Source organism: Passer domesticus, chromosome 3 (assembly GCF_036417665.1).
Source record: "Passer domesticus isolate bPasDom1 chromosome 3, bPasDom1.hap1, whole genome shotgun sequence".
Taxonomy (NCBI): Eukaryota; Metazoa; Chordata; class Aves; order Passeriformes; family Passeridae; genus Passer; species Passer domesticus.
Window position 1 is genome coordinate 97,215,454 of NC_087476.1, and position 529,066 is coordinate 97,744,519.

The 529,066-nt window shown below is 39.0% G+C and overlaps 5 protein-coding genes and 3 long non-coding RNA genes across 36 annotated transcripts; 5 read left to right on the forward strand and 3 right to left on the reverse strand.

Annotated features, from left to right (window-relative positions):
- The first annotated feature begins 5,012 nt into the window (after positions 1-5,012).
- Positions 5,013-35,351, forward strand: MOCS1 (molybdenum cofactor synthesis 1). Of its 4 annotated transcripts, none has more exons than XM_064414525.1 (11): positions 5,013-5,154; positions 12,841-12,973; positions 13,597-13,764; positions 18,984-19,148; positions 23,696-23,757; positions 24,004-24,115; positions 24,402-24,514; positions 25,140-25,250; positions 26,046-26,166; positions 27,428-27,475; positions 31,399-35,351. In XM_064414525.1, the coding sequence occupies exons 1-11, from the start codon at positions 5,041-5,043 to the stop codon at positions 32,265-32,267; spliced, it is 2,016 nt and encodes a 671-aa protein (XP_064270595.1). In that variant the 5' UTR covers positions 5,013-5,040; the 3' UTR covers positions 32,268-35,351. The 4 variants fall into 4 exon arrangements, with proteins under 4 accessions (XP_064270595.1, XP_064270596.1, XP_064270597.1 ...); XM_064414526.1 differs by lacking the exon at positions 5,013-5,154 and adding an exon at positions 5,408-5,426; XM_064414527.1 differs by lacking the exon at positions 5,013-5,154 and having other exon boundaries at positions 27,428-27,490; positions 31,399-31,724.
- Positions 35,352-46,504: 11,153 nt separating this feature from the next.
- Positions 46,505-250,957, reverse strand: DAAM2 (dishevelled associated activator of morphogenesis 2). Of its 9 annotated transcripts, none has more exons than XM_064414530.1 (28): positions 250,744-250,957; positions 248,820-248,992; positions 230,602-230,738; positions 166,684-166,886; positions 143,475-143,564; positions 124,000-124,074; positions 117,654-117,748; positions 111,118-111,451; positions 103,059-103,169; positions 101,879-101,982; positions 100,596-100,662; positions 99,570-99,687; positions 97,970-98,108; positions 96,482-96,540; positions 95,920-96,104; positions 94,706-95,023; positions 87,751-87,858; positions 85,016-85,048; positions 81,725-81,831; positions 72,803-72,887; positions 71,158-71,264; positions 70,378-70,466; positions 69,464-69,632; positions 67,577-67,684; positions 66,099-66,159; positions 62,394-62,525; positions 53,988-54,158; positions 46,505-52,619 (listed from the first exon to the last, which is right to left on the reverse strand). In XM_064414530.1, exons 4-28 carry the CDS (start codon positions 166,855-166,857, stop codon positions 52,404-52,406), a joined length of 3,255 nt encoding a protein of 1,084 aa, XP_064270600.1. In that variant the 5' UTR covers positions 166,858-166,886; positions 230,602-230,738; positions 248,820-248,992; positions 250,744-250,957; the 3' UTR covers positions 46,505-52,403. The 9 variants fall into 9 exon arrangements, with proteins under 9 accessions (XP_064270600.1, XP_064270601.1, XP_064270603.1 ...); XM_064414531.1 differs by lacking the exons at positions 230,602-230,738; positions 248,820-248,992; positions 250,744-250,957 and adding exons at positions 189,229-189,310; positions 190,819-190,903; positions 193,376-193,528; XM_064414533.1 differs by lacking the exons at positions 230,602-230,738; positions 248,820-248,992; positions 250,744-250,957 and adding exons at positions 190,819-190,903; positions 193,376-193,528.
- On the forward strand, positions 52,612-62,400 carry LOC135297232 (uncharacterized). The gene is made up of 3 exons (XR_010359275.1): positions 52,612-53,192; positions 60,121-60,676; positions 61,628-62,400. It is a non-coding gene; the product is annotated as an uncharacterized LOC135297232 (long non-coding RNA).
- Positions 250,958-264,427: 13,470 nt separating the features above from the next.
- On the forward strand, positions 264,428-420,120 carry KIF6 (kinesin family member 6). 14 transcript variants are annotated; one of them, XM_064414540.1, is made up of 22 exons: positions 264,430-264,675; positions 265,994-266,100; positions 268,126-268,200; positions 280,636-280,783; positions 283,333-283,442; positions 291,351-291,480; positions 299,552-299,758; positions 304,645-304,788; positions 309,159-309,245; positions 312,380-312,483; positions 326,710-326,815; positions 327,661-327,787; positions 329,797-330,009; positions 359,971-360,073; positions 366,920-366,975; positions 390,064-390,114; positions 404,149-404,230; positions 405,194-405,329; positions 406,822-406,907; positions 413,775-413,864; positions 415,843-415,949; positions 418,710-420,120. In XM_064414540.1, exons 1-22 carry the CDS (start codon positions 264,439-264,441, stop codon positions 418,724-418,726), a joined length of 2,523 nt encoding a protein of 840 aa, XP_064270610.1. In that variant the 5' UTR covers positions 264,430-264,438; the 3' UTR covers positions 418,727-420,120. The 14 variants fall into 14 exon arrangements, 12 of the variants coding, with proteins under 12 accessions (XP_064270614.1, XP_064270611.1, XP_064270608.1 ...); XM_064414539.1 differs by having other exon boundaries at positions 264,431-264,675; positions 406,819-406,907; XM_064414541.1 differs by lacking the exon at positions 268,126-268,200 and having other exon boundaries at positions 264,429-264,675; positions 406,819-406,907.
- Positions 323,705-325,848, reverse strand: LOC135297233 (uncharacterized). Its single transcript, XR_010359276.1, has 3 exons — positions 325,802-325,848; positions 325,074-325,196; positions 323,705-323,810 (listed from the first exon to the last, which is right to left on the reverse strand). It is a non-coding gene; the product is annotated as an uncharacterized LOC135297233 (long non-coding RNA).
- Positions 420,121-420,262: 142 nt separating the features above from the next.
- LOC135297229 (potassium channel subfamily K member 16-like) lies at positions 420,263-451,552 on the forward strand. Of its 3 annotated transcripts, XR_010359271.1 has the most exons (8): positions 420,263-422,066; positions 425,902-426,091; positions 430,322-430,436; positions 430,974-431,140; positions 433,529-433,694; positions 434,927-435,155; positions 435,436-435,542; positions 451,438-451,552. XR_010359271.1 is itself a non-coding variant. In XM_064414552.1 (6 exons), exons 1-5 carry the CDS (start codon positions 425,879-425,881, stop codon positions 435,148-435,150), a joined length of 885 nt encoding a protein of 294 aa, XP_064270622.1. In that variant the 5' UTR covers positions 420,263-425,878; the 3' UTR covers positions 435,151-435,155; positions 451,438-451,552. The 3 variants fall into 3 exon arrangements, 1 of the variants encoding a protein (XP_064270622.1); XR_010359270.1 differs by having other exon boundaries at positions 420,263-426,091; XM_064414552.1 differs by lacking the exon at positions 435,436-435,542 and having other exon boundaries at positions 420,263-426,091.
- Positions 439,780-464,973, forward strand: LOC135297228 (potassium channel subfamily K member 17-like). Its single transcript, XM_064414551.1, has 5 exons — positions 439,780-439,999; positions 451,438-451,552; positions 460,351-460,517; positions 461,677-461,845; positions 463,594-464,973. The coding sequence occupies exons 1-5, from the start codon at positions 439,793-439,795 to the stop codon at positions 463,887-463,889; spliced, it is 954 nt and encodes a 317-aa protein (XP_064270621.1). The 5' UTR covers positions 439,780-439,792; the 3' UTR covers positions 463,890-464,973.
- Positions 464,974-497,071: 32,098 nt separating this feature from the next.
- Positions 497,072-523,593, reverse strand: LOC135298205 (uncharacterized). 3 transcript variants are annotated; one of them, XR_010360217.1, is made up of 3 exons: positions 523,410-523,593; positions 518,564-518,675; positions 497,072-497,161 (listed from the first exon to the last, which is right to left on the reverse strand). It is a non-coding gene; the product is annotated as an uncharacterized LOC135298205 (long non-coding RNA). The 3 variants fall into 3 exon arrangements; XR_010360215.1 differs by lacking the exon at positions 497,072-497,161 and adding an exon at positions 501,388-501,464; XR_010360216.1 differs by lacking the exon at positions 497,072-497,161 and adding an exon at positions 517,296-517,354.
- Positions 523,594-529,066: the final 5,473 nt, after the last annotated feature.

Consider the following 529,066-nt stretch of genomic DNA (forward strand, 5'->3'; position numbering starts at 1 on the left):
AATCTGATTGGATGGGGCTGTTCTGTGACCCTACCTTCATTCTTCTCACAGTACTCGGACATTAAATGCAATAAACACACAGTTAGACCAGCAAAAGTGTTATCAGCCCATGAACAGCCTGTTTACAAGGAATGTTGAGTAAGGGTGGAACTGTGCAATCCTGCTCCAGATAAACAGAAGTTTTGCAGCTGTCCTGCACACAACTCCCTGATTAAAAAAAAAAAAAAAAAAAAAGAAAAAAGCAAACAAAGTGCTAAATTATGCAATAATGAAGGCGGGATGTTGATATTTCATGTAAAGGAAGGAAGCCAAGAGAGAAGGGTATGGTCATGCATAAATGATAAGGTCAAACTCACATCAAAAATCTTTCCCTCCCTCCCTTTCTTCCCCCTTCAAAAATCTTTCCCTCCATCCCTCCCTCCCTCCCTTCCTTCCTGTGTCTCTTCCTCTTTCCTTTTCTCCCCTTCTGCCTTTATTTTCTTCCTTCCTTTTTTCCCCTTTTCTAATAATATCAACCTCTGCTTTTTATGCATTTCTTAATTCCCTTAATCCCCTTGTTGTGTGGCTTTGCAAAAGCATGGAAAAGGAAACATATTCTTTGCTTTAATGTGTAGGATAAGTTGGATTTCTCAATATTATACAGCCCTTTACTCTGGATACTGCTCAAACAGATAATGTAAACAATTTCAACACAGGTTTAGCAATATTAAATTTCCAGTTTTTCTTTTGTCATGATTGTGAGCAGAAAAGGTTAATGATATCAAAGGAAATGCAGCAAAGGAGGAGGGTAATAAGATGAAGGAAGAGAGGGTTTCTCCAGCACATGGAAGGTAAGGAGGAAAAGGAAAAGACAGCATTGACACATATTTTCTAACCAGCATGGCTGGTTCCATACCAATTATTTTCAGACCAATTTGTTCTGATTTCTTCTGCATCTGTGCGAGTGCATCTGTTTTTGTGGCAGCCTTGGCAATGGTATTTACCAAATCCCTGTTTGTAAGTCTGTGTGCTTTGCAACACATGCTTTCTAATTCTATGGAAACAGCATTTTCTAGAGAACTGCAGATGTTATTTTGTGTCAGCTAGGAGGAAACACTAGGAAGGCTCTCACACCTCTTTCTATGTAATGAGGAAAGCAAACTGTAACAGAAGCCTCTGCTTTATCAGCTCCCCAGGATTTCTAAGGGTAGACAAGAATTATGCAGTGGTGTGCTTTGAACTATAAAATGCCATGATGATCCTGAGCAAAACTGAGATATTCTAAGGTAGTCATTTGTACCTCACATGTGCCCTGAAGTTTGACAGTGAATCTCTTTGTAGTAGTTTCTTTTAAGAAGGGCCTATGCTGTTCAGAAGCAACCAATGTGGAGAGGGATATGTTCTGCTGTTCTGCTCTTGCAAGAGATAGACAAAACAGTGAATATGTTTTGCAAGTTTTGTTATTTCATGCTCAGTTTGCAGGAAGCTGGATATGGAGGCTTTCCCTTGGCTTACACTCATGCAGTCTTTCCTAACAGCAGTCCCTGGAACGAGTCCTGACTGTGTTCCAGCTCCACGTGAGGACAGGATCAGGTCTTCCACTTTGCCTTGGTTTCTGTTCAGGCATGTAGCCCAAAGTTGCAGAAAGGTGTTGAGTAACTTTTGATGGATGCCTTGTTTCTACAATGAGGCAGTTGTGATTCAGTGTGGCAGATGCATCCAGCTCACAGCTTGAACTCTCTCTTGAGAATTTTAAGTCATTATTATTTTATTAGTAACATATCTCTAAAACTTTGCTCAGTGCTTATTTGAAGTATGAATAACACTGGAAGTAGTCCAGTACTTTGCATTTTTATATTGTTTTGGCATACGCTCCCAAAGAATATGGACTGGACTCTGCCCTTCAATTGCCTGTGTGAGTTTTAACACCCCTTGGCAGGCACACAGAGCTTTACAAGCAGCACAGTGCAGAGTCTTTTGGGGAAAGTTAGCTAATCCCTGGATGGGTCCGAGTGCTAGGAGAGACCCACCCCTAAGGAATTAAGTGTGAATTCAGCAAAATCTTGAAACAAATAAGCAGGTAAATCAGACAGGGCTAATCTAAGACCCCTGGAAGTCAGAAAGGAAGGCAGCAGCAGGAAGAGAAGGAAATGTTTCTTTGGAATTTGGACTTACCTTGGACTTACCAATAATTACCTTGTGCCAAAGACATGTGAATGTCTTCATGATGTCTAGAAGACAACTGAAACACCAGAGGCAAGAGTTTGCTTTGCCTAAATGCCTCGAGCCTCACTAGAGTGGTCTCTGCAGTTAGAAGCGGATAGCCCTTATCTTGCCAGGATAGAACGTCACACCCAACGTTGGTTACAACACAGAGGCGTGACACCACACAGCATCTTGGAGTAGATACACAAACCTCAAACCCTTAATTATTTTCTGACCACTAGTCCTTTGGATAGCTGTGGAAAAAAAGCAAAGAAACCTCCAGCTGCTGTCTCTGGTGCTTACTCTTCATGAGCAGTGACATGGCATGACACATTACGTGACACGACATGACAGTGCCCCAGTGAAGTGAAGTGAAATCATCTCTTATGCAGATGCTCTTATTTCATTACACTTATTTCATGGCTTCATTTAATGCTGGGCAAGTGTTTCTGAAAACCAGCAGTAGATATTCCTGAGAGTAAAAGCTTGCCTTTGGAGGTGTAAAACCTAATTTTATGCTGGTTTAATGAAACATGCCTATATTTGTACAACCTGAAAACTGAAAAAAATATAAGGCTTCAAGTATGCAAAAACAATTAATTTCTTAATTTTCCAGATATGCTGAGCTTCACCATATTCAACTAGACTGCAGATTCTGATGAAGCAAGCAATAATTTTTTTCTTTTGATGAGTTTATAACAAATTTTCATCTTTATTCATTGCACATCTAATTAAACCTCTTTTGCAACTAAGAAGTTCACTGAATTGAACAATTATTACATTTAATATGAAGCTAAAGTGCCTTCTGTATTTCAACTGTCATTATCACTTGCTCTTCAAATAAATCCAGAAAATCCTTTAATTACAGTTATTCTAGTTCTACCGGAGAAGTGATACTTCATAAAGCTACTGTAAATGTCAACATCAAACTTGTTTCTGCACCTTTTGAAAATTGTAATTTGAACCAGTATTTTTCTATTGTTTTGGTCTGTGTATATATCACCTTGACATCACACTGGTGGACATGGCTTCAGACTGGATATTTAGCCACATTGTAGAACAGTCAAGTCTGTATTTCTTTTCAAATGGCTTAAGCTTTGGGGGGAAAAAAATAGCAACATGGTATTAAGTTTTCCTTTTAGTCTGTAGCCAGTCTAAAGACTGAATAAAGTCTAAAGTCTAGAGTGAATTGGACAGGAGAAGGGGTTTTCTACAGAGCAAAGATTTAAGTATAACTTGACTAAACAACTGAACCTGTACCAGCACACATAACTTTGTCTGGAAATAATGGCTGACACAAGCAATAGTTATTCAAACATCAACAAGTAATGCACAGGTCAAACACTAAAGGATTAAGACTGTGCAGAGAATTGCTAATGTGTTTTCAATCGGTAGTTGCAAATGAAATACCCCTGACACAGCAATTTTGTAATGGAAAACAAAATTCTTTTAGAATGGAAGTGTGATCATACAGTAGCATGGTGTATAAAATTTTGAGTTTTAGTCTTCACAGTCGCACAGTTTTAAGAGAGCAATAAAAGTAATTTAGGGGATAACACGTGTTTTAAAATGAAGAATAGCTGACATGATTCAGGGAAGGCAATCCAGGGAAAATTTAGGCACTCTGCCAAGCACTCCTTTCAGGCGGAACAAGTCACTCCAGCTCAGCTTGGCAATGGGCGACCATGCTCTACAGATCCTCACCTGGAGATAGACATCAGGATACTGGACTTGTCATCATGAGCCCCTTGTCTGTGAAACACTGAGAGCGTGGGAAAAACTATATAAGGCAGAAAAACTGAAATATTGCTTTCTTATGCTCCACAACGTCCATTATGCCTCATTTAGTCACTGTGCCTATCTTCTGACAAGATTGTAGAGATTTTACTTGAGGCTGGTGCTGACTAGAGAAGCTGTTTCCACCACAAATGTTCCCCAGCTAATGATACTCATGATTTCCAGTCCTCTGACAGCCTTGCTGGGATACCTATCTCACGTGCATGTCCTTCAATGCCTTTCCCTTGAAGGCAGCCAGCAGTCAGAGCTCAGGCTCTACACCTGGCTTTTGGAGGGCAGAGATGAGGGTGGGGAAAGGCAAAGGCTGTCTGCAGGTTTTGCCCTTGCTGCTGGGGGTCATGGGGCTTGAGTCACCAACAAAGACAGCGTCCTGCTTTTGCATGGGAGGAATTTACGGAAGTGAAAGTGCCACAGATGGTGACATGCCTTTGAGGGGAAACTGTATGATGAGTGGCTGAGGTCACTTGGTCCAGTCAGCCTGGAGGATTCTGGTGGGAGACCTCATCACCTTCCCCTGAGGGAGGCAGGGAAGCAGGGCAGACACTGATCTCTTCTCTGGTGGCCAGTGACAGACCTTGAGGGAATGGCGTTAAACTGTGTCAGGGGAGGTTTAGGCTGGATGTTAGGAAAAGGTTCTTCACCCAGAGGGTGGTTGGGCCCTGGAACAGGCTCCCCAGAGAAGTGGTCACGGCACCAAGCCTGTCTGAATTCTAGAGGCAATACTTGGGCACATGGGGTGACTTCGGGATGATCCCATGCAGGGCTAATAGTTGGACTCCATGATTCTTGTGGGTCCCGTTCAACTCAAGATATTCCGTGATTCTGTGAATTGCCCGAGATGGCTGCTCCGGGAGTACACAGCGGTGCCGAGGGACCATACGGGAAACCTCCCGCCCTCCCTCGGCCCGGCCGCTTGAGGGGACCGAACTACAACTCCCGGCGTGCAGCACGGCTCCGGCCGCCGGCCGCCGCTCCGATTGGCTGCCTCCCCCCTCCCTCCCCGCGTGACGGCGCGGGGCTGGCGGCGGCGCCCCCCGCGCGCCGGGGCAGGGGAGCCGCATGGCGGCGGCGGCGGCGGCGTGGGGGCGGCTCCTGCGGGGGGCGCGCGGGGCGGCCTCGCGGCGCGCGTGCAGCAGCGGGGCGCGCGCCAGGGCGGCCCCGGCGGGCGCGCAGGTGAGGCGGGCCCGGGGCTGGCGGGGCGGGGGGCGCGGGGGACGTGAGCCGGGCCGGGCCGGGCCGGGCCGGGCCGGGCCGGGCCGCCGGAGGTCACGGTTGGGAGTTTGAGTGCCGGGCCGGTGCCTCGTCCCTAGGGAGATGTGTTTCGTGGAGGGGCGCCCTGGTAACCATGGCAGCGCCCGGCGGGGTGACCGGGGGTCTTGGGCACCGCGGGCGGGGGCTGCCAGCGCGTTCCAGAGAAATGTAACCTGTCCGTAGAATTTTGCAAGGTATCCCGGACCGATCGGTGCGGCGAACATGACCTGATTATGTCTAGGCAGGAGGGAAGAGTCAACAAAACATGTAGTAATATATAATGGTCTGTATGCTTCATTTGTTGAAATGTCACCCTTGCTTTGGAAGTACGTGGGACACCCGGTCTCATGGACCGAGCCGGTCCGGTGCTCCTGCCCAGGCAAAAGGAGAGATTACACAACGCTCTTTGATCAGCCTGGGTCAAAACCCGAGTGGTTTGGCAGCTCTCGGTGGTTGTGCTCCGATGGTCATGCGAACTTCGCACTGAACCTGTTTGTTCTGGTGCTGGCGTGGTCAGCTCAGGAGCTGCCTTGATACAGCTTCTCCCGGTTTAACTTTCGGTCCCTCGGGTGAATTCGGTCTCTTGGTGTCCTAATTCAGAAGAAAAAGCTACACAGAAAAGCAAGGTTCTGTTACTGTCTAGAAGCAAATAGGGCATGGCACACAGCAATCCCAGCTGGGACATGATTTATTGAGTTACTTGCAATTGCATGGCTGGCTTTAACAAAGAGAAAATAAGCTAAAGCTACTAGTGACAGACTCCGTGTCACCAGAATTGAATGCATTCGCTGCCACTTACTTATTTAAAAGAACCCAAATGGATTCATGTGTTGCTTTATTGAATGCTTACTTGACTCCGAAAACTAGAAAGGTTATTGAATTTGTTTTGTTTTGTTGTTTTCCTAGGCCATAAGTGTTTTTATAAATTCTGATCAGAATTACTTTTCCCTACTTTCTTTACATAAGGTAGCTGTACCAAACATCAGGAATAGTTTTGAGGGAGCTTGATTACAACATCCATCTGAAAGCCCTGCATCTCTTAGGGGCATAAAGCCACAGTAGCTGGAAGAATGGGCTGGGGGTACACATTTGTGGCACAGTAAATATTAGAAGTGTGCCAGGGCACTGGCTCATATCCTGCAGGGTTTGAGAAGTGAGCTAGTGTCAAAAACAAAGGTACTGTAGACTTAGCAACTATACAGTGCTAATACACCCATTGCTCCTTTCAGTTCTGTTTCTCCTGGGATTCATCTGTAGAGAGAAGCAATTAGCTTCTCTCTACAGCCATAGGGGACAGTGAAATGTACTTTAAAATGTGAGAACATTCAAACATTCAGAACAGTTGTGAATACTGCTTGACTATCTTTTGTGCTGGAGCTGCAAGTATTCATGGGGTCTGTTTAGTTTCCTGAGGTTTTGGGGTGGAGGTGTATGCAAAGGGAGAAGAGAGCAGTAGACTATATTTCAATCTCCTTTAAAATGGTCATTCCAGCTATGGAAGGTAGAACTTTGTAACTCGGGCAGTTCAAGTGACAATTGCCAGGCTGTGCCCAAGGCCATCCATTCAAAATCTTTTGGTTGGGTTGCAAACAGTGCGGTCAGTACAGCTGTTGTATTAGCGGTGTGTGACAAACAATTTACTTCTTTGACTCTTGGTTTTTGAGATACAGTTGTCAGTCTCAGAGGTGTGCACAGAGTTCTGACTCCACTAGTTATGACTAGAACAGGTCATGAAGCTACAGGCCCTCTGAATGCAGCATTTTCACAGTTGTTCTGTTGTGTGCAAGAGTTTCTTTGGACTTTTCTTGACTAGTTCACAGTTAACAAAGTTTGATGCCATCCTGCCATCTTGTACCCATGACAGTGTATATCCAGATTCTGTTCTTGAACTGAAATGATCAGATAGGATGACCTATTTCTACTACAGAACTGGAAATCAGCATTTTTTTTAATTCTGCTCTAGATGTATCATGTCCAGTAAGGGTCTTAATACAAAGTTTCACTTCATCTTTCTTCATCTGCTCTTCTAGATCCTGTAGTCCAAACATAACCACCTGAAAATTTCTGTGGCCACAATGAAGCCTTCAGTGCTGGGATAAAGTGGAGAGACCAGCTTTAGAAAGACCTCACATGCCCCTAATTCTCGGCCAGTCGTGTCTGAAACGCTCTGTGCTGCTGCTGTTTTGTGGGTAGGCAGTGCCAGTCCCTGGGCAGTGCTCTCCGTGCCAGTACCCACAAGTGTAGCCTGCTGTTTGGGGTCAGCTGTTGGGCAGCAGCTGCGGAGCCCTCACAAAAACATTTGTCTTGGACTTCTCAGCTCAGACCTCATTCTGGCAATTGGCCTACTTAGACCCATTTCAGCCTCTGCGGTTGTCTGATTTCCAGGTTGAACCAAGGACATTATGTCACCACTTCCCTACAGACTAAGATGCTAAAGGTGAGGCACGAAAGAGAAGAGCTCTTGCTGAGTTATGTCTGTGGCACTGCAGCAGTGCTAGGTGCTACGCTGGGACAGCAGTGCTGTGCACAAACCCAGCGGGATTGCAGGAGCTTGAAGAGCCAGTGGATGCAGGAACAGCACTAACAGTGTCATGGGTACACAGGTTGTGGTAGTCCCTGAGGCCTGTGCAGAAGTCTTTGCAAGCTTTATTGTACACAAATATCACTGGGGATGAAGTGAAGGTGGCAGAGTAGAGCAAGGATAGTACTTGATCTTCAGCTTGATTAGTAGGTAAGAATTCTGTTGTCTGCCCCCTTGTGTTTAACTGAGCCTTTCTAGTATCTGTCAGTTCATGGTGTTCCTGGTAGTTATTGATACCTCTGCTGACAGCTTCCAATTTTGCTGCATTGTTAAAAGAGTTCTCCTGGAAATCACAGGTGAGTTGTCAGATCTGAAGGGTTGACAGCTTGTCAAAATATAGCTGCTAGGTGCAGTCATCTAAACTCTCATTCTTTCAGTACTAGTGTAGAACATGTGATTGACAGCCCAGAGAATGAACCTGGGTTTTTCATGGACCAGATAAAGCACGTTGTGTGACAGGGCATACTCCTCCCATATACAGAAGTGTCTCCTGTCAACTGTGGAGAGAGGGGAGTGGGGATTTGTGGGTTATAGACATCCCTTTTGAGTGAAAAAGTTAGCTAATTGGGCATTGATATGTTAAAATACCAGCATCCATCTACCCTTTGCTACTTCAGGAATAACCCTTTTCCTGTATCCTGGGAACTGTAGCAGGCTTTTGCTTTCTTCCTGTTCCAATAGCTCTCACAAAGACTGCAAGTGATGAGGTTCAACCTCAACCTATTCTTCCCCTTCAGAGAATCCTACTTACACAACAACCTGAGGGAGTGCTTCATCCTTGCCCTGAGTTACCAGGAAGGCAGCTGAGTTTTCATCTCTGATAATTGGCCTTTTCTGTGGTATTGATAAAAATATGAGCTGGTGCTGGGTGCAGTAGCAGTTTTGGTAGTGCAGGATATACCTCTGCTGGAGTTCAAGCTGATGGGTATCAGCTGTTATGACTTATGGGTATCTCCTAATTCCTCTGTCCTGAAATGTAATTGGTCAGAAACTGAATAGCTTAAAAATTCTATCTCCTGTCATTCTTCCCTCCCAGACAAACTCATTTCTATACACAACAAGAAATTGATGGAAATAAGTTCTAGTAGCTGTATAAAACATTTTTCTTTTCCCTGTTCTAAAACACACTACTTTGCAGCAAGAGTTAGTTATTTCCAATATAAACTTTTAAGTTTATTGAGACCAATATTTTGCTGAGTGCCTGTTCTTTTAATGCTGCTTCTTTACAATTCACTTTAGAGTAATTAATGAAGGGCAGTGTTATTCCTCTTAATTTAGCTACCTTACTTATAGGAGCCGTGCAGATCTATGACAGACCAGCAACAGAATTCATCTCCTGTGGCCCACTCCAGTGGGGACTCTTTCCTGAAAACAGGAAATTATTTTAAGCGTATTATTGTCTTTGAAAGTATGCAGTTTTGTCTTTCATTACATAAAAGCATTAAGGTGTCCCTCATTTGCCCACACCTTTCTTCCAGGGAGGACAACTTTTTCCTTCTTTCCCTGCCTGTAATGCACACTCTAAAACTGGGAGGTGGGAGGTTTATACTGTTCTGTCTTCAAGTGCAGTGGTAAGGAAGCCCAATCCTGATGCAAAAAAAGCATTGCTAGGAAAGAAACAGGAGAGGAGGGCTCCCACAAGAGGGGGTCAGATAATTTTAATAAACTTGGGAGTGCTTTCCCTCTCAAATATGAACACCTTTCCAAAATAATTGGAAGGAAAACATCAGATATCCAGCCTGGCCAGAAAGCAGCATAGTTTTCAAGAAAAAAAAAAAAAAAAACAACCTTTTTTTTTTGTGTTGTGTTTTTTTCTGAGTTTGGCAGATTTAAAATGTCCTTAGATTTAGTCTGGTCAGGGTTGAATTTTCTGACTGAGGAAGATGAAGAAATGAAGTCTGGATATTTACCTGGGTTCTTTGAGTTAACCTGGATTGTATTTGGAGAAACACTTAACAATAAGTGGAACAGAGCCAGCATTTCTATCAAAAGAAGGGATTCCCAACTTAGGATTTTTTTGGTAACCTAAAGCTGTGCAGAGCTCTATAGCAACCCACACATCCCTAGGCTGGAGCATTTTCCTGAGGAGTTTAAAAACCAGATGACTTGTTCCGAATGCAGGAAGGGGAGGTGAAGTGTGTGAGCAGCGGGTGTGGCTGCAGAGTGGCTGCCAATTACACTTGTGATGCTGCCGGGAAGGGAAGGCCGAGTCTTGGCAGGGCTGGCCTTGCACCCCATACGCCTCTGCTGTTGCAGCCCCTGAAACTGAAAGGCATTGCTTTCTTCCGGCAGAAAAGCAATTCCGTGGAAAGTACTACTGCAGTTTTATCAGGGGTAAACAGATGTTTTCTGGGCTTTGAAACAGCCACTTTGTATCTCCCTTGTCTCTAGCTCCTCACTGCTGTGGATATTCTTAGAGTAAGGTCTTCTTATCTTACCACAAAGCTGTTTGGATCAAGTGTAGTGGATTGTTTAAAGGCTAGGGAAAAGATTGTGCTGCCAAGAATGACTACTCCTGCTTGTAAGTTTAGCAGAAGCCTGGTGTTAGCACAGCTGGGAACAAAATTGCTGCGGCTGCTGATGGCTGAAGTTGGGTCTCTTCCCAGATAACCTTTGCTGCCTGGCTGATTTGGTCACTGAGGGTCCTCTATGGCTTCCACTCCCCCACAAATGTTTCTTACAAATATTTTGACAATAAAATGTTTTGAGGAAGCATACCTGGGTGGTTCAACATTTTAGCTGACCATTTCTAGGTTTCTTGCAAGGTTGTAGGGAAATCCTATGCAGGATTAGCTCCTTTGGTTACTAGTGATAAGCAGAGCCAGGGAGCTGATGGCTGTGGCTATGTGTATTGCTGCCCGGTCCCTTGGCATCATCCCATACATTCTGATTTTGGTATGTCTGGAGATTTCACATCTGTTTTTCACTGGATGTGAGTCATGACTTTTGTTTAGGTAAGCAGTTTAAATACCCACTAATGTGTCATTTTGTTTGGTTCGTAATTCTGCATCTTAAATTTATGTCAACACTTTATTTAATCCTTTGCCTGCTGCAGCCTGTTGAGACCAGTCAACACAGTTTTAACTTGAGGCACAATTCTGCAGCTGATTCACACATGCACACACGCATGAATTTTGTGAATACCATGTATACAGAAATGGTTTTGTATGTGCCTTTTCACTAGATATGAAATTCACTGACTGTTAAATGTCTATATGTGGTTAACTAATAAGGACTCAGTGAAGGTGGTTCCCTTTATTTTGTTTTGTCTGGTTTATTTTGTGATGCTAGGCAGCTGGCCTCATTCATGACTTACCAAATTGACCTCCTACAAAATGTTAATTTAACTTTGATGTAGTAGATGAAAATACTTAGCAGAGTTTGAATTATGTTGGTTTTGGATATTTGTATGTAGTGCCTAAAGCAAGTATCTGCCAGCTGATAAAGGTATGTTGGTAAACTCTTGCTTTTCTGCAGTACTGTGATAAGCATTTATTCAGTTACTCTAAGTTTCACTTGAGGTACCAAAATATTTTCCAAAAGTAGCAGAGTGGTTTCAGCTGTGCTTTGCAGGTATAGAAAAAGAAAGCTGTAACACTGTAATTGGAAAATCATGGGCTAAAGGCAATAAGGCTCCCTGTATTTAGACCTTGCTATAGTTAACTTTTCTGGCATCAATGGTACTGATATTTTGAAGTTACTTGGTATAAACTGAACTGTATTTATTTGCAGCTGCTATTTGGGATATTTGACACATAATATGGTCATAGAAGCCTAGAACATTTTGGGTTGGGAGAGGCCTTTAAGATCATCTAGTTCCAACCCCCTCCCATGGGACACCTTGCACTAGATCCGCTTGCTCAAAGCCCATCCAACACTTCCAGGGATGGGCATCCACAGCTTCTCTGGGAAGCCTGTTCCAGTGCCTCACCACCCTCACAATAAAGAATTTTTTCCTAATATCTAAATCTACTCTTTTTCAATTTAAAACCATTCTCCTTTGTCCTATCACTACGGACCCTTTAAGAAGTCCCTTTCTAGCTCTCCTGTAGTCCCCTTTAGGTACTGGAAAGTGACTGGCTCCTCTCCCCAAAGCCATCTATCTGCTCCCCAGGCTGAACAGCTTCAGTTCTCTCAGACTGTTTTCTTAGGAGAGGAGCTCTAGCCATGTGAGCAGCTTTGTGGCCTCATCTGGTCTTGCTCCAGAAGCTCCTCATCCCTCTTATGCCCTCATTCTAGAGGGAAAATACTCATATTTCCTTAAAATTATGCTGCTCTAGAATGTATTACATTGTGCTTAAAAAAACCCCCAGAATTTTAAGTAGAAATCACTTGTAATATTCACTTCATGACAGTTAATAAAGAAATTTTAAAAATTCTGATATTTTTATTCAGTTTGAACAGGTATTTAGAATCGCACGCTTCTCTTCCAGTTCCACCATGCCCTGCATTATTTGTCATCTTTTAACTGAGACAAGCCTTTTGGAAGTATTCTGTTTTATGGATTTAGGCAGGAAGACTTTGTTGGAAATGAAGACAGGTGTCATAAAACATAATTGTATATAGCAATAATTCAGTATGGCTGTTAACAAGATGTAAATATTGCACATGGAATATGGTAGGAACACAAGAAGAGATGCAGTGTTTCATCAGCTTCAGGTTCTCTTGTGCTAAAGTACAGAAAGGTCCCCTTCTCTATAGTTTCATTTACCCAAGGGCTGTAGTGAGCATAGGTCATCCTGGATCATTGATTCTGGGAAGAGGCAGGCAGTTGAACAAAAACACCTTCTATTCTACACAAAAAGCCTGAAGTACCTGGGGCAAAGATGGGGAAAATTGTAGAAATTAATTAAGACTGGGTGTGAAACTTAACAACTGGCCACTTTTCACAATGGTTTTCCTTGGGCAGCTGTCTATGTGGGGAAGAATGGAATAATAATTATCAGTTGAGTTCAAAGTTGATATTTATACAGCAAGTTGACAGGGTAACTATTCAAATATTTAACACTTGCTTGTTTTTGTTACAGGAATTACAGAGCTCAGGAAGAGAACGCTTTGTGCTAGAACATGCTGCTCCATTCTCTGCTTTTTTGACAGACAGCTTTGGGCGGCAGCACAATTACTTGCGAATTTCGTTGACTGAGAAATGCAACCTCAGGTGTAAGTGTCTGCTGTTTCCTTGCACAAAACTCCTCTGCACATATTGTACAAAAGTCAAGGTTTGGGTTAGGGTATTATTGCTGTGTTGGCCCTGTGCTGTTTCTTGTCTTCACAAAGTAATAATAAATGACAGATAGAGACTAATTGAGGCTGAGCTACTGGTGGGGTGGGAAGCCTGGAGCAAGCCTAGGGATCTACCAGAGACAGGTGGAAGTGACAGATCTTTTATCAGACTTAGTGTGGTTTAGATAATGATGCTTTTGTGTTCAAAGTCTCCCTAAGCAGGAGAGCTCATCCCTAGGCATTCCCACAATTACTTCCGCAAAGTCTGGTGATGTCCCAGTGCTGGCTGCTTGAACTCGGTCTCTATTTGAATGCAGTTTAGATAGAAGTACAGTCATCTTTTTCTTCAGAGTGGATCCATTGTAATTTTGAGGCATATCAGATTAGTCTTCCTCTGAAGTAAACTAGGAAACTGTTAGAAGATTGTAAAATTTTTGCACAGTTGGTGTCATTTGGCATCCATTAAAGACAGCTGCCCTTGGTGCGTTTTGCCCATTAATATTAGAGTAATTGTTGCGGCTTATTTTTTGCCTCATGTATTTCTGTAACTTTTGTTTCAGGTCAGTACTGTATGCCTGAGGAAGGTGTTCAGCTGACTCCGAAATCAGAGCTCCTAACTGCCCAGGAGATAATCACCTTAGCCAGGCTGTTTGTGAAAGAAGGTGTGGACAAGATCCGACTGACAGGTGGAGAGCCACTTATCCGTCCCGATGTGGTGGATATTGTGGGTGAGTTCCAAATCAGTACAGTGTTTCAAAGTGACTTGGTACATGTTGGTGCTAGAATTGCTCTTACAGCTATCTACTGACAGTGGCAACCAGAGGAATAATTACACATTTGCTGTGGTGCTTTTCCCCAACATTGTGAAATACAAGGTGCCTTTCAGAAAATTTCCAGTTCTGATGTGTTGCTTGGATGGAAATTGCGTGTCTTTGTATTATACCAGCTGAACTTAGCATTGTTTTTTTATTCAACATCTATTTCAGTAGCTTGCAATAGTGCAGCCTGAGGGTGAAAAATCAAGAACATACATGATGTGGTCTTCAGTGTGGAGGAACAAGTGATATGTGCTTACAAACAAAACAAGTTTTCTCTTTAATTTTTCAGGAGTGTGGTTTCTTCATGGTTTTTGTTTTTCTGCCTTGATAACAGGTGTCATTGCTCGTGTTTAATAAGGAAGGGTGGGAAAACCTGTTTTTACAGTTAGTGGTGAGGACTGTTATTTCAATGGAAGGTAAATTACTTGGTAAATTTTAGAAGTCTGTCTGCTTTGATTTGTATTTGTTAAATGACACTGCCTGGATCTTTCTTCTTGAGTCGGGTGCTTTTTTTCCTCTGTCCAAAATCTCATATCTTGCAGTAGATTTGTGTAGTGGCAATGTATTAGATTAAGGTTGTGTAGGTGGGTGCACTTTGGTGTATTGTAGGCAACTGAACTTGTCTGTTTCTGGGCATATACTCTTCTAAGTAATGAAGATAAGAAGAGGTTTATGTGGAGGAAGGAGGTCTTGAAAGAAGAGAAATTGCCTACCAATGCAGTAAGCTTTTGTGCAGAAAATGGTCCCTTTCTCTGCTCTGTTTTGTTCAGCATTTGGATGGAAGACCTTTTCCAAAGAAGGCGACCTTCTAAAGGAAGCAGCAGAGCTGTTGTAGTTTGTAGAACTGACCTGTTCATAGCTGGAAAAGGTGTGACTGAAGTGAGCTGGGGTGTGTCTTGTTGAACTTTGATTGTGAATTCTGAAATTGCACTAACTTTTTAGAACTCAGAAATAGCATTGTCTCGATCATTTTGCCCATTCATGATGGATTTGGAGTGGTTTTAGTACTGAGGAAGCTATATGCCTTTCAAGAGACATGGTTCTTTCAAGATAATAGATTCTTTCCAATGATAATGGTATAATTGTTGGCTCCTGTAAAAGGGAGCTAGATTTATAAATTAGGTTGCAATTTAAAATGCAATAAAGCTTTGCAGTTCAGCACATAATATTGGCATGAAAACAAGTTCAAACCAACCATACCACCAGTTCAGTGCAGAACTTTCTTCCCTAGTGTATTGTAGGCACCTTTTTATTTATCAGTGGTAGCTAATGACTTAACACAGTACTTATGATACTGATAGCCAGGTCACCCCAAATTCTTATTGTATTCCTGCAATCCAGAAGTATTGGTACTGGAAGGATAGACATCTTTTTTGTTTTGGTTTATTCCAGTGATAGAATTCTCAAAGGTTTATTTTTTGTGCCTGAAAGGAAGAAATTGATCTTTTTGAACCACTGGATTTTCATTATTCTGCCTGTGTTCCTGTTCACAGCTGAACTTTGACAGATTCATAGTGATCATTTTAATGGATATCAATAGTGATCTTGGGGTGAAGGTAAGGGATGTCAAGATGTTTGTCATGTTGAATTAGTTCATTCTGTTGTGGATTTGTATTAGTCTGGTTGGATTTTTTTTAAGGCCTGTTGAAAATTGTTGAATTACGTCTACAAACACTTTCTGTTTTCCCAGACTTTGGTGTTACTCTATGGTGCCCCAGTCTGGGATCAAGATAACAGATCTTAAAAGTATATATATCAATGTAATAACTATAATAATTATAAAGTGAATTAACAATGTATTAGGAAAACTCATTGAGGAAAAATCAAGCCCAAAAATGTCTTCTGCAGAATTTGAGTAAAGCATCTTTATTGAAGCCATCTTAGCACAATGTATTGGTTTGGTCTGGGATAGGGTTAGTCTGGTTTTCTAGATGGTTTTGGAGAAGCTGGCTACAATATCTCAGGTACTGAATTGGGTTGAGGTTTAAGTTAAGTTTACTTTCAGCAAGCCTTTCTACAAGCTAGAGATGATCTGTGAAATACCAGTAAGGCTCAAAAATGTTAATGCTGGATTTCTGTTACCAAATTTTTTTATTACACAATTTCAAGTGTTTTATAGTTGTGTCAATGAACAGATGTAATTTGAGGCTGCTGTCGGAGACCATGCTATTCAGAGAACTGTTACAGTTCTTTAGATTATTTAAAATCTTTTAACAGATGCATGTACATAAGCTGTGAGTCAGCATCTAACACTTGCTGAAAGCTAAATTATATCCTGGAAACTGCTGAAAACATATGTTTGAGACTTTTCTGAAGCAGCTGATAGTGGAATATAGAATCCATCCACTTTGAGATACTCAAAGTTTAAATAAGCACTGGATATAAACTCTCTGATAGTTATTTGCTGTTAGTAGTCTGAGGAGTACACGTCTACACTGATGAAATCATTTTCCATAGGGTGGAGGGTGGAATATTGGATGCCTTTTCATAGCAACTTTTTATACCCATTTCAAGAGTGAAGTGATGTAGGACAGACTTAGTTAATGTGTTAGGAAGCATGCACAAATTTTCTGGAGTCAATCGGGAGAAGTGCAGTTAAGGAAATGATTGGAGGAGAATATGTAAGAAAATTGTCTGTTTAAGAAGATGCTCCTGATCCTAAAGGAAAACATTAATGTCAAGTTGTAGTAATATCATATCCTCTGAAAAGAGAGAGACACAGCTCTCCCAGGATTTTCCTGGGAAGCTGTGAGAAACTGTGAGAAAGCTCCAAGAAAGAATTAAAACAATTATTATTCCAATCTCTACACCTAGCAGGCAATCTCTGTTTGTCAGTGTTACTTACAAGAAAGAGTTGTCCTTCTTAACCAATAAATGAGAGAAAATTCCTAAAGGCCAGTCAGGTCTTAAATCCATCATTATTTTAATAAAAAACTATAAATTTCTGAAAATAAAGTACCTTTTCATACCTTCTGATAATAAAATCTCTATATCACCTTTGTCTGTCCCCGATACCCTGTCAGTAATAGTAAAGTGGTTTATTTCATGGCTCAAGCTTGACATAAAAGTTTTAGCTTCATGTATGGACTTACAGCATCTGTTCTGTTTCCTTTTCTTTATAGGTTTTGTCCCTTGTCTTTGCTTGTGCTGATTGGTGCTAAAGCAGTGACCAAAGGTCAGCAAACAGGTTTAATACAGTTACAAGGAGAGTTACAAAGTTATGAAGTCTCTTTAATCCCTTTTAATTTTGGAGGTCAACAAGCCAAGAAACCAAGACACTGCAAAGGTCACACCTGGTAGAGGGTTCTGACTTGTACTTTTTAATTTGTTTGTTTTAGTGTTAAGCTTCCATCTCTAACTTTTCACAGTTGTTTACTGTCCAGTTTGTTACTACAGTTGATTCCATGTATTAGTGTATTTCCAGTGCCTCATCCGGTATCTTGCCCTGTCTGATGAGGAAAAAGATGCATGGACATCAGCTGCTGCCTGCGCTGATCTAATCAACTGGTGCTGCTTCTTAAATTTTTTTTCCATTTTAGACTGCAGAATGACATTAGTTTTAGTCAATACCTTTATGCATTTTACATTTCTACCAATGAAACCTCAACCTATGGCACCTAGACTTTTGTCCCCACTCATTTTGAGGCTGAGCATTTTGTGTGTTCTGAGACTATAAATAAAAGTAGTGATGTTCCCAAACTATCCTCTGGCTGTAGCATGTATCCTTTACTCTCACAAAGATTAGGCTGCTAGTGATAGCTAGTGTTAAATAATCTTTGGTGAAATTGAGCTACTAGCACTTATCCTCTAGGAAGAGGTTATTCTTGGTCATTTGGGAGGACTTTGAGAGCTGAAGGCCAGGGAAAAAATCTCTTTTAGTAAAGATTGCTCTTTCCCTACAACTTCATGTCTTTATGGAGCTCTTAATCATGTTCCAAAATACTGCTGCTGTAAACTTCAGCATCTTTGCTGTGACCTAGCTTGACCCATTCCAGTGTTCTGGACTTGGCTTAGGGTGAATATTTTGAAAAGAGCTAGGCAATGAGATAAAGCAGAAATAAAGCCCTTATCAACTTGAGTAAATAGAGGTAAAATAGTGAGGGACAAAGGGACTGTGAAATATTTGTGCTGTAATTGCAGCTGCCTCAAGAGTAAGGATTCTTCAAATATTTCTTAAATAATTAGGGTGGAGGCTATGAGGGAGGGAGGAAAAACCAAAGTAAATTATTTTGCTGTGGCTCTGCTTCTGCGAGTTGTTTATGAGGGTTTTTTTCTTGTTTGTTATTGTACTGATAATTGGAGGTTTGAAAGCTTATCTCTGGAGATCTGGTATGCTGAGGATTTCTGCATTCGGCTTATGAGGAGGCATCTCTTTTCTAAATCTTAATCTCATTATATTAGCTGTTTCTTACACTTTCTTTTTGTTAGCCATTTTTTAGTGCCTTGTGTAAGCACTCTCCAGTCAGCCAGGCTACCACTGGTAATGGAAATACTTCAGTTGTCAAGTGCAAATGTTTTGTCCCTTTGGATGTTGTTGCCTTGGATTCTCTGTAATAGTCTAGTATGTTGACCTTTTTCTGTTTAGTTAGGACTGCATGTGGTATTTCTTTCATAAGTTTAAACTTCTACTGCTGGCAGCTACCTCTGGGTTAGAACTGGTTTTTGGTAAAGCGTTGTAGGATAGAAGTTGCTAAATAAACAGGTCAGGTGTCAGTTGTGAAAGGGATGGCTTGCTGCTTTATTATTGCAGAACATGAAATTCAGTTTGCAAAGGTGGATGAGGAAAAGAAAGTACACAAAATCAGGGACTGCCTTTCAACAATAAAGTAGGTATTTAAGAAATTAGGAACAAAACTAATGTGTATTTTAATAGAACAAAACTTCACCACCAGTTTCGCTTGCAATAAACTGTTCTCTCATATCTTTTGAAATGGATTTGTGCTAAAATTGGTCTCTTAAACCAGTATAACTGGAGGCCAAAGGCCGAAGCACTGAAGTGTCCACATTTTCTTCACACATTCTTGATACATTTTTCTTTGTTTCACAAATCTTTTGGGTTTTCTGTGTAACCTTTAAACATTTTAGTTTAACTACTTTTTTAAAGTGTTCTTGTTGCTTTTCTTTCCTAGGTGAGCTGCACAAGCTTGAAGGGCTGAAAACCATTGCTGTCACAACCAATGGGATCAACTTAACCAGACTGCTGCCCCGGCTGAAGGAAGCAGGACTAAATGCCATTAATATTAGCCTGGATACTTTAGTGCCAGCTAAATTTGAGTTCATTGTCCGAAGGAAAGGTACAAACTTGTCTTCTTAGGCAACTGTGTTAATACTTGCAGGAATGTCCTGAGTTGTTTACTGTATCTTTCGCAGTCAGTTACTTCTGGGGGGGGGAAGTGAATTGCTATCCTTCTGAGGGTAGGAAAAGTAGTCTATACTAGATTTTTCTGTAGTGACTCCTTTTTCCTCCTTTCTGTAATGCTTAGCAGGTAGAGCCCCTTTCGTTGGATCTGGTAAGTAGAAGATGCTCAACTTACCACAGTTAGTCATGTGGTTAGTCATATAATCTATAATTGGTTAGTCATAGTTCTCAAGAGGACTCTCCATGTCTTGTGTTAGTCTTGTGTGCTGTTCTTCTTTAATACTGTTCAAAAAACCCAGATGTTTCTGCTATACCGCCTGGGGACAAAGACACCACAAGAACTGAACTTCTTGTCATTAATTGTGGCAGTTTCTGGAAGTTATATTTGGGGTGTGCTAGCAGTGGTCTCACTTGTGGTTAGCGATGTTCCGTATCCACTACTTTTTAATAGGAATAAACATAAACCATGCCTGAGGTAATTTGAGGAGGGCTGTTGGCTTTGCAACTTCTCTCCTACTGAGCAAGTAATTGCAAGTAAAATTTAAGAATTGCTTGGATATGCCCAGTCTTACAGATTCTGGTTTAAATGAATCCTAAAGCTGATGGAGCTCAACTTCATGGTTGGGCTTCCTTCCAAACTAAAACTTATTTTATGTTGTATCATTCTCTTCCTGTCCAGCACTAACTTCAGCAGTCTGTGAACTTCTAATTTTGACAAAACCTCTAAGTAGCCACCAGATGGTGCAACAGCCTCAGGTACATGTAGGGAAAGGATTGTACAAATCTGGAATGCTGTGAGAAGTAATGCCAGCATTTGAATCTCTGCTAGCAAACCGAAGTTCTGCTGGCAGGTGCAGGAAGGTGTCCTTGTCAACAGTCACTATGGGAGTACTACTTCAGTGTCATGTTTCTGTGTCATGGTGCAGAAATCAGTTCCTGTCATAAAGCTGAATGGAGCATTATCTTTCCAGTGTAGGCTCTTGCATTGATCTGGTTGTGTCATGGCACAGTTGGCTCCCAGAGTGGTATCTGGTAATCACAAACAGTTATTGACTGTGCTCTTTCCTTCTGCTCTCTGTGTTTGAGTATTATCTGGTGTGTGACATTCATTAGGAGCGAGCCCTTCTTTTACCACTGAAGGGGCAAACCTGAGCCTCCAGCTTCCTGAATTATATATATATCTCAAACAGAGATCTTCACGTCTGATTAGAAGCTGTTAGGAGTGTGCTGCTTATAAAGTAAACTAAAAGTTATTAGGTGATGAAGGTAATTTTTATTTATACAAATGTTCTCTTCTGCCTTTAAAGAAAAAAAAGATATTTTACTAACAAAGAGAGAAATTGCTCAACTGAACAGCATAGACAATGAACAGGGAAATTTCTATTACTGAATACTTTTTTAAGAGGAGAAAAAGTCTCCAAATGATAGATATTTTTTCTAAGCAGAGATCAGGTAAAAATAGTAACATTGAGTTCTACCGCTTTGGGTTTTTTCTTTTTTTTTTCTTTTGTTAAGGTTAAAGGCTGAAATTATGTAAAATGTTTTTTGCTGATGGTGATTTGTTGGGTTTTTTTGTGGGTTTTTTGTGTTTTTTTGTTTGGTTTTTTTTGTTTTGATGGGGTCTTTTGTTTTTCTTTTGGGGGGGTTTTTTGGTTGGGATTTTTTGTTGGTTTTTTTGTTGTTGTTGGGGGTTGTTTTTTCTTTTTTTGGTTGATTTTTTTTTGGGGGGGAGGGTTTTTTTGGGAGTTTTTATTTAATAGGAGATTTCTAAGTATGGAATCAGCAGAGAATAGAGTGCCCTACTGAGCTACCATGTCTCCTGTGGCAGTTCCAGAGGCAACAAGATATAGCTCTGTTAAGGTGAGAGGGATAGGGTCTTGGACTCCTACAGACTGGTAACTTCTCTGAAAAGTAAAGGTGGCATCTGATTATGGAGCTTACCAGGAACTTGAGAAACTTGGAATAATTTCTGCCTTTTGATGGAAAGTTGATGTACAGTTTAAGAAGATGCAGAAAATGTGTATATTTGTTGCAGGTGCCCTGCATCACATCTGCTCCTACTTGCAGATGGTTGGGATGGACAAAATGACTGTGAGATCATCAGCGATTTCACTGACGTGTGAAAGCATTTTAGAGTACCATAATATTTTTACTTTTTCCAATCTACCACTTTCTAAGGGATGAACAAATGAAAAATGCTTTCATGCAGGTAGCCAGTCTAACTTGCTTCATGGCCTGTCCTTTTTTTTTTTTTTTCTGTGTGTGTTTCATACAAGGAAAATGAGGTACTGATACATTGTACCATTAAATGTAGGCCTGAAGCCTTTTTTCCTGTAAGGATTAAGTGCTGGGAGGTTTTGTTCCATATAGGATTTTTCTAGGTGGCTCTAAGGTTCTCTGTACTATAAATCTGGCTAAAGTTCTGACTTCAGAAGAAATCAAATATGATGAAAGTATTGAAATTTTCCATTGGGTAAAAGAGGAGAAGTGGTTGCTTCCTGGCCTTTTTTGTTACGTTGAATTTCTCCTTTCTATAATTCTGTGGTCACAGATTAGATTTTCTGAGCAGTAGCAGAGATTTTTGATCCCATTCATGGCTCTGGATTGTGCTTACAGCAGTCTATCGTTATCTCTATTGCCATAATCTGCCTGCAATCATGCTTAATTGGAATGAGATCTACCACAGGTGCTGGAAACTTCCTGGGCACATGCACAAGTAGGTGGTGATTGAGAAGGGTGACAGGCCATAACTGCCAACAGTTGTTTGCAAGAGTTATTTCACTGTGTAAAATAACTGCTCTTCACCACTTTTTGCAGCCAGGATTAGCGTTAGAACTGGCTTATTAAATAATTGTATCTTCTGCTTTCCCTGTCCATGCTTTATGATGCCTCTACTAATCAGAGAGCAGTGAAGTAAAATTTCTGTCTCTTTCTCTGATGCGTCCCATATTGAGTATGCACAGAATACTACTGAGTTACTGCTTTTTTCTGCTAAAGCACCTGCAGAGTAATGAAGGTATCATCTGTTCACTAGAGAATCTGAGTTTCCAGTAGATCACAGATAAGGAAAGGAGGGTGATGGACCTGTGCAGAAAAACATCTGACTAGGAGCAGCATGGGGATTGTCATCAAAACTTCTGAGACATACTGCCCTTTTATTAGCATGTACAAAGTATTTGCTGTTGAAGATTACAGCTTTGGAAGAAGGAGCTGAGTCTCATACAGTGTTTGGTCTCTCATACTGAAGTTTCATGTGCAAAATGGGAATGGAATTTAGTCTAGAAGCTGCCAGGGTAGAAGAGGTATTCACAAACATGGGCCAAGCAGCTGAGCACCCCCACTCACCAGAAATGTGTGCCCAGAGCTTGGGAGTTTGCTGTCTCATTCTTCTCACCTCTGTTCTCTGGCAGCTGCTGAGCTTGGCAGAGAGGGAATAATACACAAAATATGGAATGGATGTCTTGATGAAAGGTTTTAACTTTAAAGAAAGTAGACAGAAGAGGGAGTTTGAATGAGATCATTAAGAGGCTTTCCTAAATGACCTTGGAATTCTAAAACTGCATCGTTGCTTTATTTTTCTTCCAGCTTTAAGAGATACATGTAGGGGCAAAGACTCTTGCCCTAAATTAACTATATATTTCTGTTTGAGAGCAGCTGGCAGGTGTAGGCCACACTAAATGGTAGAATGAAACTGGGCACTTCATTCCTTGAAGTCACTGTACATCTTTGTTTTCAAGGGTCAAAGGCCAATAGAATTGCTTTCCTAAATGCTCTAATCCCTGCCACATTTTGTTCACTAATTTCCCGTGTTTAGTCATAAAAATGATGATCCTGAAAAATGCTGCCTCTGATCTTGTGACTAATGGATAGTCAGTAGCTTTGGGAAGCCAATTATATCTGTAGCCAAGGTTGAACAGGAAATCAAGGGCCTTTCTTGTTCCTAAACCCATTCCACCCCAAATGTACTTTAGAAAAATCCTTTTAAAATTCACTTAGCGACATTGCTGTCTATTCAGAACAGAGAAATTCTGTCATTGTAGAAAAGACACAAGCCATTACTATAAAATAAACATTCATTTATTATTCCTTCTTCAGTGCATCTGGAGGCAGTTCATAAATTCTTTCCACTCCCTTTAAGAAGAATGTAACACAAGGAAAGCTGTCTTACAGGGAAGTGCAGAATCTTACGCTAATAATATGTGGATATCCAAATATATAAAAAATCATACCAGTATTGTTGATTACTCAAATATCGGTTAAATACTGATCTCAATGATTTGAGCACAGTAACTTGGTAGTCTTTGGGAGTTGTGAGGCAGGGCTAATAATTAAAGTATTTTTATTTGCAGCTGTTCTTACTTGCAGCCTTATCTACTGAATCAGATTGGTTTTTATTTGTCATCTCTGTCTTGTACTAAATAACCACCTTTTGCATTCTGCTTTGCAACAATAAAATTATTTTTCACTCTTTTTGTGTCTTAGGCTTTCACAAGGTAGTGGAAGGAATCCACAAAGCCACTGAACTTGGCTACCATCCTGTTAAGGTAAAGCCAGTGTTTATTTACTCTGAAACTGTTTTGTTCTACCATACATACAGATCACCTGATGAGGAATTTATTATATTCCACCTCACCGCCCACCCCAGCCCCTAAATAATTTTTAGTAAAACTGGAGAAAAACTTGAAGATCTCATCAAGAAGTAACGAGGAGAGTTCATGTCATCTCCTTGTGCAGCTGGGGGTGCAGGTCATACTGTGCTCACCAGTTTCAGGTGTCTGCTTTACCTGCAGGTAAACTGTGTGGTGATGCGAGGCTTCAATGAGGATGAAGTGCTGGACTTTGTGGATTTCACAAAGGATCTGCCCCTTGACGTGCGGTTCATAGAATACATGCCCTTTGATGGTAAGTACTGCTGCTTTCAGATTCTTCTTGGACAGAAGTGAGCTGGCTGGTGGATATTCACCCCATGGACTTACTTCTGGAGGTTTTGATAAGCTCTTTAAGGGAATTAGGAATTCCCTGAAGTTTTTTGCAGGTTATCTTCTTCCCTCCATAAGCTGTAGAAGAACTCATTGGGGCTGGGACACCTCGGCTTAGGTGACACTTTGAGAGAATTTGAAGGTGGTTCTCTGCTAATTAAGAAAATAAAATCCACAGTCTAAGGTTAGGTTGGTTTTGTTAATTCTAGGCAATAAATGGAACTTCAAGAAGATGGTGAGCTACAAAGAAATGCTTGATACAATTAAACAACGATGGCCAGAATTGGAGAAATTACCCTGTGAGACTTCCAGCACAGCCAAGGTGGGGTTGGACAGAGAATGTGTGAAACATGCCCCCATTCCTTCCCTGCCCCAAATTCCCAAATTGTCCCAAGTTCAGCATTGATTTTTGACAACCAAAGGAAAACTCTTGGGTTTTGGTCAAGCTGCCTTGCATGAGACTTGATGCTTATGAAGTCCTAGTCATAGTCTGTACCTTTATAAATACAAGGTGTTATCTAGATGTATTTTTGGTCAGATATAAACAATGCCCGGCCTGTATCCTGTATTTATAGCTTTTGAAACTTCTGTCAGTCTGTGTCTGCACATTAACAATCCTGATGGAAGAGTTGTTCAGTGGGAAGGAAAACTATTGCTTTAGAGTGTACAGTGCCAAATGGGAAATTTCTAGCTTATTCTCCTACAGGCATCGCCTGTTAGTTGATAACTACAAGAGCAAGCATTTAACAAGTTTGGGATTTCTAGGAACAGGGCAGAATACACTGGAACACCTGAAAAAAAGTGACTTTGCTCTTAGGTTTTCTTTGATATGATCTTAGAGCCGAAGAAAATCTATGTTAAAATAGATTTTCTGGTCTTTAGGCAAGTGGAACTATGAAAGTTAGGAGTCTGTATTTGACTTTTTTTTCTCCTCTGCTTTTCTTTAGAGTTACAAAGTGCCACATTTCCAGGGACAAATCAGCTTTATCACCTCCATGTCAGAGCACTTCTGTGGATCCTGCAATCGGCTGAGGATAACAGCAGATGGGAACCTAAAGGTTGGTAGTGAAGCAGGATTCTTTTAAATTTCATGCAGTGAAAACAGTGTTGAAATTCATGCCTTAAAAAGTAGCTGGGATGTGTGCATAATTATTACCAACTAGCTCCTGTTTATCTATCCTTCATAAACTCTTGTTCCATCTTGTCAGGTTGTTAGGGAGATGTTACATCACCTTTTTTTTGGTTTCTCTGTTTTGCTAACTTCAGTTATAAAACATGGTTGCAAGGCCAGTAAATATAAACATTTATTCTAATCTTTGATTGAAAATCATCTTAAACATGTGACAAGCAGATGATTTCCCATTAAAAAAGGGTCCAAGCAGCTGTGAGGGCTTGGCTTTTACATTCCACAAGGATCTTGTCTTGTTTCTCAAACAACTTGTAACTCTTCTCCTTCAAGAGCAGCCTGTACATTTGCTCAATGACTGTAGAACAAGGAGGGATAACCATTTCCTGCCACGTTGAAACTGGCAGTTTCTGGGGGAAAATTAAAGTTTTCAATTAAAACTTGGCACTTACACATTGTCACCTGATATTGACAACAGCTGTGCTGCTGCCTAACATCAGATGACCGAGGCAGCCTGAAGGTCCAATGAGCTTAGGCTGCATAAACATCCCAGGCTGTCTGCGTGTACATGAGGAGAGATAAAGAAAACAATCTCCATAAATGTTCCTTTCAATAGGGTAGGCCTCTTCAAAGCTCTTCACTCTGAGGTTAGTACAAAATACTTGTAAAAGTAATTTATTTTATTCTTTCTCATTTCTCCTCTTCTGCTTCCCTGGGTTGGCTGCAGGTGTGCCTTTTTGGGAATTCAGAAGTTTCCTTGAGGGATCACCTACGGTCAGGTGCTTCAGATGAGGAGTTGATTCAAATCATTGGAGCAGCAGTGGGCAGAAAAAAGAAACAGCATGCTGGTATGTTCATTGTATTTTGTTGAGATATAACAGCAGTGATAGCAAAAACAATTCCTGGTACTTGTAACCTTCCATGAGAGTTAGAATCCAAACTGTCTGAAAGACTTTTGGACTGGCTTCTGCTCTCAGATGCAAATACCACTGCTCATGACAGCAACAGCAAAGTGTAAAGGTAAGTAGTTGTACTGGGTCCCTTTTTTTAAAATCAGTTTATTGTAAAAGAAGGACTAAATTGAGCTGTCAATCCAAGTACTGTATTAACATGTTTCTAGAAGTGACAAATCTCTTTGTCACCATGCAGGACTTTGTGGATACTCATCTAGTGCTCTGCATAAGGTTGTGACATAAGGTCTGTGATGATGCAGTCACATTCTCAGGCTGCATTTGTCTTTTCTGAATTTATATTGATGTAAACATTAACATCCAAACCTGAATTTTTGTAATCTGGCTCCAGCTGGGAATGCTGACCTCTTGTACATGAACTGGTTTTATAATCCTGGATTAGTCCCCTGTACACTGAAAATATGCTTTGGCCCTTTTGTTTTCTTGCAGATTCTGACAGATTAATAACAGTAGGTTTTTCCTTTTTCTCCTAATGTGTGAAACGAATTTAAAGGTAGCTTTTAAATCTAAGCATAGACTAACTTGCAAAGGACATTGGTCTAACCCAGACAAAATGGTGCCTTATAAACCTAATGGAAGGTGGGGAGGGATTGGTTCCTTTATTTGTAGACCCTTTATTTTTTAATTCTGGTTTGGGAAAGGAGGGAGTGGATGGGGAAGAGTCTACTACAGTCATTTTGTCATCATCACCACTTACCTGACATTATCTTCTCCCAGTTTGTGTTAATCTCATTATTGTCCCTGGGGCTTTCTGTAATCAAACTTCTTCAAACTGGAACACTTATTCTGTAGAAAACTAGAACAGTCAAATGCCATTGTTAGAGACAATTTAGTCTCAAATAGATGGAATTCAGTAGTAGGTAGACTGTGATTCATATTATAGCAAGCTTTCTGGGAAAGGGTTCTGCAGTGTGATGGACCCACAGCAGCTGGATGCCTGGAAACTCAGGCAGCTAATAGTTTTAAATTATACTGTGCTGGATTCTCTCTCCTCCAGTTCCCTTGGTCTTTACTGAGCTTTGTTTTTCCTAGTATGCAGGTTGCACTCTGAAGAGCAGAAAACTAAACATGTAAACCAGATGCATGACTTAAAGCCTAAAAAGCTGGGATGTTTATGTGTTCCTTATTTTATTTCTAGGCATGTTTAACATTTCCCGGATGAAAAACCGGCCAATGGTCCTGATTGGTGGGTGACAAATCAGTACGTAAAAAACATACAGTGATTTTGTTTGGTTTCTGTCTTTGGGGGAGCAGAGTAGATTTGGCTTCTAAGTCTAGCTTGTGGTTCTGCCATAGTTGTAGGGAAAGAAATGGGCTTCTTAATTAGCCAGTTATAGTTAACATGTTGAAGTGGAGGAGGAGGAAAGGTTTAATGTCCCTACTGAGCCTTACCTGGTTTTCCAATTGAAAGCCCTGGTTTTGTCTGCTCTAATTAAGACACTTACTACATTTTCCAAAGGGATAATCAACCTTCCTACCATCGTCCTTTGTAGTCAAGTAAAACAGTATAGTTACTTATAAGACAGTTTGAGGTGAGTTTTGACTGTATTGCCATATAAACATAAAGGATGCAAAATGGAGTTTATCCATGGATTAAGAAATTCAACTTTGTTTATAACATATATAGAGTCATCAAGCTGACAGAAATGCAAGTGTTCCTATCTCACTTCAGAATCTGACATGTGGAGCTTCATTCTTTTAAAATTGCCTCTTACTGCTGCAAAGTCTCAGAACATAACCATGTATGAAACAAGAGCCTTTCCTTCTAGTGTCTATTGAAGCTGTTTGCTAACTCTCCCTTCTGTCTGAAGCTCTGTTCATGAGTGATGTAGCACTGGTGTGGTTCTCTTACTGATTTTTAATATCTCCTTCAGTGTGATTTTACCTCGTCCATGTTGATGTTTACCTATTCTGTAAGATAGCTGTCTTTCAAAAAACCTTAAGAAACGGTTACAAGAATTAGCTTTGTGAGGTTAATTGCAAGATGTTTTGTTTTTCCTTATCAACAAGGTGTGGGAAAAGAAGCAAACAAGGGTGAAAGACATAAACATTATGTTTCAAATCCAAACTCCCATCTTCCCATTGATGTTTTGGAGCAGGTTAGCTGCTGGGCTGCTTTAAACACAGGTTTTAAAACAGCTACTCTGTGGGAGGGGAACATGCATTAATTTGCAGGTCTTTGCAACAGGTCATATTATAATAACAACTACTCTATTTTTAAACTAAGCCCCTAGGGCTTGTACTTTTGTTGCCATTATTAGGAAATAGGATCCACAGAGGTCTTTAACATAGGTCTTCACTGGGAATGGTTTTGGCTTAGTGCCTCACTTTAAAGGGCCATAATTTTCCATGTTGGCTGGTGCGAGATTGTGCCTTTGCTTGCTTGTATTTGGCCACTGCTGCATTGTGTTCCAAAAGAAGGGTAAGGAGGACCCTTTGTTTAAAGTGTGTATTGACATGCTGCATCAGGAAAAATTTTGTTGGGTTTTTTTTAAAGATGAAAAATACTATATTAAACTCTTGACAGCTCACTGGGACTATATAATTTTTCAAGTTCTCTTTGAAAGAATTCCCACACTCCAAAGTTAGCATTCATAGCAATGTTTGGATGTCTACAGACCAGAACAATCCAACTTCCTTTTGAAAAGTGCTTTAACATTGTCTTACATGCAGTGAAAGGGGCAGCCTGTGCAGGTCCTCCTCCTTCAGCTGTTCCATCTCCCTTTGAGACCGACTGCTGGCAGTCACTGCATCAGTGGAGAGACTGGAGATGAGTGGCGAGTATCCCACTGTGGCACATGGGGAATCATTAGGAGATTTCCTAATTGTGTTTTGAATTAGTTACAAACTTCAAGTAATGCTGGCGTGCAAGCAGTCAGTGGGGGAGTGTGTGTATGGAATTAATTTAATGAAATTTAATGAATGCTGTGGAAATCACTAATTGGTTTTGCTAGATGCAGTGAGCCAAACCTGGCGTCCTCTCTGCACTGCTGTTGTCTAATCCTTTGCTGTATGGTTTGTATCTTACTTCCTGTAATCAAAATATTCCTTTCAGCAGGTTCTTCTTCTCCTGGGTTTGCTTCAGTTATGGGAATTTCCTCATTAATTTAAGTATCTCCTTCCTTCTTTTCTCCCCCTGAGATTGTGCTAGTTGGAATCTGACACAATTAAACTTGAGGTGCAGTAACAGGGTATAAGGAGATAGAATTTATTAGATGGCTTCAGTATATGGTGCAGTAGAAAACCGTTATCTTTTTTTTCTTTTTGGTAGGTATATGAGCAATCTGGTTGCAAATAGAGATTACTAGATACAACCTCAAGACATGTAGGTTGTTCAGAAAAGCAAAGATGCTTTGCACTCATTGCTGTCTCTTTCAGTCTGTTTACTTCCCACTTTACTTGAGCAAACCTTTCTCCCTGCTCCCACCCGCATGTGTTTACCCTGTGGAAGGAAGTACTTGTCTGCCTTTGCAGTCTGGCTTCTCCTGAAAACAAGACAGGGGTTTGGCGTCAGCTTTAAAGCTTATCAAGGAATCCAGAAGAACAGAGTGCTTTGAGTTCCCAGATTTTAAAAGGAATATTCAGGGTAGGCCCCACTATGGAAAGACAGACCTTGTCTTTCCATAGTGGGAAAGACAGAGAAATGTTGCACTCAGTACATTTATGTCCGTTTAATCCCATTCCTCTGAGGTAAACACATGCCTTCAGACTTGCAGGAATCTTACTTTTAGTGTATAGGCCATCAGCTGTAGATGAAAAAAGGCCTTTGCCTGAATTTAGGTTATTGCAGTGATTATAATAATGAAATCTGTGGTTGATTTAAACTTCAGGAATGGTACTTTCAGACCAATGTTTGGAGGGTATTCTGGAAGAAAATGGTCCTAAGTGCATCAGTCTTGTTTTAGCAGAGGCTGGGACTAACAAGGAAGAGTTTGGTGGGTTTGTTTTTTAAAAAATATGGAGGAGTACAATTAGACCTTTGTCCACACTGTGTCTATTACTGTCACGTGGACAGTCCCTGGGCAGCAGAAGTAGCTCAGCAATGTGCAGAGGGGCAGGAAGCTGCTTTGATGCACCTGTGGACAGACTGAAAAGGGAGTCCTTGGCTACCAAAGGAGGTTATTTGAGCTAACCTAATGCCACATTTCTCAGGGCAGAGGGAGGAGAAGCTTCAGAAAAAGAGAAACATGCTTATCAGTGGTGCTGTTAAACCAGGGTTTAGCCACTTACCTCTATACTGCTTTCTTTACTTACAAAATATTGTACTCACTTTTAAGTGAAAGAGACTCCTTCTGTCTTCACACTTGGCATTTAGCCCAGTGCAAATGCCAAAACCAAAGGATTAAATGGTGAAAAGGGGCAGGAGGGTTTACTACCTCTCTGCCAGCTGGGAGCTTTGCCAGCTCGACTTGGAACATGCTTCTGAGTAGATTTAAAATCTGTCTGTCAGTGAGGGGACTGTGGTTTTTCCAGTGCTTAAACTTCAGCTGTCATTAATGTGTTAAGAGCTGGCAATAATATGAGAGCTTCCCATCACCCTCTGAGATTGTAGACAGTGCAGTTGCAGTGCTTCTGGTCCCTGCTGTCCTCAAGTGCTGGCATGACCCTTCCCTGCAGAAGGAGATGAAAGGAGGAAGTGCAGCTGCCTGTGCTTGCAGGGAGGTGTTTGGAAAGGCAGAGCTGAGAATCTGAGTGTAAGAATTTCCTATTAACCCTGCCAAGCTTTTGAAAGAAGGCTGGTGCTGGGATGGTCCCAAATGGATGCTGAGATGCTGTGATTCACTTTTCTTCAGAACTGATTTTCCTATAAGCTTTCTTGGCTGTTGTTTCTCAAAAGGTGTTGATACTTTTAGAAAGTAAGTTGTTTGTTTTTATCAGGGACCGTGAAATGAGTCTGAATCATGTCATTTTTAATAGCAAACCAGGAAATGCAGGGAACTGATGAGAGAGAAGAGAAGGAGATAGAGGAAAAAAGTGGATGTTTGCAGGTTTTTGCAACACAGGAAGTCCCAAGCAGTTCTCTGACAGGGTTCTCAGCTGCTACAGGCAGTTTAGCTTTCCAGTTAGTAAGATGTTCTTCTCATCTTACTTTTTGGTTTCTTTCCCCAGAGCCTGCATTGATGTCATTCTCACTATGCCAAGATGCCCTACAGAATTCCCCACATTCAAAACAGTGGGGCCACACATTTAGCCATTGGCTGATTTTGAGAGCAAGTTTACCCAAACAAAATGGAAAAGCATCAATGAAAAATAAATTCACACAACAAATTTTCCTACCAGGATCTCACCCAGAGAAACAGTGGCACATAGCAACAGAAATTCTACAAACCCAGCTCCGGGGCTACTGTGTCTTCCAGAAGGACCCAAGCTCCACATTTGATACCAAGTGCCTTGATGCTTCTGTTGGCCAAGTTCCTGTGGCTTGTCAGTCAAAAGAGGAATGTTCAGGATCTGAATTCCATACCAGCGATTCAGGATCTTGCACCAGGATACCTTGTGCCTCTGGCAACTTGACTCACACTGATGAGGAAGGACGGGCCACAATGGTTAATGTTGGAGGGAAGCCAGATTCCAGAAGAAGTGCTGTTGCTGGTGCCATGGTCCTCCTGGGTGAGAAGGCATTCAGGATGGTGAAGCAAAACCAGATGAAGAAAGGGGATGTGCTGGCAGTCGCCCAAATTGCAGGAATTCAGGGAGCCAAGCTGACCAGCCAGTTGATCCCATTGTGTCACAACATCCCTCTGTACCATGTTGAGGTGTCTCTGAGCCTAGATGAGGCCAGGCATGCAGTGGTGATTCGCAGCTCCTGTCACACCTGGGGAAGGACAGGTGTGGAGATGGAAGCTCTCACAGCTGCCAGCCTGGCTGCACTGACGGTGTATGACATGTGCAAAGCAGTCACTCACGACATCGTCATCCAAGAGGTGAAGTTGATTAGTAAGACAGGTGGGCAGAGGGGAGACTTCTCAAGGGTCTAGATAATATTCAGATACCTCCAGCCCTCTAAGTGAGCCCTGTTTCTGTTCAGCCTCTTACAGAAGTCCTATTGCTCAGCTGGTGGGCTTGGAGACCTCAGCAGGTGTGTACAGTATAGCAACCCCATGCCTCCAGCATTGCCTTACTCTGTCAGCTCACTTGAACAGTGGAGCCAGTTTTCCCTGTTGAAAACCACGTGTATTTTCTAGAGGACAGACTTCTCTACTCTGCCAGTACCTCCATTTCAGTGTCCTCATGATGAGATTGAGAAAAGATTCCTGCTTATACCACAGAGCTTTTTGGTTTGGGTTTTTTTTTTTCCTTTGTGTGAAATACACCTGCTGTCATCACACCATGCAACTGTGAGCTCTGGAAATTAAGCCACTGCTGAAAGTGCTGTTATTTGGCAACTATTTTTAAGTCAAGGATTAAGATTTCAGAATTGTGTTTGTCTGTCTTTCCCCGACTTTCTTCCTTGAATTTGGAGGGTGACAGTGAGAAGAACACAGCTGGGGAACTTCACCATAGAGATTATAAATACGGGACAGTCGGAGTCAGAGGGCAGCTCCCATCCCTTTGCAGTGCTGCTTCCCTTCACAGAATCAAAGAATCCCAGAATGGATGGGTAAGGTTGGAAAGGACAACAGTGGCTCACCTGGTCCAACCTCCCTGCTCAGGCACCCAGAGCACATAGCACAGTGTTGTGTCGAGACTGGAATATCTCCCTTGAGGAAGCCTTCATAACTTCTTTCAGCAATCTGTTTCAGTGCTGAGTCACCTGCAGAGTAAAAAAGTTCAGGTGGAACTTTTTGTGCTTCAATTTCTGTCCATTGTCTCTTGTCCTATTGCTCAGCACCACCAGGAAGAGCCTGGCTCCATAATCTTGGCATCTCCCCCTTAGACACTGATATACATTGAGACATCAGTCATCTCTTGTGGATGCTGAACAGGCCCAGCGCCCTCAGCCTTTCCTCCTAAGAGACACATTCAAGTGGGAAATACCCACATAATCAGTTTCAAAAGGAAAAAAAAAAAAAGACAGCTGTCCAGTTTTCTGCCTTGTGCCCTGTAAAACATGATGCAGAAAGAGAATTTCTTCTGGGTTTGGAAGAATTATTTTTCTGATCTGAAAGATATGTTTTACAATGTTAGAAGCATGTTCCAGCATTTTGACCTTAGCACTGAAATACATGGATGCCTTGTTTGCATGCTTAAGGGATTAATTTTGCCATGCACAAAAGTAAGTATTAAGCTCTCCCTGACTTTAGAAGGAGATGTTGCACCAAGCCCTAGAAGACTCCAAATTTTTAATGCTACGGTGCAGCTCCTAGTAACCAGCAACCTGTGTAGTTCAGACAGATAAAACAGACTTTAATACTAGTGGCCACTTGGAAAGTGAAGGTATTTACTATTGCCTCTGCCAGAGTGTTTTCCTGCATGTTTCTCTAATTTGCTTTTCATTAAGTCTTCTGGCCTTGGAGCACTTAAGTGTCGCCATAAATGTAGCAGTGGCCAGAGTCATGTAGCATTAATTATCCTTGGTAATTAACTGTCCTAGAGAAGAAATTACTCAACATTCTTGTTAATATTAATGGCTGCTTTTCAAATGTTAGTTTAAGTGCTCTAAACAGGGTGTTACTGGTTGCTTATGGCTATTGTGAAGCTGCACATTATTCAGGGTGCTCCCTCCTTAAACACAGGGTTAAAGACACTACCAAAAAATCATCTTAAGCTTAAGAGGTTAAAGTACTGTGAGCACACCACACTGCCATGCACATCCTGCTCATATAAAGTACGCACAGGTCTCAGATGAGGAGGCAATAGGTTTTGCTACAGATCCTTCACAAATCTCTTACACCAGCTACAACAAAAGGCGCTCTTTCCATTGCAGGTGGATTGATTAGATTCTTTTTTTGTTATCATTGTAAGATAAGGTGCAGTGAGTGACAGCAGCTATAGCTGAAAGGGAAAGAAATCTGGAAAGCTTCACGCCCAAAATCCATAACTATTTGTACATTAATTATGTAGTTTAGGAATGGTATTCCCCAATTTAGTGTTCCATGTTCGCTCACGCCCCGCTCCCAGAGGCTGCAGAGGAGAATTTGGAGGCACAGCAGATAAAGATCATGGATTCAGGTAAGAATTTACTGGAAACAGCAATGGAATAAGAAAATGAGCAGCAACACCTTCAATAATAGAGAGAACAGGCACTATATGACCGCTCCCTTACCAGAAGAGACCCCTTCTCTGGTCCCCATAATAACCCCCCATACTGTTAGCCATGCCCTCTCTTGGATCCTGCAAAAATTACCCATGTCCTGGCCAGAACCAGGACAATCTACATGCATTGTTACAGTCTTGACCCCCAGTCATCCCAGGAGTGTAGCTAGCACTGCCATATTGATACCAGTAATCCCACCCAATCCTGCACATATGAGAGATTGCATTAATCTGTGGAACTGCTGTGCCCATAGCACAAAAGGTTCCTTAGCTTATCATGGAAACAAAGTGCCAGGAAAAGGAAGCACATGTGCAACCAGCTAAGTCTACTGACTGATACAAGCACTTACCTCCCCACACCATGCACAACACACCCTGCCCTCCTGGCCTACCCCAGGCTTTAACTAATTTTGAAAATGAAAAACAAACTTGAGGTACTCAGTAGCAATAAAACAATGCTTTAGGCATATGATTCAAGTTTGCTGTCATGCTGTAAAGCTCACACAAAGGACTCAGGGCCATACCAGGGACTGCTGAGCACACGCATGATTACCACGCACATCTCGCTACTTACGCACATTTCACTACTTCCTTGGTTTGAGAGCGGCTGGAAGTGCAGGGCAAACTGACTTTGGTGCCACTTTATGCTCATGTTACATTATCAAGTCTTTAAACTATGCACATTTATAGGTAATGAACCAAACATGAGTCAACATTTTGCGAGGGAAATGGGTTGAGAGCACTCTTGTGTTTCTGTGGTGCTGGGTGGGCCATGGTGTAATATATGTTGATGATGTTGATGACTACTTTTTGGAGGCTTGCTTTTTTTGTCCACTGTATTTTTAATAAATACTAGTTGCAATGGAGTGTGGTTTGCATTACTTTGAATATCCTTTTATCTTTCTGTGTTTTAACCCAAAAGCTTCTATGAACAGTTACCTCAGGACAAGCAACAAGACAGGCTTTGCAAGTTGCATGATTAGTCAGCACTTAGCAAGGGATCAGTCATAATAACTTACTACTATAAAGAGCCTATTTTTTTTGCTGCTGTTGAGAGAAACTCATTTTAATCTGGCTGTTCTTAAACTGTGTAATCCTGTGGGTTTAACATCATAATTTATCATCTCTTGTCATTATTCCAGCTTCTCCCACAAGCCTGCTCTGAGCCAGTGGCTGTGTATAACATCACTGCTTTTACTTCCAGAAGTGGGGCCTTCAGAGCTCTTCCTCCTAGTCTGAGTGACCACAACTGAAACCAAAGTTCAGGGAAGTGCCTGTATAAAAGCCCATCCATCTTGTATCACGAATAAACCTTAAGAGAAATTCCCCGTCTCATTCATCTGAACTTCCAGGAAAGCTCTCGAGTCTCCTGCTACCAAGAAGGCATCAGTGACCTTAGAGGTCTTTTCCAACCTAAATGATTTTAAGATTCCAAATGCTGTCATTCCTAAAATAAGCACATCATTTTTCTAGGAGCAGAAACAGAGTAAAGCACCAAGCCCACCACCTCCTTCTCTTGAAGGGTGCCATAAGAGTTCAAGTTGCACTTTTGTGCATGTCAAACACTGACATGAAAATACAATGAGCTGAAAATGCAAATACTGCAGATCACAGCAACCCTCACAGTAGAGCTTTTGCCTGCTGGAAACTCAGCTGTCCCAGCTCATGGCCCATTTGTGTGTTACAGTCTGTTCACTGCTAATCCAGGCTGAATCTTTTGGGGCATCTCAGCCTGGCTTTCCTTTATGCCCACATCCTGCCACTAGTTACTCCACCCTCACACTGTCCTTTTAAAAACTGGATCTGATCATTAAGAATTCTTAAAGAGATTAAATCCATGTCAAAAGAGCAGTGCTTTCAGGAAGGAGAATGGGCCATGTGGGGAAGGGAAGATAGCTTGAAATACTTCAGGGAGGGACTATTTTTTTTCTGAATGGGAACTGCTCAAAACCGTTACTCTCAGATTCTAAGAGCAACAACAGCTGAACAATAAAAGGAGCAATTAATTTTGTTAGCCATTTTCAGCCCCTGCTGACCTGCAGTGATTCCCTATAAATTCCCTGTTATTCAGCTTTACATGGTATTTGAACAGAATCTGGCCCTTGGTCCTGCCCCTTCCTTGGCATTTCGCTGGTTCTCGGCTCCCTCTGGCTGCCTCAGCAGAGTCAGGCAGGCTTGGAACAGCTGAAAAATGGCTGGTGCATCCTGTGTGTGTTGGCCAAGACAGAGCTGCTAATTAGTTAAACGGAAACACAGTTAGTTCACCTCCCTCCATGCACCAGAGCCTCGCTCCAAGAGAAGCTCAGCATTTCAGGGAATCTAAAATCAGTTGGAGGAATTGCTGTTTGCAGTGGGATGGCCAGGTTTTCAGGTTTTTGGGATGTCAGGTAAAAAGCCTCGACTTGGGTCTCATAACCAGTGGATGTGAGGAGCTCTGCAAAGTCATGATGATGGCAGACAACACCCTGACACGTTGGCATGGTGCCAGAAAGGCACAGGATGAAGAGCCGAATCCTTTGTCATAGGCTGTGCCTGAAGGGCTTTGGGTGAACTCAGTGCACTCTGTTATAAGAGCAGATTCTCACTTTGGAAACAGCAAGCTTAAACAGTGGGTGGCTGAGACACAAATCCAGCTGTCTCTACCTTTCCCTGTCCCTCCATGCTCCCTGCCAGTGCCATGTTTAGAAAGCTTCTGGTTAGTATCTCTTTGTACTTACCCTGTTTGGTCCTTTGGAGAGTAAAGCATACCGAAAATAGTAGCAGTAAAGTGCAGCTGAGTGCAAGTTCACAGGAAAGGATGGGATGGATACCCTGACACACTGCTGAGCTTTCCTCCAAGCAGAGAAGCACAACAAACCAAGCATTGCTCAGCTGTATGTGCACAACCCAACAGCAATGGCACTGCTGTGGCCATAAGGCAAGCTGCCTACTGCCCAAGGCTCTCCGAGGTGCCATCCACACAACACTTGCTCCACAGAATGAAGTTTCACGCTTCATGATTGCTTAAAGTTTGCTTCCAGAACCCCAAACTAGCAGCAGGGTCAATTACTCTATCAATGACTCCAACAGAGCAGGCACGATCGCAAATTCTGAACAATCCCCTCAAAACCAGGAACTCTTAGTACTACTGAGCTCTTTCTGTTAAACTTAATTTTAAATTCATGCAGGAACACTCTCTTCTACACCCCTGATACTTTCAGGGTGCACAGCTGAAAGGATTTGAGGCCAGCAAAAGCAATTTGTGTTTGCAAAGTCAAGGGCAGCTTGGCTGCAATGGGACAGGAGGTAGGGGAGGAAGAGGAGGAGATAGCAGGAGGGCCAGGCAGCTGTAAAGCTGTGTTAATATTATGCTTGGAAGACAACACAAGCTATCAGATACATGACTGCTCCATAGGTAGTGCCCTAGGCCAGTTACCTGCTGGTGCAGGTTGTGGCAAAGCTCTGTCAACACCAGCAAAGCTGTGCAGTGTCACACCAGGCAGCATCTGCTGCTGGCAGCTGGGGGAGAGGGGTTCAGCTGCACAGCCCTGACCTGCCACTACTGCAGCCTTAACGAACTACAGTTTCATTACCGGGGTGATTTTGGCCCTCAAGGCTCCCCACATGCACAGTTGCAGCAAGGCTGGAATTGCTGTTGTGTGAGACAGTGCTTGCATCCCTTGCTCCCTCCATCCCCTCCCCAGCTGCCACCCACAGTCTCAGTGCTTCAGAGAGCTGCACTTCCCCACCCTGGGCCTGACGCTGAATGGAAATGTTTGAGCTCTGTGTGGCTCATTTGGCTTCTGCAGATCAACCCTTGGGGCCATCCTCAACCCAGATCCAAGAAATGAACTGAGCTGAGGGAAGGGAATAATTTCTGCTGCCCCTGAAGCCTCATCCCTTCTATTGCAGCTGGCAGCTCAAAAGCCTCCATCCTGCCAAGACTGAATCTTAATTGGGATCAGTGGAAAAGACAAGCTGCTGCCAGGGCCGCCCTGATCCTGGGCTCATAGAGAACATAGGAAGAGCTTGCCCAGCCCCACAAGAGAAGGCCTTCACAAGGGTTTACAAAAAATAGAATTCTATTCAGAGTTTCAGTGGAAGCAGCAGGAGGAGGCCAAGGAGATGATATGGCTTAGCTGGGTAGTTTGCAGAGGAAGAGGCAGCAGAACCACACCACATGGAAAATCCTCCTGTCCCAGTAGCCTGGTAGGAAGCCACCAGCAAAGCCTGAGGTACAGCTAGTAATCCCCAGGCCCTGCAGTGAGTTAAAATACTACATCCACCTCTGAACAAACACACAAAACTATCACAGTCATGCTCAGAACTTCTCTTGCCAAGAGCTACAGGAAGAAGGACAAGGTAAGTTTTTCATCTTAGAAGAGAAAGACTAGAGCAAAACCTCTTCGGGCATCCCATCTGCACGTGGCACCAGGATGCTACATGATGCTTTTTCCAAGCCACAGCTGCTGACTTCAAGCCCGCTTGCTTCAAAGCCCCTGGCAGAGCTCACTCATGCCTCCATGATTAGGCACAGTCTAGCCACCCCTTTGGCTTTGTGGAGGCAACCAGAATCAACACTGCCAACTCCTAATGCACCCAAGATGGGTGCTCCTGACCCAGTTTCTTTACAGGCACAGAGTCCTGCCATCTCAGCACTGTCTTGTCCCAGCAGCAGCAATGTGCAGCAGGAGTGGAACAGAGTGAGTAGCTGTCAGCCTGGATTATTTTTACACCATTTTCCACCTTGCATATTTATGTGCACCTCCAAGTCCCTACATCAGAGGAAGGCCACAGTGGCAAGTCTTACTCAGACTGGGAGCTTTAGAAGAGCTGATTCAGGGGAACAAAGTTAGCAGCAGCTCATGCAGCAGATGCCATGTCAGAGCTGCTGGATCTGAGCAATGAAAATGGGCTCTTGCTCTAGTAAAATGGCTTTAATGGCATTTTCCAGCCAGCAAACTTGCTTTGAGGGACACACCCAGGACCTTCAGCCATCAGCAACGTGTCTGCATCAGAAGGCTCTTGGCCAGCCAGACTGGGAGGGGCATTTAAACACAAGTTTCTTGCCTGACATCTTTTATAGCCTGCTATTTCTCTCCTGGGTTGCTAAGGATGCCCTAGAGCACATCCCTCTGGGATGTCCCAGATGGAGCAGAGGCACAGGCAGCAGTCAGTAATAGCCCATCACCAGTAAACTGTAGCTTTAGCAAACCTGTGCCAGAGAACTCCAGCTGAACCCCAGCAGCTGGAGGGGTTTTCATTTCCACTTCTCCAAGGCTGGTATTTCAAGGTGTTTTTGTTTCTTTTTAATCAATGCACATGGCCAGCTCCGGAGGGGGCTGAACCAAGAGAGGGAGGCAGTGCAGCCACTGTTTCTGTACAAAGTATTTCCACATGCAAGTGAAATGGGGCTCAACTCACTCGGTGCGTGTTTTGCAGTGCGGTTACGGGCTGTCGTTCCGCCTCCACAAAGCTGTTATTTATTTACTTAAAGGCTTGCATTCCATGGAAAAAGATGCCCCAAGATAGCACTGTGTTTCTAAAATTAAACCCAGCTGGATGGAGTGGTGAACAAGCAAGTGAACACTCCTGTACTCCCAACAGCAGCAGGAGCAGGACTCCCTCACCATCACTGAGCAGTAGGAGAGCCTGGCAAAATGCCTCTGTGTCCTCAGCCATGAGGGAGGCAGCTCTCTGGGAAGTCAGACCAAGTTGCTTTACTCAACAGCAGGAGTGCCACTTCTTCCCATGCCAGGGGACCAGGGTTTAAGGGCAGTGATAGCCCTTCCTGCCCCAGCAGCTCTGCAAAGCCGCCACCCTGCTGCAGGACAGAGACACCTCACCATGTGCCTGACACAGGTTTGAGTGTAGCCAGAAGTCTTTTAACAGAATTTGTGAGTAAGACTGCATTCATGAGGCTCTTCTCCTACCTAACCTAGCTAACATTTTAATCTAGTTTATGTGTTGCTGATAGCATCCTGCTCACAGTAAAATTCAATTAGCCCTTGCTGTTGTAACCTAAGTTAAGAAACCTGTTCTCACAAAAGCCATTTATAGAAAGGAAGGGAAAAACCCGAGTATTCCTCCAACCTCGCATGGCACCAGCAAGAAATCCCTGCCAGACACACTCTCAGCACCTGTTTCCCTGTCCACATGAGCACAGGAGCCGCCTCTACATCCACAAGTGGCTCTGCTCAGAAATGAGCACATCAGCTCATCAGAGCAGCTGTGCCAGAGCTGCTGCTCAGGGGCTTTACCATGGCCTGCATTTAGCCTCATCCCTCAGACAAAATGTCTCCTCACACACACAGCTGAAGCTTTCCAAAGGACAGATTGGGCACTGATGGAGCCCCCTGCACCCATCAGGGCTGGGAGTGCCTTGGAGGCTTTAGGGAAGCAAAGCTCCACCAAGGACCATGGGAAGGAAAGTGAAGTACAGCTCCAGACCTTGCTTCTCTGAACCAGAAAGTTCACACAAATGTGGGACAAGAAAAGCTGACAAAGACTTCTGAGCCAGTCCCAGAATGAACAGGAAAAGAAACAAGAATGATGGCTGAAGGAATGGCTGAGCAACATGAAAAATGGATAAAACAGTGGCAAGGTCATGGTGTCCATGCAGCTGCTGCCTCCAGGCTCATGTGCCAGCTCTTCCAGGGCTTCAGGACCATCTCCTGTCCTGAGTACAGGCAGGACTTGCTGCTCCTTTGCCTATGAGCAAAGAGTCAGTTCCTGGCATCACATGAAGCTTGTTTCAACCCAGGCAGAAAGGATAGTCCCACCACTACTGGCCTGGACTGTGATCCAACAGAACCTGACCACATGTATGTGGGCCAGACCAACATGTCATGTTTGGTAAGTCACTCAAATTATTGTTTGCAGATGGGGATACTAGCCTGGCATTTCCATTCATCAGTGCACTCTGCAGTGAGCACCTAGAGACAGATTTCCAAGCCTCAGTGCTCCTCGTGCCTGATGTGCAATGGGAGAAAATGATGTTTGCTTCCAGATTTACAAGTCTGTTTTTAGCAGATGGACTTTTGTCCCTTGATTTCTCCTGAAGATTAGAGGAAGATTTCACTTTGCTGCCTCCCAAGGGAAAAGCTACACATGTGTTGGTGACAGCCCAGACCCTTTTCTAAAGAGAGTAAGCTGCAGACTTTCAGGGTTCATTGCAGAGCTGAGGAAAAGGGTGAGGAGGAGTAAGAAGAAAAGTGAGCTAGCCACTGGAGATGATCTCAGGAAAGAGCCTGTCTCTCCATCAAAGCTGTTATTTTTGTGAGTATGCCCATTTTCCCATAATTACACTGGTTCTGCTCTGCACAGCACTAAGTCAGGGTCTACTGATCGCTGTCCAAACTTCTGCTGCCTTCCTGTTTGTATTAGAGCGCCAGCATGGGTTAAAAATGAGAGAGTAAGACTGCCTCAGTATCTGATTTACCCCCTTTCTTTCTTCCATCTTGATTTGGGATGTACTGGTCAGCATCCCCCAGGGAGAGGATTAATCAGGAACAGACAGCTGGCAGCTGCCTAACAAGGCAAGACCATGGCTATGGGACGAGCTGCAATTTAGAATCTCTTGCTTTGACCCTGGTACAAGTCCAAGACATGCTTGCTGATGCATCCCAGCACTGACACCCCAGGAGTTGGCACAATATCAGCACCCCCAAGGCCACAGCTAGCTCTGATCCCAATGTCACATTGCTTCAGTGCTGAGGATGCTTCTGTGGTGAAAGGCTGCCCATCCCTGTGATTCCAGGGGCAGCTCCAACTCTCCAGCTGCAGAAAAGGCCTCCTCTCCACTTACAGAGAAGCTCTCATTTCAGGGACCAGAGCAAGGGAAGGCCATTCCAAAAGGGCAACACAACATCTTTAACATTTGGTCCCTGGATGAACAACAGCTGCACCATAAGGAGGACAATGGGAAGGTAGGACACAGCATCCGATCTGCCTGGCAACCCCTGCCCCATGCAAAGCCAAGCTGAGTGCAGAGCAACAGTGTTTGTGCCAGGGTCAGTCCACTGCCAGGGGCTTCACCTGGAGACTGAGGTGCCCAAGCTCCTGCAGCTATTAATACCACAGGGAAAGGGCAGCAGATCCTCCCAAGGTGGGCAAGAAACAGAAAGGAATTGTGAGGGTACAAGAGAGATGTGAACAGGGCTCAGATATTGAAGGAAATTAGGAGCAGAAGCAAGGGGTACTCTACAGAAGAATGGGGCATAACTCTGAAGAGTTTTCTGCTTGGGAACCCAAAAGGAAAGAAAACACTGGATCAGACAACCCTGGGGAAAATCTGCACTTTGGGCTTACCCAGCTTCTTCTGCAAAGTAAGAGCAGATTCAGACTTGCTCAGCAGCAAAAACATAGCATGTGTTACACAAAGAAACTCTTGCCCAGTCATACCACCTTACTGTGAGCCCAGGGGTAAGCAAGTACTGGGATGATTCATACTTCTGGCCTTGAAAACACCTCATGACTGTGCAGGGGCTAAAATGACAGTTACCATCACCCCAAAGGCTGTCACACCCAGACAGCACTCAGCCAGGCAGAGCCTGATCAGAGGAATATCTAGTGAGATGCTGCAGAACACCATTTCTAACCTCTCAAATCCAGGAACCATCCAACCTTGGATGGGGGTTGGGGGGAATCCATCTTTGTTCTTTTACAATGTTGCTACAACCAAATGAGAAATAGCTTAAGCCTAAAGTAGATGGACATTCATTTTCCTCCTATTTTGTTTGCTTCCTTCTGTGGGCAACAGAGCATGCACAAGCTTTTGACAGTTTTTTTTGCATTCCTCAGCCACTGTGCACAAAGCACCTTCTGATACCTTTACAGACCACTGGTTTTCCAGAAAGCACCACTGGCAAAACAGCGACAGAGTTTGACAATCAGAGCATGAGCCATGGGTTCACCACAGGCAAGTTCTTGGTAGTCTCTCATGGGGCATCTAGGCCAATTCTTACACCACTCATGATATTTTAGGGAATGATAAAATATGAGCTTTTCCTCTGCAGACCTACTGCTAAGGGAGAGTCTTTACTTACAAACAGACGAATAATGAGTATTTCTCAGATTTCTTGAGACAATCACAGTTCTTCCCCCCACCAACCTTTTAAAACCTCAACAAGGAACATGGAGAGACAGGAGCCCTCCTCCCTACTCTCTGCAGGTGCAGACAGCAACATCACACAGTGCCCAGCACATCCACCTCCCTGACTGCTCCATAGGATGGGGTGTCCATCCTGATGTCAGCTGATGTCAGCCCTGATCCCCACGTCCCTGCAGCCTCTGCGTGACTGTTGTGCTTTCCTTGGTTATCAGCTGACTCAGTCCCTGCTGGAAGTGCTCTGAATAGCCCTTCCATGAAGGGAGAGTATGGCAAAGGTCCTGCTATAACATGACATACCCAATCACTACTGATCATAGACACTTCTAGCAAACAAAAGCCTTTTTCCACACCTCACAGCCATAAATTATGAAAGTCTTTTCCCACATCACAGAATATTCTGAGTTGAAAGGGACCCACAAGAATCATAAAGTACAACTCCTACATTAATGCCCTGTACAGGGATTGAACCCACAATCCTGGTGTTTTTAGCATCATACTCTGACCAACTGAGCTAGTCTTCCCCCTCCCATTTCCCGATTCTTTTTTTAAATTAATGCAATTAGAGATCTGTTCTCCTTCCATGAGCACTCAAAAACTTGAGTTAGCTCAACACAATTATGCCCCACATCTAAAATCAGGTAGGCAAAGAACAATTCCTGGATTCCCATGTTAACCTATTCACAGCATTTCAGACCCTTCTGGACCCCTGGGGTTCAATGCTGTCACATGGTAGGAAAGATGCAGCAGCTCACTCAAAGCAAGCCTCCACCTCAATGCTGAGTGTGGCGTGGGTAGAATTAGGGAAAAAATGGCAAAAACAGTAAAAGGAGAGGAAAAAAAGGCATAAGACATGAAAGAACAGCAAAAGGATGGTAAAGACAAAAAGGGAAAAAGGACCTTACCTCCTGGTGAGCCTAAGCAAAGCAGAGATAAATAGCAACTATGCCTCAGAGAAAACAGCAAGAAGCCCATTAACTACAGGAACATCAAACAAACAAACGCTATCACAACAATGTTGAAAACCAAAACTTTTGGGCTTTGAGAGGGGGGGAACACTCCCAAACTTTAATTATTTTATTTCCTAGTGGTACAAATCTGGGGCCAAGCAGATTTCTCCCAGAAATCGTCATGTCCACTATGGCAGAGATAAGAGTCACCTTTGTTTAAGCAGAAGCCAAAAGTTAAAGAAAGAGAAAACTGAGAAATTATGCACTCAGCCCTTCCCAGCAAGAGCAGAGAGCTCCCATTACACTCCTCTTCACTCCCAGTCATTCAGGGCAGCTAAACCCCAGCCCTAGATTTGCTCAGAAAAAGCCTGAGGCACTTACCTTGCTCTGTGCAGTGACAAGGACAGGCAAGTCCACAATCATGGGAAAGGTATCAACCAGGAAGACAGAAGGAGGCTTCTGTGATGGACCCATGCTGCAGGGCAGAACACCAGCTCCTCACTGTGTGCTCCAACCCCAAAGAAAATATTAAAGAAATTTTTCTTACAATCCAGGCAGGATGTCTGCCTTGTTTAATGCAAAAAATTCAAATGCTACTGGGTTTCACCTCTAATAAGAGGAAAAGCAATGGTTTGACTTCCTCTACCAAACCCCAGCTGCCAGGGTAGAGAACTCAGGGAGGACCCTGCATTTTCATCCTGTCTCTACCACTCACATGATACAGATATTTCAGAAACATCCCTTTGCTTTTGCCTTTGCATTTGTACAAGAACCTAAAAGTCAGAATTTTAGCAGAGTGTGAACCAAACAGATAAAAACTGAGAAACTGAAAGTCTTTCTAACAACTAAAAGCCAACTACCTTCCCACAAAGCACTCAAACTCCCATTTGCTGCTTGTTGATCCTCAGCCTGTGCAAGCAATTACACCCTGATTGCTTTTGCTAATTTCCGCAGTTCTTCCCACCTGAGAGCCAGAGCCAACAGCTGGGGCTTTGTCTGTGGTCCCTGAGAACTTCAGTGCTGCCGGAATGTGCTGCATAGCCAGCAAGGCTCCCTTTGGAAGCTAGGCATGATCTCAGGAGCTCAAGGTTAAAGCATTGCCCTTTGATGGGTTGAAGATAAGAATTAAACGTTGTGGCTTAAGGATAATTTTGTCAGCATGTTCTTTCCATTAACAGAGATGGGGAGATCTGTGCATGAATGAAACAGCTGTTTCACCCATCACCTCTATGATGAGGACAAGGTTCTGCTCCTGAACTTCAAGCAATTCCTCAGCACACCCTTCAATTCAGCCACAAATTAGCCCTAACCCTTGTGTGCATCTTACTCACCCGGCTGTTCTGCATCTAACTTCTCTCAAGACTCCCCACCCTGCTTTTCTGAAGTCTTCACTCCTGATGTTGGCTTTCCTGCTTTCTTTTCAGCTGGCCTTATTTAACTCCTTCCTTGGCAGCAATGCTCTCCTACCCACTCCTCCTCTGAGTCAACGCTCTTGCTGTCAGGATGTTGCTCAGTTACATAAGCGAGCTCAGGGTCAGAGCTGTTGCCCTGCACTCCCTTCCTTGTTTGGAATAGTCATGTCCAGACATGGATTATGAACTCCTAGATATCAGAACCATCTTACTTTCTTCTTTTTCTTTAAGTGAATGCCTATGTACCATATGTAGGTTCTGAAAGATGAATGTAAGAGAGCTTTATAAGGAGACCCTTGGATATGGTAACCTGCTGGCTCTGTAATCAGCTCTTCACCATTGCACAGCGTGAGGAGAATGTGCTTGTGTTCCATGGTGTTGCTTGTGCCCCCAGAACAACCTATGGAGCTTCTCAACAGCTCTGCAGTGACAGTGTCACCCAAAGAGCTGCATACTCTTGACCAAAAACCCAGAGCTTAACAAAAAACTGCACCCAGACCCTGACTTACCTATTGGGCTTTGCAGCAAAATGCACAGAAAATGAAACTACCAAAAAATGTACAGAGACGCAGTGGGGGCAATATATCTTTAATTTTTTTTGCTTTTGTTTTTTAGTATTACAGTATATTCTTATAAAAAGATACAGATAAAAAGGACACTACAGGATTTGTACATTTAATTCACCTATAGTCTTAAACTGACTAAGAAATGAGGATAGGCCAAGGCATTACAGCAGCACACAACCTCCCACTTCAGTAAGCAGCACTGTACTTTCTAGCTTGGCAGGCAGGGCCACCTCCCAAAGTGACCTGCGAGTTTCAAGCTGAGCAGGCTTGCAGGGGAGCAGAACGGCTGCAGGTGGGGATGACTTAGAAGGGAGGCGTTGAGCACAGAGCGGCTCAGGTACCGAACATTCCTTCACAATTCTAAAAACTGCAAAGAGCTTTAAAGAGACTGTTTGAAGGCAACAAGAAGGGGGCAAATGGCTTGTCGGAGAGGCTTTTCTAGATCACTTTGCTCAGAGCTCCTAGTGGGGTAGGTTGAAAAGACCATGCTCTACATGAGCTGTGGTAGAACATCCTGTAAATAGACAAAACTGTCTAAAGGAGAGTTTTAGTCCAGATCCTACTTTTAATTATGCTGATGTAAAACCAGAGCAACATGAACTGTTTAGTGTGGATCAATTCTACATTACTACCCATAGCAGAAGACTCTGGTTTGGAACCATCCAAACTCTTTCATTACATGAGTTTCCAAAACACCACACTGGACTGGCATCCTGCTCAGCATGCAGAGTGCGCAAATGTGGCCAGCTTCAGAGAATACTGGTCATCAAAACTACTACTTAGATTAGTAGATAGCTTTTTTAATGCATTATGTAAATAAATATATAAATTCTATATTTTCAGTTGGCCAAATTGTGTTATCCAGGTTGGCCTCTTCTACCTTTATAAGGTATGGCCAATGAAGACTACCTCTTTTCATGGCAGGCAATCAGAAATCTCCTGTGTCAAGCGCAGGAGCCAAGGAGCCATGGCCAAACACCTTCTGATTGCCAGAGACTCCATGGGTTACAAACCAATCAGTAGAAAGATTTTGCTTACCTGAGGTAACCTGGGGAGGTGGGCTGGAGGAGGAAAGAGGTAAAGTAGATGAAATCGTTCTTTGGCCATAAAGATGGGGAGGAATATTAGCTCTGAGGAAGGAGAACTGTCCCAGTTTTTCTCACCGGTGTGTTAAATCTGGTGAGAAGTTACAGGGTATGAACCACTTTTGGCCATCTAGCCAAGCTTCTCTGGAATTAAGGACCAAATTTGTGTGGAAGGGTGAAATTTGGGCATGCAAGTATGCACCTTAACTCTTTTCAGTCTCCTCATCATGACGCATGGTAAAAAACAAACATCTTTTGTAGAAAGTGGTCTAAAATAACCAGCTTCCATCAGATCACCACAAGCTTTAAAACGAGAGCTTTCCCACAACCAGGATCACCAGGGGCAGAGTAATTATGACAAAAGCCAAAAGGTTTTTTTCCTCCCTCCCCTCCCACACCAAGACTGCTCACCTGCATCCCCTGGCCTGGCTCAGCTGGCACAGGAGCCAAGCTAGCTCTCCAGCTGGTGTAATGCCCTGGCACGGTCTCAATAGTCTTTGCTGTAATGCAGTGTATACATACATACAAACATAGCAAACTAAAATAAGGCAAAATAAATAGAGGTGTCAGATTTACAGGTTCCCCTTAGAGATTCCTAAAACACTTTTTTAAAAAAATCATTTAACCCCCCAAACAAACAGACAAACAAAACCCAAAACAACCAACCTAGAAACAAAACTGCATATATCATGTACATCATCTACTGTACAACGGATCTCATTTCCCCTCACAGAAACTCCTGACACAAGCTTCTCCCGTGCAATCCAGCTCAAAGTGTGATCTTTCCTAAAGAAAAGGAAAGATTTAGCCAGTGGGGCTGATCATTATGGAAACACCTGCCCCATGGTCTCCCACCAGGATCCTTGGCAATTCCTTTCCCTTCCTCAGACATTGTGAACACATTACGGAAATGCTTCTGAAGAACATCCAGGTTTTTTTCCCTACTGAGGAAGTCTCTCAGCCCTGAACACTAGTTCTACTTCTGTTCTCATAGGGAACTGGTGCCTGGACAATGGCTGTGCTACACAGCATGGAAGAGTCTTGCTCCTTGAAGTCACTTTACCTTGTAGCATTTCTAGAGACACAACAGACTGTGAAGAGTGACTCAGTTAAAAGCAAGCAGAAGGGGGAGGGAGTCTTCTTCAGTGTTTTCTGGGCTCATCCTCATGCAACCTATGCAGCAACAGTGCAGAGACACAGACATGAGTGAGCACTAGACCTCTAGGGACAAATTCTGGAGAGTTAGGAAGTACCTCTTCTAGGTGTGAGGAACTTCATCATGAAGTCAGCAATCACTGTATTTCTGCAAGAAGTAGAACAAGTTTTCAATTATGCCTTTCTTTCTCACATCTCCTCCTTCTCCGCTTATTTCCAATCACAGAGTGACTTCTCTTAAAATGCTGCTTCTATGCACAGGTGCAAGGACAACAGCAGACCCTAGCTCTTCTCCAGCTTCTCCAGTGAAAAAGCAAACCTCATGTTTGCTTCCTAAACCTACTCAGGAATAAGATTTTCCTTTCTCCTTCAACCTGGCAACTCAACTACAACTGCTGAAGAAGAGAGTATTTTATATGCACTCACAGTACCCAAGAGATGAGAAACATGGACAAACTTGGCTTCAGCAAGAATCTGAGGCCAGGCCCTACAGCAGAGCCAATTTTTTCCTTATCTTCTCTGTGGGTAACCTCATCTCATACAGTACATAATTTAATGGGCCTCTCTGCTTGTCACCACTTGTATGAAAACACTGCTTGCGTCAGTGTGAAACTGAGCTTTTCCAAAACCTTTATGAACTTTCACCATGGAGTCAAGAGCCTGGGGGACTGTCCAGCACACTGAATGAAGCTTTTGCCACCATCGCTGATTCAAAACAGGGAGCCTGGGGCACTGGAGTGCTGAGAAAGTTGAGCTGCATTGAATCAGGACATGACTCTGAGCTTTCTGTCCATCCCCTTAAGGATCCCACAGCTGATTTACAGGAGCTGCACAAACTCTCATTATTAATGTATGAGTTAAAGAGGTGGCAAAACCATAGCAGCTTTCTCTGACTCCCAGGGTGGCTGGAGTGCTGTTGCGTACCATCATGCAGGACCTCTTTAAATCAGGGCTGAACTGTGTACACAAAGGGACAGAGGATTTATCACTCTCTCTGCTTTTGCTACATTTGTGGCCTGGCAAAGTGACTTCAGTTTCAGAAAGCACAGCACAAACCTGGTTTGACAAATACAGGGGCAGGGGAAATGCTGTATTTATACTCAAAGGGTTTGCCCTGAGGTGTTTCTTCTCTGGCAGCTGCCACACTGACAGTCTGCCTTATCAAACAAGTACCTGGGGAGCAAGCAAGCAGCTGTACTTGCACATCATCTTGCACTAGGACTGACCTTGGCACTACACATGAAGTTCTGGGTGAGTCCTAAACCCAGGGAGAACAAAGAGGGAGGAAAAGCCCCTACAATGTTCTAATGCCTAAAAGCATAATCTTTGGAATTCAGGGATTATTCAAATTTAAACTCAACTGTATACCAATTTGGCACATATTACCACCTCTCATATGGCTTACATGGCATAGGTTACATGGCATGCTTTAAAACAAGACAAACAAAAGGGCTGGGATATATAGCAAGTCTACTTCAGGGAGCAGCAAGGAGCTTGTTAATATAATTTACAAGAGACATTTCTAAAAATCCATTTGTAATTTAAAATAAAAATGCTTAAAAAAGTGAGATTTTTTCTTAAACTTTCAAAAACCTTTATGAAATAGTCTTTCTTCTACAAGGTGCTTGTGTCCACTGCAATAGGCATTGCTGTTAATAGCTAATCCCAGAAGGGGAGTGGGATAGTAAGGGAGGAGAATGCACCCAGCTCTTGTAAGATACCAGCTCTTTACGATGAGTATTATACAGAGGCGCGGCAGTCTGGAATGTCCTAAATAGGGAAATTCAAGGGTGGGAGACTCAAAATCCAGTAAACAATGAAACATCAGAGTTTAACAATTCTGACTTTTTTGCTTCTCTTCTCTCAATTATCTTTTTTTGCTTTTAATAGTTTACATAATTATTTAACTCTCAAAGTGTTCAGAAAACCACCACAGTTTGCTTCTCCAACATTGTAGTGTGTAATACTGATCAGGCAGCGTGCATTGCAGAGGAAGTTCTGTTCTGCAGACTCAGTGCAGAGCCTGAGGTTAAGTGACATTCAGAGAAAAATCAAACCAAATGATTAAACTTCCCTGGGATTCCTTGACATTTTGTGCTATTGACTAATGCAGCAATTTGTAGATGGTGGGTCCCTCTTCTCAAATATTTTCTCTTTTCTTCCTGTCTAGGAGGAAGAATCCATCACCAGTATTTCTTTTTGTCTTTTCCTTCTCCAGGGAAGATAATAAAAAAAGAAGACAAGTTTGAAAAAAAGGTAAAAAAAAAAGGCCATGACAGCTCACACAATCCAATCCCTTTTCTAGAACCATGAAGACACACAGAATTCAAGCCTCTTCTTGGGTTCTTTGCTTTTCTGCTTATATATTTAATTCCTATAACTTAACTACAAATTTATTTGTTTCTTCTGAATTAACTCCAAAGCCTGCTTGGCTTACACAATTCTGTGTCCTCCTCAAAAAATTCTCAGTTTTAATTATGGAGCTCTCCCTTGGTTCATCCCAAGTGATTTCTTCAAAATGAAAAAGCAGTGTGCTCCAAGGCTCTCCTTTGACACCATTCATACCTTTCTGAGTGAAGTGGTTCCCCTCCTCAGCAGTGGAGGTCAGACTGTTGGACAGAAAGACCAATTCATGCCAACAGCAATCACAGCTAGCATCAAGTCGAAAAGAAATCTCACTTCTTGTAGGCAGTGAACCTGTTTGCTGTTTGCTACTGGAGACCTGTGGATGATACTAGGGAGCTCCCAATTTCCCATCTTGCACGAACAGATAAGAAATTTTCCACTGATTTTTTGCCAGCCTCCAGCAATGACAACAGGCTCTACAGTTATCTACTTGTTATCCCAACCTGGCAGTGGCTTAGTTTTCTAAAAGAAAGCCAGAGTTTCTTTCCAAGAAGATGCATTTCATAGCTTTGAGACTCAACCACTGAGAAATTCCAGAAAATTCCTTCTAGCAAAGCAGAATCCAAAAGACTTTTGCAAATTATTGTTTGTTGATCTTGATTCTTGATTTTCATTTTGTTAAAGAAACGGAAGACTTCTTTCTAAGCTTCACTTGCTTTGGATAGTGTAGGCCACACAAAAATACTATATAGGACATGAGCTTAAATGCATTTTTCAGGTGCTAATCAATGGCTTATGAAATTCAGTTCTAGAAGGGAATTGGAAACTTGAGACCCATATCCCAACAAACCCCTGAAGGCCAGTCTAGTTCCTGAAGAAGTGATAGCTGTTTACAGAGTTGGTCTGAAATTAGTCTTCCCTGTTATCAGCAAGACGGAGATCATGACTAGCTTTTACTTTGGCACACAGAAAATTAACTTGTTCCAGCTGTGAAGCTGTCTGCAAGGCCCAAGTACTTCCTGTCATCACTATGGGGCCTTTGATGGCTCAACAAACTCCCAGAAGCAAATCTGTCAGCTCTGCATGGCCCAGTCACAGGCCCTGCTGGATCCACAGAGGCACTTTTATAATGGTTCAAAGTAGGAGCACAGAAGAAGGGTGAGAGGAAAGCTGATCATGGAAAGGTAACGTCTCTAGCTACAGACCAAAGCCTTTGGGGCAGCTGTCAGCCAGGCGCCATCACACACATTCATCTTCCTTTGTTTTGCACTTTTTCAACACCTTCTTTTGGTTGATTATTTCTCTTCCTCTTGTAATTAATAATTTAGCTTTGTCACCACCCGCTCACGGCTTGTCTCTAAGCCTTGGTTCCCCGAACGCTTGCGGTTTCGCTTGAGCTTGGATAAGTCTTTGTCAAAGACTTCACCCGACCTTAATGCTGACACCAGGTCATCAAACTCTCCACTCTCTTCAGAAATGCTTCCAGCTTTTGCTTTCTTTTGTCGCCTCTCTTTCTCCCTCTGTTCTTTTAGCTGTGGAGAAGGACACAGAGTTTTAGGATTAGCTAACCAAGATGCCAGATCACTAGGTACACTGCCAAGAAGTAGCTAAAATGCATCAGCACAGATTAGGGGAAAAAAAGAGTAGGAGCTTATCCACAAGGCCATCACCTGTGCCAAGAGCAACAATAAGCCATGCTGGGCTTCTTTTCCACACAGGCAAGAAGAAAGCAGGAGAAATGAGGAATGAGTAGCAGCACACATCTGCCTCACAATTGGCCTGCAGCAAAAGGACACACAGGATCTCTCCATGCTGCTGCTGTTTTTGCACTAATTTTACAGCAGGATAGTGCCAGCTCAGTTCTCTCTTTCCACTGCTCAGCTCTAGAATCAGTAGAAGTGGCAAGGGATGGTGGTGGCTATGAGGAAGCAGGTTGCTCACTCTGAAATTGCATTGCAGGAAGACTCTTTCCATAAGGCATCCCTCACGGCATACTAGGCCTATGAAACCATCCTACAGTGCTTCAACAGTGGGCCCTGAACTTTCCAGGCTGGCTGAGAGGAAACTTGAGCCTATGTCCTGGCATTTTATCCCTGTGTCTAACAGTAAGGCTGGAATCCCCGTGTTTTACCTCTCTCCTCTTCTGAAAGAAAAAAAACCACTGCTTTTGGCTCAGCAAACATTTAAATCAGCAACTCCCCGCAGCGCGGCCTGGGGCCATGGCAGCAGCAGGGCTAAGGTGTCAGCAGGGGGGAAGGAGGCAAGGGACTGCGAGTTCTCAGACAGCACAGAGGCTGAGCTTAGAGGGGGAGGCTGGTTCACACGAACCCCTGGGGACACACACATCTGTCCCCCAGCAGCAAAACTGACAAAGCTCTCCTGCAACGTCAAGGCCAGACACGGCCCCAGTAATGAAGGCATTAAGGCCGGCCAGAGACAAATACTGCTGGTGTGTAGGGCTGCAGCAGGTGCCAGGGCATTTGCTGTGTCACTGTGCACTGTGAGATGACAGGCACACAGCAGATGATGATGGAGTCTGACTGGAAGCTGACCAGCTTGGCAGGACCAGAGGAAATCTGGCTTCTTTGCTTGCTGCCCAAAAGCAGGATAGTCTGGCATGGGGTGGTGGCAACCCCATCCTGCAAAGTCTCAGGGCAAAAAAGCCTAGGCTAGATTTGGTATCTGAATCCAAAAGGGGATAATTTGGGAGTCAAACAGTACGTCCTCCAGAGCTGATGAAACAGACAGCAGAGAAAATGTAATATATAAGAACAGAATGATGTTAAAGAGAGTTGTCAGGGAGAAGAACATAAAACAGTAAGAGGATGTGAGCACTGGAATTTCTCTCAAGGCATGAAAAGGTGAGGGAAGGAAACATCTTCCTGTGCCCAGATCCTCACCATGGCCTCCATGCGTGCCCTGCGCTCCTCCTCTTCCTTTTTCTTCCTCATATTCTCCAGATCTTGCTTGGCCTCTGCAAATGACTGTAAGAAAGTGTCGAAGATGCCAAAAAATTCATCTGGCTGCATCTTGCCCTCGGTCTCTCCAAAATGCTTCAGTGCCTTGGCATACTGTCAAGGGGGCAGAAAACACAAGAGCCATAATTAGGTATGCAGTTTGGTGAAGACAGCAAGGATAGCTTATGAATAACCACACCATGTAATTCAATACCCTCTGAGCATTCATGTGGCAAGAGTAGAAACTACCCCCAGCAACAGAAGTGCTTCTCCTTAAGGCAGGTGCTTCCATCCTTGAAGAGTCTGCTCTCCTGGATATCCTTCGGGCAACATGCAGCAATAGTGCTGGAGAGCACTAACTGTCCACTGATACAAAAAATGACCATTAGTTCCTGAGGGCAATACAGTAATTTCAGAGGATGACACTGTGGCCACATCTTGGCTGCAGGACAGTCAGGGCATGGAAAACAAGTGAGCTAGCTGGGGAAACAAGTAGTTTTAGTCCCTACTTTCCCCTTCCATCTTCCCTTCAAATACACTTTTAAAATGCCTGGAGGTAAAAGTTTTTTGCCATAAAACTACAGTCTGTCCTCTCAGAAACCTTCTGCCATGTCATCCATCTCTCTGGAGTCCTCTGAGTCAGGGTGTTGCCCGGGAGAGAGGAGACTATAGACAGACAAGGCATGAGAGAGGGGCAAGGAAAGCAGCCAGAGCTCCCGGGCAGACTTAAAAGAGAGTGAATACATCACAAGTGGTTTTTATTTTAAAAGGCAAATGTTGAGGCTGCAGGACACATATGGAGGCAGCCAACTGGCAGGACTTCAGTCACAGGGCAGTCCTGATGGGGATATGGTAAATTCACAGCAACCCTTGGCTCTTGGACATCAGTCCTGCAGTAGTTGTACTCTTTCCTTTGCACTCTCACACTCCCAAGCATGTCTCATTGCTCACCAAAATGCACTCAAATGCAAGCACATATAGTCTGTCAATGGCATGTACACACGTACAGTAAGTGCTGTGTAAGGACACACATCCATTGCCCAGCCACCACTCCTCAGTGCTGCAGCAAGCAGCCCTAGGAACACACTCCTGACAGCTTCCCTAGCATTCCCTCTTGCACTTTAGCAAACAACCACAGAGCAGAAGAGCATCCTTACAAACTTTGACATTTACCAAACCAGCCTGACTGTCTTCAAGCTCTCTGATGCATGTTTTCAGCCCATACTGACACAGGCCAGCTTCCCATTCCTTATGTGAGTGCTCTTGCAGAATGGAAAAGACTGTAAGAACAGTTCAGGCTCTGATCCCAGCACAAAATGAGTTTGGAAGCAGGTCTTATAAACCCTTCTGGCCCTGTACCAGGTAAAGCATAAACAATGTCTCCCAGTCAACTGCAGGGGGAAGAAATCTCCAAAGAAAGCAACTTCCTTCTGGCACAGCCTGAGAGATTCAGCATCTCCCCTTCTCTGCTATCCCTGCCAGGCCCACAAAGCAGTTTGAAGCAATAGATTCTTTTTTCTTTCTTTAAAAAGGCTGTGTTCTCAGCCAGAAACAAACAAAGAAACCCAAAGAATCTTGGAAAAAAAGTGTTGGAAGAAATGCAAATTGCTTTGAGCTACCAAACATGGCAGGAGTTGAAGGAAACACTACATAGAAACAGCAACAGATTACTTCTCTGTTTAACTCCTTTTTTCTGAAGCCTCTGAAGACATACACACAAGTATGCACACCTAGACCCTCTCCCCACTCCTCTCTGTAATTTTATCTGTGTATAATACACACATAGGCTTTTTGAATATTAGGGAAGTGCAGCAGTCTACAGTAACCCACACTGAACCAGCACCAGCTCTTTGGCAGAGAGCATACAGGCTGTAAATACCACAGAAGGAGATAAAGCATCTCCGTATGCTGTTTTCTCATCTTGCTTGCTTCAGTGTGATAATCAGCTAGGGAGGCAGAAAAGTGCCAGAGAAAGACTTCAGCACAGGCATTGCCACCACTCCTTGAACACACAGAGCACCTGATGCTCATTGCTCACAGGGGATGTGCTACCTGGAATCTCTTCTCACCTGTCATTAACTCCTGTGAAAATTGAAAGTAAAGCATAAATTAAGAGCAGTGACTAGAGCTGCCAGCTAGAAGGAAGGCTTGTCCAACTGCTGCAAAGCCTGAAGTCAGGGGCAGCTCAAAGGAGACAGCTGTTGCACCTTGTAATGCACTGCCTCCATCCCGTGTTCCTCCTGTGCTCAGCAAAGCTGAGTGAGAGGGCACACAGAAATGAGCTGGTTGAGTCCATTAATGTCCACAGGGGTTTCCTAGTCACTTAAGGAAGCTGGAGGTTGGAAAGGCAGAGATTCCTTGCCTGGGACTTTTGGATCCTACATACATGGAAGTCTCCTTTAGAGGGTGGTATTGTCTGCAAATGTTCTGCACAAGGCCTGTCACCCTACTAGGACCAGCTAGTACGTGTCACACTGGCAAGACGAGCTTTTGCCACTGCCTCCCCACTGCCACTCCAATGAGGAACAGTGTCGCTGTGCTGGAAAGTCTCAGCAGCCTGGGAGCCTTCCAGACACACTCATGAGTCTAAGGTGTTGTGTTGTTTAAGCAGCAGCAAGGAGGCTGAGAACAGCCTGTCATTGGTGCTCTGTAACACAGGGTTTAGGAGGTCACAATCACTTACTGTAAAGCAGTGAAAGACAAAAAGCAAAAAATCTGTGAGCTGGATGACCTAAAATAACTACAAAAGGAAAAATCTGGAGTTCACTAAAATAAACATTCTCCTTCTTTTTCTACCCTCTCTGGAAAAAAAGCTGACTGAGCAGAGGAAGGCAAGTCAGGAGATCCAGCTTCTGCTGCCAGCTCTGCCCATGATGTGGCTTGGGAGCTCATGCTTCCTTTCTGAGGCTTGTGTTCTCCATTCATTACAGAACAGAAAGTGTCGCCCCACTAATCTGATACAGCAAATGGCAAAAAGCAGTTGTTCACATCTGTAGGGCACTGCACTAACGTAATGCACTATTGTAAAGAGGCACATGCTGTCTTTTCACTGCTTAAACTACAACAGACCCCTCTGGCTTTATTACTTTTTCTACTTCTCTGTAATTCTGGTTCTGCAACCACATGTGCTTTTCCAAAGCACCGGAGCTGGGATGAAGGGCAGTGAGCTGCTGCAGACAGCCTCCACAATGCTGTCAACAAAACCCAGGCTTCTACTTGCCCATAGTGGCTAAAATCACACTGCCTGCCTCACTCAGGGCATTAAGAGGCAGAGTGGCACAGATCAAGGTGCTCTGGATCACAGCTCTCTCTTTTGCTCTCTGCATGGGATTTGTGTCACTGTGTACAGATTGCTTGACTGTTCCATGGCCAGATTCCCTGCCAAACAACACCAGCTCTTGTGCACAGTTGTGAAACCTGTAGTTAAGTCCTCATGCATGAAAAATGCTTCCCAGAATTTTGCGATGTCCTCTAATATTGTGGAACAAGGGCTGAAACTTGCTTATTCCTGAAGTCATTTGGGGACAGATGACATGGGCAAAAGCAAAATGGAAAACTGTGTTTCAGCAGGTTTTCCACTGTAACACAGAATGGTATATCTATTTTCATTAAAAAATTCATTTCTGCACCATAAGGGCCCCCAAGCTCCATGATATAACAGGTCCACGAGCTCAGTGCCAGTTCTGTTTCCTCTGCCAAACTTTCCACTGAATTTATCCTCTTGCCAAAGCAAATCGTTTAGACAGTTGTTTATTTTAAAAAGCCATTTTAGCAAGGAGAGGGAAAGCGGGACAGCAGCACACACAAACTTTGCTATGCTTGCCAATGAAATGTTAAACAGTGGCAGAAGACCTCTGGAAACGGCAGGAATGGGGCTCTATGAGGAGAAGGAAAAACAGCCATGATAAAAATTTCCTGCTGTCTATGCTGTCTGCTGTTGCGGGAAGAGCCAATATGCAACTGAATTATACCACGCAGCCATGGAACATGAACCGTATTCCTCAGACAAGTGCTCTTGAGTGTGCTCTTATGAAGACACCAATTCACTACTGAGGCAGGTCAAATAAATGTCTCTTCTCTTTATGGGACAGCATCAGATCAGTTAATGGAAAGAGGCCTGCCAATTTCAGGCAGGACTGGGCCCAACTCTTTTTGTGCCTAAATGCTCTTAAACGATTCTCCCAGGAGTTTAACACTTACATTGAGTTGCAGGTGCTTTAAACTTTTCTCGTACATAAGATGCCAACCTGCACTGCAGCATCTGAAGTTCTGTTACTGTACAACAGCTGTGTGATTTATTTACCAAATTTATTTGTAGAATACTTCATCTTGGCATTCTCAATCTCTGTCCTGACACATGCCTTACTCATTTCCCCAGTGGCTCACAGAAAACACCAGTCCCCAAAATGCACAACTGAAGTGCACAGCCTATAACTAATACTATAACTATAACTAGCACTTGGACTATAGCATTTCTTTGTGCTTCATAGCATTCTGCCATTAATGAGTATTTTCTTAAATGGTTTTCACTCAGCAAGCTTTCACTGCCTTTCTGTTCTTCAAAACAGTCACTTAAGTGCTAAGCTTATTAAATGTATGTGTAGATTCTGAACTCCTTTCTCCATCATGATAAATACCTTGCTTGAGAGGAACTGTCATCAGACAGACTGGAAATGGACACTTTTCTTACCCACGTTGCCCAGGCAGTAATCTCCACAGCGTCTCTATAGAGAGGCTTAAGTCTGACATTTAGCACAGGAATGGCAATATCTGAGCAAGCAGACTTTGTACTCCTAACAAGATCCAAAGTGTCTTCAAAACAGGTTTGTTATAAACCAAGCACAAAGCAGAACAGTTCTCTGGAAGCCTAGTGATCTAAGTTCATACCTGTCAATATTTAAGTACATAGTAAAGATTAATATAGGACAAATGTCACCTTTTTCAACTAGAAAAATAAAATTCATACCATAGGAGGTTACTCTTCCTCTGCTTGGGCATTTTCATTGCTTTCCCACAGGAAACAGAGAAAAAAAATGCATGAATAAAATTCAACCTCTTCTTTTTTTTGTTTAAAAAAAATCAATTTTTCATCTGTTCAAACACATAAAAACTGGTGAAGGATTCCAGGGCAGAGTTTCACTTTCTCCTGCCCCCATCTTCCAGTTTATGGGAAATGGCAGAAAACATTATCCCTTGATCTAATCTATATACTCCCTTATAAAGTGGTATTGAAAGTGAGAAAAACACAAAAAGAACAAGAACCAGCTGTGCTGGAAAGCCTGTTTAGAGTGTTGGTCTAAGTTTTCAATCAGTTCTTAACCAAGCCATCTGTTTACTGTATGATGATAAGTACAGTTACAAGGCTTCCTCTAAAACATGGATACTTGCATCTGACAACCTGGCCCTTTAAATTTAAAATATCACTTCCTCCCCATGGCCACTGACTTTGAACAGTTCTATTCAAGCAAAAAAGCCAAAAAGGTCAGTACCTACATGGGATTGTGAAAAATATTGTCTGCTGAGAAGCTCAGCACCACACCTTGGTAATGGATTGTTTCCATCACTAAAGAAATTACTTTTGCTAATATTGATTTTTTCTTTTTAAATATAAAACTTCCCCAGTTTGCAAAAGATAAGTTATATTGTTTTAAATCCCAGCTGAGAAAACATGGGTCTGATTAACTCATGGTAATCAATTAACCACATCTATATTTAGGATATCCAACTTCAGCTGTTAAAACTAGGGCTTCATTATTATTAATAAATCTGTGAGTCAGACCAGTTCTTCCTAGGCTCATTTGGATATTGTGCAAAGTCCTCCCTGCCCCACTACCTTTTTTGCTCAATTATCTTTGCTTTGAGAAATCAAAAAAAAGAACAGGACAATCAGATGCCTTGGTCCTTCTCTTCCTTTAATTGGCTAGTTCCATTATGTTTCCATGGTAAGAAAAAAGCTTGTGATTCAACAAGCACAGAGAACCCATTGAGGTTGGAAGATGTTATAAGCTTTGCGAAGAACATCTGGTTTGTTGAAAATTTCCAGCTTTTTCCTTTTTTTTTTTTTTTTTTTTTTAAGAAAGAAAAGAGGAAAAGAGGAAGAAGAGAGGGCCAAAATAATATGAAGCAAACATGAGAAATAGCTCAACACTGGTAAGGACAGACAGTTCCCTTACTGGAGTCCAAAAGCAGCTTTTTGCCAGTGGAAGAGCCAAAGCCATAGGTTGAGAAAAAGTTGGAATGGTGTGTGTTCAAACATAGCAAGGGTGTGTGAGGAGAAGGTAGAGTAACGTTTCCTAAGCATGTTATAGTCATTAAAATAAAACATCTCTTTATGTTGAGTGCTTTATGTTGGCTATGTCTAAAAAAGCGTACAACAGCTTCCAGACATACTGGTCTGTCTGCAGGGAGTTTCTCTGGTTATTTTTAAAGCAAAAGAATGGCATTTTTCCTGAAAATGTCTGATCAAGGAAACTTGCATTGCTGTGCTGAACATGTACCACTTGCTGGTTTTTAACCCCCAACTGAACTTATAAAGAATTTGCATTGAGTTTTTGTCCTGATGTGCCAAAAAGAAAGGAGCACCATCATGTTTAACACCAAACCAAAAGTGTGCAGTCTAAGCCATGGACAGGGTGAGTATCTTTCAAAAAATGTGTGCCTAACTATAATGAAGTTGAAAATTTTACCCAGTCATAACACAAAAGCCCCCAGAACATAGAAAACCAAGTTTTTCTCAGTAAATTTAGTGGGGTCACAGAATGGGTTTTTTTTTTGTTGTTTTTTTGGTTTGTTTTTTTTTTTTTTTTTTTGTGCATAGAAAGCCAGTATGGTGTAAACATTATTATACTGGACGTAGCATGAATTTTCTCAAGCAACATGACAACAATGAAAAAATGGAAGCGTTCAGGGCCAGGCTGGAGAGGGCTCTGAGCAACGCAGTCTAGTGGGAGGTGTCTCTGCCCATGACTGGGCAGAGGAGGTTGGAACTACATGATCTTTAAGGTCCCTTCTAATCCAAACCATTCTATGATACTATGAAATAATTAATCACATTATTCTCCCCACAATTTTTTAGAGGAGTTAGACTGCCCAGCTTTGCCCTCTGAGCATTGCAAGAGGTACTGCCTCACTGGTGTTTGCCAGGGCAGCCCTCAATGACAGCCAGTAGCTCCTGCGTTTGCAGCTGCAAGTCACTATTACCAAGTTTATCTCCACAGTAAGGAAGTGTTTTTGAATCACAAAATAACACCATTGCAGAGGAACTGGATGAATGAGGAGTCTTACTGTCATGATCCTCAGCCTATATTTTTAAAATCTAAATTTTTAATAATTGGCGTACTGATCCAACAGCACAGCTTTCATTAGTAATGCCATAGGTCCTTTAACACTGAAAGGACTGACACCAGAGTGGAAACAATTCAATCCAAAAGAAATAACCCATTTGCTTCACATAGCCAAGCACTTTTAACGTGCCAGCCAACAAGGGCAGATTTGCCATTACATACAATTTACTTTAAAACTTGCTCTTCTCTAAACATTTTCATATGCTTATGATCTTTTCATATAAATTCTTCCTCATTCAGCTGAGAGACAGAGGGACTAGTGCCAGATTCCAGCCATCAGCAAAGAACAAGCACCTCAGATGTACCAATCTGGTAATGGAGGTGCAGACAGTGAAAGGACAAAATGATTGCAGCAGCACCTGAAGAATAAACACACACATGGTTCTGGGTGTGTAAGAAGAACCCAAAAACTTCAGACAAACCACACATGTTTGGGATTTCTATCTTTGTACTGAAATACACCCAGTAACAGAGGCGTGGAAAAGATCAAGCATAGCTGGTGTAGCACTGTACCAGCCACTGAGAAGAAAATTAACTCTATCCCAGCTGAAACCAGGACACCAAACTACCAGGTACATTTTTAAAGGAAAGAGACAAAGCACAGATGTCCCTAGATGAATGAGCAAAGTGGAATGCAGTCAGAAGGAGAAGGTAAAAAGATGTGAAGTCACCATCACTAACAAAGGAACCCTTTATCAGCAATGGCTTAAAAGGCATTCCCTTCCACACTGTGGCAAGGTGTGGTATCCTGTAATGCAGGATATTGCCACTGCAATTCTATGCCACACAAGAATAATGTGAAGGAAAATTAGAAAAAGTGGGTAAGAGCAAATATGTTCTAAACGGATATAGACCACATTAGAAAAAATAAGAAACTTCAGCCTAAACAATTTTCAGTGTCTATTAATTTTTCACGGCAGTCCCAGTACATTAAATCACTGTTTCCATTTTAATTCAGGCTTTTGACTGAGCTAATGAAACTAATCACTTCAAAAGGAATTCTTACCTTGTCTCTAGCCTCGTTGAGAAGGTCTTCTAACTCTGAGAAGCTAAAACTGGCCACAGTGATGAAATCACTCATCACGGGAACAAACCTGTCCCCTGATTCTCGCATGCGTCTCTTCTGATAATCCAGTTCCTACAAGAGAAGAGATAGAGACAGGCAAGTGTCAAAGATTCCTCAGTGATGAGGAAGGCAGCAGGACACTCCATCTGTTTCACTCACTGCAGAGCATGCTCTGCTCCCACATTCATCCAGAGCTCTAACTTAGAAACCACTTTCTCACTAAGCCAGAAGTTTTTAGGCAAGAGAGGGAAGGTCAAGGTGGGATGAAGGAAGGTCCTGGTTACAGTTTCACTTACCCTCAAACAACAAGCACTCCCAAGAAAGCCATCAACATGGTAAGTTTCTAAAGCAACTTTATAATTTAAGCATCACCTACATGAAGTGCTGCATTTTTTTTCCCTATGCAAAATGACAAATGATAAAGAGCTTTGTGTAGCAAGTGACTTCAGGATTTTTAGTAGTGAGTTTTGCTCCATTGTCTCTTCCCATGCTCAATCAAAATGCTGTATACTTGGGAAAATGTGCTCTAGATCTCCTCTTTATTTCTCTGAAAAGCACCAGGTGAACAGCAAAAGAGAAATCAAAATTGGTTCTTCCACTGAAGGACAAGTAGACAGATGCCAGGTCATTTGTTAGCATTTGTCTAAGCATTAGCTTGGACATCATAAAAGTGACAGCTATAAACTGGGGATATTGTGCTAAGAAGAGTTATGGAAAAAGTAAAAAGTATACATAAAACCATAGGAAGCAATGATCTATTTGTCTGCTACCTCCAAAGAGAAAAAAAAAACTGATTGCAAGATTCATTCTTTCTGGCTCAAGTTTTTTAGTTTTAAGCCAAGATTACCCATAGCTATCTCTTCACTTACTTTAATCATCATGCTTGAAACATGGACAGAGCTACAGAGCTGCTGAAACTGACTGATTTGTAGTGAGACAGGATGTCTCCCGTGCCTGTGCTTGGCTTGTGTGCTGTTGACAGTCTCGTGGGGACAATGAAATTGTAATCGGGGCATCCTCTTTATTCTCAGCTGAATAATCAGTGGGAATGATAAAGCCTGATTTTCTCTGTAGGGAAAGCAGCATGAAGCAGCAGGTCAAGTTACGATCTGACCCTCTGTTCCCTTTGGAAAAAAACCCTTTTGTGCTGGCTGCAACTCTAGCTCCGTGCATGTTGGGTGCTCTCTGTTACTACTCATCAAAATAGTAGTTCACAGAGCCAAATGGGTAGATTTATAAGCACCTATGGGTAGGTTTGTAAGTATCTATGCTGAGAAACATCTTGGAATTTGCTCCACACAGTGCTGCTGAATGCCAAGAACTACTTTGGCCATCAACAACCTAAAATCTGACATGATACATCTTTTGGTCTGGTGTGAGTTGGAAAGAGAATGTAACCACCACAACGAAAGACCACAAAAGGAGAAAAGGGGCAGGAAAGGCAATGTGGAGGTGGCCAGCGAAAGCCCACAATAAAGAAGTGCTACTTCCCCTGCTTTGCATTAAATCCTCTTCTCTGGATTTCCTAACAGATCACAAGGGACAATCCTGGGAGCACTGCTCAGTACATCACTTAGCAGTGAATTTTGTCTATGTTACAATCACTTTTAAATGAACCTTACAAATACCAGAAATGTCACTTCACATGCTTCTGAGATTTTTTTTTTTATTTTCAGCCACTTCCATTCTAATTTTGAAGCTTATTTTAACTGAAAGTTGCTCCACTCTCTCCTTCCCCCTTTCTCTGGCAGGTGAGTATAACAATTTTGTCATCTTACTCTGTTGAAAGCTATGGCATTTGGGACTATTACTTGAGAGCAGTGTTTTTCAAAGTAAAATGAAGATTAGGTGGTCCCTTTAATTTCAAATTCAGTTCTTTCCTGCAGAATAATTATCTCAAAATGCAAGAAAACTTTGAACCCACACATGACTACGTAAGCAACACCACAGAATAATAAATTCTTCTGAATCTTCTAGAAATGGTCTCTACTAATCATAGTAGCACAACAGAGGCTGGAACTGGCCCTGGTGAGCTGGGCTGCTGGTTCTCTAGAGGGATGAAATGATTCAGTCATGGTAGTAATTTCTCAAGTGGTGGTTACGATATTCTTGCTGTGTAAGAGAAGGGCTCTGCTGACAAAGTTCCCTTCCATTACTTATCTGTCCTTCTGGAAGCATCCTACACAAAGGCAACAGCTGTATGAATGTCTTGAAAATGAATGCATATTATTTTTACACAGAAGTGAGCTGCAAATCCAGGAAGCCAAATGGTTCATAGTACCTTTAAGAACATCTGACTATGAAACTATTTTTAGCTTTCTATTCTTAAGGGGCCTTGAAGAAACACCAGTCACTGGAGCCAAAGCTGTGGTGAGAACACACTGGAATAGAATCAAGAATCACACCTTCCCCTCCTCCCCCTTCCACCTGACAGTGATCTTCTATTGTTGCTATAGTGCTGCTTTTTACACGCCAGAAAACCACAAACTGAGCAAGCAGACTGGGAGGTGCTGGCAGCCTCAGAAGAAAAATACCATGGCAGGAGGAAGACTGAGGCAGGAAGATGGTGATTGTATGGGAAGGAGAGGTTGCCCATGGAACCCATGTATGGAAAAGAGAAGAAAAATCAGCTGTCAAGGCAGAGGGACAAATAATCCGATGAAAGAAAGCAAAACAGAATTAGGTACTCACATTTCAAAGTGGGGGAATTGTCTGTCCCAGCCAAATACTGGGCCTCTCTTCATGTCATGAACTCCATGTCAGCCTTCCCTTTACAGGTTCTTTTAATTCCCAAACACTGTACTCCATGTATGGAGCAGTATTTCTTCTCATTGCTGTATTCTCCCTTACCCCAACAGTCCAGAAATAAGGTTGGGAAAGTTTGGGTTTTTTTCTTCACAGGAGGATCCCTAGTTAATTAAACAATGACCTGCTGGCAACAGCCAGACAGCCTGGGGGCCACTGACAGGACAAAGATACCTTCCTCTACCCCAGAGGCAAAAGCAAATTCAGGTCACATGAAAGAAAATTAAACTCATCACTGTCTTGTCTCATAGTGAATGAGAAGGACTGGAGGGTCCTTTTAGTCCCTTGTAAATAGGTAATCCTTGCACAGAAACTACCCAATACAATTTCCAACTAGCTTTCATTAGTAGAGGAAAAATTCCACCACTGTTGCTTTGCTTGCCAGCTCAGCTGCTTCATTTTTAAGTAGTTTCTATCCTTCCCTTTGCCTTCCCAAGGAGTGCTTAGGATAGAAGATAGGGTTGCATATAACAGAGCACTACCTGCTTACTACTACTCCAAGAGCCATGTGAAACACTTGCTCAGCAGACATCCATCCCTCAGTAAGAAAGAGCATGAATTTTATTTCTTCTTTCAGTCCATGCCATTTTTCAAACTGTCCTTTTACTTTCCAGGTTGAGATCAAACAAGCTTTTCATTAGCCTTAACTCTGCTAAGATCATCAGCAGGAGCTCCACATGAGAAGCTTTTATTTGTTTTTTCTTGGTTAATGCATTCTGGAATGGAATGGAAAGGAATGAAAAAAGAAAGCCCACTTTATCTTATCATAAAATATATACTGCCCCTGATTCTGAGAGAGATATTGTAAGTGTGGCACTTTGGAAACCTTCAGATACTTACAGTTTCAACAGCTTTCAATCCAGTCTTTATGTTGTTGACTTCCTTCTCCAGCTCTACCAGGCTGCACAGGAGACAGAGGCAGAGCAGAAAAAACAAAAAGAGCAGTGTTACACAGGGGTACAGGAACTGTGCAGCAGCACAGACCACTGGCCCATCACGTCTGGTATCCGGCCTCTGGCACCAGCCACGCCAGATGACTCGAAACGAGGGGAAGGGGATCTGTTGATGCTCTGTGCTACTTTTTGTATGTAAGCTGAGGCAGACCCTGCTCGCCTGTGGTCACACTGAAGACTGGGATTTTCCTGGGAAGGAAAGGGGAGGTTGCCCTCAGAACATCTGCCCTGCAAGCTGTGCCTGACCCTTCAACCAGGAGCGTACGCCCCACAGCCAGCTTGCAGTGATCAGCTGACACGCAAGCAAGGAACACAGCTTTAGCACACCCTTCACTGGAGTCTCAGATTATCTCTACATATGATTCTTACACCACATAACTACTAAATCCCATTAACAGTACATTTACATGTGATTTTTTTTTCCTCCCTCACAGTTCAAACACTGTTTTTTCCATCTGCACTTCTACCATACAGCAGTCCGGGCCAGCTTACACTGTAACTGAGCATAGAAACATACTGCTAATGTTCATACATGCTTCCCTAGACACAAATGTTACACTGAATGTCTGCTCATCATATATAAATGTGAGTTTCTTTTTTTTCTAGGGAAAAAACTCACATTTTTCTGTGAGAAATATAAGTATTTGATTTGTAGATAACTAGTGAGTACCTATTTGTGAATCAGCAGGCATCACCTCCAAATATTTGGGGAGTAGTAGCTTACATCTCAAAAACACCATTAAAGCTTTAATAAATGCCTTTCAAGTGTGAAAATAGATTAATTTTTCACTTGTCTTTCATTAGTTGGACTAGTTCCATACACAAAGAATCATGTCTGGGTGAATAATATGCATAATATTTTTTGAGCAGTGCTTTGGAAAGAGAAAAAAAAAGTTTGTATTTGGGGGGCTGGCTTCTGTATTCATTTTTCACAAATACTTCCAGAAATGGACCATTGACTTTTTTTCAGAAAGTATGATGTTTTTCATATTTCTGTGCAAGACTGATATGTGCAGAAGTTTGAACAATCTTTCTGAAAAAGATTTACTGTAGCCTCTGTGCCTAATTGACCCTATCTTAGAAACAAACCTGCAATTTCCCAGAAAAATAGCACACTTAGATGAAAAACATAGAATATGGTGAGTTCAATCACAAGCAATTAGAATGTCTGATTCAGAAATAAAGTAAATACAGGAATAAGTATAGTTAAGTAAAGCTATCAATTCAGTTATATACAACAAAGGCATTACAACTGTAAGGCTGGCAACAGGTTTAGAAGACAGAAATTAAAAAAAAATTATGATAAGTAAGTTAACAAAAATCGCTGGGAACTTCAGCTCTGAGAAGTAACAGCACTGGACTTACTTGACTTTTGCTGCTTCTGGAAGATGCTGCAACTCAGATTGGATATCTAGGATATCTGGATAATTCTTTTCAAAGATCATAATTAAGTAGTGCAAGAGCGTAATGTTCCTAAAGAAAACAAAATAAAAACAGAAGGTAGAAATGAGAAGGAAGATAGTCACGAGAAGGAAAGGACGGTGAAAGGATTGTGATAAATCTGAAAAATACTTGAGTGGGAAATGTGCTTGTTTGAACAAAATAAACAATGTACCAGCAGTTAGCAGCTGTGCTACTGAAAGGAAAGTGCAAAGGATTGAAATGGATTAGTCCTTTATGGACCATCCTTCCTAAAACCTCAAGCAATATTATGGATTCTAATTTATTCTGGAAACACCAGCATGCTTCCATCCATATGGGTAGATGGTGTAACAGAAAAGAAAATTGCATAACACAGTACAATATTTGTCACCAGATACTTCAGACAATAAACAACTAACAGTACTAAAGGGACATTAACTTTGAAGGCAGAAGCAAGCTGTTTTCAGAGGCAATGCAGGAAAAAAAATCCAGAGCTCACTAAGGAGAGAAAAAAGTTCTTGAAAATTGGAAAAACTGCAAAAAAACTACTGCAGTAATGAAACAGCTGAGCTTATGTGTAGTGGTCAGGCTCACTAAGACAAAACCAAAGGCAGTCCAAGTAGGAGCAGATAGAATTGAAATGTATGAAGGATGCAGGACAGGGTTTAAGGAAATTTGTACAGTAAACAAGGAATTCTGCATGTAAAGAGAACACACAGCCATAACAGCTACTTTAGGTGGGTGTTATGTGGTTAACCAACAGGGAAGATAGCAGATGGCTGCTGCTTCACTCAGATTGGAACCTGGGAACTGGTGAGAGAACACAATCTGCAAAGGACACCTAATATATGGAAAAATTAAGGCAAGTTACATTAAGGCAAAAAAGAGTTCAACATTAGCTATCCAACCTTAGCCTTGGAACAGAGAAAAGGACATTTTGGTAGTCAGAACAGTACTCTGTTAGTTCAAACTCTATTAGGTAGGGATGAATTTCTTATGATATTTTACTGCCATCATTCATTCTCTCACAGCCTGAAGTAATTTAACCACAACTATGGTCTCAGCAGGTCTTAAAATTCAAGGAAGGGGCAAGTTAGTTTTAGCAAGGAGTTTCCTTTCTCCAAGGAAAACTTCTCCAAGGAAAACTCCAGCTGCTGGAGTTAAAAAGTCATATTCTCTGCCCAGTCTCAGATGGATTAATTTCCAGAAACAGTATGGGGATATGGGGCAAAACACAGAGTGACTATAAAGCCCTGCAGTCCATGTCAATGAACAGTAAGCTCCACATTCCCAAACCAGCTGTTTTCCTTATCTCCCTAGATACAACCAGGATCAGTCTCTCTGAGTTATGCCTTGTGGTTTCATCAGTAGTGTACACAGAGAAAATGTTTGTGACAGTCCTGCATCAGAAACATACTCCATGTTTCACAGGAGACATAAAATTGGGCTCAGATTTTTTTTTGCTTTTTTCTTTTTTTTTTTTTTCAAAACCATGGCCATAAAACTTTGGTAGAAAGAGAAAACTCCATAAAAATCCTCCTCCTCCCCAAACTTATTTCAGTTTTTGTGAAGTATATTTCGTCATCTATGCATAAGGTCTGTAACATCAGATGGACATTATCCAGAGAAATGGGGCAGAATTTGGTTGCTGTTAATAGCTGATCTTAATTGCTACAGAATCTTTAAGAGTGAAAAACATTATTTAAATGACAAATAAGACACAATTTTCAATTGTCTACAGAGCAAAAACCAAACAAAAGCCCATTTTCACTACTATGCTAAGAGAAGCAGCAGCACAGGTACCAATGTATTTATGGCCTTTCACCCCACCTGTCTATGCTGGATTTGGTGTCTGCAATTTTGTTCAGGCTGGAGACTTTGAAGCCATAAGCGCTTCCCCTTTGGCCCTTGTTCATGTAATTCCCAAAAGCAAGAACTACTTCCAGGAGTTGCCTCAAACGCTTGCTTCGGATGAGTTCTTTGGATGCCAGAAGAATGGCTTGAAGAGAGAGAAAAAAGAAGAACAAGTTATAGTGGCTGTTTTTAACATGCTTGAGCCCATAATTTGAAATACCCTGAATAGCATTTGCACAACTGCTGCAACTCTGTGTGCTGTCCTTCCTGCATCCACACACCCCCAGAATGAGGACAACTGGAAGAAAAATGCTCTACAGAGAACTTGTAGGAAGCTCCTCTGAACATAGGACCAAGGCTGCTCTCCTGTTACCTCACACTATAAAAGCATAGCCAGTGAGAACAGAGGGAAGGCTAGTTTTCTGAAAATGTACAGTAGAATACACTCACTTCTTCTCTGCAATAACCATGGACGTGGTACAGAAACCACACACCCCCCCCCTTCTAGGTTATACATTCCCAGAGCATCGGTGTCCTGAAGTATCTGTTCTAAGTGCCCATTAAAGAGGGAAGTGCAAGGTCTTGAGGGTGAGAAGGGAAAGTTGACCTGCACAGAAAGGCTATGAATGTTTTTGGCAGCTCATCACAGCCTGACAGCATGCTGTCATATTTGTCGGGTCGTATTTACAGTGTAACAATCACGGAACAGGCTTTATTAAGTCAATGGGTGAAAGAAGAGTGTCAGACAGAACTAGTTTCTTAGACATGCCTTGGGCCCGCTGGCTCTACAAACACAGCATGCATGTACCAGCACCTCCTTTGAAGGCAAGCCTCTCTTGACCTTCCCTACCCCTCTGCCCAACTCCTAGAAAAAGCTTTATTAACCATACCTTCCACTTTTGGTTTTGCTTCTGCCAGCCTCTCTGGAAACTTCTTCTTAAAGAATAATGCTTGCAGCCGCTGCTGGTAGTGGTCAATCCTGCATGAAGGGCACGGGAAAGCCAACACTGAACCGGAACTCTTGAAGCCCAGGGCCAGTATGCTCCCCACACAATCTAATGGTTGAATGTTCAGTACCATGAAGCCAAGGCATGGGATTATGGACATAGTTCAAACAGAAAACACTACATAATCAACTTTGTTATGAAAATGGTGGACCTCAAGTCACGTTTTGCTGTCAACTGAAAAGGAGCTGGAAGAATTCCTACTATATTCAAAATATAGTCATGGGAGATGCCAGCTACACCTCTATTAGCAGAACAAAATGTTAATCCTAATCAGGGGTGTAGCAAAGTTGGAACAAGAAAGAGGGTCAGAGGATGAGGAGATGAGATAGCTTAACAGAAAAAGGGATCTATATGAAATCCTGACCCCTGGTTACATTACATCTGACACTTGGATCTGCATTCCTTTTTGTGAACAAATTTAGGCAGAGGAGGCACATTTCTGCTTGTTGTCAGGGCACAGGCCCTTATGCACAGAGAGTGCTTCTTGTCAATAAAATTTGTGCATGAACAGAAATATTTGTAACATTCACAGGCTTCTGGCAAACACAGAGTATAATGCTGGCCCACAATATTGCACATTCCCCTGCAGTGCCAGATTATCCATTTTCCATAACAATTACAGCTGCTTCCTGCATGCACTCTTCCATAATGTATCAAACAGACCTGCTCATTTCGAAAAGGAAACGATCTGCCCGGGCCATGCGCTCGATTTCGTGTTTGTGCTCCTCCAACAGGTCAGTATCACTCTTTTCAGGAACGAACTTCAGTAGCTAGAGTGAGAGACACAAACCAAACACTGAGATGTGAGATCCAAGGAAAATGAGAGGGGGACAGAGGAGTACAAACAAACCCTGGTGGAATGAGAGCCCTCAGATTTCCCTGCTACCACTGGGAAGCATTACATTGACTCAGCCGTGTGACCATAACTTCAAAAAAGTGCAGCTGTGTCTACAAAACTGACCTCTTCTAAACCCTTGCTTGCTGTTCTGCCTTTATCCTTCACTGACCCCATTAAGATTAATTTTTAATTCTATGGGGAATTTCCCATTTCAAAATCCTAAAGGCCAAGTACTACTGCAACTTACCCAAGGGGAAGTACAGAGACAACTTGATTCCCACAGCACTACTTGGAGTTTAGATTGGTGCAAACAAGAGCAGGATGTGTCCCTAACACAGTGAAGTACCCATCGTGCCTATCGCAGAGTACACACAAAGCCTCATCTATCTCTCTCAGGCATGCCCTACACTGCTGAAACAATAAACAATAATCAAACAACTAGATATGCGTCTGACACTGGCTGCTATTCATATGCTGACCTTAAAAGCTCATACTTGGACAGATTTTTGACAGATCTGGTGGCAGTTGTGCTTTAGTATGGTTATAAATACTGCCCTGCACACAGCCTCAGCTAACACCAACAAAACCTGCTCACAAGGCATATGAAGTACTCTGCCTTTTACCACTTGCTAATACTTTATTGCACTCTGCAAATATGTGATATTCAAAGGTGTGGAGCATCAGAAGCTTGCAGAGACTTTTGGAGCAGCTGTGGTCATTCAGATAACATGACAAGTAGGCTATAAACTTCCAAAATGGAAAACTTTTTTGTGCATGATTAAACACTGTGACTGCACAGAAAGAAGGAATCACATTTATTAGACAGTTCATAATTATAATGTTTTGCCCACTCCTAAGGAACTTTATCACGTCTCTTTGGTCAAAGCACCATCTGTCACCTTCTATAAATAGAAATTGGGAAATGGTGGTGTAATTGTGGGAGGTTTTTCCTTAAAAGTTATACATTCAACCAGGTGGTGGGGATGGAAATCCCTGGCTCCTCTTCTAATGTTCCTGTGAGATCCCTTCCAGTCCTGGCTCTAGTCATTCACTTACATGGCCTGGTTCCTGACACTTCCTGATAGAAAAGGCAGGTAAAGAAAGGAGATGAAGAAAAAGAAAAGAGAAAAGGAAAACAACAACAAATAGGAAAAGGAAAGCAACAATAAATAATCAGCAAGAAAAAGTAGAGATGGGAAAAATTATGGAATAGAGAGGACATAAAAAGAAACCTCATGCCACCCATAATCATGCAAATTTTGCATCAAGAAGAGAAACAGTTACACAACAGAGGTACACTGGACAACATTGGGAAAAATACTTTACTCATGCTCTCCTGTGCAGCTCCACTGACATGACAGAGCCAAGTTCTCACCTGCAGAAAAACAGCAGTGCCAGTACACACAACCACTTGAGAAAAGGCAGTGGAAGACCTAAAAACAAGTTGTATCTGACTTTAATCTTTCTCACCTGCTCAAGCATATCTTTCGCTAGGTCTTCTTGTTCATCCATCTTCAAGATTGCTTGTCTGATTTCTTCATTAGACAGCTTCAACCTTTCAAAAGTATCAACATTGTGCCATTAGTGCAAAGCTTAAGTGACTGACAATTCAGAAAGTAGGAAGCCTGAAATGCTGCACTAAACAGGCAAGCTCTACTGTGAAGCTGCTATTCTAGAATATTCAGTAAGAGGAATAAATCAGTTCTAAATACAGAGGTTTTATGGATAACATATTTTTATCCTCTTCAGCTAATCAAACACACATCAAAAATCAGATGGTGATTAATAACAATCAGGTCCTTCTAGATCAAAAGTACTTCCACGTTCCCCCACACCGGATACCTCCCTCATTAAGTTATTTTGCTATAGTAAAACCCTTCATGTCCATGTTACTTCTGACTGTGAGCTCATGTAACATCCTGACTTGTGAATATTAAAGCATCTCCCAGAGTAACAAATAATGGGACTGAAAACTCCCTTACTGAGAAAGGGTTTACTTGCAATAAAACTGCTTGTGCTAGGTAAATTCACGCTGTCACTAATGACAGATTACAAAGGAACAGACAGCATCTGCATATCCATGTTTCATATTGTCAAACAAGCTCTGAAAACAAGAGCTTTTAAATGTTATTTGAGGTACTAAGATTACACTCTCCTTACCACCTGCTCCTGTCAACCTGTGCACAATTGGTAGGAGTCATCAGCCACAACAGAACACAAAATCAATAAAGAAACGAAGTCTCAAAGTCTCCACTCGAAATCCAGGAGGAGTCAAAATTTGTCAAGATTAGGAGGAGTCAAAATTTGTCATTACCAAGATGTTGCTTGATGTTGCCTGAAATGAACTTGGTTGTTCTCAGAGCAGATGTCAACAAAGAAATGCACCAACCCCAACCCATGATATTCGGTCATTTCAGGAGAGTAGGAAATACTGAAATGAACCATAAAGGAAAAGCTATCCACAAGAAAATCTCCATTTTGGGACTGAAACAGCAGAGTGTAAAAAGAAATATATGAAGAGTGAAGTCTACAGTCTCCATGAATGCTCTACTAGCAGTATAATTAATTAACAGTAGAAAAAGAAAATGCAAATATAAATAAGAGACAGGCTGATGCATGAAGCAAAATGTTTTAGTCTTCAGTACTAACAAGTTCCATGTTGAAATTTCATATTGCCATTGGCATTTGGATAGAGTCACATTTTTGGAAAAATATGGTAAAAGCAAAAGAAAAAGCTTTTTTTTTTTACAGACAGGAAATATTACTAAATATAAGAAAATTAAAATATTTTAATATTACCCAATATATCCAACGGCTGGAAACTAAAACATGAATCAACAGACATTTGAAATCTTGTATGTATTACATCTCTGAACTAATTGCTCTTATTGTGTTCCAAGTTAGTCATCATGTCGTCTTTCCACAAGGAGGGAAAACTGATACCAGCTAAGCAAGATAAAGTACTGAATTTCCAGAAAAGCTTCATAATTGGTCCATGCTCAGATGAGATACAAGGATTAATAGCTGTACAATAGAAAGGTTGGAAACTTCTTATTTCAGGTCATTAGTTTGACACTAGATGAAAAACACAAACTTCAGTACATGAGGTTCTGCATAAAGCTCTACAGCCTCAATCAGAAAGCAGGACTAAATAGTGAATTGTAAAGTCCATGGCTATGTGACTCTGAACCAATCAAACACTGTGACCAAAGAAGGACTAAAACTGGTGGCTGTGGGCCTGGTCCCTAGGAGACACATACACACACGCCCAAACAATTCAGTGCCTGAAGGTTTTGAAGTGCTACATTTTGTTGATTATCTTTCCTTTAGAGAGCACCTTTGCATTTTTCAGAATCTGCAGTCTGCAGATTAGACTTAACTTGTAACACAGGCACACAGACTGTGAGAGGGAACGAAATAAAGCAACCTATTAACACCAGGGTGGAGGGGTTACGTTGCTACTTTCACAGAATTTACAAAGAATGAGGGTGCATTTTCATGTTTTCCATGCAAATAACTCAAGCAATTACTCACTGACCACCCATTACACAGTGGAAGTACCTCTGTGTGTGTTTGGGGATGCAGTAAACAGGACCAAATAAACAGGTTTGAGGCACAGCAACACAACAGCGTTGCATGTATTACCACTGATCTTGCTGCTCTGTCCAGAAGGCCAAGGATTCTAAGGATTCTGTTTGCTGCCATTCATCAGCATTAAATACTCTTGAAAACATCTTCTGTTCAAAAATAATTGAGAGCCCCAAGGACAGAAAGTTATACAAACACTTTGATTTCTTGGATGATTCTGTGCCCCGCCAGCCATCAGCAGAAAAACTGGTTTGAATGGTTTAGCCCACAGTAGAGAAAAGCAGAAAGCTTGCCAGTCCCCTGCCGAGAAGCAGTTTAACTTGGTCACTTACAGGACTGCAACGGGGTCATGGTGCCTGCAGGTGTGCATCCTAGATTATTACCAATCTAATTACTAGTATGGAAGGATTTACAGCAGAACAATCGTACTCTTACAAAATGGGCTTGTTACTCTTCTGGGACAGGATGCCTTTCAAAAGAAACAATGACACAAAACACAGATCTTCCCATTTACAAACTGTCTGAATAATCGGCCAAAGAACTGTTAATCAAGTGATTCTTCTTGTATTTTCAAAAATCATGCCCAGCCATGTAGCAGATCTTAAAGATGGCCAGCAGTAATGTGAAACAGATGTGCTGGTTTTAAACAGAAGCAGGTGAACTGATTAAAGAAGAACCTAAAGCAGATGTGTAAAATCTTTCCATTTAAAACTGAAAAGAGGCATCCCTCAGAGCCTAAAACTCATATAAGAGAGCAAAATTAAAGTGGAATTACGGCCCAAAAATTTACACTACAGAAATTACATTTTGGTATCTATTGGAAAGCTGCAATGACTTTCTTACAAGCTTTGCAGATCCAGGCACTCTTCCTCCAGCTGCTGGAGGTAACTCAATTTGGAACAGCATACAATTCAAGCTATATTCCCTCTGCTTACACTTCTCGAAATCACGTATCCCGGAATCACGACACAGGAAGTAAATGTGACCAGAACAAAATACAGTGCCCCTTTGCTCAGCTGCAGCACATTCACTCATAGCACAAATACTGCCTGTTTTTGTTCAACAGGAGCCTGACACTGGCCAGATGAGGAAGGAAAAGGATCTTTACTGAGAATACTCCCTCCTTCTTCCCTCACCCATACATCTGGTGGCAGTATATGGAAGTCCAACTGCTTGAGTCATCTTCAAGCAATGTTAAAGCTCAACAAGTACCAAATAACTTCTGATATGGTACTTAGCCTGCCTCCCTCTATCCCCTCCGGCGTCATAAATAATCTCTATTGACTCTGCAGAGTAATTCATCACTAATCTCCCCAGGACACCTCGACTGATTTAACACCAGCTTCACTTGCAGACATCAAGTGGTTTATTGTTTCGTCCTCTTGGAGAACGCCGGCAGCCGGACTCAAACATGCCTGGGAGACATGTTGCAGTTTTACATCAACTTCCCTTACAGACACCCAGTGCTCAGTCATTTTTTCTCCTTAAATATATCCATTGATTTAACTCACAGCAACCTCCTCCCTCTCTTTCTCCCTCCCCTGAATCAAAGCAAAATTCTTGTCACTCATTAACCATCTCCCCCTCCATGGAAAAAGTGAGTTACATCATGGGCTTGTTCCTTGGATTGTTCCTACCTTTTGAGAAGGAAGCATACTTTCCCTCTAACAGAGAGATGGAGGGATTTTTCCAGCTATGTTAAGTTCCCATACCACTGGGATCACAGACCCACTGCTTCTTTTACCTTAGAGAAGAGGACTGATTATCATGTATCAAGGACATTTTATACCTACCTACCACTGAAATACAGTGCTCCCAACAGATGCCAATAGCAGTAGCTGTGACAGTGACAGGCACTGATTGATACTCAGCTATGTCTTAAGGCCAGTTTGTGCAGCTCACCCAAATCTTAGCTTTTATTGACTGCAGAATACTCCATCTCCACAAAGTCATTTCACACAGGCTACTAGTTAATTAATTCCAAAACTTTATGACTGAGACACAAGCTTTCTCTAACTCCTGAGCTCTCCTAAGGCTCTGTACAGCTCCCAAAGTGCAGGCTTTTCAATATCTATGTTTTAGGAATACTGATTGTCACTACTCTGTAAAGGCCTCCTCTCAGAAGCAGCATTCAGGAGGCAGGCTAGTCTAACTGCACATTCAGCCAGAAGACAGAAAGATGAAGCCACGCTTTCCACATCCTTTTATCTCAGCTGCCCACTCATCTCCTTAGTGAAGACAACAGTGCTTTATCCTTTGTGGGACAACAGCTAGGACATTTTACCAGGTACATCTTACACCATTATACCAACATGTTGGGGAAAAAAAATAAACACCAGTGCCTTTTCAGAACATTACTGTGAAAGTATTCTGGCAAGTACAGAAAGAAACAATATTTTCTTTTCTTGTTCTCCTTCAGCATAAGCTCATGAGTGACCAAGCAACTTTGCATTCAAATACTCTCAGCTGCCTTCCAAGAAGGATCTGAGGATGACTATGTTTCTGAGCCAAGAGAAGTAAAGCAGGACCAAATATGGAAACCCCAAATTACCATGAGATATTGATGAAGCAGTGGTTCACCTTTTATCACAACCCTACCTTCAGGTTCCTAGTTGTGATCTCAGATTGGATAGCACTGACTAATATGTTCAGTTTGCCTTGGAGTATCATACTCAGCATAGCAAGTAAAGCCATTTATTGTGAACCTTTATTTAAAACCAAAAAATCTCTACAGGAGCCCAGCAGGCACTGGTTACTGCCCAGTGTTTTTCAATACATCACACTGAGGAACAGGAATGCTGAGTCCAATCAGCTCTTTCTGTATCAAGATGTGATCTGTACCCTAGAATATCATACTTTATATGAATAAATATATCAAATTTACCTTAAAACAAGGGTGAACACTGAATTGTCACATGGCAGAAAAGCACACAGGGACTGGGGCAGTGCAAAGCTGGCACACAGAGAGTGACATGGACTGACTAGCTTGTCACCTTAATGATTCAACTGAAAGAGTTTAAAAGCACTGAGGAGGTACAGTGATGTGAGAAAAAGAGTTTATCTCTTTCGTGTTCTCATTGGAAATTCTGCCCAAGCCTTTTTATTTCTCCCTTGCTGATGTTTGAATTGACAAAGCCACAAACATTTGATAAACCTGCCTGCTAGTACCTGTCTAATGTCACATTCACATTTAAAACTATTCTTGTGTAGTCAGATTCTGCCTTCTGCTACTACTGGTTTTACAACATTTTGCTAGCATTCCCACTGTTTCCAGCCTCCAAGGTTACTGCCGGCTGACTGAGCCACAGAAATAACAAACTCAACACATTATTTAGAAGAACATTGACATAATTATTTTGCTAGATGGCATGCAAAATAATTATGTCAATGAAGTTCCGTAAGTATAAGTTCAGCTTTCTTCCAAGCAGGATGTCTCTAAGAACTGAATGTCTCCAGAGCATTTCACAGAGCAAGAAAATCAACAATACATATCTTGAGCATGCTCTGCAAGAACATTTAAAGAAATGTCACTACAAAAACAGAACAGTGAAAATATTATCAATTACTTAAGTAATGGAGGCAGGGAGAAGCCATAGTGGTGAGAGAGGTCAGAGAAATTTCCAGCTGCCAGGTGAAAGCAAGGAAACATAGGGATCTGGGATGACTCTTCCAGACCACACAAGTCTGACAACAAAACTCCAGCCTGGAGGAAACTGAATACATCAGGAAATTCATGAGAGATAGCAGATTTCCACTGTAACAAAAGTAACTATATATTTGAAAAACCATTAAGAAAGCTAAATTTGAAGCTGGTGGGTGCCTGACCTCACTACAAACAGATGGTTCCATGCCCTGGTTGAACTATGGCCTACTGGAAGTACTGTGAGAGAGACATATCTTATGCTTTTTTAAGCCTTTGAAGATGGCCTATGGAACAGAGCTTTGTTTTAGATCCATCAGACTCTATTAAACAGAGGCAATTTCATCCTTTCTCTGCAGGAAAACTGAAAGATGCTACTGTCAAGTAGTTGAAAGAGATATTTTTTTATGGAAGTAAAGATGAGATGAGGGAGAAAGGTTTATGAATTTGTTAGATGTCAGCAAAAATCAACTAGCAATTCAATTTTCATCTCTTCTCAGCCTACCATGCAGTAGTCTCTCTGCAAAAGAAAGCAAGAGACATCTATTTCTCACTCTTGATAGGTTTTGGCTTGTTGGACCATATGAAATATGAGCTCTGCCTGACCCCTTCTAACACAGTGTTAGTAAAACAAAAACATTTGAGTAGGGGAGGGAAAGAAAACCCAACCCATACAGCTATTTTACTTTAAAGGACATGATGGTTTAGTGTAAGCAAAGGGGGAATAAACTACAGGGATATATGCACAGTATGAATCAATTGGAAACAGCTGTTGGCAGATATTGTGATAACCTGAAATCTGGGGCTGCAGCTTTGGGTTGCAGAAACTCATTTTTGTTTGTCACCAGTTTTAAATCCCCTCTCACTGCATGTGTGTGCACACCACCATGCTCATATATGAGCTGTGATGCAGGAGCAGCAATTGCATGGCAGCAATGCAGTGCAGCGCAGGGATGATTTGGCTACGAGTGTCTCTTCTTCAGGGTCTAACCTCAAGCAGGAAGATGTGGAGTAATGAAAAAACCTGCAAAGGGCTTATAAAGCCTTTTCAACTATTGTCTGCAGCCATTCTTCCCAATTCCTGTCTTTAATATTAGAACCATATAACAGCAAACTGAAAAAAAAAAAAAAAGGGGCAAGAATGTAAAGGTGCTATTTTAGTTCTCAAAGATTTTTGCTTTTCTGGTTGCATTTAAAAGGGAAGTTTGGGGAGGAATACCAATCCTGGGCCAACCTGAACAATAGTTCTGATATTCTGGATGTAACACTATCTGTTACAAACATTCAATTACCTAAACCAGTGGGATAGTCCTGGCAGGTGGTGTTTCCAATACCACAGCAACAAAGTTAACAGAGCACAGTGCAAACTTGCAGGCTCCACAGGGACACCACAGTCTCCAAATCTCTATCCTCCATGTTAGACCTGCTAACAATAAGAGCAGGATATTTCCTGGTGGAGAAGCTGACAGTCACAAAACACAGCTTTTCACCTCTGGTTTGAGTCCAGACTAGCAGTTCAAGTTGCACTAACTTCATGGCATGCCTGGAGTGAACACATGCCATGTATCTTGAAGTGCAAGGTTCATGCTTCAATGACCTTACTGCTGAAGGCAGTAAAAAGAAAGACAAAACACAGAAATTGTCACCTCCATCCTTCTGTTTGGAAAGGATTCTTCTCAGGTAAGATTGCTCAGACTTGCACACCTGAGGAGGTGAATGTTGAAAAACATGCATTGCTGCTATCCACATTGCTTTTGGTTTTGTGACAGAAGATTTTTACAAATGAATATCTAGTGCCACATCAAGTCATGGACCACCTTCCTGGATCCTCCTCAGCCCAGCCAACTGAACACATGATGTTACCACTTCCAGGAAATGGTCTACCTGCTTACAGAGTTAATCTGAACCCCAGACACAATTCAGTAGTCTGTCAAATAGCATGAAAATCCTGGTGCCCTTATGCTTCCCCATCCCTCTGTCCCAGCCTCAGCCAGCTGCCAACACCAGCAAAGATGTGTTGGCAACTGCTGCGGAGAGAGAAATGTAAGCCTTTCCTCAGTGAAGGTTTGGACGGTGGGGGTCCTGCTGACATGCATGCTAATGCCACATAAGTAGCATAATGAGAGCCTCCATGGGTTTCCCTTAAGCACGGGAAAGAACTCACTCCATTCCTGGTGGTCTGGCTGCAACCTTGCTTTACCTATCAGCTTGCTACAGCAGACAAGCATCACATCCATATGAACCCATATTTTCTACTGCCCAATGAAACACTTGGTGCTCAGTACTGCCACAGTTTCGTCAGGTTTTGTCTCCAGCCTTGCTGTCCCTCCTCTGGTAGGAAAGGCAACTTTCTCAGTTTGATCAGTGTCTGAACAAATCGGATAGTGACCGACCTCAAACCCAGCACTCATGTTGGAAGAGGCATGAAAAAATAGAGGGCCATGATGTCACTGCATTTGAATGCATTAGTCATTGCAGGAATAACATGGAGGCAACTCTTGGCTTCAAAAACCTAATTTACTAATAGAAGACTTAATTTGTCACAGAATATGCTGATTTGGAAGGGACCCACAAGGATCATTGAGTCCAACTCTTTAGTAAATGGCCCATACAGGGATTTAAACCGCAGCCTCGATGTTATCAGCACCATGGTCTAATCAGCTGAGCTCATCTCAGGGTCTTGAATATGAATGCCTGTGTTTGCCACTGTTCTTACCACAAGTCCAAAATGAACACCACACTCAGCTCTGCTGTGTTTCAGGGAGAAGGTCAGAGCAATATTTAGAAAGAAACACACAGAACAGAGACAAATGACAGAAATAGAACATGGGGGACACATTACGTAGAGTGAAGTGCAAGCACTGCCAAAGAGCTGCTTTCATCTACCAATGAGTACTGATCATTTTCTGATGATGAGTCTTCTGATAGAAGCTGATGCCCACCTGTTTGACACACAAAATATGTGTGTGTGGATATTTTTATTAAGTGAGATAACATGTATGAGAAACATGCTTTTATGACACTGTAAGAGAGTCTGAGGCTCTGCAGGTATTAAACAGCAGGTCTAGTTGGGAAAATAAACACATCCATTTGTTTAATGTCATCCCCTCTTGCCTCTGCATTGATCATGGCACATCCTGTGAGCTAAGGCTTAGCACACTTACTTGGAAAGGAGAATGACACAATTCTGTGCCCTCCGGCCATCAATCACAGAGAGCTCTTTCACCTTTCGTGTGGAGAGGTAGAGGTCTTCTGTTGAGCCCATCTCTTTCTGCATGTATTTCAAAAGGGAGGGAAAACAATCAGTATTATGTTTCTCACTCAAGACTGATAGACTTAGCTCAGTGTAATGAACAAATCCATCCCAACCTAGAAAAATCCACCCACATGATAAGAAAGGAAGACAAAGGCAGAAAGCATGGGGGTTGATCCTGTGATACTAGACAAACAGAAATCATTCATTAACATCTATAAGCTCTTCCTTCATCCCAAATACTGGACCTGATTCTGGCCTATTGGACTCACCCTACCAATAATTACATTATGGTAATGTGAAAAATGGGCATGATAGGAGAATCAGGCTCTTTATGATGAAGCTCACTGGTGTAACAGCATATCCTTCAGCAGATGCCTCCTCCAGGGGTTACACAGCATTCTTGAAAGGCTGCAGCACAAGCAATAAAACCCCTTTGTTGTGTCTTATGGCTGCCAATGGACCTGACCAATCCATCTTATATGAGAGATGCAAACAGTAGGGCAAAACGTCATTTATCTTACTAAATATATCTTACTAAATGGTAAAAATCTACATTTAAACTATCTTCTCTTTTAAAAGCTAATTAATACCTTTAATCATACAGAAATCACCCTTTTGCAAAGTTGCCTGTATAACCCCATTGTCATAATCACCTGAAAAAAACTTGAAAATAACAGTCCATAATATTTGTCATAGCACACAGAGATAAAATATTTGCAAACTCAGTCTGACCACCTAGTTTTTATTTTCCTAGCTAAATGCTGCTGGAACCATTAAAAAAAAATGCCTTTTTATGTCATATCCATAATGTCAGGCCTTGAAATTTTGTGATTTACCAATATAACATAGCTTTGAATGCACCCATCAAATAAGCAACATGACTTCTTTTTTAGCATACAACAGCAAGCATGCTGAGTCAGATCAAAAGGTCCATCTACCCCAGCATCCTGTCCCTGGGAGTGGCCAACAGCAGATACTCAGCGAAACATGTCAGATTATGGCAGAATTCACTCTCAGGACTCAAGGTTCTGCAACTCAAGGCTTACTTACATCAGCATGGTTAATCTCTAAAGAGATTTTGACACCCAAGCATTTGAGAGTTCAATGTAAATCACAGGTTCATACTGCTAATTGTCAGTTCAGTTATTGTTACAGTCAGCTACCACAAATGTGTGCTGCTCCTGGATAGACAAAGGACTCATTCAGTTACATCCAGAACTGTTGCAGTGAGCCACCACCAACAGAAAGTGTCTTTTTTAAAAAGGTACAATTCACCAGTTGAAGACATGCACTTTGTAAATTCTTCTAGATGTGCCCAAAGCTTGGCAGAAATAAAATTGCAATGTTACTCAATACATCAAATAATGTTTCCAAAAAAGGCAAAATTCACACTGGGTAAATTTATTATTTCTGAGAGAATAGCTAACTATACCAACAAGAGGAGTGCCCTCAGTATGATCTGGCATGTAGAGATTTCAAAGTTTTCTTAGGTTTTCTCCGTTTGTGGGGAGGCAGACAGGGGAATATGGAGATGGGCAGCTGTTGAAAGGACGAAAGCTACTTGCGGGTCTGTGCTCTTGGTTTAAGAGCTTCACTGTTCCTCACTAGCTAATATTTGCAGACAAGGACACCTGGATAGTGACAAGCATCTATCCCAAAGAAAAAGAAGTTTCAGTCTTTAGCTATGTATGTGAGGTAGGGGTTTAGCCAGCTTTCTTTAAAGCCATCCAGCAGGAATTCATACAATATTGTCCATGCCATTTTCAATTCCCCAGCCTACAGGGTTCAACGCAGATGAATAACTTGAACTATTCAGACATTGCTCACTCCTTGGTCATAAGGGCTAGACTCAGATAAAAATATATCCTCTTCAACTCATACTGAGGAGAGAGGTATTTATAGCTACTTGGAGTCATGTGTAAGCAAAAGCAGATGAAGCCTCAGGTTTTACCAAAGCCAGATTCCAACCTTAATTCAAGGAAAACAGATTGCATATGGACATCCATATTTTCTCAGACACAGAAAAAGAGGAGCAAGGGGGCAGTGGCAACTAGCTTTTGTGAGAGAGCCCAAGTCCCGAAAGCAAGAACAGTTGGAAGTGGTGTCAACCTGACAGCCAAGATGACTAAGTTTTATGCCATCATCCTTTACTGACTTCTTATCTGGGATAACACTATGTTATGTGCTTCAAAGAGTATTTCAAATTTGATATTTTAGTTGCAAATTCAAAACTCAGCTAAAATTTCAGTGCTGAAATGACTATACATGTGGAATGTGTTCATCACATTGGTGCCTTGCTTCAAGAGCAATTTGATTTTGGTTAGCTGAGGACTCGTACCATGGCAGCACCCTAGCTTCTGGCAATTATCAATACTTCAGAGAACTACATCTACCATATTGACTTGTTTTGATATGCTGCCATGTTAGCCTCCCCCATGTGGCAAAAGTTGTGACTAGAATTCCCAAATACAGTTACCTGAACACTTGTCGTGAGAACTAATTTCTTCTGAAACCACCAGAGATCATATCCGAACAATCCTTTCCTGATAGCATCACTCTTACCAAAATCGTTGCCAAGAATTTTGCTTGAGAGGTAGCCAGTTTAAAGACATATGCATAACCCAATATCTCTATCTAAACACCATTTTAATATTTTGCTGAATTTTCTGAGGGTTTCAGCTGTCCATTTGGAGCTCTCCTGCCCCTCAGATGGCACAAATCCTTCTGCCAAAGTGCCCAGTTCTATGCAAAGAAATATTTCCTTTATCAGAAAGTCTGTGGCTTTCTGATGTAAGTGCATTTGAAGACTTTGGTACTGTCCAAAGTAGACAGAACAGAAGTAGGAGCAGTGGGAGGAAAGGCTCTCTGAGACACCCTTTTGTTCTCCTCTCAAGAGAGTATTACTTTGGTTAAGGAAGAGTTCGCACTGACATTCTTCTTTGTCCCTGGTCTTTTTCACTCGGGATCATGAAAAGGGACTACAGACACCAGCAATGAGATATAAGCAAGTGAAAGAACACAAACTACCTCTTATCACAGAAATAATATAGCTAAAAGAATTATTTGTACCACCTTCCCCATTAAGAAAGCAGAGTGCAAGGGCATATGAAAGAGTAGCATGAGCTGTAACCCCATAATGGCATGGTCCAGGACTTCACACACATGGCATGAAGATCAGGAAGCAGACAATAATACTCACCTGCTTACAGGAGGAGGGGTTAGTTAGCAGGTCCTATGCAGGCAGCAGTCGCAAATAACGAAGAAGGAAACATGCCAAAAATTAGCACAGAGAAAGATACCAAGTTTAACAAGGCAGCTGAATTTCGTGTGAACACACACTGTTTTCTAAGAGCGTATAATGCTTAGCAAGTAATACTGGCCCAGATGATTCAAAGGTATTTCAGCATTTCTTTGCATATTTTAAATGAGCAGATGTCATGGAACTAAGAGTCCTAGGTCTTTATTATTTAAATAAATAATATTTAAATAAATATTATTTAAATAATATTTATTATTTTATGAAAATAATAAATTTGGTCTCCAAAGCATAAATCTTTTAGGTCTTTAAATATTAACTAGGACAATGCTTAAATACCTTTACAAATCCAGTCCAGAGCCTTACTGAAAGAACTGCCAGGCTTGTAACTTGAGGGTCAGTTCTCCTCTCCTGATGCACAGGCACAGTTTGTGGGTACTAAGAAGTATAACAAGCAACAACTTGTTTCAATGGCACGTTATACCCTTGAACAACTTGTAGCCAAGTATTTTGAAAGCGCTCAGTAACCACCAAAGAGGCGGTACAGCACTTCTGGAAGACAGACTCCAACTATTTCATGACTTACTCATTACTCCAGGAAAACACCAGCTATACTGAATCAAAAGGTCAATATTAGACAGTAAGATTAGAGCAAGGTCAGAAGACAAGTGCAAGAATACTTGGTCCAGCATTCTGTACACTGGATAATTTTGCTTTGCCTCATAGCCACCAAAAAGGACATACTGGGCTTGAGAGAGGAGAAGAGACCCTCTGTCATTAACAAAATTAGGAAATAGAAAAACATTTTAATGCAAATGAAATGGGAAAAAACATGAAGGTCATGCTAATAACAGCAAAGAAAGAAATGTCTTTATATCTACTCATTCAACATTTCAGATGCAAAAGAACAGGGCTCTGCATTGACATTTTTCTTTACAGACTTTTGGATGAAGTTTAAAAGTCACAAACACAGAATAAACACACACTTGGTCAGAGCGGAACATTTCCGAAAGTAAAAGAGGAAAAAAGACTAAATGTGAACTGAAAAAATTCTCATAATTTTTTAACTCAAAAGCAATTTTGGTTGCCTGGTCTTAAAAAAAAAGAAAAAGAAAATGATGACGACTCGATGATTGGAATCCAGTCCACACTGAAGCAAGTATGGATGAAATAGGAAGTATCATGTAAAGTAACAACAACAAACTATTTAAGGAGAAAAAAACCCCCAAAATAATATAAAAACCTCAACAAAAGCTGTAAGGGCAGCAAGATGTCTAACAGCGTAAAAATACAAGAAGCTTACATAAGTGTTACTCTAATGTCTGGAGCCACTGTCATAAAGTGTGTTTAATGAGGATGGAAGAGTACTGCTCAGAGACCCACGGAGGCAGGGGTAAGGGTCAGGTTAGTTTATGGCTGAATAGCTCAGGCTGCCTTCCAGTGATTGGTAACGTAGTCATAAATATTATGATTCTAACAGACCAGGACAACTTCGGCTTTGGTTTTTGGGGACAAAAGGAATCAAGGCTTTGCAAGGTCATTTCTAGTGAGGAAATTGCAAGGGTTGCACCTGAAATATTGGAACAGAAGCTCTTGGGACAGGTCTAAATCCAATCTCTTAATAGCACTGAAGTTTTGTGTGCCTTTCTTCCCTTCTGTGAACTAAGATCTTGTTTCAAGGAATGTGATTTACAGAAAGAGAAAGTGACCCACTGAAAAAGCATCAGCTATTTACAGAAGCAGAATGAGAACTGAAATCTCATCATGCAACAGTTAACATCACATACTTTGTTATTCATTATGTTTATTGGATTAGATAGAAAAATAAAAGACAGAAGGAAGAAGATGGAAAATCCAAAGACAAGGGGTTGGATTGTCAATTTTAAGGTACTGAGTCAGTTAATGAAGTATTTATCATCACTGTAAGAAATAAACATAAAGGTTGTTTATGGTAGTTGGGTCTATGTTTTTTCCTAAAACTTCAGAGTAATGATCCAGTTCTGCAGCGTACAAAACATTGAAAATATTCCAAAAGCAAAGGAAAGGTGGGGGAGTTCAAGGAGTGAAAGCACAGTCTTGTCTGCTGCTAAATCTCATTCACTGGAGATAGAGAGATTGAAAGTGATTTGCTTTCCAAGAAAAAGAGGATGGGAAAGAAGGTATTCTAATAAATGGCCACTTTTAAAGTATGCTGTTGGTTCTATGATATGTAATTCAGACCATTTCTGTCACCTAGCCAGTTCAGGCGGTTGGCTGTTTAAGAAAAAATAGACAAAGCGAAAGACAGCTAATAGTCACCTTGCTCAGTGCTCAGGGAACTACAGCCTTTTTTCTCTAGATGAAGGGGAGAAACAGGAAGTTTGATATGCAAACATAAATGTAAAGCTCAGCAGCTTTCAGAAGTCAGTGGCCACTGACATTAACTAGAGCATTACCTGTTAGTAGGTTCTGTCTCTTAAGAGCTGCTTGGTGAGCATGAATATGTCTGCATCCGAAGTTTAGACCCTGCCCCATGTGTCCATCCCAATTTCCTTTGGTCTTCAGAGTTTTTTGAACAGTGGCAGAGCATCAAGTGATGCAGCCTGACTGCAGGTTGGCAAGGGCTCACACCACTGTCGTGTATTCATTTCTCCTCCAGAAATTCAAGACAGAAAAGTTATGGAAGAGTTCATTCCTACCTGGTGCCTCTGATATGCGGAGAACATCTTTTCAAAATCTTCTAGATCCAGCACCTTGAATGCCTTTAAATCATCAATCTCATTCCAGATCGTGCCATGGATCCTCTCCTAAAAGGAAAGGACATATTTTAACTAGATAGCAAAAGTATTTAGCTAAGACCATCCAATCCATTTGGATAGATCATTCTCTTCTACTCACTGGTCACATTGCTATCTACTACTGTTGTCATTTGAGAGGACACGCTTTGGTTCAAGAATCAAAGGAGAAAAAACAGTGCTTCATTTGGGTTTTTTGTTTGCTTGTTTGGGTTTTCTTGTTTGCTTTCAAAATACTGTTTTGTAGTTTTCATCACAGCAAGCCTCTAATGAAAAGGCACATTCCAAGACTAGCAGACCACATCTCAAGCATTATCCATGATCCCACAGCATATTTCCTTTCAAGAATGGCCATCTATCTAACACGATGATTGTGGTAATGCTGAAAGGAGTGTTACCATGAGGAGGAAAAAGCTTAGGAAAAGCACTGATGCATGACAAACCCCAGACACATCTTCCCTTTTTGCAAATTTTTCCAGGTTCTTTTGTTAAGCCTAAAGGGTATGTGGCTTTCATTATGTCTGCCTGTGAAAGTAGTTTAAATTATTATCTTATTTTAGTTTTAAGCTTTTGAGTCTTTGAAGTCTAATTGTTTCCTATTACATGAACTCTCTTGTCTACATGAGGTCTTTGTCAAGCCAGATAGACACAAACTATACCCAGATCCCCGAAACAGCATCATTCACAGTAACTGGAAATGTTCACAACCCTTATGATGATACATTGTCCTGAATGCCAGGAATCCTAGCTGTTTGGCAGATAATTAGCATGGAGGGACACAGGCACAGACTTCTACTCCTACTTGCTGTCAACAAACCCAGAACAAATAGGCTCCTGCAGTACACCAATTAACTAATCAGCAATCATCCTAAACTAAGTGAAGGTCTTGGGTCTCCTGCTGACAGGATTCTCAGGACAGATATCCTTTCTGGCAGAGGACACAAAGACCAAACTACCTTCTCCTTCCTAATGACTCTTAAGGTGCATGTTGTGTGGGACAAGCTTTGGGTGTTCTTCACACCACTGACACTACTATTCTTAGTTAATTTCGTTTATTAAGTGCATATTTATTGTACTTGATTAACTGCAAAAATAATGAAAATTCTGATTAAAAGAAAAAAGAAATAGACAAAAAGACTTATAAAAAAAGACCTAAGCAAATCCCAGGAGATAAAGAGCCAGCAGAACACTGATGCAGAGAAAGCCAGGGACCACAAGCAATAGCAATGAAACCCTCACACAGGTCCAGCTCTGAAGTATCTGACTTGTACCTACACAGCAAAGTGTGTTAGCACTTCATTATCAGAACTAATTAGGAACAGGCTCTACTTCCCATTCAGAGTCATCAAAAGGAATGAGGGAAATGTGCTAAGCCACAAGGCTCAAGGAGCAAGAAAAAAACCGAGGAGGATAAAATGAGGGGGAAATAAAAGTGTGAAGTGTTCTGGAGGAAATTCCTGGCAGGGTAGACACTGTGGAGGAAAACCAACACCCTTTCTCCAGAGGCAGCCTGTGAGTGCCTGAGGGTAAGGAGGGGTGTCTGCAGTGCTATTCACAGTGAGAGCATATCCTAGATGGGAGCAGCACCCATCCCTGAGCAGGTTCACCAATATGATTGTATCATCCCAAGACAATCAGCATGGCTCTTCTTTCCATAGCAGAAAGAACATGTGACTGTAGCATGGCAAACAGGTCTGAGAGGCTCATCTCAGGCAAAGCAATAGGAGACAAAATTAATTTTATTTTTATCCTAGCCCTGAACTCCACTGTCAATCTTAGCCAGAAACATCCAGGCAGAGTGATCATTCTCATTCAATTTCCAGGCTGGCTTTGTAAACCATGAATTATAAATCCTGAGGGATGTATTTGAACAGCAGAGCAGTTCTCTGAGTGCCTCACTGTTTCAGACTGTCCAATCAAACACTGAAATGGTAGAATATTTCTTGACAGGAGTCCTCAGAGTCATCACCGGGACAGAGCCCTGAGGATGCCAAAAAGCTGTTATGCTGTGTTTGGCAGAGGCTGGATGTGACTCAAGACAGCTACTCATGAGTCTTGCCCATCTACCTGTCCAGCTGCAAAAATCTCACAGGAGTGAGGTTTCCTTGCTAATGGCAAGAACAGCAAAAATGTCCTACAGAACAGTCTAGTCTGAATGAACTGCAAAGGTGCCAAAACAGGAAGTTCTGGGACTCAGAAAATGACTGCAGAGAGTAGGTCTCCCGCTGCTTTCCCAGGAAAACAACCCTGTGAAAATTATTTCAACTTTAATTCAGATTCATTTTAAGAGCCTGATTGAATCTAGTCCTGTACAGGATGGTTTGTATGCTACTTGTAGCAGAAAGACAAATTCCAAAGTAGCACCCTTTGGAATAGTGTGCACAAAGAGAACTTTGACCAAAACAATTAAATTTTAGGGCTAATGCAGTCAAAGAAAAATCAAGGCAGGCAGAGGCATAAACAACTTAACACTTGCAACGGGCCTCTGCCTTCTATTTCTACTATAAGCTCTGTCCTTGAAAATTTTTATGTTGCTGCCAGATAACTTCCCGGACTGAACTCTTCATACACAGTTTACACAGTTATGGATTAACTGGCTGATAGTTCCTTGTCATCAGCCAGAGAAGACAGAGCATTTTAAGAGAAACAGACTTGCATAATGTGGTTGCTATGATAAATGATTCCCTCAGCACCATAAAAATATTTATGGTCCCTAAATAACAATTTAAAAATAAATACTTTATTCTCTGTCCCTAGAAAGAAAAGAAAAAAAAGAAACTAAAACAAAAAAGAGCAGTAATTTTATCTGTAATGTTTTTCTCTCCGTCTTCATTTATTTGCTTATTCATTCTACAAGTCTTCCAAGATCTGTGGTTCCTGTGCTTTGGAAAATTTTGGCCCACTTGGAAAAGCAAACCCTGTGACCTGTACTTCCCAGCATCCTCTAATGAAATGATGACACATACCAGGTCAGGAAATATCTCATTATGAGAAAAAGTATTGACAAGGCATTTGCTCCATCAAGCTGATTTTTTGTATGTTGCATTTAACAATTCATTCACTGTAGCAGTTGCATCATTCCACCTTTATAGTGAATCCCAGTTTGCTGATGGACCTAATGGCATTAGAAAATGACAGAGTTTCATGGCACTGCAAATCATATCAAGCTGTCCTCTGCTACACCTAAAGGATGATTTTATTTACCCTGATAGATAAAAAATTATATTCTGGAAGGCATCAAAGTCTATCATGCCTCAGTAACTTCACAGCATGAGTGAAAACCTACAGTACTTTTGTTTGACCTGCGGGTTCAGAGATACCATGGAAACGATGAGTCTTCTGTGAATACTGGAGCAGGCAATTCAGCTTATTAGTAGGTTAATATTTGTAGACTATTAACCAGAAAAGTGGAAACAACTTAAAATTTTAATTGAGAATTCCATTATGAATCTGAAAAGTTATATGAACAAAACACATTTTTCAAACTTTTCCCTTCCTATTAGGTCCTTTCTTCAGTGTGAGAAAAATCCACTTCAAGCAAAAGCTGTATTTTTGCCTGGGTTTTAATCAAGACAGCTATTTGATTTCATTGTAGGCCTAGACACCAGCACAGCTATTATGAGTAGCTTCACAATGAGATTTTGAAGAACTCTTTCCATTTAACTTTGAGTCTCTAGCAGCATCCTTCATCATTTTATTATAAAATAAAATAACCATAAGCTTCAGTCTGCTTTTAGGAAAAAAGTTCCAGCAATCAGAATCATTGATAACATTATAGAAACATTTTAAAAAAATAGTGTCAAAATGAACATTTTCTGTTATGTGACTGACTGATTTGGGAGATTGAGTTTGCTGGTTTTGATTTGATTTCTGTGTGCATGTTTTGAGCTTTTTAAAAAACTCCTGTATGGAATGTAGAACAAATACCTTTCTTATGAAACTATTCCAGTCAGGTCTATTTAGGACTGGCTAAAGAAAGCCTCTCTGACATCACTGATGAGAGTCATTACCAGGACACTTCATGGGAAGCTGCTTCTAAAGCCATGAGATAAGAAGCAGAGCAGTTGAAGGCTGACTTGATTTATTCTGAGAACTTCAAATCAATATGTTTATATTTATCAAATAGGTAGCTATTAATCCATACTTCCAATTTTCTTGAAACCAGTCTATTGCTTGGATTCACCATAAATGTTTCATCCCTGATTGACCTTTAGTGTTGTGTAAAACTCAGAGTGAGAGAGCACTCTTGCCCAGAAACAAAGAAAGGAATCCTGCCAGGATATTACAGCAGTTATATTGCAATATCTTTTTCTTAAAAAACAGAGGTCCTTGGCACCAGCACTTCTGTAGTGCTGTATGAATGGAATTCACAGACAATGCTACAGTGCTGTATGAATGGAGCTGTGGTGTGGAAGGACTTCATCAGAACTCAGCCCATCCAGGCATCTAAATGTCTTTGCCACTGGTCATTAGCTTACATCAAAACTAGCACAAAGTCCTTAATTCTCAATGGAAATTAGTGGGGTGTTGGAGTTTCCTTGTTATAAGCACAGATCCTTTCCAGTCAAACCTTTTTTTAGTGGTGTCCATGGGAACAGTGGACAATCTGTTATTGTCAGCTGCTAAGAGCCTGACTATATTTGATATTTCTCCCAACACCCAACAGCTCAGTTTTTTTCTTCCAAAGACAAAATCAACATTGGGAAAAAAAGGTGTCATATGAATTGCCCTGGAGAACAGCCTTGATTCCACTACAGAGAAAGTATATTGCAGACAAATCCCTGTCAGCCAGCCTTGTCCACACTCCTGTTGGCTTTCCCTTACTCCCTTGAGGCAAGCTGCATGGACAGAGAGGATTTTGCCCGCATATGGGCTGCCTCAGTCACCTTCACACCAGAAAAATCTCCTGAGAGAGACTCTGCACTAATTGCTTAGAGAAAAGTGATCTAAATAGTATGCAGAGATAACGAAGAGCTGAATATTTGAACACCTACTTGCAGCTCTAACTTAATGTACAGCTGTTTCCAATGCTGTGTTCCCTCACCTTGCTGTGTTTCGTGTATTGCTCCTGAAAATGTTTTTGTGGGGAAAAGTTGTACTCTTGTGAACTGCAAGTTAAACCCTACCACAAACCACAAAAATACTGTGCACACTTCTAAGCCTCAGTTTCCCAGGCTCAAAAAAACAAGATGTGCTGCTCTCAGACAGTGTGCTTGTTTTGAGTCCTCACTCATTCCAGTCTGGCTACTCTGACAGCTCAGTTCAGAACACCACAGAAATGCAGCAAAGGTAACAAAAGGCATGACAAAGCCCATCCAACCTACTCATGACTTTGTGCTCAGAGGATTTATATCCATGTAAATAGAAAGATACCAAAGCAGGAAATCTAGGATAAATGAGGAAGATGACCAAAACCTATCAGTTTCTCCAGCAGCCAGTGAAATCAAATCATTCCATAACAAAGTGTAACCCAAGTAACAACATGAGACACCTGTATTGACACCACAACCTCTGCCATTTTGCAGAGATCATACCAGGTTCAAAACACTAACACTGGTAGACACTCTAAAATGAAGGCCCCACCCTCTTATGCCTCTTTCCCCAACTATTTTGCCTTCCACAAAATAGTGTCTTTTAGCCATCTCACCACCCAGGTCTTCAATTTTATTAGCACAGCTGCCTTCACTCTTATCCAGAGGGCAGGATAAGCCTACAGTTACTGTACACTAAACAGAAACACCTGTGACTCTCTCTTTTTCATATAAATTCATATATATACATGTATTAGTTATTATTTCTTTTCTTCAGAGCACCAAGTTCCATGTTTTGCAAAGGAAAATAAATCCTCGTCCTTACATTCTCTCCCACACCCCCCACGTGGCCTTGACAGACAAGCACAGACGGTGCAGCAAATATTTCACTTCACTTTATTTTAAAGAAAAGGGGAGAGGGGGAGAGAGAATTCTTGTGGCATTCCAGAGGTCCCTGGACACTCATTCCAAATGCCGGAGTTGGGCCCTGGGTGAGTTTCAGTCTAAAAGAGAACCTGGGTTTCTAGGCAGAAATCCAAACTCAACACAGACACTTTTTCTCTTTCTAAATCAGTAAAAAAAAATTAAGACCTAAAGAAAAAGGGAGGGAAAAGAAGAAGGGAAAAAGAGAGAGAAGGACGAGAGAGAAGTGAAGAAGGACACCAAACCAAGGCAGAAGAAAAATGAGTGCAACAGGAAGAATCCAAATCCTCTGGGGTTTAGGGGGTTTTTTTGGGTTGGTGTTTTTGGTTTTTTTTGGGTTTTTTTTTGTTTGGTTTTTTTTTTTTGGTTTTTTTTTTTTTTTTTTGACAACCTGGAGTTTTATCACCTACAGACAGAGTTATAACCATTCAAGGAGAAAGGCAGCTTCCCTCATGAACAAGGCCATGAACAAACAGTGAGGAGAATCAAGACACCTTTCGCTCCTTGGTGATGGCTCTTGCCAGAGTAGAGGTGGCTCGTTTTCCAGATGGTTCTCACCATGTTTTGCCCACATTGGCTCTGGTCACTCTTTTCCCTGGTGTAAAAGTGAGGGCAGCTCCGGCACACCAGTCCTGGAGATGTCCAGCTCTCACTTAGGTATTCAGCCCCACTACAGCTTTGCTTGACCAGATTATTTGCATGCCCAAATGCAGATCAATCTATCACAGGGGATGCGCTGCGCTGCTGGAGATCTGGGGATACTCCCTAAATACAATTAATGACTCCTACTGACCACAGCACACAGAATGCCACTTGCTTCTATGCCACTTTGCATTTTGTGGCATTAACCAACCCTGGGGTTGGTTACTCGGAAAGTAAATCAACTGAGTAATGCAGTTTCTTACCTCACTCAGCTTAGCCCAGTTGAAGGATTTCAGTGGATGTGAAGGCTGCGGGATAGATTTCTTCTTCAGACTGGGGCCACTGGTGCTGAAGGTGGTTGTTGAAGGGGGGGGCACCCCCATGCTGAAGAAGGGTGGTGCTCCTGGTGGAGGAGGAGGTCCTCCTGGTGGAGGTGGTGGAGCAGGAGGTGGGGGACAGCTGGAGAAAGGCAGAGGAGGTGGCAGTGGTGGCAAATTCTCGGACATATGAGAGGAGGACAAAGCTAATGGGCCACCTGGAGGAGGGGGTGGAGGGGGTGGGAAGGAAATGCTGCCCCCTTGCTGGAAAATGAAAAACACAGAGAAAAAGAAAGCAAACAGTTTAAAAGGCACAATAACTCCATGTTGCCAGCTGATGTGATTTTGTTATGACTCTCAAAATATTTGATGTTTTCTTTAAAGCCTTCTGCACTCAAAGCCATGCAATAAAGGGAGGAATCTCAGCTTTCATTTAAGAGAAAGTTTCAAGCCCACGGAGTTGTGGAGAAGAGCTTGAAAAAAGAACCATAAATGGCTCAGAAAAACAGAAAGCTAGTAAAAGAAGCCAAAATGTATTATTTTCTTCTTATGTATGAAAAAAGAGAAAAGTTCAATCTTATGAACTTTTGAACTCCTGGGTTTAAAAGCTAAGGGTTTGAAACACTGAATACCTGTCATTAGGCCTCAGTAATGCAAAGTGGGAGAGGGGAGGAGGGAACGAATCTGCTTCCTGCAGTGTCTAACTTCTCAGGGCTGTGTTCTGGTGGCTCAGGCACACTGCTGGGGTACAAGGAGCATCTGCAAATGCCACTTCTGCAGAACCCTGAGACAGTTCAGATACTCTTGCAGCATGATAGGAATCCTGTTTCTTATATACTTTTGTATCAGGGAGGTTTCTCTCTATTCCACTGAAATAACCAGGGCCACCCCATTCAGCAGTGAAAATTATGGCTGGAGGAGGACACATGTGCCTCAGCAGCTCCTGCAAGGAAGGTGGCTGAGGAGAAGGAATGGAGCAGCCCATGCATGAGCCATTTTACACCACCAGGTCAGGGATTTTGGTCTCAGCTAAAAGCTGAGCAGCTTCTAAGTATTCTCTGTTATGACCACAGATGTGCTTCATGCATAACATGCTTTTGTTCATCATTCACTAGTTAGCAGCCTTTAAACAATGACGGGGAAGGCTCCCAGTCTCATACCGAGAACTCATTAAGTTGAGCCACCAGATCATTCATCTGGTCTCGGGTCTGGCGCAGCTCCAAGGATTCCTTCTGCAGCTTGTCCTTCATTTTGTTCAGTGTCTTCATCATTTCATCCTTCTCCTGGGTCTTTGTTTCACATTCCCGCTCCTTCTTCTCTAGCCTGCTCATCAGCTCTGCGTGGTCTAGGGGGAACACACAAGTGGGACTGATGAAACAAAGCTCATGAACAATCCCTGAGGAGATGTAGGTTATGCTGAAATAAAGCTGACACTTCTGTCAGCTCAAGCAGGGATGTATAATGACAGCAAGAAAAAGAAAATAGATCCTGACTGTCTTGACAATGACCTTCAGTGATCAAGACAGCAATGCCTAAGTTTCAGTTGGACTGTAAAATCACTTCACGTGAGGACTAAAGGAACCCCCATCCTGTGAAACACAAACTGATCACCATGACACAAAATGTCTGCAAAAGAAAAAGTTGTGCCCAGCTCTGCTGGTCACTGCTCTGTGGGTGAATTGGGATCAGTTTCTTTGCCTTAAGCACAGAGGATGAACTCACCTTTCCGGAACTTCTCTGCCTGATCCCTCCACTGCTTGACCTCATTTTCATTCACCAGCCTGAAAGATCAAGTGAGATCATTTAAACTTTTCCTGAGCTACCCAGGTTGAAAGACAAGTGGCCATGATGTGTACTGACCAGCGAAACTCAACCTGGTAAGTGTACAAGTTTATACAGGATCACACCAGTGGTCCTTCTGGATCCAGATTCTACTCCCTAGCCTACAGCTAATAGGAAAAGGATGCCTCTTTACTCAATGTCATAAAAAGGGATAAAGGAATGTCTGTGGAAGAAAGTCGTGATACATTCCTGTCTTTAGGTAATGCCCTCAATAGGCCAAGTCTACTTATTATGAAAGAGAGAAGTCATCACTAAAGTAATCACAGCTGCTAAGGGTTACAAATTACCCCATCCTTAATATAAGATCAGATTGCCATTGTTTTTTTCTAATCTCTGTGGTTCTATTTTTTCTTTCTTAAAACGAGGAAGAACACTTCTCTTTTGGGTAATACATCAGTAACAAGGCAATTCTCATATCTCATTGTGGCACAGCTATTTCCTACTACTGACAGAAAATATGCAGGGCATGCTGGGGATTGATTAGATATGCAGAATGAGAAGTAGCTATGAAAGCAGAAAGGGAAGATCAGGCATGAAATCTACAATGAAGTCTGGTATCCAACACCACTGTATTTTTCCAATACAAAAAATCAGTTTAGATTTTGGCTCACACCTATAACAAAAGGAACTGTAAAATTTTTAGTATAGGAGAATTTGGTTTCATATAGGACTTATGTTCTATAAATGTTCTTTTCAGTGGATAATTCGGAAGGGTAATGGGCCATGAATTACCTGCAGAGGCAGTTGGATGAAATGAAGAATCCAAAAGTTTGGCTAAAAAAGGACTGAGAACAGGGAAGTTGAGAAGAGAGCCAGCTCATGTAGCTAGACTTCTCAAATGATGCATCCTATGGGAAAAAATAATGGTAATGCCCTCACCCAAGTATGTGGGTGAAAGTAAACAGACATTTTACGAAGAGATAGGAGGTTTTGTGTGCCAAGTGGGGACTGCGTTCCCCTATTTGCAGTCTTTCTCAACCATGTGCTCACTAGTAGGAATGAGATCTACATAGAGATTATGACATTATTTTTACTTTTTAGTATCAAGGAAAGCTTTTATGAGCATCCTAAATTTAAAAAAGGCACATGAGGAAGCCTTGTTATAAAGTCATGAGCATTTTTTCTGCTCTTCTAACCACAATAACAGTTACTTGAAGTCAAACACAAGGACTTTGCTAGGAAATACTGCCAAGCTAAGATGTCATTAGAAGGAAACTACTTAGAAGACTAAATGACTTAACAAGACAATGAGAAGCTGTAAGTTGAATACGAAAGTCTCACATATGATATTTTATTTCTTAAGCATCTGCATATGGATCATATCCTTATACCTGCATAAAAGAAATAAATAATACTAAAGCAGCTTACATTTTAATGATATTTTTGACATTGAAGTTTTCCAATGGAGCTATATCTGGATCATCTCCTCGTTCATCCTGAAGAACAATTTGTTGGAGTATTCTGTCCAGCAGCTGCCACTGCTGGAAGTTTCCTCCATTTCTCTTATCTGTAATGAAAAAAGACCAGCCCATGAGATCTTCCAGTTCCATGCCAAACTGCACAGACCTGCCAACAAACTGACATTCTTTCCTCACCTTTCATCTCAGTCCTGTGTGCGATGAATTACAGAACACAAAGACTAACTCTGAACAGTTACTAGCAGATTATTTACAAACACCTGGCAAACTGGGACAGCTCATAACAGGCACAGGCAACTTTGTGCCTGATGTGCACATTCAGGCTATGCAACCCTTTTGACAGGTTAGCTATAAGCTGCACACTAAATGTCTATAAAAAGGATTTCCTTGTGATAACTAATACTCAGTGTTTTCTGGGGCTTGATGTTGAGGTCACTGTAGAAACAATGAGATGTTCTATTTGCATGCGTGGTTATCTGCAGTTCAGTGAAATTTAACCAGCATGAAAAATTCATACAAACATGACTGGAAAGTGCAGAGATAAAGAAGAGAAATTGAACCAAAGAGACTGATCCCATGGATATCCAAACAGAAGAGCCAGAGCAACATTATGTCCACCTCAACTTTCTACGTTACATAACCTAGATCTTTAGATTCTTTAAAACAGCTCCAGTACAATCCTACCCTGGCCTAACAGGATTTAATCTTTCTGCCACCAAAAATCCCAGTCAATACATAAAGCTCAAGCTCTCTCCTAAAGACTAATATCAAAGAGGCCACTGAGACAAAGTATTTCTCAAATTTGTGCATTGCCATACTTGAATCTAATGAGAACCTGAGCACATATCACATTACTTGCTGAAAAGCACACCCCAGTACATCTCCCTCATGTTCCTTTCTCGGTTTGACTGCTCAAATATGGATGAAAGTCATGGAAGACCAGCACCTCACACCTAAGAGGATCAAGGCAGGCAGTTCTTTAGTGATCTTGCTGTTAAACTCTGGATGCATAACTGAATTATTTTATTGCAGTTAACAAGAAGATTCTTTTCACTACCTTTGGAAACAAATTCCAATATTATTTTTTACTTTGCATTTGGGAGCTCTCCATTGAGAGAGCCATGAGATAGCATCCTGAAGACTTACTGTGGAATTTCCCAGTGGCAGAACAGCTTTCAGTACTGTACTGTTTCACCAGAAAAAATCCTCAGTGTCTTTTTTTAATATTCCAAATGCTATCTCTTTCTGGGAATTCCCTGATCTATTGCACAAGGGCTCTTTTTTAAAACTTCTGATTTAAAATCATTAAAAGCTCTGTCAGTGACTAACTGGAATGACTCAGCTACTCAATTTTACTTGCAAGTGCAGAGAGGTCAAACTACTGCCCTAAGTATTGCAACAAAAATTTTGCAGTGTAAGATACCAAGTTCATTAGCCACAGCCAAGCACTGAATAGGAGACAATGGCAGTTTGTGCCCTGGTATCTATGAACACCAGTTTCACCCAGTTCTTCAATACCCCTTGCTCTGGAAATCTGTAAACGTACTCACATGGCATCTGCAAGCAGTGCTGGAGGATGGATAACAAATAGGGATAGGCATCTGTATGCTTCAATCTCTTCTTGATCAATTCAAACATCTGAGAGGCACTTTTTGTATCAATGTGGATCTGAAGGGAGAGAAGAGAAAAACCATCCATAGTAAAAGCCTGATTAACTGTGAAAGAGCCAATCAATACAAAGACAAGCAAATATTCCAGCAACTGGACTTCTGCAAAGTCTCCTGGCAGGTCCAGCTGCAGCTTCCGGGAACAGGCACAAGGGTCTTTGACACCACCATTGTCATCCCTATCCAGTATGGAAAAGATCCCCAAAGTAAAAGGCTAGAAAGGTGGGAGCCATGCAAAACCACCAAGAACTGTTCTGGAGCAAGCAAAACATTTGGGTCCTAGAAAGTGGTGGCACAAATAGTAGAAGCTAAGCAAGAAGGGGTCAGTTGTTCTATATCTGTGTGTGCAGCAAGAGCTGCTCATAAAGAAAGAGAGGACTGAACCATTCAGGACCCTACAGCTTTTTGCTAGAGGTTTTTGCTAGAGGTTGTCTCTATGTCAGTCTTTAAACCATATATTCTGAAATACTGATCCTGTCCACAGGCTCTGTGGCAACAGTTGTCAGCAGAGTTACATGCAATCCTGGGAAGAAAGTCAGAAAACAGCCCAAACTTTACCCATAGTCCTGCAAAGGGGATGTCTGAAACTAGAAGGCATCCAGATCAGGACTGAGAAGCTGAGAGCATGGTTGAGAACTACCTTCACTCCTGAACATTCAGGCAAACAAAAGAAATTTTTTTATCAAAGATACTCATCAGAAGCCCTTTGTGTGACCACTGTTTTCACTGTTCACACAGTGCAAACTTCCTGCTTGCTAAATGAGAAACAGTGAAAACAAGAGCATCAGCCACTCTCAGCATCATAGTCAAACCTTAGTTTTAGGGAGCACAAAGGAAAGGTGCAAGAAGCATCCCAAATGGATGCAAGTTCAGCTTTGGCAAGTTCACATACTACAAAGAAGAACTTACCAGGTCAAACCGCTTGGCAAGCTCCAGGTCATCTTCATTTCTGACCATCTCAAAGAAATCTAAATGTCTAAGAGGAAACAGAATAACAAAACATCTGCCAAGGTTCATGACATGATTCAGACTTAAACTAAGTGTGTCACTAGAGAAGCAGCAAAACCTCAGTTCAGCTAGAACATGTGGAAATTGGCAAGCCTTTCTACATGAAGTGCTGTCACAGGTATGCAAGGCAAGCGGATCAGTGACAGGCCAAAAGAAAAGGCTGGCAGAGGTGCACACACTCTCTAACACTGTGTTGAGGTAAGGTGCAAAAAAATAAACCTAAAATAGGAAAGGGATATTCTGGTTTTGATGAATGCAATGCCTGCAGTGATATTACAGTTCTAAGAAGTCCACACCATACTTACTAGCCAGGTATTGGATCATTACAAGTTGTTTCTTTTAAAGAGTGAAGCAGAAATGCATTCAGTGGATCAGTTCTCAACAGCCTCTAGATATATATATTGATAAGCAAGCACAGCAGCATGACTATGTCTGGATCTGGGTGACCTGCTGAGTGACACATTTGACCATCTGGACTTTTCTTACATAGAGACTGGAGCACAGCAGATGATGTGGAGAAAGGCTGTGGCACATTCCCCTGTACAGATCTGGTACAAGAGTCTTTGTAATCCAGGCATCTGAGATCCTCTCAAAACTTTGTTATTCTCCTAACTTGTAAAATCCAACTAAGTCCCTCCTAAACACTCCTAGTTACTGTCCAAGGAATACAGATCATCTATAGGACAGATTTTCTTATTCATGCTTATAATGTTGCAGATCAAAAGCATCATTCCTAGTTCCAGCTCTGCAGCAAACTGCAGTCATCCAACTTGGAAACTCAGAACCTGCACTTAGACCACACATACTCAGTCACAATGAAGTCAATGAACTACTGGCTTCCCTGCCTCCTGCCAGGACAGGCTTTTGTTTCAGTTTTGCTTCAAGACAAAACAATTAGAATATTTTTTGTATTTTTCATTCAGACTGCCATTCCCCACTGAGAAGAAAAGCAATTGAGGAACTCCTTTGCCACAGCCTCTGCCAACTTAGTATGTGTGGTATGTATGTTTCCCACTTCATCTGCTGATGTTAATTTCAGGACAAATATATATTTTTAGGGTTTTTTTGGGTTTTTTTTAGGCAGTCAGTTTCAAGAAGAGACAGAATCAGCTGTCTCAAATAGAGAAGAGTTTCTAAGAAGTATTTCTGCTCATCAGTAGCTGTTCTCAGAAAATAAGTCTTACCTGTCCAGTGTAGCATTCTCGTGTCCTCTGAGCTTGTCAATGACAGGTTGAATTCCCAGCATTAGAAACTCATATCGGAGATGCAATCGGAACTCCAAATTGTCCTTAAAAAATGTGGGAAAACCAAATTATTCATTTTCAAAAGCTGTCAATCACATTTTAAAAACATTTACTTAAAACTTCATTTCCTTCCTTTTTAATATTCTCTATCCTGACACCAAATTCACAGGATTAATAATTCTAGTAAAGTAAGTAAAAAAGGAATTAATGCCTTTGCCTCCATTTCACTTAAAAGTACATTTATGTGCTATGAATTTTGCATATGCAGTCATAAGGACAGCATGTTGTTCCATAAGGAACAGAAACTACTGGCATTTTCCCTGCTAGTCCATTAGAAGTTCCCCTCCTGGTTACAGATGAACAGCATTGCAGTCTTCCTCCTATTTTTTTTTTCTGTTTATTTGTCATGAAACCATATACATAAAACCACATACTCTGACAAACCTTCTGTCATCTATTCAGTGGGATGTTACAGGATTCCCAGAAACAGAGACAAATACATTGTCAGATAGCTCTCATGAGCTTGTTGTCTTTTGTGGTTTTACCAAAAAAAAAGAAAAAAAAAAAGCTAATGTCACAAAAGCAACACTTTTAATGAAATAAATTAGTTTAAACTATCCTTCAGATTCAAAAGGAAATCTTGTTAATAAAAGTGAAACAACTGGGCTTTTTCCTGAAACGTTTCCCTTTGATATTTTAAAATTAAAATGCTTTGACTTTGGCTTTGAGTCAAAACAACTTAACATGTCTAAACATTTCTGAAGGTAAACCAAAATATTTTCTAAAAAGGCTGGAATAAAAAGGTAAATGCTTTGCAGTTCTTAAAACATACCAAAAAAAAAAAAAGAAAAAGAAAAAAAAGAAACTCCACAAACCAACCAACCAACAACCCAAAGTAATCTCCAGTGTAAGTAGTCTATGTTACATAGAAGAAGCTCGAAATGAAACAATGTGGAAGACAGGAAGACATTATAAGACTGATCTTAACAATTAAGCACTATTTTCCACAAAATATATCCACTCGCGACCACAAGATTTGTGATTTAATCTACTAACTATTTCCAAGGTAAACTAATTTAAACATAACATTTTAGAAAGAATTTCCAGGGCAGTGACTCACCTCACCAGCACCTGCATTCAGAACAGCATTGATAAAGGACATGATGGCTGTTTTGAGGTTTACTTCATCTCGGTATCGCCCCATGCTTCGGTCTAGCTCATTTAACAATGACTGAAACAGAACAGCAAGCTGGGTTAGAGGACATAAGCTAATTTCTTGCAGGATAGATTGCACTTCTGCATACAGGGGGAGATAATTGTAAAAAGAAGCTGTCTTTTGAGCAATGAAGCCTATGCCTGAACCTTGAAAGATTTATCCTTGTTCCTTCACTTACCACCTTTAACATGAAGCAGACAATTATCACCTCTTGGTAAACTCCATTTAGGGATTTTCAAATAACAGGAATATCCCCTGTGCATACAGCTCCAAAGCTCAAAGTTCAATTACACACCTCCATTGGAAGTGCGGATAAACTCCAGTTTCCATGTTACAGACTCATGGAATGGTTCGGCTTAAAAATGACCTTTAAAGACCATCTAGTCCTGACTCCCCTGCCACAGGCAGGAACATCTTTCTGCCAAATCAGGCTCCTCAAAGCCCCATCTAGCTTGGCCTCGAACACTTCCAGGGATGAGGCATCTAAAACATCTCTGGCCAACCTGTTCTACTGCCTTTTCACTGTCATCATAAAAGCACCCTCTTCCTTTTACCCATTTAATCTCTAGCATTTTATAGTTTAAACCCTTTAGCCCTTGTCCTGTCACCACAGGCTCTGGTAAAATGCCTTTCTCCATCTTTCTTATAAGCTCTGTTTATTGAAAGGCTGCTGGAAGTTCTCCCTGGAGGCTGTTAACCAACCCACAGGGGGTGTTCAGCACAGGAATGCTTTTGGTCTAATTTCTGCATACATACTGATATTTTACCATAATCTTGTGAACATCAGGAGACAAAAGAGAAAAAGACTAGATAAGTAACACTGGTGGCCTTTGCCTTATTCAGGATTAATTACGCTTGAATATTTACCAAAGAGGTTATATGCAGAAACTGATTAGCCATGAAAGCAACTCTACTTTCAGCTTTGTGCTGATCACCATTAATAGTCTCTTCAGGATCTTCTATGATCAGTTCATAATTCCAAGGATGATTTTCCTTATTGAAAGAGTAACAAATTCCACTTGAGATCTGTGAGTTCAGCTGTATGAGTCTCACTCCAGCATAAATAATAAATGCCTTACACTCATGTATTTGTTTTGCTATCACACTAAAAAAGAGAGAATTCTTTTTAGTCTCCCTAAGAAGTTTTGACCATAAAGGGGTAACAAAGACAAAAATAACTTTTTTGTGTTTGGCTCAGCAGACCATCTAAATAACATTTTGAAGCTATGATGCTGAGTAACGAAGTTCATTTTCCTCTAGTCAGTTTTTGTCCCTGGTTACTGAAAGTGTTCAGTCATAGCAAAATCTTTCCTCTGCTACTCACTATAGGTCTGTCTTGTTTCCTATAGAAAGCCACAGAGATATGTCTCAAGAAATAGGAGGAATATCCTCCTGTATATTTTTCAGGGGAAAGAATAACCTCCTGGCTTCATGCTTATTTTTGTGCAAAAATATTTTGACCAATCGTACACTGCTACTGACAGCTGTTTTCACATCTGAGCATGGTATGTTCATTCTCAAACAAGCTTGATTTCATAAACTCCTTTCTCTTACTGGTTCTAAATTTCCCATCTGGAATTTTCAAATTTCCCTACTCCAGGCATTTGAGTTTCAATCTTATCCAACACCCCAGTAACTGTGTTATGACCAAATAATATTTTGCTATAAATGGGAACGAGTCTTACACAAAAGCACATGAAATGCTCTACTGAGCCAGACTAGCGGTCAGCTCAATCCACCATCCTATCTCTAACAGTGACAATCAAAAATTATCTGAGGAGTCTTTAAATTCACCAACAAAACTAACTGTTCAACTTGACCAACAAGCAGAAGTGAAATAAATGAGATGATTCTATTCTGTTACTGCCAGATTTGACACTGAAATCCAAAACACATGTGCCTTCTTGGCATAATTTAATTAGCCATCACTACAGAAGCAGCAAAACCAAGGATGGTTTTTCTGGTTTTCTTCAGAGACTTCATTCCTATCATACTTTCCCACAGATTTGTAGGAACATGGTAGAATCTATGAAACAGCATATCAGGTACAGCATCCAGACAGGTTGCAGGATGCTAACAAAAGTTTTCTATCTCCCAATTCAGAACACTGAACTAGGAGCAGAATGCAATGGGAGGCAAACCAAATTCAGGGCAAGAAACCCAAAACTTTGTGTTGCACTAATCCAATTGAAGAGAAGCACATCTTCATGTAATTGTTCATCTTGAGAAGGAAACACTAAGTTCTTGCAATTCCTAAAAATCAGTCTACACCCACATACTGTGGCCAAACTCCAATATCTCCAACTCTTTGCAAATGGCTGAGGTTCAAATCTTCACTTGAACATTTCCTGTGAAAAAGATTTCACCATACCTCTTGGCAGCCAGTTCTGTGGCCAAATTGATCTTACGATTATAAAGGGTTTTCCTACTATTTAAGCAAAACTTTCCTCACTTAATCCCATTATTCCTCATCACTGACAACCAGTAGGGTTTTATTCAATCTGCAGCAAACCTCAAAAGACTTTGGTTGAGCCCTAAAGGGAAGAAGGAAATCAAGGGTGAATACAGCCTTTTAATTTGTTCCCTGTTAGATCCTCTACTACAATTCCAAATTGATCAGCTTTCTCCTTACAAATTATAGTCTGTACTGACAGTGTTTGACAAAAACCAGGCAAGGGGGCTCTGGAAGGAATGCTCCTGGCCTCCACCTTTTCAACTGACAATATCAAACTTTCTTTATTCATTCATCTCAAGCTTCAACATTTCTAGCAGCATTAAGAAGGAAAACAAGAGCTTTCTGCCCAAAGCAGCCCAGTTAATATTTCCACTGGGAAGCAAAATCAGCTTCTTTCAGACAGTATCTAACACCTAGGTTCTCTGAAGACTAAAAGGAAAATTCTTTCTCTCCACACGGATCCACAGCTAGACCAGTGTTTTAAATAGCAAGCTATGCTAGAAGAGCACTGGAACATCCTGATAAACTTTTTTTGGGCCAAGAGAGCATTACGACTTTGCAATATTAGTTTTGTCTCAAAACATGGCATGTTAAAAAGTATAATGTGATACAATGTCATGACAGAGAAAAGGAGGGGAAGCAGAAATCATAACAATAAAGGCAACAGCTTAGGGGAGAGAAAGAGTGTGCCTCTTTCACAAGGGAAACCTGTCATACATAGGATAATTCAGACATTCATGACTTTAAAATCAGAGACTCTTCTTTCTCAGTTTTCATAGCATTTTATAAAACTCCATCTTCACAAGAAAAAAAAAAAAAGACAAAGTAATGTTTTTATGTTCACACAGTGAGCCAGTGACAGACTTACACTAAGCACATGGAAAAAAATCCCAGCAAGGACAAGAGCTCATCTTCCTGATTCCACATTTCTGCCCTGAGGATTTACTGTTTGGATTTCAAGTGTTTTCTTTCATCTCTGTTCTTTAAGGGGCAGAGTAGGATTTGTAGGCAAAGTAGCATGTTTCAAACAATTGGATGAAGACAGAGTTTTCCAGATTGCCTCAGGGAGGAGATTGAAGGCATGCCCTAATACTACTGTGGTATTTGAGTACAGAAAGAGTATTACTCTGAAGAGGACAATTTTCAAGGAATATCCCTTTTGGACATTAAAGTGAGAATCATTCCAAGCAGAAGTGCATTATAAAAGAAGGATCAATAATTAAAGCAAGCAAAGGGAAGAGTTCAGGCAAGAAGACACAGCAAATATGAGAAAATAGGAATAGTGACTATATAAATTGAGACACAAACAAAATATAGAATCTTGTTGCAAGTGAAAGGATGATTCTGATAGACTTATTAATACATTGAATATCAAAGAGACAGGATGAAGTTGCGGTATGAAAAGGTAATTGAGTGAAGACTGGAACCTCAACAAAAAAGAGTAAATTGTGGAGAATCTCCCCAGGTCTTTAAAGTGAATCCTGACTGAGGTTAGGGCCTGACATTTGTAGTCAGTAGATTAAATGCTGGCAATTTAGAAAGAAATAGTGTTTTACCTCAGTTTCAATTCAGAGTAAAGTCTGATTTATTTTTTTTCCATAAGGAAATACTCCTTCATATTCATATAAGTTCTATTTATATTTTCCATTCACTTAATAAAAAAAAATTAAAAAGAGAGAACACATCAGGAGGCAAAGACACCCTTTATGAAGCATTTCAGTACTGTTTGATTAATGGTTTCAGTTGATATTACTTGGTGCAATTTAGTTAAGTTAATTGGGACTAAAAGCATGCATAATGCTCAAGAATTTCACTGTCATTTGAATTTTGACTTCAGATACCCTAGCATAAAACTATAAGTTTTCTATTCAAGTAATAGGAGCTATTGCAGGACAGAGTTAATGTAAATCAGGTAAGAGCCATACACAGCTTAAGTCACAGCTTTCCTTTTCCACTAATTCACCAGTTGCTGAGTCTTCTGACAACTTTTGGCAGCTGTACCAGGTAGCAGGAGTTGTGTTTGACATTGACTGGCAATAATTTCTCACATTCAACAAAATATGCCATGTTTTATGTTGCTGTGTTAAATACATGATCTCTACACTCCACCACACTTGTGCACACTGGAAATAATCACTGTTTCAATCTAAAGGTGTCAGCAGCAAGTTATTCAGGAGCTCAAGTTTTAGATAGTTCTCAGTAAATCATTCTGAACCTCTCTTCTTCTTACAAAAAGGAGTGGAAGCAGAACCATGTACCCCAAATTATTACTTCTCACAATGATATGCCTCTTCAAAAGGAAAAAAAATATTTTGGGGAAAAGTCAATCTGTATTAGTGTTAATTACATTAACCTCCTGAATCCCCAACAGACATAGTGCTGTTCACCACAAGTGACATGAAGGAGAATGGGACACCTAGGTTTACTGCTACCTACAAGAGTTGAAAATAAAGCCAAACAGATAGTATACAAAATGCCAGCTTCACAGATGAGGAGGAATAAATTGACAGTAAGACGGCTAAACAGGATGACAAATATTTTCAACCACTGCTGTCAGGAAGGCAACTTAAGGAAAAGCAACATTGGCACTGATATTGTCAGAGATCAGCCTCACCTGTAAGTTATTTGTTGGACATTCCAATAAAAGTGAGCTCAGTACAATTTCCAGAAAGACCTGCACTTTCACTTCCCAAGAACTGAGCTGACTTCCAAAATTTGACATTACTTCCCTCTTACATATTGTGTCTCTAATTTGGCTGCTGTCTTGCAGAGCTAGATATAAAGACAGCAGTGCCTTTACAGTTCCCAGCTTTCCTTCCCCCCACCAATTAGGATCAGTCTGCAAGGATGGACCACAGAGGCAAAGGAATAAATTTCTACTCCGAATAGTTTCTCCTGTTCCTACAGTTTAGTCCACAGTTTTATAACTTTCACAGAGAAAATTCTTGTTTTTGGGTTCTGCCAGATTTGCCACTTGTGGTGGATAACTTTCAACATAACAGTGTTTAGGTGTGGCTGGTCAAAGTCAAGCTGCAAAATATGAAGTTGCTGCATGCTCCACACTTTCTGGACACTTCAATATACCAAATGATGCTGCTAGATGCTCAAGCTGCAGGAAACACAGCCCCCAAAGGGTTCTGTTTCACATCCAAAGTATCTCTTCAGATACTTGCAAACTCTGGGTTATAAAGATTACATTCAGGACTAGGATTAAAAGAGGATAGGAAAAGGCTTTCATTGTACACTACATCTTTGAAGCATACAGGAAAGGTAAAAAGCAAGCATTTTCAGCTCATCCTTCTTTCAAAATGGCTTCCCATATTCAAGTTACAGTGGATACTTTTCCTGACAATAAGCTGCAAAACTATTCTGAGACAGTGGTGCAGGAGGGCAAGAGGCAAAGAGATGGAACACTCTTAATTTTAAGAGCTAGAGTATCAGAGAAACTTCCTCTAAAACGTAAGAAAGACCATGACCACATTTTTTTCCTCAGGATTTAAAAATCCCCAGTCTCTCTGTTAGAAGAATAACTGGAGATGGATGAGGAATGTCTTTGGATGAACACTTGCCTCCTCAAAATTAAATTCAAGCTATTGCTGAGTGTATCGGAAAATCCCATTTCAGTCTCTAAACACAAGTATTAGTAATTGCAAACAAGAACACATTCCTTCTGCTAAATAATTTTGGGGGCTGGGTGGGGCTTCTTTTTTTTTTGTTTTGTTTTACTTGAGAAATAAGAGTATCCATTTATCTTTCATTTTTTCCTGAATGAAAAAGTCTTTTGACAAGCGCAGCATTTAGGCAAAGTATTTTTCACAAGCGTAAGAGACTGGTAAGCACCTGCAAATCATTCCACCAGATTCCTCAAAAGCTACCACATTTTACCCAGCAGTGTCTTACCTCAGTTATTCAGTAACTTTTAAATCAACACAGAAACAGAGAGAGAGAGAAGACTCGACTAGGGTAAACTCAGCATCTGTCCATAAGGGCTTATTAAGCAGAGTCAATTGGTCCAGTAAGGGCAAGTTAACACAGGACCACAAGTACAGTTAGGCTTATGAGTTACTGCTTTTTCAACAGCAGCTCAAGTTATCCCCCACCTGTCTCCCAGGTATAAAAGAATGTCATATTAATTCAGGAAGGTTTCTTTATTTTGGCTAATTACTAGAGAACAAACTGACTTTAAATGTTTTCCTTCCTCTCCATAGGCAGTACCCAATAATCTCCACATCATAGCTCATGTACATGGTTTACTTCCTGCACCTGCACTGCTCATTCCTATCTTCCTCCTGTACTAAAGAATGGTGACACAGTCTTATGACTCCAGCTGTAATCTCTTCACCTTCCAAGTTTTATTACAATTATAACTTTCTCTATTGAAGTAGTCTCAAGAGCTTCCAACTGAGGCCAAAAGGCCCCCACTTCTGGAGCCATACATCATATGTGTCACGCTTGCATATTGAAGACACACATCAAGTCTGAATACACAAGCAATGCAAATGAGGCAGTGCACATCAAGGCATGGACCTGACAATGCCAAATACAGGTTAATACCAAATCAAGATCTCCTGCATCCCTGTCCCAGGTCTGAGTCACAGTCAGTGAATCCCATAGTGTATTTGGTTCTAACACAAACATTGGCAGCTATTGTCCATCAGCACAGACTCTTTCCCCATTCACTATTTTATTAGCCTAAAATCCATTAGCTGAGAAAGAGGTAGGAGATAATGAGTGTCAGGCATTGGGAACCCATGCTTGTTGGCACAACACAACTCTAATGATTTTATCTAAGGAAGGACAGTAAATGGCTTAGATTATCCCAAAGTTAAGGAGCCCCAGCTTCACACACCACAACAGATTTTCCACTATCTTTTGGTAAAGGTGCTAAGTTCACTGGGAAGAGGAACATTATAGTAGCAGCCAGTAGTTTCCACAATAAAAGCCTGTCACTGACCTACTTCAAGGTCTCTGAGAATGCATTTCTCTTCTGTGATCTGAATGGGAATTATTTGAGCCAACAATTGTTAAGTAATGACGATTCACAAGCTGACTGCTAAATTGCAAGTGAAGTGCCTCCACTATACATAATTTAATTCTTCATCTCCATTATTTAATCCACAATTCTTTCATTACTAAATTAAGGATTTAAAATCAGAGGCTCCTGAAATTCTGTGGCTTCAGCTTCTAGGACAGAACAAATCATTACCATCCTAGAAATGCCATCAAGCTAGAGTATGAGCAGATAATCAGCTTTCATTTAGCAAAGCAGACTTCCATTTTCAGGCAAAATATACGGAATTTTAAGTTAGTACTAATGACAAGCAATGTCTTTAAATATAAGTATAAATATGCACATATGGTAATAACTTGAGGAATTTCCGTTCCTAAAACAAAATGATAAATATTATCTTTTTACTACTTAGCAAATTTGCAATATATGCACTCAAAAATCATTCCTGGCAGGGATTCCTCATTCTGGGTATTTCTGTCCAAGTATCCTGCTTTTACCTGGAATCTTGTCCTTTCTGCAGCATAGACTTGGTAGTGAAGCATGGCTTGCAAGACTTTTTTGTGACCATCTGGTACCAAACAGACAGCCCCTAGGATCTCCAGCACAGCAATCTTGGTCTTTATGTTCTCAGTCCGTAAGCTCTGGGATATGATGTTGATACTTTCAGGATGGGCCAGGACATGAGCCCGTCCTTGGGAGTTGTTCATCAGTGCCTTGATACACCCTATAACGGATGTGTGGATGCGGCTCTCCGAAGTCTCGTAGTCCATGCTCTTCAGGAAGTTCAGCAAACAGCTCAGGCCATCCAGCTCAATAAACCTGGTCACAAACCTGAAGAGAGAAAAACCAAAAAAACAAGTTGGAAAAACAAGGAAAACAGACCAAAGGCACTTTATTCAAAAGACACCATATTATTCAACCCCAGATCCTTAAAACCTGGCTAGTTTTCAGCCTAAACTCACAGAACAATTCCCAGGTATTTAAGAAAAACAAAGCAAACAAACCAAGAGAGAAAACATTCCAGCTAATAATGGTGTGTTACATAGTTTCAGGGTAATTATATGCTATCATCTTACACTTCTGTTTGGTCTCTGTGTTCTTTGTTGCAGTTACCACCAAACACTGCTGTGGTTCACCTCAACAGCTGCTGCATTTTCAAGGCCGAAGGGATTCTTTTGAATTGTTCCATCTTACATACGTGCTAATACACCCAACACACAGACTTGTCACCACACTTCTAGTTATGAGTTCAGATTACCTTGAAAACCATTTTTAGGCTTAGCTCTAACTTTCAGCCAATACTGTTTAGAGGTTCCACCTCCAGGATTTGGGCACAGTGACAAAGGGGAACTCATTCCCACTCCGTGCGTCAGCCGTACTGCCTTCACACTCCAATCCCATGACATATGTGTAGGAACATGTTATATTTAAAAGTGGCATGTGCTTCTGTAAATGGTAAAAGCTCCTCTGCTTTTGTGGAAAACCAGGGTTAAAAAATCCCGATGGGTCAGTTTAGACCATGTAAACAGCCCTCAGGACAAATCCCTAGAAAAGGATGGAATTAGGTAAGTTAGTTCAAACCAATCAGTCTAGCAATGTTTTGTTTGAAGTTCCCAGGATTAAAAATGGGGATTCAAAGACATGGAAAGAGCTGCAAATAATTTCCTGAGATCGCATTTTTTGCCTCCTCTAACATGTTGCTCAGGTAGGTACAGTTTTTGGAATATCTGAATGCAAAGCCATGTGCATCTCACTTGAATTTTCAGTCTATAAAAAGGTACACCAGCAATGATTTGTCCATGGCCACACTTTGAACAGCACAATATAGAAAGACACTTCAAGCAACTGAAAAGGTTGCTAATAATTGCCAACTGTGTAACAAATTAAAAGTACCAAAATTCTGTGTCATTGCACTTTTACGCAGTCCCTCTTGTTCCCTAATGCACCATCTTTCTTTTTCTGTCCATGACATGCTGTTACTTATAATCAGTAATAATAGACCAAAAGACCAAATTTCAGTGGTCTCCATTCATGTCCCGGTACCAGCAAGAGAAACCCAAGCCATACTTATATTTCTCTGGATAATATGGATTTGACACATGTATGGCCTTTTGATGGTTACGCTCCACACCACAAAGGAATTTTCAGAGTCTACCTGAAAGTTACACTCACTGTGCTCACAGATTTGCCAACTTTCAGTTTATGTGAGCCAGCAATTTGACCAAAAATATGGAAAAGCCTGGTTCATTCAACAAAGGTTCGGTCTAATGTTTGGGTTTTGTTAAAAACTGAATTTCAAAGTGACTATCAGAGTAAGGGCACACACAGGAACACATGCACACCAAAAATGAAAACTGAACCCTGCTAAGACAATCTGCCAACTTTGCAAGCTCTGCTTGCACATTCTGTGGATGCATCATTTTGTCTACCCTAACAAATCATAGGAGCAAAAGACCCACTCTCGACAGGCTTGAGAGCAGCATCAACAATGTGCACCAGGAAGTCAGCCAAAGCAGTTTGTTATTCAAACTGATTACAGAAAGATTCAGATTTAGTTAAGTTTCTACAATGCATTTAGCTGCTACCTTGACAAAGAAGACTGAAACAAGTGCACTCATAGCTAGAAGACTTGCGGCAAAGGATTTATTTGGAAAAAAAATAGGCACAAACTCAGCATGCTACTAAACAATGATGCAAATGACTTCTGATCAATTTCCTGGGCCTATAAAGAGTGGAGTTACTGTTATCTTTACTATGGATGGGCTACTTTAAATTCTTCTCCTTACCTTCAAAGTTCCATTCTATACTTTATCTGTTCCCTCTGTCTTTTGGGGGTTGGGAGAAATTTTTTTTCCCCTGTTTTTTTTAACTTCCAGGGCTGAGGGAAGACTTAAGATGAATATATTTCTGAAGTTACAGAGCAATACTGATGGAAACATCATAAGAAGCAGCAGAGCAAAGGGTCTCCTAAATGCACTTTGGGATTGAGCACACAATCACGACAAGACAAGGAAGGCACTACAATTTTCATGTATTTTTGCATGCTCTGATGACTATGTGAAAAAAAAAAGGTAAATGCACAAAAGTCACATTGTCCCAATTAAGTACAAACTCTCACTAAATTGGCAGTGCAATTTTTCTCAGACTCTTAGGATGAGGTCATTGCAAAAAGAAGGCATGCGCTGGAAAGCAGTGTGTGTCACAAAACTTGATTAATGACATAATTTAAAACAATGTTGGGACTTTCCTGTACTATTCCTAGCCCAGAGAGCAAACAGTGAGTTGTGTTACTCAATAGCAAGAAATCACCCTTCTATTTCAACTCCAGTCAGGAGCAGGAATCAAATTATGATTTTCATCTTCCTTTTTCTAAACACTTTATTTCTTATTCTCCAGAAAAGCCAGAAACCATGCTGGGGGAGGTAAAGAAATGGTGAAAGCAGTTCCTGGCCCAACAGATACTCTCAGTATGAGGATTTGTTCGGTGTGGGGAGGTGTGTGAGTAAATGTCTGTGGAAGGTAGAAAAAGGAGTGGGAGTTTAGCCGACAGCCTGAGAGCCACAATCCTCACACTGTTGGTGTTCATACATCTGTCTGCCTCTGTGCAGGTATCTGTGTGTATGTGCAACAGCAAAGTCAACTTATTTAAGTCAAGAACCTTCTCGTACACAGTACACAGCACACAGCACACGTGTAACTAACTCCTGTCCTACACAGGCCCTGTGCTGCAAAGTAAGGTCTTGTTCTAGACTGGGAGGTGTAAAGTTAAACATATTTGCCAATGCATTCTGGCTCACACATTCAAATACTGAAATGTAAATAAAGCAGAGTGTGTTTTAGTAGGTGCTAAACAAGCAAATTAAAGACTAACCTCACCTCAGACTCTCACTTGACCAGTTTAGCACACTTTAAAAGGCAGGGCACCTCTTTGCCTTTCAAGTTTTAGAGAGTGCAGATCAGAATGAGTTAGCTAGCTCTAACAATAAACCTTTCATCCAAATACAGATGTGGTGGCCAAAGAGGAACTGACCCACTGATGGATTCCAAGTGTTGGGGGTACAGCTTCCCTGTAAGACTTGATCCAGCTCAGGAAAGACAGAAAGATCATATACTGTGGGTGTGCAGAGAGCAGGATGTCCCCACCCTGTTAACAGGCAAGGCTACACTTCCCTGCAGCATTAGTTTTTGAACCAGGGGGCACACATAATCCTGATAACTACTGAACTGCTGAAAAACTCAGCATCATGGATTTTGCTTGCTGGTTGCATAACTGATCCTCTTCAGTATGCACCTGGATGCAGCACTGCTAAATCAAACAAAAAATAGCAGGAGGTAAATGTGAATACAACAAAAGGAGAAATGCAGACAGTAAAAAGAATGAGTGATGACTCAGACTAAAGGAGGTATTTCTCAAGGCTCCAAAAAGCAATTTCTTTCCCAGTCCCTTTTAAGTTTTTGCTTTTGCTGCACTTCTGAACCTCCATTTTGCAGCACTAAAATACCAAATGAAAAGCCCTTCTCCCACTGCTTCTGTCCAACAGTTTGTCATCACAATTGTTTATAGTTCTGAGTTTTTACAAACCTGAAAGAAAATGTGTTTCTTTACAAGATGCAGATGTAGCATTTTTGTTCTCTGTGGCTGGGATTGTTCCTTTGCACTAGGACATAACCTGGTTTTATTATTTTTGGGCAGCTCCTAGATACCAAACAAGGTCCACTTGCTCAAAGGGGACCACAAATTGCCCCAAGGATACTCCTACCCCATTTTCTACAACAAGGATAGGAATTTGAGCTTGGATAAGGCTGCTTTACTTTTTACTGTTAGAACTGGTGGGTTGGAATAGAGACAGAGCTTGGTAATTACTCTGCATTATCTACTAGAAGAGACACAGTTTACAGTAAAATAAAACAGAGAGCCAAATGCATGTATTTTTCTTCTTTTGATCCCTTTGGATCAGAGAATTCAAGCAGAGGAGCCTATTGGTAAGCTGTCAGAGCCCCTGTGTAACCTGCTATCACAAAGGGATTCCAGACAGTTCATCCTGTGTGAATTTAGGTCTCTATTTTCTTCAGAGGCCTGATGAATAGAAGTGGCAAAGAAAACACAATTTGATATCCAAATTAAACTAGAAAGACTAGTATTTTGAAGGCTGAGGTATCATACTGCTTATGAGAGGGATTTGATGGAGCTGAGGGCCTCTCTACTGCAACCTTCCCATCAAGAAGAAATTGGCTTGTTGATCAGGCACAGGCATGCAGCCCATTTGGCAGCTATCGAATTGAGTTGCTGGAAATTAGTTGAGACACAGGACTTAACTCAAAATTTGGCTTGGCTTAACTGTTTTTTGTTGGTTTTTTTTTTAAGCCCCACAACCATCGCCAGTGATTGAGAAGACTTTATAGGGCAGCCCATAGATGCTTGTGCTTTTCAGGGTTATTACAAACAGATGAAGCAACAGGCTGCTGTCAAGGGGATCCAGCAGATGCAATACAGGTTGGAGAAGAAAAATCTTGCAAGGCTTTGAGCAAAAGAATTTGCTCAAATGCTCATTGCGCTTTCTTCTTCTCTATTGCTTTGCCCTCAACAAGGAGTTCGGGCTGTCTATTCAAAATGACACAGCAGAACAACCAATAGTGGCCACCAAAGTGTTTGCTTTGCTGGACAAAGCAAAGAGGCCCTGCTGCTGTGGCTACAATCAATGAAAGCTGTCACCTTCACAGAGCATCATCAAACCAGCTCCACGTCAATGCAGTAATTTTGCTATATCAAGTCTCAATAGCACATGACCTTGGTTTAAAAGCCTGGAGAGAGTTGGAAGCTTGACAGTTGCCTTAGCTTCCATTTTCACATAGATCTCTGCTTTAGGAGAGTGATAGAGAGCATCAAACAGTCACTCTTGACTTAGGTCTCAGTATAGGCCACAACTTCTCTGCTTCCACGTTAAAAGCATTCACTCTATCCACATGTAAAATTCCAAAGCCTGATATATCTTTATGCTTGAGGAGCACCAGAATGATTTTGTGCTTCCTTAATGCCCATCAAAACACAAAATAAACATAGGTAAAAACCAAAGAAGCTGTATCCAGTAAATTTTTTTAAAGATGATTAAAGGGAAAAGCAGTCAGCACTTAGCTCTGCAAGAAGTCCCAAAAAATCTTCAAGTCAAAGTAACTGCAATGAAAATTCTTTGGGATTATTTTCTGGATTGTTTTTATTGATTTATTTCATTTGTTTGGTTAGGATCCCCTCCCCAAAAGAGAACTGTATTTCGTTAGGCCTTACTGAAGCTCTCTGAAACTATGACTTCAGCATGGTGTGGGTGCAAAAGTATTTGGCCAATATAAAAATCATTTGGAATTTTTTGATTAAGTGTTTCCTGAAATCATATCAACTAAAGTTATTGTTTCTCCACACTGTTCTTCCAAGTGTTAAATTCAAAAGGTTTCTGTGCTAGTTAGTTTGTTATTGTTTAGAACTTTGTTCCCAGAAAAAGAAAGATGAACTTACCTTCAAAGACAGTACACAATAAAGTCTCTTTACATTTTTCTATGCCACAGATACAACACAGAATGGGAAGAATGCCAAACCAGGTGATGTCAGATGGATTAGCTGCTTTGTACTAAACAGTTCCCATTACTAAAGATAAGGGGAAGCTTAAATTCAAAGTTCAGAGTAGAGGCTGAGACTTTGCCCAAAGTGAATCAAATTACATGGGATGTGCAGGGGGCTATGAAGACTAAAATCTGATCTTCACAGTCATTACTTGCGTTTGCAAATATCTGCCACAGATTTTTCACAGTAGACTTTGTCTTTTTTCCTGAAACTATATGTTTCACCATTAGTGTGACATTAGTTAGCCTCCTAACTGGGCAGGCTCAGACTGGGGACTGCAGGGCTCTCTGAGGATTGTCTGAAATCTCAGAGAGGGTTGTGTGAGGTGGGACAATGAGGTTTCTGTCCTTGCCTCTCTTGGTGGTGTCACATCTGACCGTTGGGAGGCAGTGAATTGTGATGAAAGGCGAACAACATTACCTCATGGGCTGAGTCCGCAGAGCTGTCTTCAAGTCTTCAACTATTTTATTTTTCATTTCTGTTTCTTCTTCATCAAAAGCATACAGAGTCTGCATCTGTTCACAAAAGAAGGTGGCAATTAGGAAAGCCTGAGCTGCATGGAAGCTAAGAGACAGGTCAGGAATTATGAAAAACAACTATCCCATCAACACATGCAGAGGTGCCAGCTGACCTCTCACTAGGAAAGCAGTGCCTCAGCTACAAAACTGAATCCAGATGAGGCTGCTCATGTGGACTGGCAGCAGCATATCACTTTGCCACACTGGCTAAACTAGGGTTCTCAGATTACCCCCCAAAAATCACAGTTGCCAGTATGCCCGCAGAAAACTGTACCTAATTTAGAGCAGCAATCTGCTGTGGTGATGTATGGACGTGTGAGGCAAAGTTTGTAGGGAGAGGCAATATCTTTTATTAGAGTGACATGACTGGAGGGATTTGGGGTGGAGGGGAAAAAAAAAACAAACCAGACTTATGTGTCAGGTTTCAAAAAAATCTTCTTCAAGTGACTAGAAAGCCTGCAAGTACCCTGAATTACATTTTCTGTGTATACAAGTTTGACTTTTCTTCCCCATGCAAATTATATCACCAGTTTTAAGATAGTGGTGTTCCCTATACACTTTTCCCTTACTAATTAGGAACACTTACTGCAAAAAGCTAGAGCATCATGAAAATCTCCATCCCTTTTTTTTTTTAACAAGTAAACTGAAACACACGAAGCCTAGATTTCCCCCCTTATGCAGCTTGCAAATACTAGAGCTTGCAGTCAACTGGAACTGAAGTTGCTGTGAGAGACTGCAAATTAAGGTGAGAGACAATAAGTAGAATACACACAAAAAATTATGGTTCTCAAAGTCAGATAAACCTTTTAAAAACTGGTGTATCAGAAAATTACGGTTCCAGATTTACACTCAGCACCACTGCAACCTTGTCATATGAAGCAAGACTCTGCAGTGCCCTTTGCATATATCACTCAGGCTCACAAGTCCCATGTGTGTCTTTTGAAAAAGTCAAGACTTAATGCTGGAAATTCTTAGCCTATAGCTATGTCTTCTTAGTCGCTCAAACTGTAAAATGAGAGGATAAATGACTCTCTTTTTGGCAGGACTTCTTGTGGATATCACTCAGTGGTATCTGGAAAGCAGCTCTGAACCCATTCTCAAATGAATAACCCAATTAAACTAGTATCATCTATCAGGGATCTGATATTGTACCTCTCTGTGGTGGAATCTGAGTAGCTACAATTATGGCTCACCACAGCAAAATATTTCAGTCTTTGTTTTACTGTTTAGCAAGCACCAAAGAAAAGCTTTCTCTCACTGGAACCTCCTTTAACCTCCTCCATCCTCGCCACCAGCCCAACACCTCACTTCCCTTGGAAGGGCTCCCAGTGCTGGCTTTTGCAAGTCATGTGATGCCAGCACATGTCGGATCCTGAGGGTGGCCATTTGGCTGCACGCCGTTGCTGTCTTATGCTGAACAGCTGGCATGGGGAGATGTGTTTAACTCTAGGGGTCCTCTCTCTGATCCACGCTAAAGTCAAATTCACTCAGTCACAGAGCAAGCTATTTCCTGCCCTAATGGAATGACAGAGCGCTACTGATGGAAAATGAGCTGATGATGTTTTATCTTTTGCCAGCATCCCCCGACAGCCAGAAACATAAATTGAAATTCTTAAGCCAAGCCATAAATGATCCCCCTCTTCGAAAAATAAACAGAAATCCTGAACAGGCATTATGGATGGCAAAGTCTTCGGGTGTGATTTGGGGCTTGATTTGTATTTTCTTGGGTGACAGCCCATCTGGTCATCTTTCCTTTGGCCCGTGAATGCTCCTTTGAAAAGTTCCCTTCCTCCAATGGCTTAATTTGTCCTCTGAGCCACTGCAGGGGAAAGCAAATGGATGGTAGGAAGGTGCTCAACAGTACTTCGTTCAGAGTGAAAAAGGCCCATTTCCAAATGAAACAAATACAAATAATCCTGCTTTTGCAACAGAGGGTGACTATGGAAAACCCCTTTTCTAAAGCTGCAGGCAGCCAAGAGCCCTTCATTTCTCACTCCTGTGAATGGCCAGGAATTCAAATCCTCATGCCCTCACTAAAGAGACTGGGTTTGCATTGTGAAATGGCTTTCTCGGCAAGAGTTATAAAAAACATAACTGTCCCTGGGAGACAGAGGGGAGGAAACTGTCATTATTTGAGGTTGGATTTCATTCACGTGGCTGACTGATGAATTGCTTTCCTGAAGCACAAACTGCACTCGAGGACTAATGTCTGCTGGGCTCAGGAGGCAGATAGTTACCATCAGTTAACCAAACTACTAGGAAGGAGAAGCAAAAGAGTGCCAGGTCCTCTTCTGGTGCCTAAAAGATAGTGTATACATAGGGCTCTTTTAATAAATATATTTTGTATATTTGAAGTTTTCCAGATCAAGTGCATCACCTCAGAAAGTACAGCATCTATTTATTTGAATTGCCAGCTAAAAAAATTCAAGAATTTGTGAAAGCAATCATTCATGTGGAATTTTATATGTAAAGCTTCAGGTAGCATAAGAAATTATTTTGAAATTTTGCCTCCACATAAAATGAAATAGTTTAGTTTTTTTAAAAAGCATAAATTTTCCCCTGCACCTTATCCTAATGGCTAATCATGCCCCAAAACTGCTGGGAAGGAAAATACAAAGACCATGATGACAGCATGTGGGGGAAAGAGAGAGAGAGAAAAAGAAGGAAAAGGCATAAACCAGCATCAACAATACACTGTATAACAGACCTAATTTTACTTCATAGCTCACGCATGTGAAATGAAAAAGGTAAGAAACAAAAAGAATGAAGAGCGAAAAAACAGCCTGGATATTCTGACTTCTCATTATAGTCAGCTGAAATTCAAGGTGCACCATATCTCTAACTACATTTAAGTTAAACTAATAAAATAAATTGTTACTAGAATAAATATAGTTGAAAAAATTATAAATCACAAACTATGAATAGATGTAATTTTATAAAAACTTGAACTTTTATGCAAGTAAGTTTAAAGTAACATATGTCATCTAACTTAGAGGAGAAAGTTATCATCCACCTGCTAAATTCTGCTGAAAGATATATGTTTTTAACCTCCTGTGAAGCTGCACTGCCTTAAATAAATGTTTTCTGAATCAAGGAAAAGGGCCTGGTTACAGCTGTATTTATTAATCTTGACCCATCTCACAATCTCGACTGAGCCACCTCTCCAGAAAAGCTGGATTTTCAACAACTTCTCACCTGAAAGTCTGTGAAAATGTATGCACAGCTAAGATCATAAAAGCAACACAATGCTGTCAGAATTTTTCCTCCCCAGGAAAGTGTGAGCTGTGTTTATTTGTGCTGCTGAGTAGTGTCATGGGGCAAGGAGGGCAGGAGGAGCATAGGAACATTTCTTTACATACTATAATAACAGGGCAGCTGCTCTATTTTTAAGAAAAGAAACTTCTGTGTTTTGATGAATCAGCAGATGACAATGGCATTGATAATGGAAACAGTCTTCTATTGTGGGCATGCACCCTGTCCCCATCCCCAGTATCATTTATAGCACGTAGAGATCAGGGGACTAGACAAATTTGGAGGCTTCGCTTTCTAAATTTAACATGATTAGCAGCTGTCCCTTTGTCTTAATGACTGGTTCAGAAGAGAGTGTACCACTGCCTTCCAGTCAGGCTACCTGGAGTCTGGGACAGTGCCTCCACAATTGCACACTAGTAAAGAGATACAGTTTTAGACATTTGCTGTTGTAAGAACTTGGTTTAAAATATGTAAAAATCTCAGAAGTCATAGCAACAGAAACAATTGTGAGAAGAGAATCGTGCACAAAATGCATGTTTTTTTGAACTGGATCAGGAATCTGTAACTTAAAGTGCTTCCTAACATAGTGGTCTAAGGTTACAAGCAGGGAACGTCAAACATGTCAGGAATCACCACATTGCTCTCAAACATAATCTGTGAAGGGCAGATACAGTGGGGCTTCTGAGAAAGTGATCCTTGAGCACAGGAGCCCTGGCCCGCTGAAATCCACAGAAAGATACCTAATGATATCAGCACAAAAAAAGTGCCACTTCCACTCAATCAGTAAGTAGGAGGAACATACTTGCCAAGATAATACATATTAAAAAAGGACTTCATAATTAAACAAAAGAACATAAAAAGAATGTGAAAGAAAAATATGAAAAGATTCTTACTTGACAAATCCGCAGGAGATGCAAAGTTAAATTTCATTAAAAGCAGGATTTAAGGCATTTTAAACTAATATTTCTGTGATTATTACTACCACTTCAGCTCCAACACTTATTGCAATATTTCTAATTAAAATATTGCAATACCTGATAGTGCCCAAGAGACACAAACTGAAATACACTAGACATTGTCAGGCAGCAACATGAAACATGCTTTTCCTTCACAGCTTCAAAGTCAACTCCACTTGGAAGCAGTTTAAAAAAAAATCAAAAAACCACCACTAAATTTAGAACTGAAATTATATGGGACCCAAAAATAACTGTTTGAAAGTTAGAAATCTCAGAGGTCTAAATAATAATGAACAGAACATGTCTTTTAAAGTGTGTTGGAGCTGGTTCTTAGCTGGATTACTCCAGTTTTCCACTGATACAATTTCAGCAAAATCAAGTCAACTCGGTTTCACCTGCTGAAAAATTAAGCAACCAAATGGTAAATCAGAAGCAGAGGTTTTAACCCCAGTGTGTCTTCTCAACACCTTGAGCATAAGAGTGAATCATGAGTCTTGAAGCCAAATAAAAGGTTATCAATCATTCAGGCATTGGCATTCAGGCATGCAAACAACATTACCAGGGCTGGTGTTTATTGGTGCTCTTAAAACACGTTTAAAATTAGAAACATAGGCCAAAATATAGTCTCATTCCATGGAGCTGTTCCAGATTTGTAACAGTGGTGTATACATATTCACTCCAAGTTTACATCAAGATCATTTAAAGACTAACCCAAAAGTCACTGAAATCAATGGAAAAACTTCAGTGGATTCAAGAGGCCTTGGATCAAATCCTTCCAGAAGTATTTGGCTCTGTAACACTGCAAGGTTTCATGCTAATTTTTATTTTTTTTCCTTAATGGCCCTTGTAGAGTAAATTTGTTCAGTCAGGAAATCAAAGCAGAGTGTCATGCCAGCCACTAAAGCTCAATGTCTTTTCTAAAAATAAGTCCATATTCTTTCTATTCCCTTACTCTGCCCCATGAAAATATGGCATGAAGGAAGGTGATAGTTTTGTTTATTCACAACTCTCAGTAGAAAGTAGCTTTTCTTTTATCCTCTTAAGTGAGTTATTATAGCTTGTAAATCTTAGATTATTTTACTCGGCAAGACATATTTTACCATGACAAATACATCATTGCTGCCACATTTAGCATCCATTAAGACATTAGATTTATGAAATTATTTTATAGCTCATAACCACAATAAAAAAGGCACAGAGAAGCCTGCAGGAATCTAAAATAAAAGCATAAGTAAACAATCAAGGGGTACTACCTAAGATGCTAAGAACAGAACATCTATCATCATTTTCATCCAACCATCTACCAAAGCTGAGTAGACACAGTACACAAGTAATTGGAGGAAAAGTTTGACTACAAATTCAGTAATAGAACCAAATTTTAAAATGTAAAATCTACCAAATCAAAGGAGATCAGTGAACACTACATGCAGATGCTCTGATTCTGCTGGTGACCAGCTTTACTGGATGTTTCAGGGGAAGAGACACACTATATAACTATTCAACAGGGACGATCAAAAAAGTTTTTCTCAAATACCTTATTGCCCCGTTTTTATCTTACATCTAAGGTGTTATGGCCTTATGCTCTTTTATTTATGTGCTCTTATATTACTGGATATTATCTTATGTAAACAACTACCATTTCTTTAATTCTTCTACTAAACTAAGAACCCAAGTGTTATTTTCTAGATTGGTTACAAATCAACTTGAAAACATAAAAAAAATAAAACTTCACCTAGTTTTTAAATAGTTGCTTTTTGCTGATTCATCAAATATTCTCTTCAATTTTTATTTCAGACTCTAATTTGGTTGCCTTCAGTGCTCAATATTGTAGAAATTGAAATGGACATGTTTATAGTGCTTTCAAATATAATGTAATGCTAGAGCAGGGCTTTTTCTTAATCTCCATACTCTTCTGTGTAAGCCCTATTTTAAGTCAGTTATGCCTTTGGGCTAACATTCTTCTCCCTTGAGGACTTCTTCCTAAAGAAACACATCCCTGTTGTAGGAAATCTTCCCTGTTTAGCAGGAGAGGTAACTTACTGCTGCCATGGAATTGATGCGGTCAATGTAGTAGTCTGGCCAGCTGGTAGCAAGCTTATTAGGATCTTCTTGTTCCTGAAACAGAAAGTTAGGCCAGGTTACACAAGATGACTTTACAGGATGAAAGCCACACACAAACCACCTGGGATTCTTCATTGCTCTGCTCTTTACTGTGTTATCTCCCCCATATTCTTGTACAATGTACATGGATGTGTAGCATTTATTACAAACTTTTCTGAAAGTGTAAAGTTAGCACTGTCACTGTGGTATGTCAGATAAAAGGAATCCCTTTCAGCTCAGATTATTGAATGCAGAATAATAAAGTCTGATGGAGATACAGTTATCTTTGGCATCTAAGCAGCAAACCTCAGTCCCTTAAACATATTATGTTTCCAAGTGGAAGGATAGCCCATTTACAGATAGCAGGTTTACATTTTGTTTCTTTATACTGACAGATCTTATAAATTATTTGGTCTCTCTACTATTATGGTAATAGTGGAATTCATCAACAAAGGGGTTTAGCATCTGCTATGGAGAAAAAAAAAAAAAAAAAAGAAGGAAAAGAAGATAAAGTCGGTACCATTTTGATGTGATAAACCAAAACAGATTCAGCCTGGACATTAGGAAGCATTGCCTTACCAAGAGGTTGTTCAGAGACTGGAAAAGGCACTCTAGAGAGGTGGTTGATGCCCCAAGACTGTTGATTATTTAAGAAGCATTTGGACAATGTCCTTAACTACTTGCTTTCATTTGATCAGTCCTGAACTGGTCAGGCAGTTGTAATAAGTGAATGTTGTCAGTCCCTCCAAAGGAAACATTCTCTTCTATCCTATCCTAATCCTACCATAGAGTCAAGCAAAATCTCAGAACATCCCCAAAGGAGCACAAAAGCATCCCCTCAGTTACAGTAGGAGCAGTAATAATCCTTACCTCCTTACCTCCATGTAATCTACCTGAAATCATCTTCAGTAGGTTAATCTCAATCAACTTTCTAAAAGAAGACCTACACTGACCCAGGAACCAATTCTTTTTTGTTCCTTGACTGCTCAAAGGAAATTAGATTTCCTTCTAATGAGTATATTTATTTCTACATATGTGAAGTCACTGGTAACACGAGGATTGCTTTCCAGGATCCTCATCTCCCATTATAAATCAAGAGTAACTAATACTAACATTCTTAGCACTCAACTCATCCTAAGAAGGACCAAAGGTGTATGACGACTGTGTGGATCTTGCCAATGCTTTCTGTGCATGAAAGCTTATTCACACTAGAAAAACTACCCTGGAAGATATGCACAACAAAATTAAAAGTGTAGGTTTATCAGAGTACCTCAGCTATTCCACCATTATTTGGTTTAGAGGTGAGAAATAGCTCTACTTGCCTCCTGTTGAGCCACAGTCAGAAAATGCCTTGCTACCTGAAATTTCCTGCCAGGGCACATACCAACACATGACAACAATTCTGCACAACTCAAAATCTTCATATTTTGAATTAAAAACAAAGTCACACTGAGATTTGGATCTTCCCCTCTCTTCCTTCCACTGGATTTTCAACATGTACACTGAAGAAGCATCTCCATTCATGACACTGACAAAACAGCTTTGTCCTCATCTAGAGAAGGACTGCAGTACAGACACATGTACAGGTCACAAGTCTTTATTTATTTATTTATATATTTATAAATATTTATATTTATAAATATTTATTTATATAATCCCTTGCACCAAACTGAACAACTAAGAAGAGCAGAAGAATTAAACAATGCATCATGCGGATGAATATCACTGTACCAAAAGTATGAAAGGCTGGCAAAGTGGTAAGAGATACCAACTGTATCAACAAATGCTATGCACACACCATGTACCACCTGATGATAATAGATGGTGCAATTAATAACAAGGTGATCTTTCTCAAATTAATTGAGAAGTTCTGCTGACTTTCTTTACTTCCCTTTCCTGGCCACAATAAGCAAACAAATATCAGAGAAACCCGTATCTATGTTAAATGTCTATGTCTAGAGCATTACAGAAATGTGCAACTCCCTACCAACAGCCAGTTAGAAAGGCCACACCTCATGTTTTTGGTAGACTGCCTTTTGCTGCCCTTTTCTGTGCAGAATAGTATCTAGCGGCAGCCACAACCCTGACAACAGTTTCACACTAGGCAGACCTTAACCTGCCATGCAAAAATCAATATATGACCTTGACAATGGAAAAGTAAATTAAAACATACAATAGATAAATACAGCATTATTTTTATATGATAATCTTATCATCCTCAAAGAGAACAGAAATAGGGAGCTTATCTGGGAGTATGAAGTAAGGACATTCTGCAGGGAATCCAGCTGAAGTGCTGCGAGTGCTCATGTGACCTTCTGAAATCTTTCTCTGCAGAGAATTGTAACAATCCTAGTGACAACTATAATAGTTTGCAGAGTACGCCTGACAAGAACACTGTCAGAACAGTTAATACATGTATTCTCTATATTTCTCCTGCCTCCGTTCCAAATTCCAAATAAAGAAACAAACACACATAAATTAAGGAATGCCTGAACTCATCCTTTATATTCCAAAATAAGCTACAATACTTTTTGTCCTTAAGATTCTTTAGGGCGAAAAATAAGTATAAATGCTTGAATGCTGCAACTAACATTTCTAGATGTCTTTGTTAAATGTACAGACTGAAAACCATGAGGACAGATACACTAGGAAAAAATCAGAATTCTGAATAATTTCCTACCTGAACCCAAACCACTAGACATCTCACAAGCAGAACCAATGACAAGAAGATTCTGATACCCTAAAGTATATTCTGACATCCTAAATTAGCCTATCTGTATCTGATTAGCTTGACAATGAGGCACGGTCCTTGGCATATCCTGCTTTTGACCATTCTCCATTCATTACAAATTAGTCTGAACTCTTAGTCTGTAAATCTTATTCTTTGAATTAAAACTGGTAAAAAATTTGTTTCAGTGGAAAACAATGTGTAAGATTTTTTCCTGAATTAAAGCCCAGAGAGAAGATGTACATTGATGAGGTTAAAAAAGTTTTAACAGATACCCCAGTAAGCAATCTTCACTTTCTGAAATTGTTTTGGTCTGGAAGCATATTAAGCAAAAGAGTCAATTCAATCTCAGTGGTCTTGCACACTCCCTGCTCACACCAGAATTTTATGGTTGTCAGTGTGTGTTTTACTTTGCTAGAATAAATGATAATGTAGATAAAACCTGGCATTCTATTTCAATATGAAGTCCCAGAAAGCTATTTATACTTGAGCATGTAGATTTTTTTCCCAGCCCTATGAAGTCATTAGACTTATTTACAGAAACCTCCTGAGTGACATTTTTAACAGAGAGTCACGTTCACACCTGTAACATCAAACAAACTTAACTGCCTAAATCATGTGAGTTCTGTCTATGCTAAAAGATTGCTGCACCAGGCTTTCTCTCAAGAACGAGAAGATGAATTAAAAATAAAAAACAATTAAATCTGTGGCGTAGGGTACAAAAACAGGGTGCTGGGTTTCTTTTTTGTTTGTCTGTTTGGGTTTTTTTTTAATATATTCAAAGAAAACTGCAAGGCAACTTGAAGATAATGGCAAAACCTTTCCCTTGCTCTTGGAGCACAGAGAAGGGCAAAAAAACCAACCAACAGGGAAAATAAAAAAAAAAAAGAGCTTTAATATATAAAGCTGCATAGGTATCAAAAGCTGGAAACAATAACCCATCTGTATAAGGAAAAACATTAGCTGAAGGAATCTATTAAAGCAAAGCCTTCTTTTAGCTCCTTGAATAGTGTAAATATTACATTAAAAAACAGGCGTCAGCTTGTGCACTTTATAAGGGGCCATATCATTCTTCACTGGAGTAACAACTATGTAACTGCTGTGAAAACAGGATCTTGATACTATACAAGCCTGCAATATAGCCAAGGTATTATATAGGCTTTGACACTAATTTGGACAGGCTCCATGACTTGGTGGAAAGTGGAACTTATGACTTCATCCCAACTAGGACTTAATGGAGTTCTGCAAATATTTGGACCATCTGAACCAATCAAAAGAAAATAAAGCAAAGCGTGCACAGCTCAGCTGATCCCAAAAGCCTTTTCTGCAAATCCTGGGAGACCCGATCCATCGGGTAAGCTGTTCTCTGAGACCAGAGACTTCTGCAGGATGCCATGTCAGTGGCACAAGCATTTGCCATACAAAGACTGCCATAACATATTCAAGCAAGCATTACAGACCACTGCCATCGTTGCAAAACTTTCTAAAAAAGTATCTAACACTAGTGTTAACAAGATCATGCAAAAATGTCAGATATTCATCGCTAAGTGGATCATGAAAATGAAAGACATTGTTTATATGGTGCTTTTCAAGATGACTTCAGTGTTGAAAGAAACAGCATTGGGAAAGCCTGTACAGTAACTGCCTGCATTGAAGCTCTTTTAGAGCAAGCACTGGGTTTCAGTTTCCAGTGATGACACATTGCTATTTCACTCTGCATCAATCCAGCTCCTTACATATTGAGCAGATCTCCAGAGCATGTCCTGAAATTTTGAGCATGTCAAAGCATTACTAAATGTGTCCACAGAATTAGCAGCTTTAGAAGACTTCTTTCCCACAGAAGGAGACGGAGGGTATATATTCTGACATGACAATTAAAACTCATTGTTAGAGTCAGGAACACACTGGCACACTCTGACACTAACCCCATTACTCCTTTATTTCTACCATAATTTATGCCAGTTTATTTTTATGCAATGCCAACAAATATTAACTCCCAGGGATCAGCAGGTGTTTGCCATCTCTGAGTGCCCAACCATTATGTGGACCTTGTCACTACCTGCATACACACACACCCCTGCAATAAATTGCTAAGGACTCATTAAATCCTTCTAACAGGCAAACTATAACATAAAGCTTCCTCCTTGAACAGATGCATCAAGAAACACATCCTCTGTTACAGATGTCACAGGACAAGCATGGGTACTCTTGGGATGACATCTATTCATTAGCAACATGACTTCCTTCTCAATCCTGTCTCTTCAGTAGGGCAGACAGCTGACCTTACTGTTTTGCACTGCTTAGAACAGATGAGAATAAAGCACACACCTGATGCTAGAAAATATAGGTTTAAAACCTTTCTTGAACAGGAAGCCATGACACTGTTCACTGAGCTCCTCTCTGTATCAATAAAAGACAATGTGCAAACATAGATGAAGAATATAAAAGGAGACCACTGTGAGGCCATAAATTCCTGTCCAAGCTTGTTCACTGCATCATGTCCAGACACTGCATGCTCAAGTTCATACTTGGGTGACAAAGAAGTGCATTTCCGTGCAAAAGCCACATTAGGATTAGGGTGGCTCCTCCTCTCAACAACTTTCACACATCTTTTGAGATGACAGAGCTGAAAGATTAGTTATTTTACCTGGTCTGAAAGGTCAGCACCATCACATACAGCTCAGAAAACACAAATCATAGGGTTCAAGTCATAACAAGAAACTTATAAAATTTAGAAAAAAACTAAAATCTATTATCATAGCCCTGTAGATTTTTTTTTTTTCATATTTCCCACTGAAAAGCAATGGCAATTGGAATCCTGATTATAAATCAGGGCTTTTTTGGGAGTGTGTTTGGATTTTTTTAATGACAGTTGACTGAAATTTTAACATGATTTACATCAATTAAGATGAAATCTTTGCTGGATTCTCAGTTTCTTGTTGAAGCTCTCTCACATTCTTCACAATAACAGCTTAGCTGCTAAAATGTTAATCTGAGATATGCAGGATTCAGACTCGTGTCCATGTTCTGTTTCAAAGTGAAGGGTGTGACCCTTGCTTTGCACATGAATATTCTGGCCACCAAAAACAATGTGGGGTTTTTGTTTGCTTGAAGGGTGGAAGATGGTTATTACTGGTTCTTCATTTCCCACAAGTGCAACTCTTTTCCCTTCAGAGGCATAAAATCTCAGCTCATCACAACATCTGCTATTAGTGCTGAATCAGTCTTCCATCACTTTGCACTGCACACTGAACAAAGGTCCTTCAAGAAATTAACATATTGGTTTTGCAGCGTCTCTATCAGTGAGATGGGCAGAAACAGGGAAAATGGGATGCAGACAATTACACAGTACCCAGTTACACAGGAAATCTGAATTACAGCCAAGAATCAATCCTCATAAGTTGTATTGCACTCTCATTCAAATCGCCAATCTCTCTTTTTTCATGTCTGACCTACTGACTTTCCTTCACTTTAAGAAGTTCAGCTTTCAAAGAAATATTTACTTGTTTATTAACACACTGTCCAATCTATTGGCTGTGTCACAGTTCAGAACAGCCAAAGTATCACAAATAAAAAGTGCTTTCATTAAAAGACACAAAATGTGTTTGATCTGCTGTGGGACAAAACGCTAATTCAGAAGGGAAGCTAAAATGCATCTAAGCTTTTCAGACAGTTTATGCCTCCAAAACGCCAACCATGTCCCAAGAGATGCTAATTTTGAAACAGCACAGATCACAGGACTGAGCCATTCACTAGACAGATGTGGTCACCACTCCATTTCTCAGACTTCATGACTAGCATTTACACAAATAGTCTCACAGTTTTGGGAAGGAAGCTATATCCCAGCCTTTTAAGCACAATTTACCCAGACTGAGAAAAACAAACATTACTTCTCTCCCTGGAATTAAGCTATTGATGTGCAGATAATAATCCATCTGCCACAAAAGCAGTCTACTGTGCAACTTATTAAAGCAGAATATTCATTAATGACCAGTTGGAGCATGCAACTGAGGAGTTCTAATTGCCTCTCACAAAGGTCAGGTATATCCATACATACTTACAGTTCACTGCATTATAACACAGGGGTATTTTCCTTAACAGAGCACAGGGTGGGTTTTTTTTCTTTTTTTGCTTCATTTAGCCTGAGCTCTGCCCTGTTGCCAGTAATTTGACAAAGCTAATTATTACTTCTGATGCTGCTTATTAATAATTCTTTCAAAGGAAGAATCAAAGGCATCAGATTATTCTTTATATTACAAAATACCGAATCATGTCAAATTGTGGAACTCACTGTCAAAAAATAAAGCATAAAAAAGGGATACATCTATGAACAATGAGGATTCCTGCTTAGAAATAATTTCCTAATAATGAAAGAAGCTTCAGTGCTGCAGAAATTCACCAGACTTTAGAAATTAAAATGGATTATTAGTAATTTTTGAAAGACAGTTGGCTCTAGTAGGGCTGAAAACTTTCCAGTCAAGTTAAATATATATATTTTTTGGAACTAATTATGCCATCTCTCACTTTTTTTTTTTTTTTTTTTTGCTTCCTGAGCATTTAAAGATACAGAATCTCCTGAAGTTCTACCTTACATATGACACATGATGTGCCATTTCCATCCTCCTCTAAAACTCAAAGACACATCAAATCAATTATTGATATTGATATCAGTCTAAGGGAGATGAAGGCCATACTTTTATTTCTTGTCCTCCAAAAAACACAGGACATCCATTGCATATACACACAGGGAGAGTTTCTCACAGAAAATAGACTAGGGTGGCATAACTGGTAGGCAGAAAATGTGATCAGTGCATTGCTTTGAGCTGAAGATAAGAATTAGTGTTGTTTGAAACCTCAGCGTTCTCAACCACTGATTTTAATGTATATTTTAATGTAGTGTTTAAACCAAGATTAAGTTTACAATAAGCATATCTGGCATAAGACTAACAATAGATTATTGATGGAGAGAGTCCTTTTCAAGGAACTTCATATTTTAGTAGGATTCTATAGTATAGGTCCAGTTTTGAGAACTTGTCTTCTCTTTCCTCTTCTTTTGGTGTCTTATCATTCTCCTCAATACAGACAGATGTAAACTTGCTGCCAGCACTGACTGCAGCAGCCTCCTCTTATCACTCACAGATCATACAAGTCTGCTTGTCCCTCCTCAAACATATTCAGCTCTGCTATAGGATGGGAATCCCACCATCCCCAGGCATTAATTTAGGGGTATAGTATGTGAAGTGATCAGGACGATAACTCACCCTTACATTTACAGAACTACTTAATTGTAGAGCTGAGGCCACACTGAATTCTTCAGTGATTTGTGCCCTCAGGACAAAGCTTTCTTGCTAAATTGAAGTGTAACAATATTAAACATTGTTCCTCTGCTGAATGTCTAGCCTCTGCCATGGAAGTTGTTCTCTTGTTGAGTAAGTTCTCCTGACTCTGTTGCTGCATAAAGATCCTTCAGTACTATTACCTGAAGTCTATATTCATGTTTAATACCTTTTATGTTCTCTACTTTTCACAAGTCACAAATCAACCAGCTGATAGTTTGCTGTTGATAAGTGTGTAATCTAAATAATGAGATGCCAAATAAGGGGATCCATGAATTCCCTGCACTTTCAATGAACACATTCTCAGGAGCCTACCTTTCCTCAGCCCATCCACTCCTTTTGGATGTGAAGGAAAATGTCCACTAAGGAGGATCCTACCAGTCAGAAGATTGATTGAGTTATGATCATTCTACCCAGAGGGTCTTCAGAAGAAGAGAAAACATTTCTCATGGACGTGGCCTGCTCAGTGGGTGTGTGGCTGTGGACCTAGGCTGCATTCCTGAAGCACAGCTCTGTTCGCACAAACCTGCAGCAAGCTTGAGGTCACATCCTGCTGTAATGTGTGTAATCTGTGGCAGGTGAAGCCAACAACTTGTCACTATCCCAGCAAGCACTAAGCAGCAGTAGCAGGACATATTCTATTGCTCTGTTAACAACCAAACTCTGCATTGTCCTTTCTACTGTTTACTCTGTGCTTATACAGGTACTGTTTGTACATTTCCATTAACCCCGTTCAGCTTACGGTCAACATTCCATGGAAAGAGACTTTTTCTTTACCCAACCAGTTTACCTTGTCTGCTTTCCAACAGCACTGTTTTTAGATGTATTCCTACCACATAAGAATGTTATCACTTGGACTGCCTTCTTCTTCACTTCCTTTCCTCCCTCTCCTGGCATTTTTTTAGGCAATGTGAAAAGCCACAGAAGGGCCCAGATTGAGCCTCCAAGTTTATCTTTTTGTCCTACTGTTTATCTCCATCAAGCAATGACTTAATCTTTTTTAAGTGAAATGAAGTCACCTACAATTCATGGCAAACACCCAGCATGTTTCTTGATGATGGGAATGAAACGTCAATTACTGTGCGCAGCGACACAGAACTATCAAGGGCACACCCACCTAGAGTCAGCAGAGACATTTAGGACAAGTCCTTCTGGAAGCACACAAGAGCATTTTTTAATGCCAAGTTCTAAAAGGTTTCTCTTCACTGTTCTTAACATGTCCACTGTCTGTTTTTTCTGGTGACACTGCTGGCACTGATATTTTGGTTTGCTTCTGCTCTGGGCCTTTTTTAAAGAATGATGACAGTAAGATGGCCAGGGCACTCAAAGTATTTTTCATTTTTCTCCGTCATTTAACCCTTCATTATTGAAAAAAAAAAAAAGAAGTTGTTGGACAGGTGAACAAAGGAAATAAATACAGTCTGAGAGGCCCACAGCTCTTAAGCTGCTAGCCCAGTATTTGATGTATCACTCAGTTGCTTTATCTCTCTGCCCTTTCCATAAACTCAGGTAAAACTGTTTCTCTCACTTAGTACATCTGCAAGGCATTTGGGGTACCAAGTATCTTTCAACAGATGACTGAATTATCATAGAAGATTGTGTGACTTTCACCTCAATTAAGGCACGTAGATGAAACTGTCACATCTGACTGTGATGAAAACTAAACAACTTTCCAGAAAGTAAAAGGCAATTCCTTTCTTTCTCTTAATGGCTGTCACTATATTCCAACAACTCTTTACTGTGTCCATTTCTAAATTTCTCACTAAAAAGATAGGAATTCAGCAACTCCTGCTCAGTATTCACTAGCTTTTTTAATGCTCATGAACACTCAGTAAAGTTCAGAGTGATCTCTGCCAAATTTGCTTCTCAAACACCACAGAAACATGTTTGTTATTTACACATTCTTTGCTCTTGCATATCCACCAAAGCAAGAATCTGAATGGTGAGAATGGCATTGTACAGAGTATATGCTGTTATCATTATTATTATTAATATATGCCATCAGCAGGATGGGCTCATACTTGGATTGTGATGAATCAGAACTTGTGCAAGAGGACAGACAAGGACAGAACATAATCCAGTGGTATCAGCATTTACGTGGACTTCCCATGCAGCAGAACTGGACTGCTCACCATTATTTTTGTTCTTAAGTACATCGAATTACACCATGTTTGTAGGATGACAGCTGGATAAACGTTTGGGTTTTTTTTCATGCTAGGGTCAAATCTGCTTCCACTAAGTCCTCCCAAAGCTCCCACAGAAGGCAAGCCAAATGCAAAACAGAGCATTAGGCATGATGATGACAATTTTCTAACTCTGGACTATTTTAAGCTGAATTTTTGATTAGTGTTGAGTTCTAACTTCAACGGAAGCCCTACTAGCTCACCCGAAAAATACAGACCTGCAAAATGGACACACAAATTCTGCATATTCAGAATGGCAGAACTGCATAAACTACCATGGCAAGTTTATGTCATTTATGTCTTCAGCAGTCTGAACTAAGGAGGTATTTCTTAAGGAGCAACTAAACTTTTTTTGTTGGAGAGGGAGAGGAGAGGGAGGAAGGAACTAAAAATATTCCATGCTCTTCCCATGGGGGGCAGGGAAGAAAATACTTTTAAATTATACATAAATAAATACATAATTTCAAGACCCTGACCCAAGGTAACCTCTTACGCTAGGATAAATAAATGAGTCTGCAACTGTTGGCATTGGAACGTGGAAAACATAAACCAAATAAAGCAGACAACTTGGAAAAACTTATCTCCTCTTACGTCTGCTAAAATGTGGTCTTTTAGGTGTCAAAATTCCAAGCTGTAATAATGGTATATCATCTGAACTGTGCAGGAATTTCTGCCTTCTTGACCCTAAACTTACACTTGAAACCATTACAAGAGTGATTTCAATAATAAAGTTAAGAGAAGTCTCTAACATCATCAAGCCTAAGTGTTTCTTCAAGTACACACTTTGAGGTCTTTACTGCAGAAGCAAAAATAACAAGTAAAACACATAAAGAAACAACTACAGGAGGTCCAAGAGAAACCATAAAAATAGGCAACGATTCTTCTCAAGTATGCTGACCTGCTTAAACAATAATCAGGGAACATCAACAAATGTATATTATAATTATGTGAGATAAAATGTCTAAATTCATTATATGGAACTATAAAAGAATGAGCCAGTGTCTTACATGAACCCCCACTTGTATTTTTCCAGTGAGAACACATTCTGCATTACAATATGTAGAAGGACATGTATTTAATTTTAGGCTTTACTTTACATTGGGTTAATGGTACTGCCCAAATTTGGGAGCTAGTGTTTCAGCCAATGACACACATTAACAGGTACCATCAGACAAACAGCTCTTTCACACCAAAAGGGCCCAAGTACACCACTAATCAGGAAATGTGTGGTTTTGCTGCATTTGTGACACTCTTGCAACATTTTATTGATTTCTTTTAAGTCCTGTACTTGTCATAGGCAAGAGTTTCTGAATTTCATTTTCTTAAGCCTACTTGCATTTATAGCAAAGTCATTTTTGAACTCTTGTGCCTGTCTTCCATACCTAGACTAAAGATACTGAAATGACCCAATGTCAGCATCAAGCTAACAAAATCATTCCAAACATCTGAGCATGAAGTCATTCTGCTAACAGAAAAAGGAACAGATGCTGGCGGGAAAAAAGGAAGTTAACTCCACAATTGCTGGCATTTTCCAAACATCAAGCTGAAGGAATGCCGTGGTTTGCAAAGGGCAACATCCTCCCACTGTGACTTCCCAGCATTATGAGATTTCCAGTGAGCCCTAGGGAAACTGAAAGCAAGTCTATTTTCAGGGAATTAATTTGAGAGATTCTACATTTCAGACTATTTCACCAGCAGCCTTCTAAGCTAAGGAAGTCATGCAGTCTTCCCAGACAAAAAGAAACCATGGATCCCAGGCACTGAGAGGGAACCAAATAGCATCTGCTACTGCCTGTTTCAAGGAGATGGCCTCAGGGCAGTAATACAGGACATTGCATGAAGGCTAATTAACGTTCCCTTTCTTTATAGGGCCATACAGCTGCTTTCTTAGTTTGATTTATGAAAAGTTTAGAGAATGACAAATCAATTTAGGATGGAAGGGGCCTTGAGAAGAAGGAACCCACTCAGAGCTGATGTCAAAGTTAGATCAGGTTGTTCAGGTCATTGTCAAGGTAAATTAAAATGTTGACTGAAGCTGAACTTCAGCCATAAACTTCCAAAGCATTGGTAGGAAGAGAAACAATTTTCTGATGTACCAAAGACTTAAGATAACATATAATTCTTCATATCCAGTGTGGCTTTGCTGGTCTTTGCCCTGTGGCCATGAGACACCCTCATTGATTAGTCATCAATACTGCTAATTGTGGGATTGCTTACACTAAGCACTCAAAATCCCACACAGCTTCTTCAGCCTCCTACTGCCCACCAACTGCTTTTGCTGTTAAGCTATCACACGTGCTGTGAGGGTTACCCTGTATTTTCCAGACTTCCCAGGGAACAGAGAGTAAAAGTACCCACCCCCACATCCACTCATACTCCCCTTCAACACTTCCTGCAGAGCTGAAAGAAAATCTCTCATGAAGTCACATCCAAGACTCATCATACTGTGAGTCCTTACAAATGGCTTCTCAAATACTGCAGCAAACCACCCTGTGTGTTCACGTCTGCAGCTCCCAGATACCACATATGGAACAACAAGTCTAAAGAAAGGAACTTATAAGGGACACATTAAATGTTCCTTAAAGCTATAAATCCATTACCAAAACAGTTTAATATTCCAAATCAATAACAGATTCTAAGAGTATTTCAAAGAGGAAAAAATAATGCAAGAAGATAGAATTGAAAACAATACAACTTCAAGCCACCCACTTCACTTATTATGGGACAACCACGTGCTTGGCAGTCTTCATACAGAAAGGATGAACCCCAAAGGGCTTTCCTAGCTCAGAACAGACAATACAAAACCAAAAACCCACACTCAGACAACACAATAGTGTGATCTTCATCTGGCATACTATATCACTAAATGAGACCAGATGAAAAACTATTTTCTCTCTTCTTTAGGGAAAATGTATCATCTCCTGAATAGCTCAGAACTCGCTGAATGGCAGATCCCAGAGGGATCTAGTGGCCCAGGGTCTAGTTAGAGGCCTTTCACTAGTGATGTCCCCCAAGGTTCAGTACTGGGCCCAGTATTGTTTCACATGTTCATCAATGACTTGGATGGAGGAGCAGATGCCTCCTCAGCAAGTTCACTGACAACACCATGCTGGGAGGAGTGGCTGATATCCCAGAGGACTGTGCAGCCCTTCAGAAGGACCTCGACAGGTTGGAGAAATGGACAGAGGAGAACTGTCTGAAATTAAACTGTAAGTGCAGGGTCCTGCACCTAAGGAAGAATAACCCCATGGACCAGCACACAGCTGACAGCTGTGGTTGACCTGCTGGAAGGCAGCTCTGTGGAGAAGGATCTGGGGATCCTAGGACAACAAGCCATCCATGAGCCAGCAGTGTGTCCTGTGGCTCATGCCCTGGTGATGCCACACCTGAAGTGCTGTGTCCAATTCTGGGCTCCTCAGTACAAGAGAGACATGGAGCTCCTGAGTGGGTCCAGTGGAGGGTAACAAAGATGATTAAGGGACTGGAACATCCCTCTTACCGGGAAAGACTGAGGGATCTGGGCCTGGTCAGCCTGGAGAAGGAACAATGGAGAGGGGATCTTAACAATGCCTATCAGTATCTGAAGGAAGGATGCCAAGAGGATGAAGCCAGGCTCTTTGTGGTGCTGAGCAATAAGACAGGAGGCAATGGGCAGGAAACGATGCACAGAAAGTTCCACCTAAATATGAGGCAGGACTTCTTCACTGTGTGGGTGACCAAGCATCGGAATAGGTTATCCAGAGAGGTTGTGGAGTTCCCCTCAACAGAGATATTCAAGAACAATCTAGATGCAATCTTTGCCACATGCTCTAGAATGACCCTGCTTGCCACAGATGATCCCACTGGTGGTCCACACCCATTTTGTGATTCTGTGATATTAATATGTATCTCCTACTTTAAAGCAGGAACCTGAAGAAGTGAACTCCTATCAAAATACATCAAGTGTAATGCAGTCTCCTGCTCTTAGAACCTCCATATGAAGACTTAAATGCAAAGAAAAAACCTCAGGGTTTGGAATAAAAGCCCTGCCAGTTCACTTTAGCATAGAAATATTTCACAGAAGTAACTGTCTCCACCTTAATCAATCTAAAACTATGCTTCACAGTGCAAAACCACAGATGTACAGCAGCCCTAGAACAAAAGGTAAGTGCAGAAATTTGTACTCACTTCTCAAAGCTTTCCCTAAAGGCAAGGAAGACTCCAGATTTTATATTTGCATCCATCTTGTCCTTCATGCTAGGCTATGGTAATTACATAAAAAGCTGCAAAAGCAGCTTAGATCCCTCCAGCAGATTTCAAAGTATCTTAGTCTATATCCAGCTGCACAATATCAAGCCATACTTTTTATGGTGACATTTTGCTGACAATCCAAACCTCAAGGGCAAAGCTCAAACAGAAACTCCCTAAGAAAGAAAAAAGCACAAACCAGACATGTAGACATTATCTTCAATAATGCTAGACAGGCAATGTGGGACCAAAGTGGGAGTTTGTGAAAATGAGCTGCAAATGGTATAAAAAGACGGTAGTAAAACACTAAAATTTGATGTCCCACTAAGGCTAGGATTCTCAAGAGTATTTCAAAGCCTATGAGGATGCAGCCCTGATTTAGGAAAAGAGAATTGAATGCAAAGTGGTGGTGCTTTGTGAGAGAGGTGTAAATCTTTTTAGGAGGACATCTGGGGCACTCTGCACCTGGACTACAGTCTCAGTGGTTCAGCATCAATCTCTGACTTAGTCCAAAGAACCTGGAGTCCTTAATGATTGTGCAATGCACAAAAGTGCCTTCTACTCTGTCCTTCTGCTCCTTACAGTGAACTCACCCAAATCCAGAAACTTCACCACAAGATCATTGCAGAAGACAGGTAAGTACAGTAAAGAAAAAGAATGAACAATGCTTGACTTGGAAATATATTCAGATATTTCAGCATGTATCTTAAAAAACAGGGGAAAGGGGAAAGGGATGCTGTATGCATCCAAGGCATGTGTAAATAGTGCAGGGTAAAAGGTATAAGGTGATGGCATGGCCAAAACATTTCCAAAAAGTTTCCTAACTACCTATTCTTTCCTTCAGGTAGAGAGAAATGCATTATGCATAAATGTAACAATGACAGTTCTTTGAAAGTATAAAACAAGTTAAATGAAAGACATTTTGGAACCAAGGAGTTTCCTGACTCCTACTTTTATATCTAGTTTATTAGTTTTTATAGTCATCAGGCAGACAAAAAATATAATTAATAGATTTTTTAATAATTGCAGAGGATGCTGTCATTTTCTGCATATTGGCTGTTACAGACTATGGTTCAGGTAAATTTTCCTTATGGTTCAGGTAAATTGTTATATCATATTTTGCTATTATGGAGAATCTATTTCCCATAATAGAAAAAGCAGAATATATTTACAAATTATAAGTATGTACTTTTTCTCAGAAGCCATGAATGTCTACTTCCAGAAAGCTTCAGTGGGCTGCCTATTACCTCACTACTTGAGTTTAAATAATCTCACTTGAGTAGATAAAGCACAATCAATTCAAAGCAACCATGCTAGGATACCACTAAAATCAGAAGAGTACAAGATAACACTGAAATATTTTGGAGATCTCAACATATTATTAGAATTGAAGGATTGAGATTTTTGTTGGGCTTTTTTTGTTGTTGTTGTTGGATTAGAAAGAAGCTGTATGATACAGCTTGTCCAGTCTGACTCTACTTCGGAAAAAGATTTGCTACCAATTTTTTTCCTCAAAGAAAGGCAGAAGTGAAAAAACCTAACTTGTTTAACTGTGCAAAATGTGTGTGCTTGCTACTAAAATCTGCTCAGCCAAAGTCATACAAATTAGTCTCTGGAGGCAGGAAAGGCTATAAAAAGAAAACAACTTGACTTGCTTTCCAATAGCAATAAGTCTAACAGCTTGTAGGGCTGTTCAGAAGGCAATGAGCTGCATCCAAAGCTGAAGCAGTGCAATACCTGCATTTTTTTTACACTTTTTGGGATCCCAATATGATCTTGTTTATAGATGAGACAAATGAGCTAACTTTTCTTTCATTCCATATAATTATTTGATTGGTATTTAATGAGGTTATGTATGTCAATATCAGCTCTTGGTAAAACAGCACTGAAGAACACTGGTTTTCTAAACTTTGACATTGGAAATTTGCAAATAAATAGATTTGAAATCTTGATCTAGTCTTGATTTAATTCCTGCAAAACTTATATCTGGTAGAAAATCTAGAGAGAAGTTACAGAGGTGTTTTATGGAAGCCTAAATTTCAGCTTACGGTGAGACACGAAGATTATTCTAAACAGAACCAGAATAAAATACTTGAACTTAGGGAGGATGTTCTAATTTGTATTTTCTACATATGGCCTTATTTAGCAATATCAGCGGAAGCTCCTTCTACAGAGGAAGAGGCAATCTAAAACATGAACTGGCAGTTTGGGTAGGGGGTCAGGGTGCCATCAGTGGTGACTAATCAATGATTCCTCTGATGCAAATCAAGCCAACTGCATTTCTCATTGTCCATCCTGTACTGATTAATGTCAAGGTAGAGAACAGCTGAGATTGAGAAGACATGAACATTTTCCAACAGACCAGCCTTTATTCCTTGCAAATAACTATTCCACAAATGACAGTAAAGCACCCACTAGAGCTGCTACCTAGACCTACTCTTTTAGGTCAAATAATTGGTGATTTCTTTTTAATACTAACAGTCTCAAATATGAACCCAGACTAGCCAAAAGTGACCAAAGCAAGCATGGCTGTGAAATACTGTGTGAATGCTACTCTGTGGGTATCACTCACAATCATGAAATTCCGGTTCAGAATTCAGCCCCCTTTGATTATTGTGGTGTGTTGACTGGCAAGCTGCGCCCTGGCACACAACTTTCAGAGCACAGACCTACCCGTCTTCCTCCATTTCTTCAGAAAGGCTTGACATTAGGAACAGGTGGAATGAGTTTTTTAATACAATAATGACTTTCTGCCACCACATTGGAATCAAATACCACAGAAGACTACATCTAACATATGACTGCCAAGATAAACATGTATCTATAAAAATGACTAATCTTCATTTTTGCAAGGACATTTGTTTATTTAAGGCAGCCCACTAATCTCACCACCTTTAGAGAAATCAGGAAGCTCTTGACTTTCCATTACCTTTAGACTAGAAAAGGCACCTGAGATTAACAATTGTGAACACTTGGCTCAGTCTGCACTTCTTGACCTTGTAGTTTGTATTGTTTCCACTTGCCGTATCTCAAAGGTTGGGGCTCTGCTTGCCAAGAACCCAACAACAGCAAGACAGAGCCCTCTGAGGACTTGCCCTGGGTAGATGGAAGTGTTCTGCCAACTAAGAAATTGGCCCCTCGGTGGCTAAAATTAGACTGAAAATTCTTCAGGGAAAAGGGGGCTTTGCTTTCAAGTGAAGCCTGGCACAGGCTTCTCTCTCACTGCAAAACAACAATGATAGGTGGATTAGGTAGCAGGCTAGAGAGAGATGTCATCACCAATCACCTGACTGCCTATGAGGGAAACAATGAATAACACTGGACAGCTAAGGTTTCAAATAATTGAAAGGATCTACAGTATAATGAACAGACATCTGGCAATGGTATCCCATTCCAGTTAGCACATCATTTTGGATAGCTGGAGTTCAGCTAACTCAAGTTGCATTATGAAGATTTTCCAGTATGCAGCTTCTTTATCTTTGGAAGTCTTTAAGACTCTTATAGCAAATCCACTGCTGTAGAACACAGGAGAAAACAAACAAACAACCCCAACAAAAAAAAAAAAATCCCCAATGTAATGGGTGAATCCAACCAATATACTAAATACATTAAAGCACAAATCTTCTTGCCAAGGCTGACTGGTCCAGGAGGTGAGATGTCTCTAAGACAACTACCAATAGATCCTCTCCCACCAGAGCTGAGCTGACCAGCAAAAATGTAAAGCAGACATTAATCACAGCAGCCTGCACCTTCCCTGAGAAGGGAGAAGAGAACAGAGCCTAGACTGCTCCTGTGCTCTATTGCTAGCTCAAAACTTACACTGCAAGTAATTGATTTCTATTAACTTCCCTGTGTGAAGTTTAAAAAAACCCCAACCAACCAACAAAAAAATCCTGAAGGTAAAACACCCTGATTGGACCAGTTTTCTTTAATTACATGGTAGGAAAGCTCACTGTCCCCGCTTGGAGACAAAAAAGCAGCAAACACATCCTCCAGAAGGACCGTGAGCAGGAGTTAAATCTGACAGGTTCAGTATTGAAGTCTAAACCTCCTCTTCTACCTTCTGTTATGCAGACTTATGTTTAAAGACTCAGGCTACCCTAGCATGACTTGCACACTTGGGAAATAAAATTAACCAACAAACCCACCACATCTTTTTCCTCCTGATAAATACTTTATTGGGGTAATCTTCATTTCCGACCGTGTGCTTCCTAGAGCAGCAAAACTCTTCCAATGCCACATTACTGCAGAAATTCCTCGCTTAGAAGTTTCCCAGCAATGACACAACTTATCCATTCACTTGGCCATCATTCTGCCAGTGAAAAATTATTAGTATTATTGATCAGCCTCTGATTTATCATCCCTTTATTGGTTTGTCAGAAATGTGAAGACCTTGAAGAGAGAAGTGTTACATGGAAAGTGATACAAGCTGGTGTTCCTACATTTCCTACAAACTCTGGAAGACCTTGAACTACCAAGTTTTAAGACATCATTATTGCTGTATACTTTACAGATACTTGAAGACATTCTGAAAGACTTCAGCAATACCTTTTCTATTTTAAGCAACCTAAAAAAGTTTTAAAAAATTCCTTAATGCATTTCCATGGTAGTTGTTGTTTCAGCTCAAAGAGAAAACAAACAAACAAACCAATCCAATCCCCCTCACAAGCCTCAAGCAAACAAGAAAACAAAAAAAACCCCAAACTATTCAAACTGGGACAGTGTACTATTTTAAGATGTTAAGGTCCTCTTCAGAAATCACAAGTGCATACATTACTTATCAAAAAATTGTGCCATATCCATGCTGATAAAAGTCCTTCCATCACTTATTCATGTTCTTGAGTAAACACCAGATAAACACATAGCTGAAATCAAGAGGCAGTTATGAACATGCACACAGAATTTATTGGTGAGCTACTCCAGTGAGGACAACAGTAGTACCTTCTTTTTGCTGCAGTAAATTTGCCATTTCTTCTCCGGAGGGAGTGCAAACATAGCCTCTCTGTTCTTGTCTGTGAGATCCAATTCATCCTGGAGATTGAGAAAAAAAAAAAATAGGAAAAAAACAGTCATCAGCTGCATTGGTAAGTTCTAATAAGTTAAGAGGTTTCTGGATCAGGCATGTTTGACTAGCCTTCAATCAAGAGGACTTAGCAGCTCCCAAACACTCCAAAAATTATTGGTTTAGTGATGATTTCCTTACTACCTGGAATTCTCCCTGTCAGAGAGGAGAGGCAGCCTGAACCTACAGAAAGAGGCAGCCTGAACAACTCCCATGTCAAACTTCCATTACTAATGATCAGTGAAGGATGGGAAGGATCACATGAAAGGGATGGAGTGAAAAACTCAAAACACTGGATTAGGTGACACAGACGCTCCCTTACGACACTTAGAGAAAGGCTGAAAGTTTGATACATCTTTTTTCCCTGGCTGGCAATACCAAATTGCTCTTGTATAGAAAGAAAATAGTTCAATTTCTCTATCTTCCTAGCAAAGGCCATGAGACAGCTGTCATGTCATCACCAACCTACAGGCTGAAATGTTTTTCCAGATGTTTGTTCTCTAAACCATACAGTCCCCATCAAAGACACCCAGCATTTCAGACATAAAGGACAGAATTCTACAGTGCCACATCGGGTTGATCAGAGCAGCATATTCAGTCTCTGTTAAGAAAAGTGAGCTTAGTAGAACATACCCTCTTAGACCTGAGCCAAGTTTACAGTAGTAAAATGAAGGATAATGCTGTGATCTGGAACTGGGCACCAAATTCCACAGTTTCAGTTACTCCTCTGTAAAAGGTGAATAACAACAGACTCTTTTCCAATGCCCGTCTCTAAAACTATCAAATGAGAGATTGCTACTTCCTCTGTGTTAACACAGTACTGACCAGAACAGGGCTCCAATCAAAGCTGCCAGTTTTAGGTGCTAATAAAGAGAATTAAACAAAAAAGAATGGTCTTCAGGGCAAGCAGACTGTATGAAAAGGGACAGATGAAGATGTCTAAATTAAGAATTTCAGTAATATGAAGAAAAAGTCTTCCAGCAATGTTTCAATGAATCAGTTTTGGCAGGAGTTTGAGGTTTTTCCCTATGTGTTTGAAATATTTGGAGAAGGAAGTGTCCAGGGGTCCTGTATCAAGATGACATTGTGGCACTAAAATGCTGCACACACAGATTCTGGCACCCACACTAACCTCGTCCAAGCAGAGACAATACCTCTTTAACTCAGCCCAACAATGGCTCATTTGGAAAGTGTTCAGGGCTGGGAAACTTGTGAAAACAGTGAGCAAAATTGCACACTGAGCCTGGTAGCGGCTGCTGACAGATTTAAAAGCCCGCAGAGATTTAAGCTGCAAAAAGGTACAAAAGAAATGCAAACAGTAACAAGGTGAGGTCAGTGCCAGCAGCCCAAGGTAGAAGAAGCTGGAGGGTTATTTTAAACAAGAAAAAGTTTAAAGGGAAAAAAAAAATAGCTGTGCAAAAAGAGTGCAAACCATGTGGAAATGTTTAGTGTGAGTTTCCAAACAAGGGGGCAGCCAAGCGAGGCAAGGAGTTTTATCCTTGCTATACACAATTAGAAAACTCAGGCCAGGATCACATTCTTGGGGGGAGAGGGAGAGTGAAACTACATGTAAGGCCTTAAGACAAGCAAAGGAATGCTGTTAGAGGTCAAGCATGTGGAAGGGAAAGGAGGGGCAGATAGGGAATCAGAAATGCCAAGTTTGGAAGAACCACCATAGAAGCCAGAATATACATGAGCTCTCTGGGCTCAGCTCAATTCTTAGAAAAAAAAAGCGATTGTTTTATTGACCTGCTTAATGAATCTCTCTCTTTTTTTTTTTTTTTTTTTTAATACAGTGCAGCTAACTTGGTTTTTTAATCCTTAGCTCTTTTTCTGAAGTCTGCTGGGAGATCAGACAAGAGCAGAAGCTCTGCACAGAAGCTGTGCACTGAACTAAATGAAGATCTCAATCAATATAGTTCAAGACAACCATTACATCAAAAAAATGTACCTATTGAATAAAACTACCCTGAGGACAGCATTATGACACTACAGTTTCTAGACACTGCCCTGGATACCGGCAGTATTCAGGGACATAAAGATAAATCTTCTTTCAATGGGACAGTAAGAATATGCAACTTCCAGTCACATAATTTTGCATCATGGCATGCTTTTCAGGACAGAAGCCTAGAAAGTTAGTTTGAAAGGGTGGAAGATCCAGAGGTAAAATAGTGCATCCTGCATTATTGTGACTCAGGATGGTAGAGGAAGCCAAAAGAACTTCAGAAGTCATCACATTAGCTCAGGTAGCATAGTAACAAGGAAACTATTCAGGGTTTCTAGGCATAAGGGGATCACCAGAGGTAGACCCAAACACACCTGCCTGGAAAACAGCATATGAAAAATGCCTTACCCTTAATTTTCAAAGTTTGTGTGTGTCTTTGCTGGGAGGTAAAATGCTGGGTTCTAACACCCAGGACAGATGGGCAGGGAGCAAGCACAAATATTCAGCAGAGAAAGAAACATCTCCAGAACGCAAAACAGCAGTCAAGCTCCTCAACTCAATTTCCTGTATTGTTCAGAAAGGTGTGCTCCTACACTGAGAAGGAGAAAGGAGTGGAAAGAACTGAAGAGGCTTGCATGTCTTCATCTACCTACACCATCAATCAAAACCTACCCTATTAAAAAAAAAAAAAAAAACAAAACAAGAAACCCCTGCAAAATACAAGAGGCATGAGACCTTCTGGAACTTTCCAAATCATTTTACCTCTGCCATTCTATAAAAAATGAACAGAAGATCACTGTGACTTCAGAGGAAAACCATGGATATAGCTAAGAAAGAAGACCCTGAATTAGGCAGGTTATTCTTCTGCTCTGATTCAGGATCCTAACAAATGGCACATAAGGAAACCTGCTGCCTTGGAGGGAAGCAGAAGAAACAACAAAAAGAATAAATTTCAGGAGGGTAATTTGGTTTGTGAATGGGTCATTCTGACCCAATGACTGAAGCAGATCTGTCAGCATATAGAAATTCAGACTGTAGTGATGGCAAGTGGCTATTGAAAAGAGAAGGGAATTGCCAAATTTGGCAGGAAAGGGGAAGAACAACAAACTGAATGCAGCCATCAAGACTGGGGTTGGAGCCTGATTAAGGAAGCCAATGTGATTGAATGCTCAGGGAGCAATTCTAAAGGGCAAGGAAAAAAGGGTTGGCCAGAACAAATCATGGAAAATTCCCTTCTCCAGCACCTGTGCAAGTTTCCCAACAGAAAAGCAGTAAGTCCCCTTCTACATCTTGGATGGGCAGCTTGGTTCCAGCAATTCATGCCAGCATGACCCTGCTCAACAGAACTCAGCCTCCTGGCTCTTGAAAATGCTTGAAGCTGCATGAAACAGAGATTAAAGGGGTATTTGCCAGGCTGGACTGAGGAAGATGCAAAGCATGCCCAGTTAATAGTGTGTACATTTCTCTCCTTCATTTATTTCGTATTTTATTTTATCCAGTGGTAGTTACTTCAGTTAATTTTCACTTTCTTGTGGGCATTTTATTTACTTACGCAGATTGAATTTCAATGATAAAACATTTAAAAAGAACTGGAACTGGATTTGAGGTTCAAATATTTCCAGTCCAGTTCTCAGGCCAAAAGAGAAGATGGCCTCCATTCAAAATGGCTACAACCCAAGGAAATAAGAGACAGAGAGAAAGAAACAGAACAAGGAGGAATGGGTAGGAAACATAAATCCAGTATTTTGCAGGATTTAAAATGACTATGTCCCTTGTTTTTGGGAACATTCATCAGAGCATGAAAGCTGGATTTGGTGCTGGGCAGCCACCAGCTCAGTAATGATACTCAAAGCTCTAAAGAAGCATTTCTCACCTAGACTAGGCACTTCTTTGTTTAGTGACACAAAATGAAATTAATAAAGAGAAAAAGTAAGATTTTGGTAATGTAGTAGAGTGGTTCACTTGGAGAGAGACCCACTAAAGAAGAACCCTTAACACCTACCAACATGCCTGCCTCTCTCAAGAAGAAACCTCAAGGCCATAAGTACACAGAGGACCACAGCTTCTGGTCTCCAGCATCCCCTGATTTGAAGTCAGAGTCATTGGAGGCCAAGAGGCCCAAACTTGGTTCTCCAGTGATATTCAGGCACTCATGGGAGGAGATATGCTCAGTTTCAGTTTCTCATTCTACTCGTCCCAGGTCCATTGGCTGCTGGACTTACTGGTCATGGGGAGTTTCACAGTGACTTAAGGTCAGACAGCTCCTTTGTTTTGCAAAATACAAAAACCAACAAACCAAAACAACCAACCAACCAACCTTTACAGGCTGGCAGTTGTTTTGTTGTTATTGATGTTTTGTTTTAGCCTCATAAATGTTTAATGAGTCATGCATAGCATTTCCAGCATTATGAAACCCAGAATCCTCATATGATATGTCTACTCCAGGCAATAACTTGATTAATATGAGCATAACAAATATTTTGCCAGAAGGAAGAGGACATTTTGTTTATTTTCTTATGTTCTTATGTTCAGTTGGATAACTGTCTTATTTCCTCAATTTCTTATAATTTCAGCTACAGAGAGTTGCATTACACTTTTAATTTTTTACCTGTAGGTTACAGTTTCTCTTACTTACAGGGCTCTTGGGAGAATATCCTGTCTATAAGCATCATCCCCAGACCTGTGTTTCACATTTAATTGCTATTTTTATGACTGAGAGATGTCAATGACCTATAAAAGCATATTCTCATTTTTTAAACTTTATTTCTACCTACAAACATATTCAGTCAACTATTTAAGCATTATTTTAAAATTATATACTTTTATGATCCTCAAATGGAATAGCTTTGACACGAAATCAATCTTTATTTTACACCACAGAATCCAACACTAAGAAATAATACATAGGCAAATAGGCTTTAACACTTCCATTGTTTAGGGCTGCCTATTTTGACTGTCTGATTACAGCTCTCCTGCATTGATTGGTTCTTTAACAGCTGATGTGTACTCAAGCAAAAGAACAGCCAGGTATTGACATTAACAGGCTCCTTGGGAACCAGATGGCATAAACTGGAAAAGCTCCCCAGAATCTCCACTCTTCTTTGTTGAACTCAAAATGGAAACTTTATACCTTCCAGAACAGATGAGGGCAGCAATTATTTGACCTGTGACCAGCACCAAACATTTCAGAAGGCTGTGTGAAACTCTGCAAAATACTAAGCCACAGAGGTAGCTTTGTAGATGGTTAAACATTTTCCAACTCCCTACCTCAAACAGCCTGGCTGATTTTGTGTTACAGGTGAATTATTGTCTCTTTCAAGATGGTGATAACAATGCTATTTGCAATATTTTGTGCAGTTTGCTCCATCACACCAGCATTACCTTTAATGACTCTTTGTGAGTCATCCAATAAGGAAAACTGAGAATTTACACACTATAGGACAGGCTTCACAATTTGAAGACTATTTATTTTAATAACTTGCCTGGAATGCTCACTTCAAAAATTTAGGTTCCAAGGGTACATTTATTTTCACATTATATCCACTGTATGAATTTTATTTTAATTCACTGCTCTTACCTTGCTTGCTTGTTCATATTCCCATATTCCTTTCATTCCCACGTTCATATTCATATTCCTTTTTTTCTCTCTTGTACGCACCTACCATTTTTTTCCTCTCCCTAATCTTTTTCTCATTCCCCTTGACCTTTTTCACCTGTCAAGTACAAATGCACTCTCCCTCATCCACCTCATCAATCACTCTCTCCCAGTCTCTTAACAGCACCAAATCCACCCAAGTTACAAAATCAATTATAATGCACTGCTGCCAGTATAAATTCCAGTATGATACCTGCTACTTCAGGTTCCCCAAGGTCATTTATATAGATGTCTGTCACCATGTCCCAAAAGAGGTCACATTCCAGTTCCACCAATGCTCCCAACTTAGCACAGCTGACAGCCTTATGCTCTGAACAAATTTGTTTAAATTTGTACAAAGTAAACAATGACTATGACACACCGTGGGATCCTATCCAGCATCCACTGGCAGGCCCCAGAGAAGGTTCATGTTCATGTGTAATTACTTCAAGAGGATCATTGATGGTGGGTTAATCAATGCTCAAATGCAACTCAAGCAAGCACAAGACCAAAGGCACTAACATGCCTGGGACTTCAGAAGAAAGAAAAGCAGTGGAAAGAGATCGGGGCAAGGCTGTCAGCAGCATACTACAAGCTTTTGGAATAGAGAATCCTATCCATCATAACTACTACCACTTTAAAAAATGGACTGAGTAGGACTATATTGCTAACGCGTGACTGAAAGTTACATTTTCACATTAACAACAGCCCCAGGAACATCTATATTTCTGTTCTTGCTGCCTATGCCAGATTCCATTGGCAAATAAAAAGCAGGTTAGTCTGGTTGCTCACGTTCAAGCTGTGCCCACCAAAAAGGGAGTAGCAGAAATGCTCTTGTCCTAGAGGCAGTTGTCCAAAAAGCTGCTTCAGAGATAAGCACAGCGAATGAATAAAGTAATGAATCAAAACAGTCTTACTCAGATCTCAGTCTCTTTGCAAAGAACTTACGAATCCTTCAAAGGGAAGAGATAAACCTTCCCTATTTAATCACTGTGTCTACCTCCAGGGGACAGTATAGGTTTGTTCCCCTACAGTTTTCCTACCACTGTCTTGTTTATTCCAGCTCCCCAGGCTGACATGCAAGAGGTAGCCTGCAGGAAGAATGTTCATTTCCAATGCTGTGGAGGTCGATGAGGCATTCTGAAAGACTGCCTGTCTGAACTATCAGTGAATGAGGCTCATTTGACTGCACAAACTACCTACACTCTAGTAGAAACTGAAGCAATGAACAGTGCAGAAGTTTTTGATCAGTCAACAGCATTACCACCCACACAGCCAGCATATCTCCAGGTGAAACACACTGGGCAAAAATTCCCACTGAGGCAGCTGGTATATGTACTAAGCCACAGATAACCCATGAAGTAAAAAGCAAAATGAACCCCAAAACAAGCCAGTCCCTCCCCTCAAGCTCCTCTATCTCATCCTAACCCTTTTAATTAAAAGCAGCCTTTATAAGGCACACAAGCAGCACACTGTGAGAGGCATGGCAGTAACATTTTGATCTGTTTTACAACTGGTAAGAATTAGTAAAACATCATTGGGTTGCATGTATTTGCATACACATGGTATGTGTATGTGCAGATATGCATGCCTCCCACACCTTACATACACAAGAACTATATACATAAGGCATATCATGTAACACTGGCCCATACCCACAATGTTTTATCATTACATTTGTGCATTAGGAAACCACTGTGCACACATGAATTGCTAACACAGCCTGTTGGCAGAGGAAGCAATGTTTACATTTCAGCTACTGCCACGGATCTGACTGTAAAGCAGAGGAGCAGACAAACAAAAGCCTGCGATTCCCATTACACTCTTTTTTCCTCCTTGCTTTTTCAAAAAGTTGCAGCTTTAAAACCCCTTCAGTACTAGGGGCCCAAACCCCTTGATTCTCAGTCATAACAGTACAAGACAGAAAGCACCTGATGTTTACATACTGAAAGATGTGTTTCTCCTCTACTGTGCCAACACAGAAGTTACTTATTCTTAAGGCTTAGCAGCAGCATCCATCAAAGGCACTGCTTTTTGGTAGAGAAATTCTTCACACACAAAGTCAACTAACATGGCTCCCTCTCACCCCCCAAATGCACCCCTCATTATACTGCTTTCTTTTTTCCTTCTTAATCACTGGTTAATTGCTTCTTTGTTTCCTGGAGAAGAGCTAAATCCTGTCCCTCTCCTACTCCTCAAAGTTCTCTGTGACTTAACAGCACACAAGTACACATAAGCAGCAAGGCCTGTTGTGGCAATCCCCTCTCACAGGCCACTTGAAGCAGCATCTGCTGTTCATTTTTCTGTCCTTCACAGGCAAACCACATGCTTGGGACAACAATCTGCTGGGGCAAACAGAAACAGAAAGAATGAGGAAAATCAGTACCTTCAGTACTTCATGCAACAATACACACAGGTGTTTAGAGAGAGAAAAAGATCAAGACTCAGACACGCACTCTCATACGCAGAGCTATAATAAGGTAGAGCAAGAGGGACATTCCATGGATATGATTGGGCATATGAAAACAAGAATGCAAAACAGCTGTCTATCATCACAGCTTTTTCTGTTAAGGTGGGCTGCATGTCCATGTCAGTGAACTTAAATGAGCCCAAAGAGAGGGACAGGGATGAAAACTGAATAGTCAGGCTCATGCCTAATCTAAATCCCTGCTGCTGCAATTTAAGCCTATTACTTCCGGCCCTATCAACCACTAATGTGGTGAGCAGATTTTTTCCTTCCTCTTGATAACAGTTTCTGAGGCTGTTAAAGACTCTTGTAATGTCCCTTCTCAGTCTGCTCTTTTGAGGCTAAACAAACCCATCTCTTTCAGTCCTTCTTTGAGGATATGTCCTCTGGATCTCTCACTTCTCTTCTAATTGACTTCTGGCCTTTACCCAGTCAAAGGACATCTTTCTTGAACTGCACTGTTCAAAAGTGAGGACAGTGGTCCAGCTGAGACCTTACCACAGCTGAGTGCAAAGTTTATTTCATGCATCTTCCAGATTGCCCTTCTGGTTATATACTCCACACATTCTGTACAGTCAATGACCTTTCTTTTTTTATAAAACCCCTCAAAACCTCCATGACTTATGTTCATTCATGCTCAACTATAATCCCTAGGTTTTCTCTGAAAAAGTGTACCTACTTTCTGCCCTGAATTACCAGACTTCCTATTAAAAAGAGTTTTAACTGTCCCCCTTGAATGCCATCATTTTTTCACATAATTTTCCCACCTTATTTTGAGCTTATCTTTTAACATATGTACAGTATGGATATGTGCCCAGTGACACACTCTAGAGAGATGTACTGCTTACTGAGGGCTCATACTGGGGATATCACTGAGAGACTACCAAGCCTCATATGGTCTACTGACTATTATCCACTGCTGTGGTTTCAAGTGGGCATAAGTGATATGAGCAGGAGCAGTCTGAGAAGTATCCAGAGGGATTACAGAGCTCTGGGAGCTGTGGAAAGGGACTCTGGAGGGCAGGTATCTTTTCCATCAATTCTCCTGGTCAAAGGGAAGGAGTTTGAAAGGGCCAGTTCAATCTAGTAAATCAACTAATGACTACAGCATCAGTGACACCAGACATGTGTTTGCAATTTAGACCATGGAAATCACTTTGAGAAACCTGGTCTGCTGAGGCTGACAGGTCCATCTGTCAGAGAAAGGGGAGAGCATCTTCAGTTATCATGTCACCAAGATAGTGAAGAAGGCTTTAAATTAAAGTTGCTGGGGAAGGGGATCCTCAATCTGTCCACTCCTACCAATTTGATGTCAGTGTCAGTAATAGATGCCCAGATACTAGACAGGGATCACGTGTCAGTAGGAGACCAGCAAAAAGGAATTCCAAGCACTGCTGCCAGTAACTCAGAGTCATCAGAGACCCTACTAAAATGCCTCCATACATCATGCAGCATGGGCAATAAACAAGAGGATTTTGAGATGTGCACACACCTGCAAGGCTTTGATCTCACTGGCATCACAGAGGTGGCTCCTCTGAGCTGCAATGGAGGACACTTTACAAAGGTCAGGTAGAGATGATGAGGAGGCAATGGTGCCTTCTATGCCAGTAACCAGCAGGAATGCATGGAGTTCTACCTAGGGATGGAGGACCTGACTAGAAGCTTATGGGTCAGGATTAAAGGGAGGACAGGGGCAAGGGACATTACAGGGGAGTCTGCTGTAGGCTGTCTGGCCAGGAAGCCCTTCTATAGACAGACAGCAGCAGCCTCATCACAGTCACAAACCCTGGTCCTCCTGGGGGACTTCAACCACTCCCATATCTGCTGGAGGGACAGCAGAGTAGAGCATAAGCAATCCAGGACTTTCCAGGATCATGTTGATGATCATTTCCTAATAGATGTGTTCCGTATTTCACCATCCAGTCAATTAAATGAAAACACCAAACAGAACTCAAGCTGTTATACCTCTCCTTGTCTCCTTGATACATTTCTTAACCATGACAGGTTGCAAGTCCTCTGGTACAAGTGCCAAATTCACCTCCACATTCTGATTATATACACAGTACCAAATGCCTCTCTCAAACAGCTTCCAGCATCAGCATATATAACACTAAATAAAAATAAAATCTGCTGTTTCAGCACAGTGCCCATTTTCCACCGCTTATTTCCTTTCCCTCCCCTCATTTCCTCCCTCCCTTCCCCCTCCCTGTGCCAGGGTTTGTTTTTCATGCCAAGGTCCTCTAGCTGAGACCCTGTATGGGAAGGTAGTTGTGGGAAAGGTTATTAGGAAACTGCCATCTAAACTTCCACCTTTCCGGCTTCCACACCCTCTCCCTCCCTACAAAGTCCCCTCTGTTCTGTTTTAATGCTAATGAGTTCAGAGGAGGTTCCTAGGCTGGAGCAATTCACAGTCTAGACTGTGCCAAAGCACACAGGCACACACCTCTCTGATCGCTTCCTGCCCAAACACAGTCCTGCTGGCTCAACCTTCAAAATGTGGGCTGGGGATTGCAGCTGCTGTGCCAAAGGCAGGCTGAATTTCCAGGGGTGTCAGTGCCACCTACTCCTCCCCTCACAGCTTTATCCTCTTGTGTGCATCCTATTTGCCATATGCCCCTACAGAGGAAAACAAGGGTAAGTCAGAGCTTGGCTGACCTTTAAATCTCTGATAAAATATTACGTAAAAGGGCAGGAGGAACTGAGACGGTGGTTAAGAATTTAATGAGCAAAATTAACATCTTGTTGAGCTTTGGTTGTGCAGCTTAGAAAGACATGCTTAAACTTATACACAGGGTAAACTCACAGGAACTCTATTAAATCAACATAATTTTTTGGCAGAAGTTCAGGTTTACACAGACAAAAGCAAAATCAGAAGCTAGCTTTAGTTGTTCTCTTGCCCTCTGAGTTATTATTCCAAATTTGGTAGTGCAAATGAGAAATCAGAATGCCCCAAACTCCATTAAATTGAGTGCACTTACTCTGGATTTACACCAGTGGAAAATATTAATGAAATAGCCTCTTTTAAATTGTAATAGACTAAACCTCTGAGCTTAACCACCTCTAGCAGTGGTTCACTCTATATTCTACAGCATGAATTTCCAACATAGAATAGACTGAGAAGTTTATCAGTCTCATTTTCATTGATTGTTAACTTCTACTTCAATAAATAGAGATGATCTGTTTTTACTACCAATCAGTCCAGACCAGCGAGGATATCATCCACATATGAGGTTTCTGTTATCTCCTCTGGGTTGAAGAGGAGGGAAATTCCACAATTCTCTTCCCTCACATAAACAGAGTATTTCCTTAGTCAGACAGTGAATTGAAGGCATGACAGTATATTTGGTTATTCACTCACACCCTGTCCTGTCTCATTGCTCAAGTATTCTGATAAGCAGAACAGAAACTACTGCACTGACATCACTGGGCTTAAGAAAACACCACCTAAAATGCTTTTCTCTCCATGTTTCCACTAAAGAAATTATCAGAAATTTTCACAAAATACAGCAAAAAGAATAAGAGAAGAATGAGCATGAGCCTTGCATTGTCTCCTAACAACAAATCATAATTGCATTTAGTATCTCGTTAAGCATTTGTAATCCAAAGTTCTTCCACATCATTAATGTATAAGCCAACAGCTTCACACCAACCAACAAACATGTGCAGCTGTTCCTTTCTATTCAAGATGTAATGCTGAAACACAGCCACTAAAGTAATCCCAATGGATTTTCCATGACTCAGGGATCTCCCTGGACACCTTCCAAACTGCGAAACTGCAATCTGCTTTCCCCTTGTAATTTCCTTTGGAGAAGTTATTCTTCAAGCCTCCACCTAGTAAACTATTGCATAACACTGCTGTGCATGCTGCTAACCTTTTCCAAAGGTTGTTAAGTGTGGGCAGTCTTTCCTTTCCTTTATGTGGTCAACTGCAAAATTAAAAGACGCCCTGAAGTGTTTTCAATGTGAAAATACATAGAATATACAAATGTCAACTAGGGCCTTTTTGCATACACCACTGGGTCTACAGGAAGGCTGTAGAGTCTTGCATTAATTTCTCCCTACTAAAAGAACAGGGCAATATCTATGACAGGAGGCAGGAATAGAGATTTTCTCCAAGTTCTTCAATTACAATACATTTGCCATTGTACTCCTGTACTGCTTATAATCTACACATCCTTCATCTTTTCAGCCTTTTCAATCTGGCTACAATTATGCATTAAACCTGGCCTAAGAAGCATTACTATTCCCTGTTTCACACAAGTGAAAAAAACCACTCACAAATGCATGAATTTAGTTGTGTAAATTTGCAGGGATAGCTAGGAAAATGCAATGTCCTTGAAAAGTTTTCCTCCCATCAAACTTACAGACAGCAAGGTACCTAATGTTAAAAGCTCTGGGTCAGTGCTGTTACAGTGCCAGGTGGAAGGCATCTGTCTGTACTGCCTAAGAATAAAAAACATCAAAACACAGCAGAGTGGCAGTCTGGTGTGATGAGTGACAGAAAAAGCACCTCCTGACACTTGCTTTCCATGTGCTGGTCCCACCTGGTGCTGAAGGATGAACAGAAGGACCTCTGCTGTATTTAGTGACACCAAAAGCTTCTATTTACCTCGTGTGGAGCAAGTGCCAGGAAACTGCTGACCTGAAAACCTTCTGCCCTAAAAAGGTGATACTCCATCCACCTCAGCTGTAGCACCTTGTGCTCTCCACCTTGGAGTCTTGCACACCAGGCAAAGAAGAGGCCATTTCCCTCCAACAATGGAAGAGCAATCCCAAATCACCTCAACAGGTCCCCTAAATGATAAACAACCTTGAGTACTGTTTGAAGATAAAATCCACCCATAGCAGGGCACAGAGACATGACATAATTACAAACCTTTTTCTCCCACTCTCCCTCAGGCTGTATGATACACTATCAGAGCCATGATTATATCTGATATAAATTGTTACTAGGTGAGCAACTACAGAAACTACTCTTAGTCAACATACTAAACACATGATACTTCATTATTGTTATCATCTTCTCCATTCAATTATCTTATTTTGTTAACAGTTCCTCTTAAACTCCAGCTACAGTCTACCTCCCTAAAGATAACTACTATTTGGCGAGACGCATCCCATGCTGTTTCTCAACCTTTTCTCTTCACTGGAAAATTTCACTGCTTTCCCAGCTTCAGGTGAGGAATTATTATAAATTTTTACGAATTTATAAGGTCTTCATTGACAGAGGGATCTCGCTTCCCCTTTCTTGCTGACATCAGGCTAAGTATCAGAACATACCTCCTACAATATCTCATATCTGGCTCTTCCTCTGTAAGCTGAAGAAGAATAGACATCTGTCATTCAAACTCCCTTGATCACCATTCATTCACTCCAAAAGCACCGCCAAAAGATCATCTTGGCCTAACATTCATTCCATATCATCTCCATCTTTGCAATCGGTCTTCACTCTCCCTTCAGCACCACAGGCACTTCATTTGTTGTGTCTTTTTCTTCAATGCTGTGGAAGACACTTTTCCTTCTTATCACCATCTCCTGTTCAGTTACAATCTGGTCAACTTGGTCTTTGCAAGACATAGTACCTTCCTCTTGTCCTTTATCGCACGTGCATTTCTGGGTGGCACCTTGTCATCCCATGTTACCTTTGTTATCAGTTTTATAACAATCTCTCACCTTTCCTTAGCAGATCAAATCTAGATTCAGATACTCTCTCCAGAAGGTGAGGGATGAGGTCTTAATAATAGATTTCTAAGCCATCAAATAAAACTCTGAAAAACATAAGACACTAATAAAGACAGCTAAAGGATAGAAACCACAGAAGGGCAAGAATCATACTCAGAGAAGCCATTCCAAAATGTTTGGGAAAGAGAACATCCCTGTACTGCTGCTGTTTATGCTATTTCTACTGAAGACAGCCCACTAAGCCCTCTAAGTCATCAGGCAAAGTGGCAGGAAATAAATGAGAATGCTGGTGCAATTCTAGAAGGAGGGTAGAAAATTGTCTATTCTGTATCCATCCAAGTATAGCTGGAAAAGCTCCAGAAAGCTGAAATATAGATAAGTTAATTTGATCCTTCCAGCTAGCACATATGACTCCTACTATCAATATCATCTCAGTGTTTTATCACTTCAGCAGCCTTCAGGCTCAATCCACAAAGTTGCTGACACTTTGTTATAGCCATAGGGGAACACAAAAACCATTCAAACATTAATTATGCCTTACTAAGGAAAAAGGCCAGAGTAGAGCTTTATGTTATTTTTTTTTCTTTTTATATTATGCTGCTTGATAACTTGCAGCTATACTAAAACATGAGAATATTAGCAAATCAGGTGATAAAAGTGTTAAAAACACAAGGCCACAAGATTTCTGAACATTAAGCATATCTACCCTATCCATGATTTCAGGGTTAGGATATCATGACAGCTCTCAAGCATTCAGTAGAGGGAAGACATAAGATTGACAATTTAGCATTTCCATCCTCTAGTGGTAGATCTGTTCTTTCCCCTCCTTCTGTATCCCAAGGTACATATCTATTGTGGTCCCAAAATCCAGTACTTCTCCTCTTTTTCCCTAGATGTGCTAGATGCATTTCTTTGCATGTTCCCATGAAACAACAGCACTGCCCTGTTAAAAATGCGTAGTCCTCTGAGAGCTTCCTCAGGCATTTCATGTCTACTGCAAGTAAATCATTCTCAGAACACACCCAGATGTGTCCAACCATGACCACGACCCTTCCCACTTTGCAGAAAGGCAGTCAGTATGCTCTTCTTGGGATATTCAGAAGCCAACAACTACCACAGACACAGAAAATACCACACAGGCCAAATTTCAGCCAATGGAGAATGATGTAACTCCACTACTGTCTTCAGTGAAACTGAACTGGTTTACATTGGGTACACCTGTCCATAAGCTTTCTGGTAAAGCAACAAGATCTACAACACAGTGTATGGCTGTACGAAATCCTTAAAACTGCACAGGTGCTTTGGTAACACCCCCAGCTTCTTCACACCCAAAATCTCACACATAAGACCAGGTCTGGATTTACATTTGTTTACACAGCACTATTGATTCTCAGACACGGAGTGGGAGACCTGGCTCCTGTGTCATGTTCCTCTCCCAGCAGCTGGGTCTCACACATTTGCACAGTGACTGCGGCTTCTTACACAGCTGGTCCAGGAGCTGGGAGCTGCCAACCAGCTGCACCCGCTGAAGGGAGCCTAAAGTGAGAAAGTGGCTGGTGCTGCACTCAGGACCATAAGCCTGTCCCTATCACAGGAACCCAGACGCGGGAGAGCACCTGAAAGGGAAAGCTGTCTCTGCCACAATTCTTAAATGCAATATCTCTTATGGATTTGGGCTTGAATTCAACTACAGAAAGCTTCTTGTAGTGCATTAAAATCAGGGACTCGTGCACATGTATTGCATACAAGACACATGTAAAGGAGAACCAACATTATGAAAAACTTTCTGTGGAGCAGGAAGAAATAAAGAAACATATCCCCTGCATGAATTTTTTTTTAAAAAAAAAGAGAAACCCTGAGTATGCACAATCCTAGACTATGCCGGACATAAAGGAATTTTGCTCATCACTACAGACTTTGATACCATGAAGAGCTTTTGCCTCCTGAGCCTCAGTACCTTTTGCTTCAGAAATTTTAAACCACACAGATGTTTTGCCATTAATATAATAGAAGACACTTGTATCTGAATGCGTGAAAAATATTGATCTGACAACTATAAACTAAGCCTAGAGAAAAGGAAGTTTTTGTGGCTTGGCCACCATCAGTAAAGAAAGTGAATTTCTGCCTCAAAGTTTTGGATTTTTTCTGCTTTCAGAGACACCATCTTCTACTCAGAGGACAATGCCAAGGCTTCTTCCTGGGTACGAGCCTCTTTTCAGGAAACTTCTGCCTTGGTCTCACCAGCAGCATTTTCTTACAACCTCCACTGGTTCATCCTCATTAAGTGCAAGAAAGGAAGTAATAACTGGGGTGGGGAGTCTCCACGGAGCCAAGGCCAGAAAAGCCTCCGAGTCTGCTGAAATCAGAGCTCATAAAATACAAATAAAAATTAAGGACCTCTCCAGCTGTCGATTGTGTTTGGCATTACACTTCCTGACAGACTAGGTAGATTAATTAATTACAGAGAAGCACAGAAGGGATGAGGAATGGGAACAGGGAATTAAATAATTTCCTCTTATGGGAAAAACAGAATAGAGGGACTTTTAAATTATGGTTGCACAGAAATTTGCATTTAGCAACAACTCAAAGCTGCAGGTCAGTCAGAAGCATAATCTGAAACTATGACTTACATGCAGGGCAAGTGACACAGAAAGTAAATCCTTGTATTCAAATGAATCCAGCATTAGGACAGAATGACTCAAAAGACTAACAATTTGAAACTAAACACTCAGATCTTGCTAACATGCATGAACTTAAATGAGAGTAAATGTGGTTATCAATGCACATGACATGCGTTTGGCGGTTGAAGCAAGGACCTAACATGCATTTCTTTCAAGGGGAAACGAAAGGATTTAAATAAGCTTCATACATAGAAGATGCTTTTCTGGAAAGGTGTTGCAGCATACTGGGAGCCAAGAGACAGGACAGGCAACTCTGCATCTCTGCTTCCCAGAAATATTACAAGAGAGCTGGAGGAGAAATAGGGAACTTTCTTCTTCAAGCCCAGCAGCAAACACATTAGAAACAGACCTGATGCCCCCTTGTTCCTACACACATTGACATATATTGTCTATATTCACATGAAAGATCACAGTGGAAGCATTTCTTGTACTTTTTACCACATAAACACTCTTTCAGGTTGCAGAGCCAAAAAAAGGGGCCTCACAAACACTGCCACAGCTAGAACTTGGCAAGCTTGAGTGGGACTGGTGATATATGGGAGTGCTTATTCAATGTGGTGAAGCCTAGTTTTCATCTGAGCTTTATGTTGTATCCATTACACTAAATGATCTGCAAGGGAGAACTAGGCATGAAGGGAACTTGCTACTTCGAAGTCAGCTGTTTGCAGTGGAAACCACTACTACAGTTTAGGTTTGGATCTCATCTCCCTGTAGCTGTTGAAGGTATGTTATCCAGTGTGTGCCAAACTTATGCCTTGCTCAGAAATTGCTTTGCTTCCTTTGACAAAATAAATAAACAAATTCCCAGATACTTCCATGCTTTACCTTTCTATCAATATAAAACTCTTTTCCTTCCTTTTCTCAACTTTCACTCCTCTGGGAAACAAGACAATCACAGAATTTTACTCTCTTTTAAGGCAGAGAAGGAACAGATGTTAAGAGATTTCACAGAGAAAGCAAAGATCAGAATTTTCCCAAACTTTATGCTACTGATCACTTCATCCAGTGCTAATATAAGCATGTCTGTGGTGATCCCACTGTTCCTTTGCCTCTGTGCTGAGAGAATTAGCACAGATACCAGTTATGTGGATGGTTCATGTACTCAGAGAACACTAATCAACTCCCTTCAGCATTCTGGCACTAAAGTGCTTACAAATACTAGCCTGGTGTGTTGAGAAATCAAGAGAGCACCGTAACACACAGAACAGGAGCCAACATCAGCCTACTTCCATAGTTCTATTTCAGGAGAAGATGAAGACATTCATTTATTTAGGAAGGGATTAGTTCACTGCCATTTTTTCCAGCTAGATACCTTGGCTAGTTCATCTTTAATTCAGAAGGTGAGCCAACTTTGACGCTGAGGCATTATATTTCATATAATGAAATCAGAGGTGATGAGATGAAAGACCCAGAGTTGAATTTAGGGCTGTGCCAAGAAGGGACATAGTTCCATGTTCTTGTTCTTGCCCTACTGTTGCAGGGCACTGCATACAGTAACCAAGGTTAGCTTCAATCACAATTCCCAGGATGGGCTGAAGGAAGGACAGAGACCTTGATTCAGCATGTGCTTCTATCTTCATTTAATTGCACTCTGGTAATATTACAGGGAAAATATGGATTTGATTTCAGTTGTCTTATTGTTCAGAAATATATAGCAGCTACATATCCATCTTCTCTACAAAATCTGAGGGTTTGCAATAGACCACAATGCTAGATCTGGAGAGGGAGAGAGAGAAGAGTGTAGGCTGCCTCACCTGAGCAGCAACCTACCTCTCTCAGCAATTCAATGGATGAGAAGAAATTTTAAAAGCAGGCCAAAACAGATGGTGAATAATGGTAAATTTTTCAAATATAGAGAGTTCATAAGTATTTATGCTGCTCCTCAACTCTAAATAAAGTACCTTTAGATTTTATGCCAAAAGTACCTATTAAGTTTTCTTCTGGAAAAGCCTGTGAAGACAGTAAATACCAATATGGACAACAAGCTTTTGTGGACCCAGAAAGTCAACAAAACCCTTCCTTAGGGACTCAGAGAAAAAAAAAAAAAAAGAAAAAAAAACCCAAAAAAAAAAACCCCTGAGAATTCCAAACCGAGAATTTAATGGATTCAAATGCAATGTAAGAGAATGACAGGGAATTCCAGTCAGTATCTCACCTGAGCTAAATGCAAGAATTCTTCAATGGCAGATAAGACCACAAAAGTAAGTAGTAAGCATTTCTCAAATCTTCCCCAGTATAAGAATCTAATGTCCTGAAGGAACTCATTCAAGTTTGGAGGATATAATGATACTATCAACTTTGAAAACCTAAACTCAAAAGACAATTCCATTTCTTCCCCAAGGACCTTGCATCTTAAAATAGAGAACCTTGCACTCCACCTTCTCAAATACCATGATCATCTCACAGTCACTAACAAAACAGAAACAAGAAAAGCACAAATTTTTCACACTGCTCTTTCCTCTGTACTAGCATTCTTCATATTTTTTTTGGTTTTTCTGAATCACTAGCATTTAAGTCACCCTTCTTGATATGGTCTCAATTCCAATCTGGGATCAGGCTGCTGTAATAAGAGATCTAGATGGCAAAATCTTTAGTGCCAAGCTGCACACCACCTTTAACCACCAAGAAGAGTCCAGGATTCTAGCAATGAACACAAAGTATCTGAATCCACTGTGACAAGAATACACTGCTGCTAACAAATATGAACAAGGGCACGGAGAAGCTGTTCCAAATAGATCTTTTTGCCAGCAGGCACAAAACCATTTTGGAGCCTGCCATCAGACCATCACCTGCAGCAGGACTTTACCAATATATGGCAGTATGGAAACAGAAGTGATGCTGGTCACATCAGCCTCGATGGTCAAGTAGGGCCAGTTTTACAATTTGCAAGGTACAGCAGCAATCCACACACCCTGCTGCTCAGAGCTTCTCTCTGTGCTTGTTCAATGAAGGGAATATACTAAAGCCAGCTATTATGTCCTCTTTCACAAAAACAGCCTTTGGAGGACAAAACTTGTGGTCAGAAATATTTTTGTTTGTTTTGTATTTTGTGCATCTAGACTTCGATAAGAACTTACCTGTACTGTTACCACTGCATTCATCCCAAGGCAGTCACTGCCAGCAGATGACCTGAGAGCTGGTACATCATCTCCTGTCTTAGCCCAAACCAAATTATTCCAAATCACCCTAAGCCATCGTTTTCATTCAGACCTACTCTCTGGACATGTTCCTAGTGGAATAAATCAAGATAGAGTTTAGGACCTATCAGGAGTAACTTTTTCTGTTTTAATTTTCTAATTAATCAGACAAGGCAAAAACACAGCATCCAGCTTCAAGTAACACATAAGCCTAGAATTGTTTTTCTGGTTGAGCGGCAACAAGAGCAGGCATTTCAGCTGAAATCAGCATCAGCTTATCATCTCACAGTCACTTCCTTGGTCAGAGTCCAGCCAGGCAGCTGCCAGTACATAGGTGGATGGTCTGGGTACATCTCCCAAACAGAGCAGCTCACACACGTGTATCTGCCTCAGTCTGGAGACTACACAAGCAAGTTTGAAAACTTGGAATGGGTCATTCCTAATTTCTTCCCCATCTCCAAATTCACTTTTCATGGTATTAGTTTAAGTAGCACAACAACAGCAGAAGACATAGCCCTGATCCTCAAAATGCCAGTTTTCCTCAGGGAGGTAGAAACACACTGAATATTTACTAGATTGGAAAATTCATCACAAGGGAGACTTCTCCAGCACAGCTATGCTCAGTTTTTCTTGACATTAACTCTTCCATGGGAAAAATGCCCCAGATTTTAACTGCAACAAGGGAAAAAATAAGTCTTTTAAAAATTCATTCAACCACACCAATGTTTCATTATACCCTTTGCAGAGCAGATGGCAAGATGATGCTATACCCCCTGGGCCTGCTTCAGGGAGCCAACACAAATGCTCTTCTCACTACAGATCTCTGATGATATTGGTGTCATCATTTCACTTGGGGATTTGGGTCAAAAGGCTTTACACTCCAATCTGGTTTTTATATAGTACAAGTGCACCCAGACCAGACCCTAACGGATAAGCAGCAGGGAGCTAGCACACAGCTCAGAGCTCTCTCAGGCACTTCCAGGTCGCTGATTTACACTGGTGCATTTACAGACTGAATCTTTCTAATCCAATTAAAATCTCATCTGAGCTGTCAATACAGATGTAGCCTGGTTTATTTTAGTGTCTCATAGAACATGCATTAATCCAGACCTGTGGACAAACTAGCCCTTCTAGGCAAAGTCTCCATTTTGCCAGCCCAGTTTCCAGCCCAGGTTCTCTCGCACATAAAGCCCTCAACTGCTCTTACATTACCTGTCTAATCAGGAACTCCTATGGACATGCACTGCCATCCTATCTGGCTGCTTCATTAAAATGTGTATGTACACCATTACTCTTCTGAAAAATAGCACTTTTCTCTCCCGTCTCACTTCTCATGCAACGATGGCTGGGGTGCTATCATTAAATATAAGAACTGAATATGATCTGTTTTCGTTTCAATGGCTTCATTTGTTTGAAATGCATATGCCAGTTACAAACTGTCAGCACATTTAATAAGTTATAGCAAAAACCAACAACTCTCAAACTACTGGGGCCAAATATTTTTACAGTTCATCACATATACTTGCCATTAAATTTTGCACCAGAAACATTATAAATTATACTTTTTAATAGACTTCCATAAGGCAGCTGTGAGCTGTTTTGCCACAAGCAAGCACATGGAACACACCAGTATTTGACAGACATAAAACTAGAAGTTAAAAGCATCATTAATACCACCACAAACTCTCAAACTCCCCATAAAACTGATACCCTTCTCAGTAAGCAAAAGCCCAGCAGCAACTCAAGCAGGTCTTTCACTCTAACCCAAAGGTAAACAAGTTCAAGGTTTAGCAAGCCAAGTTCAGGAGCAAAGCACATCTGTTGGTGACGTCTTTGGCAAGGCTAGATTGAATGCTTCAATGGATCCTGGTATTGGAGAGATCTGAACTTTGATACAGCAGTTTGAGCTTTGCATGTGAAAACCAACCATTAAGCAGCATCCAGAAATAAATTGTCAGCAGAGCAGATTACAGGTTATACTCATAGTCTTGAGAGATACCTGTCACCATGAGGAATTCTCCACAGTCAGCTGCATTTTCTAAGAGGGATTCAAGTAGTCTCACATAAAAAGAAAACTGGCCTAAATATAGACCAGAATTTTGTGAAATATTTCTGTAAGAGGATATTCTCCACTTGCAAATTAGTTCAAAGCAAGTAGACTCTTCTGCTGAACACATTATTCTTCCTGAAACAGCTCCAAATCCTATTGACTCATTCCTATGCCCCTGCCACAGAATACTGAAAATCCTAATGGATACTGGGGAAGTGTAAAGTTAATGGAAAAGAAATCCATAACAATTTACTATGTACACAGAAGGCAACTTTCAATTGAGGAAGCCCTTGAGCTGAAAACTGTTAGAGGGTTGGAGAGCATCCTGGAAAAGACCACCCTATGGCTACACCTTATAGGCTTCAACACCTTGTATTTTTCCCTAGCCATTTGCTTTGGACCCCATCTTGAACCTGAAGCCTGGGCTAGGTTGTCAGACCACTGATCTGACAAACTACAGCTGTCCCTGTATTTGATATGACATACCATAGTTGCCCATATACTAACCTCCAACTGCCGATGCAAATGACATGGTTCTTTTCATTGCTATAGTATTTCAAAGCTATGGTCTTGGACAAGAATTTATTGGGCTAATGTTACAAGTGTAACGTAGGAAGACTACTGGCAAATTCCTCTAATGCTGAGATCCAGTATTTTCTGTTCTATTCCTCACCTCAGTTGCACTCCTCAGGCATATACATACTTACAGATATCTTGCTTTACATAAGCTCCAGTCTCAGAATGTTAATGAGAAACCTAATCAGCTGCATCAAATGGGCATCACCTTTACGACACAGTTTGCAAAACAACCCAGCCCTATGACCTCTGCTTGTGTTTTGCATTCCGGCTGAACAAGAAGACAAAGACAGTGAAGTCATTTGATGCCAGGCATGAAAAGCAAGTGTCTGGCTCCTGGAGTCTGCAACATTTACCACAAAAGAAAACAACAAAGTTCATCTGAAATAATTCCTTCTCTTCCTGTTTATGGCTTTTGCTGCAACAGCACCATTTCAAGGTTCAAAGGCAGCCGTGTGATGAAACATAATTAGCATGGTCACCTGATTCTTATACCTCACCAGCAGAATGCTACTCATCAACAAAACCAAATAGTCCCCTACTTTACAGATCTGCAAATCCTAAGATTCTCCACTTCATTACACTATACAGCACATTTTATCCCAAAGTTGTAAACAAGAAATTGACCGTCAGCTCTCTCTAGAGAACTTGAGAGGTTCCTTCTATATGCCCAATTCTACATAGTGCTATGAGAATAAATAAGCACATTTAAACATTTTGTTGTACTTATACCCAGTGCCATTATCATCCATCCTGTCTTTCTCCTATCAAGTAACTAGTCATAAAAGAATGAAAAGGTTTTTTAAAAAGTTTTAACAGAAGCTCTCTAATAAATCCCTTAAATCCTTTTATTACCCCTTTAGAGGGAAAAGTCCATCCATCTCATAAATATATCAATCTGTCAGCAGAAACTTACCACAAGTTCAGCAAATCTGGCATTGAGCTCTTCTGCTGGTGGGATTGGGACAGAAAACTCAAGGAACTGGAGGGGATTATTGTCCTTGAGGTTGATTTCAGGGAGGTCGCTGCCTCCAAAACAACAAAGAAACCCCAACGCATGACGATTCCTCTTCCGGGGGGCCATGATCATGGTGTATGGTGCTATCTTCTAATCATGTTCTGTAGGAAAAACAAAACAAAACCAACAGACGTTAGATTATAAAAAGGACAGTTGAATCTGTGCAGCTCTGTGCAGTTACAATGGCTGTCATTGGAGTAATAGATGGAAGAGGACAGAAGGATCTGATACCCAAAAGAGCAAAATAAACACTTAAGCTAGATAAGGTAGCTAGGCCTTTGTATGGCATTAACATGTTCTTCCATGGCAGTGTAGAATCGCTTCTACCAGTTTTTCTGAAAAGGGTTTACAAACTCAGTCTGGAATTTCCCAGCAGCTACATTTATCAGCAATGCGCAGAAGCCAAGGCTGAATGCTACCACAGAGTGCTGGTATTGGCCTTTTTCTCACTACTATGACAAAGGAAATAAACTATCAGAAGTACAAAAGCATGTATGGGAGAATTTACCCAGAACACATGGAAGAATCTTCCAAAGGTATGCCATTTGATCAAAATAAAATGAACAATGAAACAACCATCAATATTTCACCACTACAGAGCCAGACGACCAAACATTCACTTATTCCTTCACAGCCAGGACTATGACTGTAGGACCATTTTGTCCATCCCATTTTCAAACACATGTAAGTACTCTGGGCTGCTTTATGTATTCAGGGAAGAAAACAGCACAGTGCTAATGCGCGTATTCAGATTTACATTTTAGCTGCCAGATCCCATCTTGACAGGACCTGGCTTGAGGGGCTTTGGTATCAGGAGTGTAAAGGGAGGCAGAAGGAGGCCTGAAGGAGAAGCTGGGAAGTGACTGATTTCACTACCACACAACACCGTTTGTGAGCAGCCCATCCAAACAGGAAGTCTCCTGCCAGCAGTTTGAAAGGAGGGATCTGTGCAGTGCACAGAGAGCCACATATTTTGCCCTTTTAAGGGACTTGTTGTTTGACAGCTTGGGGGCTTATTTGTGTTACATTTTTAAGGACTTCACTTTTTCACTTAATCTGCAGAATAAGCCATATCCTTTGAGAGTAAATAATTAAAGCTTGTTGTGAAGCTGGTCTCCCTGGGCACAGGGCAGGGGAGCAGGAGGGAGGTGGCAGGTGAACCAAACCACAGGATGCTGGGTGCTGTATCAGCAACAGCACAGCTGAGCTTTGTCATCAGAGCAGCTGCTGCCCTAACCTGCCCTACAATGCTTTGGTCTGTTTGCTTGCCAGAACAAGGCTGCTTTGAGCTTTCATAGAGACTGAGTAGCTGTGCAAGGAAAAGCACCTTCGGGACAGCAGTTACATAGTGGGACTTAACATACAGAGCACAGCCAGCTCTCCAGGGATGTTTTGTGCAGAAATTGGCATGTTCGCTTAAAAAAAACCAAAAAACAACCTAAGCAACAAACAGCAGCCAAAAAAAACGTCCAAACCTCTACCCTTATGGCACTATGTGTTGGCAGGAATCACCTGCCCTACTCGATGCTGGGATTAATTTATACAGCACATTCTCTTATGCATTGGAGGGGCATCAACTGCAACCCTCATGCAGCTGAAAGAAAAGCAGGCTGGTAAAAAGTACTGTCTTCTGGCATGCCTACTATGCTTTGCTCTCCATGCCAGCTCTGCAAGGGGTGTTATGCCCCAGCAGGATTCACTAGAGCAGGATGTTGCTGGCTTCAAAAGCCCATTCATAAAAACATTGGGTTCTCACTAGGAGATGCCAAAGGTCAACCTAAAACTGAACTGGTCATTGACACAGCTTCAATCAGCAAAACCAAAATGCCCTCAAATCTATCACAATGATGTGCATGGCAATTTGTGTTTCCTCTCAATAGTGGACACTTAAGAGATTCAGCTGCTAAAAGATTTCACAATACAGCCTTGGAACTTAAACTTGTACGCTACAGACCATCTTCTCAAGTATTATATTTCAAGTGCAATGCCCTTTAAGGCAACCTGGTCATTACTGAGATTAAAACCAATTAGTTTGTCAAAACTCTCTTTTGGAAAGAACTGAATTCAATGAGACAAACCTGATTTACATGCAATACAGCTACATTTGCATCAATTCAGTTGCAACCAACCTCTGGCCCACTGTCTAAAGGCTTCCCCACCAACCATCAAAGGACCAGCATTCTCCAGGGCATGGACAATGAATCCTCCTTGGAAAAACTGCCTGAGCCATTGGAGTGATAGGACCATAACAACCTTCCTTATGAGCTCAGGTCAAGACCCTGGAATAAACTTCACCAAAAGAGGTACCTTACCGGGAAATGAGAACTATGTGAGTGGATGTGAAGCTCAGCATCTTCTACAGGGTAAGTACAGTCCTGGTCTGGCTAGCACAGGTTGTCCTGCACTGGAATTTTATTACTTGGCTTTCATCTTAAGCAGGTTCATCTAAGAGCTTGTCAGGCTCCAGGCTTTCTTCATCTACAATGTAGAGAAATACCCAAGCCAGTGCTTATTACTGTGATTTTTTTGACAGAATCTGCAGTTCCTTGGGATCCACATTTGTGAAACTCAAGGCTACTTAATTTTTACTACCCTGCAAAAATATGCAGAGCTCACAAGAAGAGTGAGCTGGCTTTCACAAAGCATTATTCCATCGAACAACTCCTACTCCTAACACTGGCATTTTCCAGGTCCATTTATAAGCAGCAGGCATGAGATTCATACTAACATAGAGGGGTAAAATAACACTTTTGTATTGCTTTCACACTGTAATTGTGTCGATAGGTGAGCTGTCTAGATGCTTTCAAAATAAGAACAATTGAGAACTGCTACAGAGGGATCCAGCAGAGATATTTTTATTTTAGAATCAAATCACTGAAGGAATGAATGAAAGAAATTTCTAAGTTGGAGCACTGTCTCTCTAAAATTAAACCTGCCAGTAAAGTAGATGTCCTTCAGAATCCTGTTAGTTGCACTCTTTATGCTATTTAATAACTAATTAAAGCTTTTTTATTTTTGTTGGTGATCAACAAAATAAACATTTTCTAATTATCTCCAAGTTAATAAACTTTTCCTTTCCTCTCTCTCTTTTTTGCCTTTCCCTTCTCAAGAATCAAATCTGGGGAAAATGTGCTTCTAAATAATGAGGAGGGTGGGAGACAACAAAGAAAATGAAGAAAAGAGCAACTTTCATTTTTCTGAGTGGTAACTGACTGCAAAGGTGACATAAAAAATTATGAAAATAACAAAAAGTGGGGTGTTTTGTTCTAATAAAAGTTGTATTGCCTCTCAACTTCAGGCAAGAAACAATGAAACGTGCAATTATGTATTTCTATATATATATACACCCCCAGTGAGAATCAATAGGAAATCTCTCTCTGGAGAGAATCCCACTATTGCACATAACTCGCTCCCACAGCTCTTCTCAGTTCTACTGCTTTGCCCTTTTACACAACACAAACAAGTTGCTGTCATTTCAACAGCTAACCACACACCCGCTCCTCACAGCAATCCTCTCCTGCTTCCCAGCCCCATCTGTGGTTCGGCTCAGGTCAGGAGTCACAGCCTGGAACTCTGCCCAAGGTCTAATTATAACAACGTCCTCTTCCTCTGACAGGGCCTACGTGTTCATTTCTAAACCATTTGGCCCAGTGACCAAACATAATTTAGCTAATGCAATTTTTTCAACCCTTATCAGAAGTTTTAGCCACATGGGATCAGATCCATGCTAACTGCAACAAGGATCCTCTTTCAATTGCTTTCTAAATTGCTTCATAAGCCTCACTCTTCTGTTCATTCTCATCTCAGAGATTGTAATTTTCATGCCAACATATGCTAAAATAAGCAACGTTCCACTAAAAGTAAGACACCTGAAACAACTGCTCTGCCAGCAGCTCTCCTGTGCAAGACAGCTGATTATTGTAGATTTTGTCTCACTGTTCTGTCCTTCAACACACCTAACAGCCAGAGCATAACTGTAACTAAAATAGAGAAAATTACTTTTTTATCACCACCTTTGGATAAAGGGAAGAAAGAGAACTCCGTGGGTAACTAAACACACACAGTCATGCAAAAACAGTTCACAACATAAGGAAGCATTAATGGTAAACACATTCAGAGCTGTATCTCTACTGATCAGCAATAGACACACGATGCCAGTGGATGTAGCCATAGCTCTCACCTGAGTGGGGAGCATGGGACTAAACCAGTATGATGAAGAATCACTGCCCCACACTAGCTTATGCTAACAAGAAAGGAAATAAAGTTAATAATTTCCATTTCCCTGTAATTTATCTATCTTTGTGGCACGATAAAACATATCCATGTAACATGTGATCACTGATGTAGAAAAAAATCTAAAGTCAGAGCTGTTTAGAACACAAACCAACTCACCCACAACCCCCAAATCCAAGTTAAGACTCCAAATTATTAAACTATTAAATAATAAACCATGAGAACTTCCCAGTATTAAAACAGTTCCCTAGATCATCACTTACTGATGATGAAATGGAGAAAATAATAAACATGCTCAAAACAGCCTGAATGTAGATACTGGATAAAGGGAAAGGGCTTCCTACTGATCCTGTGCTCAGTTCCCTGGACCACATTGCTTCTTCAGTACACAGATGGTGAAATGATGAGCTTCATGGCATGATTTAATTACCATGGGAATTTTCCATGGATGTCACATGTAATGTGACAGATGTCAGATGCACTATATGGCAATTGCAGCGGGGGGGATGGGGGAAGGAAGCAGACAAGCAATCCATTTGTTGCACATGTAATAATAACCCAACTCCTTTGTTTTGGATTTGTCACCATACTAAGGAGCCTCCTGGTCTCCAGTGCACAAAACAGCAACAAAAAGCCCCGTCCTCTTAAAATCCACAAAGTTAAAACCTTATTTTTCAGGGAAGCTTCCTGAAGATCCATGGACACCTGCCTGTTATGTTGGACAGGAAGACATCGGATTCAAAACAAATCAACAGATTACTGGATACGATCTGGAAAAGAGCAGGGTCCTGTGCAGCAATGGCTACTCAATCCCAATCATGGCCCACACTGAAGTTTCCACTACAAGAGAGAGGGCAGCTCAAATAATGCTGTGTATTTTGAAGCCAGTTCATGGATTTTCCTTTTCCCAACACATTGAAGTAAGAGTGCAGAGCTCTTGGTGTTTCTGAGAACTTTGAAAGTCAGTCCAGAAACTCACTTCTCGTTTGTTTTACACACCTTTCCATTAAAAATAAGATGGCTGTTCATTTCAAAGCATTCCACAGACCTAAGGATTTTCTCCTATTATATATATATATATATATTTATTTCATTTTTATTCATTTATTTGCCTCAGAAATAAGTCCTGAAATAAGAGAAAAGGCAAGGGCTATTTGAAGGCTGTCAGGTGTAACTATATCTGTGAACCTACTTACTGCAACGTGTCTGTCAAAAATCTCTTTATTTTTAATACTTTAAGGATGCTCAGGATGTGCTGGGTGACTAATGACCACTAATGTTAGTCTGTTAATACCCACAAATCCACTACGTCTCACCTTATACCAACTTATCAACACAGAACAACAACAACAAAAAAAAAGAAAGCTAAAGAACTGTAAGAAACTTCTCTTCTGAAATATTAATTTGCAACACTTTCTCTGCCTTCACCTAAGAATGAGGGGAAAAATAACTCTACAGAAAAATAAATAAACAAAACCAGCAACCAAACAAAAGAAAACAGGAAAAACTATACCTGCAGGTTCTTTGTGTTTCTCCTAATCATTAATCTATCCAAACTGTTTTCATAGGAAAACTATTTTAAAAGAGTCAAGATTCAAAACACAAAGCAAAGAGAGCAACAGAGCAGTTAAAGTCAGTGTCATGAACCTGGTTAGTAACAACTATTTTTTTACACCTTATTTCTCACCCTTTAATGAAGTACAGATTAATAATTTTCTATGCTTAAGTGAGCTGACCAAACAACCTATTCATTCTTTCACCTGCTAAGAAGTTATTTTATTTTTGCAAAGGTACTATCACTGTGTCATAGTTTCCTATAACTATGACTTCACACAGGAATGTGCACAGTCAAAACTAATCTGTTCTCCTAGACACCAAATGCTGAGTCTTAATTATATTCTTGCATCTCATTTATATACAAGTAAATCTATGCATCTTTCACATTTCTGAATGGTGATATGACTACTACAGCTCAGACTGCAAACAAAACGAAACTCGCAGCCTGTTTATCCAGGATAAGTATGTCCCTCATCCCTTCAGTGTCTGATCGTACTGCAGATTTGCATTCTAATTTATCAATTCCTCACCAAGGCATGCTTGCCAGCAATTCAAACCACCATGGTGGTGGAATGAACAGGGTTGCATACTGCCTAAAAATATAATCAACCTTTCTGGTTTGCATGAAGTAGTGTGGAGTCCTGTCCTTCTCTCCTTATCCCTCCCCATACTACTTCCAAGTTCTCTGGTGTTGCAGCACTGCAGTTTCAGTAACATTTACATTGCCTTTCACTTCCTTCTCAATGAAAGTCACTGCTACCAAGATAAATTTTCTTGTCTTCTTGACCATGAACCACATTTGTTGTATTCATATACCTCACCAAAGATTACCCATTCCCTTCTATTAAGAAAAAAAAAGCTGCTTGTAGTCTTAGTTCTCCCTTTCTTTCTTTTCTACCAGTTTCATTCTCTACATTTTCACTGTTTCATTCTCTACATTTTCACTGTTTCATTGCAATAGCTTCATTTTTTTCATGACAGCTGTTAGAACTGAAATGGCTTCCTGTAGCCACTTCCTATGCTCACACTATTAAACCTTTTTTTTTAAGGCAGATATTGAAGATAAAAATACTTCTAAAGAGACACCTACTGCATGACACAAGCTGCAAAGACCGCATCACATTTCACATTTGTTTTATTTTGACTGTATTTTACTTTATTGTCCTAGCTGTGGCACTGAGGTTGTAGGTGCTCCAGTGTAGGGCCTTACTCTTCTGCTTAAACCAGTTATTCTACAGTGCCAAATAGACTCTGAACAAACAGAAATAAAAGCAGTAGGCCTGAAAAAAGGTAATCACCTGGCTGGGAGCTGGCCAGGGCACAACAGGTTCACCTCCCATAATGATGCTGCTGTACAGACAGCATTTAGCAGCGTCCACAAATCCTGCATGGATAAATTTACTCTTTACAAAATAATGGAATTTATGCAGCAATTTCCTCTACCACAGCATTGGCTTCACTAGATGGGTTGGTTTATAATGTCCTTGTTCATCAAATTGCTGTGGCTGTAAAAGCCCATGGGAAACACACTGCATAAAAAGAAAACATAAGGAAAAAAATCCCAAATCCCACAAACTCCACAGATGGCACCCTGAAACCCAATTCTGACTAAGGATAAGACCATGAAGCAGCAAGTATTTTTAAACACTCCCTACAATCCACCGATTTTAATTTTGAAATCATTCACATTCTAAAAAATATTATTTTTAAGATTTGACAAAATTATACTGTAATTCTAGGGCCATGAATTCAGGACAAGGCTATAATTCCAGTTTGTGCCTGTGCTACTCAGAGTGTGACTGAACTTCCTTTTCTAGAAGCTGCAGACCTAGACAGCAGAGCCCAAGTTAGCCTCTCAATTTTCTTTACTTTCTTTTGCTGATTGGGTACAACAGAGTGATGCAATTTCACAGAAAAAAGTGCCATGGAAGTTGGAGTGCAAGATGAAGCTTTTATTCAAAAAAAGAAATCATAGATTGAAGATTAAATAGATTATGATAACATCAGTTAAGCAGACACACACACTGACAGCCAGAATCAGCACATCACTTCTTCAGCTTCGATGCAGAAGACAACTATTTTCCTCTACAGGAAGATGAATTCCTGTGCCTTTTACAGGTCTTATGGTATGAAATGCCCTTAAAGTCATTGTATGACACTGACTCTAATATCTGTCAGTTCTATCTAATAAGTGCAGGTCCCACGGGTGAAACATCCATATCCCAGAGCAACATTTTTGATCAGTAAAGAAGGCAAGGATTGAGTGACCTGTAGAAGAAGGTGTCCCACTCTATCCTCTATTCCGTAAGATCAGGAATATGAGTAAAGCACATTAGCACTTTAGATTAGTATTAAAGCTTGATCTAGGAACTTTAAATCTCTCCAATATTTCTATTGGAAAGAGTGGGGTTTAGTTACACAGGGAGTCAACCCAGAGTTTCCCAGTAATACTAGTGCCACGCTGAGAAGAATGAACGCACAAAACCCCATTACTAAGAGCATCCCTGTCTTGTTTGAGTCATTGTAATTTTTCCATTCTGTCATTGCCCAATTATTTCCAGACATGATGTAACTATTTTGCCAAGGGATTTGGGAGTCAAAATGTTGCTGTTGTTGTCATCGTTATCCTGGGTGCTTGAATTTTCCAGACAAAATAAGCAGCTGAGGGCATTAGAGTGCCCCTACTGAGAGAGAAATACTCCGTAAGAACTGCCAGGGTGCTCCAAGAAAAACAAACAAATGGTAAAGGTCCAATTATTTCCATGTGAAATGCTGCTTACTTATTCAGACAATTAGTATAATAAAATTTCATCTGTTGTCATCATAGCATAAAAAATTTATTTCCATTCTGACACTCTGATCAGGGCCACTATGGGACTTTAAAACTCAACTTCACTAGAAATACGTCCACTGGAAACTAATCACAAATGTAGGTGTACAAGTGCTGTCTTCACTATTGACAGGTAAATCAATTACCTGCACTGATAAAAGTTTCCTAAATGTCACACACATTTAGGAAAAAGCAATTCAGTCTCTATAGCAAATGCATATAACTGGGGAAAACTCAACACAGAGACCATTTGGACCTGGTTTTTGTGGATGGCACTGAATCTCCTCAAAACTAGTGTTCATCAATGCCACCTGGGAAATCCAGGTTCCAAGCTGCAGAGCTGCCACTTCCCTGCTTAGTGCCCCAGCTAAAGCACAGTGTGCTTCTACGTGTCCCTGCAAATCCATACATAATAAAAGTGGTGGCTCTCAGTTCCGTTCCACAGACTGAAAAGCCACCAATGTGGATGATAGTTAAAAACCTTCTTTAGTGATCCACTAATGGAACAAACAGCTACTAGATGCAGTCACAAAGGGAACAGGTCTTGGGATTTTTATGCTCACTCCATCTTGGAGATGGCTCCCATAGGTCAAGGCACAGACAGAGTGAAAATGTCATTGATTCTCTATACCTACTTTTTAAACTACTCAGATTGCAGAGTTGTCAATTTGGCACCAAAAATAAATTTCCAGTAGAAAATCAAGTTAAGAAAAGGTCATATACGGCATTTTATTCCAGTATTTTTATTTTTCTTCAACATTCTGACCAGGGATACTCTGGGTTCAATGCCCTGAAACCTCAACATTACGCAAGTAGGTTTGAACTCCAAGCCAGAAGCTTGGTGAAACTGCTGAACTTTTAACCTAACGTGTCTTCATGAAGAATGGATATTTGGAAAGAGCTTTGCTCAAAGATTTTGGGTTGTTTCTGTGTGTATTTTTAAGTGACATCCAGATAAAATATATTTTCTGGCTGCTTCAATATTTTCAGGAGGAGACTTTACACCAACACTGAAGGCTGGTTTCAGAGGCGTGACGTACTGCTTTAGGTTTTGGGGCTGTCAAGTTTCATTGCAGTAAAGTGAACAAGGCTTCCTCTATATTTCTCTCAAATTCTACAGAACTGATGCTCTGAGTGACACAGGCAGTGATCAGTTATGAGGGTCTGAGAAGAAAACACTACCTAAAACCAGACACCTTCCTTTCATGGTCAGTAGGTGCTCTGGCCAAGAGCATTATGTGGAAAAGCATGCGGTAAAAGAAGGGGCAGGGAGTCCTCCCTTAAAATACACAAATGTGAGGTTCTTATCTACAAAGCAATGCTGACCCATGTGGTCTACAGCATTCTATACACAAGAGTGCAGTACCTGTGCCAACTGTCAGCCCTCCCTCCTTCCATCCTTGAACTGCCAATAGCTAGCTCCAGTCTCCCAGATTCTCATGGCAAAAGGTCATGTCCACATCAAGGCCCTTTAAGGCTCATTATTAAGTTTTAAGTTCTGAAGTATATCTAGGGAAGACTTCCTAGAACTGTAACTGACCTCCTAACACACTGTCCTTTCACAAGCGTTGGTCATTTTTAAATGTATGCTCAGATACCCAAAGAAAACTGCAGAGAAGCCGCAGCAAAAGCTTGGGTAGTCTTCTCCAGACTTTTAATTGTCTACAGCAAGTCAACAGCCTGCCTGAAAATACAGCAAGTTCTTTCAGCTTCAGAACCCAACCTACTTGTAGCTTGTTGACAAAACAGGGAGCACACTCCACAGAAAACTTGATTGCAGTATAAAATTCCCTCAGCTCCCCACCACAGCTGCACACAACTGGAAAAAAAAACCTCTAAAAATTTAACAAAACAACCAACCTGCTTCTAAATCACTACTTGATCTGGATTAATAGTCCTCAGACATGATTCATAAAGAAGGCCCTTTGTATACAAATAGAAGAGAAACCTACCTTCTATCAGCGAAAGGAACATGTTTATCCCCTGAGGGTTGGAAACATGTCCAGTGATGTATGTCTTTCCAGAACATGTACCAATACCACTGCTGTTGTCTCTAGTTTTGAATAGCACTGACTTATTTAATAGCTTGTACAGAGTTTTATTCCAATCATCACCTGCTGCAGTTTGTCTCACTCTTTGGAAAGGATGTATTTAAAACTTACTTTAATCAATAATTTTTGTTTATTTTATATCTTAAATTTATGGATGGAATACATACAAATAAATACAGTAAGTAGTCATACATTGCCCTGTACAAGTTGAGGTCTTGGCTCTACTGCCCTGGTCACATGCAAGAACATGTCCCACTGCAAGAAAGGCTGAAATTGCTGTTATTCCCATTTTCTACTAACTGAAGAAGAGACACAGTCAACCAGTACCAAAATCTTTCTAGTAACAAGAAGCAGCAGCATTTGCCCCTTTTCCTGCCCAGAAACCCATATGAACAAGGAAGAAATCTCAATTTTCATAAAACTTTTTCCAGCAGAGGGAACTGAAAAATGTTAGAAGCTCTGAAAAATCAAGACCAACTTGGTATTTGGTCTGGGTGGCAAACCCAAGAAGAAAAACTTTATATATAACCCAATGATTTGCACAGAAGCTGGCAGTCTATCACTAAAGTTCAACTATTGGCTGTTGTACCAGTAAATTCAAGACGAAAATGGCATTAATACAATTGAATCCTCATGTTTTACTTCCTCCCCTTCTCCCAGTCATTCGTGTTACAAGCAAAGGGTCTATCACACTACAGTAGTGAATGCTTAAAACAGATAAAATTGCACAGAGAAGTGTATCTCTCTCCAAACCCCTGAAAAGATAAACTAGCAGATGTATAAAGCAAACACTGAGTCCATATCAATGAGATACTCTTCTGGGTGAACTCTTCCCTAGTGCTTTTTCTGTCCATACCCTAACAACAGTCAAACACAGCCTGTAAGAAGCATGGCTACTGCCCAGGAAATGTTCTTACTGCTGGGTTTAGTGTCATCAGCTATTAATCATAAAAAGCTCCACTGGGATAACCCCAGAATTAAACAAATTAAGAAATGCATGTCTAGAGAAGGGAGTTGGTGTGGGAAGTAATTTTAAGGAACGTTGTTTTGTTTGCAAGAAAAAAAACAGTTCCTTAGACAGGAGCGAGTCCACAAGGTCTTACACTATCCTGTTCATGCTGAGATCTCAAACACAGGAAAAAATTTTCTACATTTTTAGGAGGTCATGCATGATAAGGAAACAATTCATCTCCTACAGGGCCTACTAACAGCAGCATTAACTCTTAATTCCCACAGCACATTTCATATCCATATCAATATTGCAGGACACATTTCCTGTATCTACCAGAATAGTCCTACAGCTAAGAGTTCACCTCAGCTTTAATTGCAATATTGTGATGTCATGGTGAACACTTAACAATCATCAGATCCCAGCATGCAACAACCACATCATCCACTTCCCTGAAAGCTGTTCATAGTAGAAGTGCCCTTGAAAGAAGTGATTTTCACACAGAAACCTCTGTGTGAAAGAGGATGTCCAAGTGAAAACAAAACAAGTTCCCAAACCCCCACTTTAATTCTGTGATTGGATTCACCTAGAGTAGGAGTTCTGTCTTGTTCATTTGATAGAGAGAAACCAGCACTTAGAGTATCTTGGAAATGAGCTCTGTCTGCACCTTCTAACCAACCACTCCGGACCAAAGAAAGCAGCTCTCTAGGCTGGAGGCAGCGCCTCTGAGGACCAAAATTTGAGCTTGAGTTACTAAATAACTGAAGAGAGGGGAAGCCACTTATCACAAGAAATAGAGCAAAAGGCAAGAGGAAAGATCAGCTTTCTATCTGGAAGGATGTTGTGCTCTGTGGGTGTACTATAGCAAGTTGCATGCTGTGGAAGGACCTTGGTGTGGAGGTAATGCCAGCAGATCAACAAGCCAATAGTTCAGTCAAGAAAATAAATTCATGTCTTTGTACTCAGTTCTTCAAATATTTAGGCTGAGGTTACTCCAGAGGAAATCTCTTTCTAATCAGATACTAAGGGGTTTATACTGTGTAAAGCAAAGTATTTCAGACATTTTTTGCTAAGGAATACCTCAAAAATCATATTTATGTAGGCAAAGTCATCAGAAAAAGAAAGAAAAGGGTAAAAGAAAAAACTAAGAAAGAGAAGCACTTTATTCTTCTCTTCAGATGGACTTTGGAAGGCATGCTCAAAAATCTATTCATCTTATCAAGGCAGTAATTTCAGGGTGAATATACTATTCAAATTAGGTTACAGAGACTTTAGAAGAGCCTTTCATTCCCCAGATGAGTGAACAACATACACTCCCTATATCGTTTCCTCTTTATGGGTGTAACAGACTCCTATTAATTCTGATGGAAACACATAACCTCACAGAACAAGAGATCAACTCTTCCAAGCAGACCTCAGACTCAGTTAATTTCTGGTGAAATGGCTCTTATTGAAATTGTGCCAGACGGGCACCTGAGATTTATTTTTTTTTTAGCCTCCCAGAATATTTTATTTCCTCCAAGGCCCTTTTGAGCTGAATTTAGCGAAGTCAATCCAAAGCATCCAGAGCACCTAAATCATCATTTCCTGACTCCTGGGGCATGTATTCCAACTCATACACAAACTTCAGTAGGGGTCAGTTTTAAACCTTAGTCCTAACTCTGAAAGTCTCCTGACTACAGATTCCGAAAAGCAATGTATTCTATATGCAAGTAGTAGTTATATGTTTCATCTGTACTTCCATGTTTTCCCTTAAATTTTCCATATCCAGGAGTACTTTTCCATGCTCTGTCTAACAGATCAACCAGTTTGCCTCAAGTCAGAAAGAGACTGAGGGCAGAGTTGCCACTGCTTTCAATACCACTAAGCAGAAGCTGCTCTAGAGCTGTGCACAAAGTAAAAGGTTTTCTCACTCTTGGCTCTGAGCAGAGCTTCTGCAGCTGTATCAGCCAATGCCAGAGTGCATAGCTCAGCACCATGCATTGCTCTGCAATGATTTCTCTCTTCAGCTCCCTCCATTCTGCACTCCCATCACCACTGCCAGCAAAGACCTAGATGTGGGTTTCCAGTGTTATCAGAGAGCAGCAGTAGGTAAGCAGCACTGGCTCTGAAGGGGATAACTAACATAAGACACATAGGAGAAGGCAGACTTTCCCCCACCTCCTTTGGGGAAAGAGTTGTTGGGATATGTCACTGTTCTGCATGCCTCTTAATTGGCTTCAAAGAAATATTTTATATTATTTTTTCCTTCTATGTGTAAGTTGTCTTCACTAGCTATAACTTTGGTTCTCAGCTGCCTGTCACTTCTGAGACAGCCCCATGGAAATAAGATAATGCCAGCACACTAACATTCAGGAAATCCTCAACAGCCATTTCAGATGTTTAGCATCAGCCATCCGCAAACATTAAGCAGGCATTGCTATCCAAATGTACTGTCAGGCTATTGGTGAATAATAAAACAATGTCCTCCTATTCTGCCGGTCAGTTGAGGTCTCACAAGCAACTCATTAATAACCATGTTAAAAATTGATAGCACTTTTGAAAAGTAGAACATATAATTCAACTATTGAAATATGAATCAAAATTCTAAGCTTCTTTCACTCTTTTGGTAGCATATCCCTAGTTTTCAGTACAAGGCATTTCTTCACAGTAAATATGTCCAGGCTTTCAAAAACAAACACACATCACCCCCAACACAGTTCTGAAAGAGTAAAATACACAACTTCCAAAGAAGCCTTCCTTTGCTACCTGAAATTAATGAATCAGCCTCAGTCCAAACTCCTGCTAGCTCTGTCAAACTTCATTGACTGCCATTGTAGCAAAATATTGCACCTTAGTTCAAGTGCTCTGCTCCCCTCTAGGTAAAGCAAAAGGGTTTGCATTCCAGCTTGAAAATATTCAGATAGAAGAAATTCCCTTCCTCTGGTTTTATTAGAGCATTGGGAGCACAGGTTTTTGCAACACTTCTTTCCTATCTTCTTCTAGCCAAAGAAGCACTTCAGTAAGGAGTTTTAAAGATAGAGGGCTTAAAACAAGGCTTTTTTATAGTCCATATATATATATATATATATATATTTCTGTCACTTACTTGTTCTTGTTCCCACCATCAGGCAGACCCAAAAGCCCACAATGTTTTGATAAACACACCAAAAGTAGCTTGGGATGTAAGTATGAAAACATGCACAGCAAGTTTATTTTATGCCGGTTTGTTTTATGGCTCTCTTCCAGCATTTTGGATGCACAACCCCATTAGGGTCAGAGTGCTAAAATTTTCCTTAAACAAGTCCATCTCAAAGGTCCAGGCCTCCTTTTCCCTTTCCACCTGCATCTCAATATTAAAGAAAATAGAATTTATCCCACATTGAAAAGAATAACGATGTGAATGTACATCCCTCTGTAGTGAATCCTCTCCTGTTCAGCTGGGTTCCACCTTCCTTCTTCAGCTCAGTTTCCCAAGTACTCCCAAGTGGGGAGGGGATCTGTACAAGGCTGCTAAGGTGACTAACTGCTTTAGCTTATCAGATCCAAAAGCTGGTGGGATTGAAACTTGAGAGTTCTGGAACAAGCTCAGCAGTACAGTTGGAGCATCTTGGAGTCCTCAAAGCCTGAGTTAGATGAGACAAAGGACAGGGTTCTTTCCAGCATTACATCCCCCACAGAGCCCCATCTCAAAAGGCTCCAATGCTTCAATCCATTTTTTTCCATTAACAGGACATTAAAATTCCAAACAACACATTTTATTCTGTCCATGTCTGAAAGGTATCCAAAATTACACATCCACATTCTTTTACCAGATAGTAGAGGCCAATTTCTATGAGATATATGGAAGAAATGAGGTTGGGGGAGGGAAAGGGGAGGTTGAAGAGAAAATAAAATATTGCCTTCAGCATTACTGAAGGAAATTTACGTGTCTTTCTTAAGAAACAGTGCTTCTTTCACACACTTATAAAGAGCTTTTTTTTGAAAACAATTTCCAAATTAACAATAAAGATCTGACAATTTTTCTTTAAGATGGCCGGTTTTCTTTAAGAGGCAAACCAAACAAGTCTTGGAGTAGGGTAGTGGCTGGGCGAGCCATGACCCACCTTTAATTCAGAAGCAGATAGATGAGTTCAGAGTAAATGGCAGAGGGGAAAAAACAAAGAGAGGAAGAGACAAAGTGTGAAATAACGAGTCAAAATATCCCGTTTTCGAAAAAGATGAAGTTGCCATCTGCAAGAGAGATTAAAGAAGAAATTTAGAATCAATGTGTATGTACTACCAAGAATCCTTTTGAAGGAAGACCCAACTTCCTGGCCCCAGAAGCCACATGCTGAAAATTTTCACACGGTCAAAAGCCAAGAGATACACACCACACACCTAGTGAAGCTGAGGAAAGGGAAAGCACTAGGAAGTGGTTCCCAGTCTAGATGTAACAATACGTATTCATGACTCCTGCTGCCCCTTTCGATACAAGGCTGGCAGGTAGCCAGTTCCTAAGAGAATGCTGCAATACTGATCTCAGGAGCTGAAAGGAGCCTCTCAAGAGTGCCTTATCCAGTCTCCTCACTCAAGCAGGACCAGCTAGGGCAAATTGCTCAGGACCAGTGTTCAGACACCTCCACAGGAAAAGAGTTCATTGTGTTTAGATGAAACTCCCAGGGCTTCAATTGATGCTCATTGCCTCATACTGTCACTGGGCACCACAGAAAAGAGTGCACCTTCTTGAAGCAAACAGTCACATTTCCCAAAAGGCCTCTTACCAGATTAGCCCTCTTTACCAACTTTTACAGCTCTATGTAATTGTTCAGGGAATTTACTACTGTGTACAGATCTAGACTCCTTGCATGACAACAGAATATTGCAGAAATTCTCTCGTGTGCCAATGTCTGCTCATGACAGACATGAACAGACTGCAGAACAAAGAACCATGCATAGAATATTGCAGAAATTCTCTCTTGTGCCAATGTCTGCTCATGACAGACACGAACAAACTGCAGAACAAAGAACCATGCATAGAAGAGATGTGTTAGAAATAAAAATACCAGTCAATTTTCCCATAGGCAAACTCATTATATGTTCTCACAGCACAAAAATTCAGAGACAGGGCAATAGTCAGCCAAAAAAAAGACTCTTCATATTTGTAGAAGGTCTTCACAAATTGTTACTGCACTGCCCCAACCTTCCTCAAAATGAAATATTAATGACAGCACAATTTTGTCATTAACATTAAAAGTTGTGAATTCCCAAACAATTTAATACCAGTAGCAACTTTAAAGAAAAACTCTTGACTGGTAACACTTATCAAACTACTGATTCCCAGTTCTGGTCCTATCCACAACACAGACCCTGTCCCTGCATTCACACAAGTGGTGACAGTGACAAAGAGAGTGGACTTGTACATCTACCAGTTCCCATACCAGCTAAGGTAATAGCCATTGGTGTTGCATTGCTCCAAGACATTCCCTGCACATTCTAGTCTACAATCTTATTACTCCCCTGCTTGAGAATAAGTCTTTGTAACTGGTGATAAACAAAACAAATCAAAGCAAAAGAGAAATCTGTTTCATTTGAATTCTCCAGAAGTTTAGGCCTTTACAGAATTTTTCCCTTTGCACATCTCAGCTGCTTCCAATGAAGTCAGCGGATGTTTGACCACTGATTTCTGTGGGAATGACATGGGATTTTAGCCACAGCAGGACTTCTAACCACTACCACCTATTATTTGCCGTTCAGAAAGTTTTCAGGGCAAATGCTTAGAAAGTAGTTGAATTCAATTTTTGCAAGCAAAACCCCAGAAAACCCCTTTCTAAGAGGTCAAGCCCTGTTCCCTGAGGCCTTGGTGCAAGCTGTCTTGGCAGGACTTGTCCTGAGACTGTTGTGTGGAAGATAAGGAATTTGAATGATTTCCTGCTCTGCAGCATATAGCTCCCCAAACATCCGACAGTTTATGTCCCAAGGACTGTCTCCACAGAAACCTGGCTAGAGAGGCCATGATGCTGAAAGTGAGAGTTATCCAGTAGCCAGCAGCTCATTTTCAGTCTTTCACACTCCCCATCCTGCACTACTTTCTAACTGCCTGTAGCCCTCCCAAACCATATGAGGTTCTGCACACCTCCTCCCAGCCAAGTCTCAAGGAAAGGTTATTAACATCCACATTAATGCACCAATGCTACAGATAAAGCTCCTCCCTTGAAATCAAACACACTCTCCTGTTCACCAAAAATGTCACGTGGTACACATACGCCAAGTGGGAGTACACTTGGCCCTGACTTGCTGCCCTCCTGCACTGCACACATTGTCTGTCAAATAAGCCTCCAGTCCTTGTGTTGAGGTCTTTTGCACACTGTTTCAAAATCAGAAGGGTTTCCCCTCAAGACGGCCTGATTTTTATCTCAGAAGACTGAAAAAAACAGAGGAAACCAAAAGCAACCCTCACATTTCACATCGTCCTAAACTAGAACTGTGTGCCAACCCTACACCAGAAAAACAACACAGCCCCCAAGGACCGTGAGCCAGGTGTTCTCTCTCTTCAGGCAGTCTTTACCCTACAGCTGCTTGGTCTCTTCAGGACACTCACCTGCTAGAGTCTACCCAGGAGGTGCTGTGGATGAGATCACTTCCAGCAAAATTGCCCAACATCCATTGGGGCCAGGCCTGTCACATGCAGCAGCTGAGCTTACCCAGCCACATCCATCACAGAGGTACTCTTACAGGACTAAGAAGAATTTGGTATGACAGTTCTAAAGGCTGATTTGCAGGGATGCCTGCAAAGACAGCTAGCCTGACCTCTTAAAGGCATATGTGGCCCTTCAAGGCATTCATTCAAAATGGGGATTAATTGAAGAGAACATCTCAATTAGTTGATACTTTTTCCATTCAACTGTATGCCATAAAAGGAACATTTTACTATTTAGAGGACATGCAGGAAATCCCTTCTCTAAATGCACTTATCAGTGTGCTCTGCAGCCCAGCACTCTTCACCACTGTTGCTTGCAAAAAGAGAATTAAACATACAATCTGCAAACTTCACTTGCCATGTGTGCACAAGACATATTGAATTTCTATAATTAGAATTTAAAGAGACTTTGGCTCTTGTCTCAAGAACAAATTTTCACAAAACTAACCAGCTTCCATTTCAATGAAAAACAGGAAGCAAAAATCCAAAACAGTGCAGTTTATTGAACAGACCTGATTAAAAGGGAAAAAAGCTGGCTTGAAAAAGAAAAAAAATATTTTGAAAGAAAGTGCAAGCTATTCTAGTACTGGGGATGCCTTTTGAGGTATTTTTTTAAATGAAAAGGAACAACAAAGACATTTTCACTTTTGTCAAGATTTTCCCTTCTACTTAAAAAAAATAAATTAATACAATAAAGAAAATCTATCTCCATTGCACAGCATTCAACAGCATAAAAATAAAGTAATAGTTACAAACAAATACATGTTTCTGGCATGATTTATCACACATTTTGAAATATCCAGCTCTCATAAGAATGTGGAAACATTTGGGAAAAATCTGTGTTTTCTTCAACATTTGGTAATTCCGAGTACAGACCTTTTCAATGAGAAAAATCTCAATGGAAAAATTTGCATGAGATATACTGAGCCCTTTCCAAAGTCTGACCACCAGCGTCAGTAAGGGAGATGGACAGTTACTAAGACCTAGTCTGTCTTTTGAGAACAGTCACTCAAACAGTCAAGTCCTCTCCAACACCCCTGGGCTACCAGCAGATGCAGTTCTTCAGAAATAGCAATAATTGAGCTGCCAGTTTGGTCAAGGACATGGAAGTTCTCCTTTACCCCTGAGCTCTGTCCTCCACTCTCAACAGGCAGCACAGCACACAGTAGGAGACAGAATAAACAAAACCCACTGGGCTCATTCCCTTGTACCATAAAATACAGGTGAGAAACTAAAAGCAAATCTCTCTGACATAACATGAGGAGCAACTCAGTAGCCAAGAATCCTTTCTTTTGCTGAGCTGTTTTGTAGGCTGTAATGCTTGGGGAGAAAAACTAAAACAGTGTAAAAACAAATACAAATTAATGTTCTGTATCAATGATTGCCAAAGGGATAGCAGAGCAGGAATTTCCAGTTGTGTCCACAGCTAGATCTTCTCACTTTTTCACTTTTCAAATCCCATTTCAAGAAAACAAGCAAAACAAAAAAAGAAACATCCCACAATTTTAAGACGCGCATGGAAAGTACTGCAGGTTGGTAGCAAGCTAAGTGATAACCATGCAGTGCTAAGGAGATAAAAGCAAAACAGGAAGATATTTCTGTATGTTAGCTGGGCAACAAGTGAATACAGACTGGAATCACGAGGGATGTGAAAGGCAACAGTGTAAAACGCTGGCCTCAGGTTTATTTGGCTTCCACTGGCCTCAGTGAGACTTACATTGACCAATCTGATTTAAAAAATCTTACGAACCATAAAGCTGGAAGGGTTGTACCAATCAGCTAGTCTGACCTCATACATAGCACAAGCCACAACATTGCTATAAATTAATTCCTGCCTGAAGTACTATATAACTTTTCAATAGGCATCTCATTTGATTTAAAGATTTCCAGCAGTTGAAAATCTACCACAACTCTCAGTAAACTGCCTCTCACTTTAGAGATTTTTTCACCTGCCAAGTTTCAATTCCCAGAGTCTGGGCCCTGACTTACTTTTTCTAAATTGAAAATGCTATCACCCAATGTTCTCTGTATAGCTAATTATAAATAGTGATCAACAAGTCACCTTTTAAGTACCTCTGTAAATAACTACAGGATAATCATCCATCAATACATGGGATTAATCAGTGTTAAATTCTGTAATGTTCCATTTATGACCTCTGCAGCAGTCTGTCACATATACAATGGTCACTTGAAATACAGTTCATTCTTGGATCAAAGGAGTTAGTCAAGTTTAAAACAGAAGTTATTTCTTATGACAACCTGGCAGGATACAAGGATGTCACAATACAGGTATGAAGAAAATGATGGTCTGCCTAAGATCATTCAGCAAGTACATGGCAGAGCCCAGAATAATGCCAGTTAATTCAGATTTTAAGTCTTCATCCTTGCTCATAATGCCATCTTTCTGCACAGCACAAGACAAAAACTATTCTAAAAACAAAAAACCACATCCTGGAATCTCTCCAGATTTGAAGCAAGGCTTTTGAGCTATTTGCATGCAAGTGAAAGCAGTATAGAAAAAAATCTTGGTATCTACATAATAATATCCTTCCTGATTACTTTGAGGCAGAGAAAACATACCAAGTAAATGAAACTCATAGGCCTGTACCCACAGTAGGCCTACTCACAGATTCTTGTTCTCTTGAATCTGCAGAGGTGCTTGGCAAGACCAGTTCCAGCAGCCTACTGAGGCTTTATTATCAATTTGATTTCTAGGAACTAAATAGTCAACAAAAAAAAAAAAGTCTGTCTCACAAATTCCAGTTTGCTAATGTAAACATCATAAAAAAACCACAACAACTTTAAAAACAAAATATTTGAAAGTCAGTTTCCCTTCTTTACTAGCTGCCAAGAGCAGAGTTCAGGGCGCCCTGCTTCTTGAGTTGATGAAACCATTAACACCTACAGCAGCGTCAGGAATGTTAGTCTGCCCTCAGGACTTGGTAAGTAATAAGAAACTGGTGTCAGTTTCACATTTAAAAACCAGTTCCAAGTAATAAATTTCCAATTTCTGATCCGGATGGAAGCCCAGCCCAAGCAGCATAGCAGAGGCTCAAAGCACTTCACTAAAAAGGTATCAACACTGGCAACCATGCCAGTAAGATTCTTGTGAAAACAGTTGGAAGATATCTAACACAAAAATATGCCTTGCTGCAAAACACATGCAGCAGAGTGTGTGGAGAGTTATTGCAAAAAACCCAGTGAACAACACTGGCAGCACAGAAAACTTGAGTCTCTCTTTAGTCAGTTCTTTTGTTGCTACAGACGCCAGACCAAGACTTTGAGAGACCTTGTGTGGCAACATCAGGCAGCCAGTCTGGAAGCCAGAGAGCCAGCGTCAATTACAGGGTCTGTATGCAGCTCAATAAAGAACCCCTTTTATACTCATTACAACACAGTTCTGTCTTCACTGCTGCAAGGGGTGCTACAGAGGAGGCATTAGCAGATGGTCCTTGCAAGAGTCACAGTCTTCTAACAGGATAAAAATGGGGTGCAACCCTCTTTCCAGCAACATGAGTCTCAAGTGCCTAACAGCACACAGCGATAGCTTTGTCATGGCTCATCTCACTCTTCCCTAAACACAGCTCAGCAGGCACCATCCTACACAAGTTGTATGTACCCATTTCCATTTCATGGGAGAGGGAGCCATGACTGAAGTTCAATATCCATTCATTTATTTCAGTCTGCCTAAGAGAAGCACAGCCAACTTTCTCGTGCAATAAACCATTTGAAGCAACACTTCCCTGACAGTGCTACCTCTTGTCCATGCCCTCTGGGCTCTAGGGCTGGAGAAAGAGATGTAACTTGGCCACATTTCTTCTACTTTCCTGTTCCTCAGGTGAATTCACTATTGCGTTATAAGGTGCAGAGGAAAATAAATCCCACAAAGACAACCTGCCATTTATTCTGTATCTGTTTCAAGCTGAAGGCAAACTATCTTTCACCCCATCAGTATGGGATGCAGAGAGCATCCTAACATGCCAAATGTCCTGCAAGTTTCTGCATATTTTGATGCACTTCTTTTGACACTACTGCTGTGTTTTGTTCCTCCCCACAAACATACGTCAGATACCCTTCCTGAAAACATCTCCTCTGACGTGTGGTCTTGTGCATTGCTAGTGCCATATGCCAATCCTCCTTTAAATTTCACTTCCTTGTGTCCTACCAGTAGCCCAATAGTCCAGGATTCTCAGTCATTTCCAGTCCCTTGAATTAGCATCCAACGATGTCCTGTTTACATTTCAGGGCTGTGGTAGAAATAAACACCATAATGTCAGGACATTCCATCAGCAGGATTCCAGCGCAACCATGCTGGGCTGTGACCAGGATGCTGAACCAAGTATGGTCTGACTTTTTACTTTATCTTATTTCCTCTTTCTTATATTTCCATTACCTACCAGACGACGCCTTCTACTGAGACAGACCCTGCAAAGAGTGAGCACACTGGAAGGGTCTTGACAATTGTTAAGTTACTAAACGAGGAACTAATCAGTAAGGAAATAAACACAACAAGCAGGGAAGAGGTAGTGGATCACAGAAAAGGATTTTATGTTCTGTCAAACAGAAGTTCAAAGTAACATAATCATCCCTCTATTGCCAGATGAAACTAGGATGTGGACAAGGCAAAGCCATTTCTTGGTTAGATGGTTCCAAGGACTAAATTCTGCTGTCAGCTATGGTATCTGTAAAACCAAAGATGAGTCAAAACTAATTAATTTCAATTATTCTTAATTATATTTCATCTATTTAAGTAGCAATACTTGAATAATCAGAGGAGACATCACAAATGCATCTGCTATTAAACCTCAGCCAAGAGACACTTATTTCTAAGTAGGTTATAAAATTTCCAGACTAGAAAACAGCCTGTTAGCAAAAAGGCTGTCCTGTGGTATGACTAAAAACTCTCTACTTCTCACCCCAGCAATGCACAAACAAATGCTGTCTTCTCCATTCCAATCAGAATATCAAATGTAAATATTATGAAGAAGAATCTCTGAAGACACACAAATTGGATGGCTACCAAGGACAGGCTGAATGCTTTGAAAGCAACATTTTCTGTGATGCACCAGATCTCTCAGAATCAGAGAAAACTAAGAAGGGGAAGATATACCAAGCTTGCATAGTCTTTTTGTCCCAGTGTAAAAAAACTCTACTGAATATTTCAGTGAACCATCAGTTCAATCTTGATTTCAAGTGTTGCCATTTTATGCAGAGTAGAGCTACTGTTCAGGTACTGATTCTTGGGGGAATATAACTGGAAACTAGAAGATTGTGCTTTTGGAATAAATGCTTGTTCTTTGGGATTGAATTAGCATTGAAATGGCTCCCTAGCACTCGGGTAAGATTTTTCATCTTCAGGTCACAACCCAGGCCAGTGCTGTCTTTAAGACAGTTTTGTACAATGCTTTAGTCCCACAGATATCTCATTTACTAAGACTGATAGCCCTGAAGACCATTTAGAAACTCCAGAAACTGTGTTAAGAACTGCAATCTGCTCCCTAAATAAAGCAACGGATATAAGACCCACGTTCTGGGCTTGCAATGGTCTCCTTCCACACTTCCAGGTATCAATTAGTAGCCACCATTCACCAAGTGGACCAGACCTGACAGATGCCTTAGCATGACAACGACAGCTTTGAGAATCTGCCTCAGGTCCCACTGCTGCTGTGAAGATTTTCTGTTCCATGAAATTTGTTCCAGGAGAATTGTGTGGAAGCTAAGCCTCACCACATTTAGACCATGATGCAAGACTCACCTCTTTGTCCAAAGCATAGTGTGAACTGCAGACTCAGAACCTCCTGGCACTTTTCCACGAGCTGTATTTTTCTTTCTCCCTGTCCCTGAAGTTTACAAGCACATTGTTGGAGGCAGGTAGGGAGTTCTGGTACTTTTGCTCCCCCTATTTGGGAAGCTGTTGATTTAAACCATGTGCACACAGTGAAGTCTCGACAAGGACATTATAAATGCATGTAATGATGTGACGGCTGCTGGCGATCAATGGAAAAAAAGAGAGGGAGGAGGGGTTTACTGGGTCTTGGGCCAGCTCCTAATGGACAAGCTTCCACATCACAAAACCAAGCACTGCAGCTGCCAGAAATCACATCAATCAGCCCTCTCCCCAGAACAGCCAGGCAGCAAATGGACAGGCACTGACTGAGCTGCTCTCTCCTAACAAGGTTTCACAGGACTCTGGAGTGCACTGGGCAAGACAGGCTGTGAGCAAATTTGATGTATATTGCCCATGCCTTGCCTGCCACTTTAGCATCTTTAGCAAATACTATACTAACTTTAAAAATAATCAGTGGGCCAAAGTTAAAAATAAATTGCAAGTTGGCTTCCATGAGAAAGCAACTGAGCCAATACCATTTATAGTAATTCGACGTGTCACTGAATAGCATCATTTTTATAAATACACTGAAAGCCGGACATGAAATAACTGGTTAACAGCTCCCTAATCACAAGGGCTTCCTCTGCTACACATTTTTCCTATTTATCCAATGGCTTCTGTTTTATATCTAGTTTGCTAATGGAAAGAGGGGCGGAGGGGGGTGGGGGGAAATTGGCCTTAAACTGATCCAGCAGATGCACAGAGCTGGGGCCTCAAACACTGGCTTCTTTTCTGCAGCCACCAAAGGGCGGTGGGGGAGAGACATTTCAGCAAAATTCTTTCTCTACAGTAACTACCACAGAAACACATTTCCCTCTGTTTGTAGCCACTCAAAATAACTGCAGCTGAAATGCCAGAAGAATATTTTGTGCTCCCTGCATTTACAAGAGAAAGAAATGGGAAAATACTAAAGAAAGTTCCTAGTATGGTGGTCTCAAAACAGCAGTAAAAGGCTTCCAAAAAAGTACTCTCATAAAGAAAGCAAAACAATCTAGCCCAAAAATATTTGTTATTTAATGATCCTAAAGTGTTTTACAACCATGCATAGGAAATACATCATTTTATAAGACTGTTCATCTTCTAGGCTGTGCAAACCATTCAGAGTTTTAGAACAACTCTCTGTCCCAAATTTTTTACAAGTGCCAGGAATGCCTTTGCAAGCATGACTGTGTGCAGCACAAACAGCTATCATAATTTATGAATGTTTTAAAATAATTAAACACAATTTCCTCAGGTATGTTGATTTCTGTGTGCATTGCTTCAAGTCAGGGTGCACACTGAAGCCTCTGTACCTGCACAGTGAACAGTTTGCCTTTTGTTACTAATAGGTGGGAAGACACCTCATACTGGCACAAGACCATAAGGCCAGGAAAAAGGTGAGGGATTCACCATCTACTCAAAACTGCACCTAACCTTTGCTCTGTTTATTTTAATTTTAAGGTGTCTGATAAATACTTTAATCTACAAAGGTGGATGAGGAGGGCACTATACATGCATACAGAATGTGATTGCAAAAGTTGTCTAAAACTCAAGTCAGTAGCAGAAGCAAGAAGCAAACCTTGGTTCTGCACCCATGAGGCCCTTAGCTCCAGTGAATAAAGTTTCACTGCATCCCCAATTCCGTACTGCAGCCTTAGCCCCGGAAATAGGCATGCAAATCTCCTAATCAAACTAAGTCTCTTGATATCAAAACCATGCTTATGTTACTTGCATGTCCTTGCAGTCCTCCCTCAGCATCTAAAGGGACAGTTTTCTCTGTTGTCATGACTTATTCCCTAGTAATTTGTCAACAGTCTGCCTATCCAAAGCATAAGGAAAAAGAGTGGTGACAAACATGGGAAGGCTAGTAGCACTGAAATAATCTTTTGTACTCAAACCAGTGTGGGCACGTAACCCACATTTACTTAGGGTAGCCCGTGCTTAATGCACCTTCAGGTCTGGGTGAAAGGCATTTCTCTTTGTGAATAGTTGAATTTGGGAACAACTTAACAATGTACCAGTAGAACTTAGTGCTGAAGATCACTTCAGATGCAAAAAACAAACTTTATTCACATGGTAAGTTTGATCCTGACTTTATGAAGCAGGCCATTTATGGCTAAGTTTTATAATTCCTCCATAATGTGTCCTGGTACAATAGAAAACAACAGAACTAGCTACAGCTTTAGGAATGACTGTCTGCAACACACGACCTTTGCCACCAGTAGAGCAGACAAAGGAGAAGGAAAAGCAAGAAGGAGCTTTCAGTGTAACCATGTGAGCCAGGGGCACCATGAGGTCTGCTCCTTCTTCCCCTTGGGTCTCCTTTCATCACTTGCAGTCAGCACATAAGTGTCCACAGGAACAACCCAGCAGGTTGTAATAAGGAATGCAGTACTTCCAAGAGCAGTTCCTCTCCTCTTGCTAAAGGCAGGGGGAAAGATGTTACCTGAAGTAGTGGTTAGCATTGCTAGTCCAAGCACAGATGCCCTGCCTCATGCTAGGTAAGTCAGAAAAGACAGCGGCCCACAGCTAATGCCTTGACGTGCTGAGTGGGATTAGAAACCAAGGCCTGCACTTCGTATGAAAAAGCAGAAAGCAGACTGCCAAGACCCCTCTCTAAATATATTTCAAAGTGGGTTATTGTGAGGAGTGTGAGCATTATGATCTTAGCTGCCAACAAGTACTTCTGTGGGAAGCAGTTTGCTAGCAGGAAGGCATTCTCCCAACAATCCAGGCTTTGACCCATATTTGTGCTGTGCAGTTAATCTAAGTGGAATTAGTGCTGATGAAAGGGGCCATATGGACAGCCCTTGAGACAGAAATCTTATTTACCCACAGAAATTTCCATGGCTAGCAGCACTGTAAGATACATCTTACATGCATGTGCCAAAGCCACGTGCACTTCTCTCCAGCTGCCTAAACAAGGACTATCCAACCCCAACTTTCTGTAAGATGGAAAGGAAAAATGTTGTGATTCCTAGATTCACGCAAAGTAACTAGAAGAGTTATTCTAATGCATTTTTATATAGCTCACAGAACGCCTACCAGTGCATGATTAGTGCCGTGTTTGTCTGGGTCAGAACAGAGGACATCCAAGAACGCACCGATTGGTAGTCTCAAAATATTTTCTTCAAATTTCAAAACAAACTCAGTGTGTTAAAACCAAAATGTGTTTTTCCATACTACCACATATTTGCCTCCCTCTCTTCTCAGTCTACAGTTCTTTCAGTGGTACCCCAGAACTGCTTAGACCAAAACTTCCAGTTAAAATATCCTTTAGTTATTATGAGTGTAATTCAGAGAGAAGCATAAAGCCAGCAAAGCAGAGGTTGTGACTGGACTCAGATCCTACTTTTCATGGAAAGCAAGGCTTATAACATAATTCCTTCATGTCCTCACAAGGCACATGGATTGTGTCTACACAAGCTTTGGAGGACACCATGCATATTCTTCACATGCAAGATAGCAGCATATCACACAGCTGTCAGAGAAGCATCCCTTGTTAACATTCTTCAGCTTGTTTTATGAACTGAGATTTTGCAGAGAAGAGCAAATAGAATAAGCTGTCCAAAAAAACAGTGCTAAATGATGGCATGCGAGTAGAGACACAGACAAAGATAGGTGCACCAGGGGTCCATGCACTGACTGAGTAAACAGGAATTATTTTTCCTCTCAGTTAGATTACATGTGCTGGAAGAACTATGGCAGTCCTGGACCATTTAATTTCTTAAAATGCAATGGCAGATGGCATTAGCAAAGCTGCAGTTAGATTCACTGTCGTTCAGCATGTGTTAACAGAAACAACATCTGGTGCCCTTCCTTATATTTCTTTTAGTTTTCAAATGGGAACATGCCTTATTTAATTACTTTCTAGCCACCCTATGCAAACCTTCCCACACACACTCCTCTGGTAGATTCCTCTGTACAAGTGCAAGTTGAAGTATTACAGCAGTTCATTGCATTTCGCGTGCTTTCATGCTAACCACTGAAGTTCTGGCTTGACCACTATTGACAGGTACACAGACAATTGACAATCTCATTCCTGCAGACATCCTAAAACCAGGCAAGCACAGAGCAAGTGCATAATGTCACCTGCAGAATGAGTACAGCTTCAAAGACAAGCAGAAAATCTCACTGTTTTCCTGTATCCTGTCATCCTTGACTACCATCTTTGCCTGATGGAAGAACATTAGTCTTTCAAAAGAACATGCAGATAAAGCAGAGGCAACATGACATCTTGAGTTATTCCTGTATGAAGATATGCATATGTGCATATGCCACTGCCCTGCTGCACATTCCAGAGCCAGACTACTCAAGACTTTATTCGTCCCTGGCTTCCACAGCCACAGAGAGGGCTGTATGTTTGAGGAGATAGGGTAGGGATCCACCTGTGGCCAGTCTGCCTTCTGCCCTGAGAAAAGAGACTGACACTATATTCACTTCCATCTTTCTCCTGAGCTTAGGAGTAAATTGCAATTCAGTAATGAATGAAACACTTTTTTCCCCCAAGAAACAAAGCTCAAGTATTTACTTTGGAGCTTAACCCTCCCTTCCACCAAAGTACTGCACTGGAACAGTTACACACCACGACAGTCTTCCTAGCTAAGGAGCATTTGGGGAAACTCCCAATAATGCATTGTCCAGCCTGAATTCCCACTTGCAAAAGGCTCCAAGCACTAGATCTTTTCCCCTCCAACCAGTAAACATTGGTAATATCTCATGCATAAAAAACAACCTCAGTCCTGCTTTTTACTTCTTAAGTTAGTACTGTTTCCACAAACTCTGTATCAGATCCTCAGTTTGTTTATACTGAAAGTGCCTTGGAGCAGTGGCAGCTTCTCCTTCATCTCCTCACTGGAGCTTAGCTACAAAGAATAATAGTCAAATCTGCATTGGCAACATCTTCTATGGCCAGGCATGAGGCCCAGAGAAAGTGTCAAAAAATCTCTCACCCCAAATACATTCTCCTACGCTTGCTCTGCATTATCAGTTGTACCATATTCACCTCAGAGGGGCTGAGTTTGCCTTTGAATCCATTGATTACAATCACATAGCCAAAGCAACACCTTCCTGAAACACTGCTAATACTGGACCACCCAGAACGGTATCAGGAAAATGGCATGAACTATCTCAAACCATACAAAGTATGAGGCACTGAATTCACCACACAGATTAGCGCTGCTATTTGTTGGTTACAGTATCTATACAGATAGGGGTTTATCCCATAAGGTCATCAGTTCCAAGCATCTAAGCACTCAAAAAGATGGCAGAGAAAAAACAGGTACAGAAAAATGGCTGTACTTCTCCCTTCTGCATTAGTCCCCCTAGCAAAAGGGCATTCTCCTTCCCCACATCATTATTAAAAGCCACCTGCAAGTACTGTTCTCCTTAGTGGTCAAGTGATGATTTGTTTCATATACAAATTTGGCTCTAAATTTCACACTTTATGCATAAATGTACAGGTCACGCTACCCAGTGCCTGACAGAAAGATATTCTTGTTAGATGAAGGTCAGAATGGCCCATTATAATCATCAAAAATGACCTCTTGCAGAGCACAAACTGCACAATCTCACCTAATAACTTCTTATTCACTCTCTCTTATAGAGGCAGAAACAGAGTTGTCACTGCATGGCATAATGTTTGGGGTTTTTTTCTGGCTCCCATTTATAACAGGCAGGAGATGTCTCAACAGCCAAAGACATCCATCAATTCATGTTTGATAACCATTCAAATTACCAAACCCCTGGACCCTCCTAACCAAGGATCAGCAAATGCTTTACTAATATCAATGAATTTAGTCTCACGTCATGATTAAAAGAGTCCTCTTTCTCATAATTCCAGATAAAGAAAAAGAATTAGAAACCATAAAACTACACCTATAAAAAGCAGTATTGGAAGAGTCACAAACAGAACCTAAGTGTCCTGTCTTCAAGATCATTTTGATTTTTGGAACAGTTTCCTTTAAAGTAACCGGGTAATGCAGAACACTAGGGGTTAATTTTCATTGTTTTGTTGTCTTGCATAGGAGAGATTCCAGAAGGGATAATAATCACATCCTGTGACCTCCACTATACTGAACAGCAGCAAAGAAAGTTTGATCCCCCAAGAGTTTTTTCATGTCCTTCTCCAAAACCCATCAATGAAAGCAGTACAGTATTTTGCATGTATAGTGTACGGCAGGACTTCTCAGTTATAGAGAAAGCAGCAATTCTTTAGCAATTCTTTTAGTGTAGGACACCACTGACTACAAATGGGAAAGGAGAAACAAATACCAAGAAGACAAGACAGGGTTGATTTTGGTTCTTTGTGGGTTTTTTCAGGGGCAGAGGACTGGGGGGAAGCAGTGAGCTGAAAGAAAAAAAAAAAGAAAGACAAAATAAAAGGTCCAACAGAAAGCCCATCAGACTACAACAAAATTCATTGTACTTCAGTGCTTCTAAATGTCTCCTGCCTTTGTGCAAATGTAACACAATACTGAACCTGCAAAATACTCCAAGAATTCTTTCTGCAGCTTATCAAACATCCACTGGTCAATCCAGCTCACTGGTAGATTACCAAATTGTAGTTGATCAGGCATAGACAGCACTGACTGTCAAATATTGCAGGCAAAACATTTAGGAATACTGCTCAAATGTAATTTTTTTCCAGTGTGGTATGTATTTGTGACTGAAGCAATCAGAAAACATTTACAATACCACAAAGCTAAGAAGTTTTCTTTACTTGTAGCAAATAGCTACAAGTTTGCTGCCTCTGGCCAAACTCTTTGCCTACTGATAGAAAAACATGTCTGAATGCAACAGGATTTTTCTTAATATTTCAAAGGTGCCCTTGGTGTCCAATGGGATGCAAGGTGTCAACAAGCCAAGACCGTGACCCAAATCTCCTTACTCTTCAAGACAGCTAGAAGTTACAATTCCCATCAACACTACTTGAACTCGGTGGCTTTCCTTTTGACCTGTTCAGCTCATTCTTCTCATTTGCCAGGCTGATCAAATGTTTTGAGATAGATACAGTCTCTTCCTATAATTTGGTTTTGAACAAATTAAAGAACTCTGGATCTACTCTTCTGAATCCCCTTAATTATGATGTCCTTTCTTCCCTCAGAAACAGCAAGTAGGCTCCTCCATTCTGACTGGTACGAACTGTTTGTGATCTTCACTAAAGACAAGTGTTTTCAGGGACAAAGAATTCCTGTATGCACTATGGGTATACTGTGGATAAGAAAAATACCTAGAGATGTAAGATAGACACTTTAGCTAACAAAAAAAAAAAAGGCTATGAAAAACTGTATTTGTAACCTTTGTGATTTAAGTGCACCTTGAACAGGAGTCAGAAAGAACAAGTCCTCTCCACCACCTTTTTAATTTGAAAAAATAAAAAAAAAAAAACAAAGGTAAAGAAGAGAGATATTTTCCTTAAACTCTAACTATATCAAATGCCTCCAGGACAATGGAGAAGAAAGATTATCTCTACCAGTAAGTAAGAAATATGGGAATCTTAAACTATGTGATTTGTATAGGATGACTAGGATGTAACACCATGAAGTTTAGCTCATTTTTTCCTCAGCATAATGCTTTTCTATTTTCCTTGCCAAAATCATTATTCTTCAAGATGTAAGTTGACCAGAAGTTGAGAGAAGGGACACTGGCAAGTAACTTATGCAAGGAATGAAGGGGAATATGCACTGGCTTCCATTAAAGACAAAATTCCAGCTAAAATGATTACTTGGTCCCCCTTGGCATGGTTGTTAAAGTGCTACATTTTGCTACTGTAACAGGACTTTCTAACCTTACTGTTTCTATACAAATTTAATATTGATTTCTGTTGCAGTTGCTGCCAATACAAGGTCCTGAAATACGGGCCCCACCGCAGTCAGAAGGAAAAAGATGTACAATGGAGCCAGGGATGGGTTAAAGAAAACATAGAGAAGAACATTGTACTTGGCTGTACAAGTAACTCATGAATACATCTTGAGAAATGTCCTGGATTATCAACTGCAATAAAACTCTCTCAATGAGGAAAACAGGGATGTCCTGGAGAACTACGAGTTCTGGTTTTCTGTGTTCACTTCATGCACGGTTTGAAAATATTCCAGAGAGACAGACAAGAGAGTGGCAGAGAGAGACTGTGGCAGAGAGAGAGGGAAAAGAGAGAGCAAGAGAGAGGGAGGAAGAGAAAGAACACAGCCACAGAAAGCTCATTTTTCCCGGTAGCTAGAGAGAGATTTAAGCACTGCCCCTGTAAGGAGAAAGACAGCAAAACACCATTTGGAACATAAATGGGAGTGCAGGGATACAGAAATAAAGAAGGGTTTTATCTGCTTCTTATTCAGTCAAATTTAAGTGGGAGACTGAGAGCCCAGCTGTTAGCTTGTGGGCAGCAGCTCCTCCATAAAGAGCATATTTAAAGAAAGGAAAATGAAGCAAAGCTGAAATAATGATCAAAGAATGAAGTGGTCAAGAATTACACAGGTGTATGCTTAAAGTGGGCAACAATTTAAAAGTTATAAATTAAGATACTTTAGAAATAGCCATAAAGATCTTTTTCTCTCAATGCTGGCACAGCACCCTTTCTATCATCTGCCACGGAGTAGTCCTTTTGCCTACCTTTAAGCAACATTTGGCAATATCTGTAAGATACAAGTGAGAAACAGCTTTCTGCACCATTACAGTAGTAATTACTTCCCCTGAACTGAAGAAGACTTTCCAAGTTTCCACATAAATACCCCATTTCCTACTGAAACATAATGGCTTAGAATGTGAATGTTTCACTCCCTCCAAAACCTGGATGTGTTTGAGTAGGAAGAAGTAACTACACAAATTACTCCTTTATATCTAAAGCAATAGAAGCTCATAATTTTCATGTTGCCATCCGAGGAACACTGCACATAGGATGAGTGCCTGCATGCACTTCGATGGAAGACTGTTTCGGGATTTTTTATATTTCCTTTAGCCGCATCTTGATACAGTTGAAAACTTTTTCAGTCTTCAACTTGTTACCTGTTGGTGTTAGGCTAGTATGTTTACAATTCCTTTTTTAGCAACAACCAAGATTTAAAAAGTAGTCCTTCTAAACTTTGAAAAAATAAATCTAATAGTCTGTTGCAAGTGCTTGTTAAGGGGCTGAATTCTGCTTTATCTCAGGCATCTTTTAGGATGCCTCAACTATATGCAGGGACAAAACACAGTAAGAGTTTTAAGAAAGAAAAAAAGAGTAAGCAATAAACCTTATCTTCCCATCTTCATCATAAAAATGCAAAGCTACCCGTATGGCCCACTGCAAAAGAATGCATTTCCTGGAGGCACTGTGCTGTCTCACTAACACACACATACAAGATGTACTGTACAGATATAGGGTGAAGGTCACAAAATCCCACTGCTGACCAGCAAAAAAAAAAAAAAAAAAAAAAAAAAAAAAAAAAAAAATCCTCATACTTCACAGTCAGGAGATTCTCACAGAGCCACATTTTAAAACACAGCAGCTGAGTATGGATTTTTAAAAGAGCAAAAACATCAAAGCATGATGTTTAAGGTCCCAGAAACATGATTTCTGCTCAAAATAAAAACTGTCTGTTCCCACTGTTTAAAGGAAGAGAGAGTTGGATGTGGTTGTGGGTTTGTCCAGTGACGTGCATGCACAGCATCACAGTAGAAGTTTGCAGATCCATGAGGAAGAGCACGAGCACACGCTCATACATCCCAGGACAGAAGGGATGCCTGCCTATTCACACACTCGGGCACACGCATGTGATCAGGCAGGACAAAGGCAGAAACTCAAATTCACACACATGCAATTCTTACCTCTTTTCTGTATACAAAACAGATTTAGAGCCTGAGTGAAATAGCTTGGCAGTCAGAGAAGAGTGATATTTCTCATGTAGAAAATACCACCCAAGTTGCAGAAGTCATTATTCTTGCTACTCTTCCATTCCACATGCATGCTGGCACTTCTTGCCGACATGAAGTCATAGTATATTCCAGGAACAGCTCTAGCCTTTTTTTCTTCCCTTTTAAAAATTTCTTTTCTTTCTTTTTATTTATTTTTTTAAGAAGCATAAGCAGCAAGTTTACCAAAATTGGCTTAAACCATGAAGACCAAGACACTGAAAGATATGTAGATGCTTTAATCGTGGGACAACCATCCCCCAAGAGAAAACTTGGCAATCTTGTGTTCCTCTGAACACCAGCAGAGTCAAAACCACAGTGAGGTCAGTGGATGACTGTGGAAGACAGAGGCTTCTGCAGGCTCTTCACCAGTTTGCCTACAACTGTATTAATAAATTGGAATTTCTGACATTCATAAAGCAATTCAGTAATTTATGATAGAAACTGTGGAAGATTATGTACATTTTGCTGTATATGACAGCATCAATTGAGGCTCTGAAATGACACTGTGAGTCTTGGATGGCTTCTCTATGCTTTTAAGCCACTGGTACTTCAACTGGAACCCAAATAGTGCTTTTCAGTGATGTGTCTTCCTTCACAGACATTAATTATTTTCTAAAGCATTCTAATGAAACAAAGGATTGAAAATGTGAAGAGATACTCTGCGTGCTGATTGCTGCTACCAATCTAAGATTTTCAATGACCCTAAAACCACAGAATCTAATCTCCAGTTTTCCAAAGCTGTGCCACAGGATCCATATCCTGTCCTTCCAACTTCTAACTGACTAACAGAATGACAGGAGCCTCAGGCATTAAAGCAGTTTTTAGCATGCACCACTGGAATTCCAGGCACAGAATTAAAAGCTGGTTTTGCTTTGCAGTGCCAAGAAATGACTCTGCTAAAAAATGCTCTGTAGCAGGAAGGCACAATGACTTGGTCATCTCTGTGAACTCTGGAGATGCAAGAAACGCCCAGAAGAAATCAAATGTTACAGAAACCTACCACTGCCAAATATTGATACATCTTAAGCCCAATGACCTGACAGAGCTGGGAAGAAAGGGCTCTCTGAAGCTACAAAGCCTCATGGCTAAAACAATTAGAAGATGATAGATATTAATCAATCTGTTTCCAGTCACACAGCCCTGGTGGATTAGTTATTTTTGGTGAGTTTTCTGGGCTTAGACTCAAAGCAAAAAGAAACACTATGCATTACATAAAACACTGAGAAATAAAATGCAGCAAATAATATCTATGGCAATCTTGCAGATCTGCTGTTGGAAACTCCTGATTTACTAGCAGGGTTAAAATGACACCAAAATATTCAGATCAAAGTGCAAAACTGAGGACATATATTCTTTCCTATATTTAATCACCAAGGTGAGGTACCAAGAGAAAAAGAACACTTTATCAAGGAATTGAGAGCAAGTCCAAACAGAAGAACAGTTTTATCCATTTTCCAACTTGCTGCGTTGGTCTCAGTCACACAAGCAGCACTTTCATTTGCTTTGTCTCTAAGCAAAGCTCAGTTGAAGAGCACAAGTTCCTTTTATTCTGAAGCCTGCAGACGGCAAGTAATCTGGATAATTTTTCCAAGCTCAGACACCACAGAAGAAGACAAATGATTGCTCGGTCATGCTATTTTTAATTCCTGTCTCTCTGCCATGCCATCACTTCTATGTCACTTCTACAGAGGATGACAGCTTTCGAACTGCTTCAATAGAGAAGATATGAAAGCCATATTAAAAAAAAAAATTAAGTATGTGAAAAGTGTAAAGTTGTAGCTTTTTCTTAACACCTTTGTGTTTAGAAACATCATATAAAGTTGATGGTCAAAATTTTCACTGATTTTCACTGTTACTCTTAAGAATTCCAAGGATCATGGGTAAAAACCACAACAAAATATCCAAAAATTTAAAGTCCTGCAGAAGGGCACCAGGTGTCAGGATCGAGGGGATGTTTTCAGACCATCCAGTTCCAGAAGTATCCTTTGCTGTTTAAGGAAGAGAAACATGCACTGCAAAACTGCTCCACTTTCCCTCAGTTTACTTACACACTGTTCAAGATTTTTTGCTACAATGGGAAGCAGAGGGAAGTAAGAAGAAGAGAGAGAAGTAAAGGGAGGAAAACTGCATCCAAGAGTTTGGTAAAGGTGAAAGGAGTCTTCAGGAAAGGAAAAGGAAAAGTCTACACAGGATTATCCTTAAAGTTTATCAGAATCAGCCATTAAATACAAACAAAAAAAACTGTTAATCTTGATATAATAATTATACGGAACAATTTTTTTTTTTACAGGGAGAACAGTCAATCACAAGAACAACCTCCACAGGGATATGCTAGAGACCCCATTACTGGAGGTTTTCAAGATGCAACTGGACAGAGAGCTAGATAATTTCATCTAGGCTTCCTTTTCCACAAAAAGTTGGATCCGATGATTTTTCAAGGTCTCTTTCAACCTGGGCTTTTTCATGAGCCTATAACCTAAACCAAGCATTTTGTTAAACCATGTGAGGTTTAACATCCAGCTGAGTGCATAGTAGATTCTACTTCCTGAAGAAGTACTTATGTGGACCAAGATTGCCAAAAAACCACATGCAGTTGATTTTGTACCATTGTTAAAATTTCAATGTATCATCTGTCCAGTGGTAACAACAAAGACACTTAGTGACAACAGGACTGGTTGGGCACTTACATCTGTGTTCATGTCCATGTTTTTTGGCTTCATCACTATTGATTTTGGATTCTCTGCTTGCAGTACAACAGTATTCACATTACTATGATTTTTTTATTGTACATCTGGACCCAAGCAAACAGGCTGGGTTTGTCATCTTTTGCTTTCTAGTCTTTATGTCTAGACCACTGAAGTTTACACAGAACATCCCTTCACTCTGCCAGTCTCTAGAGACTAACTTCCAACTTTCCTCCATGCATTTCCTGCTCTGTCCATAAAGGAGCAGAGACAGCTGGAGTCATTAGATGGAGGGGTCAGTGTTGGTGAAGGTTAATGAGGGTGTTGCAAAGGGGTTGTGACACATGTGGCCATAGACCATCACATCTCTGAAACTTCAAGCTACAAAGAGGTGCACACAGAGGAACTGAGGTATAGGAAGAAGAGACTTTTCCTGCAGAAGAAAAATAAGGAAATATGAAAACAGACATAAGAAAGTGAGACATTTTTAAATCCACTTGGTATATGAGAAACCATGGTTATTTCTAGCTTTAACAAAAGGTCTGATTGTGGTGGATTAAGTCATGGCCTTCTAACTCCAATTCAGGTTACTTGGGTAAAACAGCACTGAGGGATCACAGCAGAGCCTTTTGTAAAAGATAAGCCTGCTTAGAAGTCAGGTTACTTATAAGGGAGGCAAACACGTTTTCAAGCTCAAGACACCACAGGTTTGCTGCCACTGATCTCTAAGCTCTCCAGACTAAAGTTAGCTCACAACTGTCTGTGTGCATCCTGCACTTCCCGTCCTAAACCGTGGTGCCAAAACACCACACTGTTAAATTGATTTTGCTTTCCATAACTTCATTTCAGCATCAGGTAACATGCATACTAATAGTTAGAGACAGAAGAAAAGGAGAATAAAAGGCATTCAGTACCATATCTGTCATGGCACAGAATCAACTGGTGTTGCCTCTGCACAGAAATATCATTTCACAGAGATATGGCACATCACCAAAACAACTACTTGTTTATAAGTACTTCAGGATTAAAACTTACTGGCCAAAGTAAGCTTACTGTTTATGTTTTGATTATGTTCTCTAGAGCAAGTACCTGTTTAAAACATCAAGCTTTGTAAATTCATCCACTCAAATGATGTTCTGTGAAGTAGGACAGGAAAGCAGTGATCTTTCCCAGCTATTTTATCACAGACTGTCTCAGATTGTCTCAAAAGGTGACATGCAAAGGGTTATTTTCTTCCTGGGGAAGAATAAACTTCTGGCAAATCTATACCATTTATGCTATTCCTCTGCATGGAAGGTTGAGATAGGAGGCCTGAATGCACAGACATAAGCATAATCTGGGAAAAATGTCAAACACAGAAGAAAAGGAAGAAAGGTGATAATGGAAGAGTAACCAGAGCCAAAAATTCTGGGAGGACAAATATTTCAAGAGGTCCCAATCAGAACATTAAACATGGATAAGCAAAACCAGTAGCTGTTCAAGTTCAGTAGAAAGACAGCCCCTGAAAAGAACAGACAGCTGAAAGTAAAGAATGAGACAGAAGAAAAACCATGAGGCAATGACAGACAGTCATTCAGTCCCAGATAAATATGGAACTCAAGAGATAACAGTCCATGGGAAAAAAACTACAGGAGATGAATATGAATTTTAAGGCTGTAAAATTCAGCCAGGCCCTGTAATCTAGAAAGGCTGTGGTACTGTTCAGAGCCAGAGCTCTCAAAAACCCTTCTCTCACCACTTGGCAAGGAATCTGATGCCTGTGAAGCTTCAGCAGAGTGTAGCTCAATACAGAAATATCAGAGGCAAGACAATATCTGTAACATGACAAGGGAAAAATTTAGTTCAAGATTTTTGGAAGCAACAGAGATGGTGAGGATCCTTCAAAATTAAACTTAAGCCCATGGGAATATGTGAAAACAACAAAGTTGTGAAAAGTCTGCCTAGGTCACTTCTATGTACTCCATGCACCAATTCCATCAATGTGACAGATGTTAAAAAAAAAAAAAGGTGAAGGAGGAAAAAATAACATTGAGACATCTGGGATTTATGGAAGTTTTTCTAATTTTTTGGATAAAACGTATCAAAAACCAAGGAGTATATTTTAAGTACCCTAAATTTTCATTTTGACAACTCAGACACCTAAGTTCTAGCTAAGTTGACAGTTGATACCTAAGAAAAAGGTAGGAGAAAAACATTCCTGTACAGCATGATTTGAAGAGGTGAGGTAATTGCACATGAACTGTCCAGAGGCCGTGTATATGTGCATATGTGTAACTACCCAAGATAAAAGTGAAGAGGAGTGAAAGATTTCATGGAACAATTTGAATCTTCTAACCCAAACAAAGAATCTTACATTCACACAAAAGAATGTGAGAGATTAATTTCATCTCTTTTAATTAGGAAGGGAGCTTTCAAACTAATTCACCACTTTTATTGCTGTATTATATTTCTTTCATGCTAAAAACTCCCTAATTCAGTGGAGTCAACCAGTTTAAGGCTACTAACTCTTCCAGGGAGAGAAAGAAGCGACTCAGAGAAAACACACTGTCAATTTTTGGAAAATGCCACATGCATCTGCAACACACAAGGCAAATATGATAAAAAATTAGCCCCAAAAAGATCATTATATAGAAATCAATCACACAAACTGTGACAGAATAGACTTTCAGAGAAGCCAAAGTAAGAGTGCAGGCACCAACTCTGATGAGGTCTGGATCCCACCCAGAATAGACAGATGATTCAAAGTTGGGCAGCGAGTCAGTCTTCAGAATCACATACTGCTATTCCACACCACACCAATAAACCCAAATGATATACTTAATGAACCAGAAATCAAAGTAACTCATCCTCTAACCTACCAGTGAACTATATTCCCTCCTACCTTATCCCAAAGCCAAATATAGAATCAGCAAGGCAGGAGTCCCAAGGCCTTCTGCCATTCTCTTGAAGAATAACTAAAGAGAGCAGCACTGCCTAGTTTCTTCTGCAAGTTCCATTGGAAAGGTAGACTGGAGCATCATCAGTTACTCATCATTATCTCTGTCTGCATAAGAGAGAACACTTTCCTAATTAAATTATAATGATGTTTGAAGTTAAAAATGAGAGAAGAAAGAAGATCTGCTTTTGGGTTGTTCAAAGGAATTGGGATAAGAAAGGTTTTTTTCTTTAGGTTGGGTCCATAGATGACACTTAGAGATATTGACTTCTTTTTAAGAAAGGGTAAAGTGTCATCAATTTTCACTTCTCTGGTTATAGGACCAGAACTAGACTGTGTTCAGACAGGTTGGGCAGGGCATACTTACTGTTGATAAAGAAAAGACCCAGTAAACAGTGCCCAGAAAGTGTCACTGAAGCCTGCCTCAGGAAAGCTGAGCTTCATTTAAAACCACTTAAAAAGGAAACACTCTACAAATTAAGACTTGGTAATGAGTAAAAGAAGATCAGAGGCAAAACTACATGCTGATTGTGAGAAAACTCAATTAAGGAAATTGTACCCATCTGCAGTCTTGAAATGACAAGTTCATTTCCAGAAAACCAATATTCCTACTTCACAAGAAGAATCAGAATAGTGAACAGGTTAAAGCCATTTTCATAAACTAACAGTTCTGTCTACATATATTCGTCATCTCTGTCTTCTACATGAAGCACATCTAGCAAGAGGAAGGTTCCTCGTACAAATATGTTCAAGGAAAAACAAGGTCTGAATGTTAGACTCTATTGGGTTTGGGTAGCACTGGCAGGGGTGTGTCAGGACAGGGGCAGCTTCTCACAGGCACTGCCAGAAGCTTCCTCTGTGTCTGACAGAGCCAAAGCCAGCTGGCTCCAAGCCAGACGCATGCTGACCAAGGCTGAGCCCATCAGCCACGCTGGTTGTGGCTCTCAGATAATATACTGGAGAAGAGAATAAAAACTCTGAAACAGCAACTTCAGCTGGAATGAGGATATGCACAAGAAACAGCAAAGAAGACACCAAAGGCAGTAGGGGTAGAAGTGATTCAGGTGTAGGATTAGGATCAGAGATTCCCCTGCAGCCTGTGGTGCAGACTGTGGTGAGGCAGCTGGGCCTCTGTAGCCCCTGGTAGTCCATGGGGGAACAGAGATCCACCTGCAGCCCATGGAGGTTCACAGTGGAGTAAATATCTGCCTGCAGCCTGTGGAAGACCCCATACCAGAGCAGGTGGTTGTCCAGAGGAGACTGTGACCCCACAGGAAGCCCATGCTGGAAGAGGATCCTGGCAGGACCTACAGGCCCATAGAGAGAGAAGCACACACTGGAACAGTTTGTTGGCAGGATCGATGACCCCACACAGGACCCGTGCTGGAGTAGTTCACAAAGAACAGCAGCCCACACTGGAGAAGTCCATGGAGAATTGTCTCCCATGTGTGAGACCCCACATGGGAGCGGGGGATAAAGTGTGAAGAGTCCTGCCCCTAAGGAGGAAGGAACAGAAGAGACAATGTGTGATGAATATCACCCTGTACTGCTTGAAGGCAGAAATTAGAGAAACTTGGAGTAAAGTTCAAGAAGAGAGGGATGGGAGGAAGATATTTTTAAGGTTTGGTTTTATTTCTCATTATCCTACTCTGATTTAATTTGTAATAATTAATCTAATTTCTCCAAGTCTGCTTTGCCCATGGTGGTAATTGGTGAGTTATCTATTCCTGACTTTATCTCAACCCACCAGCCTTTCATTATATTTTCTCTCCCATGGCCAGCTGAGGAGAGTGACAGAGCAGATGTGGTGGGCACTTGGCCTGCAGCCAGGGTCACCCCAGCATATACTCACATAATTGATCAAGGAGATAATAACTTTGAAACAGCAAAATTTCTGTCTTGCATAATAGTCTGAACAAAGCTCTAAACCATACCAGTAGAACCAGGTTTGAGCCAGCTTTGTTTGACAGCCAACTCTACTTAGCCACCATAAAAAGATGTTACCTATTTCCCATGTAACTATGAAATTCAGTTGAGTTTCAGAAGAATTATCTTTATGTAGCACACATTAAATATAGTCCTGCATAAGATCTACCACAAGATTTTCCCACTTCCACACCTGATAACAGGTGTGGCCATTCTGACTCCGTACTTGGCATTGGCTGCTGTCCACAAGTCAAGGGCAACCCAGCCTTTCACAAACATTAAATGCCTTTGGTGCTGTCACCAGGAAGCACACCAGAAATGACCAAGCAGTCAGCTGTGCACAAAGCTCACGAACATATCTCAAACACACAGTGGGGAAAGATAATAACAAGGGCATGAACAAAAACATTTAGCAGAAGGTCCTTACTCAGAATGAAAAATTTTCCCACTGAACACCAAGACAAAAATCACCTGGAAATGAAATCTCAGGTTGCTAATACCAGAGAGCCAAAACATCCCCAAACCAGTCTAAAAAAAGTGCTACTAAAAATATTATTGTAACTGAAAGCCTCTTTAGTAATGAAACCTTCATAATACTCTCTTGACAATCTAACTAGCTTTTCAATTTAAAGCGCTATATCTTGATTTGATAAATGGAGATGCTGTTTTTTGAAAACAAATCAGGTTGTTCAGGCTACATCCAGGTTATATATGAAGTTGGTAAAAAAATAAATAAACACAACAGAATGCTTTCATTATATGAGGACCTCTTCAATTAAAAAACATTTTTTTTCTGCTAAGACCATGCTACCCATTCTTCCTCAAATCACACCAAAGCTATTGCATTACTTTTCAAAAGAGACTCAGCAGCATTACTGGTGCCCTGTGCTTACACTGCTCACATACTGAAAGCAAAAGCTTTCACATGTCTTTTCCTAAAATCATATCATATCCTGAGTTGGAAAGGACCCACCAGGATCACTGAGTCCAACTCCTGGCCTTGCATAGGACACCCCAAGAATCAAGAATCACACCATATGCCTGAGAGTGTTGTCCAAATACTTCTGGAACTCTGTCAGGCTTGGTGCTGCGGACAATTCCCTGGGAAGACTGTTCCAGTCCCCAACCACCCTCCAGGTAAAGAACCTTGTCCTGATACCCAACCTAAACCTCCCCGACACAGCTTATGCCATTCCCTCAGGTCCTGTCACTGGTCACCACAGAGAAAAGTTGTGTGCCCAGTCTGTTTCTTCCTCAAAATGATCCACAGGAAATTTATTGTTCTGGTCATTTGCCTTGGCCCTATGACTGGATGGCAACTGCAAGATTTAGACAAACAACTGAGCTGCATTTGCAAGCAAGGCTTACAACACCATGCACAGTATGCTCACTGTATCACAAGTGTATACATTTACTAAGAAATTAAAGAAAATAGAGCAGGAATGTTCATCATCAAGCCCTCAGAGTTCAAACCTGCTAAATGTATTCAGTATCACATTTACCAGGAGGGTGTTGACAGGTGGCAACCCGTCAATAGCAAAGTATTTTGTCATTCCTACAAACTGAATGCAGCCATTTGTCTAATGGACATTATATGGCCTTTAAAAAGCATATTTATTTGTGGCTCTGCCTGTCCTGTATGAACCTTCTCCCCAGGATTACAGACTGGGAAAGTACAACTAATCCTGACCAAAGAGTTCTAACAAGAATTACCAGCAGAACTCAGACTTATGACTCTCTTCCTCCATTTCTTTCTCTGTGCAACAAGTGAGGAGCCAAAAAGAGAGAAGAGTGAGGGACTGTTCATTAGTATTTGATTGAAGTCATCTGGAAGCCACATTTTGGTCTATGGCTGAACTTCAGCCTCCTAAATCCTTGCAAGTACTGACAAAGCATCAACAATCACCCTTCTCTTCTTTAGTGTCCTGAGAACTCCTTCAGCATCTATTGACTGTGCATAGGGCTCACTGCACCTCCTGAATTGAGCCACGGGAGCTGCGCAAAACTTGTGTTACCTCCATGGGAGAAGTACCTGGATAACATAGGGACCACAGACCAGTATCCTCTCCCAGTTCTGCCACATATCTCCAATGAGAGAATAGAGGTGTATTGATAGTACAATTAATGTCACTTCTTCATCTTGGGAGACTATGACAAAAGGCAATCAAAGCATAAGGGTATATAAGCTAAAATACTGAAAGACTTTCAACCGGACTAATTTCTTACATACAGGCAAATCATTACCATTCCTATTTATAAACTAACAAAGAACCAATTAGTGACTACAAGCCTTTTTGTACAACAAAAGGGTATGCTGTGTTCTGAAAAAGGCACAAGCCATCTCCAGCTAGCTCTACTCACTGTATGCTGGCAATGATTAGAGACATTCTTCACTTGTAAGTTTAGATTCTTCCTGCTGAAGTTCATTAGGATGGATGAGAAAAGAAAGACACTGGTTCTGCTTCTTTGAATACAACCTAAGTCAATTTTAAATGTATCTAATTATGGTCATCAAACCATAAGCAATTCATGTGATGAATTACTAAAACTGTTTAAATAAATCTGTTGGAGAAGAGGAACAGTAATTATTTTGAATTAGTGATCAGGAAACAAGTCCAAAATATTCTTTCACACCAGTCCTAGGAACTTAATTCCAGAAGTGTCACAGCATATGTCATAGCTGAGATGGCTACAATACACAGAGTATCACCATACAATTTCAGAAGGCTTTAACATTCACCCATACAGAGTATCACCATACCATATCAGATAGCTCCAAGTATCTGCCCATACAGACCAACATCATGCCTCATCAAAGGCTGTATCTGCCTTTCTTGTTCTTTAGCCCAACCATTTATACCCCTCATGTTCATGCACTGCACCTGTGTGCCCTCTGTTCCATTTGGTGATTGCTCAGTGCACCTGGGCACTCCATGGCTCATTCCTTCCATGCTGCTCACCTGCTTTTCACAGCTGTACCCACTGGGGATGAGGCTCAGCTACAGCCCCACTCCCAATTACCACAAACTGTGTACCTACACTGGAGGATTTCAGACTTACTTGGTAAAATCTCAGCAGTGGGACAATACAAGGAGTGCAGGATACAGCAAGCTGTGTATGCATCCCTCTTAGCTACAGAAGCAGCAGAAACAATAAAAGAAGGTATATTTGAAAACTTGCTCTTGGAAAAATTAATGAAAAAATGTCTTTGGTAATCAAAGAAGAAAACCTCAATATACACAGAAAAATACAGACAACTACTTCAAAAGAGCTCTCAACCACTATAGTCTCCTTAAGATGACAGATCTGAACAGAAGTCCCACCACTCTCACACCATCTGCTCTGCCTACCTACTATCTACCATGTGCTGTTATACAGGAGCCGGACCTTTTGTTTTGGCTTCCTCTCCTCTCAGTCTTTTGTCCTGCTGCACCAAAATTTCCCAGTGAACATCAGACATCTTGCCTGAGACTGGTACTTCCCTGCAAAAACTCCTGGTTTTGATACACTCTGCTAAATAAAAAGCTGTCTTGTAAGAGACATTCATCCTAAATCATATTGCTTTAAGATCAGTAGCATCATGGTAAGGATAGTATAGAGCAGCATGCTGAATGGACTGTGCTTTTTCTACTAAGTTTAAGGGCATTTGAAGAATCTTTTAAATTATGCCACCAAGGACTGCCCAGAGAGGGAAGCTGCTTGGGAATATACTGAGGTCACAGCAAACCTTACTCAGCTTTCTCTTTCCCCTCCATGCCTGCCCTCAAGTGCAGCTTAGCGTGGGATTCTGACAGCAGGAGGTTCCCACTGCAGGCCTTTGGCTTCATCTCTCCATCAGCCTCTCAGTTCTTCTCAGGGACTCTCCATGCACTCTGAAGAACAAAGATCCCAGGCATTTTTCTGGGGCTCTGGGAGCTGCTTGCCTCATTCCTTCTGAGGAAACAGCTGGAAAGTTGCCCTCAAAAACTAATTTGTGAGCTGCATCCCTTCCAGAAGTTTTATCAGCTGCTCATTTCAAGCAGGTTTTTATAGAATAATGGGAGAGCTGGACTGGATGAAAAGAAATGGATCAGTGTCTTTGCCTATCCCAGGCACCAGATCCTCAAACCCAAATCATTCTTCACAAAGTCCCCAGTTAAAGCTTTTTACAGATGCAGAAACATGCAGACTACTTTCCCCCTCTTCCCATCTCGCCCTCCTGGACTCAGAGGTAACAAATGCTACACATAGTGTCTGCTTTGGAAAACACAAAGAGTCACCTTTTTCTGCTTCTGTCCAAGAGCTGTCTGGAAAGGCTAAAAAGCTCTTAAGTGTAAAGGATTTTTCAAACCAAGACACAATGGCACTGATAATGAAGAACATAACAAAGAGATGCATAATTTTAATTATCTTCCCTCTTAGGGTAAAACAGGAGAGAAAGACAAGAATCCTCTTAGATCACAGGAGGATTGTAAGAAAAGGGAAGAACCATTAGAGAGCCCTGTTGGCATAAAACCAAATGGGCATGAACAGGTTATGAACAAATTTAGTTTGGAAATTAGAAGCAGATTTATAAACATCAGAGGAGTGAGGTTCTTGAATGGCTTCCCAATAGGAAGCAACAGGAGCAAAAGCCATTTGAGACAGAGACTGATAATTAACTAAGAAAATCCTGCAACATAATTTCCTGCAATTACAAAAATGGTGTACTCCGTTTCTCTGGAGGTCTCTTTCAGTCTTGCACACCTCATCCTCTGCTGAGCCAAGACAGGATAGATAAATAAATAAAAACTAGAGACAAGGTACATTAAAAGTGGAATATTGGCAGGGCAGCTAGAATAAAGGTCCTTTCTTTATTAAGCAATTTTATGGAAGTTTTTTTGAGTGTCATTTATTCACCTGTATGTACTTATGTATTTTCAGGTAAAAACTTGTGTCATAAGGGAAACAGGATTAAACTTCCATGACATCTATGATCACCTGCAAGGAGCAGGATGGAGGTGAACCCTCCCACCTCCCATGCAATCAGTTGACTACATTGTTAGAATTTATCTTCACTGACCTGCATCCAGGGGCTAAAGCTGTCAAAAGAACTGTAAAAAGAAGTAAATAAGAAAATAATGCAGGAAGAATTCAAGTGAAACAAAGAAGTTTCATAGCCGAGAAATGTGTGGATGGGTATAGAAATGACCACCTTTCTTTTTCAGACTTGACCAAAGTTTTGCTGGAAAGAAGTCCCTGAAAGCATTAAAAAGAGTCAGCAGGGAGAAATTACATTCTATTTCTATATTGAAAAGGCCAGGATAATAACGCCCTATTCTACACACAAGAAAATGCTAAACACATGAAGCTGAAAAAGCATGAAAAAATATAGCACTGTAACATAAGAAATCATCTGTGAAGTCTCCGGTAGCACATCAAACATGAGGTATTCATTCATTCCCACAAATGGAGTCAGTGTTGATCTATAAGCTGCAGCACAATATTACACATTTTGGTTTCATGATAAGCTGCAGCTCTGTATTACACATTTCAGTTTCATGCATTTAAGCCAGACAAACATTCCCAGGGGATTGAAAGAACCCGCTACAGTGAGTTGTGGTTCTATTTTGGATCATATCACAGCATAACAAATCACAGTTTCAGACACTGGGATAAGGGGCTCAATAAAGCCAGTAGCATGATAACTTCATGTATCTCCCTTCCACACATGCAGCCATGTGTAGAATCAAATCCACCTCAGGCCTTTCAAACCGTACAGCTACATACCTGCATGTATCCATTATTCATCAACACACATACCCTTAAATACACATAATTTATCACATACCATTGTACAGCAGTAGCTATCTAACCCTGTCCACACACTTCAACACTGTTTACCATATCTGATCTCTTAAATTTAAAAAAAAAATAAGCAGAGAACATAAATGTTTAATGCAGAAGTTCTTTTGGTGGTGCTGGTTTGTTCTGCTGTTTTTTCATTCACGTCCCATTCAAAGTGGTCCTCAGAAGCTGAGTCCCTTTATGTATTTGGTAACCTACCAGCTCCCTGTGACTGCTGTCCCACAAGAAATTCTGAGGGCTGGAATGTTGCACTGTTCCCTTGTTGGTCTAGCAGATTTTTGGTGTCAAAGAGGTTTGCAAATTAAATATGGAAGGAAAAAAAGGAAGGAAAAATATAAGCCATAACTTAAAGACTGAACTGGAAAAACAGCCATATTGCCAGTACTCCTGTTGATCTTTGCTCTGTTTCCCAAAGAAATCATGTCAAAACATGCAAGAGCATTAAAAATGAGGGTTTTTTAATTAAAACACCTTACAGCACCCTGTGCAGATTAGCAAAATCTTCTGAAATATGAAAAGATTTCTGTTAATCACTGAGTAAAGATGAGGGACAAGACTTCCAAGAGAGTGCAAATATTTGAGGTACGAGATGCTATATTTTCCTAAAGAATTTTGCACATTAGATGCCTGACTATTCATGTCATTTTGTTCTCAAGCTGAGAAACTGAAAATTTCTCTCCGAGCTATTTTGATTGACTGAGCCTCCAGACACGAAGTCAAAGTAGCAAGCATGAGCATAAGTCTCCAAACTTTCACAGCAACTTTCTTGTCCTCCCTGTCCTTCCTATTGTGCTTAAAATTGAAGCACTGTAGTAGTTTCATTCCCTCCACCTAATTAAGTTGCATTGAAAGGGTAAATGAAAGCAGGGAAAAACAGCTTGTCTAGAGTATGTTTCCATTTTTCCATTTTAATTTCACCTACAAGTCACCCACCTTAAACATGACATTGGATGATTGGCAAAAGCATAACATTATTGCTTAAAACCTAACATCTAACTAGAAGTCCTTGTTTGTTCTTGGGTATTTTCTTAAGTGAAAAAAAAATAGGAAAAAAGAAAAGGTTTTTCAATATAAATAAATCCCAGAAGGGCTTCCAACCAAAATGCTTATAGTATTAGACGATGAAAGAACTGTTAGGGAAGTGAACAAGAAACAGGAAGTTGGAACTACCTGGCCAAGTTTCACTCTATAACCTGAGTAGTGTGCCATTAAAAAATAACCAGCACAAAGAGTGAAAAACAGCTTCCAGTATAAATATATACTTTTATGATCAAGTTCTCCATAGATATAAATTTAATTTTTTCCTAGAGAATATGATTAAAAGACAGTCATTGTTTAAATCTCAGGGAAAAGGGGAAGCAGACATATATACAAACAAAAATATAAAGTTTGCATGATATTTAAAAACAGTATCTCTTTTTAAAACATCCTGCCAAAAGGTTTAGTCTACACTACAGTTACTACACATCATTGCAGGTATTACAACAAGCCCTGTGCCACTGTCACACACAGTCCCTCTGTCCCACCCTGAAAGAAAACCATCTGCAGTTCAGAGGCTTTGATTTCTAGATGAGCTTAATGCAAAAGCCCTCATGAAACTTTCCAAAGGGCCTCTGAATCAGGAAAAGAACGCAGAGCTTAAAAACACCAGGCTTGTGTAACACAAGTGGAGTACTGAAAAACCACATTCAATTGGGAGATTGAATGATTCACAGGGCTGGTAATGGAATACAATATGTCCTTCTACTGGGTCACTAGGCTGAATCCATTCTGGATGACAACCAAAAACCATTCCCATTTGATTACTGCTCATGTGAAATGAATTGATCAAAGCTGTCCTGATAAGTGAGCAAATTTGTCACTTGAAACAAAAAGATCCACAAGAACTTCTGTCAGCAAAACCTAACGAGATTCAAGAAGAAGCCATCTCAAAGTCTAAATAGTCAGCTCATTGTCAGGAATCTGACAATGCTGGCAAAAAATAAAAAAAAAAGAAATTAAAAAATTTTTTTAAAAAGAAGTTGAACAGAAATATGCTAAATGTTGGGTTTGATCCACTGACTGACCCAAAACACAAAACTAGAGAGCAGCACTGGGGAAGATGACTCAGCCATGGTTAAAGGTATCACTTATTCTGTGACTGATCAAAGAGACTGCAGTCTTCCAACTCTGTCACTTTAACAGCTTTCACCAAAAAAAAAAAATCTAACTCACCAGTGAAGTTGTCCAAGATTTTTTGAAGATAATAATCCTTCAGCTTACTGGGATCTGTACTTAATAGACAGATGGGGTGCCAAGAGGTAGTTCAGCCCCAGCTGCCAGTGCACCTTTCTATTTCAGCAAACCCAGTTTCCTGCCTTTTAGCACACACAAATTTGGCACATTTAATCAAGTAAGTGTTCATTTTAATAAAATATCAAATTGCCAGAAAAAATATTTTGCTTGCCTACCAAAAGATAAAAATTGAGCCTTCGGCATGTTTTCTTAGGAAAAAAAAGACAACAAAAATGTTGCCATCTTAAGGCAAACACTAAAGCTTTTACTTTATTTTGGGTCTGTTTCAGCTACTGTAAGATGTACTAAAACAAACAAACTCCTCCATCCACCTCTGTAACCCTGCATCAAGTCCTGAACCTAAAACTATATGATAATTTCCAGTGTGTAGTCAAAGGCACATGAGAGTGAAGCACTGGTGTGGGCATGCACATACATGCACACAAACACACAGAGTATTTATAAACCCACTGCTGTAAGGGATTTGGCGTTTATTTTTTTAATTAACTGCAAATGATAACACAAGAGCTTTTCATCTGGCATGAGCTTGGATTTCATCAGCTGCTGGAAAAGATTCTCTTGGAGAAATAAAATTACAGTGTTTCTTCATGTTCTTTCCATGGATTTCAAAATAAACAGAAGTATATGGTCATGCCAGTTAATAAAGAGATGTAGGTAAAGTTACAGGTACATCTTGATACACACCCAGAAAGAGGCTGCAGAGCTAGACACGCACAACACATCATATTGGCTAAATGACAAAACACCCAGGTAAGAAAAAAAGTGAAGCCCAAGTGAAAAGAACTGGACAGTAGCAAAGAGAGCCATTAGCCTTCCTGCTGCCCCTGGATATTACATTATACACAACGTGGCATAAAAGAGATTTCATTGTTTGATGCTCCTTCTGCCCATACACCTTTCTCACCATGTCACATTTTTCAAATGGAACAATGTGTGACAGCAGGAAACTAAAAGTGATGTAGATGACTTCAGAATTGCTTTTAATCTCTGCTCCATTTCAAAAGTCAGAAGCTGCACTGTGAATCAGTTCCATGGCACACCCCACCCCATTCCCTCCCCCAAAGGGACCATTTGAAAAGATGGTAAAAAACACCATGAGTATAAAACTTAATCTTTTCAATGAAGGCACTGAGAAGTGCAGCCCTTACTAAATAACAGCACTGACATCTGCTACTAGGTTTTTCCTTCTCATACGGAACCTTTACAATCCATGGTCTCTTGAATTTATGAAAACGGAGGAAGGAAAAATCTCAGCAGTACCTTATTTGGTCCCTAGAAAGCTAAAAATTCCTACCTCTACCTCTTTTCCTCATTTCATGCTACAGAACACACCAACTTGATACATACTTTTGCCAAATGCTCAGAAGATTATTTCACAGGTTTCAGGGTGTAGCAAAAAGAACAAAAGGGATTTCACCATTGCTTGATTTACTGTCTGGCAAGGTCAATGCAGTATTTAGATGTGATAATTTAATGATACATTAGGTCACTACCATGCTTTTGAAAGCAAAATTAAAGTGGTAGAGTGCCTAAAAAATTTTTAAGACTTCTTGTTCATTATTTTTACATAAAAGAAATAATACTCTCAACAATAGATTGAAATTAAAGAGAGATTGAAGTTTTCAAGGATTCTGAAGAATCTGGTGAAGAAAAAAAGAACTTGGGAATTGCATATAATAAAAGGAAAATATCAGTCATTAATTGTCTCAGACAAAATGACAGATGTACATATGTGAAGATGAAAATAAATTAATTCTTTGGAGGATGCTTATTCACATGACTATTGACAGATCTGATGTAGTCTACCTGGGATAGTCAGGGCTAGCTACATAGAGGTATCTACTTCACTGAAAATATTCTTTGGGGAACACATTCCTGCATTAATTCCTTTCCATATCTACCTTCAGAGCTTTTAAATCTTATTTACTTTCCTTCATATTCTGTGCAAGTTAACATGTTTTGATCTTGCACAGGACAACATCTTGAGAGGTCTCCACTTACAGATAAACTTGTCCCACATGTAATGGAAAATGTGGCATTCCAAACGCTGAAGTAGAGACAGACAAATAAATCAGACATAAAACCACACCTATCACTGTTCAGTATAAAAAAACTACAAAATCACTTCTTAAAGAAAAGAGCAAGTTCCTGTTACCCGCACAGTCAGCCTTTGATATGAAACTGGGGTTTTAAGCTGGGATCCTGGCTCTCCTGTATAAAGAAGAAAGAGGCTTTACCTGCAACAAAGAACAAGGCCAAATTCACCACAGCTGTGTGAGCACCAGCAAACCTTCATAACCTGTGGTAACATCCAGCACTTTGTAAGGCTGGAAACATTCTAAGAGAAAGGATTTTGCATTAAGCTTCATCAAATAAACTATTATAAGAAGCTCAAAGATTAATTAACCTGAAGGTCTGTGAAACAATGACATGAAAAATATACTAGATCTCAAGCTGACAGTAATTTGTTGAGTAATCATGAGTCTTGCTCTGGCTAAACTCATTTAGCAGAGTTACTGTCAGTGTAAGCAAGTAGTATACAAGTGCTCCAATGGCAGTCACAAAATTTATAGCACTGCCAGCATGCTAAGTATTGACTGGCGGGTAAAAAGATTAGTGGTCTCTAATGAGAAAAGCTATTCAAGGAAGCTCTGTTTCTTTAATTTAGCATAAATACAGGTGGAGGATCCCTTTACATTTTAAATATCACACGCATATGCCATATTAAGCTAATGTTTTGGGAACTCTGCAGGAGTTAACTGCATGACCTCAGCATCAGCCACAGACAGACTTACAGTGTTGACTCCCAGGTACAAAGTAACTTGAAGCAAACCACTTGGGAGCAAAATGAAACAAATATTAAAGTGAATTTCCAAACAACACAGTAAAAATCAGATCTGGCACATCATATTATCATCTCCATTTGTGAAGAAAAGATTTTAACTTTAAATATAGGCAATTAGGAGGATTAAACTGAAACAACTACAGCAACCGTATTAAACGTAATGCAGACAAACAGTGGGGAGATGCAACTTTTAAGAGCTTAGCTGGACATCAGCAATGGTGGAGGAGGCACTTTGAATGCATAAATTAGCCTCCTACGAAGGCAAGCATCTGCTAGGTTCAAATGTGCCTCAGAGTGTCTGATGGCACTATCATTCTTAATGAACTTGCAATCTGCTTGAAGGGAAGTGAAGGAGATTCCTCAATAAGTTACTGAGGCAGTAGTCAGACAGACACCTGACTAATGCCTGCTAGTTCAGAGAGGAACTGAAGAGGGAAATCTTTCCTCTGATGCAGTAAATCCTTGTTACAGGCCATTCATAACTGGATGTCTAATGAAGCATAAGGAGTACAAAGAAATGGCTGCTTTTGTCTTGAAAAACTACTAACATCACATGGATACACCACCGTACAATAAGTGCTTTACTCTCTCTTGCAGGTAAGAAAGTTGTCTTCTCTTCACATACTCCACTGATTCAGCAGAAGTGGTAGAACTCTAAACTTTTCAATGAGGCATAATAATTGGTAGTCAGAATGACTGTGTTCCATATGGTCATTCAGTTCTTTTAATCTGCTTTGCCCAGCATGTCTCACATTAAGGACTCAAAACCTGCAAATCTTTCCACTCCACTGCAAGTGATTTGTAAGTAACAGGAATACAGTCAGACAGAAAAGTCTTGTTCAAGGCACAACCAAAGCCCTGGGTCACAATAGAAACATCAAACTCTAACAGAGGTTGGATCACAGGGGAAATTGACAGCTCTGGTCCTTCTCTACTGACAAGAGAGCTGCATTAGTTAAAATAATGACTTCATTCCTTTAAAGCCTTTGATTTAAGTAAACCCAAATTCCTACTCCATAAAGAAGAACATTTTACACCTCAGGTGATACATAAGCAAGTATACACACAGAAAGGTGTGAAGAGAGTATTGCTGCATTTTCTAACTCTTTGTTTATATGGGTGAAATATGGCACAACTGTCAGTCTCTTGTAGCAGTATTGGGGTTTCTGTGAGGAAAGCTGTACACCTGGACATGATCTTCCCCTTTCCCAAACTACTTAACAGTATGCCATTCAGTCATTAGGGTTTACAGTCTTAGTCACTTGTAGATCTCTAACCTTTGCTGTACATCTGCACTGAATACAAAGGATATGTTCCCATGTCAGACATCCAATTCCAGCCTGCAACTTGATTAACACTGAGTGACAGTTCTTCCTCATCTTCTACACCACTACTGAAGTAACATTTCTGTCAAGAGATTCCACACTTTCCCTTCCCTTCTTGATCCAGTATGACTTCACAACACACTCCAGAAGAGATAACAAGGTCATAACCAGGCTCTAATGTATTTATCTTTGTAATTCAGATCATCTTGTAAAAAACAATCAAACAAAAAAACTACCCCCAAGACTTAAGGTAATGAAAATTAAAAACATTGGCTGCTCCAACTGGATACTGTAGCTTGGCACTAGTGTGAACAATTGCTGGTTTAATGGTTTAAAACATCTCGCCTCCCCTCGATTTTCCCCTTGGATTTTTACCAGCTCCCCGTTCCAGGGAGGCTGATGCCGGGTGCAGCAACAGCGCCCTCTGTCCGCCACGGCGGGAATGGCATCTCCTGCCTCTGCCCTGCCGGGGCTGACGATGTCGTTACTTACATTTAAACAAATATATGCAACATTTGCCCGGTAATACTTTGGCATCCAGATTTACACTGACAGCGCAGTTTTTAAAAGCTCCTTCTATCTGCTGTACAAATCTCAGTGCGTTTATGACTTCAACACGAGACTTGTGTTTACTCTGGAAAAGTAAATGACAAGCCATTTCAAGCTTCTTGAAAGTTGGGGTTTGTTTTGTTGGCTTTTTGTTTGTTTCTTTCTTTCTTTTTTGAGATCTTCAATCATGTCCTAAGGAAAAGCCAATTACAACTCTTACTAGCTTTCTGTCCCCCCATACACAACAGCACTTGCTGGTTTCTCCTTCCTCACTCCTGCAGCAAAGCTTCTATGTGGAAAGAGGATTTCAAAAATAGGAGCACAAACAGTGACAAATCGTCAAAGTTTTTTACACTTCAATTTTGCCTCCATGTTTTCCCAGCTGTTCTGTTTAAAAGTTAAAGAAAAAAAGAAAAATTAAAAAAAAGTTTGCAAAGAACATTACAAATTAAGAAACTGGAAAACTGCAGTCCAAGGAAGAGGATGTGATTCTAGTTTGACTTACCAATTTCATCCAGATGTAAATTTTCCTACTTGCTTTTTACAGCGGCTGAGCTCAGTGCTCAGGAACGTCCATCCCGTGTCAGGGAGCCAGGCAGAGCGCTGATCCCCGCGCTGGATGCTGCTGAGCGAGCGGAGCTGCGGTGCCTGCTGCTGCTGCTGCTGCAGCGGCGGCTGCTGCTGCTACGTGCGCTCTCTCGGACGCGGACCAGGAACTGCTTCCCATTCCCCAGCGCCGCTCCAGCGCTGCGGGCTGCGGGAGGCAGGGCCGGCCCCTGCTACTGTGCTGCGCTTTCTTAAAGGGCCCCGCGCCGGCCCGGCGGAGCGCTCGGCTGCGGGCGGGAGCGAGGGGCGCTCAGCGCCGCCGAAACCATCGCCGTGGGCGAGACGCGCCTTCCTACGTGCCTCGGGAACGCTCTTCCACGCAGCTATGCGCCCGAGGCTTTCAGGTGTGGCGGGGTTTAATCTTGGCTTCCGTGGCGCTCTCCGCACGGCCGGCGGGGCAGGAGGCGGCGGGGTCCGCACGGGGCCCCGGCAGCGGGCGCAGCATCCCGGCTGCGGCAGGGACCACCGCGGGGAGCAGCGCGCCCTCGCCAGCCTCCTGCTCCGTGACTTACGCTGCGGCACGCTGTCCCCAAACCTGGTCTGCAGCGGGGGTGAGGGATTTCCCCTGGCACTCAGCTCAGTCTGACCTTAAGAGATTTTATTCCCTGTAAGGGAGAGGATATGATTTATCTGAATAAAAAGCCCTCATTTCCTAGTTTTTCTCTCCATTCATTCTCCAGATAGCTTTGGTCCCGTGTGAACCACTGTTTCTATCATGTTCGCTGATTTCTTACTTCACTTTTAACTGTATCTGATTTTAATTCCTAGATTAATGTTGAGAAGTTGTCTGCCTCGTGTGTGTTGCTGTCTGCAGTGAAAGAAACCACATTCTCTGTTAAATAGAAACACTGAAATTCAGAGATAGTAACACCATCTGCAAAGTATCTCTTTTTTTTTTTTTCTCATGGAAATATATGGTTTGCTCTTTGTATGTGTAAGACATTCATTTTTGTTGTAATAACTGAACTCTCATGATGACAATACCAATCAACACATATTGCAAGGCAAAGTCATATATATACACAGACAGATATGTGTATCTTTAATGACACATCCAGAGAAAACTAGTTACAGGAGGAAAATGCTGCCTTCAAACTTGCAGGCCAAACCAAACAAGATGAGGCCAAGTCACCACTGTCCTGTCCTCTCTGCCTTCACTTAAACCAATGCACAATAAGCACAGAACAGGTACAAATTGTTTGCAATCCATGATGTCTTTCTTTCTGTTTCTTTGGTTCTATGGAGGAGAACATGGGTACAAACCAAAAACTGAATGCAACCATTTTAATGATAATGGCCCATCACAAACAGGCTCAGTAGGTTCCCGCTAACTACTGGCATGTGTACCTTCTGCCTTGTAAGCAAAGTAGCCATTGGGCCACATGACTAAATTACAATACTCAGCACTATGAGCCTTCTATGAAACCACAGGGACCCAGCAGAGTTCCTCTAGTATGAGCTGTACTATGCTCCTGCCTTTCTCAGCACAAAGCCTGAGAAAGCTCTGTATTATTTACATATGCAAACTACATGCAATGCATGGTAGAACAGATCTTAAAATTCCATCAGTCATCCCCTCTGTTCACACATTCCTATTGGTCTATTAATCCTCACTTCCCACTCACATCTCTAGCTACCACTTATTTTATCTCTTCTTCTAAGTCCTTCCACATTTACTCCCTCTTTCCCCGTTCTGCATGCCACATACTTCTGTAGCTGATCTCTACCTTTTGAGCTCCATCTAACTCCCTTGGTCCCCCCTCCTCACCTCTTAACTTCTCAGTTTCTCATTGGAAGAGGAAAGAAGGCCTGAAAGGAGACCTGGGAATGATTAACCGGTTCTTTCTCTTGCATCCCTCTCCTTTCTACAGCAAAGGTTCTGGAGATAGAGACTTGTATCCAGCCCTAGAATCTAACCTGCAGCAGCAGGGCACAGGGGTTAGGCATGCTCACATTACCAAGGCTGTCTCCCTGCTCACAGTTCCACACCGAACCATTTATTATGGTACAATGTAGCAAAGATAAATGGCTCTATTAGTTAAAAGTTAATGAAACACCCTTCTTTAAGACAAAGCTGGTCATCCATTTGGTGCCATTATTCTGATATGTTCAAAGCAGGCAGAGTCTGTCTACAAGACAATAGGATAAGGTGCTGCAGTGGATGGGAAATTGAATGGCAAAGATACCAAAGATGGAGAGAAACTAGGGGCTGGGAAAAAACTAAAGTGATGCTCCGCTGCTCCACACACACAAAACAAGAATATGCAAAACACCAGAAAGTGCCAGCAGGAAACTGCCACTGAAAGAATGATCTCATCACCATAAATGTTAAGACAAAAAAGGAATATCTGCAGTTCCTGACATATGTTGCTCCTTACTCTCCTCATAATCCCATGTGAAAGCTGGCCCCCTCTCACCGCAGCATCTGGATGTTCCATTGACAGAGCATTGTCTCATGGCTGCAGCACAACTCCTGTTTTCTATTACTGGCTGTAGGAGAAATGTGTGGTATATTAAACAAGGACATAGAATTTGAATTCTGCTGCATGCTTCAATATTTAGTCACCAGTAAATGAAACTAGGTAATAACTGATTCTTTCTGTGACTCTGTTTGCTCAATTACAACGAGGTACATTAAACTCTGGTGTTACATAATTCAATACTTGCATTAGTAACAGCTTATGGTAAATCCAGTTTTTTATTATTGAATACTGAAAGAAAACTGAAAAGTGTTGCAGTTTGCAGAAATATTTGATTATGTGGAGTATTCCCCTTGCACAAGAAATGGCATTTAATGGGAGATATTTTGGTGTCTTAGCTTATAGGGGACAGCAAAACCAAAAGTCCTGCCAAATGTGCCAAAAAATAAAAATGTGTGTTTGTTTCTCAGAACAGTGTATCACGTCTACCTTGCAAGGCAGCACAAACACACCTACAAAGGCAGCTCCTTCTAAATTTAGGTATAAAACTATTAAAGAAATCACCTATTTTCACAAGAATTTCTAGCTTCTGAAGACAAAGATCAAAACCAAAAAAGCTGTAGCATTATTTGTGTATAAGGGCCCACAATAGTTAGGAGTGAAAAGGGGAAAGAGACATAGAAAATTGTTTGCTGCTTAAAACCGTATTCCTTTCAGAAGACAGAAGCAAAAGCATCTCTGTAGATATGAAGTGTTTGTTAGATCCCTCATCAAAACAAAAGGACACGGGTATATTAATGTAACAACAAAAGTGTCCATTGTGAGAGGGGACCCAGTGCCAGGCTGCCTGCTCCATCTGACAGTGAGAGTAAACACCACAGCTCTGTGCGCTTGGCTGCGTGCCTTGCCTGACACCACCACCCCGTGCAGCCACAGGGTCAGCAGCTCAGTCACCACAGGGTACAGGACTAACAGGACTTTCCTACCCTCCCATCATCTCTGCACTCTCTGAAATGCCACACAGCATTTTGAGTCTGAAACACAGAGCAGTATTACTGCTATACACTGACCTTGGATGTAATGTGGTGGTGGATCCATCGCTATTGTCACTTACCAATGAACCACACAAAATTCTGTCCCCTGTTGCTGAGGGGCTGAAATGAGGCATGTATAGTCAATACAACAGAAATGCATGTACACTTGTTTAGTTTATATAATCCTCCTAAATATATATATATGCTTTTTCAGATTAAAGTTTTTCAATCCTAACCTAACCAACATCTTTAATGTTGTTGATAGATCACTTTGACAACCTGCCTTGAACTTTTAAAAAATAAAGATCTGGACAAAGCTCATCTGAAATGACATTCATTACTATTTAAAATTTATAACTTGTAATGCCACAAGATTTTTTTTTGCATTTGATGAGCATATAACGTATGTGCACACTTGTACATGCATGTATGCATTTACATATGAGTATATTCAGGCAGATGTTTGAGGGAAACTGTGACAGGGTTAGCTTGCATATGATTTATTTCTGGTGTCATTATTTTCCTGCAGCATTCATTACACTGTGGAAGAATACAGTTTGTAAGATGCCACTGCAAACCCAGCACAAGCATTTCTTTTTAGTGAGTTTATTTTCTCAATCAAAAAAATGGTTAGGAATAAATAAATAAATTTGATCCTAGGAACTAAACCTTATCAGATCTGTAAAAGTTATATAGTTAATGGAAGTTACAGCATTCAATATGCAGATAATTTCTTGAAAGTGCCTGAAATCAATGTACTAGTTATCAAGCTACTTCTATTAATTGTTCTTAAATGAAAAGGTTGGGTTTCCCTTTCATAAAATGGCCTACACCACATAATTTAAGTCAACTAAAACTGCATTCAAATCTGTATCCATCATAGTAAGATGTTGGTGGACCTTCCTGGAGGCAGCACATTTCAATTTTTGTCTTTTTCTCTGTGTTTTTTACAGTTCCTTGTCTTTTATTGGCCTCTCAAGCCTGTTAAATACTTGCCCCTGTATTGGTTAAGATGTAGTAAGTGGTCTGCACAAGTTGTGTGCTGGCAGGGGAACATGAAAAAGGGAGGGGAGGGGAAAGGAGGGGAGAGGAGAGATCAGTAGTTGCTGCATCTTGGATAACAGCTATGGAAAGAAGAAAGGCATTTACTCTTCAAAAAGAAGAAGCTTAGGAGCTTTTAGAAAGTGAGTCATCTTTACCTCAACTGGAAGTAAAACAAACAAAAAAAAAAAGCAACTTTTACAGGAGTTGTTTCTTTTCTCCCTGTAGTTTTGCTTGGTATATCTCAAACATCTTCAAAGTGAACCTCCATTTTCAGATAACAGCCCAACTCAAACCCACATCCCTGAAGGCAAAAGAGTCAGAATCAGCCAGAATTAGATTAAATTTCCTGTCCCTAAAACTCTGATCATCTGTAGGCAATTAAAGGTAGTTACCAGTCCCAGACAACTGTAAATATTTGTAGTCAGCAACTTCATCATGGCTTCATTTGCCTCCTTTGAAGAAATTTGTGTTATGTTCACACCTAACACCTTATGACCATTTTGAACATCTTCATGATATCTTGCACAGACCAGAGATTTAGAAAAAGAGTTGTTCAGCTGAATTTCATTTAGCAAATTAGAGGCCACTAATTTGTGCCCTCTAACTGCAATTTTCCTCTGCCTTCCCCATCATTTTGTATTCTTCCTTCTATTGTGTATATATTTTCCCATCTTCCAGAGGAACAATGTTTATTTTAAAAATCTCTGTTCTACCAAATGTCATCTTACAGAAAGATGCAGGATGCAGGCAGGTGATCTGTATCACAAAAATTATTATGAATATCTTGTTGTCTACATTTTACTAAATACCTGAACTAAGGTGGCTGGCATGAGCTTGTCCCTAGACAGCTGTTTCAATAATGATCTGCTTAATGACATCCTTCAATGTTTTTCATTTGAAGGACTTTTTTACCTTTTTGAAAAAGAATCCAAGCTGATTAAGCTGCACTGCAACATAAACTTCCACTAATAGAGTTTGGGCTCTGAATGATCAGGGGTTGTTTTCCTTTTTATTCCCCTGATATATGCACATGGACTTGTTTAGCTGCATAGAGGGGAGGGATGTGGGGGTCTTTTTAAGTTTTGGAAGTGATTAGGAAATACCAGATGTTGTATTGACCATCATTTAATTAGCAATTATCTAGATCAACATGTTTTATTCCAACCAAGAAAAGGGCATTAATACAGTCAGAAGTAAAGTTAGTCTCCAGCTATGAACACAGAGATCTCAGTGACTTCCAGGAAAAACCAAAGTGGTATCTATCAAAGGAACAGAGAAATGGAAAGGGAAAGGCTATTTCCCCTTCCTATTCTGATGCAGGATCTAGGCTAGATCCTTTAGTCTGGTTGACTACTGGTTGACACAAAACCAAAGTGAAACAGTAATGTCAGTTTTTAAACTGCTCTTGTAACTCTGTGGTCTATAAGCTGACAGAGGCATGTTAAGACCCTAGTGCCAATAGAGCAGCCTTGAGATTTTTAAAATGATACTTGGCTACTATTGGATCCTGAAACAGCTGCTCAGCAGCCAGGGAACTCCAGCTAAATATCATGCTTTTTGCAGAATTGGTGACTGAGCTGTCCCACTGCTCCTATTCTACCAAGAAAACTCACTTTTTTCCTTTGAAAATTATTTCAATATACCCAGTTCTGCAGGCTTTTAAGTGCTTTGTAGCATCTCAGTGGAAAAAAAGTAGCTGGAGAAAAAAGCCCTGGTTCTAGCAGTGATGCTCCACAGGGGACAACATTTGTTTACTGTATATTTTTTGCAGAAGATTTAGAAGAATTTGTTTCAGTTGGTGTGTCTTGCTAAACTCTGATTACTCATATTCTTGGAAGTTTACATGCAAACTAATCAGCAGCACTGATTTCCTAGTAAGAAGCAGAAATCAATTAGCAAAGCAGTTGACCTTATTATAGAAATTAATTGCAAATGACATTAGTTTCAGTGTTTGATAGCCAAGCTCTTTATTTTGGCTTTGGGGGCTTTGGTGTTTTAGTCTAGCTTGGGTTTGGGTTTTTGTTTGTTTTGCTTTGGGGTTTTTTGCCCTCCCTCTATTACACCACTCTTAACCTGCCCTGATTTTTCTTAAATATAATTTTCATCACATGAAATCTGTCCTACTTTGTGACACACACTTTCCTAAAGGATACTTGACCTTCTTTACAGGAATTCCTGTATGCTTAGGAGTCCTGGAAATGGGACAATGTTCCTACGGAAAGGTGGCTCCTTTCTTCTAGGCAAAGGATGCTGACTTGCTTTCTTGGAAATCTGTTTGACTGTGAGGGTGAGGGCAAGAGAGAAGAAAACTGTCTTTGTTGTACTTGGCAAGAGGGTTCATTTTATAGGGAATGCTGAGCACCCATGCTCCGGTGAGGTGCTAAGTAGTACATGTGTGTTTACCAGAAGGCAGAGTTGCTCTGGAGACAAAAAAATACATTTCTTTCTCTGTGAAGCAGTTGAGTGAAGAGGGGCACACCCAGGTTCTGCAAGCTTTAATTCCATCCTGGCAGTCTGAGCCGGAGGGAAACTTGGTGCATGCCAGGAGAGCAGCACATATTTAACTAGGTGGTGGCCCTGATTCTGTGCAAGATGTTCATGCACAGAGACTGAGCCCCTCAAACCATTGTTTGCTCCTGGACCACTGCACATGGCAGAGAAGAATCTGGTCACCTAGAGGGATGTAGCTAATCAGGAATGAATTACTCAGTTTTTCAAGAGACTTCAAAGATGTAAAATAATGTTTTAAAATTATGGGCAGCAAATCTGTATCTTTTGAATACATAACCATACACATATAGAAAACTGGAGCTGTGAGCCAAACATCCTATTTTGTTTCGTGTGACAGAATCTGAATTTAGCACTTGTATTTTTTCGTATTGGTGTCTGTGAGGTTCTAACAGCTGTGGAAACTATTTAGGATACTGACAGAGAGACAGTGTCATGCCTATGGAGACAACCACAGGAAACTTACTGCTCAGTTCATCAGAAGGGCAACGGAGCTTGAGCCCTGACCACTGATTTACCACTGCCCTGCTCATTCACATCAGGCACCTTGTTAACTCAGCCATACTCCACACTCACATTACACTCATGTAAATACTGCTGCAGAGCTGGTGTCAGTAGGAACTGGGTCACGAGACTTCACAGTGTTGTTTCATATAAAGTGCAAATACCATGGGAAGAAAAGGTTTCACATTATTTTGTCTCTGTAAATGACTGTTGCAAGTCTACAAGAAAAAAATAGAAAGGATACTGGAAATCATGAGACACTAGGCGTAATTAGGCTTCATGGACAAATTGGATGCACAAATTCTTAATATACCAAAACACTGAATGGGAAGGGAAGGGAAGGGAAGGGAAGGGAAGGGAAGGGAAGGGAAGGGAAGGGAAGGGAAGGGAAGGGAAGGGAAGGGAAGGGAAGGGAAGGGAAGGGAAGGGAAGGGAAGGGAAGGGAAGGGAAGGGAAGGGAAGGGAAGGGAAGGGAAGGGAAGGGAAGGGAAGGGAAGGGAAGGGAAGGGAAGGGAAGGGAAGGGAAGGGAAGGGAAGGGAAGGGAAGGGAAGGGAAGGGAAGGGAAGGGAAGGGAAGGGAAGGGAAGGGAAGGGAAGGGAAGGGAAGGGAAGGGAAGGGAAGGGAAGGGAAGGGAAGGGAAGGGAAGGGAAGGGAAGGGAAGGGAAGGGAAGGGAAGGGAAGGGAAGGGAAGGGAAGGGAAGGGAAGGGAAGGGAAGGAAGGAAGGAAGGAAGGAAGGAAGGAAGGAAGGAAGGAAGGAAGGAAGGAAGGAAGGAAGGAAGGAAGGAAGGAAGGAAGGAGCATAAAATCAAGAACATTACTAAACTACCATTTCCAATAAGTCTATTTACTAACTTACAAGAAATGCTCCAGTTTAGACTATAATTATAATCAAAACCAAGTTGATATGTTGGCCCTCAGGCAGAGTAATGGTACGACTAACACTTGTAGTACAGCCTAGATACCAGTTCTGTTCTGCTGAAATGGTGATGGGGTAAAAACACTGATGGGATTGGAGGCTACAATTTTTATGCCATTAGGAAATGTGCTGCTTCTAAACACACTTTGTTTTTCCATTATTGGGGCTTGTGAGGCCCTGTTTGCTGTAACTTTGCTCTAAAGTTGAAAAACCATCTTACCACCTTGCAGTATGCAGAAGGTTCCTCTTGGCTGGTGAATGTAGGACACATCATACATGTTTAAGAAAACAAAATTATAGCTAAATGTTTTTTTTTTATGGTATTCTGTTCCTCTCCCATTCCCCATATGCAAATCAGTACTAACCTGGATGATCTGTGTTGCTTCTGACTCGCTCTTCTCTCTCTCTCTGTAGGTCTCTGTTCAGTTCAGGTCCTCACTGTGTAGGAAGCACCCCCCTTCAGATGGATTAGTACAGCTGCTTTGACTGCAGAGATGGTCGTCTAGAGAAACAATTGCAAATAAATAGCTCTTTTTAGCTTTCTCAATATAAAAGGCATCTCCAATGTGTTTTCACTTTCAAATGAAATTACAGAAGAAATATTTCCTATATGGTCTCTTTTATTTTCAATGCAGGACTTGTCTACTTCACTCAAGCACTCAGCAGTGCTCTTAATATATGCTACAATCAAATCCAAGATGAATATCTCACATTTTCCACTATATCTTCAACACTGATTGCAACTGCACTGTGAACAAATTGATTTGTTACTCTGTACATTAACTTTGAGTATAGGGATCATAAGTGATCATAAAGTAAAAGAAACACCTTTTCTCTGCACATAGCATGATTAACACACAAAAGATGTTTTTCAGATGGTACAGAACTACTGGCATTGTCTTCTTTCTATCAGATGTTCTAAATAGATGATTTCCAGGATTTATAAGGAAATCTGGTTTTAATTATTTGCTTTTATCATTCAGCTAATTTTCTTGCTGTTTCATTAGTTTTTATTAAAGCCAAATGAGTGTGCTCTAGGACATTCCACAAATGCTGCTGTACTGCCACTTTAGGAAATACCATTAAGGCGACCTTTTCCTTGTTTGCTTCCCATGGTATTTAACTAAACTCTTTTAGGAGAAACATCATTACAATTGTCAATTTCTCCATGTGTGCCTTAAGGTTATTCATAGAAACTGTGGTCTTTGGGGAATAACAGAAAAACAGGCTTTGTTTTTCCTTCATTAACCCCATGAAGTAACAGTATCAACTTTAACACAGGTCTATCAACATCAGCCAAATTCAGGCCTCTCTGTCTCTCTCTCTCTTCTCCCCACCCCCCTATAAGTGCTTGATACTGGTGAAAGACACCACATTAGAATCACAAGAGAGTTCTCTACCCGACCTCAAACTGTATATAGCACAGGAAGCAATTCCCCACCACCCAAAAACCTTCTACCAAAATTCCTGATTTTTGCTCTGCTGTCACTTATTTTAAAAAGATGTGGGACAGTCCATCACAAATAGTAGTTGGACCAAAAAGTAAGTGCCAGCTATGATCACAATTCTTGAGCTGCTTTGACTCAGCCATGAGAAAAAAAATTAGGTATCATAGGGCACAGAACAGTTAAGACTGGATGACACCTCTGGCAATCATCTCCTCCGAAAGAGGAGTCAACTAGAGAAGGTTGCCTGGAGCCCCATGCAGTCTGGTTTTGAGTATCTCCACATATGGAGCCTCCACAATGTCTTTTAGAAATTTGTTTCAGTGTTTTGATCACACACACATTGAATTATTTTTCTTATATTTATTCTCTATGTTTCAGTTTGTGCCTATCAGCTCTCATCCTGCCACTGGGCACCACAGAGAAGTGTTTGGCTCCATCTTCTTTACTCTGCACATAAGCAGTCCCAGGTCTCTCATTCTCTCCTCCTATGTCAGATATACCAGTCCTTTAACCATCTTTGCAACGCTTTATTGCACTCTCTCCATATCTTTCTTGTCCTGCGGAACCCCAGAGCTGGACACAACATCCCAGATGTGTCCCACCAATTGTTGAGGAGAGAGAAAAGATCATTTGTCAGCTTTTCTTAATATTGTCCAAGGCTGTTGTCTGCCACAGTGCTACAGTTCAGACTCATGTTGAAATTGTTGCCTACCAGAACTCTGGGTCCTTTCGCACAAGGCTGTTTTCCAACTGGTTGGCCTCAGCTTGTACTGATGTATGAGGCTTTTCCTCCTCAGGAAAAGGACTTGGTATTTTTATTTGTTGAATTCCATGAGATTCCTACTGAGATGCTTCCAAACAGCAGTACAGCCAACTGGTCTATCCATATTCTTCCCAGTTTTATGTTGTCAGCGAACTTGCTTAAAGTACAGTCAGTCCCATCACACAGGCCATTAATGAAGATGTTAAACAGTTTGTATCCCAGAACTAAACCTGGGATAATCTATTTGTGTGGCCTGCAGCTGATCTGTTTGCTGCTGACCACAACTTTTCTAGCCCAGCAGCTCAGCTGGCTACCAAGCCATTACACGAATTACTTATCTAGCCCATAGTTCATCAGTTTTTCAATAAGGACATTATGTAAAAGTGTCAAAAGTCTTACTAAAGTCAAGATAAACAGCATCTACCAGTCTCTCCCTATCTCATCATAGAAGGCTATTAGGATGGTCAGGAATGATTTCTCCTTATGGATTTGTGCTGAGTACTTCTGGTCATATTCTTGTCCTTCCTATGTTTGGAATTGGTTTCTAGGTTGGTGTATTCCTTCACCTTTCTAGGGATTGAGATGAGGCTCCCCATCCTGTCCAGACAACCTTTCTTGTCCCTCTTGAAGATAAAAATAACAATTGCTTTCTTCCTGTCCTCAGGAATCTCCCCCAGTGGCTATAACCTTTCAAAGCTAATCAATAGTGGCTTCACATTGACATTAAACAGCTCCCTCAGCATTTCTGGGTAGTTCCCATTAGGTACCAGGGACTTACTTATTTATTTGTACAGTTCAGTTATATATTCCCTAATCCAATTTTTATTAATCGAGGGTAAATGTTCCTTACTCCATACATTGTAGCTGACAGGTCTGACAGGCATAGAATTTCTCAAGGTGAGTTCTTCCAGTGAAGAATACAGTGAAGAAGACTTGAGCATCTCATCCTTTTTTGTGTCCTTTGCCAGCAGGTTCCCTAGACTATTCAACAGTTGGTCTATTTTTGCCCTCTTTCTTTTCCAATCATTCTCCCTTTAGACACCCTTTTTGTTGTCCTGTGTGTCCCTTAGCAGACTCATGGCCAGGTAGGTCTTGGTTTTCCGTATCCCATTTCCACACATTCAGATAGTGACTCTATATTCCTTCCAAGTCATCTGACAATACTCCTGCCTCTTGTAAACTTCCTTTATATTTAGTTAGAAGCTCTTTGCTTACCTACACATGCCTCCTGACACCTTTTTTTCATTCCCTGCTCATCACTATGAACTTGAGTTTAAAAGACGTGTTCCTTGAAAATCACTGGACTCTCATGGGCCTCTCTTCATGCCAGGGCCATGTCTGGTGGAATTCTTTCAAGGAGGTCCCTGATCAGGCCACAGTCTGCTCTCCTGAATTCTAAGGTTGTTATCTTGGTTCCTCCTCTGCTGCTTCCTCCTCCTCTCAGGATCCTAACTCTGCCATCCTATGGTCACTGCAGCCTAAGCTACTCTTTCACACCCCTAGTCTGTTCTTCCTTGCTTGTAAATGCCAGGTCCAGTAGAGTAACTCTTTTCTTCAGCTCAACCACTGTCTGTGTTGGGAAATTGTCATCACTCCAAAAACCTCCTGTATTTCTTGTGCTCTGTGGTGTTGCTCTTCCAGCAGACATTGAGGTGGTCCATGAACCTCCTTCAGTTGTCTGAAGAAGATGTCCTTTACTCTTTTTTTTTTTTTTAATCTATAACAGACATCCACCAAAGTTTTGCTTTATTTCCACAATTTCTCACAATGTCTTGTGGTCCATCACCATGATGAGGTAGTGTGAAACTGATCCTATAATTGGAGAACCATTTCATAGCAACATCAGACTCCTCCTCTGCTGCAGCTTTGCTTCCTATGTTTTTAGGGGCTACTCAGAAATTCAGAGATATACTGTTCTGGCAGACCTCATGCCCATTCAAATCAATACCACAGCTCAGGGTCAATTTAAATCGGTTTCCCTGTATAGCACAATTCCTTCCCAGTTTGCTGATGTTGATACTTCTTTCACAGTCTCCAGTCTTACTGCCTGGGACTTCACCAACTTAGGTTTTTGCCTTAGACTGGCTAAAACTTAAGGCAGTACTACCTTCTAAGAATTTTCAACAAAATCTTTTCACCTCATTAATGTACAGAAACCTTCACATGGGCCTGTTTACTCTAGAGCTCTCTGCTAAAGGTTATCTCCATTCATGTCCTTGCTATCATTTCATGATTCAGTCTGTCCTTTTATTCCCTGAAGAGCTATCTTTAGACATGCAATTCACATGGCATTACATCTTCTCATCCCTGAGTCTAAAAGTGAGGTAGCTTGTCCTACAACATTTGCAATTGCAAAAAATTTTTCATTCTGGTGAAAAAACTGGATTTGAACAGGAGACCAAATCTTTGTTCGAACACAAGTAATAACTCTAATCTTACTTATCAAGCAGGCCTGCTTCTTCTTATAGTATTACTTTTGGTATGAGCATTGTTTGATTCAGTATTCACATCTACATCTATCAGTGCCACAGCATTTCACTATGCAATGAAGTGATCCTCGTCTCCACCTTCCTAACACACCATGTAAAAGAACTAGGATGTAGCATCTGACAAGAAGCAACAGTCATACTTCTGTGTAATGCTCATTCATCTCAAAGGAAGTTCCTGCCTCAGCTGACACTACGGCAGTGAATGCATGAAGTTCTAAGAAGCATTCCCTGGCAAACTTTCTATATGCAGTCCTAAGTGGTTTTCTTAAAAGAGCTGGCAGAGATGGAGCAGGGAAAGAGAGGTTTAATGCCAAATGTCTTCACTTAATGCAAATATCAACCCCCTTGAGTAATAATTTGACATTCCTTAGCAAAGACACACTCTACATTTGAAATATTTACCATTCCTTTATTTTTTATAATCTTAAGAAAATTTGGAAGGAATGTGAACTGTTTTGGTTTTTGTCTTCCTATGATGGCAGAGATTTATTTATAGCCAGGAACTGCAGGACAGTTCTCACGTGGCTGCTGAAAATTAAAACAGTATGTAGAGTTTTGTTTTGTTTTACTTTTATGCCTGTGCTGCTACAATCTCTCCCTGCATTCCCTAAACCCTTGTTATTGTAACCAGAGCCACATTTTGCATTGCTACAATTGCAGGGTTATGTAAATTCCAAAGGCTTTAAAGGAAAGAGCCTGTAGATTCTACTCCGGCACACAGGGTAGTTGACACAGTTATGCCCAACATCAAGGGAGAGACAAAAGTATTGGTAAATTGTCAAGAGGCAGGAAACCCAAGTCTCAGCATCAGCATCAACCTGAAGTTTTCTGAACATTTAGAACTTACTGGTTTCATTTAAATTGTTTGTCTTCTTATTTTTGGTGTTGTGCTTTGCTAGGGACAGGAAAATTTTCGTCAATCACTTTTGAAAATCTTCATATGTTCTTTCTCACTTTTCACCAGTCTGTACTGGTCTACCCAGAAGAGCTAATAAAAGAAAGTTCTACAGGTACAAATATTTTCAGATCCAAGGAACTGAATATTTTCAATGAAGATAAAAATGTGCATGTTGAAATACTTCGCTTTAGTCATAATTATTTTTATCTTAAAAAGAAAATCACAATGAAAGAGAAAATCCATACTCATAAAAGTTATTAAGATAAGAGTGTAACCTTGCAAGCAGTCTTTATGGCACTTAGGGTGGGAAGAAGTGCAATACATGTTGCACATCTGTGCACTTCTGAGTAACCAAGCTGTAATGCTGACTTTACCTGAGCATTTCTGTGTGGGCATGGGCAAGCCAATTCATGTCTCTGACTCTGTACTCTCTAAAAGAGGGATAATCATACCTGACTCACTCAGTGTTAGAAGGTTCTGCATAAGCTCATCTTAGTCCCCAGTGTTTAGACAACTCAGCTAAATGAGAAAAATATTTAGCCCACTTTTCCAGATTTGCTTTTATTTAAGTTCTAAATCACCATTAGATAAATCATGTTTAGACCTCAGACAAAAACTAGATTACATTATTCCTGAAGTATGTGGAGGTTTTGCTTAGCATGCTGCACCCCAGTCACTGGAGTGTGCTAATGAGAGCTCATGGACTTTGTGAAAAGGTGCAGTCAGAACTTCCTACCCAATTCAGCTGACACTACAAGGAAGAATGAGGCTGTGGTGGCACTCCAACATGCTCCTTCCTATAGTAAGCCTTAAACCTACTGCAGTGGATATGAAAAAAAACCAAAACCAAAACCAAAACCAAAAACCAAAAAAACCCCAAAAAAAACAACAACAAAACTAAAACAAGAAACCCCAAACAACAAAAAAAACCCCCAAAACCAGCAGGGCTTGCTGCATTGTTCAAACACATTTTTGGTGCAAGGTAAGTCATTAGGTAAGTGAGATAGAAAATGAAGCACTGGCTCGCACTTTGCAAGCAGGTAGGTCAAGCCAACACAGAAGGAACATTTCAAGCAATTCCTAAGCTGTGATATTTCAAAAACAATCATTATAGTTGAAAAGACTACTTTCAGTAGTGTACAATAGTTCCTACTCACCTGGTAGTTACTGTCACTGCACAGGTGGCAATAGCTATTATCATTATAAAAGTGTCTAAATCTGATCATGAAAGACAAGACCCATTTCTAAAGGTGCAGCTACACAAGACCCTTGCACAGCTCAGAAGTTTCTACCGGTCTGGCATGTGTGTTTATTTACTTGGAGCCAGGAGTTGCCCTGTGGAGCTCTGATCCTGACCTTGGGCAAATGACTGAATGCCTCTGCACCCACAACTTCTTTTGAAGTCAACTGGTGATGTGTATGCTCACCAGTTCTGAAGAAAAACCCAAGCCCTACAGGCTAAAGCCAAAATCTGTTAGAGCTGTGGTGTTTTGGGTTGCATCATAAATGATATAAAATTTTAACACAAAAGCTGAATTATCAACAGACAAGAAATATTTTTGTAAATGCTGTCATGTAATTGTACCAGTAGAACCCAACTCCCAGACACAGAGCAGTGGAGTCCAATGGACCATCTATATTAACAATTTTTGGAAGGGGACAGTTTGTTCAAAATCTGTGTTGAGTCAGAAACAAGCAACCATAAGACAAAAAGAAACTAGAGATCAAAGTCTGTTATATCAGGCTGTGTCCCCTTGTTAGTGTACCTAATCATAAGTATCTGAGAACTATGTATATTGCTGAATCAAATAAAGCACTGACCAAAAAATGTTACTTCATTTTATAAGTTATGCTTTCTGATAGTCTAAACTGTTGTATTTTTTCCTCACAGATTACTAGTTTAGTGCTCAAAAGCACTGTGGAGCACAGAAAAAAAACCTCTGATATCCTATAATATGAAATTCCCCAGATTTTTTCTTAGACCTCATTCAAAATTGATATGTGCCTCTAAGTGATGAGCACTGCTTCATATACCCTTCAGTATTTCATCAAAGTATTAAGCAAGATGGAGTTCGCTTAGCTTTTGGCACCTGTGAAGTCTGCAGCCTGTAATTATTGGCCAAACCAGCATCATAGCTCTTGCCTACAACTCATTCGTTTCCTTGAGTTGATGAAGCCCTTCCTCACCCTCCATGCCTGCATAGCCAACAGATACTACTTGGCTCAGCACAATTAGCAAAGCAGGCAGACAAGGAGACACTTAGTCACCTCTGACACATTTTACAGCAGAGAACCTTCAGTAGCTGACACATGTCAAACAAGGCAAAAAAAAAGTAATAAAATACTGATAAACGCAACCACAGAGAATTCTGACACATCAGAAAGACCATTTAAAGAAGTCTAAAAATTCCTCTTTCTGATACCAAATGACAGTAAGAATATAAAAGGCCTCTGTTGGCCCAGTGGTTCAGTGTGGTGAGGTTATGCCCATCTTAGATCCTCAGTGCTATGATATTCCTCTGCTGCATAAAGTAAGGAGGGCAAAAAGAATGAACAATGGTAAACACATGGGTAGAAGCCACACAGTAAGAAAAAAAAAAAAGTAAAAGAAAAAAAGCAAACCAAGCCTCCAAGCCTAACAACAACAACAACAAAAACCTTCCATAAGTAGGAGTAGAATAGAAGTAAAATTAGAACAGTTCAGTTGGAAGGCACTTAAAATAATCAATCAGTTCCCTGATTGCTTTAATGCTCTCTAATGGTGCAACACAGGTGGGCTGCAAAAGGCAGACTTGTGTTGTCCTCATGACCTGCTATAACCAGTTGCATCCAAAAATATCTGGAGTGAAAAAGACACCTGACACAGACACGGTAAAAATGACCCAAACTAAGAAGTAGCAACTCTGAGGGTGTGGGAAAGTCTGCAAACAAATCACTGGGTGTGTCAGATACACAGACGCTGGTATAATGCGGTGATTACTGTGTCTCAGTGAATATGTAAAAGTGAGCTTGGTGTTTTAAGAGCCAGGCACAATGACCGCTGAACAAACTCCAGTCTGGCTGCATTTGCCTAGGGGCAGTACAACGTTTGCTGTGACCCTAAAGCTTCATGGGATGTTCAGAGATAACTGAAGCCCAAAGATACTAAATAAATCCAGCGTGGCATCTTATTCTACATGGAGATTTTCTAGACAAAATATCACAGAACTGGGAAAACTGCTTCTGTGACACCCATGAGTGAATTTCTCCATGAGCTTCACTGAGGCTACAGGGCCCATTATTTCCCACCCTGATAGCATCACGAGATGCAGCGTGTGTGATCCACATCAAATGGCAAAACTCAGCCCTAGAAACAGGCCTCCAAAAGGTTGGTGAGAAGCTTTAAAATTCCAAATGCAACAAATATCAGAAAATAGAGAGCTCATGGATTTAAGCTCACATACTCTGTACAGAAAAGCTAAGAAATAAACCTTATAGTTTTGTGTAGCCTTGGTTGTTCCATTGCAAGCAAGCAAGCAGACAAACAAAGATATAGATAATGCACTGGAAAGCACATACCCCAAGTTAATGGCAGTGGTTAGCCAGCAGAAGCAAGCCCAAGATTTACAATGAAGGAATTCCTAATGAAAGTTAAAGAGTTTTTCCCATTTCTCTGGAGGCATTGGCCCCCAGTCTGGCATCAAACTGTCCAGCTCCCTCTAGCTTCTTTGTGAATTAGGTTTATTCCTGAAGGAGCTCAAGAATCCTGAGACCATGACTAAAAATGGCTCAAAGAAAAAACGAAAGTTGCCTATCTCTCTCCTCCACTGTGTAACCACTTAGCACTGAGTACCCAGAACTGTAGACAGTGTTCCCAGTGTTGTTTCAGCCTAGCTCAGAGACGTGTTTCCTCAGCAGGCTATTTGGATCAAAGACTTCAGGCAATGTCCCTCAAAGAAAAGACAAGGCAAAACACAGAGGGTACTTTTTCACCATCTGCTTCCATTTTAATTTTCTGCACTCCCACATGTCACCAGAGTCTGTGGGGTGGTCACTTGGATTCTGGGTCATGTGCATTCATGGCAGTATAAGACTACAAGGTCATCACATCCTGTTTCCTACAATCATAGACACTGTGTAATAGACACATAGTCGAGCAGTCTCCACAGCACATTTATTCAGAAACTATCACACATTAACATGTGCCTTTTCAAGTGACCAATGGGAAGCAATTAGATAAGTTTTCCAGTCTGAAATGAGGCAGCAATTTTCATTCTTAATTTCAAGCAGCTGACAATGACAACTTAGGTATTTCATTGTACAGAGGTATAATATCATCTCCCTGACCTCTGTTCACTGATTCTAGAGATTATAAAATTTAGTCCATTCTGTGGATAAAAATACATAAAACTAGAGATAATTTTTTATTTATGTCAAAATTAGAAAAAACCCCAAAATATCAATTTGCATGTTATCTGAATTGTATGTTGACGTATATTGCAAGAATCAAAGCCAGTAATTGAAAAACTGATTCTCAGAGCTGATGAAGTGGCAATCTTATATTGCTTTTTGATAAAAGTACAGTGACACCATATGAAAATATTACTACATTATGATAAGTCAACTGTAATTTGTATTTACAGTATTTTCCTAGATGAGGTTCCCATTCCACAGTAGCTTAGCTACACTAACAGATGTGTAAATCAGAAAGAGTAGGGGCCCCTGGAGATGTCCCAATAGATGTGAACATCATAAATATCACCACTGAAAGTAAGCAGGGGATGAGACAGTGAGGAGTCACTTGCTAAATGTTGCCTCTTATTTAACAGAAAATGTGTCATGAAGGACACAGTAGGGCATTTATAGCACAACACATGTCCCCAGCAGGTACATGAAGCTATTCTAGATAAGTCCTCACACAGCTGGAAAACAATTCATGGGTCCCCCAAGGAAAATTTCAGAAATTTTCAGTCAGAAAATGCATCTGTTTTTCTCCCTACAGCTTAGTAATGGTGAGTGCCAAAGACTGTGTAGCATTCACATAGACTGCCTGAATCCCGCTGACGATGAAAGGCTAAGGTCAAGCTTTGTACTTCTGGCATTGGCAACACATTTCAGGGCCTCTACAACAGAGCCAGAGAGATTCACTCATTGGGACGCCTGACCCACAGGGCAGTAAAAGTATGAAACAAGCAAAGAGGGCAAGTTCATATCTCAGTAGGGCACAGTTGGAAGACAGTTCATATTGGCAAGGCCCTAGCACGGTTATTACTCTATCCCTGCATAACAGTGCAGGAGGATGCTGACACATCAGAGCTCAAGTGAGAACAAAACCAACTGTCTCTCTGTGCACTCAGCTGTTAGAAACAGTTTAATTGGTTCCCGCTGTATACACGGCTGCAAAAGTAGCAAAGGACTGAAGTCCCCTCATGTTTGGTCAAGGTCTTGCTTTCTTTCATCTGTTGTGCAGATGCTGATGGGGGTCACCTGCCTGGAGGGGGGTCAGGATTCTGCCAAATGGATTTAAGGAGGGTACTCACAGTCCAGGCATCCCAGTTTAATGGTCAGTGACTCAGTAAGAAAACCAAGATTGTCTGCACTGGTGGATGGCTCTATTCCTAAAGTTTGTAAGGAAAAATGATATCCTGGCAAACCTTCTCTACAGATGTATGCTGTTTTATCTAAGAAATAAACCCATTCCACCTAGTAGGGAAATTCTCTTACAGCCATTATCAGCAGTACCTAAGTTCCATAGTCTCAATACAGGCAAAAAACTAAATGAAGTCTGGAGTGTAGGAAGAATGGGAGATTGTAACTAAAGGCTCTGGGAAGATATGAGGGAGGGAGTAAAAATGGAAAGTACCCACTCTGCAACAGGGTGACATTCTTGCCTTCTGGGAGAAATAGATTTTGGTGAATGGCTTGTACATAGACAGGAGACTAAAAGCAACATAATTATTAAGATTATAATATTTTAATTAGTAACTATGGCTTTGCTGCACTAACATTTCAGAAGACATAAAGATGTATGAAAAAATGGGTCTAACCTACCTGCAGTGAGGGTATTTATGTGATAGTACAGACTCCCATTAGTTTGCAGGCTTCTGAAGAAATTGTGCCTCAGTTTCCCAAAATGCTAAATCCACTAATATTTGTGAAGTGCTTGAAAATTTTCCAGAGGAAAGTGCTGAATGCAAACAATAAGCTGATGACTTTATCTGCTATATATATATGTGATTTATCCTCACATTTTTATACATAGTGTATGATTGCAGACAAGAAAACATTCTCAGCATTTAACTTGTGGTCAAATAGGAACAGTCCATTGACATGACCCAGCTGTATCAGAAACAATCTGACTAATGGTCATACAATACCCACAGCATTCAGGGTTTGATCTTAAACCAATGGAAAGTACAGAACTTGCTGTATTGTAGGCTGATGATTTATTGACTACATGTTTTCAGAGGGAATGGACTGTTGTAAGACACTAGGGGGAAAACAATGGATTTCTGTTAAAGGGAAATCATGTTACACCTCTAGAAGAGTCCAGGAAACTTCTACACAAGGATCAGCAGAGACAAAGATGCTTAAACAGTTCCCCAGTTGTTTCATTCCTTCTTGAAATGGTTGTTTGCTTTCACCTGACAAGCAAAGGAGCAGAATTGGCAGGCTGATGCAGAACAACATGGATTCCCACGTATTTCTGTCACAGCCTTCTGGAGATTTGAAAGAAAACAGATGGCAGTACAGGACCAAGAGCATGCTAAGAGATTAATGATTTTTAAAGACCAGCATGATTTACTTAAAAATACCCTAATTTTTTTTATATTTCTAAAGCACTGAGCTTTCCTGGAAAATGGAAGCACTCAAAATATTTGTTAGTTACAAAAGTATCAGCAACAATATGCTACTGATGAGTATGCCTGTTTGAAATGTTTTAAGAAATATTTACATGCAAAAGAAAATACAAAACATCCATAAAAAATAAGTAGAGAAGGGTTAGCAAGTTAAATCTTTTCTGAAAATTGTCACTCTTTGTAATCTACTTTTCAACTGGGGAGCCAGCAGAGATGCTGATCTCTTTTTTCAACATCAAGAAGGCACAGACACTGCTAAAAATGCAGGTATAGCTTTTTTCACAGCATTCCTGACACTTAAAGGCGTCCAAAATATGAGTAAGTTTCTGGAGGTTCGTAATGTGTCTGGTCAGCTTCCTCAGTCAACATCTTACAGATATGACTGCTGAAACATCGGAGGATCTTCACATTGTTTTCTCTCACAAAGACCACAGGAATATAAAATTAACTACACAGAGTCAAAAGTCCATCTAAACCAGTACCATATCCCCAAGTAAAGGTCAGCTGCAGAAGTTTAGGGAAAGCATATTAAAAAACCACATATAATCTGATCCTACTTCTGCTCAGTCCTTTCAGTTTAGGATTTGCAGATAGGAGTACAGCCATTATCATGTTTAATAGTGCACCCAAGATTTTTCACCTCTTCCCACAACTTTGTCTTAGGAGAAAAAAATATTGCCATGTGCTCTTAAACCTTCAAAGATATGCTTGTATGATTTCTTCACAATAAATCCAACCTAGATTGTGCTCCTTGGCAGAAATGTTCCTTCTCTTTTGTGTGTTTGTGTTTGTGTATTTATTTTATGAAACTGTCCTGGGAACACATTTTATAATCTTAAATTGTTAGATCTTATAATGTTAAATTGACCTGATCTTATTCTTCAAAGAGGAATAGGGGACTGTATAATTTCTATCTCTTAAGACTTCACAGCTCATTAATCAAATTCTTTAAGCAGCTAAAAAGATAGCCCCTCCAAACAACAAACAATATAGAAAGCCCCCCAAATTAGGCTTGTTCACTGCCTTGAATAATAAAAGCTACAAAACAGTAGAAATGAATTCTTGTTTATGCCCCCTTTATAAAAGTACTATACCAAGGAGACAGAACAGACTTGTTGGATCTCACAAATCAGGTTTGTCCCCATTTCAAAGAAGAGCTGGGCTGGCACATACATTGCCTGGATTGTAGTCATTTTGGGACACAGTGAAGAGAAAAATACTCTCTAACAAAAACAAATGTGAATGTCAAAATTCATGAGCAGAAATACCAACTTCAGCAATTATTACTGGGAAGTCAGCAAGCACTTGTTATTCAGGGATGAAGCCTATTCCTTTCTTGCTGCCAAAGTTCTTCTCAGTTCCTCAAGGTTACCTCTATTTCCATTTTCACAGTCTAAACACATCCTTCTGATCTCCAGCTCGCATTCCTTGAATTCCAGCAAGTCTTCTGATCTCATCCCTTTCTTATCTACTTCCTTCTTTTTACCTGATGTCCTTAATTTTTAACTCCAGAAAAGCCTTATCACTGCTACAAGCTCGCTGTACTGTCAGAATAAATTTTCTACTAAATCAAAAAAACCCTGAGCTTCTTCTCGTCAGTTTTGCTACTCCCTCTTACAGAATCACAGAATATCCTGAGCTGAATGGGACCCACAAGGAGTCCAGCTCCTGGCCCTGCACAGGACCATCCCCAAGAGCCACACCATGTGCCTGAAAGAAATGTTTAAATGCTTCTTGAACTTTGTCAGGCTGGTGCTGTGACCACTGCCCTGGGGAGCCTGTTCCACTGTCCAACCACCCTCTGGGTGAAGAACCTATTTCTAATATCCAGTCTAAACCTCCCCTGATACAACTTCAGGCCATTCCCTCAGGTCCTGTTATTGGTCACCATAGATATTTGTCCTGTGTCTGGTAAATTCCTACTATTAGAAGACATTATCTGATCACCAGAGAAGCCAAAATCTCAAGTGTTGAAATGCCGTATAGAAAACTGAAAATGTATATCTAACAGAGAGCATGAATGTTGAGCAACATATAAACCAGACACAAAGACTCAAGGAGGGAAAAGCTTGTTTGACCATCACCAGGTACCAATTTAACAACACACAGCACTAAGATGGCTTGAGGCTTCTCTACCTATAGCACTGCCCTGGGTGTGATGTGTTCATGTGCCTTTGTGGTTCTCAGCAAATCACAGCTGGGAACATCCTGTCAAGAGTAATAAACCATGAGGACAGAACTGACACACCAAAGCTCATGGGAGCTTCCAGCAACAGGGGACACATTTGTCTGTGGCTTCCACTGCTGTAAACCAGCAGTAGTTTCAGTAGTTTCACGGACCTTCAGAGAGTTCCTCTGCTGCAAGGATTCTGTATGTGAGCAGAATCAAATGTACTCTGTAGATTTGCCCAAGTCCCTCAGCCAGCATTTCAAAAACAGCTTATAATTTTGGCTGCCTCAATTTTTGAGTCTTGGTGTCTTAAAAGACACTAAAAATAAAGAGCCAAAATTACAGGTTACTTTGCACAACTTGGGCCTCAGTTTCTCTGTACTAAGTTCTGATGTTACTTGGACTTAGAATTAAAGTATGGAGTAAGTTTCTTGAATAATACAAAGCTCCAGAAAACTTTGAGAGAGTTTTGAGACTTTGAGAGTCATGAGAACTGACTTGCACGCTGTGTCTCAGGTCACTCAGGTTGGAAGATAACAATTCCTTGGCCTGATAACAAACTTGTGCCAAACAGAAGTAACATCATTGTTAAGTGGAATTGCAGAAATTTGATAAATACTGCATGTTTGTATGAGTACTGAAAACTACTGGTTTTCTGCACATGCCTGAGTTCAAAGGAATGTGATATTAGGGATCACAATTAGCAAATGGAAAAGCCACATGAGACACCACTGTCAATAATCAACAAACCAAAAAGCATGGGAAAATACACATAAACTCTTTCATCCAATGAAAACCAGAGCAGTCAGCTTTCTTTTAATTTAGGAACATGCTGTGCTTGCCTGGGGGTTGCAAGGGCAGGGAAGGGAGAGAGGGTCAACTCTCCATAGGACTGACCCAGGTTTGAAAATTCACAGCAACTAAAGTGCTGAAAGCCAAGCCTCCCACACATCCTTCCTCTATGTGTCAGGAAATAGTGTCCCCTGATTGCTCAATCTCTAAGTCAGATGGCTGGCCTGGAGGGACTAGATGGGTTTTTCGGATACCATCGGGCCTTGAGGGAATTTTATATCGACTAAAGCAGATGGAGCAAACTCAAACAATTTTGGAGACCCCTTCAAGATGTTATTCAACTCTTGATGAGCCTCCCCATCAATTAAGAGAGTGCACCTCATGTCTGTACTTGGTAAGAAAAATTTTTGTGACTGATTTTCAGGATGAACAGAGCTACACATAAGAAGCACAACTAAAACAAACAGCAGTGATAGCAGCAGACAAGTGATATGGTGTGGTAAAGCCACTAGGCTATCCAGGGAATTTGCTTACTCAGCTCTGTGAAACCATGAGACCTCACTTCGTAACACATAATATAGACTTTTAAAACCTCAGGGCTACACTGACTGTCATAAGCTGCAACAGGCAATAGCTTTCTGTTCCACAAAACAAAACTGAAAAGATGCCTGCCTTGTTCATATTGTGTTGTTTTTTTTTATCTTGCTTCCAGGGTAAGTCCATCCATAGACAAACTAGCAATTTCCTGGCTAGTGTAATCTCATCCAAATTCAAGGATGCTAAAACCCATGCATTCTCATTGGAACTGAACTTATGTCCTGCCAGATCAATATCTCCCTCCCCATTTTTCTTCCCAGCCTTCCACTCAGTGTGCAACTTTTCTGTTGAACCACAGCTGACAGCCCATAGGGAATTTCCAGACTTGCAAACCCCTGCAGGTAGTGTTGCCAACCTGTTGGATGCTGAGACAAAGGAAAGAGAGAGGAATAATGTGACAGACAGGAAGCAGTCAGATGAAAACACCCCAAATATGGAATTATCTCCTCCTTAGTTCCTCTTCTTACCCTCTCAGCTTTCAGCAGTTCTGAATGTGAGTCCTAAATTGGCTAAAATACTTCAGAGAGACAAACTGTTGAACCAGGTAAAAAGTGTTTGGCTCCAGACACTTGCACTGGCTGTGACAGCTCTCAAAATTTTATTGGGGTATAAAGATTTCTAACAAGTTACTACATCCCTTAAGAAGTTGGTTTTTTTTTTGTTGTTTTTTTTTTTTTTTTAACAAGTAATTAGGCTTTTGTTAAGAAAAAAAAAGCAGCTTCTTGGAAAAGGAGCTACTAGACCTAGCAGCAGTTTCTAGTTGCTAGAAACAAAATCAAGTAAGAAATAAATTGGGTAGAGGAAAAAATTCTGATATGTCACAGCAAAGTAACTCAGATCCCAGTATGATTCCTTCCAAGTCTGAAGACCTCACTTCCAAAGTGCATCCTTGCAGGATCTGCTTTTTGAGATCCTTGCAGGATCTGTTTTTTTTTGGTTTTGCATCCTTACACATGCATCAGTACATGTGGTTATTCTCCAGCTCATGATTTGCACAGCATGGCATCTCTTATTGGGGATTAGACCTTGACCACCTGCCCAGTAAAGGTTATCTCCATTACATTAGCCAGCACGGTGATTACATCAACCTGCAGTTGTTTCCAGCACAGCTAGCTACACTTGCTCAATTTCAATATACAGTAGAGATCCCAGTAACCATCCCTCCTCTCAGTCCTCAATTTTCCTCTTTTATTGCCTTCTCCCTGCCCCAATAACCCACTCTGCCACCCTCAAGAAGAAAAGTATTTGCAGACTTTTCCCAACAAAACAGCCTGATGCAGGGAATGCTGACTTGCTGTGGCCTTTCTTATGATTGCTTGTTGACTAAAGCCAATTGCTAACAGCATGGGGACTCACATTGTGCAATTCACATGGCTTCTTCTCCTCAGCCCAGCTTTGTGTTTATGCTCAAGGGCATCTCTCCTTCCAGCAACTGCACAGGCCAACAATGCTCCCGCTGGCCAAGAGTTTCCTACAGTTACAAGTGCTTGCAAAGTGTGTCATCTTCATGCAGGAGGCCTCAAACTGTTTCTGGGGAAGCAAGCTGCTTCTGTCATGGGTCTCATTAAAGAAGATGCCAACGAAAAGGACAGCTGCTTGCCCAGCTGTCCCCAGAACTGCTCCCTTCTCCACTTGAAGAATGAACAGACATCCAGATGTGAGGTTGTTTTCAATCTCACAGGAGGTAAAGTTAATTAAATGCAGAATTGAATTTTAATTGCAAATAGATGCAGCTGTGTGCCCCACTGAAAACATCATCTTATGGAGTAGGCTTAGGAATCTCTGGATTGCAGAAGTATAAAAAAAAAATTGCTAAGAGTCACTACTTTTAGTTTGGACTTGGACCAGGTGCCTGTATCAGTATCTGCAGGGAGATTCTCCTTGTAGTAGGTGACTTGTTCATGTATGACCCTGTTACATTTAGGTTTTAGATGTGAGAGATACCTCTTCTCTGCAGAAGCAGAGGGTTGTTTGGAGAGCCCTTAGTATGAAGTGAGTACCAGCTCAAGGTGCTAAATTTGGCAGATTTAGACAAGTGACTCCCCTGATTTGTTTTAGTATTTTTTATCACCAGTAGCCTGGCAGAGCAGGACAGGACTTCATTCTCAGGGACCAGGGAATTGTCTGTCATCCTCATAAGGAAAGAAGAACTGTGCTGCACAATATGACAAGGGATTAAAGAGTTAAAAAAGAAATCCTACATTGAGGAGTTACCTAAGGAAGTTGATTTTTGCCGAAGGCTTATTTGGGATTTTCCTTTCCTGCTACCATGAACTAGCTGAATTTCTGTTAATTTTGTAGTCTTCTGAAAACATGACCATCCCCTCCTTGCTCTCCTCAGACCTCCCTCATCCCCTGTCACCCCCATCCACATACAGAAGAGTGCAAAAGCCTGCACTGTCAGCGCCTCTGCATACCTTTGGGAGAAGCAATCAAACTAAACCTGAATTGTGTGTGCTGCCAAGCTGGCTTCAGGATATTTCAGAGGAGAAAAAAAAAGAAGAAGGAAAGACAATCAGTACTTGCAGGGATTTGTTCATGAAACAAGCAAAAACATGAGGAGCTTTGCTGCAGCAGCTGCACTTACATTGTAGTAGCCGTGTCTCTGCGCAGATCCTCCCTGTTCTGCAGTCCCGTAATCCACACAGAGAAATGCCTGTACTGCTCCTCTCGCTGGCACTGCTGTTAGTGAGACTGGAACTGCTGCTGTTTTCACTTTCAGACCAGCCTCTCTTTCCAAATCCTCTGACGTCAGACAGCCTGCAAGAGATATTTATGGAATGAACAATCTAAAAGTTTTTCTAGGTAGAATTAAAACTGCAGTTTGGGGGGGGATCTGTAATTTTTGCACTCTTGGATAGAAAACCTCTCCAAGAGGTTCATGGAGAAAACTGTGGAGAACTACAGATGTGGTTGTATAACTCCGTGGCAAAAGGCAGTACCTGTACTTTTCCATCCATGTTATATTATATCCACACCCAGGCTGTAACTATCTGTCTTGAAAGTCCCCATTTGGAAAGTGGTTTTCCAGTCTCTCAGCTGTGCTTAAACAGGGTTTGAATCAAGTGTGACATAGAGGTCTCTCACAGACACACTCCAAGCCCACAGCCCTCTGCTGTGTCCAGGCTTTTATTGGATTTAACCAAAACAGGACTGAAACAGGGCCTTCCAAGCATCTTGTCCACACTTCTATCAGTTTGGCACTAACTCCTTTTGCTGGATTGTTTTCTCAAGCATGTGGGCCGATTTGGCCATCTTCCCTCCTAACTTCAAAATATCTTCTCTAGAAATGTCATCTCAGATAAATACCAGCTCAGGAAGTTAATTTAGTCTTTGATCTCTATTATGCTCTGTGTATTTGCATCTTTCCATTATTCCTTTGCTGTTGTACAGTATGACTTTTCACCTGCTGTGAAAGCCACTTAGGTGTTATGTGGAAGAGAAGAGATGCTGGAGCAAAAAGCGAAACAGTATTAGCATTAATGTTAATCAGTATTTGAAGAGCGAAATTCTCTCGTGGTATAATCCTGCTGAGGTAAGTGGTGATAAATTTGGACTGATAAGACTTCTTTGTTTTTTATTTAGAAGCTGAGCTTGACAATAAGCCTATAAGTATCAGTAGTCCAATCTAAGAGACAAAACAAGTCTGAAGGTGAAGTGATAAATGGTGAAAGTCCTTGAGTGAGCTTTGCTTGATTACAGACAAACCTTTTTAAGAAGTTCAAAACTTATTCAACATTTTCTGCAGGAGTGTACAAATGTGCTGCTATTATAAGCAACTGGGTTTGGTTATTTTTATACCACATCATTTCCATTTGTAAGCAGTTAAGAAGTATATGCTTTGGTACCACTTTTGGAGATGCAATTGCTATTTCAAAATGTCCCAAGATTCTTTTCTGTGCAACTTACTAGCCAAGCAAATTTACCATTTAGGGCTGTGTGGACTAGGTTTATATATATATATATATATATGTATGTGCTTTTCTGCTCTACCATTATCAGCTTCAGTCCTGAGTTGACTATATGATGCTTTTATCCCTAATCAATAAAAATCATCTGATCAACATCAAAAGGCTTAAAATCAAATTTTTTCTGATAACTTTCTAGTGGCAGCTTTCCCCATGCACTGTAGTATCATCACTATGACCAAAAGCTTTGAGATACATTCCAGAATAAAATGGTATTTCTTTGAAGAGATTTCCACTTTTATACTTACAAGGTGGGTCTAAGAATCTGGCAGATGGAGGAACAAGAAAATTATCCCAGTTCCAAAGTGGTATTCAGTCAGGCGGAGGAAATAAAATGCTTTTATATATAATGAAAAAATTAAAAGGTACCCAGTTTTGACAGTGCAAACCAAGCACTGTCCAAGTGGTGTTGTTGTCCCCTTTGGCTATGAGATTTTTCACTTGTCTACTTAGCATCAACAAGGATCACTCAGGGATGAGTCCCTGCCTTGTTACGCTGCATGCTAATCTTATTAAAGATCAACCCTGGAGTTACATTGCTACCTGTTGGCAGTTCGTCCCATGGATATCCAGCAGGAACTCTGAAGGACAGAGTGATTCAGGGCTTTTCTGTAGGATACCCAAGCTGTTCCTTGCAGGGAGTTCCACATCCCACCAGATTTCATTGACTCAGCTCCTCTAAAGCACAGTAGATGCTCCTGGTGTTTGCTAAAGATGAGATGGCTATCCACGACTCTTCTTTCTTCTGTTTAGTTTATAAGATTATATTACATCTTCTCCCTGGAGAGTGAAGTAGGAGGAACATGGAAACCATGACCACCACACAGAAGTAAGGCATGAATAACCACAGCCTGTCTTACAGGCTGAGCCAAGAACAAATTGTATTCCTTTATTTTGCAAGATTTTGCAGCAAAATTGAAATGCCAAGAAATTGAAATGCTCTGTTTACCCATATGTGACATGGACAGTGACAGTTAACCTGTGTCCAATAGCACATTTTATTTCTGTCCTGAAGGTATATGCCCCTTACCATGTAGTTGTTAAAGTAGAAATATTCATCCCATCAGAAATGCTGTAACATTCCAGCTACCGTGGACTAAGACATTATCTCTATGAACCTGTTGCATTTCTATATGAAAATGAAAGGTAGAATAGCCAGTTGTATGGTTGTATAGTCATAGCCTCTGCATGGAATCCCACAGGAGTCAATCCCACAAGAGGCCACAGAAGCCCTTTCTGGAACACAACACCATGATATGAAGAGCACAAAGAAATCCTCTGTGGGCAATCTGTACTCCTGTTTCCTATACTTGAGAATCCTCTCCATTAGATTGGGAATGTGCATGCAAAAGAAAAAATTGTTTCATTTTAAAACAGAATTTATTTTAAAAAATAATTCTCCCAAAAGATACTAGAGACAGGCACTTTTGGAGGGTGAGGAGGACCAAGTTTGGGCACTGGACCAACACAAGCATAGGCACTACTCAGGCCTGAAACAGAGAAAATACAGAGAACAGATTGAGACCCTCTGCATCTCTTGCACATGACTGAAACAAGACAGCACGTGCCCCTCAGATCCAAACCAGTCTAATGCATGTTCACATGTGCAACTATTGAAGTCGAGTTGTCACTCCCTTAGTACTACATAACAAAATAATAAACCAAAGGAAGCTAAACCCTATTAAAATACTATTCTTGCTGCCATAGTGGAACAGGCCATTCAGTTCACTAACCTAGTACACTGCCTCAAGCAGTGGTTAGATACCTGATGATTCAGAGCATGAAGAATGGAAAACACACTACATCCAGCCAGTTGTGGGCTGGAACATTACATAAGGATGAGCGGTTGAAGAGAGAAGAGAAATTCTTTCTTGAACCCCATAGCTGATCAGTTTACACATTTAAGTATGAGTTTATTTCAGATACTGAGTTTTTTTCCCTTGCACTGGTATTGCTATGTATGTTATTTCTGCATATATTTCAGTTTGGGAAACTGCCAGGTTTTTTTCCAATCCACTGAATTCAGGAAATGCATAGTTATGGCATATGTTCAAAGAATAGCACACACCAAAGCATGCAGAGAGCTCTATCTTTGTCTTCAGATGCACACAGCCTTGGCCCTAGTTTTTAAATCCACCCAGTGATTTTCCTTTCATTTTGAATGATGGAATTCTATTCACTGTGTACTCTTGGCCCTGGATTTAATTCTCCATTGCACTGACCAGAGGGAAACTACCTAGAGGTCTTGTAGATATCTTCATTTCCAAGACTTGAAACAGCATCATGGCTTACCAAGGATTAGTAAACAGTTTAAGTGATTGGAAGGAAAGCTGGTGATGTGTTGCAGATAAATATGTGCCAGCAAGAAGGATTGTTCTAAGACACTGCCACAGCTACCTCTGAATTGTATAAGGGATCATACTCTAATCAGGAAAGGGGGAACAAAACACTTTCTGGAGCTATACAGTATGTACTTGAGGTGTTTCTTTAGCCACAAAGGACCATGCAGAGCACAGGAAGTGTCTGAGTATCACAGTCAATGTATAGCACCGAACTGACAGCATTTTAGACTCAGTTTCCTCCAGTATCAGAGGCAACACAAATTAAGAATCAGTGGAAAATAAGGCTTACACAACAGAAGGAACATTTCAAATTAAAAGTAGTGCAGTGCTAAGTAGAGTAAGACTTACAAAACCTTCATCTCTGCAGTACATTGTGACTGAACTCAGAGTCTGAGGCACAGACTGACTACTCAAACTAAATCAGCAACTTAGATGGACAGTATTCATATGTGAGAGTAGACAGAAGGCAGCACTAGCTGAGAACACCCTGCCTCCACCACCAACAGAAGAGGAGGCAGGAAAGAGTGAACTTCGTCCCACACAGGGAGCTGTGGCTAGGCTCTGACTCCTTTGCAGAAGTCAATTGACCAAAGAGAATTGAGTAGGCAAGACTATTTAGACAGTTGGTAACTAAAATTGTTCTGCAGACATATAATATCAGAATTAAACAACATTTGGTAATATATCACAGCCTGACTAGCTATTCCCAGCACTATCTTAGATCCATTTTGTTTTCCACCAAAAGCTGTATAGTGAATTCAGGTTAACCAGGGTCCTTTGAGAGCTTTGTGGGATAACAGTTTCTTGGCTTCTTTTATTCACATACTGTAGTGACAACTGTTAAAGTGGAGATGCTTCAAATAAGCCAGAGAAAAACATATCAGTAGAAATGCCAGCAATTATATACCATATTAACAGCAATCATCATGTATTACAGGGGAGCCTAGGTAGGAAGGAGAGTTCAATTCCATGGAATGTATCAAATTTAGGTGTCTTGACTGTTGTTTTTTTTTCTCTTTTATTTCCTAGACATTCTCTTTTCTTGCAAAAAGATTTATTTTTAAAAGGCTCCAGGAAGCCAAGAGAGCCTATTAGACTGGCAATTATCCTGAGTCACTTCCTACAATGGTTTAAAACTCAGAAAATCTTTTTTGTGGGCATGAATGCAAAAGTATATCAGTGGCCCACAGAGTTGAACCAGTAAACCTGAAAAGAGTAATAACTTACATCAGCTAGTTACATCACATTTTTAATTACATTGAAAGATTGTCAAGGTTGGAAAATCAAATTATGAAAAATTATAAATAGAAAACACATTATGATATGGATATGCTTAGCCACTACCCACGTATAACAGCTGTGGCAGAACATGGGATGGGATCCAGCTGCCTGCATTTCAGTTCAAGACATTTAGCTCAAGACAACTCTCCCTGCAGCTCTTGCCACAGTTGATGTGAGCCTGATGCAAGCTCACCTAAAATTGCAAGCACACAGCTGGAGCTGGCGCTGCAGTTTTTGTCCTTGTACACTTTTAGGTGTTTTGGTTCACCAATGCTCTTTACTGTACTTCTTTCTAATTAAAGAAAAATATTCCAAACAGTTCCAAAACTTTTGCCCATGTAATCCTACTGAATTTTTGAGATATCAACATAATCCCCAAGGTCCCCTGAATACAATTTTACTCCACTCCTGTCATGATATTGTACTTTTCTCCTCTTGTGAAGCTGCTATTTCAAGAAGCAATACAATTTTGCCATGATATATTCATGTGTCTTCTCAGGCAGGAAAACATAAGAAAGTTCTCAAGCTTTGCTTCTGAAACATGCTACAGTATTATGGACATAGGCAAATAGTCTTGGCAGAAGTATTCTTGGAATTTTTAGAAACTGTAGAGACTGCTAAGCTTCAGCCTCAAGTTTTTATTACCACACCAGCCAAAAGTGACCTTGCGTGCAACTTCACCTGCAGAAGAAATTAAGACAGCCTGTCTATAGAATGAGAGCACAGAATCTTGACTGATAATGCCAAGAAACATTTGTTAATGTTTCAAAATACAAGAAATGAATCAAGCAAACAGAACAAATGAAACATATAGGCAATCTTTTTCCTTTGTACCTATTAAATACCATGACTAAGAAGCCATTCTCAGGTGACATTTAACATTTATTGTGAACACTGTTTCCAGCACCTACACAATAGGCTACTGAAATGTGTCAATTTACAGGATTAAACAGAAGGCCACCAAAATCCAGATTACATTTATTTCTTCCTAGACAGATCACAACCTATTGTTATAAATGTATGAATGTTTGAAGACAGAATACTCATTTGAAGAATCAGGTTTTAGACTGGTCTTGGGGGGGGGGGGGGGGGGCAGTGAAATACGATAGAAGTATAATCAGTCTTCTAGTGAAGGCAGGCAAGAAAAACAGCTTTACAAAAATACACTAAGCATACTGACTTCTCCAGAGTCTTAGTCACTGCTGATTTACACATGGTTCAACATATTCAATATCCCACAGCATGAGGATTTTGTGTCTGAAATAAAGCAATGATGCTGGGTGGGTGTGTGGGTGGGTGCGGGTTACATTATGTAATGGGATGGCTATTGTGCTTAAATTTAAAAAAAAAAAAAACCAAAACAAAACAAACAGACAAAAACACTTCACAAAATTCCAGTGAGTTAGAAACGAGCTGGAAATTCTGAAAAATAAACCAGAATATATCTAAATATATCTAAAGATATCTAAACCCGTGGTCTCCCAAATCCCATAGTGTGGTCCTTAGGATCCCAAAACAGCTTGAAATAAACAAAGTTGGGATGCTCAGCATATTCTAAGACCAAGGTACAATATATTGTCAAATGCACCCATTTTGTTCTGATATAACTATTTGCAGAAGACACACCATTGGTGAAATTATCAGTGATGAACTAGTTAAGATAGAATTTATTAACTGGTTCCACAAGAAAAGGCTATTGTACTTTTGATTTGTCATTTCCTTTGATCATTTCAAGTATAGACAGAAAGGTAATAGGCTTAAACAAATATTTGTATAACTTTTTGTTAATTTCACAGATTTGATGTCATAAAAGTTGTTACTATAAGATTCTTGTCCCAGTTAGGTACAGGACTTATTTAAAACCTAAAAGTTTTGTTCCTTCTCCTCGCACCTTCCTCCCCCCTCCATTAATTTGGCAGATCTAGGAATTTAATTGCCCTTGATCAAGCTTGTCAAGACACAAAAACATAATTTGCTCATAAGATAAATTCTTCAAACTTCTGCATACTCAATAGTGTCTAGCTGACATACAAAATTATGCAATATCATGTTATATGTTAGAACTATAATACTATGAAATCATAATAATAGTATATTTGGAGGAAGAGACACTTTCTAAAACCTTAAACATATGATTAGATAAAAATTGCAACAGCTTAAATAATTTGAAAAATAAATTGAGGGCTGGAAGATATAGAAGGGCCTGTGAACCTGCAGGAAGAGATTGGGTTGTGTGGGGACTGTTAACCAGTGAATTGCAACCACAAGATTACCAACAAAGGACTGGCATTGATGCCTGGCTTCCCTGAAGAAACTGAATGAAGACACTTCTACTTCCTGCCCATCTCTGAAACATGATGAAAACAACTCTGTATTACAACCAGCCATAGTAGCTCTCTGAAGTCATTCCAGAAGCACAGGACCACTGGAGTGCAGCAATGTTTGGAAGCAGCAGGGGGGATCACAAGCGAGTGATTTCTTTCACATGGAATCAAGCCCTCTGAGGACAGTTAACTTATTTGAGAGGTTAGCCCATGAGCATCCCCAGAAATTAGGGAGTGTAAAAGGAATCCAAATACAGGAGAATGATTAGAAATTGGTGAATGAAGTGAACCTTAATGCTGACAAAATAGCATGAAGCAGCTGACTGTGGCAAAGCTGTTTTTTACAACAAATAGCTAAACCAGCTTTTTTTCTTCACACTAGTGTCACAAGTCAGATTTAATGTCTGTAAATCTCTTTGAGATCTTCCAATGGAAATTACTATTCAAGTTTTATAAAAATATTATATAAAGGAAAAGTTACAGTGCCAGAATATATACAATGGATGTATGGGAAATCATTATTCTTCCATGTTTCAAGAATTGTTTGACAAGTTTTGAAATTATTTCTCTGGGAACTGATCTGACTTAAATGTGCTTATCCCTTGCCTTTTGTTAGCTCTTGTTTGCATTTACTGTCCATTAATAATAGATGAACACAACAGCCTAAGGTACTTGATTATTTTATGAACTGTAGATAATTCCACATTTCAGTCCTACATAACATTAACAGCATAGGGAAAACTGGAATGTGGCAAGAAGCCCAGGAAAAGGCAAGTTGAGTTGAATTGGGAATTAGCTGGAAGGATAATAATCGTTCAAGCCAATATTCATTAAGTAATTTTATGTGCAGCAAAAGAAAATCATGATACACACTTGGCATCTGGAAACTTTAAAATGGTAAGAAAAGTATTTCAATAACTGTACAAATGGTTAACAATTGTGACACAAACCATTTATTTCTACACACCTCGATTCAACATTATTGAGTTTTACTCAGCACTATCCTGAAACTCCAATACATAATCTAAAGAACTGCTTATCAGACAGCCTAGGTATTTTCTGAGTTATACAATCCTTCTTCCCATTTTTCTTCTGCAGCCATCATTTTCCCTACTTCTAAACCATTCACTTCAGCAATATGGGATTAAAATTCTGGAGATGCTTTGGCAGACACTGGGGCTTAGGTAAGCCCTATAAGGGCATGCAAGTATATCAAAACTGTAAAACAAGAGTTCGAGCTACTCAATAACTAATAACAAAAGCAGATAAAAATTAGCATACTTAAATTGCTATTCTGGATTAAATTCATATCTGTTCTTAAACTATTAAATATGAGCCAAAATAACACTATCATGTGTACACAGTTTGTGGTAATTGGGAGTGGGGCTGTGGCCGAGCCTCATCCCCAGTGGGTACAGCTGTGAAAAGCAGGTGAGCAGCATTGAAGGAATGAGCCATGGAGTGCCCAGGTGCACTGAGCAATCACCAAAGGGAACAGAGGGCACACAGGTGCAGTGCATGAACATGAGAGGTATAAATGTTTGGACCAGAAAGCAAGAAGGGTAGGTGCTTGCAGCTTTCTGAAGTAGTGTTACTCTGTATGGATGAGTGCTTAAAGTTTTTTGAAATTGTGTGCTGATACTCTGCACATCACATTTGTGTAACACAAATGCAATATGTGCTGCAACAATCACTTTCTAAAGGTAAAATGTTTCATCCTCTTGTAGCTTGTGATTTGTACCAGAGTGCATGATTTAGTTATGTGATTTTTCCGGTAAGTTGTTCAATGCAAACTGCAAAGAATATAAGCTCCACTGAAAAGTAAAAGTTATATTAGTAGCAAATAAGTTGCTGAAGTGGCCATGTGACTCACCCAGGAGGACAGTTAGGTCTCAAGGCAGGCTTTTGGATTATCCCACTTAAGAAAGATGGAGTAGTGCTGACCTATCTAGGTGTCTGTTTTGAGTGAAAAAGATATTTTTTTATGTGAATGTAGGTAGTAGAGAGAGATTTCGGGTTGTTTCTTTTGTTTTTTAAGTGGGATTTCTTGTTCATTCATCTCAGTGGGTTAGAATTGATCTCTGAAAATGTAATGAAGTCCTTACATATCCTATTAGATTTATACAATGCAAGATGTTTTTTTCTTGGTCTGAAAAATCGCTGCCTCTTCAAGGAGGCTAACAGCAACTGTTAAAAATCTTATTTGTTGTTTTAAAATTGTCTGTGTGCTAGTCATCTGCAATAAAAAAACATGTTCTGAAGAAAGTCTCGTAAATTCATTTATTTACTGCCTGAAGTTTTCATTTTTCATGTCAACAATCTGATATACCTGTTTTCAACTATCATATCTAGTACTTCATGTTTATTATCTCTGGAGAAAATCTGGCTGGAGTGTGTACAAACCACTGACCTCTCCCACAGGTCACAGAATAATGCAAACTTGAGAAGCATAGGTCCCAATTTTATTAACAATTCTCCAGTAAAATATATACTATTAGCTTAATAAATACTTAATATAAAATTGCTCCTAACATATATTGTTTGTCAAATTACCACCAAGATCTTTAGGAAGCTTAGTCTTTGAATCAAGGAGCCACAATATATGGAATTTAAATATGCAAATCTATAATTCATCATCTTGGTTGCAAGCAACCTGTGAAAGGTTAAAACTCTTGACAATGCTTACAATAAGACATCAGTTTGGAGAAGAAATAATGGACATCAAGTGCAGTACAGTTACTAACTTAGCAGATTGATTCTATTTTCACCTTTGGCTGGTTTACATTTCCTCTGTTCTCTTCAGCCGTAGGTGAAAAATAGGTGACATATGGGTTATGTTACCTATTTTTAACAGGTCACTTGTGCTTGTAATATTAGGTCTGAGACACAGCTTTAATTTGATGAGGACTAATTTCAAATGCAAGAGAATGGCAACTCACTAGCTGGGGATTCATAAGTGAAAGATTCTAGGGAAGTCTAAACAACAACTATGTGCAGCATTTGCGGCCAAGCTAGAGACAGAAGATAAAAACTGGGTAAATGAACATTTTGTATTTTAATATAGTTATTTGGACAAGAAATCTGCCTCCTCACGTTGGCAAATAACTCATGCCTGCAGTCCCCGGATAACAACACTTGCCCATTTATGAGATTTCTCAACTGCAGCTGCATAACATCAACACGTGACAAACTCATCCTGCCTTAAAAGTATCTGGCATTTTGAGATGTGGAATCACAGAACGGCTGGGTTGGGAAGGACTTTAAAGATCATCTAGTTCCAACCTCTCTGCCCTGGGCAGGGACATATTCCACCAGACCAGCCTAAATTTGCAATACTAGTTGAATAAGTAGTAGTAGTATATTTATTTTAAAATAAAAACTGAATGTTAAAAAAAACCAAAACAACCAAAATAATCCTTTTTTCCTTTCATAACCTGAAAATATCTAAAAAAAGTAGGACTTAAGATACTGTTGCACTGGGGTAACGTGTGATAGTCTAGTTGATTTCAAACAGATCAAGAGTGCATCTTAATTTCTTAATTCACAGAATTGTATGGGGAAAAGCAGTGTGGTCATGTTTACAGAAAGGCACAAATACATAGAAAACTTCAGTGGAAAAGTTCATCTTGGTGTTTTAAGGTATTTAGTGCTTCACTACTTAAGAAACCATTTTCTCTGGCTTCACTCCAGGATGGGCTTGCTAAATTGAACATACTGCTTAATTATTCCACGGCTTAATTTTTTCCTTGAAGAAAAAGGCAGGTACCAACTCTACACTTCTTAATGTCTGGCACACCTGGCTGGAGCATATTATTACATCCAAATTGAAGAACTTGTGAGCCTGTACAAGTATTAGCATAATAAAAGAATACTCATTATGGCGGTTTCCTGAGATCAGTAAACAGAGTTAGTAATTTCCCTCAGTTTTAGGTATGCTATACTACTTAGGTTATGATGTAAACTTTTGCTTCCTTCAAGATGGCCATCTTTTCTTATACAACTCCCTTAATCATCCTGTAAAAACATTTCCCATCTGCTCACCCAGTTCAGTAGTGGCCACCCCATCCTAATCCATCTTCTTATGAGATCAACTAGTCTCCTTCAGTAACACTTCATTTCACTTTCTCCTTTTCATTTTTGTTACCTAAACCATGAACTTTGTTTTTACCAGCTGGAGTTCTCCTTTATAGTTGTATTCTAGAGACTCTTTCACTATAGCTCCCTGCATCATGCCCTCTATTTTCACTAAATAATAATTGTGAAACTGAGATCACAACCTTTATCTTTACCTTTTTGATCTACAAAATTTAAATTTACTCCATGGCTGTGATCACCTTCTGTTGCATTGTTGTATTTTCCCCACATGTGTCCTCAATGAATGACAGCTTCTCTACCCTCCCCTCTCACTCTACCCCACACACAGGCTCTCAGTGTTGTTGCTTAATATCATCCTTTCACTCTATGCTGTGCCTCCTCCAGCAACTCTCCAGTCTTTACCACATTACTTTGCTTTTATTTAAGGTCCTTGTCCATACTGTAACACCTTATTCATAGCCACCTTGCAGGTAAGTTTCTGTGGATGATCTATCAATGGTATCAACTTCATTTTACACTTTCAAACGTACCTTTCCCTGTTTTCTGTGATGCTGGTTTTCATTCTCCAAAAGAGCTCTGTAAAGATCTGTAGAATTATTATCATTCTCTTTAAATTCTCTTTACAGCAACAGCTTGATAGGAAAATTTAAGCCTCTGACTATTCTGCTAATATTAGCCACATTATTTAATTTATTTTCCTCTTCCCCAGCATTGCCACCTGTCCTAAACTTAGCAAGAGCTGTTTGGTACAGCTCTAAATTTACACAGTGCCCAACAAAGCTTCTAATCCTTGACTTCAATTCAAGATTACTGTAAATCAATGGTATCCAATAATTGAATTTTATGTTTTGTTGAGGGTGATGGAATTTTAATCCTTTTCAAAAAAGAGCATACACAAACTAACTATACAATGACTCTGAAAAAAATTATTCATTCAGAAGAATTAAACATAAGAGTCTACATTTCTCATCAGTTTTCAGATATAAAAGCCCAAATCCTACAGATTTTTCTATTCATAGTCACCTAGAATTTTATCTCTCCTTAGTCAGAGACAAATCAACAATGGACTTTGAAAGGTTTTATAATAGAACATAAATAAGAAATTATTATACTAAAGATAAAATGTGGGAAGGAAGTGTAGAAGAAATTGTGCAGGTAACATTTTGCAATGTGTTAGGTTTATGTCTCCTGTTAACATTTCTCATGCTAGTTTGCAACAAAGGATCCAGTTTACCATTTAGAAGATGAACCCCCCCTACTTCGTGCCTCCAAGCCAGAAACAAAAATGCTCAACTTGGAAAAAAATTATTTGTTGTCTGTTGCAGTCAGTGTCCTAAGAATCCCTAAATTTCTCCATGGAATTTTTGCTTACTCTAAAAGAGCCAAGCAATTAAAGACATATAATTATGCATATACATAAGCCTTAGGGAAGACATTTGTAACCGTGATATTTTCAAAAATCCTTTTGCTAGCATTTTTCTCCTATTCTAGCTGAAAAGCCTCAGAAAAGAAATGTAAACAATTAACTATCTGCTGCTGTGGAATGCAACAGATGCACCTGTGATTGGTGCATATTGGTTGTTTCTAATTAATGCCCAATCACAAGCAGCTGGCTTGGACTCTGAGAGTCAGGAGCTTTTATTATTTCTCATTCTTCTCCTGTCCTTTCTGATAAATTCTTTTCTCTCTAGTCTTTTAGTATAGTTTTTTGTAAATCATTTTAATATAATATGTATCATAATATAATAAATCAGCCTTCTAAAACATAGACTCAAGATTCTCATCTCTTCCCTTGTCCTGGGAGCCCCCATTGATTCAACCATAGATGCTTTCAGATTTTCTAGTTTGACTGAGTCTACCAAGACACACATTTTTAGGGCACATAAAAATGTGTAAGAATGTGAGAACAGTGAAATTTTAAGGTGCTTTCCAAATGTTTTTTCTTAAATACATGAGGATGCAGCTCTGTTTCCTAAGAAACAGACTGTAGCAGTAGCCTAAAAGAGGAAAACATCTCTGTCCTTCTCTGAGGTCTGGACTGTTAAAAGCTGAAAAAGGCAGTTTTGTCTACACGATGGCCTTAAAATTTTTAATGCTGAACACAAAACAGAAGAAAACAAGGGTTTGAGGGCTTTGGCATGATACATGAAATACCAAAAAATATTGCCTCAGCCTTTTTACATTCCATTCATATACCTAATATTCAGAAACCTAATTTTCTGTATTACCACACATTTTACTATAAAGGTTGTACTATTTCTGCCAGTGCTCACATAGCAAACTCAACAGATACTGTACCTAAATTTATGCCAGATTTCAGACTTTAATTTCTGGTCACTTAAGAAGCATTTTTGGTCATGTAAAAGATACATATTTGGCATTTATGTTTTCAGGAGCTGGATGATGAGACAAATTCAGGCTTTGGCCCCTCATCCTGCCCCAGGTGATCTCTGGAAAGATTTTAGTGTTCTAACTTCTAATCATTATTAGAAGTCTCAGCCAAATGGCAGGATAGTTGCCAAGAATAAGTAAAATCTATGAAAAGTAAAACTTTGGCAAAAAAAAAAAAAAGAGGACTTGAAAGTTTGGGCTATTATAAAACTTACAAAGCTGTTTATTTGGAAACATAATAAGTTGCTAGGTGACATAATGGAGCACAAGTCCTTGAATTGCCACGTCCAGTATATATTACGATCAATATTATTTGCTAAATGCAAAAAAAAGGACAATGGTAATGGCAGCCAATTCATTTCAATGCTCTGTTACTTCAGAAGACAATGGCTGACCTCTTTAAAAGATGGAATTGCCAGATCCTATAAGTCACACAGTCACATAATTATTTCAAGTACATAGGTTGCTTGTGTTGTGTGGCGCACTTTCACAGATCCTGGAGCTGAAGAAAGTTGACATATCTTTGGGGTTTGACATAAACGCAAATGACGAAAATCCCTCAAGTACAAGGTGATTTCCCAGGAAATACAGAAAGATCTCACACAGTAAATTTACAGCAAACCAAAACTTTTTATGCCTCCAGCATAAGATATAATGTCTAGACCTGTACATTTTTAGTTAGCTGTCACCTTCATGACTTTCTTGAAAGGCCTTTCTTTTATTCTGGAAGCAGCCTGAATCTAAAGTAGATCCTTGGCTTCTCTGTGCCATAGCATATTCAGACTATCCTATAATAAAACAGTGTGGGCCACTGGCACAGAGTTTACAGCTCAGGCTTCAGGCTGAAAAAAGGCACCTAAACCATTTGCAGAGCAGGCTTGGCCCCAGAAGCAATAGGGTCATTCACCCAGCTCCATACTCCAGCTACTGAACATGGCCAGACACAAAATTAACTGCAATATTGTAATGTCTGATGCCTGACTAATTCACAATCCAGCTAAGCTGCTAAGTAACACAGCTGACTATTAAATGTGCAGTTTTCTGTCTAGAAACACAAAATAGTGTACTGTCCTGCATTGTTTCAATTCTAAACATGCAAGCCAACATTTCAGTTCCCGAAACTTCAATCAAACATTACAATTCTTTCAGAGGTCTGGAACTGAAATTATTTATGCTTCCCTCACAAGTCCTGATCTCTTAGTCTAAATTCATTGAACACTGTATGTTTTGCTTCCTTCTTGGCAGCAATTGTTTCTCTACCTGTAGTCACTTCTGCTTTGAACATCACCTTCAACATCCTCATCCCTACTGACGAGACAATTTTTTTTCATAATTTTGGAGCAATGCTGAGAAGATAATTACTGCTTATTCCATTATCCCATTGCCTGTTTTTCCTTTGCTCTTTATTTAATCACCAAGTAATATTTTCCATTTGTTTTCATTTTTACCCTTTTGACTTTTTGCACTTGACTTTAGATGGTGATCAGCCTTTTTCTATTTTATTCCCTGAAGGCTCACTACTTATGCCTCATACAGTTTCTGAGTCAGTTATTTGCTTAGCTGAGAGAGAAAGCCTTTTCCCCACTGTTTTTCCTATTTGGAATACAAGTTTATCATACTTTTACCATATCTGAGTTAGAGAAATTTCTCTACTCCTCCACAATCAAGTCCCTGATTTTCCACTTAATTTAAATTAGTGTGCTTGCAATCACTGTAATCTGATCCCTACCACTATATCCCACCAAAACTAAGGCCAAAAATACAATCATGTTTGTGTGGCTCTTCAGTAACCACTTCACAGAATAATGGGGTTCTGCTCTTACTGCTCTGAGTTTAGTTCTCATAGCAAGACAGCATCTTTTCCCACTAAAAATTTTGGGTTTTTTCACAACCATTTTCATATTAAAACTAAGGACTTGATGTCCTCAGTGCCTGTAATCATGGCATTTCTCTCCATGGTGTTTCAACTGCATAACGACAGAAGACCTGCTCTTGAGCCTGACACAGGTGGGCTGAGCCGCGAGATCCCGGCGGACAAACAGGTGCGGCACAAGAGATCAGGCGGGGGATGCCCGCAGCACTCCGCATCGCCGGGCCGGGCCGGGCCGGGCCGGGCAGTGCGTGCGAGCTCCCTCCGCTCGCAGCCTCGAAACTCCGGCCGCGGGGAGCCGGCACGACGGGCTGGGCAGGCGGTCACCTGCGGCAGGCGGAGCCCGGGGGCCGTGTGCGGGCCGCTCCGCGCTCCCGGGGGCCGTGTGAGGGCCGGGGGCCGTGTGCGGGCCGCTCCGCGCTCCCGGGGGCCGTGTGCGGGCCGGGGGCCGTGTGCGGGCCGCTCCGCGCTCCCGGGGGCCGTGTGAGGGCAGGGCGGCGCGTGCCCGCCGGCCGTGCCCGGTGACCGTTGCCAGGGCCCGGCGGCGGCGGCGATGGTGAAGGAAACGATCCGGGTGTACGCGCGGGTGAAGCCGCTGGGCAGGCGGCAGCAGGCGGGGGTAGGCTGGGAGCGGAGCCCCGGGGGTGCGCTGGGGATGCCGGGGAGAGGCAAGGGGTGCCCGGGGACGCTCGTTCCCCGCTCAGGTGGGGGCAGCGGGCAGACCACATCCCCTTCAAAAGGCTCGGGCGCCTGGCGGGGGCGGCGCGGCTGGTACGCGGGTGTGTGTGCGGCGAGAAGCTCCTGCTGTCCGAAGCCTTAGGAAGTTCATAAAATCACGAAGTCGAGGAGTTTAGGCTGTAACTGTTGGGGGAGTGGCTGAGGAAGTTCCTCAGCCACTATTACAGAAAGGCTCCGTAGGAAGGCGCTTGACGCGCGTCGCTGGGTTTGTGCAGTTCAGCAGTGTTCTGAGCAAGGGAGGGGAACGCGTTGCTCCCAGTGTACAGTTGCCCTCCCAAGGGATAATAAAAATAATGAAAATGTTCCTCAGGAGCCGTGCATTTAGGTCTCTTAATTGTCTTCTCATCTCACCCTTTGTCTTGTTGTAGCCTTTTAGCCTTTCCCAATATATTGATTCAGATTTTTTGGAGAGGTTTGCACTGGGGGGCCGTGCTTTTTTGCTTTTTTTTTTTTTTTTTTTTTTTTAATAACATCACAGTTATCAAAGTGGTTTAGTAAGCAAATTATGTCAAAGAGGCTGCTCTTTTGTTTCAAGTGTTATTTTGGTGTTTACATGGTGACAGGATAATGCTGTTATGTGCTGGTTTTGTTGTGTAGTGGTTAAGGGAGATCTGCTTACGTATTCAGTGCAATTTGTAACAAGCTTGTCTCCAGACAATTACAGGTGCTAAGCTTAGATGACTGGTGTATCTAAGGGTAATGCTGCTCTGTTGATGATGTTATTCTGTGAATTAATATCCATCCTTTATTAGAGTTATTCCGTTGATAATGAGGAACCTCTGCCCAGTCTGGAGATTACTGTGCCACGTGACTTAGCAGATGGGTTCATCAATAATAAACGAGAAAGCTACAAGTTCAAGTGAGTAGAAGCCTTATCTTTGTACCTTCTGCCTTTAGTGACTGATAATGCTATGTGTAGTAATACAGATCTATAAAATCAGGAAAAGTCTAACTTTAAAATTAAACTATAGTATAGATGGGTTTATTTTTATATAACTCCTGTAACAAGAGCAATGCTTCAGGACAGGCTCTTCACCACAATGGGTCTGATAACATTGTGGTACTATTGTCTGTCCATTGCAAGTCATTATGTATTTCTAAATCTCATCTCAAAGATTCATTTATCAGTTCTTCTATTTTTGCACTTTGTTTTGAATTTGTGTATGAAGACTGAATCAGGACTTGTGTTATCTTGTGATCTAATGAGTCGTTGTAGATTGGCTAAAGAAGTCTTCATGTAAAACATTCCATTTAGAAACTGTTTCAGACATAGCCAAAGCAAAGTAACAAAAACCAGAAACTGTTGACAGAAATAGATCCTTGATTTGAGAGCATAAATATGTTTTAGGAACTTAAAATCAGTACAGCAATATCAAATATTTTTATTAATTCAACATAAAAGCGAGGCAACACTGTAAAATTTTTGTGATGAATAAAGCTAGATATATCATCTCTTATGATGAGGTCAGGACTGTCTTTTTCCAATTCAGTTATGCTTCATTTCTTATGGTAAACAACAAGTAATTTGTTTCTCTATGCTGTTAAACAAGAGAGCTCCACATAAACAACTGCTGCTCAGACTGATGTAGTTTTACATCAGCTAAGGTAAGCTGCTTGAAAAGAGAGGAGCTGCCCTCTCCAAATGGATTCATATGCAACACTACATTAGTTTGCAGATGCCCAAGCCCGACTTGATGAATGCAGCTATTTCTGTCTGACTTTATAATTCATTAAAAACTCTGAGATGCATTTTGAGAAACCTTATGCCTTATTATCTTTAAGGCAATGTGAGAAGAATTGTTTGAGTCAGTTGACTGATTAGCAGGATAGAATAAATGCTTTCATGTTTTGTGTATTGCATTTGTCTGTGGTACTGCATGGGTCAGCATGGTGCTTTTCTACACAACCAGTGTCCCTAAGGCCTTCCTACACACCCTGGGAAGTTCTGTGCAAGAATAGAGTTCCAGACGGGGGAGGGCAACACAGCAGGGCACCAGCAGTATGGGGGCTGCTGGAATGTATGGATGACAACTTCCTGACATACAGTTAAGCCAATCAGGATATTTGCAAACATGGACAAGCTGTCGAGGGATATTAAGCCTGGAGGTAGCTTTGACTGCAGTGGCCATGAGATAATGAAATTCAGGATACTGAGAGAAGGGAGTAAGGCAAAAAGCAGGATCACAATCCTGGACTTCATAAATGCAGACTTTGGTTTGTTCATGGATCTGCTTAAAAGAATTCTCTGAGACACATTCCTGGAGAGATGACCAGGAAAACTAGCTGATTTTCAAGGATCACATTCTCGAGCTCAAGAACAGTCCATCCACATGAACAGAAATGATGCAGAGGCAGCAGGAGGATTGGAACAAATGGTCCCTTCCAACCTCAAGAATTCTGATTCTGTAAAATAACTGCAGATATTTTATATAGAAAGTGACAAAACATAATTAAATATCTTATTGTGACCTATAGTAATTGTGCAGCAGAATGAAGGAAATTGCTTGAAAAAATGTGAGCCTGGCTGTACTGGTGGGATGCTGTATTTGGTTATAGTGTAATCTATTTATCCAGGATTCAGTGTGGTGCCAGTTACAAACACTAATTCTCTTGATAGATTTAAAATACGGTTTATTTTTTTCTAAGCCACATCATTTTATCAGAGGATTTTATTGTACAGATCTTGTCAAAGCAGCTCTGTGTACAGCCTATTTATGTACAATAGCACAACAGCAAGCTGTGGTTAAGGCTACAGGGAAAACATTGTACTAAGTTATGTAAGCCTAATGATGTAAACATTGACTATTACAAACACAAACAAAAATGTATGAATCAAGTACTGTTTTAACATTCTAAGCAATCATTATTTGCTTAATATTTTCAGATTTCAGAAAATTTTTGATCAAGAGGCAAAACAAGATGTGATTTTTGACAGCATTGCCAAACCAGTAGCAGAATGGTATGTTGTTGATCCTGCAAGTAACCAGGGAAAAACTATTTCTGCTTTTGTTGTATTACTTGAAGAAGAGCTGTCAAGTCTTTGTGTTGCTTTTGTAAAATTAGATTGATATTCTAATGTACTAAATACTGACATGTCTGAATCCAGGAGATATACAATCCCCTGAGAATTTTATGTGTACTAAGGTTCCTTTTTTGACTCTTCAAATAGCAATGCTACTGTTGCCTCTGTTGTATAGCGATAGAAATCCATGCCCAATTATTTTTTTTTATTTGTAATACAAACTGACTCCATTGCCATGGAATAGAATTTTCTATATAGTTTAATGTAGAGGTAAACCTAATGAAAATTTTATCCCCCATATAATTTTCATTAAGCTGGGGACTCTCATTAATGTTTGTGGAGATATTCCTAAGTCTTGTCATTGCTTTTGTTTTGACATGTAAGGCAATGCTTTTGACACTGTTTTTTCCCTTCCTCAATTTTTTAATCAAACAATGCTCATATCTGACAGTTTGTAGAGGCAAATAAGACTTCTGCATTCATTGTGTGGATTGAATGCCACTCTGAAACGGGTGGATTTTTCAGTGGAAAATGGATTTTATGCCATTCTCTTTGCTCAGTTTACTGTCTATGTTGAAGTTTGTGCTGGTTTTAGTGTTGGAGAAAATCCCATGCCGGAGGAAGCAGAATTTTTGCATAGTGTTTGCTTGTTTATCAAACTTACTGCTCAAAATCCAGACTCGTAGTGAGTTGGGAAGTATTACTTCAAGTGCCAACTTTGTTCTTATTCATTGTCTGACCTATCTCTTTGTTTAAGCCATGATTCTTCAAGTTATTCCTCAGTCTATTGCACAGGCCTCTGTTTAGCACTGTAGGAAAACAAACAATTTAAGTTGGATATTAAGCCTTTCTCAAGTTGCTACAAGGAAGAAAAATATATCCATCTCTTTATAATTTTATTTTCTTTCTCCCCACCCCTCCTGTTTTCTTCTCTAAAGTCCCACATAAAACAGGTAATTGACAGTGAATTTGAAATTCCATTAGAATAAACTAAATAGACTTAAAAGAATGAATTTAGACTTAAAAGAATAAGCACTAAAAAGAATGCTTATTTTCTCATCCAAAAGATATTTATTTGCTTATCTGACATTATCACATATAGCTTCACATTAACTCATACACTTAATTTTAAGTATTTCTGGATTTAATGTTGACTGCAGAAAAAAAAAAAAAACTTTATCAAATTTTAGTGTGTTTGGAAAGAGAAGTGTAAAAATCTCATTGTTATGTACTATGGACTTAAAAAAGCTCAGCATATCAAAATTAACTAGTAGGAAACTGGCTACTTTTTTCCCTTTGGAGTGGTTTCCTAGAATATGGAAATGCTTTCAAGTTGGAAAGTTCACCTATACAGTGCTCTAATAATCAGGAATAATAATCTCCTTTATTTCAGTGTTAGCTGATGAAAGACTTGTTTTATATATTAATTTTCTCCATTATGTAGGCTTTAGTTTCAGGGTTTAGATATTTTTTTAAGTACTTGAAAGTACTTTAATGCTATTAACATCAATGCTGTTTAGGTGGACAACTATCCCTAAATAGTAGAGTCTTTGTCTTTAATGCTGAAATTGACTTACAAACCATTATTAATGAAATCAGTATTGTCTGAGAGCATTATAATGAGGTAAAGCTTGTATTCTAAATTGTGCTTGTGTTGTTACTGATAATTTTATGTGTTTTTGTAATAGAATTGATAATAATTGAAGTATGTTAATGTTTTTTTATCCACTCCCTTAACTTTTTACCTCTTTGTAGACAAAAATATAAATGTCAAAATATATTCAGAGTAATGAATTCCTTGGCTAATGGAATTCTGAACTGGGCCTGAAATTTGTTTCACTCTGTGGTTAGTGATACCATTTCCTTTTCCATCATAGAATAAGAATTGCCCTATTTCTCTTAAAGACCACAATTTTTCACAGCAAAATGTCCTTCATTATTTGTTTCTTTCACAGTCAATATTCTCTTGCATGAAAAAGCTGTTGCAAGTGCACACATTTCTGTTGTTGGAGTCACTTTACTAAGGGAACAGTTTTTGTGTGTGTATTGCCAGTGAAAAGAAATAGCAGGAAAATATTAATGAAATAGCTCAGTAACGTTTTGAGGTTCTTTGTCATGAATTCTTACAGGCCTGAGGAAATTCAGTTAGAGACTTGAATGCTTAGGGAAAAAAAAAATCTTGGGCACTGTTTAAACTAAAACCAGAAAGATTTTAGTATCCTGAGCATTGCCTTTCTGTTTTGTACTTGGATGGATGGAAACTGGATGCAACTTTCTTTTCTTTTTCTTTTTTTTTTTTTTTCCTTTTTAAGTAGGTTTTCTTTGATGTTGGGCGACTACTTCTCTTTTTGTAAGTCCAGTTACATTGTCATCTTGCCTGTGGTTTCAGAGGCACCAGACATTAGTTTGTTTAATTTGCTTCTTCAGTCAAAAGTGCCAGCCTCTGCAAACCATTATAAGCTTATGACTTGCTTGAAATTTATTAGTTTTTTTCTATCCTTGATTCATCTCTTAGGCTGTTTCTTTTCCTTCTAATTTTAAATATATACTCTTGATAATATTTTTGTGCAGTTTATGAAGCAGCACAAATTCTGTTACCGCATCAAAACCAGAGAAAATAAATAACAGCGTACTTTAAATTTTGCTAATGACTAAGCATTGCTTTAGCCTCACAACTAAACAAGGCTACTCTCAAAATATTTCAAATATTAAATATGATTATGTATGCAACCAGAAATTAAGTAGAAAATGTTAACTGTTTTGAATTAGTTGAGTTTTCAGTTCTAATTTGAACTGAAAACTCAGTCAATGTTTCACTATTAGATTTCTTGGTTTTTTTGAAGAATAACATTTGAAAATATTTTCTCTTTATTTGTCTCATGGAAATTAGAAATAGCTCAGCTGTTTATAAACCTAATGTCAATCACCTGATCTTTTGAAAACTCGGATGCTCACATTTCTGCTGGTTCTGGTTTCTTCTCATGTGCTATATTTATTCTAAGAATTAGCGTCTGTAATATATAAACTACTTCAGGTTACTACCAACTGGTTTCATGGATTTTTTTTTTCTGCTGTGTATTCTTACTGAAAATGTAGTAAAAACATTTTTATTAACAATTATTCATTTTATACCTGGATATATTTGTCATACAATATTTAATGCAGTGATCTGCCTCACCGAGACCTGTGGAATATATATGGAGCAAAAGGACACGTTTTTTCCGATGTCATCCTGAAAGAAATATAGCCTAAACTTTCCCTCAAATTGAGAAATTAGTAATGCTTGCTATTCTTTCTCAGAGTACAATTATGAGGCAATAAAAAGTGAGAAGTGTCATTGATGTTTCTTCTCAAATGACCATTAGTTGCTTGTTTGTTTTGACATAAATTGTGCCATTTAGAATTGTCCAAGAAGGTTGCTTAATTTAAGTTACAGTTTGACAGCTTTGATTCCGAATATCTTTGTGTCACTTAGCTGTTACAGTTTATGGTGAAATTCTAAATACATTTAGAGATCTTGGTTGAAACAAGAAAATGCATTACTTTTTTTTCTGTAGGAAAACTGAATTTTTAAAGGAAACTTACCTGCACTAATTTCTCAAAAACAGCTACATGCACATTTGGAAATCAGTTTTGTCTCTTAAATATGAGGCATTACCAATTTGGATTTGTTCCATAAATCTGGCAAAGATAGGAAGAAAAAAATAGTCATACTGAGATACTTTATTTTAATTAAAAGAAACTTTAGTCTGACCTCCAAGTGTTAGAAATATGTGAAAGCTATGTCTCTGTGAAGACAAATTCTCCTGAAAACTTATTTTTCAGATCCTTGAAATTAAGTTCTTTTTATCTTCAAGATAATTTGGAAGGAGGAGTTGGTGGAGTAGGGGTGGAGAGGGCCAGTTTTCCCAGGATTTGGTTAATTTATTTTTTAATGTCAATTAATTTAGGTTTCATGAGATAGAAGGAAGGAAAATGAGGGGCACTGATTAAAAAAAATTCAGGTCTGTAAGAACTGAGATAAAGAGAGGGCCAACAGTATCCAAATATCAGAGATACTGGTGTCTTCTGCTTTTTTCATCAAATATTTTGTAGTATTGAATATTTGTTTTGACCACATGCCTTTATGTTACTGCTCCTTTAAAGTGAAGATGGCAGAACTCAGATAAAAATGAGAATATGAAGCCAAAATAAACAAACAATATTAAGTAAGTTTTTAAGATCAAAGTGTTTTCTTGTTCTCAGGATTTTCTCTTACCTACTTAAAAACACAGAATTTAGTCTTCCTTAATAAGGGTTTTTCATTGTTTTATTTTTTCATATTATGAACTTTGTACAAAACTTTCACTTTGAACTTTTTCAACCTATTAGAATAATTAAGTAAGAAGGGGATCTCTGTAGGTCATCTCGGCCAATCTCCTGAGGAAAGCAAGTCTGGCTTCTAGGTCACATTTCTCAGGCCCTCGTCCAATAGAGATTCAAAAATATCCAAAGATGGGAATCCCACAATCCATCTGGGAACCTGTTCCAAGGCTTAACTACTCTCACTGTGAAGAATATTTTCCTTATACTCACTTGGAGTTTCTTCTCTTGCCACTTGTGACCACTGCTTTGTGTTCTACCAGTGTAAACCTCTGGGAGGGGTTGGAGTCCATCTCTAATGATCTATTGCATAACGTGGTAATTAGGTACGTGTAAGGCTTTCTCTCCTCTGGGTTGATAGGAAACAGTTCACTTGGCTTCTTGTGCATGACATGCTGCAGCCTGAATTCAGTTGATTCTGGCAGGCTCACTCCAGTTTCTTTAGTGCATTTTTCATCTGCCGGGGAGCCCAAAAGTGGGTAGAGAACTCAAGGAGGAGAGTTTATTTTCTTGGTTTTTTTGCCAATTTTGAAGGTTACTGTTCTGTTTGATTCAGCAAAAGCAGTGCAGCAGCAGAGGAAGCAGAGTTCTTGGTTATACTTAGGCAAAAGCCTCCCTAAAGTCTCATTAACAATGAGCACAGAAACAAATGAAAAGTTCTGTGTCCGTAAGCTTTAAATAGAACAAATGATCTTCACTGGAAATTAAAACAAAATGTAGTCAGAAAACCCAACCACAATAAAACAACCTCAGTCTGCTTTCAACCTCTGTCTACTGTCACTGGGTTTTTACCACTATTTATATTGTCTCAGATACTCAAGGACAAAGTACTGAATGATATTTTAGACTCTAGTAACTACCCATAAATTGTCTAGCTCTCACTTGAGGAATTTCTCACTTGAGGAATGTTAGGCAGTTGTAAACATAACATATCTATAAATTTAAGTGGAATTGCTTCCATGAGTTATACTTCTGTATCACACTATATTTAGGAATTAGACAGCTTTCAGGAATGAGACAAGGCAGTAGAGTGACTGGAAGTGCCAGTTGATAGCTCTGTAACAGCAGTCATTTAAATAGGGGTCTGAACTGAATTTTCGAATTAAAAGTTCATATCTCACTGTGCATGTTTTGAAATCACCACTAATTACAAGTAAGTTAGAACATGCAAGTTACTTGATAAGTGAGTGAGAATCCATGAGGGGGAAAAACCACATGGTACTGCTCTCCTCTACATTCATGTGAAAAATTGTCCTATGCTTGATAATGGGTAGTTTCTCCAAGTCCAAAGTGCAGAAGAGACCACATGTCATAACTAATTTTTCATTAAGCCAAAACTGGTTTACTTGAGCAATCATCATTACATAAGTTCTTATGTAACAACACTTGGTTTATTAAGTGGTATCAATGTTTTACTGAAAGTGGAATATATAAGGAACCTTTGCTTCAGCCTTCTGGTTTTCTGTTATAGGTCTCTTTTTCAAAACAAGAGACATACAAAAATTAAGAGTATTCCGTGTTAATTGGAAAAAATATTTGTAGAATGTCTCTTGGGAATTTCTAAGGTATTTGATGTACTTTTGATACATACAGATAAGTGTAAATCCTGTAGTGTGTTCAAGCATTTACAGCAGCAAAAATTTGCTACATTAAATTTTTCTCCTAAAATTCAGTTACCTATTGGAAAGGTAGTTATTGAATTGAATAAGGTGTGGATCATGGTCTTACTTAATACTTTCCAGGTAGAGAAGTCTTTCCCACTTGAGGGAAAGTATCCCTTAGTATTCTGGTTAGAAAAAATACTAAAAGTATTCCAATTCCTGTCTCAAACACTGTTGTTGGGGGAGATTTTTTGGTAGTGTGTGTCATAGCTGGAGGTAAAATGAATATTTTTAATTTATCCTATCATGTTGCTGCTGTAATACGATTAGGTTTATTTAGCAGTGGTATCAAATCAACCTCCTTAGTCAGCTGTGTGCACAAACCACCTTTTACTTGGAAAAAGTGTGATTTAAATCCTAGGCAACATAAAGGATATAATAAATGCTTTCTTTTTGTTTAAACTTGTTGCTGTTTAGCTCTGTAAGATGAAGCACAAACTGTTGTGTTGCTAAAAAAACAACAGTAAATTTTCAGGGCTTGATCAGAAAAGAAGCATTCAATTATTTGGGTAAAATGTAAGAACAGATCTAATCCTTCTCTAAATTATAATCATCTTGAAGAGAACATATAATTTGATGATAAATTATAATGCAAAATAAAAGAATAAAGAAGATTTAGACATGCAATAAACAATAATTATTCATACTTTGGGAGTTGCTTGCCTGCAATTTATGCTGTTATTTGCTTTTTTCCCATGCACTCTGTCTTATTCTAATTTCCACCATGCAAAATCTTTTTGCACAGTTTTGTGTTTTTCAATGATATTAACTTTGCTAAAGAGGCTTTCTTCTTGCATAAATATTCCTTGAGCTCATAATACTTGGCAAGCAATCATGATGTTTCTTCATCAATATTTTGCTTTAAATCAGCTTTTCTTACAGTGATCAAAAAGACAAGACAAACATTTATCATCCCACCCACCTTAAGATGCAGGAAACATATGTAGATGTGGTTACATAGATGTACATGTTTACATTTCCAACATATTAAAAAACTGAATGTAAGAAAAAAATGGTTTTTTTATATGTGAAACTTCATATGACTTGACCGCATGTATTTTCACTGAAACACAAAAATAATTATTAAATTTAAAAATGTATATTTACCAAGTGTTGACATAATTACCATTTATGCTACAAACTGTGGAAATATTGATATTCTGGTATCATGAATTAAATCTAAAATATTGATATGTTTAGTTCTGCTCTCTTTGAATTTGCAACTGACTTTTTGGGCCTTTTCTTGGTAGTCATGAAACAGATCTTCCACACATTAATAAGCCATGAAGACAGCTCAGTATATTAAATAAGATTGAAATACAACTTTTTGCAGACCTATTGCATGTCTGTGTTTTCCCTGAAATGTCATGTTTTTTGTGCAACTCTAACAGAATTTGGAGTCTTGGCCAGGTTTCTTTAAGATTCTTATATGCAAAAATTCAGGCCTATGAGATTTGTTCCCATTCATTGCATCTTATTGTTCACAGGTATGAACTTCAAGTCAGACTTACTGCTCATTCATGTGGCAAATTAAGTTGTCCTTGACACATTTAAATTGGCCCATGTTTTCCAGATAACCACATATTCCATGTTTCTATGAGCCGTACAAGCAATGCCAAATGAACTGTTTGTTCGGAATAGACTTTTTAATATATATTATTCTTTTCTCATAGAAAGTAAGTCTATTGCAAAGTGATACAAATATATGCCTGCGTGTTTTAGTGAATAATGAAAATGATTCCTCTGAATTCTGTAATAGAATGAAACAAATATACAAATTTAGAGAAGATTTTAGTCATTGTATTTTAAAGGTTTTTTTCTCTGTAGTAGGTCTAGCTTGGTATCGATAAAAAAGCAAGACCCTCCAGTAACTCTGGCAGTCACAACTTTGGTAAAATATGCTAGAGACAGATCTCTTCAACAGTGTTTTAGCTAATCTGTCTGGAAGTTGTCCATGAACTTCTGAACAGGATGCTATACAGTGTTGTAAAAGCGCATGAAAGATCATTTCTGCAAAGCCTCTCCTTGGATCGTCGGTCTTTGTGTTTTGTTTCAGGTAGTAAAGAGACTACTTATTCAACAAAATGTCCCCTTAACCGTGCCAAAATTCATCCTTCAAAGAGACAAAAAAATAGAAAATTATGGATATTCGGATGACACCAAGGGGCCATGACTGAAAATACACTTTTAGTGTATGATTTTTATTTATGCATAGTTTTAAGTCCTCACATGACCACCATCACTATCTGTTGTATTTCATTTTTGTGGGGGGGCGCCCCCGGAGGGCTCCCTAGGCTGTGAGTTCGCTGGTAGCAGCAGGCAGGCAAGGAGACTCCACACAGCTTCTGAGGATGCTAATTAAATGAGGGTTTATTGGGGGTCCCATCCCTGGGAACAGCATGGTTACTGAGGGAGAAGGGGGGAAGGGGAAGGAAAGGGCGAGCCTAGGGGATAGAAGGGCCAAGAGGGGAGGAGAAGGGCTAAGCGCGCGACTGGTCTCACTCGCGCGGTTTAAGAGGCAGATTGAAAGTGGGCGCAGAATCAGACTTGGGCCAATGGGATTACAGATACTTGATGGTTCAGGGCAGGACCACAGGCTTAGAATATACCATACATTTTGGAGGGGTGAGACAGAGCATACCGTTTAAATAAAATGCAATACTACAACTATCCATGTGAACCTGTGTGGTTTCAAATACTAAGTTTAACAAAAACTTGGGGCTTCTGTTCAGAGACTCTGAAGAGCAAAGATGCAGACTTTATCTGTGGGAACTAACATTTGCAAAATAGGTTTTGCTGAAAAGGCAGAAAAAAGCTGCTGATTCTCTACCGACCCTTCCCAGGCAATAATCACTTTCCTTGCTGTTGGGGACAGCTATAATTTGCAAGTGAGCATCTTTGAGCATCCTTTTGGTGGATGCTGTTTAGAAAATATGCTCTTCTCCTGTCATAATGGGTGTTGCCAACTTTTTTGGTACCTGCTGCAGTTATATTTCAGGATGAAAGAGACAACACATATATTTTCTGCTCTCTATACTGACTTCTGGCATCTGAGGGATCTGTCACTTTGCCAAAGGTAATTAAGCAGTGTAGTTTGATGTTGTTTTCTTAAACAGAATTTTGTGGGTGACTAACAGTTTATAAAAGTTATTGAGCTTCTTTATTTTCCTAAAGGAATTGTGTATCTTGGGTTGAAAATATTATGTATAAATCTTAAACTTCTTGAATATTTAGTAAATAGGTATTGATTTATTGATTGTTTTGGATTGGTCCATCTGCATATAGTTGCCCTTTCACTGTTAAACTCTCTGGGAAAATGAACTAATAGATTGATGGAGTTTTGATGGGGTTTTTTGCCTTCAAGTACTTAGAAGTGAAAACGAGCAAAGTGTGTCTCCAAAAAGTATTTCCTATGGTGATGAGTTGCCCACAAGGTTCATTGCTAAAACATCCTCTATGGCCATTGATTCCAAATGAAATTACTTTAAATAACTTCATTTGGAATAAGACACATCAGACCTGGAATTTTTACTTAATCCATGTTATCACACACAGACCTTTAAAATTGACATTGATGAATAGTCACACTATTATACTTAGAATGATAGTTATATATCTTCAGTTTTGGAATATGTTCTTTCATAAGTTTATACATATGCACAAACCCTTAACTTCTGTGTAGTTCATAAGTTTAATTTTTTCTCCACAAGCCAACACAATAGAAGCTTTACATTTTCACTGCATCGTCCTCTCTACTCTTTTCAGGAGGCAAGGTCATAGTGTACAGCTTGCTTCCGAGTCAAAGGAGTTTGTCAGTCCTGCCTGAACTCCTAGTCCCTTGTCTCTTATTTATGAAAGTGTTTTACTTCTCAGTCTTAGAAAGGGAATTTGTTCTCCATCCTGTCCTCATGGAGTTGCATGTTGCTCTTAGAAGGCTTTGCCAACAGTTTCACTGGTATTATTGGTAGTCTTCTTTCCTTATAGGCTTCCTTAGCACCTCAAGCAGGTTTAAATTGACTTGATGGTAGCTGTAATACACTCTGAATGAAAGAAACATGTGCTGTAAATATGGACAAGGGGCAGATATTTGTATATGTAATTGTACACACACACATATAGATACTCGCACATAAGTTTAAAAAGTAAGGTTGACCTTTAGCTCAGAATTTAAAGAGCATAACTGTGGAATCAAAATCATTTATGTAATGCAATATTAAGATAACCTATAATTGCATTGGTTTAGAAGAATGCATTATTGACATGGATATGCTCACATTTTATGAGCTGTCAGGTTTTTCTGGAAAACTTTTCAGAGCTGTGCTGATGCATTGCAGAAAATGTAAGAATATATAAGAATCAAATATCAGAAAGAAAACTCACTGACTTTTGCAGCTGTTTTGGCAGCATATGGTATGTGATGTTTTATCCTGTGTTTACATATGAGGTGATTATAACCAACAACTTTTTCTGGAGGAGTTAGAAATTGGAATGCCAACATGTCGAGTTAATAGTTTGCAACCAAGTTTATTAATTTTTAACACATTGCAAGACACACCTTTAAAGAAGGGAAGGAGTAAGAAAATTTAACAACCCCAGTTGCCAGATCTGAAGAGCCAGAGGACTGTTTTTTAAGAGCTGAAGAGCAACTATACTGCATCAGACCAAGGTTCCATCGGCAGCACTGTGTTGTCTCTCACAGGGACTAACAGACAATGCTCAGAGGAAAAAAATAGAGTAAGCATGTAGAGCTGCCTCCTGCATGTATCGTCTTAGTCGTTAGTTATTTGTAGTTTAGGGACTTGCTGATGTCTCTGTGATTAGTAGCACTGAAGAAAAATGTTTTGGTGATTTAGTCCAATCTTTGCTGAAGCCTGTGTGACATTTTATTGTCCAAAGAAAAGAGTTGCACAGCTTAAGTACAGTTTGGTTGAAGAATCATTTCCTCTTCCTAGGTTTGAATCTGCCGTGTCTGAACTTCTGTTGATACCCCCTTCCCTCTGACAACTCATTACTGTCATCAGCATACAGATATTGTGACAGTGGGCACTAGGAATTCCTGAGATAGATTAATTAGGTGTTTTATCATAATAATTGTTTTGATTTGTAACATCTGGAATCTAATATCTATATATATTCCATCTTTGCTTGTTTTGGGAGCAGATGTTCACTGTAGCTCCTTTCAACATGTTTCTGTTTTTGTCTTTGACATCCTACTGTAATGGATTAAAATAAGCAATTTGGCAACTACCCAGGCCTTTAAATAAACTTTAATAAGTTGGAGAATCATTGCATCTCTTATGGCGCCAGACCAGCAGCTATCTATATACTTTTTTCTTTTCCTTTTACACAAGGGTTGTTTTCCCTCTTTTTATTTATTAAAATTGTAGCTAATTTATCATTCTTTCTTTAAGAAGATGCACAAGATTTCTTCTTTAAGCAAAATGCACAAGAATAATTTTTGTTCTTCAATCTGTTGAACAAAATTGGTAGGTCCTTAAGCATAGTAAATACAACCAAAAATTTAAGGTGATTAAGCTTACCTACTGTTAGTGGAAATAAGGTGGAAGTCAATGGTGGCAGTGGTGAATTGAAGAAAAGTATTTGAACTGGACTTTCATTAAGCACTTCTGCAAACAGAAATAGGAGGTGTGAAAAAGATGAGTCTGAATGCCATTTCATGCTATGTCATTAATAGCTATTTTGTCTGTTTTATGGAAGCTTCTTGTACAGTCATAATTATAACAGAAATGTTTGCTATTACCAAAGTGGGTTTATGTGTTTTCATACTAAATGAAGATTTTATTACACTATTTAAGCACAGGTTCTCCTGCATACCCTTTTCAAAGCATAGTTGTGTCTTCAGTATAGTCATATCCTTAGAATAAAAGCAGGACCCAGGCATAACAGCATCCTTACATGAGTTTCTAACCACAATAGAGTTTTCTCTGTTTTCATTTAATGAGGTCCTATGTGAAATATTTCTTGATTCTTCTAGTGTATGAATGGCCCAATTCCTGACATCTACAGTCTTTAAAGAGATTAAATATCATCCTTGCAAAAAATCATCTGCCAAACTAAAAAGTATGAAAAAGTAGTGTAAATAGTAATAAGCATGATCAGCTAATAATGGATTAAGTCAAGGCATCAAGAAATCCTTCCATTCTTGATAGTTTAAATTCTATAGAATCTAGAATATATCTATTAAAGTGTACTCTTGTATTACCAAAGACAGTTGCTATGTAATTAAGAATTACTGTTAATTGTATTTTGGTTCTATACAAAGTTGATAATGGACAATATGTTCTGCCTTAAATGTTAATTATATTCCTTTTTTTTTTTAACTGTATAGTGTTTTGGCTGGATACAATGGAACTATCTTTGCATATGGTCAGACAGGCAGTGGCAAAACTTTTACCATCACAGGAGGAGCTGAACGTTACAGTGATCGAGGCATCATTCCCAGGACTTTATCTTATATTTTTGATCAATTGCAGAAGGTATGGAGCCTTATTTTCTGTTTATTTTTAATGTCTGATTTCAAATACTTAACTATTGCTAATGGTTGTTTTTATAACTGTGTTAGTGGAAGTCCTAAAACTAATGCTTAGCAAAATATCTAACTTGACACAGTATTTACTGTGTGCAAGAATATATTTGTAGTTGTTTTGGCTACCTGGTTTATTGCAATAGTCTGAAAAATTATGGGCATCATTGTGGGGGGCTTTTGTAGTTTTAAAACCCAGGCTATTTTTAGTTCGTGGAGCATACCTTCAGATGACACAAGCAGTTCTCCTTGTCTAACACTTATATCAGCTCCACTCTGGTTTTGTATTGCATGCATTGCATTTCGTTTTGACTTATGTGATGAAATGAGTAACCATACTGACTTTTTTTTTGTTATGTTTATTATGTTTGTGAGAAATTTAATTTTCTTTTAGTGTCTGAAATACTTACATGAGTCAACACGGTCAATTATTCCAGTACTTTTATAATTATAGGAGAAAGAGAAGAGAGGAAGAGAGGAGTCTGGTGTAATTTATGTTTTGTCTCTTCATTTATTTCACCAGGCCTATGACTCATTAATCTTCACATTTTAGCAAAGCTATTTAATTAAGCCAATTTAAATATGATTTGACGTTAACATAAATCATTCCACTGTACATTTATGCTCTTTCAGTCGTGTCCTATAGAGTACCAATCTGTTTGCATGAGGGTATATGGCTCAGTCACATTAATATGCCCTGTGTCAGAACGGGTTAACAAGAGTGAACAATCACTTTGGCTCTTTGGAAGTATGGCTTTGGCAGGTAAATGTACACAGCATGTGGCAGGTGCACAGAAACTTGCCATTATGTGAATGGAAATGAAAAAAACACACATGATCATGTTATCTTAGACTTTCTGCTGCACTCACACAACCTCCATGGAGGACTTTTGTTGTGGAAACTGAGCATATTTATTGTCTAATTGCCAGCAACAAACAACATTAACACACCAACATTCTTTTCTAATGTTAATTATATAATAAAAACAAAATAAGATAAGAAATAACTAGTATGTTTGTCAAATTCTCAGCAGAAAAATACGAATGTTTCCCACTTCAGACTGGGTTTTGGATCAAAAGCTATACCTAGCTACACTTATAGGGCTATTTCAATTTTCCTGCTTCCAAATCATTGTTTCACATAATTGTTTTTTCTTAGTGCATTTTAAAGGATCTCTTCTTAGTGCTTTATCTTTCCTCTTGCCTTTTGTTTTGTACTTTCCCCTGTTGCACTTCTTTCTACCTACAGCTGTGGTTTGGAAGGCACTCAAATAGCGGAGAAGAATCGTTTGCCTTCTAACCCTAAGCAGGATGAAAAAGGAGAAAGTGAAATCAGGGATATGAAATACAAGACTTGTTAAGCTCTTACTTGGACAAAGACAGCACAGTTTGAGACCAAAGAAACAAAACTGGAGAACTAAATGAGAAGGAAATCAAGCCCTTTGTTTTTAATAACATCTCCTTTTAATTTAGCAATTCTCCTATTTCCATGGCATCCTGTTTGAACTGTTCCTTACTACATTTTTTCCATCCATCTGTAGTGTATCTTTCAAATTATGTCCCTTGAAATAGTGAACTGTCATAACCAATTAAAAAACCATGGGAAATAATTATTAAATGAAAGTGACTAGTTATATCTCAAAGTATTTTGCAAAAAAAAAAAAAAAAAACAAAACCTGCAGTGGATTGAATTATTAAATTTCAACTGTGATATGAGTGCTTTCCCAGTGGTTTTGTCTGCTGAAAAGAAGTGACTGATTTTTTTTCATTCTCTTTTATTTCTTTAATTTTGGAAATCATGGCCCACTATTTTGAGGTTTATGTTGTTTGGATTTGGCTTTGAGGCAGGGGAAAACTGTCGTCAAAACTCAGTTGTGTTAAATTACTTTTTGGCAATGTAATTTACCAAAAGAATTGTGATTGTAGAGAACAGCTGACATCATATACAATGCTCTAATGTTATGAAGAGAATGAAAAGCAGTATGTCACTGATGTTTATAAACGAAGTAAATCTTATTGTGTTGCTGTTTTTACTTTTGCTTTATTTTTTTAAGCACAGTCTTTCTATCCATAATATGAGCATTTACCTCATTATAACTTTTTTTTAGTGCAGAAGTGAAAAATGTCATGTTGCCTAGTTCTGTAAGCAACTCCCATGTTCTAAATATGGACAGACTTTTTTAAGTATACAGAATCAATTAAAAATCCCAGACTAAACTCATGGTAATTGTGGGGGTTTGTGGGGGATTTTTGTTTTAGTGAGTGTAGTGTGTGTGTCTCTATTTCGATGGGAGTTTTTGTGGAATTTCTTTTTCCCTTTCTTTTTCTTGGGTCTTTATGCATATGGTAACACGTAACATGAAAGTATAAGAAATTGAACATGTGCACTGTACTCAGAAAAAGAGACAAAGTGAAAAAGTGACCTAGAAGCCATAGAAATAAATGTGGCTTCTAATCTACCTCTGACTTCTGTTTATAATACTATTTATTTTTCTTATCCAGGATAGCAGTAAAGTGTACACAACTCATGTTTCCTACTTAGAAATCTACAATGAATGTGGTTATGATCTGCTGGACCCAAGACATGAGGCCTCCAGAATGGAAGATTTGCCGTAAGTCATAAATACAGAAAATCATCAAAACCAAGAGGAATAATTTTTATATACATTGTTTACATTGTACATTGTTACATTGTTCAGGGACTTTTTGAAGCTGTGCTACTGATCTCAGTGTTAATTTAATCAGAATACTTTGTTTTCATAATTTTGTCAATGATGCCTAAATAGTCTGTTATTTTGTGTGACAGTAGGGAGTAACTGAAGGTGAAAGGATTAAAAGTGTTTGTTGCTATTATGCAGAAGAGATCTCTTGCAGCCACTGACAAGGAGAAGGTGCACTTGTTTTTCTCAGGGCAGCCTGTCTCTTTGAATGCCATGTATGACTGTCTGTGACAGGGACATGTAACAGTCAGTATTTCCTTGCAACGATAATAAGAAAATCTCCCTGCTTCTATTTGGACCTTTTACTTCAAGGATAATTATTTTTCTAGAATATGCAATTATGAAATAAGGTAAGTTACAGCTAGAAAATAGGCCACAAGTAGCTCCAAAGAATAGTATATTTTCTTCAGAAAAGATGGTTGTTATAATAGTAGTCATTGATCAGACACTAGCACCTAATGAACAAAGGTTTGCAGATCATGAATGCTCCAGTTGGTGAAGTTAGATTTCTAATTTATAGGAAATCCAAATCCTAGTCTCCAAGTCTGAAATAATAGTTTATAGTCTGTGTTATTTTTAAATAGTTAAGCAAACACTAAATAGGTGTGAATAAGTGAGTTGTTTACTGGATTTGCAAGTGCCCTGAAATAATGCTGGAACCATGAATTTTATCACTCAACATGATAGTAACAGACACTTGTAAATACCAATGAAATCACTGTTGATACAAAAGCAGGAAACATGCTGAAAATTTTCAATGGGACAGTAAAAAAATCAGTTGAACTTTATTTTGAAATAACTAATTGTGTTGTTCACATATTATTAAACCATTTTATTTATGAAAAAAATCTCTACAACACATTATTTTATTGTGTTTAAATGGAGTTTTATTTTTCCACACAGTATGGGGTATCTAGGATATGTATGTACAAAATAATTTTCAGGGTTGATCTTTATGAAATGATCTAGTCTAGAAATTAGGAAGGCAGCAGACAAATGCAAAGTGTGGGACTGGGCTGTGATTTGGTCTAATTGTTTTTGTTTCTTTACCTGTAAAATGGAAGTAAAATGTATTGCTTTACAGCATATCAGTGCTATAAAGACTGTGTGTCATTACCTGTGTCTTTCATGATGAAGTTTAGGATTCTAATCTAATTTATTATATGCTTCCTGTGGCATTCAGAAAAAAATTTTAGTCAGAGGCTAATTTGGATAATATAATTTAGTTCTGTATCCATTTTTGCATGGATGAGAAATAGTAAATTGTGTGTTACACTTTTTTCTACTTATTAGATTTAATGCTATTAAGTTATTCAAGTTCATTCCATTATTAATTTCGTATATTAAGTTATTTGAAGTATTTTATCTGAACTCATTCCATATAACATTTTATAAGAATGAATTTATTCAATTCAAAGAAACTGAATTTTAATAATATAATTGCAGCTTTGAAACAGATATTTGGGGTCATATGCTCTGGAAAATATCTTAAAACTAGGTACTGAATATTTGCTAATAATTGTGATTTTCAGAATCCTTCAATTAAGTTTATGTATAGTGATTCAATGAAACTAAAGAATAACTCTGTATTGTGTGTAAGGTTATTTTAAAATGTAAAAGTTGATGGATAATTTGAATGTAAATTAGGAATAAATCCTGCTGGGATAATCATAATTGCCTGTAAACTCACATAGTGTATACTACTGCAGGATGAGTTTTAGTAAGATAATAAATTTTTCTCTGCAGAGTAATATTAATAAGTGCTTTAAGGTTTTATTGCACGTGGGCATTATTTCCACTACATCATTTTTCAATAAAATATGTTCTGTTAACTAAAACTATACCTACATGACTCATGTTTAGTATGTGCAAAAGTATTTAGTTAATAAAATATATTGTGTTTATTTTTTAATATTGTAGTCTGGGGATTCAAAACTTAAAAATTTCTAGTGTCATTCAATCTAAAAAGGGAGTAAAAGTTGCAGGAATAGGTAGTTGCATTACTAATTATATTTCAATTGCTTGATTAATTTTCTTAAAAGATAAAGTAGAGGTTACTTGTAGGTAAATAATCACATGTTTTAAAATTTGTCAGGTGTTTATAATTTAATATATATATTTTTGAGAATTTTATGGGCTTAAAACCTCTTAATATTTTAGTGACAGTAATCAAAATACAAAATAATAACTTTAAGTTTGCTTGAAAGCCTGTATTTAATGAGAATATTAAAAATAATTTAGTTTTTGTACATAAATGTGTCGTATTATGTATAATTTTCTGTTGAACTTCACAGTGGATCATTTAAGCTTTGAGCACCGTAAAAATCCACAAGCTTTTTATGGCTTCAAACTCTGTGTTCTTGGGTAAACATTAGCAGTCAGTGCTGATACTTTCCTAAGTATTGAAAATGGACAAGAAGAGTACCAAAGAAATGTGTCATTTTAGAAGAATAAGCAAAAAGATTAGTTAACCTCATATAATGTGCAGGTTGTTCTGGAACAGTTTTGCTATCCATATTCTTGCAAAGGAAGGGGATGTAATTTGAATGAAAGATGTACTTCTGATTAGCAAAGTCTGCATTCTTATCTTTATGTTACCAGCTCATTGTAAGGACTAAACACAGATTGCATTCAGGTCATAGAAGTTGTGAAAGGCTTGTGGATACACAACAGGATTGTTGATAGTACTTGAAAAATGAGATGTTAAAATTGTTATTTGATGCTTAAGGCAAAGGGAATAATAAACATTTTAAAAACATTTTTATATTGTCCATTCCATCTAAACATTACATGATTAGACTTGGAATCTCAGCTTCTGAAGTCAAGGTTTCGTGTGTACCCATACTTTGTATATTCTATAGACTATGAAATTTTCGTCTTAGCACTGCTTACTCATTTCATGTGAGTCTGCCAGATGGGAAAGGACGAGTCTCTCACAAAAACAACCACTAGTTTTCTGGACATAAATTCCTGACAAATGCATGAATATGGGCCATATAGCTGCACATTGACATATTCCTACACGGAATTATGAAGAAATTGAATTTAATATTGACAATATAATTGTGTTTGTAGCTGTAGAGAATTCCATGTTTCTCCAAGGACATTATGATTGTTTTCAACAATAAAGGTATGAAATAATTGCTATAAAATAAAGCTGGTAGAATGCTATTTAAATACTTACTGCCACCTGATGTTTTCATAAGTGTTTTGCAGGAGTGTTCAAATTAGATATACTTTTCTAAAGCTCTTAATTTGCTGTGCATTTGTGAAAGAGCCTTTTATCTCCAACAGCTTCTTATTTGTAATTTATGTAACCCAATGTTACTGAATTTCACTTTAGTTACAACCTACCAGTAAAGCTCTTCCTAACATGTTCTTATTTATCCAGAAGTAAGACATTTTTTTGATGCCATTATATAACACAAATGTAAAGACTGAAGTTATAGAACTATAGTCAAGAAAGACTAGATGAATTCATAGGTAACCAATAAGTTACTGCTTTACCTCTCTGATGGCATGTGAAGGCAAACTACAATTAGTGCTGGTTTGCCTTAGAATGACAGTCTAAGCTGCTGTAAAAAAGGAGCTGCTTGTCAGGCAGCTGAGACAACCATTACTGCACAGTGATGTGCATGGGGAAAATAGAATCTAAATTTCAAGTCAACAAGAAGGATTCCCCATTTTTGTGTGAAGATTATTTAAAGTCCTTTTTGAGAGGGAAAGGTTTAATTTTTAGTATGATGCTCTCTGACTTCAAGGAAACCACAGTTTAAGCTCAGAGCCGATTAACTTCAAACATCAGTGAATGATGTTTATATCAATATATGTTAGTAACATGTAGAACTGTTATGTTCCATGGGGTCAATGTGAAATAATTTCTCTTTGAAACAAAACCTGTTAGTGCATATTGGTGATTTACCTCAAATGAGTTTGTACTCTTCTCTACTGCCGCCCAAGGGCTTTAAGAGTTACCAAATTGCTGAATGGAAAGCTAAAACAACTCCTAAAGTAATTCCTGTTTTCCTTAGCAAAGAAGAATAAAAATAAAATAAGGCTAAAATAATAATTTTAAACATATAGCAAATATATTTTATTCAGTCTGATTTTTTGATGCAAATAAACTTAATTCTCCCCTCCAGTCTCAACAGTGTTATTGTCAGCCCCTTTTAATGGCTGCATCAACTATGTAATTAGGAAACTGACCACCAACCATAAACCTTCAAGAACTGTATTTTGTATTTCCAGTGTTCTGAGAATTATCAGTATTTTAAAACTTCTAAGGCTAATAATATTACTAGTTCACTTTTTTATATGAAATACGTTCTTTCAAAATTAAGAGTGTTCATTTTGTTACTACTGAATACTAAAAGTTAAGTGAATACAAAGTTTTGTACAGCTAGACTTTTGTTAACGAGGAGACAACTAAAAACTGTTTTGAATAATTTCTTCTAAGATTATGATTTTTTTTAATTACAGTTCATATAAATTACACTTAAAATGCATACAAAACTTCAGCATATAAGGTATATTGGTTATTCACATCCATGTTTTATGTTGATTTATTTCCTGAAAAAGAGTATAAAGTCCAGTGAAGCCTTTTTAAATAACTTTTCTGCAAGCATTTGATGAGTGAATGTCAAAATTTATTTAACAAATACTTTTTTTATATGATTAAAGAAATTGCCTGAAAATGCTAACAGATTTTGTATGTTTTGCTCAACCATGAACCACTGATCTCACTGGTTCAGTTTTGATTCCTTGTTCTACAGGGTGGGATGGCGGGGGGGGGGGGAAGAGAGAGAGTGCACAGCTTTTTCCAGATGTCAGTGAGAAAGGTTTAGCAACAAATGACTTGATAGGGTAACTGCTTTGGTAAGATAGAATAAGAGGAGGAAGACAGATGGCAAGTAAATCTGGTGTCCCATCATGTGCTGGGTGCCCTGCATCCATGCAAAGTTGGACAGAGCCTGAATGATTTCCCCATTGCGCACTGCACGAGAGGAATACAGGTCATGGCCATGGAGAGAAGGTCTCCCTTTTGCTCTTTTGAGCCTTGTATAATTTTCTCACAAGAAAACAGCTTCATTCTAGAAGGTGTTCTCCTAGAACTCAGTGAATTTATCTGGCAGCCGAGGGATCTGTGCAGCGCAGCTCAGGCCTGAATGTCCTGCTGTGTGCACAGCACCTCACAGGCTGTGCCTGCCCACGTTCACTGTTACATGAATCATTAACCCCTAAATATGTAAGTCTCCAGTCATGTCCATAACATCCAGAACAGCCAAAATGTGCTTTTGTTGTCTCAAAACAGAATCCATTGGAGACAGTGGGAAGGATTTCCTATCACAATGTGTCAAGCAAACAGTCTGCACAAGCCCTTACTCATCTTATAGTTCGCCATGTCTCATAAGGGAGATTATGCTCTAAATCTCTACTTGGATGGAAAATTAAATCTGTGTTCTGTTGTGGTGCTGATCGCTGAATAACTTGGTGACATTGCCTCTTGAATAAGTGTTGACTTTGTCCTCTGTTGTGGTATTCAGGGAGTTGTACTCCCTGAAGGATCATCTTTTTGGGATGATACATGAGTTGATTATCCTGACAATTCTTTCCTAAAAGCTAAAGTTCCTTTGCACTTCTACAAAACGTTACCTATATGTATATGTTAATTTATTCTGTTCTTCTGAACAGACTCCAAGATGCATGCTTTGGCTCTATAGTCTCCTCACAATGGCATAGTATCACTATATCTTGCTCATGTATTGGCCTAGGACTTGTGTATCTTCATATGTTGTTTGTTTGCATCATTATGATTGATTTTTAAATGTTTTTAAAGTTTTTCAGATTATTTTAGATTTCTTCAATTCTAAGCCCGAGAGACAGATAGAATAATAGGAAACTTGACTTTTAAAATGGTCATTCATTTTCCAAAACATAATAAGGGGTTTTTTTATTATTATATATTGTACACAAATGAATGAGGTAGTATTAATCAAAGAAAGCTCTAAGGTCAATGTTTTCCAGTAACAAGAATTTAATAAATTAAAGCATTCAGACCCTCCTGCATTGGTGGCAGCTCACTTAATGCAGGAAAGGGCACAAGCTAACAAGGGTATACTGTAATTAGAACTGCTCTGGGCTTTCATTTGTGATGCATACATAGATGCAGACAGAATACAATCTGACATTATCAAAAGTTTGATATGCAAGACCAGAATTATACTCTGGGGTTTATGCTTTGAATGGGGAAGCTGAGTTTTGAGATGGTGTGAGAAATGTCTTGCACTACCACACAAAAATAAGGCTAACAGTGGCAGGCAATCATACTTGGAAGAGCAATTGTTATGACTACCAAAGAAGCTTTGTGTGTACTTTTATGTGTAATTTTTCTTGAAAAGAGTGCATTGGAATGTGTTAAAATTCTCTATATTAATTTGAATATTTTGACCATCAGACTGTGAACTATTCCCACAATGTCTAAGAGTAAAACTATGGAATGCTGCTTTGATGCTTGATTTCATTCTCAGTTTGGGGTGGGGTGGGGAGGGGGAAGAAAGTAAAGCAGAACAAAACAGAATCTCTCTGGGTTTGAAGCAACTGGGAGTAATTAACCTGCAAGAACTACCTATTGATAAAAACTCAAGCCGCATACTCCCTCTTGTGGTTTATCTTGAAGAACATGAAAAAATATTTATATACATATATGTATACATATAGGTGTATACGTATATCTAGAAAATATTATCTTCAATTACACAGAAAATAAAGTTTTAGTTTAAATAAAAACAACGTCCAACTTTTAAAAAAGCTCTAATTTGTTTTAAATTGTATCAGATCATGTAATTCACTTTGAAGGACATGTTATTTATCCTCAGATTTAGTGTACTTCTATTTTAACAGATTCTTCTCTCTGAGTTTTCCAAATCCAGTGAGGCAACTACTTGGCATCTATGTTGGATACTGTAGAATGTCCCACCTAAGGAGACCCTAATGTCTATTCAATAATGCCAGTAAAGTTTAACTCCCATTAACCATTTCAAAAGAAAAAAAAATCTTATGTTGAAGGACTATTCAAAGTGAAAAGGATTTTCAGTAATATTTAGCAGCTCTTCTGGAGCTTTTTCTTGGTACTTGCATCCAATTCCTTTTGGACAGATTTAGTCTTATAGACATGTAGCTAAGAACATTTCTAACAGGGGGAGTAAATAAAATCATTGTTAGCTTGCTTTTAATTTAAGGAAGGGATAATTTACAGTTGTAGTTAGTACCATTTAAGAAAAATGAAAAAAGGAATAATCTTGACAAATGTTTCTAAAGTTATTAGAAACATGTTGACTACAGATGTGTTGATTCTGAAATATTCCATGTATATTTGTACATCAAAATAATGGGTATGCGTTATGTATCATCTGAACTTGGTAATAGCAAACAACCCCTTACATATTATTTGTTTGTGATGATTCATCTAATCTCTTACTCTTGAAATTTTACTATCTCAATAAATAAAAATCCCAAAGCTTTCTCTAAAACTTAGTTTTCTTATATTCCTTTTCTATGTGAAGTTTCATACTAAAGGAATAAAAAGGAGGTGTAAAAAAAGAGAAATCAACAATTGTGGCAGTGGGAGTTCCGGGGTGCAACGTCAAACATTTCCTTTAATGTGTATCATTTATTTTTCACGTTCTTTCATTATGATTTGGCTTGGATGTTATATTTCACCTTTTAGGTGCAATCAAAATTAAAGTATGAAACAACATTGCATTAACACTCTAGTTTTAACTGTTTTTATTTTGCATGCAGAAAAGTGACAATAATGGAAGACTCTGATCAAAATATTCATCTGAAAAACTTGTCTCTTCAGCAAGCAACCAATGAAGAGGAAGCCTTAAACCTACTCTTCTTGGGGGACACCAACAGAATGATTGCTGAGGTGAGATTTGCTGCTCCAATCTTCTTAGCACCACCAAAGTTAAAATGGTCAAAAACATCTCTCCTCCTCTCTCAAATAAAAGGTATATTTTAGAAACCCTTGGACATAAATTAGTATCCTCTTTTCGAGTGTATTTCCATAGTGAAATTAAAAAAGCATTTATCTGATGATAGTGTTCCATAGTGGATCTGATTGGTTGCTCTTGATGTCATTACTTACTGAAATACAAATAAGTAGAATACAGAAATTCTTGTAAACTGTATACTTACTTTTGAATGTGGCATGAATCAACATACACAGACATGTAAAGACAAGAAAATATGTCCTTGCAAAGCATTGTCGAATATTCCCAGTGAAATTTTTCCCTGGAAGTGTTCAACACCAGGTTGGATGGAGCCCTGAGCAACCTGTTCTATTGAAAAGTGTCCCTACTCATGGAATACAAGGGGATTGGGAGGCTGGAACAAGATGATCTTTAAGGTCCTTTCCAACTCAAACCATTCTATGACTAAGCACTCAATTGCCTTTGAAGTACTTAATATAAGTCTCCTCTTTTTTTTTTTTTTTTCCTTCTTATTGCATAAACACATGGTTTTATGTGAAAAAACCACAAAACTAACAACCTCCCAAAACAAACAAATAAACAAAACCCACCAAAAACCCAGATGGAAATTCAAAATAAATATGTGCCAATATTCAAGAACAAGGATGTTTTTACTGATTCTGAAAAATTCGAATTAAATGTTTCTGTATATGACATCTGCAAGGTTCTTTTTTTCCCTTCATGCTTGGATATGGAATGTAAATATAAAATGTGTATTGTATAATATGAGCACTGGCACTGTGTCTTTACTACAATAGAGTTAATACTTTTTTAGGACGTTTTGGGTTTTCTTCCTCTGTATCTTCAAAAGGATATATTATAAATCATTGACAAGAAAGACACTTAGAGTATGTGAATAGTCAGGTAGTTCTGTGTTCCTGCTGGATGACCACATACACCTGGACGCAGGGGAAGAAGCATTTGATTACAAAATGTTAATAGGTAACTCAAATACTTGTTCTTTCTCAAGGATGACTGTTTCAACAGTTATATTTTGGGAGGTGGGAATACGTTAGGGCAAGAGATAATCAACATAAGGGCTTCTCATAAACCTGAGCATTTAGGCAAGGAACTGCTTCATGATATTGAAATAGAAAAATTGGTACTGTGTGGAGGATAGGAATTTGACAAAATGTAATAGAAGAGAAAAGGGTTAATCTAGAGGCCTCAGAAAGAGGACTTATGACATAAAACATAACTTTTCTGGAGATCCATATTTTTAAATCTTGAGTTATGATATAATCTTCTCTGAAGATTAGAACCTTCTTAAGTAAATTTTAAAGAAAAAGAAGCAAGATTAATAAACCTTAATAGAAAAGAAAAGAAAATAAATGCTGGATTCATCTTTTTTAATGGTGAGTTTGGCTGTGGAAAAACTCAGATGACTGTTGTGGATCACATATGAAATCTGTAGCCTCTAAAATTGCAATCTAGTGCTTTAACCCTGAATAACCCTTCTTTGAAGAGTTGACTATTTTGAAAATAAGAATGACAATTTAGTTTCTGCATTGCCTATGCTAATGCAGTCTAACTTCTGATTTGAGGGGTGCATTTTTCCCTCATCACTGATTGTGCTAAAAAAAAAGGTCATCACAATAATAAAAGTATTTTATAGGCAGCATTCGTTCATTCATTCATTAAATTTCAGAACCTAAGAGAATGTTTATTACTGAATGCTTCTTTCCCACATGTAACTATATAGCCCAAGAGAAGGAACAAAAAAGGAAACTAATCTAGTTTGTGCAGGATTGCTTTACTAGGCAATGTAGGCCTGGTCCTCTACTCTAGTTTACTACAAGTTGTGTAAATGGTAAGACGGGAGACATTTGTGTGCAGACAATTCATAATGTAAAGATCCAAACAGGAATTTTTTATGTCATATTTTGCCAGAAATAGGCAGAGATCAAAACCAAAAATCTGAGTCTTTTTTCGGCAGTTCTGCTGAACAATTAGATTTTTGTTTGCTTTCTGACAAAGCAGTTTCTTGGTACATTTGAATACATAAGAATCTTCAGCAACAGGTTATATAATTTGAACTTTTTTCTTATATTTTCTGTCTCGTAACAACTTTATGATTTCGGTATCTGAAATGCATGCTGAGGATTTAAAAATCAAATTTGCAGTATAAGCTATTGGTAGCAGCGACATCTAAAAAAACTCCTGTGTGGAAATAAGTATTTGGCCATTTAGATAGTGTTATGAAACAATTTTATTTTGGTATACTATTAATATATTTTCAGCTGAAGTGGTCTTTTCTTAGTTCTTGTGATGGGAATCTCGTATGACCTCTGCCTTTTGAAATAACATGCCTAAACCTCTGTGATTTTGAGAATTCTTTGTGGTTTTTAGTATTTCTCTAAAAGCAATAGAGTAAGGTAGCTTACTAAGGATGTGCAGCAATTTCAAAATCTCTTTCTGAGATTGGTACATCTGAGGACTGCAGTTACATATACAGTTAGAATTTATTTTTCCTCTAATGAAAAGGTACTTTGTTTTAATGAGGGAGGAAATACTTCAGTGCATGGTTTTATACATACAGCACTCGATTTTTTTAATTTGGCACACAGTGTAGATGACACAGTATTTGTTCCATAATTTAAAATGTTTGAAGTATAGTTGGGGCAATCAGTAAACTTTTGGCAATGTTTAAATATGTTTATTTCAAGAAAGAATGAGACTTAAAAGTTTAAGGATAGTTTTGTGACCTGTCAATTGAACTCATTCTATATGTATTTATTGTGCATTAATATTCTCTTGAATATATTTAGAAAGCCAGTGGTAGTGTTTGAATGCTTTTTTATTGGATAACATAGGAAAAATAAGATTTCAGTGTGTGAGCATAGGAAATTAAATGTCACTTATGACAAAAATGCATGCTATCTGGGTTAGTGCTGCAGTCTAGAAGAAATTACAACTTTCTGCTTTCCTAGGTTCCTCTTTGGTGTCAATTATTAACTTATTTCCACTCCAACAAACCTGTAATATTGTATTATGAGCACCAAATAGCATCATTATTTCAGCACAGGTGCTTTCATTTCCATGTGTGGTAAAAAAAAATTACTGGTCATACATACTACTTTGAATAGTCCTTAAAATGCTTTGGGATTTATATGGATAAAAGACACTATATAACATAAGGTTAATAATGTCTTCACCAGGGAATATTAATTCCTTTTAAAATTACCTGAGTTTACAAGTTATCATGGTCTAACTGTGAAAACTGTACTTGTAGTAAATATGGAAAGATAATGTAGCAAGATTGCTTTCAGAAAATTATTGCATTTATTCTGATCCTGATATTTTCATAGCAAAATTTTTCAATTTCAGCTATGACAAGTGTACCTAAGTACAACTGAAGAGCCCCTTCACCAGTGATATATTATTTAGAAAGGAAACTAAAAATATACAGAGGTCTCTCTCATCTACCAGATGCTCTTCCGTATAGTACAGTTCTGTTGGAACTGGAGTTTATATTCATTAGACAGATACCCATCTGAACTGTGAAATTACTGTAGTTGTCAGTACATATTCCTACAGATATCCCTCTGATTGTAGCACGAAATTGGACAAAATTGATTTGCTATCAATCTTGAATGCTATCAGTACTTTCTTTTTTCCCCTTGCTCTTTGAAAAGTTCAAAAGCAAAAAATCCTTAAGAAGTAAAAGAAGCACTCCTTAAAAGAAATTTTTTTAAGTTTTCACTGAGACATTCCCTCAAAAAACTTTGAACACTTAGGATTGACGTCTCTTTATAAATTGTCTAGTCACTAATTCACTCAGACAGGAAAATCATGTTCTTCTGCTAACCAAATATTTTGAGTCAAGGAGGAAAAAGGTTGCTAAGTGGTGGTGGTTTGCAATATGGGCTTAACAACTCATTTATCACCTGCAAAATTGTTTTGTCCCAGTGCTCCTGCTCTCTTTCATGTATTATCTCCGTCAGTGTTTTGGCAGCCATACTTAACACATTATTCTTCCAGATTGTAGCAGCATCTGTTAGTCTAGTGGTGATTTTCAAACAGCTTTTCATATGTCTTTGTCCTATTTAAGAAGCCTTCTCTTTCTTAGGTCCTTAATCCTTAAGAACGCTATTTAGACCTGTAGCATCCATTTCTGTCTATTTTTTAGTGAAAACATTTATAATAGCAGCTGCAACAAATAAAGGATTTGGGAAATACATAAATTCCTGTATAAGGAAGAATTCCTGCAGTGTTTTACCAACCTAAGATGGATAAGAATTAGATTAAGATGGACAGCTTAGGTTCCAACAAGTTTTTGGATGGTTTTTGACCTTGTATTCCTTGAATATCCAACTCAGAAGCTTCTTCCAGTATGACTGTGATGTAGATTCTCATTTAAGTAGAAGCCATCTTCTTGCAACCATTGTATAAATAGATGTAGTAGTTAAAGTCACAAAACTTCTATACAATTTATTTAATGTCAGCAAACAGGTATATTTTCATCCTGGAAAAAAAAACCAAGACTGGCTTGTATGGCTTGAAATACACCTTGTACATATTTTCCATGATCAAATGAAGGGTTGATGCTTTACCAAGTCAATGTTACTGAATTGTCCTTTACCATACTACAAATGGGCAGCAATAGATGACCTGGCATTAAGTCCTTTGTAGTGTTCATGTGATATCACAAAGCATCTGAAGTCTGCTTATGTGGTTTATGATGTAACAGAATTCCTGGAAAAAAATATTCTTTTTAAGTAACTGCTGCTCATCAGTTGTTCTATATATAACTCTCACAATAGCAACCATCTGCTGAGAACCAGGCCACTCCCCTCTTTCTTTTTTTTTCCTTCATCACATCAAATTAGTGTTAGGATGATTTCATATACATATGGTTTGAATACTACTAACAAAGCCAAAATGAACTCTGAAAACCACCAAAGGAACATTTTAGTAGGCTCTGAGACACTGTCCAGAAAATGTTATTTGTTTTCTTTTTTCAAACTTTCTAAACAGCTGAATGGTGATACTCAGAAGTTGTATATGTAAGATAATAATCAAATTGTAAAAGAAAAGGCTTGTTCTTGGACTGGAGATGCCAACACATCATCATTTCTGTTGTGTGCTGTGCATCTACTTGTGTGGTAAAAGTAGCTAAGTGTGGGGCATAATGAAATTAACATTTCATGGTCGCATCCCATTTAACAGTTTAAATTTTTATTGCTTTATGCTTTCTGCAAGGGTTCTAACAGAGCTTCCTCTATATGGGAACTCCAAAGCAGAGATAGAATCATACTGCAGAAAGGAATATTGATGTCTTGATTAAGCCATGGTTCTACTCTGAAGAAAGACTTCACAAAAAGTACCAGTTTGAGATTCTAGCCAGTGACTTCCAAATCAGCTTCATTAATTTTTTTTTCATTTACATAAGAAAAACAAGCTGTGAAGAGAAAAGCAATGGAATGTCTAATGGCTAGTCCAGCCAAATCTACCAGGAACACTAAAAATAAAGTTGTGGCTAGTGTATCAGAATACACAATAAAAACATTGTAGAGCAAATATTGCCATGTGCTGTTTGGAACTCAGAGTCCTGAAGTTATGTTCTTTTAGGATTTGAATTTTTTTTTGCCTCTGTTGGCATTAATTGGGTGTGACTAAAAGCCCTTTTTGTAATATATCAGGTTTTGCTGCAGTGTGAATCCCAAGTTTGCTTAACAATGTTTATTCAGAAGTATGATGATTTCTTCAGCTTCTGTCATAGCAACATTTGTGCTTCCACCTGTACTGATATTAGATCTGGCTTTGGTTTGTCTGCAGTATAGTGTGACTGATGCCATGTCTGTAGTGCAAAATGTCCCTAAATATCAGTTCTGTCAAGGAGAATGTCCTTAAATATTAATTCTGTTCTGGATTTTTAGCTGGAAAAAAATCCATTCCTGCTTCACAGAGCTGCAAATAAAGTCATAGCTATCCCAGTAAAATAAGTAAAGCTGGCTCTGATTATTCATGGAATCAGAATTGCTGAATAAAGTACATTTTCACAGCATATAACTTTTTCTTAGTATAACTGCATTTTAAGTAAGTTTGGGAGTGTTTTCTTGCTTGACACCTTTCCCTCAGTCTGTTTATTTTCATTCCAACACTACAACTCACTTCCTTTTCATTTGCCCAGCATCACCTCTGAGGATAGCATAGCATGTGACTGCACTCTGATGCTCATTTCACAGGATTATGAATTCTAAAATTCTTCATCTGTATGAAATAATGATCAACATTATTTTCCCTCTCCCTCTGAGCTTGCCTGTATTAGGTAAAGCAACCCAAAAAAAATACTGCTAAGGCTGAAATTTTCTTAAAGAATTTTCAACAACAGCAACAAGTGCATGCTGTTTTTGCACACTACCTACTTGTTCACACCCAGTATGCTGTTATTTTCAGGTATCCTGCGCAGTTGTTTTCTATAGCTGTATTGTGGCTGAATCAAGAAACTGATCCAGGTTAAATATCTATGGATATCTATGGTTTGCTGGTTTTCTTTTTTTTTTTTTTTAGCTGGATCAATTCCCAAAACCCATTTGGTTGTGTTGGCACTATTCACTATTAAGGCTTAAAAAAAAAGGGGAACTTGAAGTGGAGACAATTGAACCAAATGGTCCATATTATTCCTGTAAAAGGACTCTTCAGCTTGTAGTCTTTCTGTTAAGAGCTGTCCTTTCTGGATCAATAAGACAGCATCTTCAGTACCTGCAGTGTGTAGGCCATTTTAACAACGTCTGCAGTGTTGCATGCTAAACCAGATTATGTAAAAAAAAAATAAAAAAAAATTTAAAAAGCAACATGTTGATGTATCTGGTCTGAATCACAGAATAGGTCTACATTAAAAATTACTGCAGAATAACAGAGGAATAAAGCAGAGACCAGAGAATAACATAGTATAACCAGGATGTTTCTACTACTTTTTTCAGCAGCTATAAATAAATATAGATTTAGTTGCTGACTCAATAATATTGATTTATTATTTTGCTACACTATTTTTTGCAGGGTCAGCATTTATGTCCTGAAAGCAATGTAGTCATACTTGTTACAGTTTATGAATAAAAATACGATCTGTATACTAAAGCTTTAATCTCCACATATAATCTCAACTTTAGCTGTTTTTGAAATGAGGATTATGTAGAGTAATTTTAGATTTAAGTTTCTAATAATACCTTGATACAGCTAAACAAAAGGTGCTTTACATGCTTAAAGATATTTTATATGTTTTTTAATAAAAATGTATATGTGATGGCATATGGTCATTTAAAATCTAGAGTTAAATAACTGAGATCTGTTTAAAACTTTTGATTCTGCATTTCAAATATCTTTAGAAAACATCTGAAGTGATGCTAAGACTGCACATTTCTAAAACTTAACCAAGACTTTCTGTGTTTTAAATTAAGGAGGTGTGGCTCTAGTTATTCCCAAAAAATATATATTTAAAGCCAAACATTTTATGAAAGCTGTCATGCCACCTAAAAATCTGATCTTGATTTTGCCAAGCAGAATTTTTTCATAAAAGTAATAATGCAGAAGTCTAAAGCCTTATAGGAAGTCCTAGTCCTTGTTACACTGGTAGCTACCTATCAGAATAAAAAAAAAAATAAATTGATGTACCAATGGGGAAATTGATAAGTTCTCAGAGATCAGCATTCAGTAACTTTCTGTCAAGTCAAGCTGCCCTTTTCTAGTATTCCTCATGTAGTAAGGCCACTTGTTTTGGTGATGTTAGAGAATTTTGCACCAACCTTAATTGCTTACAGTACAATTTGTCCAGATTAACATTATCCATGTATTTTTCCAGAATACACTGTTGGGTAAATCCTTTTGTGTTCTTTTTGCATGTTCATTACAGGTCCAATAGCTAAAAAAATGGGATACATTATTTCAGTTGCCAGATTACTGAGCTATAAAGAGCTGAATTTATTTATCCACTGAACATTGGGAATTCTTTTTTTCCTGTCATTGTAGACACCAATGAATCAAGCCTCAAGCCGGTCTCACTGCATTTTCACTATTCACATCTCCAGCAAGGAACCTGGATCTGCATCTATCCGACGCTCCAAACTGCATTTAGTTGATCTTGCTGGATCAGAACGTGTTGCAAAGACTGGAATTGGAGGTCACTTACTGACAGAGGCAAAATATATCAACCTGTCATTGCATTATTTGGAGCAGGTAAAATTGAAAAAGAGCAAAACATTTCTCCCTTTACTAAACTCCTGTTTAACAATGTGCAATGTTTTGGAAAACTTTATTCCAGTATTTACTTAGTCTTAGGATATTTGTTGCAGGTTTTTTTAATCATTGAATTGATATGTCTTCCTTTAAAATAAAATATTTTAATTTAGGGCAAACTTAACAATTAAGCAGTAGGATCATAGTAGGTATATAGGGTAGTATTTCCAAAATAGTTGTCTTGTTTTCTTTGAAATACTAAAGATATTTACAAGATTTGAGCTATATTTTTCTTAAAAATGTTCTTCATAATCTTCTTCCCCTTCCACAGCTGAGATCAGGATGTATCACTGAAAAGAAGGTGTTTGGGCTTTATTTGGTTCAAGCATTGTAATATGGTAAATTGTTGGGCTCTTCTCTCATGTGTTGTTTTATTCCTCTACCAATTTGAGTCTTTGATCTTTTGGAGACAGAAGTTATCATTGGTAATGCATTTATGGATTGACTACCATAGCTGGATTTATACCAGTAATATTCATAGATGTAGTATAATAACAAGTAAATAAACAAAATATTGTTATTTTTATTGTTGTTGTAGTTATTATTAATCTCCACAAAGCTTTGTCATTCAGCTGTTGTACTAAAAAGATTCACCCTCTTAATTCAAGGTGTACTAAAACCCCTATCCTTCTTTCACTGTTGTTTTTTGGTTTTCCTCTTTGGAAAAGGCAAATATTGAGCAAATAGATTGCTCCTAACCAACCTTATTCATTAAAAAAATATACTTCAGACAGCAGCAGTGAAAGGAAACTTTGGAGATAAAGATTTCCAGTAAAAAGATTGTTTAATTATGGTAATTATTATTATTAATTTTTTACAATAATTACATAATTATTAAGTTAATTATGGAAATAATTATTTTGATACTATATTTTTTTTTGAAATTAAGCCTTTAATATATATCTCTCTCTGATCTGCCATGTTGTTTTATGTGGTTGATGTTTATGATGCCTACCAAGTTTGGGTAAGAAACACTTGGCAATGAATGAAATCTCTTATGTATGCAATCACTATTAAGCATTCACTTAAGATTTTCAAATGTACATTTCAGATCTCACACCTGTAGGAGAAATTAATTTCTTCCTAAGACTAAATATTTAATATTGTTTACACAGTACAGCATACACTGTTCCTGTTGCTAGAAATTAATTATTTTGGCTATTCCAATGGACAGTGCAACATTTTCTCCTAAGGCTTCTTTAAAACTTTTTATGTAGAAAAATAACGTGTCTGTAAGGCTGTCATTTAGGGGGACAATTAAGGAGAATATGGAGAAGAAAAAAGGCTTAACTCTAAAATTCAAATCAGTACTTTTAGCATTACATTATAGTGCATGTGCTATTTAGTAAAATATGCAATTGAGGAGATCATCATTAAACGTGAAAATCTTGTGGGTGTGTATATGTGAAAATTCTTTAAAATAATGATTAGGAAATATAACTGTTCTACTTGCTGGGGAGAAGATTTTTCAGTTTTGTGTTAAATGTTAACAAAAACAAATATCTTGGATTTCATTTAATTTATAATCAGAGATATTTCATCTGTCAAAAGAAGAAGCTCAAGGTACAGCAGGTGGCAGTCAGTCATTTACTATCACACTAGACTTTTTTCATGCCCCTCATTTGTTTAAATTTTACCTTGAAGAATAGTGTCTGTATTTGAGTTGTACTCAAGGGAAGTGATAAGGATCAGTGACTCTAAAATGGATATCTTCAGAATCATACAAATTATACTCAGGATTCCATCTTATTTATTGTATGATTTTTATGTATTTAGCAGAGATAGATATTATTTTTTTCATGCGCATTTTGATTTCTGTTTCAGATAAATACTGTTGGAAATAGGCATGTTGGATTCTGTCTGGGATTGTGTATTAATAGAAATGTTTTCTGATATTGAATAAAAGACCACCAAAGACAGTAAAAATATCCTTTTTTCCCCAAATCTGTGGGAATTTAGCCATTCAATCCTGAACTTGCAGTGACTAGTATTAAAGTGCACAAATGCTTCAACATTTTGATTTCTTATTAAAATTCTCAAGTCTTTAGCTATCTACTAATGGTCTGATGTTGATTTATGCCATTTTGAAATACTTCTCAGAGTAAAAGAGTAATATTAAATGATTTGTATTGAGATAACAATAAGAACACGGTTGTGTTACCACACCTGATCTACTTGTTAAATATTGGCAGTATGTTAAAAAAGTCTTCAAATAAATCCACTGCACTTTTACTCCAAGCAGCCTCTACATCCAGAGACAAATGAAGATAGTTTTATGCAGCTGATCTGAAATGGTAGCAGGAATTTGGAAGTACTTAGTATTATATCTGGATAGCTGTTTTTGTCTGAGGTACTAGCACATTCTCAAATTACAACTGCAATGTAACTGTGCATATGTAGATACTCCCTTATGTCAGAAATATAATGGGATCCTAGACCAGATTTAGAGTTGCAAATTAAGTTATACTGCCATGTGATTTGACACTGTAACCTGGGGTTTTTTTGGGGAAGTAATTCCATTATAATGTTCTCATTGCTTTAATGAAAGTGTTTGTTAACAGTATTTTAACATGTGTTCCATTTACAGAATGTTGATTTTGTCCATTAGTGGATGGTTGCTGCCCAAATTTACCAAAGGGGTTTTTTTGTAGTTTGTTTGTTTGGGGGTTTTTTGTTTTGTTGGTTGGTTGGGGTTTTTTTCTGCAAGGACCATAGTTTAAGTTTCTAAACTCTACTACAAATGGGAAGTAGGATTGGAAACAAAAAGACCTCTGAAGCAGGAATATGGCTTCAGAGCATGTGATACACAAAACAGCAAGACAGCTCTGTGTCTGCAAGTGATGCACTCCAAAATTCCCATCTCTTGAGGATTCTCTGAGAACAGTATGGCATGAGATACTGGTACAAATCTGTTCCTTGCACAAAGGATGTGGACAGAAATAGGGACTCTTGGACACACTTCAGATCATGTCAGAATCACTTGTGAGTCTTGCACTTTCTGTTGTGCTGACAGTGTTTCCACTTGTGTCAGTGGAGTTATTTGTGTGTGATTGTACCTGCTCTGTTTTGTATAGGATTCAATTTTATAAAAAGTGGTAACAGTTCTGACAGCAACTAGGGCTTGAGGTGGTTTGTTTGACCCACTCAAAATGAAACTTTTTGCTTTAGTGACATTATTAAGCTTAAAATTACAGTTATTATAAAAAAACCCCTTTTTGTATCTAAGGGATGATAACAGATTCTTAAATGAGACAATTTTCTGATTTTCACATTTGGTGCCTCTTAGAGAATCCAGGTTCGGCTTCTGTACGGTAGTCTTTGTAACTTTGTCAAAGTATATTACTTCCTTCTCCTTCAGGTTCTCCTCCTTCTATTCCAGATTACTTGATTGGATTGTAAAGATCGATTTAGTGATTAAGATGAAGTTCTACTAATAGGGCTTCAGACTAAAACAATTTGTGTTATGGGGCTGTCACATGACAGTACAATGGGTTCTTCATCATGATAGCTGGTCACAGCTTTTCAGTGTCAGTGTGGGAGGGTTCAGATTCTAACTGGGCTGCAGACTTCCTGCATGGACTTCAGAAAAAATGAACTTCCCTGTAACAATGTTCCCATTTTTAATGGAAATAACATATCTTCTGTCTGGCTCTTTTCCCATCTTGTCTATTCCATTTATAGCCTCTGTGTGGCAGAGGCTGAGAATGTGCTTATTAATGTATATGGTAAACTACTATGAGGTTTCTATGCAATATCATAAACCAACAAAGCTTTAACATGTTTCTATATAACAAGTTGTAACATATGAGATTTAAAAACCTTGATCCAGGAATGGGTTTCCAGATTCCTTTACAAGACAGTAATTTTCTTATTATGCATTGTGACTCTCAGGGCTGCCAGTGTAAGATTTACAGTTTTAACTTTCTGAAGACCATTAAGAGAAACTAATGCCACAAAAAAGTCACTACTAAATTTTCTAAAAAAGCAATTTTTTTAATATAGCATAAAAAAATTATACACTGATATGTAACATTTATTCAAGAAAAAAACAACTCCTAATCATTTAGGAGAGCTTGCACAACTCATATAGCTGAAGTTTTTCAGTATAGTACTTGGCCAGATAACAGTTCACATCTTTTATATCACAGGACATCATGGAGTAATCTAGCTTTTTATTTAATAATTAGGTCCCGTAATGTAAACAGCTGAGGAGGTAAACTGAGAATAGTAGGTGTACAATTTCCTTTTTGGCCAAGGCATATATATTCTAAAGTGAATCATTTCTTTCTAGCAGTACATTGTAATCATGCACCCTTTTATTTGTGCTTTGCTTTCCAAGACATTTGCTCAGAAATAATGTATTGCAATGCCCATGTAAGAAACGCATGTTTTAAGAATCTATAATTTTTAAATCATGCTTTAGCAAATATTGAGGAAGTTTTTACTTTAATACTATCCATATTTTGTAGTCATGACAAAAAAGTATGAGGAAGATTTTCATTAAGTTCCTGTGTCTTAGGAAAGCCTATAGGTTTGAGTTTATCATGTTCAGTTTCCATGTTGCTGAGAGAGGCTGTAAGGCTAGGGCATAATAAAATTTAATGTATTTGGTCTTTCAGGTCCAGCTCCTACAAAGACATATAAACATGCTGAAATCTAACTTGGAATTCTGTCAATAAAGCCAGTAGGTTTGCAGCTAACAGTGGGGTGCACAAGCATCCCTGTTTTGTTGTGTCAAAAGTTCTTGAATAGATTGGATTTGTTCTTTATATGTCAAACATTAAGAAACATATAAATTTAAGTCTTTCATTTTGCTATTGTTTCAGGTAATAATTGCCCTTGCAGAGAAAAACCGGTCCCACATTCCTTACCGAAACTCTATGATGACCTCAGTGCTAAGAGACAGCCTGGGAGGAAACTGCATGACTACTATGATAGCAATGCTTGCTATGGACAAAAGAAACATAGATGTATGTTATTTCTATCTTGAACAAAAATCTTGTCACTACTCTATAGATCCTGCTCTTTTGATTTTTAATATAGATTAAAATTCAAGTGTGTAAGCTTTTATTTTAGTCCTTCTAAAAGGACATTTTAATTTTGTTTCTAGGACATAATTTAGAATAGAAATAGATGATCAATGAAAATTGCTGTAGGATAGAAACAAGTCCTTTGAAAAATATACTTTTCTCTAAGTAATCTCAAGTCAAGTAGCAGTTGAGAAATTACTTGCACCTAGTGATTAACTACTCTTTTTTTCAATTTACTGATTTCCTGATGAATAACTTTTTGAGTTATAAAAGTGCATTTCCACTGAAAACCTTGGTAGAACTTTTGTTAGACTTCTTTGGAGTCAAGATTTTATAGATTATGGTAGACAAATGGAGAGTTCACTAGGAAAGAAAGGGAATTGGGGGGATAGTTTAAGATTTATGAAAATTTTTCAAATATTTTGTGTCCTGTCACCAATTTCCTGCACTGGAATTATGTGTAGCTATGTTTTCTCTTTTTTTACAAATAGGTCTGTAGGTTTTATCAAAGGGCTGTGGTGAATGGGGATCTGCCTGGAGACTGGTCTGCAATGATATTCCTCAAGGTTCAGTTCCAGGGCAGGTTCTGTTCAATGCGTTAATCAATGATCTGGATGCAGGAGTTGGATGGCCCACTAGCAAGTTTGCTGATGACGCCAAACTGGGAGATGCTGTTGGCTCTCTTGAGGGACAGAAGGCCTTGCAGATGGATGTAGATATATTGGAGCATTAGGCTGTGATTATTGGGATGAAATTTAATGAGTTCTGCATTTATAGTGGAGTAATGCCCACCACAAGCATAATTTGAGAGACCAGTGGATGGAAAGTAGTCCTGCAGAAATGGATCCAGGGGTGCTGGTCAGAAGAGCAGTGAGCCCTGGCACCCAGAGGGTACCACATCCTGGGATACATCAAAAACAGCATAACCAGCAGGTCAAAAGAGCTGATTATCCTGCTGTCTGCTGTTCTCACCCTGAGCACCGTGTGCAGTTCTGAGCCCCAAAGGTTAAGAAGGATGTGAAGGTCCTTAAGTGCAGCCAGAGGAGGGCAACAAAGCTGGCTAAAGTCTGGAAAAAATGTCCTGTGAAGAGCAGTGGAGGAATTTGGTCTTGTCTAGTTTGGAGCAAAGAAGGCTGAGGGTGACCTCATTCCTCTCTGCATCTCTTTGAGAGAGGAAAGTGGAGAGAGGGGTCTTGAGCTCTTCTCCCTGGTATCCAGTGATGGATTGTGTGGGAATGGTTCAAAGATATGCCAGGGAAAGTTCAGGCTGGACATTAGGAGGCATCTCTTTGAGAGAATGGTTAAACACTGGACTGTTAAAGACTGGAGAGGTGGTTGGTGCCCCAAGCCTGTCAGTGTTTAAGAGGTGTTTGGACAATGCCCTTAACAATGTGCTTTAACTTGGTCAGGCAATTTGACAAGCTGATCATTGTAGGTCCCTTCTAACTGAAATAGTGTTGTCTATTTTATTCTAGAACATGTAGCAATGTGAGTACATAGAACACTGCTCAAAGCCATTTATAATTGGTTTATTTCCTGATTTTCCTAACATAAAAGCATTCTAATATGAATAAACAAGAAAAGAAAAACTATTTAGTCTAAGACTATTTTCTGAAATACAGTGGAAAATATTATACTCAAACCATGCTTCGTCTAGATGTAGACTTTTCCTTTACAGAAGTGGACTTTGCTGTTAAATGAAAACGTATTGTTCAGACTTGCAAATGTAGTTATGCAAACATATTGTCTGGTTACAAAGGCAGCTGGGTAAGTTTGTTAATTTTATTTTAAGCTCTGTGAGATCAGAAACCTTTAATATATCAATTCATCAGGTGTATCTCACATTGTGTTCTAGATTTCTATTTTGGAAATATTTAGATCAAGCAATTATCCAATACAAGCTACGAAAATTTTCATGTTCTTGCTTTAATATATACTATTTACACCACAGATCTCATTCTTCAGTCTTCCCAAAAATAAAATAAAACAACAACAACAGCAACAAAAAAAACCAAACAACAACAACAACAAAAAAAAAAACCCAAAAAAAAACAAAACCAAACAACAACAACAACAACAACAAAAAACCCCAAAAAAACCCCAAAAAAACAAAAACCAACTAAACAAAAAAAAAACCCAACAAAATCCCTTCCTTGATCCCCAAAATCTGGAATGTCCAAATAATAAAGGAAGGTGATAAGCTAATATGTCTGAGTAATATAAAAAGATTATATGGAAGGTGCTAATCATCAGAAAACATCAAAATTAGGATACGTGCATGAGTCATTATCCATAGCTATGTTAGGGTTGCATTTTGGTTTGTTTTTTCCATTGGGTGTACATTTCACTCACAAATGATGCACAAGATAGAACTACCTGCAGTATGAATTGAAGTTACAGAATAAAAACCACTTTCAGAAAGACCTAGTGTTGTTTCTTGTAATGAAAACAATTAAGCAGAAAATTCAGAGTAAGAAAGGGAACTCATATGAAGAGGACAAATAGATTAATACCCTAGAGAATTAGATTATATTCCTACTTCTACCAATGAGTTTGTACAGAATTTAAGTCATTACATCAATTTTTTTGAGTGTTTGGATGAAGATGTTGATTCTGAATTGTACATATATTATTCAATATAGCTGTAACTGAAGCAGAATAGAAGCTGTTTTGAACAGCAGATCATAAAATGACAACAATCGAGTATAATATTTTGGTACTTTTTACTTCAGTTTCCATTCTGTTAAATGTAATCATTTCACACACTTGCAGAAAAGAAGGTTAATTGATTAATTCTTGTAAAGCCCTGAGGTGCTATGATGATAAACATGGTGTAAAAATGATTAGGAAATTAGATGTCTGACTTGATTACCATTTTGATGGTATGGAATAAACAAATTGTAAGCTAGCATATTGAACATTGAGAACCGAATTGATTACCTACTCATTAATTTAACATGTGCTGCACACTAAACAAGGCAAAGAAATCTAGTGGGAATGTATGTATGTGTACTGTACGTATAACTGTACTTACCATATGTATAGTACTTAATTAAAATCACATTGGCTGATCATCATTGCAAAGGAACAGCAGAGGCAGACATAGAGTCCAACCAATACTGTGTGCAACTCTCTTAATTGTAAGGGCTTCTTTTGCTTTGATTCTCTGTGTATACATTGTCTTTAGCAAGAATCATCTTTCCTCGTGTAACCCTTCTTCAGGGTTCCAAACCAAAACCTCCAATCACTTAAAGAGACAGAAGCTGTGTGCAAAAAGGTGAATGAGCATAATGTTTCAATTGATATTTTCTTATATTGGAGGACTGGAAACTGCAGAATTACTTCCATTCTGAAAATCAATTCTGTTACAATCATTAATTAATTTAGGGTCTCTGGTACAAATTCTCTTTTAAATGCAGGCTGTCACATCCCATAAGGGTTTGTCATAAAGTTTTTCAAGCATCATTTGAATTTCTAAGAAAACTGCTGCCTAGTATTCTATGTTTTATTACTTGACTGAAAGGGAGAGAATTGCTGGGATTTTTTCATTAAATATATGTCTTATAGCAGGGTCTAGCATTTAAATATCAGCTGATCTGGAATGTGAGAATGCATATCAGCACCTTTGATTTCTCTCTGTGCACTAGACGGGAGTACACAATGACTGTCACAGAGTTTCCCCAGCCAAGTCAGTCTAGTATCTCTTTTTTTCTGCCTTTCAGTCCTGCTGATCCCTGTCTTAGCTCATCTGACAGATTTTTATCTGGTATCACAGTTATCCTGTATGCGTCTCAGTTTCAAGTCTCCTAGCTTGTTTCTCAGTTGTCCTGGATTTCTGCTATTCTTTCCTCCCTCTTTTTTCCCAGCTTCTTTTACATAAATTGCCTAGACCCCTTTTCACCAAAAAACCAACCAACCAAAACCAAAAAAACAACAACAAAACAGCAACTTTCATTAGTTTTCTCATTTTCTCATAATTTATAAAGGTTATTGCTTTCTGAGTAGCATAGCTTTGTTACCCTGTAATTCCAGCTGGGAACTTACCTGTAATGAAATTGGTGAGAGGATAAACTGTATTGGTAAAATGCGTCGTATGATTTAACAGTTTTATGTGCCCCTGTCATTAATATGCCAACATAATTTCCTTTCAGTTTTGTTATTTTAGAATGGAAAATGACAGAATATTTCTGTAACATACTCAAAAAATGGAAACTTAGTTTAATGGCTTTGTTGGCAGTCTGGCTACTTACCTGGTGCAAAGGTAATCAGAATTCTCTCCTCTCTCTCATTTTTTTTAATTTTTCTTCTAGGAATCTATATCAACCTGCAGATTTGCACAGCGAGTTGCTCTTATTAAGAATGAAGCAGTTCTTAATGAAGAAATTGACCCCAGATTGGTGAGAACTGTCTGGGAACAGAGGGAAGCAGATTGCTTGATTTAAGATTTATTAATCAACAGTCAAATTTATGTTGGGGATTTTATACTGAAACACCCCATTAAATTCTTTTCAGATGCAAGCTCCAACTTTTTTTCTTTAAAATAACTGCCACTTTAACTTTTTTCTTTTGGACACAGTTATAATTAAGTGGATCTTTATCAAATCTCTAAAGGCTCTAAAGGCTTATCAAATCTCTAAAGGCTTTCTCAACTCTTAAAGCATATGGGAAGAAATGGTCACTTTCATTATCATCTTAGTGGTTTTTTTTAAATTGATAATTCCTAAATCATAATCACAGATCATTGGATGGTTCAAAAACTCTAAGAATGTACTAAGATTGCTAGTCACTTGGTAAAGGCACACAACTGCACTGAAACAATTTGTGTATTAAAAAGCTGAGAAATATACAAAGCCTTTCATTGAAATTGATTCAAGGAACATTTTAGATAGGAAGAAAAAACTCTGTGATGTTTCCATTAGGAAAAAAGAGGGAAACAAGCAAGGGTGACAGAAATAGCTAATTATGTAGCTAATTATTTAAGTCATTGCTATTTGATGGTAATTAGCATATTTCAGTTACTGTTAATAATTGTGCTTTAAATTTTTTCTTGTCTCTTCTTCTTTCAAAGGGAATATAAGATCCTTGTCAGGTTTTCAGCTGGTTTTCTTTTTCATTATTATTATTTATTTTGTTTTTCTTTGCAAGCAATTTCTAATAGCAATAGTATCACAGAGTTAAAAAAGGCCAAAAAATATACCCAATAGGCATTGAACAACTTCTTCATTTCTATCTGTCTGTTTTCTTTTCTGTGTAGACTTTCTAACAGCAAATCATGCAAAACATTTCTTCCATGGCCACAGAAAGCTTTGATTGAGGTAAAACACATGCAGGCTCCTGAACATTTACTACATCCTGTGGAGCTCTACTCCACGAGTTTGGTATGTCTCGCTCTGCAGGATCATTTAGCAAGTAAAGCAGAAGTGGACACATGAGAGTTAGAAAACCATCCCCTCTTGTGGAAAAGGCAGGGGAGCACAGGTACCTTGAATTTATATGGCCCTGTGCTCATTATGGAATTTTTTGGCCATCTTAAGTATATTCCCAGAGTGCAACCCTGTTATTCAAAGTGCTGGGTTTAAGATTTTTTTTTTGTAAAAATAAAATTGTATTGTAATAAAATAATTTTATGAAAAATCAAAACAATTTATTGTCAGTATCTATCATCTGAGTGTTGAATGCATGCTTTATAAAGGGTGTTCACGGTACCACTTGTTGGTTCTGAATTAAGTTAGATTGTTCTGTAAACTTTATTCTTCATAATGGAGAATTCATGACTTTTTTATCTTACTGAGAAAATGAATTTGTACCTGTTGTACTTTTAAGTGGTGCATCTTTGAACCTCTCACACTCATGGCTAAGAACATAATTTAAACTGAAAACCAAGGTCTTGAATTAAACCTCATCTCTTCTGGCAATCATGTAAAAATAGAAATGAAGTTATTTTGCATCTGTAGATTTTTGTTTGCCTTAATAATACTTGAAAATTAATCTTCTATCCATATCCTGAAATTGGGATTTCTGTTGTTGTCAGATTGAAGTTAATCATACTAACAAATTGGAGCATTGAACAGAGATGCTACTGTGATTTAGCTGTCTACCATTTTCCACTCCAGCCCCAAATTTAATTTTCTTGACTCAGTAGCTGGCACAAACTACATCAGAGTGTGGCGCCAAAATGGGGCAATATAAAATCAGAGTAAAATGTTTGGCCTGCAATATTCTCTAAGTGTTCTTGCAACATAATTAACAGTCATAAGAGTCTAATTAATGGTCATAATTTTGACAGACTATGAAATAAAATATTATGTAAGACTTTCATACTTTATTGTAAAATAATCATTATTATTAAAAAAACCCTATAAGCTATAGGTTTAGAGTTAAAAGAAGTAATCGTGTTTGAAATAATTTTGTTTTCAAAGTAAAAACTTGGGAAGTTATGGTTAAATTTAACTGTTAAAAGCAATATAAATGTTTGAAGGAGTTTTAACATCCAGCAAAAATATGTGTCATCAATTTCAACAATCTCATTACTGGAAAGCATGCAATCAAAAGTGATTATTTTTCCTTAAAAACATTCTTCTCTTGGAAACTTATCCTGCACATGGAATCAGTGTATGCAAATCTACCTAAAAATATCACTGGCCTACTGATACATTTGAGCCATATAAAGGGAGGCTTCATTAAATGATCAACCATGAAGTGTCCAAGAAGGCACTAATTCATGTTTTAGACTGAGGTATTTGCATATTGCCCTGTTTTGCAGAATTTGGCTTTCAGACATTAATGATTAGTAAAATTTGGTTTTATACAAAATATATAATATTTTGTATCTATTATATTTTGTTTTTGTATTCCCAAAGTATCGATTCCATCAATCACTTCCTAGAATTTAAAAATCTAGTTAACTTTTCTGTGTAATATTATCACATTACTATTAATTAATTCAATTTAATTTCATCATGTTGCTTTATGCCATCAGCTTGTTGCTAGCAACTGATGCATCCTACAAGTATAGCATGAAATAATTCTAGTAATAGCAAAATGTCGCATGAAAAAGAAAAAAAAAGGTAAGATTCAAATTATGATATTGCTTTGGAATTTCTATTTCTATAAGGGAAAGCAAAAAAAACCATTTTTGTTGTGTAGTTGCCCTTACTGTAACAAAGATGTCAGTTCTTAAATATGTTTTTTATTATTGAAGCAAAACTAATGAGTCATAAAAACTCTTTTTATTCCTATGTCAAATAATATTTCACTTTTGCAAAATTTATTTTGTACTCTTCTGTACAGCCAAGTCTTCTAACACAAGAATTTACTGAATTTGGAAGACTTTTGGGTTTATAAATGGAAAAAGAGAGAAAAAATGGTGCTTGGTGTATTTACGGCATTTTGATGGTTTTTAGAAAAGATATCTTGTTTAAAAAAAGAGAAAACTAAAGTATATGTACCTAAAATCAACCTTCTACTGAAAAGATCATAAACTAGCTATTAATTTGTAGGTGATGCTTGGTTTATGTCTTGCTGTTTGTAGATGATTTTCCAGCTGAAAAAGGAGATCCAGGATTTGAGGGATGAGTTGGCACTGGTGACTGGCAAGCAAAGAACATCAGAGCTTTCCCAAGAAGAGCTACTTCAGTAATGTCTTACATTGTTTTCATTTTCTTCTTTTTTTATTATACTTTTCATCAGTTTCTTTACTGGCATAAATATTTAAATTAATCTCAGAGTTTTCAACTTCCCTGAGCGAATAATAAAGTGGAGTTAGGTGCCAGTTTAGAATGGCAGATTTCCATGAAAATCTCTACGAGGCTGCTGGCTGTGTTTTTGCAGGCTCAGCATTGAGGAAGTGAAGTAAAGTAAACGCTAAGGATGGGAATGCCTGTCAAATGCCAGGCAAAAAGAAGTGTTGTATAATAGGGCAGAATGAAAAACAGTCTCTCTCAAAACTGGATATGCAATCTGGGTAGATTTAAAAAAAATATTCTTGTGCTAAGATATATCCTGCTGTAGCACTAGTTTGACATAAACCAAAAGAAAGCTCACATTTCTGATCCACAATTAATCAATGTTTTGGAAGCCAAATATTCTTGGTTTGTTTTTTTTTTTTTTTGACTGAACATGCTGTTGAAATATACTATTAATTCATGTAAATATTGTAATATACTGCAGCTTTTGGTAACAGATCAGTATAGCATATAGGAACTTTCTAAACATGATGTATTTGCTCAGACTAAATTCACAATAACTGAATTCAATTTCTAGGCTTAAAAAATTGATTCTGTAGTATGAGCTTATTTAATTACTGTACTTCAACTCTATAAAGAATGAAGTAACTGCCTAATTTTGTTTGATTAATACATTAACAGTAACCAAATTGAAGCTGTGGGAATATTTAGTCTTTAATCTCTCAAGGGACTGCTCCAGAAGACAGCTACCAGTGCTAACAATTTCCCCTGACACACAGGAGAGTCTGGAGACATGAGGACAAGCTGCTACCTTGAACTTTGAATTTTTCATGTAGATCATTGTCATTATTAATCATTTACATCAGCAATTATCAGTATAGTCTCCTAAACAGAAATGTCCCTGCAGTTCCCATGGAGTTAATATATATATTTATCATCTTCCCAAACAGGAGAGTCAAATGCACTAAATAACATTGAAGAGTAGCACTAGATGTGACCAAGATGAGCCATAGAAAGAAAAGTACTTTTCTTTTTCATTATATGCAGAATAAAATGCCCTTATTAGTTAGTTTCTTCTTACCCTGGCAGAAACGTAAAAAGAAATCTTTTTAATCTTCAAAACTAACTTTCAGTGATTTTATTCAGACATACTTAAATAATCTATATGTTGGTTTAAATAAGTACTTTCATAACATAATTGTAAGAATCTGTCACATTAACTTTTCACTGTGGTCTTGTTTGCTGCTTACTTTGTGTAGAGAAACTGGGGTTTTGAAAATTGTTTGGGTTTTCTTAGACCACAGTCACAAATCTTATTTCCTAAGATTTTTACCATTTTGCCATGGAAATGGCAGTTATAGAAATAGGAATAGGTTATAAATAGTAATGGATTAATGATTGATTATATTTTTCATTATGATTATGCAAAGGAAAAGTAGGAATGTACCATCTGCATACAACTGGGAGAGCTGATTTCAGAAATGTGACTTAGAAGTGTATGAGTTTTATGTTTTTTCTTTTTATCTATGTGGCACAATATATAGTGCATTACACTATCAGAAAAGGTTTCTTATGGGCTCATAACAAAGAATTTTGCATCCCATTACTCCAGAAAGAAGCAGGGTGGAGACTTGTATGAGTTTCTGTGTGTATTAAGGCACACAGTGAGAAATAACTTTCAAGGGCCTCAGCTAGATTAGGTCAATGCAAAATTTTAAGGTTTTTAAATTTATCATTTATATTTATTCAGGCTTATGTAGCATATGTATTCATCATTTCAAAATTAAGTTCTTTCTTGGAAGAAATGCTGCGGAATTAAAATAAAGAACAGCACTTAAGTACTGCTGACTGGGATATAATAATTTTCCTGAGGATCAATACTAAACAAGAAGGGCCTCAAACAATTAACTTCATCAGTCATCAATGCCATATAATAGCATTTCTCAGGGATTGTTTTCTTAATGTGATTTAAAGAGAAAAAAATAAGTTGGATATGTAGAATTTTTTCAAACAGAGAGGCAAAGAGAGTGTTAGAGAGAGTCAAACTGGCTTGTTAGTACTTTGGGCTGCAGTTGAATGAAATGTGGAAAGCCAAGTCAATCTTTTCCAGAACAATTCAAGGGAAGGAAAATACCAAATGTCAGTGTTTATGAGTTTTGCATTTGTCTGTGTTCATGCAAACAGAGTGCTCACAGATAAATAGCTGATGTGGCTCAAACACCTAAATGAAAATATAATTAAATGACAGTATAAAAAGCCACTGCTTCAATGAAAGTATCTTTTTGTGGTTTTGAACATTTATTGTTTATGAGCTTGCTTTCATATGGCAATAACATTTGTGACCATGCTGATTTACATGACTGAGCTTGAGGTCCATAAATGTTCTGAGCACTTATGACAATCAGCAGATAGCATCTAAGTGTTCTGTCTCCAGTTAGAGTTTATCAACACATAACAGCATATCTCCATGACAGTTCTGTTTATTGGGACTGGCCATCTCAGCTTGGAGCTACTCATTATCTGGAGAGTTTGTACACATTAAAGAATAAATATACAAGTGACTAGTCCAAACAGAAGTATGGACTTGGATGATGGCTGATAAAATCATGATTGACTATTACTGGAAAATGTCTGTGTTGGGATTTGCATCTGGTTTTGCATCTATAATAAAACCTAAATAATATTATTTATCAGGAGCCATACAGATCAGTTTGTTATGACAGGGAAAAGAAGAAAAGAAACATGGTATAGGTGATATTACAACATAGTCTGTTGTGCTTTATTTCAAGTGGCCACCCAAGAATGATTCTTAAAGCACTAGTATTGTAGGGGATTATTTTATTACTATGGTTTTTATTATTGATGCTTTTCTTAAATGTCAGAGAGGAAAGTCTAATTGAGGTAATTATAGATTTCAAATCCTACTTAGACATTTTTGCTTAGTTAGGATATCTGTTTAAATTTAAACTATATCTCATCATGTGTTTATATACATATATATATGTAAATAATTCGAGTTTATTTAGTTCTTTTCCAAATTCTTAGACTTTGAAATCTGTGGTTGATTTTTTTGCAAATAATTGACTAGTAAGCAGAACTGTTTTAAAGCATAGTATTATTAAAAATGGATGTGTTTTAATTCTTCTTTTTTTTATTCATCATATGTATTTTAACAGAGGTCATGGCAAAACTGATCTGCTGAAAGTATTCTGAACCTAGTTTGTTTGGGGTTTTTTTTAATTCTTTGATGCTGAGCACAGATGGTCAAAGGTACAAAACATGTCAGTGAAAAACTCCATGCACTGAGTACCCATTTATTCTTTTTGTCCCACACAATGCTTTATCTCAGGCACTTTTCTGTACAAGACAGGTGCCAAAATGAAACCAAGTCCAGTGTACATGTGTAGGTCCAATATTTTTTTAGTCTAACACAATGCTTATGGTTTTGCATAGGTTTTTTTGCTCTCTACATATGTTGCAGAAACTAGGTATTAGTGATTGCCCAGGAAATAAGTATTAATAATATGTGAAAATTATATTTTGTATGTTTCTTGACTTAGCAAGTCAAGAAATTCTGAACATTTATTGCAACAATGAGCTTCATTCTACTTGTTTACATTCGGAGCATTCCAAAGGAAATTGGTAGGCTACTCAGTTGGAATAGTTGGAATTACTAAATATTTGCAGGTAGCATATGAATAAGTTGATTTTCACTCTTTATTGTTTTTTTCCACAAAAATCAAAATTCTTCAGGGATTTATTTTATTTTTTTTTTTCATTTAATTGAAGGAAAATATTTGTCAAATAGGCTTTCCTCATAATTGCAACCATGTCACATTACCATTTACTAAGTTTAAAAAAAAATGGGAAACAAATGCTCTTGACTTTTCTTGGGAATGGTAAACTATAATATGATGCACCTTATCAGTTGTGTGACTAAAGCTACAGCTGTCTGAAATTCAGAATTCTGTGTTAAATGGTGAGCACTTGCATTACTGTGTCATATTTTTGATTTTATTCTTTTGTTCTCATAAATGTTAAACATAAATTAATTCTTCTGCCTTCATTTTGTTTATCTAAAAAGCAAAGCTTAAAAAATTCAGCTAGAGTACATAAATGGTTCAGAATGTAGTTCATAAAATGCTTCCAAAATCTGAATTGCTTGCTTTGGATCTTACCTTCTATTTCCTCAGCAGTAAAAGACTGATCTAAATATTTCTTTGAGCTGAAGAATTAGTTTCATATTTAAGGGGGAAAAAATTAGAAAAGGAGCCCTTTGAACTATTTTTAAAATTAGAAAATAACATCATACGTCCCAAATACAAGGAAATTGTACTCTTTCACATTTCAGCATTATGCTTTAGAATATAATTAAATTACCTTCAAATTATTTTTTGTCAATTGTATGCTGAAAGTGAAAGGCAAAGTCCTTTTTGTTTGAATAATTTGTGATTTTTTTTTTTAGTAATATACATGAGCTCACTAGCAATTTTCATTTTGTGCCCAGAAAGTCAGGATTTCAAATCAATGTCCTATGTTCCAGAAAACCCACGCTTCCAGAGCTTTTGCCAGCTGGAAATCTCTAAGAACAGGACCGGAAGTACTGGCTTAGCACTTTAATTTATTAATAACTTTACCTTATTTCTTTCAGATACATATGTTATTACAGATACTTCTATTTTTTACTTCAACAGTCATATATTGTTCATCTTACTCAGGTCCTGGAGATCTCATTACTTCTGTCTTTCATTTTTTCTGTTTCAACATAGTGACATCTGTATGCTATCATAGTATTAACAATATTGCACTGTTGTACAATATAGACCTTTAACAGTTACTCAGTTAAGCTGTTGAACAAATGGCTTCTTTAACAAAGCAGGGCAAATGTTCTTATTTGCTGATGTCAGTGTTCAATTTCATTTGCAAGGTGGAAGAAATAAAGGCATATCACCTTGCCTTTTGTCAACACAGTTTTGCAGACCATAGATCTGTGTAGAAGTTAGCAGATTGACCCACATGGACTGTGTAGGCAATATTTAAGAGAACAAGCTGCCTTAGCTATAAAGTAGTCTTAAGATGCCTGATTTGAAATGTTATTAAATCATTGTATTTTCTTAGATGACATATTTTCTCCTACATGTTATGAAATGTGTAGCAACAGCACAAAAAGTTCAGATTCCTAATGCAAGCACCTAAGCTACCAGCTTAAAGTTGAAATAATTTTCTGTGATCCTGCTTTTTGTTCCAAGGCCTCTGAAAGTAGGGGGGGAAAAATCTTATTTAAACTGATCACCTTTTACACTGAAACTATTCAGAGATAATAAACTGTAAAGCTCTTTACAGTGGATAGCAAGTTTGTTTTAGCATGGGATGTCATATGGTTTCAACAGTACTAGTGAAATAAACACGTATTAGTGAGGTATATGGAGAAAATGTAGCATAGCTTCAGTTAATTATTTTTATGTTTGAAAAAATCTTAGAGCAAATTTTCAGATATATATATAACCAAAAGTGATCATAGAAGCTTTTTGAATGTCACTGAACTTCATTGAATATTTGGTCAGGTGAGTTATTCTGAAGATGCCACTAAATACCTGTTTGTATCTTTTGGAACTTTGAATACTTTTTGATAGTCTTTTTCTTTTGAGCTTATAAGAAATAACCTGTAAGTGATACTTTACAGAGATTTTTAAACTACTTCTGTGTTCTGTACTGTAGGTTTTTCTTGGTGTTCATCCATATGAGTACTTTGGGCTTCTTTGTATTGCTGTTATGCTTGTCCTTTGTAATTTCATTTTATTTCAAGTTTTCCTACTTTGTAGATATTTTTACTTTTTAAAATTTTGATAAAATAAAGGTTGGTTTTCTCTTGCTACTTTTAGATGTACTCCAGTGATTAGAACATAACTACTGTTATGGCCACAAGCATTAGCTGGCAGTGAGTAGCATTCCTTTCTGTATGCGCTTTTGGGTTGTTTTTATAAAGTGCTGTTGAAGAAGGAAATCATCTCAGCAAGCTACTTGACATGTTTCTTCTCTGAAAAAAAAATTGCATGTGTAGAATTACAGGCAGTAGGCACCTTTTTCTCCCATAAACCAGTCTTGGTCTTTTTATTGTCCAGTCCAAATCACCCCTTTTCTTACTGATACAAAGATTTAGAGCTGTGTGCTCTAAATTTCATCATTGAAATGAATGCTTTTCAACTGTGTAGAAATTCATCTTACATCTGTTTGCCACATGGTAGCCATCTAATTCAGAAGAATCTCCTGTAATATATAGTTGTTAAGACACTATATAGATATTTTTTAAAGCTGTATAAGTCTTCCAGACTGTAGAAATGTAAGACACTGCTCTTACTTACTGCCCTGGTCTAAGACTGAACCAAATCAATGCAGCCTATACCAGGGGTATGATAACAAAACTATTCCATGAAATATCTACTGAGGGGATTGTACAAAGGCTTATGTAACTGCTTCCATTATTTAGTTACCTGAATTATTATTATTTCACCCAGGAGTTAGCACACTTTTGTTAAATGAGGGGTTAAGCAGTTATTTCTGGACATGGAATACAGCATTATCCTCTATAAATGTCAGTTATGCTGTCATGTGTACTACCTGTCAGTAATATATAACAGCTCTTCTCAGGACAAGCTGGTTGTATTCTGTGTACTTTTACCTTCTGCCATTTCATTCACAATAATGCCTGGAAATACCTTTACTTTTTTCCCTTATCTTCCATAACATTATTCATAAAATCCACTACTTTGAATCTCCACGGTCTTCTCATCCTGATGCACACTTGAAGTTAACTTAGCTTCAAGTTAGCTGTTCTTAAGTGTAATTTTCATTCTGCTTCCACTATCATGCATTTTTTAGATCAATGGATTGATAAAACTTTTAGGGATGTAGCAGTCCTATTTAAACAATATAGACGTCATTATTAAACTTAATGATAATTTTTGTAAGGAATATATTTTAAAACAAATTGATAACAATTATGTTACCAAGAGGAAAACTCTTGCAAAGTCAAGGTAAACAAACTTGTTTAATTAAAAAGAACTCTCTAATTACCACAAGTTCTTCATTATCTGCCTTGTTAGCAGCCTAGTTTGCATAAACTTAAACTTTTTTCTCATGACAGAGTTCACAACTGACACACAAAATTAATTGTTATTTAAGTGGACTTAATTTTGATACATAACATACAATGTCAGTGATCAGGGGTTAAAAGGCAAGTTCTCTCAGGAATGAATCATGGCACATAAAGCAAGGTCAAAACAAGTCCTTCCAAATCTGTGTTTTGAGACTGTGCATCCTGCAAGCTATTGAGAGCTCCAAACTTTAAAAACATACTCAGTTGGCGGGGAGTACTTTTCTGATGCATTTCAGCTGTGTAATTTGCCTCCTGGTTCATCCAAACAAATGACTGATTCAGAAGCAGATTTTTCGAAAAAATATAGGTGCATGTTATTTAATGAATGGGTAAAGTGCTTAGTTAATCATTCTGTAGTTGTGCTATGAGAAAAATTGCATGGAATCTGAAGTAAGGTGGGTAGAAAGGTTTTGTGATTTATGTGTAGTCTAATCAGTAAGCAGTCTTCATTAAAGAAGAATTTCTGAAGGGTGGAAAGTAACAGAAAAGAAATGAAGTTGACAATGTAAAAGCTGTCTCTGAGCTGCAGTACAGTGTGTGTTTACATTATCTGCTAGAGAAAAGATATAAAGATGGAAAGGCTCCACCAAGAACTTGGGCCTGATTTACAGTCACTAATGAAAGAGCACTGTTAGCTTAACACATTTCCATCCCAACTGTTTATGGCTGTTCTACTGTGAGTTTTCTTCCAAGGATCATCACAAGGACTTGTTCTTGACACAGCTTGTGGTTTCACATTTTGGTATCATGATTCAAACCTGCCTGGATGAGCACTGTAATACCTTGCTTTTGTACTCTGTTAATATGTAAAGGGTCACTATCAAAATTAGTTTTAAATTAATCTTGTAATCACGTAATACTGTTCCCTTGACATTGACTTGAAAACTTTTGTGCATATGTGTAGTCTTTTTCTCCCATTTGGGGTTTTGTTGTTCGGGTTTTTTGGGGTTTTTTTTCTGATGAGCACTGGGAAAGAAAGCCCCATTCTTTGTTTACTACTGTTTTTCACAGAAAATGGGTCTTTGTTTCATATTGTTCCATATTGTTCATCCTTCTGAAAATGTCTTTGGGTAAACTATTTTTTTCTGATACAGCAGGGTTCTGGCAATACTCTTCAGCATATCCTTGCTCTTATTAGTGTAAGTTAAGCCTGCTGTTCTCAGAGCAGAACATTGCAGTAGTAACAGAAATCTATTAAAAATACCTTGGATGCTTCATTTACTTTAGTAACATCAAACAATATTTACTGTTCTGTAGTTTACCTTACAATATGCAAGATAAAAGAGAAAAACTTGAATCACTTTGGATGTTCATGACTTATAAGGGACATCTTTCTACGATAATTATTTTCTTGTCATGTGACATGAACTGTGATCATCTACTTTCCAGTTTTTATTAGCACAAATTCTGCATGAAAACATTTTTGAGAGCCTTACTAAACTAAAACCAATGAAGAATACAGCAGCTAGCTTGCTAATGTTATTAACTACAACAAATGCAAGATTATTAGTTTCATAGTTGTTTATACACAAAAATATAGTTGTTAGGATTTCTAAAATATACCTTTAGGTTTGGACATTTTTTTAGTACTAGTTTTATACTTTCAGTGCAATTATCTTGTAGCTAGGTACTTCTGTTTCAGATTAATGGAGCCTTTTCTGATGAAATTCACCAGCATAACAAAATTTCTTCAAATTTAAATAAATTAAATTGACCATCTTATGTTAGAAGAGTACCATATATATATATATATACACACACACACATATGGCATATTTCCACTGAAGCAGTTAAGTGTGACAAGTAGGCAATTCAGTTATTTTCAATTTAGTGTTTGAAACTAGCTCCATAATTGGGTTTCCATTGAATTTCAGTTAATTAAACAGCTTCCATCATAGCTTTTTCCTATCAAGCTGACTTTAAAAGCAGAGCAGTGTAAATTCATAGTTCTAAGTATTTTTTATAAGGGTCTCTCCAGTGTGTTATAAAATTCCTTGTGTTGATCTTCAGATGATAGTACATAGAGCATCTCTTTGTCTGGTTTTCTGCTCCAGTGAGTGATAGGTATTTGTTACAAGGTTTTTGGTGTCATTTCATTACTAGGTCTTTGGCTTGATTATCTTGAATTTTAATTTTAGTTGGGGAATTTATTTTTTTTTTTTGCTACAGATTGATACCTAGCAAAGCTCATTTTGTAAGTTATAACAGAGAAATAGAATGTCAAAACAGGAATTTATTTCTTCTGTAGTCTGTCTTTCATATAACAGGGAAGACCAGGACTGCTGTAGTACTAGTCTCAAAAAATAGGAGAAAGGAAAACATGATATCATATTGTAAGCGAGAGTGTTCACATATATTCAATGTTATGGAAAGTGGTTTTGGTATGCTTGTTAGTTTTGGGGGTTTTTTCCTTCTTGATTCTAGCTGGTTTTCATTTATATGCTTGAACCAAAGCATTTGAGCATTTTTTCCTTTGCTCTAGTTTATGAGTTACGTTGGCACTCTCACTCATGTTGTACAACCTATGTATATGATTTTTCTAAATTATTTTCCCATTGCCTTTTGGAAATTTGTATAATGGGGAAATTAAGGTTCAGCCTGGGTTGTTTTGGGGAGAAGAAAAGTTCAGTCCCATACTTTGAAAATTTTCAAACATGGTATATATTCAGTGTCCAGCGTGCTCTTTCCTGTAGAAATTTCATTATCAAAACACCCTTTTTTTGGCAACTTTATTTTACGATTTCTGTTTTGAGAGAACATGAAAGTGTTGACCATTATCCTCAGCATAAAAGCGTAAGTTAATAAAAGGACTAATAGCTTAGGTCTTTTTGAAAGAAACTCTAGTTCACAACTCTTACAGAAAATAGGACATACTGACTGACTAGGTGTATGGTCTTAGGGCTGAGCCACAATAGATGACTAAAAATACTTTATTTCATATGCCTTTTTGTTATTCTACTATGACTGAGTTGAAAAATGATGCTTTAGAAAAATAACTTTTTTTTTTTTTTACCTCATGATTTTATAATTACCTTTGTTCTGCCACTTACCCACGCCTCTGAGTAGAGTAAACTTCTAGTAAAGGAAGATTTGCTAGAAACTTCTCAGGACTTCTTGTTCTCTATGAGTGTCTTGCTACTCTTGCACAGCTGGATGCTACTTTGTTCAGTGTTGGGGTGTTTAATCTGTTCTGGTTCAATTCTTGCTGGCATTTTCTTACAAAAGCCTTTGGTTTGAGAAAAACAGTTCAATGTGCATTCTCGTTGTAGAAAGCTAAGAATAAACACTAGGTGACCGTCTCAGAAGATGCTATTATTGCTAAGGAGAAGGGTATTATCCATCTTTTGAAAGTAAGAATGAAAAACAAAAGCCATTTTGGCTCTCCTTTTTTTCCCAAAAGGTTTTTCTCACTGTCTCTCTGTTGGAGGATGACTACAGCCTGTGCATGGTTTTGACCAGAAAAAATGCTCTAGACTTGTAACTGAAGGTGCCCTGAATGAATTTCATAAATCTTTTACAGCTCTATTTTATATAATTCTGTCCACTAGTTTTCATGTATTCTATCTGTTTAATTTTATGGAGTATTTAGAGAAAAGTAGTAAACTGATTTTATCAGGAATATGAGAAGTAAAAGGATATTCGTCTTGTAAATTCTATTGTCATTTGTTTCTGTGCCACCTACCAAATATATATTCCTTGTCGATTATATCTTAGGGAAAAGTAAATGTACAGTCAGTATTCATTTTTTATGCTTATTCTCATCTGTATTTTTTTCCCTTGCCCTGTCATTCTTTATTGTCTCCTTGATTAATCTCAAGAATATTTCTGGAAATGAAGGCGCATTGTCTTTTTTTTCATTTTTAAAACTGAAGATCCGAACAATATAAATTCATATGTTTTGACAGTCTTTGAGCTGCTAAATCATTTTAAATGAAAGATGGTTCAATTTATTAAGATCTATTCATTGGGAAGAGAATCTCCAAGTTGCCTCTGTATCGCATTGTTTATTTTGTACCTTTGTTTAGTGCTTCAGTTTTCTGGAAGAAGTCCCAGAATGTCCAGTGTGTGGCCAGACTCTGTGTTTATTTTAGAAAGCGTTCTGGTGTTTTTTACATGGGAACCTAAAAGAGTGAGAGAGACAGTGATTTCTTTTGCTAGAATTCATGGGGATTTGCATGGCTGGTTTTCTTTTATTTATTTATCTTTATTTTTGTTTTATCCATAGCATTTGGATGGTCTTTTCCTTTTCTTGTTCTCATTCTTAAAAATGAAATATTGAAAAATTGTCTAAAAATATACTGACAGTTTCCTACAACTGGAAAGAGGCTGAATTGGTTTATAACTTCAGATTTATGCTGTGCTATTTTAGATTTGACTCAGTCTTTTTTGTGCTCAGAACTCTTTTGGCTTTTATATGCTACTTTGAAATCAAAAAATGAATTATACTGTTGTGATTTTTCAATAATTCAGAAAAGGTAACACGAGAGAGGAAATAACAGATTATATCTATAACTACAGCTTGTCTAGTTTGTTACACTTAACAAGTGAACCTTGACTTTTGACTGAAATAATAATTTCAAAAAATAGAGCATTATGTTTCAGGAATTATATATTCTTTATCTTTCTCTTGAAATATTTTCACATTCACAATTTCACTTGCAATTGTAATTGCAAGTTAGGGCAATTTCTTTGATTGATTCCCATAGCCTAAATCTGTTGTAATCTGAGTATGGGTAAATCCCTGGCAACCAGATAATCTTTGAAAGGTTAAAACATCTCTTTCATAATTTCTAGTTCAAGATAAAGGCCCATTTTTGTAGATTACTTCAGTCTAGACAATCTAATTATCAAAAACCATTTTTTACTTGTTTTGTCTTACTGAAACCAATAAGGTGCTTAAGATGTGACAAACACTGACTCTGTGTCTGTCTAATCACAATCATATTCTCATTAAAAGTGTAAATGCCTCTCTTTTCCCAGTGCTTACACAAATGCCTGTCTCCATGGATGAAGGATTAATTCTCCTGCTCTTTGTGCTTAGTGTGTCTGCAGAGAGTATGAGTAACTTTGTACTACTGGCTTCTGTTCTGTTGTACTCTTAATGCTGTGAAAAAACATGTAGCAATAAGTGAAATTTTGGTTCTTTGAGTAAATTTTGTTATCTCTTCAGCTGAGAAGCAAGTCAATGCCAATAATAGTTCTGTAGCTAATATTTCTCTTTAAGTATCCTCTCCAAGCTCTCCACATGTACAACTCACATTGACTTCAGGATGTGTCCTATAAATTCAGAAGCTGTGAATTTTAGACATTCGATGAGTGGAAAACACAACATATATGTCTCTTGCTATTTAAGTGAAAATGGGAAAGCAGAGTTTGAAACTAACCCTCTTATTTCCTTTTTCTTCTGTTCTGACTGTTGCCACTTTGCTATCTCTAGAGGAGATAAATACCAAAACTTTCTGGTATGTTTTCCAATTTTCATTCCAGTCTTGCAGCATTATTTTCTCCTGAAAATAATAAGGTTTTTTTTCAGATTGTCATGCATGTTATTGTTTCACTCTCCAGAAGGGATTTCCTATTATTGTAATGTGAAGAATTTCAGTGAGAGAAGTCTTCAGAAGCAGGGAAATACCACAAAACATACTCTAGGGTCAGCTTTGGATGCTGTGATATTAAAATGGCTACAATTTTTCTATACGGTCACAAAAAAGTTATTCCAATAATAAAATGGCAACAAGATTCCCAGTCCTGTAACTGAAATGACTACACAGTGACATTTAGAAGGCTTGCATATTTAGTGGGGAGCTGAACAAAACTAGTCCAAAGGAAACACTAGGCACAAAGATGAACTCTTGCCCTTCTTGGGCACCTGGGCACTTGATGCAGCTACCTTGGATTCCCTGGGTCAGGCTCAGAACTTGAGTTCATCTTCTGAGGATGATAACCTCAATAAACATTTAAAATTATAAGATTGTGCTTTACAGGGCATATGCCTGTCATTGTTGCCTGCCATGTGCCTATTAAATAGCATAGAGCATTTGTCAGGAACCAGGAAGCCATAAATCTGAACCCAGTTAATGGAGTTTGAGTTTGCAGTTTCCCTGAAATATACCTTAGTAAGTCGGTTAAACGTCTAATTTGGGCTTAGAAATCCTCTTCCCTTTGTCTTGAGAATGAACTGCAATGCATCCTGAAATATGAGACCTGGAAAGATGGTGAGAGCATGTAAGAGGAAGTTTGACTTTATCTGCAGAGACGTGACATTTGGCCTAAAACATGGTATATTATGCCTGTATAGATTTCTGGTCTGATAATTTTAGTTTGGTTTTGAAAAATAAAGAGGGTGCTTCTCTGTGCCAGGTTGTCTTATGAAGACCAAATTACTGAACTGTTTCTTCCTCAAGAAGATTTGGTCAGTTATTTGTAAAGAACACATTGCAAGAGAATAAAATGCTAATTAAATTTCATTCTTCAGAAGAACAGTAAGTCTTTGAGAAGTGTATAAATATCTGCACTAAAAGATAGTTTACGTTGCTTGGTGATTGGAGCAAGTAGTTTATGCATGAAAGCTATGCTATCTGCTGACTATTGTGATAGAAAAAGAAGATTTTTCTTTTGCAAAATAATCGTATATAGTAACAAATCCTATGCCCAAAATCTCTTAAAGTCTAGTGTTCTCAGAGAGCAGGTTTTAAGTCTTTTCAATTATGAGATAGCAGAAGAGCAAAAGGCTACAAAATAAATGAGAAAAAGGAAAGATTACTTCTAAGGTGCTTTTAGCTCTAGAACTATTCGTTAGCATGTGCCAGTATGTTCAGATATGCAGTTGTAAAATCTTCAATATCAAATCCAGGTTTCTTTAATCAGAACAGAAGTACATTTCAAATGCATGGACCTTGAAGAAAAATAGCCTTTTAGTATCAGACAGCTTGGTACATTTTGTATTGTATTTGACATGCCTCTTTGCAGAGTTGTCTGCTTGTTTGTGAATTTTTTTCCTCTTGAAAATGTTATTTCCAGGTTGGATGAGTTAATTGAGACATTTCTCAAGGATGATGATCCTGATAGCTCTCTGGATGTTGGTGCTGACATGCGGAAGATCAAGTATTGCTTCATTCATATGAAGGTATTTTTTTTTAAACAGAGATGAAAGTGTAGTGGTACTCTGAAAATAACTTGGAGATAGTCATGTTTGAATTTCACTAACAGAAATTCAATGTAGTTGAGAGGTACTGGAAAATGGTAAAGCAATTGAACTTTAAATAGTGTGGAAGACTTAGAAAACTTAAATTTAGCTGGGAAAATTCAGCAGCTTTTTGTGGAAACATCAGCAAGAATCCCAGTATGCAGTAAATTGTAAGAGCCCTGGAAATTACTGGAATCAAGACAAGTTTGTTTCATATGGATAGGTGTTCTCATCTGTATTTCCAGCATTAAGGAGGCTTTATTTTGGACAAACTATGTTGACAGAGGTAAAAATGTAGGTTAAAACCACTATATCCCTTTATCTGTTACACTAATTCTTCTCATGGTGTTGCAAGACCTTCTGAATCACCGAGAAAACAAGATACGCTTGATAATTGTGTCATTATAGAAGATAATACTTTTCTGTATTTTAGGATATAGCTTTTCCAATATAATAGAATATACATTCCTGATCTTAATTTATTGTCCTTAAATAATTAGTTTTTAATTGTATTTTTAATAATGAAAGTTCTGTGATACTAGAGAACACTGGAGTTTGTGTAGAAAGTAAAATAAATTGCACCCTTGCTAATGAAGATTTTTTAAAAAGTGTGTTTCATACTTGATACAATGGACAAGATTTGACAGTCAAGTGTGGCATGTTTTTTTTCTGTCAAGAGTATAGAAAGTTTTTGCCTTTCTTACTATAGCTAGACTTTCTAAGAATCGAATACAGAGCTGGAGGGAAAGTTAAAGGGGTGTGCTTTTTTTTGTTTCTCCTTATAGCAAATTATAAATCATCCAATGACTTCAGGTGAAAAACTGCTCTCACAAGACATCTCTGAAGAAAAAAACAGTAATGAAGAACTGGAAAAACTGAAAGGACTTCTGCAACAAAGAGACAATGAAATCAGTATCCTTTGTGGAAGAAAAAGTATTGTTTGGGTTTCAGATGGTCTTACAACCATTTTTCTTTGTGTGAGAGAGGCTGTACTGTGTTAAAGGAAATACTCAATTTCCAGCTTTTATGTGGCAAGACTTCTGTTTTGCACCTGCTTCTCTTTCTGTTTTCACCAAAAGCAAAATCCTGGATCCAAGCACCACTTAGCTTTAGAATGGTCCAGCCAATAACCAAATATTGTGGATCTAAAAGGTTCTCCTCAAGCAAATTAAATACTTTTTAGAGGGGAAAACTGATGCTATATAAAGCCCAGTCTATTACCTTACAAAGAATAGAATTTTCTGTATGTGTTATTTTTAGCCAAATGAAGTGTTGCTTTGGGGACTACTGGGCAATTTGCCCTTAGAACAAATATAAAACTTGTACTTTTTGCATTTATATTTAAATCTTTTGCAAATAAAAGTGCTAGACTGCTCAGACGTGCTTTATCCATTCACTGCCTCACAGGAAACATTAGTAGCTGCACTGCAGTGCACTGGGTGTGAGGTAATTTTAGCAGGTTGGCAGACCTGTGGCAAACCACAGCCACTGCAGCCCTAGCTTTGTGGCTACTCAGTGGGGAAAGTTTGTAATACAGCAGAGAAATTAAAATGGGATTGTTGAAGGTATAGGTAACAGGGGTTTTCTCACAGTTTTCAGTAAAGCTCAAACTCAGTGGCATTCTTTGTGCTCAAGAATTCCAGCTCAGTTTTATATGTCAAATGAGAATGGCATGTTTCACTGGGGTGCAGCATGTTACCTGTCTGAAAATTGTCAGAAAGTGAAGTGTCAGGAAATCTTCCCCATTTCTGCTCTTTCACAGATGATAAGATTTTGTTTTTCCAAGGTGCAATTTCAAATAAATTTAGCTAAAACACGAACTCATTTCTTTCAAAAAATTCTTCCTTTTTTTGATGTAAATTTTAATATCTGAATTCCCAGAAACATTTCCTCCTGAAATGAATTACTTCATTAGTATGAGAAAAAAAGCAAAAGATCTCTATCAAACGCACTTGTGCTCAACAGATTTATAGAACTTTGCTCACAGATGTAAAAGGAGGAAACTTGTGCAAATCCATGTAAGAGTTAAATAGAAAGAATATAGGAAGACTTTGAAGACAAGAATGATTTAGGAGGTCTGCAGTGGCTCAGTGACAGTGCATCATCACTAGAACATTAATAACATGTCTAAAGTGAAATGGTGGGAAGTATGAAAGCTGTTGAATAAACTATGAGTTCCCTCTTGCCTACAGTAGCTAGAAGCTACCATAAAAACTGAATTGGAAAGTGTTTTATTATTATTATTATTACCTTGTCTAAATAATATTCCCCAAAGACTACTGAGAATTTCTCCTGTTCATTAAGAAGTTTAATTAGGATTAAGAAGAATAGCATATAAAAAAATCATATCACAGGGACTTCAGTGTTGCTAGTTGAATGCATGCAGGATTTTCATTATATGTCCTTTATAAGCTGGCAGGCAAAATGTATTTATGTCTAATATACTTCCAGTAAATTCACAGTATTATTGCATGAAATTTCCAGAAGACTTTTTCTGAATTTTAGTGAACCTTTTGTGAAAAGCTTACAGATGGGATATACTTGCAAGGTTACTGTAAATTAAGAGGGTTTTTGTGTTGTTTACAAGTTTTTTTATTACAGAATTTAAAAAATAAAAAGGGACTACCACAATGGCAATAAGATCCTGCTTGTTCATAAATGCTTTTATCAGGAGTTGATTGCGTGGGATCAGCCATTGTGGTCAATGTGTGACTTTGTTATTGTTTTAGTAAGAACTAATCTGCTGTTTGGAAAAACTGAGGTGGATGAAAATAATTGCCAAGAATATGTCCGACTTTATTTTCACATTGACACATATGCTTCCATAATGTGAATTTTTTTGCTTTGAAAAAAAATAAGGCTTATGGACAAACAATGATGATAGTTGCTTTAAAGAAAAATTTCCTTAATATATTTTGCAGATATTCTGGTAACTATGCTGAAAAAAGAAAAAAAGAAAGCACGAGATACTCTTTCCCAGCTTAATGCCACCTCTGCAGGTTCTACAGTCTTGGAGCAGGCTCCTTCTATGAGCTTGGAAGAAAGTCAGAGTCCATCTAGATGTTCTAGTCTGAAAGAGGCCAAAGTTTCCAGCTCTTCTGTTCCCAGACTACCTTTTCTTTCCAGAGCAACAGGTTAGTGTAATTAATTAAGTGAATAGTTATTGGATCATTCCAATATGATTTATAGTATATCCTTCAAATGTGAACCAAAACATGGAAGCTTTGTTTTCAGTACTAGTCATATTGTGCTAATTCTATATCTACAAATGCAGGGTTGTAAATTTAAAGCCCCCTAAGTTGCTGATGGATTTTACAAACTTAAGTAAATACTCTGTTGAACAGCCGTATGGAACCATAGTATAAATTCAGTTGCCGGCCCTTGATCCTTTCAGTAAATTAACAGAAAAAAACAGGGGTTTGAGCATAATTCATTAAGAAACATAAGGAAATAATATTTCCCCCTGGAAGATCCATTTCCATTTATCTGTATAAGTGATACCACAGGATTTAAGTTAATGTTTAAATCATTGTAGAAGCAACTCAAACAATTGAAATAATATTGACCAGTTAGCATGGATTGCATAGGTGCGGCAGGTTTTTTAGTGGTTATTTGAAAAGGGTTAAGTGTGGAACATTGCAATTTTCTTTCCTTATGTCATTTGAGCTGGTTATTTAAGAAAATTGGTAACAATATTCTTGCAAGTTGTTAATTTCAAAATTCACATTAAAAAACTTCCAATAATTGTAGCTATATTTTTCTTGCATGGTTTCATGTTTTCTTCATTTTCTAGTTACATTGTTCAAAGAAAAAGATTTTTTGGTGTCAGCAGGTTCTAGAAGTGCTTAGGTTTTTTTGTTAGTAAAGAACATACCTCATCCTAGACTATCACATATGACTATTACATATTCATTATCTATATTTCTGTAAGCTTTTTATGCCTTTTTGGGGGGTGACTAGCGAAAGAAAAGTTTTCAACGTGAAACTCAGACATGGCAGCTGGCAAGTAGAAACTTTTTAAGGCAAACCTGTTTGTCCTGTTCATTTACGGACAAACAGGATCTTATTGCCATTGTAGTAGTCCCTTTTTATTTTTTTAATTCTACTTGTAAACAAAAGATTTTGCTGGAGTTATAGTGGGAATGGAGCTCTTAAACCATGTAAGGTTGCCAATTATCCTCTAAAATTGCATTGTAATTGAACTAGTCAGTTTTCACACTTGTTATTTTTTCAGTTGCTCAGCTACTGAGGAATTCCCTTTGCCTTCTACTGTTTGTATTCACCATCCTTCTTCTCATTTTGTAGGAAGAATTTATTTGATTTGGTGTCACAGTAGTATAAACTAAATATAATCATGTCCTTATAACACAAAGCTATTCATTACCTCAGAAATATGCTAGCAAATAACAGCTATATTTTATCAACAAATTGCTAGTATAATTACATCTTTTATACAGTGGCACTTCTTCAATCTTTAAAAAAACCTCCTACGCATTAGCAAATTATGAGTATTGATCAATACAAACATTGTGTGGGTATGTTCGTAGGAGTTTTCTTTGAATGTAAAGTAGGAAGTTTGAGCATATCAGCTCAAAATGACTGGATTGATCACCTGCACCCTGCACTGGCAAGGCCAGGTTGGATGGGGCCCTGAGCAGCCTGGTCTAGTGGAAGATGTCCCTGCTCTTGGCTGCGGGGTTGGAACTTGATTATCATTGAGGTCCCTTGCAATCGAAACCATTTTGTGGTCCTTTGCTAAGTTTGGATGAGGCATCATTCTCAATCAAGCACAGAGCCTCATTTTTCATCTATTGAAAGCCTGAAAATTATGTTCATCACTATAAAATTATCTATCCATTTCAAAATCCATCTGAGCTGTGTGTGTATATATATATATATATATATATATATGCATATATATGCTATTTTGTTTATAGGCTTTAAGAATTCACTAAAGATTGTGAAAGGGCTTGGGTCTGAGTGAGGACCAAACTCACAGGTAGAAGCATTCGTGTAGTATTAAAGCTATTCTTCATCATTTATACCCTTTGAATCCTTTACATTGTTTATGAAGATTTCAATTTATGGCATGAAGGCTATATGGTATGTTAACTATTTGAACAACTTAGCTTTTTTAAAATTTAATTCTGTACTCTCAGACCTGCTATCAGTTTGATTTATTGCAATATAACATTGTGTTTCTAGTGTCTCTAATATGTTTTCCATTTGCCTATCTCATTTCCTTATCCTGAAAATTAAATTAGGAAATCAAAAGAAAATATAGGAAAAATATTTAGTTTAACAAAATAGTTGTTGGAATATCTATCTAATAATTTGTTTTAAAAAAATATTTAGAACCATTTATTTATTTGCAGTTGATTTATTGTGTAGCTTCTTGCCCAGAAACAGATCTTTACCATTCTCTGGTAGAATAATATTCTAACCATTTTTTCCCATATGATCTAGGACCATATCTACTTTGAAAGATATGTGTAACCAGGTTTCTTGTCTATCCTATCCAGACACTTCTTGAAGTAGGAGAAAGGCAGTAACACTGTTTCAGTGCTGAGCTTGATGTAATAATCTGTGATAACAGGAAATTTATCTTGATCTCATCACAGCAGTAAAACAATTCCTGGTCCAAATTTGTCCCTCAGCAGGCTGACTTTGAAGGCAAATGAGTAGTGACTACTACAATGGTTAATGTTCTACAGGTACAGCAGTAATTTATCTCTTTTTAAGTCCCATCCTGCATTGAATGTGCATGGTCTTTTCAGAAGAAACTGAGTGAACATAAAAAATCTTCAAAGGTTTGACATATGGTATTATTTACCTTCCTGCACACTCTGCCTTTTCCCCACCATGTGTATTCCTGAAATTCTAAACAGAAGCCTTTAATGGCAGTACAGCCTCAAGGATTAACAAAGCCTGACACCCAGATTTGATTTTCATGTAGGTTTTTGGGCACCATTATATAATATTATCAGCTGATAAAACTAAGTTTTAAAGAGTTTATTCCAGAGAATTGTTTGGGTTATGTAAGGGTCCTTAAGAATCATCTAGTTTCAAACCCCCTGCCATGGCCAGGAATGCCACTCACTACACCAGGTTGCTCAGGGCCCCATCCAACCTGGCCTTGACTTCCAGAGATGGGGCATCCACAACCTCTCTGGGAAACCTGTTTCCAGTTCCTCAGCATCCTCTGAGTAAAGAATCTGTTCCTAACATATTCTAAACACACTGTTTTTCAGTTTAAAACCATTGCCCTTTATCCTGTCACTACCTGTCTATATAAAAAGTCCCTCTCCCTCCTTTTTATAAGTCCCTTTAGATAATGGAAGGACACAATGAGGTCTCCCTGAATCCTTCTCTTCTTCATGCTGAGCAACCATAGCTCTCTTTGCCTGTGTCTGATTTAATGCTGAAAGGTCCTTTTTCTGAACAGGTATGTCTTTAGCTGCTTGTTTGAATATCACATTTGAAATAATGTCACTAGTAAAATATTGTTGAACATGAGATGTGATACCACTGGAGGCCTAACTAAGAGCAGCTGTAATTGGACATGTGGATCATTGTTGTTTTGTACTGTGCTATTTTCAGTATGTGTCAGACTCTGAATTAGACTGTTCTTCTTGAGAGCTACAGCAGAGGAATATGCAAATGCAGTGTCCTAGTAATGCCCTGGCTTTCTCTACTGGTTTGGGTCACATAGCATTGAATTCTACATTAATTAAAAATGATACCAGTTTCCATGCTGTCAGATTTCTTTTTCTTGGATCCCAGAAGACTTCTTTTAGGAAGGAGTGGATGGTAATCAGGCTGCCTGGAAGCAGTGCAAGGCTGCCTGCTGCTGTCATTTTGGCAAGTCAGATGGCATAAGACAGTGAACAGACCAGAACTTGTTATCTTAGTGCAAGCGGTACACCATAAAAGGGGATAACTTGCCTTTTAATACCCATCCTCCATCTCAGAGAGCTCCAATTTATAAATCCATAACTGCATGAGAGAGAGTGAGAAAATTAGTCTGACATAGTAGCCACTGTTATTATTGCATCATAATATCTGTCCTGAATCTGAAACAGACATAACTGGCTATAAATTTAAATTATGTTTCAGATGAACATTCCATAAAATACAAAGATAAGTTATTGGCATAATAACCTGAGCATAACAAATGCTTCAGCAATTTTGCTTTTAATATAATCATTTAGTTCATCATAAAGTATCTACTGCAGCTTTAATGGGGTCAGTAATTCATATCTTCTAGACATATAATTGTAGAACTACATATAATCCTTCTTGGAGTTGAGTCAATAATAAATTAGTAGCTTCAGGATAAATCAGTGAATGAATGAGTCTAGCAAAACAAGAAAAAAATCAGACTTCATCAGACAGTAGAGTAATAAATATTGTGTTGTATTTTACTTTTATTGCATATATCACTTCTGTACGGAGAAGTCTTATTTTGGAATCAGTCTCTGATTTCAATGACTGCCGCTTGCCTCTTAGGATAAGTCTGTCAGCATAAAAGATGTATGATATCATTTTTTCTCCAGCTAGATTTGCTGTTCTCCTGAAATATAAACAGTTTGGTTTCCAGAAAACAGTGTGATTATTGTGACATTTAAGGAATACAGTAAATCTTAGTAAAAGGTTCAAACTGTTGTGTATACTGATGGATTTAAGAATGATTATTTTGCTCTCTCAAAAGATTTTATTAGGATGATGTTTTGACCAGTTTGAGCCATTTCCTTTTTCTTTCACTGAGAAGTTGTGAAGTTTTTTTGAGTTTTGTTAAGAATTTACCTCCTATATATCCCATTCATGTTTTAAGATCACTTTTTGCTTGACACTATGAAAACACCTATTTAAAAAAAGTATTCCTGCTGAAGGGCTGACAAGCTGGCTTAGAAATGTGAGAGATGGTTTCTACAAACAGGTTATGCTTATGAATAGCATGAAAGTGGTGATGATAACACACATACTTGTCATTTCTCAACACTACATATTTTTTCTTGTATTAAGACATTTAAAAATATTTATCTTGTCTATTTTATATATTTAAGTAATGATTTGGGGAAAATGCTTCCTTCTATTGCTGGTAATCTTTCTATTGTCTGAAAACAGAAAGTTCTCTAATGCAAAGGACTGACTGAGGTTTTAAATCAGTGGTTTTCCATCTTATGTCTTTCAGTTCATAGAAAAGGGAGGTCTCAAACATTCAGAAAAATTATATGCTTAGCAAACCCATATGTTTCTTGGAGCATTTTCTGTGTCCAGTAGTGCTTTGGGATATTTGGGGGCAGAGTCTTGGTGCTGTGCTCATGACAGATCTTTTGTTAACAAACACATGTAGTCATTTTATTGCTATCTGATGAATAAAAGAGCTCACTGGTGCATTTAGGGCACTGTTCAGAGTTACTGTTGATCTTTCTCATTAGTCACAAAAGAAATTATGTTCCACATTTTCTGTTAAAGGTCCAGGAAAAAGTATATATTCCATTTGCTCTCCAGCTGAACTTCTACCAGCTCCTCGTAAGATGTAGTGCATATTTCATTGCTACTGTTAAATATTTGCAACAACTATTTAAAATAAGATGTGCTGTTTTGCAAATTTCTTAGGCATTAAATATTTGCTATAGTACGGAGTGATTATAGTCTAGAGTGCATTATTGCCAAGTTTAAGGACCAAGCAGGAAGTATCAGAATTCACTGCTTGATTTAGTTGTTTTTTAAAAATCTTCAAATAAATTCAGCAAATATTAAGAGTCAGCATAAGCTTTTGAATGATTTTATTGAACTTTATTTCTGATAAGCTTAACAAAGTTATTTTCTGTGATTTCAAGTTATCAGATAAAATGTGTATTGCTAGGGCTCCAATCTATGTCATAATTATGAATGGCTATCTATCATCAATGAGGCACATGCTATATGTGAGCTACATGTAGCATGTAGGTGTGAATATTTTTTACTCTGTCATGTACTGTTAGACAATTCGGTATCTCTGTCTTTAAGATCACAGTTTTATTCCCTTTTTTAATCTTGTGACATGAACAAAAAGTAAAAATTAAAACTCAAAGTAATTTCTAAAATAGAATTACCCTCCTTAAATGTACACTGACTGCAATAAATACCAAACAGACTAACTGTCTAAATTTATAGGAAACTCAGCTAGCTTCTGGGGCTTGCTCTTTCATTTGTTTGGGGTTTGTTTTCTTATATCTATTCTTCTATCTGTACTGCTTCCAAGAGCTTTATTTTGTTGGAATTCACTGAGTCCACTGTGACTTTTGCTTGGGTGAGAACTTTGAACTGAATTCACTGAGGTTAGTGGACAGCAAAAAAAGAACTGTGTTCAGAAGTTTGAGACTCCAGAAACATCTCTGGAAGGAGCAATGGATTCCTTGTGACAAAGAAATATAATTACACCTTCTAGGATTTAAAGTGAGCTCCTGCAATTGATATTCATTGATAAAACCCTACATGTTGCAATTGTCATCATCTTAACTAAATGTTTATAGATATGAACATAGGGTTATTTTTATGAGATGAAGCCCTTATTTTCCTCTTTGGTGCTTGGTCCCCATTTACAACTTCAAAGGCAAATTTTGTAACTTGTAAGGATTTCATGAGAGTGAGGAGAAGATCATTGCAGTACTTTCACTAATTTTTCAGAGACACTGAACATTGTTTATATATTGAAAATGTTGTTAAGTACAAAAACTTCTTCCATCAACAACTTTTTCTTTCTTCACATTTATCTGGTTTTACAAAACATTTCTGGTTTTTCTAAGATTCTGATCATGTTGTTCTTTCCACTTCTCAAGTGGGAATCTCTTCTGATGTAGAACGTATGTTTGGAAGCTTGTTAAAAATGCTTTTGGCAGTTTTTACTGCCTTCCTCCTGAGTCTGTTTAGATGGGGAAAATTTCCAGTATTTTTATACTAGTTTACTGTTCTTTTATCCAGATTAGTCTGCTCAATATAACCTTGTATTCCTTGGAAGTTCCCTACTATTTCAAATCTTTTTGGCTTTCTGTTTCATTAGCCATATTTTGGCTGTCTAAAAACGCTATTGGATCATTCAAACTAACTTCTTTAAGTTGTTTTGGGGGTTTTTTTGGTGGCTGAAACTCTTCAACTCTTGATATTTTAGAGGTAAAATATGCTTCCGAAAGTTTCTGCATGCTTGAAGGGTGATCAAATTCCTTTATATATTGACTGTCAGGTTTGGCAAATACCTGTGTAAAACTTCTTCCATATTGTTGTTGTTATGAACACCAGTCCCAAGTGCCTTTTAAAAGAGCCACTACATGCACATTATGTATGCATATGGGTAATCAAAATACTAGAAATTTCTTCTGTTAGCTTAAACTCTAGATATTTCTGTACAGATATTACTAATTCTGCCAAATAATATAATAGTCTAGATTCTGTCTCTCTTTTATTTGTGAATTTAACCTTAAAAAAAAATTTCATTCTGTTCCTGGCAGAAACAGATATTTTCTTGAGATTCCAGTCTCAGCATATTTGAATATAAAACCAGAGTAGGAATTAGTGGAAATATCCCACAAATCTTTTTTTTCCACTAAACCTTTTTTTCCTGATATTTGTACATTTAAGCAGGTTAAGTTTTGTACAAGTGTTTCAGTCCAATTTCATGCTTCTATTCCTGTACAATTTTTTCATTGGAGTTCTGTATGCCTGTTTTCCTCAGTGACAATTGGCTCTTAAGTTTTGGATGCTTTTGTTGAAAAAAATTCTTGCACAGTTCACTTACCTCTGATGTATCATCTTTCTCTTACACTTTTAACTTTATCGTCTTTCTCTTACACTTCTAACTCTGAAATATCTATTTAGTAACTGTACCATTGTCTATTTAGTAACTGTGCCAATTCATTAATTTTCAGCCCTGCTCTAAGTTCAGAAGGATACTTTCAAAAGAATAACATTATGTTCACAGGTTATATTGTATGTTTATTATATTATTGTATATTTAGGTTAATTTGAGAAAAATTAGACCATTATTGACATCTGTGTGAAAGAAAAGAGTAACCACATAAATGGAAATAAGCTAACAGCTAGAGATGGATGATACTTGGTTTTCCACACTTATACAGTAAGTTTGGTAGATTTTACTTCTAGGTCAGATAAAAGCTCTAACTCATTTTCATTGCAGGGCTGGTCACAGATCTTTGACTGAAGGGCTCTGCTGTAACCATCTACCAAACTACACTGAAAACTGTCTTTGATCTTTTTGTTCATAGAGTCGGGTAGCAGCTGGTCTAATACTTCCTTAAGTTAAGGCAATTTTGGCATTTGAAATGATTGCACAGAGTTATACAAAGAGCTGAAATTGTTCTTTGTAAACCTGTGCATAGCAAAGATCCTTCACATGCAGGTAATTATGCAATTTCCTGTAGCAGAAGTTATGTGACTGAAGAAATTGTTTAACATTTGTAAGCATTTAATAGTAATTCCAGCTCTTCTTCAAATCACTTGTATCTGACTTGAATGCAGTGAATGGTGCAGTTGAGCGTGACAAAACTCTATTTTTGTGTTCTGTTACAGTGTGCTTATGTTTAATCTTCCCTCCCTTAATAGTTTCTCTGTTTTCCTTTTTCCTGGTAATATTCTTCCTAGAGGTGAGTAATTTGGTGATGATGGAGCAACACATTTGCTGAAAGTTTTTGTTGTTGTTGCTGTTGTTAATGATACTATGCTAAATGCTCACACAAACAGCCCTATCACTGTGAGCCCCTTCCTGATTTTCAGCATACAAATAAAATTAAATTTAATATTTTATTGTTTCCTAATCATCATACTAATGTCCAAGAATTTGCTATAACCAGTATTCTTAGTCTTTAATGTTTCTTGACTGTAATTATCTCAAGCCTTTTGGTCACCTCATGGCTCTTGAATTGCTGCAGCATGTTCATGTTATTTAACTTGCCTATGGTTACTATCTTAGCTACTGTAATGTTTATTGTATACTTCCTTATAATAATCATCTCAGAAACAGCATTCTGAAGTTCAGCTCTAGGCAAAACTAATAGAGACATGTAATCTTAAAATCTGGTGCTGTTAATATCAGATGCTATGTTAGAAGGCTTCTGCAGTTTTTTTATTATGCATATTATAATGTCACTATTGTTTTCTGCTGCCATTTTAGGCCTTCTACTACCTAGATGTAAAAGCCTTTGAGAACATCAGTTTATTATGCTGGATGTCACAATAAACTTTCCCAAAAATCTAAATGGAGAGATTAACTCTTGAATGTTTGTTATGTATTTGAAGCACAAGTCTTATGAGGAGCAGCTGAGGGATCTGAAGTTGTTTAGCCTGGAGAAAAGGATGTTCAGGGTGGACCTTATTGCTCTCTACAACTAGTTGAAAAGAGGCTGTAGATGGGGGTCAACCTCTTCTCCCAGGTAAAAAGTGGCAGGATAAGAGGAAATGGCCTCAAGTTGTGCCAGCAGAAGTTTAGATTGGATATTAGGAAAAAATTTTACTCATAAAGGGTTGTTGAGCATAGGCATAGGCCAGGGGAGTGATGGATGCTTCATTCCTGCAAGCGTTCAAAAAAGTGTGGATACGGCAGTTGGATATGGTTTAGTGGTGAACATGGTGGTGATGCTTGGTTGACTGTTGGACTTGGTGACCTTTATCTTGGACTTAGATGACCTTAGAGATCTTTTCCAACCATAACAATTCTATGTATCTGTGATTTACACCCTATTTTAGGAAGACACTGGCGTTTTGGTTTTTTTTTGCTTAGTCCTCAACAGAAATCAAACCAGTTTCTCCATATGTATGTCTCAATAATATATGGAATACAAAGAGGGCATGTTCCTGCGTCACTGCCAAAATAGATAGCAGCACCACCTCCTGGGCACAAAAGTGCTGGAAATACCTGCATCTCTTCCAAAGTCAGATAATTCACAGGAAGGGTAAAAACCCAGCATAAACTGCTGATTGATAACTTGTGGTTCAGTTTAGGTTTTTTATTGATATCTGTTACTTAATTGTTTAGATTAAGTGCAAAAGCATAAGAATTATTTCTTCCTGTTTTAGCTTGCCATCATAATTCTGTATATGTATGTAGCCAATTCACTTCTGGTGTCTGATGTGTCATATGCATATTTAAAATTATAAATATTTAGACATTTATAGCTCAGCCTTTTACACGTTTTTTTTTTTCTGAGCACAACAACTTGACCTTATGATCAAAACATCCACATGGCTGAATGAGAATAACTTAAGGTAAATAATCTCCAACTCTTGTGGGGAAATCCCAAGTTTGGGCATATAGCCTGTAAAGCTAAGTTAATCAGAAAAAGGATAAGTGCTTAGAAAAACAGGTCCAAGGCAGTCATGAGGTTCATTGTACCATTGCATGACCAAGCAGGATTTATAGTTGATGTGTCTGTAAACAGCTAATGGTGTTGATCTCTGCAAGCATGCTGTTAGCTCCCTATTATGTCAGTTGAACCTAATCATATATCAAGCACTCATGTAATGTTTTGATACTCTGTAAATTAGAACTTTCATCTATTTATCCTTACTGTCTGAGGAAGCAAGGTTAAGTCCAGAGAATTTCTTTCCCATGTCTAACTTCCCTTGTAAATTGTTGCAGGTTGCTATCATGTGTTGCTCTTAAGTATGACTTTGAGTGATTTAATGGTAAATAAAACTGGATATAAAAATAAAGGTATTTTTAAAAGTAAGGAAAAAAAACCAAAAAAAAAACCCTGATAGGGATTTCTGAACTTTTAAGATTGCCTGGAATAGTTATATTTTTGAATATGACCTGTTTGATTTTGATTAAAAATTTTGACAAATGCTTCTTTGAGATTGGGATATTAACATATCCACTTCAACCCACAAAATTATTATGCAGCATTATGGGACAATGGGAAGAACTACTCAGAATGTACATCACCATTCTTGAAGAGAAAGTTTACTTGAGGTTTGTAGTACAACTTTGTGGTATTTTGAACTCTAATAAATAGGCGTGTTTTAATCTGTGGCTGACAAGCCCTGAATGAATAGAGCTTTTTCCAAATAAATTATTTTGCTACACCCTTCCATTCATTTGTTGCCCAAGGTTTGATTCCTGCAGTGTACTCTGCATTGAGCTACAAATTTAAACTGGTTTGAAATTTAATTTTGTATAAAAAGTATCTGCTTGTCTATTAAACAGAAATTATCTCTGCATATATGTAATGGCACAGTTCTTCAGTATTTCTCAAATTAAGCCTTTGGCCTAGAAATGTCAGTCATTTGGGACCTGCCTTTTTAAGAAACCTTAGAAGTTGCATCTATTACAAAAGGGAAGATCTGTGGTCAGGCTATTGTTTCAGAAATGTCTTCTCTGTTGGCATTCTCATGAGGTGCCCCAGAGTTATCTTGTTTTGCATGCTTAGAAGTCTGATTTTCTCCAAATTTTTAAAAAGAAGGAAAAGATTGAAGGGTGCCAACCATGAGAGCAGATGTAAGCTTTTAAATTCCTATGGCTGAACTTGTTAACTGTAGCTCTTAATATTAAATCATTGAATTTATATTTAGGGGAAGAACGCTTGGGTAAATTGAGTCATGTCTTGAACTTTTTGAATAAAATAACTTTAATGCTGAGTTGAAAATTTCTATGATAATGTCTAAAACAGTTGAGGGGAACTCAAAAAAAAAGGAAAAAATTGAAAAGACGATTGGTTTTCTTTCTTAGATTCTGTTTCTGGACTTTTTTTATTCAAATGTCAGGAATCTTTTTTTATCTGTTTAATGGAATAAATTAAGAGACCATGTGCTGGTTACAAATAGCAAATGTGTTTCTGAATACTACTTTTGTCTTTCTTGTGAAAATACTGTAGCTGCCAGGAAACTGTAGTAGGAGTAGACAGTGGAAGCAATTGATACTACAATAGTTATTGTACCTCACACTTGACAGTCTGAACTCTGGGAGGAGAAAATTTATTTGGAAGGGGTAAGAAGGAATGGGCAGGTATGGATTGGAGTTCTCTTTTATAAATAGGGTAGAAAGGAGCAAAAATATTTGTGGCTTAGGATGTGCTCCAAATGAAGCTGTGAATGAGATCAGAAATGAGAGAGACTGTAGATTCAAGGGAATGAAGAGGTAAGTTACTAGGAAATGAAAAGTGAACCCAAGAGTTATTGAATGGAAAATGGGCAGAGAAACAAGACAGTAACAGGTGTTTTGAAATTGCAAATGCATTAGAATAGAAACAATAGTTGGGAAGTGGCTGCTTGTCATTCTTAATTTTCTTATAGCACCCAAAAAGAATGGAAGGTTCAAAGGCAGAGGCCTCAGAGTAGTCACATTTTAGATTTAACAGATCTTCCTTAAGTTAGTAGTGCTGTTGGAAGAAGAGATACAGTTTTAACTGATGCATATATAATTGTGATCCCTTTGGTAAATTTGCTAGTCTTTAAGATGAAGAAGATTGGTCTGGGGTCAAAGCAACCAGATTAATACCAGATTTTTTTCTTTATTGATACTTTTAAATGCTTGGTTTGGAAAAACTGTGTTGTTACAGTCAAAGACCTAATTTTTTCATAATGGACATTATGCAGGACAAGGTCTGGTAAAACACCCGTTAACAAAGTAAACAAAAAAAAATTATTCAGTCACTGACACCTGATGAGCATCATGTATTTCATTATTTCCTGTTGCAGCAGCCCAAGTGTTTGTTATAGAGGCTTTCTCATTAAAATTTCCTTTTTTATCTGCCTCTGAATGAGGCATTAAGAGTGTCAATGCCAAGAATAACAATGACTGTGTTATGCCATGTTCCAATGAATGGTCTCTCTGCAGGCTTTTCGTAAGTGACTCTTTACAGTGCATTCACATGTGAGGCTGTACAGAGAGAGGAGAGGAAAAATAGCAAAATGGAAAAAATGCAATAGTATCAGGTCATACATGGATGAAGTAGTCAGTGTGTTTTTTGTTTGGAACCTGTTTGATGCTATTTTTCCTGAGAAATGTAAAAATGAATTTATTATTACTGGACTGTAATGCTTTGAGTGGTTAAAGATGTACTACTGGTGTACAGTTCTGGGGCTAAATTGAGGTTTTGTGTGGCTGAATGGAATGCCCAGCTTGGTTGGATTGAAAAATGTCATAAGACTTTTTTTCCCCCAAATATTTCTGCCAAGTGCGTACAGGAAGTGGCTTTGGCAGTTGTATCCAAACAAGTAACTTCATTTCCTGGAATCTGCTTTTTGCAAAATGTGGACTTTAGGAAAGAAAGTGTAAAGAGGGATGTTAAGTGGTAGGGGAAGGATCACCCTTAAAAGCCTCTGAGAAGGCACAAATTATCAAACTTCATTTTTTCTAGGTGCAGTCACAACAGTGTTACATAATTTCTTTTTTTAATTAGTAGTTTATTTATATAGTAAAAATATTATTAAAAATCTATTGACCATAACTGCACATAATTAGTGAAACCATTATATTTACTACAGTCCATTTAACCATTTTATGTCTGTTTAGTGTTTACTGGCAAGGCAGCCACAAAGTAGTTGAGATAGAAAATAATGTGTTGTATGACCACTCATGTTAAAAGGACCTATTAGCAACCTGAGGTTTAGTAAAACATAAAAAATGCTTATTGTCATTAAAAACAATTAAACTAGAATAGATGTGCGGGTATCATTTTCAGATATAAAGGACACATGAGTTCATGTAATATTAAACATATTGTGCTAAAAATCTGAACATATTATATGACTGGTCAGGTGCTATTTTGCATGCTATTATGAGTTCATCTTTTTCTAGTCTAACTTGCTGGATTTGAACCACAGTTTTTTTTTTTTGTTTTTTTTTTTTTTTTTTTGGTTTTGGGGTTTTGGGTTGTTTTGGTTTTTGGTTGGTTTGGGTTTTTTTTGTTTGTTTGTTTGGGGGTTTTTTGTGTTTTTTGTTTTGTTTTGTTTTTGTGGGGTTTTTTGGGTTTTGAATTTTTGAGGGGTTTTTTGCCTACTCTCCTAAAGTTACTAACCTTAATATTTCAGTAATAGTGCCTACACTGTAATGTAGTGCTGGATAGCTGCCAATAATATAAGCACAGCCTTCATCTTCCTAAACCCTTAATCTCAGGGTCAAATCATTGATAATTTTCAGATGCTTGAGAAGCAGTAGTCAGAAGCTGTTTTGAGTCAAATAATTTTTTTAAGGGCTGTTCCTAGTGAGGGGCTACTTCAGAATTGCTAAGAGGGAAAAGGTACATTGAGAAATGTTGTAGCAATAAGTCATACTGTGATGTATCAGGTAAGAACCTTGGAAAAAAAATTAAAATTTCCATTTTCTTATAAATAATATTACAAAAGTCTCAATTTTAGACAGCAAAGTAAATACTTAGGGAAAAAAATCTTAATTTCAGAAAAAAAGCTGCAAATCTCACAGATAATCAAGAAATCAGAATATATATTTTTAGTAGTAGATGTAGTTACTTACTACAGAATGACAATATATATAAACCATCTTTGTATAACCATTGTTCTATGTAGCATCTTTATCCAGTAATTAAAGATTCTGTTAGTGAATGAAGATAAGAAAAAAATGCTTTGGAAGCAGTTCAGAACAAGAATTAAAACATAAGTAAAGATAAGCAAACATGTAAACCTTTCCCAAGTGATAGAGGCTGTTCTTGCTGTCATAAACAGCAGCTACTGTAAATTTTGGGCGAGTGAAAGATTTACCTTTCTCTTTTTGTATTTAGTTTTTTTTATATTTTATTCTTCATGCAATCATCTATTTTTTGGTTTTGTAATGTTCACTTTTTTATTGCTTAGGCAGACAAGCTTCAGACAGTTGTTGTTAGCAGTTGTTCCCATTGATTACTTGTGCTGCTCTTATTATTCCAAAAGAAATGAAATTTCTTAGTAAGAGCAATGTGCAAGCTCCTGTTAACATTTGCCTTTTTATGTTGCTGATTGTTCACTGAATGCTTGTGATGAAGTGCATTGTCTAACTGAGGTTGTTAGCCCACTTATTCCTGTTGTTTGTCATAAAACAACTCGGCTTTCCACCGCATTATAGAGGCAATACATTGCATTGAATAAGATCCTAGACTGAGATGCAGGGCATCTGCTTTTTATTTCAAGCCTTATTATTTACTAAGTTTGTGAACTTACACAAGTGACCTCATCTCTCTGAATCACTTTTTTCAACTGTGAAATAAATTAAGAGTGGCTTATCTTCCTTGATCACTTTGAGATTTCATGTACAAAGGCCATCTGTAGGAGCAAAACCTTGTTTTTCTAATATTGAGGAGCAGTTGAAATGATTTGTGAAAGTAAGACAGAGAATTAGATGCAGAAACCAATATAAAATCTTGGAAGTCTTGACTCTCCATTTTTAGTCAGCATAACTATTCAACCCAGTTCTTGAAATTATTTCTTTTTATTGATAGCTTATTTGTTTGGGAAGCTTTGCTGAAACTCTAGACTATGCTGGCCACTTAAAATTCCATACAAGCATGGGCAAACATATGGTATGTTTGATATTTATTATAAGTTCTGAGAATAAGCTACATGCAAAGCTGTCTCTACTTGCTCAGTAAAAGAGAGAAAAGCACTCAGAGTGGGCTGAGAAAGTTGTGTTAAAATTACTGAATATTTTATTATGAATTTTTTCTTCTGCAATACCTCCCCACTTTGATCAACACTCTTTATTTATGCCATTTACATCCAGCTATAATTCTGCGGAGAAATAATTCTAAATATTTCAGAAATTTCCTTTAATCTTTAAGTGTACAGAGAGAGTGACATCAGTTTGAATAATGGCCAGTGGTTAGAAACAGAAGAATGTCGTAGCTTTGTATTGGAACTGTTAAAACAACTTTGCATTAGGGAATACTAGAAGAAAAGAAGTTCCGGGAATATATCCTTTGGATTTTCAGCAGGTTTATTTAATTAACTAAAGCCTGATACAAGAGCTCATGGCTCTGATACAGCACATTTAATATTGTAGTAAGGTTGAATGACAAGGAATGTCCATAATTTATTGTCCCCTTTTGATCTTCAGGAAAACAAACGGTTTAAAGCCATCAAATAAACAAAGTGTACTTGGCTTTCAGGAAGAATTATGCTATTTTTCTAGTGATAGTCACTTATTTCAACAGATTTTCAAGGGGAAAAGCTGCTTTTAATTCTATGTCCTGACATAAGCAGATTTAGAGCTACAGAGGTTATTGGTTCAAAAATTGTCTTTTGATCCTTTGTTGCAAGTTAATTATATAGTTCAGTTGGTTACAAATTTTGTTAAAAAGGAATTGAAAGAAGTTTCTTCTTGCAGTGGGAATTGTGCCAATATGAAATGGAATTTGATTCAAATACTTTATATTACATTATTGGGTTTTTCATTTAGTTTTGGTTTTTTGGTAAGAGAAGTTCCCTCAAATAGCTTCCGAGACCATTGAATTTTCACCAGAAAAACTCTGTGGTATCATGAGCCAGAGAGACAACAAGGCGATCTTGCCTCTATGAGCAATCAATTTTTCCTTTAATATCTCTGGTACAAGAATGTCATCACTTTTGATTAAAATGAGAGTTTTTTGAATCACAGAAATAAAAGTCAATAATTATAATCCTGAAGAACCCAGATTATTTTATTTTTAATTATGATTCTTCTCAATTTTAATAAAATAGACACGTTAGGCATCATAACAAAGTTTTCCTTTTTTATTTACTGTGGAGTCTATAGGCAGAAAAAATAAAGCTGATAAATTAGTGGAAGCAGTTCTCTGAAGAAAACATATTTAGGTTATGTCAAATGCATTTTATGCCATTGTGCAATTGTATGCATGTTGTATAAAAGAAAAAATAATGTTTATTTTGAATAATGAAGATGTCCTTCTAATTTTAGAGGGAGAGTTTAACTTGTTTACTCTCGGGAGCAAGAAAGATGTTATATCTTTCTGCTTATCCATATGCTTGTTGTGTACATATATTGGTTGTCTCTTCAATTATTGTGGACATACTCGGGGGAAAATATCTGCACCTGTTTGTTTGCAGGATCAGGAATCTAGCTTCTGAGTTAATTTGCTTTCCATTATCACTGTTGAGGATGGAAATAAATGTGTAATCATGTAGTGCAAATATACATCTAATAGTAAGGAATTTGGAATCACTATAATTTTTCAAAGGCTCATGGAATCACTATAATTTTTCAAAGGCTCATGGAATGTATATATTTCTATGAATAGGCACCCGCCAATAAGACAAAAAGATTAAAAATGGTCAAGAAATCACTTAAGATGCATTAATAGATTTCTGAAAGACAAATATTTTGTAAATCATTATAAGCAAGTAGATCTGGCCAAATTGTAGGTTTATTTTACCACATTTCAGTATCACATCTGACTTTTATATCATGGGGCATGGATGTTGTGCATGAAGACAATGAATGATTATTTTGCTGAATATGGTTATTTGTTGTTATGGAAGCAGGACTTACTTTTAATGGGATAGGCCACACTAACCCACAAGTAAAGGGCAAAAGGCAGTTCCTGCCTTAAGGGACAATTTAAGATAGAAGCTCCATCCAAAATTTGAATTAACTTTAGCATTATGAGGTTTCAAGGATTGAATTTGGAGTTAATATGTATGTATGCTCCTGTTTCAAAACTATATTTGTAAACCCTGACCTGGTTATTTCTAGTGTTTACTCTGAAGATAAAAATAACATGAATAGCACAGACCTTTTGGTCAACTTTGAGGCAATTATGAGGCCTTAGCTGTCTCTGGCTATTAATTCTGTCTTTGTTATGATATAAATTCATTCTCTGCAGCAGACCTGCTCTCAAAGGAGGTATCTTAATCCCTTCTTGATCCCAATATGGTGGGATTTTAACTTGAGGGTGTGGGAGAGTAGGAATTAGTTGTCCATTAATTTTAAAGTTCTCATAGTTTTATGACTCTAAGCTCAAAATAGAGGTTTCTTTTCATTAAGTAGTAGTTCTTCATTAAAATGCATTAAGATATATTTAACAAAAAAAAAATCTCACTCCAATTTTTTACATCAACAATAGTATAACTATTGTTCATGGCCAGTGTGATCCCCCTTACTGTAACAAGCCTGAGACTGTCAGGGGGAGACATTTTAATGAATGTGTTCCTCCTCCATTCCCCTTTATATTCCTTCTTGGTTCTGGGAGCAGTACTGTAGTTAGACATAAAAGGTTCTTCATTCATCATCCTAGAATGCATGTACCGTGCTCCAAAGATGAATGTGCAAAGAGGAAAAGGTCCAGGTGAAGCCCTGGATTGAAAGGAAGAGACTTTGCAATCTGGCTGCAAAGGGCTAGACATACAATGTAGTAAAGAATAATCCCTTTTTAGCCATTTGAACATTGCAGAACAACGGCAGTGGGGAACTCTCATATTCAGTCTTATTAATTCAAAACTTAGAGACAGTTATATATTTGAGTGGCTATTTTCACAACAATGGTGGATGTTAAGGATTGTATTTCAGGTGATAATGAAAGTACTAGATGGAAAACTTGACATTCCTGGGTTTAATTACACTTTCAATTTAAAATATAGAGATTTTAAGCATTGCTTCTAGGTCAGATGGGTTATTAGAATCCTATGGGTTAGGTTTTTTCAAATGTTTCTCAGTCTTCTATGAGGAGTGCCTGTGCCAAGAGGAATAAACAGGAATATTTGTTTGAATTCCAGAAATATTTCTGCAGTATTAATGAAATTTCTCAAGCATTTTTTTATTCCTTCAGGCCATCTAAACTAGATCCACATATTACCACTTACTACTTTTAGTCTTGAATAAGAAGTAAGGTTATTGCTTTTATCATTTTGTCATACATAAGAAGTCCCAGATTTACCACATGCAAGGTTTTAGAAGATTTTAGCTGATACATAGGATTGGGTAGTGCAATACAAAGTTTTACTGACCCTGATAACACTTTAGCCCAACTTCCTTCCATCTTCCTTCATTCAATTGTGCCTTTAGCTCATGTTTCTTTTGAGCTGCACTGAAATAGCAAGTTGCACATTTTGAATATTCCCTTAACTATATATCCCCTCTAAGAAAAAAAAATGCATCCACGTACTTAACCTTCTGCAGTTCCTCTGTGGTTTTACAATGACAATTTTTAACCTCCTTTGAGTGAAATTGCCAGAGCAGAAGTACTGTCATACCTAAAGTAACTGAAGAGGGATATCAGTGGATGCATCAGAGATAGGAACTCTGTTGTCACATTAGGAACTTAGAAGCATGAAAGCAGATATTCAGTTACAATTATTAATGTCTCATTAATTTATAACCAGAAAAAAAGTTCAGCTCACAAGGGCCTAGCTGTCAAGCTGAGTTTGTTGTCAGTTATATATTTGTTGATAATAGCAGTATTTCTATTCAGTATACATTAATTTTTCTCTGCAATGGTTGATATATTAGTAGATATAAAAATATAAATGCATTTTTATTTAAATGAAATTTTTCAAAGTTGTCTGTAAGTTACTAAGTAAAGAAAATCATAGATTTATCTTAGAATTTCTTAAGCTTGGGCTGTATTAGAAGAATAGCAAAAGAAACATTCAAATGGAGTTTGTCTCTGCCTTCATACAGAGTTTCCTGCTGGTCTCTGGTCTCTGGGATAACAGAAGGTGGGTGGTGCTAGTAATGGCTGAAGTGAAGAAGACATTCAGAAGCACTGCCTTTTCCGTGTCCTTAGTAACCAGGTCGCCCACCTCATTCAGCAGGGGACCCACGTTTTCCCTGACCTTCCTTTTGTCACCTGTATATGTATCGAAGTTCTCCTTGTTGTCTTTAAGCCATTTCTTTACATATATTTCTTTGTGTAGCCCAGTACAAGAAAGGAACAGTTAAATGGGATAACATCAGTATGTATAAGGTGATTAGGTAACGTTAGGTCACAGATTGGATTTGGTGATCTCAAAGGTGATCTCTTTTCCAACCTAGTTGATTCTGTGAGTCTACATACTTACTGTACAGCTCACATGGAATCAACATGAATATCCAGTGGCACTGGAAACAGCCAATGGTTTCAGTCTTGGCAGACAAAATATTTTTTATAAAAACAAATGGAAGCTGCATCATTCTTTTCCTTTTCAATACAGAATTAATATATTAGAGGTGGAAATGAAACTTTCCTTTTAACCGTTTTCAGTTGCATTTCAAAATGTCTTGCTATAGATGCAATTTGATATCCTAAAAATTTGACCAGCTGTTCATCTATATTTTTGTAACAAGGACAGCTACTACTTTTCCATTTTGATTAATTTATCAATACTTCCATAGATTTCTCTTTTTGCAAATGACTGCTAATGACTATAACTCAAACCCATGTGAACTTCAGTAAATTTAGTATTATATATTAGGAATATTCAAGTTAATATTTATATTCCTGCTCATGGAATCTGAAGGTTTTATTCTTACAATATTAAAAGGGAATACTACTGATGTGTTGCATAATTTTGTTCATAAAAATGTGATGTGCATGCTATTTGTCATAATTGTCAGGAAAAAATGGATTTAAACTCTCAGCTATTTGTTTTACTTTATCCCATTTTTAGTGAGTAGTAGGATTTTAGTAAAGCTAACTGAAGTATAACTCTAATTTGCAGTTTTAATAAATTGTTTTGATGAATGCCTCTGCCCAAAATGTTTTATTAAAAATGCAAATTACAGCTTTACTTAAATCTGCTCAGCCTTCTAGACTGTGTTATCACTAATTCACAAAGCAAGTACACTTATTTCATGGGCTTTGCAAAACTGGTTTTAAAAAAGAATGTATATGACACTCATTTTTCTTTTTTCTACCGTCTACAAAGATTTGATGTTTCCTTTACAATTCAGTCATTCAAGATAGATTTTTCTTTTTCCCATCCAAAATGAAATGCTGTCAAAAGACTTTTTAAAGGCAGTAAAAATCCTTTAACATCTGAGAAAAGTCTAAAATAATTAGAAGTTTTACCTAAAGATAGATGAGAGTTTTGTAAAAAACAGTATGATAAAATCTGAAAAGCAGAAGTAAAAGTTCAGGAGAAAAATTAGCCAGTTTGATTTTTCAGGCCCCATTGCTATCTCCTCCTTTTCTGCTTTGTCTGCTATTTCAAAACCACTATAGATAAAAAATTGAATAGATGAATGCGGCTGGACTGGCAATAACTGCTCCCTTTCTACATTCACTAATCTTTACTTTGTGTTACTAAAATGCACCTTTTGTGTAACACAAGAGGCACAATATCCTTAATTCCAAACCAAATTCAACAACTTTTGTCAGGGTAGGTGTTTAGGAACATGCAAGTTACACAAGTGTTCTCTAAATATCTGCTGATTTATGGGCACAGGACTCCCATTTTAACTCTGATGGACTTCTGGAGCTTGTCATGTGCACCGAAGACTTCAATTGTAGGATTATTTGAAACTACTGACGGCTCTATTCTGTGTATATACTTAAAGTACAGTTAATATGCATTGATGCAGTCTGTAATGTAGCAGTTACAGGATTCCCTCAGAGAGGGATAAAATGCTTCTTCAATAGGTGAGCGCTTGAAATTTATTGTGGTCATTAATGAGGAATAGCATGCCTAATGTTATATTGTCATGTTATTGTTTTTTTAAGTCTGGACATTGGTACATAACAGGCTTCTATGTTCATTCTCAGAGATGAACACCAATAAAGCTTTCAACAGGGCAGTAATTAAATTTCATTTTTTTGCAGATCAATTTTATTCATTTCTTAATTGCTGATGTTCAGCTTCCAAAAGATCCAAGTGATGGAAGTGATAAAGTTGTCCATCTTGAATATAACAGACAGCAAATTTTTAAATTAGTTAATTTAGATTGCTGCCTGGCAAAAATAAATAGCTTACCAGGAAGTTTATCTTATGTTTTCTTCTCTGATCTCTCTACCTCAGCATATTCCATTCAGTGCTGGTGTTCTTGCTGGGAGAGAAAAAAAAAATATTAATTTCTCATTAAGTGGCCCTTTACTCCTGTAGTTTATAGCATGAAATATTGAAAGAAAAAGATAGCCCCAAGATGGTACTATTTAATGGTGTACCCACTAGAGAGGCTTTTTTTTTTCTTTTCTACCTAAGATGTAGTATATAGAAGCTTCTACTTCAGAAAACCTCAGTATCTTAATAAAGAAAAAGCTAAAATGCAATATGAAATTAAAAGTACAGTAAGTTTCCAAAACCAGATTGATGTTTATAACAAGTTCTTTTCCCTCTCCTAAAGTGTTCTGAAAATGAAATATGCCTCTTTTGTGGTTTATGGTGTTACTGGCAAGCCTGGTGGTAGAAATTATTTTCCAGACACCAAAAATATATGCAGATGTCTACAGATGTCCCTAACAAAAATCTTCACTTAGATTTGGTCCAAGCTGTCATGACTCCACTGATGTAGGTTGTCATTTTGTAGAGCTCTTAAAATATTCTTATCCACCCCTCAGAGTAATTCTTCTAAAATTGATTGAAAAGGAAAATTTACATACCATCTCTATCACTCAAAACAGCATAAAACATGTAAACTGAGCAAATGTTGAGACTATTCTATTGAGACTATTTCTTTATAAATATGTTGGTCTGGTTGAAAAAGGCAGAAAAGTTTCTGAGCCTTTTTTCAGGTCTAAAACAGAAGTGGCAAATGTTGCTGCTACAGCATGTCAAGTACATGAAGCATGTAAAAACTAATTTAATTTGCTATTACTCAATCTTAATTGAAATCTTCATCTTAAGTTCAGTGGTCTAAATTCGATTTTTTTTTTGAGTTGACACAAGTGCATAAATATAGGCCATTTCTTGTATTTAGTAAAACTTTTACAACTGCATCATCCATTGAAGGGAATAGATTTAGATTCCTAAAAACAAGGGAAATACACTGTTTCTTTGTAATATCTGGTGTTTGATGTAAATTGCACAATGCAGTATGGCATATATATCCTATTTATGAGAAGTTATCTGAAATGTGTGATTCTGTCATATGCAGAAATGAATCTATTTATTTAAAAGTGGCAGCACCATTGGGTGGGTCTCCTAAAGTTCTTGTGGGTTTGACTTCATATTTTCCTATGTATCCACCCACTGAGACTCTGCCAAGCCTACCATGCTTCATTTCATGCTTTCCCTTTGTACCTACTAATTAAGGACTTTCAATGTGTTGTGTGTATTATACAATCCAATATGATCTCACAGGCAGCTTTAAGGAAGTAAATGATTGCAAATAACAGATGAGTTTTTTTCTTTTGAAGCATACAGGGAGTCATACATGAAATGCAAAATATTTCTCCAATAATATTTTATTCTCCACTGTTGAGATCTGTAAACATTTTGGTTCTGCCAAATAGCCTTTAACTCCCTTCTCGTTTCTATGCTCCAACTTTGGCATTGTTAACAGTGGTGCCCACTGGCTTCTTAAAGAGAATATACTAACATAACTAAGCATGCTGTAAAACATCAGTGCTAGTGCAGATATTCCACAGCATCTTGATTCCATGCCATGTAATCAGAGAAATTATACTAAAACTTATATCTGAGAAATATAACAAATTGTATCTGAGAAATCTGTAAGGAACAAAAAACATAATTAGACCAAAATGATCCTGTTAACTGAGTCTGACATCTAGGAAAATATGTGCTCTACCAGGTGGAGATCATGATCATATTTAGTTGCTATTAACAGTTTCTTTATATCCTGCAATTCTCTCAATTGTGCTTTGCAACAAACTGGTACACTAATTTTCCAGAAGAGGAAAATGAGGGAGCTATATGTCAATAGTTTCAATCTTTACACATAGATATCACTCTAAGATTCAACCTGATGTCAGACTTACCATATTTCAGTAAAGAGCCTAAAACCACATTTCTGACTTTCATTAGACATTAAAGTTCAAGTGGCTTTTGTTGCAAAAGTAGAGGTGTTAAAAACATACCTGCACTGTCACTTGAGATTTGATAAAATAATGAAACTGAAGAAATTCAACATGATTAAATTCAGCTATCATGTCCCATTTAGAGTTTTGTTGTTGTTCTGTGGTCTTAGACAATCTTAAAATAGTAAATTTCATCTTCTTTAAAATTAACTTCATACTTTATACTTCATTTAACCCTTGGTTTTGAAATACATTTCAATATTTTCCTTACCAGTCCTGAAGAGGAATATTAAGTAATGCAGTAGTCTACTCCTTATGAGATTCTTGTAGGTAGTTACTTGCTGCGTTCTTTGGAAGCATTTCAGTTGAACTTTAAAAAAATTTACTTTTACAGAGATGACATTTTATGTAATATCTACAGTTTTTCTGTTTTATTTTAATTATCTTAAAATAATCCCATTCTTAGTTATATTAATTGCATTAAAAATAGTGTTTGTCTTTTATTTGTGTCCAACATGCTCCTGTATAAGATTGTTCTTTGTTCATCATTTTCAGGGTTTCAACAAATTGTTCATTTTACCCTCTTCCTGCCCTGTAAATAAACAAAGAAACTCCAGAGCCAGAGAAATTAATTTACGCCCATGTTTTATTTAGTTCATTGCATCTGAATATTCTGGTTTTCCTTCAAGGCTTTTAACTTCCCCAGAAACTGTTTAACACTGCAGGAGTTCTGTGAGCAACCTTGTTTTATGTCTTTCCCATTTTTGAATTGTAGTTTAGTGAAGATAGCCATATGTAATGCACACGCTTTTCATGAGAAATTTAGCTGAGCATTGCAGTGGGGAAGCATTTGTTGTGTATCTTTTTGCCATTTACTTGCCTATTTGTATGTATTTATTCTTTATTGTCTCATTATTGCAAGCTCGACTACGTTACATCTTTTTCCATTCTGAACAGATGGCTATGACATCTTGATGGATCCTAGTAAAGATGTAATGAATTATGCTCACATGACCTCTAATGCCTTAGTTCTATAGCAAAGACTTAACAAATAATTTGGTTTTCATTTCCTTTGAAAGTTTTTGCAGTTCCTTTGTTCCCATGTGATAATATGTGGAAATACATAATAGCCCAAACAGTCTGACAGTCCTCATAAGCATGAAGACTCAAAATTCACTCTAGTTGGTATCTGAAATTCTTCTGACTACCCTCACTTGAATGAGAGTTTTCCTTGAGCCAAGAGGACTCTTTGCTTCTGTTGATTTCAGTGGAAGGGTTGACAACTCTTATCTAACAGACCACTTAGTAAAAATTGAAAGAAAATTGAATGACCAAGTCTTTTACTCTGAAAATGAAGTTTCTGCAAAACAGATACATGGGCAGATAGGTGGACAGATGCCTTTCTCATCAGAATACATTGTCTGAACAGTTATTCCCAAGAGTTTGCTTTTGTCAACAGTCTTAATGTTCCTCCCTCAGAACAGATCAACTTGCAGTCTTAATACTTCTCTTCTGGAGAGTTGTTTCCAATTTTTTTGTGGGTTAAACCAGCAGCCTATGGCATGAGGGTTGCTGAAAAACCTCCTCAGAGCTCTCATACCAGGACCAAAATCTGGTGACAGGGTGGTGTGAGGAGACACTGTGGTTCTGCTTTGAGACAGAGATGATGTCAATTTCATGCTATTGTTTGACAGATTTTCCCAGACCTAATTGAAGAGCAATGTAAATTTTTCCTGTAGGTTTCATGCATTAAACTTTATGAAAATCTTCTTGCTCTGAGGAGTAGCCCTTTTACAACAAACAAACCAAAAAACAGAAGTTTGCCAGACTTAAGACTGGAAATGCCTTTTCCAGATTGAGCAGTCTTGAAATTTGTATGGGAAAAAAAAAAAAAATAAAAGAAAAAACCACTAAAATAAGTACTTTAAAAATAAGTACTTTTAAAAATAAATACAAAAATGTATTTATTTATTTATAAATTTTGATCACTAATACATGCTGCAATGGGATCTGTGGGTGTTAGATACATCTAAAATCAGTATGGTCATGTAAATAGACAACTGTGTTTGATCAATTTTAAAAACAAAATAAGGTCTATGTTTATCCCCTTGCACGCTTCTACCTACTCAGCGTAGTCTTTGAATAATTCTAGTCCATACTATTTAATTTAAAAATGGCATTCAGACAAATAATTTCTTTGTTGGCAGTTGAAGACCCAGCACTACACCTGGGTGCCACACACCTACCCTACATGTCCCTTTAAAATTAAAGTCTCTTTAAAATTAACATTTGATGTTTCGGATGGCTGTAAATAACACTTGTGTATGTACCAGCATAGAATAAATGCTTAAAATCTCTAAATTAGTGAGTGATAGAATAGCATGCAGAGTATCTGCCAGGGTCTTGACTGACATGCAGGCTTTTACATCCTATAGGCATACAATTGAGTCTTTAAATCACTTTTGTCTTTTCTTACCTTAAAAAGTAATCAGCAGCATCCAAAAGCCTTATTATGTTTTTGCTCACTGTATTTTGAATAATTACTGGTTTTGAGAGTTTAGCCCATTATCAATACTACAGCAACCTTTTTATTTCTTGGTCATGTCAGATCTTATTGGCCTAGTTCAGAGTTTGGGAAACATCACTGCCACCCTGCTGACTTACCCAAGCTCAGTGGGACAGCTGTAATTTGCACATTTCAGCAGAGAAACTTGTTGAACTTTTTTTTTTCTTTGCTTAATATGAAAGCTGAGAGAGTTCACTGGGTCAGAGAACAGAGAGAAATCAAATCTTCAATGAGAACATTCCTAAACACGCAAATTCATTATGTGGATTGAAAGTGAATTTTACCAAAAATTTCAGCTATGTGAATTTGCTATAAATGATGATGGGTTTGCTGCAAATTTCTCATTGTGTGAGTTGGGCATATTTGTGTTTTAGTATTCAAGCCAAGTTACACAATCTAACAGGAAAGGTATCATTAAAAGTAGGTTGATACAAACTTTATCTCTTTTCTTATGCAATTCTGTCAACTGGGGTTTCATGAATGTGATTGAAAGAAAATTTTATGCTTTTTCCAATGATCTGAATTATTTTTATGGTAATGACTATTCCAGGTCACATTGTAATGACTTAATGACATGTGTTTCCTGGTTCTCATCCTGCAGGATATGATAGTTCTTCCTTAGATAAGAATTTTCAAATATTTATTTTGTAACGTTATGCCATGGTAATTAAGAAGGAGAGGAGGAAATTTTTGGCTCTTTGAGTGAAATAAATTGTTTTCTCTACAAGTTTTAACTGAACTACTCCACTGTCCTGCCAAAACGTTGTCCTTATCATTGGTTTCTTCTCTTAATTCTGTTTTTGTTTATATAATGTAGCCATTGCTGTACATAGATTCCAATTTCAAAGCTAGAGAAAAACAAATCTAATAACATCTTGGTTTAAAACAACATAAAGCTTATTTGTCAGAATTAAGCCCAGGAGAAACAGCATCCCGATAATGTTAATACACCATGGCACTCAGAGGTCATTTGAAAGAAGGTGAGGCTATTTTATGAAATTACTGATTATTTAAGGAAATGTCAATATCATAATTGAAGATACCACATCAACCATGGAAAAGAATTAAGCTTCACTACTGAGCAGAATGAAAAAACAGCTACTCCATCAAGCTATCAACGTCTCTTGCAGTCTTTTACTATTATTAACATTGTCGTCTTCCCTTATTTTCTCCATAAATGTCACTGCCATTACCCATAGGCTGCAACGTCATTCTGTAGCTGATATGTATGCTCATATTATACTAAAACACAGTGTCAATGGTCCTTTCTAAGTTTCATTTCTTTTATGCTATTTTCAGAATGGGTTTGTTTACTACATCATATGTTTCGGTATTTTCTTAAAATGAACAGCATAAACCAGAAAATTTCCCCTTCCAAAGTGTTCTGTGGATCTATTTCTGTGTGCTTTGTTTGGCTGTACAAATCTGATGCCTTTTCAAGCTAGTGCTGGAAAATTATTATCAGGTTACCTTTAATTTTGGTTGTTGCATTTCTGCCAGGCAATAGTACTAATCACTGTAATAGTTTTGTTTTCGGAACTTACTTTACTGTTTTTATTTGTACTCTCAAAGGCAGCACGTGCCAAAAGAGTTAAATATTTTACATTGCAGTGTTATGTATGAGTAAGGGCAAGTTATTGTTTATCTTAGGCTTGATCATTAATTTTTTTGCAGGTTTTCTGCACTTAATACAAGTTTTTCTGCAACAAAAGCAATTCTAGGGGGTCAATTCAGGCTGCATGTTAAAATTAGTGCTAGAGATGGGACAAATGTACTATAAAATTCTGCTCACAAAGCTGCTTGTTTTTCTACAAGACAAGCATGAAACATTACACTCTCAGGTCATCACCACAGAAAAAATATATTTTCCTGAATTCTCTTGCTGTTTTGGATCACACAACAGTAAATAGTGCACTGTATCTTTCTTTGATTTTCATATACAGAAAGGGTGGAGCATTTCTGCATGCTTTGCCATTCAGACATTCCCAGTGGTTCTATTTTCAACTCAAAATTTTTGAATTAGTAACAGATGTCCTGATTCTTTTGACTGAAAAGAATACATTTTCCCTGTATTTTAAAGAAATCTTTTTACACTTTTATTCATCATTGAACCCTGAGACCCTGAGTTTCTTGAACTGTAAACAGTATCTGACATCACAGAAATCTTGCTGTAGTCAATGGGAACTTATTCTGATATACGTAGGATGAGGTACACCAGAATATGTTTAGAATGATTTCAAAATGGAGCTTATGGACCAGTAAGGGGTAACATCCCAGTATTGCACATCTCAGCCTGTTTAGGCATGTTTTGCCTATTTCTTGCCTCAGCTTCACTGATGTAAATGAGTATAAGACTTGGTGATGCTGACCCTGAAAACAATGTATTTCATGCATATGAAATGAGAAAAATGATTTAAAGAAAGCAGAAGAAACTGCAGAAACCTGGAGAAGGAGAAAAACCTTACACCAAAATTACAAACCAGGTAGCCTGGAAAAGAACTGTTATATGTGCATATGTTACTGGTAACGCTGTTCCATTGGCATAAAATGTAGAGAAAACTTACAGTACAGAAATCCTAGGGAATATTATAGCTCTTGTTCAAAATGGATTTGGGGGTCTTGATAGCTCGGAGGCAGGAAGGCAGACTTGTGGATAGGACAAAAGAAAGACTCAAGAGGGGGACAATAAAAAGATAATCAAATTCCAATTTAAGGAGTATAATTTTTGAGGTTTAAGTTGCAATCTGGAGGTTAAATTAAAAGTGGAGCTATTTTGCATTCTTCACAAAGTTTGAGTGTTAGAGTCCTCCTCCTTTCTGGTCGTGAACTGTCTTCATTCCTGTAATTTATTTAAGTGCAAGTCTCATCCTTTCTTCTTGCTTATTTATTGATGTACTGCTGATAACACAGAGGCTGGCATAAGATCTCATTCTCCTTTAGCCTTTGAATGTTTTTGTTAATAATAATACAGATACAATGTATCCTACTTTGATATATAGATCATCCAGCAGTAAGAACTGAAAATAATACAGACTGTAATATTTTTCTATAGTGATTTTAAAAGATTTGAAGGCCAAATAAGTCTTGACATTCTGGTGCACAAAAGGAAACAAGCACCATGTTGTAAAAAGGTACCAACAAGTTGTGCATGTCAAATTCTTGCTTTACCTAAAAAGGTATGGAAAAGTATTTGTTAATGCATTATTATAGAAGCCTGATTTTTTTCTCCTGCAAGAATATTGGAAATATTTGAGGTATACTTAGAGCCCAATGTGAAACAGATGGAAGAAATACAGAGGCACACTCCATTGTGCTGTTGTGAAAATACCCCTGGCTCGCGCTTAAGAATATTTCTCATATTTTAAATTTTCAAAGTTCAGTTTTACTTAAGGACATTTAAAATTATCTTGAGGAATTACATACCTCAAGCATTGAGACTTTAGATAAGTGATGTGAAATATAAGTAATTTTTCAAAGAATATAAATCTTTTGTCAAAAATGCTTTCCAATCAGTGGAAAACCAAACTTAGTCTTCTCTTTGCTTTAAGACCCTTGGGCTGACTTGCTGCATTTATCTAAAAAGGATTTAAATAAGTGTAAAATCTCTATCTTTTGATGACTCTGAAGAAGTTCTCCTTTTTTTTGCCTTGGTGCAGGAGGAAAGATGTCACTTGGATATCAGGAAGCTTTTGAAGTTTTCAAGCAGGACCATGCTGATAGTATAACCATTGAGGACAACAAACAGCTTCTGAAGCAGAGGTGGGTGTCATAGGAAAATACAGCTGGGGGGAAGATATCTGAGAGTTCATTACAGTCTGGGGAGGAACACATAACTTTACTCCAGACATCCAAGGCTTCTGTTGAGGACTCGTTACATGCCCATCACCTTTTGTTACTTAAGACATTCCATGTTCAGAAGGCACTGAGTGGTGATAGAAGAGAAATCTGGATAGAAATGAAAATAGCACGGGGAATCTTAGTGCATATTTCCACTAGTTTTCTTCATCTTTACAGCCATGTTGAAGCAACGTGGCAATGACATTCATGATCAAGAATTATCTAGGGGAAGTAAAATCTGTGGGACTGAATCAATTACTGCAATTTCCATTGTCAAAAATGCTTTACTGACTTCAGCACTGAATCGGATAGTAAGCTGGATGTTTAACATATGCATGTCTGGTGTCCCTAACCTGTTTGCCAAGTGATTTTATCTTCTTTCTGCCAGTTTTGCATTCACAAACAGATATAATACTTTCGTCCTCCACATTTGTTTTTAATGTTGGCAAAACACTTCATATGTCTGGTGAAAATAGAGATAATGGCAAAAAATTGAAAACATGGATTTTCATACAAATTTTAAACCTCACAAATTAAACCACTATCACTCGTCTGTGTTGGTTGGATAACAGTACTGCTTCACTGTCAGCTTTTCAAGTGTTAACCTTCCTAGTACTGCAAAAGAAATGCACAACTTTGAGATTGCAGATGCCAAAAGCAAATTTCTCAATCTATATTTGTAACTAACATTTCCCCTAAGAGTTGCTTGGGGGTATTTTGTTTGTTTTCTTCTGTTTGGTTCAGGAAGGTGTTTGTTTGATTGTGGGATGTTGTGGTTTGGTTTGTGTTTTGTGGAGTTTTTTTGTCCTGAGGTTTTCTCCTTCTCCAGGTTTCTTCTTCTTTCTTCTGTTTAACACAATTTTCTGCTTCACAGGCATGGAAGACATTTTTTTTCAGGCACATCAAGTCTTATGCTCATTTATTTCAGTAAAATTGAGGCAATAAATTATCTCCACATCTTTGTGACTTACTCAAGTTCTTGCTATTTATCACTTTTCTCAACTAATTAACTTTTTACCTTCTCAACTGATTAACTTTTATACCTCAGCCACAAGAAAGTAAATTGCTAAGGTATTAGATGTAGGTAAGCATTTATCAATGTAAACTGGATATCTAGCAATGCCTTTCTTCTGATCAGTTTATCAGATCATGCCACAGCACTGCCTCATCACTGCATAAATGATTCTACTGCAGTCATTTCTGGTGTTGCTATTCAATAAAACACTTAATAGTTAACAGCATGATAATGAGAGTAGTGCAATTCTGAGCCATGCTCTGCCCTTCCTCTAGCTAATCACAATTGTTCCATATTTTTTCTGTATGTTATTACTATGAAGCAAAGCAGTATTTCCTTCTGGTTTCAGAATATATAGTAGAGATTAGAAGAATCTACTAAGTTCTATGACAGATTTGCTTTCCTTAAAGGACAAAGATTCATACTAATGCCTTGTGTAACCCCTCTGTAATAGGCATCAGCTGATTGCTGAAATCAGTGTTAATGTGGATTTTGATACTTTGAAACAGGCAGCTTCCCCTGCCATTTGCAGTCATTTTTAGCAAAGATGCTTGCCTCCAAGTTTACTGAGTTCATTAGAATGGATTTGTATCAAACCCAGTCTGTAATTTGGAATGCAGCCTCTCAACTACTAGTTACACAAAAGCTCTGTTACCCAGCCAGTGTTCAAATTGCACAGGAAGAGGAGTGTGGACACCACATGTTTAAAGGTTACCATAGCTTCCCTTTATATGTAGGCTTCTCTTGTTAATAATTTTGTTTATAGTTGCATAACCACTTCTGTCATACCACAAACAGTGTTTAGTTCACAAATTACTTATTTTTAGCTGTCTTATTTTTTCCTTTGGGTATTTTGGGTAGATTTTCTTGGTTTGCTAATTATCATAGAGTCAGAGAATAGGCTGAGTTGGAAGGAATCTTTACCAGTCATCTAGTCAAGCCCTGCTGCAATAAGCAGGGATATCTTCAACTAGATCAGGTTGCTCAGACCAGAGTCAAGATTGACTTTGAATGTTTCCAGGGATGGGGCATCCACCACTTCTCTGGGCAATCTGTACCAGTGTTTTAGCACTTTCATTGGAAAAGATTTCTCTTTTAGTTCTAGTCTAAATCTACCCTAAAGCACTACACCTTGTCCTATCACAACAACCCCTGCTGAAACATTTGTTCCCATCTTTCTTATAATCTCCCTTTAAATATTGAAATGCTGTAGTAAGGTCATCCTGGAGCCTTCTCTTCTCTAGGCTGAATAATTCCAGCTCTCTCAGTCTGTCTTCCTAAGAGAGGTGTTCCAGCCCTCTAATGATTTTCAGGGCCCTGCTCTGGACCCACTTCAACAGGTCTATGTCTTTCCTGTGCTCCAGAACTGGACACAGTGGTGTTGAATACTTTGAGTGCTGGTAGCTTGGTGTGCAGCTGCACTTCAAGCTCTGGTTGGCAGGAGCATGAGACAAGAGGCCTTGAACTGGCACTGACACTTCACATAACAAAGCACACAGGGACCTGGTGGTTCCAGTCAGGTGGACAGACACTTAGAGACACAGTAGGAGCCCATGCCTCAGGATGAAGGGCAGAGACTTTCATGCTTTTAGATTGTGAGGGTATAAAAATCCAGCGTTTTCTTTGTTCAGGGTCCCTCCTCAGAGGCACTAGCGTAAGCTGTTATCCTGCTGTTGCATCATGATTAAATTATTTTATGGACTCAAACATCTGAGTCTCTGCTATGGGAAACTTGGGGTTGAGCCAGTAAGGAAACATTGCCAAACTATGTGTGGTAAGTGTAGGGAGTCAAGCAGTTCACTTGTTGGCTCACTTACTGCAAAGGGGCTTTATTCCTAGCTCTGGTGATGAGAGTGTAACTCATTTTGGCTAAGGACAGGGTTAATTTTCTGTAGTAACCATGAGGGGGTGGGGCCTGGAGACACGTGGCTGTAACCAAGACCCTGTTGTTATTCAATACCATGCTATGTCATGGCCAGGGGCAGAAGAAAAGGATAACCTAACCCTAACCCTCTCTCATTTCAGAAAAGAGCATCCCTTTTCCCTTGGGGAAAGTGTAGCAGATAGAGTGGTGGGGTATCACTGGTCCCAGCTGAAGGGAGCACTTTGGGTGCCATGGCTGTGGTTTGGTCAAGCTCCAAACTTTCTCCTTTGCACGCTTTTGTTATGAATATTGTTGCTGTTATTATTAATTTTCTTATTTCATTGATGTTTCCAGTAAAGTGTTCTTATCTCAAATGATAACCTTTGCCTTTCGTGCTTCCAATTGGACAGAGATCAAGTTGAAGTGTTTTTTTTATAGTGGGACTCCTAGATCAGAAAATGCCCTTCCTAAACCATTCTGGCCCAATCCCTACACAGGCAGCATCACTAAACTCTTCCTAGGTTATCCATCTGTGCTTCTACTGCCTGTGCATTTTCTGCTTGCACTTTAGATTGATTTGCAGATCCCAATTCAGTCATGCTGGTCTCTTGCCTTCCTTGCTTGACTTCTTACTCCTGGGGTTTTGACTTTTTGCATTTCATGGGAAAACATTCTAAAAGACCTACTAGCTTTGTTCTATACCTTTGTCCCTGAAGGCAGTTTTCCACGGGATCTTATTGACTAACTCCTTGAAGAGCTGGAAGTTTGCTTTCCTAAAACTTGGGAGCCTAACTTTACTCTTCCCCTGACCCATATCCCTCTGAACTGTGAACTCCACCAATGCATGACCACAGCAGCCCAGTCTGCCTCCAATCTCGATGTCTTCAATTAGCTCATTACTTTTGTAACCAATAGGCCCAGTATCATGTCCCTCTGGTAAGGCTATTACCTTGCTTAAGAAGTTATCCTCCTTGCAGTCCAGGAGTCTCTTTGATTGCCTACTACTTGCCATGCTACTTTTTCAGCAAATGCTGACTTGTTTGAAGTCTTCCAGGAGGATAAAAGCCAGTAAGCACAATGTCTTCATCGGCTGGAGCATGAAGGCTTCATAAATAGGCTCCCCCTTGATCAGGCATCCTGTAGTAGATGCCAACCACTCAGTCCCCTTTGTTGCTTCAGTCTCTGATTCCTACCCATCAGCTATCAGCCTGCTCAAATAACAATTGTTCAGAGACAGCTCTTCACACTCAGTCTGCCTCTTGGTTTAGAGAGCACCCTTTCTCCCCACTTGTCTCTTCAGACAATCTGTAACCACTGGTAGGCAAACTGAAGTTATGGGATTTGCCCTACCAAGTTTCAGTAATGGCATCTAGATCATAGTTTTCTACCAGTGTGGTGACTTCCAGCTTCTGTTGCCCACTCAGCATGCATTGGTATAAAAGCACCTTAGCTGTTGGCCACTCCGTCTTCTTAGAAGAGTACACCTTAATTCCTTTGAAGTATTTCCTCAGTGTTCCCCTATTGGCTCCTACTGCCTCAGGAGCCCCTGGCACGTCTCAGTAAGATATCAAGTGTGTATTATATTATTCTTATAGTAATTGAATGGTGAACTGTCAGTGAGCCTGGGAAGTTTCACTGTGAAGGTCACAACTGTTGCCTGGGCTGTGAATTATTCATATAGATGTGACTACACATAGCCATACCTATAAAATACAGATATATTTTTTCTGTAACTACTGGTGTAAAAATTATCAAAGGCAGTCAATAATTAAATACTGAAAAGCATTTGTTTTGTTAAATATTTATATTTTCAAAAAATCTGGTTTTGAATAAAGCTTTTCACCTACTATGTCATAGATCTTCACAGGTGCAGTAGCTTATACTGTACCTCAGTAATATCTCTAAATTTAAGAAGTGGAAAAACTGATATAGTCAGAGATAATTCAAGTGAAACAAAATTCATTCAATTTGCCTTCAATTCAAGTTGCCTACAGGAAGAGTCTTTGTAAGATAGAAAATGTGATCTTCTACAGCTTTACAGCAGTTCTTTTTAATTTTTCATCCATACATTAATAACTGCTTCCCTGCTTAAAAGAAACCACTCTGTGTTGATACCCAGACAGAATCAGATTTCTGCAATTTGAACTTTCTATACCTGACTTCAAGAGAACTTAATAATATCATATTTCTTAATGTGATCCTGTTCTCTTAGGATTGTTTCTCTGAAGAGGAGAAAAATGCATCCAATTTTCTGGTGAAATATGCTACCAGGCAATCTTTACAGTTGTGCCGCTCCAATGTAATGCATACGACACAAAGCTTCTAAATCCCATCTTAGACAATATTTCCAGTAGTAAAATTCTACTGAGCTTACAGTTGTGATGTAAATCTAGTTTCCTTTTTGTTGTTCTCCAATGTTTTTTTTCCATTTTTGTCTTTCCTTGTTTTCTGGTTTTTAGCTGGTTAACAGTTAACTTGTTTTTCCAGTACCTAAGGGCAAGTATCATGGAAAGGATGAGTTTCACTTGGGTCACTTGTTGTTGTAATTTCTAATAATTAAAAACAAGTGAACACTTATTTAATTCACTGAATGTCTCTCTCATTAGACATCCTCTGAGTTTGTCTTAGTTTACATAACGAGTTAGAGATTTTTTTCCAATATGTTTATATTTTAATTACTGACATTTGCATTCAAAGAGTGAAATCTTTGCCAAAAATGCTTTTTCCACTGAAATTAGTGGCTAAATTCACTCTGGGGTTTCATCATGGAGTGTTTATCTTGTAGGTAATAGAAGCCATGATTTGGCAATTTCAGATTTTTCTGTTGAGTGGTTTCCATGTAAGATATACATGAAGTTTTTTCAGCTAAAAATATAATTGTTCAGTCATTGCTATGCATATCATCCTAATGCGAGATAATGTCACCCTTTTTTTTCATTAAAGAAGTATTGAAAATAGCTTTGTCCCATTCGATATTAGAGTCAAGTCTTGTGTATTTACCTGATTTATTTTGTTTGACTAGATTGATAGTCACAGATGGAATCTGTTGAAATGTCATAAATTCTTGCCAAATTTCAGTTTATGTTCTTGTGCTGGTTTATAAACTATGGTGTTTGAACAACAGATGCACAACCTATTCAACTATTGACAGTAACCTATGAATAAAGGCTGGATAAATATCTGGCTTCAACTTTTACAGATAAATCACCCTGTGAGCATCAATCATAGTCAACAGCCAACCTGAGATATGTCTCAGGAATTAATAAGTAATTGATGAACTTAGTATGGGACCTGAGGGAAAGAAGGAGAGAGGTACTTCAGGGCTTCTTTCCTTTGATATTTATGCAATCCTTAATGCCTGCTTGGGGCTCTAAGTTAACCCCAGTAGGAAAAGCTTTTCTAAAGTCTAACAGAAACTTCAATGGTTTCCACCTGTTTTTGTGTAAGAAGAAGTAAGTGTCCAGGAACCCTCCAGCTTCACCCATTTAACTTTGTGGAATTCAGCCTTGTTTGTGAGCAGATACCCAAGTTGTAACTAGAAATTCTAACTTGTTCCAGTCTATAATCAAGAAATGAACTAATTGAGAAGGGGAAATTTTTCACATCCTGCCTTTGTAGAGAGAAGCCCTATTTGTTTACTCTGTTTTGATGTTTTTTGAGTTAGAGAGAAGTACAATTTGTGGATTTCTTCAGTTTCTTTCTCTAGATCAAGACTCTTGTAAATAGTTTCTCTTAGACCAGACAATCTCTCCTAATGGAAAATTGTTTTTAATTAGTTCTACTTGCAAATGAAAAACTAGTACTGAGTAATTTTGTATTTTATTATGATAAGCTTCTGGAACTATTTGTTATTTCAAATAATTCTGTATCATTATGCGTGCATTGACAGGTTTGATGAAGCTAAATGCCTTGGAGAGAAATTAAATGAAGTGAGAAATAAAATAAGTGAGTATGTTTTTAACTTCATTTTACCTTTAGCTGATGAAATCACAGAACTCAAATGTATGGAAATAGATTCAAGTTTCTAAAAGAAAAAAGTCAATGCATTGCTGAGACTTCCAATAAGGTAAACTGTAAGCTGATGATAGCAGCAATAATTTTATGTACAAGTTTTGATTATTTCAAATACCATAATGCAAAAACCAGCTCCCTTCTTTATTTGACAGGATGTCTGAAATTTATCAAAAAAGAGAAGGTAAGGTATTAACATAGGATTTTAAATTTTATTTTGGAATAAAAGGATCCAAAACCTTAATTTGAAAAGTCATATCTATGGATTAAGGATTGTATTTATCCATAAATTTATATGACTTCCGATAAAAGAAGACCGCACTGCACTTTGTACAGATTAATTAGAGCTATTTTGAGGAGTGCCTCAGTTTGATGGGGAGTTTCATCTTTTTTTCTTCTAAGACCCCAACAGTATGTGATTGGTGTACAATTTCAGATTGTTCAGTGTCAAAAATCACCCATAGATATATTCTATATAGACCCCAAGGCAGGTCTAATTTGATCCTCTTAGCAGCCTTTGATATGTTCCTAGATGATTTTGGAGTTTTGTTGATTCCAAATTACTCCAATTGACTCCAATCCTGGAGGCTGTCCAGGATTTATCAGATGTTAAACAGGTTTTTTTTCTGTCCCTGAAGTTCTTGGAGATCTGGTCCATGTTCTCCATTTTGCACATATTCAGGTGAGCCATGTCTCTTTAACCTTTCAGATACAGACTGTGAGGGACCAGATTGAAAGGTAATCTGGCATCCAGGGCAAGTGGTGTAGATCTTGCTCTTCTTTTCTATCTCCTCCTTTTTTGGATGCACCAAAATAGATATGGACAATGAAGTCATTCTCTTCACTTCATGTCTTAGAATAGCAGTTGACTTCTGGGAAAGGACAAATATCACACAACACAGCTGCCAAGTGCTCTGTACTTACACCATAGCCATGATTATATTATCTGTGGTCATAAATTATAATTATTGCCAGATTCCCCTCCCAGTCACCTTTGGGTTCACCACAAGTCCCTCAGAGATATTATACAGTATATTTAAATTATGTCAGGTATGCGGAAAGCCACAGCCATGCTGGCAAAGTGTTTTCAAACCACAGCACAGCTGGTGTTTGGAATAGATTCAGAAGCAGAAACATCAGGTGCTGAGCCCTCCTTCAGGAGTTTTCTGAACACTTGGTTATTTCTGTAAGACATGATACTAGAATTCACCTGTCTTCTTTCAGTAGGTTAATTTGCCTCTGTCAGGTCGGCCAGAACATAAATGTCACTACAGAACTTGTGCATGGATATTCATAGGTTGGCCCATGCAAGAAGAATTTCAGTATTTACCTCGCAAGTATGGGTTTTTGCAGTGTTCATATAAACTCACTTAACTCCTGCCAAGTAGGCTTTTTACTGTGGCAAACCTGGAAAAGCAAGTTAAACATACTGTGGAGGACTCTTTTTCCTCTGCTACTATCTTGAAGTCCACCTTGTCCTGCATTCCTCCTGTCTCTTAGATTTACTCATCTATGTTATACCCAAGAAATTCCTTAGCCTAAATAAGGTGTAGCCAAAAGTCAGCCCTGACTGCCAAGCTTCTTTCTATTATGGAAGCTGAAATTAATTTTAGAGCAGGAGCAGTGAACACTAGCAATAAGCAGCTACACACAAGCACATCTTTCTCAGTATCTGGGGTTGCAACTGTGCTGCTGGAAGACAGGAACCTAGCAGCCACCCTAAATTCATCTTTTACCTGAGGGAGAACAAATATTTGGAGGGCATGGGAGACAGTAAAAGATGCAGTGGGACACAGGCCAGTCCTGAAGGTATCACTTGCAGTGTCAGGCTAGGACAAGACTTGTGTGATTTCTCAGTCTGTTAAGATTTGAATCTCTCAGAAATAATGTAACAGTGCAATGTAGACATCATCTCTCAAGACTCTGTTTCCATGGATTGCTACAAAATCTAGAAGAAACCCTTGGTTTGGACTGAATTGCTGTGTGTTTTTCCTCAGTAAGTCAGGCAAAACTTCTGATAGCTATAGTGCAGTAGAGTATGGATTTAGCTGCAATTAAAAACATCTGTTTAAAACTTGCTTTTGGTTAAGTCCTTCAGTGTTAACATTGAAACAGTAAAGTATATCTGGGAAACATGAGTGATACAACAGTATATGTAAACTAAAAAACCAAACTGATGTCTTGAACAAAGTAAGCAGCCATGTAACAAATCAGTCGTGCTGCACTGATCTTGACAATGCCTAAATGCCTCCTGTAGGAAATTGTAATAGGTTGTAGACCACATGAATGCTGAAAATGTCCTTTAAGAGTCAAGCTAGAAATGTGTCCAAAGTTCTAAGAAAAATTGCACAAAGCACATTTTGGTCTTGTTTTGGTATATAAGTGTAGCTACAAGTGAAGCATTTTCAAATTAAAAATTAATTTCCTTATTCTCTTTTTATTTTGGTAGCAAAATGGGAAGACAGTATTTTCATTCAGTTTTTACTCTAGTTCTGTAGTATAAGCAAGAAATTCTATCCACGTTGTATCCATTTATAGGTATCTATATCCTGATAGATGCAGATTATGCAGATGGTTTGTGGATGGTTTTTATGCACTGACGTCTGAGGCTTAAAAGTTATCATACCGTAAATTCCTTTCTTCAATTCTTTCTGTATAACACTCTGCAGCATGTGAAAATTAGTACTCTGGCTAATAGAAATATTAGATTTTATTCATCTGTCCTTTCATCCTGTCCAGCTTTGTTTAGAACATATTTATTAATGTAAGCACCTCCTAAGAAGTATTTAAATATTGTATCCAGTTCAGCTTAGTCAATTCAATTACACTACCTTATACAGTTTAACAGCCTAAAACATTTTTTTTCAATTAAGTCTGTTTCATCATAGAAGTCATACTCAAAGGATCATTAAAGATGCTAAGTAAGTTTACTAACCTGCCAAATTTTTACTTAAAATGTGGTATGAGAAATAAGAGTCATCTGTGGCCTGAAACTAGATCTTTAATTTACTTTTATTGTTGTTTTGGTTTCCTTAAGCATTCCTGGCTGTCTTGTTGTGCACAATCAAGAACAGGTCCCATCAATATCAGTTTCCATTATTTCTATGTTATTCTTAATAGTATAAAGCTATGCACCACAGAGGTCATAATAATCCATTTCATGCAGTCCGATTATATTTTGAGATAGTGACAGCAGCATCTGGCTGTAACTTTTATGTCATAAATATCCTTTCATTCTGACTTTGGAAATATTAGTGTTTTGCAGTGAAAAGTACACACAATACTCCAACCCTTTCTCAATTACACTAACATATTAAAAAATCAGGAAATTAAGGCTGTAAAAAGAAATTTGTGGTAGGATTTTCTTGGTAGGCTTTTGTAGATGTTGTTGCTTGCACAAAAAGATTAAGGAAAATGATGTCTAGATGTAAGGTGGATTTCAAGTGTGGAATAACTATAATATCAGAAATGAAACATTGTGACCAGCATGCTCTTTGCTACTATACCACTTAGTCCTGGATTCTGTCTCCTTTTATGTCTAATAGCAGTACAGGGATTTTTTTTTAAAAAAAATTTTTGGAAAAATAATACGTCTTAGATTTGTCATTATGCTTACTTTTCACAATCACTTCCTAGAAGAAAGAGGATGAATTTTATTGAGGATGAAAATTGTCTTTTTCTGATACTTGGGGGGAAAAAAAGAGAAAAAGAGGGAAATGTTTCTAAGTCAGGGTCATTTTAGTGACACTTGGCTGCATTATGACGCTAAACTCTGTATAGGCACAAATAAAGGAGCCAAGGGCTTTGGTGCAAGCACTGAGGGGCAATTCTTTTTGCCAGTTATTACATAAATATCCCATAAAAAAAGCAGAGAAATTGTATAGATTTTGAACATGTAGACATGTATGGATTTGTTTGAGTGAACTGTTCAGAATTGTTTACATATGCCTGGAGAATGTACCCAGCGACTGGGTTTTAAAAGACAAATACAAAAAACCAACATGAGTGAAACTGGAAAAAAATAACTGAGAGGTCAGGAAATAATGAGAACTCTGTAACCAGCGTAGGAGAACTGGAAAGTGGGCCAGTACTGACACAAAGTACATTTTTACATTTCTAGTCCAACATTAAGAACTTTCAAAGTGTATATTTTGCTAGCTAAAAAAAAAAAAAAAAAGGTTTCTTTTCTTGGGAAAAAAAGTGCTGTGTGACTCCATGTGTTTTTGTATTGTGTGTATTGTGTTATGTTCAGAGTTGGGGTCTCTAACAAGAACTGTATACCCTTTTGGCATTACTGAAGAAGACAGTGAAGGAAATTTGATGCTGAAGCCTAAGATTTTGTTTCAGAATAGTGAAGAAAATTTCTCATTGCAAAAATTTGAGTGATTGTGCCTAGCACAGTGTTGTGAGTCAACCGAGGCTGACTATCCATCAGCTTCCTCACATCCCTTCCTCAAAAGAATAGGGGGGGGAAGTAGAAAGAAAAACATGTGGATTGAGATAAAGATGAGGACATGGCTTAACTACCAAGTGAAACAGATTGAAGTCAGAGAAAATTAGTTTAATTTATTGTCAATTAAAATAGAGCTGCATGGTGAGAAGTAAAGACAAAACCGCTGAAATAAAAACTTCTCCCCTTATCAGGGCTAGCAGAAGGGTTTTGTTTTTTTCTAGGATGCTGCTATCAACAAGATGGTTTTACACTATTACTGCAAATATTCTGTGTCAAAGTACTCTAACAGTGAGGACTACTCTACATCTGAACAAAATGTAAAGCATTAAATAAGAAAAAAGACCCAACTGCTACTACATTAATCAAAGTGTGAGTTGGGGAACTACAACTTCTATTTTCAGTGTAAATTAAACTGATACATTCATTCAGAATTTCACCACCAAAGAAAGTTTCCTATGTGCAAGAATGTGCTGTGTATTAGAAGCTTTTAAGAGTAGTAAGGATTTCCATTTCACTCCTATAAATGTCTGACTGTTTTGGGTTATTTTTACCACTATTAGATTTAGTTTTTTCCTAAAGGGAAAAAAACATGCTAAATGGTATTTAATGCCCAGAGGGAAGCAGCTGTTGTTTTTAGTCTGTCCAGAAATCAGCTAACATTATGATTGAAGCTGGAAGAGGAAGGGCAAACTCATGTGGGAGTAATAACTGTGTGAGGAAACAGGCACTCTCGGAATGAAAAAGGGTAGGTGGGTGGATTATGTGCACATGATGTTGATGGTACATCTATACCCACAGGAATGCTGAGCTGTTGCACTGCTCTGCCTCATTTCAGGCTTTGATTTTTGCACACAAGATCATAGAATACCAAAACAAATTAAAATCTTTAGTGACAGCAGGTTCTAGTACTTCAAAACAAGGTTATTGAAGAGTCCTCATTTAATTTGCTTGCAAATTATTCAAATACTGTTCATATGTATCACAGTTAATGGCATGCTATGCTGACATGGTGAGGATGGAGGAGAGAGGGGACAGGACATGTCAGTGCTCAGAGATAATATGGATTCTGATTCACTAACTCAGATGCCTTCTGATTCACTAACTTGGATGCCACATTGTTATTTCTGTGAATGCACAGTAGATGTTAAACCTACACCAAACCTAATTAATATAAACCCAGAAATTGTATTTACCTTTTTGGTTTGTGCAAGATTCTATGGATGTATACATAAAAATCAATCTTGTTAATGTCATCTTATTCTCCATCTTGATGAGCCAAGAAAACCTACATTAAACTCCAAAGTAAAAATATTTTACGCAAGGGTTTTCTTTACACCTACACAGCTTTATGAAGGAGACTGATAGCAGAATTTTTGCACAGAGAGAAAAATAAGACAGATGAAGTTAAGGTTTTTTAGGCAGAGATGGTCTGAGAGCACTCTGTGGTGTACATCTACATTGTTGTATCTTCATATGTGGGCAATAAGCTACTTGGAAAAAGAAAGATCAGCTAGTTAAGAACTAGAATACCGAGGCTAATAGTAGGAATGCTGCACATATTTTAAACCATGATTATATGAGCTGAAAAAATGGAAGGAAGTCATGCACAAGCAAATTTTAAAACTTTTGCTGAAGAAGTACTTTGGAAGGATGGAATTTCTCTGTTAAAGGAAAGTTTTGTGCTTTACGTGGAATCTAGATGAAATGAAAAAGCTGTGATGATTTGCTAGATGAAGATAAAACCCATCAAAATCTATGCACTGCTTTCTTAAAGCTTAATAGTATTGGTAGTATTATCTATTTCTTTACAGTAATATAAATGTTCTGAGTTACAGACATTAACTTACTGGACATTGTTTCAGCCATGAATGAAGTGAGGCCACAATAAGAGAGAAATTACTGTGCTTTGAAATGCATTCCATTCTTTAGTGTAATATTCTGAGATACTTATTCTTTTATGGAAATAAACATTGTGACTTCCTAGTTGCTGATTTAATTCACTGTTCTAGTGTAATTCCAAAAACTATCAAGTAGTTACGAAAACTTATATATGCTCAGCAAATTTTACTGGAAATGACTAGTGTAGAAGAAAAATGGCAAGATTTGGTTTAAAAGGGGATTGAGAAACTTCAAGAAGAAAGGTTACATTCCACAAAAACTATGGTTCAAATGAAATGCAAGCAACTCATAAATAAATTAATTCTGTATGCAGATTTAATGAGCAGATAAGTCAACAATGTAATTCCACAGCATTTCATTCTTCAGGTAGCTTGTATTCTCAGCAGAGACCTTTAAAATCCATGCAACTTGAGATCTTGAAATCCTCACTAAAGAAAAACTCTAGCTGAGGTCAGTTTGAGTTCTATTTGTGTATGGATTGAAAAGAAGTTTCTGAAAATTTATCCTTAAATTTATCTTTATTGTTGTTTTAGTTGATCAAGGGCAAGAAGCATTAACTATAGATTTATAGAATCATTGAATGGTTTGGATTGGAAGATACTTTAGAGGTCATCAGTTCCAACCCTCCTGCCATGGCCAGGGTCACCTTCCAGTTGAACAGGTTGCTCTGAGCCCTATCCCACAGTGCCCAGTGCAAATGGGCACTTGGTGCAGCGTGTGCTGTGCAGCTCATTCAGCACATTTTCTATCAGGTGTACTGTGCACCTTCTTCAAAGCCAGTTCAATGTCAGGCTGCGTGTATCATGATTTATGTGTCCAGCATCCCTAACTGGATTGCTCAATACCTGAGAAATTCCAGATGAACAGCCAGATCAGTGATCTAGAAGAAGCTGAAACAGTAGTTAATGATGAGAAGTACGAGATTTGACAAAAAGACATCAACATAGACTGGAAGCTCTCTGAGCAAAAAATGCCTGCCTGCCTGCTGCTTCTCCACTTCTGTCCTGCACCGGGATATATGGAAAATTAAAGCTTCAATACACATAGTTTCTGCTGATTTCTTTTCTCCTGGAATGCTGCCTGTACATTACAGATGTCCTCTGTCACTTAACAGAGACAGTCTTGGTGTCAGGACACAAGTTGTATCAGAAAATATTACACAAACATTATTTCTTCCATACTTCATCTCAGGTGTGTAACTATGCTTCTCAGGTGTGCAATTCTGTTGCTTATTCCTGAGTGATGTTGCTTATACCTAACATAACAAAGCACATTAGGTTTGCGAAACCTGCAGCCATCTGTGAGAAAAACAGAAGAGAAAACAGGCCATGGGGACAAACAGTCCCCCAGATGTAATTTCCCAGCTGGGATGTTATTCAATGTGGCCCAGTGCCTAGAAGCCCCAGTCTGTTTCTGATCTGCAGGTCAGTTTCAAAGCAGTTTTGTAATAAACGAGGCATGTTTATGTGTCTACCAAAAATAGCAGTAGCTGTTAAAGCTGAAGCCATTCAGCATGGCTGACACAGTCTTTAGAATCTTTCTCCTTAATTTCTTGGCCCAATTATTTGGCAACTTGATGCTGAAAAAAACAAAGTTCCTAAGTGTGTTTGTTTTGGATAAGTATCTAAGTTTCGTGCCCTTATGACAGCAGTTTCGAGATCTATTTTTTTTTAATGTTACATTTTGATTTTTGGAAGCAAGAAATTGAAAACACAGAAAAACAGCTGAGTTTCTAAAGATATTATTTCTTAACTGCTTTGTCACCATCTGCAGTTTCTTCTTTGTTAGAAATGTCATTTACTTTGCTTTGTAGGATGCTGCATCTTATTTTTCTGTTTGATTACAAATCCTTCAGTTTTAACATATTTCTTTCTTTCCATGATGAAATATAGCTCACTTTCATTCTGATTCTGTTCAGGTTCTTTTTCTACCACTTCAGGCATGATTTCTATGGCCTAGTTAACCATGGGTCTGTAAAGCATAATCTAAAATGGTGTGGTCTTTCAGAGTGTCCTCTTGAAGATCTCTCTCAAGGTGCTGTAAGGCAGAATAGGTGGCATGACTTTCACACAGGCCTAGCAAGTAACTACCATATGGTAACTGGTTACTATCCTCTTGGAGCAGACTCAGTGCTGTGATGGAGATTTCCACAACCTATTTTCTTGTCCTTTGAGCATCCATTTGGATCGTAATATAAAGCAGAGAGATGGGAATGTATTTTTCTTTCTTGCTAGAACTTCAGTGAAGGGTTCATTTAATGATTTTTTGTTTGACTTTCCACTGTGTTCATAGTGAGAGTAATCAATTAACTACCTTGTTTGTAAGCAACAGATCATCTTTTGATTCATGTGAAATTTTTTTTAGAATCTCAAAAGTCTCTGCCAAGTGAGCAAGGGTTAAATTTGTCTTGAAGTAGTGCAGTTATGGTTGCTGAGTGTAATTCTAGTAATGACTAGTCTAATAATGACTAGGTAATTTATAACATAATACTTTTAGCTAATTTGAATCCCCAGAAAGCTGATAGTAAGATGTACAAATAAGTTAGAGAGCCAGACAAAACTATAAGGTCTATTATAAAAGCCTGTGAAGTGTTACTATCCCTTTCTGAAAACAGCAGAGAAAATCTGTCTTTTTTATACTTACAGTAGGCATTGTACATGTCATAAGTCCTAACCGTAAGCAGGAAAAATCAGTATTTTCCAAGGCTGAGGATCAAGATACAAGGGAGGTGCCAAAAAGGGAGATGTGGGGGAGCAAAACTGGGGCAGTGCCATGCTCCCCTTGGCATGGCTATTGTAGCTGCAGTGTCCCTGGGGCTCTGGGTTTTGTGGCTTTTTCAAGCCTAACCCTAAGCGGAGTAGAAAAATCAGAATTTTTCAAGGTGAATTTCCACCTTGTGGGTGGTGCCAAGGTGTGAAGAGAGCAATGTTGGGGTTGGCATGCCTTTTCTCATTCCAGTGTCCATGGACTTTGAGGCTCTGTGGTTTTCTCAACGCAAACTGTAAGCATAACCCTAACCCTAAGTGCAGCAGCAAAAGCAGCTTCTTGCCCAGTTGCCTGGAACATAAATTGCACCAAGAACAACACTGTTGAGGGAGCAATCTTTGGGAAACGGGGTGTTCCTTTATAAATACAATGCTCCCAAACCTACCAAAATTATACCAAATAAAGCCTAATGGACCAAAGTTAAAAGAAACAAGGGATGAAATTCATTACATAAATGGGGAAAAAATGGTAAAACAAAGACAAAACAATAAAAAGGCATGGGGTGCATAAAGAGCAAAGAAAAGAATCAACCCCTACTGAATTTATCCTCATTGAAATCACAAGAACTCTTCCTTTCAGGAAAGGAAAGGAAATCTTGGAAACAGAAAAGAAAGTGTTACAAACATTCGGAACTTTTCTGTTTGTGTTACAAACACACAAATAAAATAAAATAAAATTTTGAAATGGAGGAACTAGAAGAAAATAGATAGGGATGAAATGAAGTGCAGTGAAAAGTATCAAAACTTGCTGAAATTATTAACACTGAAATTGCAAAATCAGGAAACGAAGTCAAAGGAAAATACAGATGAGATAGATAAAATGAAATGCCTAATGGAAAAAAATCTTCAACTAAGGTAAAGCAATAAAGAGGCTTGAGATGCCATGAAGTACAGGGAAATGAGCAAAACATTGTTAAAAAATTCCTCATAAAAACACTAGATTTAATTTCCAAACCTGTATATTTCAGGAAAAAATTACAAAAAAGAAATTTATTTCTTTGCAGATATATCATTTGACACGGTCCCCTGATTTTGAGATTTCAGCAAAGATTAATTGGGGCAAGTTTTGGACTTTTTCACTAAATTTCATGGCATGCCATGCAATCGAACTGTTTTCACCTAGGTGAGAATTTATTTCTTTTTAATTAGGCAGGTAATTTCATCAATATCCTCACCTATATGTTGTCTGTGTTTGTTCCGTGGATTTGGGATTTTGGTGCAATAAATTTGGAAGTTCTTCAACCTTTTTTGCTTTTAGTTACTTTTACTTTTAGTTACTAAATTTCAAAATTTTCTGGTTTTTTTCAATTGCACTTTATTTGATTCTATCTCCTTTCCAGACTGTTTGTAATGCTTTCTTTTCTGTTTTCAAGATTTAATTTCTTTTCCTGAAAGGAAATTTTTTTTTTTTTTTCAAATTAGGCTGGTCCTTTTTTACAGTTGTTTTCTTGTCTTTTCTCTTATCTTGTTTGATTTTTTTTCCCTGATTTTGCAACTTGTGTTAATTTAGGTAAGATTTGACCCTTTTTACTGCAACTCATTTCATCTCAGTCCATTTTCTTAAAGTTAAGAAATTTCCAGATTTTCTGGGTTTTTTTCAATTGTATTTTATTTTATCATATCTTCTTTCTGAAGTGGTTGTCACACTTTCTTTTCTGTTTTCAAGATTTCATTTCCTTTCCTGAAAGGAAATTCTTCCTTCCAATGAGCATCATCTCAGTAAGCTTTGCTCCATATCCCTCTACTTTATGGCATCCCACGCCTTTTGATCATTTTCCCTTCAGTGGAGATTTTTTTTTTCCATTATCCATGCCATTTCATTCAATTGTTCTGTTGACTTTTTTCTTATCTTTTTTTGATTTTTTTCCCCTGATTTTGCAACTTCAGTGACATTAATTTAGGTAAGATTTGGTCCTTTTCTCGGTAACTCATTTCATCTTGGTCCATTTGTTTGTCTTCACGAAATTTCCAAATTTTTAAATTTTTTTCAATTGCGTTTTACTTTATTATATCTCCTTTCCCAACTCTTTGTAATGCTTTCTTTTCTGTTTTGGTCCATATCCTTGCACTTCATGGCATCCCATGTCTTTTTATTGCTTTCCCTTTGGTGACAATTTTAAAATTTTTTTAAATTAGTTGGGTCATTTCATTCAATTCTTCTCCTCCTGTCTTTCCTGTCTTCCTGTTTTATTTTTTCGCCTGATTTTACAACTTCAGTGAGGTTATTTTTGGCAAGTTTTGGTATTTTTCACAACCCTTAATTTCATCCTGGTCTATTTCCCTGTTGGCTCTCTATTTCCAAATTTTCTATTTTTTATCAATTGCATTTTATTTCATCCTATCCCCTTTTCTGAGTGTTTGTAATTTTTCCTCTTAATATTAACCTTACTGAAATCCCAGAATCTGGCAACAGAGTAAAATGACAAGGCAGGAGAAGATATCCATAAATTACATGTCTCTGAAAAAAAATTTTCACCAAAGGGAAGGCAATGAAATTGCACAGGATGCCATGAATTGCAGGAAATGGACTGAGGCTTGCCGAATTGTTCCTCTTTGAAATTGCAATATTTCATTTATTTTCTGCAAAGGAAGAATTTTCTTACGGTAAAGGAATTTAAATCTTGAAATCAGAGAAAAAATTTTAACCAATACTCTGGAAAGGAGATATGTTCAAAGGCATTTTGGTTATTGTAAGCCTTTCCCTAATTTTGCCAGAAAAAAATTACTATTTTCTTAGGCCATAGATACACAGCATGTGAGTGTTTTCATGGTGTGAGGTATGGATGGAGCAATGTTTTATTGCCATGGTCTCCTTGGGATACCTTTTCCTGTGCACTGTCCCTGATCTCTGGACTTTCAAGTTTACTCTACCTTAACCCTAAGCATAACCCTAATCCCAAGGGAACAGTAAAATCGGGCTTATTGTGAGACTGATCTGTCCAGCCTGTGGGCGGTGCATCTCTCTCCCTTCAGAGGTACACCTGCAGTTATGGCAGCTGTGCCAAAGCTGCCTGTTCTGCTGCTGCTGCTGCAGCACCGTCATGCTTTGGCCATTTTCAGAAAAGAGAGAAGGACACATGTCATTGCTCTATCTTCCTCATTCCTTAGCTGCTGTAGGACTTTTCAAATCTGATCTGGTATAAATGAGACTGGTAAGAGAACCAGGCAGTTCTAGTAGCTTTGCTGAGGCCTTTTTCTTTTTTCTGCTCCTCCTTATAAGAAGAGGATACCATCTTTGGTAATATAAAGTAGTCTTTGCAGCAGCACTCAGCAAACTTATTTTAAAAAGTAGAAGTCTTTTGGCTTCAGGGGGCAATGCATATGTTAAATGGCAATGCTAAATATTGTCCCTTGTTTCAGAGTTGCTTGCATATGTTTGTTTTTACTTTCAAACAATAGGCAATGCCCCAGGGTTACCGTATGTATTCTGAATGGGTCCTCAGAATGGGAAAACATGATTTGTCAAATGACTTGTTCAGAAAATACCAAACTGAATGAACTCATTTGAACAGTTCTATTATGCTCCCCTGGTGTGCTATTCTTTAAACAGAAGAACCTTATTAGTGTAACAGTCACTCCAGGCCCAAGATGTTAATGTTTTCTTTGGCTCTAAGTTGGAATGTACATATGTAGGAATCATTTTCATTTTCTAATTATTACAAATGATGTTCTGTTCTTTACAAACACAACTATTTTCAGGGGGAAAAGTTATGCTCAGGAAGAAACCAAGTAAACGCTTTTTACCTTAAGTAAAAAGTTATTAAGTTATTCACTAGAATAACTAAAATGAATTGACCAGGCTCATTGGGTTTAATCAAACCATGGGTATAAACTTGGAAAAATACTCAGTAACATATTTCTGCCTGCAAGTTGTCTTTTGACTCAAAATAGATAGTGTTTGCTAGATTCCTACATTGCATTTTGCTGTTTTATTAGGCTGTTTATTAGGCTACAGTATGATCTTATGTAAATCTATTAAATTTGCTCTTTTAAAGAAAAATGCTAGGTGATAGTTGATGCTATATTATGAGGTATGTGTGTTAAATCCTACAATCTTTTATACAAAACATTTTTCTTATCATAGAATTACAGAATGTACTGACTTGGAAGGGACCAATCAGGATTATTGAGACCAGCTCCTGGCCCTGCACAGGACACCCCCATCTCTCTGTTTTGTCAAGGTCTCTCTGCAGGGCTTCTCTGCCCTCAAGGGAGTCAATACTCATCCCAATTTAGTGTCATCAGTAAACTTAGTATTCCCTCAAGTCCTGCATCCAAGTAATTTAAGTCTTTAGTATTGGATGGCCAGACATTTTAACATTGAAAAATCAAACCTTCACATTTTAGAGAAGTAGATCTGTGCTTATTCAGAGTAGTACTGTCCAAGAGTGATACTCCTTCCTGTGCACAGAAAGAGAAATTTGATTTTCATAGTATCTCATGGTTAATTTACACATCTAGACAGTATTCATGCAGACTTGTAGCATAGGCATATAGACCCACACATAATAAAAGACAATAGCTATTTTTTTCTAACCAAACTAGTTCCTGTGAAATCATGTGATGTCCCTACAGTTGGTTGTGAATGTTGCAGAAGGAATGCAATCAACAGCAAATAGCTGTAATATGAAGATTTTATAGTGCACTTCATTTAAGGCTGAGAGAAGATGTCTGTTCTGAGCTGATTATATCAGTTATACATAATCAGATTGTATTTTAAATTGCTGAGCAATTCAAGAAGCAGTCTTGGGCTTATCCACAACAGTGAATATATGCTGCATCTTCACAGGAAGCTATTTCAGATTTTACTGGGTTGCTAGTATGTGTCTGACACTCAAGGAGTCACTTCTCAAAGGTTTGGTAGATATATTACAAGTAAATGTGCATCAAAAAATGTGTCACACACTCATTCTTACTCTGACTTGTTTCCATCACCATGAAATGTTTATCTGCATGGCCTCAAAACATGGTAGCATATCTAGTCAGCTTCAGCATAGTAATTTTTAACACATATTTTATTTTTAATTTTGTGTCATATCTGTCAGATTCTTAACATCAGTCTGTCTTATCTGACCAGAAGTTACAGAGCACTATGTGCTCAATGCCAGGACAATTCCTTGGGTAAGAGCAAATATTAAGTTTCTGAAACTGAAGTATATAGTGAGCCCTGGAACTCAATATTTAATTTCATGTTGGACAGCTCTGGCCAGAAGAAAGGTCACAAAATGAGACTGAACATCAAATTGTTGCATAGAAATTGCAAAGGCAGTATTGTAATAGAAAATAACCATGTTCATCTGAAACTTGGCTGTAGTCACTCTCTGCTTAAAATATTAACTGAAACCAGTGTATTATTACCAGAAAACTTGTTGGGAGTAAAATCCTTTGGTTTTGACTTTGCTTGTTTGTGCTTTTAAGACCCCTTTATTTATTTTTTATTCTTCTTAAATTTGCATATTTGAAAATGTGAAAAGGATAGGAGCTGTATACAAAGCTATTTCTCTATTTTCCTTATTCTTTCTCTTCACATTAGTTTCTAAGAAATAATCAAGAGATAAGTGGCATTTCTTCATATAAGCATCCAGACCACTAAATTCACAGATTATGGCTCCTTATCCATATGGCATTGCTTTTCAGTCATGCTTTTTGGACCAGCTTAATATTTAATTCATGAACAAATAGATGTGATAAACAACAGAACAATAGTTTCCAGATGTGCTTCATTTCTGTTTCTTTTCTAGCATATGAAGATAAACAGGATATTTGTTCACTTTGGACAGGACCTAAAATACCACTCTGGCATCTAAGATATAGCTTAAGTGAAATTTAGGTACCTAAATTCAAGAGAGCTATCCAGGAAAAACAACGCTAAATAAATCCCCCCCCCCCCCCAAAAAAAAAAAAAAAAAACCTTTTCATTTATTTGCTGAATGCAACAAACTAACAAACTGCCATTGCTACAGCACATACAGAAGTACTACTTTATTGGCTGAGCTGCCTATCTATTCCCCATGGAATATCCAGACATAATGTGTGCTTCTGCTGAAGTCCCTTGGAGTGTGCTTGCTGCTGTATATCCATATTTGGCTAAAAATGCCTGGTCAGAAATGATAGTGACAGCTAAGGCTGGGATATGAAAATAAAGGTCCAAGCATTTGTTTTTAAATTCAGAAAGCATTGGTTCTGATTTCCAATTTCAAGGAGGTACTGAGCCGCAGTCCAGAGCCCTTAGTGTTTTATGTTGGTTATCCTAGATGTCCAAGTGTTGAGTATCTGGATTTTTAGAAAAAGTATTGTAGAGTTCCCTTGGGAATGCTTCAACAATTAAGGCCTGTGTAGTCTATGACAGTTTGTACTTGGAGGAAGATAGAGGTCCAGAATGATGTCAGCAGGAAAATAAAGTCAGTTTCTCTATAGTTTTGTTGTTTAACCCTATCAGGTTTTTTTTTTTGTTCTTTAGCAGCCAGAATGTATGAAAGCCTATTAGAAAAAAAAAGTGGGATGTGGGATAAAGCATGCTGTGCAAATGTAGGCCAAACAATAAACAGGAATTTTCCTTTGATCATAAAGTGTAAGTCATCATCTTGTGAGGGAGCAAAAGTAATCTGGCCAGAATTAACAAGAACATGAAGAAAAAGAGGAGGAGACTTAATCCATATTAGATTAGATAGGTTAGAAGTAAATGCATAGGAAATGGGTCAAGAGTTTAGAGGACTGTATATTGAGTAGCTCAATGAACCACAAGGTGATTGAGTCCAACATTTAACTAATCACCATCTCTTCAACTAGACCATAGCGCTAAGTTCCATGTTCCACGTTTTTTCTTGAATGCCCCCAGGGATGGTGACTCCACCACGTCCCTGGACATTCTATCCCAATGCCTGAACACCCTTTCAGTGAAGAAATTCTTTCTGAGAAGTCAAGGACATTGTCACCCTGTAGCAATGACTGGCAGAGACTGCTGTGTCGTAAGCTTTCTGTCTGTAAAATTGATCATGCTTGAAGGTATTAAACATGTCAATAAAACCCATTATTGTCTCAACTGAGTATGGCAAGGAAGGGAACATGCCCCAGTCAGATATTTTAAATAGTAATCTCAAAATGTGCAGTATCCTACATCGTAGTAAAATGTATCCATTTGAATCTGGGATATTTAAATTCCAAGGAAGGAGATTATGTTGGGAAAACTATGTATTTCCATGTGTGTTTGGTAATGTGCTGAGCTTAAGCTATGGTTGGCAATAATGAATTTGTGGAAGTCAGGGTTCTGCTTCAAATTCTAAGTCTGTTGTCCTTCCTGGGAGCTCTGACTGCAGAGCTCTATTAAATCCCATCAGTTTCCTTGCTCCTAATGGTCTGGTCCATCTCTTTGCTGGCCGTTACTTTCTCCAATCTTTTCTTCCCAGCTGGCAAAAGAGAGTGTTTACTTGTATTTCAGACATTGTAGTTGAGTTGATGATAGTGTCTCATCTTAAATTGCTAGTATGCTTGTGCTGATGTACCAAATTCTGCTGCTAGAGGAGACAGAACATGGCCAGACATTTCCTTCTACATTCTCTGCTGTGGGGCAGTGACCTCCAACAGCAAACTTTGGAATGGAGGGAAGCAAGAGGGAAGAGGAGAAAGGAGAGCCAGTAAAATCTTAAAACACTGCAGAAGGCAGAAATTTGCTGCAGTAGGTTATACTCTGCAGTATGTTACCTGAGGTATTGTCACCCATATATTTTTAATGATGATGAGGGCCATATTTCATACCTGGAAAAATGCATATGCATCAGAGAGGCCCTGAGTATTGCAATAATATGTTTTCCTTCCTGATGCCACCAAGGTTTTCTGAAAATGAGAAGCTATCAAATTACATCGGGATTTGGCCAACCATGTATTCCAAAATTAAGCATTTCCATCAGACATAGTGTTGAGCCAGTTTACTAATGCAGACTACTTTGTCTCTGCACATTGCCCTAACAGAGCCAACTGACATGTTTTTGCCATTGGAGAAGGACACAGTTTGAAAAGAAAATTCAGAATTTGTCCCAAATATTTATCTGGGTCAGAGAAAGGCTGAATGGTTTATTTGTTCTTAGTGCTGCAGGATTTTGCATTAGAACAGAATATTTTCTTTCATTCCATGACTTTTTTTGTCAGATACCTTTTATCATATACTGTGTTCTCATACAATTTCATCACCAGATTTTAAAAAAATATTCTAACACATCTGGTAAGATTTCCTGTAACTATCTCTGTTTAACAATCTTCTCAGTTTGAGAAATTGTTCCATTTGAATATCTATGCTTGGGTTCAATGTCTCCTACTTTCAGGAATACTTTGTAAGCTGTTACAACTCTAACCTCAAGCGCAGTTAAAAATATATCTGTACAAGGCTCATGGAAGTTATGTGATTGCTCCCCTCTTTGTCTCCGAGTGATTATTTGCTGAATATGCATCTTTAATTTCTGCTCATTCAGCAGGACTTCTTATCTGATTCAAGTGGGTGCATGCAACTTCATGAATCAGATTTAATAGTTTCAGATTCTTGAGTTGGTTTTCATAGTTGGGTGGTAGCTGAGTCCAACAGCAAATATAAGGGCATAGCATTACAAAAAAAAAAAAAAGACACTTATTTCCTGTCATGGTTTAAGCCCGGCTGGCAAAAAAGCACCACACTTGCTCACTCCCCTCTGGTGGGACTGGGGAAAGAATCAGAAAAGTACAAGTAAGAAAAGTCAAAACTATATAAGGATAATTTAATGGGTAAAGCAAAATGTGTGTATGCAAACAGAATAAGCAAAGCAGAATAAGGAATTCCTTCAATTCCTACTGACAGCCAGGTGTTCAGCCATCTCCAGAAAAGCAGGCTTCCTTCACTCCTAATAGTGAATAGACTTAGGAAGACAAATATCATCACTCCAAATGGAGTTCTTCTTCACCCTAGCTTTTTTTTTATCTAAACATGATGACACATGGTGTGGAATATCCCTTTGGTCCACTGGGTCAGCTGTCCCAGCTGTGTTTCATTGCAGCTTCTTGTGCACCCCCAGATCATTGACTGGTGTGGCAGTGTGAGAAACAGGGAGGAGGGAAAGCAACGTCTAATGTCATATAGCTTGATTAGGGGCCCAAAATCCCTGGAGGGTGAATCCCAGGAATCTGATGCCCTGGATGCATAGGAGGATGTTCCTCTAGATATTTTATGTAACACCAAAAGTTATTTAACAACGATGAAAGGGAAACATACAGCATCCTATTTGAGGTGTGAATGTTTCAGGATCTCCATGATGAAAGGATGCATTAAGATAAATGCAGGCTTGAAAAATGTAAAATAATAGAAAAATAGTAAAAAATAACAAGAGATGAGAAGTCATTGACAAAGGCTTTAGCCTGTCAGTTCTTGAGTTAGCAGTCTTTGAAACCTTATAATAGTATTACATTGAGGATCTAATAAAACAGAAGAGAAGTTTTAAAACATGTAATGTGGACCCAAACAAAACAAAAAAACTTTTTAAAGTCAGTGGGATTTTTTTAGTTGTAACATATTCACTTTTGTGTTGTCCTAAAGCATATGCTTCAGGTCAAAGCATTCCTTGTCTGTAATACATTGGAAGATAATTTCAGATCCTTTAAACAGTCTGGAACAATGCAAAGACAAGAAGTTAAAGGACAGCCATATTATTCAAGTTATGTATTCTGTCCTATTTAGTCACCAAATGGGATACATTCCTTTGCTTTACATCACTCATAATTAGATTTCTCTATTCCATTTTATCCTTTCCATCTCCCTCCTTGCTTTTGTCTCCTGTCACAAAGCTGAAATTGTCTGTTGCCGGCTCATCTCTTTTCCATACCTACATGTCTCCAGAAATGCAGGCCAAAACCAACAGATTTATCACAGCCTTAATGACAGCTGGCTGCATGCTGAGTGAATTCTTAAATTCCACAAAACTACTTTTCTTGCCAAAACATGTGGAGTTGCAGCAGTCAACATTTTATTGGGACCGTTATCTCCAGATGAAGAATGACTCTGCTGGAAAAAATTATTTGGTATCAGCTATAGACCTATTTTTAGCTTCTTGTTTGGTGAAACTTCAGAAAATATAATTAGCCATATGTTGAGAGATGTTCTCCACATCTTAAATTCAACTTTTGCAAACCACATTTAAGCACTACCTTTTCCACAACTTTACACTTAGAATCAGAAAACATTGTAGGGTTTTTTATGAGAATGTGATTCTTCATATTTCTTTGGGTATATATTTGTGCTTATGAAGATTGTAGAACTGGCAGTACTTAAGACTGAAATCTTCTTTTTGTTTATATGGGAAGATTTGTGCAGGCAACAGTACTGGAATCATCCCCTACTTCTGTCACTTATGAACTTCAAACCTAGCATTGGGGCAATGGTGTTCTCAGACGCAGAAAAGTAGAGCAGGTCAGAAACATTCATTCTCTCCCACAGGTATTTATAGTGAAAACAAGATTACTTTAATCAAAAACACATACAGAAAATCTTAGGAGTTTGTCAAAAGTAAGAGCTTCTAAGTGAAAACATTTTTTCCCCAAATGAAATCTAAACAAACTGTCAAATTTCAAATTGGATTAAAACAAATTGAAAGATTAAATCATATCTGCCTAGCTAAGTATTGTTATGGAATTATAGTCAGGTGCCTCATGATACACCATGTTCCTCAAATCTGAGCTCATGTTTGGTCTACTTTACCCATAATACAATTTCAGTTTCTCCTCAGGAAGTTTTCTGGGAAATGCAGTTCAGTTTTTGCTGCCCTGAAAAGGCAGTTTGAACTATGTGAATTGGATAAATGTCACCTTTCTATTTATATTTAAAGAAGAACAGGAAAACTCTTTTGCTAGAAGAATAGTAAGGCTGGAGTTTTACTTTTGTAGTCAGTGGAGAAGGTTTCTTTGGTTCCTCCCTGATTACAGGTGGTCTGATTCAAGCTTCTCATTCTTTCACAAAGCTGCCAAATAGACAAAGTTTTCTTACAATATTATGGTCTGTGTCATGGATGGAGCAGATGTTTACAAAGGCTAGAGTGAAGGGAGAGAAGAACATTTGGGATAGTTTCACACTGCTGAATGGTCTGGTAAAGCTCACAATACAAACAGACCTTCTGCAGCCTCTGTGGTTTTTATCTCAGTTATGCTCAGAGTAAACTCTATGTAATTGAAAGACAAGCCTCTTGTCTATGATAATTTAAAATCCAGTTCTTGTGTTTCCACATTTTGTACTGATGGCAAGCTGTTGTCTATCTGCTTAATCTTACTCTCATTGACTTGTTTGGCCTGCTTTTTTTTGGTTCGCCTCATTGCCACTTGAAATGCAAAACATCTAGATTGCTGATGATCTGTTTCTAGCAGCATTAATGAAGGACATATAACACCATTTATTGAACATATTGAGGACTGTATGTCACCCTTATTTTCAGGTGGCTCTTGATGAAAAGCCTGTTGTCCCTACTGGAACCATTTTTTTCAAATGGCAGTGGCAGTTGTCTTTTGCAGCTCACAGTGCTTAAGAGAGTTTCAGATCCCTTACACAAAGATAAATGTATAGATTGTTTCTGAGGCACCTCTGTTAATGGTAATCCGTTGAAAAGAGTTTCAAGATTACTACAAATCGTTTCATGGCTGTCTCATAGCTCAATATGGAGTGAGTAACATCACACTGTGTGAAACAGTGCCATAGAATACAAGGATCTAAATAGTCAGAATAGCAAAAAGCAATTTGAGGAAAAAGTAGCATGTTTAATCCCATTTCATTGCGTATTGAAATCAACTGAGTTGCTTTATAGAGCTTTCAAAGCACAAATACCAAGAATGTTGATCATTCAACCGAGTTTTTATCACTAAAAATTAGTAATCAAGGGCATTTTTTCTATACTTAAAGGAATCAACTTATTTCACTGAATGTGGTTTTTTGGTCTAGTGTTAGTACAGGTGAGATGGAAGATTTATTTGTTTTTATAGCAGGGTTACATGAAGTTAGCTACTTCACTTAACCTGTTTCTCAGTAGCTGAAGGCTTTTCCTAATTTTACAGGTAACTTTAATTACAGAAAAAGTCATTGGTTTAATTAAAAATAATTTTAAAATAATTTAAAAATAATAAAACTTTCTCTGCATAAAAATACAACTCTATGTCTATTTTATAGTTGAAGAGTAGGTAGAGTATTTTCTTTTGTTTGTTTTCTATAGACATTCAAAACAACAAAACTTGGCTGTTATACTGCAATGTATTTCAAATAATACATTTCCTACAATGCTACTAAATATTTAACAACTATTCTTATCATTTCCAAAGAAATTCGATTTGTTATGCCCCTTTTGTGCTCACAGAACAATCTAATTCTCATGATCTGTGAATTTAAATATTTATTTATATTCTCTGATTGAACATTTGCCAACTTTTAATGACTTAATTTGCCTCTGATTAGCTTACTCTATAAGACTTCACTTGTAAGCAAAATGATATTTTTAATTCAAAATGCACACTAATACGATACAGATAATCACAGGTCTGGGGCAGAAAAAAAGTGAATCCAGTATGGATTTTGTTTCTTTCCCTGGTATCTAGATTTACAGCTTAGTAAATATTATGAACAAATCTCTGCTTAGAAATGGTTTTAATTTGAAAACTTGAGAGACATAATCCCATACCCGTTCAGAATACATTTACTGCTGAATTTCCATATTTAAGGCTATGTTATTCCTTTATTAGTTCCATTGATATCTTTGAATAATGGCTTCCCATGTGGTAATCTAATTATTGTTTTGCATAATTGGGAAACTGGCCCTTTGTCGTAGATCAGGTAGGAAATTGATAAAAGGATGAAAAATTATTTATATGGGGCATGGGAGTATAACTAGGAATGTTGAGATAATGGAATTGGTAATTTTTTGATTGAAAACCAATGGCATGTACATAGTGAGTCCTGGTGATGAGCAGTTGCTGTGATTTAGGAATGTTACCGCCCAACTCAGTGCTCCACCAAGACTCTCCAAACCACATAGTGCTGTCTCTCACTGCCCCATTCTCCCCTCCCCTTCCCAGCTGTGGTGGGATGGAGAGAATTATTGGAAGTAAGAAAGGCAAAGATCACAGGCTGAGATAAAAAGAATTTACGGGAAACATCAATGAGACAAGAAAATGAACAGTAACAGCAATAGTGTTAATGACAGAGGGTACAGGAAAAGAAACAATTCACACAAAAAAACTCCTCTAATATTAGGCAATATAGGATGACTCCCTCTGCCATGTTTTCTTGACCCTTCTCCTGAGAAGTGTCCCTTTCCTCTGTCCCCAGCAATGATGTGAGGTAGTACAGAATAACCTCATGATCCCCTCCCAGCTACTGAAAAAGTTAACCCCAGCCAGAACCAGGACAGTAGGAGAACTTGCAGAAGCTCTGGTATATGGGATATTTAAAACTTGACAGACAAGAAACATGACAGACAAGAAAAAATGGTTTTGTGGAATTAGTTTTTCACTGGCAAAGGGGTGGACTAGTGACTTACTATCTCATAAGTGCCTTTAAATCTGTTTGAACAAATACTTAGAATTCCATATGTACTCTGGTCCCATTTGGACTTCTTTTGTATCTAGCAGTAGGAGATCGTTATCCTGTGAAAATGCTTGACAGTAAATGCTTAATTTTCAGTCTTTCTTACTGGACAATTAAATCTTAGTATATGTAGAATCACACTGTGCCCACTTGTTTACTTGCAGTAGAGAGAAGGACAGAACTCAGAAATCAACTTGTCCTATGGATCACAAAAAACCCCTAAAATTGGCCAGCAGCACTGAGAGTTTTAAATGGTGGGAAATATGTAATGACTTCATTGATTTTTGACATTTCGAATTCTAATTATCTGCATTTTGTGTATTTTACAGACCATCTCAAAGGAAAGATAATCCAGAGGCAGATACAGAGAGCAGCTCTAGGTAAGAGTGTAACATTTCAGATAGGATACAATAGGGACAAGCTCTCTCCCAGGGCTGAATCTGCTTGGGAGGCAGGTTGTATTTTCTCTGACGGACTTTTTGTCACAGTATTTCTACAATAGTCCATGCCACAAAGAACATGTAAAATTTGCCTGAATTTTGACTCAAAAGGTGTCTAATTTTATGAGTGGTGAGAAAAATAATACCCAATTCTTACAGATTTGGCAGTTTGGTTTCTGACTAGTCTAATCTGAATTCCCATTAACAGACACTGATTTGTCCTGAGGCTGAGATAGTAGCCATGTTGCCCCAATCTAACATTCTTTCTAATTTTTCTCATTCTAAGGGGGACTGAAGGCATATACAGTTCATTTCTCTCCCCTCTAGTTATTCTTGAGAAGTTATTCTTGCAGTTTCTGTTGACACAGCTGTAAAGCTAAAACTGTCTGTGTAAGTTGTTCACAAAAGTGTAAAGTCATCCAAATTTGGTTTAAGATACTTTGAGCTGACTTCACTGACTTTGTACTGAAATGGCCTAGGAGTGTTCGTAAGAGAATTCCACTTTGGGAACAGTAAACTTCAGCCAAAATTTGACAGAAAGCCACTGGGGCAATCAGTTTAGATCCCCCCTCATTTAGATCCACAGAAGAATCCCAAAAAGTACCTTCATGGACCTACTTCACGTAAAAGATGGAGCTCACTTGGACCAGATTGCAGTGATATGTGTGTTTCTATGTATACATAACATAGAGAACATTTATCTCTTAATAAGAGAGAGGAAAATTTGGGGACTATCTTTTCTTCCAAAAGTCAGGTGAGTAAGTTACTTCAGAATAACAAAACTGCTTCTGTTTCTAATATACCTATGCATCTCAAGCTTTGGTGATGATGTTATTGTTTCACACCTTTATCATTTTTATTATGATTTAAAAATCAGCACTAAAAATAATTTTGTCTGTCAATAAAGCCCAGGAATCAAACTCAGTTGATTTTTATGAGGATGAGAAGGGAAATGGAAGAAATTGCTGATCTCTTCCTTCCTGTTATTCAGTGACAGGACACATGTGAAAGGTTCAAAGCTGCATCAGGGGAGGTTCAGATGTGATATTAGGAAAAGATGCTTTACCAAGAACAGGCTTCCTTGACATGTGATCAATGTGCCATACCCCTACCATACTAACTGTTTTAAAAGTATTTGAGCACCCTGGTTTAATAGTAATATGCTTTCACTTTTGGTCAGTGCTGAAGTGAACTAGATGATTGCTGGGAGTCCTGTCCAACTCCTCCCCTTCCCTGACCTCTCTTACCCTCCTCTGAAGTTCAGTTTAAAGGTGCTATCTTCAGAATAACATGGATTTTTTTCTTTAATTCACTCCAGGTTTGAATACCATCTATTTAGTAATTTTTTTAACACTCTTGCAAGTTACATCAAGATGAATCATAGCAGTGCTGTTTATGAGAATTCCTTATTCAATGTTTTGAAAAGTGAACTAATATATTCTGAATGTGTGTTTCAATCTGAATTATAATATCTGGCCTTGTACACTGACTTTTTTTACTACATAGAAAAATTGTGTTTCAAATGCTGTTTTCAATAACTAAGCTGTTTTTCATAACATAGGTAGGTATAATTTTTCATGTCCTTAGGAAATGCCATAGCAGTGACTTTACCAGCTATACATTCACAGTGTGAATATTCTATTAGTATTTCACCTCATTGCAGGCAACCTTTGTGTTTTTGCCATTTTGTTTTGAGCATTGCTGTCTGCTTATTTTCACTAAATCTGAACTGCACAAAGTATTTTCCAGTATTTACATTATTATTTTAAATACTCTGGATATTTAAGCTTAATATTTATTCTGTCAGTTGGTGAATATTATTTGCCTACCTGCCTTTCTGGATGAATGATTTTTCAAAGAGTAACAGGTGCCAAGTCTCCCAGGAACTTCTTGATGATCAGAATGTCATCAAGATATTTTAAAATCATGATATTTTTAAATGTGTGGTCAAAAGTCTAATTAAGGGTCTGTTGAAATCCCAACATGAAATAAAACACACCATTGTTTCAACTAGAAACCAAGTTAAGTAACATCTTCCAGCTGCCTATTTTTTATTCCCCTTAACTTAAAGCATTTTATGGTTAAAACTCTTCAAGTAACTATTCTAGTTTGATTTGAAAGAGTGTAGATCTGTTTCCCTTATGGCTGTGCTTAAGATGTGGATTTCTTTTTGAAGGAAAACACCACTACTCAACCCATTGCTCTTAGGTATCTATTTTAAAACACTAAGAGGATGGGTGGTATCAGAGACAAGGGATGTTCAAAGTTTGTCAGTACACTACCAGAAACATTGAATACTTTATGTAAATTTGCAAGGATTCATCTCAGTGTGCCTTTCATCTTTATTATCTGCAAATATACCTTATTATGGAAATAAATAATTTTAGTTATCTTTATGGAAACCTTTCAGAGTAAGTCACTTAACTGCATTTTTAGGTGGGATTTAAAGCCCCTTTTGCATGCCTAACTGCACTTCAGGAGTATTTAAAATGAAATAATGTGCACACTGCCTAAGTATTGACAGCAAGAACACTGGGTCACAAACATGCTTCAGGGTGGAAAAGATGGGAGAAAAGAATGGAAAGAAAAGCTTTCCCTGGGGTTTGCAGTGTTTTAGAAGAAAAGCTGGTGTTTTATTTGATTCTAGTGAAGCATTATCTTATGATGCTTTAAAGTAGTATTTCTGTAAAATGCAGAGCCTGATGGCAAAACCTTTTTGCTTCTGAGGAGGTTTGTTAGGAGCAAATTGCTGTTCAACTGTGTTGTCTTTATAAAGCTACTTGAAATGGAAAAAGAAAAGGACACGTGGGTCTTTGTAAGGAATTTGCATCTCTTGTACAGATTTCAATATTAAGTTTTATCAATATTTTATTAAAAACTTCAACCAAGCCAATAAAAAAAACCCCTTGTTTTGTGACTTGAATTTTAGAAATAAGATTCTGTATTTCTCATGTTATTAAAAGGGCTGTTCCCCAGGGTTTTTTTAAGCAAAATTCCCTTGAAAAATTAATTCCTCATAAAAAATAAATGACGAGGTGAGTCAGAAACAACAGATATGTTTCAATCCCTGAAAATGCATACCAGCATTTGATTTGGTGTGGCAAATGCCTGCGAGCAAAGATTTTGACATGTTTTTTTTTTATATTTGGATTTTTAACACATATTTGGTTTTAAGCAAATATAGAGAAATTCCTGCTTAACTTTCTCCCCTTTACAGCTTTATCTGTACCATCTTTTCCTACATTTTCAAAGCTAGATGTCTGTTCTAAAGATGTTAGTATCAGTCCATGCCCTTTTTCATTCCTTGATGTGTGTTTCTTCATAGCATGTTTCATTCTGCTTACTCACCTTTCCGTGTCTAGAAGTGAATGAACACGATCAGCACAGAGGACAGACAGTGATGTATAATGAATGCATCAGGGTACTCCTGCAGGAGTATTCCAGCCAGTCTTAGGAAAGGATTTCAAGCAATGATTCCTCCAATCCTTTGATGTTGCCACTACCACATACCTGACACTGAGAAGCAAATGTGTTGTCTGACAAATTTCTGCATATCAGAAAAGTTACAAAGGGGAACAGCTGTTCCTAGTCATCCAGTGTCAGATCCCAGAATCACAGAATGATTTGGGTTGGAAAGGATGTTTAATCCTCCAGCCATGAGGAGGGACATTTTTCACTATATTAGTGCTCAAAGTTCCGTCCAACTGGTCATTGAACCATTCCAATGTGGCTCATGCCAGTAGAAATGCTGGTCCACCATGGTTTGTACCTGCTCTGTATATAAGGTATGTTCAGAAAGTGTGTGGTAGTCCTCTCTGCAACCATTGCAGCATCTTCTAGACATATATAACATTAATTAGTCCAATAATTATGACTGTCTTGAACTCATCTGCTGTGATCTGTGTGAATGGAAAGCACATAGCACTTCCAAACTGCTGGTTTACATCAGAGTTAATCTGTTCTTTAAATAAATCCATATTTAAATAAAATGATCTTGGTTTCTTTCACTGCTTTGCATTTTGTAACTGAGATGACATTTAACTTTTTGCATATGAAGCAGAAGAGTCTTGATCTGTACTAATGCCATGAAATGAAGAGACACAAGTGTTTTCAATCACAAAATGACAGAAGCTGAGGAAACTGGCTGTTTGTGTTTTCCCGCACAAATCCAGCATAGTCCACGGAGAATAATACATGGCCTGTTTTAAGACCATCATTCTTGGTGATGAAAAATGATATCTTTTGTATGGGCTAAATAAAGCACTTTAGAGAAATAATTTGAAGTCCATAATTTCAAGGAGGGTGGTGGTTTGGTTTTTTGCTTGGTTGGGTTTTTGAGGTTTTGGGGGTTTTGGGTTTTTGTGGGGTTTTTTTTGGTTTTTGAGGGGTTTTTTGTTTGATTTGGTTTTGGTTTTAGGGTTTTTTTTGGTTTTTTTTCTGGGGGGGTTTTTTTGAAAGAGATAAGGCAATGTCCCCAGTACTACCAGGTATCCAAGTGCTAAAATATGCTAGAGAGCAGTGTAGTCAGTTTACAATAGCCTCAGAATAAGAGAAAGATTTCTCGTAGGAATTCACAATTTTGATAGTCACAATCTTTCTGTGTATTATGTTCTTCTGTACATTTGCACTTGAAATGTCAAACAGCAGCGGTGGTTTTGTAGTTCTTGTGCTTGCAGCACACTGATTTTTATTCCTAGAGTGACCTCTAGTGGCATCGAGGCCATTTTCTTTAGGGATGAGTTTAATTTCTTTAGTCTATTTCAAAGGAAATAGAAATTATGAGTGATAGAAAACTGGTAATATTGTGCTTATTAAAAGGGACGTTGATTTTTCATTGTTGCTAAGACAAAGATACCAATAGCACAAGTGGATGAAAATTCAAAACCAGTACCTCTATGCCTTTATTAACAAGTTTTACTCTGCCAAAGATACAGATACTTTTGAATTTGCTTTGTACAATTATTGTAATATATTAGGTACTTTTAGAAATATTTACCAAAGTAATTTTTAATCAAATGCTTGCAGCAGTTCGGGACAATTAATTTTGGAAATATATATAAGCAGTGGTTTGGACATTACCAGTTGTTAAGACTATATCCTTTAGTAACTGTGAACCTACACACTGTAACAAACTTACTCTCTTGGTTTTGCATGCTATTTTGTGCTTCAAATAAGCATAGTTTATGGCTGAAGCTATAAGCTCTTGAAGGGTTTGGAGGTTTTTTTGTATCTACCAAGTTCTTCTGTAAAGATGTTCACAGTCAGGAAGAAAGCCACAATCAGCCAAAAAAGCAGCAGCTAGAATGCTGCACTGATGCCCTTACCACAGCTCTTGAGGTTTCTTCTTAGGAAATGTGTTTGGGGTTTTCCCAGTATTACATAGGAACTAAGTTTAAAACTGTAGGAGTGTGTTCTGATAAGAAGACACTTTTTCTACCTGTCCCTTCAGGCCTCAATCTCACACACCTTTCTTTCCACAGGTTTTCCTCCAGTCCTTCTAGGGTGTTTTGTAGTTTTATTTTTTGCTGTATTTTTTCTGTTACTTTTTTTAGCAGGATTTACTACGTCCAAGGTTAAATTCTAGAGGCAGGCATGAGTCTTCTCTTTCAGTTTGTCTTCAAGAAAGAGAATTTTTTACTGGAAGTCTTTGCAAATATGTCCTCCTGAACAGGGAAAATTCAGAGATTACTTTTGTGTTCCTATTAAATTTCCAATGTGACCTATTCAAATCCAGAGATCAGAGCTCAGAAAAGAGGAAAGACATTTTTGGATCAAGTGATATTTTTATTAGGAGCCACGAACTTGTAGCACAGCTATCCAGTGCTCAGCTTTTTGACATTGACTTTGGCATTTCACTGTTGTTGGAACAGCTTGTGGTCTCTGTAAGCTTTCTTGTAGTAAGTATTTCTTCTGAAATAATGAAAAGTTCAGTGAGAGTTGTATTATCATTTAGAAGCTCCTTCTGGTGTCTAACAAGACAGAATCTGGAGATGAAACTTTCAATTCTCTAGTTTGGTCTATTAAGATTTTAAGATTCTGTGAGGATAGTTAGACATTGAAAAAGTCAAAGAAATTTGCAGGATCTCTGTTCATGGAGTTTTCACAATATGTCTGAACATAATCTGGTTCAGTTTTCACCAAACCTTGAGCATTTTGAACCAGACAGGCTTCCAACGTCCCTTTCAACCAGAAAGATTCAATTACTCTAAAACAGGACTTGAGGTGGAGTGAACAAAAAATAAATCTGGTTCTATGCACACAGACTATAGATTCTAGGCCTAAGCTTGCTTGCTTATCTTCAGTATATCTTTGAGTACGTCTCTCTTTTGGCTCTAAAAAGCTGATAAAAAAAAATTAACTAAGAATAATACACAATTTAAAGTGCTGTAGGCTTCTTTCTTCTGGCCATGTCCAGTGGGTGTGTCCAGGGTGTGGGCACCTTGACTAGTTCTGTTTCTGTCAAGGTTTCCTCCATAAAAGCTCTTTGTAATAAAAAAATTCTGTAATCTAATGAACTGTAAACAACAAATGGAGCTCTTTCACATCTGTATTTCTGTGAGTTTTTCAAGGTCTGACCTAGAGTAGAAATTTCTATCTAGCTGATTATGTAAATGACAGAACAAGGGGTGAACAACGAAATAGCATGGTAAGCATGATATCCAGCATTTCAGAAAAACCTGCAGGTCTGGTTAAAAACTTTTGCCATTTTTTTTTCTGCTAAAATAGCTAAAGAAAATTAATTCATTCCTTCTTTGCTGAAAAATGTTTGCATATTTGAGATCAAAATAAATAATTACTTAGAACAAGCATCTAATAATATCCCACAAATGTGCAGAGGTTGGATATAACTTCTCCAGATAAGAATCTTGTGGTTAAGTTGTAATTGCTTCTGGTATGTCATGATTGTCTCTTCTCAGTATACACTACAGTGTAATTCAGCCAGCAGCTACCAGAACATCAAGCCCAGTGTCCTTTCCTTCACAGATCATAGGAAAGAACTAAGTTCTGAGAACTCCCTAAATACCTCTGCATTTCTTGTACCTTCTTGAGCTGGTAGCACAGCACAGACAGCCCAGCTGTTCTGCAGCCAGCAGGTATGTGCATGGGAGAACTATCAAAAGCATGGCACTCCATGTGGGACATGAGTGTGGCCAGTAGGGATAGGGGGTCCCAAAACCATAATCTGGTCCCTACAACTGCCCAGATGGCACATAGCCCTAATGTAATATGCATGCCAGAACACTGAACATCAAAATGAATCTTAAAGAATGACATTCCTGATGACATTAAATCCTGTAGTTGTGGTTTCAGAAATTTTCTGGAAAATTCATACATCATACCAACATCTAAAAATGCATTTAGGAAACTGTTTTAGAGGATCGGTGGAGTAGCAAGTGGGAGAGTGGAAACTAAACTTTCTGTAGTACTTTTGTCTTTATTCTACACTTGACTGAGGTGGAGTCTTAGCACATCTCTCTGCTATTTGCATAGGAAAAAAAAATCAGATTCACGATAGAGGAACTTCAGCCTCTTGTTTTATTTGAGCCAAGAGTTAAACTAAATAATTTATAGTGCAACCTCATGTTCATAATAGATTGATTTCACCAATAATGATATCTTTCCTTTGTGTTTTCCGTCTCTCTACTCTCTTGCAGATAAAATAGCAGAAAGATCAAAGTTGTTCAGACTTGTACAGCCATATAGATTTGTTTGGTTAGAATTCACTTCTTGAATCAAGGTCAAAAACTCATTTATTGTCTAACTTGAAGTTAAACATCAGTTTCATGGCCCATCTCTACCTACACACAGCTGAAACAGATGCAGTTAAGGATAAGCATGTATGCTTATTTTTCCTTAATATTCTTTCAAATGACATTGCTATAAATTTAGTGTACAGTCCTGAACAAATGTTTCTGTGCATTGTCACGAGCATTTGTACTGACAACCACAGTACAGTTCTATGACTATAGACAGTTCTATGCAGAATGCAGGTAAAACACACCTTATTTTTAGAAAACACTAGGGCTATTGAATTAATCCCACAGTTGCTATTGCATTCCTAAATGCTATTGCATTCCTAAATGTGATCTGCAAATGCAGACTTTGCTGCCTGTGCCTGTATGTGTTGTTCATGTACAGTAATCTGTGACACTCATTGTGACTGCACCTTTAGGTATGTCTTACTCTTAGGAAAGTTTCCTACATTATTCTCAGTCAAATCCTTCTCTTGACTAAGCATTACTTTACAAAAGTTGTAGTGCTTATTGAACTGCAGTCTGGATGGGGGGGTATTCCTAATGTCTCATGACAAATCTTAGAAAAGAGATTTTTTTTTCCATGAAAGCTCTTGCATTTTGTAGAAATTAATGTTTTCAAAACTTCAAAGCTCATGGATGACAAATTACACCCATTCTTGGGAGGCAAAGAAAGATCATTCAAACAGATCAGGTATGATTTTATCTACTATTATGAACAAGATAAATGATGCAAGAGGAATCACATGTAATCAAATTAGCAGAGGTATTGATTAAGTGTGTGCAAGAATCTGAGTTAGTAGGGGGTTCCTGGCTAAGACCCAGCTATGTTACTGTTTCACTAGATTAACTGGCATGTATGGAACATATTAAATTTGAAGCTGCTTTGTTGCTTTTTATTCCCCCAGTTTAATTGTATATTTGGAAAGCAACAGGGAATTTTTAGCCATGATGGTTTCAGAAGCTTGCATGGCTTAAGTATAGCTGACATGAAGGTAACACCTCCTGTTTTGTATGCCATTTATTTTCAGGAAGAAAAATATAGATTACTAGTTTCAAAGAAGAAACTTGAGGGAATTGAAGTGTGACTGTATTTAGGAAAAACAGCTCACTGAGATGGGAAAAATAGATCTGCTTGCCAGGTGTACATTGGAAGTTAGTTTGAGCGAGTATTAAGCCAGTAAAACAATAAGCAATGCAATGTTACCAAAAAAAACAACAAAAAAAAAAAAAAAAAAAAACAAAAAAAAAAAAAAAAAACAGCATACCAATGGACCCTTTTAGTAAATTCAGTGATCGAAATCAAAATCAACAAAATATACATCCTCAATCCCCTGCACATCCGTTAAGTTGTAAAATGCTGAAACTAGAGCAGCGTGTTTCAGTGTATTCTATGACAAACTGGCTGAAAATTTTAAGAATCTATTACATGAGGGTTATGTAAATTGCTCTAAACCCACAATATAAACTCATCCAGACATTAATATATTTTCATCTTCTCCTGAGTTACATTGTCCCTACTTATCTTCGCTTTTGTATAAGGTACACACATGGTGCCCAGTGACAAACATAGGCTGACATGGCTCTGGGGAAATATAAAGAAAAAGAGGAGAATTACTTGTAAGATGATCCTGAATAATGATAGATGGGTATTCCTTTAAAAAAAAATCAACTTACAACATATGTTCTATTTTGAAAGCACTAATGCTTGAGTTTGCCAAAAGCTGGAAAGCTGATAAATAATGCAGTAAATATATTAATGGGATACTAATGTCAATTCTAAATTTGGTTACTTCAAGTGACTATAAATTTAAGTACATAAACACAAGACTATCCAGTGAAAAAAGTGAAAATATTTGACTGCAAAAGTACAGCTGGAGGGCAAGACACAATGTTATTTGAGGCACAAGACAATAAATCCCTAGGAGTTTGACTTCCAGGATACACTCAGGTTGAGAAATATATGAGCACCCCAGAGAGTATAAAGTTCAGGGTCACGGAGAGTTTCTTGCAAAATTTTCTGACTGTAGACAAGAATCTGCCAGAGTATTTCAGGTTGTTGCCAGTTTGCAGTAAACTGTGGTGATAACACTTGGTATCATTCTAGAAATAGTGTGTTTCATCCATGCTTTCTACACGGCTTTGAAATAGTGATCCTGTTAGCAGGTGGTACAATTTCTCTCTGGTACTGTGTGATTTGATTATGTGGAATGTGTTGTAAAATTTACTACTTCCTGTACTCCAAAACTGGCCATTTCATTAGAATAAAATAATTATATCTTAAAATGCCTCTTAAAATCTTCTTTATGAGAAAAAAACCACCAAAAATGACAAACCTTTGTCATATGAACTGTCAACTCATGCAGAGCTCACCTTCATCTCTATGCAGGCAGCTGGTATCAGTTATATCCTGTGCTCACTTCACCAAATGGTGGGTTGTATATGAAGATGAAGCAAAAACAGGTGAAGCAAAACCAGTTAACCTTAAAGTAAGCATCAAATTTGCCAGCTATTTCCCTACCCAATGTAGCACTGTCAGTCTCTTCTTTACATATTAGGACTCAGTATTCTTAAAAAAGGCATCACAACATAGGATTCATGATTTTTGTCACTCAGCTCTCTGTGCAGTTTAAGTTAATGTAAAGAAACTAATACTCCTTATCAGTATGTTGCTAACTGCTGCCAAAATAGTTCTGTTGTACAGAACTGGATGCCAACAGAAGCTCCTAGTATACACAGAGCCAATGTTTTCCTAAGAATGCATGTCATACCTCCCTGCACCCCTGAAACCTGGGGCTGCATTATCCAGGATTAAATTGCAGCAACTGCATTCGTTGCCCAGGAGAAGTCACTGGGGCATGAAAAGTGCATGTGATAATACACTCCAACTGAATGAAAACTTCTCAGCTGATGCACTAAAAGCATAGAGCTAAACTATACAGCTGAATTTCATATGACAAACTGTCAATCAATGAATTAAAAGTCAATCCTGACTGAACAAAGTAGATACCACTTTGTGTTCTGTGCAATTGCTGAAATTATATCTATTAATATTTTAGCAGTAGCACCTCTACTACCTCTTTTAATGTATTGCAAATTTTTTTCATGTATGTGGGCAAAGCTGCTGTCATGATTTTTCGGTGCTTCATAATCTCCATGTACTTGGTATATGTGTGGTTAATATATATTTTCTGTTTCTGCATGGGAAGATAGGTATATACAATAAAAATAAACTCTTTAGAGGAAAAAAAAGCTGTAGCCAAAATATTTTTTCTTAGGTGTCTAAATTGAATTTGTGAGTAAATAATATGCTTTTTATGTTTTACAGTCTATTCAGTGTCCCTCCACCATTATTTTAAAATTACTGAGCCTATGTACTGAAGAATGCTAGCATTAGATATGAGATACAGTGAGCCAGTAACCTCTGCCTTAGCTTTCTTTCTTCAGCTGTAGCTGAAACTGCCTTAACTGGTAAGAGGAGAGGGTGTGAGGCAGCAGAAGCCATGGGGCAGAAAGAGGCCAGTGCAGGGATTCATCCGGAAAGCTAAAGAGGAGGAGAGGGGAGAACAGAAGTAGCAGAGAATGAGGAGAAGGCAGAAATAGCAGGAAACATAAGTGTTGAAATTATGTAGATGTCTTTTTGCTTGGAACATTAGGAAATGATCCTTTGTATATATTACAGTAGGTATATTTCAAAGGTCTGGTTTTTAGAGCAGAATGTTATTTAGTTCACAAACATATTGCTGCAATGAGCAGACATGACAAGAAACTGAAATGGACATTGCAACAGCTTGGGAAAAAAATGCTGGGGAACTTACAAAGCAGTGCCTTGGCAGGCATGCCCTGGACTTGACTTACTGCTGGACTTCACCTGAGACTGTGATCAGATCTCTTTTGTGACCCAAGGTCAGTGATGTGCACAGGGATTTGTAAGTTTTAGCCATTTATCTGATGTTATTTCTGCTGCTGGGGCCACAACAGCCTGCAGTATACTCATCTCTTTCCATTCACAAAACTCTGCTGCTCACCTTGTCTACAGCTGTGCTTCTGCCTTTCATAACCAGGTAGTGATAATGGGCAGACTTGTATTCGTGGGTGAGGATGCTGCACCCTGTTTATGATAAAGGTTTTCATCACATACAAAAGGCTTTATTATTATTTCCAAAGGTAACATGCAACCAAATAATCCCATCTGCAGCATGTAATCAGCAGAAAGAAAACCATTATTTTGCTGTTTTTATATACAAGTGACAAAATTTTGCCTAAGTTTGGCTGACCTTTCAGAGCTAATACAAAAATATTTTTCCAAGTACTAGATGTCCTAATAAACCAAGGAAGGAAAGCTATACTCTGGCTTGTATCACTCTGTAATAACTATCAGAATTTGGTGATGTTTTCATGTAGGGAAGTGCTCACTTCAGAAACAGCATTAACATTTTAAGATGTTCCTCTCTTCCACCCTGTGTTATTTCCCTTCATTATAAGGGGTAGACCTGCTGCCTCCTGAACTCAGACACGGTCACAGATTGTGCAAATAGGACAAATGCACTTCAGCGTGCTCAGGAGAGTCCCCTTTAACCTGAAATTGGCTCACTAGGTCTGGCTGGAATATTCATGGAAACATAATAAAGATTCTCACATGGTCTGTGAGCATGGCTCACTTGAGAGCCAGTAACTCCCTAAATCATTTCAGTTTGTTCCACAAGAGCACGTTTCCCTCAAGCCTGGCTGCTGTGTGTTCATGAAGATCAGAAAAGCATGAAGCCTCAGGAGTTCTGCAATGAGTGTCTCCCCACAAGTTCCATCTGTAGCTGTGCTTTCCCACATTATGCCTTCTCTTGGGGATGATGTGTGAGAAATCAGAAAATCCTCATCCCTTGTAATTGTGGAAAGGTTTGCTCCTTTTCTTAAAGGTTCTGGAGCAGTTATGATGGCTTTTTTATTATCTGTTATGTTCAGCTATAACTTGTTATACAATGTCACTGTTGTGTCATCTCCTCTGCCTCATGTCTTGTTTGTTCCCTTTAACGTTTCAAGCAGTTTATATTTTTATCTTTAAAGGGTACTCTCCCCACCACAAATGTAGTCACCCTATCCTTCTTTGTAATCACATGCAGCAAGAACTTTCAATGTATGAAATGAGACTTGTGCATGGGCTTTGTCCACCTTGACTGTCTGTATTAACATGCTTCAGCTAAGTAATGAAATAAAGTGCTTTTCAACATCATCTGTATTAAGCTATAGGGTGCTACTACAAAGATTAATGGTTTCAGCTGGTGTGCTGACAGGCAGAGAGGGGTCAGTGCTGCCCTCTTGTTCAGACAGAATTCCTCTCCTTGAAGAGAGGGTGCACTCCTCAGGCCTTGTGACAGACTGACAAAGGATTTATTTTCCTGGCAGAAATAAGAGTTGGGGTGGAAACTTGCATGTATTGTACAAAAAATCTTTTGGTTTTTTGTAATTTTTCTTGAGTTAAAAAGGTCAAACATATTTTCTTAGGAACGTAAAACTCTTTTCATTCATCCCAGAAACAGAAACTGTTGTAACATTAGTAGGTAACTTTACATTTCCTTTCACCGCTGTATGTATAAGCCATGATGGAAAGACTGTTTCACAGTCTCTCAGAATAAGCACATTGTGTATTGCATGTTAACTACCTCTGTTACAGGATAGGGAAATCTTAAGCTGCTTTCTTAGGCTAACTTAGGCTATTCTTAAGGTATTTCCCTAGTTAGCCTTTACCTTGAAAATTTTCTTACATAGTTTCAGGAAATTTTCCTTATTTATACTAATTTATTGCTTCCCAAAGTTAATCTCTCTTTCAAGAGCTCTGCTGTCTCTTCTTTTTGCAACAGCTTCTGGTCTTGTTTTTGTTGCCAAAACCATTGCAAAAAGTGGTTGAACGCATTTGATAGTGTTTTATGCCAAATATGAATGTTTAACTTGCTTTTATTTATATCTAAAATTAATATTCCAATCTTTAATGATGATAAAATCTAAAATAAAATTAGCAATTTTATTCAAATCACTAGTTATTGACTATGTCCTCTACTAAGTAAGGCCTACATAGGGAATTTGAAGAAGCATTTGCAGAAGACTGAAATGGTTGATCACCCCAATTTTGTTAACTGCCTCTTGAAAGCTAGTTTTTATTCTAATTAGAAGTTGCTTCTTTGGACACCATATAGTCATTGCTTAAATCTGATCATTTACCCTATAGCTGTTTCAAATCCTTCTGAAGAACTAACGTTTGATCCAGTAGAAGAGAATCTTCGAATGCAAATTGAAGAAGAAAAAAAAAGGTACTATTTCTGCCTCAGATTTCTACCATCCTTCAGAAGATAAATTTTTCTGATAGTGTATTCCAATTACAATTCTGCACACACAGCTACCCTCAGGGTTTTCTCTGACATTTTAAAAATATCAGCTTTGTGGTTCACTAATGGTTCTAAATTTGTGTATATGCTGTTGGTTTGTCTGTCAGATGCCACAGTAGATGAGAGAGGAAAATTTATGCTTGAGCTAAAGGTTAAAAATAAATAAAAACAGCTTAATGTCCTCCCTGAGGATTAGTGTTTGAAACGTGTTGTTTGAATCCAAATGATTGTGAGCCTTTTGGGTTGATTCAGAAATGTCCTGCCTTTCTTGACCTAAAGAAAACCTTTACCTTACACAGGACTCACTAAGTGTAAATAAAACACAGATTACACATTGGTTAACCAATCCTTGCCAGGAGGATTAAAAAAAAAAGATACAAGTATATCAGTATTAAGTATTTTGCTAGCTTTTGGTATTCACAATCTCTGAGGAAACTTCTGGCTCTTTCATACTCCTGGCAAATCTCCAAATGTCTAATAGCCAAGAGGGTAATGAAGGTTCAATCTGACAGGGAAACCAGTCTCGGCTCCTATCTGAATCCAAGGTACCAGTTATTTATTAATGGTAACATGTTGAGATTCAAAATAAATAATTTTCATAGTTGATTGAACCCATATTTTAAATGTTAATCAATGTTGATCCTACTTGAATTTCACTAACTTCTTTATGAAATAAAAGGTTTGTGGAATAAGTTTCTTGCACTTAATGTCCTGTGAAGCTTTTATAACATATGAGATGTTTCCTTCTACTATCTGTCTGTGTCCTTTGTATCTCTCATTATTGTACATTATTTTATAGTTTAAATCTCTAGCAGTTCTAAGTAGGATTAACTTTTGTTCAGCTATACATTGGAAAATCTGTAATACACTTATTTATTCTTATATTAGCTATAAAACAGTGTACAGTCGTTTCAAAGGACTAAAGGTAGAGATTGAGCACCTGCAGCTTCTTATGGAAAAAGTGAAGATGAAGCTGCAAAAAGACTTTGAAGTCTGGTGGTCTGAAGAGGCAAAAAAGTTACAAGTATGAAATAATTTTGTATTTCTTCCATTATCATGTAAATATAACATCTTAAATCATTTCTTAAAGAAGTAGTTAATTGACTAGATGGAAAGGAGTGTGAAGGATGGAATTCGTGGTCTGGTTCACCTGTACTTATGCCAATGTAAATTGGACATAGATAATGTGAATTATACTTGTGTGAAGCTAAAAAAAAATCAAACAAACCCATTTTTTCCTGCTTTATTTTATTTTTGATGTTGTCCCGAACTATTTGATTAGTAGGGAGGTATGGGCCCAAAATGCCAACAACTCTGAAATAATATTATCAGATTGCAAAAAACAATCTTTTTTACTGATAGCAAAACTATGATTTCATCAGCATTTTTTGCAGCTATTTTAGTTTCCTTTACTTGTAAAGACTCCAGTAACTTTTCAGCTTCCCTAGGCTCCTAGAGAGTCATCAGCTCCCAGCACAGCCTTTTTCCTCACTCTCTAGCTGAAGTCCAACAGTTTTTAAGCACAGAGTGCTGTAATGCAATGACTTGTGTAAAAATGAACTAAAGACCTGTCATTTTAGCCAGTGTAGTCCAGAAGTCCACAACACAGTCAGTCTGAAAACTACACTCTACTGAAACAACCTAGCTTTCTTGCGCTCCCCTTCTGACACTTTTTTAACAACTTGCAAGTAGTGACACAGCAACTCACTGCAAAGTTCGGTCATCAAATGTACAGTAGCCTCATGAAAAAGAATGCTGAGTGCAGTCCATCCCGTAACATTTATTATTAACTGGAAGAGAAGCTTTACTCCTTGAGGGAAAGTTGTTATAAACAAAGAAAGTTTTAGCTTATATTTTGGTTAATTGTCATAAGTATAAATTTAAACTGTATTTTTAAGAAAACAGCCTAAAGTAAATCCAGAATTTAACACAGGGAACTTAGTTATCCATATACTGCCACCTAAGCAGCTTAACTGCAAGTTAGCATAACCAAATACTTTTCCAGTTAAAATCCCTAACCATATTGGTGTCAAAGAGGATGACATTTTAGTCACCCTCCTGTCTAAATATTTAGGCTTTTCAAAGCACTGCAAGCAATATTCTTGAGTACACAGCAGCACATTTTTCTCCATCCCTTAAAAGGAGAGTTCCCCAATTCAACCTCTCATGATTCATCAGTAGAAGATTAGAAAACTGGAAAACATAATTGGGATTGATTTCTTAGATCTTGACCTATCTATACATCTGAGCTCCCTAAGAAACTGAAATCAGTGAATATATGCTGTTACATATTAAAAACCTGTAACTTGAACTTAAAAATACTTGAACCAATCCTAAATACTTTCTCTTTGTTCAGAAGTGTTTGTGCAAGTGGAGAAAATACTGTGTGATTCAGGCTTTATGTTTTCTGAATGAGTCATTGCTTACCTTGTTATTACTGAAATTTATAGGCCCATATGAAGCACTTTAAAAAAATCCTAGCCTCATAATTTTGTTTTTCAATCTAAACTCAGCAGGAAAAGCCAGAGATTGTTGCCTCCCCAAATACTGTCACTGTTTATCCACAGTTTATCAGATCCTCACAGCACCTATCACCTATCAGGTAAATTGTTTATTTTCTCTTCCTTCCTTACATGAGAAAAAATGTACTTTTAATGAAAATGAAGTTGTCTAGAACGCTTTTGCAAATATCACACTGAAATACTGCATTTTCAGTTACAACAGAAACAATTGTGTAGAATATGAAATGGTATCATTCAGTTATTTGGATGTCCTATTGAAGGTAGGACGTTTTTCTTGGAACCTTGGACACTTTTCTCTAGGGGTCCCACAACAGCTAAGAAGGGTAAGCATGTTAGCAGTCAGTTTTGTATATGAGGAGACTATATCTCCTTTGGGATGTATGTAGGGGACTTCAAACCAAAAGAGATTTTAAAATTATTTCATATATATCCTAGATAGATTTGCCCCTGAAAAATGTAATACATTTATGCAGCATATTATTCCACAATGATATTATATTTGATATTGTAAGATGGTGATGTGTCATCTACAGGAGAAAAATGTAATTATCTTGGTTGTTTCATCAACAGTCACCTCTGATTTCAAAACCTCTAATTTAAATTTGCAGTAATAGGTTTTTCATAACCATCAGGGAAAGTAGTGTGCAAGAAACCACATGCCTGACTGTGAAGGTTTCCATATTATTCAAGGACAATAAATGGAGGTGTTCTCTCCCCTTCTTTCTTCCTTTCTCCCTCCCTCTTCCTCTTTCCCTCACCACCTTTCTCTTGCTCTCTTTTTCTGCCTCTCTCTCTTCCTTGTTATGCAATTAACATTTCTCTGATGAGTGGCTTTACCTACATTTTTATGACAGTAATCTGCATAAATTATGTTTTCCTGTTTTCTTAAAACTGTAAAAATAACTTCTAAGTTTTATTTAGCACTCTCATGTATCTGTAGTAAATGCACCATAATCAGTATAGAAAATAATAGGCATAGTCCTCTAAAGTTTTCTGGGAAGACATTTTCAGATCTCTCAAACCAACTCCAGTCTTCTCTACTTTGCTTTGGTTCTTATTCTGTGTCCTCTCAAGACTTAGGCATTAATCACTTTGCAAATGGTTTTAGGCCTAATTTATGCTGTTTATTTCTAGTCTCAGGCTGAGGGTCACTTGTCCCAGAGAAAAGCTCATGGAACAGAACATGAGAACATTTTTGGTCTAGCTTAGCACAAATTCAGCCAAATTAGCTCAAGCAATCCATGACTGTCACTCTCTGCACTGTCCTTTGAACCAAGCACCTCTTGCACAACCTTTCTGCCCCACTGATCTTGGGAACAACAAATTTCAGTTGGTGTGCTGATGCATTGCTCAGGAGAGCAATACCTCTTGCATTCTAATTTAAAATCTTGAACTAAAAAGAGCATATGGTAATGCCCAGGCACTTTCTAGTGCAATGGGGAACTTGCCTCCAGCAGTGGTGAATCCTTCTTTCCCTACCCTGGCTCAGAAACAAAATTGCATAACTGATTTCTTTATGTGTTTTAAGCTTTTCTATCAAATGTCCTTACTGTTCATGTTTATTACTGGAGGACAAGTCTAAGGAAAGTCTATCTGGCATTTTGACTAGAATGGGGAAAGGTGCATGGTTGCTTCCAGCTGCCAAGCTTACTACGGAGTCCTGTACTGCCCCACATGATTCCCTGCAAAAAGCAGATATTCTTTACAGTGAACAGTTTCTCTGTGTCTGAGTAATGTGCATATTGACTGAGGCTGACTTGATGATCCTTGCATAAATATCACAGACAAAGAATATTTATCTTCTGGAACTAAAATTGTAGAGGGAATTGGGATGAATGTAGCTTTATTTTCCCATCTCTATCAATATTCTTGCAATAATCTTTAAAAGTCAAGCACTCTTTCCTTCCTATGGTACTGGAAAAGGGATCTTATTTTATGTTAGGCTGTTTAAACATATTTTACTCAGGTATTGTTCCAGTGGCATGTATATATAAATAGAAACACTGTTTCTGCTTTTTCTGAGGCAGGAGCTACAGGCTTAACCTCCCACTGTGCATGAAAATTTACTTTTTCCCCTACCCGAGTCAATAACATTTTAGAGTAATGGTTTAAAATTTCAGGCTTTAAAAGAATAAAATACTAGAATATTTATTTCCCAAGTATTTCTTTGGCCCCAGTTGTCACAGCAACTTTACTTAACACTTCCCATAACTGAGTAGAATGAATCCAGGCTACGGGCACTTCTTTTCCTGAGACACAAATGGCTCTTTTTTTCTACTTTGTATAAAAATCAACCATCTTTTTCTTTGGAATGATATTGCTATCTTCACCCAGCAGAATAACCAGCCACCAAAGCAAAAGCTGACAAAAATTATGTTTGATATAATGTGGTGTAAATAAAGCCTGCTTCCAAGATGGAATTCAGTTAACAGGTGTGTTCAGTAAGTATAAGATCTAAAACTAAGCAGGCTAAATTCTAAGACTGCTATTGACAGAGTAAGTATGCAGTAAAACCATTCAGACAAACTCCTGAATGGGAAGGGATGTAAACACAATCTTCAAGCTAGAAATAATAATTTATATAACTCAGCATGCAAAAGACACAGGTGTGTTCCTAATCTTTGTGTGTTTGAGCAAAGTCTTTTGATGACCTTCTGGTGTATGACTTGTGTGCATTGTTATTTTTTGACACACCTTAGTCACGTTTCCAGACAAAATTAAGCCTTGAGAAGACTCAAATTTTATTCTAAGTTAATTTATAACTAAAATAACAAAGAAGGGAGACTGGTAATCCTTTTGAGGCTTGAGAAGGATACACACACCTAAAAGGCACTTGATTCATGGCCAAATAATGTCTCTTTATCCAGTTGAAAAAATGGCTGAATTGTTAAAGTGTCAAAATGAGTTTATGTTAATAAAAGAGTTGAATAGTGACCATTTCTTCCTCAGTCAGTGAGGTCTGAAAGCTGTGGTGCTACCTGCAACTCACACTGTACATATGTTTATGTCTCTTAATGGATTCCTGTCAAGTCTGCAAGAAGTCTGAAAATGCATGTCGGGCTCAGCACTCCATATGTGCTCCACACATTCAGGATTCAAGCACAGCCTTTTGTTCTTCCTCATATAATCCCTCCCACAATGGCTTTCATTTAAGGAATTTATCACATCCTTGTCTATTCAAATTGCTTTTCTCACTGAACATTTTGTTTCAGTAGTGTTGAATGGTTCTTGTATTCCCTTTGAATCATATAAATATTAGATAGTTATTCAAATCTTATAAAATTTTTGGATCTTTTTTTCTCCTCTTAGAAGGAATGCATTACTTTTTATCTCAGTCTAATCTTTCTTAACCTCACTCATTTCCTTTTACTGCATCTCATTTGTCCTGTTCAGCAAGCCCCTCAGTATGTTCAACCTCAGATTCCTCAGCTGTTCTGTTTCTTATTCAGAATCTTCCTGGCACTTTAAATTCCCTTGGAGCCATTTTCAAATAAATCTTCATGTTGTCTGATGACTCTGAGCATCAGATTTTTTTTAACAATTATTTTCCTGGATTGCAACAGTTACCACCTATATTAATGTTGTGTGAAGCAAGGTCAATATTTACATATTTTACAGCATTTTCTGTCTAATAATTTTTTATTCCTGCCAATTTCCTGCAGTGTTACATAATGGTAAAAACATAATCTGGGAAGAACATCATCAATTAGTAACATTTCAAAGGTTTTCACATTCTTTGGTAACAACTGGAACAATTTATTTATGAATTTGCAAGTTAGGCCAAATTTAATTTTGTAACCAACTACTAAAATGCTCAGCTTTAGGCAGCTTGAATCTTTCCTGTCTGTATACTGAACATCTGTTCCACTCATGTCCAAAACTCAGATAACTGGACAACTGCAGCTGAGGTTTTCTTAACATTACAGAGGTTGCACACCTTCAAATTTTGAATTTCCATTTTAATCTACCAGATTTTCCATTATTTTTCAGCTGGCAAATTAAGCACTCATACCATGACATGAATCATCTCTGCAGCTCTTCTACCCTGTGTACTTGATGTAGCTGATCAGTCCATGGATCAGTTGTCTCTGGTCCTTGGTTTCCTGCAGCAAGGGAAATGCTGCTGCAACCCCTGTACATCTCTATGACCCCTGCCCCATGCCTGACTAAGAAATGCACCCTTAATAGAGGATTCTCTCCCCACCCAGCCCCCCAGAAAAGAAAGTTATCCACTGGGTGAAACATCAGGTACTAGGTTATAAAAACAAACAGACACATAAAGTTGACAGACTATCTTGAATCTCCAGAAAAAGTAGAAATTTTACTGAAGTTGTCAGGAAACAGTCTTTGGGATTTCTTAAATTCAACTCAAGATAAAATCAGATAGATTGAGAATGAAAATGGGAATTATACACTGTCAAAACAAGCTGAATAATGTCAGAGGTTAAAGCTTAGGTGACAGACAGACACGGGACTTACATACCTTGTATGTCCACCCAAATCCAAAATGTGATCCAGGAATGCCTGTTTGCACATTAGAGTAATGTTGAATGGCACCTCTAGAGATCTCTAGATTAACCCCTTGCTTGAAGAAGACTTTCATCACACTAAAGTGTGTCAGGCATGGTTTTATTTGACTTTGTAGGAGCATCCTGAGCTTCATGCTGGTCACACAGAGATAGGTATCATTACCTCCACCCCATGCTAGCATAATTGTTTTCCATTAAATCTAAAGCATCACTAGAACATTTCTCCTTTTTTTTTGCATTACTAGAACAGCATCTAAGACTCAGATGAATAAAGAGTGTCCTGACTTCTAAGAACAGGCTAGGAACAAGTTGCATCTGAACACACAAACCACTGCACAGCAAAATTACATTCTTTTGTCCCCTTATGATTCAACTTATCTTGCAATGTCAGTATCAGAGCTTCAGTATGAAGGATGCAAATTATCACCATACAGCCCATCCCTCTAGCCTAGGAATTAGAGAAACATCTAGGATATAAGAGATGGATTTCAGTTGTGCCAACCTGATGGACTCCTTTGTTAGATTAGTACATTAATTGTTAACCTCTTACATGGAAGCAGAACTTTGAGTAATTTCAAAAAATAGTTATAAGCTTCTTTATAAATTTCCTTAACTTGCAGGAGAACAGTTTGCATCCCACAATAAAAATGTCTGCTTGCAACTCCATAGGTGCAGGAAAGGAGATAAAGGTCCATCTCTAAGCACAGTAATGTTAATTTCCTGATTTTGGGCATCATTTCACTCAGTCTAAGTGTGTTTTTTAATATTGCTTTCTGTGGGTGCTCCCAGAGCACTCTAAGGCAAGTTTTGCCATATTGTCCTTGGGTCCACGAATGTACTAGAAAGTGACATCCCTAGAGTTCTAACCATGCCACACCTGTGGTATATAGGGGTTTTTTTTAATCAGTCTAAATTTAAATCCCCTTTCAAATGGGGATTTAACAATTTTTGGTTGGTTTTTTTAATTTCAATGGAAAAAAAAGTAGTTAACATATATAAACTACTGCAACTTTAAAGTAAAATACTTCTGCTGACTCACAGTATTTGTAAAATTATACATTTTGTGCATGGCAAAGATAAAGCAAAGATGCTTATTTTAATAAAAAGAAAGCAGTGAAAAAGAATCACATTAAGTCACATTACTTTATGTTTGTTGTAGGCTAAGAATAGAGTCAGGGATGGTTGCTATGGTTCAGTTGATGTGTAGCAATTTATTAAACTGCGGTTATGTGACTTGGATGCCTCAGTATCTCAGGGCACAGACACAGAGGCCTTTTAGAAAACTGAATTTAAAACACTAAATCACTTTGTTTTTAAGTACTGCCAAATCGGTGGAAAAATCGTTCAGGAAATCCTAAAGCAGAATGACGATATGAGGTTCCCAGATATTGTTAAACCACATAGTAGGTAATAACATCACACATCCTTTCTAGCTCTTGCAATATGTAGATGCAATAAAGTACAGAATATTATTGACATTAAATAAGATATTGCTTTAGTTGAATTAGGCAGGTGTGAATGGTGTGGGACTTGAGGAGTTAAAGAGAATCATTCAGCAAACCTGGAGCTGTTCAGCTGAAAATTACTTATACTCCTGGGCACAATATCTTCTGCAAAACTGAACCTGGCACAGTGTAATACAGTAAAATTTTAGTAATAAATTTCTTTCCCTTTTCAAGTTCTCTGCCAGAAACATCAACTCATCAGCCAGCAATGAACAAACTACTGCAGAGTTAGAAAAGCAAGAACTTGCCAATCCTGCCATCTACTGGAAAAATCCTTACACTGAGTAATTTACTTTTTCCACTCTTAAGATTGGCACCAGATCTGGCAGTATATGCAACCCTCAGGAAAAGCAGAGAATCCCTAGATATCCAGTGGTGGAAAACTGCCTCCCTAACAGTGAGCTTCCTTGATAATGATATCTGCAGAGGCAGGAATGCACAGCAGCTGTTTGCAATATATTTGGCTATCATCAACAAGCCCCATCCCAAAGTCCTCACTGAGTTTTTACCCAGTCTCTCACTAATTTTGATGACAATATTGCCTGACTAAAGAAATAATAGAAAATGAGCCAGGGCCTCACTTGGCTAATACTCAGTTTAAGAACTAAATATACCATTACAAACTGTACATCGGATATATGAAAGTGCTTTATGAGTCTGGCTTAGAATGCAAATACTTAAAGTATATTTTTTGTGAAGGTATTTGTCATTCTTTTGTAGCCACATTCTCTACATAAACATAATCATCATATGGATTAAGCTGAAAATCTTCTTTCACTAAACAAGTATTTTATATAGATTTTTAAAATCTTGAAAAACATCTTCTTTGTAGTTAGTGTATGTATTAATATTGCCTGCACAAGTGTCATATTCTTTTCTTTATATTCCTCATTTTCCTTCATTTCCCATTCAGTTTTTCAGACACCAGTAGAGACAGCCCTAATGAAGATCCATCTGTGAAAAACAATTCAGTCACTTTTGGTAGCCCAAATTTAAAAACAAGGTAAGAACTATACCTTGGCTACTCAAAGGAAAGTGCCAAATACGAAATAATATAATGCCTTCACAATCCCCCATCAGTCTATTTAAAAACAGTCTCCTTGAAATATATAAATAAAACATTTTACAAATTGCAGATTTTCCTCCAAGTTCCAAACCAACTGGAGGCTGCCACATAGCTTTACACCAATCTGCTGCATCATCAGTATTACAAAGGTGGTTTCGTGTTTGGCTTGAAGTTTTTTCTCTATAAACTTATGGATATTCATGATTGTGCCCTCCCAGCCTTCTCAGAAAAAGGGAATCTGAAAGAGTAAATAAAAACATCTGAAAATAATAGAAATCAGAGTGTATGTATTGAAGAATTGTAGAATGCAGGAACTAGACAGAGATTTTTTTCATACTTGTGATTTTGTCTTTCAAGTATTTTTAACCTCCCTCCCACAAATTATTCTATTAAAATAAAATGGCAACAGTTTCAAGCTTGGCAAAGGTTATATGTCATTTCACAAAAGAGGTACTGCTTTGTGAAAATTAGCTTATCAGATTAACAGAAACTACTAGGGTTTTGAGCCTCTCTATTTTTTTCTAGTGTGTTTATTTCCACATTCTTTTCTTCCACTGAAACATTATGCCAAATCTTTTCTCTCACTGAAGCATGCCAAATGACTGCCATATCACTCTACTTTCAGAAGCTATATTCTTATTGTGCTCAACAGTTCTGGCTATCAGTGCCCTTAGGAAAATATGGTCAAGTTACTGTTTTTCCGACTGTGTTAGTAAGAAGAAAGCACAAGGGTTTTTTTCTTTCACTTTCCAAAATTATCCATTTCTAGAGCAGAGAAAAAATCATGGAAAATTTCATCCCCTGAAACCTAATGTTTAAATTGCATTTGGAGTTAAGAAAAGCTGAAGAAAAATAGAAACTAAAATGGAATTTAGAGAGTAGCTTCTCAATATACTGTGGGGTTTTATTTTTTGTATTGTTGCTAAGTAAATGAAAAATCAATCAAGAATAGTCCCTTACTGGTTCTGCAATTACCTTGTAAACTACATAAAAATAGTTTTAAGTTCAGAGTAATTTCTTCTTTGGATTTCCATTTTGGTTCACTGATTCAGCAACTGAGAACTTAATTAGTAGCACAAAGACAAGGATATTACACTGTTGCATATGTCAGTCATACAAATCACCTACTGCTACAGTCAGTAAGGAACAGTGAAAATAACTATAATTATAGAGGTATGATATGCAAAAAAAGCTTTTCCCTTCAGTTCCCCTTGTCCTTCTGTATTCTAATTTTTTGTCACTGTATTTCTCATCTCCCAATTAGTGCTCAATCTTTAAATAAGTTTAAAGATGCAGGTGGAAATTCTTAGCTTTCTCAGCTGATTAGAACAGCTTCATTGGATTTCTTCATCTTACACCACCAGAGGATCTGTTAAAAACACTCATAAGTCAATGATTTAACAGCATAGGTATGTCAGTTCAGCTGGGACTGGAGATTCAGCAGCACAAAGGATTTGCGTCTGTCAGATGTCCTGAGTACCATGTGATTGTTTACTTCTGTGTATGTATGAAAACTTAATTCCCCCACAGCAGGCAAAAATTCTATTGATCTGTTCAGATATATAGCAGCCTGAAGCAAGAAAACACATGGCATAGTCATATCCATCATTTCCTTGGTCAACTCACTACATTAAGTTTTTCCACTTAGGAATTAAGTCAGCACTACAGTATTTTTAACCCTTTGTGAGAGGTCTATAGCTGATAAGCAAGTAGCCTTCCCACACTAATGAGATAGTGACTAATCATAAAAATCTACATAAGACCATTAAGAAGTCCTGAGATCAATTCTCTGCTAAACTGTGCCACATCTAACAGTGCATCTAAAGTATAAAATCCTTTATGGTGTAAAAAAGAGGAGACAGAAAAATTAACCTTCTTACTCGCTTGAGTCCACAAGCATACTTTCTTATTTCAGGACCCCACCAAGTTCAAGTACATCTATTCCTCTGACTGGAGACAGCCAGGCTGATGCTGACATCCTAGCTTTCATTAAAGCAAGACAGAACATCCTGCAGAAGAAAGGTAAATCCTGCCAAAAAAAAGGAAGCCAAACCATAATCTCCAGTACAGCATTTTGAAGTCAAAATAGCTTTAGTCCACATTACACTGATGCAAGTGAAAACGGATTCTGGCTTCAGTTATATGACATTATGTTCTCATCCATTCTAAACACTTGAAGTTCTTCACATGTATTTTTTAAGTAGCTCAATGCTGCAATAAAAACTATGAAGACTCTCTGTTTTACTAAGACACCATCAGAGAATCTCTGGGGCATGCATGGCTGTGCAACCCGCATAGTATAATTTACCCTTAAGGAAATGCATTTTTATGTGGTTCCTTGATAATCCAAATTTTTCTGTATAAATTTTTTTTAAACTATGTGTCCTGGTTTTCATCTAGTACAAATACAGTTGTAACAGTTGAAACCAAATAAAGATAACTCAAATGATTGCACTGTACCCCTGCCTCAGGAGGCCGACTGGCCCACTGTTCCTGGAAAAGAGAATATCCTTAACAGGTATTTCACTATGTCAAGGCCTAATGAAAATTTCTATGAGTATTTGTCATCAAATCAGGTACCAAGACCAATTGTAGGAAGGTAATAAAGTTCACTCTAGAGTGTAGATAAGTAAAATTGGCAGGAAGCAGAAAGCAATAAATAAACAGTGGCACTGCGAGGTAGCCTAAAATTTATTATGATAAAGAAAAATGACCTGTGCTATTTTTTTCCTTAATAATAGTTTTTAGTGGCAGCAACCAATTAGACAGAATATGAGCATGTTAGTGGTTACTGAAGCAATAACTTTCCATCAGCACTTCAGTGCTGACGACAGCATTTTTCAACAAGCTATCTGCACCTAGCAGATGGTGTTAGCACTGTCACAAAGTGGGGCTTTGGTACCACACTACTTATCAGAAAACTGTCAGGTAAACACACACTGGCTGAAAAAACAGCCTCCCTACACTCATCCAAAGCAAACACTTAGCACGCTTTGGCTTTGGGATCCCTTTTGTCTTTATTTAGAAAAGCTGTTGTCAGGTTTCTTTTGCAAATGAAATTAAGCTGGATTTATAGGCAGCTCATCAAAAGAAAGTTAGAGATAAATGTCTTACAACAAATATTTCAGGCCTTCAGAAGGCCCAAATCTGACTTAATCTGTGATGTAATGTAATTGACAAGAGTACATCTTATCCTATGATCATCTCCTAAATCACACCATAGCAAGAATGTCTCTCTCAAATCCTTTTTCCATCCTGATTGTTTTCAGCCAGTGGCTATCACCTGGCATCATCCATCAGTTTCAGAAGGGACTAGACATTATCAACATTGACAACTATTTAGACCCCAAGTCATAAAAGGTATTCTTGCAGAACAAGGACAGTCAACACTTTTAATATTATTCTGAATTTCAGTCAGACATGATGAGCTGCCCTAACTAGATGAAAAAAAAAAATGGAGTATCATTTGACCTTCCTGGCAGTGCAGGGCTGGATGACTCAACAAATTGCTAAGTATAAGCAGGAAAATAAAAATGTAAAGAGGCTATATCAGTTCAACAAATGTGTAGGGACCTGATGTGTCACAGACAAGAGACAGCTCAGCAGCAAGTTCTGAGAAGGATTTGGAGTCAACCTAGCAGATAAAAAAAGGCTTTTCTTCCTTGTGAGGAAAAGCAAAACCTTCCATATTTAAGGGATGGAGCCACTGACAACATGAACCATAGAGCAAATAAAGTTTGAAAATTCTAATTTAGCAAAATAAAGGATGAGAACTAGAGGGTTTTCTTTTAGGGGGCAGGGATGGGGACTGTCATGTCCCCATTCCTGCCCCCACAAGATAAAACTTTCAGATGTAAAGTAGTTAGGTAGAGAGGAAGAATAGAAGAAGAATGTCATCTCACTTGAAATTCTGGGGGAAAAACACTGTGTTATCAATCATATAACTTTTCCTCAAGAAATTTCAAACATATGAAAAACTAAAGAGAAATTATTTGCCCAGAGCCATTAAGCTGGGTCTGACACTTTCAGAACCTAAGTGTGCTGAGTCCCACTTTGGTTCTCTGTTGCTCCCTTACTAAACTCTCTTCAACTGAGATGTTCAACTATCCTTTCTACATTTGCATGCAAATGTATTCGCTCTCTGCATGACTGTTACACACATGGTGCCCTGCAGGAAACAGGAGGAAGCATAAGGTCAGCCAAGCCAAAGTCTGCTGGGCTTAAAAACTGTCAACATCCTTACTGCTCTTTCCTTTATTGATCCTGACCCTTTCAAACTGCTGTATTAGTGTCTTAGAAGCAAGCTGAGGGCCCTACTATACATTAGAGGGGAAGGAAAAAAAAAGAAAAAATGTGTGCAGAAGCCAACAGAGTGGAAAATAAGTTTCATAAATAGAAAGCATGGGAATGCTCAATATCCTTAGCGACGGTAATGCAGGGGTGGGAATGAGAGGTCTCAGTAAAGATTACCTCAGGGACTGTGAGTTATTACCATTTGCTTTCTAAACAGAGTGGAATTAAAGCAGGTACATTCACAGGGTCTGGCTGGGATTGTTAGAGCACTGTAATAAAAGGGCTACTCGGTAAACATGCTTTTGATGCCACATTCAGTGTTGGGGTAGAGAAATGAAAATGCAGAAGAGTAGGTTAATGATTTTTGTGTCTTAAAGGTTTAAATTAAAGGATTTTTTTCTTTCTACTGTTTTGTATTTCTGAAGTTTGTTTTAAAACTGACAATGCAACCTGAAATGTAGTCTAATGTATTTCTTTGTCTCCTTTCAGGTTTGGGGAACAAATGAAATTCTTGTCACAGTCCACTATTTCCTTTTAGAAACAGGGAAAGACCTTTATTCTTTCCCTTCCTCTTCTGTTTAGAAACAGGTACAAGTAAGTACTTAAGATGTACAGGTTTAATTGGTAATGGCATATAAATTGTCTTTGAGAGCAAAATCCATTTCTCTCATAATATTTGCACTCAGTATCTTCACTTTGCATTAAGATTAACAAAACTGAAACAACTAATGAGGAGTTTGCTAAACATGTTTGTTTATGAGAAGTCATTGTACATTTCTAAATGTTAAAATTATCTAATGTACTAATGCTCCTATACATCTTTAATCTGGGAAAGGCTTATTACTACTGGTAGGGGGTTTTTTGCATTGATTCGCATTCTGCTTTGTTAATTATGCCTATTGAACATCAAGAGATATCCATTCAATAACAGTAGTTATCTGGGTTATAAAATTCCATAAAATTTAATATGATATTTTTTCCCCCTCAAGGAATAACAATTTTCATATCAGATTATTAGAATGCCAAGATTGCATTGTAATATAAAACCAAATGTATTTTAGAAAGTAATTCTAGAGCTCAAAATTTCTTTTTATTTGAATGGACTAAATGTTGTGCAGAATGGATTAAATGTTGTGCAAAATGCACACCCTCCCAGAATATACAAGTTTCAGAAGAAAAAACTACACTTAATAGGCTTTAAACTGAACAAAGCCAATACTTCTGAAGCACCAATGAGATGAAAAATTTAAATGCATTTATATCTTATATGCAATGTAATTACACTATTGACTTGGCACTATCTTACTGTGTAATATCCAGTTATGAAACAATTTGTTTTATGCATCAAATTAAAATCAAAAATGCAGTGCAAAGTACAGTCTATTTCTCTGAGATATACATACTACCGTATTGAAGCTGTCACTTTTCATGCCAGTGATAATCTTAAAGTCATGCATTTAGAAGTGTGTGGGTTGGTCACATAAAAATAAAACAATATATTGGCAGAAGTCACATATTCTCAAGGATGTATATTTCTTTATATACATGCTGATACTTAATTCTTTGTCAAATTCATAATTATACAGAACTACATGGTGAATTGCTGTGTTCAAACCTATAGAACATGTTTATCAAATTAACAATCAATATGCATTTAGTTCAAAAATATTAAAGTTGTACCTTTTTTGCATTTTAATTTTCTGTAAAAGTCAACACAGACCCCATATAAATTGGTAAGCTTTAGCTGAATTTAGTGTGTGCAAACTGAGACAAAAGTCAGATCTACTCTTGCTTTGAGAAGAGTTCAAGGATTTGGTCAGAATTTGAAAAATCTACAAGCCTTCTCCCTTTTATATGTCTGCTTTGTTGGCGATTATATTAAAATGTCCTTCTTTTAGAATTTTTATGTCTGTCATTATTTTTCTTCTCTCACTCTTTTATATATAAACACTGTATTAAATACGCTCTGTATTATTGTTCGTACATCTTTGTTGAGGAGAGCAGGGCCACATTCCTGCTTCCATTCAACCCTACTAGCTGGAGAAGCACCACAGGTTCCAAAATGCTGCTGGGTCAAGCAACAACCTTTTTTGTTTCCAGTGAAATAACCATTGTAGTGAATTTATTTGAAGGTGGCTGAAAGGGAATCACTGGTCCAGCATCTCCTTCCTTTTGACATTGACATTGAAGCATTTCCAATAGTTTTAAGTAGCTGCTTAAAAGAAGGATCTCAGTGCTGTCTTTGTATGAGTTATGTGATGCTGCTACTACTTGCTGATACTGTGTTCTGTTCTCCATTTGCCACACATCTCACTCACAGAGAGAAAAGAATTCCTTACTCTTCTGTTTCAAAATTCTCTAGCCTTTTTTTACTCTATTATAAATTTGGAGTGAAATTCAATTGCTGTCAACAAAGTAGTACCTGATTGGCAGAATGGTCTAAGATTATCTAAGGCACTTAAGATCTTGGACAAAAGTGCATCCAGTAATAGAAAACCGTATAAATATATAAAACCATACAAATAAATAGAAAGTCTTTCTTGCATCTTTTGAAAATTTTCATAAGATCATAAGGAAAGAAAAGATTGCTTATTTAGCAAAATAAAAGTGTAATGCATAAAGCATTCTCTTTCTTTAAAAAAACTGCTCCTGTCTTCAAAAATTGTGGTTTGGGTTCACAGGAAAATTCAGGTTGAAAATTATCTCAGCAGATCATTAATCCCACCTGTTCCTCAAAAAAGCCTGAGCAACAAGATCAAACCAAGCTGCTGAGGGCTTTGTTCAGTGTGGTCTTGAAAACCTCCAAGGACAGAGACCACATTCGTTCTAAAGTTTGACTGTCATTGTGACAAAAAGGTTTTCCCTTATGTCCATCCTAACCTTTTCTTTTTGTCATTATCTCTCTTCCTCTCACAAGCCACACTGTCAAAAGCCTGGCTCCAGCTTTTGATGGCCTTCTCTCAGGTGCTGGAGGGCTTCTGGATCTCATCTCCAAGTCTACGTGACTTTCAGAAAGCATTTATTGCTTCAAGAAATTTTTTGTTGGACACAGACAGGCAAAATTCCTTCTTTTAATAATCTCTCTTCATATAACTCCAAGATTAATTTGAAATAAGCATTTACTACATTGAAGAAACATTCAGAGGTCACATTTATCCTGGTCTTCAATCTTCACTAAGGCACCTGTAAAACAGCACTGCTAAGCATGGCATTCCTCATGCACATCTCACTTCAGTCAATTCACATGATATCTAGTTTGATTTGGTTCAATGTTCATATGGTAAATAGAATTTATTCATTATTTGCAACCAGAATAAATCCAAATATCTTTTTTTTTCTTTTTTTTGGTGGGAATTTCTTGAGCAAGTAGCTCTAGAGTGCTAGATTGCATATAGATATTTCTGGGATTAATTGATGCCAGACATTGTGGATCATCTCATCTTTTATTTCAACACATTTCTAATCTTCTACATAGTTAATTTCAGAAGAAGATGCATGTCCTCTGTTGTGTTACAGCACTGTAGCTTCTGGGAGGGTCAGGATATCACCCAGATTTAATAAAGGCCAAGTGTCTGTTCTCATTTATGTTGAATCTGCCAGAGTTCTGTACACAGTCTGGACCTGCATTAGTGAAACCCGTGAGCTAACCAGGTTTTGGCTTGGGCATTTCACCACTTCCTGGCCACTGCAGCTTTCCAGAGAGCTCCAAGAAGAAAATGCATAACCTTATGTTGAGTTTCTCTTTCTTGGAAGATGGACATGCCCTAACTCAATCTCCCTCTGTCACTCCTGATTTTTTTTAAAAAAGCTTTGAAGAGGAATAATGAGGTTCACATGTGGAACAGTGTAAGTATGTAATGTAATATATTCTTACCTGGTTTAATCAATCATGAGATGCAAGTATTTTATGTCATTAGTATAAACTGAGAGCATCTCGACATAATAAAGTGTTAAGATCTTAAAAATGTTGCTGCAAACATGCAGCTGGTGAATATAGATGCCAAGAAGATGAACATCTGGAAATGCCTTGTTGCATATAGCATATTTGGTAGCTCTATATATAATGTGTTTGTCTTTTCAAAGTGAATTTTTAATAACCACAACAATCAAACCACTGGTTTTATGTTATATCATATGAATCGCTTTTATTGTTGCTTTAATCAATGTTAAAAAATATTTTTCTAATTTTTTTCTTAATATTTTTATTGCCTGCAATATTTGCTCTGAAATCCCATCTATAAGACAAGCAAAGTAAACTGTCTTGCCAGAAGAAATTCAATAGTTCTCTTATTTATATTTAATATGGTTCTAAAATAATTTCCTTAATTCTTCTCTGCAGTGCAGAGTTTAAAAGTCATTCAAGGAGCAAAACTAATTAAAATAGTTCAGTATTTCCTTGTTGAAACTGTTCTGGCTGAAATGCTTAGCACACGAAAGAATGAATCCCCAGATCTTTGCATCCACTTTGACAACTACTTCTGTACAGAGACACTTCTACCAGAGAAACTAGTCCAAAAATCATTCTCCATCAGAAGCTTGATAATAACAGGAGCAGTCAAGATATCTTTCAACTTATTTTATTACTTAATTTAGAAACTGCTTATTTGTGTTGATGTAAATTATACTTCTGATCACAGTGGTATTTTTTCTGGCTTTTGAAAACCAGTGAGGAAAGTGAGCAAACCATGTCATTTTTTTTTTTATGGTCAATCTTTTATTTCACATCTATCCTTGTTCAAGATTTGTTGGGGAGTGTAAGAACAATAGGTAAAGCATTTAAGAACACTGAATCCTTTGACTTGCTCCAAGTAATACACAAAAAGTGATTATTATGTATATTGTAAACCAGGATGTAATTTTGGTTGTCATCTGTCCTTTCCAGAATGGCTCAGATTTTCTATGAGAAAATTTCTATGATCTATAATTTCTATGGATCCTATTGGGTCAGTCACACTGAGGAAGAAAGACAAGTGAAGGAATAATCAAGGAGATCATGCCCAGTCCTGGATGCAAAATATGTTTTGTGAGATGTCATTCCCTAGTTTTGAAACCAGATGCACTCTTACATTCTATATTGGCAGGGAGCACTGGCAAGGCAGGACCTTGGAAGAACAGTCTACTTCCACATTCAGCTACTATTGAAAAGTTCTTGCATTCCACATTTTTTATTCCTAAAGTTTGTGAACCCAAGTTTTGTTTATTTTTTAATAAGAAGAGCATTAGAAAAGCAACAAGAGAAGTTAAGACTAGAGAGTGTGCTTTGTCATCCTGTCATAAAAAGCAATTTGCTAGTATTATTATTTCAGCACATTGTATATGATATCTTTTTATCGGGAAGCCAAATTTAATTTCTGATGTGGTAAGCCATGTTGAACTCCCTCTTCCAGATTCAGAACTCACAAAAACCATACTTCAAAATGTATATATTGGGCTTTCTTTTTTCCAGTGGCAAGGCATCATTTCTGGGCTACTGAACAGATTCTGGCTTTATTTGGTTCCTATATTGCAGCCTGACACTAGAGGGGGAAGAACCAGTAGGAAATACTGTATTATGCAAATAAGCATACTTTGGTGATGTTAGTGACTCAGTTTGCAAAACCTTAGAAAATTAAGATCCCAAAAGCTAGTCTGAGTGGACATTTTTTCTTAAGGCATGATACACTGCCAACTTTGTCAGTTGGCATGCTTTGTTGATTTGAACTGAAGGAACAGAAGCGGACAAAAAATCTGATTATGTGCTGTATTTGTTCACTTATATCTTATAGTTTCATGGCCTTAATTGTGAAATGTACTTCAACTGAGAAAATTCATCCCAGCACAGCTGTGCACAACTCCATGGTTTTCATCCATTCCAGAAAACCAATAGGTTGGCATTCTCTGGGCCTGGTAGTCATGGATCCTATCAACAACAACATAACAAACACCTGGATCTCCTACCAGAGACAGCCCTGCTAATGCAATACCCCAGGCTTGTCTACCCGTATCATTGCACTGGGAATGGAATAAAAAGCTGTACCTTTTAGTTATGCAAATCAGACCCAAGAATGATGTTCTTGTTAGATACTGTGTAAGTAAATGTCATCCTTAACACCAAACAAGAGAAGACCTTCCATCAGTGATAATAAGCTGGATGTCTCAGCTGATTTAGATCAGTTTGCTTCATAATGTTGTCGCAGTGCTCAGTAATATCACTGCTACTATAACTTCCATCTCCCAATGTTTTGCTTTTTCAGCTGAAAAGAAATACCAGACCACCAAGGTTTTGAGTCCTTACACATTGCACTTCCCTATTGAAATCTTTCTGTTCCCCTACTCACATTAACAGAGCAGTCCCAGACAAAGTCCAGGATGGTCTCCTGGGTATTATCCACAATAGTTTTCACTTTTCAGAGTGGAAAGTGGCCTTCTGCTGCTTATCGGTCATCCTCCTCTGGATGATGGCCCCAGGTTATGAGCACAGTACAAATGGCAAGTCTGGGGATTCTTACAGATACAGATATGAATGAAATAATTTTTCAGTCTTTTTCAGTGAGCACTACCTCTTGTTTGAAGATAGGAGTAAAACCATATGAATGCTTAGCAAAGTAGGGATATCTGTATCCAGAACATTTTAACTGTAAGGGAGTATAATAACAAAATTGCAGCCCTAGCCACCTAGCCATCTTCGTGTGTGTGTGTGTGTGTGTGTGTGTGTGTTTGTTTTCTTTCAGAAGCAGTGTGACAGATGACACTTGCCATAAAGCTCTTCCTACAGAAAAAATGCAAGCCCAGCTCATTTCCAGTGCATGATAATTATTAAGGCTCCCATGAGTGAAACTCTGATACTTTTTTAGCTAATGATTAACCATAAGCCCTCCTTCCCCCTTAAGCATTTGGATTAAAAAGGAAATACAGAGACTGAAGGCAGTAGGCATGAATGGTTTATTCTCTAACTCTGTGGAATAAACAGTGGAGTCATCTCATAGGGTTCAGGAGCAGTAGGCCAGGCAGTGAGGGGATTGATCTTATAAGGACTAGAAAAGAAAGAGGTTCTTTTGTGTGACCCAGTTGAATTCAGGATGTTTATAAGCTTCACCATGCCGATTTTACTGATGCCAGCAATGTTGGTATGGTACAGACAGCAGCTATTGACTTTTCCATTTATTCAGCTCCATACTTTTATTTCTGGGGAGTCTGCTGTAATTAGAGAGTTTAGAGCATTTTGTTGTAGAGAAGTCTAGTGTTTAGAATAAGGCTTTACTTATCAAGACTTTAGGAGTCTATCTGTGACTCTATATTCATATGACCTGGGGTAAGTCATATAATCACTGTTTTGATTCAGCTTCCCAGACTGGAAACTAATACCAGCGTCAGAGGGCTTTATTCATTTGATTGAGATCTTTGGATAAAAGCTAATAGAAGAAAGACAATATGATTCACAGTCTTATTAAGATATAAATGTTCACCCTTTATTTTGGATAGAGAACAGATGTGGAGGGATAAAATTTCTCTGTTAGTCTCATTTTGTAAGCCCTGATACCCTGATGTTTTATTGAAAAACTCTCCAGGGCAGTAGCTGGGAACATGGGTGTGTGATTCCTGGTGTTTTGGGAAGGTGACATCTTGGAATAGTAACCTATGAAGTGCTGAGCAGGGACTGACAAGGACAGATCAGCAGCATGCCCCTCCTCACCATGCACAGCCAGCAGATCAGCTGGACTCCACTGCTGGTACTGGGGTACCTCTTCTACCTCCTCCTGGGTGCTATGGTGTTCCAGCTTCTGGAGAAGCAGGCAGAAACACATTTTCGGGACCAGTTCCAGCTGGAAAAGCTCAAGTTCCTGCAGAATTACACATGCTTGGACAGACAAGCCCTGGAGCAGTTTGTACAGGTAAGAGGAAAGGGTTCCCATTATTTTGGCTCAAGCATTATTTTCATTAGAAGAAATTATACTATCGGGGCCAAGTAGCCTAGCATGATATAAACCAATCACTGTCCATGATATTAAATATCTAACTTTATAAATAATTCAAGCCCATTCATATACTTTATCTTGATCTACGGAACTGTTTCTTTCCACAGTCATGAACTCCCAATACATAAGTGCATCTAGTGATGCACTTGTGCTACAGTGCAATAATTTCAACTTCATGGTTCTCATCTCCCTCATTAAATATTACTGGGAATTATGCATGGGAACAAAAAATAAGAATCAAACCTAAAGAAGTAGGTTGCCCTTCCAAGGTTCTCCCGTCCAAACCTGTGCAATTTCTGCCTCTTCATAGTAAAAACAACAATTTACAGGCAAACTGACAGAACCAGAGAACACAGTCTTAAACTGTGCCAAGGGAAACATAGGCTGGATACTAGGAAAAAGTTTTTTACAGCAAGGGTGATAAAGTATTGGAATGGTTTGCCCGGGAAGGTGGTGGAGGCACCATCCCTGGATGTGTTTAAGAAAAGACTTGATGTGGCACTTGGTGCTATCATCTAGTTGAGGTGTTGGGGCTGGGTTGGACTCAATGATCTTGGATGTCTCTTCCAAGCTTGTGATTCTCTGAAATTGTCTACTACCTTTGAAGGCAGTCCTGCATTTCCAGGCCTAAATAAAAGACAAAGTCAGCCATCACAAACTGTGATATCTATTGCTTATAAGAAGAGATAAAGGGCTTTTGTTCAATATGGGTTGTCAGTTAATGACAACTTCAATTACATTTTAATCTTTTCTCAAAACTGGCTGGAGGTAATTTATTAGACCTTTCCTGGTATCCATAGATATATTCTCATAATAGTAGTACAAGAACTGGACAGAAATCCTTGAACTTTGAAACCTTGAATCCTTGAGTTTCTTTGTGCTCAACACATAACTAGTTGCAAAGCAGAGTGCCTAAACAGTTTGAACTTTTTCTACCGTGATATTAAAACTGATAAAAACTCAAAACAATTTGTACTGCCCAAGTCAGAGGACTTCCATGAATGTATAAGATTTTGATCAACAAAAAGCCCAGACTTCATATATGGATTTAATCAAACAGTGAAATTCAGATCAGAAATGGTAGAAAAGGTGCCTGAACCTCTACATCTACAAAGCCAATATTCTGATTACTAATACTGTGATATATTATTTGTGGAACCTTGGACATGTGCCAGAAAATGACAAGATTTCAAGAATTTACATGCGTAAAAACATGTCTATTTTTTGTCACCTTCATGAGTTGGTGATATTTCCTGTCCTTCCCTTATCTCTCTGATAGTGATTGCAGAGGTGAAAACCCTGATTCTCATTCTACACCTAACTGTGATACTTTTTTGGATTGAAACGTTTATTTAAACCTTCACTACCCTCAAAACATTAGAAGAGTTCACATGTAGCTAGATTCTTCTCTCTCTGACTCCAGTCAGAGAGAGGGAACTTTCTTAGGTCCACTGCTGTGCCACTCAGAAAATCGTATTTTGCTGCTGTCTCTGCTGAATTAATCACAATTTCACTTGTAAGCTGTTCCAGACATAACCAGCTGAGGGCACCAAATCATCTACAAAGCACCAAGCTTCAGAGTACTGAGACTTTGCAGTCCTCAAGGTATATGTAAGTGCAGGTATCTTCTGACCCACATGTTGCTTAAAAGACCAGTTAACAAATCTGTTTAACTCCTATTAATATTAGGGAATACTAGTCTTCCCATATTAAATCTCTAGTGCAGGGAAGCAAGTGTGTCTCTGCATGATTTAACTATATGGTTAAGGAGGTTTGTTCATCATGTCACAAGCTCCAGTCTGAAAAGTCACAGTAGTTAGACTGCAGTGAGACACAGCCCCCAGACTCAGTCTATTCAGCTAACAAGTATAAGATGTCTTGTCTTAATGCCCATTCTTTAAACCTAAATCCTCTAATGTGAAATTCAACACAGATTTTTTTTGTGTGTATTTATTATCACTTATAATGAGTTACCACTTATAATTCATTAATTTTTGCCTCTATTACACATGAAACAAATTCTTATAATTCCATGTCAATAAATTGCATTGGTTCTGCATAGCTAAAACTACCTAGATGAGAGATGGTTCTGAGCCGCAGCTCCTAACATGAGCAGCCTGGAGCTTTGGGAAAGTGCAAATCCAAACTCTTTTATCTAATGCATCTCTGGTAGGCATACTTTGGTCAGGAAATTATGCCAGTCTGACAGCATAACTGAGAAGCAGATGCATTGAGTAAGGAGTCTGTGTTTTGATCATGTCCTTACTTTTTCTGTCTCAAAGGACGTGATATAAATACAGACCAAAAGGACGAAATACTTGCCTCTGACCACAGCTGGCTGCAATGTGCATTGGCAGGTGGACAGGAGAAGAAACAGCAGACTGTTCTTATTCTCTCCACACCCTACTGTAGCTTAATCTAGGTTTCATATTCTTACTGTAAATTACAGCACATGGCTTTTATGTGCTGACGTACTGACGAGTTCTCTCCCAAAGGCACCTAATGCTCACCAGCCATTCAGCAGCTGCCATAACCCTTACCTGAGCAGTAGGTGAAAGGAGCCTGGAGCCATTATAAGTGTCCCACAGGAACCTGTTTGTTGGGCACCAGCATGCCTTTTCATTCATGGGTTCTTTCATGGGGTTGTACTTAACATCATCAATTACACCAAGAAATCTGGCCTTGTCAGACTGTGTCTGAAAGGTTCAACTTTTCAAGTTGCCTCACTCTTCTGTGTTGGCTCTCATGATGTGACTGTAACTCCTGTGAACTCTTGTGCATTGAAATGCATAGAACTGTCAAGTGTTCCTTAAATTAAACCTGTGATTATTTCAAAATACTTACACCTCAGTAGCTTCCGTGTGTTTCTTCTAAGCAGCAAATGAAATAAGTGACTCTAGAAAATCTGACCTGTTGAATTCTTCTCATTCTAGGAAGAGACTTTTAATGGATAATGCAAAATTCTTTGTCATATTGAAAATAAGCTCTGCTGACACTTCAGTCATGACATCACAGGTGATAATGTCCAGCAGCCCTCTGATAAATTTGACCAATGCTATATGATTTTTTACTGAAGGAATCAAATTAGCTACTATACTTAAAATACTCAGTCCACCAGTACAAATCAGGTAATATTGCAGAACCTGTCCCAAATCAGATAGCTTGTAGTAGTTATGTTCACTAGAAAAGCAATCTTTCCGGAAGTGGCTAACATTTGAATCAAGAAAGAGTATCTTCTTGGGTCTCATACTCCTGGAACCAGCTAAAGCTGGGGTTGCTATTGACTCCTGTTCATGTCTTGCATCATACAAAGTCTTTTGAAGAGATTAACAAGTAATTCCTTCAGGCATTTTGCAAAATTACAAAGGCTGTGACTTAGCCTTTGTAAGGTGTGTGACAAACAAAGGGATTCCTAAAACCCCAACCACTGAACAGAGGGAAACCAGTCTCCCACAGACAAATCATTGGGGACAGCAAAGGAACACAGTCTTTATTAAGGCAGTTGACAGGATATTTGATGCAAGAACAGTAATTTTTTGGCACACAGTAGTTTTGGTCTGGTAACATCTATCTGGAATAGAAGAGAATATTTTATTAGTTGATCTTTCAGACTAAGAGAAGCCTAATATTCACTGAAAATTATATGGAAGTCATAGTCAAAAATAGTGATTCATCCTTACAAGTACTTACATGGAGGAAACAGAAATGAGCATTTTCCTCATGCCCCTGCCCACAGACAGAACTATACATTTACACACCCCTAAATTAAAAACTTGAACAAGATTACTAGATTACTAGATTAGAGAAGGAGAGAAGAGCAACTACTTTATTTTTTTATGGCACAACTTTAATTTTTTTCCCAGTTTGATCACTTTAGGGAATCGTTTACCCCCTTCACCTTAGATTTCATCTAGCTGGGGAACCAATTGTACTTTAATGACCTGTTCTCCTGTAGCAAGAGTTCAAGTTCCTGACCAGCTCTATTTCCAAGTTTTGCCATGTCAGCAGAAGTTCTTTTTAGTCCAAGTCTATCCTATTATCTACACTGTTTATCACTCTGCTTGCTCGAGATGGAAAACAGTATTTACTTATCTCTATTTCTAACATTCTTCCTCATCTTTGCTCCTCTGACCTTTTCTGCTTCAGGTCCTCATGGAAGCATGGGAAAAAGGAGTCAACCCAGAAGGAAACTCTACAAATCCCAGTAACTGGGACTTCAGCAACTCCTTCTTTTTTGCAGGAACTGTTGTCACCACTATAGGTGAGGTACTCTCCTTAAAAACTGGTATTTCCTCCAACTGACCTGTAAAGCCCCCAGAAATGTGTAATTAGTGGGAAAACGAGACAATCAACCAAAGTTCCAAAGTCTCTTGGGTCACTGTGGGTTATGGTTTTCTATTGGTTTCCAATTATGCCTGTTATTTTTCTGTATACAGTAATTTATACTCCCAAAAATCTGAGTGCCTACTTGTTACATGAAAGATCATTTTGTACATAGACAACACTTCTTTAGGTTGCTTTGAAGCAACCTGAGTCACACTCACCATAAAATCAGAGACCCAATGAAAGTTACAATAGTATCTGGAATAGTAATAATTTTCATGTTTCATTTTCAGCTGATCGTCGTGAACGCAAAAGGTTTCATCATAAGCAATGGCAATTTGCAGACGGATTTAATTGCAGAAAATCATAGGTTCCTGAAGCTTATAGTTGAGCTTCCAAGCTTACAAACATTCCATGATGCCTGCAGCTTGCCTGTAGAGCCTTTTCATGTAGCTGTTTTCTTCTGTTTTTTCAGGTTATGGTAACCTGTCCCCCAGCACAGTGGCAGGGCAGATCTTCTGTGTGTTTTATGCCTTATTTGGAGTGCCTCTCAACCTGGCCTTCCTTAATCAGCTGGGGAAAGCTCTCAATGCTCATCTGCTTACCCTGGAAAGATGGGTGCAAAAGCCAGGACGTGCCCAGGTACAGTGTCCATTTACCATTTGTTTTCACTATTTTAAAACAAGTTAAAGTTCTTTTCTCAGATAGCTTGTGTGAAGCACAGCAGTTACATGTCCCTCTCTATCAGAAACTTGATATACTTAATCTACCTATGATAGCTTTGAAGTATAGGCTTTTGCTTGAGGGGCCCTAGATTTGCCTTTTTAAAACCTTACTCAGCAAAACCATAGACCTGGTGACCTTGGCAGAATACGTGCGTGTACACACGTTGCCAAATCAAGCTCTTATTCTCCAGCCTATGCCAGCATCTCTCCAGAGTTCAGCCCTACACTGTGCAAAGGCAACTTATTTTTATTGGCCTAATCATCTGGCTGGAATTAACTTTCCTGTTTGTGCCAGTAACTAAGCACTTCCTTCCTTTTCTTAAAATGCAATCTGAGACTTTACAGTCCTCAAGGTATATGTAAGTGCAGATACCTTCTGACCCTCCTTACTTACAGTTTATTGGTGAGTCGTTGAACTAGTCCAGATATTTTTAATAAGAAAAGCACTGATAATGGAAAATACATGAAGGTCATTCATTACAAAGTTAGTGCATGTTTCTGAGAAAAGGTTCAATGAATTAAGCCCTTTAGTTAAGGAAAAGGGAGATTAGATATGTGAGATATGTTGAAACATTTCAGAGTTCTGACACAAGTGGATTTTTTTACATTTGTTAAGTCTCTTGGATCACTACATTCTTTACCTACAATGAGAAAGCTATAAAGGTACTGTGAAATGCAGACTTGGATTATATCAGCACGAAATTCTTTAGCTGCATAACCTCTGCCTGTTCCATAAACACATGCAGCTCTACACCAGAAGGATTTTCATGTTGGTATAGCTGCATCTTTCCTGAGATTTGTGATAGCAGCTCAGGGACATGATCTTTTTTCTTTCCCTTTTCACTCAGAGTTCACATTTCTGACAGAACTCCTATGATCAGACAAAGTTTTGGAGCTGTATCTGCTTGTTTGCTCTGAAAAGTTTATTCAAGGATGTTGGTTTATATCCTTATAAACAGAATTTTGTCATGCTCTGGGAAATTAATTGCAATCAGTTCTTTATTATTAATTACTTATTGTTCCCTCCTGTATAAACATTACAGGTTTATACAAGAAAGTTCTTAAAAGACAGGTTAAAAGGTAAAATTGTTCATTTCAGTATACATTTTTATGCAGAGTTTATTATGTAATTAGACTCTATTACAGTACTGGAATGAAATAAATGAGAACAACTGAATTATATATCAACTATAATCATGTCAATCAGTAATTCTCAAACTGCTCTGCAAATGAGGCAAATATTTTTACACAGCTAGAGAGACATGACACATAATATAGAAGTGACTTGTCAAAGTCACCAAGTCATCTCAAGCCATGTTTCTCAAGCTCAGAACATTATTTTTTATGTGAGATAATTCAGAGAGAGAAATTAAAACATGATATCTGGACCTTCAATTTTATAAACAGTGGTTTGGCTTTTCCTCCAGTCACAATAGACTCATTAATAGAAAATTATTCTCTAGTCTGATTGCCCTTGAGGGCATTTTTAAATAATTGCAAGGAGTTTGCATCAGCCCACACATCATTAGTCAAAAGTTCACCAGAATGTGTTCCTTGGAAACCCATCAGTTCCTGATCATCAATTGCAAACTCCTAAAATCCCTTCAGGACCATCCACTGACCATTCTTTGTACCTATCTACCGCAGTCACATATATAATAACTTATCTCCCTGAAGGCAGATGTTTGTCCTGAGAGACACAGATCTGCCCTGTGCTAACACAAACCAGTTCTGCTCTGAACTCATTTTTAACTTCTAATTAAAAATTAAAGCAGGCAAACTAACTTCACTTAGGTTTCATCCAAACATATTTTTGGCTGAACCCTTGCAAGCCACTTTATAAATCTTTGGAAGCAGTCATAGTGAAAAGAACCCAAATTTGTTCTTGCCCGTCTTTGCTTCTTGACTTATGCAGTATGTGGTGATTTTCTTCAAAGACAAGAGCTAGTTGACTGCAAGACCATCTCTACTTGAATTGAAATTGTAAAATGAGTATTTCATTCCAATGGCTGTCATAGTAAGTCTGAAAATATAACTGCAGCATTCTTGAAAACTCATTGCAAAAAGGTTTTAAAAAATCCTCCTTTCTTCCCAATTTTAATTTTTTTTTCATGCTTAGGTACAATATCTATGTGCAGAGTAAGCAGTGAGCTCAACCTGCAGTACATGGAAGCATTGGTTTATCCTTCTTTTTTAGCCATCACTTCCAGGTGGGGTGGGTGTGTGACTCAAGAGACAGAGACAGCAATTTTGACAAGACAACTGCTCCGTGCTCTTTAGATGCCATCTTCCTCTTCTCTTGCAGGTGGTTCAAACACTAGCAGTGGCCATCTTCCTGACCACTGGGACTTTGCTTTTCCTGGTGTTCCCACCATTAGTGTTCAGTTACGTAGAAGGCTGGAGCTATGGAGAAGGCTTTTACTTCACCTTCATCACCCTGAGCACCATTGGATTTGGAGACTATGTAGTAGGTAAAAAAGAGCATGAACTGGATTGAAATTCATAAGTCTGGTATAAAACTAAATACAGGGAGCATAGACATCCATTCCACTATAGATCTGGTCAAGAGTGAGCTCAGCCAGACTGGTAACAATGAGCTAATGTATTACAGGATCTGAGCATTTTTCTCTTGACAGCCAAACTAAGAGTCACCCAACTCATTTCACATGTGCCACTGAACACTCATTCAACAGTGGTTGTGTCCAGGCTGGTACAAATATTATCAAGAGTGAAAGGTAGAATATAAATAAAATTCCTCTTTCAGTATTAAGCCTTTGAACCACACTCTCCTAACTCTGATTTGTTTTAGCAAGTGCCTACCATTCCCAACAACAAATCATATCAAATATTGAATAATCAGTACTTAAAATGGGGAGAAGATTACTGACGACCACAGTATGCCTCTGAAAGAAAACAAATGCAATGACATTACATAGTCTTTAGACCTCTGCATTGAGGACATCATGAGGTAGAGGCACATGAGGGGCTATTTTTCCACATACTTGTTTGAACAAATGCATAATCTTAACAGATTATGTCTAATGTATTTATTTGTTAAAACCACTAGGGTTTCTTATTCACAAATACTAGCTTTCCTCTCCTAGAGGTCATAACTATATCCCAAAAGGAGATAATAAAGAATCCCATGCTGAATCTGGCCCTGTGGAGTTTCATGACTGTATCAGCTGCACTGATTGCTCATGCTGTGGAAATAACAAACCAGGGATTAAGATTCTCATAACCACTTAATTAAAATTACTATATTTACCAATTATCCAAGTGATTGTGAATCCTGGGTACTGAGTTAATATCACTCTCCAAAAAGCAATCACTGATTCACTAAATTGTAGCCATCTAAATCATCTGAGATCCTCTGTGTGCCTCTTGGGTAACCTACAGTTAATATGGATTCAACATTTAATTTCCAAGATTTCTTTCCTTTTTTCAAGAAACCATTGACTTTGAGTATCCCTAATTAATATTAGATATGGTTATTTTTATTATACAGTCTCAGCTTCAGGGATTTCATGTTAACTGTGCTAAGCTTAACCTGAGGGTTGGCACGAAAAAAACCATAATTTGCTGATGGGTCACACAAGCTCATTGACATAGACACTTTTGCAAAGAGTGGAGAGGGTGACTATGTCTGTTTAACAGACCAAAGCTGCCAAGATAAATATACAAATTTTCCTGGATTTTTCAGGTACAAACCCCAACAAGCACTATATCCCTGTGTACAGGAGCCTAACTGCGATATGGATTGTTTTTGGCTTGGCCTGGCTGGCTCTGGTCTTCAACGTGGGAGCTGACTTGATGGAAAGATACCTTCAGCTAAAGTGGCACAAGTCTGACTTAAGCTTGGCAGAAGGAGACACCACCAAACTGGAAGATGAACCTGAGCAGCCTAGAATCCATATCCCTAGCTGAGTAAGGTACAAAGAAAGCAGTTTTGAAACTGCATCTTCCATCTGTATCTCACACTAAGCAACCTCTGTGGATAAAGGACTAAACCACAAGTTGTGAATTGTTTCCTAAAGAGGAAATGTTTCAGATACGTGGAAATTTTCACACCCTGTGTAGGCAGGCATCAGCCAGTTAAAACCCCAAGGAAGAAGCATACATGGTTACACGCCTGCCCCAGGATTCATTTTACACTTCTCATTCTAAGGCAACTTCCCCTAAAGTAATCAATTACCCTTTCTCTTTCTCTAGTGGGATTCAGTTCTTATGGTCACTCATTTTCAAAAAAATCCAGAGTGACTGCCTCCCAGCTTCAATAAGAAGTTATTTCACCAAGAATCTCAAGTGGAAAAAGTCAGGTACAGAAATCTTTCTTCATTTCCAATCAGAAAACAAACAAAACCAAAGAGGAATATCATCAGTTATGAACATCTGCTTATTGATATCCACTCAATTAAGATTCAGTTGATATTGTCTGAAATTAACATCTTTCATATAAAATGACAACATTTCTTTATTTTCAGGGCTGAAATGCTTCTCTTTTAATTGTGAGGAAATTATGTGTCTGTCCAGCTCTGCCTGGACTGTTACAACTTGTCTCAGAGCAAACTGACAGCTCAAAGCAGGTCCTTATCACAGTTCATTTCACCACTTGAAAACAGCACTTTAAACTAAATCTAAAAGCAAGGAGGCATCTTTATTTCCAGCCAGATCACAAATATCAGTTGAGCCAGAATTTCCTTTGGGCCAGGTCATAGAAGAGATATTATGCACCATAGAGAACTGGTGCTGTATGTTTACCTCTAAATAAGGCAAATGATAAGTTCTTGCATTAAATCTGATCCTCAGTTAGGCCCATTGTGTGACCCATCAAAAACAGGGAGATTGAATTTATCCCAGTTATTGTAAGTCAAAAGAAGCAGCAGCTACCCTCAAAGGAGCTGAAAAACCAAAGTACATATAAGCACCTAATAAGGGACTAGCCACTGAGATGCAGATCTGTAATCATACTCTCTATTAGACTCCAGAAACTTGATAAAACAATTATCCATTCATTTGGGTACCGTGCTCAATCATCACTAACATGTTCCATGGGTCTGCTTGTAATTATATACTCACTGCTATTTATTCAGTATGTTTATATCTCATAGTAACCATCAATTAATCCCTTTGAACTCATTTGTAAGTGAAACTTCAATGTAAAGGATCAGTTAAACATGGCTGGGTACTCAGACTAGCCCCAAGCTAGCATATGTCTGACAGACTACGGGAACATCAAATGTCAGCCTTTCGGCAGCTGCTTTGATATTTCATTTTGGAGATGTGTCTATAAAACATGTAGAGGCTTGTGTAGGTCACTAATTTTTTTCTTCATACTTTCTGTGCTAAATTTTTACTTCTGAGGAGGGTCACAACAGATGTTTGTCCTTACACTTGACAAGGTGCGACTTTGCCAGTTGCTGACTCCTGCGTAGTGCAGTGTGTGGCTACTCAAATCTGAAATGCTGGCATATAAGAATACTGGTGATGGTTTATTCAACTAATTTAAAAAATGAATGTTCAAAATGCTTATCCTATCCAAGATTTCCCTCATGTCTTACCACTACCTACCTCACAGATTTTTATCTCCTCAGTTTTTGCATGATCTTCCTCCACGCCCTCAGCTATTCCCATAAATTTGTGCAATGGCTTTCTCTGTAGACTTTCACTGGGAGCAGCCAACTCTCTTCTGTCTGGCTTTTTGTATCTTTGCAAATCTCACGGGAAACTTTGTCTCTCAGTGTTTTTTGTTCTTTGGACACAATGTTTGCACTTGCACTTTTAACATCGCCATCAATGCACTCTGTATCTGCCATGTGTTAACACCATGACACTTTTGGCCTCTTTATGTAAAAGGCAAAACTGAAGCTCTGCTGACTTCTATATCTAACCTGTTTTCTTCACCTTGCCTTTTTCCATGCCTTCTGTACCTTATCAAGCCACAGTCAGCCACCACACATGCACTAGTCTAAAGGTGATTCTGTCCACTGTTTTACACCATGCTGCATGTTATAAAAAATGATAAAGAGGTTTATCAGTGATAAAAAGCACTTACTGACAAAGTGTTTCTGAAAGTTTTCCTTCCTTGACATCTGACTGCAGAAAGCTTGGATTGTGTTTACTGCAGTCCAGAAAATTGCTCCTGTATCTGATATTCACTTTGCAAAGTAGCAGCAAATGGTGAGACTACCTGCTGGATTTTTTGCTACTGCTGCATTTAATACAGCTGACAGTAGCTGCAGCAGTTCTCCAGCTGCCCAACAGAAGACTCAGAAAGCTACCTTTAAATCAAGCATATTGGAAAATCAATCATGCTGGAAAAGAAATGAGAAGGATACTGATGCTCTCTCCTGTGCTATATAGGTGATAGAAATTTCTTGCTTATTTTGTCAATTTTCAAGGTTCTGAAAAAGCTCCTAAAGGCCATGCATACCTATAATAAAAGTTACTTTGAGATACAGAGTGTGAGTACTGACAAAGGTTTTGAGCATGGATAGACCAAGTGCTTTCTGGTAGTGTTCCTCCAATAAAAATGTAGAAGTCAAGTGTCGATTGACCAGGTAAGAAAACATGGAAGAACTGCACAATCACAAGAACTTGCTATGAGCCAGAGGAGCACACAAGATGGATTCTTTTGGTCTAATAACCCATTTTACCAGTGGTATATTTCTGCCCAGAATGGAGAGCACATGTGCTCAGCTCCAAGCATAGAAAACAGCACATTTGCAGCCTCTGAATGTGGCTCTGCAGGCTGTGGCAGAAGCAATGGCCCAGGCAGTGTTCATCTGTGATGTGGAAAAGTAGCACTTTGTCCTGAGCAGCTACCACCTGCAGTCCAGGGCAGGGCAAGAAGCAAATGTCCTTCCAGGCTTACACTTACCCTTTTAGCCTACTCAACAAGCCCTTCTTCATCCTCAGATATACATGCTGTCCTTCCAGACAACACCAAAGTATCATTGGCAAAGATTTGAGCCTTTCTCTGTGGAGATGTGAATAGAGGAGTGACAGACAAGTCATGTTTCTGAGAATAATCAAGGAAACAGCCTTGTAACTATCATATGATTCTGTAAAGATTTGTTGTGAAACTTGATCTCTTTCTTCCCAAATTCCTTCTGGCAAGCACATGCTTGATATCTGTCTGATATCCTGAGTTTTCGCAACATGTCACATAGTTAAAAAACCCTGAGTCTCACCTGTAATTAGTTTTCTATACTTTTAGCATAAACATTAAATTCTATATGTTTAGTCCATAATGTTTCAACATTGTTATACTCAGTGTGCTTTGTATGAACTATCTGGGTTTAAATGCAGCTAAAATGTCAAAATGTAGTTCAGATGTGTCTATTTCCTGATCTTAAATGTGATAAGTAAATATACACTTTTTAGTATCCTTGCATTTTTTCTTACTTATGTATCTTTTTATAGAGGGTTTTCTTTTATATATATAATTCCAATTTTGTCTTTAAATATCACTGAGTAATTAGTATCCTGAAAAGTCAGAATTAAGCCTGAGCAATAACCAGCATTTTTTTTTCCTAAAACTGTGCTCTGGCTGATATCATTACACTGGAATTAGTCTAGCCTTTGCATATTCATTTTTGCATCTTGCCAGTGAAATAATGTGTTTATGCTAGACAGTTTCAAGCACATCTCTGAAACCATGAATTAGCACATTACCAGAACATTTCTGGGAGAGCAGTACATGTTTGGAGGCTGCCTCGCTTGTACATACACTCCCCTGGCAAAAATAGTCACAGGGCAGAGTGAGAAGACATGACCCTCTGACAGTGTATAAAGTCATCCCGTGCAGAAACTTACTGGGTTTATTCAACTTTATCTCATATTATGTAACAAAATAGGTTAAATTACAATATTTTTATACACCCAAAACGATTTGATTGGACAGAAAGGAATACTGGATGCCATTTTATGCAAGAAAGTAATTAATCAAATAGATCTCAGAAAATACCTATATGAAGAAAGTAGACTCATCTTTCAGAGGAAAACCACAAACCATAAAAGGACTCTAAAAAGCTGCTACGTTTTCACTTGTTTCTATCGAAGGATTGTTATCACAAACACCTGTTTGCTGCCTTTTAAATGAGCTTAGCAGCTGAGTGGAAGAGGAATGCAGATTTACGCAGACTGCTAGCGTACTGCTCTCTAAGTAGCGCCAGCTGGAGAGGGAAGCAGTTGGGTTTGTCGGGAGAGGGAATGGGTAGCATCCGTCGGGGGAGCGAACGCGGCTCGGAGCCGGCTCCCGCTCAGGGAAAAGCGGCGCGGAGCAGGGAGCCCTGGGCAGCCCCGCGCTCCGGACACACAGGTGGGACGTGGAGCGGCGCACAAGGACGAGGGCGGTGGGGTGGGCTGCCGCAAGACGAGCGGCACGACCACCTTCGCTGCCCAGCAGGGCTCTGGGCTCCCCGGCTCGCCGCTGAGCGGGGAAGGGGCAGGCAGGGGGAGGTGCTGGGGGCCGGGCGCGCTGCCGGCCCGGCGCTGCCCTCCTCCCGCCCCGGGCCGAGCCGCTTCTGCAGCGCCGGGGCCGGCGGCGGCAGCGGCAGCGGGGCCGATGGTGGCGGCGCGGCGGCGGCGGCGCTGGGGCGTGCTGGGGCTGCTGGCCGCATACGTGGGCTACCTGGGGCTGGGCGCCGCCGTGCTGCAGGCGCTGGAGCGGCCGGCCGAGGTGCAGGCGGCCCAGAACCTCCTCCGGGAGCACTTGGGGCTGCTGGCCAACCACACCTGCCTGCAGGGGCCCGCCCTGCAGCGGCTCATCGAGGTGAGCCCGGGCGCGGCGGCGGAGCGGGGCTGCGGGGCAGGCGCTGCCTCCGGCCCGGGGGGCGAGAGCGGGGGGGAAGGCACCAAGCGCGCCTCTCACCCGAGAGTAACTTTAAAAAAGAACCAACGAAAACCGGCAGACTTTTTCCTGTGCAAGCGTATGCGCACACGTCCCGAAGAAGCCGCCCGCGGCGGGGGAGCTTTCCGCGGGCTCCCGCCGCGCCGCAGCCTGCGCTCCCCGCTGACAGCGGGATGCTTGCGCTCCCCGCCGCCGTCCCCCGAGCCGCGGCGTTCGCGCGTTCTGGAGCGCCGCCGTCCTGACTGAAGGCGGGCGGTGGCGGAGTGTCCCGTTACGTGACAATTACCTGCGGTTGGTTACAGGTGGTTTAGGTTTGTTCTTGCACTTACGAAGCGTGAGTTATAGTCTGTGTCGTCTTGCAAGTGGTGGATTCTAGTGGGAAGGTTTTATCGTGGTAAATTTAGTGGTTGTTTATAGTAGTGTCAAAATTTTTCCACCCTTTACTTGTTTAAAGGGGAATAGAAAGTCCTTAGGTTTCTTAAGTTATCATTGAAAATGTGCGAAGATATTTGCATGATGGTTGCAAAACGTAAAGCAGCATCAAATGCAGTCTTACTAAAGTACAGATGGTTGAATTTTTATGATACAGATACAAGTGAAGTGACATAAGTGGGTTCTCTCTTTGCTCGGCTTTTGCCTGAAAAACAAAAACCTGCAATATTAAAGTGTCTTTGTGGAAATCCATAAAATCCTCACACAAAATGTGTGTGTATTTACCCAAACCCTTTGATTTCAGTAGGTGCTCGTAGTTGAGCATGTACCCTTGCTTTAGTGTGTCTGCTTCAGATGGATGTTGCCAAATGCAAAGAAAACCTGGGCTTGGTTTGTTTCGTTTTGGTGGGGGTTTTTTGGTTTGTTTGTAAAAGCAGTTTATGATGATGACCAAAACTATATCAGCTGATCATTGCAGTTCCAAGAATCGCTTGGAACTTGGATATATACTTTTTTTTTGCTCTTCAACAGAGAGGAAAATACAAAAGCCATCAGACAGGATAATAGTGGGTATTTCAGCGAGGCTCTGGCAGACAAAATTATGCTGATTCCTTATGTCATACTCTCAACCCTTGGCATTCTGAGTGGTATATTCTCTGTTGGCAGTCAGTAGTACACTGATCATATGCTATAAATTTGGGGCTTCGTAAGCTACTGTAGTAGCCACTTTTATTACTTATGGTGCATGCTGTGCTAGCTGTGAAATTTAAATAGAGGGAAGTGAGAAGTAGAGCAGACAAGACCAGTCTGGCATTTCATAAAGCTGGATGTTAGTGGAGCTTCATTCAGCACTGGCCCACTGTGTAGTGAGCACCTGGCGTGGCACTTGCCATGGGGTTGAAAGCGCTTGGTGAATGATGGTAATGAGGTGCTAGTAGTGAAGAGAAGATAATCACAACTAAATAGGTAGAAATATCATTCTGTCAGTTTGTTTTACTGCAGCAAGACGTCTACTTGTTCTTGATACCCCGGGAATAGAAAAGCCACTCAAATCCCTTTAGACCAGAGGTTGTTACAATGTGCTGTGTGAGGACTTAATTGTGACTGAGCAAGCCCTTGATGGGAAAGTTACAAATAGGCTTTGTTTCATTTTATGCCGTGTCTGTGTGTGCCTTCATGCTCTGAGTTTGAATGGCTTTGTGTGTTATTTTGAATAACTTTAACACTGAGAAATTAATCCTCAAAAATCCACAGAACTGATGTTTTCCTATACTCTTCTAATTTCCTATGCAGCAATCACTGGCATGCTCTAGGTGTGATCAAAAAGAGATGTTTTTCTGTGCAGTAAATTGTTATTGCAGTACATTGCACGCAGTTTATCAGGCAGTGTCATCACTGGCTCTTTTCAGATAAGAAACTTTATTGTAGATACACAGCTGATTATTTGCTAATTAAGAAAGACATAAAGAGTGTTTGTGAAAATGTAAAGCAGTATGTGAATTTTAATTGCCTTGACATTACTGGCAACTCCTCATTGTTTTCATATAGCTCTTTGATTCCAGATAATGCTAAACTGTGTTTGTTTTAAGTGTATATGGGCCAATATGAAATAAAATCCTAGTTTGCGGAGCAGTGTACAAATGTAATTTTATGACCTGTTTATCTTTTAGTTCCTAGTTACCAACCGGGAGGGGAAATCCACTGTTCCTACCCTTGTGCAGATGGGGGAGCAGCAGAGAGCTCCAGCTTTGAGGAGCTAGCAGGAGAGCACGGAGTGAGGAAGGCAGGAGGGAAGCAAAGCAAACAAACCATGCTGTAGCAGCTAGACCAATGAATTATCATTCAGTAATTTCTGTGACTTGGGTCCTTTCCAAGGAAGAAGCAGTGGTTCTGCTTAACAAAGGAGAGGACAGAAGGAGGGGAAAATAGCAGACCAACGATAAAAACACCAGTGGAGGGAAATGTGTTAGAAAGTGTGTGACATCCTTGGTGGTGGGCCCCTGCTTCCTGTAGCTGGATTTTGTTGGGGCTCTCTTGGAACTGGCCAGCACTTCCCCTGCAGGAGCAGTTCCACATTTCCTGAGTAGTTGAAAGTAGCATGTGAAAATGCTTTACATGTAAGCAAAGAAACAATGGTCATGTGTTTATACAGACACAGGGCACAATGGAGGCACTGTGGCCACAAGTCTCTCTACAGTGCATCCAGTGATGTTTTCTCAAGGAACACAAGTTTGACTTTGTTGCCCCATCTAACCCAGGCTATTGTCCTGCCATTGTATACTCAGTCTGACTGAACATGTGCTCACCAGGAACAAGACCGAGAGCAGGCCATTCTCATGAGTCACTAGGCAACATGCAAAGAGGGCAGTATCTGGCCTTTTATTATGATTATGGTGGTGATCTTTGCATGCCAGAATTACTGGGTGTGAGGTCACACCAAAGGAAGCTCTCAATGACAAGACTTGCAGAAGATGGCAGCAGATGCAATAATAAGACAGATTGCAGGTGATACACTTCCAATACAATGAAGAAAAGTAGCAGGAGTCAACTGGGGAGAAAAATGTCTATGTCCAGGCAAAAATTATGTTGGTTCTAGATCCTGGAAGTGTCCAGAAAATGAGGCTGCACTCAGAGAACCCTTTCTGTATGGGCATATTTCTTGGAGCTGAGACCCTTTCTGTCCTTTTGGGGTTGGGGACACCTAGACTTTGGTGTGAATAACTTCTGGTGGAAAAGTGCCTCAGCTTTACTGTCTAGTGTGAGTGTGTATGTAGCTCTGGTCTAGCTGTACTGTCCTCCAAACTCACTCCTTTTCCTGCATTATTTTCAATGGTTACAGGCACTCAGCTACTGTACTTGGCAGTGTCTCTTTAATCAGATGATTGGCTGCAGGGCCAAGCTTCAAACAGCACTTTTTGTGTGTAACCCTATTACCATAACATCCCTTCATGCTATCCTTCCTTTTTTTTTTATACAAACCTTTTGTGTTGTAGACATATTTCCCTAGTACAGATGTTTCTTATATATATTTTTTATAGTTTTCTATTGTAGATATATGATGCTATTTAAACACTGTTGCTTTCATAAAATGGGAAAATGAAAACTGAGCTAATTTTTTTTGGGGGGGGGGGGCTAGAAACATGTAAGGTGTAGTGAAAAGGGCCTAATGCCAAAGGGCAGGTTATAAACTAAATGGCTGCAGGTGGATCTAGATACTCTTATCTCCAGAGTCAACAGCTAGAGGTACACAGAGAGTTTGAGTAGATGTTTACAAGAGCAATGAGATCCCACGTGACTGAAAGATCCTCATCAATACCTTGGCTTGTACTGACATTGAACCAGCAGAGAATTGTGACAGCTGTCAGGAAATAAACCCCTGCAAACACAGTTTACTAAAATAATCTTGCACTCAGATGATGCAACAGGAAGGGTTGAGCATCAGAGATCACCTGACAGTGATGAGTGTCTTTAAGGAACAGCCATGGCTCCTGGTATTGTGGAGCTGTAATATCTATATAGAACCAAATTGGGTCAAATTAACTTGTCATAGATGTAATAGGGTTGATCCCCTGTACTTATTCTTTCCAACTTCATGCTTATCAAAATGTACTACTACTTTGCTTAAGCTACAGTCGATTCATCATTCTCCAGACCTGTTGATTAAAAAAGCTGTGGGTGCCTCGCCAAGAACATGCATTCTGTGCTAATAATACCATCTTCTAGCATATGATTGACAAAAGTTGTTGAAGGTAAAATCATTATTCTGTAAGGCTGACACTACGTCATCAGACTTCTTGGAAGGTGATGAGAAGACATACTGGTGACCTCTTTCTGGTTAGTTGACTCAGCCCAAGGTCTTCTGGTAGTGTCTAGCACCTGTGTTCAAAAAGACAAAGGCACGGGAAAAAGCATGACAGTCTATTATAATATACCTCTGCCCAGAGAGATATGTTCTTTTGATATTTTCAAATTCCCAGTTACAGCCTGTCAAGCTTGGTGGGAAGTAACAAGGCAGTATAGCCAGCTGGCATTGAGTGGTGTCTCAATAATCTCTCCTACCAGCAGGTTTGAGACCCACAACTAGCAGCAAACAGCTAAAGACTGGGGGTGCCTTCTAAAAAGAGAAACGGTAATTCTTGTCAGTTGTTTGAAGATGTGGGTTATTCTTACAGGTACCTGTTCTTCATACTTTATCTTTTTTAATACAATTAAAAGAAAAACAACTAGGGAAAGAAATCTCAGTTTTACAAGGATAATACAGTGCAACCTTTCTGTGTTCTGTAAAATATACAGGCATCTTCTTTGAACTTGTTTCAACAGGCCCTGCCTATTTCTGTTGCAGCCCAGTTGTCCAGTAACTGTTCTCATTGGGGTTTGGAAAATGACTGGAATTCCACAGCACTCTGTCTCATGAATCATGCCACAGATTCTTCCTTGATATAAAAGCTTAATTTTCAGAAAAAGTACTAGTGGGTTACAGTAGCGTTGGTTGCAGAATTGCTGCACTAGACTACATCTTTTGCTCCTTTCCTGTTGGTGAGCAACTGTAGATGAATTCCGGAAACTGTAGCACACCCAGCTGCGAAGTAAAAGTGCTTTTGCTCTCAGGGTTCCTTTGGTTTTGAGGAACTAGTGCCAATTACATTAGCAAATATTGCTGGGGAGACAGAAGAGCAGTTACTTGATCTGCTCTCAGGTTATTCAAGTGGCATAAAACTAAGAAAAAAACCCCCAACACTATGAATTCAAAAGAATCCAGCTGGTTTTTCTTTTTTTTTTTTTTTTTTTTTTTTTTTTTTTTTTTTGTATTTTGTGCCAGTTCATCTTTCAGGCAGAATTCATGCCAGTTTCCTCTTCAGACAAAGACAAGAGATCAGAGCTCGTGGCTGGGAAAGGTGTGATTAATAATCTATTTGTCAATTACTTGGAAATTAATTGACCTTTGTCCTTGCAATCTGAGACCAAGGTTAATGTTAACCATTTTCTTCTGATTTTCATCTGGTATCCTGTGAGGCATAAATGAATGTTTATATGCCAACATTGCACAGAATTTCCAGTGCACCAAGGTTGTGAGTTTTCTCATTAATCTAAATAGTAGCTTGGTGCCTTTTGAACACCTTATCTTCCTCCTTTATATGTTGCAAAGGTGAGGAAAAGTGTCTGTAATGAGACAAGCCATTTTCAGGAGTTCATGTGTGCCCTGGAAATGTTTATTTTTGTACATGAATATGTAAACTTGAACTACACTTGAGAATAAAGTTTCTTACACCAGTCCATTTTTGCCTTCTTTGGGAACTGCTTTCAAATACTTTTAAAGAGAAAAGCAGTATTTACTAAGTGTATCTCAAGATTACTGTCACCTCTGGCCAGAATGCCACAGTTCAGAAGCAGGAGACAAACAGCAGTGACAGGATCCACAGTTTATAAAAAGGTCATTTGTATGATCCTTTCCCTAATGGTTTCCTCCAGAAAAAAAAAAAAAGTTATGAATTCTTACGGATATGTTTGGTAGGGTCATAAGCTTTTGGGGCTTTGCTTTTGTCATTCTTGCTTAACTCCCTCATTTTGGGGAGGGCAGGCAGATTAGAATCAATCTGTTTAATAATTTATATAAAGCTTACTTTTTGCTGTAAAGATTATGGGAGGAAAGAGAAGCATAGTGTTCTGGAGAAAGGGATTGTGAAGAACATAGTGCCTCAGTTTACATATACACATTCATTCATTCTTTACTGCTGATCTTAAATACCTGTTTTGAAAGCTGTATCCTAGTCACATGCTGTTGTGACTCAGTGTAGAGGTGAAAGATGGAATTTTTAGCTGGTGTCAAGGAGGTCAGGTCAAATAATGGTCCTTCCTTTTGCAGTACCTGGTGATCAGAGCTGTGCTGCTGCCACAGCTGGTGGAGGGGCCCACATGTGATGATAATTGTGAAAGAGAGGAAGTGTGTAAGCTAAGAAAACTGGGAGTTGTCCAGAGCTGATAGCACAGCAAACATGGTAAATGAGACTTATGGGTATGGCTGAAGAGTGGCTCTGCAGCAAATAAAAAAGAATAAACCTTCATGTTTTGGGGAGGAAGATGCAATACTCAAAAGTCAAGTAGAAATCAAACTGTAGTTGCTGCAGCTGGGTTTTAGTGATTTGGTTTTTTTGTTTTGGAGTTGATTTCTTTCAGCTAGACAGTATGAACATATCTTTTGAGTGTAATTCCAAGTGTATGGTTTCATTTTTGCTGGTATGACTGTAATAACCACTTTGGGTTTATTGCTGCAAAGCTGTGTAGAGTGGTAAAACTCCAGTATAGGTGAGTCACACATTATCAGTCATCTGTGGAAGTCCAGCCCCAGAGCTGTGAAGGGTTAAAATTCAAGCTGTAGGAGTAATTTATTTTTTCTTTTTTTGACTCAGATAAGGAAACTCTGGTAATTTTGTGTTTGGATGTTGCTGCAGAAAGAATCAGAAACTGATAGTAAAGGACAAGGAAAAAAAGGAGTATTGCCATCCTAAAATAAGCTTGATAAAGGAGTCAACAGAAATCCACAGCTTCCTCACAGGGTTACCACTTAGTGTGAATTCAAGGAGGGAGTTCCTTGCAGAAATATGCACAAAGCAGACTTCTGTACTGGGAAGTAATTTAACATGGAGCTTGCATTTGCCAGCATTAGCTTACCACATTCCTAACTGAAACTTCAGAGCTTATACTTGAGAAAGGTGAAGCTGGAAGCCCAATTTGACTATTCTGAGGCATTTTTTCCTAACAAAAGTAACAGGATAGGCATCCACATTTCAAATAAACCTCTGAGTGGACATCATGCTGGTGTTCTAATCACCAGACATGTTAATATTAAGTAGCACCAAGCAAAGCCTACTTGTGTGATGAAAAAACTGGAACAGCCTACTTGATGAGAAAATGCAGCAGCCTGCAAATGAAGTTTCATTGACATGTGAAGGTCTGATAATTTAAAATCTCAATTTATAAGTCCTGTAGGAGTTACAATAATTCACATAATTTTAAACTAGAGATAAAAGTTTAGTGGAAGTATTGTCAGCTAAAGATGTGCAGTCGCTATGAATTGTAAACTGTTACCACTTTAGAGAGGGGGAAATAAGTGCAGAGAAGTGGAACTATGGTTTTATGTTGTACAGCTTGACTGTCAGTAGAAACCAAAGAACCACTTCATTCTGTTTTTTTCCTATTATTTTAATCATCCACCTGTTTCCTTTCTGCTTTTTGAAATGCACATGACCTTTAAAGTTCCCAAAATATTAAGCCCAAGCTCTGCAAGTTTGGTATTTTTTGGGTTTGAGCAGTTGGTGGTATTGACTGAGGTCTTAGATTAGGCAGATAACTGCTTTTGAACACTGGGTTTAAGATGCTGCTTCTACTACTGTCTTTTAATGCATTGGGTTTTGAGACAGACACTGTACAAATCTCCAGCCTTATTAAGAGAAAAAGGAAAATCCCTAGGATTTCACTTCAAAGTAATCATAAAGTAAAACAAAGTTTCCTGGCTCTCAAAAAGATTGGCTAAGGAAACCAAGCACTTATTATGCAACATTCACTTTCTTTCTAGTACCTCTTGAACCTACTATAATATAAAATATACTTCAAATTTATTTGCAAATCCATAGCAGAGACATATCAACACCTCTTCCATGGAAAAAGCAGGGAAAATTCAGCTGTTCTGCTAGAGTGTTTATTGGTTGGGATTTTTCCTATGTTCTCTCTAAAATTATAAACCATTTTTAATTTTTTTATGAAATTGAGCAGTAGCCTAAAGTCTAAAGAGCAAAAGTCTAAAGGGGTATAGTAAATTAAGGAGAATATTCACTGATATCTCCCTGAATGCTCGGTCAGCCTTCAGGAGTTTGCAATCCAATGACTTCCTGTGCCAGAAGTAATTTCTGTGCATTAATAGCCATCTATGGATTTCTCTTTCATGAATCTGTCCCCATGGGCACATCTGCAGGAAGGCAAGCTCCATTAGTTCTACCATTCTCAGAAGAGTCAATCTTTAGTTTTCTGTCATCATTGTTGCTATGTCAAAAGTTGATTCTAGATAGTATAATAAAACATTTTTTACTTCAGGAAAACAAAGACTGTGTCCTTATCTCCAACCATTGTGAATATTCCCTTTTAAGGGTGGCATCAGTAGCTCTTTCTCCCTCACAGTAATGAACTTGACATTTTTTCTGGGAGTGTTGTTTTATCCCAGTGGCTTTTATTTTCATGAATATTCAGTGGTCCCCATTGGACTGGCTTCAACAGGTGAGTGGGTCTAATGGTTAATGATGTTCGCTGGTTATTTGGAAACAAGACGTAACAAATAAATGCTTAGAGACTTCTTGCTGAAAGGCCTTGGAGACGTCAGCAAGCATATCAAATGCCTCAGTACCAGAAACAGAAAACAGCTTGGCACACTGCAAAATCAGGACTCACTCTTGGCCAGTGAGTAATGGTTGCGTGGTACTTCCTTCCCCCTGACAGCAGTGCAGGTCACTGTCCATTTGGGACAAATGCTGTGGCCTGTCTCTAGAGCCTCAAGACACATCCTGTGCCTGAGGGACTGTGCTAGCAGTGACCCTGGGATTCTGAGTTGTTACAAGTCACTGCAAAGCTGGCATAAGTGCTCACAACTGCTCAGCCTCTTGCTTCTAAAGCAGGCAGAAGTGCTGCAAAGATGTGAAATTAAACATTTAATGACTTGGTTACTGCTGCTTGCTTCTTACAGGATGTCTTTTGCAGGCTCTTTGTTTCCCTTTTCTGCATGAAGGTTTTTCCATTTCTTTGGGCCAATTGTGCTACTGGTTCTTGCAATCCTCTCTGGTGTTTAAAAACAAGGCTTTAAAAACTTGATGTTGAGTGTAATATTGTCTACTGCTGAGCTTGTATCAGCAAGACATCAGGCAGGAGAATGGACAACAAATAGGCTGCATGTTTGAGTTTTTCAAGTATCCCTGATCCAGCTGATAATAAATTTATCCAAGAACTGGAATGCTGCTGTTCCAGCAGGTATATATGTGTTCAAGGATAACTAAGAACTGCAGAGATCACAGTTTACAGAAGGAAATTTTGAGGAAAATATCAAGCTTTTTATTTCAAATTTAACTACTGGTTTCTGGAGGGGGGAAAAATAGGTCATCTGTATAGTCTTCCAGTGTCTCTCTTGCCATTTAACTTACTCTGGAAGTTATTTTGTGTTCATGCACACTGGTTCCTCTCTAGGCCATTGTCTGCAGAGTTTCTTAGACTTCTTAAACTGAAGGTCAAATGTTGTCGGCCTGCACCCCATGTAACCTGACAAACCTCAACGGAGACACCAGACCTGGAAGAAGAACGATGAGTTCAAAATAAAGAACGAACGTTCAAAATAAATTGTTCTGGAAGCTTTTTGAAGCAACCTTTTCTTTTTTTTTTTTTTTTTTTTTTTTCAGGGGTAGTTCCATGGAGAAGGGAAGCAGGGCTTGATTCTTTTTTGTCACTAATGCTATATACAAAATCTATTTTTTGTGTTGCTCCACTCAATGTTACAGTGACAATTCACAGAAGGCAGCAAAATGCAATATAACACGTGTGATCCTTAGCCCTTCTCAGAGCACAGGCTCTCTCCTCTGTCTCATAATTTAGAATTTAACAGATTATAGTGTGACTCTGAGGGGTTTAAATTGCCTTCAGTTATGGATAAATCAAGATATTTCTGAGAATGCATTATCAAACAGTGTTTATTGCTTAGAAAAATGTGTTATCTCTGAGCTGCTCCTTGGTCTTAATGTGAGAATTGGTAGCTCTAGAGAAAAGAGGTAATGATCCTTGTTAAGCTGCTGCTTGGGACCCTGGAAACCATTTTTAATTCACAGCCTTGTATAATGTTATAGAAATAATATAAATTACGTAGAGCACATTACCTCACTAAAATGGGAGAAAGCTTCCTTGCTTTGCAGGCTTGACATGCCAGTTTGTTTGGTGGATGTATAAACTCCAACTCCGTTGCAAAACCAAAAACTGATCAAAATCTGAGTGTGATTGCTTTTATTATCAATGGTGAAAGTTTTATCAGTAGTCTTTTTTTGTTAGGATGGGGACAGTATTATTTAGAATCTGCATGTCTTTTTCAGAGATGATTAATTTTATGTATTCTTGGTTACACTTTCCATTCAAAGATAATCAACTGTCAAGTGAAATGTTTAGTGTCCATGCTGTGAATAATGTTTTGGACATAATTGTCATTAATTTTGTTGGCATGGGAAGGTATAATCAGATGTGGGCACAGTTAAGACATATATCTTATTTTGACATAAAGCTACACATTTCAGATAGTGACTTTTAAGACTTTCCCAGGAGGGTTGAACAGAATCGGGCATAATGCTAATCTGATGTCTTCATTCCCATTTGTAGTCCCAATGTGGGGACATATTTGCCAAGCTGAGTAGTCTCAGTCTCCTATAACACACCAGATACATTCCTCCCCCATCCAGGGGGCTTCCCTGCAAGGAATCTGTATCATTTACATATGCATGTATATTTGCTGCTCTGGGACTTCTGCCATTGGAATATCCCATCTGGAAACATTTCATTTTCCTAATGAACATGTCATAAGGCAGTCTTAATTATTGTCTGTCTAGGCCTTCTCCAGTTAGATTTTACCCTCCAATCTTGTCCACATTTATCTATATAATCTACCATGTGCTTGTGCAACTTCATTGTATTGTTGTAGATGCCCTTTTCTTAGAAGCAATATGCTGTCTTTTGGCTTTTCTGACCTTGCAGCCCTTTGGTTTCTAAGGCATAAGAGATCCTCTACTAAAAGGGAAACAACAGAATCAGAAGTGGTTGTAGTTTGGGATTTTACCAGCCAGAAGTGGAAATCCCAGTCACATGAACTTGCCTTAAAGGGGTTTGTGGGATCTCATGTTATTGTCTCTTTGCAGGGTATCATCCAAGCCTACAAGAGTGGCATAACCCTCCAGGGAAACACCACTAGCCTGGGCAGGTGGGACTACAGTGGGTCTTTCTTCTTCTCCATATCTGCAATAACAACCATTGGTAAGAGTTCCCTGCTTACAGGGCCACCTCATAGGTGGGAAAAGAGTGGGAATGAGTGCCTGTGCTCAGATGCTGCTCCAGCACTGTGTGGCTCCCTGGAGCTTGCAGTAGGGAAGCACCCATGAGCCCAGCCCTAGGAGTGCTTGTCAGTGCCAGTGCAGTAATGATCTCTAACTGGTCAGACACAGGAATAATTAGCTCAGGACATATTCCTGCTGAGTTACATGGCTTCTGGGGCCTGAACTTCGTGGTGCTGTGCTGTCTGGACTTCCCCAAGTTTTGTGTACTCTAAGAGGTTGAAATGGTCTTTTCCAATCACAAGGACAGGAATGATTGTGGAAAAATCTTAATGCTGGCTATTGCATTTTCAGAAACTGTATTTATTAATTATTCCTCCTTTTTACTACCTGTATTAATGAGGATCTGCTTGTTCAAGTGGAAGTTAAATAACTGGATAAACATCACAATTCAGTTGACTCAGGTTTCAGTAAATAGGTAATGCAAAGCCACAAAGAAATTAGGGACATAATTAGGGGGAGAGAAGGTGGAAAAAATAAAATGTACTTGGTATGGAGCTAGTTCAGCAGATGCTGTTAATTATTGTCAGTTCATGTCCCCTGTCCCCAAAACCATTAATAACTTGCCCTGATGTCTTTTTCTTATGGTATGACCCAGTATTAAAAAAAAAAAAAAAAACATAGGGGAAAGTATGTGTGGAGAGATGGTTGTTTAGTGTCAAAAATCCCTCACAAGTTTCTTGATTTGTCAGCTCTCTTCAATTTTAAGTATATTTAAAAATCAAGATTTCTCTTTTTGTACCCAAATGGAACCTTCTTTTGATTTGATTGTTTTTGAAGATACATTGGATCCAGAACACTAAGCCCCCAAGCATGAGCTCAAAGAAAGAGAGGGTTTGTGGGTTTTCTGTGGGGGTGGAGGAGTGGGTGGTGGTGTGTCATCTTCCTGTGACTCAGTAGGTCTTTCTGCCCTGCTCTTTTGCACATGCATTGTTCTGGTTGGGAACACACTTTCCATGTGCTGCACTGCCAGGCAAGGGTTGCACCAGATGATGGCAGTGGAGGCTCATCAGACATCAAACCCCCACAGTTACTCAGGCTGTGGGTTTCCAGCACAGCCTGGTCAGTTCCTTCCAGCCTTTGGTACAAAGCAGCATCTGCTCAGATCTGCTTTCCATGCCTCAGTAGTGAGCCCCGATGAGTTTCTAAACCATCAGTGACTGTTTCACCATGGCAAATTTATGTTAATGATATTCAGGAGGAATCAAATTTATCATATTAAAATATAAGGGGATGTTGTGATGTTGGCGGAGACCTAGACTAAGCATTTCTGCTCTTCTATACTAAGAGTAGCTACTGAGCTACTCTTCCAACCCCCTGCCCCGACTCCCCTCTTTTTTTAAGTAAACTCCTTGCCCTGATGATTATAGGGGAGGAGGACAGGACAGACACAACTGAGTTGAGAGCAAAGGCAATTGAAAATTGAAAAGAACCAAATCTTACAGCTCTTTATCTTATGGTTTTAAACCTGGTGCTATGACTCTAGGGACTTGATAATGATTTTCAATTGTGGATTTGAGGATGCCATTCAAGCCACTTCTATGCAGAAAACTTCAGATGACTGGACCCTTCATTCTGCCTTTTCAAGTGAAATTGTTAGTTGCATACAGATTGGTGTCATAACACTTTGTTGATAACAGTATGTAGAAGAGGAAACTACAAATGGTTTCAGAGCTTTACCCTGAGTCTGTTATCATAATCTCTCTTTATGCAAATTCTTGAGGTAGTTGAGGGGTTCAGCCACAGTGAGGATACCACGGTGTGACTGGGAAGGATAATTGATTATGTCAAGTAAAGAGACAAGCTCCTTTCCAAAGAACTCTATGAAGGGTAAGTCACAATATGTATAATGTGTGGCAATGAGATAAATGACAATTGAGAAGGCTTCTGGAGGATTTGTAGAGGTTTTGGTGTTCTTACATAGCAAGGAAGGGTTTATCTCAGGCTGTGATTGTGGAGCAAATGAAAGCAGGTTCATCTGCACAAGATTAGCCTATAGGACTTAAAACCCAAGGCATTCTGGCAAATGAATTCAGGAGGGGCAGAATTAAGATAATAATGCAGAAGAAAGATTCTCAGGAATTTAGGGGTACTATATGAAGATTTTAAAGAATATAGATGGCCTCTATTGCATGTGTTCCAGCTGCTGCAAGTCCTTTGGCTTGTTTGTCTCTTCACATTTTTTGTTTGCAATTAATGCTATCTATGCTTTGCTGGCCTCTTATGCAAAATAACATATTTGTGACTCTTGTCCTTAAGTCTTCTCAAACACCACTGCCAAAACCACTATCAGTTTTACCTTAATCCATTTCCTTTGAGGTGCTCTTTCTGTTCTGCCAGCTTCTGTATTCTGCTTTAAGCCCCCCTCAGAAGGCTAGGTCCAGTTCTCAAGTCCTTACCAGAGCAATTTCTCACTTGGATACAGGAGGGGATGTTAACTTCTTTCCCCATTAACACCTACTGAGGGGCATTAACTTCTTTCCCCACTGACAAGGTTTAAATCCCCTCCTGTTGCAGCATCTTCTGCACTGTATCCTTCTTCCATTTAAATGAGAGCCTCATTAATCACTACTAGGGATTAAAAGCAGCATGTGAACTTTGCTTAGAAACAAAGTGAGTTCTAACCTGCAGGCTGGATATAGTTGGTGCCTCAATTGGAAATGTTTAAAGAACAGATATGTATGAACTAAAATCTCTTGTTTAAAGAACTGCCCCAAAACCTATGTAGTTTTTGGCCAATCTCATGATTTGAATGGAACTGCATTTATAACTTTGGGATGAGCAGCCCTGGCCACCTGCCGATTCTTTCTCCCCACTGTTACGCTTTTGTGCTTTCCTCGTTGCTGTCCTTGACATATGATATCATGCCAGATTTTATCTCATTTTCTGCAGATTTTTACATAAGAACCCTTCCTTCAATGCCTTGAAGGGTCATCCTCAGAGTTCCTGTAGAGCTGTAGTAGTAAACATGATTAAAGAAAGAAAAGCTAACTTGCTGCTGGTTTTATCTCTCAGACTTCTTTATCCCTTGCCGACACAAAGTCTCTCCTTTCTGTGTTTACTCTCCTCTTACTTAGTTTGGACTAACAGGGCAGAGGTCAAAGCAAGTTCAGAGTGGGGCACAAGATCAAAGTTCCTAAATTCAAACGACCACAGGGTGGTGTAATTTCAGAGAAAGTGCTAGGGAAAGGCTCTTTCTGTAGCCAGTGATGAGTTTGTGCAAGCCTAAAAGTAGAAGGAGGAAAGGAGTAGTGTCCTCTCTAGCCTCAATGTCCCACTTAATATTGGGTGAATGGATGCCATTTCCTAGTGCTATATTGCCATTTTCTGATGGCACAGCCACCAAAATTCAGTTGTGTGAATTTCAAAGGCCCTTTTTTAGATATGAAAGGGGCAAGTAAACCATCTCACCATGAAGAAAAGAAGGGAAATACCTTCTTCCTGTTCTTTCTTTCTCTGATTAGCACAGTACATAGCTCCTAAAAGCAAAACCCCTAAGGACTGGGAGATAACAGGAGGCATGGATCAGGCTATTCAATGAATGGTGGTATTAACCACACTGTTACAGACATTTGGTATCCTCTGGGGCAACTACTAGTGCAGTGAATAAAACAGTAGCAAGTTCAGGGCTGTGGAATTCTGGTAGGGTAAAGCTTTGGGCAGCAAGAGTTTTATGATGACTCTGACCCTCTGCAGTGCTGCCCAAAAATGGTCAGGTTCCTCCCATTGCTGGTTGACAATCTGTTGGGGAATTCAGTTAAATTAACTTGATGTCTCAAAGTGGTTAAAATACAGAGTAACAGGACCTCTTGAGAAAGTGGCTTGGGACCACTTTCATATTTGAATCCTCTGTGAACCTCAGGATCTTCTTGTGTAGGGGAGTTCTCTGCTGAAAAGCTGCCATTGTTGATGTGTTGATCTTCTCCCTGCCCTGTGACAGCTGGCAGAGCTTCTCTACAGGCTTGGCCAAGTAGGATGTGTCACAGTGGTCCATGGGAGGTCACTGGTGGGTTTGGGGACAGCCACTCACAGCAGCATCCTCTGAGTGCTGGAAATGTGGTCTGCTTTCCTGACTGCATGCCATCTCACCCAGCTGAGCCTAATCCCACTATACAGCTTTCAGTGTATGCACAGCACAACTCAAAGACTGCAGTACTCACCTGAAGCATTTTTTTCACTCACTGAGGGAATGTGCAACCAAATTTTACTCTCATCTGGAACTTAATAGGACTAAATCTGTAAATAATTTACCTGCCAGGATCCCAATGAGCTTCCCCATAGAAGACACAGTTCCTGAGATTCTGCCACCACTAGCTTTAAAATCAAATTCTTCAAATTTTTGGTTTGTTCTAACCATAAAACTGAGAAGCCAATGCAAGCAGTGTGGCTGCTTAGGGGCTGTGTCCTGTTTCTGTCCTATATGTACAGGCTCCATGCATCTAGCATCCTCCCTGGATGGATGAATTGGGAATAACTGACTTCCCATGCCAGGTGTCCTTAGCTGTGTCCAGCTGATAAGTGTTCTTGAACTTATTGCAGACTTGGTGGATACAATGTGAAATCTCACAAGAAGGTTGAGAAGCCAAGCATGTTAATATGTTTTATATGGTTATGGAGACATTCAAAGCAGGAGGGAGAATAGGAAGCCCTGACTTGCTGACCTTCAGGTGAATGTAGGTGGTACCAAACGACCTCTGAAAATCCTAATGCTTGTAAGACCATAAGATAATTCAGGCTTCCTGGTACCTCAGGAGATCTCCAGTGCAACTGTCTGCTTAAAGCAGTCAGCTGTGAGGTTGGAGCAGGCTAATGAGTGCTCTGTCAGGGTCACCTTCCAGCTAAGCTGGGACCATGCTCACATTTTAAGGAACCAGACAAACATTACCATGAGGTTGTGTGAGTGATCAGTAGAGATGTCTTGTCCATCTAAAGTGATTTTTTTTTTTAATGAAACATTTGAACTTTTCATGGAAAAAACCTTTCACTTCTGATGGATTAAGTCATCCAGATCACTTGTAAAGACCACAAGGGAAAGAAATTTTAGATTTCCTGGAAAGTGTTAGAGGAGGAGCTAGTGGTAGGAGGAGCTGGATGGCTTAAAGATTTAATTTCCTCCAATGCCTGGGAAAATAGGAATGTGACTCACTGAACATCACCCCAACTGCCAAGCAGAGAAATTTTCATGAGCATTTAAATGTGAAATCCGAAATAAAATCCAATAATTCTGGCATTGGCACCCCTCAGTGAACTGCACAGTGGATTCCTGGCCCCCAGGTTTAGATGAATTCCTTGTTATTCAAAGCAAAACGTTGTCAACAAGAGCAATCTGTAAATTTGGGATTAGACCCATGTCTGTAAGAAGTGATGGCTTGTATACTTTCAGGTAGGAGAAAAGATTTAATAAAACAAGAAGTGTTGCTTCTCTAACCAGTAGCTTTATCAGTGATTTTAGCACTCAAACACATTTTTGGGAGAGATTTGGTTTTATGCTAACCCTGGGTTTTTCTGCAGATTAAATTTTTTTTGGTAAATTTTCACATGTTTTTCAGCCTATGATAGACACTTTGTTCTAAGCAGTTTTTGATGAAAATACTTTTATATCTGGACAGTGAGAACAAACCATTCATTGTGGGTAGCAGGAAGTTGCAGCTGCCTCAGTTAACTGAGGGCACTGCAAGTACTGTCTTGTGAATGAAAAGATCTTTTACTAATAAGTCTTATCTTCTTAAGAAGTCTACAGAGCTTCTGAATCCCATATGGGCAGGAATGTAATGGGAAAGCAGGAAAAAATCCTGAATTACTTAATACATGTAACCGAACACATGAGTTAAAGCACATGGTTATGAGCATTTAGAAATAAAACCACTCTTTTGTTTCCTCCAAAGAAGCTTAACTTACATTACACCTGATTTCAAAACAAGAGGAGCTATACATGCACTTCATCCAGCTGCTTCAGTGGAAACACACTTTGATGTCTCTGCAGTTTTTAGAGATCATTTCTCAGTGTCTCTTTGCTCAGACGTGTACCAGGTGACATCCCAGCAGCATGCTCCTGAGGGATGTGACACAACTGGCAGTGTAGTTTTGATTTCTGAATCTGGTTCAGATCTCCTAATATCTAGCTCACAATTATTTAAGACACCAACTAATACTGAAGAGGGTAAGTCCTATTTTCCCATTCCTGCTCGAGTTTTATAACAATTGAGGTTTATATACAATTAGGTTGGCATTTTTTTGTCTGGTGCAAGAACAAGTGGATGTAACCAGACAGGAGTAAATTTCTGGCCATTTTGCATGATCTAAAGTCTCCTATGCTATTTGATTTTACTTTGTATCCTATATAAAAGCTGGTGGGACATGGGTTTTTTTGGCATGTGTACAACAACTCTGTACCAAGTCTTCAGAAAATTGTCTCAAGCTGCTGAATCCGAGGGAAAAGGGAGCCAGAGAAATCAAATGCAAAGCATGTCTGGTGTTTGGAGGGCTGGGTTTACTGTGCACATTAGACCTTCCTACATCACTCAATTTGCCATTCTAAATTAATTGTAACGTACAAGTTAAGTTCAGGTGCTCTGCCATCCAGCACTATGTGGCATCCCCTCAATTCTGAATGCTGCTGTGCTTCACGCAGTGACCAGAGAACATGGGCCTTTTTTCTTTTATGTTTTTCTGCAGAGGAACTTAGAAACCTGTGGTTAAAAGAACTGTCCAAGACATTACCCAGTCTTTTAAAACTTGATATAGAAAGAAAAGAAAGGGGAAGGGCTGGGGGGAAACCACTTGGGAATAACTAGCCGTAAATGTATGTGATTCATCTTCAGCCTCCAGTCTTGCAGTAAATGCCCCCCAGCACTTTCTCCTGGGCCAGGTCAGGCCACAAAACACCCTAATCCCATAAGAGAAAAATTGGAACTAATCCACTGAAATATAACAGCCAGTATGAAATGCATCGCACCAGACATATCTTTCTATAAATTGCTTAGAAGGGGTCATCTACCAGATGTACTTGCCTACATGTCTCATTTACAACACTTGTTAGTCTAGAAATGGTGAAAGATGGCAGAAATTAGCAATCACTGGGGAAAAGTGCATTAACATTGCAAAGAAGGAGTTGTAGTGGCATGAAGTCTTAATTTAGCCCCCCTTTTTTTTTTTACTGTATTTCAAAACATCTAGTGACATAATAGCATCCCATTCTTTCTGGGGGATGCTCTTCCCCTTCCCAGGGACAGGCTCCTGGGGCTCCATTGGAGGTGTATTGTGTGCCTAAAATTATTGAAGGGGATGTCCTCCATGTAATCAAATTTGGGATTTGTTGGGGTACATACTTAGGAATAGTTTGCCCCCAGACCATTTTCTGGGTGTAGTTTGCTGGCAGACATGCACAAGCTAACTGCAGAGTTGTCCATGGTGAGAGATTTTTGTTAACAAAAACTTGGTACGTGTAGATATGCCCAGGTCAGTTTTTCTACACGCATTTCTACATTGTTGGTCAGTGGCTTATTGAATCTGGCATGTGACAGAGGTTAATGAAGAAATGGCACTCTTGAGTTAACCACAGATGTTTGCACTCTCACTTATCTGGGATACAGAGCCCAGCCCCGGGGCCTCTCCCTGCTGGGCACTGCTCACTTGCCCTGAGGCCACCGCACCAAAAGCAGGGTAGCAAGGCGGCAGTGGAGGGAGCGCCTCTGTGCTTGCTGTGCCCATGGCAGGGCGGCACTGGGAGGGGATGGCATTATTTGTGGTAAGAAGATAATCTCCTCTGTGGACTCACACCAATCTCTAATGAGCAGAGGTGGTTTTGGAATGTAGTCAAGGTCATAGGTCTCTGACTAGCTAAGGCACTGTTGAAATGCTTGTGGTGTGCTAGTTCTTCTCTCCTTGAAAGCATCCTGTGAAATATACCCTAGTTAAATCTGACTTTCTTGTGGCAGAAAACACTGGAAATTACAAGTGCAAGTCTGCAAGTTTATGGGACATTTTAAAAAGAATGTGTGGGGAATGAAGACAAGTGATTTTGAAGCCAGAACGATCTGGGGATACAAGCAAGGCTGTGATTGCAAGGCAGGACCTTTTATTAGATCACTTCCTATGACTAGAAGAAAGAGGAAAAATTTAAAATGCTTTATTTTTTTCTTTAGGTTGGAAATTGAAGTATTTTATGCATGTTAAATGTGATTTCTCTGGATATATGGACTCCAGACAATAATTTTAACAATTTAATGTGTATTTGGTACTTGTGGTGCAAAAGAGTGTAAGCAAAGAGGCAGTGTTAAGTTCACGAGTCCCATGGGACAAAGGTAGAAAAGGGTGGTTGTTATAATTAAAACACTATTGTTGTGATTCAGAGACCATCTGACAGCGATGCAGGATCATGTACCAGTAAAGCCCATGCCAACAATGCTTACAAAAATTGAACTAAACGGAAGGTTTGCATTTGCGTCAAATCCCAGCCAGGGCACTGGGTAGGGGAGAGGAAATTGACTGGTAAATGGAAAAGGAACTAAGCAAAATTGGCAGGGAAAGAAATGTTATTTTCCAGCTTACAATAGGATATGACAAACAATGGATGTAACTTACAGTTATTTATAAAAAAGGTCCTTTTGGAGCAGTGACCTTCTCACCTAACTTCTGTAGATGATGGAGGTTCACCCCTCCAGGGGGAAGGGGTAATTAGAGACTACTTTAGATTTAATGCTTCATTCCTCCCTTGTTTAGGCTATGGGAACCTGAGCCCCAGCACTGCAGTTGGTCGAATCTTCTGCATTGTGTTTGCACTTTTTGGGATCCCCTTGAACCTTGTGCTCCTGAATGAAATTGGGCACCTGATGCTGCTTGGGGTTCAGCATTGTGCCCGTCACCTAGAGGAGGTGTTTCACTGGCAGGTAAGCAGTATGGACAGGCATACCTCAGAGAAAAAAGACAGGGGACATTGTCTGGTATTTGAGATCCTATGACTAACAAGAACAGGCTGGCTGACTATTTGACCAAAAAGGCAATAATACTCAGGAATAACTGGAAGCAACTAAATTTAGTCTATGACAGCCCTATGAGGTGTCAGATAAGGTTGTTTATTAATTGAAGGAAATTCTGTGATGAATGACTTCCCCTACAGCAACAGGAGTGATAAAGCATGTGAGCAATGCACAGTCCTAGACTATCTAGTCTGTTTATCATCAGTTTTAGTTAGAATTGCATGTGTAAATTACATGGGAACATTTGTGGAACAGGCTTTAAACTGGCATGAATTTAGGATTTATGAAGGTGATACCCAATTTGTGTTGGCTTGGTGTCAATGTTTAACCTCAGCTGGCATCTAAGCACCATGCAGTTACTCACCCCTTCCCAGTGGGATTGGGAAGAGAATCCAGAAGAGTAAAAAACTCATGTGTTGAGGTAAAGATAGTTTAATAAGTAAAGCAAAACTTGTGGACACAAGCAAAACAGAGAAAGGAATTTGTTCACCACTTTCCATCAGCAGGCAGGTGTTCAGCCATTCCCAGGAAGGCAGGACTCCATCATGCATAACACTTACTTGGAAAGAAAAACTCCATCACTCTGAACATTCCCTGCTTCCTTCTTCCCTCAGCTCTATATGCTGAGCATGATGCCATATGGTATGGAATATCCCTTTAGTCACTTGGGCTCAGCTGTCCTGGCTGTGTCCCTTCCCAGATTGATGTGAATCCCCAGCCTACTTGCTGGAGGGGTGGGATGAGAAGCAGAGAAGTCCTTCAACACTGTGCAGGCACTACTCAGCAACAATAAGAATATTCTGTATTACCAACACTGTTTTCAACACAAATTTAAAGCACAGCCTCCTACTAACTACTGTGAAGAAAATAACCATCCCAGCTGAAGCCAGCACACATGTAGGACAGATACACCGTTTGTTACAGTGGAATTGAATGAATGTTTGTATGCTTTTGTGAAGTCCGTCATCATATCATCATCATCTCCAACTGGAAAACAAGCTGGACTTTCCTTGCTGCACTTCTTGTGACAATCTTTTTATTTGTTTTTTTTTCCTTCCTGTTTTACTAGAATAAAGCTTCCTTCCTGATGAAGACCTGTGCACTGGTAACTGGCTTGTTATTGTTCCTCCTGCTACCTCCCTTGTTATTCTCTGACAAAGAAGGCTGGTCTTATGAAGAAGGCTTCTACTATTCCTTCATTACCCTCAGCACTATTGGGTTTGGAGACTATGTGATTGGTGAGTAGTTCACATTTTGTTCCTTTCACCTGCTGAACAGCAAATCCATGACATACAAAGCTCCCCACGTGGCAGTTTGGCCCCAGTAGCAATCCCCACATGATCAGTACCTTGTGCTGTGCATTTGGCAGGTTGGAAAAGGTGTGATTTCTGCCATAGCAATGCCACCTGTGGAACAGCAAAGGCATTGTTTCCCAGTCAGTAAGTGGCATTAAAGTGGCCTGTCCCTTGAGTGACTACACCACCAGGCCGGAGTGATGTGGTTTAATCACAGTGGTTGCTGAGGGCACACTTACCACACTCCAGTGCATTGGCACCCATTAGTTTTATGCAGAAGCCATTCTGCATTTTCATTAACAGACAGGGACTGTTTCTTCTGTCAAAACACTAGATAACTGCTTTTTAAAAGACAACTTAAGTCACTTAGGTATAGACTATCAGGCAGCAGGCACTGCTTAGTTTTGGATGCCAAAACCCTTTGCTGGAGGAAATGGGATTGGGTCCACACCCACTACATTTGCTGAAACACAGGACACACCTCTTTGATAAAGACTTTCTCATTAAAAACAAATTGATTATAGAAATACATGCACTCTTGAATTCCTGAGAGACAGAAAAACTAAAACCTCCTATTATGGAATTGCTATTTTCTTTTCTTCACAGCACTTGCTTGATGCTTAGACAACTTAATGGCAGTTACCTTAGGACTTGTCTGTAATGCATCAAAGTTATGATTAGAGCTTGTGTAGGCACATGTAAATAAGTTAGGAATAAAGTTAGCTTGGGCAAGGATAGCCAGATGGAGCTTGACAAAAGCTGGGTCAGCTCAGCATTTTCCTATACTGATTTTATAGATGATGCTGAACTCTGGGCTAAACAGCTTTACTTCTCTCAGTTTCTGGTAATGAATTTGATATTCCTTCCTCTTCCAGGTGTGCCTTCACCTATGTAGTACCTTTGTAAATGGAGTACTGCCATAGAGACACTAGTTTTGGTATGGGAATAATTGAATATGTCAGTTGTGGTATGTAGAGGCTAAACAATTTTGCCTTTCAATCCTGTATGTGTGGTTTATGGCTCAAAAATGAGGTTGAAGTGACCTTCACACTGTTTCCTCACTAGTGTGATACAGAGCTGGGAGGAATGAATGACCTGTGGGGAAGCATCTCTGCAGAAAAGGACCTGGCAGTCCTGATGGGCACCAAGCTGTCCATGATCCTGCAGAGAGTGTCTCTGTGGCCGTGAAGGCTGGTGATAATTTCAAGCTGTCTTCCAAGGTTTGGTTGTTCTTGGAGGTTTTAGGACTGCTCAGGCCTCTCTTCTCCTCCTCTCAGAGACTCTCTTGCTTATATCTGGTTTTACAAGATACGTATAGTGGTACATAAAATCTGCTTACCTCTCTGCCTGCAGGGACCTCTGTTACATGCTAATAGAATATTGTGGTGCTGAGTGATAAGCAGAGAAACTAAACTGTGTGCTTGAATGTGAATAATTTTACTTTGACATGGATGTAATTAGTTTTCTCTCTTATGAGTGATATTTGTAATTCCTAAGGAGTACTAGGCTGTTGCTGACACATCATGAAACATACTTACATCAGTTCACATGCTAAGTTAGATGGCATACTTGTGTTTATGTAGAAATCACTAATATTCAGTGATATTTCAACTGTCTTTGCTTTACATGTAATGTCTCCTTTGAGACACTCTTGATCCAATGTAGAAATGTTTTGGGTGATTCTGTTGTAGGGATGAACCCAGATCGCACCTATCCAAGCTGGTACAAGAATGTAATCTCTCTGTGGATCCTCTTTGGGATGGCCTGGCTAGCACTGGTTATCAAATTTTGCATCAACATTCTAGAGAGCTCCAGTGACTTCTGTCAATGCAACAAGAAGAACACAGAGATGGCCGAAGATTTAATGGATGGCAACAAAAATAGCATGACTGGACTTCAAAATGCGGAGATCTGCAGTGACAAAGACACAAAAGTTAAAGGACCAGTTGAATCTCACTCTTACACAGCTCCTACAGAAGCCCTCTAGGGGAAAAAAATGTTCTTGGTGTCCTGTAGGTTTTAGTGCACCAGAGATTAACAATATAGAAATCTGTAAGTGGAGCTACCCTGACCTGTGAATGGGGTGAAAGTTTGTTTATTGAGCTTGAAATGCTTTTATTTTTAATTGATCAATGACAGAATGTTTAATTTCCAGCACCACCAAGTACTACCAACAGGACTCTTAGCCAAAAGTAGATTTATGAAAATATTACCTGCCTTTCCACCTCAATCTATGAGGTAATCTCTGACGTCCCTAAGCAACATCATTTCTTTGCATGATTCTTGCAGCCTCTGGTTACACGTATGGCACTTTGCAAATGCCACAGCCATAAAAACAAGTGCTCTTTAATGCAGGAAACAAATGGCATATTGCCAAAAGAAATTAAAAGAAAAGCACTGTTTAAAGCTATCTGGCAGTCATGGCAGATGTGCACCGTCACCTATATGCTTGTGCTTGTGAAAGGTGGTAACAAGGTTTTGCACTCTGAACATTCGTATGAGGATGGAAATGAGGAAGAGCTCATGGCGGGGCCTGATAGAAACAGATCATTCAATTTTTTAAAAAGTAATTTCTACATTGGAAATCTGCTAACAGAAAGAAACTGGATATGCTATTCCTTACTTCAGAACTTATGTGGGTTCATTCTTTGAAGTATTTTTGCAGACCAAATGTCATCAGCTCAATGCAGCAGTTCATTTACATAGATTTGTATTTTGTCACATCTTGGAAGTCAGTAAAGGAGGACTAGAGCAATTTTAAAGGTCAGTGGTTCCAACATTTTCCTACCGCCAATATTAACAAGGACTCTGTCAGTCTAGAAACAGACTGAGTTTTCTTCAGCTATGATCAAGAGATGCTATTGTGATGAACTTATCATGTCATTGATGATTAATGTACCTATCTGACATCTTATATCTCATCACAACTGTCTTTGATCTGTAGAATGATGTGCTTATTTGGCCTTTGTGTCAGTCATGAAACAGAACTTGGTTGGGTCTTTTTATTTCCATTAAATTCTCAAAAATGTTTTGAAATTTTATGCCATTTATAAAGGCACAACAGAGTCTAACTCCTGGTGCTGTTTGTATTCTGTTATCTGTTCTTCTCATTTTGTTATTCCTGTTGTGCTATTTGCATCCTAAGCATTAACTTTGAAAACTTCACCACGGCAGCAAACCAGAATGAAGCATTTGGTTGAGCCTTCAGCTTTTGCAATGAACCAGGGGTTCCATGGGGTTGTTAGAGCAAAGACTGAAAACAGAGCCTGTTAGAGGATGGGACTGAGGAATTAGAAATATCCATAGCTATAGTCACAGAAATGGAGTGAGTGAAAAGCATACAGTCTTCAGGAACACAAGTTCTGAAACATATATTGTGAAAAAAGTGTTTCCAGAAGTCTGAGTATTGATATCTGGTGGAACTGATTACAGGAAAAAATGCAGCAAAGGGATCAGCTGAATGAAATTCAGTCTGTTGACCTTTTTCTGATTCCACCGTAGTAAATGTTCTCTCAAATACTGTTTGAAGGGACAAAGATCAGGAAGGGAGACAGTGGACCTCTTGGATCATACTGATGCAAAATAAATACATTTCAAATTTTTGAACATTGGGTAATTTCATTAATAGCCTTTAGCATAAACTTTTCTGTTCCATGTTTCAGCTTGCTTATGGATACACAATGTAGGTTTTACTGGCCTATGTGAAGAAGAAAGTGTATTTCTTGAAACATGAGTAAATCACAATTCACAAAATATGATACCCTTTAATGCGTATCGTTTGCACCCTTTTACACATGCAAAACTTGGTAAGTATAAGTGTGTTGTAAAATCAGGATGCCCAGGAGGTAGTAGAATTTCTGCTGCCAAAGCACAGGAATGACTATGTTAATCTGTTTCAACTTTTACTTGAAATGTCACAGACTCTGGGAATATCTACCAAATCTCTTATTTGATAGAAGGCTTATAGAAGATTTGAGAAGAATTTCTTCTTTTGGATTTGAATGTCTATTATATTAATATCATTTAATTAATGTTCTCATCTATTTTTAAGCTGTGGATGGGGTCTTCAAAAGTGACTTTGAAGTTTAGGCACCCTGGTCCCACTGAAGAGCAAAATTACATGTCTTTGGGAAGCTAATGTGTATTTCTGAAAGGCAAAGGGGAGAGGAACTCAAGGAATAATCTTGAAAAAAAAAAAAGGTTAAAAGCCTTTTGCAGATCTTGGTGCTTCCACTGTATGTCAGGTTCAGCCACAGACTTAGGCATGTGGCTGGGTCTCAAGATGCCTCATTATCTGCCCCAGCTGTCCTTTCAGAGTCATGTCCTTCTGCAGCCCTGCTGCCCAGCCACTCGCCACCAGCAGAGTCCTGCCACCCACACTCTGATATCCCATATTTTATGGGAGACACGTCAGAACTGCTGGTAAGCCACACGTACGTCCAGAGCCACAAGTTCTTGCTTGGATTTTTAGCTCACCAAAAATTTAGGAATAAATGAGTCAAATACCATCTCTGCGTGGATTCTCTGACACTGAATTAGCATGTTGCCTCCTATGAATACCCTTTTTCTGACAATTCCTCTCAGCCAGCTTTTGATGTGGACAATAGATGTTAGTATATCTGAGTCCCTGCAAAGTGCTGTCCCTCTGGTCTTTTCTGTTCTTTATAAAGATGTGTTGTGGTTAAATTATGTGAATGTATTTGTTCCCAGGGGGGTGAGAAGAAAGTGGAGTTTTGCAACATCACAAAAACATCATCATCAATGTGTCTACTATACCAAAAGATGAAAGGTTATCTTCTCAAGGGTAAAATAAAGAAAACAAAAGCATGGTCCTGTTATCATTCTTGTCACAGCTGATTTGCAGTCTTCTCTAGTCTGCATTGGAAAATTACAGATGCTCCTTGATTGGGTTTTTTTGTCTCTTTCTGTACAGATAAGTATGCAGTTTTCATTAGCAATTTCAAATTGACTTTCACTACTATTTTTCTCCTCAAGTCAATTTTTCCTTATTATCCTGTTTTCTTCCTTGGGAAGAGCAAAGGTTGGAAACAGGTTTGGTTAGTAGTGATAGTTGTAAATATTTATGTAAAATCACTCTCCAGAGGTTTTTTCACAATCACATAGAGCATAATGTGCTTCTGACCTTTATACAGTTTCCCAGGAAATCAATCCCTTGAAGAAAGCTCCCTCTCTATTTTCTATCTCCCCTACTTCAAGGACAAGTTCTGGCTTCAACCTCAGTGTTTCTTATGCTGGCTCTTTCTGCTAGGCCAGAAGAGATGTTTACTCCTTGGGGAGAGATGTGCCCAGAAGTCCACAACAGGATGTCACAGCAGTGTAGTACAGACTGCTCAGAACTGCACAGTTTTTGACTAGTTGGCTACAATATTTTGAGGTCCCTAGAGGAGAACAAGGAGGCTCTTTTCCCATAATTTTCTATGGCTTCAGAAAAAGTCCAGAATGTTATTTTCTTGCAGTGTATGGCTGCTGATATCCCAGGTCAGTTTAAAACTGAACTGTTAGCCTAGAGGAGGTTCAGGGAGTTGTCATCAATGTGTCTAAATATCTGCAGGGAAGGTGTGAAGAGGATGGAGTCAGGCTCTTTTTCAGTGGGGCCCCGTGACAGGGAATGAGGCAATGGGCACAAACTGAAACACCAGGAAACACTTTTTCACTATGACGATGACCTGGCACATATTCCTTGGAGAGGTGGTAGAGTCTCCATCCTCGGATATCTTCAAATCCATCTCTAGGTGACCCTACTTGAGCAGGGGAGTTTGACCAGATGATGTCCAGAGATCCCTCCCAACCACAACCATTCATGTTTATGCATTTCAAGTTCAAACCATCCTCCTCCTAATAGTCCACTGTACACAGCCTTCCCGTCCCTCCAGACTGTCTCCATTATTATCCAGGTTGCACTGCCAGCAGGCCTGGTAGAGTAGACCTTCCTGCAATTTTCCAGATGCTAATTATTTTTTATCTCAAAGACAGAAATGCACTTTGTAAAAAGGGTGGTTCGGAGCAAATACAATTATTTGGGAGTAGGGAGGGTGTCTTGTCCATATGTTAGATACCACTGTACCATTCCAAAAATGTGCAATGATGTTCAGCTTTTCAGGTTGGTATCGCCTCCTGTCAGTGTTTTCTATCTGCCTACAAGTTCTAGAAGATAGATTTGGTGCTTCATCTGTGAGACACTTCAGGTAAGGCAAACCTCATTTTGGTTTACCCTTTCTAAAGCAGAGGTTTACATTGGTACAGGTGGCTACTTACCAATAGTATTAGGGCAAAATTTTAATGTGTTGAGGTCTTATACGCTTGTCATTCACGTAAATAAATATTCTGTCTAATGGAAAAGGTGAATGCAATAAACAAATGGGGTTTTTCAGTGCTGTTAATACCATGGCCTAGGAAACTTTGTACTTGACGGTATTTCCCCTTCCAGTGGTCCTGGCAGTGGGTGAGGTAGCATCAGGGCAGATAATTTTTGTGATTATCTCTGAGCACCTTTTTGATCTTAGAAGTTTTTTTCTTCCTTTTTTTTTTAATATCTCAAATAAGTTTGTAGAAACTTACAGATGAAATGGAGTTGGGTCTGAAGATCTGGGCAGCTGCCCAGACCACACTGGATGGTCCTGGGCAAAGATTCAGAGGTTTCTCTCAGTGATTACAATGGAACAGTATCTATGACCTGAAAAATCTTGATTTCTCAGAACTGATATTTAACTGGATGTTTAGGTGGAGGTTTTTTCAGAAAGAAACTGATAAGCATTTAAGCTAGTATTAAACAGGTAGAGAGGATCTCTGGTACCTCTTAAGTCAATGTGTGTTGCAGTAAGAGCCAGTGAAAAGCTGTCACTGTTGGAGGAGACAGCAGCAACATGAATAACATGCTCTTAAACTCTTTATATTAATATAAGTGAAGATGTGGTCCTCAACATTTCCTTTCAAATTTTGAACTAAGGTGCCTTTATTTTTAAGGGAAGTTGTACAAAAAAACATTCCCAGTAGAAAATTGATAGATCTATATTGCTTGAGTCTAGGTACTGCAGCCACCTCTTGAGCCAGAAGCAATGCAGTGTAAATTAGGGAGGCTTTGAAAACGTTTTAGTTTTTATGGTAATATGTAGCCTGTTTCTTCACTGCTACTGAGTTAAACTCACTGGAACATAGGATGTAGTTCTCAAGTAACATGAGTTTCCAAAATTAAAATTTTGGAATTAAATTAAAACATGAGCATGCTTACCAAAGAAAGCTATACCAGATTAAAACAGAAAGGGAAGGAAAATAACAGGAAGGAAAATGTTGAGGAGAGAAAGTTGTGGAGTTTATTACCATTCCTAAGGAACCTGTTTATCAAATTTGATTAGGTTCATACTTTTTTTTTTCTTTTTTTTTTTTTTGCTAATACCTTTAAAAGCTATGTCTTAAATAAATGAATCCAACTGTATTTAGTTAGTAATTATGGAAATGCTTCAGACATCCATGTATCTGAGTGAATAGGAAAGCCCAATGCAAAAGTGTAGGAGTGTACAAACCAGCCCCAGAGGCAAAACTGAAGACACAGGTGTGGAAATTGAACAAAAAGTCACACAGAAAGGATAGGATCAAAAAGGAAGGATTAATTGAAGCAAGGAGAAATCCAGTGAAGCAGCATTTGCTCAGCTGACTATGGTAAATGAAAAATGGGTTATTGAGGGAACTTTCAATATAATTAAAAATTAGAAGTAACCTAATTTTGGATAACTACTGATCAAAAAGTTATGATTGTACCACAACTGCTGTTACTTGATACCTAATTCTATTACAGGTTGGAGTAATACAAGGCTGTTTTTAAAACACTTCAGTTCTCCAGATTAATGTTAGTAATCACTTTTCTGGCCACTCTTTTAGATCTGCTGAGTTAGAACACTATTGTGGTACTAATGATCCTCTGCACCTCAAACTGAGGGTGTCTTCCAAATACAGGTTTAAATCTCTTGATTAAGCTTTGGTTAGAATGTAAAAATGCAAATTTTACAGCATATAGTACAGAAAAATATATTTCTAGAAGGCGAGTGGGATGGATGCCTGCATGCTGTACTGAAAGTATCATAAAAGTGCCTGGCTTTTTGGTTTTATATGGTTTTGCTGTCAACAAAGCATAATGAGGAGTTTAATTAGTTATGGGCTTTAAAATAAGGGAGAATTTCTCCTTAGTAATCAATGAATGTAAGACAGGACTTTGATGCAATACAACCCATTTGGGTGCACCCAAAATAAAGCCACATATCAGATATTACTTAATACATATCAGATATTACTTAATAAGGAGACTGAAATGTTGACACCATTTGGATGAGAGGACTTTTGAAGTCTTACAGCACTTTGAACTCCAGGGATTCCAAAAAGGCCGGGTTATACTTTTCTGAGTCTGCCCTTTGAATTTTGAACTGTTACTGCAGTACACAGCATTGTGTCTCTGTGTTTGTATGAAAGAGAGAATGAGTATGTGCTGCTAGTGTTGCAAATCATGTTATGGTTATGTTACTTCCTACAGTATGTTCTACGTATGACTCCTACCACTTTCCTAGCAAATAAAACAATATTTCATGATTTCTTCTTCATTAAACCATTTCTTACTCATAATTTTTTTGGTCTTGCTTCTGTCTTGTCTAATCAGTGTTTTCAATCCTGAATCACATAATATTCTGCGTTAGAAGGGACCCACAAGATTCATCCAGTCCAACTCTTAAGTAAATTGCTCATACTGGGATTGGACCTGCAACTTTGGCATAATTAGCACCATGCTCTAATCAGCTCTGATCCTACATTAATTTCCTCAAAACTCCTGAGCCAAACTCAGCTCTTGTCCTCTTGTATTTCCCCTGTGTGCTCAAACCCTTCTCCTGTGCCAGGTATGTATAGCAGAGTCCTCTTCTGTGCTGTGGCCAGGACTAAATGTAATGCAAAGAGAAGGGGCAGGAGCAGAGGGTTTGCAGGAACTACTTTTCCTACTCCTGCTCTCTTCTCTTAATTATGTTAACTATAGGATGCCAGTTCTGAGGAGGGCTGAGATGTCCCCAGTATCTGCACCAGTTCTGGTCTGCTGGTCTTCATCTTGAGGAGAGTAAGGAGATCCAGACAGTCTCAGGTATTTTGCTTGCTTTCAGGTTGGTTGTAATGTACTGGAAAGCTGAAGCTTTCATTGTCAGCTCCAACCATGCTCCAAGCTCATTTGTCATGTGGAGAATTGGAAGGAATGACAACACTTAAGAACTTCAGGAAAAGCCTGGAGGAAGGTGGTGATGGCTTCACATAAGTTTGTCTTCCTTTTGAGAGAATGCTAGCTGTAGTTATCCAGGAAGTGCCAGCCAGCAATGAGTGACCCCGGGAACTGAGCCCAAAATAGTTCTCCCCATGGATTCTCTTGAGATCCAGCAGCTCTGGATGTTATTGCTATTTGTTCCATGATAGTGTTGCCTTTGGAATTCAGAACAAAATGTTTCAGCTGAGCAATGCATTGAAGGCACAAGGATTGAATCTGAGGATATCTTTTGATGTGACATAAAATTAATGATGACAGCTAGTAGTCACAAGAGAGTGTACTGCATAATGTTCTTGTTATGACTCTGGACTAAAACTTTTGAAGTTTAGAACCTGTCCCAGAATTTCTTCATGATTTCACAAATAAGAACATTTGCCACTCTATCTGCATCATCCCTCTATAACCTCTAATTCTTAGGAAAAGAGTACAACATTCCCTGCCCTACATGGAGTAGCTGACAGAAGAAGTCACTGAATCCAGAAGATAATTAAAGGACCTAACCAAGCTAGGGGAAAAAAAAAAGAAAAAAAAAAGGAGGGAAAAAAAAAAGCCAAACACATGAACCCCACTTTTAATCATAGTGAGGTATCTTTGTCTGGACTAGGTCCAAATGTTAGGTGTAAAGCCAGTGCTTTGTCTTGACAAAAAATAGAGCAAAGGTCTTGGGACTGGTGTCTGGGAAGGAGGGATCTGTTTTTAAGTCCTTAGTCTGACACAGGTAGCACAGGCCAGCAGTATGACATGATTGCCACCTACTTGAGGTTCATGGGCAGGCCATCTCTGCCACTCTTGAAGCTGTTTCACTGCTCATAAATTATTAACTTGGCTGTAAGGTACAGGACTATTAGCTATCCTCTCTCTTGCTTCATTAATCACTATACGTGTAAATCTTTATGTGGATTTAGTCCTTAGGGAATTGGTGCTATAGGAGGCAAAAGAATATCCAGTTTGGATAGCAGTAGCCAGTGGTGTGAAGGATTGCTGTCACAGGTGTTGCCGAGTTAGCTTTCATGAATTTAGATGCTTTTTGGTTCTTAGGCACTGTAACAACGTCTTGGTGTTAGGTGGACTCATCCCATAGTGTAGCCCTTAGCACTAAGTGTGGTAAACATGTTCCCCATATAATGTATGGCAATACGTAGAAACGTTTCTTTACCAAGGAGTTGTGTATGTGAGCTTGCAAAACAAGAAGTGACAACAGCAAAGGATAGATACAGAAGTAGCTGACTGGCATTTCCACACAGAATTCAGCCACAATTTCTTTGGCAAACACCTACCTGCAACCTTTCTGTTTGTAGAAACAGGCCAACAGAGCTTAAAACAGGCAGCAGCAAAGTGGTTAGGGAAGTCATTTAGGTTAAAGCAATGCATGTTCATATTTCTGTGTGATTAAAATCAAAGAATTTAAACCTGTCTGATAGTAAAGGCCCCAGGCTAAATTGAATGTGGTCTTTCTCAGTCTCCTTTGCTAGATACTTGTTGCGGGGATAGAGAGCCAGTGGTTCAATCTATTGCTCACTCATGAAGGTGTGGAAGTTAGGAAAAGGTGACATTTAGGATCTGCTCCTGTGAGTGTTAAATAGTTACACCAAGTGGGACAAGTGTACTGATAGAGATTGAAAAAGATTTAATTCAAGGTACATAAGCAACTCCAGTTCAGGTGGGGCAGAGCCTTCAATTCCTGGCCCAAATCCCAAGTGATCATCTGCTGAGTAGCTAGTAGCAATTTTGAGGAGGTCACTAGCCCCTAAATAGAGCATGGAGGCACCTACAAAGCACTTGCCACTGGAGAGCCCTGAGGATGCCAGCTACAAAGCAGAACTGCAGAGCACAGTTAAGCTCTGCTAAGCTCAGCTTACATCACACCTGAATGATCTGTTTTAAAGGATGTAGCTGTACATACAGCTGGAACAACTGTGCAATGCCATTACACAAATAAATGACGTGCAGAAATAAAGTCAGCCTGTGGGTGGGTGAGCAAGTTTCTCACCTATAATCTTCCTCACCATTTGCTTTGCAATAAAAGGGAGCTGTCAGAGACTGCCAATGGGAGCTGTGTCTCCCAGCCTTGCCCTCCCTTATCATATTTCTGAGCAAAGCCAGCTGATTAAGCAGCGTCTGGTGTGACTGACCTTGTATCTGAGGTCAATCAGAGACCTGCAGAGCAACCTGTTGATTCACTCTAACAAACACAGGCAGTAACTTTCAACTTTGCAGCCCTCGATGCCCTCACTCAGATGGACATGGGGGAGTTATTTTAGATGTCTGTTGGTTTAGATGTCTGTTAGCCTGCTGTACAGGTCAGCAAGTTGCTGTGGCTCGGGGCAATTTTAGCCTGAGAAATGAGGGATGATGAAACTCTGCCTGCACACAGACACACGCAGGTGTGCACAATATGGTAGGAGCAGGATTTGTAATGAAATAGGATATGGCTCTGAGGATCAGTGAAGTAGAATGGGAGAACATATGATCATATTGTAAGAACATGTGTTTCTGGAGTAATTCAAACCTTATCAGCACAAGGAAGTATTTGCCAGTGTAACTTCAATTGGTGTTGCTGTACCAGGAAACCCTCCTAGCAAGTATAAAGCTTGTATTACTTTCCACAAGGAAATAAAGGCTTATCTTGTTGGAAAAACTGTTGTATTTTGGCCCAACACATTTAGGCTGGCAGTCTTGGAAGGAGAAGTAAGACCTCTCTTTATCTTTTCACTTCTCTGTAAGGCAACCTCAATCACGAAATAGGATTAATGTTTCTTATTCTATAGTTATCAGGAATAACGAGGGAAGTCACTACTTGAGCTTTGTACAAAACTTTCCAAAAGATCTCTAATGCACTCTACTGATGCAGTTGTGTACTGTTAGCATGCTGTGAGCACTAACACAACCCCTTAGACTGCCTGTTGCCTCTAGCTGGTGGCAGCAGCTGAGGAATATTAGATGTGGTCTGCTTGGCTGCCTTGTCTCCTTCTGCTTCTACTGTTCTTTAAAATGCTTTGTTTGCCTGAAAAGGGCACTGTAATGTAGCAGACTGATCTGTTAAGGATCAGGGAAAGAATTAATCTCAGCCAGTATTAGACATCTATATACAAATTAATCAAAGGACTTCATGATTTTTCTGACCCATTTCTGGAACAAGATGGATTTCCCCTAACAGTGTATGTCATTCAGTTGGTTCTACAGGAGACCCCAGCATTGTGCACACTCAGATGGCAGATGAATCACAGCCTAGAGGTCTTTACCCACCCTGCACCTAGGCCTCTGAGTAGTCTTCTCTGTGGATGCTAATAAAGTAATCACTTTTGCTTTTATTTTAGTTCAGTTTCACATTTTGGTATTCAGGCACTTGGCAGCTGTGTAATGTTTGGTTTGCAAACACTCCCAGGGAAGGGCTCAATCCAAGCCAATTATTTTCTTTACAAAGAGACAAAAACTCAAACATTTTTCTTTACTCTCACATTTTGTGAAAAATTGTTTTTGTTTTTCTACCCCAAAAAGGCCCAGGCTCAGTTCCTATACCCTTCACATATTTAAAGCTCTGCTCTTTCCACACTTTACTCAGGATTATTGTGTGGCCCTGTGCTCAATTTTTATGGAGGTAGAAGTATATTTAACTCTTCTTTAGCAGCCTAGACATTTTAGAAGCTGGATAAGGCATGGACATACCCATTCTGTTCATCACAGGCACATGGACTAAGGCTGACCTATTGCTACCTAAGCTGGTGTGCCTGAATGATGCACAACAGCTCTTTGGAGGAGCTGGCTTTGGTGTAAAAGCAGCAGATTTCCTAGGAAAGATGCTTCCTTCCAGGTGCTGTGCTGCACTGGGACCCTCACTCTTTGTGCTGCTCTGCTGCTGGGTTAGGAATCTCTGTGCCTGTGCTTTGCTGGGTGACGTAGACGTGCCAGCAGCCACCCCTGCTTTGCTGCCATGCAGTGGAGAGTGCTGAGGAGCCTCCAGAGAGGAATCACAGGGAGTGTTTAAAGCCAGTACTGTCTCTGTTTATAAAAGCCAGGTCTCACTTCAGCTGTTTTCCCACTGAGAAGTTCTCCATTAAACTGCCAACCCAGTCTTCATGCTTCCTCCCACTCATAAAAGTCTAGAGATCAAGATAATCTACTTCCAAGATAATGGAAGAATACTAAATATATGCCAGATACTTGATGGGATAAATGAGTATATTGTGATTAAAGGAAGTGAATCATATCTTCAAACAATGTAAATTTGTACAAACTTACCTCAGCCAAGAATGTATGCCCACGGTCATACTTTCAATTGGAATTGAAAGTTAACTAATAAATGGGAGGGATTTAGGTAGCAGGTCAGTCAGGCTTGTCCAGTCTTTCTCATGCTGGAGGCCAGGTAGGAGCTCTGGGCTTTTTCCACTTAAGCTCCAAGTCCCATAGTGGTGTCTTTCACATTCCTGGTGCAGGAGGAACCCCTTTGATTTCCACTTCCACTTTTCTTTTTCTGCACGCACAGCAGCTGCTACATCCACTGAAGGAAGAGACACTCCCTGTGATGCAAAGCAGGCACTGAATTTGGACAAGACACTTACCTGTTTGAAATAGTTTGGTCCTGTTGTTCAAGGAGTGTTTCATCTGGGATGTTCACATTCTCATGTGCAAGTTAAGCCAAATAACAGGGGTGCTTGTAAGGCAGCCCAAGAGTGCCTTTCAGCTCATTGATGAGTCCATCTGTAGCCCAGCAGTTTCTCTTTTTTAATCAAATGGTTTTAAATTAAGTATTTATCTGACCATAAGATTCTATACTCTCCTGTTCAGAAGCTGGACAAATCTGTCTGTTATTTGGTTTCTCCAGTCTCTCTGAGGTTATAGGTACAAGATAGAGGAGTATATCTGTTTTATTTCTTTCCAAGTTTTCTGTGTTCCATATAGAGACTGTTGAAAGACTTTACTCCATATTTTTTGAGCATAGACTTCTCCTGCATAGAATAACAAAGAATGAGTAGGCCTACTGGATGACTCTCAATGGACAAAAAAGACAGCAATTCTAGCACTACCAGAGATGATGAAAGCAGGTGAGAAGGAATCAGCTCAAAGATAACACCATTAGACTCCAAAAGGAAATAATGTTATCTGCATAGACTAAGTTGGTATTGGGTTTTGTCTGGTTATGGGGTTTTATTTGGTTTTTATTTGGTTTGGGTTTGGTTTTTTTAATAGACATGTTAGATGGTTTAATCTCTTCTATTTTTTTTTCAGCTAAAATGTTTTCAATATTTTTCTTTAAAGATAATTGTCTTCACAGTGTTGGAGGATTCAGAAATCAACATATCGGGCTTGTTTGATGCTGATGCCACACTGAACAGACCTCTGGCATTATGGAAAGTTCCAGTTTAATTGGAAAGACCTAATTTTCCATTTTCTGGATCTGTGAAATGTAGTTTTAAATATAAATGAGAGTCAGACCCAAGGGGATTATACAGATTTATTAATTTAAATTATCATTAGTATCTGAGTGGATGCTCTTGTGTCAGTTTCTAAGTGATTTTTAAGGTGGATAGATTGGGAAGTGGGTAGATAGATGTGTGAGCAAGTTAGTGGGTGAAACATGACCATAGCTCAGAAGTCATGGTTGCCTAAACAGGAGTGCACAAATGGAGGGAGCTGCTGGATGCAGGAATGCCAATTAAGCCACTATGGGCAATGGTGGGTTTAGATCATCCTCCTTCTCTCAATCAGCCCACCAAAAGATAGAGCTGTCCCTGGGGCCTGAGATGGGTCCCTATCCTTCTGCTTGCTAAGGTTTCAGCTATGGATTTGCTGTGATCTCCCTCCCTCCCTAGTGCTGCCTTGGGGGAGCATTCAGGGCTGCCCAGGCATTACAGAGCCACACAGCAGCTGGGTCCTGAAGGCTGTTCAAGGATGTTTTGTGAAATGAGGTCCTGGCAATGAGATTGCAGAGCAGCTACTCAGAGGTGAGGTGAAGTAATGCCAGTGCAGGCAAAGTGCACTGAGGTTGGTGAGGCAGTGATGAAATCTAACTCACCCTGTCTTCTTGCCAGTTTACAAGTGTTATGAAGTGAAGATGTGTGGCAGTGTTTACCAGCTTTAAATGATGTAGGTTATCCAGGCTGTAAAGTGCTTTGTTTCCTTTGAATGGTTTCTATAGACAGCTACAAACATGTCTCTCTTTCCCCACTGCTCGATTTACTGATGCCACACTCGAGCCTGATGTTATCCCACTGCTTATTGTTATGTGTCTCAATAGCTCTGAAACAATGACAAAACACTGTTTATTGGAGCAGGCATCTCAGATGACATTTTCCATTACTTTCAAGATCACTTTTTTTCCCTCTTTTTGTACATGTTTTGTAGCCATGCATCATAAAGGTTACCTGATCCAGGCTTTTGCCTGCCTCTGGTGGGAATTTTGTGATACTCTGGGAAGAGGGGGTGCTTGTAAGAGTCAAGAGAAGCTGTCTTGCTCTTGGGGAAGTCATATGTACTAGCTATGAATCACTTAATGTGATTTGTGAATGCTGGCTATGCCTGCACTTGCATTATCACAGTGCTGCCTGCAAGATCTGGCCTATGTGGTATTTTGTGTTGTACTGTTGTTTGTGAACGCTGGGTTATCATGGATTACTTTATTATTCCATGTCATTCATGCACACTCAGGCAGGTAAGCCAGGTATCGGTTTGGATCCTATTTTCTGTTATTAAAGAATGCATGCCTACACGTAAATCTACACTAAAAAAAGCTGTATTCATACACTAAATCTCAGTTTTCTCTTTGCCTGCTTTTCTTTATCTTGTGTTAATCCAGCAATGTGTTGTAGAAAGATGAGTGCAAACCAGTGAACTGTGTGGTTGGCTGGTAGTTTAGAGGTCTGGATTCTGTTCTCTGTTTTCCTTTTGACCTGGTGCTTGACCCCGGGACCTTTCTTTGTTCATCTTCATCTTTCTTTGTCTATTCGGATTGATGGGTTTCACTCAAGTCTGTACTGGTTGGAAGTACTCAAGTCAAGGGAATCAGGGTTTCAGGACAAATCTGCATTGCAGTTTTAAGCTGTGTTCCTGCCTGTGCATTTGCCTAAACCCACTACTGTGTCTGCACAAAAATCTTGCTTATGTGGCTTGGATTAAGTGATAAAGCTCAAACTATTCCCAGCTGCTAATCAGTGAATTCCTGAGAGTGCCTTTTGTTATGTATTCTTGGCTTGACAAGAACTGTTGGCTAAAATTACTTGTCTCCTAAGGCACCATCCTGTGCCCGGGGTCAGAGAAGCTGCTGGTTCTTCCAAGCAAAAGGCAAGTAAACACAGCAGGCACCAACATTATTTGTGAGATACATACATACATTTCTCTATAACCAGTACAATCTTTGTCATGCAGTTATGGGCCAGTGTACCTCATTCCTGTAGCAAAGTGAAGCATCCTGGTGTGAGTGACTGCAGGAATTTCTGAGCTGTCTCCCTTTCTCCTGCCCTCTCACAGTGTTGGAGGTGCTGCACTACATCAGGAGTCCTGCAGAGTCCTTCCAAAATGCTCCCATCAGACTGGGACCCAGCCCACAGTCCTCATGTTTAGCTTATGTCTGCTAACTGATATTTAATTACTTCAGCTTTGAATTACTTTAGCAAATAAATGTACTGGTTTGATATAAAGATCACTGATCTCCCAAACTTTGGGATAGCTGAGTGTTGCAAAAGTTAAGTCTTTCACATCCATGACTGGTGCTGGTTTCAGTCTCTTTTCTTGGCAAGGTAGTACAGGAGTTCTTCTTCCATGAATTTCTTAACAGTTTAATAATATTTTAAGAGACTATGATTCACCACTCTCTTTACTAGGCAGTTTTTGTTAATAGTCAATAATTATTGCTGGCAAACATCAAGTGTTTCATGTCTGAAAACTAACATTTTTGTTGCCTCAATTTCTCAGATAGTGTGAAGAGAAGGCTCAGTTTGCCTGCACCAAAACTGTGATTGTTGATGACAATTTTGCTGATGAGTTGAGATGTAGGAAGATCCACCTGAGCACCCTTATTTCTCCACACATCAGTATTTCCTTACACTGCTACATAGGGGCCTGAAAATTCAAGATACAGATCTGATCAGTGATGTGTTCTATCCATAAGACAAACATCTGTTATTCACCAGAGTAAATTAATCATTCTTTTTAAAGTCATTTGCCCACTGGATTATAATTTAACTTTTATCTGTGAGTGTGAACCAGGAACCTGAATGATGACCGCATGGTTAAGGAAAGTAAATGGTGTTTCCTCATTCCTTTCAAGTGGTTGGGCAGAAAATCGGTATTGTAGTTTTTGTTTAGCTTGTGTATTCATGAGCCCTTCTCTCTTTCTTGCACTGAACCACAGTTCATGTGGTACTTCCAACATCATTAAAAATTAGATCATCCCAAAGGACTGCTTCTTCAGGAAAGGATGGACAGCCAAATCCTTTATCTCAGAATTAACTGGCTTCTGAATGGTGCATTCTTAGAGCCTGGCTAGCTGCAAGAAAGAAACTTACCTAAAAATACCTATCCAACTGTCCATCGAGTGCCCTTTATTTTGTGTGTGCTTGGATGAAGAAATGGTTCAAAACAAGGTTCAGAAAATCAGCTCATGTTAGTTAGTTGTAACTTGACATCAGTGAGGTTAGACCTGGGGTTCCCATTTCTTGTCTTTTTCTAGGTCACAGAGACTTTCATGGCTGTGAAAAATCTCAGATCGGTTCTCTGAATTGTTTTTCATTATATTCATATGCAGTCTGACACTTATGTTAAACTAATCTTCAAGATGCTGAGAATTATATGTAATTTTTTTTTTTTTTTTGTCTCTGCTGCAAGTACACATTATTTCCTGGGAGCCTGGCTAACTGTAAGGGACCTGTAGGCTGCAAAGACAATATTCCAGATAGGAGTAAGACTCAGAAATCCTGTCTCTATGACAGTTCTTCCAGTCTTGAACTATTGCTTACTCAGCAATGTTTTTTGCAAACATATGTTATCCAGATTTCTTTGAGGACAAATATCATGACAATTTAAAAAAAAAAAAAAAAACATTAGCCCACTCCCATGCCTTTTCATTCTGCTTTGTAGGCCAGATCAATTCTAATACCCAGACAAGTTGTTAATGGGAAGAAAAACCCTCACTAACCTCAAATTAGACCCAAATTATGAGATTTTTAGTTATGGTTATCAGTGAAAGCTAAATTACAACCATGTGATGTTACAGGTACCTGGCAGAGAGAGGTAACATTCACCCAGTGCAGACACATCTGAACAAGATATTAAGTTCCCATGATAGTTAATAGAGAGAAAAAAGATACGCCTAGGTCATGATTAATTTAATTCCCAAACTGTGGATGAAAGGACAGCAGATAAATCTGACTGTAAAAGTATCTATTTCCATTAACTATAAAATGAACTTAATATTACTACCTTAGATAGAGATTCACATCATAAATGTCTAAAGGTGATGAGATCACTCAGAGAATGAGATCCCACAAATACAAATGTGAACACAAATGTGGAGGTCACCCTGTAATGTGAACTCTGTAGTGCCAGAGCCCACAGTCAGGAAAGAAATTATTGTGCTGGAGAAGTCACCACCTGCAAGGCCCACAGTCAAAAACTCCAATGTGTACAGGAAGCTGTATTAAAATTCCAGTAATGAGATTTCCAAGATACTTGCCAGAAAAGTGATCTGCTGTATAGGCTGAAAGGGTCTGGTTATCTACCAAATTGGTTATTTGAACAAGAACAAAGGTCAGCAGGGTAAGGCCATGCAAGAACCTTGCATGAAAAAAGCCCTTTAGTCAGACTAGGGCACGTGTATGAGACTGATACACCCGGCCTGTAAATGCCTCCATGGCAGAGATCAGGTGGGAAAGCCATGTGGGCACTTGCATGTGTGAGGTTGTGGTGTTCCCCGAAGCAGTGACAGTTTTTCCTCCCTGCCCACATTATGAATTAGTCATATTCCAAGGGCACCTGGGCTGCCTGAATGGGATTTCAGGTTCCCATCAGTTGTTGCACACTGCCATTTCCCTCTCTCCATCCCTTCCGTATCCCAGGTTTCAGTCTCTGTTCCATACAGTGATTTATGCGTCCCAGAAAGACTAAAAGTAAGATCCTGGGCTTTCTCCACAGAGAACAAAAAGTCCCCATTTGTAGTCACCATAGGCCTGCAAGCAGCAATGGCTGTGGCCTGAGTGAGTTGGGACAGGGGCTGGTGCAGCTGGCTCCTGCTGAGCTCTGTCATGCCACGACTCCATCGCCTGCATCCAGGTCAGTATCTACCTGCACCCATGCTGACGTGACTGAAGTTAATTCCAGCTCTGCTTCAGTGAAGACAGCTCAGGTGTGCACTCCACCTGGGAACTTTACTAGTCCAGATGCTGATGAGCTGCCTCCTGTCCCCACTCCACTAACACTCTTCTGACTGATGACAACCTGACTGCTGAATCAACGCTGAATCCTGCGTTGACAGGAACATTTGACACCAACAGGACTTTCTAAGTCAGCTAAGGCAACCTGTTTGTGGTGTCCTGCTGAGTGATTTAATGCCTTGACATGAGGACTGGGATGTTTACTTTAGAGTGTTAGATATTTATCCTATATGCTCTGTTAAGTGCCTCTTCAAGTTTGCCTTATCCTGCACTTCTGCTCCAGCCCTGCCACACTGGGCAGAGGGGCAGGTGTGAGATCTGGCTGTTTGCTGTAGTGGTTCAGTAACCTAAATATTCTTGACCAATGTCTTCATTACCAGTGTGAGCTGAGTTCCTGTTATCCTAGACAAATCTAGCTACCACAGCAGGCCTTTCATATACCCACATTACAGCAAGAGTACTCAACAGGCCAGAAGGGGTCTAAGCCAGTAGTTCCCAGATGCCAGACTTGTGACCCATACTGTGAAAGCAATCTCTGTTAGGAGGTTTGCCATGCTGAGGAGTCACTGCTGCAGCTCTCCTAATGGAGAGAGGCTGGCATGGTGCCAAGCACAGGACACGACTGGTGAGACAGCTGCAGATCATGCCCTGGGGTCCCAATCAGCAGTTTTAGATGACATTTTGGGATGCCAACATAACACTTGGTATCCTGGAGCTCTGATCCATCGCTCTGATTTCAGCTCATTTCCATAATTAACAAAAAAAATGGAAAACAGCAGCAAAACCCATGTGTGTTCTTTAGGAACCATCAGAGACTGGTAATGCTGTAAGAGTTTTCCTGAGCACTGCAGAGATTTGTCTGTTAACAAGAACTTTATAAAATCTTCATTATCACCACCTACCTACCAGGGGAGCTAACAATTTCACACCCTTTTTATTATTAGCTGCACATAATACCCTCTTAACAACAATTTAAAAATAACTGCAGGAAGAACTGAATCACACATAATTTGAACAATTAGAAGTGACAAGCTGTTTTTCTCATCCAGTAAAATATGTCCATTTGACATACTTTGCTGTCTAGCAGAGCTCTTTTATTCACACCACTCCAGTCTCTAAGGAAGACAAGCTATTATTATTATTGTTCCATTGACAAAGTGGACATCTGTACTTTCAACAAGATTAATATATTGAATGCACCAGAGTTATTTTATAGACCCCGAATTTGTTGTTATGAAGCAGACCCAGGAAAGTGAAGACACAAAGCCAAGCCAAGCAAGTCCTTGTGAAAATCCTCCCTCCTTGGTCCACAGAGTTAGCCAAACAAAGTGAATCAGCCCTCCCAGGTGTAGCATCTCCTATTTATAAACTGGGCCTTGTAACAACATTTGCTCCTGAACTTTAAAAAGCTTAAAGGGTTTTGAGAAGAAAGCACACTCCATGTCACAGGTGGCATAGCCATTCTCTAGAGAAAACAGGGGCCCCGAGTTAAGGGTGTTATACCAGCCAGATTTTTTTTTTTGTTTGTTTTATTTTCTTCTGTGAACAGTAAAGTTCAGGTTTCTTGCTGAGCAACAAGCTTGACCTAGGAGGCAAGCAGAGAGCTGGGACACACAGAGGACTTGCAAAGACCTGATGCCTGAGGGTGCTTAAAGCCGAACTCCTATGACTTTTTTCCCTGGAGACCTACCATAAGGCATAGCTTTAAGCTTCTTTATCACTTTCAGAAATGAACCACTTGCCTCTCCTTTATAAGGATATTTATGTGCCTAAAAAGGCAGGTAAGTAGTTAGTGAATATTTCAAAATAGTTTTGTATCTGACTTCTATCGAGCAAATGTCAAATGACTTAATGCTTTGAGAAATCCTATAAAGATTTCTGAATACATTTGCATCTCTGGCCACTGTTACCCCATCAGTGAAATGGAAGCTATCATAATTCCCCATTTCCTTAAAGGCGATGATGAGACCTTGCTAGGAAATAAAGAGCTCTGGAGCACCAGTGCTGCTGGAGAATGTTAGGTAGATCTGAGGATGGTGAAAACATCCTTGTTTCTGATGTTGTATCTTTTGCCATAGGGCAGAGAGGAGGCAGTGAGCTGAAGCACTTGTTTTTACTGTATTCTTATTTTGCATTTTTTCATACTGCTTGGTGTCTTGCCTTCGGACATCTCTGACCCTCTTCACTCGGCCCTGTTCCTCCCACCTGCAATATACACAGTTTATTCCATCCCAGCATCTTGAATAGTAATGGGAGCTTAATTATCCAGTGAGAGACAGTGTGACTCCTTTCTTCTGTCTCTCTGAGCACTGACATAGTGCTTATAATTACAACTACTTCAAATAGCATGCTAGGTATTTCAGAAGGTGAAAAATGTTCTCTATTTGCTACCAGCAAATCCCATTCTTTTCTGCTTGATCCAATTTTTTTTTTCTTCATCTGTTTTCCTCAACCAAGTCAAGCATGTTTTGATTATGCACTCCATTAGCAGAAAAGCAATGTCTAATTCTTAAAAATATCATGTTGGTTTCCTGTGTGCTTCTGTGCCATTGAGGCTAAGTAATCCCTTGTGAAACATCTGACTCTTTTAGGATGGAATTCTAAGCTCAGCAGAAATCAGTAAATGTCCACTTGCTGGTGTGCCAAACAAATCTGGATAAAACACATCAAAAAGATAAGATTGATCCATTTCTGGACTGATCTATCCTTCCCTCCAATCAATTCAAAGGGAGAAAGCTCAGTGCATTGCTGTGCTTTCTTGCATAAACTGTAGTGCCTACAGGACAACGTTCTGCCTGGTACCCAGAGTTTTTCCCTTTCTACAAAGCATTGATCTTAATTCCTCACAGAGGAAATCTTTGTTCAGTAGTCCAACAAGTAATCCTTTAGTCCTGTATTGTAGTGTAGCTGAATCCATGAACCATTGGTAAACATTCCTTCTCACTGGAAACTGATAGTCCTGATTCATTTGCAGGATCAGACTGCAGATAATTAACTCCGACAATGATAATTTGTCCCTTAAGCATTATGTCCCTTACTTTCCCTGATATTAGGCATAGAATTCTTGTCTTTTTAGCTTTGAAAAATTGTATTTGAATGCAGGTGAATTTCAAGTCAGGTGTTTGAGACACAGGGAGCGGTGGGAAGGCTTTACATCCAGAAGGAACTGGCTGCAGGAAAACGGAAATGAAAGAGGTTACATGATGGAGCTAAGGAATGGCAAAGATTTGGAAAGGAGTGCCTCATAAAGCAGTGAGATTCTCAGCATCGTGGCTGAATGCGAGTAGGAAGCAGCCCTGCCTTGGGCAGCCACACTGCAAGCAGTTGTACCTACCTTGCCTCCAGCAAGGATTATATGCTAACAGCACTGTTATCATCACTGCTCACAGGAACGATCAAGGGTTTGCCTCAGGAACACCCTTTTGGACAATAGTAGCCTTCCTGCCCTCTCTTCACTTGAAGCAAGTAATAATTTACAGCTACATCAACAGCAGTCACTGCAGCCCTCAGGCAACTGAATTACAACTGCAGCTAATGCACACAGGATTGAGCAAAAGCTACACCCTTTCACTATCATACAGATTCCACAAGTGGCTTAAACTGGTGACAAACCCTGCAGCTTCCCCTGTGACATATTTTTAATCTTGGTAGCTTGCATAGGGCTGTGGAATCAGTGTCTATTACTTATGTATTATACAAATTACTTATGATTTTGTGGAATAACATAAACCTGTAAACAAATTGGCACAAATTATCTCTAGTTCAGTTTTCACTGAATCCCAAGAGCTTGTGCTGATGGAGCCTGTGCTTGCCTCCTGATCCCTATTCAGGCTGCACTTTCAGGGCTCCATCCAGAGTAGGTCTGTCTGCCCTGAGCTGTGAATTTGGGTCCCAAAAAGGCAGGAGGGTGCCAAATTCACAAACCTGGAAAAGCTCACTCTACAGCTGTGTTATTAAACATCTGTGTTTTCTTTTTTGTTGAGCTACAGTCTGGGGAATAAATTAGGAGTTGTTGGGTTTGTGGGGTTCTTTTTCCCTGTATAATGATTTCTTTTTTTATGAACTGAATTTTAAAAATGGGAAATATTTGCCATTATGTGAGGAATAATCCATTTAGTAAAAGCCTAGTAAAAGACAGTCTGCATCCATAACTTTTCTTTTCTGCAACACATCCACAGCCTCCTGTTTTCTTTTCTCTCACAAAACTTTTTAACAAAAATTATGACAAAAACAGACCAGATTTTCAAAAGTGAAAATCTGCAGAACTTGGACATCCAAGCTTCCTGTGGAGAAAGTATTTCCAGCTCAGAACAACCCCTGATAGGGCCAGAGACCTGGTAATGGGGGATATGGAAGAGGCTGAAGATTTTACTTTTTTCTTTTCTTCAGTCTTTTCTGTCAGAGTCTGCCTCCAGCCTCACGGAGCTGCGTGCCTCGTGGCAGAGCTTGAAGGAGACAAATATTACTAATGGGAAGGGAAGATTAAGTCAGACTGCGTAAACAAATGCTTCAGCGTAAGCATGGGGACGTGTGTGAGTCCTTGGGATGTGATGGCATGGATCCAAGAGTTAGGAGGGAGCTGCCTGGTGTCATTGAGTATGGCAAGGCCATACTCTATCACATGTGAAAAATTATGGTAATTTGATGAGGTTTCCAAGGTCAAGAAGAAAGTCAAATGTCACACCCACCTCCAAGAAAGGCAAGAATGAGTGTATTTCTTAGCAGGAACCTTGCTAGGAGCACGATTTGCTCCTAGCCTAATGAGGGTGCATTTGAAGAACTGTGTCCAGCTTACAGGAGGGCATCCAGCACAGGACCACAAGTTACAGAACATGGGAGAGGACACTGAGACAACAAGGTTTATTTAGCCTAAGAAAGAGAAGGACAATAGGAAAGCCTATTGCCATCTTTCTGCTGATGGGGAGGCTACAGGGGGAACAGAGCCAGATTCTTCTCAGACATTTACCAGGGAGGTAGAAAAGACAATGTTCCCAGTTCTCAGTAAGCAAACTCTAACCAAATATAAGAAAAGAAAATATAGTCCTGAAAGTGACACTGCACAGGAACAGGGCAGAGAGGCTGTGGAGTTTCAGTCCTGGACATTTTCAAAATTCAGCTGGTCAAGGCCTTGAGCAGCCCCACCTAGCTTTGAAGTTAGCCCTGCTGTAAGCAGGTGGGCTGTCAGGTGGCCTCAGGGATGCCTTCCAGCCTGAATTAGTCTGTGGTTCTGTGTTGGGACTTGAGAGTCTTTCATGGGTTTTCTTTCCTATGTGTATTCCCAAAAAGAGAAGAAGACAGGAAAGTGTACGTAACTGTTAAAAAAAAAAATATTCCCTTATCCCATTAGAACAAATAAGGAAAATAAATACATGCTGAAATGGACCAAATTATATATTTTGTTCTTAGCTTGCTGTTGTCTGGAGGGTAATGATTTCAAGTGAAGAACAGTTGCTTTCTAGAAAAGTAAGGATGTTTTGCACGATACCTTCTGGCTTTTTAACAGTAGCCTAAATTTACTTGCAATGACTGGAATTTCTTCCAGTGTGTTTGAATGCTTTCAAATATAAGGAAGTCCAAATCATTGCTGCTGATGGCTGGGTCAGGAGATGGTGACTTCTGGTGTGTGGAATGCAGTCTCATTTGACACATCTGTGTGCTGGCCTTCTGCTGGGATCTTTTCTTGCAATCCCAACATTGCATTGCATCATCACTCAAAGCTGTTCTCATTTAACTCCTAAATTTAACAAGTGTCTAAAACCTCCAAATCCATATAAAAGATGGTAACCTCTAAAGAGTTTTCTGACATCTTCCTTTGATACTGGAGCTCGTTTAAGATCTTTCCAGAATGAAAGCAAATATGCTGGGGAGAATAAAATCAATATGATGGACAGTCAAGCACTTATTGATTAAAAACATTGTTCCTTAATGCATCATCAGTTTGGTATGGACATTTACGAGCAAGCATAATTTTACTAATATAGTGAAGCCAATACCAGTCTGTAGCAAACACTTATGGAAAAACCATCTGGCTCCATAGCATTTCTATTACTGTTATGCAGCACACAGTAAATTTCACCACCTTCAATTCCACTTTCAAATTTCCGTTCTACAAGAATCTGTAGAAACATCTTGTCTGCATTCTCCACCCACACAAACACATGCACACACAGGCACAGTGTAAAATAGTAAATTAATTGTTGTTATTCATATGCTGTTCATTGTATATTTATAGCCAAAGGTTTTCCAGCTGAGGTTCCCAGCCTAGTTAACACAGTGGCAGTACACAGGTATTCCCTCAGCTGACAGTGCTATTGCAAAAGTGAGAAGTGGTCTCTCTGGAAACAGCCTGAGCACCTGAAAGTAAAGCTAACTGTTGTTCTCTTCTGAGTGTGAAATGGGACCAAACTCCTGCCTGTGTCTGAGTGATTTTTCCCTGTGTTTGGGCTCATCTTCCAGTAAATGGTGAACTGTACATGCAACAGGCATATTCCCAAGCATTTTGAATGTCCAGTATCACTCTCAGCTAGCACTTGGCAAAGTTCAGTAATGGATTAGGAGAGTCTCTATGACAGGGCAGATCTGTATGACATCCTAGACCAGGTCTATTTTCTGAACTTCTGTGAAGCAGTGCCATGGACAGAATCCTTGCAGCAGCTATCTCACCTCAGTGCCTCAGCACCCTGATTGCAAGGCTGATGTTTCCCAACTACACACTTCCTCCTGTTGGCCAGATCCAAATTCGTTCCTCACTGAGTAGCCTCAACTCCCGTGTCTTCCCACAAAAAAACAAAGTGATCTCAAATGCTTGTATGGCATTTTTGTCATGGAAAGAGCTGCTCCCATGCACCTCCCCTGAGAGCTACATACACACTAAGTCATGCTGCAATTCATCCTGCTTAGCTGGTGTGCCTGATGCAATGATGCTGTGTGCTCCACCTTATATTAATACTCAGACTCTGAGTCCAGAAAAGCCCCTTTAGCAGCCTCACGAACTAATAATGATCCAACTCTCTAATAAAAGGTTAATTCTATTTTTTCTTGTTCATCTTATCTCTTGGCCCAGAAACAAGCTAGAAATATTTTTTTCATCTAAAGCTGCCAAAACCCAGACGTCTTACACAAGAGCAGATGCTTAGAACTTTGTCCCTAGCTGGCTGGCAGTACAGTGCTAGAGCAGAGCCCAGTTTCCTCCCCTCCTGGCTGCAGCTCAGCTTAGATTACACAGACCCTTGAACCTGCAAATTCCCACATGGCAGTGAGATCTCTGCTTTGGTTTCAATTGGGTCATCAATGTTTTAGTGACACCACTGCCATGCACCTAATCTGGGGATGCTCTGCAGGCCCCAAAAGAAAGCTGTTCAAGGGTGGATGCTTGCATATGGGTCCGTCTGCAAACAGGACAGTTTCATCAATTTTAGGGCAGATGCTCCCTTCTGTAATTAACTTGATGCTATGAACAAGACCGATCAGTTCATTTGTAAGATCCTCACTATCTCTGACGGTTTAATGTTCTGTAGCTTTAAAATTCCCATTCTTTGCAATATTTTTTTTCCTTGACCCCTGATTTATAGAAAATATCATGTCTTCCTTCTTCTTCTTCTTCCTTCTCCCCCACATACCTTCACTTTATTTCTTAGCATGTATCAATATCAAACCTTTATCAAACTTGTGCATAATTAGCATCATTACTCGTGAGTGTGAGCACAAGTCCCACCCTGTACTTGTGCCTTGGTGTTTCAGCTGAGAGCCTCCTGTGCATTGCACGTGGATGGTCTCTCCAACCTTGCACTATTTTTTTTTAATCAAAGGAACAACTGCTTCTCTCTTCTACACTATTGTACACAGTTTAATGAAAAAAGGTAAGACATGAGCTTAAAAAGTTGAGCATACAGATTTGGAAAACATCTACAGATGTAGAAAAAGTATCAAAGCCAAATATTCTGTTTCAAGAAGCAGAAGTATTTTCTTGTGTTCAGTGGCATCCATAATTTTCCAGATTGAACATTTGTTATTTGAATACTGTATGAGTTGTCTATGCAATTTGCATATCAACATACTTACATGTCATTGAACTCTGCTAATGTTTTGCATGAACCTTCTTGTGCTTTAACAGGGCAAAGGGAGCCATACAGGACAATATACTCCGTACTCCTTGCGTAAACCTCTGAGAATTTGAGCTCACAGTGAGCTTTTGTATCTTGAAACAAGCAAAAGCATCAGATCTCATGCATCATCTTTCTAAACTCTCCCCTGGTTTTGTGTATTACTTTGAGTCATCGCAACAGTCTCTTCTCAATCACTGGATCTGCACTCTACCACTGACAGCAAGCCCCCCCCAAATCAGGCAGAGCCCAGATGGATGAGTGTAAACATACTATGCAAAATTCATCTCAGGACTGGAGTGGTAGTAAGAGATGGGTCATCTGAGTGCTTTCACCCTAAGACATATTCCTTATGAGGCATTGTGCTGTTTGAAGGCAGGAAATCCTTATAGCAATAAATAAGGATGAAACCATGTGTAGAATTAAGCAGGACTCAATAAAAATTGCTTTTAGAGTAAAGAAGGAAGGAAAAGAGGAAGTGCTAGTCATCAGTGTGTGAGATGACAATAGACTAGTAAAGAACTTCAGCTGTGTAAGTGAAGATACTTGTGAGAGGCTGCAAAAGATCGATCTAACCAGACATAGGAGATAAACAATCACATTGAATATCATGCCCAGAGTACAGGTATATACAATAAAATGGTATAAGAAATATAGAAAAAAGATCCAATATTTTAGTTAATATTTAATAAGGGCATCACAAGTAGAAGTTCTGTTGAGGAGAAAAAAAAAGAAACACAAAAAACCACCCCAAGATAAATCATCAGGGATGCAATAACTTTGTCAGTCCTCTACACTCAAGTGGTCTCTTCCAGAGGGGTGACACATGGACACATGTCTGCAGAAACTGCAGAGCAGTTGGCAGTGACTGTCTCCCTGATCGTGTTTTACAACTAAACAAAAAGAGGCCATCAGTAATAATTCTTTAAGTGTTGTTGCTTCTGTGAACAGATTTGCCTTTTGCTTCCCACTCATTCATAAATAAAACAAAAGTAGGAAAACGCCAACCAATGCTGAGGGAGAATTGGTGTTGCTTCATCAAAGATTCCTAAAAATTGGGAATGTCTTCTGAGTCTAAAGCAATGACTCTTTGTCAATTTGTTTGCAGTGCCAGTTGTGCCTGTTGCATTTGTAATAGCTCGCCATTCATCCATAGAAATACTGCTATTTAATGTAGGCTGCTTAGAGAGGTTTGCTTTCTGTATGCTCATTGGTGGAGAGCTGTTGTTCAGCTGTAGCAGGGTGCAGGTGTGTATTCTCCTCACAAGCTCAATCCAGTGATGTTGGCAAGCTCCTGGTTAAGTGACACAGATCCTCAAATGTAACTGAAGACCCTCTCCTCCTGCTCTCCCCTTGCATTTTTCCAACATCTTCATAACCTGCCATGAGATGAGAGCTGGTACCTGCTGTATACCTGTATATCCTGTGACTGTTTTAAGCAGCAGAGACAGTGCATGTTAACACATCCTTACGGAAGATCTGTTACCAGCTTTCCTCCCATCACAAAACTCATATTTTCTGGCTAATTGCAGAAACATTTGGAGTCAAAGGACTTTGTTATTGTTTAAAACTTTGTCTCTGAACACTTCTTGTAACTCTTTCCATTGGGGGAGTTAAAAAATCTGATGCTCTAGTTCTGATGCATTTTGGGCCCACCATCCAACACTGGTTGTCACTCCCCTTCTTTTTCTGAAAGCCCCTGCAAATTTTGCTTCTGGCAGTGTCTCAGAATATGACTACATAGTTGTTGTAGTTTAATCCCATTACTCTTTCGTCCCATTCCAGTATGCTGCTTGTTTGCAGTTGAGAGTGTGATTTTGATTTTCACTGCCTCATGTGTCAGTTGCAAGCCTGAAGGGACCTTTTTATAATTGTAATAACAATTCTCAACAAAATCAATGGCACTTTCATTAGTGGTGTGGAGCATCCATTTTGTTTTGCCCCCAAGGAACAGATGCCTTATTGCAGAAGATGTTACAATAGAGGCTGACGCTCAGCAGTTACAGAGTAGAGCCACATCATAAGGAGGATCTGTCATGAGGCTGCCTTTAATAGGCAGCCAAAAGAACTTGGCTCACACTACACTGAATTATCTTATCAACAAATTTGGCATCAAAGGAATTGCAGTCTTCTTCTAAATTTTCTGAGTTTGCCTGAACCTCAGTGATCTGGTGACCTCTGCCCTCATAGCAGCCTTGCTATGTGTTGGAAAGTTGGAATAGACTTACTGTTCCAGTTTGATATGGGAAAAGGAGTTTCTCAAGTTAATGCCTACCCAAGATGTCACATCAATATAAGTACTGGAATTGCTAAACTACATTTTTAGGCACTTGACTTGGCTCGCAGTAGATACCTGTAGATTCAACAACAGATGCCAGAGGATCTTGCTCCATCGCCATTGCACAGGAGCACATCCCAGCTGTGCTCTCACCCATGCTTCTGGGTTTCTTTCCCATGAACACAGAAACAACAGGAAGAGAAAGATAGAGGAGTGAGCCTGGTGCAAGCTTTACTCTGTTAGAAGAGTTAGGCCTTGGACCTAACTAGGACCTATCCCAGCCCTAGGAACACAAATGTGTTTTCCAGAAGCACAGAGGCAGATTGAGGTGCTGTGGGGCGTTAGGACTATGCTAAGCCAGTGCTATTCCTTCTTCCCTCTGCTGCTGTTTTCTGCCCCTGAAAAGGGTGCACCAGCTGTGCTGATAGAGCTGCTTGTGTGGTCACTGCGTGAACCAGATTGGGAGACTCCATCTGAAAAATAATTTCCTTTTTGTTATTTTCTGACTGGAGTGGTTGCGCAAAGCTGTTTACAGCACAGCTGCACTACTGATGGATAGCGTGCCACTGGACAGGGTGTAAATGAGAGGAGGCATCTCTGGGGAGGAGTCTGTAAGGAGAGGAAGGAGATGATATTTTAAACCAGAATAGCTGTGAAACTCTTTGTAATGTAAACTACAGCTGAAGTCAGTTCATCTTCTTGGGCTTTCTTTGTGGTCACTAGGGAGAGATAAGCTGTTTCAGAGTGATGGAGAGCAGAAGTCCTTATCTCCACTGATTGTAGAGGGACCCCAGACACTGAAGTGCTTAATGTTACAAATACCCCCAAAACAAGCAGTGAAGCCAAACTTCAGTGTCTCAAACAATTTCCCTCTTGCTGCCTTCATATTGAGGAAATAGCTTTCATTTTTGTGCCAAGAGTCTGCCAAAATAGCAGAACTATGTTCCTGAGTGTAAAGCTACTTTGAAATCTGATCAGTGAACAAACAGGAATCTGAATCCTAACTTCACCTACCAGTCCTGACAGTCCTCATCTCCAGGCTTTTCTTTATTTTCAGATACTATACAATGTTTAAGACAGGTGTCTATCCCCATCCCTACCTAAGAGAGACAATCTTTTAAAGTCTGCCTTGACTTCTTTTTTAATTCTTCTGAGTATGCCTTTCTTAGTCGGTGAGCCACATTTCATCCTTGAGGTTGTTTACTCAGTTCCCACTCCAGTCTCCAAAATGCTCCTTCATTATATTCAAATGAAAGGGGGGGAAACTGCACTATCCATCTTCTAGTTGAGCAGGAACAAGGAAGCTGCAGCTGCCTGTCCATCAATACCAGTTTTTGTGCTCTGCAGGATCATGTGGCAGTGTACATTTGATATGGATAGATCATGAGTTCAGGATACTATTTTGGGCAGATTAGTTGTAGGAGAGCAGATCTTACCTGCTAAGCTACTCCTTCAAAACATTTTGAACATCCTTGAGCCAACGAAGAGAGTAAGAATAGTTCAGTGCCTTGCATTCTGAGGTCACAGTGGTTTTAGGTCCATGACTATGTACCCTGAAAGTAAAATTACCATAACAGGAAAATCCAGCCCAAGAAGTGCCTGCCAGCAACTCAACCATCATGTATTTTCTCTTGTGAGGATGGCATTTATACTCACTCTGGTCAGCCATATCAGAATTTGCAGTGTTTATTTACATAAGCTGAAAAAAGACCACCCAGCTATTGCGACCACAGAGTTGTCAGCAGCCATCACCCAAGCAAAACAATATTACATGTTAATTGATCATGGAATAGCATGCTGGGATTTTATCTTTCCTTGTTTTGTTCATTCTCTCTGTGAAGACCAATAAATCTACCATACCGTAAATCTGTTTTTTCATTTTTCAGCTGACCAATCTGCAACTCACTTCACACACACTGCACCAATCACAAATAAGATTGCAGATTTATTTTAGTTAGGTTATTCTATAGATGTAGATTATGCAATAGCTGTACCAAGATACCTGGTTAAAATGTGCTGCATAAAAGTATTTCATGCAAGATCAAGCTATGTCTTAACCGTATCAGGAACTAATCAGATCCTACATGAAGATACAGTTTCCTGATATACATGAAAATTAAAGTATGTCTTTCAAAGATTTGCGGTTTTAAACTGAAGTTATGATGATGTTGTGTCTTATATAATTCCAACCTCCAGTACTGGCAAGTGTAGTTTTAGTTTATATGTGTCTTCTGTGGCATACATCCAGAGAAAACAGTACATAAGGCAATGTCAGAATGTCCTCATGCAGAATTGCAGTTTAACTAAATCTCTGCAGCATCACAGTATTTGTCAAAATGATACACCTTTTTGTTTAGAGCTTGCTATTCCCTTCCCAATCTCACATCCAGATAACATTAGTTAATATATCTTGAATTTTACTTCAGCCCATGTGTAATGAAACCCTCCAAACCCTCCACATAAAACTGTGAGCAAAGTCATGCTTCTATAAAAAATGCAAGATTGTTCTCAACCTGGTAGTGGGAGTTTAGCCTATTTATTTTTAGTCATTCAAAAATAAGTGATTAATAGTATGTAAGAGATCCTGAATAAGTCTTTGCCTCTTTCTTACAAATTTGCACCTGCTGACATGATGAACATTAGAAACTTCCTTCTGCCTGTTCCTCTTGTAGTTGGAAGAAACAGGAGCACAGAAACCATCATAGATTGGGATAAGCACTCTGGTAATAGAGTGCTGAACCATCTTTACCTGTACAAAGTAAAAATGGCCCCACCCTGTTACAATTTGGGGATCACCATCCCCACACCTCTTGAAGACTAGTCCCTCTCTCATGCTGACACAACAAATTGTGGGGCCATGCCACAAGCTAGACCACTGAATGGAGATGAGTTTCAAATGGGTGCATCCCTCCTTTTACCCACGAATGGTTGTGGAGGGGCTGCTATGAAGGAGCATCTGGAGATGGAAGGGATTAGGGCAGGAGCAAGCCAGCCAGATGGGTTCATTGCTGAAGTGCCTGCACTGTGGCACTGCAGCCTGGGCAGATGGTGCTGCTGAAACAACACCCAGTCCCAGCTGAAGGTGGGGTCAGTTCTGAATTACTAGCAGGCCATGCTGACTCAGGAGAGATAAGGAAAAGATGTGGGCTATTCCTGTGATAGTGAGACTGTCTGTCAGGCAAAGGTCCTGAGGGAAAAACATGCCCTGTTTTAAGGGCTGTACCATGACACAGAGTTGCATTACAGTAGCACTAACAACAATGTCCCATTTTGCCAAACAGCTCTAGGCAGAGAATAAGGTGTATCCTGTTTCAAAGGCTTCAAAAGTCTGCAGATGATGGAAAATACTGCATTTGCCCTGAGTTCTCCCCATATGTCAGAGCGGTGCGTAACAGCTCTGTTTTGCCATTTCAGAATCTTCCCTGTTTGTATCACTTGGCTGTGGGAAGTCTCTGCTTCTACAGGCACCCCCCAGTTTGGCCAGATGGCCACTGGCATGCCCCATTACTCCCAGTAATACTGGCACTGGAAAAGCCAAATGCCTCCCACCACCCAGCATCTGACTAAGATCTGTTCATTACCAAACAGAGTATGGAAAGTATTCCCTTGGGTCAACCTGCCAAGAACTAACTAACTAACTAACTAACTAACTAACTAACTAACTAACTAACTAACTAACTATCCACCTGTTTATCTTCTCCTGTAATGTATGGCCATACTCCTAAATCTTCTGCATATTGTTTATGTAATATGTCCTTTAAAGGGCAATGATGCAGGGAACTAGGAACTCTCTTTGATACAATGATGTCTTCCTATGGCACATTTTCTGTTGTAGTCTACCCTATGGAAGTTTGTTGTGGAGTATGGTAGAATGTTCTGTGGCCCATGGTGGGGTGTGGAGCAGATGGCATGTGGAGTTTTTTAGAGCGGCATTGTCTGGAGCTACAGAAGTACTGAATCAAGGCTGTTATCCACAAATGAAGCTTTTTTTACATGCTAAATGGAATAACAGAGTCCACCAACTTTTCCCCTTGTGTTTTTTCTCTTACATCCTTAGCCTTTCAATATGTAAGGGATATCTTAGGTTCCTGAAACTTAATTGCTGTTTTATCTTATGGCATGACAAAAAGCCATTTCATGACTAGCACTTTTTCCTGCCTACAACGATCCTTTTCTTCAGGACCTCCATTAAAATCCCTTTGGAAATTCCACTGGCACTCCCATAATTCACGGTTAGACTCTCCCTTCCATGCCTCAGTCTCCTGATAGTGGTGCCCTTATGACTCACTCATGGATTGGTGTGCTGACTGCATTGCCCCCTTTTCCATACTCATGGTCTTCATTTTGTGGATAGGAGTAAAATTACTGTCTGCCCCAAGCCAAAATATCTCTGTTAGTCTTCCCAGGTCCCTCTGAAACTGGATCCTTTATTACTAGCCATGAAAGTGAAGCTTCATTCCAGTGCAGACATCACACATCTGCTGCCCCCATGGCCTCTCCTGGCTGCCAGACCTAAAGGAGCAGTGGCGTTAGCCTGGTCCTGCCCCTGAGCACACAAGCCTTGCTGAGAGCAGAGCATCTGAGCTCAGCTGTGAGTATCACACTAAGGCTGTCTCCTCTGTGTCAGAACTTGTGTCCTGGCAGGTTGGAGAGCAGGTGGAGCAGCCCTGGGACCACCTGTCTAGAGAGGTCACTCGTGTCACTGCACAGTCATGCTTCCAACATCCAGCTGCCCTGACACTGGGAGCAGCTCCCAGCCCGGGGTCCCCAAGTCCAGTGCAACTAGAGAGATGAGTAAAGGACCTGAAAGCATTACTTTTGGGAATCACATCCTGAAGGGGAGAAAGTCAAGGTTTATATTTAATGGTGTAAAAAGGACTGTAGTCTAAGCAAGAGAAGGAATATAGCCTAGTAATGGATCTTGTTTTAAAGCTAAAACATATATTATTTCTGTTAAACAAAAAAAAAATATTGCCATAATTGAAAAGTCCTCTACTAAGAATCTCCAAATGCTTTAATCACTACAATGGAGTTAGGCAAAAAGTTTGTCTGTGGATCTGGAATCACTGTACAAGCTTTATTAATTACCTGTGCAACTTGGCAGCAGTAGAGAAGCCCATTGCAGCATCAGTCGTGAAATACTTGCTTACTTACGTGGAAAATTATTAGCATAGTTTTCTTGTTACCTAACAGCAGTCTGAATTCCTGAAAGGGATAAAGGAAGATGATCATCTTCATTCTTTCCAGCTGCACCAAATAAACAGCATTCCTCTTCCATGTTTGTTATTGCTTACAGGCAAAGAGACCCATTTTCTTTATTCAGCTTTGATGCTTATGAAAAATTGGAAATTGTAGGGACACACCCTGCAGCTACCTTCAGCCAGCAAAGGGTTAATTGCAATTGCCCCAATATTTGGCAGTGGAGATGGATGATAAAACCTTATCTTCACTGAAGCAAAAAAATCTCACAAGGATAACAAGCATTGCATTGAAGAAAAGGCAGTTCAATGACCAAGAGCTTCTTAGTTATGGGGAGCTTTGCAGCCTTTACTGTATTTGTATAGTCAAGGCAAGCAACCTTTCCCCACACTTTATTACAAATATAAAGATATCAACTGAAAGTGCTGCACTGTTGATTTTGGCTTGAGAAGCACTAAAGTTTATATTGGTGTCAGGCAGCTCTATTTAAGGCCTAAACATTTGTCTGGTAAAAAACAATATATTGAGTGTCTGGTTGAAGTATTCATAACCTGTCTAGGATAGATCAGAATGTCTAAATCTTAATCTAGAAAATTGTGAATCTGTAGTGGTGTAGCTCCCTATTTACACTTGTGCAACGTGTCTGTAATTACAATGTGCAAATTGCTTTAAGGGTGTAGTGACATTAAGAACATTGAGACATTTGTGGAGCAAAGCCCTTAGGAGACTGAGCTGCTAGAATGAGTTAAACCTCATGCATTTGGGTTGAATGCCTGCTTTACCTTCTGTAAATCGCAAACTTATGGAAACAGCCATTGGAAACAAACACGGAACTGAAATGAAGAACCTGGCTACTCAGGTCTTTATGCCTTATAAATGTAATAATCTGTGATGAGTCTGAATAACACCTGCCTTTGCTCACTCAGATGAGTGCAGATTCACCTCACAGCCTCACCTCACTTCAGCTCATCCTTTTTTTGAGCTGCTGATCTCTTTGAAGTGATAATACTTCTATGGGTCCTGGTCTCCAGAGCAAAGGTACTGTACCAGCTTCAAGAACTTAACTCCTAACTCTCCAGACAGAGAGAGAAAGATAATCAGAGCCTGTTTTGTAGGCTGTAGCTCCATGGGAACTACTGGGTTAAGAAGGATGTTGAGTCAAAGAGAAGAGGTGGAGAAAATACCCATCTCCTCCTGAGTTTTGTCTGCCGTACTCATCTGTTCTCAAATTTTCCAGTGAATGGCTTACATTTTCCTTCCTCTTGGAAGAGCTGCTTTCTTCTGTTTGCCGTCATATAATATTGCAGTCATATAATATGCTGTCTTCAAGGACTAACTTAAGTATTTAATCAGTTTTACCTAAGGCAAGTACTGAGGCTATTAAACAAACTACTGTGATTTAAAACGTGACAGCAACAGCTTTCTATCATATGATGTAAATTGAACTAAGGTTACTTTGATAGTATATGCTCTTACAGTGTAAAAGTAAACCTGGAGTAGTAGAGGAAAAATATACTTTAGCCTTTCATTTAAACATTTAAATTGATTTTATCCATTAATTTAATTATACCAGCATAGTTATACTGACAATCTCCCTAATGGAGTTGTACCTAATGTGTACAAACTAATTAGCTGGCTTAAATAAACTAGAAGACCCAAAGGATTAATTTTCCTTTTTTTTTTTTTTTAATTTCTCCACTAATTTTTCTAATTCTGTTTTAATTGCATCTGTATGACCAGAGGTGTGATTTCATCTTTCATTCTTTCCTCTAAGCTTGAATACCTTCTCTTTTGCTTTCCATGAAAATTGTGATTAGCAGATTCAAGTAGTTTAATGGAAACAAAATAAATTTGTAGCAAATATAGGATAAAAAATTAATATAGATCTTGAAAATGCAGCTCTCCATTCCCATAACAACTGCACTGAAAAAAAAGGGACTGAAAAAACACAAACATATCAAATAACTGGAAGGTTTCTGAGTGAAACCCATCTCAAAAGTAGCAGCCAGGTACCTGTAAAACACATTTTGGCTGGGGAGTACAAAGCAGTACTCATGGTACCCCAGGGATGGACACAGAGTATGAGGGACTGCATGGACATTGCTTCTTCCCATCCCCTGGTACAGAGTGACCTCCCCAGTGGCCTGTGCCCTTGGAGGGAGCAAAGTGGGGTAATAGAAATCTTGGGTCAAGCCCAAGCAATCACATTTTCTTGCTTCAAATATTTGCCTTCTTATTCCTATCGCTCTAAGTAAAACACATCCTGAAGTACCTTGAAGATTTCTGTGGGCTTACTATTGTCATCTTTGGGAAGGAAAGAGGCATGATTCCTGACCAATATGTGCTGTGCCAGCAGATATCCAAGGGGGTGACTCAATTATTTCCCAAGCAAAGTGCCAATGTCAGTGCAATTAATAGGTGGTTCACAATATGTGAATGTATGCCTGTTCTACTACTGTAAACATGTCCTCACTAGGCCTTAGTATGGGATATGCCCTAAGTAACACCTACAATAATGTCATCTGGAAGCTATTTGCCAGATTCGGGCAGAAGCTGAAATTGACTCAGATCCCACTGCTGCTGAAAGCAGAGGGTAGCCCCACCTCTGCCTGTTCTGTGGGCCACAGTGATGCTCAGGAGGGGATGCTCAAAAATCAGTTTTATCAATAAAAAGCTTCTGTTTCTTCTTCAACTGACTGGCCTGGCTGTCCGTGTGGATGCAGCACATAATGTGTAGTGGCAGCACATAGGAAGGGACAGAACTGCATAAAGTGCAGCATCAAACCTAATTAAGATAATTGGGGAAGTAAAACTTAAGTCAACAATTAATGTCGACCAGTGAATGAATATGAGCAAATTCACTTCTATTCATGACAATTATCCATGCAGAAAGACAAAAATGTGTCAGACAGATATGTCAGTTACAGCAAAGAAATGGTTCAGCTCTAGTTAATTCAGATTGAGAAAGAAGTGATAAGACACATTAACCCTTGAATTAATGAACAGAATGTTTTGATTTTAGTTTGGTTGGAGCAGAAACAGAAACACTTAAGCTGCTTTTTTTAAAAAAATTTTTGAATTCAGCTCAAGATGTGGGCGGTAACAAAGCATCAGAAAGGTTGCGATTGATTTGGAGCATATGGCAAAACTCTTTGTCAAGGAAAAGAGGGGGGAGAGTTTTGTTTGCTGGAAGAAAAAGAAAAGAAGACCAAAAAAAAAAAAGAAAAAGAGAAGACCAAAGCAATTCAATCTGCAGAGTGTGAAATGCATTAGGAAGGTAGGAGTGTTGCACAGCTGAATGCTGTGCTGTCACTGCCAGACACTTCTGCTGGCTCCCAGTCCTGGAGCTCTGAAAGAGGTCTGGCGGTCCCAGCTCCATGTTGGTCACTGCCACAGCCCAAAGCTGTGGGGACAGGAGCATATTGACCCAGCCCAGCGTAGACATAGAGGGACAGAAGGAGGGTTTGTAGGCATTTTGAGACAAAAGGGAAAAAAGCTTAAGTATTTTGAAACAGAAATGCAGGCAATATATACCTTATTCAGACATGGATGGCATTCACATCTGAAAACTGCACATTTGTAGTTAAAAAATCCAAAGTTTCTCCTGTGTTCCCAGATTCCTGCATTCCTAACACTGCTTCTGCCACCGCGGAGGTCTTAGCAGCAGTCCCCTTCCCCACACACTATCATCACTTCAGGAATCAAGACAGCGTGGTAGGAAATGAAGGCCTGCTTTGTTTTAACTCTTACCATCTACCAGAGCATGCCTAGTCACAGGCTCTAGTCTTGCTTCTAGTGAAAGAAGATAATTGACATATTTTCTCTGTTTTGAGAACGAAGAACGATCTGAGAGATATAAAAGTGAAAGCTACTCTGTAAAGCTTTCTAAAACTGCTACATAGAATTTACACTACAGTTGGGAAACCACTGTGCTTTGTGAGATAAATTAAAATTTGGTTGCAAGTGAAGCCACAGAGATGAACCCATGGACTACTGAACCCAAAGCAAATTTTATTGCTTTCAGTGGACTGCTTTCAACTTCAGCTGACTGGGAATGAATGGAGTCCAAACTCCCACTGTCATGTAGGCTTTGTGGTCTGTGATCAAACGTGCTGTCAGTGGAAAGCACACTGATGGTCGGTCTTTCTCCATTCATTTTGTGCCTGCATTGCCCACACAAAATCGATACAATTAATTCAGATATCATTGAAGTTACAATCAACAGTCCAAGTGCTGATCACAGTGCATGAGAGGTAGATCATAACTTGGAAACCAGTGCATGGTCCAACAAAATAGCATAGGAGGAAACCTGGAAGAAGAGGGACAGATGTCAGCTGCAGTTTGTGAAGAGATGCCAGATGTGAGATGTTAGGAAGCCCACATTTACGCCCTTTTGACTCTTTCATGAAGGCTTTGTGCTCCAGCTAATGGGTTGGAAAGTTGTTACTGTGGACCCTTTGATGCTTGAAACTCTCTCTGCCCACTTCATCCACAAAAAACTTAATCTTTACTTAATCTTTCTTTGGATTAAAATGTTTGGTGCTGTAAAGCGTTACATAAAATGTTTTGAGGAATTCATACTTATGAATTAATAGAAATTTATCACACAAGAGAGTGTAACAATTCTCTTGTCCAACTTCTGTAAAATCCAGCTGAAAAAATTCATCTTAGTGCAATCAATTTATGTTCTACTTAAGCCTGTGGACCTCTTTCTATAACGTAATGATACATTATAAAAATGTATTCAGAAAACAGAAATTTCAATTTTTCCCAGTGTAGATACAACCTGGTAGGGAGTTATTTCTGTAGGACAATAGTTTCTTAGCTTCTTATCTGGGGAGTAAAGATAAAGACAGGTACTGTAATTCAAAAAAGCCAAACAGACAATTGTTTTTTTTTTCACTTTCTTCCTGGTTTTTGTGGGGTTGTTTGTTTGTTTGTTTTTGTTTTTTTGGGGGGGGGGTGTTTTGTTTTGTTTTGCTTTTTTTTGGGGGGGGAGGGTTTTTTTTTTTTTTTTTTTGTTGTTGTTGTTGTTGTTGTTGGGTTGTTTTTTTTTTTTTTCCAGTTTGACTGAACAAAATTATTCCCTGGCATCCAGATACACCTCAGAATCTCAGATTAAAAGTTTGTAGCAGTGAAGCAGGCTCTTACTCTGCTCCACTTACAATGGAGAAAGTTGGGAAAACAGCTGTACTTTCTGTTTTGATACTAGCAGAGGGGTCCTTAAAATGAAGTCTGTAACCAGCCTTTATTATATCAAGATGTGGTAGAATTTAATCTTTTGAAGAACTTCAGTTGGTGACCAACTCTCTGCAGGGCTTTAAAATGTATTTTTCCTTTGTAATATGATAAATTGGAAAGAAATTGTGAGTTCTGATAACCCTGTAGTGTGTTCAGAGTTGTCTTGAGAGGTTTTGGTGTCTGTTGTGAGTGTTGCTTCTTTATTGTACTGGAGACAGAGTGGGCAAAAAAGCAAAGTCGTGTGGACATGCACATATTTCTTTTCTATCCATATGCTTAATTTGTTTAGTCCTTTTCCTCAGTGGATCTCATAGTACTATACCAGGAATAATCCATTCCAGGTCTCAGACTGAAATGCATCCTCAGTGGAGGAAGAGAGGAGAATGTAAATGTGGGGCAGTGCTTTCAGGGGTTCACCCCAGGATCTTGGCAGAGAGCTCATCCAAGGATGCTCAGCATTAATAATAGACCAGAGAATAAATCCCTGGAAGCCTAGCTCCTGGTCTTTTGCTCTAACCTCAAACTTATATGTTTACTGAGAACAAATTTCTATTACTTCCTTAGCAATTTCTACATTATAATCTTAGATTTTGCTTCCCTGTTTGTTACATGCCCACAAAAGCTAGAAGACACATGAGGACTTAAATGTTCTCTTAAGTGCTAATGAAAAACTGAAATGTGAGGAGCACAGCTCTCCAGGGGTATTACTATCTTATGGCAGACTTCTCTTGGAAATGGCAATGCTGATGAGTGCCCTTTAATGGCAGGTACTTCTCAATATTACCTGCATCCCTGACAGACTTAAATAAATAAATACAAACCGTTTTTAAACTTCCTTGGTATCTTAGTTGTTCAAGAGGCTGACACCTGCAATTGTAAATAACCAATGTGCCCACAGGGAAAACACCGTGTCAGTTTGCTTTTCTGTATTTGTAGAGCACCTTTATACCCCAGCGGTATGCAAATACCCAGTTGCATCACGTTGCCTATAACTTCATGTGTAATACCAACAGCCTGAGCCCAGGTAGATCATTCAGCTGAGCAAAGTGTCCTGCTCACGGTGACTCACAAGAAAGAGGCCTACAACAAGCAGCCAGGTGATGGATACACAGCAAAACGTGAGGCTGTTTTTATTTTTCTGAGCAGTTGGCTTCTTACTTCTGTAGCTCACAGAACTTCCAAAGTGCTCACTGACATACAAAACTACAATTCCTTTGACTTAAAAGCAATTTCTGGTAAAGCAGGGTGAACTCTAAAATAGTGTACTGTCATGAATGAGGTACATTTAATCCTCTTTTGTATTTCATCCTCTTTTGAATGATGAAACACATAAAAACATTTTTTAATATAAAACTGATGCATGCTTTCATGAGGCAAATGATTGAACACTCTTTTCCAGGCAATAGTGCTGAGAAATGTTTTGCCATAGATGTATTGGGTATTAGGTTTTTTCAGGAAAAAGATAATAGCAGAAAAAGAATATCTCTTAGCCTCAAACCTTATTAATTAAAATTCCTGTGTACATCTAGTTCAAAGGGTGTTCTGAGTTCTTCCTTTTAATCCTTGCAATTACAAGGACGAACCTTTGATGATTTAACATCTCACATCTCAGCTTTCTGCCTCATTTTAGCACTTCTAGAGTGGGAGACGGCTCCCACGTCGGGGATGTTCCTAAATTCATTGACAGATCTTATAGTCACTGAGAAAAAGCATCAGTAATACAGAGTTAAAACAATCCCCTGGTATTTCATGCCTTTCAAGTCAGTTTCAGATCTAGCACCTACATCTGAAAATATGGGAAATAAAGGATTAAAGGACATATCTGAAACCTTGACACTCGCCCTACCCTGTGAATAGCACTGGAATGATGTGCAAACTATCCAGCTACCTTGCCTGTGTAAAGGCGTGATTAGCCAGAAGGATTAGTCACAGCAGCTCAGCAAAGCTGATTCATGTTAAAAGCTGATGTGGATGGACCATTCCCACCTGTGAATGGAGGAAAAAATTCCTTGCCAGGTCCTTCACTGGAACAAAAGAGGGTTTCTTGTAGCTTCAAGAGCTCCTACACACCTCATTTAAGGGCTGCATTGAATCGGTTCCATAAGTGAGGGTGCCAGTAGCTCTCTGTGCAGAAGCTTAATGGCAGGTGAGTGTAGGGCTGGATGAGTCAAAGAAATAAAGGCAGGAAGACTACAAAAAAGGAGCAAAGGGCTTATCAAACGTGAGTGATCTGGTGTTCTAGGGGTGAGGTGCGTCAGGAATTTGGCTGCAGGGCAGATGTAGCCACCCCCCTGCAGAGTTCAAAGCCACCCTTCGGTATGGGAGCGATTCCCGGAGCCGAGGTGCACAAGCCAGGCAGGGTAAAGGTTGCCTGAACATGTACTTTAATTCTTCCTTTCTAGTGTTCAGAAACTTCTATTTTTCTAACTTGATTATTTCTAAAAAGACCTGGGACTTCATCGCATCTTAGCTATGCTTCAAGAAAACTATTTGAAGCTTCATTTTCCATCCTTACTCCTTTTCTCTAAGGGAAGAGAGAAACACGGTTGACAAGGGTTAGAAATCCTTTAGGAAGTCGCAGCTATCGCAGTTTTGCAGGAGAGGTGCTATGGCAACTAGTTAAATATAAAGGAGGCTGTATGATCTCCAAGTGATTCTTCTGTTATTTATAGAAATGGGGGCTGAAATATTTGGGGTGGCTGATATGGATTCTCTTAAAGAAACATGCACTGGATGGGATAACTATTATATTCCTTGAAAACTTGGAGCTGTACCCTGCACCAGCAGCCCGTGCAAGTACATCCCTATTTCAAGTAAGATTTTGGCCCCCCCATATCTTTTCTGTGTGTCTGGCTTTCAGGGCTCCAGCCAGGGACAGGGAGAACTAATTAGGATTTCCATCCAGGTATGTATCAGAGGTCTGTACAGTCCACCAGTAGCTCAGGTGAAGAATACAAGTGTGAACAGATTTAATACGTTATTGCTATACACCTAATCCTAGTCTTCTCTCTCTCTCTCCATGCACTTCTTTTCTGCCTGTGCTATTCTGGTCTTTCCATTTCTTCCCATTTATGTCCTTTATCACATACTTCATCCCCTTAGTTCCAGCTATGCTTAAATCCTCTCTTTCCTTGAAGTCGTAAAATCATGCACTTTTCCCATTTGATGCAATCTCTCTGTAGTGCCTGGCAAATAAGACCATGTGAAATAAGATTGCACAGCGTAGCACACTGATTTTTTGGTGTAGTCCATTCTCCCCAGCAGTAGGAATTTTCTCTTGGGCACGCAGCACACTACTGCTGCTCTACTACTACTCTAATGTCATTGTGATTTCCAATAATAACAAGAATTATCACCTTATTTTTCCAGAACTTGAATGCTAAATGTTCCAACTTTATAGTGGCAGAGAGAATATTTTTAAGATTTATCTGGAGGAATAAAGTGAATACTAGAAAATGATGCTACAAAAGAGCTTAATTTAAGTAAAGTACTAGAAACAACAGGATAAAATTAACTTTATATAAATGATAAATAAATAATATCTGAGGGTCACTTAAGTTCAGCTGAGGGGTTCAAATGTGGGGTGATGCAGGGCCTTATTAGACCAAACAGTTAATTTTTCAGAAATGCTGACCTTTACCCAGCTAGATTTTGAAAAAGAATATTTGACTGTGCAGAAGGTTATTAGAGTTGGTTAATTATCTTCCAGTGCATTTGTAGAATATGATAAGCATGTGAATTTGGGACGCCCCTATAAAATGGATGACTGCTACTAAAAAAAAGTTCAGTGACTTCCTCTAAATGAACAGTGAGGGCAAGCCAATGACCTCTGCCATGAACTAAGTCTCTCTTCTCTCACCTTTCTGTTTTCTTTTCCATCATGAAACACCTCCCCTTCTGTTCATAATACTGGTGTCTCTCCTACTACACCTTTCCCAGAAGTTTGTTTCTATAACATAAACTACCAAATATAAGCTTGTAAAGTAGTAGAAAAGTACTTGGATATTCTCTTTCTCTTAACTGTCCAGCTGAAAAGTGTCACTGTTGTTCTACTATTCCCTTCCCTCCATTTAATTTGTTTCTTTCACCAGTTGTCTGACATCTAACATTTTAGGCACCTCCCTTCCAGACATACAGCTGACCTCATCTGAGGACACAAACACATCTAGTGAATGAAGGGGGTTATTTATAATAGTGAACAACCAACAGCATTGCTCTTACCCTTGATTCAAGAGACAGAAACTGTGCCTGATAAGGATGCAAAAGAAAATAGCTCTCATACAGATTCTAATGTTCTGCTTTTGACAGTCACCTGTGAAATGGCTGTTCCTGACAAAGTCTGGACCTCTCTGCTCTGCAGACCAGATGTGGAGGCAACCTGAGGGTGTTGTGGGTCAGAAATGTAGTTTACATATGAAGACATGTAAAACTGGTACTCAAATCCTGGCAGTTAATCAGGATGGTCAGAAAGGAAAAGCTCAGGCAGGCACAACTCAAGTGTGATGATTCTTATTCCCAGTAAAGCTCAAAGAATTTACTAGTGATTACTGTGTTCCCAGAAGCAGATAAATAGCTGCAACATGACAATGCCTGGACAAATGAAAAAGCCTCACCCAAGGTGGACGTTGTTCACAGTCATTTCTTGCTGTGCATGTGAGTAGTTCTTGTAACTTGACTTAACAACTTGTAACTTGACTATCATTTCTGTATTAGACCTTTGCTCCCATCCTATCTCCATACTTCAGTTTAAGCTCACAGCACTCCTGTAGGACACACCAACACTGTTCTTCCTTTTGCAGAGGAGAAAATAAGGCATTGAGACATCATTTTCAGATAGCTTTGATGTGCAAGCAATAAAAGAATGAATTGGGGTTTTCCAGATACATAATTTCTAGTCCAGCTGTTTCTTCCACAGTGACTTCTCCTTCCCCTGTTTAAGTGTTGTATCTTCCCTGGGTATCTTCCCATCATCCTAGATGACCTATCTCAAAGCAGGATTGGGAGCATCTGAAATACGGTGTCTGGTTTCTCAACTATCTGAGAAGGCCCTTTCTGAAAAGGTTCAAAGAACTGTGATATTCAGTTCCTGCATGTGTATGCCCACCTCCAGAGAGGTCCGAAGTGCTAGGCGGGGTGCCCCACAAAACAAGCAGGCAAGGGCAGATGTTTATACTTGATGCTGACAACAGGCACCTCAATATTCAGGGCACTGAGCCAGGCAACATGATCTGCTGAAGAAAGGTTTTTGTTTGAAGTTCTCAGTTCTCCCTCTAGCCTCCGTGAAGTAGTTTAACTCGGAGATGGAGGTGGGTGCTTTGGTGAGGCAGAAACCGAAACCAGCACATGAGCATGGACATCTCAGTCATGCCGCTGAATGAAGGCAAACAAGGTGGAAGAACAGCCCATTCCAGTGGCCCTCCTCAGCCCCAGGGGCATTGAACCCAGGGCTCCCTCTCTGCAGCACAGCCATTCCTGGCCATTCCTGGTGGACACCTCCTACTCCTCTTTGGAGGATAAGGGGTCAGGACTACACAACTCACGTGACAAGGATCAGTGGGACAAGAGAGACACAGAATGTCACCACAGTGTCTGGGGACTCAGGGAGCAGGGGAGGACCTGCATCTCCTATGCCATGGTTGGGTACATACTTTGTGTTGCTGATCTATTCTATGGATACAAGAGCGAAACTCAGCTTCTCGGTCCAAGCTATGTGTCCTGAGGCAGTTTAGATGAGATTTGAGTTACTTGCCTCAAGTAGTTGGGAAATTGTCTTAAATTGCACTTCATGTGGTTAAATGCTGTTATGGATTGTGCTGTCAGTTGCTGTAATTAAGAAATTAATTCAGTGATAGGTAGAAGATCTGGTTTCTGTTTTTTCTTTTGTCACAGATTTTCAGCATGACCTTGGCAATCAAATCAATTAAGGTCAAGTAACAGTGAACTCAGTGTTTTATGCATTGGCTAATAGAAGAAATTGGAATGTATCTGCGCCTGATTTGTGGATTCCAGCATTTATCCATTCCTTATACACATAAATCACACAAGTTTACTTATTTTCTTGTATTTTGTGAACATGCTGACTGAACAGGATAGTTTATCCTGGAGGTAAATATAGATTATGATATTTCTGTACATTATAGGTAGTGAAATAAGGTTTGCAAAGCAATCGGAGACTCTCACGTGCATCAAATTGTGTGTAGATGCATATACTTAATGCCCTTACCTTAGTTAATAATTTTTAATCTTCTGAAGCTTCACAAAATATGTCAATATTTGGAATGGATGCTACCTTAGGCAAGAAGTTTACAATCTATATCAATCTCTGTTTCTGAATTTGTTCCAGGAGGATCTGGGGCAACCATTACTTCAGACAAATATTTTGATTATGGAAATGTCTTAATCTAACCTCTGTGATGAGACATCCTCATAGACAGTGACACCACTTAAGACATAGTAATGTATCAACAATATAATTAATAATTAATGTTCTATTTATATTTGGGTAATGTTTACAAATACAGTTTACAAACACAGCAAGACCCAAGTCTGCTGTACAAATACACACAAACATGCTTACTGTCCCAAAGAGCTTAAAATCTAAATCAGGGGTGGAAAAGCCATTTTCAGGCTCTGGAAAAAGGAAAAATATCAAACTAGTGACAATAAAAGATTCTGCAAAGCTATTCATCTACACTGTAACAGGGAACTCATGGCTTCTCTGCAAGGGAAATCTACTCTAATGTAACTTGAAGAGATTTTAAACAATGTAAGAGGTTATGCAGATACTCCTATTTCAGAATATTAGTGGCTAATTTAAGTGTAGATAAAGATTTGCCTAAGTGTTTGTCTACATGGTATATATTTTTCTCATTATCATAATGTAATTAGCTAATGAAAAAATAGATGCCATTTCCTCATGCAGATGTCCAGAGGGAACACAGAGGTTGGCAATTATGCAGTCAATGCGGGGAAGGAATATTGGCACACTCAGTTATTCTCTGGAGACTTGCTAGCACAGTATGCACACTTAACTCGGATACCTACTTTTAGGCATTCCATGCTTCCATGTCTTTCCAGATGTCTTCTCTCCTTCTGCTCAGAGATTGTGTCCAGGAGCCCAGTAGCCCAGTTATTACAGTAGTACCACCCTGCCTGGACTGTCTGACAAGAAAGCCCAAAGAAACTTCCATTGATTTTGTGCAGATCAAAGTTACAGTGTTTGTGCAGTATGTCCTGCGAGCCTCACTGTACTGGATGTTCATGCACTTCATGGCATGAATATACTTCTGTTAGGGAACTTACACAAAAAAGAAAGGTAGCCCTCCCTAAACTAGAAAACTAGAATATGTACTGCCCACACTACCTTTTTTTTAATAGTAGAAAAGTGTCTCTTCAGTTTACAACGTTGAATTATTCAAATCACACACAGTTAACTGGAGAGAAAAAATTATACATGAAGTGTCTGAATGGTGATTATGTTCCTCTTCACATGGGGAAGGAGGGGGATTAAGTAAATCCCCATCACAGTTTTCTTCTTATTGGACAAGTCAATCGAGAGCAAAGGGAATAATTGGAGTTGCAGTCTTGAACTGCAGCAGTGATTTTTGCTGGTGCTCATCTGTCAAAGCTGCAATGGCAATGTCCACATCGGTTGAATCACACTGACATAAATTCACTTCTCAAGTTAAATTGAGTTTTTCAGGCTATAATTATGCTGTCATATAAAACCCATTACTATTTAGTGGATGAAACTAGGGGAATCTCATAGTGCATATGATCCACCCAGGTCTTTTCAAACTGACACAAATTGATGTGGCCTCAGCTCACCCTCAAATGAATATTGCAAATTCAGATGGCTCAAGGAGATGGGAAGATCAGAGCACTGGCAACGTTGAGACAGGATATCACATGAGAGCCCAGAGCCAAGGACAGCTCCAGCACAGCAGTAACTGCCCCAATGCTGGTGTGCCAATAAATGCTTCAGATTCCTTGTAGGTAAGCAGCCTGTACCCACGACATGCCCGAGTGAAGAAGGGCTGCAGACAAATAAAAAACATGTGCTGGTAATAGAACAGCAGGGATTAAACTTTGCCTCAGGTGTCTGCATTTAAGACCACTGTTTTCAGTGCAGTTGCCCTGGGTTGGTGCCTGTGTCACAGGGCAGGGGGCTGTGGGAGCTGTTGTTGCTGGAGGGCTTTCAGCCAAGACACATCTGGATACCTGCAGACATAGATGGAATTATTCCTGCTCAGATTGTGTTTTCCCCAGGACTCACTCTGAGCCCCCAGCAACTTCCTCCACCATGTAACCCCACATCTCTGATATGCTCATGGTTTCTCCACTTCTACAGTCAGGCTCCATCTCTTCCACATTCCCACCTTCAACCCCCTGGCCTGCCAGCTTGGCTCTGTCCTGCCTTGCTCCTGCATCTGCAGTGAGATGCTGAGAATGGCTGCCTTGCTCTGCACAGTGCTTAGCAGTGTGGGATAGCTGACTTGTGGCATCTTGCTACATCCAGGTCTGGGCCCAGATCCCAGAGATGTTATTTACAAACATGTAATTGTTCACAAGGAATCTCAGATGCACTCTGGACCAGGAGATTAAATTCCAGATGGCTGTGATTAGACTTGTAGAGTGGCAGGGTTTGCCAGTTTATATGTTATTCACCTATATTTCTTGTGGACCTCAGCAAGTGTCTTGAACATTTAATCTCCACACAGTCATCTGGAGATGCTAAATGAGGAATCTCTGTACTGCTCCATTATTTACTGTACACGTGCCCTAGGATAAGTGAAATTAAAATATGTGTTGCAGAACCAAAAGCCCGAACACAGTCATTCTGAGGAGACAAACATATTTATAGGTAGCTATCCGAGAATGTCATTGCTCAGTTTTACTGTAGACTTTGGCTAGAAGAAATCCAATCTTTATGAAGTGCAAAGCACCAAGAAATGAAAAAACAGGGACTAGAAAATCTGGAGGTATTCTGCACAGTTCCAGATTTGTATAAAGATTGTTAATAGTTTGACCTTCTGATTGCATATTAGAAATGTCAGGGTCCTGACCAGTACTGTCTATACTGCTTAAGTCCAGGAAAAGCCCTGCAACCTTGCCTTGCAAGATTGAAACAATATATATCTTGTCCCCACCACCCATTGCACAGCTAGGGACCTTCAGCCAACACACTTAATTAATGTTTCAATGGCCTTCCACAAAAAGAACTCAAACATCAAGCCTCAAGCCCTCTCCATGAGGCAACAAAATATTTTTGATATATGCATAACCCAGGGTCATGATTAACTAACACAGTTAACAAACTGCTACTTGCCCCTTTGGACATTAAGAATGGTGAGGCTGGAGTAGCATTAACCAATTACACACCCTCATTGCCAGCTGCACTGAGTATCCTATCCTGGAATTGATCTTCCAAAATGCGTTTATACTTCTCTGGACTTTTAAGCCCATTTCAGACTGATAGCACAGAAGGATTACATCTGTACTTGTAACAGGGTTGAAATCGGGCATACATATTGTCTTTGTCAGTGTCTGGAAATATTTCCATGTTATGACTATGAACTTCAAACATACTTTTAGGGGAGATACTTCACAATTTAAAATCAAAAACACCTGATGTACTCATTAATAAGAATGAGCCAGATAGTGACTATTAAGGAAACATTTTCCTTAGAGATAAACAGTGATACCTAAAGGAAAGAACAGAGATAAACAGTGATACCTAAAGGAAAGAACAGAGATAAGGAAAGGTGGAAAATAATAAAGTACTCCATAAAGTGAAGCATCAGGAGAAAATATGTTCTTATTTTTCCCTGTTGCTTTCCTCTGCCCAGGAACTGTGTCATTAGTTTGTGCGGTGCTCTGCAAGGCAGAAAGAGATGGTTCCGTGCCTGTTAAACAAGCTGATGCTGACTTGCCTTCCTGACCTCACTGTTCAAAGATGGGCTATTTTAGCTGCCTGAGGTCTCCTGCATACACAGGTGCTGCCTGTTGAGAGACATTGCTGAGGGAGAATTACCTTTCAGAAAGCTCCTCCTGGCAAAGGGTATCCTTTGCCTTTTGAGACATCTTTGGCTTTGAGTAAATTAGAGACACTGATTTGGACTTTTGGACTTGATTTGACTCCAAAGTTTGTCTTGCTTTAGGTTTGCTTGAGAGCTAGTGGCAGTGTAAATAGGAGGAAAACAGGGATCAGTGGCAGATTAGGAAATTAAAAGAATGAAGGACAGGCTTTGAGACCTGTAATCTAAATCCCAGTTAGCAATTCTTCATGCAGTGTAATGCGGTAGCCAGCCTGAGCCTGGCTCCATGGAAAAACTGCTGGTTATTGCCTCCCTTGGGAGAGCTGTGCTGGGAGGCTTTCACCCTGCCTTGTCCCTGGGGGTGGTTTGGGGCTGGTTGTGGCAAAGGTTAAATGACTGCTTTCATGAGCTAGAGAAGAGAGGAATTGGGAAACAAGTGTCCAAGAGCTGTGGAAAAGAAATGAGGACAAAATTGAGAGCAATGGGGAATGTCGGTGGCCAGAGCAATGGTTATAGTTTGAAAATCTGCAGAATAAACTGAGGGGTCCAGGGTGGCCTAAGCAGAAATCTGACTTGGAAGCAGACTAAAGAATAGTGTGATGGTGGTGGTCACTTGCTGTAAAAACATATGGTGCAATGCTGTTCTTATTAATGAAAACATGAAGAACGGGGCAGGAAGAGTCATGATCAGAGAAAATCTTAGGATCAGAGTGATTTCCAAAAAGCAAAGGACAAGGAATCAGTGGCCATATACAATTTCACTCTTACCCAGTACAGCTAATAAACAGTAGTACAGCTAGAGATCTAGTATTTGTGGATGGAAGTCAAGCACGTAACTGTAGACAACTTGCTTTCTTTATTCTAGAAGCTTTGAATTAGTGAATTTGGCTGAACAGCTCTCAGGGTAAACTTTGTGGGCAGGTACACATGCACATGACACAGCAGTGCATCCACCAACCCCAACAACTGAATCTCACAACAGAGTTATGTTAAGAATGGTAATCAATTGCGGTGTCTATGGACAATTTTCCCATCAGGGATAACATCAGAAAAACAGATGGATTTTTACAAGAAGTACAGTGTAATTTTAATGTCAAAACCCCCATTCAGATAGGAAAGTAAAGAAACTGTTAATATAAAAAGCAGTTTCTATAGAATAAGACCTTCAAGCAGGAGTGAATTGCCTTTATAGTGGATTTTAATACCGGTAGGGCTTTTTCTCTTCCTCAGATCTCAGTAAGATCTCAGCTGACAAGGGTGGACTCATTCTGCAAGTAGTATCCACATGGTTTGAAGTTATGGCAGAACAGATTATTAGCTATGGCAAATAGGATGGAAAAATAATTAAATAAAAGAAAAAGTTAATTAAAAAAAGCAAGCAGCTAAATAGTGACAATCAGACAATTTTGCTAGTATTGTCATTGGAAAATCCATGACAACCTTTGCAGTCATGTCTACAAGAGCAAAAGAACACTGCATGTGTAGTAAAATACTCTTTTATTCACAGTATCTTGGTTTAAGCTAGGAAGTTTTAAATGCTTGCTTTTTTTTTTTCTTTTCGAACCGGATGTATTTGTGGCTGTAGAGAAAGCCAGTAGGAGTTTTGAGAACTCTTCTTTAGGTTTGATTTTAAGAAATAACAGGAGCTGAAAAGAACACAGTTCTGCCCAAAGAAGCTACACATTATGGGCTGGATCTGAAATTATATTCAAATCAGTGGATTTTTATAGGTAATGTCTCCCTGTGTGCAAGGAGGAGCAAGAGAAGGCAGACTCCAATATTAACACTCTCAAATGGGTTCTGAAAGAAAGGACAGTGCTCAGAACCACAGAATTACTGAAGGAGTAGGTAGGGAGATATGTTTGAGGTTATACCCACTTTTGTTTATCTCCACTGAAATGTTGGTTTGCATGTGTGCCTTGCATGAAGGAATAGATCAAGATCACTGTAACAAGCAAAGTCTTTGGTGTATGTAGAATATGAGTGTCACACAAGATCAGTTATGTTCCTACCTCTTTTCAAACAGAGGTGGTTGGTGTGACAGGCATAGACTTTATATATGAATATCAGGGGGTGTAAATTGAGAAATGAGATAGTGGCATTGGACAGGATGAAAAAGGTGAGTGCCACAGGATTCTCTGTTGGTATTTGTTGATATTGAGCTACTATGTTCAAACCCACATAATGTCAGGTCTAATCCATGCATATATTTTCTGGAAACTTTGACAAATATTTAGTAATAAAACCAGCCTTCCTTACAATGATATGCCAAATAAACATATAGGCACCAGTGAAGCAAAAACAGTTTATTTTTCTTTTCACAATATTTTTTTCTTTTCTGTGATACTTTCACACTCAGCCACTAAGAAGTGCAGAAGTGCCTATTAAGAAAAGGGATTTTTTTTTTTTTTTTTTAATGCATGGATACAATTAGGGCTCTTAATTCTTATTTAGTTACTAAGTTTCTGAAACTAGTGAAATCTCATGCCTGAAGATGTCCTGGATATTTATTACACTTGGTGTCTAGCTGTGAACCCATGAGTTTAGGCATCCACTTTAAAAAGCAGGTGAACATTTCCTTTGTATTTGTGTCCAGTTTGAATGTCTGTGGCACAGTGAGCAGGTGAAAAGGCAATGATAGTGAGGTGAAGGCACTGCCTCAGGTAGCAGGTTATCTGGATATCTGGATTCAGTGCCCGTATCTGCCAAGCCTTCTTTAAATAAGTTGCATCATTTTTGAGCTTCATTCTTTCCTATCTACAGAACAAGGAAAACAAATCCCAATTTACATTGGCATTGCTTGCATTGCAAGCATTAATTCGTTGCTGTCTGTAAAGGAGATCAACCCTCTGATAAAAGGTGCTAGAGGAATGTCAAGTATGTCTATAATATAAATATGAAAATGGGGATAATGTCAAGGTTTGCCTTGGCTAAATGAAAGGTTCCAATACCAGCTGTAGTCCCTCTGAGAGCTGAAACTGTCTGGTCTTTGGATATGTGGCAGGATATGTGAAATCTGACGAGGGCAGGAATAATATTTAGCACTAGTGAAGATTTTCTTTAAAGGTAAAGTTTCTGTTTCTTAGTAACACAGAGTGTTTTACTGTCCAGCTTGTCATGGTTGTGTGATTTGTGTTGCAAAGAATGTGCTTCATCTCTGCTCTGTATTCCTGTTGGCTTCTGTCACTGTGAGTACATCCAGGTACTCAAGGACCTGTAAGTGGTCCATCACAGTTCAATGGCCCCTTTATTTCTTACTATCAAGTCCCATAAGGTTCTAGTGACAGCCATTAAGTCTTCATGGCATATTATGAAAGCAACATAAAAGGAACATTTAGGAAGAGACTGAGTGAAGCAAACAAATGAGAAGAGAAAATTTCTATTCAAAATTCAGCTCAAATGAGGGTCAATGTAGGACACACAAGTGCACAAGCCAAATGTAAGTAATAATAAAGGGACTGTTTTACAGAAATAGAACATCCAACTTCTGGACAGTGGCTGGAGTCAGCTATACCTCAGACATACGTGATTCTTGGTGTACTAAACAAACCTATTAAACATATACTGTATGGGTTTGTAAATATTAGCAAATGCTGTTCTTAACTGTCAGAATGCAAATTTAGAGGCAAAATTTCTCAAATGGTATGGTCCCATGGGTGAAATAACTAGTAGTGAGAATATGAAGAACAGTAGCTCCTTATTCAGTGGAGTGCTGTTAGCAGGGGCAGGGTAAGGATTCTGAGCATGGACTTGGCCAGCATTTGAGGCCTTCTACTGTTAACCTCACCACTTAGTCCTTCATCATCACACACCGTATTTCCAGTGTGTACCTCCCTTTTGGCATCAGCAATATTTTGTATTGATTCCAGACCATGGAGACTATTTAAGTACCACAAAAAAGCAGAATTGCTTCTTAACTTGGTTACAACTTTTTCCACCAAAACACGTTTTCCAGAAAATAACAATTTTTCTCTGGCAACTCCATAACTACGTTTTTTTTAAATTATTTTCCCTCTGGAGAAACACTGGTACTTTGAAAGCTCTTGGCAGAAGTCTGTCAAGTTGGCTGCCTGGCTAAAGGTGTGACTGCCTGATGGACTCAGAATCTGGCTGAGCTTCTTGCAGAATCAGCCAAGTCCCTTGGCTTCCCTGCTTATAGATGAGCAGGTATTTTGGCTGGCCAGTGGACTGAGTTGTTCCCATTTACTGGAAATTTGGCTGCTGGCATTTTGTCATAAGTATAATCTTAGCAGTCTGGAGTTCTACACAAAGCAGAAGCTGGTGTGGTTGGGGTTTTCCTTCCTGCCACCACTAGTCAACGGTGGTGAATATACAGCACTAAGTGATGCCCTTTTATAAGCTATTGCATCCAAGTAGAAAGGTCTTGATATCACTTTTGATCCAAGTTTGTGTTTCAATCCCTGCCTAACATTGGTGGCAGAAGACTGCAGTGATTTCTGCTGTGGTCTAAAATATGATTTGTTTTCATTAGTTGATTCATTTTTTCCAAGAGTAGCGAAGAAGATAAAAACTATTGTGTGCCCTCCTTTTTTCTGCTCATCTTGTGATCTGCCAACATATTTCAAAAAGTCTCATGGCTTAGATCCTTGACCTTAAGAAAGTATTAGAATGTTTTCCTCATTCCTGATACATGTGAGTGCATGTGATGGTCTTGTCTATTTTTGTTTATATAATGAAACATCAGTGCCCCAAAGGCAATGGTCATTCATCTACTTATGCCAGCATTCTTGGCACTGCCTTGGTATTTTCCAGGCAGTCTTTTTGTGCATCAGCATCAACACATGAGACAGCATGCCTTCTTACATCTTTTTCAAGGGACGTCTTAAAAGCTTTCCTTATTTGTCTTCTCTACACAGTTTTGTTTTTTTTTTAATTTGAATGTAGCTAACAGACAACCAATCTGAAAAAGAATACAGACATCATGTTTTTAGAGACTAGGACCACTGTGTTTCCAATGAATTTGTATAAGAGGTATAACTTTGTATATCTAAAGTGTAAAAATGTTTAATAGCAGTCAGTTTAATACACATTTTACATTCAATTTGTTTTGTCCAGCCTAGCTCAGGAATATCTTTTATATCTCAATAATGTAACTCATATATTCATGTGGACTATTGCATACTGCACACATTCAGTGCAATTACAATTAAACCTTTGGACCATAATCCATCTTCTTGGATTCTCTGAGTTTTCCAGTGTAACATAAAGTATATAAAATAGGCACTCCTTTCTCAAGAGTTGGCAAAGAAATTGCTGGAGCTAGACAAATTTTGAGCAAAGTGTGTTTGGACTATTTGTCCCAATATTGTTTATACATTCAGTTTGAATTCAGTAGATTGTGTCTAGATCCTGGTCTAGATCCTTTGTCTAGATCCTGGTCTTTTTCTTCTTTTACCACAAAGATAAAGGAGGATGTGACAGGTACTGGATTTATGTGAAGTCGGGTGCTTTCTTGGCTGTGAGAAAGCCTAGGTTAGTACCACAACTCCACATTACTGTATTACAAAAGAAGGACCACAGAAAAGTGGCCAGGAATGAGCCTCCACCTATTGTGTGAGAAACTCCCTGGAAGGCTGGGGCTACAAATGTTTGTCCAAAGTGAAAGTGCATCAGCAGATAACTGGAGAATGGCTCTTTGGCCACACGTGCTGATTATGTCAATTTTCTGAAAGGTGAGCAATGGAGACAGAGAATAGGGTTAAATCTGGATAGTTCATGTCCTTTGCAAGGGCCAGAGCTCTTGAGATACTGAATAAAGGGGCAACTGTCTCTCCTAGAGAAGTCTTGAGAACTACTGCTGCTCTACATGTTTATATTTACATTCTGTGAAAATACTTGAAATTAAATATTTTGTATTAGCCAAAACATGACATGTCAAATTAAATAAATTTCTAATAATTTGTTTGGGAAGAAGATTCAGATTCTGAATTTCCACTTTTTATTTGGCTTCCAAGGTACAAAATCAATTATTTGACAGCCATCTGGTAGACGTGTCTGATGAAATTGCTCAGAACAAATTTTACTGAAAATTTTCTGTGTTTATGTAAACATAATTTTCTGTGTTTATGATAACCTAATTGCTAAGTAAATATTTTAACCATTTACCTACCCTTTGGCTCCCCCATTTCTGTAAGGTTTTCAAGTACAACCAAAACATCCAAACACAGTTTGTTCTTTTCTGTGAGGATTTCCATGCTCAATGTGTGGTATCCTTGAAAGACCTGTGAGGAAAACAATCCATGTTTTTATGGATGTTTTCTAAAAATGTAAATATTTTCTCATTGTGTTGCACACCAAGGAGCAGGATATGTGCTATCTTTTTCTTTTCTAAGCACAGAAAATGAAACACGGGTAGGCTGATTGTTGGCTTGACTTTACCTGGCAAAGCACCCAGAAGGGTTTCAAGTCAGAGTTCTCTTATCTTTAGTGAATTGAAGGAGTTAGCAGATAAGGTACAGTAACTGATCACAGTCATGGTCACAGAACTGCAAACTAAGGAGAAAAGTCGATATGTTCTTTAGAAGGTGACTAAAGCTGTCCACACTCAAAGAGTTGTACTTACCCAGCTGAATGGGCAGCAGCTGCTGTTTGTGGGGTGGTAGTTGGAAGCTGAGCAGTGAAACTATTGTACAAACGCATGTTACCCTGATGTTAGGTCTCAGATTCTATACTGAACGAGCAGCAGGAATGAATATGGTCACATTACCAGGAGCACTGGCTGGGAAGTGATGCAACAGCTTTATCAATCCAACAACTGCAAGAAAAGTGGGTAATTCAAGCTTCTATTGGAATGATATCTGCTTCCTCAAACCTATGGTGCTCCACCCACGTTGTAAAGCTGACCATCTGTCCAATGTCCTTGTTTAAAAGACTGACCTCAGGAATTGTTTCAGATAGTTACACAGATTAGCTGAGCAGATGGTTTTAAGTAAACATCCACCCAAGTGGTTAACATGTGCTTATCACCCCAGCAGAGCTAAGTCATGTGCCTGTATTCAGAGTGATCAGAAGACAGTTCCTCTGAGCGGTGCAACTCCTGCAGTGCCAAAAAAAGGTACCAACATAAACTCTGATTTAGTAAAGCATTTAATCCTGTGTTTAGATAGCACTGCAGCAATCAGACTTGAACCTTGAATTAAGAGCCTTGTTCAATAAGAGGAATACAGGAGCTTCCATGAGAAATCGGACTGAACATCCAGCTAGTCCAAGCCCACCTGATGCTGTGGCCAGACAGATGGAAATCCATTTGTCCATCAAAAATGGAAATCTCCATTCTTGATTCTCACTGGTAAACAGAGGGGTCAGAAAGAGACATGGAATTTCTCAGCCCCTTTTTGTCACCGTGTGTCGTCTTGTTGCTGCAAACTTTGAACCTCAGACTTGTTTGTAGTTAAATATGGAATGGGTTTTGAGTAAAGTGAACGTTAGTGAAGGATCACTAATTTGAGTGAAGTGTGCAGTGAAGGGTACTGGGACCCAGGGAAATAAAGGAGGTTTGACTGATATAGTTACTAGAATTGCAGACAAATCAGCTTAACAAGGATGTACAATTTGAGTTCATTTTGCATTGGTCAAATGCATCATCTTTTCAAAGCATTTACATGTCTTGAAAGGCATATACTGAAATTCTAGGTAGGGTTCCAGGCACCTTGAGCTGATTTAAGTTTGGGCAGTCTTGATCTTAACTTTTCCTTTTTCTCCTTCCCAGCCTCATATTCCTTCCTTCTTCCTTGTGCTAAATCTAATGTTTATATGTCTGCAATATGATCTGATTTGTGAGATCACAGAATGGTTTGGCTTGGCAGGGACCTTTAAAGGGCATCTAGTCCAACCCCCCTGCAACGGGCAGGGACATCTTCAGTGAGATCAGGTCGCTCAGAGCTCCAGCTCTTAAATGTTTCCAGGAATGGGGCATCTACCACATTTCCAGGAAACCTTTCCAATGTTTCGCCACCATCATTGTAAATACCTTCTTCCACATATCTAATCTAAATTGACCCTCCTTCAGTTTAAAACCAAGACCCCTTTTCCTATTATGACAGGCCCTGGTAGAATGTTTGTTCCCATCTGCCTTACAGGATCCCTTCAAGATGGTCTGGTTTATAGAGGATGCCTTTTTGAAAGTTTTGGGGTTTTTTTAATTGCCAAGGCCACTTGCAAGTCTGTGGACCATTTATACCCTTTCTCCCTGATAAATGGAATGTAAAAGCTTCATAGACTTTGAATTCACCATCCACAGACAGACATGTGCCTCTCATCTCTTTCACTCTGCTGTGGGAAGATTTAACCTTCTAAAATTCTGTTAGTGGTATATCTAATTAATTTTCTCTTAGTGTTTGGAGCTGCACTGCATATGGTAGCACTGTATCTGCAGAGCCAGCTCTTACAGCCAGGATTAGACCATACATCTGGCAAGAGGCCACAGAGCAGGAGAAGCAGCAAACCTATTTATAATAGGCATTTTGTCCATCAAAAGAATGTCAACAGCCAAATTACTATAACCTGCCTGAACCAGCTCAGCCCTCCTGCAAATGAAAGCCCAGATTGTACTGGGAATGTTTGTTTTGCCATTTTTCAAATACATGAAGAAATCAATGGCATATTCATGGCAGTCAGTAGAGCAAGTAGTTATTTTAGATGGACAGTCCCCAAACCCTTACTGCTGGCACTAAGAGACTGCACTTCTGGCTGGTATCAGCATTAATCCTATCTGGGTAAACCCAGATTTGCCTGAGTCACAAATTTAAGCTGTATCAGCTGCCATGCTTTCATCTATTAGTTTCAGGAATGTGGTTTCTGCACCAGATCCATCTGGAAATTACCTCCTCAAGACAGATTGCTTGTCAGTATCTCCTTAGGGCTTGTCTTCAGTGCTGAACTCTGCTTTTTCTATCCTTTTTTTTTAACCTTGGGGTAGCTGATGTACATCAACTTTCTGAAGATGAAAGGTAAAGAATACCTGCAGCCACAAGAACAGATGCAGTGGGACAGGAGAGAGATGCTGGCTGTGGGTTAGAACCTAAGTACAGTAGGACTTCATAACCTTAGGTACACCTAGGAGTTGTCTACCCTGTCATTTCATTCCTGCTGGCAGACCTGCTGGACAAGTGACTTTGGGGATAAGACTGTGCAATGTGCATGAGAAACACTGATTTATTATTTTTTTTTTAATTTTTAACCATTATTTTGGAGGCCAAACTGTTCCATTTTGATCTATTAAAAATTCAGTTTTCTACTTTTCACACAGTTTCACACACAGGTTAGTCTTTGTTTTCAACTACATTAAGGTCCTTCTGTACCTTTACCTCGATCATTTTATTGCATGATAGCACTTTTTTATTGACAGGGAAGTAGCTTGTTGTTGTTAATATTTTCAAGGTGGTGCACTGGAAAGGAATATTGACTGGAGAAGCATTGTCCAGCTGTCCCAGAACCTGGAACAGAATCCCAAAACTTCACAGGCAGATATATAGGGTTGGTGTGGTCAGGCAGCTAGATCCATCTGCAAGCCCTGAAACATGTGGTTACATTCCCCTAGCAAGACACAGAAAGAGGCTATTCTATGAATTTCTTATGTAGATATTTAGATGTTTTTCTGTTCAAATCATCTTCCCTCCTCATGGAAAATACTTGCTTCTTGAAAGCTAGGATTAATAGTAAATCTTTTGTTACTCACATTACAAGGCGAGGTCTGCAAATTTAGCCAAGAATATATAATGATGATGATATAACTTTGTGTCTCAGAATTGGAAATGATGCCACCATGTCCAACGAAGGCAGAAGATTAAAGTATTTAATCTCCTTGGTTATATTAAATTATCAGATTGATGAAAGAGGCAGGGAAGGAAAATTAAGATCATGAAGCTGTCTTAAGCCATGCTAACGTTTTGCTTACTCGGTGTATTGACACTGCCAGAAGCTACATCCTCATTCCTAACTTTTTATGAGTCTACATATTATAGGATAGTTTAACAGCTAGGTTTTTCAGCCTGCATGTTTGCAGTTCTCTCTCTGAGTTCAGTTTCACTTTGCATGCCGTCTGTCTCCCTTCCACGCCCTGCTCCTTCCCCTCAGTAAGAGATGCAAATACCAGATAACTGACAGTTCAAGAGCCTGTGATCACCACTGGCTTTCATGGTTGGAGATCATTATTAAATGAGACATGTGAAATCCTCAGGCATGGAAAAAGTGCAGCTAGCTTAGAGTTCAGGGTTCTCCAGAGAACTTGTGCCTGGAGACCTGACATGGCTTAAATGCTGAAGCTCCTGTCATTTCTGAGTGTGAATGTGACCTCAAAGTGATCACTGCTCCTAACCTGCAGCTGGGCAAGTTTAAACAGTCCTGGTCAGAAGTGTGAGTTCTCACTTTGATCTCTCTGAACTGTTAATTGTTTATCCTCAATTAAATATTTACTTTGGACTTGTTTTCTAATCTAGGGCCTTATGCTGCACGATGCAGGTGGAGACTCTTGCCATTTTAAGACCACTGATATAATTTTTCAAGATAAGCTTTAGTGTCTTACAAAAAGTCTGAGGTTCCTGAACATGCAAGTAATTTCTAAAAGGAGTCTTGAACTTATGAGTCACTTTACAGAAAAGAAAACTATAATGGTTAGACAGAATTCACCCTGATATATAGGAAGTTATGAGTAGATTTAAGGATTTAGCTTAAGCCAGTAGGCAATTAACTAAAGCTAAATCAACACAGAAAATACTATGTCTACTCAGATTATATCAGGTTAACATCAGTTTCTCTACAAATATAAGACTTACTTTCCTAATGCCTTTATAGTTGTGTGTATGCAACTTTCCACAAGCAACTACTCTGAGAAGCATGAACATGCCTTTCAGTGACATCATTGTTATAACTCCATACTGCACCCTAAATTAAATAATGATTTGGTGTCATGCATTTAGATGAAAATACTGATGTGGTACAAGATAATCACCCATCACCTCTGGGTATCCTGAAGTTGTTCCCAGCAGAGAGTCCTCATCACATGCAGGCTCCCACGTTCCCAGAAATGGCACTCACAAGGAAACATTTGGACCATTGGTTTTGAGACAACCCATATGGCAAGGCAGGGCTGATAGCAGAGGAACGGGGTGCCTCGGAGGATAAATGTGAGACACCAAGTCAGCAGTGTGGCACTGACACAGAACTATGGACTTGGAAGCTCAAGCTCTTGGTTATTTTCCAGACCTAATGGCTGGACTCAGAGCAAGCTGCACATCCCCAGTAGATCCAGCCAGCATTTTATCAGAAGTGCACTGAAAACTTTGTGGTGGAACATTTTGGGGTTTATGAGTATTATTTTTTAATAAAACCCTTTTACATTGCAAGTTTCTCATTACTCTCAACTGTTGAATTTTCACAATCACCTTTTGTCATATTCACATATTTTGTTCCAACATATTTGATTCATTTGACTTTGACAGTATTTGGAAACTGTCTAAAAATTCATTTGCAAGGAAAAATTACAAGAAAAAACTAGAAGTAACCTTCACAAATATTCTTTTTTTGAAGCCTGAGTTGATAAAATTATGTATGTTAATAACACTCTGCTTCAGCATCACATCACTTCACAGTGATTTTATTATTAAAATATACTATTTCTCTCCTCATTTTTCTTGTTTTCTTTCTGTCTTTAGACAATTGCTTTTCCAGAACAATGAACATTTTCATGAATTCTGTTCATCTAGCATATGGGGGGGATACTGTAATAATAGCATAATATATTATTAATATAATAAACAATTTAAAACAGTTTCTATTTTATATTTGTGTGGTAACATTTAACATATTTTATGGACAAAAATATAGTATAATAATCATTGTACTGAAATATCAGTTTTTCTTGAGCTTGAGAATGTGTAATCTAAACAGAGGACTTCTAAAAACCACGTAGGTATTCATTTACTCATTGGATTCTGATTCAGCACTTACCTAAATTCCTGTGCAGTAAAGCATTTAATCTTAGATTAACTTATTGTTTAAATTTTTTTTTTTTTTCAAGAAAACACTTAAACTAAATGTATCCATTATCAAATGGAATTGTAACTCCACATTAATCAGGACAGTCAACTGGGTTTCAAAAGAACCATGAAAGTCCTTTGGGCCATGTCTCCACCTAGAAATTGTACTGTTCCAATTATGTTCTTAATTGAGGATAAAGATATATTGACAATGAAGTGTTTATAGGAGAGCAGTTCATTACTTTAAGAGAAGCAGAACACTGTATCTGCTCTTTTCAGCTGCATTTTCCCTACAGGTTTTAGCTATATAGTTATGCTGACAAAAGTCATACCTCAGACCAAAATGCTAAATAGTCCACACTGAAAATGGCAAAGAAATGAATAACCTTATCTGTCAAAGACATCCTGAGTTTGTGAAAATAGAGCTGGATGGAAAAATACTTGCTGTGCCTGAAAAAGTGATCCTACTACTTAGTTAAACAAAGGGTTCCTGACTGATTAAGCTTTTTACAGGGGGTAAAGACAAATCCAGCATATCACTGTAACAAGATAAAATACATATGAGGATAGTAAAGTCTGAAGTAAGACACTAAAAGAGGTTGCAGATTTATAACTTAATCTATAATGTCAATTTCTTTCATGCCTTGGTTTCTGTTTTCATTCACATATTGCAAATGGCATGAACAGTAGACAGTAATTAAAGAGATGGGACAGGTAGGAAGCAGCACAGTAACACAGCAGCCTCAGATGATAAAGCTGTTTTCCTGCAGCAGGTGAAAACAAGGGCATCAGCTAAAACCCAACAAAGCACAGAGAATGCCTCTAACAGCATGTCTGCTGCAAAAGGTAGTGGATTGGATTAATATTATGTTTGAGAATTTCTTTTTTACAGTTGAAATTTTCAAGTAACATACCTTGATGTTAAAGTGATTTACAAAGAGAAAATAATAATTTTTCTAATTCTCATGAGGCTCTGGAACTGAGAGGAATTTCCAGTGCTATATCTTTAGCACTGGTTTACTTAAAGGACTCTCTGGATGTTTTATAGTAAGCTTTTTATTTCTATTTGATTACTGTAATCAGTGGCTGATTAAACAATATGAGAGAATAGGAAATAAGGAAACATAAAGTCTTCAGCAAAGAATTTTTTCACCTAGGAAGTCTTTATGGGGCATTAGAATTTACAATTCTAATAGTAGAAACTGAGTTTTAAGTAGGCAGAAAAGAGTCCCCATCACTTCAGATTATCAGCTTAATTTTTCCTAATTTGTTAACGTTCTATACCAGTGTCTGCTTACTGGTACCATATTTTTTCTAATTTTTTTAATAATTCTTAAATTTCTATTAGTATTTTATTCCTAAAAAATAAACCAACAAGGTAGAGAACCCAGGTATTTAGAGGTATCCTTTTACTCTTTTTTTTTTTTTTCCAAGAAGAAGAAGTGCTGAAATATTTTTTCTGTTATGACTTAAGAAGAATATTGCAGGTTTCGGTTTGTTTTCTTTTTTTTTCTTGGCTTCCCAAAATGTCCTGGGAATCTTTGTAATTAAGACTTTAAAGGTGTTATGGAATAGAATTTAAGGTAAACATATTTCATTTGATCCAAAAGCAGATCAGTATGAGGGAGATGTCCCCAGAGGATTAGTCAAGAGATTTATCAATTCCTAATGGATTAATGTTCTTTTATCTGACAGGGAATATTCAAATATATAAACCTATAATAATATAACATAAACCTATGCCTACAGGCATATAGGCAAAGCCACATTCATGGCTCTTAGTAGTGGCTCTGTGGTTTCTATGAGGAATTTGAAAAGACTGAATGTGCCATTACTGTTACCCAAACTTTAATCTAATCCCTAAACATGAAGTGTAGGATAACTTTTAAAATGACCTATCATTTAGAAACTAAAAATCATATTGGGAAAGAGTTTTGTAATCATGTGAGTGAGAGATGTTGTACTTTTAACAGATGAATATCTGGAAGATGTTTCTGTTTTCATTGGAAATTGCTGAAAATTTAATTCTCTAAGGTTAGGTGAAGTATTGATCATTTCAGCCCCTCAATTCTTCCCTGGTCTGATCTTGCAAAAATACTTTCGTTTTGTATTATACTACAGAAACTGATAATACTGACAGAGCTGGCAGCCTTAAACCTTAAGCCACCTTATTTTTCTACATTCAGTTGCGTAGGTCAGAACTGTGTTTGTCTGTTCTCTAAAAAAAAAAAAGATATTAAAAAAGGTCAGTGCCAGAAACTGAGCACTCATGCAATGCTTTGCTAACAACTTGATGCCAGTAAGTAGCCAGTGGGACTGGTGACACACTTCCTCTCTGAGTACTGACAATAAAGAATGTGAATAGTACATTGCATAACCTGAAGATTTGCATTCCAAAAAATAGAGCAAGAGTTGAAATTATCTACAAACTGAAATCCAAACACCCAGAGCTCATGAAATCAGCTATTCTCAGAGGCCACTACAGTTTGAAAAAAAATTGCAAGTCTTGCTGTCCTGCTCACTTTCCCAAAATGTGACAAGCAAAGACAGCTTTGTATGGAGCTCTACCATCACATTCTCAACTGGCTAAGCACTGTTACAGAAATGAACATAGGCAGATATGTTCTGTGCATCTTTAAATATATCTCAACATATAGATTTATAATTTGATGTGATAAAATCCCATTAGGGGAAATAAATACTACAGAAAAGTTTTCAGATTCCATTCTTAACTATCCATAATACACATAGGAATCTGTGAATGCTGAATTCATTTACACATGCAAATTGCATAACTGGTTGAACAGTTACCAGACTTGTGTGCTCAGGTGGGGGATTATTTTAACATCTACCTCAAATTGTGTGGATGCAGTGTAGGCGTTCTGCTGAGTTTATGACTAATATCCCTCAGGGGAGACCTACAAAAGGGGCAACATAATCTGTCAAGTACATACTTAATTTGATTAGTTTGAGTTTAAACATTTAAGCAGCCTTTGAACCTGAGCCGAGATGGTTCCAGGAACCTTCTTTAAGAAAAGCACCTCTGACTGCAGGTTCAGGATTGCCATCACTTCCTTATTAAAGGAACATATCGTACATAAAATGTTATGCTGAATCTGGAAAATATTTTACAGGTATGCACTAAGACTGTATTTAGGTACTTAAATACAACATGCACTACTTTCAGACAGTATTGTGTATTTAGGGCATGACCCTGATTCAGGAGGTTACATATGGCAGGGTTTGTTTGGTTTTCAGTTTCATTGCATGTTGTGTTTCTGCTCACCACTGTCTTATCTAATTGTTCCTCTTGCTTTACACATCCACTGGCTGCGGGCTTCTTCTGAGAGTGTAGACAGTCCATCTCTATGCAAATAAGTACTAGTTGGTTTATTGGGTTTTCGGGGTTTTTCTAAAGCTGCTTCTCCCTATAAGTTCCTTCTTTCTGTTTTAGAGTTGTTTCTCCCTATATGCTGGACCTTGAGAGAGGAACATACCTTCAGAAGTAACCAGTGCTCTTCAAATTCTTATCTAAAGGAATCCTACAGGAAACCTTGGCGCTCTTACAAAAATTTGGACTGTCTGTTATTTATCAGATTTGCAAGGACATTAGTCTTTGGCTATCAAGTCCTCCTGAAGCCACTAACTGTTCTCTTCCTTTCTCCTTGCTTTCAACAGTAGAGGTAAACATTGACTTAAGTTTGCTTTGTGCCATCTATCTGTAATAAAAAGGTTAACTATAAATGCTGACAAGATCTTAGCTCAGTATTAATCCTGAAGCCCTGACATCAGCGCCTGGTTATGTCAAGTTACAGGCTCTCTAGCAACTGACAACAAACATTTAGACCCAGCCTTTACTGGGTGGGGAAACTGCAAGAGCATCTTTCTCACAGTAACCAGTGGTCTGCCATCATTTCCCTGGTTTGTTAGTCAGAGACTTTAATGGGTGCACATCTCCCAATATCTTCTTAGTTACAAAGTTCCCAGTATTAATTTTCTCTCATGTGAGGCCCATACATTCCTATATGGCTGGTTCTTGTGACAAGCCAGAAACTGAAGCAACCTCGCTTGAGTAACAACACAGAGAGGTATTATAAAGTTATCTTTTTAAGTGTATTTCAATTGTGTCATTGCAATTACGTGTACGTAAAGCACTGCACAAACATCCAATGCTTGGGAAAATTAAAAGGGATGACCTGACAGATACAGCCCATTCTAATGTTTGAGGAGCAGCTGGGTTTAGAAATTGTTCCAGTAGTACAATAATACAGTTTGGGCTTCTCTGAGGGTAGACTTTATCATCCCTCTCTGAGGAAACCTGGTAAGTGGTCAAGATGGAAGTAAATAAAATAACATTGCATAGAATCATGACAGTGATTGAAACTTGACATCCTATAGGTCAGATAAATTAGTGAGAATAACTGTGACAGAGAATATTGTCCAGCAGGAATAGGAGGCAAAACTGTAATTCCAATCTGGATTGATTCCCTGGCCCTTTTCTTGTTTCCCTGCCACTGCCTCCTTTTGTTTTTTGTTTTTAAATTTTGTGAATCAGGGTAAATCACATGACCATATCACAGCTGCCTGTGAAAACACATTCCCACAACTGAGAGCTGTAGCTAGTGCTAAATAATACT

Bases quoted from the DNA above. Each gene is read 5' to 3' on its own strand.
- LOC135297229 (XM_064414552.1), top strand. From the start codon at position 425,879: ATGCCCCTCCTCACCATGCACAGCCAGCAGATCAGCTGGACTCCACTG. The intron at 426,092-430,321 runs GTAAGAGGAAAG...TTTCTGCTTCAG, and splicing joins CCCTGGAGCAGTTTGTACAG to GTCCTCATGGAAGCATGGGA. The intron at 431,141-433,528 runs GTACAGTGTCCA...CTTCTCTTGCAG, and splicing joins AAAAGCCAGGACGTGCCCAG to GTGGTTCAAACACTAGCAGT.
- MOCS1 (XM_064414525.1), top strand. From the start codon at position 5,041: ATGGCGGCGGCGGCGGCGGCGTGGGGGCGGCTCCTGCGGGGGGCGCGC. The intron at 13,765-18,983 runs GTGAGTTCCAAA...TTTCTTTCCTAG, and splicing joins CGATGTGGTGGATATTGTGG to GTGAGCTGCACAAGCTTGAA. The intron at 25,251-26,045 runs GTTGGTAGTGAA...GGTTGGCTGCAG, and splicing joins CAGCAGATGGGAACCTAAAG to GTGTGCCTTTTTGGGAATTC.
- DAAM2 (XM_064414530.1), bottom strand. From the start codon at position 166,857: ATGATCATGGCCCCCCGGAAGAGGAATCGTCATGCGTTGGGGTTTCTT. The intron at 143,565-166,683 runs GTAAGTTTCTGC...CTCAATCTCCAG, and splicing joins CCAGATTTGCTGAACTTGTG to GATGAATTGGATCTCACAGA. The intron at 67,685-69,463 runs GTGGGGTGAAAG...TGTTTTCTTTAG, and splicing joins ACCAAATCCAGCATAGACAG to GAACATTACGCTCTTGCACT.
- LOC135297228 (XM_064414551.1), top strand. From the start codon at position 439,793: ATGGTGGCGGCGCGGCGGCGGCGGCGCTGGGGCGTGCTGGGGCTGCTG. The intron at 451,553-460,350 runs GTAAGAGTTCCC...TCCCTTGTTTAG, and splicing joins ATCTGCAATAACAACCATTG to GCTATGGGAACCTGAGCCCC. The intron at 460,518-461,676 runs GTAAGCAGTATG...CTGTTTTACTAG, and splicing joins AGGAGGTGTTTCACTGGCAG to AATAAAGCTTCCTTCCTGAT.
- KIF6 (XM_064414538.1), top strand. From the start codon at position 264,439: ATGGGGTTCTGCTCTTACTGCTCTGAGTTTAGTTCTCATAGCAAGACA. The intron at 266,101-268,125 runs GTGAGTAGAAGC...TAATATTTTCAG, and splicing joins CGAGAAAGCTACAAGTTCAA to ATTTCAGAAAATTTTTGATC. The intron at 304,789-309,158 runs GTATGTTATTTC...TTTTTCTTCTAG, and splicing joins TGGACAAAAGAAACATAGAT to GAATCTATATCAACCTGCAG.